Below are 422,932 nucleotides of genomic sequence, written 5' to 3'. Positions count from 1 at the left end.
AAACCTATGATAATAGCACTTAGCAACAGTAGGAAAGAAAAACTCCCTTTTAACAGGAAGAAACCTCTGGCATAACTAGGATCAGGGATGGGCAGCCATCTGCTGTTACCGGTTGAGCATGAGGGGAGGAAGACAGAGATGAGGACTGATTATTCAAGACCTCGTTTGTGACAAGAAGAATTTTAAAGTGAATTCTGGATTTAACAGGAAGCCAGTGAAAAGAAGCCGGTATGGGAGAATCATGCCGTCGCATTCTAGTACCTGTCAGTACTCGCTGCAGCATTTTGGATCAGCTGAAGGCTTTTCAGGGAGCTTTAAGGACATCCTGATAATAAAGAAATTACAGTATTCCAGCCAAGAAGTAATACATGCACAAACTAGTTTTCTAGTTTCTGTGAGACAGGATGTTTCTAATTTTAGAAATATTGTGAAAATGTAATTCTAGGCAATTATCGGCAATCACAGGGAGTAGAAAAGATGGATATAGCTACTGTGACAGCATCCACTGCTTAGTGGTTTTCAACAGTGCTATCGTGGTATTTTGTAACTGGACTTTACAGGAGAACAGCAGCTACCGCATTCTCATGTGACTGGCATGTTGTTGGCCAATGAGAACCCTACTTTCTGAATAAATAATTACTGCTCTTTTGTTCCTTCTAATATAGCTCTAAATGTGTATATATACACCATACAGAATAATAGCCAGTGTATAAATATCGGCAAACTGGGATTTTCCCCAAAGCTTCAGTGTCAGTCAGGCTCCAACAGAGGGTGCAGTGAGTGTCTGAATACAAACAGGAGAATCCCACAGCTGAAGCTGTCCTATGAGTCAAACCAACACCCAGTTGATCTTTCAGACACCCCAGACATTTTTTTTTGTCTTATTATCAACAAAATGAACTGTCATGTTCAAAAGTGATACATAAATGGGAAATAATGAGTCATGTTCCATGTTGCACAAGTACATAGTGAAAGGGGCTGTAGATGGACACACTAATGTAGCAAATAGACAGAGTACATTGCATATACAACCAAAGAATGCATTTACTAAAGAAAATGCAGCCTGAATGCTGATAGATAAAAGGTTTGAGTTCATTTTTGTAATTGCTGAATCCTTGTTGAAAAGCTTGTTGAATGAGGTGAAATACACTGAATCATTCACCTGAAAGCCAAAGTGCAGAACTGTTGAAAACTGATGTTCACCCAGAAGAAGTTCTTTCAAATTTGGAAAGTTGCTGAACGTCTTTAAAATGTACATTAGAACAACTGACCCAAAAAAGTTAGAATGAATATTGAAAGCTCATATTCTTTAAATCACTGGAAGAGCGGAATTATGGATGTTAAATGTCTAAACTCAAGAATCAGAACATTTGCAGAATATGTGCTCTGTGTGTGTCTGTATGTGAGTATCACAGAGTGAGTGACATACAGAGAAAGAGGGGAACTGGCACCAGTTGAAAAGGTAAAATAGTTTTTAATCTTTAACTGTTTTGTGTGTTTCATTTCATTTAATTTCTTTTATTTTTATTCACATATTACACAGACTGCATGTGCAGACTGAACAGGCTGAAGCAGAGCAGCACCTGGCCTCTATTCAAGTATCATTAAGGTTACAGCGTGTAACATTTCACCATTACATGTCAGTAGATTGCAGATTGCAGTCAACTGAATTCACTTTTCTTGTCCCAGAAAACCTAAACTCCTCAGCAATATCCACAATTACATTGGGATACTTAAAGAGAAGCAGCAGGAAGCACAAAGCTCCAAAATGCTCACAACTCAAGAAGTAGTGACAGACATAGTTACCCACATCCTGCAGAGTTTCTGGGAGCTTCCTCCTCGCCCCCTCTTAAACATGGCCTCCCAAAGGCTGAGCATACTCTCCATCAGTGTCACAAAGGCCACTTTGGATCGAATCTCCAAAACTTTTACAGCACTGAAAAGCCAGACCATTTTCTCCTGCTCCATCAGGGACAACGTGGTCCAGACCATCATGAGAGAAATCTGATTTAAATGTCTAAACTCAAGAATCTCAAATGAAAAACCAGCATATTTACCAAATATCTGCTCTGTGTGTCTGTCTGTGAGTATTAGAGTGTAAATTACAGAGAAAGAGGGGAACTGGCATCAAATGAACAGGCAAAATAGTTTTTAATCGTTAAAGATTTTGTGGGTTTTACTTTAAGAATAATTGTGTGTTAGTGTTTAGACAAAGTATATACATACAACAGCTTTCAGTTGGACTGGAGTAAATACAGAGATACTGTTGCTCTGTGGCAAAGCCCTGTTAAATCTGCCGCGATGCACCTGCTGAAAAACTGCTTCTAAAAGTCCACGTTTTGAGGGTAAAATAATGACTGCAGACCAAAAACTGTGGACAAAGCAGCTTCTTACTGAAACAGCCAACATTTCATCCCATTGACACCCATTATAAACTCTGAAACGGGGGGGGGGGGGGGGGGCATTAAACTTAAACTGGAACTGAAGAAAAACTATAAAAGACATTGAAAAGATAAATCCAAGCCGAATAGTTCAATGTCTTGGCTTATTTTACAGTTTAAAAGGTGTCTGTAGGTCAATGTGTGTGGAAGTAGAGTTGAAAGAGGAGTAAGTTGAATGAGGATTTGAAAAGTCTCCATATTGACATACAAATGATCAATTTTTGTTGAATACAAATCTTCAGAATTATAGTTCACGGGTGTAATAATAAGAATTCACCAGTAGATGGCAACGTGGCCAAGTTCAATTTTGTGCCCTATAACGTCATCTAATTATTACACACAGACAGAAGAGGCCAGGTTTATATTAAGTGGAAGTTTAAAATCGCTTCACATCGCCATGTTTAGGGTTTCAAGGACTGCAGGCCATGCATATATTCTGGAGTTTTTAGCGATATGTCACTATAAAGTCAGTTTCACTGAGTTGACAGTCGACACAAGTGTGTTGTTATTATTATTATTATTACTTTTATTATTGCTGGTGTGTGAGGTTGCCCCCTGCCTGGATTGGTACGGCTCTCCTGGGGGGAGGAGCTTGGTTACGTCCAGGGCAATCACACGCCAGGCGGATCCCGGCTCCTCCACACTCACACAGCGCGCTCCACCCGGGCCGGAGGAAGCGACGATGCCTCCCAGGAGGTGACCACGGCTGAATCCTTAGCCACATTTTCCTGAACATGGAATCCAAATCTATTCATATAGAATAGATTGAGCCTTTAAAATGGGGTTTATTTCCAAGCGGGCGACGAGGTGAGGCGAAAGCGGCGGCCGCGGTGGAAGCCCAAGATAGAAAGCGCTTTATTGAGAGGAGCAGGGAGGGAGGGAGGGAGACCGCGACGCTCTCCCGTCTAAGAGGATAAAGGGAAAAGGAAAAAAAAAGCGAAACTGAGCTATATTTAAGCGGGCTGTTTCGGGCCAGCCTCCCGTGCCACCATGAGCAGCAGCGGGCCGGATGAGAGCTCGGTGCGCGTCGCCCTGAGGTAAGGATGCAGACGCCTCTCCTGAGATGCTCTCGTGTTACACCTGCTTGGGACCATGCACATGTTACTCCTGCTTTTATTTTGACTGGGCTCTCCTAAAACAACAATACTCCTTTACTAAACCTGCTTTTATTTTGAAGCTGGCTGGCAGGAGCTGCTGCAGTTTTCTTGCATGGTGTGCAAAGCAAATATAGCTCTCGATTACATGAGCTGCTCTTGTTAATACCTGCATGCTTTGTACTGGATTTATGAATGAGGATGCCATATGTGTCTGAGGGATTAGGCCTTCCGCTTCTTCCCTTGAAGACTGCACCTGTAGTAAGAGTGAGCCACACGATTTCAAAGGATGCACTCACTTCTCAGAAATGCAGGTGCATTTGAGCCCCTTGCAGTCACTCATTGTGATATTTCGCCTTGCTTTTGTGCGTTACTCCGTGTGTGTGCGCGCGCATTCGCTGTATCATGCTGCTCTGACCCTTGTCCCTGAGGCCAGTCCTGTCCTGTCACTTACACAGCACACACACTGAGATAGCCGTCATCTGGTCACAATACAACAAATCAATAAAGACACCAGTATAATGTTGGAAGCCACTTGCATGGGAATGTGTGTCTGTGTGTGTGTGTGTGTTTGGATTAAAAACCTGAACTGTCATGTGATCTCGTTGGAGGAGAGGACAAAAAGCTCCCGTCCCTCTCACGTTTCTCCTCGTCCCTCTCGCTCCTTGTTGTGCATTCAGACTTTGACCCAGAACTCTTGTTTACTGAGCCAGCTCAGTTTACAAGCTCTCTCTCTCTTCTTCATGGATAATAAATAATCTGTCTATCTGTCTGTACACCCCCACCCCACCTCACCCCCCAATCACATGCTCTGCTGCTCTCTTTAATAATAAGATTCAATTCATATTGGAACATTGCATTTGTCTGGCTTCCTGTCTTAGCTTAATGTGAACACACAAAACAGCCTGAGCCGCATACGCAGGCTGTTTGATGTGTGGCAAATAAAGATCTGCATGTTTTTGTCCTACCTGCTTTTGTATCTTGTTAGAAAGGTCAGGTGCAGTAATTATTTAAAGCGCCTTTGTTGTGTTTGTTGGTCTGTTGTCCTATTGAAGGTCAGACAAAAAGGCTTTTCATTGGTTTAGGTTTTCATCTGTAAGTTTGTTCATGATTTGTTTGATTTTCTTTACTTCTTTGACGTAAGTAACCTCTATTCTCACGAAGAATGCTATGGCACACATATTTATGTCTCTTCTTATGTATTTGGTTAGATGAATTTAGAGGCATGTTTCATTTTTCTCAGTGTAAGTACATGAATACAACTTTAGTTAAGTTCAAAACTAGACTAAATTGCACTTGGGGGGGTATCCTAGTATTGTGAGTCTGAATTGTAAGTGTGAGAAGAGCGACAGGCTATTTTGATGAACTTATAAAAGGTCTAATGCTTAAACATGACGTTTTATGTTGGCCTAATATTTTTACTTAAACCATAAGTCTGATGACCATATGGCACAGATGTCAAACTCGAGGCCTTGAGGGCCGGAGTCCTGCACGTTTTAGGTGTGTCCTTGATCCAACACAGTTGATTTAAATGGCTAAATGACCTCCTTGACATGTCTTGAAGTTCTCCAGAAGCCTGGTAATGAACTAATCATTTGATTCAGGTGTGTTGACCTAGGGTGATAGCTAAAACCTGCAGGACACTGGCCCTCAAGGCCTGGAGTTCAATACCCCTGCCATATGGGTTATGAAAGTGGCTAACTCTTCATGAATTACAACCCAGCCCTTTAGTTAGAATCAGCTCCGTGAAACATTTTATTATTTGGATTTACTGTGTTCTTCTTGGCACTGTTGCCTTTCAGAGCAGTGGGGTAATTTTAACTAAACTGATAATAATCCAGCCACATGCTATGTGTCTAGCACCAAACAGCTAGTAAATCATGTTTACTAGCTAGCTGCTAACTTGCGTGTCCACAAACAGCCTAAAGACAAGTTGCTAGCTAGTTAATATGCTGGTAGGATTCAGCAATATTATCAGAGGACCGTTCAACAAGAGCTCTGTTCACCAATCCCACACCAAACAGCCAACAAGGAGTATTAGCAGCCAGCTAGTTAACACAGTGGAATATTAAGCAAGTGCCAGACCGGATTTTTGTGTTCACCAAAGCAGAACTGAAAGGGCAATGAATCTTGAACATACCTCCAACAAGAACACTGATATATGGCTTTAAATGGCCTTTTGTGCGCTAACATGCTAGCACAAACCGTCATTGTTGAGATTTCTATTCGGAAGCTCGTTTCCATCACTGAAAAAAGTATTTTTCTTGTTCGTAGGTCAAACTTAAAAGTTTTGAGTTTACCAACCAGCTTACCAGCTTACCAACTCAAGCTTAGGAGAAAACTTGAAATTGAAAATAGAGTTTAAATAACTTGAAATTTTCAGTTCAGTTGAAATTTTGAGATAATAACTCAAAATTAGTCACAAACCTTTAGCTAACGACTTATTACATTTTGTATTCTTCACTTCACTGCAGTACCAACACGGGGAGACAATATATTTAAAGCTAAGGAAGACCAGGGAGACCAAGGAAGGTATAAGGTACATTCCAACATTGTTCTACGCCTGAAACGATTAAGCCAGGTGGCTAATGTATATTTACATGTAAAAGTGTTACTAATGTCTCTTTAAATGCTGTCCCACAATTATTTTTATGTTGGGTTGAAATAAAATATCTCCCTCTGCTGGTACTGCAAGTTACTGCAACTTCTTCATCTATGTCCATTACACCAGCAGTCCCCAACCCCCGCGCCATGGACCGGTACCGGTCCGTGAGTCTTTTCGTGCCGGGCCGCGAAGGTTGAGGTTCAGGTGTAAAATTGATGGGTTTTTTATGGGGGGGGTTTCATTGTTTTTATTGTTAACTCCGTTCCCCTGGGTCTTTTCCCGAGTGTTATGAATAAATGTTCTTTTTTGGGGGTACTGGTACTGGTTTTATTTTGTTGCATTTATTCACGGCACCTTAAATGGCAGTCCGTAAAAATATTGTCGGATATAAACCGGTCCGTGGTGCAAAAAAGGTTGGGGACTGCTGCATTACACGGGGTCTATTGTCAACGCGTTCTCACTCCCAAAGCGTAACATTTTACGCTAGGTGACAAATCGTCGGTATATTACGCTTCCAGGAACCCAACATGTTCCTATATTATGAGATCGGAAAAATGAGAACCATTTGGAATCAATCTACACGTGTACGTTCATTTTACTTAGCTAGTGTTTTCCAAAGCGATTTAACTTCATTAAAGTTGTGGTTAACATTAGGGATAAGGTTATGGTTATGGCGGAATACAGGGCTGGAACGTGTATTACCGCGGGAGGATCATTCTACTGGATTTCATCCATAACCCGGCACGAAAGGTGACCGGACTTGACAAACCGTCGGTATATTACGCCTCAGGAGTGGGCTGGGAATAGGGCTGTGTGTTATGACCAAAATCTCATATCCCAATATAAGACATCTATCGTCCCGATAACGAAGGCACTACAACTAAGCTGTAGTGCCTTTTCACTGTGTAATACTTTTTGTTAATAATAACCAATTCCCTTGTATTCTTATTCCTATTTATTCTATTTATCCCTTTTGTATACTCTTTATTTATATGTCTCTGTATTTATATATGTGTATTAGGGGTGCAACGATATTCGTATCGATATTGAACCGTTCGATACAGTGCTTTCGGTTCGGTACGCATATGTATCGAACAATACAATTTTTTTCAATTTTTTTTTTTTTTTTTTTTTTGTGTCCCGTTTGGATCTATAGCCATCAGAATTGTTGTCTTGAGGCCAAGAAAGATGCCAAGAGGATTTATTTTAAGTGGATCATCATATTGGTCCATTTGATTGACCTTTATTATAATTATGAATTTATTTTATTTTCAGTTGCAAACGGGACAGACATGACTGTGGGATAGGACAGGGGGAAAGAATGAAAGAAAGAGGGGGAGAGAAAGAAAGAAAACCAAAGGGGAGAAAAAAAAAGAACAATACAAAATTTGTAATTTATTTTATCAACTTTCCTTCTGACGATGCTGTCTGTGTTGAGCGCTCAGTGAATCTGCATTTGACTACTCCGCCTAGGCTCGAGAGTGCAGCCTAGGCGGAGTAGTCGAACGCAGATTCACTGAGCACTCAACACAGACAGGATGGTCAGAAGGAAGAGCGCAGGGCAAGCTAGCGAGACAGAAGTGGACCTCCCCACCCTCATTCAGATCTGGCGTTTGGAATTATTTTGGTTTTCATGTGACGTATGACCCTGAAGGTAAGCGAGTCATGGACTAAAGTAAAACAGTATGTTGGATGTGCCATGCAATGCTCAATTACATGGGTGGGAGCTAGTGTGTTAGCGCAGTTAGCTCGTTAACGTGTTGGCTGTCTAGCCTCTCTGTATAGGGTAGCTCGTTAACGGAGATTTGCCGTGTTGTGGCGTTAAGGTTATTTCAACGAGATTAACCTGAAAGCACTAGTGGGAACACAACGAATATGACTGCACATTTACACCGACATCATCCTAGTGCAAAGACAAAAACAACAAGCATGCATGCTACAAACTTTAGCCGAGTCATTTAGACAGCTGTTAGCACAGGATTCTCCTTATGGAGACCTGATATGTTTAATATGCTGCTGAGAATATAGCCCAGAAGAAGCGGATAGTATAGCTTTTATTTTGAAAAGAGACATTTCTCTGTAATAAACTCTCTTTTCCAAAGATGAGTGATTCCTCAATCAGATACAGGGCTCGCAATATCGCTAGCCCGACGTCCCGGGGCTATCTCTGCCCTGCCTGTCGGGCTATTGTAGGAAGGAAAAATATATGTCAATGCTTTTGCATTCTTTCAGAAATGTAGCTGGGTAATTATGTCATTGGGTGAGCCACTGTCAATATGTGACATATTGAAATCGTGTTTGAATTTGCGCTTGTTTTTTTGCTTTCACTTTGCAATCGCGCGAACTGTGTATAGAGAGCGACAGCACTGATCTGTGAGTGATGATAATTTGTGCACCAATTCCTCTGACATCGTCTTATTAATTGTTAGCTTACTATGCAAACATGACAAGTGAAATCTCCCGCAGCTTAAACATGTGAGAGGTTGATCGCGCAGAGAATCGCTGAGCTTATTTGAGTGCGGCAGGATATATATTTCACTATGATGACCTGGATGATTGAGAACCTTCACAGACAGATATATATTTTAGTTCTGCTGAGCCAAATAAGACAGGTCAGGGTGAAGAAGTGACAGCCAAAGAAAAGCTTACCACAAAACGGAGAAGTTATGACAAATCAGACTATAAGGCAAAAAGAAAGTGCAGCTTTATGGTTTCATGGACAAAATAATTTCTGTGGCTGCAATATGACGAGCTAAAAAACAACACGCACAAGGGTTAGGGTTAAATTTAAAAACTGTACTTTTGTGTTAAAATATATATTTATAATTTTAATAAATGACAAATTAAAAAGGCATGAACATTTTTTTTTTGTATCGAAAAAATATCGAACCGTGACACCAAAGTATCGAACCGAACCGTGAATTTTGTGTATCGTTGCACCCCTAATGTGTATATATGGTATTCTGCTCACATTCTGTAACTTCTGTCGGTGCTGTGCTATTGGAAACCGAATTTCCTAGAGGAACCCACCCGAGGGATTAATAAAGTTCTATCTTATCTTATATAAATCACAAAAATGTAACATTTTCTGTAAATTCTGTGAATCTCGGGCAGCTCGACTTGCGTGAGGTGTTTCCAGCTGGGTGACGTGTACCTGGAGTCGAGTGTTTTAACCGATGCATGAAATGATAAATTTTTAGACATAAGTTGTAACGGCTGCCATTTTCTTTGTGAGTATTTATTACACGGCGTGCTGCGGGGAAAAGCCTGTTCTAACGTTTGAGTCTAAGGTTTATTTTTTAGCACCTGACGGCTCTTTGTTGCTTTTCATCCGTAAACACTCTGCATCCTCTTTCACGTCATTCAGTTTATTTTGAAAAGTCTCAACAGGATCTTGAGCTTTATTGTGAAAGGTTTATGTGGAAAATAAACAAGCGGACACGCGATGGTTTTACCATCGTTGTTGCTAACGACAACGCATAAAAACAGGCGCTTGTCCGTCCGTAGTGTGGTTATATTAAATATAAGAGAAAAAGAGAACTTTAAGAAATTAATATAGCCACTACAGTGACCATGAAAACGATGAAAAAATATTGCCGTAAACAGTTTATTTTGCGACACCACGAAACAAACGATAGCGTAAAATGAAACGATAGACGTTTTTATATCGTTATATCGAACAGCCCTAGCTGGGAATGGGCTGCTATTGTACACTTTGGCATTACCCATATGGAAAAGATATATATAAATCTTATAAAGTTTGTATCTGTCTTGTGTGAAACTTGTATGAAAAGCATATAAGTGTGAAAACAGATATAAGATCCCTTGAAAAATTATATAATGAAACTTGTATGTTTTGGATACTTACTAAAACAATGTATGAAAGTAATGCGAAAGTGGCCACTTTCATGAGTAATCACATATAAGTTTTTACTATTTCTTTTCCGTATGGGTATACTGGGTTGCAAATGTTTAGTTAATCCTCGGCCTCCTTTAGTAGTAATGATAAAAATAATAATTGTAGTCTGTTTGTTGCTTTAGAAGCCAGACTCAGTTAATTGGAGATCCGGCTCGGCACCCTTGAAATTCCTGCAGCTACTTTATAATATAAACTGCTTTGAAGGGACTGTTGTGATGTGGCAATGTAGAAATTGTAAGAATTATTTATTTTTTGGCAGCCAGAGTAATTACTGAATATGAATACATATGTTAGAATTCAAAAACATACAGTGCAGCAGTTGAACTGAGCTCTTAGTAGGCAGATGTGCAAATTTACTGTACTTTTCCCAAGAATGAAAATCCACCGTTAATGCTAAACATAACTCTCAGCAAGTCGCTCAGCCTCGTGTTTCTTTTGCTAATCGTGTTATTGTCACGTGACTGCCTCACACCTAGCTGTTAAAACAACATGAAGACGAGACAGAAGAAACAAAACCTCCAACTTAAAAAAGCTTTGAATTTCCTGTGATAACCAATATGAACGAAATACAAATTGTCATTATAAAGTCTGCATACTTTTCTTAAGTTGTCACACCTGTTTCTTTTTTTGTGTTGCTGATTAATACGAAACCTTTAGAAAATGTCCCGTCTTTGATTAATTTTCACAGACAGTCACTTGCAGGTCACACCTGAACGGCTCATTTCACGTCTTTGAACATTCAACCACAGCTTCGCGTTGATGTTTTCAGCTCATTAATCGCCGTGGCAACATTCTAATTATTTTGAAATGTTGTGGTGAACTGTGATTCTTACCTCTGAAACATTTTGACTGCCAGCTTTCTCCCAGCTCCTGTAACAGTCTAGTTAGCTTCATCTGTGTGTCTCCAGTAATCAGCCAGCAGGTTGCCAACCTCTACCTGCCTCAGCCTGCGTGGCTAATGCTGTCTGTGAGCGAGCGCCTAATCCCCCGTCCCATACAGTCCAAAGTGATGAAATGCACTTTTATCATCTCTTCTTTTTTCTTTTTTTGAGTGGTAACAGAAAAGAACAAGAAAGAAAGACATCTGGAGATCTAACAGAAGATCTAACAGGGTGTTCTTGTGTCTCCTTGATTTATTACTGGAAAGATGATATAACATAAAAATCAATTTGTTCTTTAAAAGAGAATGTGCTTTGTTGATGGATCTTAAGATGTGTTTGCTGTTCTTTCCTTTGTGGTTTTAAAAAAAATTTTTCCACACCTGACAGCATACAGATGGGGCACTTCAGTGGTACAATGTTGGGTGATTTAGCAAATACAAAGTGTTTACTGGCCTATCCCCATGTGTAAGATCTATCTTCTTATGTAACAGCCCATCTGTGTGTGCATGTTTGGGCACAATGGTGCACAAAAAATCATGCAAAACCTTAATGATTTATCTGAGAAATAATTGATTTTACAAAGTCAGCCCGAAGGAGCCGGCCAAGAGATCTAATTAGATTGTCGATGTCCTCGAGGCGCAGCTTTAAAAATTCAAAGCCTACAGGCAGAAGTGGTGAGCAGTGAGGTTTCAGGTTTCGTAGTCACTTTGGAATCCACAGCAGATAGCTTTTCCTCATTAATTAGATGGGCTTGAGTGAATACTTTAAAATAATGTACTTATTTTGAATGCACCAAGAAGCTATATAAACTTAGGCAGCACCTATTGAGCCAACAGTTTGGACAAAATACAGCCATAACCTTAAAACTTCTAACAGGTAACGTGAGTAACTTTGACCTTCTCGTTACTCGTAATAAATGCCTTATTCCAGTAAATAAGCAACAGTCAGCTGCCTCTCCAGTCTTTACAGTTTCTCTGTCAGTGGACGCCAACTTTAACTTCCAAAAGCAGCAGCATCATGCAGCCCCACTGATTTTGGTAAAGCAGCACATAAACCAGTTCTAAAGAAGAAGGGGCTGCCATAGCCAACTGTAGTCCATCTGCAGTGGATCTGGAGTCTGTCCCACCATGGGAAGAGAGACTTTCTGGGGATTGACCGCAAGTGGATTGTTCAGTGATGGAAAATTTAAAAAAAAAATCTAACTGCAGTCATAAATCATCCCGCTCTATTAAAGTCTGTGTGTGGGAAACAGTGCAACGTCACCCACCACCCTGCAGAAACTGCTCAGAAATAAGAGTAAAATGTGTTAAGATGGCCTTCAAATATTTCACATCCCAATCTGATAGTGCATCATTAGAATGCACTGAAACAAGCCACATCCAGTGGCTTTAACCCACCTGAAGGAATGGATCAGAGCTGCTTTGGTGGATGAGCAGGACGTTTTTAATATTTGGTAGGTGATGTTAATGTTGTCGCTGAGGATTGCATATGTGATGTCCATTTAACCTAGTAGAAATGCCAAAACTATGCTTTAAAACAGTGCATCTTGTCCATGAGTTGGTTACTTACTTGGTTACAAAAAAACCCCAACAAAAATGTAGCCATGTTATCAAAATCTAGTTTTTATTAAATGAGTTAAGGAAGGATAAGCGGAAGCGGATGGATGGATGGAGTTAATGTTAGTGCAAAGATGATTTAAGACCATCGTGCTAGATTAGATCACCACAAATATTCTCTTTCAGTCACTGACCTTCCTCGCAGCAGCCATTATGACCTGGAGTAGGAGACAAACACAGGTGTGACTAATCACATTAATAAAGGCTCAGTGCTCATGTGGAACAGGACCCCCATTAATGTGATTCATAACACCTGCGTCCATCATGGCAGTGGGGTTTCTGTCAAAAAGATCTAGTATAGAAATTCCTCATGGTTTTTACTCTACGCTGTAGTCAGGTGGCGTGTGCTCTGACTGTCCTCAACATAGACAGGACATTGAAAAAGCATAGGTACCAAATAAAGTTTCTGTGTTATAACAACAATAAAAACAAGTATTGTTAGAAACCAGCACCCAGCTGCTTTTTCCAGATTGTCTGACGCCTACTGGCTCCTCCTCTTTGACCTTTGTGGATTATGTTTGAGGGCAAAGGCCTGTGCGTCCGCTGCGGTGAACCAAAACCTCCCTGTGTGTGTGTGTGTGTGTGTGTGTGTGCCTCCTCTGACCAGCATCCATCCAAGCGTATTCACGATAAATATTCATGAATCAACTCAAGTGAACTGAGACACAAAGAGAAGCATACTGCAAGCCATCTGCCAGCTTCTGTCATGTGATCATGTTTTTACTGATATTCAATAAGTTCTGTCTAAATAGCGCAGAGGTTAGTTCAGTATAGATTTTTCCTAATATTAGTATTTATTTGTTTACTGTAGCTTCATTTCAAAACTGTCCTGCTTGTTTCATGCTTGCTGTGTTTGTGTTGCCTTCTTGAATTTCCGCGTGACTCCCACATGTGCCATTATGGGCCAAACTGTCCTTGTCAAAATGGAATGTTTTTATTAAGCCGGTATCAGTGCTGGAGGCCTGTGTGTGTGTGTGTGTGTGTGTGTGTGTGTGTGTGTGTGTGTGTGTGTGTGTGTGTGTGTGTGTGCGCGTGTGCTGATATGCCCTCTCTGGCTGCCTCTCAAGGTGATAACCACCATCCTCTTCCACCTTTCCCTCTTTCCTGCCCGGCGATCTTTGACCCAGGAAGCTGTCAGAACTTTCATCCGTGACCCCGTCGCATTTTTCCTTTGGCAGCCTGCGTGGACTCATGTTAGCTGTTACCATGACAACCTTGGGTCCTTTTACGTGTAGGGGTGTGCAGCGATGCCCCTGTGACTGGACTGCCTCAGATCTAAGGGCAGCTTGAGGGAGGGAAACAAAAAGCCTGAGTCAGCAGAATGCCCTCTTTTTTTCTTCTTTCCTACTCGGTCTTTTCCAACCCCCCCCCCCAACCACCATTGTCTGGTGTTGTTTCCACACCAGATTCCAGAGAAAAGAATGATTAAAGGTGGGCTTCATACAATACTTCTTTATTGGCTTCTGTAGAACACCAAGTGCAAAAATGACACGAATGCATCGTTCACTGAGAAAGAATGGAAATTCCCAAGATCTTTTTTCTTTTTTGTCTGAGGTGGGAGAAAACTGTGGAGCACATATCATCTTGCAAAGCATACTAGAGATGCATGTTTCTTACTGTACTGCGATAAATTATCAGCTTGATCCTTTGACAGTGATAATCTATTTTAAACAAGATATTAAAATAGAGAAAGGCAAACAAATGTTTACCCTGACAATGCCAAATGTGAGGGTTAAGAGCTTTACAAACATTCACTACCAGAGGGACAGAACGGCATTTGTACGAAAGTTATGACCTCATTTTGGTGTTTTGATGACAAAGAAGGACAGTATATCTGTCCAAAATCTCTCAAAGGGTTGACTTTGAGTTAAAATCTCACCCCTGCAAAGGCCGTGCGATTCACATCATTGTCGTACACTTTGAGCAATTCTGTGATCCTGTGTATGGGGGTACTACTACCTTGGAAAAGTCTATCTCATGAGGATAGAAATAATTTAACTCTTTGTACTGACCATAATCTGTAAAGGTAGTAGACCCAAACTGTGCCAAAAAAGCTCCTGGATGGATGGCTGGATAGATGTCCTTCTGGTGTATGGTATTCTTGTAGTTACATTTAACTGCACCTTCAATTTTAATGCTTTACAGCTGTTTCAAAAGATGTTTAAATTCAACCCAAATTATCGGCTTTAACTTGGAGGGTTTTTTGGATGTAACCTGACCATTTCATCTGTGCACACGTCCCACATTTTAACAATGAATTTCTTGTACAGATGAATCTCTCGACTGACACTTTGACTCTCTCAGCACACTGAAGAGAGTGACCCAATGAATTGGCTCTAGATCTCAAGACGAGCTGCTAGACAATAGAGGCTGTTACTAAAAATGCAGCCGTGCTGTGTTGTGGTGAGTTAAAGCAGTAGCTGCTCGTTGTGGCTGGAGGGTTCGCTCTGTACTTAGGATCTACTTTCTCTCCTTGTGTCATTTCTGCACCTCCTTGTTCTTCCCTTTGCCCAAGGCTATTAGGAACATATTACACAAGCTAGTCTACACACACACACACACACACACACACACACACACACACACACACACACACACACACACACACACACAAATAACGGAAAAACACAACTTGTGCACCTGCTGGCTTAAAGAGGCGTACAGTGTGCGTGTTGTTATATAAGGTAGTCATTATGCTGTACTTGAAGGTGTTCTTGATGCACACTTGCACACGTTTAAAAGAATGTAAATTAGAGCCGCACTACAGTTATGTTTCCTTTTTAGAGCACGGAAGAATAGAGTTTCGGTGTTTACCTCCCAACAGAGAACTTTGGCTCGAAGAAAGTTGGGAAGTGTCACTGAAATCTGAGTGTTTGCAGTTCCCTTGTCTCAGTTACATTAGCATCAAATGACGAGGTAGACCTTGTGCGTGAGATTGTATGCACCAGTGAGTGGTGTGCATGTGTTACTGTGACTTGCTTATAGCCTCATTATCCACTATTGGGTAGCATCTCTCTCTTCAATCTGCAGTTAAAGCACTTTAAAAAACTACAGTCAACTCAGATCAACAACTTACGGACAACTTCAACTGTTTCACCCGAGTTTTTACAGAGGATTTCTTTTTAATTTGAGGTGTCTAGAAAAAGAACAAAGAACAAAAAATGATTACAAGTAGCCAAAACTCTGCTTTCACTTGTAAACTCAGTTTTGAAACCAAATTTCACACCCTAGGTTTATGCCATTAGCTTTAGTCTGTAATTTTCTCAGTTGCACAAAAAATGCAGCTCACAAACTTAATTATCTAAACTTTGAATAATGTGTTACTTACTTACTTAATTACAAAAACCTAGCTAACTACAGACATATAATTAGGCTTTTATTCTTTTACCAGGTGGACACTTTTTACATTTGTACATGTGCTATGTTTGACAGTGTTACATTTACTTTGGGTAATTTTCCCAGTTCGCTTAAATTATTCCTAATAAGATGATTAGACTCTACTAGCATTAAATTAGAACATATTTTTTATGTCCTAAAGTAAATTTGGACCTGGGATATGTCAGTTGATGAATAGCTCATTTGTAATACTTTTGTATTTTAAAGAATAGAGTGATAGTCTATTCTTTAAAATACAAAAGTATTTTTTTTCCACTGTTCAACATCCATCCATCCATCCATTTTCAACCGCTTATCCGAGGCCGGGTCGCGGGGGCAGCAGCCTAAGCAAAGAGGCCCAGACCTCCCTCTCCCCAGCCACCTCCTCCAGCTTATCCGGGGGAATATCAAGGCGTTCCCAGGCCAGCCGAGAGATATAATCTCTCCAGCGTGTCCTGGGTCTGCCCCGGGGCCTCCTCCCGGTGGGACATGCCTGGAACACCTCGCCCAGGAGGCGCCCAGGGGGCATCCTTGTCAGATGCCCGAACCACCTCAGCTGGCTCCTTTCGATGTGGAGCAGCAGCGGCTCTACTCTGAGCCCCTCCCGGATGGCCGAACTTCTCACCCTATCTCTAAGGGAGAGACCAGCCACCCTTCGGAGGAAGCTCATTTCCGCCGCTTGTATCCGCGATCTCGTTCTTTCGGTCACTACCCACAGCTCGTGGCCATAGGTGAGGGTAGGGACGTAGATCGACCGGTAAATTGAGAGCTTCGCTTTTACACTCAGTGTGTTCAACATTTCAGGTTTTTATTTCAAAACTTTGGAGTTACTGTCTGAGTTATTTTGAGTTACATATCTCATAATTTTGACTTCCTAAGTGTCTTGCAATTGCTACAACTGGCTAGCCGGCTTGGTTAGCAAAGTGCCTTCATAATTCATTGTTATCAGTCTTGGGGTTGACCCTCAAAAAAAGTAACTTATTACACAATACTTGTTACTTTTCTGAAAAATAATGCCTTAAGTTAGCTCATTAAACTCTAACAAAAGTATCTCATTACACTAGTTGTTATATTACTTTTGTATTTCGTATTTCTTTGTGAAATGACCTGAAACACATTGCTACATAATTACCAGTCAACAGTGTAAACCTGAGGCTTCAAATCCCTAAGGAGGACGCACACGGTCTTTCTTGTAGTTTTTAGATATGCCCATAAAACTAGCAACACAAAGAAGTCTCCACAGTGATTCTATTGTAGAAACATATACTCTTAAAGCTATGCACAGCTTAAACAGGTGAGTTCTATAAAAATTCACGTGCTATCTGTCATAAAGGGGGAACTTGGCAAGAGAAATTACTGCAGCCTCTTAAGTTGCCTCAAGTGGCCATGTGAGGAACTGCAGTTTTGCCAGTTGATGTTTCCTGGAGGCTTCTACTTGTATAATAATCAGTATGTGTTTGATTATAATAATCTGTAACTAATATACTAATATCACATGTAAAAAAAACAACAAAAAAAAAACAACAAGTCAAACAAATATAAAATTTGGTTATACTCATTTTGAGTTAGCAGTCAGCACTGCTCATACCAACTAACTCCAAGTGTTTCGGGATCTAAAAATATATGACTGTGATGATGTGACTGTGACTCTGCTGGTTTCACTGTGAAATGCGGAGAAAAGAGTCGTGTCTGCTGCCCTTTGGCTCAGATGTGCCTTTCTGTTTTTGCTGAATCACTCAGTGCCCTCAGCTGTAAGTGGTGCTTAAAGCTAAAAATAAATCACACAGGATTAAATTAAGTAGGAATCGGATGTCGAGGTTTACTGTTAATGTTGATTTGTTAGTGATGATGCACAGGAACTGGCTCTAGGGAATTGAATTGATTTTCTTATTGGCAGTAATACTGATGTCAGCATTTGACTGGCTGTGTTTTAGGAAAGATGAGATAAGCAGCATGGTGGTCATGGTGTGACTCGCCTCCTTTTTATTAGTGTGTCATCGTTTCTTGTTGATTCCTTTTATCAGTCACAATAGCAGGTCTCAGTCAGTCTATAGTCAGGCTATATATATATGAAGCCTGTGTTTTTGTGTGTGTTTGAGGAGTTCACTGTTTCTCAGGCTTTCACCATAATTGCAATAATGAGAGTGAGAGCAGGAGCCTAGCAGGACTTGTCACATGGAGAGAGGCTGACAAATCCCCCCTGTGTGTTTGTGTGTGTGTGTGTGTGTGTGCGTGTGTGTGTTTGTTTGAATAGGTATGTGTGCATATAGGGTAGTGTGTCTGCCTTTCTCCTTTTCATCTCTTTAATGGTTCAGTGAACGCTGTCTCGGTCGCTAAATTCCCCTCATCAGTCAGTGACAGGCTGTGGCTTCTCTTATTGAACTGTGCTAAAAAGCTGCTCAGTTTTCTTCCATATCTTTAGTCAGACTTGATCTGCATAGTGATTTGATGAGTGAATTAGTAATGGATGTTACTATTTTTCAGCACATGCTCTTTTAATGTGTCTGATAGCAGTATACCTGAAGCTACAATAGCCACAAAGTGCAACTTTGAACAATAGCTTCCTTTGACAGCACCTTCTGGTGACTACACGGATGTTTTCAGGACTTTAGCAGAGTATGCTAGCACAGCTAGCATTTAGCTGTAGCGTAACTCCTAGGTAAAACTGGTCAATGGTAGTTTGCAATGGAGCATGCCCACATGTCTGCAAACACTTGCTAGCTACTATCTGAGCGGTAGTAAAACGTTTTGCAATACAAACCAGAAACTGAGGGTATTTACTTTGAAAGTAAAATTTGTGCTAACATTTTTCAAAAGAAGGAACGTTTACTTTGAAGACAAATGGTGTCCATTTCCAGTTTGTGTCTCGGTTTTTACTGCTCAGAGAATAGCTGGCAAATGTTTGCAGACAAGGCGGCGTGTTCCATGTGAACTACATCTGCTAGCGAACAGTGCAATCACAAGGACGTATTTGCAAAGAAATTTTTTCCCATGTGACTGGGGCTTTCAAAATAATTGAAACGGTGACTGCCGTCAACCTCCAGCAACAGCTTACCAACCGGTTGGTGAATGCCTATTTTTCCTTCACTGGTTGCCAGATAGTCACTATGTGACTAGGGCATTAGTCACTTGAGACTACCAATATGGTGGCCAAGTTAATGTGACCTGGTTAGCGGTTATGTGACTGCAAAATCCTCAGTAGAAACTATTCTCACCTTTGTCCAAAAGCCAACAAGCTAAACAAGTGTACATATTAGATCAGTGTGGCAGTGTGTATAAGTTAAATTACATAACGACTCGCAACCTACAAACTTTTAGCTGCACATGTTAATAGCGAGATAGGTAGCTAGCTTAGCCAAGCATAAAGAGTGAAATCTAGATTTAAAAAAATTAATCTTTCTAAAAAAGTTAGTCATATTAAACAAACATGTTTACTTTTTTCCAAATTGAGATTTTCAGTATGCATTTTGTCTTACAACTATTTGTTAATCTAACTGTAGAGCTCTAGTTTCACTATGAAAAAGTTATTTATGTTCCTCACAGAATTAAAATTAAAGGTAAAATCATAAGATGCACCTAAATTGTGTGTAAAAAGCTTTGAAAGTGTGTGTGTGTGTGTGCGCGCGCGCGTGCGTGCGTGTGTGTGTGTGTGTTAATGCATAAGCAGATAACTGAAATTTCCTGGAGAAACAGCCGTGCAGAGCATGAGTGTGCTGCTCTAAAAGGTGGATTAGTGCTCTAAGTCTGCACTGCGCTGAAGGGCAAACCTTTATTCAAACAGATGAAGAGTGTTTTGGGTTGAACCAGAGTGAAGGTTGCCAGATTATAATCACTGCTAAAGTCAGTCAGTCGCACTAATAATACACCAGCAGAACACACTTCACACCTCTCACTTCTGTTTATGTTTAGCTGAAATGCCCGATGCCAGAACTTGCATTAGTTGTGAGTATGCACACACCCAGTGACTGCTCATAATAGAGGTGTATTTCATATAAACATTCAAAACTCATTTCTTTATACTTCCTAACATACCAAAGTAAAGTGTTGCGCCTTTTTGCCTTTTATTCTGCATAGCAAGTTTTGGAAACATTCCTCGGGTTTTGTTGATGCACATTTTTCAGCAGCACATCCATGACACCAGTCTCCCATTTCACTATATCCCAAAGGTGCTCTATTTGATTGTGATCTTGTGACTGTGGAGGCCATTTGAATATAATTAACTCATTGTCATGTTTAAGGAGCGTTACACTGCTAGAAGCAGCCGTCAGAAGATGTGTCTTAAAGGCTTTAAGGTACTAATGCGTCCCAAGAAAATAATCATCATACCACCACCAGCAGCTTGAATCGTTAATAGCCCAGGATGGATTTATGCCCAATTCTGTCCCTACCACCTGAATGCTAGAGCAGAAATCAAGACTTCTCAGACCAGGCAGCAGTTTTTCAGTCATCTGTTGTCCAATTTCAGTGAGCCTGTGCAAACTGTAGCCTCAATTTCCTGTTCGTAGCTGACAGGAGTGGCAGGTGGTGTGGTCTTCTGCTGCTGTAGCCCATCTACTCCAAGTTTCAGTGTCATGTGTGTTCAGAGATGCTCTTCTGCATACCCTGGTTGCAATGAATTGTTATTTGAGTTACTATTGCCTTCCTATCTGAGTGAACCAAAGTGATCACTCCCCTCCGACCTGCGGCATTAATGACATTAAGATTACCACATCTTAATTACCACATTCAGAATAATCTTTCTTTCTTATTGATGTTTGGATTGAACCTCAATGCACTGGGTTTCTGCCATGTGACTGACTGATTAAATGTTTTTGCTAACAACCAGTTCAACAGTGTACCTAAAAAAAAATGTGCCCAGTCATTGTGTATTTAGATCACAGATGTAGTAGTGGTGTTACTCTTTGCATTTAAGTCTTAGAAGGTGAGAAAGTGTACAAGTGTACTTAACAAACGTGGGTGTTGGTAATACTGTAGTATCATTGGTTTCACTGACAGGATTTAACAGACTTCTGGCAATGAAAAGCAGTGCTTCATTGCCATTTAATCCAGAATTTTTTAAGCATAGCAAAATATGGCACAGTTTTTACTGGAATATTCTAGCTGTATTCTGTGAGCTACAAAAAAAACATGCCACACCCTCTGAATACATAAGTTGGTTTAAACACAGGCAGAAGCTCTTCTTTACAGAGCTTGTTTCACTGTTGTTGAAGTTACAGGCCAAAAGACTGTGGCCCGAGGGTGTGCCAGGTAGAGGGCTGAGCTGGTAACAGCGCTTACCGGCTCACATTAGTGTTATTTCCTGCATTGCCTAGAGTGATGACTTGAGCCTATTTTCAAATATCTGTGTCTTGCTGTTTTTGGATAGTTAGCATACTGTAAAATGGAGATAGACTGGCATTATAGAGCATTTTTCTTGTCCCACTGAGCATTCAGAGGCATCCAAGCATGGCTTCATAGACCAACATGACCCAGAAAACATGAATTTATTCTATTAACTATTACTGTTTTGTCTAGCTATCATGCAGTTTTCACCAGCTGCTCCCAAAATAACGTACGACACTTTTACTATTTAAATATAAGCTGAGACTGCAGTCTGTGCTTTTGGATCCAAACAGAACCGAGCTTAAAAATCCTAGGCACATAAAATGACACGCTCGCCCTCCTGAACAGCGAGGGCAGTGCATTCAGTGTGTCGTTATTCATTTGCAGTGGTGCATCTTACTGTGACAAGAAAGAAAAAATGACAGGCTGAATGAGATCAGTATAAAGGTCTTGTTATGCAAAGATAGATAATGAGTTTGAGACGAGATGCACTGTGGGTGCAATTTCCATCTGTAGCCATCATGTCCAGTCTTTCCTGGCCCTTTGTTTTTCTTTATCTTTTCCTCAGACATTTATTTTCCTCTCTCTGGTCCATTTCTAAATGGAGGACCCCGGAGATGTCGTAACAAGCAACAAAACAAACAGTGCATCACTGCTTTGTTAAGGCGAACGTAATCAGATAGACTGGGCATTTATTCTAAATGGAGACTACATTTGTAGAGGCTTTTTTTGTCCCTCTTGGAGAAAACACTGATTTAATTATACTTAACTATATTAGAAAAAATCCTTTTTTTTCTAAATGTGTTTGCTGTAGTTCATACTTTGTTACATTTTTCTTCCCAAACACTCAAAATGAACAATAACTGAGTGACTTAATGCCCTCACTGTAAGCTGCAATGAGTGCCTCTATTGTTACCTGGATTACAGCTCTCTGACAAGTTTTGGGAAGCTAGCCAAAGGGGATTAATGCAGATTCACTCCTGTAATGCTCTCAGCCGTCGTGCCATTAAGTCACAGTCTTCTCAGATGACCTGATAGTTACGTCATCTTCACCTGGAGCCACCTCTGATGTATGTAGTTTTTAAAAATATGCATTAACTTGACATTTTCTTATCAGCTTTGTGTCAACAAGCCTTGTAGTGTAGTTGTACACACACTTGTTAAACTGCCAGGTTTTTCTGATGTTAAAAAAATTAGATCACAATAAATCATTTCAAAAATTTTCTTACCTTTAATGTGACACTATAAGACAATAATAAGCTAGTTGTACACTATTTTTGGTAGAGCATGCTAGCAGGCCGTCGTTATTACTGTGTTTTTTGGAAAATACGGCACACTTAAAATCAATCCTTTGCTTTTTCTGAAAATCGACAGTGTTCCTTATAATCCTGTGTGCCTTATGTATGAATTCTGGTTGTGTTTACTGACCTCGAAACGATTTTATGTACACGGCGCTCGAGAATCTGTCAAATGTTTCGGTACGACTTTGCTAAGCTACGAAGCCGCACACACATAACTTTTGTGGATATTATACATGGTTATGCTGAGGATATGTCGGCCAGTTTCCACTGGAAATGCCTTTTGGTTAAACTGTCAGCAAGGAATTTGCATTTGCACTGTTAATTTTTTTAATATAACTTTAATGCACTTAAAAAAGCTGCTTGTTTAAGTGAAAATACATTGATTTTTTTTTTTGCACTAATAAAGTTGAGGAGTTGTAAAGTATTTTGTCTAGTGTCAATTATATCGTCAGTTATATCGTTATCGCAAATTTTCAAATGTATATCGTGATAAATATTTTTGGTCATATTGCCCTGCTCTACCTGAAAGTACTGGTTGGTATTGGTTCTGGTACTCTTTCAGTGGTGCTACAGGTCTGTTGGCAGCCTCCCTGACCAGTTTGTCTTGTCTTTTCATTAACTACAGTGGTCCCTCGTTTATCGCGGGAGTTACGTTCTAAAAATAACCTGCAATAGGTGAAATCCGTGAAGTAGCCAACTTTAGTTTTTACAATTATTATAGATGTTTTACGGCTTTAAAAGCTGTCACTACACACTTTATACACTTTTCTCAGACAGGCATGAACATTTTCACACTTTTCTTTCTTGTTTAAACACTTGGTCCAAAAAATACAGTAACTTCTACCTTCCTTTAGCATGTCCAGAAGTTCAACGTTTTGTGCGATGGTTAGCATCTTCCTCTGCCTTCCGGGTGCTACCGCAGCTGCCTACGTTTCGTCAACATTGTTGTGTTTGTTGGGGAGAAAACTTAGAAACATACAGTTCATACATTTCAGAGTCACACTGCTAGCGATCAAAGATTTATGTAAATATAACAAGCTGAACGCATTCTGTACTGGACAGGAGACACGGCACAGAGGAGATTGATTGACGATGGTCTACAGCCAATCAGGACGCAGAACACAAAAAAAGCATGCAAAATTGCACAAAAAAATCTGTGAAACAGCAAGGCCACGTTAAAGCGAGGGACCAGTGTACAACTGGACATGTCTCTGATTTTTGATGACTGTCTTCACTGTGTTCCATCCAATGCTGTGGAAATTGTTTTTGTATGAGATCTGATGCTTTGTAAGTTCTCTGTGCCTTTTGCTGTAGCATGCAATTGAGTGAATGTCAGGAAAATCCTGCTAGGAAAGCTGAACTTTTTGGGACTTCTCTTCACAACACAGAGCTGACAGTTATAATACTCTTACGGGAATACAGTTACTGCAGGTAGGACTGTCTGCCTCTGTCCTGCTTTCATCAGTGCTGTAATCCCAGAGAGGGAGCCTGCTAAATAGCTGGGATCTGATGTCACGCACGCACAATGACACCTCTGTGGACCTTTGCTACTGTAGCTTCACCGACATCCTTCTTTTCCTTTCCTTCTAAGCCTTTTGCTTTTTTTCTGTAGACTCTTGCTGTGACTAATGTGATATAGTACAGACTTCATGCAAAGTGCCACATCCTCACACATACACTGAGAGTTAATGAGCACCAGAGGACACCAACAGTACTGACACTTTTCTATTCTGAGAGTCTGTTTTTTCACTGTTATTCTAACCTTTCTGGGGTTTGACTGTGGCCTTTGAAGGAATCCATTTACTTCCTGCTAACTGTGAGGTTTTCCTTCACATGCCCATCATTATAATTTACCATTTATTTCTACGAGTATTGCAGTATTGATACTAATAGAACTGTTTTCTATTCCTATTTTCATCCAGGGTTTGCTATAAACAGTTTTCACCATTTTAATTCCCTGTCCAAATATTTCCCTTCAGCATTTCCACTTCCTCTTCAGGTCGACTGTTAGTGCAGTGATAAAAAGCGGAGGAGGAAATGATGTAACGGGGAAGTGTTTTTATTTGAAGGAAGGTAAACAGAGCAATTCCTTAATGAAATCTATGGGTGGGACTGTTTACCCAGAGCTCGCTCGCTCTCCCTCACTCCTGAACAGTGCGGGCACTGTACGGTGCACGGGCAGCATGCTGACACTGGTTTCCACATGCATAAAAAGACATGCTCAGTGAAAACTGTTTCTGTCTTCAGCTTAGCTGCACTTTCACCATTAAGCCAATAAAGTCAATGTTATTTATAAGCAATAAATCCACTTGGTTAGACATAGGAGATGATCATTGGTTGGGTAACACTGTCACATTAACAACAGTTAAAGCCCTTCTCCCAGCTCTGAAAGGTAACTTGCCCATACGTGACCTCCACAACCTATCCCAAGTCTTGAGCCACGTCTCACCTCTACTGTGGTCTCTTTCTCCCTCTCTGTCTGCCAGGATTCGTCCTCAGCTGCCCAAAGAGAAGATTGAGGGCTGTCACATCTGTACGTATGTGATGCCAGGAGAACCCCAAGTGGTCCTGGGCAAGGACAAGGCCTTCACCTATGATTATGTCTTCGATATGGACACCCAGCAGGAGACGATCTACACCCACTGCACCGAGAGGCTCATCGAGGGTTGCCTTGAGGGCTACAACGCCACAATCTTTGCATATGGACAGGTTAGTCAGCAGGCTTTTGCTGCACACGTATTGGTAGAAGGGCATGGAGCGTTGCCTTTTTTTACTCATGTTAACAGCACACCGGTATGGCATGAATATACACAAGCTCAGTCACATATTCACATTCAGTCAAAGTTTTTCTCAAGGGAGCGGCACTCCTTCCAGAAACAAAAGATTTATGGCATCATGTGATATGAAGCTGATTTCATTTTCACATCGGTAGGCAGGCAATAAAGGAGCCTCGGCAGCTCTGTGCTGCCAATATGTTCCAACATGTCCTCATCACCACAGCTTTGTATTGCCTCTAATAAATTAGAATAAGAGGGAATGATAGATATGGAAGTTTGTTATCCAATCAAAACAAAGTAGAAAGTGTCTGCTTCACATTATGCCAGAGCAGGAAAGTAAACCAAGAAGTCAAAACATATTTTATGGCTTTAAACATTATAGACTAACATGCATCCTGAAAGCAGTTGATTGGTGCCACTCTCATCTCTGAAGCTATGGCAGCCAGTTCCACAGTTGCTTTGCAAAAAGACTGGAAACAGAGGAAAGCAGCAAGGTCATTTGTCCACCTTGGTTTTGAAATGGACAGATATGCAAAATCCTTTTGTTTTATGTAGAGGTTATAGTTCTGCAAGTGTATAATTGTGAAAAAAGTGGATGATGTATGTATTGTACGGTAACATTAAGGCCTGTGCAATGCAAAACAGCTCAACTGTCTGAAGTGTTAGGCTCAATTTTTTCTTAGCCTGTTCTGACCAGTGGCGGTGATGATCCAAATATCGGTAACTTCCGATACCAACAGAATTAATTGCACAGTGATTTAGTGTTCATTAAAGTGCGTTCAGATAATTAGCCTCAATGTCATAGTAGTCACAAATCAAAAAAAGAACAACATTAATTTAATGCATCAGTGTGGAAACAAAGTAAAAATCACCGGTCACTCTGATCATTGTTAATCCTTGCTATCGACACAACACCATGTTTTGGCCTTTGTGAATATGAGTGAAGGCCTGGAACAGCCTCAGCATGACACCAATGCTTTACTCACAGGCAACGGAGGAAAGGAAGGTGCAGCCACACTGAGGACTATAGAGGCAAAAAATAACAGCTTAGTTTTATTCAGTGTGATTTAAAGGGTTTTTGTATTGAAATTCAATGTACAAAGAGACACTCTGTCATTGAACAACTGCTTTTTAAACTTCCCTCTTCTTACCCTTCCTCTGAGCTCCTCTTTGTGTTCATTATTCTGTCCTCACATTGTTCCCTCGCCCGTTATTTTTCTGACAAAGCGCCTTTCACGGGGCACGGCAGCGGCCCAACACACTCATTCACACGCATGCACACAAACACGGTAATCACACAGGTGCGGCCGTGCAGAATAAAACTGTCTTTCTCGATCATCTGTCGGCACAAACACGCACGCGCTCCTGTCGGGGCCTCTCTGGCGTTTCGGTGGGGAGGAGAGGGGTGACGTGTGAATTTGAACCCCAATGTCTCATTCCTCTTTGTGTCACCATGACTCCGGCCCATCCCCCTGTCTTTTCCTCCCTGTCCAGACGGGTTCGGGGAAGACGTACACCATGGGAACTGGCTTCGATGTCAACATCGGAGAGGACGAGCTGGGCATCATTCCTCGGGCCGTGAACCACCTGTTCAGAGGAATCGAGGAGCGCAGACAGGCCGCCACTGAGCAGGGCAGGCCTGTTCCTGAATTCAAGATCAATGCACAGTTCCTGGAGGTGCAGAAACACACACACTCACATCCACAAACAATGCAGAGCAACTCAGTTGGTAACATCGAACATCATCAGCAAGCTGATAAATAACACTGAAATAACTTAAAGTCAGTTTGTTAGACATAGCGAGAGCATGCAGACAGCAAGAGGTCAAAGGTCGGCATAGGGTGTATCAGTTCAGGTTGTTAAAGTGCGCAGATAACCCGACTGCCATTAAACTGTCATTAGCCTGTCTCCGAGGTCGCGCCCGGCTTTATTTTTAACTGCCAGCAAGTGGCTGCTAACAGCTGGTGAGGCAGCAGCTGAAGAGAAAAAATGGCGCTTCCGACAGTGACATAATAATTTACGCTCTGCACGACGTCGTCTAATCTGTCGGCTGTTTGTTAATTATTTATGACTTTCTTGTTTTTTAGCTTTACAACGAGGAGGTGCTCGATTTGTTCGACACGACTCGAGACCTCGAGGCCAGGAAGCAGAAATCCAACATCAAAATCCACGAGGACGCCAATGGAGGCATCTACACGGTGGGGGTCACCACCCGCACCGTCACCTCTGCAGCCGAGGTCAGTTTCGAAAACCTGGAAAAACGCTAAAAGCGGCTCAAATATACTACTGCTTTTTGGGGGGGATTTTGCGAGGGGGGTCACAATAAGTAGCTTTAATGGACCAAGATGATGAGCCTACGCAAACTGGAAGTTAATGATCTTTTTTGTAGAATATAGTTTTACATTTTGAGGGTGATGTCTTAAATTGTGATAAAAACCCACTCAGAAAGTGACTCATGTTCTGAAGATTTAGGCTAAACGACAGGACCAAAGCTTTCAAAATAACTCGGATGGCGGCAGCACAAATCCTGTTACAATGGTGGTAATCCTAATTTAATTCAGCGGTCCCCAACCTTTTTTGCGCCACGGACCAGTTTATGTCCAACAATATTTTCACAGACCGGCCTTTAAGTTGTCGCGGATAAATACAACAAAATAAAACCAGTACAGGTACCAAAAAAAAGATTTATTCATAACGCACGGGAAAAGACCCAGGGAAAGTGAGTTAATGATAAAAACTCTGAAGACTCACGGACCGGTACCGGTCTGTGGCCCGGGGGTTGGGGACCGCTGATTCAACTCATTTCGTTCATAACGCTGTAAAAATACACTTGTTACACTGTGCAAAAGTTTCTAGCCACCCTTCATTACTTGATAGTTCACCTACATTTAGTAGTTTTTTTTAATGGGATCTTTAGGAACAGCTCTTCAGGCCCTTCTATATGTGTATTTTTTTCCCCCTTTTCAGTTCAGTCCTTGAGCTGACCACTTTTAGAGGAATATTTTGGGGGTTTTTGTCAAGCCATTTAACACCAATCTACTAAGACTTTAAACATGAATCACAGCATGAAGGTCCTGAGTTCAATTCCACCATCAGGCTGGGGTCTTTCTGTGTGGAGTTTTCATGTTCTCCCCGTGTTTGCATGGGTGCAAACATGTTCCTCCAACAGTCCAGAGACATGCAGTTATGGGGGCATAGGTTAATTGGAAACACAAAACTGCCCATAGGTGTGAATGCGGGAGCGCATGTGAGTGCAAATGGTTGTCTGTCTCTGTGTGTTAGCCCTGCGACAGACTGGCGACCTGTCCAGGGTGTACCCCGCCTTCGCCCTAAGCCAGCTCGGATAGGCTCGAGTGACCCTGAAAAAGGATGAGCAGAAACAAATGGATGGATGGATGTATCTGTCAGATGGCTCGATAAACTCTAGAATCGTCTGGCAATTTTTTCATATTGTATCATACAGTGCTTAGTTACTAGCAGCCTATTTAGTTCTCACATGGAAAACACAGAGATAACAGTCTAACAGGCATAAAGTAGAATTTTTACAGCAACAAGGTGATTCCCAAAGAGCTATTAGCCAAAAACATGTGCAGCATGTCCTTTAAAAAATTTGAGGAACCTGGACAAGTGGAGGATAAAACATGAACATTATCTGAATGCTGTCATCCTGTTAAGAAATAGAAAAAAAGCCAATAAAGACCTGACACAGGACCTGAAGATGCATCTGGCCTGAGTCTGATCCCAAACACTGCCAATGCAGTAACAGTGAAACACTACCAGTCATCTCCAGAGCCTGGGCCTCAACATTATTGAAGCAGCGTGGGATCATGCTGATAAAGAACTGAACAAAAGGCAGAAACATCCATAGAAGTAGATTTTTTTTTCCCTCGCTAAATAGAAAAAGATGAGTGCTGCTCAAGAGTTTTGCACAGTAGTGTTTCCATTCAGTGAGTAGGATTTCTCTCCAGCAGAGACTCACATCTCCCAGTGAGGAAGTCATCATTAAGTTCTTGTAGTCTTTTTACCTTTCAGCTGCTAAAGTGTCTTAACTGAACTCTTCAACGATCACAGTGGTTAGGAACAGTCTCTATGTTTAGATTTCTGTGCAGCTCAGAAATGATATGAGAAAGCACACAATTTTTTGTCATCTGTTTCTTCCACCTCTCCTCTAACAGATGATTCAGTGTCTGAAGCTGGGCGCTCTGTCTCGCACCACCGCCAGCACCCAGATGAACGTCCAGAGTTCACGCTCCCATGCCATCTTCACCATCCACTTGTGCCAAGTGCGAGTCTGCTCCCCTGACAACAATGTAAGTATTGTTATGAAAGGCAACAGAGGACTGGTGTGTTTGCATCAGTCGCAGTTCTGTTTATTTACTTTCCTTTCCCTTTTCGTCCAGGATAACGCGACGGATAACCGTCTGGCTAACGACTCAGAGATCGATGAGTTTGAGACTCTGACGGCCAAGTTCCACTTTGTGGACCTGGCGGGTTCTGAGAGATTAAAGAGAACTGGAGCTACAGGAGACAGAGCGAAAGAGGGCATCTCCATCAACTGTGGGCTGGTGAGGAAGCTCTACGGAGAACTTTAAACAGTAAACACTGCGCTGCTGTCATTGGCCACTTAATTTAGTTTGAGCTGCATTTAATAGGACAGTGATGAAAAGCAAGTAAGAGACCAGCATTTACCAGTGCGTGGTGCAGGAGAGACCCCTGATGGACAGAATAGGCATTACACTGTTGATTTCTTCCACCATAACCTTATTTATAGTGAATACTGATGGCAAGGTAACTAAGGCTGAATGCTTGTTCTCCTCTTCCGTGTCCTTCCTTAGCTCGCCCTGGGAAATGTCATCAGTGCTCTTGGAGACAGGAGTAAGCGCTCCACTCACGTGCCTTACAGAGACTCCAAACTGACCCGGCTGTTACAGGACTCACTAGGTGGCAACAGGTTTGTGGGGAAGAATCTGCTGTGATATCTCTTCAAATAAATATTAGATATGCATTTAAATGTCCATACTAGCCGTAAGAAATCAACGGGCTTGATCGTTATTCTTGCATCCTCCAGTCAAACTGTGATGATCGCCTGCATCAGCCCGTCAGACAGGGACTTCATGGAAACCTTGAACACACTAAAATATGCCAACCGGGCCCGGAACATCAAGAACAAGGTGATGGTGAACCAGGATAGGGCCAGCCAGCAGATCAGCGCCCTGAGGACAGAGATAGCACGACTGCAGATGGAGCTGATGGAGTACAAGACTGTAAGAGCGTGGCACAGGCGGGAATGCATTCACAAATACAGTCCATGTAGAGGACATGAGCAGAGCAATATTTGGCCCTTTTGTCGATTGTTTAGGGAAAGCGTATGGTGGGTGAGGACGGCATGGAGGGCATGAACGACCTGGTCCATGAAAACTCCATGTTGCAGACGGAGAATAACAACCTGAGAGTGAGAGTGAAGGCCATGCAGGAGACCATTGATGCCCAGAGAGCCCGACTCACTCAGATCCTCAGTGACCAGGCAAACCAGGCTCTCGCCAAAGCAGGTAGGACATTTTCAAAAAAGCTCATACAACATATGTCTTACACAGCCTCATGACACAGCTGGTTTTGCTGATAGTGTATATGCTGTATCATATTTTTTATATAGTTCTAATCTTTGTAGAACTGGGATTTTAGTATTTAAAAAGTGGTTGGTTGGTTCACAGTGAGACGTCATCATAAGAACCAGTCCGTTTACTATGTATGGCCATATACACAGCAGGGCCTTGGGCTAAATGCTAATGTTAGCATGCTATAACGCTAGCATGTTGGCAGGTTTTTGTCCACCCTTGCAGTTTTACGTGAGTAAGCTAACACGTGCTAAGATAAGATGTCATCAGTTCTGAAGTGTTTCTTCATAAATCACTCACTGTCTATTCTGAGCTGAGCATCGTGCCTACTGCCATGTTGGTTTTCCACCCTAACCCTGTCCTAGCCTAACTGGATGATCTGATTGACAAACCCAGGACGTACAGTTGTAATATGTGAGTTTCAAAGTAACCAGTAGTCAGAGTAGAGCTGCTACCAGTTGAGGTGGTTCAGGCATCTGATTAGGACGTCTCCTGAGCGCTTGCTAGGTGAGGTGTTTTGGCCATATCCCACAGAGAAGAGACCCAGAAGGATTGGAAGAATCTCAGTGACAACCAGGAAGAGCTTGAGGAGGGGGCGGAGTGAAGGAGGGTGTCTCTGCTTAATCGGACCCAGACGATGATGCTTATTATGGATAATTAGGCTTATAGACTTCTTTTTTGGAACCCAAATCACTATCCCCTTACTGATATGTCGGTCTTTTATATACAGTTTATGTTTTAAACCAGTATGTCAGATAAAATAACCACTAAAGCATGTTTCTGAAATTATTTTAAGCTATTAGTTTTATAATTAACATAGTTTTATATCATTTAAAGTCCTAACTTCCTTTAATTGTAGGTGAAGGTAACGAAGAAATCGGCAACATGATTCAGAACTACATCAAAGAAATCGAGGAGCTCAGGTACGAAAGGAGACCAGATTTTAGCCTTAGCCAGATCACAGGAACGTGTCTGCAACAACAGTATAACTTCACATTAAAATGTGCTGCAAGTGTTTAGCAACAGTAACGTTTGTGTAATGTAACTCGTTCCTCAGAGCCAAACTTCTGGAGAGCGAGGCCGTGAGCGAGAACCTCAGGAAGAACCTGTCCCGGGCCTCCACTCGTTCCTCGCTGTACGGCGGCCCCGCCCTCCTCGCTCCAGGGAAGGAGGCCAGGGACGTCATCGAGATGGCCAAGAAAGACCTGGAGAAACTCAAGAAGAAGGAGAAAAAGAAGAAAAAGAGGTACATGTTCAAGTTGGCACACAGTTGTGAAGCTCTAGTCCGTTCCTGGAAGTGCGTAAGAATAACAGCCGCTTTGCCAGGAAGTAGAAATTGGAGAGCTGTTAATGTGCAGCCAGAGTGTCGCCTCTTGGCGTGTTGTAATTATCTGCTGATTCCCTACATTAGCAGTTTACACCCTGTTGTTTCTTTAATGGAATGTGTGCTGCATTCAGTCGCCACTTCTCCAACACGCTGGAGGCCATTGATCGCTTATCCCTTTGCTGCATGTGTCTTGTATATTTTTATTTCTATACATGCTTGGGATCTGCAAGTTACAAAGAACTGTTTATTTTCTTTAAATCAGGTTTTCTCACATGAAATCTGCCTTTCTTTACGTCTCCATAACCAAAATCCATCATTTGAGCTGCTGTTTTGGGGGTTTTTTGTCACTCACCTCTTGCTGATCTCTCTCGCCCTCTCTCTCTGTCTCTCTCTTATAAACATCCTTCGTTTTCCCCCAAATTCTGTGGCCTGTCTGCTCTCTTTACCTCCGCCGTCCTCACCCTCCCCACCTCCATCCTTCTTACCGAAGACTGAGGCAGTACGAAGAGAATCACCATCATGAGCTTGAGGACGCCAGGTTTGCCGCCTCCCATCAACAAATGGGGTTCAAATACTCAATCTGAAACTGGCAATGGAATTTGTGCCCTTCCCTTGAAGTGATTTTAGCTGATTGTCGACCCAAGTCTTCCTTCTTTTCCAAATTCCCGAGCGACTAACTTTTTCTGCACCTACAGGCGGTTCACGGTCCTGCAAAGGGAGCAGGGAATTTAACCAGCTCTTTCCTCGCCCTCTTTTTCCCTTTCACTGCACACTGCAGGGTGTTGATCAGATCACGTTTTGTGATACCAAAACCATTGAAAACATATTAAATTTGGAGCTGGAGTTGATAAATATCACACACTTTGCTGTAGCGTGTGGCATTTGGTCAGCAGATCTTTGCAGTGTGCGGCGGCTCCTAATGTAATGTGGATGGTAGTTACTGATCGTTTAATCTCTTCGTCTCTCCCACTGTGTCCTCCATGTTTGTGAAATCACAATGAAATCATTCATTAATCAAGCCTATAATCATTTGCATGTGTCATTCATCTGTATTTGTTGTGATTTAACTTCCTGTTAGTCCGAATTTGACTCATGGGACTGTAGCATTTCCTTCTTAGACAGAGAGCTAACACTCTTTCCCTCCTTTAGTGTTGTCAAAGAGGAGCTGCCGGACAACGATCAGGAAAGAGGAAACGAGGAGGCAGAGGTGGTAGGTTGCTGGATTAAATAACTTAAACTGTAAATATAATATGTAAATGTCACATATTACTCAGCGTTTGTTACCATTTTACCAGGAGGGCAGCGACCATGAAGAGGGCGAGGATGCTGATGGAGAAGAAGAGGACTTTGAGATGGCGGGAGATGAGACATCCGAGGAGTCTGACTCTGAAGAACTGGATGAGAAAGGTACAGCTATCCAGATGGAAGGAAGTATCAAAATAAGAGCTCATCTTTGTTTCCCCAGACAAAACTGTGCACAGATTGTAAAGAAACTGCACTCTGAACTTCATGTTTCTTTTTGGGGGTGTGCAGAAAACGTTCAAGCCGACCTGGCCAACATCACCTGTGAGATCGCCATCAAGCAGAAGCTGATCGATGAGTTGGAGAACAGCCAGCGGCGTCTGCACACTCTCAAACAGCAGTATGAACAGAAGCTGATGATGCTGCAGAACAAGATCAGAGATACGCAGCTGGAGAGGGACAAAGTGCTGCACAACATGGGTAAGATGGAGAAATTAGGATCTGCCTGTTCAAAGAGGATTAAAGAGCAAAGGAAATGAAACCTACTCCATCCACAGGTTCAGTGGAGTCCGGTACGGAGGAAAAGGCCAAACGGATCAAAGCTGAGTACGAGAGGAAGCTGACCTCCATGAACAAAGAGCTGCAGAAGCTCCAGTCTGCCCAAAAGGAGCACGCACGCCTGCTGAAGAACCAGTCGCAGTACGAGAAGCAGCTCAAGAAACTCCAGCTGGATGTGACCGAGATGAAGAAAACCAAAGTAAAGCTCCTTCTTTTCATTTTGGGATAAGCAGCACTTTTCACACTTGTCTTGTAGCTGCGCTGCTACACTTGCTGTGTTATGCTTGTCCACCAGGTGGCACTGATGCGCCAGATGAAGGAGCAGCAGGAGAGGAACAGGGCCACAGAGTGCAGGAGGAACAGAGAGATAGCCTCGCTGAAAAAAGACCAGCGCAGAGCTGAGGTAAGAGGCACAGAAACACTCATGTCTTATAAAGTTGCTTTTGGATCATAAAGACAAAACTAAAATCAAGCTTGTCTCACAGCACCAGGTGAGGCAGCTCGAGGCCCAGAAGAGACAGCAGGAGCTGATCCTCCGTCGGAAGAATGAAGAGGTAAAACGCAGTTGAGGGAGGCAATGATGACTATGTTACATGTGGCTTTGTTATACCTGTTCTCTGTGTCAGGTGACCGCTCTTAGGCGCCAGGTGAGGCCCGTGTCCGGAAAAGTGAGCAGGAAAGTGAGCCTACCTGAACCTCCTCAGGAACCCTCTCATAGAGCAGTCCCAGGACGGCTGCAGTCCTCTAGTGCAAGCTCTTCCAACGGAGCCAGGTAAACCGCGTTAGCGCATTTACAGCGTGAGTGTGCATGTCAGCTGAGTGAGACGTCTGAAAGAATGCCTTCTTCTTTAGGAGTTCCCCAGTGCGGATGGGAAGTATCTACCTCAACAGATCAGCCAGGGCCAAGTGGCAGTCACTGGAGAGACGCATCAATGACATCATCATGCAGAGGATGACCATCTCTAACATGGAGACAGATATGAACCGACTACTGAAGGTAATGTTTAACGGTGGTCGTGAGCCCACATCAGCTGGTCGATACACTATTACAGTTTTTTTTTCAATACTCAGCAAATGCAAAATGGTAAAAATCGCAATAACATGAAGTATTGAGAAGTATTGTGATAATATCCAGTTTGCTGAACTCACATAGGCCCCACTACTTAAGCTGCTTTAGCCTGCACACAGTTGTTGCCCATCTGCAAGCTGCTTTGCAACCCACTTCCACCCCAGCTGTCATGCTGTTTCTGTTGTCACTGATGAATACTACAGGAGTTTCACTGCTACTCTCCTACTTTAGAGCCCAATTACTGCAGAGAGAGAGATGTTTGTGTGTAGTGGCACCAACTAAAATGCTTTTAAAATGCTTCTTTGTCCTCCTTTCCTTCTAACCTCTGTTCTCGCCTTTTCTCCAGCAACGTGAGGAGCTGACTAGACGACGTGAGCGAGTGTCTAGGAAAAGAGAAAAAACGGCAGTAGACGGCGCGGACGCCGACCGCTCCCTGGCGTCTCTGAACGAGGAGCTGGAGTCCCTGAGCGCCAACATCGACTACATCAACGACAGCATCGCCGACTGCCAGGCCAACATCATGCAGATGGAGGAGGCTAAGGTGAGAGAACAGCAGCAATCGGCCGCGCGTGATCCCAGTGTTTATTCGAGTCTGTTTGTAATGCTTCATAAAAGAAGGGCAGTATGATGTTCGCACACTCGCACGCAGCTCATAATGATGCAAACACTATCATCGCTGCCTCATTAGCGAGAATGGGCTTGCATGGGGCTGTCACCCTTGGGCAATCAATTTGGGAAATAATTGCAGTTCTGCACCGCTGACAGTCCCAGAGCATTTTGGGCCCCACTTTGACAAACAAGCATCAGGCGCCTATTTGTCAAAACAACAATGACTCAATAAAACAACAACCCACCGGCAGCACAGCCCATTAATGCAGCCAAAGCAGCCTAATGGTGGCAGCTGATCAGCCGTGTATACATGTAACTTTTTGTTTGCACGTATAACGTTTACACTCTGAGTTTTGTACCTCACATTCATGCCATCAGCCACTCACGATGCTCTTTAAGCTGCTGCACAAATTGTTGAGTTTAAAGTGTGCAATTTAGGAATTAGAGAGCCGCGGATCCTGAAAACCTCTGATTTGCTGCCGCTTGGGTTAAACTGTGCAATTATTTATCAATAGTAAGCCTGGGGTCACTAATGAGATAGCACTGAGAGCGGTGGTATGTAATGCTGTGTTGGCTGAAATGTGCGTTGCTGGAAATCTCTGCAGGCTTAGAATTGGGTTGCTAACTGATGGTTAGTGTCAGACTAGTGATTCATTAAATTGCATCCCAGCCGTGGGTGAAAGTTTTATAGCAGCTAACAATGTTTGCTCTCATAATCCAGGCAGTTTGAGATGTTTTTCTGTTTTAATTGTCCTGTTAAAAAAGAAGTACAACTCTAATCAAATGCACTTCAATGCACCTCTATAAAAGCAGATGTTTTGGCAATTTGGAGGTCTGGGAATGTCCGCTGTGTTTTAACACAGTGCCCCCCCAATATTGCCAGGAGTAGACGTTCCAGAAAATTATCCCCAAATTCAGACTATGCAATCCTCAATAAAGACCTACACCAGAGAGTTGCTGCAGATTTTGCATCTGAACAAACTGCAAGACTTCCGGAACAGTGTCCTTTAGACGCAGACGAGACCAAAGTGGAGATATTTCGCTGTAAAGCACAGCTTCACATTTGGAGAAAACCAGACCAAGCACTTTTGGTGGCAGAGTAATGATTTGGGCTTGATTTGCAGCTCAGGACCCGGGCACCTTGTGGCCATTGAGTCGACCATGAACTCCTCTGTATACCAAAGTGCTTTAAAGTCAGAAGTGAGGCCAACTGGGTCATAGAACGGGATGATGATCCCAAGCACATCAGGAAATCTCTCACAGAATTGCTGTTTATAAAACTTGTTTGTGTTAGCAGTGCTGATAGCTGGTGTTAGCTATGGAAGAAGGTTGCTGTCCTCATTTTAAATCAAATCACACTGTGTGGAAATAAGTTGTCAAGTTTCTCGCAGCAATGTTTTATGAAATGTGTCATCGCTGTGGGCTGCAGGAGGAAGGAGACACCGTGGATGCTGCTGCTGTCATCAGTTCCTGTAACCTATCTGAGTCCCGCTTCCTACTTGACCATTTCATGACTATGGCCATTAATAAGGTACCAACAGATGACTCACACCAGACATGTCAAATAAATATTACAAAATATCACAATGTTTATTTTTTATGATACCAACCTTTCTCTAAGTAGAAGTGCTTTATGAATTTAATTGCATAGCGATTATTTGCAGTCGTCGTGGTAACTCGTTTGCAGCTTGCCTGTTTATCCCGAGCCCGTTTTCTTCGTAACCATGGCTCCTTTATGAGATTGAATCTAATGAGACCTTTAATGGAACAACATGATTGAATTAAGTCTCCATTAGATTAGATAAGATTAGATTTGGTGAAACCTAATTGGTCCAGTGAGGAAATGCAGTCAGCCCAGCGGCAAAAGGAGGAAGACTGAGAGCACAAACGAAGAAGCGGAAGTAATTACTACTTCACACTAAACTGAAAGAGGCCGAGCCTTTATTATGTTTGTTTCCTGCGCTGAACAGATGCGGAGGTCGACCTCCGTTATACGAATACAAACAATTAAAAAGAGCTCTGTGATAATCTCTCTGCTGTGCCGGGACTCAGGGTCTGCAGGCGGCTCAAAAGGACTCCCAGCTGAAGGTGATGGAGGGCAGGCTGAAGCAGACGGAGATCAACAGCGCCACGCAGAACCAGTTGCTCTTCCACATGCTGAAGGAGAAAGCTGAGATCAACCCGGAGCTGGATGCCTTGCTGGGCAGCGCTTTGCAAGGTAGCGGGCGCCGACAGATCGACTCGGGTCCGAGCCCGTCGGGCGCAATCACCTTTTTCAGTCATCTTTTTAACCGTGTGTGGCTACTTTTTTACTTTACCGGCTTCCTCAGCTTGTCCAAAAGAGATGTGAAGAATTTGTCACTATGACACATCAAATTGTCACTGAAGCCAGTAAAATAACGAGTAGCCTTTTTCCTCATCTTTGGGTTTTGATTTTTGATTTCTGTTTGTTTCTTTCTGTGGTGTTGCTGTGAGCTCAGAGTTAGGTTACCTGTCTCCAGGTGAGTGACAAAAATACACAGCAGTACGTTAGTGCGTGAGAGAGCAAAGCACGTGCACACTACACGATTTCCATTAAATGTTGCTCCCAAACTGTGAACTGTTTTCAGTCTGATTTTTTTTTTTGTGCAATTAGTTTCCAAATTAGAAAGAAAAAAATCTACATTTGAAAAAAATGATGGAATCTTGCCGTGTGCATCACGTGCATCGCAGTCCTGATAAAAACTAACCCGGCTGTCGTAACTGTGCCAGTAATATGCATGACGTGTCACCCCACCTGCTAGCCAGTCCCACTTCATGAGGATGAGCTGCGATTATGTGGAAGCAGCAGTTTGCGTGTCAGCCTTTCTGTGTTTGTCTTCTCTTGCGTTTTCCTCCATTTCCTTCTCTCCCAGATCACCCTTTATCTAAAACTACACTAAACGACCCCCCGACCTCGTTTATGAACCGCTGCAGCAACATTCTGAACAGTCCCTGACATCTAAAATGTGCCATCAAGGAAGTCACACATGCTTTCCACACTCACAAAGACACATTTTTCTTTGTTTTTCCCTTTTTCAAATGTGTCTTTATTTGTGTCTGTCATTATTGCAGAGAACGGAAATGACAGCAGTAGTGATGAATCCACCCCCAGTCCAGCCACAGAGGGCAGGTAAATATATACACCTGCACAGGTTATCAATTCAAAAGCACTTTATAGGTTCACAGTTAGAAGAAGAAAAAAGTAATTCATGATTTCATGCATCATGATCGCAGAAGTCCCCTTTTGATGAGCATTTTCGCCCCTTGCCGTCTTTGCGATTTAAACGAGTGATGCCTGGATCTGTGAAATCCCACGTTCATTGCATGCTAACGACTTTGTGTCACTAACTACTTTGTTGCTTGTACAGAAGCCGGATATAGACAAAGCAAATACTAGTTATTGACGAGGCCTGTTTTTGTTTGTACCATTGTAGCTCACGTAGTTGAGCAGGCAACTTTTCCCTGCATGTTATTGTGTGCTGCCGTTAGCCTCTGTTAGCTGCCGTTAGCCGTTGTTAGCTGCTGTGAGCCTCTGTTAGCTGCCGTTAACCTCTGTTAGCTGCTGTTAGCTGGCATTTGTGAAACCTTCGTTGAAGTGGCTCTAACATTATCAGACTCAGATACAGATAGCGAACAAGCTGTAATATGAGCCAACTGTCACATGTGTGAAAGCAATCAAACTGTTTATCAGAGACAAAGTGTGATTTTTAGAACCCTTGAAAGCCTAAAATTAGCTTTCATAATGTTGAGGGGTGCGCTGGATGTCTAATCTGCTGAGCGTGTTTATGCACAAGCGTGTGCATTAGAGTCCTGGCTTCAGTTCTGGAGATAAATTTGAGGTGAGGAGGAAGAGGATCACTTTCTATCCAGACGCCAGTTGTGTTTTCTCTTTCCTTTTTTTCCCACTTCTTTGGTGAAGAAGAGCGTTCTCAGACAAAACATAGGGATGATGCTGCATATCTCGAGTCTGAAAGTGCAGGTGCAAATTAAATGCTAATATCATAAAATTGGTAAACATTGTACTGCCTAACACTGCTAGCCTAACATGTACTGGGAATAACTGGTTGAAAATTCTGCGTTTCAGCACACTGGCATCAGATTTAATGAAGATGTGTGGTGAATCCAGACCAAGAAGCAAGGTACTGTACTCTGCCGGGCAATGTGCAGCATACTGTTTAAGCCCCCGTGTTTTTTACGTTTAACAGTTAAAAAATGCTTTTAAATTTAAAATTGAATTTACTTTATAATATTTGATCCATATTTTTCCAATTCCCCTCCTTTTTACTTCATCCAAAGTTAAGCAGAAGTTCCACAATACTTTGTTGAATTTAGGATAATTACTAGCTGCTTAGTGAGTTGTGAGTCCGTGTTCCAAACTATTCTGGTCCCCCAGGCTCGAAGGCGAACCACCACACAGATGGAATTGCTTTATGCCAGCAGTGGAGATTTGTCCTGTGAATCCCCCACTGGAGACTTTTCAGCCCCTCTGCTGCCCCTTGCTGAGCGCCTGGAAGGACCGGCAGACATGCAGGGTCAAGCGGTTGGTCAAATTGCTGACCGTGAGCAAACTGTTTCCCCATCTGCGCTGTCTGCCAGGCCAGCTGCCATGTAAGTGGTAAAAGCAACATTTCTCTGCAGGGCACAAAAATATCAAAGTTCTCTTCTGAAATGCCAGATATTTCCGGTGCTCATCATTCAGCATTCTGAAATATTGAAGACTGTTTGTGTGATATCTTGCTGCTAAAATGTTACGTGTTATTACTCCAGAAAAACAAAACCCCTTGTGAAATCTTTACCGTCTGTAGTTCCAGATCCAGATCACCTACAGGAGCTGAGAGGAAACAACTGGAGCGCTCGCCGCTCAGCCGCAGGAAGATGCACGAGAAAGGAGGCGTGGCGTCGCAGATCCCAGGACCTGTACATGCAGCTCCAGTTAGCACAGCGGAAACTAAAACCAAAGCCAGTGACTACAAATCCCTGTAAGTGTGAACTTCCTTTAATCAGAAGAACAGGTTTGTTTGTAGTTTTAGCCATGTGTCAGTCAGGCCGCAGCTGGATAATTACAACAGAGCCATTCATGAACCCCTGATGAGCCATAATTTAATTTAGGTGATTACAAAAATGACATGAACCCAGCAGCCTGAACTTCACTGCTTTACTGAGCAAACTGTTGCAAAAGGCAAATGTTAGGATGCTAATACGCCCTTTAAGTTTAACTGTGTTTATTTAAGTTTTAAATAACCATTATTATTTTGTTTCAGGCTGGAGGACTCGCCTGCGTTTGAAGGCCACAGGTAATTCATGCCTCTTTAATATGTTTAATTAAATATCAAATGTAAGCTAAAATCAGAGGGAATAGTTAACTCTGTACTTCCTTTCCCTTTCATTCTGTCACTGCTTTAACCACTTTAATCTGTCAGCTACAGTATGCCACTACAAGGCTTTGCTGGTGCAGAAAGCTGATTAGTGAAAGTCTAAAATGTTGTGTCATGTTTGTAGGGGTGTCATCAACCCTGTAACAAGCCCCAAGAACAGCCGGGGGGGCAAACTTCAGTGTGTTTATGTAGCTGAGGGCCACACCAAGCCTGTTCTCTGTGTAGACGCCACTGATGACCTGCTGTTTACAGGGTCTAAAGGTAAAAACTGCACCGGCTTTCAAACGGCCACCACGAGAAGACTGTTTTCTATGATTTCTTTCCTTTTTGTTTCTTAATCTGACCTGTGCTCGTGCATCTTCTTAGACCGGACATGTAAGGTCTGGAACTTGGTGACAGGTCAGGAGATCATGTCTTTGGCTGATCATCCCAGCAGTGTCGTCTCAGTCAGGTACCAGAATACTAGAATCACTAGTAACGTTGGTTTTTGTATTTAACCTTTGGATAGATTACTTACTTGTTGCTGTTATTATAGGTACACTTCCAGCCTTGTCTTCACCGTTTCCACTGCTTACATCAAAGTTTGGGACATACGAGACTCTGCCAAGTGTATCCGCACACTCACGTAAGTTCACGCGCCCCTCCGTCCAGCATCTGTCATTACGTTTTATCACCATCTTATTGTTTTGCATTTTTGTTATACGTGTAAGGTCGTCGGGACAGGTGGGCTCAGGAGACACCTGTTCTTCTGCTCGGAGTTTATCCATCCCACCTGGAGAGAGTCAGATCAATCAGATTACTCTCAACCACACTGGCTCTTTCCTGTATGCTGCTGCTGGCAATGCTGTCCGCATGTGGGACCTCCGCAAGTGAGTTACAGTAACATCGATAGGAGTTTTAGCTATAAGCAGTTTCATAGGAGGTATTTATTTTGGTAATGATTTCTTAATTTGACTCCTTTCTTTAGATTTGCATCTACGGGGAAGCTGACCGGCCATCTGGGGCCTGTTATGTGTCTGACAGTCGAAAAGTTGGGCAGCGGGCAGGACCTGGTGCTCACCGGCTCCAAAGACCATCATATTAAAGTAGGAAGCTACACAAAAATGTAGCCATATATGTGTTGTAGCAGCGTCCTATATATATATAGATATATATATATATATATATATATATATATATATATATATATATATATATATATATATATATATATATATATATATATATATAGAGATATATATATATAGAGATATAGAGATATATATAGAGATATAGAGATATATATAGAGATATAGAGATATATATAGAGATATATATAGAGATATATATATATATATAGATATATAGTCTGAATAGGATTTTCAACTCAAATCAGTTGAATTATATTCTGTTTTTAAATAAAACCAAATTACAACAGTTCCTTCAAGGCTCTTTATATTGTAAAGTAAAGACAAAGTCTAAAAACTATGATGATATCTTGCCTTCACCTGCACAACGGTGGTGCTAAGGTAGGCATCCCCGCCAGAATTTGCTTCCCCCTGCGTCGCGCTAGGCTGTCCAAATCACGGACAAACAATATCCCACGTTCTTGATTTTTATTTCACAAACACTTCTTATAATGAATAACTACTCCTGAAAATTTGAAGATGTTAGCTCTTTAAACAGTAAAGTTACAGTCGAATGTGAATAATATCAGGCTGATCCTGCCACAGAATGTTTTTAAACCCATTCTGCACAGAGAGGTGTTTTTTTGAAAAATGTATTGATACCAATGTTGAATATTCTTACACAATTAAAAAAAAACCTAAACGTAAAATAATTACACCATAAAGATGGTTTGTTTTTCTGTTATTTAAAAGAGGTAGTAGTTTATTTTAATTTGTTTAATTGTTTAAACAAATTAGAGATAGGGTGAGAAGTTCGGCCATCCGGGAGGGGCTCAGAGTAGAGCAGCTGCTGCTCCACATCGAAAGGAGCCAGCTGAGGTGGTTCGGGCATCTGACAAGGATGCCCCCTGGGCGCCTCTTGGGTGAGGTGTTCCAGGCATGTCCCACCGGGAGGAGGCCCCGGGGCAGACCCAGGACACGCTGGAGAGATTATATCTCTCGGCTGGCCTGGGAACGCCTTGGTATTCCCCCGGATAAGATGGAGGAGGTGGCTGGGGAGAGGGAGGTCTGGGCCTCTTTGCTTAGGCTGCTGCCCCCGCGACCCGACCCCGGACAAAGCGGATGAAGATGGATGGATGGATGTTTACAAAAAAATTGAAGTTTGTGTGAGGTTGGAGGATGTGTTTGTGTGTGGGGGGGACCACTGCTCTACAAGATGCACATGGTGTCACCGAACTGGAGCTCTGGGAGAGACGTCCCCACTTTCAGGGATTTAAAACTGCGGGGGGGGGACAAAAGTGTTAATCTGTTAGATTAACACTTTTTTCCTGCAGTACTACCAACTGTCCGGAATTGCCCGTTTCAATGGGGTAATATTTTGCTTGCCAGGGTAGTGAGGGTTGCATAACCAACAGCATAACTAAGGGAGGATTGAGGATCACCTGATCCAGCCCTAACTATACTTCCAGGGAGCAATGAACAGAGTCGTCAAACTTTATGATAACCACCATATATATAAAGAACAAATGTGCTTGTTTTTCAGATGTTTGAGGTGACAGAGGGCGCTCAGGGTAGCATCACCTCCTGCCATACGTTTGACCCCGTCCATCAGGACAGCGTGGAGTCTCTCACTGTGCATGGAGACTTTTTCTACAGCAGCTCCAGAGACTATTATATTAAAAAGTGGGACTTGGCCAGTAAGAAACTGTTACAGGTATTGTGCATCAAAGATTTTTCCCAAGATTAAAAAGTTTATATCAGTGACTTAAACTTGTAAATCTGATAAACTCTACACTAACTGTTGGCTGTTATTGCATCTACTAGTCGGTCAATGCCAAGGCAGACTGGGTTAGTGCTCTGGGCGTGGTGCCAGGCTCCCCGGTTCTGCTCAGTGGATGCAGAGGAGGGCTGTTGCGCCTTTGGCACACTGACTCGCTTGCACCCCTCGGTGAGGTCCAAGGACACGACAGTCCAATCAACGGCCTGGCTACTAACAGCAGCCAACTGTTCACTGCCTCTGAGTAAGTCTCCTAACATAGTTGAACACTAGTCAGTAGTGTTGAACTACGATCCTGCCATGTTAAAATTACAAATTTTGATTATTATCATAAACTTTACCTTTGTGTTTTCGACAGTGACCGAACTGTGAAGATTTGGGAAGCCAAAGCATCTCTGGAGGATGGATTTTAATGACTGCTGGATTTAATGACACAGGATTGCTCACTGGCCATCAGTCAGTCAACATGAATTATTTGCAAAGTTTCTATAACATCTTCGACTTGAGAAATTACTGACTGGGAAACCCAGAGAGGGTCCCAAATCAATAGGTATGGCAGGATAGGCCCACAATAACCTTAAAACATCCCTGATGCTTCACTTGGAATAGTTTCAGGGAAATCATTCTTTCCAGCTGAGTAGCATTACTGACATTTTAGGTCAAAACATCATCCGTGAACCTCTCAAGCTCCTATAATCATAGAACTGCTGCAGTGGCCAGCTCATTTCATAGCTGTGACTGTAATAGAGTGAAAAGAAAAGTATGGATTTATTGATCCAGGAGTTTGTGGTGTATTCAACATTCCCTGTCAGTTCAACGCAAGACAACATGGATACTGTCTATGCATATTATTCATTTTTTGTGCAGAGCTACTAAGAAAAAGGAAAACAGATTAAATTATTTGCTTCATTGCACCAATTTTTCTTCATCAAAACCAAGACTGCTGAAAACGTCTGTGTCCCAAGACAAGACACGGAAATATTTAAACTCCAGCAATAACTGTCTTTTTGTTCACGTGATGGGTGGTTTATTGTGTCTTTCTGGCATTGTTGTGCTGGTCTCTTTATGTATGCATGTGTTCTCAGTTACCAAGGACCAACTGAAGCTGCATATGGTCTTAATATTGAGCTGTTACTGCCAAGCCCATCAGATTAAAGTAGAGGCCTCAAAATAAGGCATACACCATGCTCCTTTAACACGGTTCTTATACAGTTTAAATTTACCCAGGCTTAGTCAGGATTAAGCTTTTAAAAAAATAAGTAAAATAAAGTGACAATGTTGTATCTCTAACAAACTGCAGGTATCATAGCTGAATAGCACTATTCCTACATTACATATTGCCTTAAAAAGCAGAGAGTACTATCTGCTGAAACATTACCTTTGAAAAAGGCTACTTTGTCATTAGACATAACAGCGAAAGACATTTCAAAACCCATAATAATTCAAAGTGTAATGTAATATTTTTAAATAACTATATAAATCTATAATTGTATAAATCTGAACAACATAAAATAAAGTTAACTTTCCTAGCTTAAAAGGCTAGTACCTGCTAGGCTAGTTAGCTTTTAGCTAGTTTAGCTGATACTTTTCACGGTGACCAGAAAACATATCCTGCCCTGTCTTTCTGTAAGACAGCTGAATTATGAAACTACTTAAACATTAAAATATATTTGAAATTTAAAAAACAGACGGAAAAATATGCTAGCTAGCTAGCAGCAAATCTATTATTTATCGCATTTGCCCGCACATTGATTCTGCGTGTGGCAAAACACTTAATAAATGTTAGATTGTGATCATTTTTGAATGTGCATGGTAGCACATTGCAACAGGTTTTTAAGAAAGAACTCCTCTGAGCAGGATAACCATTTAAGAACAGGTAATAATGAAGATTTGTTCACATTTCCAACTCAACAGCTTTTTCTGATTATAGTCGGCCATCAGCTCGGTTTCTCAATCCTCTGGTTGATGCTTTTTTATAAAGCATCTCTTGGTCTTTTACTTTGTACTTCCCGTTATTTTTAGATGTTATGGTAATCCACTGACCGTAATTCTCTGCCCGTCTTCGATAGTTGTACGACACTTGCACAGCTGAAGCACTGCTCTGGCAGCAAGTGCTTTTATGAAACATTCTGATTTACAGTCAGTGATTGTAAATCATTCATCTTGATAGACTCAAGCACCTTGTAATTCCCAAGTCATGTAATACGGTATGAGTTACAGTCTTGTGAAAGCATTTCTTTTTCAAGTGTGTATATGTGCATGTTTTTCCAACCAAATTGTGTGGCAGTTTCTTGTACATTACTGTTTATCTCTGCTGTTTTAGTACTTGTAAACTGCACATGTGCTGCAGTTAAGCATTTGAAAAGAACATTCAGTCTGTTAAATGTGTAAAAATGCTACGACTATTTATTATTTTTTTTCTCTGATTTTTCTGTGGTGTCTTATCCACTGAAAGTTTTTGAACTCTTTCCATCTGATACCTCTGTTATCTTGCTGTTGTAGACGACTGACTCCATATACAGAGGTATTATCAGTGCCTGTAATTAATCCTGAACTGTATGCAGTGACTGAGAAATCGCTACCTGATAAATGTTGGCTATCCCTCATTAAAAAGGTTAGGTAAACATTTGCTCCTGAACTACTCTATCACAAGTATCTGTTAAATACATTTGCTGCTCTTACTGGGATACATGAGGTAGAAGTTGTTAGCAAAGGTAAAGTCAGTGGGACTCAGGTAATTGCACTGAAAAATCTTTTTATTTTGTGAGTTGAATTGACTTTCCTTCTGTCTCACAAGAAAGAGCTTAAATCGAGTACAGAAATCGGTTTTCAGTCCCATTGACTAAATAATCCCCTAGAAACCAGATGAGCTGTAAGTGTTATCCCTCTAATTGTAATATTATATTTTGAAATGTGACTGTAAATGTCTTCTTCTGTAAATACGCCGTTTCATTCCTGCTGATTCTCTTGTGAACAATTTTTAAGTGATTAAGATCGGTTGCAGCGTGGAAATAAATTTTAATATTTAAAAAAGTTTTGTTTGTTTTGTTTTTTTTAAGCTTCATGTCTGTCTTGTTTTTTTTCTTTAACTCATGTATTAATATGTTGTGACCACATGGTGGTAGTACTGTATAATGACACCTGAGTGATTGAGTAGGTAAACACAGAGACTGTGCTTCATTTGATGTGCATACAAATGAGGCTTTCTTTCTGTATTATTTTAATCATTTCTGTCATGACTAATTACAATTTCAGGCAATACCCACATCCAAACTCCCCAAAAAGAAAACCGCAAATAAATAAATGCACCATTGGATGATGGAATAATTTGGCCTATGGCTCTATGAATAATTATGACTTTAAATATGTGTAGAATCTTAAACACTGTGTGTCCTCAACATGCGATATATACGTTGTGCAGTATCTTCCTCTGTACCCATTGAGTCATTATTTGTCTGCCAGCTTATTTCAATTGCCTTTTAATTATAACTCCAGGCAGCAGCACTGCCTGAAGTGTACTGCTAAAGACAAAGCAGGAGGCAAAAAAGATTAAAAAATAATAATGTAAAGAGTGATAGAAGGATCGATCTCCAAAAGTTGATTCTGTTCATCTGGACGTAGCTTTTTTGTAGGAGAAACGTTTCGTCACTCATCCAAGTGATTTCTTCAGTCTCAGCTGACTGCAGGTTTCCCCAATCTTATAAACAGAAGAAGGATCGATATTCAATGTTCAGAGGTAGTGAGAGCAGCAGAGTGTTAACTGGCCTCATGGCAGAGGAACAGTGTCTGACACTTTCTTATATGTACTGTGTTGAACTTTAGTATAAAGTGGAACAGAAGTAATACGCCTCATAAGCGCAATCAGATGACATAACACCCACACAATGCCACTTTCAACCTCATTAACTCAGCATAACTTATTTCCTTTCTCTGCTTTTATTTTGACAGGGAATTGATTATGTTTCATTTGAGATTCTCCTATAAAATCGCACTTCACAAACTGATTAGTGGATGATTGATCTCGCTTAACTACATAACATTTGCAACTTGTAATTAATTTAACTTGTATGTCTGTAAGTTGTGAATTTGTGACAAGCCACTGCATGCAGCAGAAGCATGCGTGCAGCTACATAATATTCTGACAGATACTGTAATGTCGGGTATGACACATGCTCCAGCACATTTGGGGTTGAGGTGGCATGGAAAACAGGTCAGCGCTTTTAATGGGGAATTCACACGGAAAGGATTCACGCATCACGCGGCGCTTTATGACTGAGTGTTTGTTTGTAGAAAAATATCACACTTTAAAGGAAGTAAAACATAACCAGACTGCAACGTCCTAGAATGATAACGTGTGTGTCAGCTACCACAGACAAGACAGTATTACTGCTGCTGTTTCAAAAGACTAGTTTTTGAAAAACAACGTGACAGTTTTTATACCTGACACCGGCTCTCTGTCCTACCAGCTCCTCTGGAATTTACGGAATTTAATAAGAGCCGAGTTACTGTCGCATAAAGTACAACCCTGATGATCAGGTTTCACCAGAAATCAATTACAATCTGTCGGGCTGAAGGTGTGGACTGGGAATTCCACTTTCAGTTTAATTGCGACGTAATGTATGATGAGTTCAGATAACATATCCTCCTCTAATCTGCTCAGTGAACGCACTGATTGGTGATGTGTGGACCTTAAGCAGGTGCTCTTGTTTCACAGTTAATTCTGTCTGAATAATGGGATTTCTGCAGCTGCATGTGCTCTGTATTTATCCAGGGATTACCATCAATACCGGTTCATTTTTGTCTGTGAAATGGTCCTGGGCGAGGGGGGAGATTTCGCTTTTTCTCTTCGTGGCTTGCCCTCTTCAACACTGGTCAAAAAATTAAATTAAAACAAGCAGTGGGATACCAGAGGCAGTTCTCTGTTTTTATCTTTGGATGATTTCCTGAAATAAACGTGGGCGTGATTGGTAAGAAGAATGTAGATTAGTATGCGGCGTGGAAAAAAAAACGAACACCTAAAGCACCTAATGTGCTTTTCATTTCTTTTAAAGCCATATGAAAACAAATCTAAAGACTGAATCAGCAGGACAAGATGAGGGGCGAGGAAACCGACCACTTGGTAGTTAAAGACGTTTTTCTCAGCAGCAATGAGGATCTGGAGGACACGGTCAATAACCACCATCAGTTCCATTTTCCACAGAGTGAATCCTCCACCGGCGCCCCTGTTTTATGACCAGAACTGATGAGCCACTGCTGCCTCCTCTCCTAATGCGAGCACAGAAATCACCCTATCTCAGTGGATCTCAGTTATGATGCAATATTGACCGGAAAGAACAACATTTTTAATACGTCTATAAAGTGTTTTAGCATGAAATTAGAGAGCGGTGGCTTAAAAGCTTTGACACCGTGAGCCACTTGGAGAATGGAGAGGTTGGAAACTAGGCGAGTGATCGTGAATAAAAAGAGGGCAACAGTGAGAATTGAGAATGTAAAGTGCTTGTTGACAGAATGGACTTGGACTCTGAATTGAATCATCTACTGTAGATCTCTTTGTATGAGTGCAGATCACTATGAATTATGTAAATGTCAGTGACTATTAAACCCAGAGAATTCTCCAGTCGAACCCTGTACAGCGAAGAGTCAATTAGCACATCATAACCACATAGGATGTTTCACAGGGGCAACATTCCTGAGCTGAAAGAGAAACATAGATGAGCATTATCTCCTATTTACTGTAAAACGTACTCTAATACTTGAGAGCCAAGTTGCTAAGGGGTCATCACTGAAGCTAATACATACATTATGTCAAAAATTGCAGGTGACAGACGAGGTTGACGAGTGAGGGTTTGATCTCACAGTGAAACTGGGGACAGCACATGCTAGCATGACACTAATTAGGTGACAAAATGTGGGGAAAGTAAAAGAAAACTCGAGAATGTGTATAAAAAATACCTTTAAGTTGCTGGGGGTAATTTTATCGCTTAAAGAATGATATTGGTACATCACTACCAAACACTCATTGGTTAGCGACTTGTGATTGACGAGGCTTTATACATCAAAGTACGCCATGAACACCATGGTTAGTATTGCTAACTTCCCCATTCGGGTAAAGAGGCTTTTAACTCACAGGTTTAAGTGTTACTAAACACTAGACTTATAACACTGGAGTTATAGGACCGTCACACTGACTGGCAGGTGTATACAATACAAGTGAGTGCACCTGGCAGTTTGTAACCTAGTCAGCTAAGCTTTATCTTTGCTAATTCAAGTCATGGAACGGGAAAGCTAAACCATACTTAGCTGTACTAAGAGCGTGTCTTACGTCATGTTTGTGAAATTCTAGTAATTCATTTTAGTTACTTTTTACTACTACTACTTTTATATTATTTTGTGCTAATTAGTAAGCATGGGTGTCCATGTGACGGGCTCATGCAGATTGTAGATGCAGCTTGCTAGCTTGCTAGTTTTACCTGATAACCATTGTGCTCTACAGTTTCATCCAAATGTGAACGCTTCTGACTCCACTTTTTAAAAAAAAAAGAAAAAGAAAAAAGAAGAGAGTAAATAAACATGGGCAAAAAAGTGACTTTCACACAATCTCTGTGAAGGTTCTCAGTCATCCAGGTCATTGTAGTCTAAGGAGCTTAGAAAGAAAAGCGTCTGAATTTCTTTAAGTTGCTTGAAGACGTTTCACCTCTCATCCGAGAAACTTCTTCAGTTCTAAGGTCAAATGGTGCAGAGTCCCAGATTTTAGCACTGTGGGAGTGTTCCCCAAGAGGGACATAATTTTGGACAAAGAGAAAAGATGGTTTGAAAGATGAGTGAAAGAAGCCATCTATGTCCACTGTGAACGACCATCTTTGAACAGAGGCGGTGGTTTACGACACCAACTGTCTGCCATCTATAATCCAGTTTTGAGATCCTTCCCAGACACCTTAATGCCCACTCACATCCTGGGCCTTTTGACCTCAGGAAATCACATTATAGGGTGGGGCTAGGTTTCACAGCGGGTTCACCCGAAACCCTGGCTGATTGTGACCTACACCTGTTTTCACACCTTGGCTCATGTGATTAGGTAGTGGATCAATAGGGGGTCCATATCCCTCTTGGGGAAACACTCCCATAGGGCTTAAATCTGGGACTCTCCACCTTTTGACCCTAGAACTGAAGAAGCTTCTCGGATGAGAGGTGAAACGTCTTCAAGCAACTTAAAGAAGTCCAGATGCTTTTCTTCCAAATGTTCTATTTGTTAAAGTTATAAAGATTTAAAACACTATTAAACGCTATTAAAACACTAGCTATTGGGTAGATTTTTTTAGAAATGGAAACGTGGGCTAGTATAAAAAAGAAATATCTTTTCTTCTGTTAATTACAATGATTTCTACTCAAGGGAAAAAGAAAAATACTGAAACACTAATGCTTCTATGAACACCAGTGGTTACTGTACAGTATGTAGGTGGGTGCTTTAATAGAGATGCATTGGTTAGCGTCTTCTTCCTGTGCCTGCGTGGGTTTTCTCAGGATGCTGCAGCTTTCTCCCACAGTCCATGTTGGGTTAATTGGTGATTATAAATTGGCTGCAGGTGTGAGTGGTTGCGTGTGTGCGTCTGTTAGTTTGTGATGGATGGTGAGCACATTGACCCGTCCAGTATGTACCCTACCTCTTGCACACTGTCAGTGGAGCTAGGCTTCAGTAACCCCGTGACCCTCGATGAGACGAGCACGTGGAATGGATAGCCGGTAACACAGTTGTGTGCAATAATTACTATATGTGGGGGATTTATTGGTTACAATTGGCTTCATGTTTTATGCATGCGCAGGGACTCAGCTGTTCAATTATGATTAATGGATATCATCATTCTGACAGCATGGACCGAAAAGTTTTTTGTGTACCCGTGCATGTGTATGTGCTTTTGTCTAACTGAGACAGTGTTGCTTCCTGTGGTGCTCATTCTTGTGGTGATGATGTGATGTTTGCGCCTACATTGAGCTTCTGTCTTTCTTTCTGTGCCACCTGCAAATACTGTATGTTTGTGCCTGTGTATTAATTTTTGCCCTTGCACTTTTGTGTGTGTGTGTGTGTGTGTCCGTGTCCGTGTGTGTGCGTGTGTGTGTGTGTGTGTGTGTGTGTGTGTGTGTGTGTGTGTGTGTGTGTGCGAACCCATCCACCGCACTGCCCACACGGACACAGGGCAGGGGTATGATGTTTGCCCAAAGGTGCTGTAATAGTTTTCACCATCATGCTGCACATTCAACTCAGGGCGTGTCAGTGTGTGTGTGTGTGTGTGTGTGTGTGTGTGTGTGTGTGTGTGTGTGTGTGTGTGTGTGTGTGTGTGTGTGTGTGTGTGTGTAAGACAGCTATATTTAGAGAAGTAGCCAGTAAACACACTGACTAATACCAAGATGCGTCATTTTAAAATCTTCTGACTCCATCATCCCAACACGATGCTTTCACAAACACACACTCGTGTGATATATACCACAAGTAGACACTTTTTTTTTAAACATGCATTGCACTCGGCCTTGTGACATTCCTTACATTATCTTGTGCCCTTGCTGCCTTGTTTACTAGCACAAACGTGTTTCCTGATAAGCTCTTACAAACTCACACACATATACACGCCTCCAGAGAAACATTCAAAGTACTGTAGAGCTACTTTTGGAATCGCACACTCATCACACAGTGTCCTCATATTGCGACTCTCCTCCTTATCCCTTCACATTCATCACGCTGTCATTCTATTCTCTGCTAGCGGAGGGTCTCCCTTTCAGTTAATTAAATCCGATGCTTATCCTCCTAGCGTGGAGAAAGGGGGAGAGAGAGTGAGACGGTTATTAATGTTTCTTCACAAACACTAATAATAATAACACTAACAATCTCCTCACAGGCTACAGAGACTAGAAGAGTGTGTGTCTAGACACACGGACAGACACGAAGGCTGGATTATCCACAGGGAACAAAACAGCCAACGAATCTATGGGGACTCAAACCACCAGGGACAAATAAGGGGGGGATTGGAGTTTTGGTCCTATCCAGTGATTTGCTATTGCACTTACAGCAAATACTGTAGTTCACTGACTTCAAGCTTGAAGTTGCAGATGCCCTTTAGTCTGTATCTCAGCTAAAAAATAATAATGCAGGCTTGATGCTTGTTTTTCCTGGCATAATAAAACTTTTGTTTGATATAATGCTGAAAGAAATCACATAGCAAATCATAATTAGTATTATTGTCATCTTTGAGCCCATTTCACACAACCATGATAATATAAGAGCATAAAAATGGACCAGGTCAAAAAACAACAATCTTTAAATTTGTCTGAATATTCAGAAATTGGATTTAGAATGTAAAAAAAATATGACAAGAAATAAAAACTAAATAATAAAATGAAAATAATTATCTGGTTTAATTGGATATTAAACATTTGGCACATTTATTCATTGGCATTAGCTATGCTTTTGTATGTTTTTATAACCAAGCTTGTGTCAATATATTGCTATACTGACTTCATTTATGGACTCCGTCATGATAATTTAGTCATTTTACAATAGGTTGCTCATTTTTGTGACAGACAGGGACAAATCCAAGGTTTGGCTGCAGACTGATATCTGGCTATTACAAACAATTTATTTTGAAGCCTGTCAGAGAGCTTGGCACATACTGGTAGAACCAGAGTTAGGTCAAACAACTATTACATTTCTGGGAGAACATTTTTGCATAAACCTTTCTCCATAGTCATTGTCTCCACATATATATATTTTAAGAGCACCACCACCTACTGAAATGATTTTGTGAGTTCTGTCTATACTAAAATTTAACTTAAGCAGCAGCCATTACAGGTTGTTGTTGTTTTTATTAATTGAGGACTACATGATGCAAAAGCCACATGATGTACTTAAAATGGCAGTCTTGCCTAGAAAAGGAAATGATAAGAGAGAGAAAATAGCAGTGACCAGCTGACAGCCACAAAGGAAACCAATAAAATAAGAAGATATCAGTTTAATTGCTACCAATGAATGGTATGAAAAAAATGAAGCTTGTGTTTAATAAATACAAACAAATTTTCCATCATGTTGCAATCAAGCTGTGCAGGCCAGTCAAGTTCTTCCACACCAACCCCGCTCATCCATGTCTTTATGGACCTTGCTTTGTGCACTGGTGTTCAGTCCTGGTGGAACAGAAAGGGGGCATCCTCAAACTATTCGAACAAAGTTGGGAGCATGAAATTGTCCAAAATGTCTTGGTATGCTGAAGCATTAAGAGTTCCTTTCACTGGAACTAAGATGCCGATCCCAGCTCCTGAAAAACAACCCCAGACTTCGCGATTTGTCACTGTAGAGAACACATCCCCACTGCTCTAGACTCCAGTTGTGGCATGATTTACACCTCTGCATCTGACGCTTTGCATTGCACTTGGTGATATAAGGCTTGGATGCAGTTTCTTGGCCATGGGATCCCATTCCATGAATATCTCTGGGGACTATTGATAAGCTAATCTGAAGGCCACATGAAGTTTGGAGGTCTCTGCGGAAAGTTGGTGACCTACGTATACTATTAGGGATTTTATGTGGCCTCCCACTTTGTCACTGAGCTTCTCTCGCTCCCCATTGCTTCCACTTTGTTATAATACTAATAGTTAAATGCAAGGACATTTATTGACTGGACTTGTTGTACAGTCCATGCTGTACAAAGCTGGAATTCACTGAACTTCTGATTGTGACCCATTCTTTCACAAATGTTTGTAGAAGCAGTCTTGATTTTATATATCTGCAGCCATGAAAGTGATTGAAATGTCTGAACTCAGTGATTTAGATGGTTGAATCAGTTCTTTTGGCATTATAGTGTATATAAAAGCAAGGTTGCCCAGTGCTTATGTCATTATAGATGCAATTGGTGCCTGGAGTTCTGGGTCTTCTACAATCATCTAGTTGCAATCAGCAACTCTGCCAGTATTTGTGCCAGAATTTCTGAATGTGTATTTCTTTGAGATTGTAGCTGAATTCTGAATATAAGTACTTAATATGGATTTCTGTTTAATTTGAATTTCGTGACCCTGATATGGATAAGCAGCAGAGGATGGATCGATTGTGAATTTCTGTTTGTGTAGATGGTAACAGATTTGCAACAGCCAACAACAGATTTGTTATTTCTGACAATTTATCACAGTTAATTGCCATATTATCATGAACAGATTGCATGTATTGACACTTTGACCCCCTTCAGTCTGGTAACTGGTAAGCAGACTGGTCTGTCTTGTTATCATTTTACTGCCATCTTAGTGCACCAGAGCTGATTTGAAGATGGCAGCTGACTGCAAGTGGTTGCAGATCTAGTCCCCTTCTTTTTCAGGTGGTGCCAAAGTCTCCAACCACTGTGTGACTGTAGTAAAAGATGCCAACCCCATTTGTAGGTAACAGCCTCACCCGGTATGTATATATATTAAAAAAAAAAGGGGAAAGAAGAAGTTAAGTGATATTTTTATCTTGTGAGAAGAATTCATGTATGGACAAGCCTTTTCACAAGCCTGAGCTAAACGATATTAATGACATGACCTAGGGCTGATGGGTGATGGTGAAGTGGGGATGTTGTTGCCCTAGGCCCCTTAAGAGGTTAATGCGGCCATGGAAGACGTGGCTAGGGGTGTTTCAGCCAAAAGCCTACATTGAACTGAACTGAATTAAACTGAATTCAAGTAGAGTGAATAAGAGTATTGAGACAGGGGCAGGAGAAATATGTGTGTGTGTGCGTGTGTGCACATACACACACATGCACAGGAAATACTTTTCATGACACATTTATTGTTTTGCGTAATTGGCGATTGTATCATTGTCAGCACTTCCATGGCTGTAAATGTGAGGAAATTCAATGACCTAAACAGAAGTCAGCAGAACTGAACAGGAGTGAGACACAGACAGAAAGACACCGACGGGAAGCGTGTGGCAGAATGAAAATAAAAGAAAAAGAGGGAAGGGCGATAGAAAGAGAGGAATACACACAGAGAGGCGAGAGTAGTGTGACATCACATCTTCCAGCCCCTCTCTCTCTGGCACCTTTGCTCCAGTTCTCGCCGAGGAGGCGCAAACACAGTTTCTCGCTATCCTCCTTCAGCGCTCGTAAAAAGGGGCAGGACCGCAGTAAAAGGGGAAAAGGAGGAAAAACATTGACAGGATGAACAACAGTTTTCTAAGCATGGCGTCGATAGTAGATTTCGACCCGCTCAACCCTTCTGTTCCTGCCACCAAAGTTGAAATCACGGTGTCCTGCAGGTAGGGGAATGTGTGTGTGTGTGTGTTTTACCTGGTTTTAAGTCTTACAGGGAGACGAGGGAGAAAAAAAAAAACACCGAGCTGGAAGTCACCTGGGCTTCAACTCCGAGCAAGTTTGCGTTTAGTTTCAGTTCGGCGCATTTTACAGCACCTGCAAGGAAAACGTCGCATCTGCTCTTCAGTTTATGGCGTGAAGAAATTACATTTACTTTGTGTTAGCGAAATCATTCACTTTTGCGTCACTTAGTGTCAAAACTAGGGCTGTTAGAGATTAAGTTAATGAAATATGGCAACCTCGCTGTGGTTAGCAAAGAGTCATTTATGAAGATGTGCTAACTTTGCAGTATTAGCTAAATTTATAGAGCCTATTAAGTGTGACAAGCCACGTACGAAACCAACCTGACTCCGTATATCGACATAACATGGTAATACCAGAGAAAACGGGACAACCGCTCAGAAGCTTGAAGTATAAACGTGTTATTTGATACCAAAGATATATTAGGCAGTAACACCTTAGAAGGTGTTATTGCTTATTATATTGGGATTTTCCTGCTGCCTCGCTGTCTGCCCGGTTGTTTGGTGTTGTTATCGCAGTTTGTGACAGCTGACAGTTGCTGCTGCCCGGTCACCTGTCAAACGAGGACATTATTGTGGCACAGCTAAAGCAGTTTTTGTCATTTCAGTCTGCTCATAAACATTTAGATCCAGACATCTTAGACATTTCACCCAACGGGCTGTGTGCCTCACGGGTCAGACACATGCTCTCCAGAGCCCCAGTGTGAGGCAGGCAGAGACGGCCGTCAAATGAAATAGACACTGTCAGCGATGTCCTCTGTCATGACTTGATAGATCCGTAAATGTTTAGACTAGGACAGCCTGATACAAGCGGTAAAGCTCTGGTGCAGATGAATGTCATCACTGGTGCAGCATCTGTTGGTGTTGGAGGTTCAAGATTTTCCTCTGATAAAATGAGGTTTGTGTAGTTTGCATATATGAAATATGTAAATCCGCAATTATTCAGATGTTTAACGGAAATGTTCTTTGAAAAGGAGAAGTTCTTCCAGAAACTAAAAAAACAGGTTCAACACCGAGGATGAAGCGAAGTGAAGCCACTTTTGAAAATGCTGTTGTGTAACTCTTCATAGTCAGAGCATTGTTGTGGCTTTTCCAAACAAACACAAAAAAGAGGTGTGGCTGTCAGAGTGTCTGTCGCTGTGTTGATCCTGTGATAGACTGGAACATCCTACCCACAGAACGTGTACCTTGGGTCACATTACAATAAGTTGAAATTTTCCGAAGAAGCAGTGTTAAAAGTGTTAACAATCTTAATAATTATTTACAGTAATTTGCTGAGTAATAAAGTTCAAATTTTGTTCAGTTATTGATTTTTATTGGAATTTCAACTTGCTACATTTTACTCAGACTGTGATCAACCAAAGACGGTTGACTAAAATCATACCGGCACAACATCCAGTGTATTGGTGGTGGCCAATTATGAGATTGGCAAAATATCCCAAAAGATGTATGTTGGTTTACTATTTCTGGAAGCTATACCTTGTCGGGAGTTGAGCAGTAAGATTTTTATTATGTTTACTAAAATTTTCGCCCATCTGGTTTAACAAAATACAGCCTCACTGGAGATTTTGACATGGTGTAAATTAATTTTGAGCATATGCATTATGATTGGATGTAGCCACCGTGCGATCACGCTTTTTTTTTTCCATCTTGGTGTTTTGAAGTCCGACTAGGCAAGAAAAAATTGGAAATGACTGTGAAACCAGACACTCATTGCCTAATTGTGACTGGCTTACGGTTATAGAGCAAGATGGGTTGCCCCCTGCTGACCATTTTAAAGAATGTAGGTTTACGTACATATTCTTTACGTACCTGAAAACTGTGTTTGGAGCTCTGAGTGAAAGTCCAGTAATCCACCATTACATATTCTTTATGTATGTGTGTGTGTGTGTGTGTGTGTGTGTGTGTGTGTGTGTGTGTGTGTGTGTGTGTATATATATATATATATATATATAACAATTCTGTAACTGTAACTTCGGTCGTTGCTGTGCTTTTTGGAAGTCGAATTTCCCAGAGGAACCCACCCGAGGGATTAATAAAGTTCTATCTTAAGAGATGGTCTCTCACTCAGAAAACCCAGGTTACAATGTAACCACACGTTCTACCCGCTGCTAAAAATAATGGATTATTCTTTGGAGGCTGTTGGTGTAGGGCTACCTCGTTTTCCAATTGTCACACCAATTAGAATTTTGTTGGATCATAGCATACTAACCAAATAAGTTGACCATAGCACCGTGACACTACATCACTATATTTGAGCACTGTTTCCACACAGATTACTTTTTTGTTTTTTTCCAAATTTTTACAAGTTGTTGTGATGCTGCTGGTAGAAGTGCTGCCCATGTGCCTCAGATACTGTAGCTACTGTATTTCCAGAAGGTTTCATCTCCTTAGTAACAGAGGGATAATGTCATCTACCAGCTGTATATATGAACATGTTTTGTCAGAGTTTGCAAATGTCTGAGTCACCCAGCTCCACAGCCCCAGGGGGCGGGGGGTGTTTTAGTGGCTATCCTCCCACCTCTGACCAAAGGGGGGGCAGGAATGCTACAGTTACATGTTTCTGTGAGCTTAAACCATATACATTGTGTGTTGTTTAATAGTTTTTGTCAGTGGACCCGGTGGGCAGTGTTGAATATTGCCATGGTTACTACTTTTAGGTTCCCCTCTGTGCGTGTAGGGTGGTGTTAGAGTGAGACAGTGGCTTAAGAGAGAACAATGCGAGTGAGTGGTCATGATATCAGATAGTGTGGATTGCAGTGTGTTAAACATGGTTGCAAGTGTTGGGTTTGGTGTTTTTTAATGGCAGTGAGTGCAAAAGCTACCAATTAATGATGAATTAATTTGAATTCCTTTAAGTGCAAATTCTTGAAAAGCTTTAGATGCCCATTCTGGTTTTCTGCAGTCATCGTTTTCAGCACTCATGTTTAATTGCTGCTCAAACTAACGCAAACGTCTGGGAGACACTCGTTGAGTCATGAACGACCTGCTGCAATGAGATGACGCAAGAGAGAAGTCAAGAAAAGAAGATGAGACTGGCGCTTGAAGTAGATCTCTTCATATAATTGCTGTATAGTCAGTCTTGACATAACCATTGCAAAAATATTGATACACTCTCTTCACTTGCAATCCTGACTAATTCAGATAATGCTCCCATTCTATGGGGACAGGAAATAAGACCACGGCTCGGAGTCAGCAGTGTGCTGAAGACATTTGGCTGATCGATGGGAGAGCCCGAGGTATCAGCTAGAATCAGTACGCTACCAACTCTGCCTACTGTGTTGCACAAAAGCACACAAGCAGTCTGTCCGCACATACTGTATACTGGTGAATGGCCTCAAGTCCAGATATTCTGTTACAGTTATCGATCTGACCAGCACACACCTGTTTGTTTGTTTTTTAGCACACAAACCCAGACATAAGCTTATGACATTCTAAAAGTCTTTGCTTGTAAAGCTTGTCCCAGCCTTATAATGTCGAGAAATGTGTAGTGAGTCAATAGAGTGCTGTTGAGTACAGACGACTTGCTTTCTATTTAACTGTAGGGTCAGTGTTTTAGTTTGTTTGCACGAGTATATGGGTTGGGAAATGTGCTAAAATGGTCCATCCAGCCATGATGATTACTGGTAATTTAGCAGCACTATACTAGCGATTGCTGATATAATATCCAAAGAGCTATGTGTGAGGAGATGAACTGCATACGCCCACTTGCTAAATATCACCTAGGTGGGATATATTTAGTTTTAAACTGGACAAAAACCAAAGGATATGAATGATGCAATCAGATAACAAATGCAGCGCTTGCAGTCTCTAAATCAACAGCGTTAAAGCACCCTAATAAATTATTAGGATAAATTATTAGGATAACATTAAAGAAATCAAAAACACAAAGCAGCACACCACTGGTAGACCTAGCATGGTCTCTGGATTAGCAGACGTTCTGGTGAGACTTACACTTTGATGCTACAACAGTACTTAACTTCAACCACACAGTGGCAGGTTTCCAAGCCACTGCATACAAGATGTGTACAAATCACAGCTCTCGCTCAACCATGCGGTCCGACCCAGCAGTGGAATTGAGGACAAAGTGGACAGCAACAAAAATAATGAAATTCCTTCTCACAAAAACAATCATATCAACAACTAGCTGATCACTAATAGCCATATATATTGGTCCAGTAGTCCAACCCAGTATATGATATCCTATTCTTCAGTTTATGCTAAAAAAGGTGTCTTAAAATGCAAACATTGTAACAGTTATCTGCTTCCGTCCTGCTTACTTGTATAGTTATGCAGAGGACAAATGCATCACTTACACTAATCACTGTTGGCAAAACATTGGCAGTGCACCTTCATGATATATATATATATATATATATGTGTGTATATATGTGTGTGTGTATGTATATATATATATATATATATATATATATATATATATATATATGTGTGTGTATTGTTTCATGGATGATAGTTGCATCTGAATGAATCTTAACATACTGTTTGCCATGCCTATACAGGTTGTCTTCATTTGAATAGGGACTGTTTTGAAATGTGAAAAGAGGCCAAATTTGAAAATAAGGTCATATTTGTATAGGCCCGAAGGCTGGGACACATGACTGCTGTGATCCTAATGGATTCACTGAAAAAATGTGTCATTGTATCTACTTTAAACCACAAGTAGTCCTGCAGCTTTTGGTATTTCTCTGTAAGAACGGGAAGGCTAATCCCATGATGCAATGTAATGTTTGTCCACACTGAGCATTCACAATAACTGCTGTGCTCTCAGTACATTAGTAGAAATATTGAAATGTGTTGTTGTTTATCAAAGAACAAAATGTAAATTCAGTTAATGTTAGAGGCAGAGCCCACACTGAGTTCAGATGTAACCTTTACCGTGTGTCCATTGCTTAAGTGCTGTTAGGAACTGGTAGCATGTTGTTACCTATTGCTTAAGCAGCAATGGGAGAATGGAGACGTCCCACATAGAGTGCATATAGCCTCAAATCAGCTGGTAGTGGACAGGCGAGGTAATAATTTACCTGCCATGCTGTGCAAGAGGTCAGTTGTATTCTGTTAGCTAGGGGAAACCTTGACTTTTCTCTTATTTTTAGAGGTCTCGTTTAGCAGCAGAGTTGTCAGTATATGCTGACAAGTGTATACCGACAGTTTGAAACTGCAGAAAGACGGCCACCGAGATCAAACTGCATCACCTTCCTTGGTTTTTCATTAAACTAACTTAAAAAGCTCCTTCTGTTGCCAACATGGCTGATGCAACAGCACCTGAATAACTATGCTGATTGAATATTGTTTATATATACACACAAAATCTTGTGCTGACAGCTTTATCACTACTTCATATGCAGTGTCGGGTAAGTTACTTTAAATTAGTAACTTAGTTACATTACTAGTTACTTCTATCAAAAGAAACTCAGTTACTTCAAGTTACTAATTACTTTCAGAGTAACTAGTTACTAGGGAAAGTAACTTTGGTTTTACTCAGAATTTTCTTGTTAATGTGTTGCTTCCGTAACTGGATACCCAGCAAGAGTGCCAGTCTTCTAGCTTGCATACTTGCCACAAGTGCACTGTGCCACCTACCAATAGAAAGGAAAACAATAATGTGCACATTTCCATGAGAGAAATCCCACACCTGATTCTATCCTAGCCTGCTTTTTACATCCAACACAAAAACTGCAGTCGTGGTGCTTTCGATTGTACTCAGAACTCGGAAATTCTGCCTTCTGAATAGGGAGATGTAGGTAACAACAGACTGCAGATGAGCTGCATACAGAGCTGGACTGGGACAAAAAAATCGTCCCGGGCATTTTGACCATTATAGGAAAAATCATAAAGCCTTTGAATGAAAATAAACGCTGTTGTGACAGTGATGTACACTGTTCTGATGGTATATATGCATCAATCTATCAATCGTTTGTTGTAAGACTCAGATAATTATTTTTTTAAAAGCGAGACATTTTAAATGAGAATAAGAAAGTATTTCCTTGTGCCCCCCTTTCCCTTTTAATGCCCTACATGGACCCCTGGCAACACTTTGCTAGATCCGCCCCTGCACAGTTACCAGCTGTCAGCTACCTAAAAAAGTATCCTGGGGTTATTTGTCTCTCAGAAACAGCTCATAACTTCCCTTCAACTCATTCATGTCACCTAAAAGGTAAACCTGTTTCTCCATCACAGCTCTGATGATTCAGTAAGGACATCTCCTGGTTTCATCTTCATGTTTCCCTCTCATCACATAACCAAACCGACATCATGACCAGCAGCTTTACAGCTGTGGCTCCAGCAAACATCAGCTGATAGTAGAAAGTAATATTAAATAAATTCTAACAACAGCTGATCAAGCTTAAAAGTGCTGCTGTTGTTTACCGCGACATCTGCTGGTTTCCTCTTTCTGGCGCAAAGTGGGCGATAAATAAACAAGAGAGAAAAGCTGATCAGCTGATCATTGATCAGTTTCATGATTGAAGTAGAAACAGGGGAGGGAGGGTGAGAGGAAGAGAGAAGAAGAGGCAGCTGACAGCGTAAAGACGCAGAAAAACTCCAGCTTTGTGTCTTTTTCCATTCTAGCTGAAGTCCGGGACAAACTGTGTTCCTTTTCACCTCAATACGAAACGCATATTTTCTCTGAATACGAGACGATTCCGTTTTTTACGGGACGGTTGGCAACTCTAATAATTAACCTTATGAACAAAATAAAGTTCAACATCAGTAACATAGCACCCACCCATCTGTATAGAAACTTCGTCATGCTAGCTAGCACGCAGTACGAAAAAGTCAGCATAACGAAAATAAACTCCACCTAAACTTAGTTTATATCTGACCCAGATGGACTGCAGGTTATAACTTCTTACCTGAAGTTCAGTTCACCTGACACTCTCGGACCAGCGGCCGCTTCGGGTCTCTCCTCTTGCCTCCCTTTTCCTTCATCCACCTGCTGGCTTCCACCACTTGCTAATGTTATTGAATCTGTGGAAGCTCCGCTATAGCCACGACACGAAGTAACGAATAACGAGCCTATCTAAATCCCAGTAACGAGTAACGCGTTCCCGGTTTTGGCATAATAACTAGTTACCGTGCTCGTTACCGCAATAATAACGTAGTTACTAGAGATGGACCGATCCGATATTACGTATCGGTATCGGTCCGATACTGACCTAAATTACTGGATCGGATATCGGAGAAAAATAAAAAATGTAATCCGATCCATTAAATATCACGAAAGCACCTCACAAAACTTGCAACACGCTGTAACTCACCTCAGAACGTTAGCACGTCAGAGCAGTATGCATCACGTGATAGAGCGGCTGTGGCATGCGGGACCTGTCGGTGGTCTGAATAGCATTTGGAGCTTCGCTAGCAACCCGGCATTTCATCTCCGATAAAGTTATCCCGAGAGAAGTAAAGCAAGTGTGTAAGTCCATCTCTGAATGTTTGTAAAGCATTCCTGCGTTAAGCTTAACAAACGATATACTGCCTCTTCTTGCTGCTACTTCAATCATGAAACTGCTTAACGATCAGCTGATCGGCTTTTCTGTCGCGAGTCCGTCTCTCTAGTTTGCTTTTGGCCCACTTTGCACCAGAAAGAGGAAACCAGCGGCTGAACAACAGCAGCACGTTTAAGCTTGATCAGCTATTGTTAGAATGTATTTAATATTACTTTCTACTCCAGGATCTTTTTCTACGTAGCTGACGCTGGTAACTGTGCAGGGGCGGATCTAGCAAAGTTTAGCCAGGGGGGCCGATAGGGCATGAACAGGGAAAAGGGGGCACAAAGACATACTTTTCTTTCTTATTCTCATTTAAAATGTCTAGCTTTTAATAAATAATTATCTGACACCCAAAGTTTTAATTTGATGTAAAATGAATAGAAGTCAATTACTGTATATAGTGACTATTAAGTCTAATATATATACCCTAGTAAGCTATAGTACTTTTTCCTTTGGGAAGGTACCATCTGTGCAGTCTGCAATTTTGTTGAAGAAAGATGTTGAATCTGTTTAATATTTCTTGAAAAATAATTGATTTCTGTGCATTTTTTTTTCACACTGCATCAAATTAAGGTTGATTACGTCGATTAAGCATCATGAGGTGGAGCGTGAGGGGTGATTCCCTATTTTTTATTTATTTATTTTTATTGTTGCTGGGAGTTGGAACTCTATTAGTTAGGTTGCTTAATATATATGCTAAGTACTCTTTAAAATACCAGAATAGGGAGGATGGTGTAGGTTTAAGTTTATTAGATTGATCAGTATTGCTGAACTATGAAATATTTTTTTTTTGCATACAGGTATAACAGAATAGCTTTAGTGTAGTTGTTGTTTTAAACTTGAGTATGAACTTATACAAAATGCAGCAAGATATTTAAAAAACAGTTTTGTTGATTAAAAAACACTATATCGGATTCATATCGGTATCGGCAGATATCCAAATTTATGATATCGGTATCGGTATCGGACATAAAAAAGTGGTATCGTGCCATCTCTAGTAGTTACTGTAACGCGTTACTTAATAACGCGTTAGTCCCAACACTGTTCATATGCATAGACTTGATGCAGAATGAAATGGCTTTGCAAACTCAGTTCTGCTTAGTCACAGTGTTACAATGTTAGGACAATGTGTTATCTATAGCTGTGTATATGAAAGGACAGTAAAGCAGCGGTAAAAGAGCAGCCTACTGCAGGCGTACGCTGAAATACTGTTTTGATCTTTGACAATCTTGCATTAGCGCTACCACTTTTATCTGGCACTTCTCTGGCTGGAATGAATGCTATGAAAAGATTAGTCTTTTTGTTAGTCGTATAGTGGGAGTGTTAAATGATGTTTGTAATTTGATACACTGCTCGTTAGATTACTTTTAGATTACTCTGTAAAGAGGCCTGAGATACATTGTTGCAGAATTACCAGTTTGCATTACCACACAAAAACACAAATTCCTATAATAATGAGGACACATGAGGTGTTTATTTCAGTGCAGTACAAACACAAAGCCACCGGAGTCTGAAACCAGCCCAAAGAGCACTTCCCAGCATCGCCATAGTGATTCTGCTGTAGAAACAGGTATAGGAAAAAGTGAAGACTACAGTGCTAGAAGTGAGCTTTAACATCATTGTCAGCTCTTCACTACTGGCTTAGTGTCAGCATGCTCTCTGTGCCATTGCTTGTATTGTGTCACTGTCACTTTGTTACCAGCAGTTGTGCAGTTTGCATTTTACCGTCACATTAAGCAATAAATATAAAAGTAAGGTCCACATTTCCATTCCTCAGAAGTTGTAGACCACCTCACCATTTACCTTCTCCAGGTTTAATCCTTTTCTATCGTGAAACATACAGGTTACTCTGTTGCTAAGCCTTGTGGTTCTTTTTTAAAAAGTTTTCAATGATGATTTAGGACAACCCAAATATTTTATTGAACTTTCACCAAGATTGAAAAAGATGAATATTGTGTTCCAGTCTGCAGTAATCTTTTCCCAAGGCAAGGAAAACGGATTGATTTCGGTCTCCTTATTAGCACATTGTGTTGTCAGTGTTGGGAAGGTTACTTTTAAAATGTATTCCACTACAGATTACAGAATACATGCCCCAACATGTATTCTGTAACGTATTCCGTTACGTTACTCAATGAGAGTAACGTATTCTGAATACTTTGGATTACTTAATATATTATCATGCTTTTTACAACTGCATGGATGTACTATTGCTGTGATTTATTACTGTTACTGAAGGTCTGCGGCTCCATAGTAAAGGGACTTCTGGCTAATACGTCGGTTCTGTGTTGGGTTTGTAGCCGAAAAATAGCTTTACTTTGTTGTCTGGGTCAAGTTTGAGACAGAGAGAGGCGTTGAAAGGCTGCTCCAACGGAACTTATTGTTTCGGAGGAAAACACGAACACAGTGTACAGTTGAGTCTTAATAGCTTACTTACAGCTGGGCTCGTCAGGCACTCTTCTTGGCTGCAGTGGTTATTATTATATTTACATGCTTCCAGCTCCCGTTTCTGCTACGATAACTACTTTTCCACTCTCCTTTTTCTCCCTCCTCGCGCTCACAGACACATAACGGGTATGCCAGTCCATTCTCCCTGCAGCACGGACTACACTGCCCATGAGGCTACTTTCTTTAGGGCTATGCCTGTAGCATTCTGTCTATTAGCTTAGCACAACAACAACAACACCCAGGAAACACACAGTCGCAGAGAGAGAGCGTCACCCTGTAACCATGGCAACTGTAACGCTGCCGCCTGGAACAACAGAGCATAGCTGTCAAACCAAACCCAAACAGTCCTGACCCGCCACAATATGAAACAGGAAAATACCGCCATGTAATCCATTTATTTCAACAAAGTAACTGCATTCTAAATACCACCTTTTTAAACGGTAACTGTAACGGAATGCAGTTACTCATATTTTGTATTTTAAATACGTAACGGCGGTACATGTATTCCGTTACTCCCCAACACTGTGTGTTCTTGATCACAAAGCGTTTGCGAGAGGGCAAATAACACGAAACAAGGCTTTGACACGGAGCGAAGAGTGAATTAATTGAATCACAAGCAAGCAGAGGGAAGACACTTGGAGTTATTGGGACACTGCCAAGAAAAGGATGAAAAGTAGGTTGGGAGAATGTAGGTTGGACACACAAGAGTTTGCAAAGTTGAGCCATCATGAACGCATTCTTGGTCATCAACACCCCCCCCCAGAGAAAGGATGACTAATGTTAAGATGTAAACTCATGTGTTCCTCTGTTGTGGATTCCTGGCAGTGACGTCTGAAATTGTTATCGTTCATGACGAGAATGTTATCATCAAAGATTTTAGTGTGAAGGTATTTGTTGAGATAAAGTGTAGCTAAAATGTAACACCGCCTGAAGACACATGCTTTGGATTGCATGCGGCGCCTTTAAAGCCCCTCTTAAAGTCCTGAAGATCTTTTGACCTGTCATAACAGGAAGTGCACAGGTGGATTCAGGTATATATATTTTTTAAATGTCTCCATCGCTTTTACTATCATTAGTTATACCTGTGCTTCTCTTGCTGTTGTGGACAAAGGTGGGTTGCTGTTTCTCTTGCTGCAGGAAAATATTTTACCACCCGGCTTACTATTTTGCTCCGAGCGCTACTCGTGAACCACTTACCAGCCTTTAACATCACAAGTCACGACCCTCTTGGCTATCTATTTTCAGGGTGCTCACACCCACTCCTTCTATGGGAAGTGATTGCGTTGACCTTTTTGGCCCCATAGAGCTCGCATAATAGTGCTCTTATTGAAGACGTCGCTGACAACCATCACTTTGAAGGGAAGATGGAATTGCCTGCTGTGCGCTGGTTCAATGCTGGCAAAAAGCACAAAAGACTGTGTGTGTGTAGTGACGCAGCAGCCGATCACTTTTTCTCCCCTCGTCTGTTTACATGCGGTTCTCAACAGCGGGGAGCGCAAATGATTTTGGATGAGAACACAGTGGTGGTGGCAATCACTGAGACAAAGCTGTATTGAAGAAACCCTTTCTGTGCTACTGGAAAGTAATGCTTTTGTCTTCTCTGTTGTACCCCGGCTCTGTTTTCTGAGTATTTTCTGAGCTGCTCTCGCAGTGTGTTAATATACATCCGAGAGAGTGTCTCATATGCAAGCTATAGGCCAAAGTGCTTTTCTGTAATCAGGTTTGAGCTTTCAAGTCAGTAAAGATTTATGCACTCTGTGGAAATTACTATCGACCTTGGTTCTTCTGTTGTTTGCTCACTGTGGGTGTTTAGTTTGTGGTTTTGGTTTTTTTTGTTTTTTTGCTATGCAAGTCGACGGGTGCGTATGCGCAAAGTGCCGCAACATGTGTGTGTCTATTTGTACTGTACACAACATGCAAGCTGCACGCTAATACAATCCCTCTGCACCATCAATCTGGCTGGAAAGCTAAAGGGTGAAGAAATGCATTGATAAAGATCTGATGGAGACGGTGAAGAGAAGTCACTGACAGATGTCAAGGGCTACACACACACACACACACACACACACACACACACACACACACACACACTATTAAAAACAGAAAGCAGATATGTACTACTTGACTGCTGCATGCAGAAGTAATAAGTGAAGGGAAAATAAGCGTACATGATGGCCCGACCCTCAAGGTTGGACAGCTGTGGTGTTATTTTAAATGGAGGTGATAAAACATGGACTCAAGGACACGCACACCTTTAACACCAGCAACTTGCTGTAAGATTACATTATTTATTCCCGAGTCACTAATGGACTCGGGAATAAATGATGGAAAGTCACTTTGGAGTTGTGAAAAAGCGGGTTCAGTCAGGATCACTTAAGTGAAAGGAAGATTGTCATTTTAATTTAGTTCAGTTTTATTTATCAGTTTTATTTATTATTATCGCTAAATGACAACAACAGTTTACCTTTATATTGTAAGGTAAACACCCTAAAACAATAGAGTAAAACCCCCAAATCAACTGATCCTCCTATAACAAGCACTTGGCGTCAGTAGGAAGAAAAAACTCCCTTTTAACAGGAAGGATCGGGGTGGAGCAGCCATCTGCCATGACCCGGTTGCGGTTTAAGGGATTTCATTCTGCAGGAATTTATATTTGTTGTGTTTTCCTAGCAGGGATGTCTAAAATTGTTTTCACCATATTCAGTTGTTTTCTATCATATTTAGTGTCAGGGTATTTATTATGATAAAGCAAAGCTAACATTGTCTTGCTGTGGCTCTGGGATCTCAGTGTCCATCCATGTGCATAACAGATGTAACACTGTTAACATTAGAAGCATGTGAAACGAGAGCTGGGGTGGGGGTGGGTTCCAAAGTGGCTTGCAGATGAGCTGCAACTGTAGGCAGGTTTATAATAAACAATTTAAATACTTGATATAGTTTCTGTTTCTTGGGGATTTACTTAAACTTTAAATAAAGTTTAAATAAAAAAATGATAATTAAGAAGTGCTGGGGGCCACAGAGTTTTCTATAGTCTAAGCTATTAAGTACAGACTTAAAGCCCATTTCATAAGTACTAGCACCATTGTCTGCCAGTCTACAGCCTGCACCACAAGATGTTTGCTGGGGGAGACGGAAGCAACACAAGGCCTAGGTGGCTGTGAACTTGTGAATGGTCATAAACCAGCAGGGTAGTTGCAGTGGATAAGTGAAGCTAACACCCTGATAAGGCCTTAGTTGAGTGCTACTGAAAGATCTGGAAATGAAATGCAGCCTCAGGCAACACGTTTTACTGCAGATACCTTTTGCTTCTTCTAGATGGAGTTTGCCGATTAGTGCCTCCATTTACTTAAACTGTGAGTTCGCCTTTGCTCGCCCTGCTGGCCCCTTCCTATAAGAGGCAATATGTTCTGCACCACTGTAAAGGAAAATTGGTGCACTTGATTTATAAAACCAGATGAACCAGTAGCTATATATTAAATATATTAAAAATATTTTTTTTAAAAAAAAGAGAACAAAACAGCAATAATTTTATCCATTCAAAACTGGAACTGAGATGAAAATGTTAACATGTACCGAGCTTTTCTTTTTTATATACAGCAGATCACAGTAATCAGCTCATCTGCTGGGACTGTAGCTGAGCTTGACTTTATGGACTCGGCTGACTCTATACTTGATGTTTACACTGTTTCGCATGCTTCTAGCTGTTCTTTAGACATTTTATATCAGATTGTTTTCATTAAGATGTAATTTTCCTGAAATTATTTAGTGGAGACTAAGTCTCAGTACGACCTATGCAGTAAGACCTGTTGACCTTCTGGTCGACACAGGCAATAAAAGCACAGACTCAATGCTCCATCAAAGAACAGTAGAGAAGAGCAAAGTCATCCATCAGCTAGATGTACAGAAAAAAAGCCCATATGGAGCCATTCAGCTGAAGGACTCCATATGGGCTGACACCTACATTACACACACTGTATGTGCACACATGCATTTCAAAGTGTTTAACCAGTCGCGCCTGCCCACACACTCTTGCAGGCATTTGTGCTGCCTTGTGCCCCCCCCCCCCCCCCCTCCATCAGTCAGACAGCTGATGACATTTTCAGCACACACATATAAAATTCAGTCACATTTGATGCTCTGACATTTTATTTCCACACCGATGTCAGTCGCCTCCTGTCCTGTGAGACATAAAGGTAAAATAAAACAAATCACAACATCTCCCGTGGAATCTGCCCGGCCAATTAGATTTTTTTGACATTTTGTGTGTTTGATATCTGGATAGAGAAGTGGCTATATCAGATTGGGATTTTTTTTCCACGCTGTCTCACAAAAACACAACAAGCCAAGCTTTCAGATTGCTATTGCGACCCAGATTTGGACTATTTGACAAGTAAGATTACTTGACATACAGTAGAGCTCCCTCGCAGCTTTATGTACAGCTAGGGGAAGGCAAAGACAGAAGGAGGGGGAGGGAGAGAGAAACTGACTGGCCTAATGAAGTCATCTCTATCCTGGTCACATAGCATAGAGGCTGCTTGAATTCCTTCAGGGATGCTGCCGCTCTCCCTGTCTGTCTCCCTCATGTAGAAGCCCCTAGCTTCAGCCTGCACATCCAAGCATGTCTTCTCTCACATGCACAAACACAAGTCTCTCTCCCCCACTGATAGCACTGCAAGCAGGCAGAAGCTAACATGCACACACACGAGAAAGGAAGAAGGTTGGCACCGCACAAAGAAAGAGAAATGCCTCTATCCTCCTCACTTCCTCACTCTTATCCCCCACACCAGCTCCGGGTAGCCTCTAATTACACACTGCTAATCAGTCGCAAACACACTAACACGTCACACAAGCACAAGGAATTTCTATCTGATCGAGCCTCGGTTATCATCTGCTGTATGGTAACACAACACAGCACCGTAAAGATCTAAAACTAATATATATTATCAGACTAAGCACGTCACGCTCGGCGGCTCTCAATTGGATGAAGACATTTGACCTTCGTTCCTTTTTAGCAGTTGCGGTCATACGTTGGCCAGTGACATGTGTTGATGGAGGAAGCTAGCCGAGTTGGACTAAACTGCACTGAAAGCGGTGACAAAGGCGATTAAGGTAAAATGCCACTAGCACAGATGTGTAGCTGTGTGCTGTGCGTGAGTGATAGTGGCGTGGCACATTTCGGCACGCGTGTTTGTGTGTGTTGAGATGTTCTCTTGGCTCTCCCAGCCCTTGTCAGGAAGAATTAGGGCAGCCCTCCTAGAGAAGCAGAGAGAGAATACAAGCTGCTGATGCTCTCCTTCAATATATGTGTGTGTGTGTGTGTGTGGGAGGGAGAAACCGTGAGGGGGGGGGATTGATTGTGCCAGCATGTGCTTTACTTCACGCTCTGTAACAAATGAAAATTTTTTTGGATAAATCAGTAAAAATGAGGGGTGGGCACAAAGGAGAGCTAGCCAAGAAGCAGGTACGTGTAGCTCGGTGCTCAGCGACCTGTTGAGAGCGGCTGAGCATGCTCAGTTGTTTCCTCTCGCTCCACGTGTTTCCAAGAATATTCCTGGTCTGTTGCTAAGCGTGGCCACACACTCGCACACACGCATAAACTCAGTAAGTGAATCCCGGGGTGATGGAAACCCCATGATTTCTAAACCATTTTAGTGTTTACAGATTCATTTTTAAATAGACTGTTTGGGAGAAAAAAAATTGCAAAGCCTTCCTCTCGGTCAGCAGTCTTGTGATAATAGGAGAATTCACTTCTCGGTACAAGCCCTTAAAGCTCCATTAAGCATTATTTTTGGTATTAACATTTAATGAGAGCACTCCCAGCGAGGTGAAAAGGTTTCCCGCAGCATAAACACTCGAGTCTTTTAGCAGCTCACAGCTCCCGGTGCCTTTTCCGGCTCAGGGTTGGCAGGTCTGCACTTACAGGAAAAAGAAGAATTCTCTCTTCTTTTGGAATCACTTTCTGATTTATTTTTAGCATTTCTATTTGTTAAGTGTTACATTTGATTCCATTTGTGCCAGTGTATATATAATATATATAAATTGCTTTTGCATTTATAAGAAAACTGATGTTAAACCCGTAGAGAACAATTAAGCGATCGTGGCTCAAGAGTTGGCAGCTCGTCTTGTAATCGGAAGGTTGCTGGTTCGAGCCCCGGCTCTGACAGACTCGGTCGTTGTGTCCTTGGGTAAGATACTTCACCCGTTGCCTACTGGTGGTGGTCAGAGTGTCTGGCAGCTTCGCCTCTGTCAGTGCGCCCCAGGGCGGCTGTGGCTACAATGTAGCTGCCATCACCAGTGTGTGAATATGTGTGTGAATGGGTGAATGACTGGATGTAATGTAAAGCGCTTTGGGGTCCATAGGGGCTAAGTAAAGCGCTATACAACTACAGGCCATTTATTGCTCCTTCTAGCTGTTGGTATGCTTGCTTGAACAGGTCCTGTCTTGCTCAGTTTATTTTTATTGTGAGCCATATTTCAGAGTTTAAGAAATTCTTATTCATCTTTTGTAGTTTTGAGACTTTTTTAGCCAGCCTTCTTTTGATTGGATGACTGAGCAGATGGGCAGGGCATCTGTGCTCACAGCCTGAGCTCTGTGCCTTAGATGCCCTCTATCTCTATGACATAATGCAAGGCCAAGATGGGGAAGAAAACAGTGAAACAGAGCATTTAGAGTAACCTCAAGCCTGACTCAGCTTTTGACTCAGTGGTTACTTGTTGGTTACTGTTCAAAACTAAGATGAGTATTAGCCACGGTAACTGTAAATGCATGACAGAGTCAAAGAAAAAGCACGATAGATCTCCTTTAATATGCCAGGATTAGTAGTAATCGTTTTTCCTTGTGGAGTTTCCTTGTTTTTCCATGCATAGACAACCTAATGTTTATACGCAAGTGTAAAGACTTCCCAAACCCACCTCTATTCTTCAGTAGCCATTTTTGGTACTGATTATGCAATCATGATTGAATTGTGTACGGTACTGTTCTCATGTATTTATAGCAGACTCTTTAAGACAAGAACTGTCTAGATTTGCACCCTTACAGTAGTGCTGTCTCGGTATCGCAGACTTGCCTGTGTGTGTTATTAAGCTGATGTATGAAGAGTTGTTAAATCTGAAGTATTAATACAGTAATTGGGAAGTTCCTGTTCATTTGTGCATATGAGTACAGGTTGTTCATCAGTGAGGCAGTGTACATCGGGAGTAGCTGAACTGGAAAATCACTGGACCATACACAGGATGTCCTGTGTGGTTTTGTGCGTGTCTACATGTGTGTAACTGTAACTAGTTCAGTGAGATGGTGTAGTTTGCACAAAGCCTATTCAGGTCATGGTCAAACCTAGAGAACGACAGAAAGGAGAGAGGGAGAGCATTGGGGAGAAAAGAAGGAGTAAACAGCAGGAATTAATGCTCAGGACTCTCAGTGAGAGAAACCCATCTCCCATGAGAACAGGAGACTTGGAAATAAAGAATACTGCAGTAAGGATGAAGAGTAATGATTTAAGGACTGGAGAATATTTCAAGATCTGTAAAAGCTCAGCTGAGTGCAGGTGAGGTTAGAAAAGTGGAGACAGAATAAGACGTGCTTGTGTTCTGCATCTGAGCAGGTGACAATTATTTTTACAGAAAAAACAGTTTAGTGGGGATATTTGAGACTAGTCAGCCAGACATTTAAAACTTCCCTTTCTAATTGCCACCATTTTGAATTTGATGGCAGCAATGTATCTCTAAAAAGAAGAATGCATTGCAACTCCTTAGGTTAATTTGCAATGGGTGAGTAACATGACGTTGTATGAGAGGGGCATCTTAGAGATTTCGAGTTTTTTAGAGTTTTAGAGTTTAGTTTAGTTTAATTTAGAGAAGTAACTAATTTTGGAAAAAGAATTTGCACTAATGTTTCTCACTGTAAAATTGTGAAAACTTTGAATGTCTTATTATATGCATTACATAATATGATCAAAGCATAAAAATCTGGAGAAATCTCTGTTTGCAAGTGTCAAGGCTGAAAATCGGTATTTGATGATCATCATCTTCAGGGCCTCAAGTAGCACTGCATTAAAGACAGGCGTGATTGTGTCATGGAAGCCATTGCATGGGCTCAGGAACACTTTGAGAACACAGGTCACCATGCAGCCACGACTGCACATTAGAATAGAAGCCCTATGTGAACATCCAGAAATGCTGCTCGGCTCAGCCAAAGTTTGTTTAAAATGACTGAGCAAAGTGGAAAACTCATCAGCGGTTAGTCGAACTGGAATTTGAACTTCTGTTTAGAAAATATGGACACTGTGTCCTCCAGACTACAGTGGAGAATAACTACGTCTCTGATGGTACAGGTGAAGTGGCAGCTTGTATGTCTATAAAGGCGCCATCAATGCCAAAAGATGCTCCCAACCAGACTCTCTGACTTCCAGAGAAGACCAGTAACTATCGTTTTAACATGGCAACGCCTCTCTCCACATAATGGGAAGTTGTAATTAAGGAAGGTGGAAAACAGTACTTATCTAGAAAACCAGTAACACTAATGTGTAAACCGTTTCTGCACAGTGGTGTGGATGCTAATCTCAAACGAATGAATCTCAGAAATACAATTCATTTGAATCACAGCAGGAATATTTGGAGGTGGAGCAGTTAATCTAGCCTCCTCATTTGAAGCGGAGCACTGTTTTAAGTATACTTATATATAGTTTAGGGCATTCGGTATAGCTCAAAGGAGCTGCTTCCTCATTTATACAGCGGGATTTCAGTCTTTTTCCAGGAGTCCCTGTCCTGGAAAAAGACATTCACTCCGCTGTCACATCATGTCATGTAATTGACCGTAAAGTCAACATAATGAGGCTGACATAAGGCACACTCTGCACACGGGTTAAGCGATTACTCTGCACTGTAAGGTGTCATGGAAATGTGTGATAACATGGGACTGTTAAAGCTGGCGTTTTTTTTTTTTTAAATACTGGATGGTAGGAAACTGTTAATTGTTATTTTTACATGAAACCACGTTTGAAATGTAGAGTGGAAAAATCTCTTTGTCAAATGTGTTACCAATAACTGACAGCCAAAATGTGCTCATGCACCAACTACGAGAGGCGACAACAGCAAAAATAATATTAATCTGAAAAATGATGATGACAACATGACAAAAAGTTCAATATTTTGTCTAAATTTACAGTAGTCTTCATCCAAAATGACATTTAAACTCTTAAGTTAATTAGACAATTAGACTGACTGAAGAAAAAAACAAAAACTGCAAGTCAAGCGTAAATACTGATTCACAAGGTTGCTTGGATTTCCTGTTTTTGGCTCCAAAATTGAAAATTTGAACAGAAAACGTGGGGTGAGATGATGGCATCATTTACAGAAAAAGAAAATCTTAGCCTCAGAGCTCCAGCTTGAGCCACCGCTGCGCCGCCGCTGCTCTCTGCACCTCCATGTTCTGTGGCTTTTAAACCCCTCTCCTCTTTTCACACTCTCCCTCTCAACTTTTCTCTCTTTCTCTGTGCCCGTGGTTAAGCCTGGACTGCAAATAGAGTCCAAACGACAGAAATAGAGCAGATTAAGACACAGTCTGAAACACACACACACACACACACACACACAAAAGCTTCCGCTTGCTGCTGCTTTCACAGTTTGGGACGGATAATTAGATGGATTGCTGTTTTTCTTTTTTTCTCAGTATGTAACTCTTTCACTCAACACCTGTGTTTTTCCCGGTGTAGTGCTCTCTCCTCTCCTCTCCTCTCCTCTCCTCTCTCTGCCCTCATCGAGTGGGCTAAAAACCCAATTTATTTCTGTAACATTGGACAGGCTTGCAAGGTTCCCAAGGGGTTTTGCTGCTGCGTTGTAGAGGTAACACACTGTCCGGGACGCGGCCTCTGAAGCCGGCACTAGGAATGTGTTTGTTCATTTAAAAATAGGAGGGGGGAGATGAAGAGGGGAAGTGGGAAAAGGACGGAGGGGTGGAAGAAAATAGATCAAAGGGAAGGGGAGGCTGAGACCCGAGAGTGGAGGTGAGAAAAACGAAGGTGGGGAAGGTGAGCGTATCTCAGCACCGATGGCATCCCTCCGCTCGTTGAGTCGGGTGCAAAAACAACGCAATACAGCAACTGTCAGTCAACTCAGTCAAGTGGTCCCAATTGGCTCTCGGCAGTTGCCATGGTAACTGTCCCCACACTCCTGCTATCATGCAGCTTTCAACCAGCACCACCCCCGATGAGCAAATTCACAGGAGTGTGTCTCCAGTTTGTGTAGGTAGGAGACAAAGAGCAATAACCCCCCTCTGACCCCACATTGAAGCTTCATCATATAATTAGAGGGCTGTCACATTAGCTGGAGATGCTGCTTCACCCTCTCTCTCTGTGTCTGTCACAGTGACATACCTCTCCTCTCCCCCTGCCTTCCCCCGTGTTTTTTTTTAAAAGTTATTCCTTTGTGTTTTTACATGCTTAGAGGGAGGCTGACGTGGGAAATGAGCATTAAAAAATAGTCTTTGCTATCCATCTGGTATATCGGATTTCCCCTTCCTGATGCAGTGACTGACAGCTGTCACAGGTGATGCATCAGAGGCAGGGCCGGGATGGCAGGGGACTGTACTGCTATCGTTTGCCCCCAGGAGGGAGGAGGCACGGTTCGACAGCAGTCTGGGATCAGCACTGTCATACCTGCCTGTGACTTTTGCTTGTGTTATGTGAGTTGTACTTTGAATCTGTGCAGCAGAGGGTTAGAGCATGAGACTAAAGTTGATGAAAAAAACAAACAAACTTTGTTTATATGATTCTTGTTGCATTTTAAGAAACTAAAGTAAACAGAACTGCTTGTTAAAAAGTCAATCTGGTCAAATGTTGTAAGTCGTGACAACATTGCTCCTCCATCAGTCATGTTCTTGCAAAGTAACCAGTCTGTGTGTAAGTCGTGACAGTCGTGACAACATTGCTCTGTGTAGAGTCTGACCAACCTATCGGTGAGCTGTTATTGAAAGGTATTAGCTATTTATTGATCTATCGGTACCTGGATTTGTCATGGCCTGATGAATGAAAAATGGAAAAACACCCATGTGGGGGAATATTTTGCCATCCATAGAACTCACTGTTTATTTAAATCCAGGTTGAAGACTCACCTGTTCTCAGCTGCATTTGAATAAAGCACCAAATCCACACTTTAAGCTTAAATTTCAAAACTTACATTTAACTACTGATTTTATCTACTGTTCTGATTTTATCTGTTTTGATTTTATATACTGTTGTTTGTTTGTTTGTTTGTTTGTTTGTTTGTTTGTTTGTTTGTTAATTAGTTAGTTAGTTTATTTGCTTGTTTTATTCAATTTTAAATCATGCTTTTTATTTGTTCTTGTTTCTAATGTCTCTGTAAAGCACTTTGAATCACCTTGTTGTTGAATTGTGCTATACAAATAAACTTGCCTTGCCTTGCCTTGCCTTGCAAGCAGAGTCGGGCAGATGGTAATCCAACAAAATCCAGTCCACATAAAAATGTGGGGGAAATCTGTTTGTTTCATGTCTAAAAGAAAAATATATCATCCAAAATATTGTATTGTATTGTTAAATCAACAAATATTGATAATAGTATTAGTAGTAATAATAAAGTAATAGTAAATAGTAATAGTAATAGTAAAGTAACCAGTAAAGTAACCAGTCTGCACAGAGACTCTTCTGTAATGTTGCAAAAAAAGTAGAATATTGTAAATGTGATGTGTTTTTCTAACATAACAGAGACATAATTGAACTTACATTATGATGTCACATCATCAGTTTTATTTTAAACATAAGTGTAACATATTCACAATGTAAAGTTTTGTAAAGTTAATAATAATAATGCAAACATTAATCAGAGATCAATACATGATGTTACTAAGACGATGCCCCAAGAGATCACCATAAGGTAAATTTGCTGTATTTTTTTTTAACTATTTAGTTAATCGCTTGGACCTTAAAATCTGCAGAGAATTGGTAAAAACTGGTGTTGTCTAGATACTTTGAAGCTCTGCAGTGTGAAGGTTAATGTTGTACACGGGCATATTTTAACCCAAACCACAATAGTTCCTAAATCAAACTAAGTAGTTTTGGTGCCTAAACTTAACTAGCTGGCTTGGAGTAGGTTGCTTAAATAATGAATGAGTTTTAATTAGTGCAGCGTCCCGGCTGCAGGAAATACATTAGAAAAGAGAAGCTTCTCATTACTTCACTTCTAATCTAGTAATAAAACCCCCCCAAAACAAACCAGTGTTAAAGCGACATTATCTGTTAGCTAATCATTTTTGTTTTGTATTTAATAAGCATTTTTTTCCTGAGCAGATGTTACATGAACCATGAAAAATGACTCGCCTACACTCATCGATTTTTAAACGTAACCTTGATCTTATACCAGTCGGGTCCTCAGTTCATCTGCTTTTCTGAAACCAGTTGTTTCAGCTTTTTTTTTTTTTTCCTTTCCTGTTAAGGAGAGCTTTCTTTTGATTGGCTGCCTGAACAGCCAGTGGGTGGGGCTTCCGTGCATAACAGGGATCTCTGCATTCACAAATGCATTAGCATAACATACATACATGTACAAAAAATAAGGAAAAGAAACAACAGCTGTAGTCGTTTAACCAATTCTGAAGTTTTTAACGTTTTTGGTAAAAGGCAGAAATGTAGGCGTCCAACAACACAGTCATTAAACTGGGAGGATCTGTGGTCCTCTGCCTGTACTGGCCATCACCTCTACAAAGCCACAGAGGTGACTGCATGGAAAATGGCCTTTATCAGTTGAAAAGTAAATTTTACAGCTGAAATCTCGATTATTTTAGTAGGGCATGCAGGATTTATAATGCAGCAGTTCTTTTGAGGTAGCGAAAAGATTACTGTTATTTAATAACTGTATTTCCACAAAGAAAACCCCCCGAATGAACACATGTAGGAGTAACTAAGTTACCAAAGGGTTTAGCATTTCCTTCACTTAAACATTTGTGATTTGTTTTGTGATCTGGAATCAAGAAAATGAGTTCTCCATCACTGAGCAGCAGCAGAATGACTGGGAGCTAGAGCAGATGCCAAAGGTGGTGTTTGGGAAGAATGACACAGAGAGGAAGCTGTAAACATACCCAAAGTGGTAAGCCTCGGGGTACTTTATTGTAGAAATCAATATTTTGAGAGGGGAATGAGAGGTGCGCTTTTTTTGCCAGTGGTAGAATTTTATTCCTTTCTTCATAGTGTAGACTGCAAAATATTGCACAACATTTAAATTACAAAAATAAAAGCATCAAAATTCCAAATCGCTGCCACGAGATGAGCGTTTCTGGGAAACTCTGTGCTAAAAATACAAACACTATTTGAGTCTTTATTCCTGCAGACCTCTCTGTGACTCGGATGGCAGCTTTTCGCTTTCCGCTGTCTGCCTCTGGATAAAAAGAGAGAAGGAGCGAGAGGAAAAAGAGTGAGCCATGACTCATTCACATTATCCTCTGAAGTGGAAATCCTGACAACGTAATCACACATACGAAAACACACACACACACTCACAGAGTATATGCATGCAGGGGGAGCCCAGGAGCTCATTTGGAGTGCCACCATGTGTGATGTGCTTTGAGCAGCAGTCAGTCTGTAGAGCCTCAGATTCAACTCTTGAATATTCTATTCGGACATGTGCCCCTAACTACACCTCCATGCTGACACATTATTGCAGTGGTGAGAGTGTTTTATAGCATAAATGTATGTGTTCATCATCTGATGTCTAGGTTTATTCGTAAAGTCACAATAAGACTTCTTAGAGGGTTGTTTTGCTTTACCTCGCCACACTTTTGCTTACAGCGAGAGGAGGCTGTGGCCGCACCGACTTATTTCGAAAGAAGGAGAGTTGATTCACCATTCACCATCACCGCCTGTGATTGTGACAGCAGACACGGGATGACATAGCTGTCACTGTGACTGTGGCTTGTTTCTGTTGTTATGATCTTGGCTGTGACACATTTGTTTTTAGTATGTGCAACACTGACTACATGCAGCACTTGTGGGTGCGTGTGCAGTAATGGTCATGCTGCTGCACTTTGAACCCTTGTGACCAGTCGGGAATACAGTTGAGGCCCATCTCAGTCCACCTCTCAGAATCTGTAAAAATGTCCAGCTTAATATTAAACAGCATATTAATTGCCCCGTACAAAAACATGGGCAGTCTCCCTTCATAAAAAAATGTAGGTTGGGGAAATTCTTTTAAGTTCTCACCTGTGTGGAGTCGGTTAATCTTTAAAGTTAGGGGCACGACTGCTGCCGATTGCCGGTATGCCAAACAGGGGGCTGCAGCCAGTAGTTTAGTAGGCCTTGCGTTTCATACCTTTGGCTGTTACTGTGGTGCTGGTGCCTTTAAGAGCATTAAAATGCAATTAGCTGACAAATAGTAACACTCATTGAACTGGGATATTTAATATTGTAGCATTTTATTTATCTGTTACCGGGCACTACTTAGCAGGTATGCGTATCTGTTCCCCTGCAGGATTAAGAGATGTCGCTAGCTAACCTAGCTTGCTGGCGTTAGTGGATAACTTCACCTTCTTATCCAAATATGCTCAATGCTGGCTATGAAAAGATAATACTGTGTCACTCAGAGGACTGACAATGAGGCGTCAAAATGTGGAGTCAAAACTAATTGGCAGTGACCATTTTATATACAGTCTGTGGATCGAAGGCCAAAGTGTTGTGAGGTAGTGTAAACCTTACTAGCCTACTGCACAAAAATAAATGGAACTTGACCTTTCAGGGCTACCATAGTTACACGGTGAAAGTGGTTTGTTCCTTCTCTCCCTAGTTAAGTAAAGATTAGTTATAGTTTGACGGCTTAAGAAGCCATCTTGAATGAGCTAAATCAGAAAAAAGCGAGTGTTAAAGACTGTGCTAAATGAGCATGAGCAGCTCTGCTGTGAGGCCTCACAGTTACTTCAAAACGAATTGACAAAGGGCAAGGATATAATTGTCACCACCGTGTCCTTATTTATTTATTTGTTTTGTTTGTCTGTTATTTTCTTTTGTTTGTAAGGATATTTATTTCCCGGTGTTCCCTGTGCTTCTCTCTGTTTACCTAAGGGTTCAGAAAACGGATGCACTGCTTGTTTAAAAAAAGAAGTGTGTGCTAATCCTCAAATGAGCTCATTCATTTATCAAATAAATGAGTTGTGCTTGCAGTGGTATAATCAGTGTAATACATGAGCTCAGAAAGGGCAAAGCTGAGTTAGTTGCTTTGTTACGTGATTAAGGGGATTTAGAAATAAAAGACTAAGAAAAAAACTATAAAATAACCATAAAATACATCAATACTAAGGCAGAATGGATGCTTGTTTTCATGTTGATTATACTAAATTCTGACCCTACCATGCAAATGTCACAGCAATTGAGAAATTGAGACACATCAAACCAGGCAACAATTCCTCAGTTCTTACCTGACACAAGTAGCATTCTTCTCCTCGTCTCCTCATGAGCTTCAAGGTTTAGTATGTTGTGTGAGGTGCTCTTCTGCGTGCTGTGGTTGTAATGAATGCTTTTGAGTTACTGTTGGAAGCACTCTGACCTCTGACATCAACGAGTATTTTCTTCGAGAAAACTGACGCTCACTTGATATTTTCTTTTTATCGGACCCTTCTCTGTAAACCCTAGACGTAGTGCTGGGCGATATGGAAAAAATATTTATCACGATATGAATTATTTTATATCACGATGACGATATATATCACGATATACCACCTGACCCGTGGTCATCTGGAAAGTACGCAGTCTGTAAACAGCGAGCGCAGAGGGTGCAGTCTTTGTTAATGACATGGATGGTTACGCTCATGTAGGGCTGCGTATCTCTGCTCGTCCATAGGTCAGTCGTCAAGGCATAATGCACGACACTGCAAACATCCGTCTCTACTTTGGCCCGGCATGCGTCATATAAGCGAGGCAACTCGACTTATAAGGACTTTGATGAGGTCACGAAAGCTGTCCTTCTCAACTACATAAACAGGGGCCATGCCTTTACAAATGTAACACGAGACGGCTCCTGTGATTTGTTTATGGCGCTGGGACGTTTTCTTATAAGGGCCTTGTGTGAAAGACTGCTGTATCTTTGGCTAGCTATAGTTTTTCTTTTCCCAACTTGCTCCTGTCGTTCCACAACTTGGTTTAGCTCGGATTTTCTGGATTCTTGAGCATTCTTTTTCGTGGACCTTCTGTAGGTGATAGGAGAGATTTGTTGTGTTGCCATCGGGTGCAGGAATAGTTTTATAGTATAGCTTGCAAATGGGCGTCTTCTGCTCCGTGTTGGTGCTGTTGAACCCAAAATGTAACCAAATCACAGATGTACCCCCTCTTTTCGGTAAAAGTGCTTCCTCTTGGGCTGCCTGTGTAGCTGTCTCTGCCTGTTGCATGTCCGGGCATGAAACTGCAACCTGTCGCACGTCCATCGTTTTGAGTTACCGTAAAGCATGTCGCAAATCCGGGTGCACGTAAAGCAGCACCATGTCGCAAAACCACAAGACGGAGTTTCTTTGCGAAAAATATCATTTTTTCATACTTTATTTTCTCTTGCATAAAGTTAAGAGTATGTATAGTGAGAAGACAACACTAATATATTTGCCACAGGCTTCTTTCTCTTATATTTAAAATAACCAAACTACTGATGGATAAGCGACTGTTTTTACAACGACGGTAAACACTGCTCCGCCGTCCGCTTGTTTATTTTCCACATAAACCTTTCACAATAAAGCGGAAGACCCTGTTGAGATTTTTCAAAATAAACTGAAACGATGACAAACAGAAAGACCAGTCAAAACAAATTGAGGACCTTATTTCTAAACGAGGGGCTACCTCTGTAGCATGGGCATGCTTTGGTTATGAAAAGTCTGACACGGATCACCTATGCAAGAGTCACGTAAAAGAGTATGGAGAGAGTTTACTAATGAGAAGCAAAAAAGAGCTGTCAGGTGCTCCAAATAAAGCTTAGATTCAAACGTTAGAACAGGCTTTTCCCCGCAGCACGCCGTGTAATAAATACTCACAAAGAAAACGGTAGCCGTTACAAGTTATGCCTAAAAATGTATAGTTTCATGCATCGGTCAAAACACTCGACTCCAGGTACACGACGCCAGCTGAAAACACTTCAAACAAGTCGAGTTGCCCGAGATTCACAGAATTTACAGAAAATGTTACATTTTTTAATATATATTGTTGTCAGGACGATAAATGTCTTCTATCGGGATATGAGATTTTGGTCATATTGCACAGCCCTAATTTAAAGTCACTTAAATCACCCTGTTTCTCCATTGTCATGCTGAGTTTGAACTTAGGTTGATCAGATATTTGCATTAATGGGCACTTAAACAGTGTCCATTTAGTTTTTTACTTGCAGTTCATCCAATTTATTTGCTTTAAAATCTTTGGAAATAAATGTACTTGGATTTTATTTACTGTCGACAACACAAACAGGCCTGAGGAGAATTTATATTGCTGCACTATTTGACATTTCCTCCAAAATTAATCAATGTTGGATTGATTTATAGATTACAGTGCATGTTGCATGTTTTCATTATAACTAAATAGGAGTGAGTTATTCATGTGAAGCCCAGTAAAACACAGAACAACTGCTTGTTTCAGTTAAAAACATAACGTTTTTTCATTGCTGTCTTCTAAAATCAGACAATTTCTAAGGTTTTTAAGCAACAGCACCTACCAGCTAGATCAAAACAGTAATGCTTATTTAGTTATTTACTTTATTGTAAAAGGCACTATGACCAATACACTTGTTGTGTCATTTGACAGTACAGTCTCATTTTTATCATTCTCAATTTTATGTGCTGACTGATGCAGTTAAAAGCAGCCCAATTAAAATCCATTAAACTGACACTTTAGTTTTCAATCAGCAAGAATACTTTCAGTGATCTAAGAAGAATTCAAAGTACACAATTCATTAGCAAAAATAATTTTTCTGACATGTGAGATCTAGTAATGTTGGTTAGCCTAATTAGTGCAGCTCAGCTGACAAACTAGATTTAGGCTGGTGTCTAGGCATGATTCGACAAAGATGCCGCCAAATAGCAGATTTTGTGTTGCTGAAAATATCCCGTGTTGAATGGTGGCATTTGTGGAGACATAAAAATATCTGACTCAGGTTTTTATATCTTTTTGTAATAGACAGACGTGCTGATCAGAGACACAGAGTTTGTGTTCACCTGCAACAGACCACAGAATATTTTCTTGTTATGTTAATCATTGTAACTGGAGGTTTTTGTACCTTGGATTATGGGTGGACTTGTTCCCGCCCTGTAAACATCTCAGCTGGATTGTTGTGGTCGTGTAGAAATGGTCACTGAGGCCGGTGTAGTCACACCATGGACAGACAACAAAACAAGCAATTAGACATATAAATGATTTGTGTGTCTGTGGATTATGGGAGGAAACTCAAACAGAAATCTGACCTGAAACCTTTAATTTGACATACTCGAGTTCAAATAACCGCGTCAGAGTGACAACAAATCATTATGTGTGCTGCATTTGCAGTAAATGCTCTGACATAAGTGAGGCTACAATTTTCAAATGAGCGACAGAGTGAGCTGAGAAGCAAACAAGCAGGAAGGACCGCCGGGATACCAAGAGGTTGGATTTTTTTGCTTTTAGAGCAAATGCAAGAGTGAGACAGAGAGAAACATGTCATAGATTGTGTTGATAGGTTCACATGAAAGAAAGACAGAGAGGAAGTAAGTACAGAAACAGAGAGAGAAGTGAGCTGAAAGAAACAAAACTGTGACAGCAACACTGGTACTGGAAAGCAGCTCGAAGCCTTGATACTCTTAAGCCGTCGATGGTTTCAGGGCTTTGTCTTAGAACCTTTAAAAGTCTGCCACAAGCCCTGGGATTGAAAGGATGATGGGAAACATTATCCATATCTTTCATGCCCTTTGTGCAGCCGGGGCATGTCACATGGATTAGAGTGATTGGGAAGAAGATTTCTATTCATGCAGAGCTCTGTTCAGGCTGATTTCACCAAAGTGACAAGTTAGTGATCCTGTTAGTGTTCTGCTCTCTGATCTCTTCTTCTCTCCTCTCCGGGTGTGACTATCCTCAGCATCCTCGATCTTATTATTGAGAAATCAGAAGTAATCATAAGCTGTCATGCTGTTTTTATATCATCTCAGCTTTTTTCTTTGTTGGAGGGGGGGAAGCATAAATTCTTCATGGTTGTATTAATGCCCATCTTGGCTGAAACACAAGTTTGGAGGGCTGCACACTACAATGAGTCATCACTGAGAAGATTAGCTCAAACTTGGTGTTTTTGAAGCAAGGAGTGAAGCACCATGAAGACTGAATTCCCATTAAAAGTTTGAACTTCTATTATTAGTTGTATAAACTAGCGGTTGTGTTGTTATTGTGAATTTATTCTCTAAATGTTGATGTAACCATCAAAAGGTTTTTAGGTATTTGACGTGGAGGATAATAATACGTGCATGTTTTTTTGGGAAGACTTAGTACAGTTTCACTAGCCACACCCAGGCCTGATTACTGCCAGAGCTAGCAAATTAAGAAATCACTTAAATAAAGTGTTGCGACTCCCAGAGAACCATGGAGACAGCCATTATCCTCAAAGGAAGAAAATCTGGAAGAGTCGTGAAGCTTTCGAGGATCGGCCAGCCTAGAGTACCAAAATTACTCCAAGAGTGCAGGTACAACAACTTATCCAGGAAGTCACAGAAGAACCCAGAACAATATTTAAAGATTTGCAGGCCTCAGTTGTCTCAGTTAAGGTCAGAGTTCATGATTCAACAATAAGCAAGAGACTTGACCATGGGAGTAAAAACCACTGTGGACCAAAGAGAACATAAAGGCTCGCCTCACATCTGACAAGAAAAAATGTTGATCCTGAAGACTTTTTGAAAAATGTGGAGTCAGTTTGTGGATCGATGAGAATAAGTTGAACTTTTTGGAAGGTTTGTATCTTGTTAAATCTGACATGAAACTAACACAGCATTTCATACAAAGTACATCAAAGCATCGGTCAAACATGGTGGTGGTAGTGTGATGATCTGGGGCTGCTTGGCTGCTTCAGGACGACTTGCAGAAAATCCTGAAGGAGTGTGGCCGATCATCAGTTCATGCTCTGAAGCTCATGCGCACTTGGGTTATGCAGCGGGGACAATGATCCAAAGCAGACCAGCAGATCCTCTCAATGTCTCAAAAAGCAAAACGAAGACTTGATCCGATTGAGATGCTTTGGTATAACCATAAACAGGCCATTCATGCTCAGGAACCCTCCAGTGTGGCTGAATTAAAACAATTCTGCAAAGAAGAGTGGTTCAAAATTTCTCCAAAGCTAAGCAAAAGACTCATTGCCAGTTACTGCAAACGGCTGATTGCAGTTCTTGTTATTAGGTTTAGGGAGCAGTTACTTTTCCTCACAGTGCAAAGTAGCTTTGGATATTGTTTTCCCTTAACAAATAAAATCATCATTCAAAAGCTGCATTTTGTAATTACTCGGGTTATCTTTGTCTGTACTGTATATGTTAACTGTGAATATAAGCAGCATGGTGTCTAATGTGGTTACACAGCACTTTGGATGTTATATTTTTTGTACTCCTGCACCTCATCAGGACGCTTCGCAGGTTTACTGTAAACACAATGTGAAGCCGGGAACATAAATAGTCAGTGTGTTAGCGTGGATTCATTTTCCAAGGCAACTGTGTTTCTAATTATTTTCCATATTGTGTCTCCACAGAAACCTGCTGGATAGGGACACCTTCTCCAAATCAGACCCAAGTAAGACGACATCTCTCTATCGCTCACTAAGACCACGTTTTAGTTAGTTTTATATTTTTCACTGCGTCAGTGAAATATAAAGAGGAAACAAAGGGGATTCCTTGATGATTTCCATGATGTGTCTGTAAACTTTTCATTTGATTTGCATAAAGAAAGGAAACAAAAAGAACAGTGTTAGGAATACATGAGAAAAAACTTGGGAAAAATAAGGGCTATGGGAGCGCTGTAAGGAAATGAAATAAGCAATTAATTTGGAGATGAACGAAGCGCATTTCTTTTGCTGTGACTCAATCTGTGTTTGAGTATTTTCTCACTAAATATGTTGTCTTGGCTTGAGGCACGGCTGACTAATACACAAAGCCTGAGAGCTTGAAAGCTTCTCCCTATAGATTCACAGAATGGGCGGCAATTCTCACGCTCCTCTTCCCACAGCTAAAATAAATGTAATAACACTGTCAGGGCTACTGCATAAAGTTGAAGGAGGGCTTCAGCGCTGGCTTGACAAATGTGTCTGCAGACAGTTTAAGCAGGGACTGCATAAAAAAGTACTTGAATATCTTGTTTCTTTTTAAGAAGGCACAGCATATTTACTTCAAGCAGCCATACTTCAGTGACACCTTGCCTGCTGTCCAATATGAAAACTAAGCTCACGCCAAGAAAATATTGATATTCCATTGTTTAGTTATTCTTAATGCTACAAAGAGGACTATCTAGGGATACACCAATCCAAATTTTTACAGTTCTGCAGTACCGACCTGATGCCAGTGTTACACGCATAAGCTGGAAGTTTGACGCTGAAATGTTGCTTTTCTAGTTTTCAAAATAAAATGCAGCAGGAAAATATTTGTTTAAATTACTAGAGATGAAAAAATTCAAAAATTAAAAGACATTTATTCACATTATTTGTTTGCATGAGTCACATGAGGAGTGTGCATGTATGGGTGCGTGTGCATTGGGAGTGAGGGTAGGGTGAGATCGATTTCTCCCTAAAATGAAACAGCGATTGTTGTCATATCATAAAAATAAGATATTGCGATGACTATTGTAATGAACCACTAATACACACACACGTAGTCAGCAAGCAAAACAGAGCATGTCAGCACATTCCCACGTGCATGGATGAAAAATGACTCAAGGTGATGGGGATGGCAGTGATGAGTACAGTGATGAAGATGACAGTGATTAGGAGCAGGAAGCATGGGCATTAACCATAAATTTAGTACTGCTTTTATGCTGAGTAGCTCCTGTGATTATGCTGAGCTCACTGACTTTAGCCCCCTGATATGAAGCAGCCTGACAGGAGGAAGGAGCAAGGAGGTGAAGGAGAGCGGGAAAACAGGATGTCAAAGTTCCTGAAAACTGAACGATACCTTGGATATGTCACTCGGTGGTTAAAAAAAAAATACCTAAAAAATCGAAAGAGCAGTGATCTATACAGGCAAACGAAGTTTAAATCTCTCTGTTCCCTCCAAAAGTATCCCCAGTGTTTGTCTGTCAGACGCAAAATCAACATTTTATGTGTCTGCGTGGGTGTTTGGATGTGTACATATCCTCATCAAAGAACATCAAAGGCCTTGAGGAATGAAGTATACGATGAGCGAGCTGCGTAATTTGCTTTTTAGAGAACTCTCTTGTTTTGAGAAATTGCATAATCACCCGAAATGATGTCTTTCACAATCTGAAGCCGGCGAATATAATGCACATATTCGTGACTCGTGAATGACACTATTAGACGCTTTGATGTTTTTCTTTGTTTAATATATATTTCTAATTCAAGCATTTATGGCTTATCAGTCATATTCTAATGGATCCATGAAATACCATGACATTTGATTTGTTTTTTGATTTTATTTGCTTGCTGTCTTATGAAGTAAGGCTCTCCTATTCATCCGTTAGTCAGCCAACCTGTCAGATAGTTAAAAGCTGGTTGTAAATACCAATATAATAATATTTATTTAGACTGCTTGCCCGTTTCTTATATATTATACATGATTATAAAGTAGACACTGACTAAAATGGCTGGGCAGTTGCTAAGTGAGTGTTAGTAAGGAGTTAATGATTAAAACTACTGTTTATGTGCCTCTTTTTACAGTATGTGTACTCTACACACAAGCCATGGGCAACAGGGAGTGGAGAGAGGTGAGTGTGTGCAAACCGGGTTTGAAACATTTCCTTCCATTTTATTAAACTTCTGTCCACTTCACTGCTGTCTTTCCATGTACACACTATGGAGAAAACAGAGTTCTTTTTGCATAGTTGCTAGAAATTGGCTGAAATTGGTCAAGTCATGTCAGAAACAGTGAGAAAGATTATTCATTAGTCTTTCCAGGAATGGATGCCCCAACAATTTCACCACAAGGCCAGTCATGTAATGCTCTGACATCTCAGACTCCACAGCGCTCGGTTAAATTTCATAACAATAAAAGTTACTTTTATCTGTTCCTTTATCACAAGGGGTCACCTTAGCAGGTAGCTCTGTCTGTACACCGGGTGCCCTTCCTAGCACAACCCCTAAAGGAGAATTGCTACTCTGGTTTTAATTAAAGCAGCAACCTTTTGCTTATCAAGCAAATGTGCAAACCACTGCTTGCTTTGCAGCCACACGGCATGGGCTCCTTGCAGTCAGCAAGCCAACCATGAACTCTGTACACCAAAGTATTCCACAGTCAGATGTGCAACCATCTGACAGCTAAAGCAACAGGACAGTGATTCCAAGCAACAACGGTAAATCCAGAACAGAATTGCTGAAATAGATAAGAATCAGGGTGTTGCACTGAAAGCCTTGCATTAGCAGATACCCACAAACCTCAGTGATCTTAGGCGATGTTTTAAAGAAGAGTGGACCAAAGTTCCTCCATAACGATAAGAGACTGATAAAGTCAGAAAATTGTTATCTAAAGTTATCGCTGCTAAACGTGTTTCTACAAGCTATCACATAACACGGTGTTTTTCACGCACAGCTTCTACATTTCAGTTTTGTTTTTGTTAAATAAATAACGATACTCTATAATCTGCCACGCGTTGTTGTTCATCTGAGGATGTTAAACTAAACCAAATCATTTTTTGTCATATCCTGAGTCATAAAACCTTGGCATTGAAAAAGGGTTTGCTTTCTTTTTCACAAATATCAGCCTGTTGGTAACACTTTAATTAAGTCAAAGGGTCACGATGAATCATCTGCACAAAATTTCATTTCCAGTAGCAGGTGAGATTTTTCAATTTGGACTCAAGTGGTGGCTGGGCCTACGTACGTTACCTATGCCAAAAAAACTAAAACACACCTCAATATAAAAAGACTAGCTCTATTAAAACCATTCTTATATACACAGTGTTTAAGGTTTGGTTACTTTCAGCTGTGGTTTACAAGTTAGAAAGGTGACATTTAACACTTGTTTGGTGTACGCACCCTAGCCTCTACTACTATATTAGTGCAGTATATATTTCGGCAAGACCAACAGACAAAAGAAGTAAAATAATGTCCTGTAAGTATTTTTAAATACTAAGTAGCTACGGGATATTGTCGAGGAAAGTAGAAAATATTAAAGTGTTGTATACACTCTAAATACAGCTCACAGTACTTTATAAAATGTTTATGACATGGATGCAATACCAAAGTGTTGCATAATACACAAAGTGCAACAATACAACTGTTTTCAATCCGGCGTTTGTGGGATTTGAGGCTTGTTATGTTAGTGATTCAGTGAGGGAAGAGATTCAATGTGCAAATGTAGTTTCCTTGATTAGGCCTAGGCTAATGACGCTGTGAGATTTAATTGCCTGCTTTTGTACAGTTCAGGTATCTGGAAATGACGCGAAGATTTACAGTGTAAACTGAAAGGCTTGTGATGTAGTAGTGCTCGAGAGTTAGTAGAAATAACCAACAGCCACCACTTTATTAAGAGAACGCATGCACGTTTCATTACGATCGAGCCGCCATCAACAATACGTTTTACAGTAAATATTCATGAATGCAAATCAGGGGGCAATTCTTTCAGCACCAATCATTCGCAGTTATTCATAGATCCGAGTAGCCCGTCATCTCCATGCATTATTAACCGGCTGAGTTAAATGCCAAATCGGAACCCAACTGACCCCATTTGACTTGATACTTCAGCTGCGGTGCATTCATTACACTAAAGCTGTACATAATCTTCTGTAACAAGCCTCTCGCCTAATGTGTCTCCTGAGGAAAAACCTGCAGGTGGATACAATATTTACACGAGTCACTGCAGCGTCATAAAGTGCTGGTAAAAGCTGTGATTTGGGAAAGGTTAGAGCTTTTAAGCGTGGCGAGTTGCAGAAATGTATACTCACATATTATAGATTGTAAACTTGTAGACTGTAAAAAGTTGAATGATTTCCAAACTGTTTGTCTCCTAATCTTTGTTTTTCTTTTTTTTGTCTAGTTTGGCAGAACAGAGGTGATTGACAACACGCTAAACCCAGACTTTGTTCGGAAATTCATTCTGGACTACTTCTTTGAGGAGCGACAGAACCTCCGGTTTGACCTGTAAGTAACATGTACAAGTGCGTGTGTGTGTTTCTGCGTCACTGTGACATGACTAGTTCCTAAACTTGCATTTAAGACTCTGGATATAGATGATGTTATAGTTCACTGAATATCGGTTTGGCTTTCATGAAAGCTTTGAGAGGTATTGAAATGAAAAATTCTAAGTGGTAAATGTGGCTGTTTTTACCATAGTCACAAAGATGATTGTTATTTCCATCTCTATGGTTCTGAGGCTTCTCCATGCTTAAGCAAAGAAAGTAGGAGGTCGGAGCAGCAGCAACACCTCCTGTGAAAGGTGGGTGGGTGTTGCACCAGAAGCCTCCTTGTGATTGCTTTGGTTCCTAGCAGATTACCACGGTTGCCCATAGTTTGCAGTCTTTATATACTGTATCTAATGCATGGATTTAGACTGTCTTGTCTCATATATTACTAGTACACAGCTCTGATTCTCTTCTGCTGGTGATGTCCTGATGACTGAGTCATGTGCTATGAGCACAGCTGTCTCATACTTCTTTCCATGGAGGCAAAAGGATTCTATCTGTAGGGTCTTAGATTAGGTGAGGGGATTCTCCATCTCATGTGGCTCTCAGGTCACATTTGTTACTGAATTATGGGGCTTTCAGTGGCTTTATTATTTATATTCTAATCTATAAAGCAGGGAGCCATGGCGACAGCACCACCGGGATCTCAAAGTTCTCCCGTGAAGAGGAGCTAGTGTGTCTGCGTCGATGTTAGTCGATTCATGATAGATAGCAAAACGAGGGAAAGAACAAGGTAGACACACACAAAGACGTCAAATGTGACTTTGTAACCCAAACAAATGTGGTCTCTATTTCATATCTGCTCTTGACTAAGACTGCACGTTAAGCCAGGAGTAATGTGTTGAGCTCATATGTACAGGAGGTGTGTCGCAGGGTCTTGTGGTGGAGAGACAAAACCCAAATTGATGCGTGCAATTTGTGTGTGCATTGCCACATGCGTGACCATGGTGACAATGTGCGTGTCTGGGTGCATGTGTTTGTGAGTTTGTGTGAAGTTTAGCAGGTAGCCATAACAACCAGGGTTTCTGGGGGATGGTGGGTGTGATATAGGAATAGACAGATTTAACCTTTCATATCTAGTCCGGCTGCTCCACTTGTGTTCCACACCATGTTACAGCCCGGTGTACATTTTCACATGTACACAAACAAGTTACTTTCTGTGTTTTACCGACTTTGTGGGGCTCAGTTATTGAACTGTTATTTGCTTATGAGTGTTGTAGTATTTCAGATGAAATGAAGATGAGCTGAATGATGGGAGAGACTCCGATGTTTACCGCTTATGTCACTGCAACCGAAGCTTCTTAAGCAAATGATCTTTAAGCTAAATTTATGCCCTATTGGCTCTATGTGGACGTTTTTAGTGGCTTCCCCGCCTGTCTTCTGTTGCTCTCTTACATTAGAGGTGTGCAGGTTTTGGATTAGCACTTATCATTGTATTTGCAATATCAGGTGAGCAAGTTTAAATCTATTGGAAGAATGACATCTCATAGAAAGATGGGGACATGTAAGGACATCTGTGTGTTTGCGTGTTGCGTCTATGTCTGCTCATTGGTTATGTGATTATAAATGAATGAATGCATAACTCTGTGTCTCTTGAGTGGTTTTCTGAATGGAACTGGACATCTGAGGGAAAAAACAAACAGGCTTTTTGTGGGTCTGTGAGTAGGTTATGTGCCATTTTCAGTAACATTCAGCGTGTGCATCCGTGTGTGAGACTCCTATGTGTGGCGCTTTTGGTGAATGTGTCTATCATAGACTGCATATAAAAGATAGCCACCGTGATGGCTCCCATTGAGTGAAAGTCATGCCTTGAAGTCTCGAGGGTCTTCACTGTCGCCGCCTTGATGTGATTTGGTTTTGGTCTGAGGGACACTGCAGTCTTACACCAAGAAACAATCTTTGGGAACAAAGAAATTTGAGTAATGTGAAATCTTTTCCCAAAAAGCCTTTTATATAATGAGACGTTCCAACTACAGAAGTTGACCTCAGCTGGCCATTAGAAATAGTACAGGTTTAAACCTCAAAAGCTACAGTGTCTACAGTATCCGGATGTGTGCGTGCAGCCTTGCTGCTTCTCTCATCAACGACTGTATGTCGCTGGTCCTGCTGGCCTGCAAAGGGTAACGCTGTCTGAGATGATACCAGATTGAAGAATGTTTACTCCCTCAGGCTTATGGCAGTGAGATCTCTATGAAAACAAAACAGTTACGGAGCAGAGGTTATGAAATACTACAGTATGTCCTCTCACTATGAATTATGATAGTGCATTGTGTTCCACAGGGCTCACTGTGAAGTATAGTGCACTGATATATGTCTTTAATTTTACACTTCCCTAAGCTGAGGCATATACCGATATCATTCTAAACAGCTAAAAAGATAAAAAGATAAAGCACGTCACATGTCCCACTGAGTTGAAATGGGACATTTTAAATATTGGTTATGCTTGGATTTGGATTAAAGGAGAATCCTGCCACACACAGAATATACTGTACATCACCTTTAACATCCATGTGAGGTAACAAAATTGCCTAGCATTTCTCCCCCACTGTATTACCCAGCAGAGGCCAATCCATATTTAGTGGTGGGTGAAATGACCTGAGCTGTGAAATGACCTCAGATTGCTGAGTGAATGGGTCGCCTGATTGCCTCCCATTCTTCAGAGCTGGAGGGGCTATTTCTGGAGAAGTTTGTCTCGCTGCAAATATTGTGTGTTTAAGAGGTTGCCAGGTGAAACTGAGGATTCAGACGTGTGTGACAGTAATGAAAATAGATGAAAACAAACGAGGACAGACTTCTTCACCTAGCAAGTCAGTAGTTCATCGTTTCTGTTTCAGTCGTTCACACGTATGGCCTCGCAGATATACTTGTGACTGCCAATTAGTCCATTTAGTGTCATTTTAATAGAGGATGACTGTGATCCTGCAATGTTGGGAAGTGAATTCCCAGAGCCTCCGCTGAGATTCTGCGTGACAAGATGCTTAACCCCATTACTGATTTACCCTCTCTGTAATCCCTTTTGTGTTCCCAGCCGAGCTCCTGTCACCCTCCATCACTCTCTAATGCATTCACAGTGTGTTTTTGTTTTTTTCTGCAGGTATGATGTCGATTCGAAGAGTGCCAACCTGTCGAAACACGTGAGTGCTTGTGTATTGTTTTGTGTTTTTGTGAACGTAAATGCTGACCATATCATTACCTGTCATTAGACTCTTTCCAACCACATAAGAGTACTCCGGTCATTAGTCTGCTGACTTGTGGTGTGTTCAGGACACACTTGAATAAATAATAAATAAAGGCAAATGTGTGTCAGTGCAAATCGAATGTATTTAGAATTCATGAAATTGTCAGCTAGAGTTGTATGATTCAATTTCAACTTCGTTTGGTCTGAATATATCTTTATGCCGAACAAATGTAGCCCTTTTGTTAGGTACAGCTTGCTCGGACATGGAGCTTTAATTCTTAGTGGCATAAATTAAACAATTCCTCACAGATTTTATTCCATATTGACATAACAGCATCACACTGTTGCTGCAGATCCATAATGCAAATCTCCCATTTCACCACATCCCCAAGGTGCTCTATTGGATTGAGATCTGATGACTGTAGAGGCCATTTGAGTACAATGTACTTATTGTAATGTTCAATAAACCAGTTTGAGGTAATCTGAGCTTTGTGATATGGTGTATTATCCTGCTGGTAGCAGCCATCAGAAAATTGGTACGCTGTGGTCATAAGTGTTGCTGGATGGCCAAGGTCAGCAACGGTACTCAGGCTATGGAGTTGAAATGGTGCTCGGTAAATACTAAGGGGTTCACAGGGTGCCAGAAAAATATCCCCCACACCATTATATCACAAGCACAGGATGAACTGTTTATACAGGGCAGGATGGAGCCATGCTTTCATGTTGTTTATGCCAGATTTTGAGCCTGCCATGTAAAACTCACAACAGATAACAAGACTCATCAGACCAGGCAATGTTTCTGAAACACTCACATCTGGAACCAACTACTGTGCAACTTTTAAAGTCACTTAAATCATCTGTATTCCCCCTTCATATGTTTACTTTGACCAAGTCTACACATCTAAATGCATTGAATTTCTGCTGATTACATCTTTACCTTAAGTAGCAGTTGAACAGGTGTGCCCAGGAAAGTGACAGTTGAATGCATAACAAAAAAACACAAAAACATCAAAGGTTTTAAGAGATGGCTGTCTACATGGACCAAAGTCTATAAATAAGAATATAAGGTGACAAGAGAATTGGCATTAAAAATCTTGATATTCGCGTATTCAGATGTGTTTGTGTGCACATTTTTTTTTCTGTCGGAGGGTTCTTCCTGTTAAAAGGGAGTTTTTCCTTCCCACTGTCACCAAAGTGTTTGCTCATAGGGGGTCATATGATTGTTGGGTTTTTCTCTGTATGTATTATTGTAGGGTCTACCTTAAAATATAAAGCGCCTTGAGGTGACTTATTGTGATTTAGTCCTATATAAATAAAATTGAATTGAATTGAATTGATGCAGCATGCTGATTTGCAGAATCTGTATATTCTTTCATGTCTGCTCTTTTTAGTCTCTTTTTAAAATATGTCCACCGCGGTTTGTTGTTAACTGTCTTTTCTCTACATGAGTGATATTATCAGTCTGCGCTTTAACAAGTGATTTAGGAAACAGCTGTTTACATGCATCACTTTGATCCATTTAGTGAGATTCACTGTGTGTGTATATATCTCAGTGGCTTGGGTTTCAGTGTAATCTTGCTTGCACACACCTGTACTTATAACATCAGCTTTATGGTGATATCTTAGACACGTTTGAGCATGGTGGTTGCTCTAGTAACAGGACAATGACGTGAGCCTGACTATCCAAGTCGCAGAAAGTCACAGCAGCAGTGAAAATGATGGACGGCAATAAAAAGAGTAGCTGAGGATGACAGAGTGGATATCGTTTTTACACAGCTGTCTTTTCTCCTTTTTCACTCAGTGTCCATAACACACGTTGCTGTGTTTGTCACACTTGCATGTTTCAGAACAGATTCGATGAAGCACATTTGGGTTATGCTGCAAGACAATGATCCAAAATAGACCAAGTCCACCTCTGAATGACTCAAAGGAGTAAATGAACTGGTTCTTAAATAGCACTTTTCTACTCTACCTGAGCACTCAAAGTGCTTTATACACCTTAGCTCCTTCATCCATTTTATACAAGCACTTTTTTTCTATGCTTAAGTGCTTTCTAACATTCACGCTCCTATGGTTGCATCGGTGAGTGGCATGGAGTTCAGTATCTTGCCCAAGGATATTTGGCATGCAGATGGAGCAGCCAGGGATTGAACCACCAACCTTCTGATCAGTGGGTGACCTGTTCTAACCCTTGAGTTCCCCGCTCAAACTCTCCAACTCGACTGAACGGAAGAGTAGACCACAATTTCTCCAACTCACTGACAGTTAACGCTTGATTGCATTCCTTGCTGGGGTGGGTGGCACAACCTGTTATCAGGTTTAGGGCGTAATTAGTCTTTCACATATGGCCAGGTAAGTTGGAATTGTTTTCTTCTCATAATAAATAAAATAATAATAATAAAAAAAAAACAATTTCGTATTTTCTGTTATGATCCTTTTCTGATATTTAAATTTGTTTGATGATCTGAAACATTTAAGTGTGACAAACATGAAAAAAAATCTAAGAAATCAAGAAGGAGGGGGATAGTTTTTAACTGAACTTTATATTAGGAACTCGTCAGTCCAGTAATGTAGAATAGTTGAGCATTTTAAAAGTAGATCTCATGTTGTAAAGTTTATAAAAGGTTATCCAAAGTCTTTACTTCGATTTAACCAAATATTTGTTTTCTCCAACTGTAACCAAGCAGCAGGTGAAAGCAGACCACAGTCTTACACACTCTAAACGACTCTTTTGTTTCAGACTGTACTTTTTGGAAAGTGTGTTTGCTTTTCAACCTTCACTCACTTGACTTTTGTGTCCACGTCTACCTCTGAGCACAGCTGCAAACAGCCAATGCTGCTTTTCCCCAAGGTGAAACACTGGAGCCATTAGTTCTTATCATTGCATGGCGTTTAGTATCCAGCTCAACAAGTCTGCCTGCGTAGCATATTACAGACACATACCCTTTATGGTGATGTAAAAAAACAAAAGAAGAAGAAATAATGGTAGCATTTTTGTACACTTCAAATGGAGCATTGTGTACTAAACTCCATCTAAATGCCAACATGTCCTCTGTTCTATTTGATTAAGAATAACAAATGCCTGAGGACACGTGGACTGCTTTCTCCCTCTAGCAACACTGTTGTCAAAATGATCTATTTTCTTCTTTTATGGTATTTCTTCAGCCCAGTTATAAGCCAATACAAGTAAATATAATAGCTGTAATTGGAACCTTTGTGGAGGCATTGTAGCCAGGCTTATATTTCACCTTCACTAAGGCCCCATGCACCTGTTGACTGCTGTGCGTTATCATTATGTGGCCTCCGGCTAAATAGGCGCAAATGGAAGTACAACAGTCACACTGATTTTAATGCAGAGCCACAGTAATCGTGTTTTATGTTTTGACCTTTAAAAAAACCCCCAAAACCATATACTTTACCTTATCACTTACTGTTTTGCCGAACATCGTTTCTAAAATTGATTGCTCACATTTATAAAGACTGCAAATGTACTGCTGGCGTTTATATGACAAGTGTATGAAATAAAAGGAGATAAATTGGGTGCTACAGTGCAAAACACAGTCTCCAATGCAGGTTTAGTCTCTTAATATTTCCCTTCAGGATATTTCTTTTCTTATTTTATTGGGTTTGATGTCTCTCTGGATGCAATCATTTACTCTTGTGATGCCCCTAGCTGTTTCTTTTTTCTTTTCCTCTTTTTATCCTCTTTCATTGCCATACCCTTGTTCTCTCACTCTTCTCTTTTCCCTCCGTGCTCTGGATTTGCTCCCCCTTGGCTCACTCGTTTGAAATCAATAATCTCATACAGGCAGAGACAGCAGCCTTGGTGTGGCTCCTATGGGGGAAGCCGGGGAGTTAACCCATTAGATGGTGTTTTAACATTGGGAGCTGTAGGCTGCGGACTCAGCTGGGACCTGGGTGAGAACTAGTGTGGCATATAGAAGGAAAAGCAGAAAGAGTAAGGATGAAAATAAAACACTCAATGTTGGTGTGTCCAGTTCGGTTTTTATCCATATATCTGGGTCGTTCCATATGACATTAACCAAATTTGAAACATGTTCCCTGAAAAATAGGGTGTCTTTTGTACAGTAAGTGCAGTATATTCACATCGTGTGCTTTTTGATTGGCTTTTTTTAATGTAAGAGGTAGCTACTAAAAATGTCTGGGCTAAAAGAAATATATTTAATATTTAGGCTTTGGTTTAAAAATCATAACAAATAGCCAGGTTTCAGATGTTTCAATAGTAAAACTGCACTAGTACCACATCTGCAATGTGGTACTAGCAGAAACAAGCACTGGTACTCTTCATTGCTGTAATCTGCTTTCTGATCATTTACAATAAATAGTTTAAATATAAACTGCAGGTAAAGAATTTCAAGCTTCACATCACCAGATGGAAAAGCATATGTGTCCTTCTTTTAAACAAGATCTTTTAGCTGTGATTCCTTCTTTGTCAGGACAGAGGCAGATTTCTCTGTGCAATGATCCATCAGCAAAACATCCCCTTCTCATTTGTTTTGAGCTGTTTTCTTGAGTTTAGTAATTGCTAATTATTATCTAACATAGTATTTTACTGGCTTACTGCCTGAAATTAGCTATTATGGTATGTTTCCTCTTTCCTATGTTTTTTTTATATAAACATGCGTTGTTTTTTATTGTAAAACCACCGATTGTGTATCGATAAGAAATCAAGAAACATGAAAGCCCACAGTGACAGTTGAGCCTATAAGTCAACAGAGTTTCAAGCCTAAAGCTTTTAAACATCAGGAAACTTCCAGAATTAAATAGCTAATAGTGAATTCCCTCTAGTTATCTTCCAATACTGCAGGTGATAAAACTGGTCATAACACAGTCTTGTCAAATTGTATATATGAGCTTTAAAAAGCTATGAGATACCCCCCAAAATGATTATAATCCTTTTGAAGATGTAGATTTAGATTCATCTGCTCACATTCCCTCGTTCTTTGGATCTCATAAAATAGTTCATTTCTTTCTGTAAAAGTGCTGAAAGGTGCTACACCCACACAGCTATTTTTCTCATTAAATATTTTTCTTGCTCATGCTGTTATATATTTAGCCATTAGTTGCATATAGCCAGTTCTCAGATGGACCTCATGTAGGCAGCAGACACAGTTGCTAGGTAATTTGTGGATTTACGGGTTCACCTCTACATGGTGGATGGAAATTATTATCATCATTATTATTTTGGTCTAATTTCGGCACACGTTTCCACCAAAACAAATATGTTCATAGCAGACTGACACTGTGTGGCTGCAGGAATGTAATTGTGATGAGATAGATGGGAAGAGATAAAGCTGAGAGGCTAATCAATGGACCAAAGAGAATCCGATATGTTAGTGGTGCTTGGAGCTGCTCTGGTCAAATATTAGAGATACTATCTAACAAAGACAAATGATCTAACCCCCAGTTAAAGACCCATGAAGAAGGCATGTTTCTATAATCCTTATTTAAATATATTTATATGGGAGAAATTAGGGTTTTATGGGTGTCATGTTTTCTGAAGGCTGGTCATTTTTGACACTGAAAAGCAACTTATCATTGTTTTAAATCCATGAGGTTTCTAGGATGCGGCGGGTGCACTCACGTCTCTGGCTCTCTCAGCATCAGCTCTAAAGCTTCAATATGTGAAGGCAGTTTAATTTCCCAAGGAAGTGGAGGAGCACACTGGGGCAGGTGTGAGGGCTGGTGGGAGGAAGGCTCAGTTTCTTCTTGCTAATATGATCTATCAAAGGTGAAGGTAGTGGTATTTGAAAAGACTTGGGCCTTTGGGGGTGGACTCTGTATTGATCAGCAGGTCAGGTTTGGGAGTAATGCAATGTCTGATTGACAAAAAACATGTGTCGGCTCACTTCTTTCTCCTTGACTCTGCAGGACTTTCTCGGACAAGCCCACTGTACTCTGGGAGAGATAGTCGGATCGTTGGGCAGTCGCTTGGAAAAACCTCTTGGGTGAGTAGGAGCTCAGATAGCTGTAGCAGAAAAAGGTGTGCAGACATCTCAATGAGTATCTGATCAAAAGTCGCATGAACTGCAGGTGCACTAGCAGAGTTATATCCACAGTCTGCAAATTTTAGTCAGGCCTGATGATAGTGGCATCAGCCCAGATTCACAAAAACACCATAAAGATGTTTTTATCAGAGAGAAATGGAGAAATGACATATTTAGCTTGAAATTTTGACTCTTCAAACTAGATGAGCGAGAGCAAATCTTTGTCTCTTCACATTATATTTCCCTGGGCTAATTTGCTAATTTTTTAAATACATTGTTGATTATTGACAGCCACAGTGGCTTATTGATTACCGCTGTCACATTAACAAATAAACCTGCATTGTTTTTATTCGTCCTCGTGTTATCGTTATTGTATTTGTAAGCAGCTAATTCAGTCTTGTTGTGGTTCTTTATCACTCTTGTCCACAATGCTGCTCTAGTGGCCTCCTCTTATTTACATATTTTCTCTCTCATGAGAAAGCCCACTTGGCTTTCTCTCAATTGAGTCTCTTTAATCCAATTAGCTTGTTCATTTGAAGCCTCGATGAGCCTTTAGATCTGCAAAGAGCGTTGTTAAGGGGAGAAATAACAGGGAACATTGTCAAGAACCTGGCAACCTGTGTGTGTGTGTGTGTGTGTGTGTGTGCTTACTGCATATCTCCTCTTCACGTCAAAGCAAAACTGTCATCCTGTTGAGTAGGAATCGCCATGGTGATTGCAGAGGCAGGTTTCCCATGGAGAGGGAAGGAAGGAAAGCGTGCACGTCTTTGGAGTGGTCCACACATATAGTTCAGTTGTATTTCTCTTGATTATTTACATTTGCACGCAAACAAAAATGTTTGCTTGGCTATATTACTGGGTACAAGATGAGCCCCTTAAAATAATCTTACCTCAGAAGAAACTCTTAACCCTCAAACAATCTTATGAAGTGGTTTAAGAAACTAGCCGCAATAAAAGTTCTAATTTTTCTCAAATGTCCTTGTGGCATGAATGACGGACCTGACCAGGGGGCCCACCTCATCACCAGCGACGGTGACAAGCTGGGTCCGGGGGCCGACCGCGGGTCCAGCGGTGGACATGACGAGCTGGGGCTCGCAGGCGGCTTGGCAGGCGACCATACAGCCACACAGGACCACACAGCATCTTGACCTCTGGCGGAACTGAGACAGGTCAAGACAGCGTACTGGCCTCTGGTGAGGACGCCTCTGGACTGGACGGCATGGCGACCTCCGAGTCAGGCAGAACAGTTCCTCCCCGCACGCTGTCCACCAGCTCTGGCAGAACAGTTCCTCCCGCACTCTGATCCCCGACTCTTTCTGGGCAGGTCGCTTCGGGGTGCGGACCTCCGGCTTGTTATGAGCAAGTCCAGACGGCATACTGACCTCCGACTCAGCCTGGGCAGGTCCCTCCCGCGCGCTGACCTCCATGAACACGTGGGGGTCAGCCAGGAACCGAATCAAGCTGCCAGATTCATTATCAGCTGCATCCCACGCTCGGACCGGTCCTGCAGCTGTTCCGCCTGGCCACCTGCTCCCTCTGCATGGCTGCGAACTCGCCCACCATTCGGGCCAGCGCCTCCACTACTGGCCCAGTTGTGGTTCCGCCATGCCGTCTCCTGGGTTTCGGCACCACTGTGGCATGAATGACAGACCCGACTACATAGTTCACACGTTTAACACTTTTTATTCCGGTTGCTGTTCTCTAACAGACGGCCGCAGCTTTTCAGCTGTGTCCCACACACAACAACAACAACCCCAACCTCAGGTCCCAGCACGTTCTATACAGGGGAGGCGTGATGAGCTGATGGAGCTCCGGTGTGTCAGCCTCCCCTGCAGCTGCGCCACGAATGGATGTGTATATTGGAAAATATTCAGCGCCTGTTCTTTTGCAAACATTTTGTTAAAACCGGTTGAGGAATAGAGATGTTACTCCTCCTTCTTTGTTTTGCTACTCGAGTACATCAAATGCAAAGTGTGCCTTGGTTATCACAAAAGCAGTTTGTGGAAGAAAAGTTAAATTATGGGGTGTGAATTGAGTTCTTTCTTTGATATTCAGGGCTGTGTAAAATGTGGAGGTTGGTTGCTTTAGGTCCTGAAGACGTTCACTCTCCGTATTTTGTGCCACGCTTCTGCAAATATATGCAGATGAGAAAAAAGCAAAACAATCAACGCTGAATGAAACAGGTTTGTTACATTCACATGTGCGACCAATATCGACCGTTTATAAGAGGTCAAGAGTGATTTGGTGCAGAATGAGGAAAACTGTCAACTTTCATTAAAAATGAAGGGGCAGGACACACAGCTGTTCTCTGGCTCTGGAGGTTGTGTCAGTATTTATATATGTGCGTGGGTGTAAGCGACAGTCAGGCATACACCTGCAGCCTGACATGACAGGCGGAGGACGTGGGGGCGGGGCTTAACAATTTTAACATATTGCATTGTTCAGTGTAACTCCAGTGGGCATTTAGGAGTGTGTGCACGTGGGTGTGTGAGAGAGACACTTAGAGTAACCAGCAACAAGAAGCAAAACGCATCATCAAGTGCAGCAATGGTGAGGCACATGGTTAACGTAGCATTCAGCTAACTTAGCACTATCCACCCGCCATATTGCAAACAGCTGAAACAGATGAACTGTGTAGGTGCAGCTTCTGCTTGTGTGCAAACAGACACATTTGGAAGTTTAGTACACGTTTACATTATCAAGAGAGGATAATATATCTCTAAAGAGAGCTCCAAACCTTAATTAATAATGAATACATTTAATCAGTGACCATAAGCGGACAACATGCCTTTTTTCCTCCTTCTTTAGAGTTTCCCTAACTCAACGTATATGTGCTAGAGTTATCATAAAATATAATTACTGTAATAATAATGATTGTAGCTTTACACTAGAACCATCAGGAGGGGTCACTTTAACAGCAGTAATGGCAAAAGCGTAATTTCTTGAATAAGTCACGTTCATTTTCATCTATTTCTTCTAATTTTAAGAGCAGACAAAACAAGTATTTAAGATTAATATTTATGGGTTTTATTATTTAGATCTTAAAGTTAAAATGCACATTTGAGTAAACTAATAAAGCGTACAAAAAAAACTTCGAACAACTATTTCCTTGCCTAAGATTTCATAACAATATGAAAAGCAAAAATGAATTTGGGGTAACATGTGGTATTAGACGGTATAAAACGCGCTCACTGTGAAACAGATTGAACAGCTGATTGCCTACATTTTAAAGCTGACCTCACTGCTGGCTACAAAAACATAAGAAAGACATTTTAAATAATTAATGTAAAAGTAGGTCAAAGTTTATCACCTCTGCCTCTCACGAACGTCCACTCTGCTGCGCCTCAGTCAGTTTCTGATTATTGGACAACCTACCCTAACTAATGAGCCTCCCGCTACCCTCCTAACAAACCTCATTTCCTGGTTCTCAGACCTCGTGTGCCCTTCTCCTTACAATATGATACACTTTGACATGAGTGCTCTGACTTAAATTTCATTACCAGGTCACATGTAAACAAACTGATGCATACTGGGGTAAATTGTCCAAAGATATTATGCAGCACTGTCTCTCCTTGCTCCAAATTCATGCCGTAAACACTTCAAGAGATGCCCATTATTAGAAAAATGTTACCTCTAATTTCAAGGCAAGGCAAAGGCAAATTTATTTGTATAGCACAATTCAACAACAAGGTGATTCAAAGTGCTTTACAGAGACATTAGAAACAAAAACAAATAAAAAGCATGATTTAAAATTGATTAAAACAAGCAAACAAACAAACTAACTAAACACACACATTTCACACCTGTTCGCGCGATCTGAACCCTTATCGTAAGGGGAGCTACCAGTCCTTCTGTGGACGAGCTACTTTCTATTTTAAATTCCCTGAATTTAAAATACTCTCTAGACCCAGTCTAGACCCAGCTGGGGAGCTACCCAGAGCTCTAAACCCACTTAACAAACAAACAAACAAACAAACAAACAAACAAACAAAACAGTATATAAAATCAAAACAGATAAAATCAGAACAGTAGATAAAATCAGTAGTTAATGTAAGTTTTGAAATTTAAGCTTAACAAACAAACAAAACAGTATATAAAATCAAAACAGATAAAATCAGAAATAGATAAGATCAGTAGTTAGTGTAAGTTTTGAAATTTAAGCTTAAAAGTGTGGATTTGGTGCTTTATTCAAATGCAGCTGAGAACAGGTGAGTCTTCAACCTGGATTTAAATAAACTGAGTGTTTCAGCTGATCTGAGGCTTTCTGGGAGTTTGTTCCAGATATAAGGAGCATAAAAGCTGAATGCAGCTTCTCCGTGTCTGGTTCTGACTCTGGGAACTGATAAAAGACCAGATCCAGATGACCTGAGGGATCTGGAAGGTTCATACTGGGTCAGGAGGTCATTGATGTATTTTGGTCCTAAACCATTCAGAGCTTTATAGGCCAGCATCAGAACTTTAAAGTCTATCCTCTGACGGACAGGCAGCCAGTGTAAAGACCTCAGAGCTGGACTGATGTGGTCCACTTTTTTGGTCTTAGTGAGGACTCGAGCAGCAGAGTTCTGAATGAGCTGTAGTTGTCTGACTGATTTTTTAGGTAGACCTGTAAAGATGCTGTTACAGTAATCAAGCCTACTAAAGATGAATGCATGGACTAGTTTTTCCAGGTCCTGTTGAGACATCAGATCTTTTATCCTTGAAATATTCTTGAGGTGATAGTAAGCTGATTTTGTTATTGTCTTAATGTGTTTAGGTCTAAGTTTAGGTCTGCATCCATCACTACACCCAAACTTCTCGCCTGGTTTGTGGTTTTTAGATGTATAGATTGAAGTTCTCTGGTGACCTGTAATCGTTTTTCTTTGGCGCCAAAGACTATTACCTCAGTTTTGTTTTTGTTTAGTTGGAGAAAATTGTGGCACAACCAGTCATTGATTTCCTCAATGCATTTACCAAGAGCCTGTACAGGGCCTCGGTCTCCTGGTGACATTGTGATATATATTTGTGTGTCATCTGCATAGCTGTGGTAGTTTATTTTGTTGTTCTTTATAATATAATTTCAATAAAACAAAAGCAATTTAATGGAAAAGCTTGACATTTCCAAAAAGATTCTAAATTGCTTTCTTGCCAGGGGCCTCTGGAGAATATTTACACAAGTCTCGCATTTGCATTACAGCAAATCTGAAGCTACAGCCACTAGACAGTACATGCTGTCGTACCAGTGAAATGTGATAGAAGTATTTTTATGGAAGCAGTTTATGCTTTTTTGAAGAACATTTTAATCTATGAGTATTAAATGCTGCTAGTATTTCTTTCTTTCTTTATGTATTTTACTTTAGCACTTGCAGAATTTATCCGGTGTAGCAGAACTTCTTGGCACACTGTGCTCGATAGACAGCAAAGATTGTTGTGGCATCCAGAAGGAATGCGGGTCTCCCTTCACCATGTGTGACTCTGCAGTTAACACTTTGTCCTTCTGCTTCCTGGGAACCATCATCATCCAGGACCTTGAGTCGTCAGTAGTCTCAGCAAAAGCCCAGCAGAGACTGAAGAAGTTCAACCTGCCAAAGTCAATAATGGTGCACTTTTACACCCCCGTAATTGAGTCTATGCTCACATCCTGTGCCACCATGTGGTACCCTGCTTTAACTGCGAAGCAAAGGGCAGACTGCAGACCATCATCCTCTCTGCTGAGAGCTGCTGCCTGTTCTCTGTACAGGACCTGCACACCTCCAAGACACGGAGCAGGAAACATTATGGCTGATCTCTCCCACCTCGGACATCGTGTTTTTGAGATATATCCTGCCGCCCATCTTAGCCAAAACCTCTCACCACAAAAACACTTTGTTTTCAGCTGCAGCTCTGGCCTTATTAATGATGCCCGAGGCCTCTGCTGGCACAGACTCTATCCGACCTATGGCCAGTCTGTGAACACTCATCTAAGATTGTTACATTAATACAATGTCTGTATTCTTAATTGTTGCACTTACACATTAATGCTCTATTCGTGCCAAGGACATTTCCAGTCGGCGTCTCGCACTTTATTTTTAAAACTCTACATCTCTTTTGTATTTTCTAATGTTTTTTTTATTGTTATTGCATTTTGACTTTTTGTTTTTAATTCACTTTAGTTTCACAGCTTCCACAGTGGATTTTCTTATTTCACTTTAGTTTTTATTGTTTGAACATGTTTTTTGTTTATTTTTTTTATCACTTTCACTGTTTCATTTTGTGTCTTTTTCATTATTATTGTATGAAGGACATATGATATAAAAACCCAGTAGGTGTCATGTGACGTTATGTGGTAGGCAGGTTTAGGACCCAAAGGATGGAGGGCAGGGGATTCATGAGTACACCACACAATGAGCATTTATTGCTTGTTGGTCTCAAATAGCAAATTCCAAAGTGGTTTTTTATTTGTTTTCCTCAAAGTAATTCCAAAGTAATCCAGTAGGAAACAGAATTAGGGAAACACTGAGGCACACACAGTACCATAGAATGAGGCACGACGCAACAACGAAGACAACTGAGGACTTAAACACCCACATTAAATAAGGACAGGTGAAGACACCTGGGGGACAGAATCCAACTAACAAACCAAGGATAGCAAAACTCAACAAACACACATGGGACAAGAGACTATCAAAATAAGAAAAGAAACAAACACACACACACAAACAAGACAGAGACCCAGACAGCCATAGGGACAGACTGGAGAAACAGACAGGGACCACTGAAGGGAACAATAAACATAGCTGGAATGGGAAACGACGGGAAATGACTAAACTAGTGACAGATCCACATATATGATCTTAACAAGGAAACAGAAATGGAGGCTTGAAATGTAAACACTGAGATGGGACACATACAGATGCAGAGGATGACGACTGAATATCACATAACCGAGAAGAACCAGAAAATAAAAAGATTACTAAGGTACAACATGAAGTAACAAAACCTGGAATCACAAGCAGACCATTACTTAGAGAATACGGGGGAAACATGATCATTATAACGAGGAATGAAACAAAATCCAATAAACCAGAATCGAACTCAGAGCAGAGAAACTAAAACCAGAATCACTAGATGACCACAAAACTGACACAAAGGGACTAGAGACCAGTGTTGGTCAAGTTACTTGAAAATTAGTTACCAGTTACGCAGTAAAGCAATAGACCTGTTATCCCAATTCTATTTGTTGCCACTATGCATCATATAAAAGTGAATCAAATGAACTAAATGAGAAACAAAACTTTGGAATATCAGTTTATAGAAAAACCAGGAAATACATAAAGTAACGAAAAAACTCAAAACACTGGGACTTTATAAACCCAGGGGACCTAACAATATCTGCATTTCTCTAAATGTCAAACTCTTTCATAATATGGCAAAGATATTATAGATCATGTCAGGCTTATTTGGACTTAGAAGTTTCATTCGATTTACTTAAAATTTAATTTTCTTTATATTAAACAGGAGTTACATGTTGAAGCCAGTAAATCCCTCAATAGCTTTTTCTGACCTTTAACTCCATAAATTAATGAGTCTGTTAGTCTTATTGTTGGATAAAATTAGCCTGAGACCACCCCTGATTTCATAAATATCATGACTTTATTACTAATACCATTTTCATTTGAAGCACTGATCCTGTTGCTTCCTGAATATTTTTGAATAATCAACAAGGCAGTTTTCTCACTTTGTACTTTTTTTTCTTCCCCTTTGCTCTTTTCTTTCCAGAACTCTCTATTTCTGTCTTGCTCACACACTTGCTCATGCTCTTTTTGACACTTTTGTTCCCTCAAACAAGATCTCGGCGTTCATTGTAAGTGGGAAGAGGGTCATAGAGAAGCCCCGTGGAACTATAGAAGAGCCAAGTAGTCTACAATTTTAAATACAAGTGAACCAAGACACACACACACACTCAGAGGCTGATAGCTGTGAATACAAGCCTGATTGTAAGCATTTGTAAGAAAGGACAAAAGAAAGTGTATCTGCCTTTGGTGTCACATGGATTTGATGTCAGTGTGCCTTTTGTTAAGCAGAATTATAGTTATGAGCTTTCTTTTCAATGACAGTGCGTGCGCGACTGTGTTTCTTTGCGTGTCGGGGCATGACCAAGAATAGGCAGATCCTGATGTTTTTATAATGACAACTGATGTCTCATTCAGATAGTCCACCTTCGCCGGGAATATAATGAAAAGCACAGCACAGAAGTGGCCCAGTCTTAATTAGCTGTCTCTTGCCAGACACTGATTGCATATCCGTGTGTCTTGATTAGAGGATTCACAGCGTTTCCTCACACACAGACGCACTCACACGCATGCAGGAAGACGCAGAAGAAGAGATGCTCCTGGCGTGCCTTTCAGCTTAGGTGTTTTTGATAAACTAAAAAAGAGGAACGTGGTTTGGAGCACGATGATGAGCTCAGAGATGTGTATTCATTTAAACACAGACTGTTTTGTGTTGCTTTACTTGATTTCAGGAAACACGAGCATCAGTATACGCTGTCGTTTCACCCATATTGTGCTAATTTGTCATTTTCGTACATATCGTCCCGGAGGAGTTTGAGCTTCCAACTCTATATCACATCTGTCACACACGTGTGTCTGTGCATGTATGCGTTTGTATGTAAGGCACAACTGTGGGATACGTTATTCATCTATTGTAACTATGCAATCCTTTCGATTGCCACCTGCGCATTATTTTATTTCTGTCAGAATAATGATTGCAGCTTTCTGAAAAATAGTGGAGCGAGAGCAGGCATTTAGGAAAATAACGAGCATGGGAATCCAATTCGATGTCCCGCCGGAGGGGACCTAGCTCGGAAGAGTTGTCATAGCGACACCGATCAATACACATGAGACACTCATGTGTATTGTTGCCGTGAGACGACACGGTGGAGAGTAAGAGGATACCAACAAGTAAAATGGGCTGTATGGACAGTGATCGAGAGTTTTACAACTTTGTGTTGTGTTTTCCTTTTTCTGTTACACCATCGTTCCACCTCGCGTGTGCTCAGTTACGCTGAATCCCAAAACCAATAACATGAAACTTGTAGGCGATGAAGTGTTTGTATGTTGTTCCTCGTCTGGAAAAATTATGAAACTTTCACCGCTATGTAAGAATCACCTTGTGTTTGTTCAACCGCTGTTAAGGCATCTTTACATTCAGAAGCTACAGGTGTGGGGAAAAAATTCAACCACCTGTTTAGTGATTAGCCTGCCGATCATATACTTTTAGGGGGGCAATCACTTTTTCACACAGGCCTTTGTAGGTTTGCATTTTCCCCCCTTGATAATAAATGCCCTGATGATGTAGAAACTGCATTTGTGGTTTGCTTGTCTAATATTTGTTTGATGATCTGAAACATTTAAGTGTTACAAACACGCGGGAAAAAAAGGAAATCAGGAAGCGGGCAAACACTTTTTCACACCACTAGTGGTCACCAGTGATCACTTACGTACATTAAATCAAATAATCATGTAAATAACTGCTCAGGCCGAGTGTTTTATTACTTTTGGCAGCCCTGTAGTTGAGCAAAACGTATTTACAACAAAGTATGCATAAACCTAACGTACACGTAATGTCGCGACTGGTTTTAAAATCTGCGACTACACATAATATATGTACATATATGATTTGCAAGGATTTGAGCGCTATATGTATATATGTTGATAATCAGGGACACTTGCATTTTATATAGTAGTTACATTACTATAATCATTGTAGTAAGATGTACTCGTGTACAGTTATTGTGTAGTGCTAGTTTAACACTTTATAGATACAGGCATGTTTTAAAGTTAAATCTGTAGCTATGCTGTGAGTATTTGTATATCAAATCCTGCTTTTCCTCTTTGCAAAGTACTAATGTGTCATTATGAAATAGCCTAAAATAATGGGACTTGTGTACTGAAGCTGAATCATTATTTAAAGCCAGCAAATGATTTAACAGAGGTGCTGATGAAGGTTGATGATGCTCTATTTTGTAGTTGACTGGAACCCACACAGCTCAACATTTTTAATTAGCTCAGCTCTTCTTTTATGTCCAATTTGACAACAACCCCCTGCTCTGCTTTTATTGTTTCATGCTGCCACTGTCGAACCGTAGCACAAAGAGCAGGAAGTCTATGTAAATGAAGTAATTACTTTGGATATCTGGAACTTGAGAGCTGTTAAATGTTATTCTGAAACCACTGAAAATTAGATTAAGGGGTGCAAAGTCAAGTGGAAATATGGAAATGCAGTTTTGTTGGCTGTGTTGTTCGTTAGGTGCGAGTAAGCTGTAAGTCATTGAAAACCTTCTCAGGTGTGTGAGTGGGAACACTGTGGGTCTTTCCGTGGCTTCTGATTTGCTGAAATCAGAGTGTCTCAAGTCCTCTTTGGGTATCATTGGTGCTATTTGTTCACGTGTACTTGAGCAGACATCCATAATTGCAGTCAGCCATTCAGATATCAGGCATTTACAAGAGGATGTGAACAATCCAAAGACACTACTTTGTACATGTTCCGCATCATCGCTCATGCGGAAACAAAACAGTAAAGCGTGTGAATCATACTTAAAATTCGCGAGCTGAAGGCTTTACTGGGATTTTAAGCAGGCTGTTGTTTTAAATCAGTATTGCTTTATTGATTTTTTTCCCCTGTTGCTCTAATCCTTCCTGATCACTCCATCTCTATGCTAATGTCATCTGTAAAGATGTGTTTTTCCCCAGCTTTCCCTTATTGGAATTCTTGTGTTTGGACTACATACAAGCCTATTTAGATTGTGTTTAGTGTTTCATCATACGGCTGCTAGGCTACAATTTAGCATTTTTAAACTCCCCCTAAGAATCACTGCCGGTGTCCAAGCAGCCAAAGAGACTGTAGTGGCAAACATTATTAAATTTGTTGCATTTGGATGAATCAGGGCTTTATTTTTATCATTCTGTCTGCCTTATCCTCGTTGTTACAGTCCTCTCAGTCTTGTGTAGACCCACCTCTGTGTGCTGTCTGGATAAAAAGAAGAAAACCTACATATTAATTTTACATTTCTTTTTCTTTTTTACGCTTTATAGTCTCTGAAACAACCATATGGCGTTCCATAGGCTCTGAGGTTGCAGGATCTGATAAACCCATTTGTAAAACGTATTACTCTCGGCCCGTTATGCACGAGACCAGAGTGAAATAGAGAAGGACTATTTGAATTACATTCACACAGAAGTCCTAGACCCCAGTTCTGAGCTGACTTAATGACTGTGAGAGTCTTTCCCAGCGAGGTGAGTGTCTCGTAGCGGAGCTCATCACATTCCTCTTTGTCAGAAATGTAGGTTCTTTCAAAATCTGTGTCAAATTATGTCATCCTGCGCTTTCTCACATGCACACAGAACGTGCTTTTACTACATCAGCGAGGGAGAACAGAAGATTTCTCTGCTGCAATCCTCATGATTAAGAATTTATCCATAATATTATTATTCGTTTTTCCGTGAAGCCCTCAAACCTCAAAGAGTTTTAGCATCTTACAGACCATAATTTTCCTCTCATCTCGCTCATTTCCAGGTGCAGCAAAGCTTTCAAATGCTGATAATCTAACACTACATTTCCAGGGTCGTCAAACAGCTAACACTCAAAGTTATCGACAAGCTGCCTGACATAATAAGCAGTCCAGAGCAAGTAACCGCAAATCCATGAGGATCTGGGTGGGTGTCCACAGAGCTCGAGGAGAGTAAATGATTGACTTGCATTTGCCAGGATCAGAAAGAAAACTCTACATAAATGGGAGTTGTGCTCTGTTTGCTAATGCATCGGTTACGTTGGCTTGATTAGGTGGTAATATGTTGTTTATGTTGCATGTGTCGCCTTTTTTCAGCCCACATTTTGTTGTATATTTAAATAAATGTAGGTGTAGTTCAACTTTTTCAGTGCCAAAATCGAGAACACTGAAAGTTTTTGGTCGTGCTCGTGTGTGTGTGTGTGTGTGCAGTGGGACTGTTTAAAGAGCATATTTGTTTAGGAGGAGGAGGTACAGTAAATGGTGACTTTACCTTGAAAACCTTATGCAGAGAAAGCGCTTACACGTTAAACACCCACACCGACGTGCATCACCTATTCTCACCTTCCAGTCTTTGCTACAGCTTCTGTGCCCTTCCCAGGAGCAGAAGCTGATTCATGTGTGGACTCGCACACAAACAGCACAGAAACACAAACACCTTTTTGCTAACAGTATATCTTGGAAATGAGGTAATAAAACATGCGAGTGATGTTTTTCCTCCCAGCTCTGCTTGTAAATCTAAAATTCCTGATTTTCTGGAATACATCATAGGAATATCAGCGAATTTGAGAGGTGACAATCACGGATATTAAACAGCTTTGTCTGCTTAATCAAATTTATTAACTTGCTTCTATGATTTGCTACTTTGTTGTGCTTTAGGGCCTTTATGTGTCCGAATGATCCCATGTTGTCAGTGGAATTTGCCCCTTGTATAGTGAACCAGTGCAAACTGGTCCTGGGTGATTGCAACTGCAAAGACTACAATGATGACACGTTACCCTGTCATATCATTGTCAGTTGGCATCTGAGTAGAATAGTAAAATATCAAAATATTCAGTAGAATATCTTCCTGAGATCTCCCAGGTGAGGGTCTTCAAGCATGTCTTGCTGGGAGGCTGCAAAGCAGACCCAGGGCACGCTAAGGGTTCGACTACTTACATCATGACCCAGGTAGGTAGGTAGGTAGGTAGGTAGGTAGGTAGGTAGGTAGGTAGATAGATAGATGGAAATATTGGTAACAATATAAAAATATAAGGCGTGTTTCATGGAAACTTGTAGCAACAATACGTAGTGTGTAATCAACTGCGATGAGAGAAAAACATCTCAACACTGGCTGGGTTCATTTTCAGAAAAGAAGCTTTCCGTCTGTCTCCTGTGGTTGACAGAGAGCAAGCAAACAAACCTGACACATTTTCACACACAGAAATACGACTGACCGTGTGTCTGTGCAGGACGGGAGTGGTTTCAGACACATGGAAGTCCCCTTCCTGCTGTGAGAAGGTCACAGTCCCGCCTGAACCCTTATGCGGGATGTCTAGAAACCAGTGCCACTGTTATCAAACAAGCTAAATGTGTTCACTGACTGCTCTTCGACTGTATAGACTGCTCTGATGGTAATGGACTGGTTCTTATATAGCGCTTTTCTACTCTTCTGAGCACTCAAAGCCCATTCACCCATTCGCACAAGCACATTGTTCTAAGTGCTGTAACATTCACACACATTCATACTCCGATGGATGCATCGGAGAGCAATTTGGGGTTAATAGACTAGGGGAAGCCAGGAATTGAACCACCAACCTTCCGATCAGTAGATGACCTGCTCTACCGCCTGAGCTGATGGCAGCTCGAGTAAGGAAACGTGAGCCGTCTTCCTGTGTTTTTCAACTTGTCATTTAACCCTGAAGTGTAGGCGGAAGAATACATGTGGACAAAATACTGTGGTGATGACAAATACGCTGTTGGTGACTGTAATCTCATGTTTTGCTGTATTGTATCATAAACAGAGGCATTCCAGGGAAGAAATGCGGGACCATTATTGTGAAAGCTGAGGAGCTGAACAACTGCAGGGTGAGAAAGTGACTTCTACCTCTGTTTGCTAAATGCTGCATGTGTCCGTTTTCTCTGCATGTTTCACTTTGTACAAGTGCTTAAGGCACTATGGAAAATTAAAGTTACCAATCCAACTTTTTCCTTTTTCCACATAATACTAATGCTTGACTTTTGCCATCTGCCGAGATTGAATAATTTATACTGGCACAGTCTGATATCCCCGTGTCGGTGTTGTTCCTGAGTCATCATAATTAATGTTGGTCCAGGTTCGACCAGGTGACCAGTCACCTTGCTGTGATCTCATGGTTTAGCACCATGGACACACAAAAACCAAACCCCTGTAACATTAACCCCTCCCCTCCTTTTTTATTCCACATCAGCAGGTTTTTTCCATGCTGCAAAACTATGACATCACAACAATGTGAAAGGAAGCATTCCTTCAAAGGTGTGACCCTGTGCGCTTTGTTTCCTTCATAGTATGCTAGCTCTGCTGCTAGCAGAATAAGCTAAATGGATTATGACGGTTATTCGATTCAGCCTTATGAGTCACGATTGGATGGATTTCAGGTCCAAAATTTGTAATGATGCTTCCCCAGTTACAGCAGCTATTTGAATGTCGGTCTTAATTTTGCATGAAAAATGGCGTACCTCTTTTTAGTGTTGGCAAGAAGCTGAACTGGCTCGAGCTCCCTTTGAATATCTGTTTCATGCAGTTCCCGAGCCCACAAAATAGAGAACCGAGGTTAGCAGATTCAATAAAACACAACTGTAGACGATAAGTAATACAGTTTTTGGATCAGTCTATCATCATGTAAGATCTTTTTATTTTTCTTTACAGTTACTTTGTGCTATCATAGTCATATTGAGAGGAAACCCATATTATAAACGATGCTGCAATCAGAATATTCAGCCTTCCACCCTGACTTAATATATTCCTTTCACTCTCTCCTCATTAGGAATCAGTGATGATGCAGTTCTGTGGAAACAAGTTGGACAAAAAGGATTTCTTTGGCAAATCCGACCCCTTCCTGGTCTTCTACAGGAGCAACGAGGACGGCACGTGAGTTCCCGTCTCTTCATTGCTTCGCGCCCCCTTTGCTCCCTCTCCCCTTCCGGGTCTGGTTTAATCCTTCCCTGCATCCAAAGGAAATTGCTTTCATTGATTTGTCTCAGATCAAAAGCCATCCTGCCTGTTTAAGCATTTATGTGAGTGACATGTGGAGACGCTAACATGAGCAACGTGCGCACAGATGTATGTGAGTGTATCTGGAAGCAATAGGATAAGGATTTTGTGTGTGTGTGTGTGTGTGTGCGCGCACATCCGTTTTGTTTGTGTTTTCAATCCAGAGCGCCCCATGAACACTCCTCTCCATCCTGCAGTGTGTTACAAGTCAGATAAAGCCTTCTGCTCTGAGGGTGGGAGATACCAAGTCCACTTTCTAGCTGAGGGACTAATGAAATTAGCTTTTTTTCCCTCTATGTCTGTGTGTTTGAGTATCAGGAAAGTACTGCAGCGTGCACACTCTTCCACTCAAAGTGGCAGGAAGTTAGCTGGATGTCTCTTTAATTGAATACTCTTGTTTTTATTCCTGCTTATGTTTATTTCCTAAATCCATCTTTTCCTTTCTCCTGCTGCTGTTTCTGTGCTCTGCCTTGCCCTGGTGGAGCTAGAGATGCTCGAAAGCACAATAAGAATGAATAAAATGATGTTATATTGTATTGTTTTTTGTTTTATTTTGGGGTTTCTGAGCAACAAACTTGGAAACTCCAACAGTCATCCCTGTGCTACATTTCACTAACATGTACGAAATACATGTGACGTCCAGTTAGTGCAAAATCTTGGAGATAGAGATGCCCCGTCTGACAAGGTAAATTGGGACAGTCAGTTACAATGGGGCTGATCTATACATCTCAGTTCTGTGCTCGCCACACTTTTGCAGCAGCGCCCCAGCTGCTAGAGGAAGAGCTACTGTAGCGTGGAGGAAGCCAAGAACAGTGTGGAGGGACTCGGTGGCTGCAACGCCAGCAGCTTTTCTTAGTGTTTCTGCAAACTAACTGCAAACCTCCTCCTTCTCCGTTTTTCTGCCTCTCGGTTGCTCTCAACATAACAGGTCATCCACTCGATTAATGTTATCCTCACTTCACCTGCGTCTTGTCAGCTCCACTTCACATGTGAGATGTGTGCAGGTGAGCTCAAAGTGAGCCCAAGAGCAAAAAAAGGAAAAAGTAGCATGACCGTAAATGACAGCACTATCTGGTAACCTGTAATGACTCTCCCGCTGAGCTGAAATGACACCAGTGTAAATAAATTAGCAGAATAATGGAAATCAGTCTTCTTTTTATCCATTTTCTTTATCTTGGTACTTCCGTCATATATGTAGTAAGGAATAGAACTTATTGGTCTAGCAGTGATAGCAGCAGTAAACCAAAGCCAGGAAATACTACTTGGACAAACACCATTAAGCTGTTTTGGCTTTACAGTGTTGCACTTTCCTCACTGCCTCTCCTCCTTGTTGTCTCTGCAGGTTTACCATCTGCCATAAGACAGAGGTGGTGAAGAATACACTGAACCCTGTTTGGCAGGCTTTTAAAATCCCTGTTCGAGCTCTTTGCAACGGTGATTATGACAGGTATGTCTCTTTTTTTAGACAGCAGCTATTATGGCAGGTTAAGTACAATGCAGCGACCAAGACGGCCATCTGAATCATCCAGGGGAGTTCTTTTCAGTACGAAAGGCACTCAAAAATGCCATTTTCAGTAATACATGCACCTCTGATGATTTCAGTGTCTGATGGCCTCTTCAGGCTGCGTAGCGCTAAAACATTACATGGGTGTCTGTGCCTTACTTTCTCTCTCATCTGCTTATTTTAGAACAATATTATCTATAGGGGGTTAATTAGAGTCAATTATTGTGTCACTTTTTTATTAGGGTTCATTTTAAATCACAGAAGCTGCCCATCATAGAGCGTTTTCATTATGATTAATTTGTGAGGTCTCTTACTGTAAGCCATGTTTTGGAAATAATCCTGAAATTGATGTAAATAAATGTGACAGTGAAAATATATTTACTGTATTTTGCAAGGAAATTAGCATTTGTTAAATTGAGTACAGTGCGAATGAATAATGCATGATACTGTTTGCAGCTGCCAAGCTTAAATATTACATTTGTCAGTTTCAGCAGGAGGGAAAAGTTGATGAGTGTAGATGCATGATTTAGTTTTCCTCTGGAAAAGTGTTTGGCTGTCATGTTTTATAGTAAGATTACTTCATCAAAGTCGGTGCATGTTTATACATTTGAAAGCAGCGTAGCGGTTTGACTTCTAAATGAAGCCTGTGACTGATGTGTCATCCAAACAATGCTTTTAGAAATATGCTTCATAGTCGCTTTGGAAGAAAGAACATATTATTTTCTGGTGGTCGGGTTTATATTTAGTTTAGTGGGGTCAATGCACAAGAAACAGACTGCTAGAAATGGTTTTGTCATACCAGGATTAAGTGAAGCAAAGATCCAGAGAGCAGCATTTCTTCATTGTCTGCCCCCAGCATTTAGTTTGTACAATTCAGTCCCCACACACACTCACACACACTATATGTTACAAAATATCTGATCTTATTGTTTTTTCCATTGATTTAGAAACTGATGTTTGTTTTCTCTTTAGATTTCTTTGCAAAAAAACTGGCGATGAAACAGTTTAACTAGTTAAGCACCTCAGTACCGGGGGCAAAAGGGACGAGATCGCAATTAATCAGTTATAACACAAGGTCAGAAATATAAGTCTCGACGTGTGTAGCATCCACAGAAACATCTGAATCTCATATAAACCATTTCTACAACCACCAGAAAAAGCAAAGACACCAAACAGTTACGTGATTTGTTGGAGTTAAATGTGCATCAAAGCATATTTTCAAAGGTGTTATATGCTAGAAAATACTTTTAAAAATTAGGCGATGGAAATTAAAATTGTTCTATGTTTGAGTCACAGTACCTTTGACATAGTAACATCTGCAGTAATATTTACACCTCTGATAAAATTCCACAGGTATTAGCTTTATTTTGATACCAACATTGTATACACGGAGTTCGTACTTGCAGAGAAATACTCCATTTAATTTGGGCATTTCATTTTCGAGCAGAAAGCTCAGAAAACCCTGGGGGCCTAACCGGTTAAAGATGAGCTTATTTGAACAAATGGCAAGAATACTTATTCGACCGGAGGCAAAAATGTATGAGTCCACTTCTTAAGATATCTACATATTTTGGTTAGCTGTTTGTTAAAATTTCAGGCAAGAAATGACATTGCTCATGTTGATGTAATCTGTTTGAATCAAAGCAACTCTGCAGGGAAGGGACAGCTTTAAGCATCTAATGTAATGTCTTGTTCCTGTCACACAGGCCTAGAGAACTGCTTGCAAGTATCTGGCAACCAGTGGTCACTAGAGGAAAATGTGTATTTCCTGATCAGTCGGTGAATAATTGCTGGCAGCCGCTAAATCCACAGGATGCAGGCTTAGAGAAATGTCAGTGATCTGCTGATAAACACTGATTTTAGGGAAAAGTGTGCATTGCTGGAGGTTGCTGTCAGCGGCTAGTGTGAAATTGGTCACAAAGTGGTTTACAGTGATGCACCGAAAACTTTCAGGGGATTACTTTGATTGCATTTGGAGTCACCAGGTGAATCATCAGTGCAATGAAAGCTTTAAAACTGTAGTAGTAAAGCAAAGCTTTTGCTTTGAAGGTAAAATGTCTCATTTTCTGCTTTGCTTCAGATTTTGTAACTATCACTTTGCTGACGGTGTCTTCTATATAAAGCTTGGGTGACTGTGGCAATTTGTAAGCAACTAAAGCAACAACTGGGATCATCACAGCAATCACCCTGTTGCTGACAGCCAGCAACTACTCACCCACCAGTTGGAGATACATTTTTCTCTAGAGGACTAGTGGGTCTCAAGGCCTCTGAATCTTTAAACAAGCTGTTTTAAGTCCTCTTCTTAAAAGGCTACCCAGCATTTCATTCAGCTTTCTTTTAAGAAATTGTGAACTTTGCCAAAGATGAGCATGTTAGGGAAATCTTTCTCACCAAACTCATGCACAGCCAAGAGGAGAAAAACTGAAACTGAGCATTTGCAGCACCCTGAACTACTAATATCCATCCATCCATCCGCTTCCGCTTATCCTTTTCAGGGTCACAGGGGGCGCTGGAGCCTGTCCCAACTGTCATAGGGCGAGAGGCGGGGTACACCCTGGATGGGCCGCCAGTCTGTCGCAGGGAGAGACAGACAACCATTCGCACTCACATTCACTCCCAAATGCACAACTATGGGCAATTTAGATTGATCAATTAACCTACCCCCATTAACTGCATGTCTTTGGACTGTGGGAGGAAGCCAGAGTACCCGGGGAGAACCCACGCAAACACGGGGAGAACATGCAAACTCCACACAGAAAGACCCCGACCGTGTCACCGTGCTGCCCACTAATATCTACACCATATTAGTAGTAAATATATGCCCGAATATAAGGAGGAACATTATAGGTCCCCTTTAGAAGTTTTACAATTTAGGCATAAAGACAAAGCTGACACATTTTTGCATAATATCCTCGAATATCTTAAAGAAACATCGCTATGTGTAATTATTTGTTGTGCAACATCTGTTTTACTTTACATCTCAGCAGAAGTCCAAGTGAGAAAGCAGATTAAAGCAGATAAAAGTGTGTGCCTCTCTTATGACAGCCATGTGAGTCCCGTCTCCTGCGTCGACAGCAGCTGTGTGGGAAAAGGGCACACAACAGGGTTTAACATAGCTAAACTAACAGACAGCAGCATCGATCTGAAGTTTGGTCCAGTAAGCTTACTGGATGAGGTGAGACACAGCGTGCCTTATCAATAGAAAAGTCAGGAAGCTCAGTGGACTCGCACACAGAAACACAGACACGCAGGAGTCGAGTGTGTGTTTCTACAGTCTGGGAAAATAGATAACGGGGAGCTCAGACTGGCAAACAATAGGGAACTGTGTCTGTCTGTGCATAGATGCTGTGGTCGGCCTGCAATCACTTGCTCACTCTCACTCAAGCACACACACACACACACAAACATGTACATTGAGGCTGTGAAACTGCTGTCAGTTTCTCATCACATCATCAAAGCTCACCGTGACAGGATGTTTCCTGCTGAGCTGTGGCACAACACCGACTTAATAAGACACCCGCCTATATAAACACATGAAAATACATTTATGCCAGACAGATCAGCACGTACTTGTACCTCTCCAGGAGACAACGTTACGCCAGCCAGGAAACACACTCATCATCAGAGTGCTCATCATTATCAGACAGCCCATTCCCACTCCTTATCTTTACAGCTTTCTTTCCTTTAATGTCCATCTGTCTCACTAAGCAGCTCTAAGGCCCATTAATGATGGTTTGCATTTCCACTCTTTCTCATACTGGGAGATAAAAAGGATGGAAAAAGTGCAGCTTTGGCTTTGATTTCCAATTAGATACTGCAAGTTTAGAAAGTGGTACAGCATGCGTGCTCCCAAACTGCTTTTCACTGTGAAAACAACAGCCTTAATCGACTGGGATTATATGAGTACTCATTCTCTCCAGCAGAGTGTTTTTTGCTTCCTCTGTTTTAATTTGCTGTTTGTTCTATGCCCCACCACACACAAACACACACACCCTCCATGTGTCACTCCCTTTTATCAGGCAGAAATAACCCTCATATTGCAGATATTAGTTGATGGCATGATAGCGCAGCATTATCTGCCTCCTGCAGACTGTTCTGTTTTTATTTATTTTTCTACCAGCTTCCTCATAAGCTACAATAGGATGCAGAAAATAGATGTATTTGGAGATGAGGTGTACAGTGACAGGCAAACAGTGTGTTGGAATAAAGATAAGCTGCAGAATGGATCTGCTTCCACTAAAAGCTCCATGACATCGAAGAAAGAAATTGGCATTCTTCTGGTCTCGGTGTACTTCATCATTTTGCAACATTGTGTCTTACTTTTTAAATATGTTGCATGGTGCAAATAAGCATTTTAATGCCTCCAGGAGTATAAAATTTAGCTGCACACCAGCAGAAAAAGTTGTTTTGTTAACCTGATTCTAATCTGCTCCTCCCCTAACAGAACAATCAAGATCGAGGTGTACGACTGGGACAGAGACGGCAGGTAAATACTTATAGTAACAAGTCATCTGTCGTGTAAGCTTTTACATTACAGGCTCCAGAAGCTCACTTCACTCAGCTCACGTAAGGTGTAAATACTCTACAGCTAAAATAATAAATGCTGGCATTCCTGTGCTGCTGCTATTGCTTTTAAAATCAGATTTACAGACATGTATTTTTGCTGTTTATATTACATGAACATTTTCAAATGGTACAAACTTCAAGGCCTGTTGGACTGAATTTTTTTCAGGGATATGTAGTTGTGTAATGCTACAATTGTCATGTGTGGAGTGTGAGTGAGGTGGACCCAAGAGCAGACACGGGCGAGGAGATGGGACCGAACTTTAAACAAAAACCGAGCCTTTTATAGCTGATGTCAGAAGGCAAAACAAAAGCAAAGACGAGTGCAGGGAAGACAACTAAACTGGAAAACACACTATGAAAACCTATGATACTAATTACTGTACAAGACTATGAAACAGTGATTAAGCTATGACACTGAAGACTAAGTCTATGACTGTGACTATGAGAACCGTGAAAACTGTGACGACGACGAGACATAACTGGGAAGGTTACACCGACAACGTGACACTGAACACAGGAAGAAAGAGGACTTAAATACACAAATGAGGAGATCAGGGAGGTAGAGACACATGAGGAAACAGCTGACAAGAATGAACATAAACTAAGCACATAGAACATGGAAACAAGACTTTCAAAATAAACAGGAAACATGACAAGACGCAGACATGCCACGAACTTGACAACAAGAACCACAGAGACATGAAACATGACAGGTAGACACACAAAACAGGGAGACTTAAAACAGGGGAGAAGACACAAAACGATCCACAAACAAACGACTAGAACAGCAACGTAGGCATCGTAGAAATTAGATAAACTAAACTGAAACTAGAACACAAATTAATAACAAAATACGCTAAAACTCAAACACTGGGTCACACGACCCTGTACCATGGCAACAATCATACTAGAGACAACAGTGGTTGGAGACCACGAGATGACCACATTTATTGTTACATTTTGCAGTGAACGTCAATCCTTTTTCCTTTGAAATCGTTGCTTTGAAAATAGCAACAGGTCTGCAGCCACTCGCAGCCAGTTGCTATTTTCAAAGTGATAAAATGCGATAAAATGGCAATAAGCTGGAGTCAGTCTGCTATCTTTTGCTTTCTGTTAATTATTGTTCTTAATTATTTGCAAACATTTGCCAGTCGGTCTGAGAGTGACTGCAGACAGTCTAAGTTGGATGTTCCTAATGTTAAGATGAGTTATGAACACATTTCCACCTCCATAAAGTTGTTATGAGAGGGGAAAATGATGGTGGCCCTGAGAGGCCAAACGGACTGCAACTTAAAACACTGGCAATAAGAAAAATGCTGCAAAAGCCCACAAAACACAACGGAAATAGGAAACAACAGATTTCCAAAAGCACAAGGGAAGTGTTTCTGGGGAGACAATAACCCAACGGACCAGTTGCAGGAACCAAAATATGCTAAGAATTGCATCGGGAGACACTTAAAAGAATTGGAGGATCTATCGATTTTATGAGGAAAGAAAAGATGAAAGGTAAGCGTGTTAGCTTAACTATTAGCCTAAAAATCCGTTATCAGTAATAAATGAATCATGATAAAACACGACTACCATATTTTGGTTCCTGCAACTGGTCCGTCGGGTTATTGTCTCCCCAGAAACACTTCCCTGTGCTTTTTCCTATTTCCGTTGTGTTTTGTTTGCTTTTGCAGCATTTTTCTTATTGCTGGTGTTTTCTTAAGTTGCAGTCCGTTTGGCCTCTCAGGGCCACTGTAGAAAATAGCTATAGCTTTTGATTCCTTCTCAAGCTGCAAGCTTGTTTATTTCTTCTGTTAAGCTGAGCATTTTAATATGGTCGTCTAAGGTGATTAACTGGGCTCAGATTATCTTAATTGGTGTAAAGGTGGGGTACAAATCAATATCTAATAAGGTGTTCTGCACAAGCAGTTGATCAGGAACAAGACAGAAAAGATCAAAGTAATAACTGTTAAAGCTCTGCATTTTTACATTTTTCAGGATAGTTTTCCAGAACTGCTGAGTGTGACTGTAAGGCTTTCAGGGCTTATTGTACAGATATTAATCTGATATGCGCTGATAACCTCAGTGCTAGCAATCACTGATAAACAGACAGCAGTGCCTCTCCTTATTACTTCGTGTCTTGATTGCGTTAACATTCAACATGTCAGCTTCCTGCACCCAGTTAATCCCTAAGTCACACATAATTAACAGAAGTCTATGTTTTCAGTAGGTAAGAAAGCTGAGTACACGATCGTCAGCGATTGACTGCTTAATGACGAGTCTGGATTCTGGCTGCTGGCATTCAGACAGAAAGAAAACGCAGCAACATTTGTCAAGCTGTAGTTTAACAGGGAGTTATTTCTCTATTCTTTGTACTTTGGAATCTATTCAGTGTCACTCCTAATCTGAGCCATAGTGTGTTGGTGTATCTTTTTCAGTGGGGAAGAAATGCTGGCAGTGATTTTTGTCCATGAAGTGTTTTAATCCTGCTTTAATCCTCCGTAACAACAAACCTCCTAATTGTTGCTCTGAGGTGTATATGATGTTGTTTTTTTTCTGGGATTCTTATCATTTCATGTTGATTTAAAAACTTCAAACATAAAATGGAATCTTGTTAAATCACAAGACGACAACTTCTTTTGCCTTTTTTTTTTTTTTTTTTTTTTTTTTTTTAGGTTTTTTGGCTTTTTAATGATCTCTGGATTAGAAACTAGAAAAATTACATTAAAATTAATTGACAAGATTGAAGTTTTTTCAAGCTCTCTTTCTTGTCTCCTTTCTTCTTCATTTCTGTTTGTAGTCATGACTTTATTGGAGAATTTAGCACCAGCTACAGAGAACTATCCAGAGGACAGAGCCAGTTCAACGTCTATGAGGTGAGTTTTTCCTGCATGTATAGGAATGTTAGTGTATTTAAATTCAAAGCTGAAGCTCCTATGGAGACCAGTGTACAGGTTTTACAGTGTGTTTTGGGGTTTTTTTTTGTCTGGAACCTTTCTGCTGAAGTTTAACCTGTGTGTGATGTCATGATACCAAAAATGTAATTAGTTCCAATCCAAGGACATTTACAGCATTCTCAATGCTCAATTTTGTACTGCAAAAAATACACTGAACTTTAAATAATGTAAACAGTAAAAAAGAGAAACAACTGTACAGAACAGAAAGTGTTAACGTTCTACCAAGTTTCCTACTAATGGTTCTACAAGATATAACATTAGTTACACTATGTTAGCTTAAGCATTTATATAATCTTAGCCATTGCTAAAATTTTAGTCTAGTGAACATGAATGATTTCACAGTAATAATGCCAGCTGTCTCAAACACAGGATATTGAATGTTAAAACAAGCTGAATCTTCCTTTGAGCAGATCTAGTTACCAGACTTTTAAGTGACAATTTTGTAAGGTTAGACTAAAGCAGTCGTAGGTGTACACACTCCCCATCAGTTCCAGAGGAACTGCAGCCTCAGTCAATACACTGAAAGAGTACAATTATGTTTTCTGAATTTGGTTTTCACTGAAGTCAAAATGTATCGTAAGTGTTAGGGAAAAATGAAGAAGGGACTGACTCTAAGCCAGTTTTAATAAAGCCAGTAATTTGAAGCTACAGATTTTCACAGATACAGTTGATGTTGTTGCTGATAGCATGAACTTTGCAGTAGATGGTATATATCGCACGCCATTTTGAAGCCTTAAGTTCAGCATTATATCTATCACTATATTTGTGCTGTTGCAAAAAATGATGACATTGAGATGAGAGGGTGAAGTGCTAATTTATGAGCTAATGCTAGCTATCATGGTTAGCAAGGTGCACAGATACTGTTTAATTAGTGCAAACATTCAAATAAAAAAGCAAAATTTCACTCACCAAAGGTGAAAATGCAAGTTTTGTTGGTTGGTTCAATTATAATAGAGCAAATGCCTTTAAAAGTAAGTAAGTAAGTAAGTAAAAACAAGGCGCTTTGACTTGAGGCGTTAAGAACTAATAGCAGATCAAAACAATAAGCATCGAATTTCTGTTTGTCTAACTGTAAGGGCAATCTTCATTTTACTGCATACACAATATGAAGGATTAGGAACTGCAAATGTTACTGACATTTATGATATATAGTCAGTTACAAAGCTAGTGTAAAATTCAAGAAAGAGCAGAAAGAGAGTAGACCAGGAGCTGAATCTTCTAGTGAGTTTTACAGTTTACATTAACTTACGTGCTTTATAAACCCACTGTTAAAAGCCTTTTCTTTTTAAACACATATCAAAGTTCATCCTGTAGTCATAAAGCTAATAGCCTACACCTAAACAAGGTAACCTCTGACCATAATTTACTGTTGGATGCTGCCAAACACAAAAGTTTCTATTACAACTGCAGCCTTTTATCCTGAGTAATACTGAGAGGCAATTCAACAGCAAATATCGAAAAATATCTTTGCAATAAAATAGGAGGATTGAGATTGTTTGGTACACATAAAAAGTACTGAACCATATGGCCACATATATTATGTGGAGAAATAATTGGGGAAATTACTTGCTTGAAAAATTTGAAAAGTGTAAATAATAATAATAAAATAATAATTTCTCCTGGCAGAGTGAACCAAAACTAAGCCGAAACTCCTTTCCATTCTGCCTGGCTGTCTGTGACACACACACAGACACACAATCTCTGACAGTTATGATGGATCGCTGGCTTGTCTTCTCCCAGGAAGAGTCAACATTTCTTGATTAACAGGGCACCACACAGAGAAGAACGCACACAGGGGAGTCTCATTTTAAACAGCTGCTGTTTGCCTAATAGTCCTCAGATGTGCGCGCACACACACACACACACACAAGTCATTTTGGGATTTCTGGCCTTTTTCGTGGTACTGCTTAATCCTCGACTTGCAGCAAGCGAGACAAAGACTTTGCAGTGTTAAATGCATTTTGTTTGTGTGTCTCTGTGTGTATTTGTGTCACAATCACATTTCAATTCACCTCCAGAGCCAAATGCGTCCTTGCGGGTGCCAGTCCAAAGTGAACCAAGGAGAAATGCATAAATCCACACATTTGTATGTTGTTTCCCCGAGGCCTTCTGTCTTCCTGTTTAACCTTGGCACAGCTAAATTAGACCATAAAGCTCAGATTTAATATCCACTGTTTGGCATTCAAAAGGAGGTTGTGTCTGGTCCCCTCATCACACAAGTCTCTGAATGGTCCTAGTATGGTAGCTGCTGGTTTAGGGAAGGAAGTATCTGAGGACCGATGAAGGGGATATGAAGTATACTGCAAAGCCACCTCAGCTATCACATATTATCCCCACAAACTGAAGCATTTAGGGCCAAGCATGCTTTAATTTTACAGAATCTAATTGGTATTACACTGAAGGATGTTGTTATGTTTGCATATAAAGTGAAGACATCTCCCTTGACCTTTGTGTAAGTCACATGCAGTAGACTATTGAGTATTTTTATGAGCAGTCATATTTGAGGAAGCTTTGTAGGAATGCACCAAAAGAGAATTATCAGCTCCTTTATTTCCCAAAACTCTGTTGAGATAGTTTAACAGTATTTTTGGCTGTGACACTAAATTATTTTTGGAGAAGAAGCTCTAAATGTCCATTGCATGTTACTTTCACAGGAGGAGATGGTGCACAGATGAAGTTAAAAATAATATTTAAAAAATAGCTGCTGAGTATAATGGAGCTCTTACCAGATTTAGCAACTGAAGAGCCGGATAATTCCACCAGGAGTTGGCGAGAAGTTATTATGCCTACTTTTATCAGAGGGCTGGAAACATTATTTTTAAGTAATGTTAACATTGCTCTTTATCTGCTACTGTTTGCTTACAAGGTGTAACCATTAAAGCTTGACTGATTTAGTAGTGGGATGATATTAGCTGTTTGCTGATCTATTGATATCTGTGGCGGGGGGGCGCGGTGTGCTGCCTCGCCAGCTTAAAACAGATGAATTGGTTCCTGTTGTTGTTATTGGTGTTTGTGTGTGGCGGCTGAAAAACTGCAGCCGTGTGTAGGATCCAGCAACCAGTAATAAATTATGCTGAAAAGTGTTGAGATGTGGTTCTCATCTATACAGGTTCCCCCAGTCCTACAAGCTGTTTATTCTCGTTTACGTGCCCCACCCTCCCTCTCTCCCCTTTTCAATTCTTTAACTTCTTCACTTCTATGTAGTACATGGGGATCTGCCAGTCCCCTTTGAGGCCTTCCCCGAACCGCAGCTCAATTCACGTTTAAGCCTTTCACCTTTATCTGCTAAAACACTGTTGAATATAAATGGGACGTGGCTTTATTACTCAGATACAGTGAAGATTGACAGGAAAGTGGAAGGAAAGACATGCGGCAAAGGGCCGGCTCCTCTCAGCTATGTGGCATTTAGTCGCCTGCTCATCCAAAACTGACGCCTAAATCGCCAAATATCGTTATCTATCTAAAAAATCCTATATCAGTCTGGCACTAGACAATATGACAACTTTGTGTTGTTGTTTTTTTTAAAAAAAGCAAAAGTACTTAAAACACGTTACCATTTCTAAACTTATAAACGACACTCAAATTAAGGGATGGATTTACAAAGTATATTTGAATTTAATGGAGAAAATGTGCTCTTTCTTTAGGTGGTAAATCCAAAGAAGAAAGGAAAGAAGAAAAAATACCTCAACTCTGGAACAGTAAGGAATGATTTCTGAACTAGATTTGAAATATGGCACTCTTATTGTGTCAGACAGAATAACTTTGTTACATCATCGACAGTGCTTGGGCTGACTGAGGTGTTATCACCTACAGGTAACCCTCCTGTCATTCCTGGTGGACACTGAAGTCACCTTCCTGGACTACATCAAAGGAGGGTAGGTCAATGACTATGCAATCACCGAGCCCACGCTGAGAGTCGGGGGTTGCAGTCTTTTAATGAGGATTGACATGCTGGGTGTGCTCGTCGCTGCTTGGATAACGGCCCCATCACTGCTCAGTGTCTGCAATGTGCCAAAGATAATGATCCCTCAGTGTGAGTGAATCAGATGGAAAAAAAGTGCATTTGCATGTGAGAGGAAGAAAGTGAAAGGTGGAGAGGGAGAGACTGTCCTTGTGTGTAATCTTGTATTGTGTTTTGGCACTTGCCCGAGCCTCGTGCCATCGTGTGTGCTCGTTTGTGTGTCTCTGTGCATGTGCTTGTGTATGTATGTTGCTCAGGAGGGTTGACCGCGTGCACCCAGGCGTGGTGGAAATGCTCGCCCACACACTCTGCTTTCATTAGACTCACAGACAAGAGGACATTAGACACAGACATTAGATTCACTGTCAACGTGGAGAAAGGTGTGTGTGTGTGTCTGCAAAGTTGCGAGTATTCCTCTTTTCCTGCTGCCTTTGGAATTCAGGAGGGGACACAAATAGATTTTTTCTCTTCTGCACAAAACTAAAATGTAATTTTTCAACTACAGTACAACTAGTAGCAACTCCCCAAAAACCCTGATTACATTAAAATCTTCATTCTCATTAAAACTTCAGAAATCTTTAATCAAAGTTTAACCTCCTACGACCCAAACTCTTCCACGACATGCATTTTTAATTTCTCTTTGATATTTGGGCATATTGGGGCCCGATGAATGTAAAAACAAAGAATTACCAGATTATTTTTTTTTACCTTATTTTTGTTTTTAGGAAAAATGAGAGCCACATATGAGGATATTCATTTAAAATTTTGAAAGAACAGTAGCAGTATAATGTCCTCATAAGTGGATATCAGGCCCATGTAGAGCAAAATTGAGTAGTTTGGTCTAAATAACCCAAAATGTGATGTCCACATATGTAGACGGCAGGTCCTAGGAGGTTAAAGTAGCCCAATTAGACTTTAATGTTCAAAAATGTAAAACTTTTACTGCAGCACCTCTTTTCTGCCTCTTTTGCCCTCCACGAGCCGTCAGCTGCTAACAGAAAGCTTAAGACATTTTGTCCCTACCATTTGTAGAAGGATCATTTTACATATAAATATAGCTGAAATCACAGCAGAGGCATTTGCCTAAACTTAGTGAATGGTGATATCTTTCTCAGACGTCATCGCTGTTATAACATTAGTATTTTAGCTGAGCAGAGTAGCAAAAAGGGTTGAAAAAGGGCTTCAAAGTGACAGCTGGCTTATATTAGTCCTAATGGCTGTGTTTGTGTCACTGCTTCATGGTCATTTCATCTGACAGCAGAAACAGAAAAATATGGAAATGAGAGCACTTTTATTGGGAACTCAAGTGTATTAAAATATAGTACATGTGAGCATAAGGGAGTGGGAGAGAAGCAAACGTAGGGTAATGTAATCTGTATGGGCCAAATACTGAATATAAAGGAAGTTTACTATTGTTTTGGGGGACATTGCTATCACAATAAAAGCCAGGAGCTTGGTCTTCAGCTCCTTGGATGCTTGAAGTACAGGAAAACTGGCTACTTTGTTCTGTTCTCTGTCAACGTGATCCCACACTGCTTCAACAATGTTGCGGTCTGGGCTCTGGGGAGGCCAGTCCATGACTGATAGTGTTACACTCTGTGTTCTTCTATCCAGGTATGCTTTGATTGCATTGGTAGTGTGTTTGGGATCATTGTGATGCTGAAAAATGAAGTTGTTTCCAATCAGAAGCTTCCAAGATGGTATTGTATGGTGGATCAAAATCTGATGGTACTTTCCTGTTTATAATTCCATCAATCCTCGTAAAATCCCCAAACCTTGACATAGCCTTCACTATGTTTACCAGATGACTGTCTGATGGCTTACTTGTTTTCTTTCCCAAAAAATGCTTCCTGACAGTTACTCTTCCACCGAGATCATTGCCAATGAGGCCTCGGTGAACAGTAGATGGATCAGTTGACTTGGTGGATTTCTTTCCTATTTCTTAAGGGCATAAATTTAAGATATTAACCATCTGTTGTATGTAGTTTTTTTTTTTTTTTAGAACTGTCACGTCTTCCTTGTCCAGTTTCTTAAAACTTTTTGAATTTAAAATGGGTTCTTTGCTACGACTCCAAACTAATTGTAAATTAGTGGACAAAACACTGGTTTGTGCCTTGAGCTACTACTGAGCGATTCATAAGTGTAAAGCGACTTAACAAAGGGGAAAAAATGGTCAGGCACAAAGACTAGATGGACAATTAGCACAAAAAAGCAGCCAATGTCCAAAGAGAAACGTTTTCCCTAAGGGACACATTTAGCTTACTTTAAAGCAGCCACACTCAAGGGTAACAATAGATGACATTTCTACAGTTGCATATTTAAAAGCATCATCACTGTATTTTTCATTCCCTCCTTTATCGATTTGTTTTTGTTTTCTGACAATAAAACTTAGCTGCTTTAGTTCACTCTCACTATTCTCACGCCATCAGTTAAAGTAACACTGAACTCACTGAATCAGAATCAGAATCAGAAAGGGTTTTATTGCCAAATGTTGAGCGGGTTTACAACATTAGGAAATTGCTGCGGTGCTTCAGTGCAAACATACTGTTATAAATTAAGCTTAAATAGACATGAAAATAAAAATGAGAATAAGAATTAAAAGTGCTAAGTAGATAGATAGATATATACATGATATATACATGAGTGCAGGTGGTGATCAGTGCCAAACATGGAATGATGCAGTGAACACAGCGTAGGGTCATGTGTTAGTGGTGGGAACAGTCATACAGTTATTGTTCATGTGTCCAACAGCAGAGGGGAAGAAACTGTTCTTATGGCGAGAGGTTCTGGTGCAAATGGACCGGAGCCTCCTGCCTGAGGGGAGCAGGTCAAACAGACTGTGTCCAGGGTGAGAAGGGTCAGCTGAGATCCGAGCTGCACGCCCCAGTGTCCTGGAGGTGTACAGGTCCTGCAGAGATGGGAGTCTGCAGCCAATCACCTTCTCAGCAGAGCGCACAACACGCTGCAGTCTCTGTTTGTCCCTGACAGTGGCTCCAGCGTACCACACGGTGATGGAGGAGGTGAGGATGGACTCAATGATTGCGGTGTAGAATTGCATCATCGTCCGTGTTGGCAGGTTGAATTTCTTCAGCTGCTTCAGGAAGTACATCCTCTGCTGGGCTTTCTTAATGACGGAGGTGATGGTGGGCTCCCACTTCAGGTCCTGGGTGATGGTGGTACCCAGGAAGCGGAATGAGTCCACAGAGGTGATGGGGGTGTCAGTCAGGATGATGGGGGGGAGTGGAGCTGTGTGCTTCCTGAAGTCCACAATAATCTCCACTGTCTTCTGGGCATTCAGCACCAGGTTGTTGTGGCTGCACCAGGACACCAGACGTTCAACCTCCCTCCTGTAGGCAGACTCATCCCCGTCCGAGATGAGTCCAATAACGGTGGTGTCATCTGCAAACTTGATTAGCTTGACAGACTGGTGGGTGGAGGTGCAGCAGTTAGTATACAGGGAGAAGAGCAGGGGAGAAAGAACACAGCCCTGAGGGGAGCCGGTGCTGATGGTCCGGGAGTCCGAGACATTCTTTCCCAGCCTCACATGCTGCTTCCTGTCCGTCAGGAAGTCAGTGCTCCACCGGCAGATGGGATCAGGCACATTCATCTGGGAAGCTGCCTGTCTGGTGCTGCAGTAAATAGCAGACGGACTAGCTGGTGGTGGTGGTGGTGGTTGGGTATTTATCTGCTAAAAAGTCTTCTTTTACTACTAACTTGGGAAAATACTGGAATGTTGCAAGACCTCGTTTTTGTTCTCGTCGCGAGACTACTTTAAGACTGGATGCATGTTTAAGTTCATTGTTATGCTGCATGAATACATGTTTGACTGGTATGAATCCTCTCTGATTGTATTGTGATTGGATGACCTTCTAATGAAATAATCCCAACCATAAACATTTGGCCATTCAGATCCTCTGTGGTGCCTGCTTTTCACATTTTTTTTGTCTTCAACCCCTCTAGCAGCTCCCCCCATTTAAACTTCACAATGAAATAGCTGTCAGTGTCAATTTCTTAGTTTCTACAACAAACATATTCACAGTTATTAAACGGTAGCTTTTGCTTTCATTTGAATTACGGCTTGTTTCGTATGCCTTGTTGCCTGAGAGTTCCCCCCGGGCCCATTCGCAGACAGGAAACCAAGCTGTGTGGGGAAAGAAAGAATCAAAATGTTCTTGTAAATAAAATGGACTTTTAGCCATTTTAGTCTTAAGGGATTTTTTTTTGTGTTGGCATTATTAGAGAGGTTTTTGTCTGTCACAATTTACAGAATGAGAGACGCAGCTTCTGGGAAAAGCCGATAAATTGAAACTCAACTGGCCCGAGTTGATTTTTGATCTGTTTCTTCGGAGCATCAATAGCCCCGATTAGAGGCACATCATTCTTTTACTCTAATAAGCTTCTCTTATAATAATAACACATAAAATGCCATCAAGATAATAAAATTAGCCAGTCACAGTGCATACTAACACACATCTCAGCCAAGTGCAGAATCCTTGTTTTGTTGTGCCAGTCCATTCCCGTTAGCCACCTCTCTATTTTCAGGTCTGGTTTCTTTTAGTCTTCTGCAGTCTGCAAGATATTACATGATGGCAGGTTTAGATTTATTTATTTATGTGCAAACAACAAAAGTCTACTTGTTTTTACTGCACTACAAAACTACATTTAAAAAGCACAAAGAAAGAAAAGGGATTTTTAGAAAATGTAGTGATATTCCCTTAGGAATAACAAGAGTGAGCTGGGGGTGGTTTGTGCTCTCTGAGTGCTTCTTGTTTCAGTCCTCAGTTTGGCATTTCCACATCTGATTTTACCCAATTCTGCTGTTAATTTCTGATTCATGCCAAAGCCAAAAGAGCCTTAAGTAAGTGCTCTTCCTTTTTCTTTTCATGTTTTCTTGTTAAACGTTCTGAAGTTGGATACATTTTAGACTCTGCCTCCTCTCAGTTTTACGTCAATCCCTCTGTGTCTAAATTTATTCAGAATTGGACCGCTCATGTGCCGTCTAATCCCTCGGCATTATTCAGACCTCTCTTTTTCATCCTCCTCTCTTAGCCACTGGGCCATGGTCATTTGATTCTCATGCTTTACATATCAGACTTAATTCTGATGTCATCCTCTCTGTACCTCAAGCCTTAAGGACCCTGAGGTGCTCTTAGCTTCTAGCCAATCTCAGGCTCTAATAACTTCCTATACCAAGTCTCTCGTACCTCTCACTCTCCAATGTCAGATCTTCGCATCTCTCAGATTTCACCATCTAGTCTTCAATGGCCCTGAGCAAATCACAGACTCTCGTTTCCCTGTTTTTGACTTTCAATAATCTTTTAGTCAATCTCAGTCTTTCAAAGCTCTCCACGTCCAATTTTAGGCCTTCACATTTCCCCAGTTGCATGCTCTCATACCTCTCCGTCTAGCCTGTTAAGGCACTGAGCCAATCATAGCACCTTATTTCCTTTTTATTTTCTGGCTTTTGGCAATGTATAGCCAATCACAAGCTCTCATGTATCCCATACGCTCTCTGACAGCCTCTAGCCAATCAGGCTTTCATTTCTCCCTTTCCTTGTGAATGGGCTGCTAGTCTTTATCCCAAACTTCCTTCTTCTCTTTTCTAGATTCACCTTCTTTTTTATTTTTACATGCTCTTGTTTGCATCATTTCCCCAAGTTCAGTGTGTGCTAGGTAGCTTTGTTATCATACGAGCTGAAACTTCTTTGCCATGGAAAAAGGGTCCTGTCATGGATCCTTTCCCTCCATCCGGGACTACCCAGGGGGATTTTGCTAACTCCTGTTTTTGCAGTAAAATTAGTTGGTTTTTTTTTCATTATAATGTTTATTCATTAACTTTTTAATTAGCTGGCTATAATACGCTATACTGACTGAATGCTGCAAAATCTGACCAGTTTAGACATTTGTTTTTGGCAGTTTGTGGAATATTATTTGCACAATTAGTTTTCACACAAATTGTGATGCATTAACAAACAGATTCTAACAGATGCCTCATTATATTTGACAAGTCTTTCTCGATATTGTTTATTTTTTTTTCTCTGCATTAAAGAGAATCCTCTTGCCTCTGATCCTCACACTCTTATTTTGAAAGTTCAGTTGCTGCTAACCAGGTGGCTCCACCCCTTACAATAACCTGTTTCCACACCGGCTGGCTTGGATCTGAAAATAGATCTATTGTCCTTGGTTTTATTGAGGTGCTAATGCAGAGACGATCTTGTCCCGCAGCCAGAGGGACTTCAACTCTTCACATCTTGGACTGCAGCTGTGCAGCTGGCACTGTCTTCTGCTCCAGAGATCCACCGCAAGCTTTTGGGGGTCACACTACCCAGAACCTGCTCCATGCAGTAATTCATGTACCAAGCAGAGCAGAAGAAAGAGTGCCAGCTGCAGTGCAAAGCAGTGGATTTCCAGTCTGTCTGTCTGAGAGGCAGCTGAGTTTATTGGTGTATGCATTAAATTTAAAAGTACAGTTTAATTGCTTTAAGAAAGCTTGTGGCTTTTTTGGTTCATACATATGCATTCTCCACCCCAGAAGACATCTAAACTGCATTGGCATCAACAGACACCACTCTGCATTTAACCTTTGGTTATTGTCAACCGATCGCAGCACAAGCCAAAGGTCTCTTAGTGTTAAAATGCACCAGACTACCATGTTTTTTATTGTTTTTTCCTTCCTGCTGTTGCAAGGGCTTGCTCATAGGGAGCATATTATTGTCTGATTTTTACCTTATAATATAAAGTGCTTCAACAACATGACCTTGCTGAAGTGATAGAATTGGTACAATTCCAAACCCTTGATAGAAGCCAGCACGTGGAATTGAACTTTTTAATGCATTTGAAGACTGTTTGTGCCCACAACACTTAGCCAGTGAATTCTTCTGTACAATCTATATGCACAACTGAGTTCTGGTTACAGTCACATGTGGAAATTATTATTCAGAAGTAGTAAGTATAATCCCTGTATTTCTCATATTTGTGTAACGGGAGACAGTTTAGTCATATTTGAATGCTGGGCGGACGAGATCCATATTAGAGGCACATACCGCATGTTTACTTGCTCTGTCGCTAAACTGCTAATGGAGAAATCGCATCATCAAGTCTCCCTACAAACAAGACCGTGTTCCCAGCAGCACCGCAAGTCAGAGAGCACTTTGAAACTTGGCAGTGCTTTGGGAGCGTGAGCTGGATGCTCTTACACGCTTGTGTGACTAAATTAAGTGCCAAGTGCTGTCTCACTGTTTGAAACCTAAATGGACTGTAATGGTCCAGTTGCACTTACTCCAGTTGCATAATGGGCAGACCAGGTCTTTGTGGACAGACACACACTCAAGCATGCACACTCAAACATAAAAATGTAAACACACCCATGTGTGCAAGCGCAGGACACACAGCTATTTAGTTTCTCACACATTTCCTAGAAATCCTTTCTGTGTCTCGGGCTGGATCGACTGGCTACAAAGGAATTTCTTCATCTGGTTTTCCCGTATCTCGCCTCAGTCCTCCCTCCTTCTCTCTTCCCACTGCTCTCATCTTCTGATTGATAGCTCTTTTTTTGCAGCTTCATCCCAATCAGCTAATTGTTCATTTGGACCTAATTAGGAACTTGATCTGCTGGCAACATTAGCATAAATGACTGATTTTCTTTTTGGGGAGGGAAAGCTTCAACTCACTCCAGAGCACTGCTGCTCTCAGTCTTTCCCTCATCCTTTTGATAAAGCATTAGTGCCACCCATGAATTTCAACAAAGAGGCCTCTCTTTGTGACCGCAAAGATAAAATGATGAATTGTTGGCTGTATCTTTCATTTTGAGTTGTGTCTTTGAAAGCAGCCCTGTCACTCATAGTGACAGATATTGTTTCCCCTTGTTTTGGTTTGTGAGTTGCGCATTGAAACCAGAATAGAAGCAGGAGGGGGCTCTGCTTGAGAGGTTATCATTAGGTAGAGGAGCAGACATCAAGACAAAGATTGGTATTAAAAACCCTTGAAAGGGATGCCAACATTTGACTTTTGGGCGATGCACCTTGCAGATGAACAAGTCCAATGTGCTTGCCAATAGCTGTGTTTGGCTAATTTAACAGATTTAATGCAAGTATGGGTTGTTTATCTCTGTTCTCGTCTCACTCGCTTTACCTCTTTTCCTCTCCTCTAGCCAGATGGATACTGTCCAACCAGCAACATCTGTTTGCATATCATCAGGAGAAGTCACATCACACAACCTCTGATGCTGTTTTTAGGCCACTCAGTGCACTCATGCATACATGGTTCCCACTGGCATTTGGGTATTACAGGAAAGTAGTCTTTCTGTGGACATTTTTTTAAAATGTTGGAACATTCTCACTTTTAGATAAAAAAAGTTCCAGTAACTGTATGACTTTCCTCAACTTTGTAAGTTTTTCTGGGTTTTAAAAAGAAACGCTAATGAGCGTTGGTGGCTTTTAGCCTCGTAGCTGCCAGAATTTAAGCATGGTTTGCAGAGCTGCTGGCTGCAGTCTGTGCTGAATCTGCAATGAGTAAGCGTGCATTACTGCGTACATCTCAGTATTGTTTCACTTTTGTTTGCTAGTGTCAGACTTCTAAATCCATCTCAGCCTTTGCAACCACACTCCTGTATTTCCTGCCGTGTTGCTACCATGAGTGGATCAAGGACATAGTTTGACACCCTTGGCAGGACTGTGTTTTCGCCCTTAAAGGTTCTAAATTATTATTGTTTGGAGTTGGTGTGTGTGTTATGTACTGTATAATGTTGTATATATACAGTACAAGAGGCATTCCTCCTTTACCCCGAATGCTGCTGACATACTACATATCTTATAGCCGTAGTTATTACTTGTTGAACTCTAACAGAACATCGCGTCGAAAGAAGAAACCGTTGCGAGAAACACATTGTTGGGGTCCTCGAAAGTTTGCTACATGTTGTCACAGGATGATAAACAAAGGGTTTTAGTGATTTGACCTGTTACATTAAAAATTAAACAAAACTATACATTGAAAAAACAGAAAATGTTTTTGTAATTTTCAGTCACTACAAAAAAAACATGCTTAAGACTTGAATATGGAAAATTCCTTTATTTTAAAACAATGCATTGTATCTTATTTTTATATTTTTTTCTACTGTGGATGGGTAAGACCCACAACCCACTGCTGTGCCAATACTGCTGAATGAATATTCCCAGATGTTTGTCAGGTGTATTTGTTCATACTGTACTGTCCATCTGCTGTGCGTAGCTGTGTACATGTCATTAATATTAAATAATGCATTGACTGAGACAAAAACAACAACAACAAAGCACTATCCCTGAATATAATAGGGGATCTTTGTTCTGTTTTCAGTTATTTAGAGTCATGCTTTAGCAAGTAAACCCAAAAGTAAGACGTCTGCTGAAGTTTTGGGGGAATCTGACAAGAGGTGGGCATGTAGACTGCCCAATAAAAATAAATAAATAATGACTTGATAAAGCTGCTAACAGCCTTGAAAAGGTTCAGGGAAGTGTGAATGATAAGGTTTAGTTTATAAGACAGGCTAAGCTCACAGCTCTTCTCCCTGTACTGAAACTCAGAGATGTGATGTTGTGGTGAAGACCACTGCCTGTGAAAATCCCTTATCACGACTGCCAGAAAATCTTGTTTTTCAACCTGTTCTGCAGCAGTGCTCTGCTGCACATCTCCATTTGCTTGCCTTCAGTGCAAAAATGGCTGATAACTGCAGTTGGAAATATTCTACTAGTTATATCATTTATTTATTGCAGTTGCTGTTTGCTGATTTTTGGCATAAAGAAAAAGGGACTATTAATGAAGTGTGTGTGTTTAAAACTATTTATGTGTCGACTGACAGACAGACAGAATGTAAGTCTAGACCAAGAAATATACCATGGAAACCAGCATGTTGCCTAACAACCTTCATGTCTTCACATTTAGATTTATACCTTTAGACTGCAATCCAGAAATATCATCAAAAGCCAGTTAAACCGTAGTCTTGCTCGGATTTGTGTCTGGTTAATAGATGCTGAGCATGAAGCACAATTTCCGCTTAAATCTCAGAAACTCTGACGTCATTCGTATCCTGCTATTAACTGTAGATTTTGCAGCCCAAAATATTCCCAGTCAAACTGTGGAGGTTTGATAATGCTAATCAATGAGAGTGACTCAACAATTGCAACTCACTTCTGAAAAGGACTCAGCCAATATTCCCCATTTTGGAGCTTCTGATGTTGTCCCTGCTTTTGTTTGTTATTTTCTTGGCAGCTTTAAAATTGCACATCATAGTTCTGACTCATCTGATGCAACAATGGCATTGCTGTTTTCTTGCACTAATGTTTCACCGAGATGTGTTAAACTGGGAATTGCATTCCTCCTTTTCTGCCATTCCCTTTTTGTTATTTATTATTACCGGTTGCCTGTTTACTGGGACAAAATTTGACTTCCTCTGTCAGATTTTTATGACGCAGAGTGAAATAAGGTGAGCAGTAAAGAGAGAAAACATAATTTAAGCTGGTGGTCTGGTGCTTTGCCTTTAGGAGGCAAGGCCCTCCTGTACTTGCATCAGAAAAAAGGCACTTTTTCCTTGATATTGCTACTAATTTTGGTTAAATATAGTATAAATATAACAGGTCAAAAACTAGTTATCAATATACAGTGAAGGCACTTGAGTAAACCACCTCATCTTGTTATACTACTCAGCTACAAGTGATTTGCAGCTACTTTGCTGGACTATTTTACTACATAGTTTCTACATTGCTCCAAATATTGATTTCATTCTGTAAATCTTTATGTTAGACAATTTGTACATTTTGTACTGATATATCTGTGATAAGCTAATATTGGGGATTCATGTATACAGTAAGAAACAGTCGTTAAAAAGTTGAATGCTTCTTGAAAAACAGAGTTAAAGTCATCATAATAGGCTCACAGCAAAGAAGTATGAAGCAGGTAAGCAAATGACGGATTTACCATCATTTCGATCTTTCGTGCTAGCAGGGTGACACTAAGCATTAGAAAGTATAACGACATATATCACAGCACACAAAGACGCTATGATTTCAATCAGCTCCACCTACACAGTCTAATTAATAAAAGCTGACTGGCAGCGACTGATCTTTTTCCCTTCATAGAAAAATCAGAGCGAACTTGCTTTTCCATGTAGTTTTTAAGCCCAAAGTGGAAAAACTTTGGTAATTTTTCACTAATAGAATTTGTTTGTACACATGTCAGAGCCCCCCTGCCGTGTGGGCTGATCATTAAATGTGTCATGAACTTTTCGTCGCTCGCTCACTCTTCTTCTGCACCCCCCTGCGCAGCGCCAAAGATGATGAGCTGCTGGGTGTTTAAGACGTGTGTAAGGTAGACAAAGAGGCTTTTGTGTTTGTGTGTGCGGCAGCGAGGTGAGGATTGCTGTTGAAAAAACCTGTAGTGGGCCTACAGAGCTCTTAACCACATCCTGTTCCTGCAGGTTCACAAGTTAAAAATGTTTTGATGAAGCGAGATGTGCCACTTTCTCATCCCGGGTGCCGTGGTGTGTTATTTTTCCTGGTCTTGTTCAGTCTTCCTCCATCTTCACTGCTTCCGCATTCTCTTAGATAACAACTTCCCAGTTGTTCGCAAGACTAATCCAGCGACATTCATGATCTCTAAAGCATGAATCCTAATGTTTTTTGGTCATCCGCAGCTTTCCGACCGTTCACTGAAATATCACAGCTACTTGCTTGAGTGCCAGTATGAGGGAATTCGAAGCCTCTGAATTATGGGAGCTCTGGTGATCCAGTGCCATAATCTGGTCAGACGTTTTTAAACCATCTCTATCTCTGTGTTTTTGTCTTACAAGGACCCAGATTAACTTCACCGTGGCCATCGACTTCACAGCTTCCAATGGTGAGTCTTCTCATAAACACACATTTAGACACACAGAGTGCCCTGAATGCCTGGAGAGCATTTATTCAAATATATGCAGATGGGAGAATCAAGTGTTTCCTAATAGCCCTCTCCATCACACCTGGCGGTAACGTGCTATGATGGCCGTGATTAAAGGGCTGTGTTATCAATCTACCCTTGAGCTCAGTAGTAGGTGGACGATTGAGGCTGTTCAGCCTGTCCTATTAAATGAAATAAAAACTCTTCAACTGTAGTTGTAATAAATGTGTTAGAGGCTGAGGTGCGCTTGATCTTGTCAGCCAATTACAAAACCCTCAATAGCCACCGCAGTTTATTAAAAACAACCCACGTAGCGATATAAAAAGTCGCATACGGATAGATAAAACAAAAAAAATAAGCAACACATTCTCGCCGCTGTAAGGTAATTAGCAGCTAATTTAACTCCATCGCTGAAGCTATCATGACTCAAGTGTTTTTCTACAAATTTACACATCATGAACCACTAGAGATTTATTGGATGGTTACTTTTGGACGAGCTCTCTGTGACAAAGATGTGCGAAAAATCAAGAAGTGGTAAAACAACATTTACAACTTCAGGCAGCTATTCTAGCAGTGATCATGGTTCCTGCAGCTTCTGACAATCCATGATGGCCCGGTCTGTTTTATGTGCTTGCTGGAAGGAAATCTCCGAATTTGGACTTAACTTACTTGTGATTTTGAAGATTCTGTCTCTGTCCACAACAGGTAACCCAGCCCAGCCCACCTCACTCCACTACATGAGCCCCTACCAGTTGAATGCCTACGCCATGGCTCTGAAGGCAGTCGGAGAGATAATTCAGGACTACGACAGTGATAAGATGTTCCCTGCACTTGGCTTTGGAGCCAAACTGCCACCCGATGGACGGGTGTCCCATGAGTTTGCTTTGGTAAGTACAGGACTGAGACTTGTACCCTGCAATTAGCAGCCATTTGCAGTCAATGGAGAGTCATTTATAATAGGTGACCTATGATTAGTGTTGGAGAGCGCAAGAGAGGGAACGAGAGGAAAATTACTATTTCCCTAAAACAATTACATAAACACTTTTAAATTTATTCTATTCATTTGTATTCACACTGAACTGTTTTCACTTCACAAAGCTGAAAGGTAGATTCGTGGCTTGCCTGCATTATTCTAACGTGGTCGACAACACTGTACTGGTAAACAACCGTGGATGCTCTTTAATCTCCGGGTCCATTTGCTGCTTAGTGGTGTGTTACGTATTCACACGCTTGACGGGTACTATGGAGATTTGCATATTTGTAACACAGCAGTTGAGGAGTTTTCCAGCTAATTGACAGGCTCAGGTTTTAATGTCAGTTCTTTTACATTGTGGAATTTAATGCAGCTCCTGTCAACAAAAACACAAAAAAATGTCTTCATTTACGAGAGTCTCAAATGTTCCCAGTCACACGGAAAAGTTGTGAGTTATGCTTTACATTTGAATAACTCGAGGGTCATTCTAGCCTTTGATGGTTGCATTTATTTACTGTGACCTTTGAACCATCCGTTCTAATGTTTTTCGTACAACCAGCCAAAATGTCAAAAGCAATATCAAACATGTATATATGGTGTTGTTGACAATGAAAGTTGTTGCAACCAGCAGTCTCAGAGTAAATCCTGCTGTCTTAAAGGTTCCTCGATATAAACTGGATAAACTGTTCTGACCAGTGCTGGTCAAGTTACTTGAAAAAAGTAATTGGTTACCAATTACTGATTACTTCTCCAAGAAAGTAATCCTGTTACTTTACTGATTACTTATTTTCAAAGTAATTAGTTACTTTCTTACTTAGTTACTTTTTAAAAACATGATACACAACCTGAGTAAAGCAATAGACCTTTCAGCCGAATTCTATTTTTATGCATAATCCGTCATATAAAATTTAATCAAAAGAAAAAGGTCTCTTTTAAAAACTTGTAATCTTTTAACTTTATGCATCAAGCAAAAATTTATTATATGAAACTGTCTCTGACGTGAAGAAATTTGTTTAACATTTAAACCTATTTTCTGCATATTCCAGCTTATAAAATAAAATAATGTTTTGTGTTTACGCTCTTTCAAAAAGATGCAAGATTCAGCTGCACTGATAAAACCTAAACGATACCCATCCCTAATAAGCAGCCTGTTGAAGTTCAAAGTGAGCATCAGAATGAGGAAGAAAGGTGATTTTAATTACTTGTGGCATGGTTGTTGTTGCCAAACGGATGGGATTTCCCCAAACATCCAGTGAGAGAGTACATAAATGATTCACTTGCTTTCCCTCTTCCTGTGGCCCTGCTGAATGCATCTCAAATCAATCATGGAAGGTAATCCCCTCTTCTTCTTTCCTCTGCAGAACGGGAACCCTCAGAACCCATATTGTGCAGGGATTGATGGTGTAATGGAAGCCTACTACCAGAGTCTTAAGTCGGTTCAGCTTTACGGCCCCACTAACTTCTCTCCTGTTATCAACCATGTGGCCAGGTAACACACGTACACCAGTGATTTTAAGTGTCTGATTTACATCTCTCGGTTTTTGCTTTTCTGTACGCTGAGCACGCTGTTTTACGCTGTCGTAATTGTCATCATTTCCTTTAAAATGAACTTCGTATCATTTGAGTACGCGTGAAAGAACGGAGAGTACATTTCACTCCGACACTCAACGTGTGTTCTTGGATTTTCTGTAATGAGCTCTCTGAAGCAGATGTTTGTAATGTAGCTAAGAAGAGTTAGAGTGCAGGAGAAAAACCTCGGGACACAAACAGAGAAGGTGCCTGACGGATGATTGCGTGTTTGTTTGTGTCTGTATACCGATGAGAACGTAATTTATGCTGCGGGGGAAGACGAGCAGGCGGACAATCAAGAAAAAGACTTCCAAAAGAAAAATACATTAAGAATCTGTTCATGCAAGTATGTAATTATAGCGAGGTCTCTCGTCAGGTTGCTTTTCATATCTAGGAGATAATTTACTCACATCTTAATTGTGTACTTACACATACAAATAGAGCATAACACAGATGCTTAACCAGCTTGTAATGAGTTCAGTATTTTGCACATTTTCGATTACTGGTTATGTAGTATTTGAGCCCTTTCCAACCCATTGGTCAGTCCCTTTGAGCAACAGCAACTGATTAGCTTAGCATAAAGCCATGACGCTTCGATCATTGGCGCTCCAATCTGCATCCCTTTGTATCCTTGGGCAACATACTGAACCCCAAGTTGCTTTCTGATGTGTGAATGTTAGAAAAAGGTGCCTGTAAGGTTACATGAGGCATGTTGTATAAAGTGTTTTGAGTGCCCAAGTACAGCAGGAAAACTCCGTAATTAGCCCAAAAGCACTGCCTGTCACCAGGTTGTGGTGTGTGTTATCAAAGTCAAAGTAAACTTTATTGTCATCTCTGCTATATATATAGTACAGAATATAGAGGCAGTTCAGTTCATTTCCATTCAGTGCAAAAGACATACATACACACACACACACACACACACACAGATAAGACTAAGGTAAAAGGATCAATAACAGTTTACAATTTACAGGTTGAAGTGATTTAAAGTGACCATGAGCAGGATTCTTGAGAGCAGGATTGTCCATAGAGCAGCATCTGGGTTACAAAGGCAGTGGTATGTGGAGTGCAATAGAGGCAGTTAGTTAACAGTTTGTGTGGGTGTGTTTGTTGGGGGGAGTGGGAGAGCCTGTAGTGAGTTCAAGAGTCCGGTGGCTTGTGGGGAAAAAGCTATCTTACAGTCTGGAGGATCGGGCCTCGATGCTGCGATAGCATCTGAATATTGGAAGGAGAGAAAAAAGTCCATGTGAGGGGTCAAGCACGATCCAGGAGGCCTTACTGATGCAGCACTTGTGGAAGAAGTCCCGTAGCAGAGGGAGAGATGTTCCGATGATCTTGGCAGCTGCTTTAACAATCCGCTGTAGCTGGCGGAGGTTGCCGACTCTGCAATTGCTGAACCACACGGAGATGCAGCTGGTCACAGGTTATACCGTACATCCATGTGTCACATAAAATATTCAGTGGTTGTTGGGAAGTAAAAAAGTGTCCAAAGGAGACAAGGTGGCAAAGTTGGCATTAAATCAAAAGGTATTTATTATTGATTAAACTAAAGGAAACAGACAAACCGCCTTTACCATCAAGAGGAAGAGCAGCACACCAAAGTCTAGAAGCTGGTCACGAAGCAAAAGAGAACAAGTCAGACATGTTAAATGATTCAAAGACCGTCCTCTCCACCAAGGCATGAGCAACCTCAAACACGCACACAGCTCAGGACAGGTCGCCAGTCTGTCGCAGGGCCAACACACAGGGACAGACAATGCCCCTGTATCTGGAGCATTGGGGCTTAAGAGGTTAAGATTAGGCTTAAAACTTTCCTTTTTGATAAAGCTTATAGTTAGAGCTGGATCAGGTGACCCTAAATCCTCCCGTAATTACGCTGGAATTTTCACTTGCTCTATTTTTAGACACCACTCTGCATTTCCACAGCATGTTTTGTGTCTTGTGTCCCTCCATGAACCTGTTCTGCTGGTTTCTTCTTGTTAATTGGAGATAAAGTATCTGAATTTTAGGAGCAGGACCACACCTCCAAACACGCTCCTTCCGGTTCTCATCTATGTAGGTTCCCCAAGTCCTACAAGCTGTTTGTTCTCGTTTACGTGCCCCACCCTCCCTCCCCTTTTCAATTCTTTCACTTCTTCACTTCTATGTAGTACTATGGGTAAACTATGGGGATCTGCCAGGCCCGTGAGCCACTGCCAGTCCCCAAACCGCAGCTCAATTCATGTCCAAGCCTTTCACCTTTATCTACTAAACCGCTGTCAAACCTCAAATGAGGACATGGGCCCAGCGGGTGAAAGGGGAGTTTGTTGGGGTTTTCTCTGTATTTCTTGTAGGATCTTTTCCTCACAAGATGAAGGGCTTTGAGGTGACTGTTGTTGTGATTTGGAGCGATATAAATAAAATTTAACTGAATTGAATAGTAACAATAAGAAACAGCACAGCTCTGTTACCCCTGACTCAGAGCCAGGCCAGTTCTTTAAACAAAGTGAAGCTGTTCATTTTGCTGCTTTTGTTCTGTGCCTGAAATATTCTTCTCCTCAGTTCACCCCCGAGCCAGACTGCAGATCATTAACTCTGTTTTTGCTCTAAAAGTTTTAACTCTCAGACCTGGTTCAGCTGTGTGAGATAAGAACGTAACTAATCAGAACACATTGCATAAATTCCTCCTCATAACCTCATTAAAAACTTTAAACTCTAGTTGTTATGGGGACACGTAACATCTTTTTGCAGCCTCTGCATCTCTTTTTTTGATAGCACAGCCCCCATTTATCATTTCTGCTATCTCTTACTCCACTCCCCCATACAGCTTAGTAATTATCGACTTTGTCTTCCTTGGTCTCTCGCTGTCTCTGACTCGACTTGTTTTGCTATATTTCATCCTTCTATCTACAGTGTTGTGATGGTCTATAGTGGAAGTTATTAGGAGATGGAGACGTAGCTTGCTGCACAGAAAGGTGATGCTTGAAAGAAACTGAAGCAGTTGGAATAATATCAGGTCACGACTCAGACAGGAGTGAAAGGACACACTTGGTAACAGAGTGGCTAAAATTCTTAATAAGACAAGAATCTGTGAAACTGACATAAAGATGTGTTTGACAGATTATCCTGTTATCCAGAGCATCAATACCACCCTGTTTTCACAGATCTGTTTCTGCTCTTTATTAAATAAAGCCACTAAATGCTTTACATGTAATTAAACTACACAGTGTGATGCATAATCTACTCAAGTAATGAGCTGTATTTGTAACAAAAACATGTAAGGAGATCAGAAATAACCACAAATTGTTTCTTTGTGTGTTTTTGTACAGATACGCAGCATCTGTGAAGGATGGCTCCCAGTACTTTGTGCTCCTCATCATCACAGACGGGGTCATCTCAGACATGGCCCAGACCAAGGAATCTATTGTCAATGTAAGGACGTGCAGAGCAGCTGTGAACACCTGAGCCTGCACCTCTCAGAAAGTTCACCCTTTGAAGAAATATTAGTTGCAAAAGTTTAATTATAATAATGGTAAATAAAGCCAATGCCACTCAAAACCAAAAACTGGCTGAAGGAATGAGGAAATAATGAAAACATGAACGACAAACAAGGAAGGAAGCAATTCATCCCTTAATTAAACTTTACGAAGCAGTACTTTATGCTAAAGAAGCAACGAATCACCATGGAGGCGAATGCAAAGAGAAATGACCGTGACCATCATGCTAGCTGCCCCATTTCGCATATATTTACAACACCACAACACTACAACCATCAAACATCAAAACACAACCTGATTAGCTAAAGGTGCAACAATCTAAATCTCACACTTCTAGATAGTTTGTTAGCACTGATGATGTTCCCATCCCTAAATAGATGAAAATTGCTTTGTGCTCGATGATTACTGTATCATCTGAAGTTTTGATCATTGAGGGTTAGAACAGGGGAAAATGCAGAAGTGGCAAAAACTGCAGATCCTCTCGAGTCCGTATTCATGGACTCTCATGTTAAAACGGCCAACTTTATAGCATTAAAAAGCATAATTATAGCCTCATACAAGAATAAGTTTTGGCCTCTGTGGATAGTTTCTTCATTTCTAGAATTCTGAGTGGGATGATTTCTTTAAAGCTCATCCACCTGGATAATTGGATTGGGAGCATGGCTGTTTTAATTGACAGGTTTCCCAACACAGGGAGCTGGCTCTGATATGTGTTTATTAGTTTCCCTCTATTAATTTCACTCACTGAAGTAGACCTCTCTACTGTGTTTATGCCTGTTGGGGCATTTTTAATGGATTATCTGATTAATGTTATAGCTGTGTGGTTTGTGCTTCGGTTGAGAGAAATTCTAATATACTATTAGACTATTACTGAGCAATGCATGTCTGTACACTTTGTGGAGACCGCTTGCAAACCAAGATAATTCAGCCCTTTTGTCCAAATATAGTAACTTCAAAAAACCATCAATAAGAACTGTGTGGTGGCTCATTTTGAAGCTTCAAAGTGTAGAGGCCTAACCCAGCGGGTGACATCGCCATGGCTACATCCTCCTTTTATACTGGGTTAGCATGTACAGCAAGTCACAGTGTGCTTTTCACACATCAGGGTTAGTGCACTATAGTGCACGGGTAGCAGTCACAGTTTTCTGTTGTTGTGCTGGTTACATGCGGTGTTGTGGTGGGAAAAGTTAGGAAACACGCCGAAATAACTGTGGACCAAATCTTAAACATAAATAAATACTCTGGATTGTAAACATTTACAGTCAAGACAAAACTGTGTGCAAATGAGCAGAGGGGTGAAAGCGCATGTGAACTGTGCACAGTTGAGGGAATTTAATAAAAAATAGAATTTCGCATTTGATACGACATCCATGACTGGCAGCGGTTCCTTCTGTTATAATGTGTGTTTGCTGTGCTGCTTTTGCCAGCATGTGGTTAACCTTCGCACCATCCTCTCCATCACTGTCAAGTCCAGAGTCGCCCAGAATGCAAACAAAATGAACAGTGAACGGAAGCCATGTTTCTGAAACCAGTGATCCATCTCAGGGCCTGTGAAAACAACAAAGGACAGGGGGTTTGATGGTTCGACGGGAGAAATAGAAGGCTTGGGTAAAAAAAAGGGGGAAGATATATGCGAGATATGAGGGGGGGGGGGGGGGGGGGGGTGAGCGGAGCAGAATTAGAAACCTGAGGACCTCTACCACTGGGAGCAAAAAATAAGCGAGATGTTTCGATAACATCATCTATCTTTCTGCAGCCTGAGGTCATAACATTACTCACTGAACACACTCACACACCGATGGACTGCATACACACTCTGTGACACTTGAACGAATGCGCCCACGTACAACACAAACACATGTCATTTGTTAGCTGTCAGCGAGTTGAGTGTCTCATGTCTAATATTAATTACAGTGATGGCTCAACCCACGCAGCGCTCCGGGGGTGGAAAACACACATGATCACACATATTGTATGTGTTCTGCGAGACATGAATGTGACATGATTTGTTTACTAAAGAAAAACCTCCACAGTGTCCAACACGGGTGAACATGCATGGCGTTACACTCAAGTAAAGATTTTCACAGCTTTGAATGTTTTGAAATATTAATTGTTCTTCCTCTCGCTCTCGTTTAGGCCTCCTGCCTGCCGATGTCAATTATCATTGTGGGAGTAGGGCCTGCAGAATTTGATGGTAAGTCAACAAGATGTTGAAACATGTGGGTTAAAATAACAAACCTTTATTTGATTAGATTTTTTTTTGTAGGAAAAACTGCTGCCAGCTTAGTTTTGTCTTTAATCTTTACAGCCATGGTTGAATTAGACGGTGATGAAGTCAGAATCTCTTCTAGAGGAAGATACGCCGAGAGGGACATTGTTCAGGTGAGGTCTGCCTTCAGTCTCTTAAATCGTTACTCATCCTCATTACACTAACCTGTGTCACTGTCTTGGGTCTGCGTTTTCGGTCCATTCTGTGTTCTGACGGCTTTGCTGTGACAATATATTTAAAGTGAGTATACAGACGTCTTAAGGGTATTAAATGGAGGTCATACGGGTGTCCCCTCACTGGGATTGCATGCCAAATGATTGTTTGTAAATAGAGCCTGTGAATATTAATTGGAAAGTGGAGTTGAGTCAAATTGGTGTGAGCCAGCCCCATCCTCATGGAGCAGCACTGCCCACGAGACAATTCAATTCAATTTTATTTATACAGCGCCAATCACAACAACAGTTGCATCAAGGCGCTTTATATTGTAAGGTAGAGCCTACAATAATACATACAGAGAACAACCCAACAATCATATGACCCCTGTGAGCAAGCACTTTGGCGACAGTGGGAAGGAAAAACTCCCTTTTAACAGGAAGAAACCTCCGCTAGAACCAGGCTCAGGGAGGGGCGGGGCCATCTGCTGCGACCAGTTGGGGTGAGAGAAGGAAGACAGGACAGTTAAATCCAAAACAAGTTATGGATTTAACTGTACAAACTGTGTGTGCTGAAACAATACCTGTGCTACGAGGTGCTTCATTTACACCTGACAAATCAAGTGCTCAAATTAGCTAATTAAGTGGGACCCACCTGAAGACCCCTATCAGCTGATGCTTTAGCAATGCACATTCCCAACAAAATTCCAGTTCCAGCCAAACTCAGGGCCTATGCATTTTTATTGGGCCTGGGAGGTATGAGCAGACAGAACCAACCATGTGGTGGTTCTGTCTGCTCATACCCCAGACACACACACACACACACACACACACGCACAGAAAGATAATGGCAGGCTCCCCAGTAACAGTGAAGAGCCAAATCGCCATCCCCTCCATCTTTTACTCAGTCTCACTTCCTCATTAAAGTGAATGAACAGTGAACCTCAGCTCTAACCCCTGGCTTAATGCCCATTTTAAAAAGCCTAGGGCATTGTGGGGTCTGCAGGCAGCCATGTAAGATGGACCTGTGCAGCGCAGAAAGATCAGAATTTTCCCCATGTGGCTTCGGCATAGCCACAACAGCGCTACCTGTGTGCTTAAGTTCTTTATTCTTAAAAGGTCATTTAGGTTAGCAAAGCAGCCACATAGACGTGCCTTTAATGTATAAAGTCACAGTCGTACTTCATGCAGTATTAGTTCACCCATCCCTTCAATCATCCAGTTCAGCCAGGCGTTCGTTGCCTTCCCTTTTCTTTGTATTCCTGTTTGTGTTGCTGCAGGGGATCACTTCACGGTTGCAGGTAATCCCAAAGCAGCTTTAATCTTAGCACCGAAATAAAAGAAGTAGAAGAAAACGAACATTCACAGCAAACCACTTGTTTGATTGCAACACGGAGAAGTCACGTTTTCCTCCTCCGTGACCTTTATGCCGCTGCCGTCATAGTCTTATTTCTCGCACCCTCCCTCAGAGCCACGCTCATTAGTTAGGTTTTTTTTTTTTAACAAGCTCAAGCACACACATATACAAGCGCTCCATGCAGAAAAAGACCTGGTGGCAGTGAAAAACTACGTTTCTGTACGGGAACATTACACCAGCTCAGCCTGCAGGATCTCATTATCAGAAAGCTAATAACCCCAAGTGTCATGGTGAAGCTTAACTTCTGCAGCAAGTGTTTCCAGCACAAATTGTCTCCATTTGTGATCTTGTGATTGCAGGTGACAACATCTCATTAAGTAAATATAAAAAGTGACTTTGTCTTCCATTGGAGGGACATTATGAGAGAGATTTACAAGATTTATATCAGCAAAGTGAAATAACTTCAGTGATCATACGGTGACTGGTGTTTTAGGATACACGTATGCTTTCAGCACCACTATAAATTATGCAGCCTAATATTTGATCCCATTAATCCCTGACTTTTCCTAGAGCTAACTGGTGCTTGTTATGTAGCTGCTGGCTTGTATTTTCGCCTTATCTCAAAGCTTCCAACTGCTCAATTTCTCACTCCAGCAGCCCCAAACCGTGTCAGGAGACTCTATTACCAAAAGTCTCAGGAGAAAAATGAAAAATTGGATGAAAATATGCACATTTCATCTTTCTACATGTTCTGCTCAGCTAGGTGATGTTACAGATTCTGACTTTTCTTTACCCCAGTTGAGGCGAAACCTTTACAATTTGCTGTAGCCCGATCGCCGCACAGCTACACGCCAGAGTTTCAGCCGCCCGGGCGATTCTGCAGCGTCTTAATTAGGCTAGATTCTTCTCACAGGCAGCTGCTAGCCTGGTGAGCTGTACAGCTGTACTTTTACAAAAATAATCTTGCAGTTCACAAGTACATCTCCCACTTGTAACAAAAAGAAGATGAATTACTTAATTCAACTTCTTCATTTTCTTCGTTCGTTTGTGTGGCTCTTCCCACTGCTCCCCCCTCCACCCCACCTCACCATATTTCACCCTCCTTCTTTCTCACCCCCCTTTCTCTTCCTTTCACCCAGTCTCTTCTCCATCTGCGCTTTTCTTCCTTATTGCCGTCTATCCTCTCTGTGACTTTGTGAGGGACCAAGCAGCCAAAGCAAAGAGGACACAGGCAAAAAAATATCTTCAAAAAGGGTTTTCTTTATTTTAACCCTCAAAAAATCCAAAATTAACAAAATTCAAAACCATACTTAGCAGGCCCATAAAACAGGTCAACTAAATATAACTCTACAAAAAGTAATTTCCAGAAACTTAAACAAAACAAAGTGAGACACAACTTAACTCACAAACTGACCTATTTACAAAGACACATGAGGGTAGCTTTTATAATGATTTGGCCAAACCATTTGAACACAATAGGGGGGAAAACAAAAACACACACTAATATTAACTAAGCACAGAATAACCTAACTAAGCCTAAAACACCCCTGCTCCTGGTAAGCCCATGGTTGGTCCTGCTGAGCAGGCATTTTGTCCCCAGAGTCCTCAGCCACACCTTTTGCCCAGACAGGAAACAGCCACCGCCCAAACCCAGGTAACTCAAAGAAAGAGAAACATAATTAATATAACAAAACATTTTAGAAAAACCATACAATGCTACTATGTGCGCGCCTCATAATACCAGTGTTAGGTTTAACCAAATGATTAATGAATTATATTAATGAAGAATACTGCAAAGCAAAATAATAAAGTGAAAAATGGACTAATTTACCCCTGTGTGGCTGCTGCCATCACACACCCCCCCTCTTCAGGACTCTCGCTGGTACAGCGAGAGAGGAAGTCGGCGGTAACGTTGTTCTTCCCAGGAATGTGCTTGATGACAAACCGGAAAGGTTGCAGAGCAAGGTACCATCTTGTGATCCTTCCGTTCTTATCTTTCATCTTTTCCATCCACTGAAGTGCACTGTGATCCGTCTCCAGGGTGAATTCTCTTCCAAGAAGGTAGTACCTGAAGGAATCAAGGGCCCACTTGATTGCAAGGGCCTCCTTTTCCACTGTTGAATATCGAACCTCTCTCGGGAACAGCTTTCGGCTGATATAAGCAACAGGATGACGTTCTCCTTCCAAACCTTGAAGTAGCACTGCTCCCAGACCCCTATGAGATGCATCCGTTTGAAGGAAAAAGTGCTCATTAAAGGCTGGACTGTACAAAACTGGTTCGCTACTCAGTGATTGACCGATGTCCTTGAAAGCTGCTATAGCCTCCTCTGTCCAGTTAATCTGATTAGGACACTTGATGCCTATCAAGTCCGTTAGTAGAGCTGCCCTGGTGGAGAATCGTGGTATGAACCGACGATAAAAGCCTGCCATGCCCAAAAAGGATCTTAGTTGCTTCCTTGTCTGTGGGAGAGGACAAGACTCAATGGCTTGGATCTTACTGACCTGAGGCTTGATCACCCCATTCCCGATCACATGGCCCAGGTACGCAGTCTCAGCAGAGGCAAAAACACACTTAGAGGGGTTCACCGTCAACCCAGCAGTGCCAAGACGGTCGAAGACAGCATGCAGATGTTCCAAGTGTTCCTCCCATGTGGTGCTGTAGATGACAATATCATCAAGATATGCAGATGCAAAATCTGAGAAACCACATAGTACTTGGTCCATTAATCTCTGAAAGGTTGCTGGAGCCCCATGCAGCCCGAATGGCATCACTGTAAATTGGAAGAGACCCCAAGGTGTTCGAAAGGCAGTCAACTTCTTTGATCGCTCCGATAGTGGCACCTGCCAATATCCCTTGCACAGGTCAAGTGTGGTCAAGTACTTTGCCTTCCCCAGCCGTTCCAGCAAATCATCAATGCGTGGTGTGGGGTATGAATCAAACAGTGATATTGAGTTTAGGTACCTGAAGTCTATACAGAACCTCATGCTTTCATCCTTCTTTGGCACCAGGACCACTGGATTACACCACTCACTCTTTGATGGCTCAATGATCCCCAAGGACAACATGAGGTCGATTTCCTTCTTCAGGGATATTAGCAGACGTTCAGGGATCCTGTAGCTCAAACGCTTTACTGCGACGCCCTCTTTAATGACAATGTCATGCTCAACAATATCTGTTCGGCCAGGATTCACTTGAAGCACCTCAGAGTTGCATGCAGCTCTCACCTGAAGCTGTTTATCATCTGGCAGATGACTAAGGTCAAAATCTACCACATCAGCAGAAGGCAAGTATTGCTCACCAACCTCTTCTTCCTCTGGCACACCCCTTATGAGCATCACCTCTGCTGTCTTTTCAGGGCGCTGCGCCCATTCCTTCAATAGATTTATGTGCAGAACCCTGCTGGAGCGTGGCTTTCCAGGGATGAACACTTGGTAAGTAGTGGACCCCAATTTCTTCTGAACCTCAAAGGGCCCTTGCCACTTAGCCAATAGCTTGTTGTTGTCAGTGGGGAGGAGCACCAACACCTTTTGTCCAGGACTAAAAGACCTCTGACGAGCTGCTCGGTCATACCAAAACTTCTGCTTCTGCTGGATTTTGGTCATATTTGACTGAGCAAGCTCACTCATTTTCTGCAGTCGCTCCCTCATCTGCACAACATAGGAAACAATGTTAACAGAGTCCATCTTTTCCTTGCCTCCCTCCCAGATGTTTCTTAGGAGGGCTAGAGGTCCTTGTACCTCATACCCATACAAAAGTTCGAACGGAGAGAAACCAGTGGAGGCTTGTGGCACTTCCCTGTAGGCAAAGAGAAGATAAGGAAGCCACTGATCCCAATCAGCACCATTCTTATCTACCACCTTCCGGAGCATCTGCTTCAGAGTCTGATTGAACCGTTCTGTTAGCCCATCAGTCTGAGGATGGTATGGGGTGGTCCTCAGGCTTCTAATGCCCAGCAGCTTGTACACCTGTTTTAGTAAGTTGGACATAAAGTTACTCCCCTGATCAGTCAGTATTTCCTGTGGGAACCCTACTCTTGCGAAGAGCTGTACAAGGCAGAAAGCTACTGATTTTGCCTTGATGGATTTCAGTGGGAAGACCTCTGGATATTTAGTTGCGTAATCAGTGATTACAAGCATATAGCGATTCCCTGACTTACTCTTCTCAACAGGTCCAACAATATCCATTCCGAGGCGCTCAAATGGGGTACCAATAATAGGCAGTGGTTGGAGTGGAGCTTTGGAAGGGACTTTGGAGGATGTCATCTGGCACTGAGGACAGCTCTTACAGAAGTAGGCTACATCTCTATGGAGGCCAGGCCAGAAAAAATGTTGTTTAATACGAGCTGTGGTTTTGTGCTTACCAAGGTGGCCAGACCAGGGAATAGAGTGTCCCAAATTAAGCACAGTTTCTCTAACCTCTTGGGGGACCACTAGCTTCAGAAGTGAGCCCATCTGATGGTAAAGTATGCCATTTTGCAAGACATAGTCACTTTTGTTAATGCCTGCCTCCTCTACTTGGTCCTTGTCTATTGCTCGCTGAAAACAGGAAGCTAAACTAGGATCAGTTTTTTGCAACTCTATTATATTGCCAGGAATTTGAAGTCCCAAAGGCAAGTCTGGGTCAGTATGCATTTCTGGGTGTACTATAGTATGCTGGAACTTCTCCTGTCTCCTCTGTCTGCGACTTTTCCGAGGCTTCACAAGTGCAACTTCCCATTCCTCATCAAAAAATGGCAAGGCACTGAAAACTTCTGAGGTTTCACTAGATTTTTGAGCTTGGGCTCTAGTAACAGCCATATTGCATTGATGATTCTGGTCTGACTCCAACAAATCAAAAAGCACTGGAAAATCTCGTCCCAGAATAGCTGAATAAGGCAGGTTATCAACCACCCCAACATTTAAAAGGTATGTCTGTCCATTCACTTTAATGTACATGTCAGCTGTTGAGTACATCTTCTCATCTCCGTGCACACAACAAATGGGGATGGTATCACTGACACGGACAATATTGGGGGGCACAAAATCTCTGTGTATCAGTGTACGAGAACTGCCAGAATCAAGCAAAGCTCTTAAAGTTGTTCCATTAGCTTCAATTTTTATCATTTTAACAGTCTGGTCACACTGGAGCCCATGTTCAGCATGTGAACGTGGCATGAAACACATTTGAACCATCTTAGCTGAGGTTTTTGGGCACATTGGCTTTGTGTGGCCCTCTAACCCACAGAGGTAACAAACAATCTTTTTTGAATTTTTTAATGGTCTGCCAGCAAACTGGTTCTCACCCACAGGAGTTTTTTCTGCTGACAATGGCCTTTGATGATACATCTGGGCTGATTTGGGGCCTTCCTTTGGCATTTTATTTGCATTACAGGTCCAAGGTTGCCCTTTCCTCCTGGCAGCTACAAACACTTCTGCCAGCTCAGCTGCCTTCGCTGCAGAAGACGGATTGTGCTCTCGAATCCAAACCTGTAGCTCAGGGGACAACATTCTCAAATATTGTTCAAGGATGATTATTTCACCAATTTCTTGGTTCGTTTTACCTTTTGGCTGAATCCATTTCCCGTACAGATCTTTAAGTCGAGCATACAACTCCTTAGGGTTCTCATCAAGCCTGACTTCCAGTGAACGGAATCGCTGCCTGTAGGTCTCCGGGTTAACATCATACTTGGACAAAATTGCAGCTTTAACTTTGTCATAGCTGAGAGAGTCATCAATATCCATATGAACGTATGCCCCTCTTGCCTTGCCCGTTAGCAGTGGTATTAATCGAAAAACCCAGTCTGTTTTTTCCCAACGATATGCTAAGGCAATGCGTTCAAATGTAGTCAAAAAATGCTCAATATCATCACTATCAGTCAACTTTTCCAGTCTGGGTTCATGCAATGAAAACTGACCTGATAATGACTGACTGGATTCAGCTTGAGCTTGAGGAGAACTAGGAATGTGAGGTAGCTCCCTTGACTCTGGTGACTCTGTGGTAGGTAATGGTAGCTCTGGTACTGGTGATGTCCGGGACTGCACCTCTAACTGTAAAAGCTGAAACTGATGTTGCAATGCTTTGAATTTTTGTTCTTGTCGTGCAGTTACCTCTTCTTGCCTTGCTTCCCGAGCCTCCTGTTGACCCATATGAGCTTGCAATATTGACATCAGATCTGACAGAGATGGCTCCCTTTCTTCAACCTCAGTGCTCTCCACCATTTCAGAGACTCCAATTTCCTCCTCAGCATCAGCTTCCTTCTGAACAGTTACTCCTTTCTTCTTTTCCACCTTTCCTCCACGATGCATTTTTCTTTTTTTTTTCTGGGGGTGAAAAAGCCTCAAAGAAAAAAATACTGTGTCCTCAACTGGCAGATCCCACTGCTGCCACCAATTGTGAGGGACCAAGCAGCCAAAGCAAAGAGGACACAGGCAAAAAAATATCTTCAAAAAGGGTTTTCTTTATTTTAACCCTCAAAAAGTCCAAAATTAACAAAATTCAAAACCATACTTAGCAGGCCCATAAAACAGGTCAACTAAATATAACTCTACAAAAAGTAATTTCCAGAAACTTAAACAAAACAAAGTGAGACACAACTTAACTCACAAACTGACCTATTTACAAAGACACATGAGGGTAGCTTTTATAATGATTTGGCCAAACCATTTGAACACAATAGGGGGGAAAACAAAAACACACACTAATATTAACTAAGCACAGAATAACCTAACTAAGCCTAAAACACCCCTGCTCCTGGTAAGCCCATGGTTGGTCCTGCTGAGCAGGCATTTTGTCCCCAGAGTCCTCAGCCACACCTTTTGCCCAGACAGGAAACAGCCACCGCCCAAACCCAGGTAACTCAAAGAAAGAGAAACATAATTAATATAACAAAACATTTTAGAAAAACCATACAATGCTACTATGTGCGCGCCTCATAATACCAGTGTTAGGTTTAACCAAATGATTAATGAATTATATTAATGAAGAATACTGCAAAGCAAAATAATAAAGTGAAAAATGGACTAATTTACCCCTGTGTGGCTGCTGCCATCACAGACTTCTCTCATTTTCCCCCTCTTTACCAAACCCAACTGTCTTCCCACACATTTCACCGATATCTTCACCTCTATAAGTCCTATCAGTTGGCCGGTCCTACTTCCATAAAGTTATTTTTAAAGCAGCGTCTTTGGTAAAAGCTTTCTAGCTTTGAGCTGTTTTATTGCCTGAAATGACAAAAGTCCAATTTTTGTTCATCAAGACAGAACTTTCTATGACTGCTTTTCTTCAGAAAGTCTTAGAAGCGACAGACAGATGTTTGAGCTCTGGTCACGTGACTAACTGGTCAGTTTCAGTGCAGAACAACATCAAATACAGTAAAACCACATGGAAAGCAGATAGTAGTCATTTATTTGGTAGGGTGACATTCAATTACAACAGGACCAACAATCAATAAGGAAATAATCAGCTCTGCTTGGTTAACGATAACTGTAATATTTTTAAAGGTCAAATGGCAAAGCTTCAAAATTTGTTCACCTTTTACACTGCCTATGATGCTGACTTAGCTGGCTGGCTAGCTAGCTAAGAGTTGATGGCTATGACGCGCAGAATTATGCAAGAGGAAATTGCCTGACAAGCCTGCAGTGCCTATAAAACCTATATATGATTGATTTCGCATTGTTCTTCAAACCAACTCCTGTCTCAACATCTGTTTCCTCCTCTTACCTTTCAGTTTGTCCCGTTCAGGGACTACATCGATCGTACGGGGAACCACATCCTAAGCATGGCCCGGCTCGCCAAAGATGTCTTGGCTGAGATTCCAGACCAGTTCCTCTCCTACATGCGGACCCGTGGGATAAAGCCTTCACCGGCGCCGCCTCCATACACACCACCTGGGCAACCCATCCAAACCCAGATCTGAGGAGCAAGGCTGGAAAAGGTTTTGGAGTCAGGGGTTCGCTGAACTTGTCACGCGAAATACTTCCATTTCCTTAAAGCCGCTCTCCATGCCTTGTGGTTGTGGATCACAGTGGTCTTTCATGTGTTCAGAAAGCTGCATGCCGGGCCAGGAGAGTGACGCTTTTGAGGGCAGGAAAAGAAGATGAGAGTCTGTTTACTTCCACTGTCAAGCATTCCTGTCATTGTTTTGATTTTTTTTTTTTACCTGCTTATTTTATGCTTGGAAAGATTTTGGAGAAAGTTCAGAGAGTCTCAATTCAAATTGTGGCAGAAATAAGAAAAAAGGAAAAGCAGTATAAAATGGCTGATCTTACTTTTTAAAGAGAATGTCTCCAGACAAATGAAGGAGTTACATGATCTTAAATGAGCAGTAATTTCACTTGTAAATAACTGGACATATATAACTTCTTTCTTTCTCTTTCTCTCCAAATCACTCATTGTTTACAGTAAATGCTAACGAGGATTTTTACTGTTGATACTTTTATATAGTTTCAATATGAAGCTTGTAATACTCTCTTTCTTTCTTTCTCTCTCCTGGCATCCATGCCAGGTAGCAGCAGTGCAGGTCCTGGTAGCCCTTCTGTACCGTACTGTACTGTGCTGTACTGTACCGTACTGTATTCTAGTGTTTGTATTAAACTTTTGCATGAGTGTAGCCTCAGTCAACTGCATGCATATAGTGGCCCTGCACTACCTCTTTTATCCATCTGTCTGTCTGTGGGGGATGAGTGTCTGTCTGCCAGTATCTTCATTCGTCTGTCTTCTTCAGCCTTATCTTTCCATCTCTCTCAATCCTTTCTTTTCTACATTTGTCACTTTTAGCTGTCTTTCCATCCAGCCTTCTTTTTTAGCTAGTTTAATTGAAAAAGTCAGAATTTTATGCTAATCAGAAATAAGAAGGGTTTTATTTAGTTATTTTTTATTTATTTATTTATTTTGTTCAAGTACTATAATGACCTTCATACAGGATTTAACTTGACTGGAAATTATTTAAAAAACCTAGACTCTCTGTTCATCCTAAAGAAATGTAAGCTAAATACTCAAGGAACAGCACAGTTGGTTAGCTAGCACACGTCGTTGATAAAGGTTGAAAACTCCCATATTAATGTGTAACGTTGTTATACAGTCACAAGAAAAAGAAAAAAGTATCATTAAAAACAAATTATATTTACCACAAATTAGTGACTGTTAATATGCTTACACGCCAAGGCGGTGAGCATCGCAAATAGTTTAATTGCTAGCCATTAGCATGCTAGCATTATCGTTGTGAACATGCTAGCAGCCTTAATGTTAGCATTTTAAAAGAATGATCCTGTTAGCATGACTGTGAAGTCAACAAAAAATTAAAATGTGGCTAATATTAGTTACATATTCGGTTTTTACATTTTTTGACCCTATTATATTTTACTTTAATCCTCCATCCGAGCTCAATGAAGAGCTTTTTGGCTGTTTATGTAGTACTACTTGAGAGTTGAATGGAAACATGGCTACCCTGTGTCTCTGTGTCTGTCTTGCCGCTACAAACTGCCTTGGCAGTAGGATGCGCATGTGCCCAGGGGTTTTGTCTCATTGTGTTGTCACATATTCCTGCCCAATGTGTAAAACAATAGCAGCTGCTCTCAAACAAAATACTGTTTGAGCAAAAAGAGCCCAGTGGTCAAAAATGCAGAGAAAAACACATTTTCCCTATATTTTTTCTTTGCGTGGGTGTAGTGTGTTTGTACTTGAGTGCATTTTTATTACACCTTTAGCTTTGATACAGCTTTGTTTTTACGATGTGTATTTATATGTGCTAATCATATGAACGAGGATGACGCATGCGAGTTGTATTCACCGTTTCGACAAGTTTCCAATTTAAAGTCTTCTATTTTTGTCACAAGTGTGTGTGAATGCGGAGATTTGGATTGAGATATGGATGTCGATTGAAATAACCTTTTAAAACAGCAGTAGATACAATATTTAAATTAAGTGGGAATGCAACATTTTAATATTCATGTGCTATCTCCATCTCCTTGTAAAAAGGAGTAACCCCGAAAGCAACACTAAAAAATAAATAAATAAAAAATTGTAACTGGAATTTTTTACATACTTTGGAATACTTTACATTGCACCGCAGCCTCACGGTATTTTGAGAAATACATTGCTGCATTTCTTATTGCATTCTCACATTTCTCTTTCTTTTTTACAGTCTTCTCCCATGTATTGTCACCGTAGCAGAAACTCAATTTCGCTGAATTTATCAAATGAATGTGTGTGTGCTGGTTTAGGCTTCTTGTGGCCAACTGCTCAGTTGAAAGCATAAATAAGCATAATAATTCAACATTAAGAGCTCATTGCCTAGACAGGGCACCTCTATGCTCGCTCTATGTCACCTATTCAGTCCCTGCAGAGCAAACAGAGACATAGTTAGCACCTGATCAAACCCTAGGTGGACCTCAAGGTCATCACAGCATGAGACATTGCAAAATCCCAGACTAAGCTGTTGGAGCAGATAGAATTAGTTTGCTATAGCCGGTTGCTGAAAAACAGAGAAGTTCCCTGAACTACTAGAGCAAGAAACACTCTTTGCAAATACCAGGACTGCCTATAAATACAGCTTTTCATCAGTAGTTGAAACACTACGGTTTAAAAATCTAACCTAGAAGAGTGATAGAGAGGCAAATGTGAATAAACCTTTTCAACAGGTCATTTATATATTTCCATTCTTTTTTTCCTTTCTTTGTTTTGCCTTGTCTCTGGTGACAGCTGTGGACCAAGCAATTTAAAAAAAACCAATATTGCTTCTTTAAATTCCACACAAACATCCGCTTGGACTTAAGGTGGAACTGCATGGTTAAAGGTCAAACACACTGTGACCTGTGAATACAATTTTGACCATATAATTCATACTTAAAAAATACCACCAACAACAAATGTTGTGTAATGGGAATAAATTATAATTTTTTATATCCAAAGTGTCAAAATGTTTTCTAGCAAAAACACTTTTGACCATTATTCAGTGCCAAACAGGGAGATGATGAGTCAGATACTGATTTGATGATCCTAATAGAAGTTGCCCACCTGTTTGATTCCTTGCAGATATGCTACAGGCTGTACATAATACGAGTCTGGACACACATGGATGTAAACTACAACTTGAATTGTTTGCAGACTACAACAACAGCTTGGCTTTAATCCCAATTTCAGTTGGCTGCCCAGATTTAAACCCATGCTATTTGAACAACAAACTACCTCTTGTAGTCACACGTTCATCATTAAAAACTTTCCAGGTTGGAAAATACATCTGTTCCCTAATTTTAATTTCACCAAATTTCATGAGAAGACCAGCTAATCAGGGCTAAATTGTCAATTATGAGCTGATTTAAATACTTGATGTTGTCACCATAATCTAAAATGTTGTGAAAATCAGGTAATTGTGTCATTTAAATTCCTCATTTATAGTTAAACTTGTTTTTTTTCTCTCTGATTTTAGGATTTTAGGCCATTTTTCTCGTTGTTTGTTTACTGATGAACAAACAACAAAACCCAACAAAAAGTTGCTGGACCTGGTTTAGTGAAATTCAGGATAGAAACTTTCAACTTTTTAAAATCAAACCAGGTTTGAAACACAGACACTTGAATGTAAAATTGAATTTGAAGCTCTGGAAATTGGAAAACTTGAAATTTTCTTGCTAGACTTTGAAAAAACAGAAAACTAATTAAACCCAAATTCGATCCATTCAAATTCCAATATTTCAAATTAAGCACTACTACTTTTTAGTTTCTTACTTTGGAATAATATGTAAGTAAGGATCATATTTTCAGACCTTTCTCAGCTTCCATACAGTTTTACACGGCTCACTAACTTTGACAAGCCTCATGAAGCCACAAGTGTGTATATGTGTGAACACATTTGATGTATACTGCGCGAACGTGAGCGTGTGTTTGTGTGTGCGTGCGCGTGTGCCTGTGAGGCGCCTTTTCTAAGCGTGTTTTATTAGATCATGTGAGGTGTTAACACACGTAAGATCTTTGTTTACTAAAGATATCCAAATAATGTATCGTATGCTCGTCATATCTTCTTAATAATGTGCACTATGTTTGCATGTACAGTTTTACAAAGGATGCACCAGTTCCTTTTGTTGAAAACTGAGTGTTTTGAAATATACGAATCTATATGAAAATTAACTGTACAAAATGGCCTTAAATCTTTGACTGATCTTTTTGGAATTGTGCGATGCCTTCTTCTGGAAAATGAACTGTTCAAAGGAACTGATCGTTATCTACTTTGTGTCAGTGTTTCTATTGCTTTCTAGTGTGTTTTCTTTGCACAAGCTCAATAATGGAAAAAAATTTCTTGTACTTTTTTGAGACCGTGATTAATCAGAGAAAGCATGGTTGAAGTACTGACTGTCTGATAATACATATAACAGATGACTATTTCTGTATTGAACTATTGATTTTTAAATAAATATTCATATTAAACGACATTTTGTGAGTTGTTTTTTTCCCCTCTGAGCCAGTCAAAGGTTAAAAGTAAATTTTTTTTCTCCTTTTACCCCACAATTATGGAAAAGAAAGCATGCCTTCTCTCTGTTCAGAGGTTTTACATATCAAAGTATTATTTAAAAAAAATAACGTAGTCCTCGGCAGCTCTTAAATTCAGGTAAATACAGCCTCACGTTAACAACAACATCCCTTAATAGACCGTTCATTTAGTAAAAGATATACTGAATGCAGAAGTAGTGGGTGAAAAAACTAAAAGCGCTTCTATAGGAATTCAGCCAGATGCTACCAATCCCAATCAAATGCAGGTGATTAGCTGATCATCAGCAAGTGTGACCACCTCTATACAAGTAGAAGTTTTGCCGGCCAGCAATGCTCAGAGAAATTGCAAAAAACACAAGAGAATTAGAATCACCTTTATTGTGACAAATCCTCTGTATGTTACACTAATGTTAGAACTCTTAGGTCAGCTGATTCTGATTGTTCCTAGAAGCAGACTAGAACACAGAGGAGACCGGGGCTTTGGGATTGCTGCACCTAAAGTTTGGAACAGTCTGCCTCTTCAAATTAGGATCTCTCCAACACTTGGCATATTTAAATAGATTTGTTATGTTGCATCTGACTAACCACAATACTTCTGAAACACTGTCCTTTGAACAGATTAGACCAAAGTGGAGATGTTTTGCCATATTGCACAGCACCGTGTTTGGTGAAAGCCAAACACAGCATGTCTGCATAAATGTCTCACACCAACTGTCAATCACGGTGGTGGAGGGGTAATGATTGGGGCTTGTTCTGCGGCCAAAGGACCTGGGCACTTTGCAGGCATTTACTTGACCAAAAACTCCTTACTATATTAGCATATTCTAGTCAAGTCTGCTCAATCTGTGCAACACCTAAAGCAGGGGTGGGGGAACTCCAGGTCTCAAGGGCCAGTGTCCTGCAGGTTTTAGATGTATCCTTGATCCAACACAGCTGATCTAAATGGCTAAATTACCTCCTCAACATGTCTTGAAGTTCACTAGAGGCCTGGTAATGAACTAATCATTTGATTCAGGTGTGTTGACCCAGGGTGAGATCTAAAACCTACAGGACACCAGCCCTTGAGGCCTGGAGTTTCCCACCCCTGACCTAAAGCTTTCCTGAATTTGGCTCATGCAACAGGACAGGACAATGATCCTGAGTACAACAGCAAATCTACAACAGAATGGCTGAAAAAGAAAAGAATCAAGGTGGCGTCCAAATCCAAAAGTTGTGGTAGGACCTTAGGAGCCCGCAAACATTTCATGAACTAAAGTAACGCTGTGAAAAACAGTGGGCCAAAGTTCCTCCACAGTTATGTGAGACACTGATAAAGTCAAACCATTACTCCAAGTTATTGTTTTTAAATGTCTCATATGTTGTTCATGTATTTACCTAACTCTAAGACCTACTAGAGCCCAGATGATTTTTCAATTCAATTTCAATTCAAACTCTTTACTGTCCCACACGGGGAAATTAGTTTAGCTTTTGTTATGATGTGTATGTATACTTGTATACTTTTCACATGACTGTATGTTTGGATTTCTGCTCCGTGTTTTTCCCTGTTCTCGTTTTTCCAGCCCTAGCCTGTTAGGATTAATATCAGGTTTGCTCCATCTGACAGGATAATTACAGTACAAGAAAGTCTACCCACACCACAAACACACAAACCGCACAGACACATGGCCACTAATCTTGAACTAGGCACCGCTTCAGAACATGGAGAACTTTTGTGTTATTTTGAAAGTTGCCATTACTGAGTCATCTTTCTGATTGGTGGCAGTTATTTCTTGTAAAATGAAAAAATGTTTCTCAGTTTGTATTTTCACCTGGCAATCAGCAAAACCATCAATGCCCCGACACACAGAAGTACACAACCGTGCAGTTTGTATCTGCTGGGGGTTGATGTTGTTCTTCAGCAGCACCCAGTAACTCTGCAAGCACTCTGACAGGTGCTGAGATCCCTGATTTCCAGCACTTTCAATCCAGCTTGTTTTTGTTTGCGTTTTCGGATATTGTCAGCTTCAGAGAGCAGAGGGGTTATGCAGTTATGCTGTGAAGTGATTGTCTCTCAGCTGTTTACATCCGGAGGAGTGATTCTCCTCAAACTGTTAACAAAGATGTTACTTAACCTTGGAGAAACAGTGTGAAATTTTAGGGGAAAGTGGCACTGAAGGAGAATGCAGTGTTCCAGCACCTTCACTGCAAAATAAATATGACTGATGGTTTCATACGTGTGTGTACTGCCTGGCTTTCCTTCTAGCTGACACCATCAAAACTGTAACTCTCCAGTAATTTTCATGGTCGAGCTGCTCATCAACTTGCAGGCAACAAGCAGTGTAATACAAATGTGTTTGTGCCATGTGTATTTTTTAAAAACAAATCTTGCAGTCCTTTTAAATTGACCTTTCAAAGGCTTTTGGCACACATGTCATACAATATTAAAATACTTGCCCATGCAGAGTAAACAGTTTGAAATGGTTTGAAAATGGTCCAGCACAGCTCAGTATGTAAAGACAGAAATTATTACTTCTAGCTCTACGAGTGCAACCAAAGGTGTGCCTTAGGGTTCAATCTTAGGACCACTACTGTTTTTCATTCTATTATTATTTATCAACAATCAGAACACCATCAATACAAAAGATTTGGTGATGTGCCTACACTAAACCTGGCTTTTACACCCAAATTTCAGCTCAGTTAAGAATATCTAAAAATGGACTAAACTCATGACTAAAATGAAATATGAATTGTTTTTCTTTTTCCTTTTTTGCACCCATTACACTAATAAAAGTCTTAGGGCTCACACATCTGCCATTGTAACCCTTTTAATGTTCACTAGTTAACACTCTGAGGGCACAAAGAGTATTTCAGAGTACTGAATTTTACTTTTTTACTAGCTTTACTACAGTGAAACCCAAGGTTTCCACACCGTTTTCAACCTTTATGCTAATAGCTAGCTAATGGCTCAGTCACACTAGAATAAAAATAGGATGAATGGATGCGCAGTGAGCAAAAAAGGTTTTCATCTGGTTTTTAAACACCTACTTCTTCTCTGTGCACCTACTTCCAAGGTGCACAGAGAAGAAAATAAAGTCTTGAGAGCTTGAAGCTATAAGTTATTGGTCAAATACACTGGTGAAAGAAGAGCAATAAAGCATTGCTGGAGCTTCAGCATCTAACTTATAAATGCAGACACATTGCAAACTAGATTGTTTTTGCAGTAGGGGACTTGACTCCACTGGTTCCCAACTGGAAATCAATTGGTTAGATTCCTCTATAAAAGCTAATTGTCATTGACTTTATGAATTCCTGTTTCAAATTCATAAAGTTATAGCTAATGTGAACTTCTGTTTAATGTGAATTTCTTGTACATAAATGGTGACAGGTTTGCAACACACAGTAATAGATTTGCAATGTTTACCAATTAATAGCAGTTCAATATAGTATTACCACAAATAAACTGCATCTAATCGTCAGCTTGATCTCATTTCTTTGCTAACAACAAAGTAAAGCAACCACTTTGAAGACAGGGATTTATTCACATAGTTTCCGTCATTGTGGTTGTGCTGCAATCTCCAGTCATTTCTATGTGTCTGTAGCATAGCAACTACTTGTACCTTGCAAGATGCACAAATTCTGCAACTTTTTTTACAACACAATATTGTTTGTTTGCATTTATTTGGAGGTTAAAGACACTACATGACTACTTTGCATTCACAAATCTCTAAAGCGGTATCTGTTGGTAGCTGGTTGCACAGACAATAATAAAATCTACAATAATACTGATTGGCTAAAAACAAATTAGCTTCAAAGCATCAAGAGAGTTTAGCATTGTTTGACCCTTTTTCAAAAAACTTCTCTGTTTATCATGTCTTGGAGCAAAATCCACTGATGCTGACTTGGATTTAAGGTCAGCATCCAGCTTTGCTCACTGTCTTTCCATCCAACAACTATGTAATCGCTGCATTCGCTTTGCATTCACGTGGACGTACATGTGAGCTGCTGTTTGCATGGCAACTTTGCTATTCTTGTGCCTGATTAACATTATTCGTTCACTTAAACCTCCATTAACTTTGCATTTTTGCTGGGACGATTATCAGGCATATAACAGTCTGTATATTGGCAGGCTGTCACCTTCTGGTCTGCCGCTTTGGTAAACAGCATGTTCTATCAGATAAAGCAATCACAATAGATTCATTACCAATTATCTCCTTGAGGAGCAGCACAGAAGGTGTTAACACTGAAATTATAAAGTAATAATCAGTACAGATGAGCAGACAATGTTGTGTCATATGGACACATAGCATACATCAGTGTTCATCATTTTTAAGCAAAAATAAATAAATAAAATTTTTTAAAAGTGAGACCAAGTATAAAAATTAATTATCATGGATAAAATAAAAGTTCATAGCTGACAGACAATATCTCACTGTGTGCTGTCATATTAACTGCTCTCCCTCCCTCTTGGGATTGTTAAAAGGCATTCTGGGACTTATGAGAAATGACTGAGCAGGACATAGAACAAAAACGTGAATACCTGTAGGTACAACAGAGATGGATGACACTTGCACACATCCCTGACATTTTAAAATGGCTTGTCTTGGGCAAATTAAAGTAAGACATCCACTGTAAATATGTCAGCGTTATGCTGATAATAAAGCTGGCTGATGGTGACAGATATAATCAAGCATGCACACGGCGTCTCTGCTATCCACAGACGCCCCACTCAATCATCATCAACCCTCTTGTGTATATGAGATAGATGTCAGGTGTAGGCCCATCTATTCCCCAGCCATAAATGCACTCGTAAATTTAGAAAGCGGACAAAATTAGCTGATGGATTCTCCTTATTACAGACCGTATTTGCATATATTTGCAAAACAAATTCACTCAGTTGGCTTCACATTTGGCCTGCGGAAAAATCAGGGCTGAAATTGTGGGTTGGCTGCATGAAGTGAAGTCAAATTATATAGCGCAGATGAAGTTTCAATATTTATGTGTGAAAGATGAAATGAGAGGGGGAAAAAATCAGTGTTTTTGATTTAACAGGTTAAAATCTGATGGACAGCCAGATTGACGGAAAGAATTCAAAGAAATGATGTCTGTTTAAATGCTACTGTTGCGCCCACAGTCTGGCCAAATTAAAAGATAAACATTTTTTCAGTATATACATCGTGTTACTTATTCATCAAGGGATTATGCTTTTAATGAACTTCAAAATACAGCTAATTAGTACGGTGGCCCTGAGAGGCCAAACGGACTGCAGCTTAAGAAAACACCAGAAAAACGCTGCAAAAGCACACAAAACACAACGGAAATAGGAAAAAACAGATTTCCAAAAGCGCAAGGGAAGTGTTTCTGGGGAGACAATAACCCGACGGACCAGTTGCAGGAACCAAAATATGCTACGAATTGCGCTGGGAGACACTTAAAAGAATTGGAGGATCGATCGGTTTTATGAGGAAAGAAAAGATGAAAGGTAAGTGTGTTAGCCTACCTATTAGCCTTAAAATCCGTCATCAGTATTATATGAATCATGATAAAACACGCCTACCATGTTTTGGTTCCTGCAACTGGTCCGTGCTTTTGGAAATCTGTTTTTTCCTATTTCCGTTGTGTTTTGTTTGCTTTTCCAGCGTTTTTCTTATTGCTGGTGTTTTCTTAAGTTGCAGTCCGTTTGGCCTCTCAGGGCCACCGTAAATTAGTGTATTTATTGATTACATCTTGGGATTGAGATGATTTTTAACTCTTCTGGAACAAAGTACAACAGGTGACTCCAGTTTATTTTCATCTAGTCGCAAACTACCAATCCAACAAATTCTTCCCCTTATCCAATGTTATATTAATCCATTACTGAAGTTTTGCATTAAATCCTCAACAGCAGTACTTGTACCTGAATATTTTCAAAGGAATGTTTTGGATTTTTGGTTTGTTTGTTTTTTGTTTTATTTATTAGTTTGATTTGTCATTCAAGTTTAAAAAAGATTCAAGGGATGAACCAGTTTTGTGTCTACATAATTAAAAATAGCAAAAATGATCAAAAACGCATAATTTGTTCCTAGCTCTTGAGTTGAATCGGCAGGTTTTATGGAGTCATGAATCCTAATTTGAGTTTTTTTTATTCAAATCGTTTTTAGTATGTATGGAGACGGTCAGGAGAGCAATACGTTACTAAGTGTCTACAACCCTCTCTAAACACTTTTCCACACTGTTACTATTACTCGACTCCACTCTGTTTTTAGGGTTTTCTTTTACACCTGTACCCAGGTACTTTTGTTTTGTTCCTGGTGGACCAGGGTTCCAAGCGAGCTGATTAGAGCTGAAAATGTGATGTCAGCAGGCTGCATGGCACTGATTTGTCAAAGAGTGAATCACTGAATCACTCATGGGAGCGACTCCTTCATGAAACATGAATTTGTATTTTTGTTTCTTGTGTTGGTGTTATCAGTTAGGATTTAGTTGAGTGTTATTCTAGTTTAGTTTCTATGTCCCCTTGTGTGTCAGCTGTTTCCCCATGTGTTTCCACTTCCCCTGATCAACTCCTGTGTATATTTAGTCTCTGTCTTTCATTCAGTCAGGTCGTCTGTGTATTTTCCCTCCACATCATGTCCTAGTAGTCACCATAGTCGCTATAGTTGTTTCACAGTTTTTCATAGTTACCTCAGTCTTGTCACAGATTTCTTAGTTTTTTAGTTTTCCCAGTTAGTTTTCAGTTAGCATTGCCCCTGTTTGCCTTTGCCTTGTTTTTGTCTCCTTCAGTGTCTGTATTTGGGTCAGTTTCCTTAAACACAAAGGCTGCTGAGCTGTGACCAAAAATGACTGAAACCAAGTCAAGTTGAGTTGAGCCGAGTAGGTGCTAGTGAAAAGACGCAAAAAAACAAAACACGGTGGAGGCTATCACTTTAAAGCACTTTAAAATACCCAGCACAGAACCAAAGTGCTGTACAGAAAATAAGTTAAAAACAATAGAATAACAGAAAACAGCAAAAATAAATAAATAAAACACATAATACATAAAAAATAAAAACAGCCCTATGAGGTCCGGTAATGGCGGCTGGCTGAAAGGACGTGCCCACTTCTGCTCCGCTATCTTTCTGTAAAATCCTGAATAATACTCGTTTGTTAGACATTGAACGACACCTAGGACAGCTGTGATGCCTCTCTCGCAAAGGAAACCCGGGAAAAACATTGGTAGACCGACTCAATCGAAATTATCTGACTTCACTTCTAAGTTGAACTCTGAGGCTAGCTGTGAAGCTAGCGTTAGCCGTGAAGATAGCGAGACTAATATTAACGCTAGCCAGGCGGTGGAGGAGGGAAATGATGAGCCGACTGAGAGAGAAAAGACGGCCGAAGGCTCAGACGTAATACTGGCGGCTATTGCAAGCTTGAAATCCGATTTTTCCTCCAAACTTGATGGTATTTTGTCAGCAATAGAGACCGTGAGGAAGGATGTTAATGAGTGTGCCAAGCGGGTCAACGAGGCGGAGGCCCGGATATCTGCAGCAGAAGATAGCATTACCACCTTGGAAGCAAAGGTACGGACTCTTGAAAATAACAACAAAAACCTCGAGGACAAAGTGCTGGATCTGGAGACCAGATCGCGACGATCTAACTTGAGACTTGTTAACCTGCCCGAGGACGCAGAAGGAGAAGACGCGTGCGCTTTCTTGGAAAACTGGCTACCGGAGGCTCTGAACTTGGCGCCGCTACGAACCACTCTGACGCTGGAGAGAGCGCATCGGGTCGGCCAGAAGAATATGTCAAATACCGCTGCACCAAGGACTATGATCATGAAGTTTCTAAATTACAAGGATAAAATGACCGTGATAAGAGCTGCCAGGGCAAAGGGACAGATTCTTTTCAAGAATCGCCCGGTGAGATTTTATGAGGACCTAGCGACCGGAGTGCACAAAAAACAGAAAGAGTTTGACGCCGTGAGACAACAGCTTCGCTCCATGGGTATCCGGTACGGCATGATTCCTCCTGCGCGACTGATAGTGACACACAACGGACAGTCCCGCATCTTTAACCTGCCAGGTGAAGCGGAGAACTTTGTGAAGGCTCTGAGGTCAGAAAGTGGACCGGGGTGAGATGATGTAATCATGGTCATACTACAGTGTGTTGGCATGGAGGGGTGATTACTGAGCTTTAAGTTTAAAAAGAAGTGAGAGGGAGAGAGAGAAAGGCCAGTTTGTTATATTTATTTGTTTATTGGTCCAGAGGCTCACAGCCACTATTAGTACCCTGATTTTCTTATCGTATTCAACAACGAGTTTTTTGTTTGCATAGCGGGGTGGGGTAAGGGAAAAGTGTTCAGGCACAGTCGGTTGATCCTCACTTTTGGGTGGAACAACCTTTAGCTGTTAGACAGGTGCCAATATGTATAGGGGGAGGGAAAGGGGTGCCCAAGTTCAAGTTAAAGGGGCATATTCAGTATTCATTGTTATGGATGTAGTTTTTGACATTCAGGTATTATTTGTTTCTCTGTCCTTTAATATTTCAAATGTGTTGGGAAGCTCATTCAGTGTTATATGTTATGTCTGGTGGGATAAGAATTAAAATTTCTTCTTGGAACTGCAGAGGACTACAAAAACTGGAGAAGGTAAAACAAGTAATGTCTAGGCTGAACTCTATGCACTCTGATATCATGCTGCTACAGGAAACGCACCTGTTGTCTAGTCAAGAGGCGAAGATTAGGAGGAGGTGGCAAGGCAGTATATATTCTGCGCCCTTCACTTCTCAGGCAAGAGGTGTTATGATCTTGATCCACAAATCTATACCATTTCAGGTGACAAGGGTTATTAAAGACAAGGCTGGGAGATATGTTATTTTACAGGGCACACTTATTACGGAAAAAATAATCCTGATAAATATCTATGCTCCAAACACTGACGACCCAAAGTTTTTTCATAATCTTTTTCTTACAGTATCATGTCTGTCTGGTAGCCTTATTATAGCAGGGGATTTTAATTGTACGTTGAACCCAGAATTGGATAGGAGCTCAGGTATTGATCTCTCTCATCCTAAAAGTAGGCAAACTATTCAACATTTTATGAAAGAACTTGATCTGAGGGATATTTGGAGGGATATGAACCCTAAGGTCTTAAAATACTCCTGCTATTCACATACACATAAATCATACTCGCGTATTGATTACTTTTTAGTTTCTGCCAATTTGAGTTATAAAATAAAGGACTGTCACTATGATAATATTTTAATATCTGACCATTCGCCAAACTCGTTAATATATGAAGATTTGCGACTGAAGAGAGATCCCCCTAGGTGGAGATTTAAACAAAAGTGGCTCCTAGACTCAGAATTTATATCTTTCATAGATAACCAAATAAACATTTTTTTTGATACTAATAGGGATGAAACATCACCCTGCTCAAGATGGGAAGCTTTTAAGGCCTACATAAGGGGTCAGATTATTAGCTTCACAAGTTATAGAGCAAAGCAAACTTATCAGAAAACGAAAAAGTTGGAGGCAGAGATTGAGATGCTTGAGGGAGAATATTTTCAAAGTTTTTGTCCAAGAGTCCATCAAAAGCTTCTGTTACTAAGAACACAGTATAATGAACTTTCTGCTTCTAAGGCAGCCTCACATCTTTTGCGTCTTAAACAGACATTCTATGATCAAGGGGAAAAGCCCGGGAAATTATTAGCCTGGCGCCTCCGTCAATTACAGAATGAGAAAAACATTGCCTCAGTTGAAAACAGTGATGGACAGGTTATTGTTGACCCTCTAGGAATTAATGAAACTTTTAAGGTTTTTTTTGAAAAATTATATAACTCAGACATAACACACATGGGACAAGAGCAAGATCTCTTCTTAGATACCCTTCAGTTGCCCAGCATTTCAGGACTAATGAGCGCAGATCTTGATACACCTATAACAAAGGAGGAGATATCTATAGCAATAGACCATTTGAAAACAGGTAAAGCCCCAGGCCCAGATGGGCTGCCGACAGAAATTTATAGGGTATTTAAAACTAAACTGCTGTCCCCTCTTTTTGACATGTTTTCGGATTCATTTGAAAAGGGAATCCTTCCGGTCTCATTAAGAGGAGCCCTGATAACTTTATTGCCCAAACCTGGTAAACCGTGCAATAAATGTGGTAACCTAAGACCAATAAGTCTTCTTAATGTGGATCTAAAGATACTTTGCAAAATTTTGGCTCGAAGACTGGAGAGATTTTTACCTGATCTAATTACCTGTGATCAGAATGGGTTTATTGCGGGTAGACAGGGATTTCATAATGTGAGAAGAGTGTTGGATATTCTTCATAGTCAGGAGGGAAAACCGGACACTGCTCTACTATCATTAGATGCCGAAAAGGCCTTTGATAGAGTTGAGTGGCCCTATTTATTTGAAATATTAAAAAGATTTGGCTGTGGGGATAATTTCTGTCGGTGGATTAGACTTTTATATAATGAGCCATATGCTGAAATACTGACAAATGGAATTATATCTAAACCGTTTGAAATTAAACGGGGCTGTAGGCAAGGGTGCCCTTTGTCCCCTTTATTGTTTATTTTAGCAATCGAACCGTTTGCCATTGCGGTGCGGTCCCATAAGAGCATAACTGGTCTATCAGTAAACCAACAGGAACACAGAATTGCTTTATTTGCAGATGATGTTATTCTTTTCTTGGAAAAGCTGAAGGAGTCTATCCCAGCCTTGTTGGATCTACTACACATATTTGGACGGATATCAGGATATAAAGTGAACAAAGAAAAATCTTCATTAATGATACTTAACTCAGAAGAGAGAGAGGGTGCTGGAAATTCTTTCCAATTCAAAATGGTAGACTGTTTTACCTATCTGGGGATTAAGATAGTGCCATGTTTGAGAGACATTGTTGGAGCTAACTACACCCCTATGGTAGACTCAATCACCTCATCCCTAGATAGATGGAAGCCCTTGCCCTTGTCACTTATAGCGAGAATTAATGTTCTTAAATTAAACATAATGCCCAAACATTTGTACCTGTTCCAGAACATCCCATTGTCACCCCCTGCTAACTTATTTTCACACCTGAAGACAATTTTTGTACGTTTTTTGTGGAATGATAGACGACCAAGGCTCCGTTTATCACTCTTGTACTTGCCGTATGAAAGAGGAGGCCTCAAATGTCCCAATCCACTTTGGTACTATTGGGCAGCCCAATTGAGGACTATGATGTATTATTTTACAGATAAATCCCCCCCGCCTTGGACAAATATGGAAAACAGTTCAGTACCTCTTCCCCTTCCCCAGTACCTATACTCAGCAAAAGTCAAAATGTTGAAAAAAAAGACAAAAAATCCTATAGTCAGAAATATGATTATGATCTGGTATCAGGTTAAAAAATACCTGGGTGAACCCACCTCTTTCGCACGCTTTAGCCCAATATGGGGTAATCAATTTTTCCCTCCAGGCAGAGCAGACCCTGGTTTTAGGAAGTGGGCTGACAAAGGCTTAAAGACAATAGGGGATCTCGTGGGATCAGAGGGTGAGATTTTGATGTCATTTGAGGAGTTGATTTCCGAGTATGATATCCCATGCAAACATCGATTTAAATATCTACAAGTGAGAAACTTTATTAGATCATCTCAAAATCAGTGTTTGTCAATCCCTCCGTTTTCCACTTTGGAAACAGAAATGAAAAGAGATTGCTTTGGAAAGGGAATAATCTCCAAATTATATAATATGTTAGTAGAGGGTTCCCCTGAATCTTCCTTAGGAAAACTTAATGCCTGGAGGGAAGATTTACAGGAGGACTTATCCTCCGAAGACTGGGAGGAGGCATGTGCTGAAGCACAAACACAAACTACCAATACTCGTCTCAAAGTATTGCAATATAATTGGCTAATGAGGACGTATGTGACTCCAGAAAAGCTTAATAAGTATAATGGTGATATCCCAGACTTGTGTTTCAGGTGTGGAGAGGAGAAAGGGACGTTTTTCCACTGTGTCTGGGAATGCAATAAAGTACAACGGTTTTGGAAAGAGATTAAACAAGCTCTGGATATTATATTGGGTACACAACTAGCTCTTGACCCTAAACTTTTTATTTTAGGGTTATATCCTGATGGACATCTTATGTCTAGAAAGGTAATTACCGCCCTGGACTTATGTCTACTGCTGGCAAAAAGAGTCATAGCACTCTCATGGAGGAAGACCAGTAAACCAAAATACATTAACTGGATTAAGGAATTGTCCACAACTTTACCTATGGAAAAAATTACTTACATTATCAAGGGGAAACTACCACTTTTTCAAAACATCTGGGGTCCCTTTATGCAATATATGGGAAATATGGATCTTGGCAGTATGGTGGATGGGGCAGATGGGGTGTAAATGTTGGTGGTCCTCTGCAGTTTCCTAAATTAATCTCTTTTATACTTGATCTTTAATGCTGTGTGAATTGTACATTTGAGTTTGTAACTTTGAACCATGCACAATAGTGTAACCGAGTTGATGTTGAGCAACCCTTGGAAATAGAGAAGCTTTTATATATATGTGTATGTGTGTATATATATATATATATATATATATATATATATATATATATATATATTTATTTAGTTGTTGTTGTTGTTGTTGTTGTTATTTTTTTTTTTTTTTTTTTTTTTTTGGGGGGGGGGGTTGTGTTTTCCTTTTCCTTTGTTTGACTAAGTTATTATTTACAGGTGATATAGTTTGTACTTCCACTTAACTGTTGCTCTCTAACATCTTATAAGTGTCTGATTTGCAAGGGAGGGCGATTGACTGTTATACAATAATTTAGCTGCCCTGGATGTTTCCTTTGCTGTGGAAGTACTCCAATTTCTGTTGGAAAAAAAAAACAGCCCTATATTAAAAAACAACATAAAACAGCATAGAATCAACTAAAAGCAACTAAAATAAAAATAAAAATAAAACCAAGATCTCACGTGGTGTCAAAGGCCGTGGTGTAAAGAGTGATTTAAAAACCTGTAGGGAAGAAGCCTGTCTAATCTCTGAAGGGAGATTGTTCCACAGTTTTGGAGCTGCTACAGCAACAGCACGATCTCTACGTTTACGCTCAGTCCTGGGTACAGGACTTCAACAGCTTCCTAAGCTATTGTTTTCTGACAAAACCATTTTCCACATTACGATTTGATTGTTTCCAAATCAGGTGAATATTTCTGAGTAGTATAAATCATTTGTATCTATTTTCCTGCACATCGCCTGTTGCCCGCTACAAATAGCTTTATTTTGCCAGCATCTCTTGAGGTCAAAGGAAGAGATGCGATGATTGAAGGCTGAAGAGAGGCAGAGAGAAGAAAAGGTGCTAATATCACTGTCAGTCAAAGCGAGGGCAGCATGGAGAGAGAATGAGACAGAGCGAGAGCACATCGCAATGCTGACTGCAAGGAAACAACACTCGACATACACAATCAGCTCATTAGCAGCAACGGAGCAAAACATCAAGACCATGAATTCAGACGAGGACACGTCTAAGAAATTGAGAAGCGTGGCAGTAAACCCATTATAACGCTTTTATATATTTATTTGTACAAAATACAGTAAAATGCAATATTTCTGGATGGTGGTGCCACAAAACTCCGTCCATACATCAAACCAGAGCCAACTCCTTTGTCTTTAACTGTCTAAATACTTATTCACCAAATGATAATGTGGTAATTAGTTGATACAAAAGGTCGTGTCAGGATTTTGTCCTTTAAAAAGACTTGATGTCTTAATGCTTGAGTATGTCTAATGAACACTGTGGTCGATGTCTGTCAACCAGGGTCGTAATTATGTTCGCCTGTCACTTCCTGACACAGGCTGTAGCTTAGCAACCTGGCACAGAGACAGAGCTAAAGTTGGATCTCATTTAAATATCCCTCAGAAAATTAAAAAAGAGGAGGACAGTCAGGTGTTCAGTGCGATATTTATGGCGAAGCTGCATTTTTGCAAACGTGAAGCCATCAGGACGGCTCCAGATGACCCTGAGCGCCTCCCACGCGTCCCTCACAGGACATCAAACTTTCTCCAGACGTCACGCCACTCATATGAATGTGGGCAGGTTGCATAATTACTGCGTGCCTCTAATAAAACAAAACACATGCTTTGGCCGCTCCGCCCACTGAACTCCCACCGTTCTTATATAAATAGAACAGTTTCTTCATGTGCTTTAATTGTTTTTTTAAAGGTGCAAAGAGACGGCACGTACTGTAGCTGATGTGTTCAGGTTCATGCGCTCTGTGCCTGTTATAGAGTTTTAATAAGCTTTTGCAATATAGAATAATTTTCCTGCAGCATATGTAATGTTTAAGTGAGTTTTTATTTAGCAGTGTAAGCAAGTAGCTGCTTCCACTGAGAGCTACTTTTACCTGAGTGTACTTCAAATGAGTTCTGATGTGTTGCTATTTCACCCTTTTGCTCAGTGCCTCTCCATCAGAATGACATTGCTGGGTCTCCACCGGTCTAACCACTTCATAGGCAGGCTGAGCCTTGAGACGGAGAAGTCTCATTCTAAGTGTGGATGCATTAATAGAGAAACAGAATACAACACTTTTCCAGCTGCAGAGTGAACAGGGCACACCAACACTCTTCTCGGTGCAAGCACAGTTTCCTTCCAAAGCTTAGGACTAAATGCGATGCAGGTGCAAATGCTAAGTCTTTAAATGGTTTGCATAATTCATTGTGGCCTGTTTTGCTAAGCTCTTCCCTTCTAAATCATTGAGATAAATTCCAAAAAATTATGTAAATATTAGAGATATAAAGTGTGATTGCAATCCAGTGGTGGATCTAGAAAATCTTACATGGGAGGCCAAATGAGGGACAAGAGGTCTAGCCAGGGTGGCACAAATCTCTTCAGTTAAGTGTGTGGAAATCTCCTATATGTAAAGTGAATCGACAAAATACTTATAATTATTTAATGTATCATCCCGTCTAAGAAAACAAAGAATATAAGAAGCTTTTGGACAAACAAGCAGTTGGTTTTTACAAATATTTTAAGGACAAAAAAGTTGGCAGCAGTGGGGCAGTTGGCCCCCACTTGCCCACCTTTAAATTTGTCCCTGGACTGGATTGATTGGAGCAGCTGACAGCCCATTTTAAGGCGTGCTAGGAGACTCATTAACCAGTAAGTCTTAGTCACACACAGACTGCCTTCATTCATATCATTTGTGATATAATGACTGTTGTTTGTTGGCTGGATTTAGAAAGATATTTCCACTCACAGTAGAGTTTAGAGTTCACAGGAACTCTAGACGTTGCAAAATGAAACTGAAGAGTTGCATTTTGCAACGTCTAGCATTAAGTAGGATGTGTATTATGTCACCTGTCTAACACAATAAAGAGTACATGTAAGGGCAATAAACAAAGTGCAGTATTCACTCTTTTGCCTGCATTTCCGGGTATTTAAGCTGCTAATCTGCTTTTTTCATCACTTCCATTCTGTTGTTCTCACTCTAGTCCAATCATCTTAGGAGCTTGGAAAGAAAAGCAACTGGACATCTTCAAGTTTCTTGAAAACATTCTCATCCTCGAAGATCTTTCAGCTCTAAGACCAAATGGCCCACCGGGCAGCTTTGGAAAATATGAAGGACTTTATTTTTATACATTTTGGGGCTTTTCCTGCTGATAAAGACCTCCCCCACAGCCATTCATGCTACACCAAATTAGTTAAGTAATGAATAAACAGTTACATGACAGAAAGGTTAATGTTCTTGCCACGTTCCTGGGTCTGTTGACCCAGTATTTTAAGTTTAAGTTTATTTAGATGTTTATGTTTAAGTTTAAGTTCTTCAGTTTAGCTAAGTTCATTTGTTTATTAGATTCCCTTTGTGTTTTCTACTCCTGTATTTAAGTTTCCCTCACCCTCTAAGTGTTTCATGTCGCGTGTCTTATGTTGTCAAGTTCGCGTTGTCGTGTCTGCTTTCCATTCTGTTTCCTGGGGTCCGTTCTTCGTACCTCGCTAAGTAAGTTAGCTGGATTTGATTGTTGACGATTTCGCGTGATCTTGGATCATTCGGTTCTCCGAAGCTCCTGGCTTCTGTCAGTCTGCCCCAGGGCAGCTGTGGCTACAACTGTAGCTGCCTCCACCAGTGTGTGAATGTGAGAGTGAATGAATAGTGGCATTGTAAAGCGCTTTGGGTGCCTTGAAAAGCGCTATATAAATCCAATCCATTATTATTATTATTATTATTATTATTATTATTATTATTATTATTATTATTATTAAATTACTTACGAGTTTAATTTGTCAGCAACTTTCTGCCAGCCCTCTCTCCTTGCTTTTGCAGCCTTTGCAGTGTTCCCTTGCGTTTTAATTAAACTCTGAAACTCCTGAAATCCCTCAATCAAGAGTTCTTGCTCTGCTGCCGAAAAATACCGAGCGCGCTCCTTCGACATTTTCGCCGACCAATCAAAGGGTTGCCGATCAATGTTTCTACTATCGATGCGTAGCCCCTGTTAAGCCACCCAGTGATCTCACATTACTTCATCCAGCTGTACTAATCGTCAACAACAGGTGTGTTCGGAGAACCGGAATAGCGAGCTCAAAGTTGGCGCGATGATTTGATCTTGGATGTAGTAAGCGAGGTACGAAGAACGGACCCCTGTTTTATTGTGAAAGTCCTTGTCTTATGTGCAGTGTGTCTAATTTTGCTTTCCCTTGTCTTGTTAGGTCTGATTTGTCCCAGCTGTGTTCCCACCTGTTCCCCATCCCCTCGTTATCCTCCTGTGTGTATTCAGTTTGTTTTCTTATTCGGTCTTTGTCAGGTTGTCTGTTGTCCTTTGTGCCATGTTTCCATGCATCTTTGTATCCACGTCAGGTTTCATGTTTTGGTTTTTTATGTTTATCTGTAGTTTCCCCAGTTTAGGTTATTGTTTAGCGTCACCTCTGCCTTTTGTTTTGTAAAGTTTTTACCAGCCTTAATAAACGTCTCGCTTTCTGTTAACATTCAAGTTTTGTTCTGCGTGTCTGCATTTTGGGCCACTTCACCACTCCATACACTCTGCCTCTGCCAGACTGACAGTGTTTTCAGCGTCTACTTAGAAATTCCTTTGAACCAAATACGTCATGTTGAATAAGTACGGCACAGCCTGGGCAGTGAACTGCCAGAACGTTTTCTATAATTTTACTAATTTATCATATAGAAAAAACTGAGATGTGCAGTTAAAACTTATTTATCTTGTATTAAGACATCTCAGGGACTAATTGTGCAGTTAAACATCATAAAATGACATAAAGCGGAATTTTACACGTCCACGATCTAAAATAAATCCATGCTGTACACTCTCTATACTCTGTACAGGATTTGAAAGATCCTGACTGCTCTCTAGGCTCAAATTTCAAAACCAGTGGATGATGTCATAGGTTTCCATGTCCATCTTTATACTGCGGTGCACAAACGGGTACATGATTACCTCAAAACCTTCATAATAACCAAATTTGCTGTTGGAAGAATCACTTAATTCTAGAAGGAACGGACCTAGTGAAAGGGATTTATGAGAGTTGTTTTATGTTTGGTCAACTTTTTGAGCAGTTTGACGTTCATCACAAAAAAACTGAGAAATCGTCTTTTTATTTCACTGTCAAGTTATTTTAGCGTTAGCAGTGATCCCAAAAGGTTTCATTACTTTTCTTTTTTTACCTCTTTACTCGCAATAATGGCGTTCTCCCCAGCATCATCTGGCCTTTATATAAGCGATAACAAGCAAATGGTGGCGTGCCAAAAATCTAGGCTTTAGCAACAGTAGAGCCCGACACAGCTGCCATCCAGTCTCAGCCTTGCTGTTGTCCTACTCTGAGATTAATTTGCAATGCACCTATACATTTAAACAGCAAAGTTTCCCGGCACGGTTTCCACTGTGAGAGAACGGAGACGTGCCTGTGCTCCTTCACGACGTGGTAGCATATGGTGTCCTCTGTAACTCCATCTGTTTCTTTGTGCCTCCTGTGCTCCAAGTGTGCCAGGGTGCGAGCCGAGGCAGAGGTACAGTTTCAGTGCCGTTTGTTTGGTTGTCAATTAGTAACGCACAAACTGCCAAGGCGAATTTCATGAAACTTGTTAGAGAAGGTGGACCCACGGAAATTTGGTCCTGATCCAGATGGCTTTAAAACTGTGAGATGGGTTGCTGGCCATGAAGGATGTGTATTCTAAAACCCTTCTAGACACGAGTAAATGCTATTAGCTCTCTAATTAAGTCACAATCTCAAGAAAACTTACACACGTTTCCAGTAATGTGCTTTTCAATCCACAGAAGGAGCTAATTAGATGGCAATCACTGCAAAAGTAAGCCTAATATCTCCAGATTATGGGATGATTAAGACAAGAAATGATAGGATAATGTGGGAATGTAGGCATTAGCTACCTTGAGCTGTTTCTAAGGAGGAATGAGTTAGATGTTTTGGCTCTCTTGCCACTTACTGCTTGTCTGACAAGAATTCAATCACACCGTCAGCTGTGTTTCTTCATCACATCACCACTAACAAAAAAACGCCCCAGAATTTTAGAGATTGTTATTCCTAATTCAGTCCCATTGAATCTCCGTGCTCTCCCCACAGCAAGCAGAGTGGAAAAGGGAAACGTCTCTTGGTAACCATCCGCTGTAAGGGTGATGATAATCCTCCAGAATGTCTTTGAGATATTTCCGGTGACAGTGGCCACTCTAACATTTCTGTGTCTTTACCATGTAGTCGTTTGGCAATTTGCAACCGCATCCTTCCAGACTCATAAATGTAAAGAAGACTGTGAAAGAAAGTAATAAACAGCTGTCATTACTATTGCATGTCTAGCATATATGTAATTAGGAGAATCAAAAAGGAACACATAGCAGAAAATGTCAAGCTGACCTTATCGGATGAAAGGCTCCATATTGTGTTCTTCCCTCTCTGTGTAAACTTTCAGACAGACTGCATGTTGATCTCAGAGTTTTCTTTTATTATCCGGCGTTTGTTTCTCTATAAATAGTCCATGGTTACAGTGCCTCAGGGTAACGAATGCTGTCTGTACTGTTGTTTGACCCATTTACAAAGCAAATAAAACTCACACACAACCAGGTGGTCTTTGTATCTTAATTTCCACAACAAGCTTGGTGTCAGAGAAGTGGGATTCGATGGCTGACGGGATCTGTGGTCTGAGATGGTAAAACACGAAGAGAGCCAACCTCTTGGACCCCAAACCACCTACACTGGGATATCCAGCTAATGCACCACGTTGATGCACAAATGGTTAGAGTTCTAACTTAAAAAAACAAAAAAGGCAAAAAAGAGAGAAAAACAGAAAGAAAACAGGAATATGATTCTTTCCCTGTGCTCACATCCATGAGCAGGGGCACCAGCCTAAGCAGGGAAGCCCAGACCTTCCTCTCCCTAGCCACCTTCTCCAGCTTGTCCTGGGGACAACAAGGCGTTCCCAAGCCAGCCGAGAGATATAATCTCTCCAGCATGTCCTGGTTCTGCCCCAGGGCCTCCTCCCAGTGTGTCCCAGGGATCCCAGGGGCTAAATTGTCCAGGGATTCTGCCTCCTAGTAGGGTCTCCCATGGCATATTGGTCCTGGGTGGGGGACCAGAGAGAGCGATTCAGAAGACCCCTATGAGTAGAACATCAAGGAAACGGTTCACCCTGCCCAGGATAGGGTGACCGAGGCCCCACCCTGGAGCCAGGCCAAAGTAGGGTGCCCGAGGGCGAGCGTCTGGTGGCTGAGCCTTAGTCCATGGGCCCGACTGGTCAGGCCCAACACTCACAAGAGGCGCCGTATTGCATTGTGTGCCAGGCGGTGGCGTAGAGTGAGGCCCTGGCGGACCGATCCCCAGCTCCAAAGTGGTGGATTTCATGTCTCCAAATGTGGTGAAGGAAAAGCATGAAGAAGGATCCATGAGTGTTATGCATGTTTAGGGAAAACATTTTGGCTTCCCGCAAGAAGGAACATTAAGACGGCTAATGCAGCTGGAATAAAAGAGATAAGAGTGCAGAGAGATGAGTTTGTTGAAATAGAAAATCACCTGAGAGCATTAAGTGGAAGTGTGGAAGCACGAATGCAGAGACAGACAGAGAGCTCAAGAAAAAAAAGCAGTGATGAGGATGAAACGGATAAATCTTCTCAGAGATACTTTGACACACTGAGGCTGTGAGGAGGGATGCAGAGTGGATCACGACCTCCCCCCGCCACCATGCAGCAGAGATGAACAGCACACGCCAGAAAACTCTGGTGACTCATTTCTGACCACAGCACGTTTACCACTGGAGGCTTTACATCATCAAGCCCACTCATCAGAAACCACAGCCATCCACACCCAGCAGCGATGTGCAGACCCTCCATCTGCCCCTCAAATGCCTAATAGAGCCACAGATTAAGGAGGCCACGATTCATTTGTCACACCCAAGCGATGCGACGGATGCAAACCAAGCAGCAAGTTAATATCCCATCATATGTATGTCCAGTGTTAACTGTGTTTGGCGCTTTAATGCTTTCTTTGTTGAGTTGTACTACCTTATAGGTTCACGCCAGTGAGGTTGATTGATCGTTCTCTGTCAGCCCAGTTGGTTCCACCCGTGTCCTCAACTCCACCTGCTTGGATTCCACCTTTTTTTGACTTTCAGAGTAAAATGAATGTTTTGTCTTTTCGTTTTATTTCATCCCTATTTAATTCTCTTCACTGAGCATCTATTGTCTGTTAATGATTAAATCTTAATATAAACAAACCTTTGATTTCACATATAAACATGAAATTTCCCCTTGTGGGATTAATAAAGGTATCTTACTTACTTACTTATTTCAGTTGCATTTTACTTTGTATTTTCAGAGTGTAGGTCTTCAGTAAATGTGATGTACTTGTGTGAGCATGGAATGGAAAATGTTCAGACTCCTCTCTGTGTCACGCTGACCTTGTTGAATAAAAGGCAGAAGATGTTTTTATTTAGGTCTAAGAATTAGTCATGAGATCGTTTAAGCCTATCTTTTTTTCTTCCTTTATTTCTCCCTCTAATTATTTTCTACTGTTGTTTTAACTTTTTATGTAACCGTAACAGATCAACAAGTGTCAAACTGTCTTGTCTTCACCTTTGACTTTAAATACTAATAGCTCCTTCTTCAGGGTCTGCCTCTAATTGCTTCATACTTTTTGAATTTAGCACCTGGAAAAAGAACCGACGTTTTCTCTGACTGCACTGATTCTTATTTGTAACAAATAATGGGTTCTTGGAATAAGTAGAGGACACAATGGGAAAACTTGATGGGCTTATAAATAGACCTCAGCGATACCAAAACATCGTCTCAGTGATCAAATTCAAGTCTCAGCTCTGTGTATTTGATCTCCTGCTATTCTCGTGTTTCTGTCTCAGAAGAGACTGAACAATTTCTCATGAGGAGCTTGGTCGGGTAGAGGAAACTCAGGATTCTGAAATCTCCATATACGTAGAGGATTTGTGGTGAGACAAAGACCGTTGCGAGCAGCACATTTGTCCTCTGGGAAGTGCTTTTTGTTTGTTAGCAGCCTAGCATCGACAGTTGCTTAAGATATCATTTTCAATTGTTGTTTGATGGTAGATACCAATAACAGCTTGAGCTGATTCAATTTTGCTGAAAATCGGGTCGAGGTCAAAGTCACACCAAATGGGAAAATCAGTAAAAACTTTATATTACCCACAACTTTTTATGGGTCGTCGTCAAACTTCGCAGCGATAAATTAGACCTTAAGCTGGCCAAGCATTCGACCTTTACCTTCATTGTTAGCAAAAAAAAAGTAATATATTTTATATGAAAGGGCATGGGAAAGCTGTAGAAAACACTCTTTAGATTTTCAACACTCTACGACGTCACAATGACGCCATAACAGGCTGACGTCAGCGTAAAAACGCCATAAAAGTGAAGTCTTTGCACTTTGAGGGGAGTTGCGCTCGTTTTGTGGAAGAGTGGGGGTTCATTATTGATACAAATTTTAAACTCTGTTCTATGAGACGATGTATTTTTGAGTGTACTATCCAACAAATTTCTTCTTATAAGTGTAAATGAAGAAAATCCTGTTATCCAACCACTGACAGAAAAATAAATATTTACGATACAGATCGTGTCCTTAATTAAATAACACAGATATCGTCCACTTTCCACATTTGGCGCCCACCTTAAAAATTATCACTATTTATAATACTGTCGAAATCTTGAGTCATCCCTCGTTTGTATGTAACAAGCTTGAAAGTCAGTATTTGAAGCTCATGACCACTTTTATTCTTCAACACAGCCTCTTTTGCGCAGCTTTCTTGTCATTTCTTACGCAGTCTTCAGGAAAGCTTCTCGACGAACATTCAAAGCTCTTCTTTGGATGTTGACTCCCTTTTGTTTTGTTCTCTGTTGAGATGATCCCACTCTGCTTCAGTAGTGTTGAGGTCCGGGCTCTGGGGAGGCCAATCCATAACTCATAGTGTTGCACTGTGCGTTTGTCTCTTTCCTGGTGTGCTTTTACTGCATTGATTGTTTGCATCATTGTGATGCTGAAAATGTTTTACAGCTATAGACGCTCAGTGCTTTCTCATTAAACCAAAACTGTCCAATTTGGATTCATCACTCCATAAAAGCGATTTCCATTCCACTTCTTGTGTAATTTTTTTTTGTACCTCAAACCTGTTTACCTTCTTTAAAAACTGCTTCTTGAGAGATAATATCAGCACACATGTATCATTGTAACTGATATGTGTGTACAGATGCACACCTATTCTTTGAACCTAGTTGTGTGTTGCTAGGCTGCACTGAGACTGAGCCGAAGCTGTATTTAGCACACTATCCTCACATGTGCTCTACTGCACATGTGCAGTGTCAAGATTTTACTCAGGAAAAAAGGTTCAAGTTTACAGGTTTACTGAAGTAGAGCTAACTATGACTCTTCCACACACTACTGGCAGGAAAAGGTGAATTGTCACAGTTTGACTTTGATATTTACATTTTTTTCTGTTTCCTGAAATACTTATCACGCTTGGTGTCAATCATTTCCAACCTTTTTCTTATTTTATCAGGTCTTCCTGAAACACAATCAGTGATGAATAAGATATTCCACATCGTCAAGGACAAACTTTGATTGATTGCATCAGGAAATGAATCGAATATATGAACGATCCCTTTGAGACTGTCATTTTCAAAATGCCCAAACACCCTGATGAGAAAGACTAATTTGTACTTTCATCAATTGGCAGAGTAAAAAAAATCAATGTAGTGAAAGGAGGACAAATCTGAAAAAGTAAAATAAAACTCAATTATAAACCATGAAGTGACCGAGCAGATGTTGTGAACGCTGCTCTGAAGACAACAGTACATACAGTGTGTCCTTTCAGCAGGCTCAGATTGGCTGTGCAGTCAACATTTGTGTAATCTTCCCAGTGCGACTTTTATGAGCTGTGAGCTGGCCCAGTGTTTCTTACTGTAATTAGAATCCAGTAACGACACAGGTGGCATGGAGAGCAATCATCGCCATGCGTTTTTTTTCTGCTTTCTTACAGTTGAGTCTGCTGTCTTCTAAAATACTGCTCTAAATTAGCATTGACCTTTTCCATAATGTTACCACATTGTTTCCAAAAAGTCAGGACCCTGTGTGCGTAAAACATAAAGATGCAATGTATTAATTGTTTAAATTCTCTATTTTTATGTACCAGCCCGGGTACTCATTATTAAAATGTGTAATGTTAGAAAACTGAATGTTGCACAACTGCTGCAGTTAATTGATAACATGACCGTGTGCGAAGGTGACACCCCAGAAAGTCTCAATAAATTCACTTTGTATAGAAATGATTAGAATTTGTGTTGCGTTAAATATACCTCACAGTGGAACATAGGCTGCCATCCACATGGTGTCTCTAACAGTGAAGGCCTTTAGTATTTCAGCAAGACAATACCACAACATTCTGCACTTATTACAGCAGCATGGCTCTGTAGAAAAGCCCAGACCGGTCACCCACTGGAAATATTACATGCATGAAACGTGAAATACGACAAAAACGGCCCTCAAACTCGGTGCTACATTTACTTAAAGTAGGAATCTTACATCACAGATACTCTTTGAGCAAAACAATAACAATGCTCACCTGTAAACGTGTGTTTCTTAGAGTCAGGGCCTTTATATCAATTCACTGAGTCAGTTTGAACCTTAAATATCTCTCAAGGCCGACTTCAAACAAAACATCTAGTGATTAATGCTTGAGTACTTTCCAGTGTTACTCAGATGCTGAATTCATTTACTTCATGGTGAATTGCACTTTCATGTTCATAGAGGTCTCTAGCGCTGCATTATAGCGCCTCCTGGTGGCTGACTCTGGCTGATCCGACTGAGACAAACTGTGTTAGTACCACTTGATGTCAATAAGGAGAAATAGTCACAGTATTAATCAGATTAAGTTCTAAATGACTTGATTTCTGTTCCGTTGTGTTCCTTCAAATTAACGAGGTGTTTAATAAAGGTGTTCATAGTTTTCATCATACATTTCTGTGGAACCACGAAACAGAGGAAGTAGTGTAGAGGGGGGAAAAAATGGCCAGTGAACAACATTGGTGGCAGCTGGTCTGGATGAAGCTGCTGACTGACTGAAATTTTCCCACACAAACATCTCGAGGGTTTACAGAAACTATCCAGCGAGCAGCAGAGAAGATGTCTTGCTGATTTCAGAGGTCAGAGAATGGCAGACTGCTTCGAGCTGATAGGAAAGACCACACGGGGGTCACGCCTATCAGGACACTGGGAAACGTTGCCTGGTGGTAGGGTCTGCATGTTGCATGAACAACATGACAGCATGGATCCATCCGGGCTTGTAGCAAAAGTTCAGGCTGCTGCTGGTAGTGTAACAAATGTGTGGGATATTTTCTTGGCACACTTTAGTCCCCGTAGTTTTAACTCTGCCAACCCGAATACTCGTGTCCATTCCTTTATGACGACAGTGTAGTCATCTTCTGACAGCTGCTTCCAGCAGGAGAACGCAGCATGTTAAAAAGCTCAAATCATCTCGAGGGGGCAAAAGAAGCTTCAAAAAGGAAGTAGGGAGGTGTACCTAATAAAGTGACCGTCAAGTGCACATATAACGCTATCGTCCATCTTCACGTGAAACTCAAACGAGTGCTCTACAGACTTGATTTTGAATATTTTATTCCACAGTTGAATGAAGATGGGAGCAGCATACTTACAGCATCAATGCACAACGTTTACTCGTGTTCACACCTACACACAGGTCACACTGCATTCAAACTAAACACGACAAATTACACATTCAGATTTGACTGACTTTGATCGCGTGAGTCACAAACCAACGCGATCGGATTTTCGTTAGGATGAATTTTATGATTGAAATCTCGTGCATATAAAGAAAACGACAACAAATAAGCAGCGGAATTAACCACATCCACAAATCGAGCACGAGGGCACGTACAGACGAGCAGAAACAAAAACGTCTAAATTAACAGTGAACATCTCGACACACATCTTGGTCACCTCCAGTGGACTCGTATGGCTTGGTCACAGTGAATATCGAGGTAAAAATGTATGTACATCTTCAAATAGTCCCATTATTATAAAGTTCTGTCAGCGTCCATCACTGGCACAAAATGCTTTAAAAAAACCGTCCCACATCAAAAGAAATCTAACCTTTACGTTACGATTATATCATTTTTGGTCTCTTTAATTATACTTGCAAAAGAATAATTTTGTTGTACTACATTTTACAAGTGCTGTAGAAAAAACTGCCGTACAAAAACAAGGAAGCCTCATAAGTAGACTTGACACAACAAAATAAACATTTTGTTAAATTTACAAATTAAATCTTCTGATTTCCTGAATCAGTTACATTTCTTATGTCAGAATTATGAATCTTAAAAGAAGCTAATTTATTTGAGAGCCCGATTTTTTTTATTCCATATTGAAATGTTATTTTTTAACCTCGACAAGGATCAATGCTTGAAGGGGGAAAAAAACTGTTTGGGGTAAAAACAACATGCGAGTACAGTATATTAAACATTCTTCATTATGATTTAAATCTACACCAGCGCTCTTACAATACTGAGATCTCCCACTGTTATTATTACCAACATTTTTTGTTAATATCAATTTCATTCAGTCATCAAATGATTCACAGTTGACTGGCAGGATTTACCTATGAGTGTTTTGAGTGTCATTGAAAAGTACTTTTTTTTTTTTTTGCCAGTCAAATACAAACTGGAGATACTGATTCTGTCTGTAGGGAGAATAAAACCCTACAAATTCAGAACAAAGCCGTGTGGTTAGTGTATAAAAATGATATGACCGTGTCGGTCTGATACTGAGATGTAACAGAGGCTTTGCTTTGATTTTTAAGATGTTCTGGTCCCCTGTAACACAGGAGAAAATCCTGAAATGATTACTTTAGTCTTTTCCTCACCACATAAACCTCTGCGTTGCTGTGCTGTCCGGCCAGTGGAAGGTCTTGGTGATGAAGATGTAGATGGTGGCAACGTTCACGGCCGTGTACAGGAGGAACTCCCCGATGAGTCTGGGAAGGGAGGGAAGGGGCATGTGCAGGCGATACATCAGGTATGGAACGATGAAGTACCTGAACTCCAGGAGCTTCTGCGGGACTGTGGTGGCCACGAGGCAAGCCAGGAAAGCCAAACTCCAAAAGAGAGAGCGCGATTTAAAGGAGTCCAGAAAATTCCACCCGGCGAAGATGTACGGAGGGATGAGGAGGAAACGCACCAGTTCGTGCCTCTGGAAAAGTTTCTTCCACACATAAAAGGGGAAATGGCGGTTATCAGCCAGGAGGTACTTGTGGACAAAGGTGAATTTCCACACCAGGAGCAAAGAGATGCCGGTGACCAGGAGGAAAAACAAAGGCTGCTTTTTGAGAGCCTGCAGGAAGCGGAGGACGCGGTGGTAACACAGCGAGACGGGGAGAGAGAAGAAGAGGGAGAAGGAGAAGAAGTAGAAGAGCTGGGGGAAGTTGAGGCAGGCCTCGTGGCTCGTCCTGTCGCCAACCACGATCCCATCATTGAGCGCCACAAACACCAGGAAGCCAACGCCGACCAGCGCGTAAGGCCAGGCCACCAGCAGCACCGCCTTCACGTGATTGGGTGAGGTGAGGAACTCCAGAGTGAAAAGCAGGATTCTCTTAGCTCCGCTGAATGACAGCGGGATCTGGGACGGTGCAGACTTCTCGTCCCTCTTTTTTGTATGCTCCACCCTCCAGGCGTCATCCATTTTCCCTGCCACCAGAGTGGCTGCACAGAACGCCACCCAGATGATGTTCGTCTGACGGAAGAGCACGGAGCAGACGCCCAGCAGCGCAGAGGCCTTGTGGCAGCCGTACAGGGTCATGAGGTAGGTGAAGAGGATGAAGAAAGTAGATCCAGCGTCGGTGTAGTAGAGGAAGTTAAAAAAGTAGAGCACAGGGAAGGTGGACAGAGACAGCGCTGACAGGACTCGGCGTGAGGTTGTCCGCATCTAGAAGAGAAGTTAATGTGACATCAGAAAAAAAAAAAATTAAGTCACTTGTGGTCTTGTCTTCGTGTCCTGGACTTACCTTCTCCCTGAGGTGCAGCTTGCAGAGGAGCAGATAGATCAGGTAAAGGTTGCCACAGTTGAAGAGCAGGTTGATGAAGCGCAGCATGGCCGTGGAGCACACCACCTCGCCTGTCAGTTCGGTGAGCCACACCACAGGCTTGATGACTCCCACTGAGACGAGGTAAAGGCCTGGGAGAGTGGTGATCATCGGGTCCCACTGCATGAATTAAAAACATGTTAACACGGCACAAGGTGTAAAGTTCACTTAACATGTGGAGTGAGCGGATAATGGCTCTTGAGTGGGGAGTTGGGGGGCTTCCGCTGTGAAGGGCCACACCAATAAGCTGAGCTGAGCTTCACGGTGCTCAATATTAATTGTATCCCTTTATAATCTTATTGTTGTGGCCCTCCACAGGGATATTTCATAGCACTGTCAGTTCTCTTGGCTAGTCTGTGATACAAGTATTTAAAAAAAAAACAAACCTGTGTTTGCATCAGCACTCACTTTATTATTACAGCCAGGCATCGAACAACCAACTTTTGGATTAGTAGACGACCTGCTCTGGCTCCTGAGCCACAAGACAAAAGCCTTTTTTTAGAATCTTCATCTATATGTTATCTTAAAATTACAGCCCAAATGATATAGCAGTCTGTTGATACATATGAATGTCGTCCAATGGAGTATGTGACGACACAAATTTACAAATAAAGTCATTTAAATTTCATCCACCATGGGTCTAATGTTTTCTCCTGTTCCAGTGGCACCTCAGCCATCATTTAGAAGGCCCAGCAGGGCCTGCATTTCCCGAGGACACTCAGGAAGAATCATCTCAGTTAAATGCTCCTCCTGCTGTGCTTCTACAGAGCCACCGCTGAGAGCATAGTTCATTACACTGTGGTACATGGGGTTCATAGCAGCAGATAAAAAGGCCCTCCAGAGAATCACCAACACTGTTGTTCTCTTCCTTCCCTCACAGACATTGCGAACAGCCCCAAATCATCATCAAAGACTGCTCTCATCCAAGTCACCATCTGTTTGAACTGCTGGCTCCGGGTAGGTGTTACCAATCCTTAAAATCCAAAACTCCCAGATTCACTACGGGCACTAACGTCCCCCTCACCAAACAAAGACAGCTCATAACAGTTTATAAAACACACTTAAACGTGTCACTTTATCTTGAACTTGATAAAACGTCATGCATTAATATGCGTACGATGTGTTATAGGAGAACTACTTTTATGCTTGTATCCAATTATTTATCTATTTAGCCCTAGACAAGGAAAGAGGCTCCAGTAGATTGCAGGCATAACATGAGTCTGGTTGTAGGAAAAGACAACCCCCTGTCAGACAGTCCTAGAGACTGATTGCCAACTCTCTTGCAACCACTGACTGCTAGGAGGAAAGTGTATTCCCTGATGACAACCACTTAGCCAATGAAAATGTGAATTTCATTCCTTTAGTGGTTGCTGGAAGGCACAAGGTTCTTTGGGCTGCCAAGGCGGTCGTTTACTGGTCTCTTGTCCTACGTGCCTGGAGCCTCGCAGGCATCTGCTTGGACCCAGGCATCATGTTACTCTGCTGCATGTGAACCAGACAGGGCTGTGATGAATAATAACCACCCCAATCTTTTCTCTGCAAGGCTTTAACACTTTTTAGAAAACTCTCACTCTCTCATGGATCCCTGACTAAAACACCATCGTTTAGCCTAGTTTCCTCTAACACACACTGCTTTCACTGTCAGTCAGATGCCATGCATCATGTCACATGAGGATGAACATGCAACATGTCTTTACAGATAGCCATTAGTAATGTAAGGTTTACAGAGCTTCATACAGATCTGAGCAGTTAAGCTTCACTTCACCACAAAGTCCCTTGCTCTTTTTAAAGCTGGCCCACGTGACATCAATAAATATAACCCATCCAGACAGGCATACCATACTGATACAGCCCTATATGCCCAGTGTGGAGATTAACCCTAATCGAAAGCCCCGCTGCTCTTAGCTAACCTTAATCCGCCTGATAATGGCGGGCTCACCCTCATCACTCACACTTTACCTCGTTGAATTTTCCCTGGCAGTATTTCTGAGCTTGGGGGACGTGGAAGATCTCGTCCATATAGGGCTCCCTTTGCTCGCGGGTCACTCTGGAGAACAGCAGGCAGGATATTAAGAAGTTGGTGCTGCACAGAGCAGTGAACATGTAGCCTTCAAATTTCTCCATGTTTGACGACGAAACACGGTGTAAAACTGAGAAAGGTTCAGACCAGAGCTAGCTGTTAGACTTTAGAGTATCTCGCATAACTACTAGACTCCAGAATTTAAACCGCGGGAAAACGTTAATTTAGAGGAAACTGTCTGAAACATGTCCACCGTTGCTAAACGGAAGAATTTTTGTGATTTTTGACAGCTGGCGGTCCGATTCAGAAATAGGCTCGGTACAGAAACTCGTGTAAAACCATAGGTTCCGGTACTATGCTAAATACTTTAGCGTTGGATTATCTGTCGAGTAATATCTGCCTTACACATATGTATGATTTATTTTGGATGATTATGTTATTGACTGCCGTTTTACTACCTTGTGATATCCTTTTTTTTCCTCCTAGGAGGAGATTTCCTCTGACGCGGTGTCACCGTGTTATGGTTCCCCCCGCCGTGTAGAGACTTCACGTGAAGCACCGTGGTCCGTGTGCCGTTTATAGAATTTTATCCAACCTTTTGTGTGTGTGTGTTTTGAGAATGCATCTAACACAAAAGCTGGAGCTTTTCCCCGACCACAGAGTGACCCAGATGCTCTTCAAAGAAGTCAAAAATGCTGCAGAGCTGAAAAAAAGCGCCATGGAAGGGAAAATAAACGGTGCCTTGATCAACCCTACGATGGTGAGCCTTTTCCGTCTGTTTTAGCAATGCTTTTTTTCAAAATACGCCTGTGTTTTATTGTATAAAACACATACTAATAAAACCGTTAAGTACTCGTGTCTTTCACTGAAAAATAAAAATTGAGAATTACCTGGAGTCTTGCTGTTTGCTTACGTTGACCCTGTGCTTCCATTTCCAGCTGGTGGATCCTTTTCAAGTGCTGGTAGCTGCCAATAAAGCCGTTCACTTAGAGAAAATAGAAAAAATGAAGACAAGAACTCTTTACTCGGAGATCATCTTCAATCTGTCCCCTACAAATAATGTAAGTGAGAAGAAGAAGATGTTTCTGTGATCCATGTTCCGATTTTTGAAAAAAATATGTTACTCTTAACGTAGTTTTAGATATGTAAGCTATCTGTATGCTTCCACTAATATAGATCTCAGAGGCCTTTAAAAGATTTGGGATCTCAGATGGTGATGACTCCGTTCTGATCGTTATGGTTGACAGCAAAGATGAGTCCCAGGTCGTGTCAGACATTGCAGCCAGGGTGGAGGGCCGGCAGGTTCCAGTGGAAGAGATTTCTTCACTGTCAGACCACGCAAAGATCAAAAAGGTCGCTGCTTTTAATTAATCTGCATTCCACACTTGTATCTTGTTATGTTACAGGGGTGACAGGCTGCACAGTTGTTTCTCCTAATGTTGCTTTATTCCCAAAACATTCTCAGATGTGGATTATATCCAGTCCCAGACTAAATGAAAAATTCAGGGAAGATCTGACAAAAGAAAAAAAAAACTGGGCCTAAAATCATGTTATAACCCACAGAGTACATAATCAATTGCAGTTTCCTCACTACCGCTTTAACACTTTGCTTGATGAATTTAAAGAATATTTTAATTTATTTTTTCCCTCCATTACAGCTGTACAAAGTCACTCCCCAGGAGGAGAAATGTGGGAGTCTGCTTGATGCGGTCGTATGCAGAATGGCCACCAAGGATGTTATGTAGGTTCGGCGGGATATACTAGGTGCGATTAGAAACTTCTGTGACTTTTATGACTTCACCCTTAAAGAAATGAAAGACTACGCTTTGAGCTCCACTTCAACACACTGTCCTTGTGCAGGACTGGACTACTTCCAGCACCGCTGCTATTTTTAGATCACTCCTTGAACGTCTCATTCTGTCCACTGGAGCAATTCAAACGTTAACTTCTGTGTCAGGCTGAAACAGCTTTGACTCGGAGGGTCATCAAAGGTTATGAGAGCGGCTTGTCCACCTACAGCCCACAGACCAAACAGCACACAATCCAAAAGCAACGCATCAGGATCTAGACGATTTTTTTCCCCAGCATTCATGCGTTGTGCACCAAGGTCAGACTTATTCAAGGATCTAATATCCTGAGGCATTCAAGGGACGGCATTTAGTAGAAATGACGTAAATCTGTACACTGTAAATCGAAAACACCAAAGGTTGGGATTTTTTGTAGCTCACCACTGGTTACATACAGCCAGATACGACTCTGTTCTCTAAAATGAAGCCAAATGTAACAGATTCATGCAGTGTTGCACCAGAGACCACCTTCGAGGGGGGACTGTTTTTGTTTTTGCAGAGTTGCAGAACTTTATGATCACACCTTGTAAGACCAGGATATACCTAATAATATCTGAGAAAATGTGTTTTTTTTTCTCTTCACAGCAGTTTAACAATAGATCCGTTGTCAATAGATCTATGTCTGTTTTTAATACTAGCCCAGCACACTCTTAAGTTTAAACCAACAAAAATTGTCAGTCTTGATCTGTGTACACTGGGCTCAGTCAAAATAAATCTTATTTTTCTTAAACCTTTGAGTGAACTCATCTTTGTTTATTCTTTTTTATCTCTTCTTTGCCACGGCCATGTCGTAGGACGTAGGGAGAAATCTTTGCGTTTCTTATTATTTAGCATCATCCTATTTCTTGTTTTATTTTACCTTTGAACTTTTTCATTCACTGTGTTTTTTGGTTCCATGCACTGAAGGTTAGTTTTCTGATGATTTTTCAGCGATGTAAAGCTGCTCTCTTGCAAGCAGAGCTGAATTATGAATCCAAATTGCTTTGAGGTGGATGTGAGCCAGACCTCTGAATAATTAAAAAAAAAAAAAAAGGCTCAAATGCCCCGAAGCACTATCATGAAGGCACTTCAGTCGAGCCAAATTTCAGCCAATGGCTGTCAGCCTGGGGAGGCATGAATAATAAATCTGCTGTTTGTTTTAAAAAGTTTGGAGTTAGGTTTGACAAAATTGCACTTTTTACGTCTGTTGATGATAATAATAGAAATATTTAATAAAGAATGTTGAATGTGGAGCTGCCGGGCACGAGGAAAAGAGGAAGACCTCAGAGAAGATTCATGGACGTAGTGAAGGAGGATCAGAAACTATCATAACCATTCAGATGCTTATAGATTACAGAGCATTGCATTATAATCATCAATTGGCATTTTACTGCAAAGTACAAAGTAATTACTATTCATTAACAAAGTGTTAATGAGAATCACAGTATTTGAAATGTAACAGTATATAACACAATAAGCTACACTGCTCCGAGAGGCTCCAAACTTTGTGGAAAGGTTTAGGAGGGATTTATAGGAATTTTTGACCATTCTTCCAGAAGCACAGTTGTGAGGTCAGACAGTGATGTTGGACGAGAGGACCTGGCTCGCAGTCTCTGCTCTAATTCATCCCAAAGGTGTTCTATCAGGTTGAGGCTCTTCCACACCAAACTCTCTCATGTGTTTATGGACCTTGCTTTGTGCACTGGTCCTGGTGGAACAGAAAGGGGGCATCTGCAAACAGTTCCCACAATGTTGAGCCACGATCGCCCATGGCTGGGATGCAGCTGCTCAGCCATGGAAACCTATTCCATGAAGTTTGGAGGTCTGCAGGAAGGTGGTGGTCTTTGCACACCATGCGCATCAACATATGCTGTCCTCGCTCTGTGATGTTATGTGGTATACCACTTCATGGCTGAGTTGCTGTCATTCCCAATCAGCAATCAGAGTCAAGCACTTACCTACACATTCTGATCGGCACACTCTCTCACACTGTCAGACTTTTAAGAATATAAAAAACATACCAGAAAGACGCAGAATTACGACAGCAGTAAAAACATGGGTATTAGCAATGTTTATTCTAAATTGTTATCTGAGAGAGTTACTGGCACGGATTTGTAAGAAGTCACAGATTTGTAGTTTGTCAGTCCTGAAAGTTCACAAGCTCGGCTTTTCCGATATTCCCTCCGGTGAGGATGCACACAACATCCTTGCCCTCCAGCTCTGGGATCTTGTTGTTAACGATGGCAGCAAAAGCAGCAGAGCCTGATGGCTCCACTACCAGCCCGGATCTGTAGAGCGTGGACACGGCAGCCTCGATCTCCTCATCGCTAACGAGGATGATCCCCTCCACGTAACGTTGGCACAGCTGATAGGGCAGCCTGCCTGGTGATGGCGCAAGAAAACTCTTCTATTTTCTCATGTATTGCAAACAGAAAGTCAAGGAATTTAAAAAAAAAAACAGTTCACATACAACCCAGATATGCTGGAGAGAAATTTGACAAAAACTACCTGCGAAAGGTGGTGCAAGACCTGACGCGATGCTCTTGCTGTCCATTTCTACTGGCTTCTTCTCAATTAAGCTTTTGTACATTGTGCAAGCTGCGTTAAGCAGAAACACACTTAAAGTTTCTGAACACAAAAACAAGCTAAACATCAGTTTGTCGGTGACTTTTTACCTCCTTCTGGCTCCACGCCGTAGATCTTGGTTTTACTGCAACCTGACAGTTTGATGGCAGCAGCTACTCCAGCCAGCAGCCCACCTCCACCGCAGCACACCACCACCACATCAGGCTCCGGCATCACTTCCAGCACCTCCATACCAAGACTAAATGCATGTGCACACGTAATTAATAAAAGACAGAGATATTAGAAATGTAATTGTTACCAATAAAACACGAAGATAGAAGCACTCTTATGCACTAGCATCCAGCCCTGATTGTACCTGGCATGCCCTGCAATTAGATCCAGGTCATCGAAGGAGTGCAGGAAGGTCATGTTGTCCTCCTGAACACAACGGTTCACCACATTTATCAGACAGGATGTAGGAGCTCGCTCCACCTCCACCCCTAAACTCTGAGGACAAGAATAACCACTCCATGAAAATGACAAAGTAATAAATTCACACTTATTAGGAAGTAATTTATTTGTCTGTATTTAACTTTCAAGGCTTTTGTCTTTTGCTTAACTGTGCCACAAACAACCTCTGACCTGTATAAAGATGGACTTGTTCTCTGGGGCGGTTTCAGGCATCACCACTTTGCCCTTTGACCCAAAGTGTTTTGAGGCATATGCAAACGACTTGCCGTAGTTTCCAGCAGACATGGTGACAAAACGGCCACCCGCCGGTCTCCTGGAAAACTGATTGGCTACTCCTCTGATCTTAAAAGACCCTGTCATTCAAAAACAGGAAGTCAATAAACCTGCAGCAAAGTGTCAGGGAAGCCAAACAAAGTGGGTTTCACCAACCAGTTCTCTGCATGTTTTCCAGTTTGATGTGGATGTTGCAGTCAATGCTGAGAGGCAGGGTGGTCTGCCTCCAGGCGATCATGGGGGTGTTGATGACACCCAGAGGGCTGCTCCTCACCGTCTCTCTCGCTTCTTTTAGCATGTCCAGGGTGACAGGGTCTGCAGACACCTCACACATCTGGGTGGGTCAGAAACAGAGAAACATCATCACACCCAGTAGTTTAGTTTTACATAAACGTATAAAAGACACTCATTAATTTATTAATATATTTTTGCAGTTACTGTAGGATTAATTTAAAATATGTAGCTCTCAACCATGAGTTCACCGCTTTAATAATCGGAAAATGTAAAGAATTGAGTTGATTTAATTTGTAAGCAGTTCGGAGCCTCTGATTTATTAGGAAAAAACGTGAAAGTTAAATTATATATAAAACAACTATGTTTTGCCTTTAAACGAAACCAAAAATGTATATTTATTCTGTTCGGTATTTTTTACACAGACCTTATTATTTGTTTTCACTCAGCTCCTTGAAGTTTAGTGTTACAACTTTTTCGTCTCCCTCCTCTGCAGCTCGATGGTTCCGGCATAAAATGCGTTTCAAGTCGAACGTTATTGCTGAGTGGACCGCAAACATGGCGGCTTCTGTGGAGCAGCTGGGTGAAATATTCTAGCTTCGTGAGCGAGAAAGTGTTCAAAGACAGACTGCAGTAATATGAAAACATGGCTTTGATAAAGCACGTGGTGTGCGCCATGTCCGGCGGCGTTGACAGCTCCGTCGCAGCGTTACTGCTGAAGAGACGAGGTGAGAAAAGCTGGCAGTGGAAACACTGAAGCACACCTGTACTGGCTTTGTGATGGGGAAAGGTTAGCCAGACGGGTGAAGCCGCCGTATACGAATCAAAGAAATCAATCAATCAAATAAAGTCAGAAAAACCAAAGTAAAGCTGTAAGTGAGTCTCATTGTGATTGCGTGTTGTTTGAAGGCTACAACGTGACTGGAGTTTTTATGAAGAACTGGGATTCTCTGGATGAGAAGGGGGTCTGCACCACAGAGAAGGACTGTGAGGACGCATACAGAGTGTGCCAGAGCCTGGATGTCCCCTTTCATCAAGTCTCCTATGTCAAAGAGTACTGGCATGAAGTTTTCAGGTATTTCTGTCTTCTTCTGTCTGCTGCCTTTAGGGCTCACAGCAGCTTATCTGCCTCCATCCCCTTTCCACCTCCTCTGTATATCGTCCTGTCGGCGCTGTGTTCAACATACTTTATCCATTACAGATGCCGCCATCTCCAATGAAATTTGAGAAATGCCGTTTTTGTGAAAATGCTCCAAAGGGATTTTCAGCATATCGTTTCTAAACATACTAGTTTAAAGAGCTGCTAAAAAGACAGTTGCAGGTCATTTGGACCACGATACACAAAGGTATTTCTGTGTGCAGTAAGTCATATTTGGATGCTTCTGTTGTGTGGGCTTCCTGCCCTTCTGTGTACATACATGGAAAGCTGTAGGTGGCAGTAAGCACAGAAGAGAGGGCTACATCTATTCCCTGTTTTGTTCCACCTGTCCCAATTGTCATAAGGCAAAAGGAAGGTTACACCCTGGGCAGGTCATCCAGGCAGACAGACAACCATTCACACCTACGACCAATTAAGAATCACCAGTTAACCTAAAGTGTGCCTGTGAAATGTGGGAGGAAGTCGGAGTACCCAAAGAGAACCCATGCAGGCACGAGGAGAACATGCAGACGCAACATAGATCCTATGTGGGTTCACTCCAGATTCCCTGGCTTCCTCCCCAGCTGGTCAGTGGATTTGAACCCATTACCTTCCTGCTGTGAGGCAACAGCACTAACTATCAAACCAACATGCTATCTACAATGTTCATATGCAGCATTAAAAAGTAGGAGCTCAGTTGGAGGCTGGTTGCAAAGTGGCTTGCAGATGTGCAACAACTGTGTGCATGCTGGAAGAGCTTAAAAAGTGCAATATGAGGCGAGCTTCCAGGATTCCTGATAAGGAAAAATGTTCTGATTTACATTTAAAATTGATATTGACTTCAATGAGATTTAGAACAAAAACTAGGATCAGAATGTGGAATCTCTCAAATTTTTTACTTGTTTTTTTTATCCAGTGTTGAGCACTGAATGCAGTTTCTCTCTGTCTGGTTTGCAGTAATCTGTTGAAGGAATATGAGAGGGGAAGAACACCAAACCCAGACATACTATGCAACAAGCACATCAAATTTAACCACTTCCACAAATATGCCATCGACACCCTGGGTACGCTGTTTTATTTTCATTCTCATGCTTATTGGTTGAAATATAAAATATGATCACTTAAGTCTCAGACACACTCCAAGAGACACATTGTTTCCTGTAGGTGCTGATGCCATGGCAACAGGCCACTATGCCAGGACATCACAGGAAGATGACGAAGTTTTCGAACAGGCTCACACAGCTCCGCCCACCACACTGTTCAGAGATCGATTTGAGATCCGAAATCGTAAGTGTGACTTTCCCTTTATACCTCTTATATCTCTGATTTTTACACTAATTTCCACTATTTTTGTTTCTGCGAGTGAAGTTTGTCTTTTTTTCTTGCGTTCCCATCACCAGCTGTGAAGCTGTACAAAGGGGCGGATCTCCTCAAGGACCAGACTTTCTTTCTCAGTCAGATCCCACAACAAGCCTTACGACAAACCATGTTCCCGCTCGCTGGACTCACCAAAGAATTTGTGAAAAAGATGGCTGCTGAGGCCGGGTTTCACCACGTGCTGAAGAAGAAAGAGGTGCTCAAATATATTACAGACTTTAATAAGGAGAGAGGAGAGGAACACAGGATTTAAATTGACTGGTGTGTCGTTTCAGAGCATGGGTATCTGCTTTATTGGAGAGAGAAACTTTGAAAACTTCATCTTGGAGGCAAGTATTTATTTCACATGGCAAAAGTATCTCATTTTCATAGGATTTATGACAAAACCTTCCATCTCTTTTTAAGATGACCTCAGATCATTTTGATCTTCAGCTGCTTTGTTTCTATTTTCAGTATCTGGACCCCAAACCTGGGAACTTTGTCTCCATTGAGGATGGAACTGTAATGGGAACCCACAAAGGTGTGTTTGTGAACATCTTTTTAAAAAAAATAAAAGTGTGCCACTACTGTACACCTGACTAAAATGTATTATAGTCAGGCAGCATTCTCTGGAGCTAAAAACAAAGCAACGTCTGAAGTGCTGAAATATGCAGTTCCTCAAATGGCCACATGAGGCTGACTTCAAAGTCAAATTATTTCCCATGCAGTCACATGTTAAAGGTTACAGAGGTTGTTTTGGTCCATATGCGCATGTATAAAACTATCAGACACCTGTTTGTCCCTTCTTTTCTCATATTCTTATGTGTTTCTGTCCATACAGGTTGGTTCACACTGACACTGGGCCAAAGGGCAAGGATAGGCGGGCAGAGAGACGCCTGGTTCGTGGTGGACAAAGACATCGTTACTGGAGATGTGTTTGTGGTGAGAACATCTGTGTTTAAGTTATCAAATGTCAACGCATCCATCTTAACATTCTCCTGATGTTCCCTTACAATTAGGAGCGATTTTTTTTCTTTTTCTCCAGTTTTAATGTTCATGAATGTGTCGACTTGTATGGGCTCAAAATGTGGTCATAAATATTTTGTACTTGTAAATCGGTTTTGTACTTGTAAAAAAAGATTTGTATGTGTAAAAAAGATTTGTGTGTGTAAAAAAGATTTGTGCGTGCGTAAAAAAGATTTGTGTGTGTGTAAAAAAGGTTTGTGTGTGGACTTAGCCAAAAAAAACCCTGCAAGTTACAAGTACGGATTTTGACCCTATTTTTCTTCCTTTCATCTGATTGGTGAATGTCATGTCAATCACAAATGTAACAATCCAATCAGAGAACAGATGGGTTTGGCTGTCGGAGGGGCACTTTTTTGAACTGCAGGTCCTTGAAGGGTAATTTCTATATAAATATCCGATAGCAGTTAGGTCCCCTTACTTTCAGCAGCTGTTGAAAGGATAAAGTTGTGGTATATCAGTGGTTAGAAATACCATTATTACTTTAAGATTAGTTTAACACAAAGTCAGGGCTGACCCAGGACCATTGCTGTGAGTCACAGCGCGCAGCATAAAAGTCCTTTCACATCGGATGCAGGATACGCTGCTAATGCTAATTGCTGACTAAAAGCAAAGGATCCAGAATTTGTTACGCTGGCTGCTGAGCTCTGTGGGTTTTTGCAGCAGCTCTACCTGTACTAGATGCACCTGCTCCTTGTCGTTTTTATCGCTGACTTTATGTGAACTACAAGAGTTTCTGGTTTTTTTGCTAGTTCTTCAAATGTTCAATAAAAACATGTATGCTAATTCATAACGAAGAAAGCTTTGTAATGAAGACTGTCATTTCCAAAACACTGCCCCCCCCCCCGTGTCTGCAGCGCTGTTGAAAAGGCTGTGGAAGGTCCTGTATTAAACACGTAGACCTGTGACACAAAAATGATCAAACTCGGACGACCACAGACTGTTTTCCTTCGTGGTGATGAAGGAAAACGCTGGGTTGGCATGTAAAAGGGTATTTATTCCCTTCAAAGACCTGCAGTTCAAAAAAAGCGCCCCTCCGACAGCCAAACCCATCTGTTCTCTGATTGGATTGTTACATTTGTGATTGACATGACATTCACCAATCAGATGAAAGGAAGAAAAATAGGGTCAAAATTCGTAGTTGTAACTTGCAGGGGTTTTTTTGGCTAAGTCCACATACAAATCTTTTTTACAAGTACAAAATATTTATGACCACATTTTGAGCCCATAGACTTGTAGATTCAAAAACCAAGTTTGTAAAATGAAACGGAGGATGGTAATACCTGTAACTCCCTGTAGGAGGCAGCGTATTCATCTTAGGTGTTTCTTGAGCAACGTGTTGCAATTCGTGACCATTTTTAATCGGGTACTTGATTTGTTACACCTCTTGTGGCTCAGGCTCCGACAACCAATCACCCAGCTCTTTTCCGCGACACCGTGCGAACGGAGCGTTTCCACTGGGTAACAGAAGACCCGCCTCCCGAACTAGCCAGGACCCAAATGATGGATTGTCACTTCCGCTTCATCCACCAGATGCCGCTCGGTGAGTTCTGTGTTATCAGTGCCTGCGAGAAGATTATTAATGCCGACTGAAAATCGGCTCAAACATTAAACACAGCTTCAACTGTGCGTTCCAGTTCCCTGCACAGTAACTCTGAACATGGACGGCTCTGTGTGGATTTTGCTCTCCCAGCCAGTCAGAGCTCTGACACCTGGACAGGTAGCGGCTAACATGTTCAGGACTGTTCTTTAACATCACACTACATGTGTGGCTTCTTTGTGTTATCGGAGTGTTCTTGTTTTCCTTCCACAGTTTGCCGTGCTCTACAAAGGGGACGAGTGTTTGGGCAGTGGGAAGATCACCCAGCTTGGGCCAAGCGAATTCACGCTGCAGAAGGGCCGCGAGCGGATGGTAGCAGCCTTTCAGCGCAAAGAGCAGTCGACCCCTGAACCAGACAGCTGAGAGGAGCTCACAGTCCGGCTGTGGGGGAAATGCACTGTGTGCAGCACATGAGCTGCGAGCACCCTGTGAGGAACATAAGCCAGTCCAAGAGATGGTTGGACCGGCTTTAGTGACACAGGGCAGATGCTCAGGGAGGCAGCAGAGGGTTGATTGGCTTTTTAAAGGCTCCAGGAAACAGCAGTGTTTTGTTTATGGGTTGTTTTTTTTGTTTTTACATAAGTAGATCTCTACTGTTTTTAACCTAATATAATCTTTCCGTCCAAGATCTGTACCAACACCACAGAGATAACTTCCAGGTACTGCTTGTTGTTGGCTTCACTACGAGGACAAAGATGCACTCGTGAAATGCAATTATTTAATTGAAATTGTGTAAACGAGTAGGTTTGTGCATTTCTACAGTGCACTGTGTGTTTTCATAAAAGCAGAAACAAAAAATGAGCTCACATTGTTAAGCAGAGCATTTTCTGAATTGTAGACGGTGCTTCTTTTTTTGTGGTCTGAAAGCTCTGCTTTCTCTTTACTGGGAGACCTGGGTGAAGATTTGTGAAGTTCTGCTGGACTGTCAGAATGCTCACGTTTCCTCAGAGGACACTACCTTGTGGGCAGATCTGGTTGACTCTTGGCTTGTTCTACTTTATTGGTGTAATAAGAGTTTATGTAGTTTGTCTTAAAAGTTTTAAGGCTTCTCAGGTTAGTTTTTTTTTTTTTTTTCAGACCAGCTAAAAACTTTGAAGGCTACTAAAAAATTATTTTTGTATGTTTCACAACTTCTATGATCCAAGTTTATTCTGTTGTGGATTTGACGGTGGTTAAATTATGACCTAAAAAAATGCCTGATAGGAGAGAAAGGAAATGTGAGAGTATTGGATGTTTTTATCCATCGGTTGTGCCATTTATTTCAGTAGTTGTAAATTACAAGAAAGATGATTTCTAATGCTGTATTGTATTTAAAATGCCAGGTTAATGTTTTTTAAAAAACAGCAGTGCTTTCTTCGGGCGCAGGAGAACGAACTCTGTACAAAGTGTACATTTGAAAAATGGACTTAAACAAATAAATAAATGCGAAGAGTGACATTTGCTTTCCCTGCACACGCCTGTGTTTAAATGTGCCATATCATGTTCTGTCCAGAGTCGTGATTTTTCTTGGGCAAAATTGAGTTTATGTACATAATGGTCATTTTGTTAGGCACACTTTTTTCTTTTTCTTTTGCTTGTAACACAAATGTCTAATCAGCCAATCAGACATGTAGACATGGTCGAGATGACCTGCCGATGTTCAAACTGAGCATTTGAACAAAAAGGTGATTTAAGTGACTCTTAAAATGACACGGTTGTTGGTGCCATAGAGTACATGTGCTGGTTTTTAGAGCACTTCTACTCTACTGGAGAATTTTACACACAAGCACTCTTTGCGACATGCTGTCTAACATTCACACTTCATTGGAAAGCAACTGATTGGCATGCAGACTGGAGCAGCGAGGGATCGAAGTTGTAATGCTGTCAAGTTGACACAGACTCAAATATCTCAGGAATGTTTCCAGGACTTTGCTGAATCTGTGCAACGGAAAGTTAAGGAAGTTGTGCAGGTAAAAACGGGTCCAACCCGGCACCAGCAAGGTGTGCATAAGGAAGTTCATCAGTGGATACGGCAGCTGTGGGCCAACTGTTGTAAAGCTGCTGGTCCTCGTAGGGGCGCTGTTGTACAAGACTAACGTCAACTGTTATTCTGGAGTTAACGTTGTTTAGCACAAACATAACGAATCCCGAGAGTAACGGCATTGTCTCGTGATACACGTTAAAGTGCAGCATATAATCGTTGTTGTGGGAGTTTTTTCCAGAATAGAAAAGTCATTTTTTTGTCAGCTTAAACTTTAAATTTAAAAAAAAAATCGTTTTGTTGAGGCAAAACAAAATGAAACGTGAGGAAATGTGTTTGAATGAACATAAAGTTCTAAAATCATACAAACTTAGATGCCTGAAACGCTGTCTGATTTTACCTATTATTATTATTATTATATTGTTGTTGATGTATTACAAATGAAGAAAAAACACTCATCTCTGACCATGACGCACACAAGTAAACTGCACGGGTGAAGGAAGTGAGATCCTCTACGACATTCCTGTAGTTTTGTGGTGCAGTCCACAGTTCCCTGTGTCTAATATTTACTACATTGATGTGACATATAAATAACTGTTCAACTTTCTCCCCTCCATAGATGAGTAGGAGCTGGTTAAAGCTGTGATGATGACATTTTCAGTCTTCCTTCACTGAGCCTCAGGTCTGTTTTAATTGTACCATCACAGCTCAGAACGCTTCAGCACACAGAAGTTGAAGAGGGAGCGACACTTAAACGCGCAGCAGGAATTTTACCCACATCTCGTCCTATTGTAATAACAATGCGCCTGTGCGTATTGGTCACCCGGACAGCGGCACTTCCTAAATCTCCATGAGAAAAAAAAAAAAGAAAGCCTCCTCGCCACCACCCCACCCGAAAGCGTCCCAGAGGGGGAACACAGCAGGTTTATGGTAATAAGTCTCTGAGGAGGAGAGAGGAGGAGGAGGTGGAGGAGGAGGAGAGCCGCGGAGCCATTTTGTACTCATTTTAAACTCAGTGTGTGTTTACGCAGCCGTGACGCGCCTGGACACACTGATACTATGGATACCCAGCGTCTTTTTCCACGTTGAGAATTACTTCACCATGCGGGAGAAAAGTAAGACGCGGTGCTGGGAGAGGGAGACTTAATGCTTTTCTTTACTTTTTTTGCGGAGGAGTTTCGGTGAAGTTGAACGGGATTCGGCAGGTTTACAAGCATGGAGCCGCCGATGTGTTGCTGGGTTTGGGTTTGGGTTCTGTTCACCGTGCCGCCGCTCGCGGGATGTTTGGAGATGCACCTTTCGGAGAGTTCACAGCCCGGGAGCCTTTTGGCCAACCTGTCGCTCGGCCCTGGGTGGACTTATAAACTTGACAGGACTTTATCTCCCAACTTCATTCAGAGTTGTTTCCAAGTTGGGAGGCTCGACGGTGTTATCCGCCTGTCCCACAAAGTTCAGTGTGCGCGCACACCCAGGAATCCTGCGCCTGTTTATTTCAGAACTGTCTCCTCCGCGTCCGGAGACGTTATCCTGACGCATTTTAATGTGTTTGTTCACGGCCAGGACTGTTTTATTAAATACAAGAGAAAGAAAGCGTCAGGTGAGCCAGACATTCAAATAAAACACCTTTCAAAACTGGAGGCAACTTCCTGCTTACCTGCAGGTATTCTACTTTTGAATGTAACAAAACTTTTACCCTCTTTCACGCAAAACACTGCCTTTTTGGATACTGAGTGTGTAGGAAGAAACGTTGTCGGGGTGATCAGGCACGGAGATTTATTCCTGGCTAGTGACTTGTGTCTTAAACACAGTGGACAGTCGGAGGAGAAGCTTCACTGCGCGCTGCACAGCTCTCCGGGCAGCGGGCTCTCTGTGCAGCTTCATTTGACGCTCGTTAAAGCGCGCAAACAACACCAAAGCCCGTCAGAAACCATCCACAGACAGTCTGTTGTGCTGATCAGAAGGGGAAAGCGGCAGGTTAATTCATCTCCCCAGTTTCAACTTCCCAACTATCAGGTGTCTGTGCGTGAGAATGAGCCCGCTGGGACGCGAGTTATCACCCTAAAAGCAAATGACCCAGATGATGGAGAAGCGGGGAGGCTGGAGTACAGCATGGAAGCCTTGTTTGATAAAAGGTCTGATGACTTTTTCTACATAGACTCACAGACTGGAAGCATAACAACTATCCAGGCTCTGGACAGAGAAGTCAAAGACACCCATGTGTTCAAAGTTACTGTGACGGACAATGGCACCCCCAAAAGATCTGCCACTTCTTACCTCACTGTCACTGTAAGTGACACCAACGACCACACCCCTGTGTTTGAGCAAAATGAATATCGAGTCAGCATCCGAGAAAACGTAGAAGTGGGCTTTGAAGTTAAGACAGTCCGGGCCACTGACGGTGATGCTCCCTCCAACGCCGACATGATCTATAAAATTGTGAACGCAGACGAAGTCAACTCTGTGTTTGAAATTGACCCCCGGAGCGGCCTGGTGAGGATCAGAGAGCGGCCTGACAGGGAGACCCGGTCCCAGTACCAACTGATCGTCGAAGCCAACGATCAGGGGAAGGAGCCAAGTCCCCGCAGTGCCACCGCCACAGTTTACATCACTGTGGAAGACGAAAATGACAACTACCCACAGTTCACTGAAAAGAGGTACGTGGTGCAGGTCCCAGAGAACGTGCCAGTCAACACCAAAGTGATCCAGGTGGAGGCGACGGACAGAGATGAGGGAAACAATGCCAAAGTTCACTACAGCATCATAAGTGGCAACGTTAAAGGGCAGTTCTACATTCACTCCCCCACTGGTGTCATTGATGTCATCAATCCTCTTGACTATGAAATGATTCGGGAGTATAATTTAAGGATTAAGGCTCAGGATGGAGGCAGGCCTCCGCTGATAAACAGCACAGGGATGGTGGTGGTGCAAGTGGTGGACGTCAATGACAACACACCCATGTTTGTCAGCACACCTTTCCAGGCTACAGTGCTGGAAAATGTGGCCGTTGGTTACTCTGTCATCCACATTCAAGCCATTGATGCCGATTCAGGGAAAAATTCTCTCCTGGAATACCGCATTACCGACACCACGCCAGGTTTTCCGTTCACCATCAACAACAGCACAGGCTGGATTACAGTTAGTGAGCCGCTCGACAGGGAGGAAATTGAATTTTACACCTTTGGCGTGGAGGCGAGAGATCACGGGACACCTGTGAGGTCCTCCTCTGCCAGTGTCAGCGTCACAGTGCTGGATGTGAACGACAACACACCCACATTCTCAGAGAAGACCTACTCACTGAAGATCAACGAAGATGCTGTGGTCGGCAGCAGTGTGCTGACAGTGACCGCTGTGGACAGGGATGTTAACAGCATGGTGACGTATCAGATCTCCAGCGGCAACACCAGGAACCGCTTTGCCATCACTAGCCAGAGTGGCGGTGGCCTCATCACCTTAGCCCTTCCCCTGGACTACAAGCTGGAACGCCAGTATGTCCTGACAGTCACCGCCAGTGATGGAACACTTTACGATACCGCCCAAGTGTTCATCAATGTCACCGATGCCAACACACACCGGCCTGTCTTCCAAAGCGCCAGCTACCACGTGTCTATCAGTGAAGACAAACCAGTGGGCAGCACTGTGATAGTGATCAGTGCGACAGATGAAGACACGGGGGAAAATGCTCGTATCACATACGTAATGGAAGACAATGTTCCTCAGTTCGAAATTGACCCAGATACAGGTGCCATCGTAACCAAAATGGAGCTTGACTATGAGGATCAGGCCTCCTACACTTTAGCCATCACTGCCAAAGACAATGGCATCCCCCAGAAATCTGACATCACTTATGTAGAGATCATCATCAGTGATGCCAATGATAATGCTCCTCATTTTCTCAGAGACATCTACCAGGGGAGTGTTCTTGAGGATGCACCTGTCTACACTAGTGTGCTCCAGATCTCTGCTTCAGACAGAGATAGTGGATCAAACGGCAGGGTGACCTATACATTTCAAGGTGGGGATGACGGTGACGGGGATTTTCACGTAGAGCCTCACTCTGGCATCGTCAGAACCGCTCGCAAGCTGGACCGGGAAAACGTTCATGTTTATAACCTGAAGGCTTTTGCCGTGGATAAAGGTGTTCCGCCTCTGAAAGCTGCTGTTTCTATTCATATTGTAGTCCAAGACATAAATGACAATGCTCCAGTGTTTGAGAAGGATGAGCTTTTTATTGACGTGCAAGAGAACAGCCCAGTGGGATCAGTCGTGGCCCAGATCACTGCCACAGACCCCGATGATGGCACTAATGCTCAGATCATGTATCAGATCGTAGAAGGAAATATTCCAGAAGTGTTCCAGCTGGATATTTTCAATGGAGACCTCACTGCACTCACAGACTTGGATTATGAGACCAAAACTGAGTATGTCATAGTCGTTCAGGCCACATCAGCACCGCTAGTGAGCCGTGCTACTGTGCACATCCGCCTAGTAGACATGAATGACAACGAACCAGTGCTGCACAACTTTGAGATTCTCTTTAATAACTATGTCACCAACAAGTCCAACAGTTTTCCATCTGGAATAATAGGAAAGGTTCCGGCTCATGACCCGGATGTGTCGGATAAACTGCGCTACAAGTTTGAGTCTGGAAATGAGCTAAGTCTGCTGCTGTTGAATGAAGAAACTGGGGATCTGAGGTTGAGCAGGGATTTGGACAATGACAGGGCTCTGGAAGCACCCATGACTATTTCTGTTTCAGGTAAGCAGTCAACCATGTTTTTCTGAGAAAATCCCACTTTTCCTGTCAGTTTCATAAAATGTGTTAAAGATGGAAATTTCCCCCAATATGTGATTCATCACCACACTTTGGAGTCAGTGTAGAATTTTCTCATGAATAGAGACAGCTGCACTGTTGACTGTATGATCAGTGAAGTGTTTGCTGCAGGCTCTGTGCAGCATCCGGTTGTGCTGCTTTACGTAATTGCTGATAAATGTATTGTCTGCAAGTGGTGGGTAGAGGTAATAAAAAGGTGCCGTTCACAGGGCACCCTCATAGCTCAGTGGCTTTGTTGTTGCAGTTATGTGGGTTTTGGTGAAAAAGCCGGCGCGCACTCATGCATGTAGTGCAGATATATGAAGGCTGCTGATTTCCTTTTCTCACTGTTTGGAGTTTGTCCATGCTAGCACTCTTTAAAGTTCATGGGATGAATGTGCAGGTTCACTGCAGGAGGGAGTGGGGGGTGGATGAAGTTTTTCTTTTTGTAGTTTTTCGTGCTTTGCGCATGTTTTTCACACATCGATTTTTGAATGAAAGAGAAGTTTGGATACGTTTCTGTGGTGGGGGGTTGGATCTGAAGGCTTAGATCCAAACCCTGCTAAGTCATGTAGAAAGAATTTGCACTGAGCTTCTTTTTCTCCAAGACAGAAGCACACTTTATTCTTTAAAGTTAAAGATTAGACAAATGCAAACATTTGGACATTCACACCCAAAGTCAGAGGATACCTTCTACAGCACAGATGAGCAGATACAGAGGTTCACACTTAGCTATTAATCAAGAAGAATAAATGTATTTCTCTAGCTCTCCTGTTACCTGTCAGTAGCTGCAAAACCTCTCTGCTGTCTCTCTCTCTTTGCCTTTCTTATTCTTTTCTCACTCTCATGCTTTCTCTGCTTGATCAACCAGAGCACTTTAAACCCCCCAAAATGGGCAAACAGCATAACACAGCTTGATCTGTTGAGCTCTCCCAGCTTTTTTTTGTTACTCTGTCATGTCTCCTAACATATGCACTTGTTGGTAGAATGCAGATGAGCTGCTATGATCCAGGGTACAACAGGGGAATCTGAATTCCCAGTCCATCAGTCTAGCTTTTTGCACTGTAGATCATTGTGACTGGTAAAAGTATTTAAGATGAAATTACATGTGAGAAAATGTGTGTCTTTTTGTCAGTTAGCCATATTGGTCTTGCAATCTCCTCTCTGTATTCTGACAGAAACATTGGTGTGATAATGCAGCTGGAATCGAGCTAGACCTCCATGTCATGGTTCACAGGGCAGTGCAAGGCTTTCACAAGAAGACCTTTCATTGCTGGAGGACTTGTGCCTTTGTCTTTGTCTCAGACAAAAGGCTGACTGTCCTTTTCTAAGTGCTTTATTGCTGTTGTAGTCAACCTGCGGAGCATCTGAGACCCCAGCGGCTCAGCAGGTTACAGGCTGTATAGCCCTCATTCGCTGTCTCTGCTTTCATGCTTGTCATTGACAGCTGACGGGTCTTGCTGTATCCTTGACCACAGTGACCTCTTGATGGTCCCTTAAGCCGGGGGGGGGGGCAGGCAGTCTTCTTAATTAGTTGTGGCCTTGTGCGCCCAAACACATAAATATAAGTACGCATACGTTCATGCACAATTAAACAGATGTGCACACTTACACTGAAGAGCTCCAACCCCCTGTTTTTTTTCCCTTCTTTTCGTGATGTCAAGTGTTAAGCAACCATTACTGCTGATGGCTTGGCCTTTTGACCTTTGGGCTTTCTGGAGAGGAAAGCCTTTGGGGAATTTTAGGCTATCAGCAAGTTAACAAGTACTGTGAGTCAGTACACCAGCTGTGTTTCAGTCCGTCTTAAATTAGGTTCCCTCTGGCTTTTTCCCCCTCTTTGTGTAGTTATTTTTTGACCTCTTCTTTGTCGCAAATCTAAATTAGGTCCAAATTCCAGTTCAGGACCAGAACCAAATCATATTGCTATACAGTGTATACGTATGGATCCAGTCTAATTGTTGGCAGACCTCTTTGTATCCCTTTCATCAGGCCCAGTTCATACTGGGTCTTTCTGTGGGTGTGCATACCTTTTCCACATATCATTTGAATAGGTTGTGACTAGTTATACATCTGACAATGAGAGTGATGACACCGTATTATTTTCATTTAAACAAGCCCCATCAGCAGAACATAAGACCACTTATTGATGTATTGAAGTGAGCACTGTCTCATTTAGAGAGGGAAAGGTTGAAAGCTGTCACTCTTCTTATGCTACTAATCAAAGTTCCTCCTAAAACCTGTGTAAGTCATGCACAGGTGCTTTTCTTCTGGCAAACAGGAGGCCTGAGAATGTTTCCCGAGCTCTCTGCTGAAACACAAGAATGCTCTGATAACTCTACCGAGATACACTCACTTAACACACTTTGCTAGCCACAACACTGTTCCATCTGTCCTCAATCTCCCTCAGTGTGTGTGTGTGTGTGCGTGTGTGTGTGTGTGTGTGTGTGTGGTAGCTCTGCTCCACAGCTGTGGGCTGTGTGTTCCGGTTGTAAGAGCTCTTATCTTATCTTGTCAAATTTCACTTTAAACCTTTGGGGTTTCTCTGTTTTCTGAAAGATGAGTATCTGTCATTTTATGATGAGCACAAAGACATAGCTGTACTTTATTTGAGTGTAATGTACCTACTCTTTGTTTTTTTTCTGCTATATGTAAGATTATATGTAAACATTTGGTGCACCAAAGTCCTGACAGTGACAGGTTTGTGAGTGGGTACAGCAGAAACTATTTGAGTTTTACTGTAAATGAAACTGGTCAGCCAGCTTTCTTTTGTTCCACTCACGGCTGTAAAACCAAGCAAACCATGCTGGTTGGTGGCCAGAATTGAAAAACTAAAGGCCAAGATTGTCTTTTGTCATGAAGTTTGCAGTCTGAATAATAATTGATGTTCTTAACTGTACAGTAAGTCAATTTTTTAGGTTCTTTAATAGACAAAAAACATTTTCTTGACAAATATACATAGATTAGTGTATAATTACATCTTCCGCCACGTTGCCCTGCCATCTTGAATGCAGTGGCGAGATAGACATCGCTATTTAACCTAATCACATTTTATGTACGTGTCTCGAGACGCAGCTTGAAGTTACCTCTTTCAAACTATATATGACATTTAACACTTGTACATGTATGTTTTCTTCGTGTCATTATGCCTTTCTCCACCTCCTTGTCATCTTGCCTTATCCACCGTTGCTCTTTCATTTTCACCTCATCCTCTTCCTCCTCACCTCAGGCCTTATCTCCTGAACTTAAGACAGAGCTGTAAGACACAAAAAACTTGAATAAATATACTTATTTATTCTTGATACTGTCACAATTACTTATTGTCAGCAGATTAGACATGTGATCCTCCGGACAGCTGACAACGAGCTGGCTAAACAGCAACAGCTGGTTGTTAGCTAACATCATGCCAGCTAATGTTACCTTTTCCTCTGATAAAGAGTTGTTTACATTCTCACACTGTATGCAAGTTTATTCACTACTTGTTGGAGTTTAGCGATGTTAGATCCACTTCAAAGGATGTTTCACTAACAGAGGCTAACAGCAGAAAATACAGCAACACTTTATCACAGAAAAGTTCAGGATATCCTCAACTCACCTGGCCAGCCCTTGTGATGGGGTGGCCAGGTGTAAATAAACATGGATACCTGTCATATGCAGCCTCACAGTGGGCTGTCAGGCTACACTCACTACAGATGAACGGCAGCCAGATTTGTTTGTCCTGCAGTGGTTGCAATTTATGCACTTCAATTGGGAGCGCTAAAAAAAACAGAAATCACTTGAAAGCAGTCTGCTGATCTGTACTGGTGAGAGTTTACACATGTTCCTTTAAGTGTTGGTGCAACGGGACTTTATACATATCTTAATTAATGTTTGACCTCAGTAGAAATCTTACATGTGATTGAAGTAAGTCTGTTTCATTAACCACTGTGAACACAGTGCACATAGGAAAGGCAAATGTCAATAGCAATAAAGCTGGTGCATGTTCCTTTTTAGGACTGGGCAGATCAATAATGTTAGCTGCTAGCTTATTCATCTCTGTAGCTCCCATTCATCATATATACAAAACGCATTGCCTGTTTTTTTTCCCTTTTTCCAGGGAAACTATATCTCGGGCAAGGTTTATAATTGTTAAAGCATGCAATAACAGGCTATAGGAGGAGTTGTGCCATATAACTCATTGATGCAGCAAAGCACGCCATCACTTAAACAATTAGGAATGATTTATGCAAAATCGTCTTTTTCCACTCAAGCTGAGACGGCATGATGCTACACGCATGCATTCACCCCACTCCTCCCTCCACCTCCCGCCTCCTTTTGCTTCCCCATCTTTTCCCCATGGGGCTTTTGCCAAGCCTCCCTGCATTGGGTTTGGCTCCTAATCCTGTTGGAAGAGTTGCATAGCAGAGCTTTGTAACATTTCTGTTCTCGTCCCTGTACGACCCCCACCACTTTCTGTGCTTTCCCCTTTTATAATATGCATAATTCGATTTCTGCCATAAGACAGGAACTTCAGCTTTGAGTGTGCTCTAAATTCAGGCCAAGTAAAATAATGTATTCTGATTGGTTCATTTCAGCAGGCAGACCACTTAAAAACATTCCTGTGAGAACCACGGCTTTACAATTTATAAGGAAACATCAGTGTAGTTGCATTTGTATCATACACTGCAGAGTGTTGGGTGTAATATGCAGCTCTTTGTGGCTTTTCATTCTTTTCAATCTCTTTAGCCAAAACATAGTCTAATCCAACCTTCCTCTCTTTGGCCCCCGTCCCTGGTTCTTGGTGTTCTTCCTCGAGTTCCTCTACTGGAAGCAGTTGTGGTGATGCACAGGCAGACATGACCTTTCACATGTGAGATCAAAGCAGGACATGGGGCATTTACATACACAGTCAGTGCTGAGAAATAACTCCTCTACACATGACACATGACCTCAGGCTGATGGATGGGACAGACAGGGGGCGGACTATAGGGAAAAGAAGGAGGAAGAGAGAATTGTGATGTAGCTGTTTTTGTGCATTTCACCAACAACAGCTGGATAAAAGTCTGGTCTCTTAAGTCAATGTCAATAATGGAAATAGAAATGCATTAACTTGAAACGTGTTCCACAACTATTCCTGATATGTGATATTCAAACTTTCTAACTGGCCAATCGCACTGGCTTTAAAGTTTTCCTGTTGTGTCAGTGTGTTTGGCGTTTGGCATGCACAGCAACCGATAACCGATTTCCCCAAGCCTCTTCCCTCTCTATCACCATGTTTTTATCTCTGTCACTTCTTGTACTTTCCTCAAAAAGGTTCTCACTGCTCGAACATGCGCCTGCATAGTTTTGCTCTCCTTCCATGTGCCTGTTGAGGCTAAATCTGTCCTGAGTCGTTACAGGAACTTATTAGATTACTGTCCTCCTTTCTCTACCATGCCTGTCTGTCTCTGTCTCGCTCACTTGTCAAGCTGCTTGTCCTTTCCATTTTGCGTGCGTCTAATGTTATAGGTTTGGGCACGTGGCTTAATGCGTTGATGTTGATTAGTAGGTTCAGTGCCTCAGTCCACACTGAATTCATGCATGGATTGACAGTCCTAAAGGTGATCCTAGTGTAGACCCTTATGTTGGGATTATAAACCCTTGTGAAAGTGCACATGGGCAGCTGTTGGCAGTAGGGATGAGTAGATGTCCTCATGAATGTATTTTTCAGTCTTTGAGGACCTATAAATAGTTATCGGTCTTGTAGGTAAGTAAATTGTAAGGCATGCAGACGTGCACACTGAGCCTCGCTTTCCCCTTTTAATAATGAAATATGTCACTCACGATACGATACGTTGTATGTATGTTTTCTGGCAGCAACGTGAGCAATAGGAAGTGAATTAATGCGTTCCAATTGAAGTCAGAAGGCGGAATTTCTGGGTGCTAGTTTAGCTCACCTGGTTGAGCGGGCGGCTCGGCTCGGGACCTCTCTCCCACATTTTCGTCTTTAACAGGAAAATAAAGATGGAAAAAATGCTCAAAATAGCAGGTTAAAGATATCACAGTTATATTGTTTTTAACTTGCTCCATACACTTTTGTCCTATGTGTGGCCAGCTGTGTCTAAAGCACTTTATTTGTTAGAGCTGAAAATGCAATTGAGTCTTTGGCCTGAGGCGGGGTAGAGAAGAACACAGATCAAGTGTAATAACAGTGTTCGTATCTCCTCGTCTCTGTTTGTGTGCTCAATGAGCGAGAAAGGAATCGCATTCATGCTTAATCTTGTACATTTACTGTGGGCTAATGTGTTGTAGTTGTGTGTGTGTGTGTGTGTGTGTGTGTGTGTGTGTGTGTGTGTGTGTGTGTGTGTGTGTGTGTGTGTGTGTGTGTGTGTGTGTGTGTGTGTGTTTTGCTATGTGGGCATGTGCACCTCCAGGCTGTAGTCTAGAGTTTGAAGTGTAAATACCAGGGGATCAAGACAGGTCACTGTGGAACTCCACTGATGTCTGAATCCTCAATTACAGGCTAGAGAGTCGAGGGACGTTTAAGGATCTAAAGCTGTCTGCTTGATGCCGTCTTTGGCTGCGAAAAGAAATATGGCCGCACACTGATAAGTTAGACAAGGATCCACTTTTTTTCTCACTAAAGGAATCGCTTCTAATTTGTGTGAAATATGACAGAAAACTGTCTTTGTTGGAGATTTCATTTTACTTTCTCCCAGATCAAAAACGATATTTCACATCGACTATGCCTCCCGGCCAAAGTATTATCTGCTTATCTAACTACATCCAAATCTGTCTTATCCGTCCACCTTTTTTACTTCAGACACGTTTCCTCCCGCAGACTTAATCCTCATGCTTTTGTTTCCAGCAGGAAATCTCTTGTAGCTGCCCGGAAAGTCAGCTAGAAAGTGAGGTGCCTTCCCATCATGCAAGTGTGTTTGCTGTGGGGATTTCAAAGGAGTGGGGGTGTTTGTTTGCAAACACCCATGCCCAGGGTTTGGGTTAGAGATGGGTTAGGAAGTAAAAATGTGGTTCTACCTTAGAGTTTTGGCTTTTCTGTAAGTTTGAGTGTGTGATTTTGTGCATTTTTGAATCGTGTCGAAGGATGTGCTGTTTAAAGACGACCCCTCCCCCCCTTCCCTCTCGGTCACACGCACACTCTTGGGTAAGGCTATCTCTTGTTTGCCTGCTGCTTGTTTACATGCTTCAAGACAGTGAGACGGTGACAGGTTTTGGGTGGTGGAGGGGTGGTCCTTGTAACTGGACGCACCTCTCTCTTCTGTCTCGCTTTCTTTTTCATTCTCTCTGACTCAGAATACACAATACTCTTCTTTGTGTCTCACAGCAGGGAGGTGATGCAGGGGAGGGGGGGGCTCTGCTGCTTGCTAACGGCTCACGAGTGTGACATTACATGCGTCACGATATGCTATGACCAGCTGCTGGAATGTTAAGTGGCGATGGCGGGTTGGAGGGGTGGGGGCTGAGAATTTCACCTACTTTGTCATCCACCTGAGTGAATGACAAGTGCGACTGTGATGGAGGAGGGTCATGTCTCATTTTTTGAGAATGACCCTCAAGCGAATTAAACATCGAGTAAGAAAAGTCAGAACTTGTGCCAGATAAAGTTCTGCTTCCCTGCTTTTAGCGACAACCCTCTTGTTTATTTTCCCTTCCTCCTTGCTGACGCTGGCTCCAAGTGCAGTTGACGTTGACTTGTTGTCAGAGCAACACTGACAAATTTAGAATAGCAGTCACATGTAGGTGGCATACCGAGTGTCCAGATTTTGTACTAATATGTGCTGGTAACAACATAATGTGACTCTGTTCAACTTGTGCTCTGGGATGCCAATTACTAAACTTCAGACCGCATGAGGATATATTTGAAACATACATTATGTAGCATCAGTTTAAAACTTTTTAATGCAAATTTTAGTTGCTACTAACTGTTTTAAGGCAAACTTTAAAAGATGTTATTGCAAACCTCGAATGGTTTGGCTTTTAGGTCCATCACTGATATTTACCCTCTAGTGTCCAGGTTGCTCTTAGCTTTAGAGTGAAGGCAGGAGGAAGTAAAGCATTCATTTTCATGGGTCATAAAGTGATAAACTCATTTTCCAACCTCTACTTTAATAAATACTTAAGATGCCACCTGGTCCGCAGCTGAAATAATTCAGCTGCAGCTCTTGCCGGTGGATCACATTTAGACCATTTTCACACATGCACTGTAGCCCTGAACTTTTTGGAATCTCACTTGGCAACACAAAGTGCAGTTAGTGCAACTGCTTACTGCTATAGACTACTTGTAAGAAAGGAAGACTGTGAACACCAACCTAGTTATCCAGAAATTGCCCTTACTATCATAATGTTAGTGTGCTCTGAGTGGCTTTTGAAGGTCTTTCCGTCTTCTTCCACTTTTCCAATTCAGGGTCACTGGGTTAATCATCAGTTAGCCTTTGCACCGTGTGAGAAAGTCAACGTACCCAGAGTATAACTCCACACAGAAAGGCCTCAGCCAGCCGGTGGATTTGAACCCTGGGCCTTCTTACTGTGATTTGACAAACACAACCACCATGCTATTGCTTTAGACAATACCAGATAAATACTAAGTTGCAATTTGCTGTAAAATCAATGCTTATATTTAACGCTTTGCATTAACGTGTAGGCAATTTCATCTGATGTTTTAACAAATACACCTTTTCCATTTCTCCGGCAGATGTAATGCTAAAGCAGTCAGCTGGCTTGTGTAACTAAAGCTATTTGTACACATCCTCAGCAGCCCTGAAATGTTCTAGACGTTACAAGACTATGGGGGAACACAAAAGTTCTGATTGGTGACATCATAAGAATAGCGCCAGGTAATAGTCATGTGAATTCCCAGCAAGCAAATCATTATGTATGTGGTCTCTTACCTGCTCTACACCTTAGTCTAAACCCCACACAGTACTTCAAAAGGTGAGGAACAACTTCAGAATAAGTCCTGGCTACATTCTTACAGTGCTTTCCAGAGTTTATGTGGAAAACATCTTATGCTTATTAAACTCATCATGTTGTTGCAGGCAACTCAAGAAAGTCAATGTTAATGGCTAACTAACAGTTAGTACAGAGAATTTGCCATCAACCCATAACTTGCCGTCATGCTTCACATGAAAAACCACAACTACTTTTAACCCTCTCAGGCTCAAATTAAACTTTTTGTTGCTAATGCACAACCAAGTCCTGCAGTGGTACTTCTGAGTAAAAAAAACTCATAAAATATGTATGTGGGGTAATCAGGTTGTTAGTTTTTAACCCTTGTGTGGTGTTCGTATTTTTGTTACTCAGCCAGTGTTCATGGGTCTGGTGGACCCGCTAGAGTTTTGGCTCACATTTATGAATTAATGTGCTTCTCGTTTTTCTTTTATATAAAATGTTATAAATAAATCAGTTATAATCAAGTGGAGTGAGTGGAAAGACACAACACATTTACACGTGAAAAAATAATTAATTGTTTAATTTTTCTTTTGAAAAAAACTGAACACGGATCTCACAGACCCGAACACCATACAAGGGTTAACTGTTGCAAATCGGCAACGCCTGCCTCGAGAGGGTTAAAAAGCTTGGAAGAAGGTAAGAAGAACATTTCATAAATGTACTCCATCCACTCTGTTCTGCCGTTCACCATTCCTTTTCTTTTTCCCAAGAAGTGTAATCTTAGTCGTTGCTAAGGAACATTTTTTGATACCTGTGTAGTGCCCTATGTGCAGTACCTTTGGCTGTGATCGTCACAAAGACTTGGCATTGGCACTGACAATGCGGGTATTAGGATGAAATGTCAAACGGCTTAAATGGATTGAGTTCATAGGCACAAACAGACCAATATCTGTTTGGCATTAAAGGGCCGTTGCTTAATTAAAAACTAAACAAAAACGTGCCCTTCTGCTGAAATGCTATCCAAGAAGATTTCATAAAAAGTGACCAACATAGCTCTCCTTACTCTAAATAAAAGAAAATTACTATCAAGAAGGTTGTTCCATATATTGTTTGATGGATTAAATACCAGGTTTCAATAGAAATCCCCTTTGCATTAGAGTTGGCTGATAACGTTTCTCTCAGCAGCTTTCCTGAAAGCTGATATCTCTCTGTAATTACCCTCTCATAGAAAACCTCCTTGATTGGGGCTTTAACACTGATCCTGTGTGAGTGTTGTTGTTGGACTCCACAGAAGGACTTTATGCCAGATTGTGTTCACAGAGGTGTCAGTTTTAGTCATTTCCCCTTCAGCCAGGGAAGAAGCCAGTGACAGGTGTAATCTTGACAGTTATTAATTTCTGTGTGCAAACTTGTTGATGCACGCTTGCTTCTCAAATTGTTGGCTCTTTTTGTCTCACTTGCTGTCAGCATTTGATTTTCTCAAAATGTTACATTTTCATGAAATCCCTGCATGTGTGTTGATAGCTACATCTTTGATCCTTTTATTGCTCATACTGAGGCTGCGGGCTTTCAGCTGGCTCTGAGCTCATTTTTGTGGTAGTTTCCTCACGCTTTACTTTGGCGAATTATCTGTTTCGGTGAATTTTGTGTCTTCTGAAAGTCTGCGAGGGTCTGCTCAAGTCCAAGTAATGTAAGTTTCATTATGAGAGCACCAGCCAGAATGCTAGCATTAGCTCAAAGCCCTTCTGTACCTAGCTTGCTAGCAATTAGCCTAGGGCTCCTAGCATGGTTGTATTGAATTACATTCCCCAGAAATGAGTCTAAGTCATGTTTTAACAAAATGTTAACATTATCTGAGGTTTGACTTGTTTCTTACAGGTGTTTTCAGGTGTCTTTTTTTCTGAATGTATTATGGGGTGTCTGCTCTGTCAGAGAAAAGCAGGAGACAACAATTACTTTACAAAGCCACATAGTTGCCCATATCGTCCCACTTACTGAGGCACAGTTTTACAGTAATAGATGTTTTCTAAAGCCCACTAGAACGTATGACTGGCTCATCTGAACATCCAAACATACGTTTTAGTTTCTCTGATTTTTTAAATTTTTGAAAACACTGTTGTACTGTCCATTAACATTAATAACAAATATCTCTGAGTAAAAGTCAGGAGTTTCCCTGAATCTAAGCACGAGAAACATTATTTTAAATGTTCAACATATTGATGAAGCCAGTTTCTGAAATGATCGGACATTTAGAATGCATAAAAATCACTCTTTAGCTTTAGATCTTGCTCCAAGGCACTTCTGCGGCCTGAGTGTTTATTATCATGAGGGGATTTGAACCCTGATCCATAGCAATATCTGTCGCCACACTGCTGTCATCATTGGTGTCAGCTTTCAACCTCCTGGCACACTGTGTTGTACTCTGACAGTAACTCCGTCTTGTCAAGTTAAGGGGAAAAAATTCTTGTGTTTAAACAGTGACACATTAACGTGTAATCATAGAACTAACAGGAACTAGTCGTATGAGCTTATACATAGTCAAATCAAGCAGATATTTATTTATGAGTGCACATGGAACAGTCTAGAGTAGCTTATTTTTTTAATACAGAGTAGCGGAGGTGGAGTAGGCAAATCATGCACCACACCCTCGGTCACACTTGGCACCTACAGGCGGAGCGGCTTAGGCATCTGTAAGCATTTCAAAGGACCTGACTAAGACGTGTGGATTGAAGCTTTGTATGTTTTCTCCAGCCCTCCAGGCCTCGTCTTTTAACAGGGAGCTAGAGATACAGATACATAGATGAAGACAGAGGGAGCTCTGAGGTATAATGGATTTCCTTTGCCTTTTGATACATTGTCAGGATGCTTTTTTCAACCAAGACATCCTCCTGTTACGTTTTGGATAGTGTGACTCTTACACATACTCATCTGTAAACTGTACAGAAGCGTGTATAAGCACACTCATGGCCTTCATGTTGATGTAGATCACACTTTGGACTTTGCAGCACCTGATCTCCTTGCCTCGAGTGTTTCAAACAGAGATCCTCTCCACCTTTTATATGCAACCCAAAAAATGCCTCACCCTCCCAAAATGTCTTCAGTTGCACATGCATTGAAGTAAAATTTTGTCCTTCGGGGACAGGACAACACATTAGCCTTTAAAAGAGTTGCAAGTCAATATTTGTTGTACAGTTTCTCATATTTGGTGATAACTTTCTTATCAATAGTGTGTGACAAACCCCATGAGCTTGTCACACACAGTAAAAAGACGTATTTTTACCACTGAAAATAGATGCACAGTTGCAGAAGACCTTTGATGTAGAGTGTTAAAGATGAATGAAAACACATCGTCGGGAGATATCCATCGAACCGTCGTTTTCACGCCCAAATTCCAGACAGTGTTGGGAGAATCAAGTCTGGTCACTAGGGCTGGGCCATATTATACCGTTCACGGTAATACCGGTATAATGTTAGGCAACGATAGGAAAATGAAATATCGCGATAGAATGGGAGTAAAACGCGCATGCGCAGTGCCTTTGTTTTCATACGCACATGGCCGATTGTTGAGTGAAACAGATGATCCAGAATTGGTTTGTAAAAATGGTGCAACTTCAGTGATGTGGAACTGGTTTGGTGTTTGTCCGTCAGATACACAACAAAGCACATTTTTCTGCAGAACATGCAAGCGGCCGTTGTTATTGTCGTATTTGTCGGACTAAGATGCTCTTAAATCTGGGAGTAATCGGGGTCCTAAACTCCGTATACTTCAGGTCAAACAACACTGCAGCATCACTTAGAGTTAAAAACTGTCTAAATTCTTTCATCTTTAATAAAACGATCAGCATTGCTGCTTTACGAGGTGTAACTATGAAGTTTAACTTCCAGGCATCCATGAAAACAAAAGTTATTACATTTAACGGAGTTAGAAGTTAGCAGGAAGCTAGCGGAAGTTAGCTCGCTAGTTTCGCTAGTTACCTAAGCATGATATAGCATGTTCTGACTGAGAGATTTCTGAAAAAAATCAAACGTACAGCTCTGCTATCACTTCCAACATAAATGAAGACAGGAAACTAAACAGCAGTGACGTTTGTAGGGTTACTGAAGTTGGGCTAGCTGGTATATAATGATGTGCTACGTGATCGCTAGCGACACAGCTATGTTAGCATAACATAAACAGTGAAGCTGGAGGACGAACACTAACACTTTTCCACTTATAAAAGTTAACGTGAAGGTTCCTCATGGTTAGAGACAAATGCAATCGCATGGCAGGATGCTGTAAACGGACCAAACTTCAGTCAGGAGAACAACTGAGATAATCCATCCACAATACGAGGTTAGTCATTAATATACTGCAACAACATGGGAATAGAGCAGCTGCCAGAGAATTCAACATTAATGAATGAATGGTACAGAAGTGGAGGAAGCAAGAAGAATGAGTTTAATAAAGTTTGATTTATCTGACTGCTTTGTTTCGCTTAATGTGCCTTATAATGCCGTGCACCTTATGGTCCGAAAAATGCGTACTGCACACTGCAGTTTAATGTTGCAAAGCACCTCTTTTTAACTTCAGTGGATATTATACATGGTTATAATAATAATAATAATAATAATAATGGATACTTTATTGATCCCCATGGGGAAATTACTTGTTTTTCTCTGCATTTGACCCATTCACTCAGTGAAGCAGTGGGCAGCCCACTAAGCAGGCGCCCGGGGAGCAGTGTGTAGGGACGGTACCTTGCTCAGGGGTACCTCAGGGTAGCCGTTAAGTGGATTCGAACCGCCGACCTTCCGATCATGGGGCGACCACTTTACCTACTGAGCTGTCCCTGCTCAGGATATGTCAGCCCATTTCTAGTGGAAATGCCTTTTGGTTAAACTTTCAGCAAGGAATTTGCTTTTGCACTGTTACATTTTTATAAAGCTTTAATGTACATAAAAACCAGCTTGTTTAAGTGAAAATAAATGGAAGGTTGTCTTTTTGCGCTAGTAATGTTGTGGAGTTGTATTTTGTCTCGCATCAATTATATCGTCGGTTATATCGTTATCGCAAATTTTCAAATATATATCGTGATAAATATTTTTGGCCATATCGCCCTGCTCTACTGGTCACTTTCTTAGGTTGCCCACCTTGAATTTTCTGAATAGTTACCTGTTTAATTTCCACACTGGCTTCATTGGGAGTAAGGGAGCTGCTAGGGTAAGGTTTGTTTAATGTCAGTTGCAACTTACTCTGACATTTGGATTCTTTTAAAGCTGTTCCACCAGGTAATGTTGAGAAAAGTTCAGTTCATCTGCATGTGTGAAAACAGCTCGATGTTTAGCAGCAGTCCTGACACCTCTGTTACGGAGCAGAACCAAAAAACAACAATGGCTCTCTCTATCTCCCATCATCCCATGTGATGTTTGAAAATGACCTCCGTGCTGCTTTCTACCTTCAGCCTCTAATCAAATTACAGATTGGGTTACAGTGAAGATCTGTTTGTGTGTTTTGGCTGTGTGTGTGCATCACGTTCATGGTAAGAATCAGCCCCAAGTCATTAGAGGAGCTATTGGGGGATAGTTTCTATTGGAGGAGATAAGCACTGTAAAACAGTAATGTCTGCAACCTCACTGACCCCTCTGTGACTGCTCCATCCTCGCTCTTCTGATACTTCAGTGCAAACTGTAATGCACTGCAGCAAAGTAGGATATTGGCCAGTGCTACTTGCACTAGTGCCCTAGGCCTTTCGCCAACTCCTAACCCTCCAAAAAATGCATTGAGAGAGAGAAGCGCTCAGTGTCCTTCCCCAGGTACTAACGCCAGTACACTGGGATGTTGAGCACTACACTCTACTCAGGGTCTTCTAAAACACTGCCAGGATTGATTGACAAGTCTATAATGTACCTATCGTCTCTTAATAGACTCATTATAGAACTTTAATGCCTGCAGATGAGCTACAGCATTTCCTCTCACTTAAACATAAATGCAGGCAAGCTGAAGGAGTTTTGAGATAGAGTTTATAAAGATCCAGCCATCCTTTTTCATAAGTGTGTTTTTTAAACTTAGGCTTGGAGTGGAGCTGGAGCCTTTCCGAGTTAACATTCACCAAAAAGCAAGGTACATCCTGCACATCACTGGGGCCAAATGTGAAACTATACTGAATTTTTGCATGCTAAAGGTACTGTCAGTTCTTTTTTAGGTTATTTAATAGGAAAAAAGAATATTGTACCCATAAATATGCATTGATAAATGTGTAATTATGTATTCCAACAAACTGATGCAGTCTCACAAACTTAGAATTAATCCATTAAAAATACATGGTAGAGAAAGGCGGTGCAACCCTTCCATTTCCAGACAGCTACTGAGCTAGCTAAACAACAGCTGGTTATAAGCTAACATTATGCTAGCTAATGTTAGGCCCGAATGTCCTAAAAATCACACTTTTACCCAAACAGTTTGATTAAATCTTTACATCGTGTGAGAGTTTATTTACGTAGTGTTTGAGTATAACAGTGTTATCCTTTTCAAAGAAAACGTGACTAACACCAACTAACATGAGCTAATAGAGGCTAACAAAGGCTAACAGAGGCAAAAATGGCAGCGCTCACCAACATAAGAGCTTGGGATATCCTAACCTCAGTATTTCTGTCATCCAACAGAAGTGATCTTCACTGATTAATCATCTCCTTCCACAAAGCTTTGCTGTCTATTTTTAATTATTTGTCAGTAAATGCTGCTAAGTCAATCATAAAACCAACTTGCCAATCAAGCTTAGCCACCAGTTAGTACCTGTTTTCTGTCTGGCTGTAAAATTACCCGATCAAGCAGTGCAGGTCAGACATTCTTGACCTCTGGTTATTGTCATTTGACCTTCTGAACAAAATGCAGGTCTTACATTGTAGCAGCTGTGAGCTCAGCGACTGTGAACAGTGGCATTATCTGATTAAAACTCCACTTGTTGCAGGGTCACGTGAACTGCCACTCTACCTTACCTTCTGTGTGTCTGAGATAATGTCAGTCTTTCTTTGTAGACATGGACAATCACAAAAGCTCTTTTCAGATAAGGTTGCTTGGTTGTATCTATTCTTGGCTTCTGTTTGTGTTTCTGCTTCTTCTGTACTTAATTCTACTATTCCCCCATGTAAACGACACTCCTATTGATTCGCTATATGGCCAAAGCCTTGTGCAATACACTTAATTGTTTTCTCAGTGGCCAGATAAATACTTATTGTCATATGTCACTGGTGCACCCAAATGAAGTTCTGGTGGATTAGACATTTAAATTCCAGTCTCATGAAAACAGTTAATGGATAGACCAAAACAATCATTTACACTTCAGAGTAATGATTTACAGCCTTGGGTCCAGGAAATTCAGGTTTGTGCTGTTTTCTAACTGAACTGTGCAACATAAAGGTGGCAAAGCCAAGCAGGTACAGAACTCACATTGCAGTCTGAACTAACCACTCCCAGCCCTCCAGGGAAAGCGAGAGTTCACAGAAGTTGTGTTCATTTGCATCTTCCTGTTCGTGGCAGCGTTCTCATCCACTTTTTCTTTAACTCTCTGCTGAGCCACACTGTTGTTGATTACGTTTAACACCTGGATCTTTATGTTTCTTTAAAAGCTGCTTGCTTTTCTACACATGGCATCAGGAGCATTGTGTTGTAGGTGTGAGCTGTTCGTCTCAACGTGTGAAGACTCACACACGTTATAATGGGATCACAAGACGAGGCATTTGAAAAGGGAATGAATGGAAGCCTTTTTCAATTTTCCTCTACATGATTCTTGGGTGATTTCAATTATTAACACCTAGTCGATGACTAGAATGAAATTACAGTATTACAACAGGTCATTTTCACTATTCTGAGCTTGTTTATTGGTCTTGTTGCTATGACAACACAAACCGTCAGTTGTGTTTGTCACCCTGTGATTTGATTGGGGGGGAAAAGTAGCCCTGCATAGGTTTTAGCATCAATGTAACCTTATTTCCAAGTCTAAAAAAAGGTGTAGAAAGAAATGTGTTCATTCGCCTGAGGTGTCCAAAAACTCCACTATCATGAGTTTGGCATTAATGTGCTGTAATATGCAACCATCAGGAAAAGTTGCTAGCAGTGATAAAAGGAACTGGTGGATTTTGGTACGAGTCGACAACTTGCGTGAAACATTCCTCAGGTATTTTGCTCCATATTAACAGGACAGTTTGAGATTTGATCATTTCGACATTGTGTGTTTATCCTGCTGAAAGCAGTCATCGGAAGGTGGGTGCACTGTGATCTCAAAGGGAAAGACGTGGTTAGTATAAATACCCAGGTTTGATGCTTAATCTGTAGGAGGTGAAATTGTGCCAAGAAAATATCCCCTACACTGTAACACCATTACCAGAAGCCTGAACTGTTCATATAAGTCAGAAAGAAGTCGTGCTTTCATATTCCTCACACCACATTCTGATCTTGTCATCTGAATGTCAGCAGAAATCGAGACTCATCAGACCAGGCAATGCTTTTTTAAATAACACTAGAAGAACATCTTTTTTACTGTAAACCCTGGAGATGGTTGTGTGGGAAAATCCCAGTAGATCAGCAGTTATGGAAATACTCAGACCAGCCTGCCTGGCAAAACATTCACTGTTTGTCTTGACCGTGTCTACATGCTAAAATGTGATTGACCAATCACTTGCATTAACAAACAGGTATACCTTGCATATACACAAGTAGTGTGTTTAAAATATGTTTAAAAAAGAAAATTAGTGTGTCTGTCTTTATTAGCTATTTAGTCAGACTTTGCCTGACTGTGCACCAAAACATTTCAAATCACTGCATATTGGGCAACAAATACTGATATTGATATCTATACTGGACTCTAGTCCTCAACTATATATCTTAAACCACATGTGTATTTCAGACTGGAGGGAAGGATAGCCAGGGGCACAAACAGACGCTTTCAGAGTTCATCCATGTGTGTGATGTGAGGAATGAGCTGGTTTGGCTCCAGAGTCTATTGGTTACAGTTTCCTTACTGGGGGTCCAACAGCTGTCTCTCAATGCCTGACATACTGCTGTTCACTGCAACGTCCAGAACACATCCATCACTCTTCCAACACTCACAAAGAGAGCAGCAGTAAAGTCCCCCTAATAGTCGAGACGGGTTAGAAAAGAAATCTAAGCATGTGTAAATTATATTTTGCAGACTGAGCAATTTTATGTTTACTTTTATGTGAATGGGAACATTTTTTTTCCCATTCTTTTATAAAGAAACTCTTACTGAATAAAAGAAACTAATCAGCAGATTCTTTGACAATAAAATCAAAGCCTTGACATCTGATTGGCTGTTGATGATTCATGACTTTGACTCCATAAGTTGGCCTGATTGTTAAGCTCTTTAAGAAATACACAGATTTTCTTTGAGCTGTGTTGCTTTGTGCTCTTATTTGCTCAACGAGGTGTGTTTTAAGGTCAGGAAAGGCACGTCGAAACAAACCTACCATTTTCCGCTGCACACCTTTCCCACAGATTTTGTGTACAAACACACACGAGGACCATCTGTACCTTTATGATGTCTCTACTCCCAAGTGATCTATAGTGTGCTTTCCGAGGATAGACTGGCATGACTCAAGGCCCATCAGACTTGTGAGATGTTATCAATAAAATAAGAGAGAGAGCAGTGCTGTGGTTAGTTGTGGTTTTGCTTCAGGGGGAAGTCGGTTTAGTGATGATCATCATTTGCCACACACACACACACACTAACATGAACGCATATACAGTCAGTCTAGTCTTCGCCTCTGTACCTTTTCTTCAGTCAGTGGGGTCCAAAAAGCTGCAGGGCTGATAAGGTGGAAATGGCCTATTATTACTAAAGCGATGACAGGAGCTCTGGGCAGGTATGACACACTGGCATACCTCAGAGCTGTCATGTGTTGCACAGCAGTATTCTGTAGTTTTCTCTTGATCACTCACATTGTTGCTACGTAGCACAGCTATACGTTTTTATTCCATAATTCATTTTGCCAAGTGAGTGTGTGGGATGCAAATGTTTTAATGACTCGAATGTTTTTCTTCTGTTTCGTGCTGACTTTTTCGCTGATACCATGGCAGATAGCTAATATCAGCCCATATATAAGTATGGATCCTAATAACTTTAGTTACTTGTTATTAGTTATCATTACCAGATGACATATTATATTTAACTGTTAATCTTGTTAAATATTCCAACTGGAATCCCAACGTTCCAGATTGAGAAATCCCATTCTCTAAAAGTCCCAGCTGCACTAGTTGTAAAGGGTAATACAATAAATCTTTCACTCTTTCCCACCATTTGGCAAATATAGCAAATATCTGGCATTCTATGGATACGTTAATAACTGTGACTAGGGTTGCTGTAACCAGTGTGGATGACTGCAGACCACAGCAGTCTTCTCTCTGACATAGACATACTGGCTGAATATACAGATACAACTGCCCACTATTTTCTACAACTGTGCAAATTCAATGTTGTTTGGTTTTTGGTCTTAAAATGTGGACCTCCCACTTTGATTCAGCAACATCTTGTTAGCTGTAGTTAGTGCCGGATCAACAGGCATAGTTTGGATGTCTTTCGCTGGCTTTTTTTAATCATCTCAGCATTCCAGCTTTTACCACAGGAATGACTTCACCTGTAAGCAAAACCAAGAAACATCCTCATAATTTGACAGTGTGCGTGCTTGTGTGTGCATGTACAGTCATCCTTATCTTCATACACGTAGTGTGTTTTCAGGAAATGCAGATATAATTGTGTAAATTGTTCCAAAGAAACAATGGAGACGCCTTATAAAATGTTCTTGTCCGCCTACTGTTCAGTCAGCATGCTTACACACACACACACACACACACACACAAACCAGAAAACCCTAAGGTCCTGAGTGTTATTACAGTGATCACACTTCTCTTATTTTACCTACAACCCATTCCTCGTTCGGTTTGAATGCATTAAAACATGTCATAGCACAACCTCCAAACTTCAATAACAATCATTTCTTCAAGAGTGATGATGTAGTGCATTTGACAGAGGTGTAGTGCTGAGGCCGTAATTCTTTGGACTATTAAAATTTGTCTCTTTGGGGTCGGCTAAATGGCTGTGTGATGTCGAGGCGTGTCTCTGCAAGCTTAGTCAAAGTCATAATTTACTGTTTCCCCACCCTAATAAATCCCCCATGAGAGGAGGAAGGGGCTGAGAGTAGCAGAATAAAGAGTGAGGGAGAGATTCCTGCCGAGATGTGGTTATTAGTTTGTTTAGCATTGCCTTAAGGTTTTGAATGAATGACAGAATGAAAAATGAGATGAGGGAAAGAAGGAAATGTGTTTAATCAGAAAGCAGCCAATGACCTTATGTTTCCTAGATCTGCTAATTTCCAGTCAATGAGTATATAAGGACTTAGACTACGCAGATAGACTGTATATATGTCAGATAGTATTTACGGGGTGATGTCATCCACTGATTTATGGACTGCTGTTTTCAAACCCCAAGTCTTCATCTTGCTTTTTTAGAAAAGTGACCATATATATGGATGAGAGGGTGGAATGGAGGGTAAAGCTCTCAGCTAACACTAGCTAACTAGCCAGCTTAGTTAGCAAAGGTGAATCCATAGCCTGTACAGGTAAACCAGTCACACATACCATCTAATAGTGCTAAAATATAATAATATACTACAAGAATGGCAATCAAAGTAGGCAAAAAGTCAGTGGAGAGGTTCATACAGTGATTTCTAAACACTGAGATGATACATAGCAGACAGCTAGCAACTATTGGTCAGTGTTAGCAACCTTAATACAGTTCACAGGTGAGTTTACTATACTATAAATCATACTATACTGTATAGATTACTATAAAGAACTGTAAAGAACAGCATGTGGGCCCTGATCCAGAATGTGGCCCATTTATTGATGACCTAGGCCCATAGCAGGGGTGTCCAACTCCAGGCCTCAAGGGCCGGTGTCCTGCAGGTTTTAGATGTGTCCTTGATCCAACACAGCTGATTTAAATGGCTAAATTACCTCCTCAACATGTGTTGACGTTCTCCAGTAATGAACTAATCATTTGATTCAGGTGTGTTGACCCAGGGTAATATCTAAAACCTGCAGGACACCAGCCCTTGAGGCCTGGAGTCGGACACCCCTGCCCTAGAGTGTTATTTAGCTGCATTAATAGCAGACGCCAGTGAAATGAAAAATCAACTGTACTGTTGTTATACCGTCTAATACAGTAGACATGTAAGCAGATGCTCAACAGGTAAGCTGTTGAAACTAATACCTCTCACTACCACCCCTTCTTTCTTTCCTGAAGCTGACTCACTATCACACACTGTTCCTGTCATGCATGTCAGCCAGTACAATACAGTGACATCTAAGTGACCCGGGGTTGGAGAAGAGAAAGGGAGGAGAAAAATGAAGCTAAGAGAAGAAAAAGAGGAGAGTGATACAGGGAGAGGGATGCGAGTTCTGGCGGCGATAAGAGTTGGAGTGAAGAGAGTGAAATGAGGTAAAGTAAGAATAGGAGGGGGGAAGAGAGAAGAAAGAGATTAGGGGGGCAATCTCCATTTTTCTACCCGCACATTCCCTCTTTTACTGACTTCAAAGAAACTCCTGGTGAGAAGGAATTATTCCTCTCCGCTCAACCGTACTGCTTTGTTACACTGCTGTTTTCGCTCCTCTAGCCCTCTCCCTCTGCAGCCCCCATCGAGGCTGCATTTACTTATTGCTTCCACAGAGAGTAGTCTTAGTAAGAGCTCTGTTCAAAAGCTTTTAATGGTGCCGTGCTTCTTTGTTTCTCTCTGGTTATGAAAGCAAAGATGTCCACTCCAAAACAAAAACAAACACGATGAAATTAAACCCACTATTAGCCTTGACAATAAAGAACGGACATGTAACGTAAACAGCAGTCGGTTCAAAAATTCACCCAAGCTGCCCTCCGCAGTATTTATCTTTAATCCAAGAATGAGAGCGAGTAAGATGTCACAGATGTGGTTCGGATGGGTGGCGGCACGGGGCCAGGGGAGGATAGAAACATCAAGAGATCAGCTGGCAGCCAGCAGCTCCAGGTGGGCCGGATGAGTCCGAGCAGCAGTGAGACATCTGCCTCTGTTTCAGCGCTGTTTTGGACTGCTTGCTGGTTTGCTGGTGACTAACTGATAAACTGAACGCATGAATGAATCAGTGAGCTTTGACTGCTTCACTTGCTGCCTTGCTGACTTATTTAAACACTAAATAGAATTCATGAATGACTCATTGATTGAACAAATGTTTGGCTGGGAGACCAACTGGCTAGCAGAAACTAACAGCTGATATACGGCATATGTTGCTACTGTGGGTCAGTCAGGGGAGTTAGCCAAAGGAAGCTAGCAATGAGACTTCTTGTTTTATGTATGCATACCACTCCATACCACTTTAGATTAAAAACTACAATAAAGAGAGGTAACTGCATACCATCACTATATATACCATAGTGATTTTTGTTCTGAGCATCTCAAAGGTCACACCTTAGTCCATTAAAGATTGTGATAGCTCAGCATTTGTGGTGCTGTCTTCTGATAATTGTTAGCTTTCACTCTTCAACTGTCAGCATCAAAGTTCTGCTTAATACATTAACAATTTATAATATTTCTGTAGACTTCCTGAAGTTGACAGCAGGGCTGAGAGCAAACCTCCAGGCCTCAATCACTCAACAGGAGAACAGAGGATGAGACATTTTTACTGTGGCTAATTAGGAATGAAAACTAACAATTATAGCAGTCTGCTTTTGTGAAAAGTTATTTTATTCCCTCATGTTTGATTTGCTTTTTCCTGTCCTGGTAAAAACAGCAAATGAGGAATGTCAGCTATTCTTTTCATCCTTGTAACTAGCAATCCTGCCACTTGCTTGGGGTCCAGGTATCTAAAAAAAGGGGGAGGATATGTGTGCTTGAAGAAAAAACTAGCCTAATAAGTAAGCTGTCAGAGATAAAATATTATTTGTATGCAAAGATCCCTGAAAGATCAATTTTAGCCGTTAAAATTATAAATAAGTCAGGGCATTTTACCCAAAGAATGTCATTGTTTTGTGGGTTTTTCCCCTTTCCTTTAGTGCACTTTGGCTTTTTGTGTATAAAAAATGAAGCTGTAAAGTCTCAAGCACATGCCAAACATAGGTATCCCCTCTCCTACAGAAAACACATTTTCCTAAATGCAAACTTTGTCTTATTTGTAGCCCACGTGGTCTTTCTGCACCTTTCTACATCACTATGTAATGCATATGCTATAATGTTCAAATGGTTTTGAACATTATAGCAAATTAATCTGTTTTAATGGACCTGAGTGTGAGCATTTTATGTTAACCTTAAGTTGCAGCTTTACTAAGCTTTAGTTAGTGCACCCGAGAGCTTCAGTCCTCATATTCAAGTGTTTATTGAAGAATGGGTTTCATATAATTTCAGCATTTATACTCTGCATAAAATGCCATTTATCACTTACCTTTTTTGGCATCTTAGGTTTCAGTATTATATGTCTATTGGTGTGAACTTCTTTCGTGATAACAGTTAAGCTTCAGATGAGATCACTTCACTCTTATTGTCCCTTTATTCTGGCAGCTTGTGTTTTTGTGGGTGGAGTTTTGGCACAGGGCTTCTTTAATGCCAGCAGGGGTGGAGGGAGGATGGGGTACACAGCGGGCATTCAGCAGGTGCTGACGGCGGTATTCAGGGACGTTGGAGGGGTCAGTGTCTCCCTAGCTTTGTCCTAGCGGTAATGGCGAAACGTATTCACATTTATGCATTTGAACACACACACAGTCACACGCAAATGCCTCCAAGATTTGCCCGACTCTCTATTTAAACTGACACAAGTCTCATGGTTTCCCTGGGCGACCCTCGTATACCCCACCCCCTTCTTTTTTTTCCTTCTGCGCTTTGTTGAAAAGAGCCAATCGTGCGTTGGCTGGTAACTAGGCACCCTATTTATCAGTAACCAGCACCAACAATAACTGTAACCCGACACCTCCTTTGAGAGAAAGAGACGGAGGAAAGCAGAAAGAGTTGGAACAAGACAACGAAAGAAAAGTATGCAAAGAGATAAAAACGGAAGAAAAAAATTTCCAGAAAAAAAATCTGTTGATGATTATGTTATGTTATGTCTTTAGCATTATCTTATGTCTTTGAATATATTTTAAATGTTATGGGTACTCTTCTAAAATACTTTACTAGTTCAAATCTTAAAATTTTTACTCAAATACCATCCCTAATAAAACTGAATAACACATACAGATTTGCAGGATGACAGATGGGATAAGCGAGGGAAGGCAGCAACTAACGAAAGAAGCAGAGAGAAAGACGGGATCTAGTGTCAGTGTAACGGATACGTGGGTCCTATTAGGCCATTCATGGCTGGGTAGCTCTTAAGAGAGCGGTGCGAGCCGACCTGTTGGGAGGCTTTTGATCAGCGTGCACCTCCCACCAAACCAACTATTTGTCTGCTGTCAGCTTATCAAATTGGGATCACTGATAGAGAGTGCATGAGAGGAAGAGCAGCATGTGCATTTAAATACGTGTGTGCGCTGTTGGGAATTAGATAAATGCTAATCTGATTTAATTTTTTTGCATTCATATATGTGTATAATCATATTTGTTTGCACTGGCTGCTTGAAATGTGACAGCACATGTTTGTGTGTGAGGAGATTGTGTGGGCAGAGCAAGAGCTCTGGTTTGGGCATGTGTGTGTGTGTGTGTCTGCATGCACACACACACATTCCTGGTCATAGCTGAGTGATCCCTTCCACTGAAACAGAGAAAGGCCCATTTGACTCTTCACCTTTTCTGTGATCTGTTGAATGGGGACTTTGGAAAGATCTTATACTGCTAATACTAATCAGCCGCCACACACAGACTGACGGGACTTTCGCCATGGTGATACATCAGTGGCTACTAGCTATCCCTGTCCATGAAGACCATTACTGCATGTGTCTGCGCCTGTGAGCGTGCATCCCATATCCTACTTTACATATGAAAGGTAGGAAACTTTAATATAGACAAGCTTAAACCAAAACTATCATATCAAAGGATAGACTTTTAGAATTGCCTGATAACAGGCTCAAAAGAATATTGCAGGAGATCATTAGAACTCACTGCAAAACATAATGAAATGAAATCAAAGGAAATGTATCCATGGTTCTTGTGCTAATAGCCTGGCAAAATTCCAACAATTCATATCTTTAATTTGATGTATTGCATCAAGTCAAATAAAAAAACTTAATTTTTTGTTTTATTTATTTCTGTTCTGTTTTGTAGAGCCCAAGTTCGGTTAAAATATGAATATTATTCCATCTGCAGTAATTCATATTTGGTGGCGTGGTTCTGTTTTGGGACCTCCCAGACTTTCCATGTGCATATATGGAGAGGAAAAAAGAAAGGACAGCAACATTATCCCATAAATAACATGGCAGTTATCAAGTCAGAAACAGCGTGATTAGCATGAAATGGTAGAGGGTTGCAAAGTGGCTTGCAGCAACTGTATGTAGGCTGAAGCAGTTTAAACGTCTGTTTCCATATGAAATTTTCCAGTAGAGTTGGCTGACATTGACTTTGCAGGAAGAACTGAAGAACTCAGGCCTGTTAGAGTTGTGGTGACGACGTCCTGCATCATAAGTACAACAACCTAAATTGGATGACTTGCAAGAAGTCACGCTGCACATAGCTGTGGCTTAGGCTTTTCTTTAAATTCTCTACTTTCACAAAGAAATGCTACATTCATTGTTCATGGGCATTTTCATTTGAGGAAACTGGACTTTATATAATATGAAATATGACTAACAGGTTGAAGATGAAAACAAGATAAAAAGTAATTTTATGTAAAAACTCAGTTACTATTATCATCGCTTCTTGAGTTTGCAGCTCAATCTAGCACACCGAAACTATCTGAACATTCATGCTCACTGGTAAACATTGTGTCACTCTGTTGCTGTTACACTTGGTAATTGGTAGGACACCTGTTAAAAACATGTTATTTTGTATTGTAACCCAACCCTGTTGCATTGCTCTCTTTTAAATAAGGAACTGTTTTATGTAAATTAAAACTGGACGTTATTTTCGAGTGGATTCTTTTCACCTTCTAGTCATGACAGGCCATAATTATGCTCACTGTAAGTGTTATACGATGTTAAGATCCACCCAACAGAGTTTGGACTTATATCAGAGCTTTTAAATCGATGTGTTCTTTGCCTCAGTTGATATAAGCTGTTTCGCCATACATCTCAGCACTTGATCTGAGTAGTATTTGAAGTGTTTGAAGTTATTATTTTCTTCATTTAATTTCCTTTGTTTCCCAATTTATTAAAACATGTACCACAAAGTTATTGTACAGTTGATAAGTTAGCACTCAGATCTATCTGTGAAACCAGTTGAAGGTCTCCTGAGGAAACCGTGTGACAGTTAACCTTTGGATTAGAAGAGACTGCATGAATAATAGAAAATAACAGGCAATTTGTAATAAAGTCATCAATTAACTTGTCTCTTAGAGTAAGACAGAGAACCAGTTCCCAGATCATTTCTCTGTCTTGTTAATTTACCTTCAGAATGGGGTAAAACTGCTCAGACTTTTGCCATAGGGGATTGTTCTCTCCTTTTTTCTTTTATTTGCTCTTGTATCATCTTGTGAAAACATAGCCAGACTGTGCTTGGAAGCTGTGACCTTTGAACCTGTAATAAGCTGAAATGGAGGGCTTTAAGTTGATTAGCTGACTGAGGAGAGCGACGACTTGGGAAGACAGATCGAGAGCAGAGACAACTAAAATACCAAAGTCCCAGAGTGCTCAGCTAAGTGGATTTAAAAGGGCTTTAAAATCAATTATAAAAGCAGTGCTGCACTGAGAGAGATTTGATAGCACTTTCGATTGCCTGCACATTTGTAGTGCTAATGTTGGGTGATAGCTCACTCTCGAGCTTGGGCTTCCTCCAGTCGTAATGTTGTGCAACACAACTGGTGTTTGGCTTTCTTAAATGTCATTATTGACTTTGTGTGATCCAGGCAAGGGTAAGCGCCACATGACATCTACCTAATTTTGAAGAGAAAGAATTTATGTCTCATTGATTTACACTGGGTGGATGAGTAAATTTGTTTCCCCAAAATGTTCCCTCCTCTTTTTCACTTCCCATCCTCCCATCTCGAGGGTATTCTCAATCTAACACCAGAATGTGATGTCAGTCACTACCAGGTAATGATTGTATCATCAAGAATCTTGTCACAACAACAAACCGGATGCCTTTTCTTCGCTCAATCTTTGATTTCAATTTCATGTCCAAATCTGCACTCCTGGCCTGTGATTAATTACCATTTTATGGCAGTTGTCTACAAGGCGATGAGCTAACAAGTACACTAATACCAGTCACCCCTCAGGCACAAAATCAAGCCAGGCGTTCATTTGGGCTCATTTTCATTGTCTAGCCTCCCTATCCGGGCTTGTTTAGCATTGTCTGGGAAGGAACAGGGCTTCTATTCTTTTCACCCCTTCTCTCCCAGGGATCCTAAATGGGACATAGATATTCTAGCCGGGTGGGTTCTTGGCCTGGCACTCGATGCCCCTGAGTGCTCTGCTTAAGCACTGCCACTAAGGGCACTTGTGGAGAGCTTGTGAAAGTCCATTCTGATTAAAGGTGAAGGTGGAGGAGTAGTTGATACAGCAGTGGGAGCTTTTGAACTCCCTTGTGTGGCAAGTCAAAGGTTTTATACAGGGGGAGTTTCCCCCATAGTACACCCTTACAGATATGTGGGTAGGACCAAGAAGAAGAGTATATAAAATTTAATCCAACATTGTTCACCACGGTTTTTATGACTTAATGCTGAGATCAGAAAACATCTGTTATAATAGCGTTAAAAAACTCAACAGGACAGATCAAACTGGCACGAAAGATCTGAAAAAAAATTCTAATTTCTTTGTGTTGAGACGTCACTAGGCTTCTCAGATGCAGCATCGGGTATCACTCATATGACACACTATATGGGATAAAACTATGAACTTTTGGGTACGATGCCCATTTTTGTCCCTAACTTTGTCTGTGTTACTGACACAACAACAAAAACAAGAGTATCTGACACCCTGGGATGAAAATAAGTTGGTCTACAACAGGTGTTTCTTCAAGTGTTACTCCACTCCACTTTATAATGTACCCAAACCAGCATTTCACAGTTTTTGAAAAAAGTTTTTTAATATATTATAAAACCAATTTTGGAAATATTTTTATTTTTAGGAGAGAAAAAAGGTGGTTTTACTGAATGTGGACATGACATGGGGCTATGTGGCTACTTTTGTTATGCATTTTTTTTAAATTGTTCTTTTGATACTAAATCATGTGTACAGATGGTTCAAATAAGTTTGTCATGAGACATAGAATTTCAAACTTGAAATTGATACCTAGGAAATTATGCAAAATTAAAAGGCACATCTTTTAAAATAAAGATTCAAACAATAAAGCTACAGATCTGTTTACTTCCTGCGGTTCTGGTGTCTTGGCACCACATTTCAGTGCTGATCTGATTGGTTCGGTAAGGTCTGCTGCCACTGTTTCTGTCTAGTTGCTGCTTTCTTGGCTTCAATCAAGGATTTAAAGAAAGTCGCACTTGAAAAATAATTGTGTTCTGTTAAATTAATACTGTGTAAAAACAGGCTGTACTGATAACGTTTTCTTCCTTAGCTGCAGCATTAACATTATCATTTTAATGCTTTAATGCTAATCCAATAATAATTTTTAGCATCAGTAGTATTAAAGTGAATATTTTTTTGACAACCCTACTCAGTACGTACCAACAGTAGTCGAGAACAAGAAGTACCGGTTTTGGTTTTGAAAAGTACAGTTAGTTAGTTAAGTTAGTCTACACTGGCATTATATGTGTTATAGCATAATGCTATATAATGAGTTAGGCTGTAACAGATATCTTCCCTATCTGGAAGATATCTGCTGACAAATATCTTAACAGTGGGACAGGTCAAAAAAGAGATAAAAATGAAGTGGACAGTGGAACCTTCATGGTTTATTTCTCATCTAAGAGTAACTTTTGGATAGTCATCAAAAAAAACAAAGGAAACACGTTGTCACTGTGACCAAAAGAGAACTACCACTGAACTGGTGGGCAGCTTAAAGCAAGCGGGCTCTCTAATGTGAGCTGTACATTTGTGCCGTGGGACCCAAAAGTTCATTCTCTCTGACATCCCACCTGTTTGCCTTCTGTTTGATTTGTTCTCTCACTGATCCTGGTTCAGTCAGTGTGTCTGCGTGTAATCCCACCTGTTCTCCGGCTGTGGCCAGGATGTTATCTTTCTGACAGCCTGAGCGCTCAACCGTCCACCCAACACCCATACCTCACAAACGCCCCTTCCCTACTCCACCACTCAGTGCAGGGGTGAATGGAGTCTTTTGTATACTTTTTTAGGGGGTTTCTGATAACTTGAAGAAACGATATAAATTAAAGGAAAGGGAATCGTACTAATACGATGGAATACTAATGGTCACTACAGTCAGAGAAGGATGGAAGGTGCTTTGTGTAACACCCTGAGAGCTACAAGATAACCCCGTCCCTGCAGTTAATCAGCTTCCCTTTCAACTACTGCATGTGAAACAACATGTGGTATAATACTGCCTTCCTCCCTATCTCTCACTGTCTCCGTGTCCAGAGATTCTCTCCTCTTTCCCTCCCTTTTCCCCCCTGTCCGTATGATTGCAGGGCCGCTCTCCTGTCAGCTTTATCGCCACGTGTCAGTGTGAGGGTTCAAAACCTAGCCTCACTCTCTCTGCAACACTTTGATCAAATAGGCATACCTGAGAAAAAATATGGCCGACAGATTATGGCAGGAGATGAGAGGGGCTTTCGCTGAGTGCTTCCAGATATGAGAGAAAACACTCAAACTCATGAGCAGGCGAGTGGCTGCAGAGTGAAGCTCCATAGCGCTGAAGGGGAGAGCTGTGATAGCGAGGTATGCTTGGCTGCAGTTGAACTTTTGTGCTCTTCCTCCAGAAATCACTTTGTCAGAGTGCAAGAATTTAACCTCTTGCATGAAGTTAGGGTTAGGTTGTTTTGAGATGTCAGGGAGGGGGGAAAAGGCACTGTTATAATGTGACCTAACAGACTTTTCTTAGAACCAGTAAATTATTATTTCTTTCTGTATCTGTTAACCTGCTGCCTGTGACATTCCTGCAGTTAACCCCTGGTTAACCCATGTTTGCATTTAAAATGACCACTTTGTCATAGTTAAACATTTAACTGTAAATCATGCTTTGTTATGGGATGCATAATAAAGGGCGGGGGATACAGCATATTTTCTTTAGCTTAATTGTATCAGTGCATGGACACCAAATTTTACTAAATAAAAGCTATCTTGTAAATAGTCTGAGACTACTATGAACTCGAGGGCTCATCTCATGTACCGTGTTCCTGAAATAACATTAGCCAAGCAAACTTACATTAAATCAGCTCAACCAAAAAATACTTGAGACACTTAGCTTGACAAAGCTGCTTCCTAATACAGAGCAAGCTGATGGATCAGTCACACGAGTAAAAATAGGACAATGACCTCATTGCAACTACAAAAAAAAAGATGGCGTCTGGTGTTTAAGTTGAATTTTTTCACATTCTGCGATGGATTACAGCTTGTGCACATTCATGACCACGTTCGATCGCAAAGTGTTTGCACAGGTCACTTGACAGGAGGCAACCTTTCTGCTAACAGTTGCAGTCTGACCTGGATTGCTCTGAGAGCAATCGCTCTCAGAGAGACTGTTGAAAGTTTGCAAATAATTGCTATCCAATTTACAAATGCAGACATTTGCAGACCAACGTGTTGCCATTGGGACTCGACTCTGGATATGTTCCTATAGAGCTCGAAGGTTGCTGAGCTCAAATGTGATAGTTAAATGTGATTTTTTTTTAATGTAGAAAGCAACAGTGATTTTGATTTTCAACAATTTGCACACTGAGTCCAACTGAGTTCATTTCTAGTTTTAGGGTCACTCTTTCACTTGTTTCAGGTGGTACTGTGCTGCATAGGCATTTCTCATTCATTTCCTGCCCTCACAAATGTCCTTTTTCCGCTCATCTTTTTTTTCTGCTATGCTGGCTTTAAGTCTTTTGATTGATGACCCATTGATTGAGCTAACCTAAGTTACTCTTTGCAGTGTGCTTTCCCTCCACATTCAGCATACAGGATGTCTGTACGTGTGTTTGCAGGCTGCTGATATGTGATCCAATGTTGGCGCCGGTTGCCGTGAGAGAGAAGAAGAGAGGAAACGAGAGGAGACTTGACATCTTGCTGGACAGACGAACAGAACAGTTGTAGATTATTGTCGAGGGGAAGGCTTCCTTTGAGGAAAGCTAAAACGTTTTAATGAAGCACATAAAGAGGGCAGAGCGGACTAGCAAAAAGATGAGAAAGATCAGTTCAGAGCACCTGAAAGTTATTGTTCTGGGCAGCGTTTCCTATTGGTGGGCTGGAAAAAGAAGGGAAAAGAAAATGGAAAAGAGAAAAAGAGAGGGTGGAACGTTGCCAGCTTGCCTTATTCAAAGAGTCTCTGTGTTAGATCACCTCTGAAGTCAAGCTTGGCGTTTGTTTTCCCCTCCTGATAGGCTGAAGGTGTTCAGGTGTGTCCAAGAAGGAGGGGCTGTTGTTTGAATTTCAGCCCAGTGATTGGCTGCAAGCCAGTAAAGGTTACAGGCTTTGTATTGGTTCAAAAATTTTAAACTTTTTCTTCTAAACCAGAGGCAGAAGAGAAAAAAAAGAGAAAACTGAAGGGAAAAATTAGCTTAAAGAACAACCTATAAAACGAACTGTGCTGGAATATAGAGAATTTTCACACCCCCCCCGTCTCCTTACAGGTTTCCGTCTTTTCTAATAGGGCACGTCCCCTGTGGTTGTGACATTTTAAGCTCTCAATTGCCATTCTCTTTAGTCAGAAATAAATATAAATGCCAGCAGGATGGATTTATCTTCAGAGGGGAAGCTAAAATGAAAAGATGTATAAAATAGCGTTCTAATGTTAGAGAGGAAAGCGTGTGTTAGCATCTACAATTCAGTGGGGGCTGATGGGGGGAAATGTGTGTGTGTGTGTGTTTCTCTCTGGTGGGCTTGTCACCTCTCTGAAAGCTGCCACAGATACAAATGTCTTGTTTGTTTTCTGTTGTTTTACTGCCCGCCCTCCCCTGACTAAACACCGGCGCTGGCTTTTACATTGTTCAGACAGTTGCCACCAGAGTTGAAAGGGACTACAGCGTGACCTCATGAGCACAGGTTCAAACTGTAAGGCTTAATAGTGCTACCTACTAGTGGTTGATGTAAATCAAAGTGAAGCTGAACTGCAGCGTAAGCACATTTCTACTTTTCAACAACCACAGACGTTTGCATTTATGCGAGCATCTTGTTTGTTTTTGCACACATTGTGACCGTCACGGTGACAGCTGGCCACAATGTGTGTCAGCTCTCTGGGTTTGACATGACAGCGCCAACCACAAACACAGAGTGCGTGAGTTAGCGGGAACAATTCAGTACAATTCAATTTTATTTTTATAGCGCCAAATCACAACAAACAGTCGAGCCGCTTTATTGCAATATTACTGAGCTGGATCCTGCTGGAGGTTTCTTCCTAATAAAAGGGAGTTTTTCCTTCCCACTGTCGCCGAGTGCCAGTTCATAGGGGATCATCTGATTGTTGGGGTCTTCTCAAGGAGATAGACAGCCTTTCTACTTTTAAGAAAAATGTGGTCAGGGAAGCACACTGACTGTCGATCGACACAAGGTTTTTATGTGTATACATCCATGTGTGTGTGTTTGTTTGTGTGTGTGTGGTCAGTTGTCACCGGTGTGGCTTGCCTCACAGTTCTTTATCAGGTCTTATCACCTCTGCAGACCTCACCACCTGCAAAGCATGTGTGGCCCATTGATGAGTCTCCTTTTCTGTTGTTTATCTCTAATCTGTGTTTTTCATATTTATTGACGCTGTAAGACTGTAAAGGTGCAATAAGTGAGTCATAATGTAGCCTGAACGTGCTGCCTATCATTACTGAACTTAGCCAGTCAATCAAGCAGTGCAGAATATTGCCAGCTAATTAAGATAAGGGAACGTGTATATAATAAACTGTTTCCATCCAAAGTGGCCTGCAGCACGGTTTGCATGCTGCTAGCTTGTTTTTAATCAGAGGGTTGTCTATTAAAACATTGCAGACCTGTTGGCACCTATGTGTGACTGTGGTGTGTCTGTCTGTGTGTGAGTTTGTGTGTGGCATACTTACGCAGAATGTGTTTTTCCATGCCGTCGGCTGCCTGTGACACACCCTTTCCACAGTCCAGCCCATCCTCTGCATGTGTGTGATCCCATGTTAGCAGCTGGTGGGCTCTATAAATAGCCTGGCCTGAGATGTCTCTGGAAAACCAAAGGAAACAAACACCTTGTGAAACCTTTAAAAATGTAAATACTTGTTCTTGCATTATTTCTTGGCCAAAAGGTCATAATGAACGCAGAATTGTCACACTGTGTCGATTACGATTGACTATCCGTCAGTGCATGGCCAATGTGAGATTTGCCTTACAAATTCTATTATGTTTTCTGTCATGGTCCATCACTTTTAGACCCAGTGCCAGGCTCCCACAGCGCTCTTTGGTGTTACTGCTCATATGCCGCTCACACGGTCTAAGAAGCTAACAATTTGTAAAGATCTACCTGTTTTACCATAAGGGAAAACAATAAAATATTGTGTCTACACCTATTATGTATGCTTAGGCAGTTATTTGATGATGCCGCTAGGCCTCTCTGGTATAATGTCTTCACTTGGCACTGGAAGTGTACAAAATCATCAAGCAATCAAAGTCGAAAATCAGTTCCTAAAAGATAACTTCATATATTCTCTATATTTTATTGCATCTGTGCAGGATATGTGTATTCAAGCATACCAGGTGATGGATTTCTTGCAGCAAGTGAGATAACATTGTCCTCCCAGAGACACACTGAGAGGCAGGTGCTGAAAACTTTAGAGAAATAAACACACTGGCTAGCAGCTACTCTAGCAGCTAGCCTGTTAGTGCTGTGCTGAATGAGCACTTCCATTCCAGCACATTACAGCAGTCTGATAAAGAGCAGCTGCTGTGTAATTTCACTGCCCTGCAGAGTGACGTTAATGTGTGTCTACACTTGTGTGTTTGTTTTGTTTTATCCGTGCCGCCGATGATTCCCTTACAATCCCTGGAGCCCCAACGTAGCAGTTTCTCGGTTGCTTTGAAGTAGCCGACCCCCATGTTGCTTCCCATTGTGAGTTATTCATCTGTGTGTGGTTGGAAATGACCTCCAGTCTGGTTAGCAGGCATCCAGAACTCGCTTGTCCGCACCCTGCTCTGACTGACATCTGTGCATCTTCATGTGTGCGAGAAGAGTTTAAGTGCCTGAGAAGTGATCTCATGCAAGCCTGAGAGTGACAGGGCACCTGTGGTCGGACCTCACCGTGAACCCGAAAACACATATGACACACTCATGTGCTCATGGACTAGCAAAGCTGTGCAATGCGACCCATCTCCCTTCGTAGCTTCAACAGTATTATCCCCCACCAGCAAATTTCATCTGGCCCCACCACCTGTTGCCTGCTGTATTTCACTCAGGCCAAGAGCCTTCTGTTTCCCTTCATAAGCAACAGAGCTCTGCAAGAAGTAGGCATGACCCTGGGGGCGGCAATCCTAGACTAATCTAATTACTCCGAGTCAAGGCTTGAATAAGATTGAGTCTACACCAACTTGAAATTTCTTAACTCAATCTAGCAGCAAAAGTGTTACACAGTAAACAAGTCAAGCTGTCAAGCAGTAGTGCAGATTTGGGATTGGGTCCAGACAATGTGGCTTAAAGGTACTCCATGTAGCTGAGACATACTTAATAGTGGCTCCCAGGCACAATAACCTGAGAAATTACAAATTATTCATTTTGCTTTTGAAAACAGTTTTGTGAACTTCTCATTTAAGAACTATTAAAAGTTCCTGAAGGGCAGAGTTTTTAGCTGCGCATTAATAAGCTGGCTAACTATTGCTAATAAAATTAGCCATGGATGACTGTCATTTTATCTGATGAAAAAAAATACAATGCCTGTTTTCATCCCGCCCCACGGTTTATAAACTTGTACCAGAATGTAAGTGGAATGTAAATCTGCTGTTTACTCTTTGAGAAACATTACGAATTCATATGATGATGGCTAATTAACAAGCTAACTATTGCGAAAAAAGGCTTGATAGCAATGTTCCCTCTAATTTTTCACGTGTCTGAGCGAACGCACAAACTCCCTGAGCGTCCCTTGGACCACTGTGAGCAACAGCAGACGTGTGCACTGTGGTCACGCCAGCGTTGAATCCATCCAAGTTACATGGTTTATTAAAATAATCAAATCACAGCATTTACATTTATGTTAGACTACTTTTAATTAAGTACTTTAGCCCACTTACAATGAAAATTAAAAAAAAAAATCTTGTTCATGCCCTGTGTAGTATGTTAGCACTATTGGAAGTAATAAATAAATAAGATAAATAAAGAAAATAAATACCCGATTTTGTCCTCCGCTGTCCAAAATCAGAGTAATTAAATTTTTAAAATTAAATAAATACATTTTCAAAGAGTCTCTTGGATTTTTTTTATTTTCAAATACAAGTTGTTAGATGAGTTTTTGGACTTCCTGAAGATAGTCTGAGATAAACACAGACTGGAATTGGCAGAGATAACAGATGTGATTCCTCCTGACTTTTCTTGAGATGAAGGGTGAAGAGACAGGAGAGAAATGAGAGAAGAGATGTGAAGTTATTCAGGAGGTAAAATTATTTCTGTGTTAAAGTCTACATACAATGACATGTAAAGGAGTTTTTCTTTTCTAATGTAGCCAAGTGCTTGCTCCTAGTGTGCCGTCTAATTTTTGAGGTTTTCTCTCGGGAATTGTCGGGTCCTTAAAGCACTTTGTGGTGACTGATGTTAAGATTTGGTACTATATTAAAAAAATGAATTGAATGTTTTGGCTTACAACTTTTGTTCTGACCTTCTTCTGTTTTGATAATAAGTTTTGGTATTGTGTCTCATGTTTGTGAGCCAAGATCACTGTGAGCCTTAAGTTTAACCATGTAAACTGTGGTTGGGTTCCTTGTGCAGTTGTCTGTAAATTTGCTTGTCATTATACCTTTGTATGAGTTCACTTCATTGCTTGTTATATCCGAGGGCTCTTTATTCCAAAAAGGTACATTGTTTTCTCTGAACTTTTTACCTTGTTAGACTTTTACTGTAATCTGGAGCTTTCCGTAAGTAAAGGCAAAATATCTTCCTCCTCTTTTTTTCCAGATGGTATCCATCGTGTTGTTGCCCTCTGCACACTGCGGGTCACTATCATCACTGATGACATGCTGACAAACAGCATCACGGTTCGTCTGGAGAACATGTCCCAGGAGCGTTTTCTATCTCCCCTGCTCAGCCTCTTTCTTGAGGGAGTGGCGGATGTACTCTCCACCAAGCGGGAAGCAGTGTTTGTGTTTAACATCCAAAACGACACCGACGTCCAAGGCTCCATCCTCAACGTAACCTTTTCGGCGCTGCAGCCCGGAGGGGCTCCTGGTAAAGGCATGTTCTTCCCATCTGAGGAGCTGCAGGAGCAGATCTACCTCCACAGGACTCGACTCAGGCTCATATCCACTCAAGAGGTAACGCACAGTCCTGAGGTCAAAAACATCAGAAGCATTAGTAGAAGAAATAAATGTAGCTAAAATTCCTTCTTCCATTCAGGTGTTGCCGTTTGATGATAACATCTGCCTACGGGAGCCCTGCGAGAACTATATGAAGTGTGTATCAGTGCTGAAGTTTGACAGCTCCCCTCCCTTCATCGCCTCTGACACGGTTCTGTTTCGACCTATCCACCCCATCAACGGGCTGCGCTGCCGCTGCCCGGTCGGTTTCACCGGAGAATACTGTGAGACCGAGATCGACCTCTGCTATTCAGGGCCCTGCAAGAACAACGGGAGGTGTCGGAGCAGAGAGGGCGGTTATACCTGCGAGTGCCTGGAGGACTTCACAGGTGAGTTAAAAAGAAATAAACAAAGAAGAAGGTATTGAGTGATTCAAAGCTGTCAATCAGCTTGCCTTTTTTACCTAAACTATGTTGTGTATCCCCGATTACACATATACAACAATACCATATGAAAAGTCTATTATAAGCATGTGTAAGAGCTCATTTTGTTTGTGATAACAGTTTAAATAACCTGTGCAAAGCTGCTAAACCGCACAGACGGGTTGTAAAAGGTCTCACAGCCCATTGTTGTAGCTTGAGGTTGACCCCAGTACAGAAAGGACATGCTTTGTAGTACCGCAGGTAAAGCCACCTGCTTCCACACATGCATACAGTACACGAAATGTATTGCTGGAAAGGGGTGTACACAATCCTCACTACACCAGTCAGACCAGCTTCATCTGAAATAACATTTCACCTGTTTTCCAAAACCACAGTAGCTTTAATTTCTTTTGACGAGTAAAGAGTACTGGCAAGTAAACAAATTGCCTGTTAATCCTCATATATCAGTGAGTCACACACCAAGACTCAACAGATCAGTACAATTCAAAGCTGCTCCTATCAATATTTTTCTATTAACAATGGGAAAGTTATAATTAAAAAAGGAATGACTTGTAGGGACAAATCCAGAGAATTATAACTAATCTCTGTAATCCATCTTGGCACTGCAGAGCATCTCAGCGTGTTTATGCTCATCTTTATTTTGTTTTTCTAACCTGTAACTTTTTAACAGTTTTATTTATGTAGCGTATTTATTTACACATAAACTCCGTGCCGTAAACACTGAATAACTTTACAAAGATCTAAATATAAGCTAAAATGCGCACATACAGTGAAATGTAAAAGAAATGTGAGACTAAAAGGTTTAAGTGTTCTTCTGAATTAAGACACAAGTGTAATTGACTTCAGGTCAGAGGGCAGCTTGTTCCAAAGAATAACACCGCAGTAACTGAAAGCACCATCAACACACTTGATGGCCTGAGAGGTTGCGCTGGATTATAGACACTGAGAAAGTCCACAGTGTAGTGGGGGATCAGATCATTGAGTTTATGAACCAGTAGAAGGATTTGAAAGGTTATTCTGTATTGAACTGGGAGCCAGAGAAGTGACTTCAGCACTGGGGTAATATGGTCAAATTAGCATGTTCGTGTAAGGAGTCTGGCTCCTGCTTCATTCTGAATCAGTCTGAATGAGAAGTCATCCTACTAATGATCTGGGTAATCCTGCAAAAAGAGTGCTAGAGTAGTGTATCCTGCTGGATTGCATGAAGTCAGTTTCAGAAGAGAATTTCCTAACGTTTTATATTTCTTTGAAAGTGGTACAAAGCATGAAAAACTGAATCGTGAAGTCTAAAAATAATCGAGCATATCAAACGAACAGCTGCACATTTCCCACAAGAGGTCTAAAATAAAAGGAAAAACTACTTCAGGTAAACGTTAAGCTCTGTTTGCTAAAAACAAAGTAACCACTGCAGGATCTTAATTATGAGACGTTTAGCAGTATACTAGCAAAACACAGCAAGCTGCCTGCTAACTTCAAACATGGACGTAAACAGTGCAGAGCTAAATATTCCAAATACTGAGATTACAAGTGTTTTGCAAGTGTTAAAGTAACTCATTACTCAGTTAGTCGATGAGCTATGGGAAAGTTCGGAACCTTTCATCATTCACATTCAAGCACTTTGCAAAATATTTCCGAATATCAGTGATCTTCCTCCCATACTTCCCCCTTGTACATCTGATACCTGACTGTCTCCACTCTTCTCTCCCTAATAGAGCCTAAACGGGCTCTGACAGCCTCCTGCTTCCCACCCCTCTGTGTCTCCCGACGCTCTGCCTCCCCTCTCTTTCTCATCCTCCATCTTATCTCAAGTAATTACCTGATTATATCTGACTTTGTCACTCATACTGCTTCTCGCCTTCTCCTCCTTGTGCCCATGTCCATCTTCTCCACCCACCCATCATATTTCCTTTACCTACATCTCGGTGTCCCCTCTTTGAAGGTCACAGTTCAACTCCTGATACTCAAGGGCCATCAGGGACTATTATGGGGCTGATGACAAGGGGAAGGCCTGTTTTGTCCTCTTCAGGTTTCCTGCATTACAGGGAAACAGATCCTTATAATTCCCCCTAGGAAAAAAGGATTATGCTGAGGAGAGAAGGGCCATTACCTGGTTCCAAGCTGTGCAGTTTTGGGGGTCTGTGTGTGCCCTGGAAGAGTAGAGCTTGTCTAGACATCAGATTGACACAAAACGCAGAATGGGACGCGGTGGCACCTATCACAAATATCATTACAGTCGGAAAGAGGCCTGCTGGCGTATTTACGTAGGAATTTTAAATGAGCAGAGCCAGGAAGCTGGGGCCAGTTGGCTGATTTTGGAAAAGCTAAAACCACATGGTCATTTAGAGGAATTTTCCCTTCCCGGACCTGTTGCGAAATTAAATTAGATAATGTAATATATCATGTATTTGATACCACCATGCAGCTTCAGTTAAGCAGTTAGCATGTGAAGGAGAAGTGTATGAGGGTAGCGATAACCTCATGACCAATGGGTAGTCAAGTAAGTTTGACCAGGCCTTAAGCAGCTCCGAACAGGAAGCCAAGCAAAGCAGCCACAGATGGATGAAAAGGGTTGAGGCTACAGGTTTAACATGTTCGCTGATACTGCTAGCCAAGAAGTAAAACAATAAAGATGTAAAAAAGGCAAGATTAATCCACTCCATAACATGCCCCGTACCCCAAAAACCACAGCGTATTTATGATGTAAGATGGGGAATTATTGTTTGCTTTTCTGCAAAATTAACATGAAATCACACACTGCTAATAAAGTACTTAAATTTAGTAAATTTAGTATAGTTATTTTTTTGTTTTCTGTAAAAACCAAAGGTAGTTTCTAGTGTACCTACCTTTAAGTAGCCTTAAGTGTGCCTACCTTTGCTAAATAAATAAATTATATCAAAATTCTGTTTAATTGCAGGGGTATTATGCCTTTAGTTGCGGGCATATCAGAAAATGTTGCCAAAGTGACTTAACCTAAGGTTTATTATCAGGATGGTAAAAACAAACAGGAATGCACTCATCCAAAAGTGGATTTCTTTTGTTCCTAACCTTGAATCACTCTAAGAGGTATTTAACTGATCAGCTGTTATCTGATCGTTGTTCGGTTTACAAGTTTAAAAGTGCAGTTAAATATAAGTTTAGCCATGCACTGAGCTTAGTGAAGGAAAGCCAGCAGTCTTATCCCTGTCAGCTTGCTTTCTTTTTGCAGTCTTTGTCCCTCCACCGTGACTCTTTTTCCAAACTCTCTCTTCTCTCCAAACATGGCCAAATTACCTTCTGGCTAAGAAGTGTGCTTCTCAGAAAAGACCAGTAAACAAGGTTTTGTCAGTGTTATTAACTGTTTGGAGGGAGGCGTGCCTTTCTTGAACTGATGTTTTTGGAGGGACTTTAACAACAGAAAGTTAATGCCACGTTTAACGTGTGCATGTTAGTTGAATAAATGTGCTTTGCTGATAATCAAAGGCATCTTGTTTAAACAACTGGATTCCTTAAGGCTGAGTGAGGTCTGTATTTCAGTCAACTGTGGAAGGTACGCTTCGCATAAAAGATAACATAATGATAACAAATTGATGAGACAATCAGATGACATTTATTATCATTGCTATATTGCATTTGGGGGTGGACCAAGCACCAGCAAGAATGGGAAATTAAAAAAAAAATCTCATGCAAGCTTTAGTTCAAAATTTTTCATTTTGCATCTGTTGCTGACACAAGAGCTTTCATAATATATTATTTAATTTTTAGTTATGCATTTCATAGTAATGCACTGAGGAAGTCAACAATTTGCATCCATGATATCATTAAAATGTCAACATAGTGTTGGGGCCAGTGCCATCCCAGAACCCCCATTAGCTCCGCCCCTGGTAGTGCTGCAGCTGAGAAACACAGGCCATATCAATTAACAGCAAAATGTTTCTCACAGTAAAAAAGATGCAGAACAGCTCTGTGTAACTTGGTCCCTCTTTTTCTTGCAGGCGAGCACTGTGAGATTAATGCATCATCAGACCGCTGTGTACCAGGTGTGTGCAAGAATGGTGGTACGTGCATCAACAGGCTTGCAGGTGGTTTCATGTGCGAGTGTCCACCCGGGGAGTATGAGAAGCCCTACTGTGAGATGACCACCCGCAGCTTTCCTGGACAGTCCTTCATCACCTTCAGAGGCCTGCGGCAAAGGTTCCACTTCACCGTCTCCTTCATGTAAGTTTGGTATCTTTTGTGTCTACCTCTTTGCTTACTAATCACCATTACAACTGTCAAGATTACTGTTCTTATATGGCACACATACAGTTTATTATGGGAGCATGGTTGCCAACTCTCACATCTGGCATATAAAACACACTTTTACCTTCAGTCTCACGCTCTAGTGCTGCACAAAGAGATCTCATGATAAGAGGAAGCCTAAAAAGCCACACCTTTATGAAAAAACAAACAAACAAAGGGTTTGCCATGTGCGCAGAAAAGTTTGTTTAACCTTTTAGCACCAAAAATGGTCCAAAAATATCAGATCAGTGTGGGAGGGAAGGACGTTTTCTTTACTTAAGCTGGTGATTTCTATGAAATCAAATTTATTTATATATATAAAATTTGAAAACGCAAACCACATAAGGAGTTGTCCGCTAGAGTGGGATTTTCACGGCATATTCTGCACCACATCTCTATGCGTTCATCATTTGTTTGAAGCCAGCTCACCTCCTGCAACCACTTTTCCGAGAATGCACGCTTCTTTTGCGGTTCGGACTCCTTCTGACATTTCTTTGGAGGTGGAGAAACACCAAAGTAATTGCTTAAAGGAGCTTACTTCTTTGACATCTTTAATAGTTCTAAACAAATGTCTGTCCTCCTCCAGAAAATCTGACGTACGCAAACACGCGTTGCAACTTCTTATCTGGTGCGCGTTTTTTATTTTGACAGCGAATGCGCACCTGCGGACCACTTATGTGCAGCCCTGGATATATAAAATGAATACATTCAATTAGCCTCATGTTTTCCTTTTCTGACACTCACAGTAAAATGCTACAGTACACATTATTTAACATCCCACAATTAAACTCCCCTTCCATCTATCACTACATGGCCAATTTAACTTCAGTATTTACACTGAAACAACTTCAAAATACAACAGCAATAAATGCTGTCAGAATTAATAAATATTCCACTGTAGTAGATTCACAAAAATAGTCATTACTCAGAGATGCCCTTCTTAGCAGTTCTTGGTAAATGTAGGATGCCACAGACAGCAACCCCAGTGTATACCTGCAGTTCAGCAAGTTCATGCCTTTGCCTTTAATTTCTCCTTTACTTAGTAAGTGGTAGTTTCCACTCTTAAACAGCAGTAGTAAAATGATGGGATGATGAAGTTAAAACAAATGGGATCATATTGTGGGAATAAAAAAAAATAAATCAAAAAATGACACCCTGTGTATAATGAAGTATTGAATCCCAATGCACGCAGTGTTTACCCCAAACAGCTCTGGCATTCATTAACAGGTAGCCTAATGTGTGGAAACACATTATTTTAATTAATATAAATGATCATTCCAAATAAAAATAAAAACCCTAGTGATGATTTCACTAAAAAAGCAAAGAGAAAATTTTAGCAGCTTTAGCTTGATAGCTAATCGCGTTAATGTTAGCAAAGTATCACAGTTTTACGCTTGCCATACTTTTTGTTGCTTCCAGCTAACTCTGATCAGAGCAGCTGTAAAGCCAATAGATGCACAATGATTATATACATGATAAACGAATATGACTTCAGCTAAATCCCTGATAATAGCTAGTTACTTAGACATGCTAATGACTGCAGCTGAGAATAACTATGGAAAAAGACATTTTTCCGAATGGTTTCAGAATTTAGTGTCACTATTTAAAATTCAGCACCCTGTGAGCATTTGTGCGTGTCATAAGCAGCAATTTAAACACAGTGGAAGTCAGCAAACTTAAGTGTGCCAGCTGGGACGTGCTGAGACATGCATGCACTTTTCCATTGTGTCTCACCTCCTTGAATACGTACATAGAGATGCACATTCAGGAACAACCAAGGTATAATTCACACAGTACATCTGAACATGAAGATTTATGATTTGTGCCTTTCACACTTTTTAAAACAAAGTGAAACCGCCAGAGGAAAAACAGGTGTACTGTAAATATTACAAAAAGAAGTACTTTAACTCATTTTTACCAGTAATAGGTGAGATGATTTTGTAAATCTGTGGACAGAGTGACGGTGAGAAAGGTTGCCAGTGAGGTGAAAACAGGAAAGGCTGTGTGATTTGTTTCCTAGATTCCCTTATCAGTGTTTGGCTTCAGCCATCCTGACTTCCTGCCCTCCTGGGCTCACTAGCATCTGCCGGCTGACTCCACTGCCCTCACCTTACACTCCAAACACACAGACAAACACACACACATCTGAACTTTGAACCCCGTAGAACACACACACAAGTAGGTGCTGGCTCATTTGCCAGGTCTTTTGTGTCGTTTTCACATGTAGACACAGTCATGCACCGTCTACTTCAGAAGCGCCGTTTCCTCTGTGCTTTACACATCCTTCCTTTCCTTTCCAAGTGACTTTTCCTCAAGAACGCCTCGGTTCTTTTCGTCATAAAACTTTCTGCAAGGTTCTTGACCTTTCAGTCCTGCACTGTTTGAGTTGGAGAGGCGTTAAAAAATGTGATGGGAAACACGAGCATCCCGTAAAGAAAAACAGCTGTAATTCATGCAGCCCTTTCTATGACACATATATGAAGTTCCTTTTATCAAAGTTAATCATCTTTACAAAAAAAATTTTTTTCAGGTTTGCTACCAGGGAAAGAAACGCCCTGCTCCTCTACAACGGCAGGTTCAACGAGAAACATGACTTCATCGCCCTGGAGATCATCGCTGAACAGATTCAGCTCACCTTCTCTGGAGGTTAGGCCCCATAATGCGTGATCGTCTGCTTTTGTGTGTGCGACTGATGCGTATCAGTTCTCGGCTGCATTATAAGCAGATTAATATGGCGTAAGTGCGCGTTATCTAAAGTGACTTTTACAGAGACGTAGGTACATAATTCTTATCTATCTCCACTTTATTTTGACAAATGCACGTTAGTGCATACACAAATTATCCAAATATAGTAGAGTCAAACATGATGCTTTAAAGGATAGGAGTGTTTTATTTTGAAAGGACTGATTAATGGTGACACCTAACTGGCCAAAAAACACCACCACAAAATCCATGATGGCTAAGGTCCATAAGCAGCACGACAGTGGCAACTTATTTGTTTTAAACATTTTTGAAAGATCAATTCGTACAAACATTAGCGCATTTAAACTCATTCAAGTGTGCTCACACACCCAGCATCATTGTTACAACTGGTAACTGTTGAATGCAGATCAAACACATGTTCTCCGAGCTGAGTCTACTTTCCCATGGTCGCGCACAGGGAGGAATCCAGTTCAGTATGACTATTTTGGGTGAAGCCTGTTCGGGAGAGAAGCCAAGTCCTTGTGCCCTGCTTCAAAACTGACATATATCTAAACGTTCGACGCATGAATCATCAAATTAAATGTTTTGAATTATGAGTCAAGTTTAATGAGAGGAGTAGGAGGGAAGCTCTCAGGATTAGTCGCAGTAATTTTCTTTCTGTGCTTTTCATTGGCGAAGTAGGACATCAGTTAATCGTGTTTGCTCCTTATCTTTCTATACAAAGACTCGCGCACACACACACTCAAGTCCTTAATGTTGCCGCGCTGTTTGCCGATTTCCCAGAGCAGGGGATGTGTGCCCCGGCTGCTCCTGCCCTTGACAAACAGGGTAAACCCTCTGCAAATCTGGTGCCGTTGTGCACTACAGTCTCCACACTGAGAATCACTGATGCTGCAGACTAATGCGTGTTGATTTATGATCTGTGTGGTGTGCGTGCATGTCAAGATAAGACACAGTGAATGTTTATTAGTAACTTATCAATAGCCAGTGGTTTATGTTTTAAAAATTGAAGTGATCCATGTATCGTGTTACAACGAGGTAAAACTTTTTAACCTTTAAAAGAAAGAGAGTACAGCCTTAGTATAAATAAAAGATCCTCAGGGGGTTTCCTCCTTCCTTTTCTGCTAATGTTTGCAAGCAGCTCCGCTTTGCAAATTTTAGCAAGCAGTTTGACACTGATTGACAATTTGATTTGATTATTTTAAGCCCTTGTGTACAAATCGAGAAGTAGCATGCCCGTGTAGTCATGTGCACAAATCAAGTTGCAGAATTAACTAATAACAATTTGTTTCTCATGCAGGTGAGACAAAGACCACAGTGGCTCCCTACGTCCCGGGTGGAGTCAGTGACGGTCAGTGGCACTCAGTCCAGCTCCATTACTACAACAAGGTAAGAAATGCAAGCAGTCAGGTCGCTTCCGTGTTTTCTTCCCTCCTCTTCCAGAAAACTTTTTCCATTCTCACCACTAAAACAAAGGATCCTGGCTCAAAGTTGGGAGAGAAGAGTTTGTGCTTGAATTTGATTTTTTTTTTCCTGTTTTGGTGTGCGATCCATAATACTGGGGTGATAGTGTGTTTAGCCAGGGTTGAGGATTAGTGAGTTCAGGAATTGTGTTGTGGGAGTGAAGAGGATTTCTTTGATGTTCACCAGTGATTTGTGAGATTATCTAAAAGTGTAGTTAGGTTGTTCCCCTGTGTTTCAGTCCTAAATTCTGAATTATAGCCTGGCTTCAAGTGTTAAAGTTCACCTTTGGGCCACTAAAGTGAATGTAGCATGTCTGTCTTAGTTAAGCGTGAATGACCTCCATATGCAGCCCAAGCATATTTCCATAATGCCGCAGTCTAGAGGTATTCCTAATCACCAACATCCGTGGGAATTATTAGTTTGTTTCACTCACAGCTCAAAGTGATTTCCTAAAATGTTCCCACGATGGTCCTGTTTTCTAAATGAGAAAAAAACCCGACTTTGATTATTTCGCAGTGTAGCTTGAGTATCCTCTTCAGCTGCAATATTATATTAAAAGGGTTTACATTGCAGTCAGTTCCTGGTGTTACTTGACAAACTTCCACCCTGCAGGCGTTGTTCTTATAATATTAAGCCAGACGAGAAATAAGAGAACGCTCTATTTCTGAGGATGAACAAGCTTTTGTGTCGTGTTTGGTTGCTGTAAAATTGAACGTTTGATAACTGCATTTAACGTTTGCTGTCAAAACAGAGTACTCATCAACCCAGTGTATGAAAGTTGAAACAGCATTAATGCACCATCTTCCCGATGCTAATGGATCCTGTCCTGATCAGCATGTGCTGCCTTTACTCTTTGGAAGCTAAGAGGTGTGCTCGTGCTATCCAAAAAATATTGTTCCATCTTTTTCATTCTTTACTTTCGTGATTTCCCTAAATGTACGTGAGGCCGCAAGCTGTAGCATCACTGACTCGGCGTCGTATTACTGCAGCACCTGGGTCTTGCAACCTGTTAAAGAGAGTACCCCGATTCTTGGCCTGACACTTGCCTACAATGCACAGCTTCTCACATTTCACAGGTTGCTCGCCTTTCTTGTGTCCACGAGCTATAGATCCCTGAGCATGTTTGGTTGCCTTGACAGGGACGTATTCATCAAAGCTGATGAATCGGGCTGCCGCACTTTATGTGTTAGCTTCTGGGTTACATCTGTACGTCTATTGTTTGAGGTTGTATGACCTTTTTGTCAACTTCTTGACAGAATAGTGATGCTGTAGAAACAATGGTTCAAACCAGCTTCGGTGCTGCTGCAAGGCTCATCGCTACTACAGGTATTATTTCTGGATACAGTCTGTTGACATGGAAGACTTCTTTGTTTTGTTTGTCCATGGGGTTGTCAGGTATTTGTAAGAACGCCACCCTGGAAACGAGAGATTAATTCCCATGTCTGAACAGATTTCCTGCTTTGTTCCCTTTCTGTGCAGTTTGCTTTTGTTTTGTTTTTTTTATTTAACTCTACTGATCCTATAGGCTTCCTTTTCGATTCCCCAGCATGCAGGTACAAGTAGGCAGCACACGAACGCACGCATTTGTAGCCCCAGTATCACAAGCGTTATTTGTGTGTGTGAAGGAGGGGGCGTGTGCGTTTCGCTTCTGTCAGTCTTGATACAGACCAGTGATTTTCAGAGCTGGCGACACATTCCGTTAAATTAGCCCAAGGCCGACTGCAGCGCTGACACCGGGTCAGCTTTTCCTCATGTGCTGAATGATCAGAAGTCAGATTGACTGATGGTAATATAATCCTCCAAGCACTGGCGGGGGGATTAGTGGAAATGAATATGGCAGAAAGCAGTAATGTTCTCACAATAGATTAGGCCTGTTGACATGTGTATGTAGGAACATGATGAAGCCTCACATAGGATCTCTCTGTCTTTGTCTCAAACACACGCAGTGTGTGAGTCAGTCTGCACCAACAGGTTGTGTTGTGGTTGTATTCCCGTATAAAAGCAAGGTTGCCGATGTCCTTTTGCAGTTAAATTGCCATCCTGCAGCAACTAGGTCACTGTTAATAGAGGGATTTTCTGTTTCATGATGTGTATCTGAGGTTTTGGTTGGACTCTGAATGAAGTAGATAATGTGAATTTCATTGTATGCAGATGACAACAGATTTAACACAGTCATCTTATCTCAAACAGATTGCATGCGATTGCCATCTCGACCCCATTCAGTCACAAACAGCAACTGACTGCAAGTAGTCATAGCATTGGTCGCCATCTTCAGGGCAACCAGTTAAAAGCAAACTTTTTTTTAAACCCAAAACTGACATTTCTCCTTGTATAGAAAGAAAACAAACAACACACTCAAAGTAAAGTCAAAGCTCCCTCAAGCCTGTAATAGCTCGTGATAATGGCTTGCTTTATTTTTAATCACTGGCTTTAAACAAGTTAGCAGTTGTCCCAAGGAGGTGCAACTTAATCCAGGGTTGTTGGCCCCACATACAATCTAATTGTATTGTTTAACGGCACGCTCACGCAGTCCTCACACACACACACATGCACACACACCATGGTTTTTGGGTCAAACGATGAGGCGAGTGAAGCTGTGTACGACTTTATGTTTGCCCCCTTTTTTCAAGTGTCTGTAGCTGTCATCTGAAGAATTAGGGTGCCTTTAATAAAAACTGAAAGTCAAAGGTCGGGGGAGGGTTGGCATGACAACAGACATGGATTTGCAATTGTTGCGGTGATGAGAGTTGACTGGAAAGCTGGGTGTGCATGCGGTTAAATCCGGGGGAGGGGGGCCGACAAATCGAGAGTGTGCGTGTTTCTGAATGTGTGCTAATGTGTGTACCCCTATTAGAGAATGCCACACAATACCAATGGAAGGATAAAGACATTGTTGAGATTCCATAGAGCAAAGACTCAAGGACAGCCAACTGTGTTAGCAAACTCAAACAGGATGCACAGACGCAAACACAGATAAAAAGTGTGTTGAAGTGATATTCCTGGAGCAGCTGGAGGTTTTCTCCTGGGTTTTGATGTGTGTTAACTACAGGAAGTGATGCTTCTTGTTGCAGGAAATGATGCAATTTAGGACACTGGGCAGGATATGAGTTGTATCGTGATTGTGTGTCTGCTAGGCCACCTGCATGGAGGTTTTCACTCAACCTCGCAGCAACTACAACCTTAAAGTTAATTTCATGAACTCCACAGGTACCTCTTTAGTTACTATCAGAGTGTTAACAGTAAATATAAGTTTGCTACTTCCCACATATGCTGTACTCCAATAATCCTGTGGCTCTATTTCATGTATTATTATTATTAATATGTTGTTGGTTAGTACATTTACACAAGGGAACCAAGGAAATGATTAATAAGTTGGAATTTACAGCAACAATCTTAGTAACATTTTATATCATATATAAAGCTAAAACAATGTAAAAATAACCTATAATTAACCTTCATGTAGCCCATCCTCATGGTCCTAAATCCAGGTCTGCAGACATGACGTGCCCGTGTGTTTGCAGTATTTTTATTATAGTGTTTTTCCCACATGATGTTAGACATGCTCATAGTATCGTGCCGGCTAATATTGGCTGTGATAATTGCAGTTAGGGTGTGCAGACAGCATTCCCAGACAGGCTTAGCGAGTACCATAAGTTCACTCTTACTTTTGCCTTTGCTGTTCTTCCCTCGGACTCACCGAGGTTGCTTGTGTGGCGGCGTTTTAATCATCAGAACATAAGTGCAAATTGCTTCACAGCGTAGTGTGAAATGTTTTTTAATATGCTGTGTGTGTGTTTGTTTTGCATTCCACCTCTGCAGGACTGAACCTCTCAGTTAATTAGAGACCTGTTACTCACCCCCACTGACAGGCTTTTTTTGATATTTAAAAAAAATGGTTTTGTGTTATGAAGGTATCGAAAACGTACAAATCTTAAATTTAACAAAGTTGATTTTCACTCTGCTTGTTTTTCAGCTCAGTTAAGTAATTGGTTATCTGTTAAACAATATGTACGTAGCAATTATTGTCAAATTATTCTCAAAGGAGCTCAAAAACATTGAAACAAGGGTAAGAAAACGTTGGAAAAGTAAAACAAAACAAAACAAAAACAAAACATACAGAGAACAGGGACCATCCTGCTTGTTGTCAGCGCTCAGTTCAAAACCCTGCATCTCTGGTGGTATGGGGGTACATTAGTGCCTAATTTATTTAGTTGGAAGCTTATATAATTGGTGTATACCGTCAGTGGTGAAAGGTGTACACAGGTTTATAGCATCATATGCTCTCATCCAATCCATATTGTGTCAGTTTAATTGACTTTTAGTTACATTTTGCACGGCATCCCAACTTTTTTCAAAATACATGCATACCGAAATTTTATTAGGTCTCAGAGGGTAAAATATTGGAGGCTCCTGGTAATAGTCTCTGTAAATAAAGACCAAATGCAAATATATTAATGCAGATTTTTGCTTTGTCTCGCTTTTAGTCACCAGAAGAGTGGATCCAAACACTTATATCTCAGTCTGTGCTGTAAAATAAACAGACTCTTACCCTCGTCTTCGTGCTTCTATCCATCTCTTTGTTGATGTTTCAGGATTTATTTGGGTGTGCAGCGTGAACTCACACACACACGCGCGCGCGCGCAGCGGATAACTGTTTTTAAGATACGCTGCAAAGAGCCCGACAGTGGTTTTGAAGTAGTCATCCATCCTCCTTTAGTTGCAGTTTTACATCAGCTTGCCCGGGTGGCCGTCGCACAACAGAGTGGCACGCATTCCTTTTTAGGTGTTTAACTGTGTCACGCTCACTCATACACTTCTGTGTGAGTGTTTGCTGCAGATGAAGGGCACAGGGCTCATTGTGTCTGTGCGTGCTATCTCGTGTTCCTGCACAGACATGGGTGAAGGTTTTGTGTGTTGTCTTTACTAAGTGCTTTTAAAAAAGGTTAAGTAGTTCTCTTTTTTTTTAAGGTGAAGCCCCAGACTCTGCATTCTCAGTCAGGGTGTGTTTTTAGAGGAAGAGGCCATGTTATTCTTTGTTCTTCTTGATGTTTCCACAGACCTTAGACAGTTGAGGTTATCATCACACATAAACACACACAGTGCCTTTAGCTACCTTTAGCTGCTATTTTACCAACTGTAATACGATACAGCAACATGTGTTCATGTTCAAACATTGTAGGTAAACCTACACCCCCTCAGAGGAAAAATATTGATCACTTTTTACTAACTTACTGTAATCATCACATAGTGCTGCACATGTTCTTGTGTCACTGTTGTGTTACTGGCTTTGTCGACATGCTGGTAGCCGGGTTTCGGGACGTTCACGTGTTTGAATGTTTCCACTGTTTTTTTCCTGCTGTAAATTTCACCTGTTCTTCACACAGCGTTGCATTTCACAGCGTGACGTAAATCTGCCACAGTCGCTTTTGTCCAAAGGCGGCAGTGCGTGAGTTGTTGCCTATTGTGCGAGGTGGTGGGAGAGGTGTTTTTGAAGTGGGCAAGTAGGATGTCGTTATTGTCGGCAAATTGGTCGGTAGCGAATGTAACCGCGGAGCATGAAGGCATCTCGCGTGCAGCGCTGTTGTTGTGCTGATGGGAACAAAGATTCAGACGCACTCCGTCACCGTACTTTTGATTTTTTTTTTTCCATAATTTATTGCTTTTCTTAATGAAAAGACGCAATTAATCTGCACATACAAAAGAAGCAAAAAGTATAAAAAGAATCACAAAAAATGCACTAATTACACGTTCACGTGAGTAAAGAGCATACACGCATGCTGATGAGGCTTGGCTGTGAGCTGCAGGTCTAATGCAGTGTCTCTCTCTCACGGTGTCTCTCTCCCAGGACGGGTGGAGTCTGGTGGACTCCAGCGGAGCTCTGCGGCTCCCTCTCTATACCGCCTGGCTGGAGCTCAATAAGAAGGAGGTAACCTCTGACCTCTAGCTTAGTCCCCAACTGGGCTTTTTTTCCCCCTTCGCCTGGGTCTCATTTAGTCCTCGCTCTGCTTCTAGTACAGTCCACTGGACTAACTCTGTCACTTGGCTCTGGTCTAGTCTCCACTGTAGAAAATGCTGTCGTAGATGGTGTGGTTTTGGTTTGTTGTTTGGCTGTTGAAGGCTTTGACCTGGCTTTTCTGTTAGACTTCTTTATGAAGTCATGCATCACTTTTAAGGCCGTTTTTTTTCTTCTTCTAATATTTAGTTAAATCGTAACATTTTTACATGTTTGCTAGCGGTCTGCTTCTTCACTGCTTTTGTGGACACTTGCTTCTTTGCATGATATTACCGCAACGTGCCAATAACAATGTGTCACTGGTAGAAGGGATGATTATTACGTCATCCCTGTGTTTGTCCATAAACACAAGGGGGACCCACGAGTCATAACATTGCTCCACAGTGTTCTTCCAACACTCTATAAATAAGTTAGCTAATGCGTATGTCATGCATCAGTTTGTGAAGACTTGAACTGAACATTGAGGCCATCGGCACCTTGTTTTTTAAAAATTGGATGTCAAAAAAGGGATAGATCTGAAGAAAATGAGGGCATTGCATCCACAGACACTAGTGACTTCTCAGTCACAAGGTAGTTACCCCATAAAGCGTGTATACAGCATTTAATGAGGTCATAAATCTGGTGAGAAGTTGGGTCATTTTCTTATAAAACACAGGAGGCCAAGCTGAAGGTTGTCATGGTGGAAGAGGACAGCTCAGGCTAGATAGAAAGTTAGAGAGGCGATGGATGGTGGCTATATTGGACGAATGATGTTGAAGATGGAGCTGCCAGGCAGAAGGAAAAGAGGAAGACCAAAGAGAATATTCATGTAGTGAAGGAAGGACGTGCAGAGTGTAGGTGTGACATAAGAGGATGCTATGGACAAGGTAAAATACAGGGAGATGATCCACTCGACCTCTAACTGTCTAGTTAGACTTTCAGTGCATTTTTTTGAAGCAGTTGCCATTTCCTGACTATTTGAATGAGTTCTGCTTGTGTCATTTTTCAGACCTGGAAACTTTGTTTACTAGAAAACTTAAATCTCAAGGGATGAAAAATTAAGGCAAGACTAAAGTACCAAATATTTTTCTTCCTCGAGTGGCCACTTGGCTCCAAAATACTAAAAAAATGATCAACACGCACACCCAGGTCCAAAACATTTTCATTTCATAAAATACAGGAACTTATAAACATAAGGGCTTACAAACAAAATCTATACCTGTTTAGGTTTTGTTGAAGCTTCAAATTAGGAGCTTGTTTTCTTTGTAGGGTGATCGCTATGCTGCCTAAAGGCTTCATATCCACTAATTCAAGTCACTGAAGGCTGTCTTCTTAAAAGACTTTTGATGGAATTATCTGACAAATAGTGTGCCTTCAGTTTGTACTTCAGTTTAGGTGAGTGCATTCTTGCATTTTATTAGTATAATACTTAGGTTGAACTAGAAATCATCTCTGTTTTGAACCCACACAGTTTGTGGCTAAAGCTAGCTAACCTTGATTAGCGTTAGCTGGTATTTTAGTACTCGTGTAAATATGCTAACACCAAGCTCCAAAAACCCCAACATGGGTTTAAAGTTAAGTTTTCAAACCACATTGAGGCTAAAGTTGAAGCTTCAACATGTGGATTTTAGAAACTGGTGGTTGACATCGTCATGGGAATGGCCATCTTTAAAATACAATCTATGCTTCTGCAGCTGTAAACTCACATGGTACAGTTGATGCGTACGCTCATGTCTTTCCATGGTTCAGTCTAGCTTTATGTATTGAGCCTCTTTTCTTCTTTTCTCAAAACAATATTTAGCACAAGTTGGTGGTATAAAAATACTCAAGTGAGTAAATAAAGTCAATGTCAGGGTTTTTTTTTAGGAGTTCAATTTTATGTGTAACATCTGATTAAAAGGTTTTTGCTTTGTAGTTTTGGTAGGCACTAACATTGTCATGATATTCAGTTTTATGATTAATACTCAGAAACATACTGCCCAGGGCTAAGGGAGTCTCCTCATGCAGCACTTGTATCTTTTTCTGCTCCACTGCTCCGCCTGCCTGGAGAGTCTGCTACTTACAAATACCTAAACAGTGCATAAGCAGAAAGGACACAGTTACAGTGCTGTTGCTCATCATCTGTCAGTTCTCATTGCCTTCCTGTATAAGCATTCACTCAGGTGAAATAAACACGCTCGAGTCTAGGCAGGCAGGCAGACAAACAGGTGGGTAGACACCCACTGAGCAGTGGCTGTGTTTTCCTTGGCAACATCAGAGTGGCAGGTCTAAACTTTAAGCTTAGGCTCTGGTAATAATAACAGATGATAAATATCATCATGAGCTTGCACGCTTCTGTTTAGATTGTCATCTAACTTCAAATGCTATCATTAATCACCTGTTGTGTCGCTCAAAGATTTGCCCTCAGAATGAAATAGTAGTGAGAAGTTAGATGAATGCAGTACATTTGCAATTTATTGGGTCGGGTTTGTTTTGTGCAGAGTTAGCGGTCAGTAGGAACAGTGGATTGTGTGTTTTGGACTGTGGAGATACAGTAACTACACCTTTCTGTCTTATGTCTGCTTTTTTTGCACCTTCTCCAATTTTTGACATTCCTTCCTAACTCTGCTGCGATGTGAAATATTGTGTGTGTGTGTGTGTGTGGGTGTTACTAAGGGGAGGAAATTTCACACACCTCACCTAGCATGACCTAAACCTCTTATTAACTGTGCAAAAGACAGTGATTCAGTGGAATTTTTTTGTCGGGAGGTGGGCATAAAAGTAGAAAGAGAGAAAGAGAAAATCCACACAGTTTATAGCTGCTCTGCCCTCCCTGCAGTAAAATATTCTCCTCCTCCTGTCTTGCCTCTTGGCCTCCTCATTCTTCTCCCTGCATCTCTTTATCTCTTCTGTGATCCCTGTCAGATCCGGCTTTTATTGCACCATTAGGTTTTTTTCCTGCAAAACATTAGCATCAACCCTGATGATCCTTAATCGCTTTATGCTGTGAGCTCTGCGAGGCCCTTTAAATAACAATTAGATGGTCACTGTGCAGCAGTAGCTCCTACCTCAGAGGCCAGACTCAGACCTCTGTGTCACATGATCATAATTAGCCAAAGTCTAGTTGAAGATGCAACAAAAAATAGGATTTTTACTAATTGCATATGTACATGTATATACCAGGCAGAGTCCTAAAGTTCTGTATGTAAGTAAGTAATGTAAAAGAAGAGCAAAAGTTTATTGTTATTAATTAAGCAAAAGAAGACAAAGAGCCAAAGCCTGCCTATGAACTGTGCTTCCACCAAGGTCAACTTTAAAAAATAAAAAAGTGATCAAAAGGATTCTCCTTTTGCCCATCCTCCATCCTCCACCAGAAATTTCACGATTCCTAGTTGTAGTAGTTTTGCATTAGCTTGCTGACAAAGAGGCAGACAAAAGGCGCCTATGACATACCTCAAGCATTACAACAAGCAGATAAAACACATCATTCGGAAGGTAATGCCATTGATGTCAGCATACCGGCTGTTTGACTTTGCCAACTAGGGGGAAGGAATTTTCTCGAGAGGGTCCAAACAGGATAAAGTTACTCTTGCGTCCGCTTATGTGTCGTCTGCATGTTGGTTGTGCCTCTTGAAAGCCTCGAGCCAACAATGGCTGCTGTCCGTCTGTTACACTGACAGATAGATCGAAGCCGTGAGACGATGGGGATGGCAGTAACATATATTCTTGAACATGGTACATTGTAGCCTCGTGTAAAGTGTGTGTGTGTTCACACTTCTAGGTTTACACAGCCACAGGGCAGGTGAGGTAATGTGGACATGATAGAGTTTGTTGCTGCCAGAGGGAAGGTGGGATACGCGAGCCCGTGTGTGACATGATCGAAAATCACTTCACTTCACTCACATACACAAACACCAGAGTTGGTTTTGGTTCTGTGCCCGTCTTTATTTTGGCTCCAGCCTTTTCCCTGATTAAAACCATTCTTTTGCGGCTACTTTATGAAAATAAAAACACGCTTGGTCCTATTTTGTAGTTTGCACAGTTTAACCGCAAGCACCAAAAACCATCAAGGGCACATTTTCAGGCATCCATTTTCATCCAGTCATCAGAGTAACAATGGCGTTTCCTCAGGCGACTGCAAATAAAATAAAAGACTGTGCGCTCTCCTTCCTTTATGATCCCAGTGAATTATGTGGACGTTTGCAGCGCTGCTCGCCGCTTCCTGCATCGCTCCCGCACGCACGAGCTCGCCACTCGCTCACTCAATGTGCACGCCTGTAAACGCATTCTGCAGACATCCTTTCCATACTCCCCGAGCACATCCGTGAACAAGGACATAATCACCACTTCTGTCCTGCCCACTCGACACACACACACACACACACACACACACACACACACACACACGCACACGCACACACACACACACACACACACACACACACACACACTTTCAGGTTGCTTGTTGCTCATTGTGACAGTGTTTAAGGTGTTTTCTGGGTCAGTCATTGAGCTACATGTAACAGTCTGTGCAGCATTGCTCTTTATCCTGGCCGCGGGGCTGGCTAAGTTATCATGTCGGCTTTGACAGACAGGCACGTAATAATGGAGTTGTCAGTGTGTGCGTCTGTGTTGGTGGGAGGAAAACGGTGTGTGGGCTTGAAAGTGTCCCCCTCAGACACACACAGTGTACACTTTTTCTGCATTTTTGCCTAAGCTAGAACTTGTGTGTATCCGTGCGTGTGCTTGCGCAACGCGGGTTTTCGGCCAATCACCTCATGCCCTCCGCCCTCCTCGTCTTTGTGGTAAGCTGTGGGGATCAAGTGCGTTGCCATGGCTGCAGCAAGCCTATCACCCCTGGAGACGACACCTTAGAGAGAGGGAATCCTCAACGGCCCGAGTCAGGCGGAAGGTAAATGAGAGCCTCTCATGGGGCCCCTCAAAGCGAGGGCCAAGTGCACTTTAAAAGAAGGGGTCAGAGAGAAGCCTGAAGCAGCTCATGTTTGAAGCTAACAGGCACACTTAGTGTTCAGTTATAGACATGGCAACATTTACAGCAATTTAAATGGGAATTCATAAAAACAAAAGTAGTAGCAGCACAAACTGATTTTGCATTTGCGTAAACTCTAAAACTTTGACAGATGGCAGACTTCGGCGCAACTAGTAGACTAGTTTTGATCAGATGTTGGGCTGTTTATGCCATACAGACATGACAACTCTGCCAGTAGGGATCCACAGATACATCCATAGACACGGTAAAAGATAGATGTAACTTCTGGATCTGAAAAGTGAATACACAAAAGATGTAAACTGTCCGTTAGTTTACTGGACAACAGTGCTGAGCAGAAGGTGGGGACAGAAGTGTGTGTGTGTGTGTGTTATTGGAGGGGTGGGTGCCACATATAGCGGCCCAGGGCAGACTCCAGTAAGGACTCCGCCCTTCAGTGCACGGTGAGCTATAGTGGGGCCTAAACTGCATTCTCTTAATGACTTTTATAGAAGACTTCATATTGAATGCAATCCTAATTACATTTTTTTAAATTTATGGTCAATCCAAGGACAGGGTTAAAGTCTTTAAAATCTTTAGCCAATGAGCGTGCAGCTTCGCAGTCAGATCCCCACCCTCGTCATCACATTCAGTATCCAATCACCAAAGATGGCTACGGAGACCAAAACGGTTGATTAAACATTTTAATTCCATTTTCGACATCTGGTGCTTGAGCGTGGGAGTTTATGGTGAGGGGCTGACTTGTGGGGCCTTTGTCAGCCCTGAGTCTGCTGCTTCTGGGGCAATCAGCGAAGTCTCAAGTCTTATTCAGCAGAATATAGGAAAATATGTTTATTTAAAGGAATTTCTGGTGATCCGGAAACATTCTTGTTGCTCAAAGCTCTGTTAACAAAAACTGATGTTTTTGATATCTCTGGGATACATGACCAACGTTCGTTCACTCTTTCTGCTTGGCCTCATTTAAACCTTAAACTCTGAACTATGCTTACACATCACACACACAGAATGCATCGCTGACCCATATCTTTAGCTCGTGATCAGCTTTACATGAATTAGCAGAGTCTTAGTTTTAGCTGCAAGTATGCATTACACAGTGACAAAAACATTCACGTATTAAAGCACGTCCACTTGTGTGTGTGTCGATGTTTCTTTATGCTCTCAGTATCTCTCTCTCACACACACACAAACACACAGGCTCCAAGTAAATGTAGTGTACATTATACCATGTGAGTTTACTGTGTGATCAGCACCTGTAACAGCTGCAAGAGTCCGGGTTTCGGTTCTTCTTCTTCTTCTCCTTCTTCTCCTTCTTCTTCTTCTCCTTCTTCTTCTTCTCCCAGCTTTGTTGTTTTTTCCCTGCTTTTATTTCACCATCCACTGAAATCTAAAGAGATGCTGATAAGACGTTAATCAGAGCAGCTGCAGGTCAAGAACCTTCTGTTTCACCCTTTAAAGGCTTTTCTCCAGCACTGCTCCCACGCTTGCTCATATTTACATTGTTTAATCATTAGTTTCATTTTTTTAAATCTCATTTTATCTAAAGTGCTCGAGGAAAGAAAGCGGATCATTTCTACTTCTCCTTCCTTGTTTTTATTTTTTATTTTTGATCAAATCTGAATGCGATCAACTCTAGATTTTATAAAGGTGCAGCTCTAAAAATGTAAAAATACATAATGTGTGTATGTGGATCATTTAAACCTAGGTCTGTTTAGCTTCTTCTAACACTGTGCTAACACTTTCTGTAGCGGGGATGTCAAACTCATTTCTCATCATAGAGCCACATAGAGCCCACTTTGATCTTAAGTGGGCCGGACCAGTGAAACTTCCCCTTGTGTCAATGTAAAGATTTTTAATGACACATTTGATCCTTGAAATATCTCAGTATAAGAAAAAGAAGTGCAGTATAATCAGTGAAAAAAACCCTGCTATTTAATTGTTTCTCTATTCCTTAATTGGTGTGAAATGAATGGCCATGGTGGAGTAAGAAAAGTTGTAAAATATAGTTAAAAGCCCCAAATTTATCTCTTCCTTCATATTTTCCAAATTTGTCCAGTGGGCCGGATTGGACTTTTCACCTGGCTAATTCTGGCCCCCATGCCTTTATGTTTGACAACCCTGTTCTACAGCTTAGAAAGCCACATGTTGCTCTTATTTTCCTCTGGAGTCCAGTGGTGCCCCTAATCACAAATGGCCCACAGGGGACATTTTTGTGCATATTTCACAGCGGGGTTAAGCAGTAAAGGTCCTCGTTATTATCAGGGTCAAATCAGCCACGAGCCTGTCAAGCACATACTTTGTGTCTTAACTCCTTCATCTGAGTGGTGCTATGAAGCAGGTTTCCCAAAGTGCAGCGTCTCATCACGGGCTGCCGACATGTCCGCTCAGGAGGAACAGTCCAACTTACGTAACTTACTAATGACGTTGACACTTGAAGATTTTCAGCGATAAAGCATCGCGCTCAGCCAGCAAGAGGTTCATATTTGGAGTTTGTGGGGTGTCACCTGCCTACAGTGAGCTTAGTGAGCCTGGGTTTTGTTCAGACGGTGAGGAACAAAAGCAGGACCCACGATTTCAATCACATATTTTCCTCTTGGTCTTACATTTTTGTGATTCGGGTTTTAGACTCGGCTCAAGCTGTTTGAGCCAAACCACCTAATTATTTGGGAGGGGAGAATTTAATCACGTGGTAGCATCCACCTGGTCTGTTGTCACTCAGAGGCTCAAATTTAGAAACCTGAAGGCAATAGCCTTCTTTTAAAGTCAACGAACTGAAGTGACGGTCAGATTTGACAAGATTATTTAGCTGGTTTTCATGGGAAAAGTAGCCACAGAGACCAGAAGAGTTTGTTGCAGCAGGCTGTGAACGTGTTTATTTTGCTGTTAAATTGGCCGGATCCAAGCGGCCAATCAAGGAACTGCTGTCTCCATTTTTTAGCACATGTGCTCGTTTTTCATGTTCATTTTTCAGACGTTAAAGTTGCTGCTTGTTGTGTGGAGAAAAGGAAAGTAAAACCTGTTAAGACACGTCCTTGGACTCTGGAGAATTTTGATGTCATTTTCACTGTTTGTTCATATCGATTCACTCTATGAATCCTAGACGGGCAAAAATGAGAGAATTCATCCATGATGCCTTGCTCAACCATGCCCGATAAGGCCTCGTGCTTTCTGTCTGTACTCAGCTGTTTATCTGTCTGTGTCTCTATGTGTATGTGTGCACGACGTTTCCACCTAAAGCCTGTACAAATGAGATTACATGTGAAAGAGAAAGAAAACAGCAGCGGTGTCAGACGTGCCATGCTTCCTGTTTTTCTTATTGAAAGTGTGAAAGTGTGTTTTGTAGAATCTGTGGAAATGGGGCATTTTGAAGGGAGTGGCCGTGATCAAAAAACCCTCCCTGTGGGTTAGAGTTATGCCTGGACCGGAGCCCACCTGAGCCAAAATAGAAGACAGTGCAGCCCTGTGCTGCTCAGTTTTTGCCCGTCTGCCATTTTCTCTTTTGTCTCTTTTCTCTGGACTTCCTTTTTTTTGTCCTTTGCCATTTTCCCCCCTCTGTGTTCTTCTTTTGTTTCCTGTATCAGCCCCACCAGTATCTCATTACTCTACACCGATTAATGTAGCAGAGAATACACACACACATTTTCTTTCTATCTGTGTCTCCTCATCTCTTCTACTGCATTAATTTTTCATCTTAAAATAATGCAGAGTCATACGTAACCATAAAGCCTTCACTCAGGTTCATTAAATATACTAAACTAGACACGTAAACCCTGATATCACAGTGTTGAGAATAAATACTTGATCCCTGCTCTCAGAGTTTTGAGGGGGTGTTTTGCTCTCCTTCAGTTCCCCAGATGTTTCAGGCGCTTCGGTGTAGTTTCTCTGATTTCCACCCCTATTGCTAAGTGGTTAGAAAGCCTCTCTTGCTATTGTTCAGCCTGTCAGCCTTATGTAAACTTTATATAAACACAGCGCCATGATCAGATCTCAGAGCTTCAGTGCCGCCGTCTTTATGCACTGCAGAAATATACCATAACCCTAGTAGAGATAGCAGAGTGACATAACTTATGACTCCATCTGCTGTAAGGCACTCAACGCAAGACAAGAAGATACGAGTGCTTCATTTGTAAAGAATTTGAAATAAATCTCAGCTTTAACCATGAATGCACTTCCTTTTTTTCCCTGGTGGAAACTCTTTTGGGTTTTAACTCTGCTCCTGTTCCAAAGCTGCTATTGTTAGGGAAATGCTCCATTGAACTTTGCTCTCAGGTTCGATATTAGAAACTCGAAAGCGATTTTGTGGCCTGATTTTCTAAGCCGAGCCACATTTTCTCAGATCAGCATTCGTCGGCCACGGGCCTTGATGGAAGAATTAGGCTACTTTGTAATCATTAGGTGCGAGCTAATACACAATGGGCTTTTTTGTCATCTTAAGCCCAGAGAGGCCTGAGCGCCGCCGCTAAAGTCAGCTAGACGTTGTTTGTGTAGCGCTGACCCGCGCTGATCGCGCTGATCGCGCTGCCGCCCCTGCCAGATTTCTAACATTGTGTGAAAAGAAACAAAGAAAGAAATCGAGCATTAAATGTTTTAACCAAATTCAGTCAGCTGAGGCAATTTACTGTAACAAAGCACACTCACGCAGGGAATAAGATACACTTAGTGGGATTTCTCAAATCCCCACTATCATTCTTAAATGCCGATGAATGACCGTGATCTGTTTCATTCTGTGTTTCAGCCTAAAATGGTGAGCGTGGGGAACCCTTTTGGACCGTCCGGAGAAAAAGTGGCTATGGTCGCCATTGACGATTGTGACATATCCATGGCGATCCGCTTCGGAAAGCAGATCGGGAACTACTCCTGCGCCGCGCAGGGTACCCAGATTGGACAGAAGAAGTAAGAGGGAACCTCTTTCACCAACTTTCTTTTCTTTCTTTTCTCTCTGGACCTCTTCCCACACACATTCACTCAAACTAGTCAGACTAATGAGGGAATGTGTTGCGCCTCGGGGGCTTCGCCTTCATTACAGCAGATTACACAACTCACATTCTGCCATCTTCTCCCGCTTTTATCTCCTAATCTCCGTGCTCATCCGTGTGGTCTCTCTGCTGTCAGACAACCAAAAGCTCATCTCAGCGCAGGCTTTACAGGATTAACTGTGTGTTTATTACACACTCATCAATTTATATTTTTACAGTGTGCCTTTTCTTTTGGAAAGCTTGCATGCTGAGGCCCATTTACTTTGTAGAGGGTGGGGACTGAAAGGAAGCGAGAGAGAAAGCTTCAAAGGGGAGCTAATGAGCTTACATACTTTCAGGAACTTGTTGCACCGGTCACAGACGCTGAGAGGCGTTTTGAGGATGCTTTAATTTGATCACGCTGGAATAATTAGACCGCTGCGTCTTATGTGGTGGAAAGTGGCGAGAGCCTGAGAGGTTTCACTTTCGAAGCTGTCTTGACAGAATCCAGAGTGTGGCTTAAGCTGCAGAGTGAGTCCTGTTGAGGCAGAAAAACATGACTCCACTGACACAACTGTAGAGTGCTGGGTGGGATTTCCCAACAATATTTCTTGCTGTAAATTTCAGGAGTATCTGGGAAAAAACCCCAACAAATTTATGAAAAAGAAACCTTTGGGATTTAAAGACTAGTTTAATATATCCTACAAGTCTGTATTGACACTGGAGTCTCTGTACTGGATATCTTTTCACAAATATCCATAACACGGATTCCTTCAATACTTCAGAAAAATAAATCAAAACCCATTAACTCTACTGCTATATATTTATATTAATATTCATACAAATGAATTCTGGATCATAGCTGTAAGTTGAACTTCGGGCTTTTGAGTGTCTGACACTATGGTTTTTGCATTCTTGTGTATTTAAATAAAAGAACAAAACGAAAATCTGAACTTTCTAGATAACTGTTAAGACATCACCCAAGAGCGCTGAAGTTTATGGCTGAACGTTGGTTCAAAGAAGCCTGCAGATTTCTGCTGATTTGCTGAACGTCTAGAAGATTCATGGTTTGAGCCCTTCATGTTCCCAGCCAGGCGATGTTATTTAGACCAGCGGTCCCCAACCTTTTTTGCACCACAGACCGGTTTAATGTCAGGCAGTATTTGCACAGAACGGGCTTAAAGGTGTCGCGGATAAATACAACAAAATAAAATGATACGACCAAGACAAAAACTGTGGTATTTTGTAAATATAATAATAAACGAGAATTCACTGTGTAATTGTGTAACTTTATTAGCAGCGTCCTCCTGAAATGAGAGTAACATCCTCCTCTCTGCCCCTTAATGTTCTCTGGTCGCTATGGTAACGCGTAAATATTTCATTCAAAATAAGCCACACAACTACAACGCGGGAAAAGACCCAGGGTAAACAGAGTTAACGATAAAAACCCTGAAAACCATAAATTTCACACCCGAGCCTCAACTCTCGCGGCCCGGTACCAAACGACTCACGGGCCGGTACCAGTCCGGTTGGGATCCGCTGATTTAGACCGTAAGAACAAAATTCACATTTAATGTCCCACGTAAATGTCTTTAGACCTTTGATTTTGATGGTTTCAGAAGCTCTGGGTGTAAGCGGCTTCATATATGACCAAGTACGATAAATCTGACCTTGGAAATGCTGCCTTTTAGCTGCTTTGTGATGGCTTTTGAAAACAATAACCTTTAACCAGAAATACCGATCATAGTGAAGGTGAATGAGGGAGCAGCTAAAACACCAAAGCCAAAACTACTCTCTTTAACTCCATTTTCTAAAAGTAAGTGAAAAAGATCACAAAAGACCCACTTTGAAGATTTTGCAGTTTTGATCTATCTCATTCATGGTCTGTCTGCATTTTCTTGCAGATCACTGGACTTGACAGGGCCGCTGTTACTGGGTGGGGTTCCCAACCTGCCAGAGGATTTCCCAGTCAGGAACAGGAACTTTGTAGGCTGCATGAGAAACTTGCGCATCGACAGCAAGCCCATCGACATGGGCAGCTTCATTGCTAACAACGGCACCACAGAAGGTTAAGATGTTCCCTCTGCAGCGTTTCTATCCTTGCTCATTTCTGGAACCGACTTTTAAAGCTGTCATCAAAAACGAAGCTTAAATTTCCCCTGATTTTATTTACTTTTATATGCTCAGGGTGTCCAGCAAAGAAAGACTTTTGCACAAATGGTGTGTGTCAAAACGGAGGCACGTGCGTCAGCAAGTGGAACACTTACATTTGTGACTGCCCTACTGGTTACGGTGGCAAGAACTGTGAGCAAGGTAAGAAATGTGTGTGGGTGATTTGGTTAGTTTTTAAGCAAAAGTGGACAGTGTGTTTGGGGATATTGGGAATCCAGTGTAAAATAAATCCATTGTGCTTCCTTATGAGTTTGCAAAATCAATCAAATATATTATTGCATTTATAGACAGACGTGTTTCTGGCCAAAGGTGCAAGTGTCCGCTTGCTCATCTGTGTGTGTGTGTGTGTGTACATTTGTTTACCTATTTCCAGGAAATGGTGTATGTTTGGGGGATCACATGGGATAAGGAGCATTTTCTTTGACTCAGCGTGACTCACGCAGCCTCTGTTCACCAGAATCACTCATCACAGCCTTAGGTGTGGAGTTTTCGGACAAAAGATCAAATTTTGGCTCTGAGTCACTTATCAAAACCCAGACTCACAGATTGAAATCAAAGATAAACACACACTCACCTGGGGCTGTGAAAATTTCAATCTTACGTGCTCTTACTGATTAATCTGTGATGTGATGGTAGGTTTTCAGTTTAAAAAGACCAATGAGAGCTGTGGTGGAATTAATGATTAGCCAATCAGCACCATGGGCGGGACTAAAGATGTTTCTAAACACTGTCAAGCTGAACACTTCCAATGGGAAAAATTGGATTGTAGGTTTTTTGGAAGCCTCTCAAAGTTCACTTCACTACTACCACTAATATGCATGGCTGTGTGTGCACGAGCCTGAGGCATAAGGCACAAACACTGGTCACTAGTGGCTAATTAGGACTCATCCTTGGAAATTCATTAGAGTAAACACACAGTGTCAGACTGAAGATGGAAATAAAGTGTAACAGATTTCAAATTTCTGTGTGATATCAGCTCTACTGATCGCATAGCTGTCTTTGATGCCTCCTCAGCCAACATGTGACTAGTGGCTTATGTTATAATGGAAAAGGTACATGTAAATAGATGGGTAATCAGAGTACACAGATAACAATATTGAAAGATAAAGTGTAAGGTAATGGTTTTGTTAAGGGTATCTTGATATCCACATCTCTATCTGCCAACAGGTATTATTATTTATGCTCCATAACCCCTCTCGTGTTCTTATATAAAAAGTTGAATCTTTGAATCCTTGCTTCAGGGCGAGTTCCAAACAATGTGTAAAGGTGTGAATACCTATCCTCGCCCTCTCGTCTATGAGGTAGCCGCCCAGTCAGTGCCAGGCCCTAGTATCCTGTATCTGAACTGGGCCGGGATCATAGCAAGCCGGGAAGAGGTTTTGGCTGCTAGGTTGCTTGTTGACACATTTGGTTTGAGGCTTCACACACTTCGCTGCCACATGAGAAACGTGAGATTTTGTTGCTGTGGAGCCAAAATCGTCAAGACTAGACTGACACAAAGAGACAGAATCTCCCTGGTAGTCACCCACTTGGCTTGGTTTTGTTTGATTGTTCTGATACCAACTACTGGACTTTGCTATTTTTGTGTGTGTGTATTTTTTAAGAAATTTAACCCGTCCCTAGACCTGGTTCAATTGCTCTAATGTGCATTCACTATCATTCCACAGACTGTATGTAAAAGATGGTGGTAGCAATTGCAACGACTTCTGCAGCCAGAGGTGATCATATTTGGATTACAAGATGGAGTGCAATGCACAGACAGAAATGCCTCAGATACATAGATGTTTTTTGTTCTAAAAGCTGATGGGGTATTATCGTTTGAGAATCCAATAACTGGAGAACGAGGTGTCATAGGAGCAAATTGATACCGTAGGAGCATCTACTAAAAATCTCTGACAAGGTCAAATCTCAGTGACCCCGACCTAAAGGTCAGAGTAAGTTTTCTGAAAAACACGTAAATGCAATAAGTTGAGAAGGTGATGTAGGTGTCTACTAGTAGGCTAACAGTGACAATGAACAGTCTTGAGTCCACAGCATAATGACCATAATAAGAATCTGTATGGCGAATATGAATGGGATTTTTACTTCAAGAACCTCACTATTTTTATCAGATAAATATATAATAGAAACCATCAACAAGTCCATTTCAGCAATTCATATTAGCTGAGGTGTTATCTTTATCTCTAGCTTTTACCTGGTTCTCTTAATGTTGCCCAGCTACCAACACCGCTTGTGACTCCAGACATGAAGCTGCCCAGACTAAAATATCTTAATGTATTTAAACTCTACTACTGTAAGTGTTTTAGGACTTAAAGTCAATTCTGATCGGTACTCATGGTCCGTAGAGGCTAACGTTTTCTGTGACATTTTAGCTAGCACCATTAAGTCAAACTCTGGGTTAGCCTACATAACACTTTTAGAACTAATTAGCATGGATTAGCATGCTAACAGATGCATGCTAATTTTTTTTTTTTTTCTTTTAGTTCTGTTAACATATTAGAATACCAACATGCTTTCATTTCACTTAGACCACCGTCATGGCATGGCTGTAGACTATGGGGGTGTCCAAATTCATGGACTGCATCCTCCTGAGGCCGCATTTGTAGACTGATTACGTCACAGCAACGTGCCGAAGGCTGTCCAAATTCGTAGACTCCTCCGAATGCAGCCGACAAATGCGTCCTCCTTTTCCCCAAATTTGACGGATGGGTCGGGTGTGTCCTTCGTGGCCCACCATATCCCAAAATTCATAGTGCGGCCCAGCCAAACTCCAGTTTCCGGCAATGGTGGCCGCTACTAAGTTTTAAAATTACTCTTATTAATCTTTCTGGGTCACAAAATAAACTTTTAACATATTTTCAGGCGAGAATGTGGGAGTGTAAACTTCAAATATCTGCTCGGTTTATCAAGATATTGCAAATTTGCAAAAGTGCTTCGACGTTTTCTGAGACGTCTGTTAATCACCAGCTCGATAGCTAACCGGGAGCTCGAGGGTCACTAGAGCCGCAGAGAACGGCACAACTCCCGGCACGTCATTTTCAGATCACCGCGGACTTTCGCTACTCGGGTTAAACGTAATATAGAAGTCACTTAGATAACCTAAAAATGTTATTGTTTGGCTTTTTTCAGTGTTTTATTTGTTCATGAGTAAATCGGTTTGGCTGAGATTAAAGTTATTCGATTGGATTAGATAAAATAAAATAAAACTTTATTAATCCCCCGGGTGGGTTCCTCCTTGGTTTTTACACAGCTGAATAAACATCAAACAGAAAAATGATTAAACAGAAGTGTGAGATGGTCGAGAATTTACGCCAGTGGAGAGGGTTTTTTTAGTTCACGGAGGACTAAGCTTCAGCAAAGGAGACTAAAGTCACGATAGTTACCTGCTACCATGAACAAATAAATGCTTTGTCTCATAATTACAGCTTTTGTGTGAGTGTATCTGTGAATGCTTCAGTTGAAGTATGTAGCCCGGGGACCAGAGAACATGGTATAGCTGAGGTGGAAACACTGCGTGCCCTACTGAGATCGACCCTCAGGAGAGCAGACAGCTCGAGGACATTGTTTGCTTACTCAGCATCAAATTAGAGCTTAGATAAAAACTCGCATCTGTAGGAGTTTAATTAGACTTTAAGAATTCTTTTTAACTATGCTCATAGAAGAATTTTTTTGGGAAGTAATCTTTTATTTTCCAGAATAAAGTAGTAATTATATGACATGCTGGAACGTAAATGCTGGAAAAAAACTCATCATTTCAACACTGCAACCAAATTATAGAAGTAAACGAACTAAAGCAACTGCGTGTTTTAAATGATATCTAAAAATAGACAAATACACAAATAAGAAAAAAAGGTGTAAAGCTAAAAAGAACCCAAAAAACTACAGAAAAGTCATTGCTGCTATTTACCTATGGTTGCTATGTACAGCACAGAAAATGTTTTCTTATGCTTAATGCTGCGTTGATTCATATGTAGTTCCTACAGTTCTCATCTGACTTTTAAACACATTTATTTCCAACACTAATGTGTTTGTGCGTACGACCTGATTCTCGTCCCTCCCAGTGATGCCATCACCTCAGTTCTTTGGCGGAGAGGCACTGGTGTCTTGGAGCAACCCGGACATCACTGTTGCTGTTCCCTGGTATATTGGCCTAATGTTCCGCACCCGGCGTCCTGCTGGCACCCTGATGCAGGTCAATGCTGGGCCTTCCTCTACCATCAACCTCATGGTAAGAAGCATTGTTGGAAAAATTGTCACCCTCAGCAGTTTGCAATTTAAGCTTGTATACAGGTTCTAGACTACCTCTAAAATGAGTGGGAAGTTCTCAGTTTCTGCACCCCCCCCCTCCCCACACTCCCTTCCAGGTGAGTGAGCAGCGGGTCCATATGGAAGTGTTGCTGAGGCACCAATTGGTGGCATCGCTGAGCTTTCCTCAAGTGCGTGTCAATGACGGGGAGTGGCACCACTTGCTGATTGAACTGAAAAGCATCAAAGATGGCAAGGAGATCAAATACATGGCAGCTGTCTCTCTGGACTACGGCATGTATGAGGTACAGGGCGTCTTCCTTTAGAGATGATAAAGGTAGTCAAGAAAGGTTGTATTAATTTTAATTATTGTCTTATTTTTAAGCAGAAGTCAGTCGAGATCGGCAATGACCTCCCAGGCCTCAAGCTGCAAACTCTTCATGTTGGAGGTTTGCCCGGGGAGAGAAACGATGTCATCAAGGGATTTGTTGGCTGCATACAGGTGGGTGGGCGTGCACTTTAAATGTCGCATTTTATTTCTTCTTCAACCTTCTTTCCTGATCGTCTCCCTCATGAATGTGTGCTATCCATTAGGGTGTGCGTATGGGTGAGACATCCAACAACGTGGCCAATGTGAACATGGCTCAGGGCCTGAAGATCCGTGTGGAAAACGGCTGTGATCTGGCTGACCCGTGCGACTCCAACATCTGCCCAGAGAATAGCCAGTGCATTGACGACTGGAGCACACACACCTGTGCTTGCGACCCAGGTAAGATGCACAAGCAAAAAAACATACATAAGTTGGTTGAGAAAGCTCAATACGTTGCCTATTAAGAAAGTGTGTGAACGTAAACATCTGTATTTCTCGCCTTTAGGCTTGAATTCAGTTCTTGTTTGTCTGTCTTTCCTGCAGGCTACTTTGGGAAACAGTGCGTGGACGCTTGTAAGCTCAACCCCTGTGAGCACGTTTCCACGTGCGTCCGCAAACCAAGCTCCTCCCACGGCTACACCTGCGAATGTGGACAAAATTACTTCGGCCAGTACTGTGAAAACAAGTAAGGTTTTTTTTTCTGAGAGCAAGCAGGGAGAAGGGTTTTCTTGCACACCACATGTACAACTTGTATAACGCCACTGGAGCAATGCAGTGATATTTGAATGGTAGCTTTGAAGATAGGCTCCAGGTCAGATACTTCCATTGGCTCTGGTGAATTGAGATGGTAATAAAATGTTAATAACATGGAATCAATTTGCTAGCAGACTGAAAGCAGACCTGTGTGCGAGACACAATATCCAGATGTTATAAACAAACCAGACTAAACATGGATATTGCCTCCGACAAAGCTCATTAATCCTCTTTGGTTCACCGAGGTTTCTTTCTCATTCTGTATTGTTGCCGGTCCTTCAGGGGAGTTTTATTAGTCAGTAATCCGAGCCTGACAGTGTGTGTATGGGTGCCTGAGAGTGAGAGAGGGACAGATCAGCCATTTATTTGGGAATTAGTCGAGCAGTGGTGTAAGCATTTCTGCAAAGTAGCCAGCCCCGATCGAGAATCACTCATTTCCCTGTGAACCCTGTCCCCTATGACACGCATCACTTCCTGTCTTAAGCAGGATGTGGGATTCCCCCTGAATGCTTGACTGCTCCTCCACAGGTGTTTAGTCTTTGCTTCCCTCATCCTGCCGCTCTTCCTCCGTCAGATCGCATTGCACCAGCAGTGATCGCATCTCGAGGAAGAAAAAGAAAGTCTGTGTGTGTCTGAGTGACTGGCTTAAAAGTGTAGAGGAAGTTTACTGTAGATTTGTTTATTTGGTGATAAACTGAGGAGATAATCGACGGTTTGTCTGATTGTAGGCGCTGATACCGAGTCAGCAGCATGTCACAACCAGATCACGCAGTGCATGGCTTTTTAGAAAAGCTCCTTTCAGCCACACCCTGGTCACAGGGGTCACCATAGCAGGTAGATTTACATGTTTGATTTGGAAGCGTTTTAAAGCAGATGCTCTTCCTGATGCAACCCCAAAGAGGATTTGTGTCTTTAACTGGAATCAGACTGGTACCAGATCTCGACCAGGCAAAACCCAGTACAGGAAGGTCTGGAGCTGGCTCTCTGTTTAAAAAGTCTCTGATCCTATGAGTATTCTCCAGTAGCTTGGATGGAGCCGGGGAGGAGACTCTGTCAGTCCTACTACCACTGAAGGTGTGGTTGCCGAGGGTGCCCTCTGGTCAAGCCCCGCCCCTCACCCTTTGAGTAATGTTACAATAATACACAGGTTTTCGCCTTTAGTGTTTCACAAGGGTTAAAAAGGTAATGTCCACAATTTAGACTTTTTGACTCCAGTATATTTTATTAAAGTTTAGCCGGAGCAAAGCAAAAGTCAAATCAAATAACAATAATCACATAATCAAATCACTTGAATTATACTTATCAAGTTAACCTGCTATGAGCTAATGCTGATCTTGAGAGAAAAGAGGTTGAGGAGAGAAGGGCACGCCTTGGCCACGACACCCTTATCTCTGTTCCGTGTAATTGTACTTTGCAGTTTGCGTTTGATTTTGACATCTACTGTTGTCTTTAATGGCAGAGTGGAAGAGAAATGTCACGAGGGCTGGTGGGGCAGTCCCATGTGTGGACCGTGTAACTGTGACACAAGCAGAGGATTTCATAAAAACTGCAACAAGACCACCGGGGAGTGCCGCTGCAAGGTAAATACGTACATAATAAGAGAGATTTTACAAATATTACGGTGTTTCTTCTTGAAGGAGGTTTTTAGTTCATATTAGCAGCAAATTCATGTAATATTCAAAGTCTCCTCCCTGCTCAGTGATGTGTGTCTTCTCTCCCAAACCTCCTGCAGGATAATCACTATCGTCCAGAGGGAGAGGACGCTTGTTACCCCTGCGACTGTTTCCCTATAGGCTCTGAGTCTCGAACCTGCGACCCCATCACTGGGCAGTGTCCCTGCAAGGGAGGAGTTATCGGTCGTCAGTGCAACCAGTGCGATAATCCCTTCGCTGAAGTCACTCCCACTGGATGCGAAGGTATGTGAAAGAAATATTTGAGAAGGTAGAAATATCATTGATTAATTAGCCTTTATAAAAGAGTACACTTCAACTTCTGTGAATAAGGATTAAAAATTAATAAATCAGGATGCAATATAGATAGACATTTATTGAGTCCCATAGAAGCCCATGAATAATTAACTGTGTATGAAAAGGGACACCATGAAGGTCAGATCAGAATAACTAAAGGGGACAGTAATAAAAGGTCATTTCAAAAGTCGGGTGCATTCTAACTCTAGCTGTTCTCGGTTCACAAACTGGGTCCGGCTCCTTCAACAAAGCGTCAAAAAGAGACAAATGGTGTCGCTCACATCTGCTGGTGCTGCAGTCGAGCTAACTTTGCATCTTTGTCACCACCCAGTCATGCAGAAGAGGCAAGTCTGGCTCAGTGGCTAACTTGGCACCGGGACTGCACACACACAATACAGTAGAGATGAACAGAAGACAAAGCCCCCGAACAGAAAATGAATGTCAGTGTGCTTACTGTTTGACCTAATAGGAAGCCTTTTGGAGGCTGAGAACGTGCTTGGACTTTTAAAGGACATGAAACCCTAATCCATGGTCTGAGTATTGTTGTTTAGTCAAAATGTTGGAGTGGATTTAGTGCGTTTTTTTCAGATTCATAAGACTCTAAGATGTAGCTGCCTTTAATAGACCTCATGCCACAATATCTGTTCTGGACTAAACACAGCTTCACAGTTAATTTGGTTTAAAAAAAAAAAAGACCTTCAACCACTCCTTATTTTAATTATTCTTATTGTATTTAATGGAGAAGCTTGGAGTAAGTACACTGGCTAAGTTATGTATCATAGCTTGTGCAAGCTTGCAGGTCCAAATCTGGTTTGTCCTGGCTGTCAAATACGCTGACATGAATTATGTCTTGCAGCTTGTGCAACAGCTCTGCAGGATTAATTTGGTTGAATTTCTGTGTGTTTTTCCGTCTGGCTGTTTTATAAGGTGGTTAAAACGGATCAGCCGGGTCGGACGTTTGCCTTTTAAAGCGATGCTTTTTTGTTTTGTTTTTTAGCTGATTGAACCTCAGTTTGGCATTTGTCTTTAGCAGGCCCAGTTTAAGCATCATACCACGTGCAATATAAAAAGTAATTACTGTGTTTTAAGACTGTTCTTAAGCCTTACCCTCCTGTCCACAGTGGTGTATGAGGGCTGCCCAAAGGCCTTTGATTCTGGCATCTGGTGGCCCAAGACAAAATTTGGACGCCCTGCTGCTATGAAATGTCCCGAAGGATCTTTTGGTGAGTACTTTTAACTGCACACTGTCTTTCACTCTCCAAGGCTTAACAACACAGCAATAAAGCACCCTGATTGGTTCATGAGTCCAGAGGAGCTTTTTAACCAGCCAATCATGTAGAGGTTTGTGTGTAAAGGTACGTCAGGTACATTAAGAGCTGACGGCGATACCATTCCTCTTGCTCACTGTGCGTATGAGAAAGGTGAGCTCAAGAGTCGAGGTCAGTGACCTGTCCCAGTAAAACGTTGCCTCTTTCCTGGTTACTCCCTTGGTAACTGCAGTCACCATGGTGCCCTTTTTGTTGTCTCCCAGCACTCAATAGGGAATTTATTTGTGAGCATTGCTCAGTGCCCTCCTTTAGCTCCAAGTGGCAGGCATTTCTCCCTTTACAACAGTGAGACTTTCCCAAACACCACCTGACTGTAAAAACTTGGTGTAGTTTTACATTTAAGCACTGAGACTGGAACGAATGGTCTTACATTCATCAGGTATTTAAGTGCTGCAAATCTTCAGAACAGTTCTGATCACGATCTGATTGGAGTTTTTTGCTGTGCCTTTTTAAAAAATGTGTATCCTTACTATACTACTAGTAGTACTTAATACTACTTACTAGCCCAGTCAAATCTTTCTTAACTAACAAAATCAAAAAATAACTAAGAAATAAATTTCTGAAAAATTGCTGTTCAAAAATGAATGGTATAATTAGTTGTGATCATTAATGTGTTTTAAATTATTTAAAATATATAAAGTGTGACATTTTAAATGTATATGTTCTGTATAATTTTCCCTTTGCGTTGCTATGTTTGTTTTACCCATTTTTTTTTTTTTAAATTTCATTTATTCTTCATATAAGTGAGGAGGCTGTTATTCAAAGTCTATTGGGAAGTCAGTTTGTCCCTGTTATCTGACTGGTTACCATACAAAATAGTTGCCTCCAGCTAATCTATTAAAAGATACAAACAAATTAAAATTAGAAACAAATATTGAATAATTAAATACAAAATGAAAAAAGCAAGACAGGACTGTATAATTATATAACTATATAGTTTTTTATGTAGCATTTTATACATTCAATAATGTCTATGATTTTTTAATATTACCTTTGATGCATTTAATGGCATATACATTTATTCATGTAATTGTGTTTATTTTGTTTTGGTTTTATAATGTTGTCAGTTTCGTTCCTCCGTACAAACAGATAACATGCAGTTCATATCTAATTTCATGTGAAAGAAAAGTATTTTAAGATAATAAAACTGTTTGAGGCAACAATAAAAAGTTGTTAAGTAGTTAAGATATGAAATACGTTATTTAAAAAACATACATGGACAAACACGTAATAAAACCTAAATCTCTAAAGTAAGCGAGAAAATATGTGATCATAGTAGAACAGTCAAATGTTCTGACATGATTGCACTTACACTTTTTGCCCCTTTTTGCAAATTTGTACCTCAATGCAAAATCTCTAATTGTGTAACTGCACAAATGCATAATTTTAATGCTATAGAACAGAATTTCCTCACAGTGTTTTCTTCTCTCTTCATGTGTTGGTAACAGTTGTGAGGAAATTGATTTCCATGTCCTCTGTTTTTTTATGTTATTTGTTCTTTTCCAGGCACTGCCATCCGCCACTGTAGTGATGAGAAGGGCTGGCTGGCACCTGAGCTCTTCAACTGCACCACCGTCGCCTTCACACATCTGAAAAAACTGGTGAATAAAAGACAGAAATAAGCATGAAAGCAGACAGGGGCTTTTATTAGACTGAACCCGAGGAGCTTTTCCCTACCTTGACCTGCCCGTTCTCCCTCTCTTTACATCCTCCACTCTCTTTTTCTAGAATGACGATCTCCGCCGCAACAGTTCAAGGATGGACAGCGAACGCTCCAAGACCATTGTGCGTTTGCTTCAAAGTGCCACCAATAACACGTCACATTACTACGGCAATGACGTGAAGATGGCCGCCCAGCTTCTGAATTATGTTCTGCAGTACGAAAGCCGCCAGGCCGGGTTTGATCTCACCGCCATGAAGGATGCAGAGTTTAATGAGGTAGCCTTATGCACTTAATTATTATAAAAAATATATATGATGTGAGCACTGGGAACACTGGTGGCATGCTGCCCTCCACTGGTTGATGCTCACTGGGTGAACAACTTTACCCATTACTGCTTTTATTTGAATATATAAATTCCTTTTTCAATCGTAGCTTGGCAATTTGTGTTTTTTCCAGAACTTGGTGCGAGCAGGCAGCGCCATACTGGATCCCAACACCAAGGACCACTGGGACCAAATCCAAAGGACAGAGAGCGGGACCGCACATTTGCTCCGAAACTTTGAGGACTACGCGAGCACGCTGGCACAGAATGTCCGGAAAACCTACCTGAAGCCCTTCACCATCGTCACTGAAAACATGAGTGAGTCTCCAAACTGTAATTGAATTGTGCTTCAGCTGCGGGAAAAAAACGATAACACAAGTCTTTACTGTGTCTCCTGTTTATTTCAGTTCTAACTGTGGACTACTTGGATGTGTCGAATCCAGAGAGGACAACATTTCCTCGCTTCCAGGAAATCCAGGAGGCCTACCCCAAAGAGCTCGGGTCTTCTGTCCGCTTCCCACAGTTTAATATCGGTACTCAGGGAAACAAAGGTGGGAACGATGCCTCAATCAGACCTCGATTAAATTTTTTTCTGCTTTTAAAGCTTCATCTTCTTTCTTTCTGACATCAGCAGAGCCCACTCCTGCCCCTCCAGCTCAGACAGAAGCTGTCCTAGAGGAGGAGCACACAGTTTCAGATAGGAAACGCCGCCATCTCGAGCCACCTGCCCCTCTGCCTGTTGCTGTGGTGATAGTGTACAAGTCGCTGGGAAAGCTCCTTCCTGAAAGATACGACGCAGACCGCAGGAGTCTGAGGTAAACTATGGCTGACCTCTGTGAAAGCCATCTACTGCTATTGTGCTTGACTTCTTGCTCAGAATGAACAAGTGGTGAACACCAGAAGGTGCAGAGAAAACTTTATGCGAATGTTAGTGTACAATGTGTATTTCCAGAGTCCCCAACCGTCCGGTGATCAACACAGCCATCGTGAGCGCCACGATCCACAGCGAAGGTCAGCCTCTTCCTACCGTCCTGGACCCCCCGGTCATCTTGGAGTACACCCTGCTGGAGACAGAGGAGCGAACCAAACCCGTCTGCGTGTTCTGGGACCACTCAGTCGGGTGAGTTAAATTTGAAATACATTGTAGTTAAATGAATTGTTTTCACATGGCTTTAAGAGTATACATTACTGGTCTCACCTGTGCTTGTGTTCGTTGGCGTGTTTAGGAGCGGAGGCACAGGCGGCTGGTCCTCTAAAGGCTGCGAGGTGCTCAACAGGAACAACACCCACATTAGCTGTCAGTGTAACCACATGACCAGTTTTGCTGTGTTGATGGACATTTCCAAAAGAGAGGTAGAGCTTAAAACTTCTCTCATTTCAGTTTCGTTTTAAAACACCTAGTGGTTGTTACTGATCACCAACTCGCTGTCTTGGAACTGCTCTCCACAGCACGGCGATGTCCTGCCTCTGAAGATCGTCACGTACACCACAGTCTCCGTGTCCCTGTTTCTCCTCCTGATCACCTTCATCCTGCTGTGCCTGTTGCGCAGGCTCCGTACCAACCTCCACGCCATCCACAGGAACCTGGTGGCAGCGCTCTTCTTCTCCGAGCTTGTCTTCCTCCTGGGCATCAACCAGACTGACAATGTGGTAAGTGCATTTTTTTTTTTCCTGCAAAGTGTTTTTTATCTTGCACGGTTATTCCCAGCCGTCTTTGTCAGATGTCCTGTAGCTCTGTCATGTGAGCTTCCTATGTCATATGAATATTTCTTCATCAACAATAATCTTTCTCCTAATTGAAGCGAATTATGACAATGATTCGATTCTAGTTTGCTTCAGTTTCTTAGAGGTGGACATTTTAGCTAGCAGTGTTTATTAAATATTTGGATAATTAGTTATAATTATCATTTACTTTTGGCTTACCATTGAAAAGTTATTGACTAGCAGCAGTTTTTCAAATTCTTCATTCATTACTAAGCGGTGAGTTGAACTATATAAATGTCACAGTGTATGCATCCCCGTTTGTTTGTTGTTATTAAGGTAAAAAGCTGTTATGGGCTAGCTCTGCTTAAGAATTTTGGTAAAAAATGACCTCTGCCACAGAATTCTTGCTGAAGTTGACCTGGATTTTGCAGGAATCCATGACTTTAACTAAAACAGTTGAGAATTTAAATATATAATTACTGCTTTTAAAAAAAAAAAGGTAAATTAATGTGTGCAGTATTCTCAGATTCATGTTTTCCTCTTCAGACATATTTGATTAATTCAAGAAATACAAAGATATTAACGTGCCAGAATTAAATCTGTCCTGTATTTAGCATTATTTGCGCAGCTGTTCCATTTAACTGCAGTGTGTAATGGTGTGTGGCTCCATAGTGTAGGCTGGTTTAGTTCCAGCTGTAGATTCAAATCCCCTACGAGGTTGTGTCATGAACGGGATCCAGTGTAACACACCTGAACATGTGGATTGTTTGCTGTAGTGACACCTTTTGTCAAGATAGCAGCTTAAATGAGCATATATTTAATGGGAAATAATCTCAAAATACCATTGCTATATAAATTAACAAACATTCCTCTATATTCCTAAGATCCCAATCTGCTTTGATGATGGGCTTTTTCTCCTTTCCTGCAGAGCGTCATCTGCACTGTTACCCACATCTGGAAATCTTTGATCAGTAGCAAACCTTTGCGATTAAGAGTTAATACGTATTTGAAAATGTCTCTGTGTAGTGTTTTACAGCGTGCTGGACTGCAGGTTCTAGCTTGTGAATGATGCACTGTCAGATTAGAACTGATCTTTTCACTCAGGAGTGTGGCTGCTCCTCTCTACAGCCCATCACAGCAGCTGCACGATCAGTTACAAAGCCAACGAACCATGCGTGTAATTTCTTTACAGATTCCCTTCATACGTGCAGGATTTGGCAGACAGCATCCCCAAATACACAGCTGCAATTTAACAACTTAAAAGAATAAACTGCACACCTTTGTAGGGAATACTTCAGTATTCCCTACAAAGGTGGGTTGGTTGACACACAGTAGGAATATTTCTAGGATTAGACTCTTGACACTGTGAATCTGGCCTATTTCTCTTTTATTTAGTGAATTGTAGTTTCCATTATGAAAGATCAGTATATAATAAGAAACTACTGGTGGAGCAATTACACCATGATTAAATTCTGATCGTTACCATGTAAAGCAAGATAGAGTACATATGTACATGGTCTAAAAACCAGACCATGAAGTCATGTGCTACAAACATGAGTGGTGTGGGGCATCTGAGATGCGGGATAAAGAGCTTTCTCTCTGGTGTTTACTTCATCAGAGCTTCCATGAAGCTTACCATATTTGTTTTTCCTTCAGGCAGCCCTCTAATGCTGGGTTGACAAGAGCAGTACAAGACTTAATGGGCCAAGACCTACCTGAGAGTCTTTCTTTATCTGACAGATTATGCGTTGTGATTGTCGACTAATGACTGTAATAGTCAGGAATGTGCTATTTACCAAACTGCTTTTCCAATATAACCTCGTGTAAGTTCATGTTAGTGAGCTGCCATTCCTGGATAAATCTTATGTGAGGATGTAGTCTACCTTAATTGAGTTAAAAGCCTTTGTTAGTCACTGATATGGCTAGTAACTACTCTCAGTTCCATATACATACAGTAAAGGATCAAAAGGTATCGGATATCTTTGAAGTCTGTTGACATACACATACACAAACCTCTGTGGGCCAGTAGTGGAGACGTGCTGTGACTGGTACCTGTCTCTAAAAGCTGGCCTCAGGGTGGTAAGTCCTGGCAAGGGTTTTCCCAAAACAGCTTTAGTTTTTACTTGATAAAAAAATCTCAAATGTCTGTGGTACAGACAACACCATTAATCTCTTAATTGACAAGTAGAAGAAATCAGGTTTAAAAAGGGAGCTATAAGGATACATTTAAAGGTGTACTTTTTTGCCCTTTAGCCAAGAGTTAGAGAAGATCATTGCCTTACTTATCTCTGTGTGCTGGTTTGTGATCCTAGCGCCGCCTATAAGTAGCAGCTCAAAAGGACAACTAGCACCTCAAAGCTTAACCCTTGTAAGTACAACATGTTAAAGGTTAATGAGTCAGCTTTACGTAGTCTGGTTAAACCAGATGTTTTAACCCAAGGCATCGGGAGACGCACTGTCAGTCCTGTAACTCCATGGAGGGTTGTAACTACCACCCCCAGCTGTCAAACAGATATACATGTGCTTCTGAATAGTACTTGCAGTGGTAATGAATCGGGGATGAAAGCGAAGCCTGTTCAAGAGGCATAGCCCTGGTGGTTTGTGCTTTATTTACGACTATCTCACACCTCATCATTCACATGACAGAAGATGTCAAATCAGCCCCGTATTTCAAGGTTAGGTCCCATAAATGAATCCTACAACGAGTGATTCAGCAGCCCCTTCACATTTCGATAAACCTGCTATAAATCTAAAAGAAAAGGATATCTGCAGATGTCAAAATAAACACATGCACACATATGTACTGCTGAGCTTACAGTTGGATTTGACTGACAGAACCGGCTTGAGTATCGGTATTCATCACTAACTGCCCTTTTCTCAACTGTGGCTACCCTAAAGTACAAATGTGCTCATGCACCACAGCGAAAGAGAAGCAAGTAAGTTTACAGGCGCCAGAGGAGTTGTGGGAGTTTTGTCTTTGGGTCTGTACAAATGTTCTGACTCACCATGTTTTGACTGGGATGAGGTGGTAAAAGCACATGCTGCTTTATATTTATGGAGTATTGTTTTGTGGAGTGGAAGCCAAGTCTGCAAGGAGATGCTTAAAAGAGAAAGTTTAATCTCTTTGGGGTTTTTGGGTTTTTTTGCATCTCTTTGATTTGCTAAGCGCTTGCTAGTGTGCGTGCAAAGTTTAGGTGTGTGTGTAGGTAAACGTGCATCAGAGCAGTGGAATGCTGTCGGTGTGTGCCCAGGGCCATCTCCAGGGATGATTTATAACGCTGTCAAAGTAGTTTCTCCTTCTTCTTCTCTGATCTCCACAGCAATACAAAACATTAGTAAAATACACCGTATCTCAGCATTCACTGACACACACCATTCTTCTACTGTAGCACCAGACAGCACAAAATGGGAGGAGGGGAGATACAGGAATGTGGGGACAGTTTGAATCATTGCCGTGTTACGAAAAGACGTTGTGACATAAAAACGTTTACTGTCAGTTCACGAATTTATCGCTTTTTTTGACAAATTGAATAGTTTATTGACAAGGCTTTCAAGATTTTAAAAAATATTCAAAAATTGGATGGTTTATTTCCCGGTTGTCTGCTTGAATATCCAAAGATGAACAAACAGAAAATTGTCTTATTTTGAAAGGCTGGATGATTCGTGCACTGATATATAGATTTAATGGTACTGCAGAACCAAAGTGGCCGATACTGTTCTGTACCTAAAAGTCTGGCACTCTCTTCTTTTCTCCCGTCCTACAAACTCGCAGTTTGTGTGCACCGTGATCGCCATCCTCCTCCATTACTTCTACATGTGCACCTTTGCCTGGATGTTCGTGGAGGGGCTGCATATCTACCGCATGCTGACCGAGCTGCGGAACATCAACTACGGTCACATGAGGTTCTACTACGCCATGGGCTGGGGCATACCGGCTATCATCACTGGTGAGTTACACTCACACATGTTCGCCAGGACAAGCAACAGTGCGATAGGAGATGGCAGATTGTCGGGAGACTCGTGTCATGACTCGTCTTTTCTGAAAAGGCTATGATCCCTGTGGGAAGATCGCTGAATGAGACAGCAGGAGAAACAATGAAAAGGAAATGGTTGTTACTTAGATGCTCACATTGTGTCAAAATGAGAAAAAAAGAAGGGCGTAAAAATAATATATATATAATTTAAACAATTTGTGTCATGTTTATATGTTTTCCTTCTGTCTGATTCCTCCTTTTAGGGCTACTCTTGTGTCACTTTTATAAAATTTGTTAAACACTTACCAGATGCTGTGTGATATAGTGATTTCGTCAGCACTGGATGCTTGGATTATGTTTTTGGAAGAGGCAAATAGATATATAAAATATATACGGAGGTCCAAATGTGACAAAATTAGTGAGCGATTATGATGTGTAACTGAAAAAAAGAATCCAAAATATTTTAATAATATAAAGTCAGACTGATTTGATCAAAATGTTATTTCTCCACTGTGTTTTCATTGTGTTTGTGTGTAGGTTTGGCAGTTGGCCTCGATCCTCAGGGTTATGGAAACCCAGATTTTTGTTGGCTTTCTGTCCATGACACACTCATCTGGAGCTTTGCAGGGCCCATCTTTGTAGTCGTGCTGGTATGTCCAATATCTCTTTTAACCCTTTAAGACTGGTGACGGGGATGCCCCGTTTTGCGTAACTATTTTTAAATCCCAGTAGAACTGCAACCACGTAAGCTAGCGCAATAATTTTTTTTGCATATCAAACCGGAGGAGTTGTACTTACATCTTGTACCATCAGTTTGTCCTAGGTCACGGTTTCCTTCCACATCCATTCCAGAAACACGCTTTGCCGATCCGATCAGTTGTTTGTAACACTTCCTATGTTGGAATAGACGTCAGCACGAACTATTGCATGTCCGCCATTACCTGCCCGAAACCGGAAGTGACATAATTTTCATGGAGAATGTAGTTGTTTTTTTCCTTCAGAACCTTATAAGGCTATATTGGTGTTTTTTAAAAGTCATGTTTGACTTTGTGCTTTCCTGTATCGTTTCTGGGATGCTTAGAACTCAAATTGCACTGCTGGAAATAGTTTATTTTGATGCACATGCTGTGTTTTTGCAAATTTGCATTATAATATTTATTTTTGTGTTTTCCTGTAGTATATAAAAATTGGTGTATCTCAAAAATAAAACTATGAAGACACTCAAAATAAGTTTCCTGTGGCTAGAAACTATTTCGTACAACTTTTTTGTATTTACAGTTTTGAGGGATAAACCTCTTAAATTTCTCTAACTAGAAATATATGTAATAACAACAAAAACGATTTTCAATTTTTTGTAGTTTATTGCACTTTTTTGCAATTTATGTAGTTACTATGGACTCAATGCATACATATCATTAAAATAATAAAAGACGCTAATTATGTCTCAATCAGCAGTTGAGTAAAAAGAGCTTTTCATAGATTTATTTATTTATATTCATATTAGTTCAAATTCTCCATATTTTCCTTCCCCTTACAGGTGAACATAGTGATCTTTGTTCTCGCTGCCAAGGCTTCCTGTGGTCGGAGACAGAAGGCTGTAGAGAAGTCAGGAGCTATGTAGGTTCCCACATCACATTAGCCATTTCACATACATCAAAGGATCCAGTTGCTACCTTGAGTTTGTCTTTTTATACCATTATTAAAACTTTTATGTTTCCCAACGCAGTCCTGCCCTACGTATGGCCTTCCTCCTTCTGGTGCTCATCAGTGCCACCTGGCTGCTCGGTCTAATGGCAGTCAACAGCAATGTAATGACTTTCCATTACCTGTTTGCTGTCTTCAGCTGCTTGCAGGTATCTGCTAACCCCACACTGAGCTCTGGATGCACAGATAATCCACACACACTTTTGAAAACAATTCACATTTGATTATTTACTCTCCTCAGCAATACATACATACGTTCTCCTGCTTTTTTTCAGGGAGTCTTCATTTTCTTGTTCCATGTGGTCTTCAACAAAGAGGTGAGGAAAAACCTCAAGAACATCTTCAAAGGAAAGAAGAGCATACAAGACGAGTCCAGCACCACAAGGGGCTCTTTGCTAACAGTAAGTGAACAAACATTTACTTTATATACATGCATATAGTAGGGATGGGAATCGAGAACCAGTTCTTGTGGAAAACCGGTTAGCAGTTGGCATGCCTGCCTACTGATCGCACTCATCAGTTGCACTCACACTACAATCAGCTGATTTCAGTTCAAGTATCAGAGGAGGAAAAAAGCGACTCAGTATAGAGCAGGAGTGTCCAACTCCAGGCTTCAAGGGCCGGTGTCCTACAGGTTTTAGATCTCACCCTGGGTCAACACACCTGAATCAAATTATTAGTTCATTACCAGGCCTCTGGTAATGTGGACATTTATTTTATTTTTGTTGCACTAAAGGACGAGATAAATGGTAAAGTGGAAAACTGCATCCAGGACAGAAACAACTGCATAATGCTGCTAACACAACTTCGGTTCTTTATAAGCATCTGCCGTCAGCATGCTGATGCTAAGCTAGCCAAGAACTTAGAGCGAAAGCTGAGTGAATCGCAACCCCAACAGCCAGACCCTTAACTTCAACAGGCAACAACGAGATGAGCAGTCAGGCTGCTCCCTTTCTACCTGTTCACGTTTCTAAAGCAGTGTCACTATGGAGATCGCTCTTTTGTGCTGGTTTACATCTTGGCTTTGTGCAGTCAGCTTTTTATTAGAGATGTGTGTCCTCATAAGAGATTTGTGTTGGTTTTTTTAAGTAATGGCTCCAACAAAGAGGGGAAGTACCTCAACAAACATTCAAACCACAGCATGCAATCCATTTGAATGAATGTCATTTCTTTATTGCTCCTTAGCAATGGTGGTTTCTCTCAAAATGGCGCCAATGAGAATCGATAAGTGATATCAATAATGGAATCGCTGAATTCTTCTCAATCCCCATCCCTATACATATATATCGATACATTTAAATATGTATCTTTAAGATTTCATCAAGTTATTCAACATTGTTTCTTATTTCTTTATATGCTCTTTTGTTTAATTTGGTTTTCGGTCACATAGCTCTTGTTTAAAATATAACCTTTGTTATATTCCTCCATCTTCAGCGCTCTCTCAACTGCAACAACATGTACACAGAGGACGGCGCAGTGTACCGTTCAGGCATTGGCGAGTCTACCGTCTCACTGGACAGGTCAGCCAAGAGCCGCAGTAGCTACCTGGCTTACACACTCAGGTACAACACGCTGACTGACTGCATGGCTTTTTGCACTCTGCTGTGTGATGAGCGTGTCTTGGTATTCCTTTCAGATTTCTTTCTTTGGTGCCCTTTTTGCATGTCTGAGATGCAGAAGTCTCACACTGACTAACACACCTTACTGCATCACACACACACACACGCGCTGCATAAGTATACACACGCCCTGTCCACCCTTATTCTCCAAAGGTATCTTGTTTCTTACACCACATGCATTCTGCCACATATTGGCACCTTCTGCATGAAAATTTTACTGACATTTGCCAATGCATGGCCTGTTTGCAAAAAACTAAATGCAAACAAATAGACATATATTCCTCCATATTACTGTGTTATTAAATTAGATGATTAGATTCTACTATTGCTTATGTGAAATTTGATGTGGTACAAGTAAATGCAAAATGCAGTTTTCAAATGATGAGTGGATTTATTAAGGGAAATAAGCCAAACCTAATAAAAGAAATCATGATTCAAAATCTGCCTTTTGTATTTACTCAATTTATCTTTGTCTGATATTAAAATTTCTTTGATCTAAAACATAAGCATGACAAATATACAAAAAATTAGACATAAATCTTTTTTCACACCACTGTAGGTGCTGCCAAAATGTGTAAAGCTTTCTTTTCTATTGTACTTCACGTTAGTTTTAAGCACAGAGGAGACAGAGTCCATGTGCTTTAGAGTTTATGTATAAGGAGCCCATTCTCACTCCTGAGATGTAATATACTGGGGATTTGTTGATTTCCATGAGAACGCAAAAGCCGACTTTCCGCGTTCCTATGCTACCCGCCGGATTGTGGATGAAATCCAGTAGAACGACGATCCCGTGGTAATAGACGTTCCAGCCATGTATTCCGGCCCTAACCCTAACCTTATCCCTAACCTTAACCACCACTTTAATGACGTTAGATAGTGTTTTACAAAACGATTTACAGTGGGGCAAAAAAGTATTTAGTCAGCCACCGATTGTGCAAGTTAACCCACTTAAAATGATGACAGAGGTCAGTAATTTGCACCAGAGGTACACTTCAACTGTGAGAGACAGAATGTGAAAGAAAAATCCATGAATCCACATGGTAGGATTTGTAAAGAATTTATTCGTAAATTAGGGTGGAAAATAAGTATTTGGTCACCTCAAACAAGGAAAATCTCTGGCTCTCACAGACCTGTAACGTCTTCTGTAAGAAGCTTTTCTGTCCCCCACTCGTTACCTGTATGAATGGCACCTGTTTGAACTCATCATCTGTATAAAAGACACCTGTCCACAGCCTCAAACAGTCAGACTCCAAACTCCGCTATGGCCAAGACCAAAGAGCTTTCGAAGGACACCAGGAAAAGTATTGTAGACCTGCACCAGACTGGAAAGAGTGAATCTACAATAGGCAAGCAGCTTGGTGTGAAAAAATCAACTGTGGGAGCAATCATCAGAAAATGGAAGACATACAAGACCACTGATAACCTCCCTCGATCTGGGGCTCCACGCAAGATTTCATCCCGTGGGGTCAAAATGATCATGAGAACGGTGAGCAAAGATCCCAGAACCACACGGGGGGACCTGGTGAATGACCTGCAGAGAGCTGGGACCAAAGTAACAAAGGTCACCATCAGTAACACACTACAACGGCAGGGAATCAAATCCCGCAGTGCCAGACGTGTTCCGCTGCTGAAGCCAGTGCATGTCCAGGCCCGTCTGAAGTTTGCCAGAGAGCACATGGATGATACAGCAGAGGATTGGGAGAATGTCATGTGGTCAGATGAAACCAAAGTAGAACTTTTTGGTATAAACTCAACTCGTCGTGTTTGGAGGAAGAAGAATACTGAGTTGCATCCCAAGAACACCATACCTACTGTGAAGCATGGGGGTGGAAACATCATGCTATGGGGCTGTTTTTCTGCCAAGGGGACAGGACGACTGATCCGTGTTAAGGACAGAATGAATGGGGCCATGTATCGTGAGATTTTGAGCCAAAACCTCCTTCCATCAGTGAGAACTTTGAAGATGAAACGAGGCTGGGTCTTCCAACATGACAATGATCCAAAACACACCGCCCGGGCAACAAAGGAGTGGCTCCGTAAGAAGCATTTGAAAGTCCTGGAGTGGCCTAGCCAGTCTCCAGACCTCAACCCCATAGAAAATCTGTGGCGGGAGTTGAAAGTCCGTGTTGCTCGGCGACAGCCCCAAAACATCACTGCTCTCGAGAAGATCTGCATGGAGGAATGGGCCAAAATACCAGCTACTGTGTGTGCAAACCTGGTAAAGACCTATAGTAAACGTTTGACCTCTGTTATTGCCAACAAAGGTTATGTTACAAAGCATTGAGTTGTATTTTTGTTATTGACCAAATACTTATTTTCCACCCTAATTTACGAATAAATTCTTTACAAATCCTACCATGTGGATTCATGGATTTTTTTTTTCACATTCTGTCTCTCACAGTTGAAGTGCACCTCTGGTGCAAATTACTGACCTCTGTCATCATTTTAGGTGGGGGAACTTGCACAATCGGTGGCTGACTAAATACTTTTTTGCCCCACTGTAAGTAAAACGTACATGTGTGGATTCATTCCAAACGGTTCTCATGTTTCATCAATCTCATAATATGGGGACGTGTTCGGTGCCCAGAAGCGTAATATACTGAAGATTTGTCACCTGGCGCTTTGGGAGTGAGAACATGTTGGTATAAGATGATAAGACTGAATGAAATTTAATCTCAAAATTTAACCGTCACGGTGTTCTTGCCAACTCCATTAGTTTTACATATGTTGCTAAAGTAACACCGGTTTAGCTAGTAAAATTTTAGCTTGGTATTTCTAAATACATGCGTTATTGCAATGTTCTGCAGTTGAAATTTGCTGGAAATTATTGTACTTCAAACTGAACTTACTAAAGACATAACATTAATACATCACAATAATAATTATATAGCTTTGTGGTCCAAGCTAGCTACAGACTACTAGCATGTTTGATCTTGAGCAGTACAGCTAAATCAGAAAGCTAAGTTTGACTGTGTGACAGGTGTGTTCTTGATATATCTATAAAGGTTGACATTGAAAGATGAATCTGCGCCAAAATATAGATGTTTGTCATCTTAAGCTAATCTCCCCTCTTCTACAAGCTGTATCTGTTCAGTGTTCACTGACATGCTTTCATTACAGTAGGCTTGTGTTTCATATACCTGGTGTTTTTAAGCGCTTTACAGTATCACACTTTCGTCTGACTGTACGCCTAGCCCGTAAAGCTGTCATCTGGGTAATAAGAGCTGACTCTAGGGTCAATAAGAGTAGTAATGCTGTGGGGGAAGAAATGTGGCGAGCTGTCTGTAGGTGAGGCGTAGAAAGAAGCAGATAAGAGAGCAAAAAGTGGGGAAACTATAAAGAGACGAAGAGGAGAAAAATAATGGAGAGATGTGGAAAGAAAAAAGCAGAAACGAAGGGGGGATGGAATTATACCTGTTGAGGTAGGAATGTAATGTAGACGTGCATACCTCTTCCCTGGAGCTGTTGGCACGTCTTCAGCTGCTTCCAGAAGCTTCTCTTAGATCAGCCATCAGACAGGTCAGAGTCTCTAGTAGCAGTTTTTGCCCTCCAGCCAAGTTCTCATTCCAACCTGGAATAAACGGCTTCAGACAGAGAGGACGGGAGAGGAGAGAAAAACGTAACCCATTTGTCATTTTGATCCATTAAATGATTACTAAACATGCTAAAATTCTGAATTCTTGCAATAATTATACCACGACCGGTAACTGATGAAGAGAGGGTAAACCTGTATTCGATTTTTTTCAGTATTAATGATCAAGCTGGGACTTTCTGACATTAGACAAACAGCAGCACACACAAACTAAATGTCATATTCGCTTTGTCTGTGTCAAGGCAATCAACAGTACCAGATGTTTTGTAATGAGAGATGTCTGCTGCATCAGCTGTTAAACATCAGTTGTGTAAAACCACAAGTTGGGGCTTGAATTAACTTCCAGCAATGATGTACTTCCCCTCTGTGTCTCCTCTAAATCTACACCTCTGTTCATCTGCTCCTGTTTCTCTCTTGCCTGCCTATGCCGTCCTTGGTTTTTCTAGGGAGGAGTCTGGTCAGAAGCCCAGTGGCTCTTCAGGAACAGCTAAAGGCCACACGGACCTGGATGGACCTCTGTTCCATAGAAATGGCACCAAAGGAGATGGTAAGCTTTTTATATTGAATTGCATTTCCAATGTTTCATTTCCAGGTCTGTTTTACTGATGTACTGTATTTGTTCACTGGTCTGTTTCGCCATCATTTCTTCAATTAGACTCTGACTCAGACAGCGAGCTTTCAGTAGATGAACACAGCTCCTCCTATGCCTCCTCCCACTCCTCCGACAGCGAGGATAATGATATTGATGTCAAGCCAAAGTGGAACAACGAGAGGCCTCTTCACAGCACTCCAAAAGGTAAATGCACAAGTCTCTTAAAGTTACAGCGTGTAAAATTCTCCCCACTACAGATTGCAGAAGATTCAGTTGATTGCAGATTACTGTCAGCTGAGTTCTGTTACATCTGCAATAAATTGGGAAATAAAAATTAGATGTGGTTAATTATATATTTTGCAGTAATACGTTTTTACCCCTTGTCACCTTAAAACCATCTGTGGTGTACAAAGTAACTGTGTAGGCTGTCAGTTAGTCTATTGTTTACCTCAGCTGTCAATGCAGGGTGAAAAGTGTCCACATTTATTTTCTCTGAGCAAGACTGTAAAACTTTTTGAAAGGAGTCTGATATAAATCAGTGAAGTTCACTTTTGTCCAACGACAGTGATACTGAGGTGAGTTTTTGAGGATTTTTGAGCAACTTTTCTGTTGGTAAGTGATGCTGTTAGCCTCTGTTAGCTCCTCTTAGCCTCTGTTAGCTCCTCTTAGCCTCTGTTAGCTGCTGTTAGCTGGCACTTGTGAAACTCTCTTTGAAGTACATGTAACTTGGACACAAATAAGCTTGCGTATTTTATGACATTTTGTGAGAACTAGTTTGCTTTCACTTTAATAATTTAATAATTTATGAGCATTCTTCATTGTTATAGGAGGGCAAACCCAAAAGTAAGGGCTCCTATTATTTTAGAAATACAAACAACAGCTTATTTTCCATAATATTTACATCATTTTAAATTTTAAAGGCTTGTTTATTTTTCTACATAATGGCTATTTCGGTCTATAAATTTTTGTAGACTCTGTGACAGTTATACAATGCCCATGTCATATCCGCTAGCCGCCGCCACAGAATCGCCTTCCGGACAAATGTTCTTTCAACTTTGGGAACAGGTCGTACTCACTGGGTGCGAAGTCTGGACTGTAGGGTGGGTGGGTGATGAAGTTCCAACCAAAGTTTTGCAGGAGATGTTACAGTTTGAGCAAACCGTCACGCGGTGTTGTGGAGAATGCTTACGCACAGTGCGCATCTGTGTTTTGGGACCAAAAGGTGGTATTGTTGGTTTACTTCCTGCCTGTTGGGACCACAATACATGCTGACAGGTACTGGGAAAATCTGAGAAGGGCATTTCAGAACCAGAGAAGATGAATGCTGAGCAAGGGCGTAAGTATTCTCCACAACACCACGCGTCCACACGTTGCTCAAACTGTCGCTCTCCTGCAAAACTTTGGTTGGAACTTCATCACCCACCCCACCCTACAAGGGTATGACTGCCGCAGCGTTTACAAAAATGCATCGACCGAAACAGCGATTATTTATAGAAATAAATAAGTCTTCAAGCTTTAAAATTAGGTAAATATTATGGAAAATAAATGGTTGTTTGTATTTCTAAAATAATAGGAGACCTTACTTTTGGGATTGCCCTCGTAGAATTGTTTTTTTCTGTTAAATTATCAAAAAATGATCGACTGTGCCTTTAAGATATCATCTTTTTGCTCTAATGAACACTTTTTCTTCATATGATGTTGAATTAAATTGAAGTTTTCTCTTCCCTTCTCAGCAGGGCAATCAACATCTAATCACGTGAAGCCTTACTGGCCAACAGATGCCATTACAGCCAGTGACAGCGAGGACCCCGGTGGGACAGAGAGGCTGAGGGTGGAGACCAAGGTGAACGTGGAGCTGCACCCAGAGAACAAGCTCAACCACGTTGGTGAAAGAGAGAGGGAGGCTCTGCAGGAGAGAGAGAGACAGACTCCTACCAGTATGAAAGACTCAGCGCCTGCCAGTCAGCCTAACAGCAACCACCAGCCAGAGCAGAGAAAAGGTGAGGGGAGAAGTGTTTAGAGCCGATCTGAATCGACTTTATGTCACGCCTGCTCACACAAATCACTCGTCTCACTCAGGCATCTTGAAGAATAAGATCAGCTACCCTCCTCCGCTGACCGACAAGAACATGAAGAATCGTCTGAGGGAGAAGCTGAGCGACTACAACTCGCCCACCATCACCTCCCCTCCCCCCAACAACAACAACACCACCTCCCCAGCCCCTCCCTCCGTCAACATCATGACCCCGTCGTCCCGGACGCCTTCGTTGGAAGCCAACGAAGGAAGCCGACTCGGCAACCACGAGAGCGGCTCCCCCATCAAACCGCCTGTCGCCCCACGACCTCAGATTCCTCCAGGGGGTATCTACCGGGAGACAAATGGCGGGGTTGCCATGCACTTGAAGTCTGGGACGGTCAACGGAGGCAATGAGTCAGACTCAGAGTAAGAAAAGAATACTGCTTGTTTTTAGCACTAATGGCAACAGTAGTGACTAATACATGCAGTTCCAGGGGAAACTGCAGTGTGATTTCTGGAAGTTGCTGCAGACTCCCCGTGACTGTAGACGCTTGCAAGTTTTACAGAACTGCCGAGGTGCTGCCATGACAGTTTTACACAAACGAGTGTGGCCCTATTGTGACTGACATTTTAAATGTGGAGCACTTTGTCTAACCCCCTAGAAATTGATGTTGAGCAGTTTTCTACAGTGCACCCTTACGCCTCAAGTATGTGAAACTGAGAGGTCTCACTAACGGTGCCGCTCAGTACACCTGAGCGTGTGTCCAACAAATAAAAGATTCGAAATCAGTTTAACAGTGTTCGTAGAAGTTTAAAAACCTTGCAAGCAAGCACTATTTACAGTTAAATGAGCAACAATCAAGCTGATCACAGTGCCAACTAATGCAATATTGCATGCATCATAAAGGCTTTGTTGTTGCGAGTAAGTTGAGAAAACTGATGGCACCCTTATGTCCAGTATAACTGGGATAAAGCTATCCTGGTTTTTAAACTGTAAATGTGTTAACAATCCTCTTAATGACTATATTCCTTTAACTCGAGCATGAAATACTGCGACCATCCTGATTAAATGCTGCATGAGGACCCTCCCGCATCCCTGCACTCATTTTACCTTGCATGTTCCCCTCTTTTCTTTCTCTTTGCATCCCCCTCCCTCTCCTCTCCCTCCTGTCCTTTTGTTCCCCTCTGTTAACAGTGGCAGTAACGAGACTTCGATCTGACCTGTTAGGCAAACCCAGACCAGCCTGCCTTTATGAGAGGAGGAGCTAAACAACCTGCCAGGTCGGGGCTGAGGGGACCAAGAGTCGAGGAACATGAAAGGAAAAGTTGCAAGATGGAGAGGTGTTAAAGGATGGATGAAGAGAAGCCTGATCCTGTCAGCATCGCCGCTCCCGTCATGTTTCCTTTCTCGGGCGAGCAGTATTAATTGCAGACGTTAGGACTGCCTTAGATGAGAAAATAAGCAGAGATGTGAGCGATAACAAAGGGAACGCTGTGCTGGACTGTGTAAAGACACAGTTGAGCCACGTGTGCCAAAACCACTAATGGAAATCATTAGGAAGAGTCGGAAGATGAAGAATGACACCCAGAATGCATTGTGGGCCCTAACATGAAGCTCTTCTCTAGTGTTGGCGAGGAGCACATCAATATGTTCTGTTTCTTTAGGTGAAGTTAGCAAAGTGTCAGATGTAATAATCACTGTTCACGAACCTCTAAAGGCTGGTACCGTCACAGTTGTAATCCAAAATGATTTCAAAGACTGCAGGTCCCTCAGATGTCTGACACAGTTCATGCTGGGCAGAGCTATGAAACACAAAGTGCTCTTCTTTTTTGTTTTAATTAAAGAAAGGCTTCCACAGCCTCTCGGTGCAGTGTATTTAGAGTGTAAGTAACATGTAGATAATTTTAAAAAGTGAAGAAGAAATGATCTATTTTCTATGTCAGTTTTAGCAAGAAAGCAGTAGTGAAAAAAAAGAACAAATCACATCGTACGCCGGTCTAACAGTCAGAGAACAACAAATATGCGCCGCGTGCCTTCATGCTGCATCGAGGCCTTACAAGCTCACACAATACTGTAAAAGGCTACAGTGGACTTCCACTCTACGGCGGTGCATTCACAGGCTGCTGCTGTTGTGTTTGAGTGCATGCACACACGCAAGAGTACGGTGTAAATGAACTTTAATTATGTGGAATGAAGAGGAATTCCTCCTCTGCTGAAAACTCAGCTTTGCAGTTGGAGCACTGTGAACCTGAAGCCTTGTTTTCCAGTGTTTGTCGAGCCTGTTTATCCAATGCAAGACACACTCCTGGTTACCAAAGTCATGAGATCTGGTGAATAAGCAGATTAGAGTTGGCCGTCAGCTCGGTTTAACTCCATTTTAGTGCAGAATCTTTAAAATAAAATAAAAAAAAGCCATTTGTTGATCTTTCGTAGTGTAAAAGTAAGAAACAGACTAAGCGGGTCTGTTCAGAAATTGCGTAATTGATGCTGCCTTTTAATCGCTAAGTTTTCAAATGTGGGTTAAAACTCAAAATGACAGCAGCTCTGAAGCATTATGCAGCTAGTAAAAGGTCATTTTACAATGTACAGTCGCTAAATGCCTTTGTACCTTACATCCTGTACACGCCCAGTGTTTTGCCCTTATGTAATCAATGCTGTTGATAAGATGTGTGTTTTTGTATAATCTGAGACACTGGAAATGTTTTGTAACATAATGTATATTTATTTTTTATGGTTTTGAGACACTGGAAAGAAACAAAAAAAGATTGTATGACTGTAAAATTAAAAAGCAATGACATGATGAATTTTTAAATTGCGTTGTCTTAGCGTGTCTGTTTGACGGAAGGGAGCATGGCTGGTTCAAACATGTGCACCAGTCAAGCAAATGTGGTAACATCAACGTTTAGCGGTTTAACAAATGATGAGTAACACAAACTGGAAGTTACTCATTTCATAGTTCTACACTTAGGTTTAAGGTCTGAGCTCCCAGTTTTACGCACATTTGTATGACATGATATATTCTTGCTGGCCACTTTATTAGTTCCACCATGCTAGTACCAGGTTGGGCTCCCTTTCACTTACAGATTCATCATTCCTCAGAGGTTTTAGTCTATATTAACATGACAGCGTCACACAGTTTCTGCAGATTTCTTGGCTACACATCCATGATGCCACCACATCCCAAAGGTGTTCTATTGGGTTGAAAACTGATGACTGTGGAGGCCAACAAAGTACAGTGTGTTCATCGTTGTGCTCAAGAAACCAGTTTGACATGATTTCAGCTTTGCGGCATGGTGCCTTATCCTGCTGGAAGCAGGATGGACTAGAGAGAGCTAAAGAGCCCAAGGAATGCCAGAAAATGTCCCCCACACCATTACGCCACGATTACTAGCCTAAACTGTTGATGCAAGGCAGGATGAATCAATTTTTTCATGATGTTTATGCCAATTATGACGATTTCTGTTGCAGCAAAAATCGAGACAATTCGGACCAGGCAATGTTTATCCAATCGTTATCTAAGGAGCTTGGAAAGAAAAGTGTCTGGACTTCTTTAAGTTGCTTGAAGACGTTTCACCTTTCATCCGAGGAGCTTCTTCAGTTCTAGGGTCAAAAGGTCACTCTTTCGAGGATGTCAAAGTTGACATTTGGCTCATGTGATTAGGTAGTGGATCTTTCTTTCTGATCTTTCTTTCCAAGCTCCTTAGACTACGATGACCTGGATGACTGAGAACCTTCACAGACATCCAATCGTTATCTTCTATTGACCAAAAGTTTTGAGGCCACGCACATGACGCATTGTGAGTTCAGAGATGCTCTTCTGCGTACCTTAGTTAGCATGTTAGTCTGTTTGTGTTACTATTGCTTTCATTTCAGCTCAAAGCAGTCTTTCCATTCTCCTCTGACATCAACAAAGGAGGCAGACCTCCTTTTCGGGCATTCTCCGTAAACCTTAGAGATGGTTGTGTGACGGGAAAATCCCAACAGATCAGCAGTTTCTGAAACAAACCAACAACCACGCCCTTTCTTCCCCACTCCGATGCTCAGAGTGAACTTCACCAGATTGTCCATTGAGTTGGTGCCATGTCATTAGCTCATCATTATTATTACGGCAGATTATATCGGTAAGGAAGCTGAATAAATATTAACGTATAATTTATGGTGAAGCGGTGGGATTTGATAAGTTTGCACTTCTTCCCACTCATTTTCCATATGTTACTGAATAAGAAGAGGTGAAGCGATATTGAAATGTGTTCTGCTTTAGTTTAGCATTATTTTTCTCTTTATTGCTAAATGAAATTCTCTATATTGTTTACATGATCAAAATAACAAAGAAACAAACAAGATATTCACATAAACATGTGATTGAACAGGTTTGCTTAATAAAATGGCCACAAGTGAATCTTACTCATACTTAGTTCTCAGGTTGTTCTTGATAAATGACTTTCACTGTAAAGCCCTGTACTAAGCTTCTTTGGGTTCCTCTAAAGATGCACTGCTTTGGCTTTCCAAGGCTGATGGCCATCCCCACAAGATTAGGAGACTTAGAACAAAGAACTGAGTCTGATAGGACCGTTAATGATGCTTTCGGTTAAACTATGTGAGACTTAAGTGAATTACAGCTGTAAGGTGTGGAGTCCCTCTGTCTTCTTCGCATGTCTAACCTCAGCTGACTCATGTGACAGATGTTTGCAGGGCTTTTTTTTTTCGTTACATTTTTTATTTTATTTTTGAGGATCAGATGCCACATCAGGGTCTGGGAACAGGCAGCTGTGCTACGTCCGTGACACAAACCCTTGCACATAAAGTCGCTGCCACTGGGTATTGCTGAGGAAATGAATGTAAACAGGCACACAGAAAGGTAAGATGGCAGGGTCATGTTTCACAAGCCTATTGGGTGGTTAGGTGTTATAGCAACTGAAGCTAGGCCTCCCCTCAGGTGAAAAAGATCAAGTAAGTAGCTGGAACAGAGGTAGCCTGTCAAAATATGATGTGTGGTGGGATTAGATGGCTCAGTCGTGAAACCTGTACACATTAAGTGTACAGTGACAACACTTTGTCTGTGTTTATGATCTTTATTACATTAACTTCCTCGGTTGTAATTATTTTGTCAAAACAGGAATCATTTTGTCAGGTGGCCTGTATTTCACTTTGAGAAAAACCAAACCAAAAACCTCCAACTTAAACCTGAGAAGTTGGGTAGGCACATTCAACTGGCCTTGGAGCTCTTTCAGAGTCACCCTCTACCCTCTTCTTTATCTCTGTCCCATCACAGCCACTCAAACTAAATAATTCACACTCGTGAGAACTAAAGCTGGCATCCTGCAGGAGTCCATGAGCAGGATACAACCAGGCAGGAGAAGAAGAGCAGTTAACTAATACAACTGTGCCCTCTATTGGTAGACTGTGATAGTGAGTTTTGTTCTTCAGTAATCCAACTTGTGAGGGGAAAGTGTAAGTTTTCACTTCATATAAATTTGTTTGTTTTTTTGGTGCCTGTCCTGTTCAGCTATCAGAATTGTTGTCTGAAGGGCAGGAAAGATGCCCAATGGATTTATTTTTTCAAGTGGTCCACTTGATTGATCTGTATTATTATTGTTCATTTATTTATTTTATTTAAAGTTATTACAAATTGGACAGACAACTAGACAGAAAGGGTAAGAAAGAAAGAAAGAAAGAAAGAAAGAAAGAAAGAAAGAAAGAAAGAAAGAAAGAAAGAAAGAAAGAAAGAAAGAAAGAAAGAAAGAAAGAAAGAAAGAAAGAAAGAGGGGAAGGGGGCAGTAAGAGAAGACACTGAGAAAATCTGTTGGATCACCTACTGTGGAGATACAGAAAATTATTTTACTGCTAGAATATAACCTGCATTATTAACATTGCATTAATAATATATCCTACAGCCTTGATATTGCATTAAAGATGTTTATTAAAGCTATTGACACCATGTTAACCTTTTATTACAGGTACAGCCAGAAGTATCTTATACACGTTGCATGTTTGTGCTCATTCAGAGTTGATGTTCAGTCTATTAAAGAAGGTCTCAAGCTTTGTGAAGCGCTATGACTTCACAATCTATTGTGTAGGAGACTTAGAGCATAGAAGGCAGCATACACGCTTACAAACACATAGAATCCATACACCTGCCAGGCCAAGGCCTGAAATTCATTTAGCTTCTAACTGCATTGCAGTTACTGCATTGCAGTTTACTTGGTTACAGATGACCGGAGTCAAGGATCAGCCCTCAGAGACCCTCGAGGCTTGAAGTTCATTGCCATGTATGGAAGGTGGTATAGAAATAGGAAGTTCTGTGTCTGTTTTTAGCCATTTAAGATGTACCATTTACTGTAATCAACATCTTTGATCTGTAATTGACGCCATGAAGGGGGCGGTATCCCTGATGCTTTAAAAGTGTTCTCAGTCATGGGGTTCAGTCATGGGGTTCTCATTGTTGATTTCACAACACTACTAAAAGAAGAAAAAAGAAAACAAACAACAAGAGAACAATGCGATACAGAGATCAAAGTAACAACCTAGATACCTGTGAGAGTAAATACTAAATATTGAATGTTATTGAGCAGCATGCAAGACTGACAGCGCACGATATGCTTTAAGGTAGTAGCCAAGGAAGATGTAGTTTGTGTCAGTGAGCGTCCGTGTGTACACCTGTGTGCATGATCGCGCTTGAGTTCAAAAGGTTTATCCACGTAGCGATCTGCTAGAGCAGGGGTGGGCAATTCCAGGCCTCGAGGGCCGGTGTCCTGCAGGTTTTAGATCTCACCTTGGGTCAACACACCTGAATCACATGATCAGTTCGTTACCAGGCCTCTGGAGAACTTCAGGGCATGTTGAGGAGCTAATTTAGCCATTTAAATCAGCTGTGTTGGTTCAAGGACACATCTAAAACCTGCAGGGACACCGGCCCTCGAGGCCTGGAGTTGCCCACCCCTGTGGTGTGGGGAGCCATAGCCCCGCCCCCAACCGCATGAAGCAGACATGGAAGAAACCCAGGCCAGGACATCCACAGGGTGCAAAAGCCCAAGGAGGACCACCGGAGAGGCAACCTTGCCACCTTCATTAACACTTTAAATCCATTTCAACAGGAAGTTGAGTCGCTTACCACCATAACCACCATGGACCATAAGAACAGCCTGCTTTATCACTTTTATCACAACAGAAACTTGTATGGAGGATGCCCTGGCATTGTGAGGGCATCCTGGAGGATCTCCTCCCAAATCTGCACCAGGGCATCACTGAGCTCCTGGACAGTCTGAGGTACAGACAACAAACATAATGTCCCAGAGGTGCTCTTTTGGGTTTAGGTCAGGTATTCTATGGCGAATGCTAAATTGACCTTACAGTGCAGTGAGCACGGGAACAAATAAAGGATGTCAGGCCCTCAGGCCAATGTCATGAAGTCTGTTTCTGATTGTTTGGTCAGAGACGTCTGCACCAGTGACCTGCTGGAGGTCATTTTGTAGCTCTGGAAGTGCTTGTGCTGTTCCTCCTTGTACAAAAGCGCAGATACCAGTCCTGCTGATAGGTTAAGGGCCTTCTACAGCACTGTCCAGCTCTCCTAGAGTAACTGCCTGTCTCCTGGAATCTCCTCCATGCTCTTGAGACTGTGCTGGGAGACACAGCAAACCTTCAGGTAACAGCACATACTGATGTGTTGTCCAAGTGTTGCCTCATGTTGCCAAATATAAAACTACTGAAAAACCAGTGAGAAAAGATGAGGAGGGGTAAATGTCATTGCCCTCCACCTGTAAAACCGTTCATGTTTGGGGGTTTGTCTCTCATTGTCCCTCTAGCACACCTGTTTTTCATTTCATTTCATTTGACTTGATGCTAAACTCTTCCTTTAATTGTTTTTGAGTAGTATGGATCTGCAACAGTGTTGAACATTCTCAAGGCATGCACTGGCTGATAAGACAATATCTATATATGGATACAATTTAGACTTGAGTCAAGGATCCACCTCCCACAGCTGAATGGAGGTGGTTTAGCTGTGGTGGTTTAGTTTGTTTAGCTGTGGTTGACCGATCACAGATGTGTCCTGATTGGTTTGAAGCTCTCTTCTGCAAGTGTTATGTGTTCCTCATCTGTGAGAATGTGTCAGTCTGCTAAGGCTAGAGTCTAAATTTGAAATCTTGCATGAGGTGGTTAGCGTCAAACCCCTGCTTACATTCCAGTGGGCTGTGACTGTGTGTCCACACATCTGCTGCAGTAGGTACACTCAAGGCGTCCTCATAGTGTACTCCAGATAATCTTTAAAAGAAATCACATTAAAACTACTTAATCATATCTGCAGATATCCTCATGCACGTCTGCGAGTGAGTGTAATCTCAGCTTTGTGGGTGGTTTGTGATCTTGCCACCTGCCCAGAAATATAAAATTATTCTTGCCTCCTGCGTTAGTTTTGTTCACTCAGAGAGTTTTCGTAACAATTTTGGTCATGTGTGATGCCAACAGATTTGGAAAATACACAATTGTTAGTGTAGCTTATGGGGACAAGCTGTTTAAATGCCACATGCTGTTTGTTTACTGCTGCCACCAAATGATGAGCTTGTTTTACATCCTTCCTTTGCCCCAGATGGGTGGCAATGCTACTGCTCATTTCAGGGCCTTTAAAACACCGCTCTTCATCCTGTTTGTTTTAGAAACTGCCTTTTGGGTTACACGGAAAATTCTAGAGAAAAGCATTCTTTATTTAGCTGTAAAATGATTGTATCACAATTTTATTTATATAGTCTAAAACCACAATGACAGTCACCTCAAGGCGCTTTATATTGTAAGCTAAAGACTGAACTATAATACAGGCTCTACAATCATAATATAGTTTTAAATATTCTGAACATGTTGTATACTTTGGCACTCCACATGTAAAACGTGGGGAGGTGTGGGAAGCCAGATCGGGCGCCCCCCTTCCGGCTCTCCTCTCTCCTATCTTGGCCCTCTTGTCTTACTTCTCTCTCAGAATCAGAATCAGACTTTATTTATCCCCAAGGGGCAATTAAGATACAACAGAGCAGCATGACGTTGAAGATAAGGACAGGGCATAAACAGGCAATAAGAGTCAGATAATAAATACACAGAATATACAGTATATACACAGTTTTAAAATTACACAGTTTTAAAATTGAATCACCTTTTATCTACACCTTTTCTGTCCCTTTGAAGAAATGAGGCTCCATAAATGTTAAAGAGGTAAGTATTTCTCAGTTGCAGTGAATAAATAGACGAAAATAAACTGTAGAAAACTAAACAGCAGAAAGAAGTATAGAAATAACAATTTTAACATAAACCAGTGACACAATCTGGCGCCTGATCAACCCTGGCAGGACCTCTTTGGATGAGGGTGTCCAGTGATAATGGCCGAAACACCCGATGAATCCAAGGTCCACTACTGACGATGTGTCCCAAATTTTAATATGATAATGTAGATCAGATCTCTAATCCTAACCAAGGAAAAATGGCAGATTAGCTTGGGTAAAAGACTGAAAGTTGAGGCACACAGCGATGTGTTCTGGGCTGCCTTTCCTCATAACAGCCATCCCTCAAGATTTTCTCCATTTAAAGCCATGCATTATCAGGGATTGTAAACTCAAGTCCTTTTACTGAATTAGGTATTTTGCCTTGCAAGTTATTATTAGCACATGTTTACCCATTATTGTAAACATGTTCTGTAACTTTAAGATAAACATTTTTTGAGGGTTTTTTTTTAGAGAAAGGTTAAATTTTAAGTTCTTTTGCAGACCAGAACTATTTCTTTTAGGTAATAACAAGTCGTTTTATGTTTTTTTCTTTTGGAGGGAAAAAAGATAAAAAGTAAAATAAAGCATAAAACATTTAACTCCAAAGACAGTCTGACAGGTAAAATAGGCAGACAGAATCTTTTAGGTTCTATAGTAACACAAACACTAAAACAGCTGCTAGGAATGTTTTTCTAATCAAACCTGCTGTGATAGATGGACTCTATTTTATCTATTTTACTATAAGAGGAAAACGCCATCCTTTTAAGACACAAATCTTACTATTTCTTTGTTGAAACAAGTCCACGAAGAACAACATGTTAGTATTAAATTAGCCGTCTTATCTAAATGTGTTTTGCATCAGCAGTCTCGTCATCCGTCCTCCCCTTCCTCCCAACTGTTCTATAATTGACTCAGAATGCTCGGCCAGTTGCATAAGACACGCTCGGTTGTGCAACCCTCTAGAAAATGCTGGTTTGGGATTAAGAGGTTTATTACAGGATTTCTAAATGAGCGCAGAGGGAGGATTTGGGAAATCTCAACAGCGGTAGCTTTGCTAGAAGACATATGAAGAGGATCACAAGCCCATTGTTGTGTATGTGTGTGCGCGTGCGTCTGTGCGTGCGCTCTAAGCGCGACTGAGGGGAATCCCATCTAAAAGCTTTAGTCCTCTTGGTTACTGCACAATCTGAAACCCTGAGCGGTATCCCGTTGGAGCTCATAGTATTTACAGGTCAAATTTTGCAAGGTCATGACAAAGCAGCCGCTGCTGAAATAACCTGCAAAAGACAAGAGGACTAAAACATAGACATAGAGAGGGCACACTGAAGGACTGGTTTAGGTGGCTCAATTTGGCCTTCAAGAGGATGATGTAATAGAGATTACAAGGAATTTGTGATTGATGTAATATTGAATCAAATATTCCCGCAATAGTATAGTTGCATGTTAAAAACATCTACCATACTTTAACCTAGCTTCAGAAAAGGTATTAGTACTATGCTCTTGGTGCACATTTGATCGCAACATTCTGCTGTAGAGACTGTAATTCAATATTGGAATAAAAGGAACAGCACCAAGCTGGTTTAAGTCACGTCTTTTTATGTACTCTATGCATGCTCCCTAAGGGGCAGTACTATTAGAAAACTGTAAGCTATGCAGATGATATCCAGCTATCGATCCGTCTATGAAGCCAGAGATGATTATGCCCGCTCCAAAAAAACTCAAAGCAAAATATTAAATAAAATTAAGAACTAAATAACTTAAAAAACAACAACAACCATAAGCAACATTGTTTCTAACAATATGTTGATGACAGGATGGCATTACCTTGGGTCTCCAGTAGAGATGGCACGATACCACTTTTTTATGTCCGATACCGATACCGATATCATAAATTTGGATATCTGCCGATACCGATATGAATCCGATATAGTGTTTTTTAATCAACAAAACTGTTTTTTAAAATATCTTGCTGCATTTTGCAAGTCTGCAAGTTCATACTCAAGTTTAAAACAACAACTACACTAAAGCTATTCTGTTATACCTGTATACAAAAAAAATATTTCATAGTTCAGCAATACTGATCAATCTAATAAACTTAGACCTACACCATCCTCCCTATTCTGGTATTTTAAAGAGTACTTAGCGTAAATATTAAGCAACCTAACTAATAGGGTTCCAACTCCCAGCAACAACAAAATTAAATAAATAAAAAATAGGGAACCACCCCTCACGCGCCACCTCATGATGCTTAATCGACGTAATCAACCTTAATTTGATGCAGTGTGAAAAAAAATGCACAGAAATCAATTATTTTTCAAGAAATATTAAATAGATTCAACATCTTTCTTCAACAAAATTGCAGACTGCACAGATGGTACCTTCCCAAAGTAAAAAGTACTATAGCTTACTAGGGTATATATATTAGACTTAATAGTTACTATATACAGTAACTGACTTCTATTCATTTTACATCAAATTAAAACTTTGGGTGTCAGATAATTATTTATTAAAAGCTCGACATTTTAAATGAGAATAAGAAAGAAAAGTATGTCTTTGTGCCCCCTTTTCCCAGTTAATGTCCTATCGGCCCCCCTGGCTAAACTTTGCTAGATCCGCCCCTGCACAGTTACCAGCGTCAGCTACGTAGAAAAAGATCCTCGAGTAGAAAGTAATATTAAATACATTCTAACAACAGCTGATCAAGCTTAAACGTGCTGCTGTTGTTCAGCCGCTGGTTTCCTCTTTCTGGCGCAAAGTGGACCAAAAACAAACGAGAGACAGACTCACGACAGAAAAGCCGATCAGCTGATTTAAGCAGTTTCACGATTGAAGTAGCAGCAGGAGAGCGAGAGGCAGTCGCTCGTTAACCTTAACGTGGGAATGCTTTACAAACATTCAGAGATGGACTTACACACTTGCTTTACTTCTCTCGGGGATAACTTTGTCGGAGATGAAATGCCAGGTTGCTAGCGAAGCTCCACATGCTATCCAGACCACCGACAGGTCCCGCATGCCACAGCTGCTCTATCACGTGATGCATACGTTCTGAGGTGAGTTACAGCGTGTTGCAAGTTTTGTGAGGTGCTTTCGTGATATTTAATGGATCGGATTACATTTTTTATTTTTCTCCGATATCCGATCCAGTAATTTAGGTCAGTATCGGACCGATACCGATACGTAATATCAGATCGGTCCATCTCTAGTCTCCAGTACTACTGTGAGGAAGTTTGGAGAAAGTTTATGTGTCCATGAACCCTAACATACTCTAACATGAAGACATGAACATTAAAAATGTGCATTAATTACTTTGAGGCTGGTTTTAATGGGTTTCCTTATCCGGTCGTTAAGTCTGACGTCACTAGCCGTGTCTGGGCCTAAACTCCGCTGCAGGTCCATATATCAAACGATCACTGTGGCATTACTGAGAGTTGAAAAACTGTCTAAAGTCTTTCATCTTTAATAAAATGATCAGCGTTCTGCTCTACCAGGTGTAACAACTGAGTTTAACATCCAGGCATCCATGAAAACGGAGTTTATGACATTTTACGGAGTTAGAAGTTAGCAGGGAGTTAGCTCGTTAGTTTCTATCTAAATACAATATAGCATGTCCTGACTGCGGGGTTTTGGAAACAAATTAAAACGTACAGCTCTGTTATCACTTCCAGCATAAATGAAGACAGAAAACTAAACAGCAGTGACATTTGCAGGGTTACTGAAGTTTGGCTAGCTGGTATATAATGATGTGCTACGTGACCGCTAGCGACACAGTTATGTTAGCATAATATAAACAAGCTAACTTTTTTTCCACTCGATAAAAGTTAATGTGAGTGTTCTCGGTGGTCAGGAACAAATGTAATCGCATGGCAGGATGCTGTAAAAGGACCAAACTTCAGCCAGGAGAACAACTGAGATAATCCATCCACAATACTGCTGCATGGGCTGGGCTGTAGCTACATCCTAAGGTTTTAAAAACTGAGCTTAAATAAATGATTAGCGGTAATAAAAGCCGAGGAAGGTCAACAGTGATCACTGACTGTTTTAGGAGCTTTTTGAGATTAAATAGAAGAAAATACAAAACATTAAACATGTTAACAACACAAAAGCCATATTAAACGCAGACTACTTTAGGCCCGGAAGTAGGATTCGTCATGTCATCACTTAACGACCGGATTATCTGACTGTCCAAGTATCTGATCCAGGGTGGTGCAGTTAAGCAAATTCTAAATCTTACTCCCTGAATACAAATCTCCAGTCACTCCTGCTTGTGTTTCCTTAAGAGGTAGTCTTAAGAGGCAGACTTCAGCTATCAGGCTCCTCTCCTGTGGAGCCAGCTCCCACTTTGGATTCAGGAGACAGACAGTCCCTGTACTTTTAAATTCAAATTTAAAACTTTTCTTTTTTTAAAGGTGACAGAGTTAGCTTATATGATCTTGAGCTATCCCACACTTTTCAGTTGTCTGTCTACTACTTTGAGGTAAGTCACGCTGACCTGAAAATCGATAACATATCACTCCTTGTCAAACATTCTCCTTGTGTCCATGTGCTGTCATGTGTTCTGTCCGATGAGCCCAGGGAATGTCCTTCTTAGACGATGCCTACATACAATGTCCAAAGTATTTCCCAAAACATCATATGTAGTTTACCTGTGCTCAGAACAACCAACATATTGGAATACAATACTTCTAAAACAGGTGAAGCATTATGTGGATCCAAGAAATTGTCCTGTAGTGATAATCTACTGTGATATTCCAGTATGTATTACTGTTAACTTGTGATAACTTTGAATGCACCACTGCTAATTACCAAATTACATGGCGACATCAACAGTTCATTTCTGATATCTCATTTAAAAGTGTAGACCTGGGCTAGCAAGGTTAACAAGGTGCATTCATAATTCACTTTGATATTACATGCTAACTTAGGTTAGCAAAAAAGACACGCTTTACTTACTAAAGAAATCGAACAGCTCACTCTGGCTAGTACAATCAAAAGGCAAAGAAGACAAAAAGCACCTGGCCACAAACCCTATCCAATGCACAAAATCTAAAGTAATTAAATTAATGAACTCTGCAGAGAATAAATCTGTACCTGGCTGTAAAAATGTTTGTTTCAGCTCCAAAGATTGTCATTTTAAAATTGGAGTACATTAGGATTGACCCACTTTTGGAGCCACCCCTAGTGGTCATTTGAAGAACTACACCTTTAGGCACTTCCATATTGCCCCCCCCCCCCCCCCAACGATGTAGGTTGCTGCTTCCATAAAAGTAATTATTTGTTCAAATAGCAATCTAAAATTTTGCATAGCAGACGGATAAGTGGTGCAAAGCTGTATTTTAATCAGTAGGCTTGTCTTGCTAATTAGGCTTTATTTCATATAATCTGATTAGTGATGCAGAATACTACAGAAAGCTCTAGACAACTCAAACTCTAAGTATACCCTTTCATGTAAAGTCTGCACAAAATACTCTTGAACTACATATGGAAAATCCCGTGCCTCACACATTTGCCTACACAAATGTGAAGGTAATCTAAACATCTACTGTCTTTCTTTGTCTTTTGTTGAAGCTAAAACCACACAAGCAAAGCTGCAGGCCAACCAGGGCAGAACTCTAGTGAAGACAGAGCTACTGCGATCCTCACTGGGCTCATTGGTAGTCTGACAGCAGCCATTGAAAGCACTTGTGATTACTTCCCCGTAATCTATGGTCTTATCTGAGGGGCCAGAGGTCAGTTAACTCCTGTTTCTCTCTCAGTTTCTATCCGTTTCACTCTTCGCTCCTTTCAAAGCTCTCTTCTTTTTTTCTCATTTGAACTCAAACAGTGGAAAGAGGACGGTCAAAGCGGTCTGTTAGCTCAAGATCACTTCATCACACAATTGCTCAAACAGTGGGATAACTTCATACAAGAGGCCCCTCTGGGATTCTGTTACTTCGAAAAGACCAGGAGAATCTCAAAGACTGACATCAAAGACTATGCAAAGGTTAGTATCCTGAACTGTATTTTAAGGATTTATGGAAAGTGCCTATTTTCAAAAGTAAGGTGTCTGAAGTTGCTGTACTCAAGATTTATTTTACATATTGACTCGTTTAAGACATCAGCCTTATTGTGGGTTCACAGGGGGCAAACGCAGAGCAATGTATCTACAATAGATGAACAGTATCCGAAAGTCATGAACCCAAGAAATGAAGCCTTATTAGAACGGTCTCGGTGGATAGCCGTCCGAAAGCCGTTCTTAAAGAAGGGAAACAAACAGAAAAGTTTAACAAATGACATTTTTGGTTCAAATCATTATCAATATGGAGGTCAGAAGAGTGGTACAACAGTGAGTGTCATTTGTAAAGGAGGCTCTGTCATGGCTTGGTGCTGACATTTAAGCCAGCTGTGTTGGCGATCTTATCATCGCTGATGAACACAAGTACCATGGGATTTTGATCCACCATGCAATGCCATTTGGAAAGTGTCACTTTCCAGCATCACAACGACCCACACTGCATTAAAAGCATACCTAGATAGAAAACAACACAGTGGAAAACTATTCATGGACTGGCCTCCCCAGCATTACTGAAGGAGTGTGGGATCATCTCGACAGAGAGAAAACCAAATAGCAGCAGAACTCCAAGAAGCCTGGAGAGCTCATTTTAACTTCTAGATCCAGTATCCACCATGTTTCAGTGTTTGTTTGTTTATTCCATGGCAGAGCAGATAGAGATTTGAAATATCAGGTAGACCTTGGCAAACAGGTCTGTAAATATGCCAGCAATTTCTTTATAAGTGTGCTTGAAGAAGCTAAGTGATTTTTTTTATAAAGAAAAAGGAGGAAGCTTTTGTTATTGGTGACTTTTACACCCCTTAAAACCTGTCACGTCTGGCAGCAGAATTAGAATGCGATGTTGTGCCGGAAAATTTAGATTTTCCAAGCATATAAATAATCTATAGGCTCCTCTTGTCCCTGTGTTTCCTTTTTCTGTTAATTTATCCATTGCTATTAGTGTCATTTTGGTTATTACAGTAAATGTATAGTATCAGCTGGCAGGCAGGGCAAAAAGGAATAGGGCCAAAACAGGATTTATATTATATTGTTACTAGTGTTGATTTGAAGAAAGTTTAACAGGAGAAACTAACAATAAACTTTTAAAAAATATTAAAAACAACACTGAAGATATTTCCTATATATGACTCAATAGAAAAGATGATATTGCTGCAGTAGCGGGTTGATTTACAGCGATTAAGTGCATTATAAGGAGGCCATTGTTTAGCCACCTGTTCTATAATTTATCAGGATGTGAGAGAGGCAGCCACAGGGCGGTGGTAAGGAGAAGTCGCGGTGTTTCCGCTCGCGTCCCGTTTGTGAAGCTTTGCTGTGAAGTGTCAGCCCCCGGCGGCGGCGGCCCCTTTAAGAAAGAAGCGCCGCACACTGACGAAATTTCCCCGGCCCTGCTCTCTCTGCCAGTCTGTGTAGATCGACAACAGATCGGAGCAGCGCCGGTATCTGCAAGCTCCGGGCCAACGGCGCTGGTCAGGAAAGCTCTCTCCAGGGAGGAGGGGGGACACGCAACTGGTTTTTTTTCCCCACTGTCTGCCTGCCTGACCGCTCAGCTCTCAGCAGGAGACGACATTTAGTCGGCTTTCAGAAATTAGCGGATGTATCGTCGGGATGGATGGACGGAGTGAGCGGCATTCGCCGTGAGACTGGCGCTAATTTGACGTCCTGAGCAGCAGGTGTACAGAAGGATAAAGCAGACTAAAAGGCAATCTCAGTGTTCATGAAACTTTGCTACGATTTACGTGCTGGGTAAGAAACGCTTATTTTATTTGTGAAACACAATAAATGGCTGTCGTTCTGGAGGGGAGGGAGAAAAATGAGGGGTATTATTTTATGACACCCAAGCTGTCCCAGCGTCTCTTCGGGGTCACCCAAAATGCGGATTGTTTTGGTTTTCTTTTTATCTTTCCTGAGACCGCTAACTCGAGGCCTAAGTTCAACCCCCACCGTTTGAAATTAGTCGCCCTTAACAGATAAAAGTATAACGGACGCATTTGTTGTATCGTGTTAGTTAGTTTGGCCTAACTGTGCCAGAGTCTGACGGCTTTTGATGCTGTTTAAAAGAGAGAGAGAGGAAAAACACGCTTCTTCTCATTTCCTGGCCCAGTGTAACAGTGAATTTTTAAAATCAACTTCTAGTCTCAACCGAAACACTCAAAAGCACTTAAAAACAAACAAATGTTAGCGTAATATTTTACATATTTTCATGTTTTGTACCTCGGTTGCACCCCCAGAAAGATAAAGTGCTCGTGTGGTGTGTTCACTTACAGTCGGAACCTCTGACCTCTAAAAGGTGCTGTCAAACTGGATTTTTGATTAAACCAGTTGGTACAGGGCTTTAGTTTTTTTGTCGCCATACAGAGTTCAAATGTGATTACTATTTGATCAGAATCACGTTTTAACATCCTATGGAGGAGCGTGACCAGTTGTTGAGGAAGAATCTATTGTTTATATCCTTGATTATGTAACTGCAAGGTGAAATAATAGCGCTGATGCTGCATGGCCAGAGGGCTGGAGGGCAGGAAGAAGTGTGTAATTTCCATGCTGTTGGCTGTTACATCATGTGCTGATCGTGACTGTTTGAGTAAACCTCACTTCAGCAGCCCCGCTCAATAATGCAGGAATTCATATTAACAGAAGTATTTCCTCATGAGTCATTTGTTTTTGGGTTTGAGTTTGCATATCAGTGGTACATCACACGGCATGCATGACCCTGAGTGGCAGCATTCAGATGCTGCACTGCCCAAACAATAACCCTTGACATGATGTTAGGGGGAAAAAAAGCCTGCCTTTTTATTTTCGTTGAGCAAAAACCCCACTTTGCCTAAAGGGTTGCATTAGTGGGTTAGATAAAAGCTGGCGTATCCTTGTCCCCACCATTATTCTTCTGTCAGTATTTGTTCGCTGGGGGCTGTGCTTGTGCTTGAAACCTTTGTTTTGCTTTCAACTATAAACAGAGCCGGATGTGTCTAATAGGTCTTGTTAAAGTTCATCATATCTGCGCTCTCCTCCTGCCTTCCTGCTCCCTCCCGAGGGTTGACATCAAATGAAAAGGCTGGGCTCAATAGAAGCATTCACAGTGACGATATGATATGTATGGAGATAGATTTTGTCTTTAATCAGAGGCGTGATGCCTATATGCTGATATGGAAACTTGCGATATCTCTGCGCTGTTACAGTGCCATTGTTTGTTTTAGTTATTATTCTGCTTGTCAGCAGCCTGATGCTGTTCGTCTCTTCTGACCATCTGTCGCCCTTCACCTGATTATTAATGCAGGAAAGTGAACAAAAGTTGCAGCTGCCCATTGGAACATTCTGGCTGTTGCCTGTAGATGAGTTATTTAAAGGTCATGTCCCTCCCTCCCTGTCTCTGAGTGTCTTATGAAACTCATACAAGTTGAGAATAGCTCCACGGGTGAGTGTCTTGCTTTATTCAGCCTTGTTTCTACAGAAACTAAGCACCACGGATGATGATGAGGATGACGATGAAAGCAGGATGTCCCTACATGGGTTTATACACCACGTTCAGTGAAGGCACCTGTAACGGGAAGCTAGTTCTAAAGCATCAGTCACCGAAATGGAAACACCGCACTGTGGCAGGTCTTTGTTTTCTTTTTAAACAAGCCTTTATTATCAGACCTGACTGCTAATGTCCCAGAAAATATACAGACAGTGGCCCTCATGTGTAAGCGCTCAAGCTTTATTGGGCACCCTTTCATGTATGGTTGATGGACACCAGTGATATAGTTATGACTGAAATTAAACTAAGAACCATTTCATGATGTTTAGACATAAAACCATGTAATGAGTGTCTCTCATGATAATGCGTTATCATGGCTACAAAGACAAATGTTTAACTTAAGAGGTTACTATGCCTCCTGATGAGTGCATTATGTTGATTTCATAGGGCTCCTCAGCTAGTTGCTTTGCAGGATTTTATGAGCACGTCTATGAAGCTGTTAATAATCCAGAGCAATAATGTGATTAGTTTGCACTTTTATTGGGGATTTTGTTACTGCAAAAGTGTATAAGTTACGGTTTTCACCTTGTGAATGTGTGTGCGTCGTCTTGTCAGAGTGCGGTCTTGACGACACTTTGTGTAGCAGCAGCTACTAGAAATGTGCTTTTGAGTGCTTCGCCAGATCTGTCTGTGGCAGATTCTTGTCAGCATAATTTCTGGCGTAACTTTAAGTTACGTGTCTGCAGGTTTCAGTGGACTTAGTTGCTGGCACGTGATTGGCTGATTGGATATTTGGGATAACAAGCAGTTGAACAGGTGTATTTAATGAAGTGGCCTGTGAGTGTTTGTAAAATTTTCAGAGGGAGGCAGTGCTGTTTCACCATGCATAGACTTTACTTTGGCGGGCTGCCCAGGTATGTGGACAACAAATATATTTGGCTACATTGCTATATTGTATCATTTATCTTTTCATCCAACAGCGCCATCTGCAGTTTACTAATAAACACTTCCTTTGTTTACAGTGAATAATTCTATTCATTTCTATTAGTACTGCTCACTTAGCCCTGACCCTTCCTTAACCCTCCGAGGGTTAATATTAAGGCTAAAGTAAATACTAAGTATTATTAGTTTTAATCCACTGAAACAAAAATATTTCACAGCTTGTGCCTCGAATGTTTTGATCACAAGTTGGTGTTTTGATTAATATTAAAAGGAATAGCACATTCATTGTTATGCAGATGATACCCAGCTTTATCTGTCATTGAAGCCAGACATAGACCAATTAGTTAAACTGCACGAGTGTCTTAAAGACAAAGGTCTGGGTCACCTCTATCAGGTGACATTGAACCCGCCCGTAGTTACAGCTCAATAGGCTGCTCAGGGCTTCCCATGATGCACTGTTTCTTCTTCATTCACCCCTTTTCAACATCTGTGTGTATACTTTGCACTAGGGCTGGGCCATATCATACCTTTCACAGTAATACCGGTATAATGTTGGGCAACGATAAGAAAATGAAATATCGCGATAGAATATGGGTAAAATGCACATGCGCAGTGCCTTTGTTTTCATACGCTCATGGCGGCGACGGAGAATGAGAAGGGCGAAAGCGGATCGTTGAATGAAACAGATGAACCAGAATTGGTTTGTAAAAATGCTGCAACTTCAGTGGTGTGGAACTGGTTTAGCTTTCGTCCGTCAGATACACAACAAAGCACATTTTTTGGTAGCGCATGCTAGCGGGCCGTCGTTATTACCGTGTTTTTTGGAAAATACGGCACATTTAAAATCAATCCTTTGATTTTTCTGAAAATCGACAGGGCCCCTTATAATCCTGTGTGCCTTATGTAGGAATTCTGGTTGTGTTTACTGACCTCGAAATGATTTTATGTACACGGCGCTCGAAAATCTGTCAAATGTTTTGGTACGACTTTGCTAAGCTACGAAGCTGCACCGCTTGATGGATTGTCGGAGTTTTCCGGCTATCGTAAGCAGGAGGCCTCTGCTCTCGCCTCCTTCCCCTAACCCCCAATTGGTCGCAGATGGCTGCCCCTCCCTAAGCTTGATTCTGGTGGAGGTTTCTTCCTGTTTAAAGGGGAGTTTGTCTTTCCCACTGTCGCCAAGTGCTTGCTAGGGGGTTGTCTGGTTATTGGGGTTTTCTCTGTATTATTGTAAGGTCTTTACCTTACAGTATTAAGCCCCTGGAGGCTCCTGTTGTCGTTGTGATTTGGTGCTATGTAAATAAAACTTAACTGAGTGCTTTTGAGATGTGTAAAATGTCAGTTTTAGTTTTAGTTTCACCTCCATGGGAAACCACAAGTTGCAGAAATAACTCTTGAGTAAGTCGACTAAAGGGCATAAGACTGCCTGCAAAAGCATGACCATGTCTGGCTGTTGTAGCGAGCGTGACCCACATGACCACGAGTAACTTCAGGCTATTAAGGTCATTAGCAGGCGATATCCCAAGAAGACACAGACATGTATACACACACACAGTGTATTAGGCCTTAATACACCAGGCTTGTAAAGCTCCTCACCTTTAACTAAGGCATACAATAATAAACCATTTCAGCCATTGTAATTTTGTTTTATGTGCATATGTGTGTTTGTGCATCTCTCTGCTGCTCTGTTGTTTGGTTTTATGTCAGCAGCAGGCTCTCTCCCCTGGCTGGTGTGTTCACGGTGACTTATGATTAGGTAAAGGTGGGCCGAGGTGTCTTTGCGTTTGTACATAGCCGAGCAAATGACTCATGAGGGCTGTTTGTGTGTATACCCACAGTAACAGTCGCAGCGATCAGACCTTGAGCTAAAGCCCCTTCCTCCTCCTCCTCCTCCACTTCTTCCTCCTCCTCCTTCTGTCCTCTCTTTTCATCTTTTCATCCTCCTATTTAAGCTGCTGTGGTTGAGGCTGCTCCTGGACCAGAGAAAGAGAACCTTTTAAAAAGGAAATAAGTAAACAGGAGGTAGCCTGAAGAACACTCCGGTGAAAGGAGGCAAAGAATAGCATGGGAACACGCAATGTGCGCTTGAATAGGAGCTTGCCTTGAGACTCAATGCTGCGTCATTCGCTGACATTTTTCTGACTGAAAATGTCAGTTTCTGGGGTTGTATCCAAATGTGCCTCTATTTTCTTTTCCAGCAGCCACTATTGATTTATTTATTTATTGATTGTGTTGTATTATAGGTAATCAACAGCCTGGTTGAGCTGACTATAGGGACCGTCTGAGCTGATCCACCGAGCATGCTGTGAGTGGATTCGGGTGGTTACTGCGAGAACAGATTCTAGCGTGACAGGTGTCTAGGCAAGTGGAGGGAAGTGTTTATTAACCTGCCACTCAGCAGGTTTCCATTCACCCCTTGGAGGGGCGCGGGGATAAACCCACCAGTCACGTTTGTAATTTCCACTCACATGTGCCCATGTGGCCTGTTTCTTGTCTTTAATTCACCGCTAGACTTGCTGCCTCAGTGCCAGTCTAATTGTCATTTGTTTGATTACGTCTTTGCCTTGTCTTATTTCCTCTTAGACACGAGGAGTGATGTGTAGTCTAGTCTGTTAGTGCGGCTCTCCACTGAAGTGTTTAGACTTTTATGAAGTTTGTGCTTCAATCTAATGAGCTTCAAACGAGTCCCCTTTATGCGGGCTCAGAGGAGTTACCCACTGTAGCAAATTATAATTCCTAACACGCTGTTTAAAGGCCTTTGAATGTTCTTCATAATGGCAGGTCTGATCAATTTGTTGCTTGTGCAGGGATCGGCTGCTGAGGATTGATGAAATAAGAGTTTTTACAGTATTTGCAATAAGAAAGAAGTGATTCAATCTTTAGGCATAACAAACAAATGGGCAGTTAATAAGAAAAGCAGGTTGGTAGCTAAGGCTGCCACTCCTGAGCTCTTAGAAAAGAAAGTTGGACTAGTCCTGAGTCTGACAACAAGTCAGTATGGTAGAAAGCTTGACGGCTGTCCAGCCATTCACAAAGCAAAGTCTTGACAGGAGTCCAGTCAGATAAACTCTGCGTCGTGTTGTTGTATGGCAGGCATTCGGTCAAGCTGATTAGGTCTCGGGAGGATTAAATCCAGAACGACTACTACCCATCACAGCCATGTTTATTGTATATTCTGGGGTCTGTGCTCAGCTGCAAAAACTGATCGTGGTTTCCACCGACAATAAGGGATTTTTTTTTTCTTTTTAAATATTTATTTTTAAGAGGCTTTCCTTAGGGATGCACCAGTGTTTTTTTTTTTTTTTTTCTAGCTCTAATATGATAACGATAGCTTAGCTTCAGGTGTCTGCCAAAAAGAACAACTAAAATGTAATATAATAATCAATAAATCCAAATATATCAGTTTACTTAATTAATATTGATAAGATGCAGGTGAAGAGCTGAGCATATTGAGACGTTGCAGAGCAGGTGCACTAAAAGCTTTGGGTGAGAGCGACAGAATGAAGCTGTCTGATCGTGTCTTTGATGTTAACTGACACAGTTTGTGCACGCCACAATGTTAATGTTAGACTGTTAGTGGTTGTGGTTACATACTTTCATACCTTTCATTATCTCGTAACAATAACAGTTTTATTTATATAACAGATTTCATTAGATGAAAACTAAATGTGCTTAACATAGAAAATGAAAAAACTGCGTAGGTTTACGTTGCTTTAAGGCAGTGAAAACAGCAAAACGGAATAAAACAAAACAGCAAAACTTATTAATTGTAGGCCTGTGTGGTTTTGAGTCTGTTTTTGAATGTAAACACAGACGTAATTGATCCCGAGTGAGCAGGTTGGTTGTTCCAGAGAACAGGACCACATTAACTGAAAGCACCTTCAGCAAACTTGGATATGATTCTGGGTATAGTTAAAGATCTGAACCTGATGACCTGAGAGGTCTGACTGGGTTGTAGGCAATCATAAGGTTGTTTACCGTGCTGATAGGAAATGTTAGTGTAGCCATAAAAAAAACCCTGTTTGTTAAAGGACAGTTGATCCAGCTGTCTACTTGATTACAGGAGTAATTGAAGCTGTTGAGGTAAATGGTAAATGGCCTGTATTTATATAGCGCTTTACTAGTCCCTAAGGACCCCAAAGCGCTTTACATATCCAGTCACACACACATTCACACACTGGTGATGGCAAGCTACATTGTAGCCACAGCCGCCCTGGGGCGCACTGACAGAGGCAAGGCTGCCGGACACCGGCGCCACCGGGCCCTCTGACCACCACCAGTAGGCAACAGGTGAAGTGTCTTGCCCAAGGACACAACGACCAAGACTGTCGGAGCCGGGGCTCGAACCGGCAACCTTCTGATTATAAGACAAACTGCCAACTCTTGAGCCAGGATTGCCCACATGTCTCCATGTGTCTCACTAAACGTGTCATCATCATCCATAGGTTTCATTTTTTTATAAGTCAGCTACATATGTGCTAAAGTTAGCTGCAGGTCCTAATTTAGCTTTCAGCCGATCTGATACAGTACACTCTTCAGCTTTTGACATATTTTGTTTTTGAGTAGGTGTACTGATTATTTTAGTGTGAATCAGTACTCGTTAGTACCAACATAACTCGTTGATAGTACAGAGTGTGGTACCCATCCATAGTGTTGTCATGTTTCTGTTGTCCTGTTAGGATTTAAAGTAGACACATGCTGTTGCTTACACTAGTTAACAATGCGGAGCTACAGTGGGCTAAAAGTTTGGGATAGTATAATTTTAGACTTGGACAATCTTTGCACCATTTTTAACTGTTTACCATTCGTTTTGATATCTGTCCCTTACATTCACTTGTTAGGCTGCAGTAGGCTAGATCCTTGTTCGCAGCCAGCAGGCCAAACAGCCTTTTCTGGAAGAAACACTGAGTGCGTGATAGTTGCAGTGAGTCACAGCTAGAGCCTGGCCAGGATAACAGTCAGTTGATAATATTGCAGCACATGTAGCCAAGTAACGTGTTCATCTGAAGTTGCCAGTTAGATTGTGAAATGCATTGCTGGAAAACGAATAAAAATCAACCCACGATTCTTTCTTTTCAGTGACATTTATATTCGTGCACTCATTAAACGCCTGTGTCGGCACTGGTCTCAAGAATTCGCGATCTGCCGGACTGTGCTCGCTACAGTTGGTCAAATCACCTTTAGTTAGCGCTTCTCTGTCACGCGCCATAAAGGAACAGGAAGCTAGAAACAACATAAAGCTGAAAGAAATGTGTTGGTTTTGCTAATTGAGATCAAAACACTACAATAACACAACATTTTATATTTTTATTAATATTTCTATTTTCTGTCTATTAGTCATTTCATACACGGACCAGTTTAGAAACCATGAGTCCTGATCACATACTTCTGGATGGCACTATTGATGTGAAACAGCAGCCTTGACAGCACTGTGATGTGTTTGCCAGAAACAGTTTAGCACCTGTTGTGCTTTGAAGCTGGTTCCTGTTAAACTATCATGACCTGTTTCGCACATTGCTGGTAGATGACTTTGTAAATCCTGTCTGTATTTCGTTACTTTCATAAGGGTCAAGTTTACTGCAGTGGATGATGACTCAAACAGCCCCCAGTCTTCATTAAATGTCAACCCTTGACACGAAAACGCAACCATTAAGCCTTTAACAGCCTCCCACAGTCCCTCTCGACCAGCACCACCTTTCCAGCTATTGATGTGAATTAAATCTGCTGTTTGCTGGAGGAGTGACAGGATACGGTGGCCCCATATTCCTGTGTAGACTAAAAAGAGGAGGAAAATCCAAACACTGGCAAATTTGGAGCCTGAACATGCAGTCCAAGACTGTAGTATGTGTTGGTATGTGAGAAAATGGATCAAGCACCGCCTTACAGGAAGAGAAGCGTGACACGTTACATTTCTTAGATTTAAGATTAAGGTTTTATGTTACAATCAGTGAATATTTTTTAACTAATAATTGAATCCCTTCCTCTGTATGTGCATCAAATTAATTCAGTAAAATATAAACCAAACTATTCTGTAAACAATAATCTGTATATAACGATGAAGAAAAACATGTTTACATGAACTGCAGTGGGTCTGTGAGTTTTGTAAACAACAGGGGAGTAAAGACATTGTTTTCCTCTCAGTGTTAATGACTCGTCCTTTACTGCCTGTTCAGCAGCCCGTGTATTTTGCGCCCGCAGGGTTGCCGTCCGCCATGTTAAGGTAAAGCCCAGGTGTGCGGTGTTGACCATGCTAAAGCGCCTGGACAAGATCCGCTTCCGAGGCCCCAGGACGAGAGACGAATTCCCGGATCTGGCCGAGTCGCCACCTGCCTCCGACAACGAATGTAGCGACGACATGCAGCTGAAGCCGAGAGCAGCTCTGCGTGACACAGAGGACGTCCTGCGAGAACCCGTGAGTGCTCATCATTTTGTTTTCTTCTTTTGTGTTTGTTTGGTTTTTTTGTCCTGTGATGGAAAGGTAAACACACATGGGAGGATTTAGGGTTTTGTTTTTTTTTGTTTTTTGGGGTTGTTTTGTGACTCATCCATTAGTCCTTCTAAAAAGGGTGTGATGCTAAATCACTGAAGTTGGTGTTTCCTCAACAGAAAAAAGGGGGGAGACAAGCAGGGGATTTTGCTTTACCTTTATCATGCTGGTTTGAATTTCTTCTCCAGTTTAAGGAGCGCTGCAGCTGAAAAACAAAACCATGTTGCTCTTTTTAAAAGTCCCCTTCTTTCTGCTTATCTGAAGAGGAATGAAAAAGGGAGGGCTCATCATGAAAAGAAAAATGGAGGAGATGGCGGCAGTGAGGTTTTTCTAATAGTGGACATAAGATATAGATAGCCATCAGCATGAGTCAAGAGCCTAAATACTGGAAGCATTTGTGAGAAGTAGAGAATGAAAAATGGTGGGAGAGAAAAGATTTAAGCGGGGAAAGTGATGGAGGAGGCGAGAGGACAGGAAGTTGGCCTCAGAAGATTGGACTCCAAGATGTCTAGAGGGGAGGGCATGGACAAGATCCAGAGGAAACTGTAAGAAGACTAAACTTTGTGACAAAATAAAAAAAAAAACACCATGTTTTCTGATATTTCTTCCCCCCACGCTGGATGCTGTTCTGAAATCTGAAGCTTTCTTCTGCCCTCAGTGGTGACTAAAAACGGCATTGTCGTCATTGCCGTGCACACTGATAGATAATTAAATGCACCAGATTAGTCACTTGATCATATCATTTCCTGAATAAATGCTCAGGAGATCTCTGTCCCCTTTCATTGTTTTTTTTTTTTTCTGTCTTCTTCTGTGTCTCTGTTCAGAGAGAGAGTTTAGGTAACTGTTGCTCATGAGGCCTTTCTTTGAGTTTTCCTGCACAAACTTGCACAAATCAAATGAGTGATCTAGCCGTGAATTCCCTTTTGAGCATACTTTATAGGCATGTGCAACGTGTCTGTATTTTCATGTGTTTGTTTTCACATGTGCACCTGTGCTAGGATATAATTTTTCTGTCTCTGGTGTTTGCCTGTGTGCATTCCAGCCCACTGAGAAGGCATCACCCACATTACAACACTGATGACTCACACTCTGAAGCCCTAAAATAGACCAAGCTTGCTCTCATCCCTGCTGGGATGCACACATGAGGCATGCACTTTCTCCCACATTCCCTTGTGTATCTTATAGCCTAAACGGCATGGTGGATATCTCACCTTTAGTCCACAGTACCCTTAAGAGGTCCTTATTGTCACACTGGAGCCCACCCTGGTGGCACAACTGATGTGTGCTTTTTGCCCTTCAGGATTGGGTCATATGGCCTAAGTGGAAACCTAATTTCATTGCCTCATCTGTTTAAAAAGAGCGTGCCCTTGGGTTGCTGAATATATACACCGATACTTCTTGACAAACTAGCTTGTGTCATCCATATTAAATAGGCAGGATGTCATTGGGCAGATGGCGCTCAGTCATTGAACAGACGAGCGCGTGCGACCTCACCGGCCTCACTTTACCTGCTGGATCAGGCAGCTTGATCACCGCAAATGTTGGACTTTCAGTGTAGCCATTATCTATTGTAATGGTCTCTTTCACCCAAGGCAATGACCAAAATGTAATGTTAATATTCAAATGTGAAAAACTAGACCTGAATTATGTATTCCTGCCATTACGTAGCACATTTTCTCTCATTCTGAAGCAGGATATTGTGGTTATAAAGAAATAACCAAACTAATGAAGCATTGCTTCTGCCGCCAGCCATGCGGAGCATTAATCACCTAAAAAGGACTGACTATAACAAGTCACCCCATGAATTAAAACGAGCTCTACAAATTGAATCAATTGTACTGACTTAAAATACTAAAAGTACCCAATAGGAATAATGTAAAAATCAAATTATAAATGTATTTATTAAGCACATTAAATGACCAAAGTGCTGAAAAAAGGCACAGTGGATAAAATAAACAAGTGAATAGATTTGAAATAAGTAAAGTACATGCTAGCAGGTGCTAAAAGTGTACAGTTGTAGTTGAAAAAGGCACAGGAGACACAGTGTGCAACTCGGTGTCAGAGGCCAATGAAGAAAAATGAGTTTTGTGGGTAGTTTTAGGACAAAATAGAAGGAGCAGGTTTGACAAAGAGGGCAAATGTGTCCTGGAGAAAACGTGGGACCATCCGAGCAGCTAAGTGTCAGCTGATTGGATCTCCATTTGTAGACATCAATATATTCAAATGTCTCCATTTCCTCCAGCTGCATGTGTGCATTTTAATTAGATGCATTTGTTCCTTTTAAGTTTTACATATTGTCATGCATTTAAAATACTTGACCAGCTGTTAGCGCTGAACAGCTTCGAACCTGCCATTCAATGCCAAAGCATATACTCACTAGACATGAGTACTTGAGCCTGTAATGATACCATCAGGATTTAAACTCAAGACTCTTATTTCTCTCTGTTTTTCATATTAAGGTCCAAAGATCAGTTTTGTAATGGCAGAAAAATCCAAAAGAGTTGAGCTCTGGGTTACAGTCATCCTTTTGAAATGTCAACAGTAGCCAAACCTGATTTATATACTTTGTAAACACTGCAGAATACAACTGAGTGGGTTTAAATTTGTCATGTATGAGGAGCTGTGAGCACCCTTTAAGATGTTGCTGTGGCAAGCCGTGTCTTTTCTTAGTATACCTTCTAAGATGTATATTTTTAATCAGTTTTATTGGATTTTAAAGTGACTTTTCAAGCAACACCTCAGATACCTGAGACATTTTTTAGAAATCACATGGTTAACAGCAAATCTGCTTGGGAAGGGGGGAGGGTGGGTAGTTTCACTGGTAGAGAAACAAAAGTGAAAGTGAGAAGAGGCACAAATAATACTTGTGTGGCTTTACAGCTGCATGTTCGTTAACAAGGGCTGCTATACTTGCATGTGCCTGCTATTGTCTATTGTGGGTTTTGTTGTGTTTTTTTTTTGCTGCTGCCAAATACATTTGTTAATTGTTTATCATTAGACTTGACAGATCAAAAAGTACCACCAGCGGCCCGCTTGACCGCTGCTGTGTCAGACACAAAAAAGGTCTCTATTGATGTGCTCAGAAGCAGAGCAAAGCTTTGAAGTCTTCCTCTCTTATTATCACCTTCATCTGCGAGGCTCTCTTGTAGCCTCCTGAGAGAGTTAAAAATCAGGAGTAGAGTGAAGTCGGCACGTGAGATCCCAGGAGCTGCTCTCTTCTCAAATGACTCTGAATCGGGGAGGACTGGACATTTTCAGGGCGACTTGTCCCGTTACCTGAGCACTCCAGCGCAGGAGCCCAGCCCCTACATTAAAGCGCTAAGAGTAGTCTGCCTCTGTAATCTCTCCTCTGTACAAGAAAACTGTTGCTAACCAGGACATCTCTGCATTTGTCTTGTTCTGATGATATTCTCCTAGAGGCTTGAAGAAAATGGAAACGGAGGTGCTGTCAGACAGGAAGTGTTTGCATCGGCAGAGTTTAGCAGAGTAAGTCAGTCATAACTTGACATTTTAACCTGACTTGATTTAGACTTTCAAGTTTTTCCTCTTTAAGGTTGGCCACAAACCCAACTTCTAGTCACGAGCAGGCATAAAGTCTGTACAGCAGGTATCACTAAAAGAAAATGGATCGAGTTATATATAGATTTTTAAAAGCCGGCCTTCAAACAGGAAGGGCTGAAAGAGATATCGAGGAAGTGATTGAGAGGTTTCAGTTTGTGCAGGATTTTGAAGGAGCTGTCAATTTATGTTGGGCTTCTAGCCAACAGCTGGCAGCATCATCTCTTTCCAGGCTTTAAACAAGTAAAAGCAGCTGAATACTCCCCAAAAACATTATTATTATGTATACTTTTTAGGAGCTGACTACTGTTTGTTCCCCCCCCCCCCCCCCATTTTTCCACACCTCACTTTCTTAAAAAAAAATTAAAAAAAATACTGTGATCAGAACAATTACATATTTATATCCTGGTGTTTGTGGATGGAAGCGGCCGGTATAATCATGAAGCCTATAAAATAAGTGAAGTGAGAAATGGCTAACGTGAAGCAGAGAGGTGCAGAAACTACTGAGAGTTGTGGTTCAATAAACGGGACTGTCTGTGAAGAGCTAAAGAGCTCCAGGATGAAGTGGGTTAAATCTGCTCCTTGACTCGGATCACCCACACAGTTATCCAGTCACAGACAAAAAAGGTGCAAATCATGGAGACGCGGAGAAACCAGTTTCTTGAATCTTGCAGGACTGCACAATGGCAGCACATTTTTAAAACTCAGAGGTTTATGAAGGTGCTTTATATTGTAAGGTAAGAATCCTACAGTAATACTGCAAAAACCCACAAAATTAGAACAATGAGTAAAGGACAGTGGGAAGGAAAAACTCCCTTTTAACAGGAAGAAACCTCTGGCAGAACCGGGCTCGGGCAGGGCCAGCGGACTTGACTGGCAAAGGTGTGATGACTAAGCAGCAATAAGAAAAATTCAATTTTAGTCAGTTGAAGCTGATCACTATTCATAGCAGAAATCACTCAACAGTTGGATTTAAAATTAAAAATATGGGTGGAGTAAATGAGTTCAACAACATCTCTTAGCTTCTGTTTTATACCAGACAGACTGGATTAATATTGCATTTCAAATAGATTCCAGGGCGTGACCTTATGCAGTCTTTTGCTGAGGTTGCAGATAAATGGTTGAAGGCTGAGTGGGTGTGATGTAAAGTACAAGTTGATATTTATATAGCAGCCCTGTTGCTTGGAGAATTTCATTAGATGGAGGTGTTTCCTGTGATTTGCATACTTGTCACAGTTATATCTGTTCAGTTTTCTCAGCGTGCATTCTCAGAAGAGATTGAGAGTTTTTCTTTTTTTCCAAACGTAGGGTTTCCTAAACTCACATCACATGCTCAATAAAAGGAGAGAGGGGGAACACAATAATTAATTAGCCGATATTTGTCCAGGGTGACGTCAGCGTTTGACCTACTTTTGATAACCAGGACATTATGAGTGTGAGCGGGTGCCTGCTTAAAGCATCAGAGGTGTGTTTAAGTGATGCGTCCTCGTAGGACATAAAACAAAGCCGCCAAAATCCAAACTAAAGAGAATCGTTGCTCGCAATGCAGCAAAAAAACATCTGTTTGCCCCTCTGTCCTCTCCTCGCATTTCCTCCTCATCTTTCTTTCATGCCTCTTTTTTTGGCTCTCTTTCATCCTGCTGTCTTTATTTACTTCTCTGCCCTCTTTCACTTTCTCTCTTTCACTCAGCATCCCTCTTCTTCTTCGTGACACACTTCCAGGAGAGCCTCTCATTTGTTTTCTTTGAAGTGCTTCTGTATTCAGGGACGCGCTATCCATCGCGGCGTCGCTGTCTCACCAGCCTTCGGTGTCGTTAGACTTTGGCTCTCTCCCAAAGCACTTTTTTTTTTTTTTTAGGTCAGCATCAGTTTTGTGCTATTGCGCTCTCGTCCTCTGTCTCCATTGCTTGAGATGTTGCAGTCTGTCTATGCAGGCACATGCAAGCCTCCACGGTTGCTGTCAGGGAGAAGCTGCTGCAGTGTGTGTGCGTTAGTGTATGCGTCTGTTGTGTGGCGAGAGTCTCTTAAAGGACCCCCGCTATAGTCGAGCAGCGATGCTCAACCTGCAGTGCTCATCATGCACTAGCACAGCCGTCTCTCTCATCCTGTCCTCCTCCTTCATCACCCGCTCTCCCCTTTTTTTCCCTTACCCTTCTCATCCCGCTCCCTTCTCTCTCTCACACACAGTCATCAACTCTCAGTCGTTGCCATACATTTCGTCCACCTACTCTCCCTGTGTGTCAGGGTTGTATCCCTCAGTCATTGCTGTTTGAGTCATCAGTGTTGCTGTAGTCAGAAGAGGTGGGGGGGTTCTCCTCTTTTTCGCCTTCCTCCTGCTATCTCGCTCCTGCTGGACTCGAACCAGGCGAGGAAACATTGGTGTGAGTCACTGCACCAAGCTAATCTGTGTGTATTAGATCATATGGGATCTCCCTGCTTGTGCTCTCGTGTGGATTTTGTGTCGCGTGCATGGAAATAAGAATTCAAATCTGATTTTCTTTGTTGTTTCTCTGTTTTTGTTTGTGTTTGCCTGCGTGCCTGTGTATGTATGCATGAATGAATGTGTGTGTCTGTGTGCACAGGCTGGTTCGGGGTCTCCCACTATGGCTGCAGCCATACAGGACTTCCAGAGGTCAGAGTCAGAGCGGCTCAACGAAGTCAAGGGTCATTTGGAAATTGCCTTATTGGAGAAACATTTCCTACGTGAGTATGCACACACTGCACTTTTCTGGGCATTTATTTTCCAACTAAATATAATTGCTTAAGCTGCTTTTATTTACTGAAACTTTATTTGTGCTGCTTGCACTTAAAGCTGAGAAAAATACAGTTTTTGAGGTGCCAGTGTAGGTATCAGCCAATCAAATATGTTTATTCAAATGCTCCAGTCTGCCTGTTAAGCCAAAAAAAATCTCATGCATTTATTCAGAAAGAGCAAAGTGGCTGTCTGTTATAGTTCAGCATCAAAATGGAGAAGTTGATCACTGAAGTGGCTAATCAGCCTGTTCTAAATGAACGCATTTCCTAACAGGCAGCTAACTTGGCTGATAACTTTTAATTGAAGCTCAGCTACCTTGCTTTGTGATGGTTGGTTACTGTTGCTATGGTAGTCGCACCAGCAAAAATAGCCACACAAACATCCGTAACACCCACCATCGAGCACCGGAGCAGCATATCTGAGTCCTGCCTCAGATTTTCTGAATTACCCAGAACTAGCGATGCAGCAGTTCAGTCGTTTCACTTCAGGTCTTATTTGATCTTATTTGTGCTTGTTAAGCATCTTTACTGTCGTTTACCGCCACACTAGTTTCTTCTTATTTGCTCTGCGTGTACCTTTTCACGTGAGGAGTGGATCTAACGATGAGAATGTTACTAGAGTTCACTCTGACTAAATAAAAGCGTCCCGATGACACAGAGAGGAGGACAAAGCAGCATCAGAGGAGGAACTTTTCATTCGTGTCATCTCATTTAAACCACAGTCTGTGGTTAGGTGACAGACTAGCGTGGAGCAGCTGGTGCACTGCTGCTGACACGTGGCACACGCAGACCAACAAAAAGTGGCTAAAGACACCAGCACCTTCGATTTGCCCGTTGTCAGCAATAGTTGATGTAGCTTTTTGAGTGACAATTTGGCCGATTGGGTCCAAATGTCGGATCTGTCCCATCCCATTCCCATTGTTTTATAGAAAACTTCATATTTGGCGAGACGATTGCAGCTGTAAGAGAACAAGTGAAAATGTCTGTTGCATTGTGTTGCACTGGTGATTTGGTGTTGTAGAGATATCGCCTCATGAATTCATCAGTTTCTTATCTAAATGGCCTTTTTTGTTTGTTTTTGGTGTGTTTGTACGGCAAATGTAGCAGGCAGCCTCTTATGCTGAAGAGATGGTTTTTGGTGTAAAGAGTCTAAGAACTCGTGCTGGCACTTAGTGATGTCTTATCATGCAACTCGACACAGAAATGTGCTAGTCGTGTTGTAGGAGAGATTTTAGAAGTGATACATGTTTCTTATTAAGAAGAATCACACATGTTGTAAGTTCTTGCAAAGTGACAAACGTAATCTGTGTCATCTTGTGATCTCACTGAATTTGCGGTTTAACTGTCTGAGACTGCAGTCGGCTTGGTTTTATCCATTGCTCGCGGTTGTTGTGCACAACATTGTTATGTTGGGCTGCCAATCTGTTAGATTCAAGAAATGCTAATGAGTTGCTCAATTTAGAAGCTGAAATAGAAGCTCCTATCTGATAAGCAGTACTTGGTTTTACCAGAGGCTGTATCAGAATTTGGTGCCATGGTGACAGAGGCCACACCCATTGTCTCATACCCAAATGGAACAGATGATTGCTTTATCAGTGTTTTGTGTGATTGCCTGATATACATGGCTTTTTGTCTGTGTCTGTTTTCATTTTGTCCTTTCTGCTGCCTCATTGGAGACTGAAAATGATCAGGTCCAGCAAGGTCAGTTTTGTTGGAACATTTCCCTCGGGGGGTTTGAGAAGAGGTCTAAACAGGGTACTTTCCAATCCTGCAAATGCATGGTTTATCCAGAGGACATCTCCCAGTTGTTGTCTCAGACACTGAAAGCAATGTAATGCTTGTATGTTAGTTTTTTGTTTTGTTTTTTTAAAACAGTATTACAGTAGATCGTCATCAGTGTTGTCAATGACAGAAAATACTCAAATTTTGCTATCATTAATGTGAAAGAAGTGATGAAATACTCAAATCCAGGCATTCTGTCATGTCCTCATCGGGTTAGCTTAGCTCTCTGTAAGGAAGCCTTTCTCCAGTTTCTCAAAAGCAAGTTGAAGGGGAAACGAATACGAACACAACACTGAACAAACTAGTGTGACTGTGTAATCTATGCTAGAATTGACAGTAACAAAGGCAGTATCATCTTGTTTTGGTAGCTGTATGTTAGCAACCCTGAAATTACACTGGAAACATGATGGAACAAGCAGCTGCTGCACTAGTGTTAATCAATTGTCCATGCTACACCAGAGAGGCAGCCTGGGAGGAGACATTACAAAGTGCTAGTGAACCCAGTAACCCTGGAAAGCGTTTTATGTTTTTGGACCTTATATAAACTCGCTCGATGTGTTTTCAAAAAGATTTCAATCCTTCCATCCATCGGTTTTCTTCACTGCTTATACAGTTCAGGGTCATGGGAGGATAGAAATTATTGTAGCTATCAAAGGATAGATGGCCATTGAAACTCACATTCACATTGTTGATTTTTAGCTCATACATCTGTCTGACCATGTGCCTGTTCACAATTCACAAGAATCACTGATATCAGCCTAAAGGCAAGACCAAGAGTCAAAAAACTACTTGTCACATACTATTTTTTTTTTTATATGTGCAATAAAATGATTGATAATGTGCTTTATAAGGGTTATAATTATAGCTACTTGAAGCAGATTTTCAATAATTAATCAATTAATCTGTGGATTTTTGTTTTGTAAAGACAAGCGCCATTTTAGTTTTAGTGTTTCAACTGACTGCATGACATTTGCGTTCAAAGTGTGCAGTCCTTCCTCTGTATGTGCAGTCTTTCCTGTGCTAGGTGCTGCAGCCCACCAAAATGTTGCACCCACCTGTAGGTCTACCTGTAGCCAGGACCTAATTTGTCCTTAATTAATCTTAACAAACTCCATTTGCTTATGAAAGTCATTATGACTTCCACACAGCATCCAATAACAAAACTGTGCTCAGTGTAGATTCAGGGTATCTTTGCAGTTGTCATCACTGATAAAAGTAGTGGGAAAGTAGCAGATTTTTCTGTAAACGTTTAGTGATTTATGAAGAGGCAGGGAAACTGGGGCAAAGCAGGTTAAGTCAGGGTGAGGGGACTGGACGGTGCTTTTCTGTTACAGGCTTGTCTAACCTGGTTGGTGTGCAGTTGCTGTACCTTTACAACAACCTTGTTGCCAGTGCTCTGTAATGGACTGTCAGGTCTCCGCCCGCCCTCTTTAACTTTTCTGTGTGTGTGTGTGTGTGTGTGTGTGTGTGTGTGTGTGTGTGTGTGTGTGTGTGTGAGAATACCTCAGGCTATGCCTTCTCTCATAATGCTGTGCCTAAGCTCAAAGGGCTGGACCCGTTGTCATACTGTCAGGATGCGAGCTAGTGAGCTATTTTTCATGGATATCTCTTACTTCCCTTTCCTTGCTCTCTCCCATCTTTAAAAACATCTTCTAAAGCTCTCATTGCTTTTTTCTTTCCTCTTCATCCTGCCGAGCTGCTCTTTGTGATTCTGCCCACCATTACCTGCTCTCCAATTTCCGGATCAGCCTCAGTTCTTTTTTTTTAAATTTGCTTTTAAACTTATTCTCTTCCTCTTATTCTTTTTTTGATTTTCCCTTTCTTTCTCCTTATCAGATCACTATGATGTTCCCACGTAATTCCAAAGCTGTGACAGCTCAGAACAGCCACTAATATGGGAGACACTTGACAAACCACTACGCACGTTTCTTTCAGTTTGTCTTCAGTTCCTCTTTCACTCTCAGGTTATTCATTTCTCTCACGCCTCTCAATCTCTCATTCCATCTTTGGCCGGTGTAATCGTACTTCTGGGAACACTGAAGCATGACAATCCATTAGCAAGTAATGGAGTCCTGCTCTCTGCCGTGCGCTCTTGTTATTTTGGCTTCCACTTCCACTACTCCTTTGCACTCTCCCCTTCTTCCCTGTGCTGTCGTCATACGATAAACTATGTAGCGCTGAGTTTATGGGACGGCTTGCACAATATAGCCTGCTGCACAAGTGGTTATTCATGATTTTTCTCAGTGCGTGTTAAGCACAGATGAACACAGATTTAAATGCTGACATACACGTTGTCATTAGTTAAAGCTAATAAGATTAGCAGGGTGAGACAAAAGACTCCTTGTAGTGAGACATTGTAGTTTAATGTGCTGTGTAATGGTTGTTTCTGGAACATAGGTGCTATAGAAAGACACTATGGTGTACTGTGAAGCGCCGGATTTTGGTCATTGACATGAAGTTCAGCTTATATTAAGAATATTCTTAATATTTGATGATACCATTACTCTTTACAGCAGGTGCAGTTAAATACTTGGACATAGACACTGTACAGCCTGTTGCCTACAGTGCCTCCAGCCAATCCAGTGCAGCTACTTCCTCTTATTCCATTATTTCCAGTCAGATATGCAATACGTATCAAAAAGCACTGGGCTCCTTGCATATCTAGAGGAACTGCTCAGCCAGTCATGAAGCTCCTGATGCAGTTTATGTGCTGATGTTAATGCCAGAGGAGGTTTGGAACTTGACATTCAGCATCCCGTTTGCCACTGCATGGCTGAGATGCTGTGGTTGATATAACTTTGACTTTGCAATACTATCAGCAGCAGTTGGAAATGAGTACTTTGCATAAACTGTAACCCAGTCTCGACTGTTGGCTGCTGCCTTAGTGCCTTGAGGTGGTGGCCAGTGTGTCACGTGCTCGTCACTGTTTGTGGGTTAAAAAAAACAAACAAACCCCCAGATAAAATAAGTTACTGACTGTCAGACAATAGCCAAAGGTTTTTAAGTGCATCTTTACACAAATGTGTTGCTGCTTTTACACTCTATATAGATGCTGGATTGGTATACTAAAGCACACCAGAAGGTTTCTGATAGCTTAAGTCGTATCTCTTATTTATAGATTCATTTATATGTAAATATTAGTTTATAGAGGTTGGCAGGAACTCTGAAGTGATATTCAGAGTGGATGGTGAGGAGTAACACTGCTTTACACTCTTTCCCTGTGAATCTTAAAGCCCCAGTCACACACAGGCCAAGAGACCAGTTTGTGACCTCTTGGCAACCACTAAAAGCCTATAATTTGCCAGGTGAGTGGCATCTGGGAATGTGCACATTTCTTTAGTGAGCACTGATGGATACTATGTAGCGAGGTTCAGTGACATTGTGGGAAAATGCCCACAATAAGTAAAACAGAGTGGAGCAAATGTGGAAAATTGTTGCTTAAAGTCACTTGTTTGTCAATCGTGGTTAAGAGGGCAATTTTATTGTTGAAAGGTCGCTGTTTGCTCACAGCAAGCACATTTTTGTGATGAGACCCACATGTAAAAATGTAAAATGTGAATAACATGTTAGCTTTTGGACTAATTTTAGCTTCCATTTCTGTCTTAAATTCAGTTTAGCTTCTTCGACTGCAGGGAAAGAAGAAAATAAGGAGCAGAGATTCAGACATCCTTTCAAACCTTGAAGTGTCTTGCTTTTGCGCCGACGTTGGCTCAGCATTTAACCCAAGAAATTATTTGCTCTCCTTGATTCTCTTTAGTATTCAGAGCTATCTGAGTGTGGGTGTTTTTTTTTTTGTTTTTTTTTTTTTTTTTTTTTTTTTTTTTTTCCCCCCCTCTCTCTCTCTGTGATATCTTTCTCTTGCGTGCCAAAAATAAAACGGGAGCCCACGCTGTATACTAAAACAAACACACTGTTTAAGTAGATTGTCTCCTTCCTGTACAGGAGGCATGAGTTTCCATTCCAGATGCCGTGTGCGTGGATGGAATGGCCCATGCCTTTTCCCTCGGCATTTGTTGTGATTGGCCCGCGCTATTCTGAGGACACTAACTTGGTTAATTTGTAATCATGCTTCCGGACGTGAGATCACATTAAAAAAAAAAAAAGACCATAATGCGTGCGCGCGAACACACACACAAATACACTCTTACTCGTAACAGAGCGTCATCATGGCCTTTTGCTCTATTAACTCTGGTCTTTTCTTCAGTTCTCGTCTTTGTCTTCAGACAGATCCCAGTGTATTCCCTCTATCTCATGTAGTCCCGATTCATGCACACATACCTAACCGTAAGCTATCAGATTAGCTTTATGGGACAGTGCTGTTTTGTTGTTGTTTTTAAATAGATGTTTTCATCAGTTAAGCAGTGCTGCTCATAATTCACTGCCTCCAATTAGCTTTTTAGCCAGTAGCAATAAATGTTTCTGTTGTTTGCTGGTAAGTCAGGTTTCTATAGTTACTGAATGCTTGTGCTTTGAAGCTCTCAGCACAGTGTTAGCATGGGAGTGCATGTCCACCAGAGTGTTTTTTCTGCTTTGACCCAGCATCACATCCTACTTGTAGAAGTGCTGACAAACAGTGGAGGACATGTTGATACTGCTGCTCCCCTGTGTGTTTGTACCTGTTTATACCATAGTATGATTAAAAACCAGTGAAAAGTGAAAATTTGGGTAAATATTGTCTTAGTAGATGTCAGCAACAAAAGGCCTAAAGACCAGTTGACAACCACTAGTCACTAAGGACAAATGAGGTTTCCATGACCAGTTGCGGGTGATTGCTAGAGGTGTTGTCTTTAGGTGAAAATGGTCACAAACAGTCAGTACTGGACCAGAAGCCTCCTTGCAACTGCATATAGTTGGTATGGAAGATGACAACACTTGATTACTATTTGTGAAAGTGAAGAGTGGCACACAAACCAGAAATAAAGACTGTTCGCTTTCAAAGTTCTACTTTGCTGTATTCCATACAAACTATGGGTTACCTTAGCATTTTGCCAGTGGCTAAAGCAATTGGCAGCCTCCAACCTCCACTCTCCACCTGGTTGGCAAACAGATATTTGTTTTCCAAGCGATGAGCCACGGGGTCACCGACTAACCTGTAGGCCTGTGTAGCTGAGGCTTTAGGTTTAAGTGATTATTGGATGCTGTGTGTGTTCTTTTTTTGTGTATTTGATTTTTTATTTTTTATTTTTTAATGCTGCGTCTGTGACTCGCATCCAAGCGATATGACTGAAGCAAAATGACTGAATTTGGTGCACCTTTTACAAGAAACTGGGCATGGCCACGGAATCACTGGAAAAGTTGTCATGGATGTTGCCATGGACAATGCCTCCTCTGGGCTAAGCAGGAGAGGGATTGTCCTGCTTGTTTTAACCTGTACAGTGTAGGCCAGCGGTCCACAACCCCCGGGCCATCGACCAGTACTGGTCCGTGAGTTGTTTGGTACTGGGCCACGAGAGTTAAGGCTCGGGTGTGAGATTTATGATTTTCGGGGTTTCTTTTATCATTTTTTTTTTTTTTTAAAAAAATCATTTTTATCTTTAACTTGGTTTCCCTGGGTCTTTTCCTGTGTGTTATGAATAAATCTTCTTTTTTTGGGTACTGGTACTGGTTTTATTTTGTTGTATTTATCCCTGTTATCTTTAACGGCCGGTCAGTGAAAATGTTGTGGGACATAAACCGGTCCATGGTGCAAAAAAGGTTGGGGACCGCTGGTGTAGGCTGCATAGTTGATGGTATGGGTGGTGGATCAGTGCTCATGGCATTGGTGACGTCTGTGAAGGCACAATTATCCGTGAAAGAGACTGGTTTTAAAGCAAGCCATAGGCGGGGGGGGGGGGCAATTGCCAAAAATTTGTGGTGTTTGTTGTGCCACTCCAATATTAGTGGCCCCCATATGGCCACCCCTATGAAAAACCTCTGGAAGCACCACTGGCCATAGGAATGCTTTGCTATAAGCAAGAGAATATCAAATAACATTTTCTTACAGTGGTATTTGTTTAAAAAAAAAAAGTCTAGAGATTGTCCACGAGGGATAAATTTATATTATGACCATGCTTTAAGATCACCGCATCTCTTTGATGGAGGATTCGCTTCGTGGAAAACTTTGTGTGTAGTGTCTGAACATGCTGCACACAAGGATGAGCACAAAGAGAACAATTTGTTTGAGTGATAACACTGTGAGAGTTCTGTGATTATCATGGGAATAGATGTGGAAGCAGAGGGGATATAACAGCTAGAGTCTGTCCTGTGGGTAAAAGAACTGAGCTGTACTGACCCTCCCACAAGTGATAAATGGTAGAGGTTAGTGCCAGTGGAAATCACCTCATGTCGTTATATGAGCCGGCTTAATTTCCTAGGCTTTCACTGCTTTCCTTTCTCTCATTCCTCTTGGTTCTGTCTCGCTATTATTCGTGTTTTTTTTTTTTTTTTTTTTTTTTTTTTTTTTACTCATACTGGCCTCTCTTTGCCCTTATTTCCCCTTTTTGTTTTTCTCTTCTCCCTACTTTTTATTCTTGACTTGTTGATGTTTCTATTTTTTTTCCTACCAGATTTTACATCACAAAAGGCATCATTTGTACTTGGAGCTAATAAAAGAATGTCTGCTAGCCAAATGAATTACCCACACCAATGCGTGGATCTCTCTACTGAAAACATTGGCCCTTGTTCTGGTAGGCTAAAGTACAGCTATATTCTCACATTGCACAGTTGTAGACAGGCCTTCCCTTAATTGGGGTCTATTGGTTTTACCACTGCTAGTTCCAACCAGTTGTAAAGGATTAGGGGTGGGTGCAAGAGAGAGAGAGAGCGACAGTGCAGTTATCCTGTGTGAGGTCGCGTATTGAAGGTCACCGCAGGGGAACAGGCCACGCTTTGAGCTCTGCAGTGACTGGCTGGTCGATACGGTGTCCTAGCTGCTGCCCTACTTCTAACTGGGCAGACACACACAGGCAGCTGAACAAGTGAGCACTAGTAGAATCAGAGAATTCAGACTATAAATGCTGGAATTTTCTCTGCAGTAAAACTATTGGAAGGGTTTCATGGAATAGCAAGTACATCCCAGCTGCGTCACAGGAAGTGTTGCTACTAGCAGACATTTAGAAATTAAAGAAAGTAAGGATCTATATATTGGCTAAATATGAATATAATACAAGCACATATTGCCCCCCTGAAATAATAGGAGTATATCAGCAAAGCAAATATTGTTTAAACAATTTCAACCTTTCACAGGTGGAAAAGAGCTGAAAACACAGTAAAGGAGGTCTTTACATTACAGTTCACATGTTGTAATGTGTGAAGTGCAGAAAAAAAAGTTGTCCTTAGTTGGCTGGATGGCTATGTGGTTTCCCACAGCGTCAGCACAGTGTATGGATCCACGTTTGATTTGGAACAAATTTTAAACTAGATGCCCTTCCTGATGTAACTCTCCTATTTATCGGGGCTTGGGACCAGCACTAGGAGTACACTAGTTTTGATTCCCCTGAGGCTGGATATGGGTCTCCTCCTGCTCTCGAATTGCTGATATCTTGCATCTAAAGTGACCGTTTTAACCACTAGATCATGGAGCCACTGTGAGAATTGAAATTCATCGGGAAGTCAAGCAGACATGCAAACAGTCACATCAGGACAGTGTTGTTTCACTCAAATCTAACAAGTAATCTAGAAGGAGGGATTCTTGCAGAAATGGCGGGGCGCTCGAAAATGATGAATACGATCTGGCACAGAGCAGTTGAGACACATTTTTTCTAAACACCGGGTCTCTGTGGCTTTTAAACCCCAAAACACGCTGTGCCAAAAATTGGTCCACCCCAAGGATTGGGTCCCCGACACAAACAGAGTAACATAGTGTACGCTGTTAAGTGCCGGGAGGATTGCCGGGATTTATACATCGGGGAAACCAAACAACCTCTGGCAAAGCGGATGGTACAACACAGAAGAGCTACCTCGTCAGGCCAGGACTCTGCAGTCTATTTACACCTACAGGCCAGTGGACACTCTTTCAATGATGAGGATGTACACATCCTGGACAGGGAGGAACGCTGGTTTGAGCGAGGAGTCAAGGAGGCCATTTACGTGAAAAGGGAAGGACCATCTCTGAATCGAGGAGGGGGCCTAAGGGTACATCTTTCACCATCTTACAATGCTGTGATTGCAGCCATTCCCCAACTGTCTGTGAATGGTATGCATGACCATTGATCAGTGGGCTTTGATCAATGGTCATGAGAATTTGCATAATTAAGATTAAGGAACTGACCTCCCAGCCCATTGTTCCTTCACTGGGCTGGTTTCAGTCATTATTCAAATGTACTGTTTATAAGATTGGGGGAAACCTGCAGTCAGCTGAGACTGAAGAAGTCACCTGGATGAGCGACGAAACATTTCTCCCACAAAACGCTACGTCCAGATGAACACAATCAACCCTTGGAGATCTGGCACAGTTCGGGTGAACTCTGGTGATCATTAGGTGATCATGTGTTGCCAGTTGTACTAAAATCTAAGCATTCATTTTTGTTCCACAATGAATCCTGTCAACTGTGGAGAGATGGACATCGAAAAGATAATCGGTTAGCTAGAAAACAAAACCGAGTGGTTCGGGGGTTGTGGTCAGTACAGGTTTTTCAGTGAGAAGGGAGATTTTTACTTTAACCTCCATTTAAATTCGTTTCTATTTCAATCAGGCTGAAGTCAGTCTAAAATTCTTATAGTTGAGCTTAGGTTATGCAACTGTTATGGGAATGCAATTTTCCAACTATAATAAATCCAAATGAATAGACACAGGGTCTGCAGCAGACCATAGAAAGTAGACCAGCAACCATTTTTCACAGAGAGGCCTTGGCTCAAGTCACTTTGCTATTCTTTAAGGGAAAAACATAGAAGAAGCAGTTCGAACTCAGACAAGCTGTGAATAATTACAACCACTTTATTGGGCAGCATGTCTTTTGTCATGTCTCTCTCCCCTCAACCGCAACCAATCGTTTTCATATCAGTTCAGTTCAATTTTATTTATACATCACCAAATCAAAACAAGAGTCACCTCAAGGCGCTTTAGATTATTAGTTAAAGCAGTGGTTCCCAAACTTTTTGCTAGGCCCCCCTTTGTTTTACAAGAAAATCCTCGCGCCCCCCCCCCACCACCAAAACCCCGGCGCACAAACACATCCTCCAAGCACACACACCATTGCGGTTTATTTCACACCTCAAACATTTAGTAAACAATTAAGCAAATACAAGTAAACTGCAATAGTAGTAGTTAGTAATAAAATACACTACAAAGTCGTGATTTGGCACTATATAAATAAAATGTAGTTAAATTGGTTTATTGAAACTGTAATAAACTGTTGCAGCTCAGGGTGGCTGTGGCTACAATGTAGCTTGCCATCACCAGTGTGTGAATGGGTGGATGACTGGATGTGTAAAGCGCTTTGGGCTCATTAGGGACTAGTAAAGCGCTATTATAAATACAGGCCATTTACCATTTACCATATTTTCACTGTTTTTGGTGGGAGTTCAGTTCTGTCTGATGGCTGATGCAAAACAGCTTCTTTTTTCTAGTTTTAAATCACAAAGCAGCTGATAAACTGCAAGTTAAGTTTGCAAATGGTTATTATATAGACTAGGATGTGTAGAGGGTGTTTAAAGGCAAAAAAGTGGGTAATATGCGATCTGTCTTTTTAGAGCGTTCATTTAGAGGGAAAAACTTGTAAGGAAGTAACGTAGTAATGAAGAGTGTATTGTAATTGTGGAGACCTGTTATGCAGAGAAAAATGGAAGTTATTAAAAAGTCTTGGTTTAGCCTTCTTTGGGAAAATTATGCAAGTGATGGAGTATCTTGCAGGTCTTTGCCTCATCACTCATTTCTTTTGCTGTGATGATGATTCATTGTCTTTCTAAATAAGCAGCCATAGTACTTGCTGCATGACAAGGATTTATTCTCCATCTAATGGGCAGCTTCAGTACACGCTGCATGATAATGAAGAAATTTTTCACGGGACCTGTCGGTTCCATCATACGTGAGCTCTTTACAGGAAATGAAGTCACTGGCATTGAAGGGGTCTGGACATTGCAGAGGCAGATGGTTTCTATATTTGGGAGTTTTGTGAAGAGGCCTTTAAGTATAATCTCGGTGTCGGTACAGTTTGGAATGGACAACATTTTAGATGATCTTCTCACTGGATTCACAAGTGTTACAGTTATCCTCATCATCATCAGTTTGTTTAGTCATCTTTCATTAGCTGCAGGGAAGCGTGTGAGAATGCAACAGTTGGCCATGTGGGTAGAAAAGTTCAGAGTAGAAATGAGCCGACTCACTGCTTTGTCAAAGCAGCATGGTTACCACCGAGTACTGTGCTCTTTGAGTGAGACATGGAAGTGTGCAGTAGCTAAATGACTAGCAGCATCTGTTAACAGAGGAAATGGGGTTCTGCACAATCCTCCGAGTTCACCGCATGGCATTTCTCAGACCCCGTGGGAATTGTTTTCTTTACAGTTGCCCGGTTTCCTTTTCTTACAGGGGAAACTGTAATCTTTACCAGATATCTGATGTAATGAAATCTGTGATGTGATTTAGAATCCCTAAACAGGAGAAATGTATCCTCCCTGCTGACACAAAATCGGATTATTGAACATTGCTCATCTAGGTTATTTATGACACGCTCATGTTTTTCTCCACCCCCCCCTCTCCTATGTAAATATGAGTCTCACACAAATGGCCAATAGCAAACACACATACATTTAGAAAGAACACAGACACACTTTAACTCCCACACACGCTGCCTGTCAAGGAGTTTGGCTCGGCATCACGTAAACAAGAGGTTGACAAACACGGCATGAGACGAGAAAGACGTCGGGGTTGTTTTTGATGTTGCAGGAAGAACTTAGCCGTGAAGTCGACCTGTGTTGTAGAGGGGGGGATGAAGTGAGGACACCAAGCAAGTCCAATCTAGGTTATCCACAGACATCAAGGCCAGAGAGGAAGGCGGCCAAGGAGAGGGGGAGGAAACAGTTCGGTCCAACTACAGCTTTATATTTGGATGTCTTTTATACATATATATGTTTGGGAATGCAATGCTCTTACTCATACATAAATGTTCTCTGTACTTAATGATATAATCATATATCATATGGTAAAGTAAATCGGTATTTATAATTTATATATGATCAGCCCTTTTATGTGCAAAAAAGGCTTCATTTGAGACAAAGGTGAATCATCCAGCTCTGTTGTCATCTTTTCTCATACAGAAGTGGGGAATAGAGAAATCACGTGTTCCTGTTAGTTGCTAGTTTCATTTTGGATGCCTGTGCCGTGGTTTCCCCTTCTCTTTTTCCTTAGCCAGAAGCTTGAATAGCCTGTTAACATCTGCAGATCGGCTGGAGGCCACAAAAATCGACCTTCCTTTATGCTCAAGTAAAAGAGTGTTGTGGAAAATACGGCAGTGAATGGGAACAGTGAGAGGCCAGTGCGAAGCAGCTGATTTTCCCTCTCTCTCCCGCTCTGTCTCTCTTATTCTCCGAACTCCCCCACCCCATGCCCCCACTGCTTTCGTGAAAGGAGCTATTGTCTCTGGCCTGGATTGAAAAACTCACACAGTACTTTTCCTTTGAGGACTTAAAAAACTTGCGTAAATGAAAAGCGGTTTGCAGTTCATGTCCAGTGCGTACAGTACGCGTGCAGACTTTTCTGTCCACACACATGCTTCTTCACACACACCTTCTTAAACCAAAAACACAACACATCCTCATCCACATGGGTCATATAAGGCCGCTGACAGGTGTGTGTGTGTGTGTGTGTGTGTGTGAGAGAGTGACAGCTCGAGTCTGCTGAGAAATCTCAGATTCCAGGCCCTCTTAGTCTGCTGGCCGCCGAGCAAAGCTCCGCCTCTCTTTACCTCCACTGCCCCCCTTCTCTTGTCACCCAGAGCCTGACACATGCAGACCAGCTCTGATCGCTGCTCATCACACTGTGTGGAGGCCTGTCACAACAGTCCGTTGTGCTGCTTGCGATAACTTAGTTTGGAGAAATCCCTGATCTCTGGATGAGGCATGTAAACATGGGACCTGTAGCTAAACTTTTACGGGCCTTGGAGGAGTTTTGAGGTCAGAGTGGGAGGGTTAAACTCTCCGGGCTGGACTAAAGCAACCTGCAGCCATGGCTGGACGTCAAGACCGACCCAAAGCGGCCACTCTGCCGTCCCGTTCCTGCAGCAGCGTCCCGGGGACCGGTCGATTGCAGAGGCGCATGGCCTTGTGCAGGATGGAGGACTGCACCTTTGACAGCTTTGAGTTGCTTTACAGTGGAGCTGTCGATAATTTCAAAAGCCATAAAAGTAACCTCAACCTCAGTAAGTTTGCCATCTTTGGAATATAAGCCGGACGTGACTAACACAAGCCAGCCTGTTTTAAAAGTGTTCTGAGGTCTGTAAGGTGCTCTAAACTTTACATTTTAAATTGCTGAATCCATGGAGGTATTTAAAGGTTACATGTAAGTGTGAATGATTTGATTTTTCCTCAGTTTATCAAAGAAGTTTTAACCAGATGAGGTATGTTTTTGTCACATTTGAGTTGGGAACCAGGACTCATCTGTCCAGCTAAATATAGCATCTCTACCTCAGTAGTGGATCAGGACCATAAAAAATTCATTGTATAGGTTTGGGCTCTACTAGCTCTAATAATGGTGTGACGAGACAAAAATGAAAAATTACATGTATGCTTTGATTTAGGAAATTTCTGTATAGTGGTTATTATTGTCACAAATCCTCATCAGCATTCAGGAATGCAAACATTTAGTTTTATTTTGGCTTTTTGACTCCAATTATTCAAAAAAGAAACTGCTATGTGTCTGCGTAACACAAATCTGGATACAGGGCACAGAAATCCCGCCCACCTTTTGTTTAAGAGGGGCAGCCAATTGGAAGAAAGCCGGCCTGAAGCGAGAGTAGACTTAAAGTAAGAGGGGATTGAAGTGCTGCATTAGGGCCCAATATGAAATGGTTAAGAATTACTTTGAAGTGTGAGTCATGCAACGCTACTCCAGTACAATTTAAAAAATGTGCATAACGATTCCTTTTAACCTGGTACAAATAAAACACCGTTAAGCAGTGCAGAACCTCCATCATTTCCATAATCTGCCCTCAGCATCCAAACCTTCCTTATAAAATAATGTATCATGTGTAAAGTTCATAGTGATGTTTTTGTAGCTTTTCTACAGATATTATGGTTTCATTCAAAGTCTGCAAAGAACAGAAGGTCAGCATGATTAAAAGTGACATCTCTTTGCATGGCATTTAGCTAATCCCCTGTCTGTGTTACACATAAATGGTCTAGTTACTAGCTTTCGTAATGGCTGAAGAGACCCTGTGATGTGGCAATCCAGGATGAAGATTTATATATAGAAGTCAGCAATCCAGTTTTAGGTGCAGAACAGGCATGTTGACAGTATTATTAATATGCTATCTGATGTAGAGGGCCTCTGTGGAACAGAAAAAAACAGATTGTACTCTATCCTTCCTCGTCCGACACACATAGCGTACAGTGCCAAGCTGTGCTGTATCACACACTTGTGGCCCCACTTCCAGTGCAGTGTTATGGACTCTGCAGCATCTCTATTTCTGGTGTTTTGAAGGTTATGGACAATGTGGAAGGAAACTACAGAGAGGGAATACATGCACGGGAAGGAGTGGAGCATGGGAGAAAGAAATTGGGGGTGGGGTGCAGGGAGTGGTTGTACGGAGCGGCAGCGTACGAGTGGGCATTAGTGGTAAAAAGCTGTGAAAACCACCCAAGTCATCTTATTAAGAAAGAGATCCTGTGGTTGGTTTGGTTATCATGTTACTTGACTTGAAGGTCCTTCAGCAGTTTCATCGGACTGCTCATCAGTGTTGTGGAAATAATGCAGATATTGTGGTAGAAACCAAAGCAGACCTAATGTTGCAGACACTGCTCCAGGTGATCACAGATGTTGCTTCAAGTCTGTGATCATGTTTCCAGCTTATTTACCACTTGTGGCTCCTCCTCACCAAAAGTTAATGCAGGTTGTTTTCAGAGTATTGTCATTATCAATTCCTTTTCTGTACAGAGTGACTTTGCTTATGTTACACTAAACTCAAAGCTAAACTACTGCTTGTATCATACCCGCTGCTGCTGCTAGTCTTTTAATGTAATAGGTTTAAAGTTGGCTGCAGATCTTATGGCACAGGGCAACCATTAAGCAGCTTAAGCCCATTGCGACCTTTGGCCTGTGTTTTGCTTACTGTTATGTACACAGAGGCACGTTTTCATACATATTTGAATGCTGTGCCGATGGGAGGAGAGACACAGCCACTGTTGAATGTATGAGAGGAGTCATTTTGCATTTTGGGAAGTAAGAGATAAAATGATGGTTTGTTTTTCTTTAATGCACCACTGCAGAGGATTTTCAAAAGGAAGACTTCAAAGAGAGCCAAATTTTCCCAAACTGCTCTGAGTAAACTAGAAATGCAGAAGAAGAATCTGAGGCAGACGCATTATACTGGATGTATGTCCTCTCTCAGAGGCAGCACCCCAGGTTGAAGCCAGCGCTGTAGCTGCAGGAGGTTCTGCCAATGAATGTTTTATTAGTGTTAATGGGATGTAATAAAGGACTAGAGTGAGCTATGAGGCTGGGTGATGAGAAAGAGAAAGTGGCAGCTACAGTCTTGTAATCTGAATCCTCTCCTCGGGTGTGCGATGTTCTGAGAAAAGTGGGTGATTGGGGAGTTGCGCTGCTTTCATTGCTTTCTTTACTTTCAGCACTTTGCTACTTCAAGAACATGTTGCACCCGTTTCAGGTGATGTTTCTCGTTTTTAACTGAGACACCAACTTGTGTGCTTTTGAGGGTGTTCACAATGGAAGTGGTGCTACAGCAGGGCATGATTGTCCTCGAAGAGGCTTTGCTGATAATCAGAAATATTTCTCTTTAAGGTGGACTCGATCTGTCCTTTTGATTTTTGCGATTGCTTATTCGAGCATCTAATGGGTAAGTGGGTACTGATTGACGGGTGCACGTGCACACATTTCTGGCCTTCTCTTCTCCAATATTCATGTGCTCCTTTATTCAGGGGCAATAGAGTGTGAGACAGTGCTGATTTTGCACCCCAGGCTTTGAAAGTGCCGTTACCTGAAACCAATTGAAGCCATCATATGATTGACAAGGAGGAAGTGAGGAGGAGAGGTGAAGGTTATAGGCTATAAACAGGAGGGATAAAAGCAATATTTTTTTATTGGATTGAATTCTTTTACTGAAAATGGCATTGCACATAAATTTAAATCTTGCTTCTTATGTGCCTTTTTGTGACCCTGAGCATGTGAGAGTATGAATCTCATCATTTAAGAAAAATTAAATGTTACTGATATAGCATCTTTTATATTTTAAAGTAAAGCACATACAATATATCAGATGACCCTCTGGCGACAAACTTGGCGACAGTGGGAAGGAAAAAGTGCCTTTTAACAGGAAGAAACCTCTGGCAGTACCAGGGTCAGGGATCAGGATGAGCCATTAAAGATAACATAACAAGTTCCACATTGTGTCTTTTGTCCTGTCTTCCTCCCCTCACCCCCAACTAGATGGCAACTCCTCCCTAACCCTGGTTCTGCTGGAGGTTTCTTCCTGTTTAAAGGGAGTTCTTGATCTCCACTTTCACCAAGTTTTCTCATAGAGGGTCATGTGATTGTTAGGGTCTTTTCTCTTTTACAGTAGAGTCTTTACCTTACAATATAAAGGTGTGATAGAAGTAAAATCGACTTGAATTAGATTGAATTAAATTTTCTGACCTCCAGTGTTTGTGTTGTTTTGTTTTCTCCAGAGGAGGAACTGAGGAAGCTGCGGGACGAGACCAGCGTGGACTCCCTGCGGCAGGAGCTCGAGAGGGAGCGAAGCAAAAGGATAGACCTGGAGCAGAAGATGAGCGATTTGCTCAAAACCAGGTGAGACGAGAAGACGGGACTGCAGAGTGAAGCACATGACGGGAAATGAGAGGACAAATGTATGAAAAGGGAAGTAATAGTTATGAAATGAAAGGAAAGGGTGACGCTGCACTTTGTAACAGTTCAGCTCAGCAGAGTTTACCACGGGGCAAGTTGGATGACGAGGGTGCCGGTGCTGCCCAAGGTTTCTGTTATAAATAGAAGCATCAACAGCTTGGTAGGCAGGAAATTCCACAAGGGGGTGTGTGTGTGTGTGCGTGCGTGCGTGCGTGCATGCATGCGTGCGTGTTATTAGGGAGATGGAAAAAGGGAGAGGGAGGAAAGAAAACGAAAGGAGTCACGCGCTTGTCTGAATCTCCTCGCTGTCACACAGATGCTATCCTGGTGACAGGAAAAACCCACGCCTCTTGGCATCTACTGGGATACCCTTTACACTTGCGGGTGTGCATGTCTCTCTCTCATGTACTGTGTGTGTGGAAATGTTAGCTTGAATGCCCATGGGAAATTCTGCTGGTATTCTTCAAGTGATTGCCAGCGCTGAAACATGGCCTCAGGACTATCGAAAGCAGTTTAGGAATTTGTAAGAGGTGAAGTTAATGTACTGTGACCTGCAAGTTTTCCACTGTTAATACTTTGTCAGCAATATCCAGCATGAGCATAACAGACAGCAAACATTTCTTCTTCACTGGTATATGATTGGAATAAACAGTAAAACAAAGCATTAACACATTCTGGAGAAGCCTTCTCTTTAGGGAGAAGATCAATTCTGTCTTACGCTAGAATTTCCTGTCCATTACAAAGAAATATGACTGCAATTAAAGCCTTATAGATAAAAGAGCAACAAGTTTGCCGGTGCCAGTTTGCTCTAAATGTTGTTTCATCCATTTGTAACTACCACTGCAGTGCCTGTTCAGGACGTTTTATGGAATAAGAATGGCTGTAGGGATGCACTTATTGAATGTGTGTGTTTGTAGCTGTGCAGGATGGGTGATTTGTGGGTAGGCCCTCCCTAAAGGACCAATGAGTGATTTCAGATTTGTCATTGAGATTTATTTAAGTCAGACTGATGCAGATGCCTTCAGTTTTTGCAGGATATGGATAGCTGAATTAATGTGTCTGAAATTAAAGGAGGATGTTTGCTGTACCTTATCACCCTTTTTCATTTTTGTTGGCACTGATCCTTTTGTCTCATTGTGTGAGATTTTAACAGTAACCTTACTCACTGTGATAACAGGCAGAGTGAATCTTTCTAGTCTGGCTCTGTGTATGTCTCTTTGCCTTTTGTGGTGATCCGTTCAGTGCAGCAGCTTTCAACATGCTGGCTCATGTACTTCTTAAAGTGTGAGATTGCAGTTCTGACAATACAGAAGTGAGACTGACACATGACAGATCTTTCCCTTAGTTTTTTCGTGACTATGTGTGTGTCTCTCCCTTCCCTTCAGGCTAGAGGACTCTCCACCACAACCTCCCAGAAAGCAGCAGTCGCCCTCAAACAACAGAACAGGTAAGACTCCAAGTGGACGAGAAATGGGGGGGTGAAGGTGGGCGAGTTGGAGTCTAAGGGAGAGGAAATGAGTCCTTGACGTCTTCTGAGTGTGGGAGTAAATCAAGAGGAGAGTTTGCGTGTGTGTGTGCACGTGTGCAGGGGAGGTGAAAGTGTAGGATGCGTGCAACGGAGCGCTCGATGGGAACAGAGTGGGTCGGAAGGGTTTGTGGGTTACTCTAGGACACGAGGCAGTATGTAGTGTGCGTGACAAACACACAGACACATGCACGCAAACAGAGGGGTTTCCTGTGTGTGCTGTCAAGAGCAAGTAAGCAACACAACAAACCACATTAATGCATCGAGGCTGGTTCCTATCATTAGTCCAGATCGTCGCTGTTAAGAATGAGTCGGTTTTCAAAATATTTGCGCGAGGGACAAATGAGACAAGCTCATTAGGGCAATAACGGTCAGATTCTGATATGTGCTTTCTTTTGGTTTCAGGCTGAACAGTTACTCTCATAGGTTGACTTTCAGTGATCCAGGGATTGGTGTGTGTTTGTGTGTGTGAGATATTAGTGAAAGGGAGGGTGAGAGAGTGAGGCTAATTTTGGAAAATGGGTTATGATTGTAGATCACTTCATCTAGGGCAGACATAAGAATATGTTAGGCCGGCTTATGCAGATCCAGGTTTGGTAAAGTGAGGCGGTCAGTTAGTGGCAGCCTGTGAGGACTGCAGCACATCTCCTTCATCCACAGTTTACTGCGGTTCAGCCTGGAGTCTGTTCAGAGATTTTTAGCTCATTTTTCAGCTTTAAATAAATTATAAGATTTGTGTTAAATTGAATCTTCCTTCCTGTAGTTTGACATCAACATCTACATATATAACAAAGAGGTCCAGAGCGTGATCGTGCACCCACGCAAACGATCGCCATCATTTGAAACTTTTAAAGTTGTGTGTTTGCAGAGTCAACCTCCTGCTGCAGCAGTTACAGCACCCTAAACTTTGTAACACATTTCAGTGGTGATGTGGCTGTGATGTCACTAAAGGTCAAACTATAAAGAGCAAAAAAAGGAAAGGAAAAAAAAACCCCCCACATTACCACCATGAAGTGAAAGCGTTGCTATGTTACCCTCAGTCACATGTTAGTTTAAATGAGCTGGCACTCAGCTACCAAAGCCCTGCCGTAGATAATGTGAAAGAGAGAAATCGCGTCTGTTTGGGCCCTGGCAGTGGTGGCTTTGAAAACTGTAAATGTAACTGCTTCTAGCTGAATCGCATCATCTACAGCAGAAAAAACAAACTGTATTCATTCTCATATGGCAATAAATGTCTGAGCAGTCAGGCTGTTAGTCACCTGTGGGTACTACCACAACAAATTAGTGTTCACTTGAAACACCACAGCAGATTAGAGCTCTAGTTTTTGCTCAGGGGCACTTCAGCATTAGCAGTTGACTGTTGTCCTTGTTTTGACTGGCAAGTATGCAGTTTATGAGGATATCAGGCCCACCAGGCTGTTTTACTGCATGCAGAGAATACTAAGGTTATAAAATCCAGGCAGTTATTTACAGTAAGTCAGCTTATCGTGTAGAAAACACGGATTCATTACACAAAGTGCAAAGTATTTTTTTTTATATATATATTTATTCACATGACAGTAGCAAATTTAGCTTTTATGTAACAGCACAGGCTGCAAAGCTCTGTTGGTTCAGCTCACACCTTTCCACACAGCCATGTCCACCTGCCTGTGGTGATCCTGACTGTGTCATTTCTGTGGCTTAACCTGTAACAAGACTTAATAATGCAGAAAAAGCAGACACCATGGCCCAAAGCTCTCCCAATCACGTGCTTAGAAACACAGAAGCAGGCCTGGTGTGAGTCCTTGAATTTGCTCAGCTACCGTTGGATAATCACTGTCTGAGACCAGGCTTAAGTGGTCCAGTCTGGGTCCCATGACAGGGCAGGAGATAGGGTTGGAGTAAGAGTTATTGATAACATAAGCCCATCACATATCAGTGATTTTCTTTTAACAATGCATAATTGTTGGTGCAGGGGATTACAAAACTAAGTCGTGCTTATAGCAGCAAATCAAAGTTGATGTGTTTTCTTTAGCAGAGAAACAGCAGAAGGAAGTGTGGAGTTCACGGCTGCAGAAGTGGCTGTACGAGCGCTTCGGGGTTTACATGGAAGACTTCCGCTTCCAGCCGGAGGAAAGCACAGTGGAGGCTGAGGAACCGCTAAGTGCTAAAAGGTGGGTGAGATGTGGTCCTGAGCAGAACATAACTCCTCGGGTTGTTGAAGAAGATGTGGAATCGGAGTGCCCGGCGAGCATAAAAGCTTGTACCCTCACCCTGTAGCTGTCTCTGGTTTGATTTTGCACAGAGGAAGTGTTTTTGTTTTTTTTTTTCTCATCGTACTTATTTTCTCTCCTCCTCTGTACAGAACAGTGAGTCATTACAGACGAATGAAGGCCAAAGTGTTAACACTTCCCCTCTCACATAAAGCAGCATTTATTTTTTTTTGCGTGTATGTCAGCATCTACGCGTAATCTGACCTTCACTTTCTTTTGTTTTCCATCCAGGTTGACAGAAAACATGAGGCGACTCAGTGAGTATAAGCTTTTACTTGGCATCCTCTACATAATAATGATAATAATAATAATAGTAATGATATCACTAACACACATTCATGCAATACTCTAGTTCTGTGTATTGTAGATCTAATTTTTTTTTCTCCTTTTGAACATTTCGACATGTAGTTAAATATAAAGTCCTGGAAAATTTCACAGTAAAAGCCTGATTCACAAAGATAACCAAAAGTAAAGACATTGCTGCTCTGTCTTTAGCTTTACACTCTCAGTGAATCCCTGTGTCTTTGCTGTTTCAGAGCGAGGAGCCAGACCTGTCACCAACTTCTTAAGGAACCTCTCCGCCTTATCTAATTGGCACTCCGTGTACACCTCAGCTATTGCCTTCATTGTGAGTCTTACACTTCAGACATGTGAATTAATGTTTTAACTTTGTCTAATAATCGCGCTTCGATATTCTCTAAAAGAAAACTTGAGGTTAGTTGTGATACAGGATTACCTGCCATAAACTGCTGATGGCTTCTGCACAGTTTGGGTGTCATTGACAGCTGTGCTGCTTCTGTCATCTGCCGTCTCTGTCACTTTGACACCTTGCACTACATTTTCACCACCCTGCCTTTATTTGACTGCAGTTGCGACTTTTTCCTCTTTTCTCTAAATTGAATCCACAAATAGGTGAGACTTCATAGAGGATGCAGGGCAATTGTGATGAGAGAGAGGAAATTGATGAAGTTGAATTGAATGATTTAGTCGAATTTTGAGATCAAGACTTCTTGCTTGTACTTTACAGCAGTTATTATATGTATTCAGTGTAGTTCCTTATTATCCCAACGTGATTTTTTTTTTTTTTTTTTTTTTTTTTAATTTTGGGTCTCTAAAATCAACCAGTCTGGAAAAGGAGTCCGATGATAATTTTGGACAGCAGGTACGACCCTTTTAATAGAAAAGAGTCGTTTCTGTAGTTTTACTCTGACCTAATTGTCTTACAGCTCGTGGCCGGGAGATTAAATGAATATTAAAGTCATGTCTGCTTCACTGTGATGAGTTGCAGTGATTCTGCCAGTGACTGCAGGCCTAATCAGAGCTTCATTAATGTCCAGTCAGTGGTTATGCTAAATCATCCTCAACCCACTGATTATGGCCCTACACCATCTCAGTATCCAGACGTGATGCTGGTTTAGTGTTGACAGGTGACTCAGCGTCTTCCACTGCTGATATATCACCCAAGTATATGCGCTTCAGGCTTACAATGAGCCCCCTGATTCCTCTTTATGTCCATCTTATAATTCATTGCCGTTATTGACTGAAAGAATGTGTCCTCGCTGCTATAAAGTGCTGAATTTAATGCATATCGGTTGTTTATTAAAGAACAACAAACCACGTTAACCTGTGTATATATTGTCCTTTTTTTCCCTTTTGAATCCAGATTTACATGAATGCTGCTTGGCATGGCTGGGCCATTCCCATGTTCCTCTTCCTGGCTATCCTACGCTTGTCCTTAAATTACCTCATTGCCAGGTAAAAACTGTCATTTATTTACAAAAGCAGGATCATTTTTGCCTCAGCTGTTGCTTCACGGTTGAGCTCGATTGTTTGTAAAAGGCTACAGTCCGATTTTCAGCTTTTAGCGTGATTAATTGTGCAAAACACCCACATTAACATCAACTACTGCGGCCACAGCTGTGCTGGTAGTACACAGATGCACACCGCGGCCCTTAGTCACACAGCAAATGTTTGTTAAAACCGCCAGATTTTAAAAACATGCACACATTTGTGCATGTTTGGGGTTGTTGTAATTGTTGCTACAAAAGAGCAGTACTTGGGAGCTCTGATTGAAATCAGAGCTCCCAAGGCTGGAAAAGTCGGTCCTTTAAAGTTGATGTTTTGCATTGAAGGAATAGTTGCCTTATAACATGTGCATTATTTATACCTTCTATTTTTCAGAGGTTGGAGGATCCAGTGGAGCATTGTGCCTGAGGTCTCTGAACCCATGGTAAGATGCCTTCCTGCTGTTGTTGTTGTGCAGGTCAGAATGAAATGCATCCAGGACTGGAGATCAACGTGTGGTTTTTGTGTGTGTGTGTTGTTAAAGGAGCCTCCAAAGGAAGACTTGACTGTGTCTGAGAAGTTTCAGCTTGTACTTGACGTTGCACAAAAAGCACAGGTATAACGAGGTTCATCTAACGATCCAACCGCTGCTCGAAACAAGACAAACTCTTTAATGAGGTGCTTTTAAATCTCTTCTAGAACCTCTTTGGAAAGATGGCTGATGTTTTAGAGAAGATAAAGAAGTGAGTGGTTTTGTTTCAGCCTGACAATCAAGTGTGCAAGAAATGCACATAACTTATATACTGATGTGTATTCTGTCCTCCTCCTGCTGTCTGTTTCAGTCTGTTCATGTGGGTGCAGCCAGAGAGCACCCAGAAACTTTACGTCTGCCTGTGGGTGACTTTCATCACCTCCTGCGTCCTGCCGTACAAACTGCTGGGCTTTATGATTGGTGAGTGATGTTCACAAAGCATCTTTTTGATTGTGACAATACGTGAACTCAGTCACAAACAGATGCAGAACTTGTGGAGCCGTACTCCCTCAGCCTGTGTGGGGAAGCTGTGGGCTATTTGCATATAGATCTTATACATAATTACTACTTTTTAGCATCTCCCAAACCACTATGCACTCAGACTTTCTTGAAAGGTGCTCGGAGCAAACTTGGCATAGAAGCTGCTGTCATTTAGCCAAATTTCCATCTAGCACTTCATTTCTCCATTTAAAAGGAATGAATAACCAAAATCAATGTATGCTTAAAAGCTGCACTGGACATTTAAACAAAGTAAATATACTGACATTTATTATTTCAGATCCCATCTAAGATTTCTTCAGTGACTCATTTCAATTGGAGAAACAAAACAGACCACACATTCAGCGTGACTGGGAATGAGGGCTTTCTTTTCTGCGCAGATAGCTAACTGCATTTGGAGACAAAATTAGAGGCAAGGCTGAGATGGTTTGGACATGTGCAGAGAAGGGAGAAAGAATATATTGGACGCTGAGGATGGAGCTGCCAGGAAGGGAGATGAGAGGATGACCTCAGAGGAGGTTCATGGGTGTAGTGAAGGAGGACATGCAGAGGAGGACGGGGTGAGATGGAGGCAGATGATCTAATGGGAGCAGCTGAAAGAAGAAGACAGCTAGCTGAGCACATTGTTACATTGTGAACATGAAATGGAAAAATGTGACAGAGTGCAGAGGAAACCAGTCTGTGTTGGCACAAAGTGACATCGGCAGGCTGTATTGCACCCATCATGGGGAAAATCCCCACATAGTCTGTACATGCAGAGCCACTGCCTTCTGTAGTATGTGTGACTCTGGTTGTGGGTAATTGATACCAACAGGGAAAACGATAAGGAATGGCAGGAGCCTGGAGACCTGGCAACACACGGCAGCTGCATGACAGGCTCCAAATACAAAACAATTATAATAAAAACGTTCCCCCAAAGAGAGTCCAGCCAGTTTGTAAGCGGGCGTCAGCTGGTGGGTCAGTCATCGGAGCCCAGTTCATGTAGTGGAGAAGAAATCTGTGGTCATGTGTGCATCTGTCCCACATCAGTCTCATCGGGAGCTCTTAGGCTGGTTTTCCATCGAGTTTAACTGGAAATTGGAACCTCTACTCATGATTGGAAGCTTTTCATTATTCTGCACTTTATTCTGTAAATCTGCTGTTTTACCATGAGGAGAAAATCTGACTGGTGTATTGTTGGTTATCCAGAGCCTCCGCAGCTCAGCAGAGTCACTTTGAGCTCCAACATATAACTGGCTCAGTGTCTGTATGTGCAAGAATGGGCAAAATGCTGAAACTAGTGACGTCATCAAGGTCAGCGGCAAGGACTACTTTGGGCAGGGGGGCGTCACCTATTTGGGGCATCCCTTTGTCTGTCAGTGAGGCACATCTGAGGGGTTATTTTCACTAAACGGTGTTGCTTTGCATCATTTAACCTCTTTTATTTTATATATTTTTTAAGAATTAATGTGTCTGTGATTACTCTCTTTGCAGGCGTGTACGCCGGCATCAAGTTCTTCATCATAGACTTCCTGTTTAAGAGTTGCCCGAAGCTCCGCGACAAGTATGACACGCCTTACATCGTGTGGAACAGCCTTCCCACCGACCCCCAGCTCAAAGAGAGGACAAACGCCACGGTGTCGAGACGGGTAAGGCGAACAGACCCCAACACCAACCCACACGCGTTTTCTACCACCAACACTGCTTCCTGTCTCAGGTTCTTGATTTTTTATTTTTTTTTAATTAAAATCTTAAATAAGAAAATATTTCCTCCTTTAGCCCATCACAATTTCAAACTTAAAGACCTGAGTTGTTAACAGGTTTATACCACAGAGGCTTTCAGTTGCATTGCAAAACTTCTCCCAGGCTAGAAGTTTGAGTGAATTCACATTATTTGCAGATTAATATATAAGCAATCATCTCAAACACACACACAAGAAGAAAGGCACATATACCACCTCCATGTGGGTGTGGATCATCCATCAGCAGCAGGTCGGGTCCAGTCTTTCATGTTGTCAGCAGTCCACCCACTATAGCCCACCTCCCACTGACTCCCTTTGTGGTGGATAAAAATAGATCAATAAAGTATCAAAACTATGGCGCTAGCAGCCTTAGCCCAATTTCCCTCGGGATGAATAAAGTATGATCAATCAATCAATCAGTATATCACCCCTCCTGTCAATAATGCAATACAATTGAGCCCGTGATTGTTCTGTGTGGCTACCACAAAGTTCCTCTCTTACATGAATGTCTGAGTGTGTGTTTGCTGTGGCCGCAGTCACAGGTCTGCTCTGTCGTTTCTCTCTCTCAGCTCTCTGGCACTGAGAAGGTAGGGCCTCTGGTGTGTCTACTCTACTGTGCTTGTGTGTGCTGCCAGTTCACCACAATGCGTGTGTGTGTGTGTGTGTGTGTGTGTGTGAGTGATGTGTGACACACCTAGTGAGTGGCTGTCAGTAATTTGTGAATGCAGTGGATCAAAATGTCAACAAAACGGTCTGCGATTTTCCTTTTTGCTCTGACACTGCGGTGTTTTTATTCTCTTTTGTTTGAATGATCTTTAAGAGCCTGCAGCCCCGTGACATTTTGGATCCACGAACATAGATGCTTGTGAGAATTGGCAGTGTGTTTACTGAGTAGGCACGTAGAGAAGATTTGACGAGTGTAGTTTCATGTTAGCACATTAATATCGTCCTGTTCCCCTTAAATACACCATAACTGCTGTTAGATCATTAGATTAAAACTCTTATGTAAAGAGGCCTGCATAAAAATGAACCGAACAGTTGATCTTACCATCGAGGTGGTGGCCACAGGCCACTGCTCTCTCCTTCTCCCTCTGACTGATTTTTCTCTAGTTTTACTTTTTTCTCATTGTTCTTGTCACTGCTGTTAGCATGAGATGGACCCGCAGAACAGGCTGTCCATCTCCTTCAGGGTGATGCATCCACGTGTTGTCACAAGAAGGTTTGCTGTCTCCCAGCATAGGAGTGTGGAGGAGGTACTAGGAGCTGGGCCCATTGCAAGAGTAAAGCTGGACAGGGCCATAGATGGGCATCAACCCAGCAGCAGCACCAGTATCTGTTCCTCTGTGTGAGGAGGAACAGGAGGAGTACTGCCAGAGCTCTACAGAATGGCCTCCAGCAAGCTAATCATGTGATAGAATCAGACTGCAAGAGGGTGTTATAAAGTCCTGGTGTTTTTAATTTGACCTGCGCTCACAGCACCATGCAGCTCACGCATTTGCTCGTTGGCTTTTGGGTTTGTTTTTTTTTGTTTTCTTTTTTTTAAGCTTCAGGACCGTGAGGACTTCATGCCACCTCTTGGAGTCTGATTCTGTTAGTTTGATCAGAAACATGCACAGGAAGCCTGCTGCAGGTCATTCTGCAGAGCTTTGGTACAGAAAAGCAGATGTGCTGCTAAACTTATGTAATGCCCGCCTCCTGGTTTCTCCCCCTTTTTCCCGTTGGCACTCGTGGATTTGATGTGTCGTCCTTGAGGAGCTGGACTAGCTCTATAACCTGAGTGGGCTGCAGGTGCAATATCTGCTACCAGCAGTGATGAGGACTCCATCAAAAAGTAGAAGTGGCGTAAAATCAATCAAGAGGCGTGATGGCCCGTTTATGCTCGCCAGTTTTTTCCCACATGACAAAAGTGGAGTCTTTTTGCGCCACCACAGGTTTAAGAAACAATTATGTAACTCTTTCAGTTTTAATGACACATCAACACAGAAGCTCAAAGATTCACAGATTATATATGAGGAGATGTTGAAACAGTATAGGAAGATCAGACTTTCTGGAAAAAATTTTAGACTTCTGCTCCTGTACTGTACCAGCGCTGATGTGGAGGCTTTTCCTGATCATTCAGGAGAGTACTGCAGCGTATATTCACACCCTCAGTGCTGGTATAAATGCTACCAAGCCGTGATGACCTTGCTGTTTGGTTGCAAATTGTGTGGTGAGCGTAAATGGGTGATAAGGAGCGAGCCGGTGTGGCCACCTCCTGCAGAATGACTCCTTTTTGTGGTGTTGCCTCTTCAGTGCACCTGCAGCTGCTTTCATTTACACCGACGCAGCTGAAATGGTAATGGAGTCACAATGGTTTATGCTTGCTAACTGGAGAGATCAGTAACCCTGAAGTTTATCTGACTTTGTCTTGTGACAACCAACGCTGGTGTAAGTAAAACTGTAAAACTGCAGTGGACACGAATGTTTTTGGTAAACGCGTGTTGTAGGTAATTTATGGATGCTGACTTGAATGATGGCCTCACTCTTTGCTTTGCACGTCACTCCTGAGCCTGCTGTGAAGAAAGCGCACATGATGCAACCTCAAAAGTTGGGGAGCTGTTTGAAGTTCGGCCACTTGTCTCTAAAGCTTCGGGATACTGTAGTTCACACAGATTTATAAAACCTCATCCGCTGAGTTTAATGTGACTCTTTCTCTCTGTCCTCCTTTTATGTTCTCACTTTTTTCCCCTCTTTTTTTTTTTTCCTTCCCTCCATCCTCCTTCCCCTCTTCCCTACTACTCTCTCCAGGTCCAGCCGGTGGTTTCTCGTGGAAGCCTCGCCAACGTCCCGTGTGGGGGGAGCAGAGAGGAGGACAGCGGTCGCTCTCACAGCACCAAGAAGGGAGCTTTCCACGAGATTTTCAACCTGCCAGAGTCAGAGCGCCCTCTGCCGGGTAAGAGCAAGTACTACAGTTTTTTATTTATTTATTTATTTATTTCCTTTGGCACCCATTTTTATTTCTGTACATCCAACTTAAAAATGTCTAAAAGCTGGAATCATGTGTTTTCTGTGAATAACGCTCCTTCATCATCTTGTATGCTGTTTGTTCAGTCTGTGAAAATGGCTGGAGGTGTTGCCTGATAAACCGAGACAGGAAGATGCCCACAGACTACATCAGGAACGGGATGCTTTACGTCACGGAGAAGTAAGTGGAACATCTTTGTCTCAGGGGAGAGCTCTATCGCATCAAATCTCTGAGCGGAGGAGAGAAGCAGCACTTCCATTTACAGGTGGAGCAGACGAGAGGAACGAAGATTCATTAGTCCAGAGGAGACGTAGTTTTAAGTTGCGCTGAGCCTCATCTCTCCTCCTCTCTGTGTAGCTCTGTGCAGGGTAGCCTTCCTCCTGAGAACACTCGACTCAAGACTTTATTACACGTCTGTTCAGTTTGGATGGTTTTTTTGGTGTCTCTGTTTCCCTCCTTTCACAAAGCTCTCTGTCTCTCTCAGTTACCTGTGCTTTGAGAGCTCCAGCTCCAGATCGAGCTCCTCAAAGAAGCATAAAGTCATCAAGTTGGTGGACATCACTGACATACAAAAGGTAATGACTCAGTAATACGCATAAGGAATGTCTCGAGGCCAGCAGCCTCTCTAAAACTGGATAATTACTTACTTTAAATATTAATAATGAAACGAATGTAATTCTATTCTGGTGTGTGTGTTTAAAGCAGATATTTCTGGTTTTCTCCTCCACAGTACAAAGTGTTGTCAGTCCTACCAGGAAGTGGGATGGGCATTTCAATAGCCACTCCTTCCACTCAGAAGGTACAGACTTTGTATATTTATTATTATGTTTGCAGTCGTGATTTCATTTGCTTCAGCTGAAGCTCAGTCCAACATCTTAATAATTATCTGCTATAGATGTTGTGTTTTTGTCCTTTCAGTCAGTTTCAGACAAGTCGGCAGTAATTCTCCAGTATTGCATGTGAGAAATCGAAATTCACAAATGTGAGCTGCTGTGGGTTTCTGTGGGCGTTTCATTAAGATTTGATTTACGAGCCGATTAGTTGGCCATCAAGGATGTTACCGGGTAGCTAGGTGACAGAGCTGTAGCATCAATAATTTTCCTACTGAGGAAGTAGAGAAAGAGGTTGGTGAGATTATTGGGAACAGTCATGTCTATAACTTCTGTTCCCTTTCAGTCGATTCACTCGGTACAGCACACGTAGTATTAGATATCACTGCTCCACAGTACTGAGTGAACCGACTGAAAGGGAAGAGCAAAGATTGTAGGTACTGTACAGTGTTTACCACCACATGAACATAGGTATACGCCGATCAGGCATAACATTATCAACACTTATTATCTCTGCATTGTGGCGCCTGTTAGTGGATGCTAATTATTAGTGAGAAAGTGTCCTCAAAGTTGATGTTAAAAAAAATGGGTCACATTGTGATGGCTAGACGACTGGGTCGGAACATTTCCAGAACTGCAGTTCTTGTGGGCTGGTCCAAAGAAGGAATGGTGGTGAACCAGCAACGAGGTCATGGATGCACGTGAGGAGTGAAGACTGGCCCGCGTCGTCCGATCCAACAGACGAGCTTATGTAACTCAAACTGCACAAAACGTTCTGGTTCTGATAGAAAGGGCTCAGAATACAGAACATTGCAGTTTGCTGCAAATCGGGCTGAATAGCTGCAGACCAGCCAGGTGTCCGTGCTGACCTCTGTCCACCACTGAAAGCGCTACCACTGGCATCAGAACAAGACCACGGAGCAATGGAAGAAGGTGACCTGGTCTGATGAATGTTACATCACATGGATGACCTGGCACCAGGATGCACAATGGGGCAAAAGCAAGCCTACAGAAGCAGTGTGATGTTTTGGGCAATGAAATGTTGGGAAACCAGCATATCCAGGTCATCCAACAGTCTAAAGCAGGGGTGCCCAATCCCGGTCCTCGAGAGCTACCGTCCTGCAGCTTTTAGATGCATCCTTGTTCCCACACACCCGAATCAAATGAATGGCTTGTTATCAGGCCTTTGCCAAACATGATGGCATGCTGAAGAGGTAATCAAACCATTTGATTCAGCTGTGTTGGAGTAGGGATGCATCTAAAAGCTGCAGGATAGTAGCTCTCGAGGACTGGGATTGGACAGCCCTGGTTTAAAGCATTGTTGCAGACCATGTATGCTGTTATGAAAACGGTGCTCCCTGATGGCTGTGGTCTCTTTCAGCGGGATAATGCTCCCGCAGCAAAGCAAAAACGGTTCAGGGATGGTTTGGGGAGCACAAGAACATGTTTAACACTCAGATTTCCTCAGATCTCAAGCCCGTCGAGCATCTGCGGGATATGCTGGACGCGCTGGAGGCCCCACCTCACAACATACAGGACTTCAGGGGTCTAGTGGAGTCCATGCCTCGTTGAGTCAGGGTTGTTTTGTCAGCAAAAGGTTTTACTAACACAATATTATTCAGCTGGTCATAATGTTATCTCTAATCAGTTTGTATTTAGATCATCTAAAGGTTGGACTTTGGCGCCCCCAAGTGGAAACTCGCTGTAATTTTTTATGTGCAACTGTTCATTTGTTTATGGTGTAAAATTTCCCTTTATTGGTTGGGATGACAGCGGTTATTACTGTTGTTGTTATTATAATTTTTGTTATTATCAGCTTCTGTTTGAGACTCTTGTTGCTGTCTGTACTCATGATGTGCTAAATTTTTCCAGATAAATTGCTACACTCATTTCCTTTTAAGCTAACTTCCCCCTGATTGGTTGGTTGGCTCTCACATAGAGATAATTTGAACATGTGGGTGGGGCTTCTGTGCTTACAGAGTGTAGGGGGGGGGGGGTCTCTCGATGATATCATATAGAGCCAAGAGTAGAAAGAAACCCTCCTAAACAGAATGTGTACAGAAGTTTGAACCCTGAGGTTTTGCTCGCAGGGATTACTTGCACATATGCCGGCCCAAGGCGGGGGCCACGCCAATAAGCTAAACTCAATTTTCTTCTATTAATTTTATTACTTTATAAACATATCGGTGCTTTGCCCTTGGGAAAATTAACTGCCCACCACTGCACTGACCTCAGTGTTTAAAACCATGCCTGTGTTTGGTATCAGTAGCCCAGTAGCCATCGTCATAACTTAATAATCCCACTTTAATCTTAATAATCTTTTATAATAACTCTATTATCAGGGAAAATATACTCTGATACCATCACAGGGCATGCAACAGTGTGACTGCTGCGTGCTGCTGAGAATGATGCTTTCCTCCATGTTCCAGCTTTACTGAAGAGGTTTTTTATTCCAGTTTAGTTATGTTTGTTGTTGTTTTTTGCCTAGTGCTGCTTTAACTTGGCAGCAGATTCTATTTTATTTATTTATTTTTACCACAGTAGAAGCACACTAACAGCCAAGGATCTCTGTCTCCTCCAGCCATTGGTGTTTGGTGCCATGATCCACAGGGACGAGGCTTTCGAGGCCATCTTCACCCAGTACATGAAGATCGTGACCAGCAAACCGCCGGCCAGCACCGAGCTCTAAAGAGCCTTCAGCACTCCTCCGCCGGGGCTGAAGTCTGATGCAGAGAACCTCGCGAGTCTCAGCCGAACTGGATGACATTCTCTAACGCCGCACTCTTCGACCGTGTGTGAGCTGCCTCCTCCTCTTCCTCATCATCATAGTCGATGATCTCGGCCCAGTTGGTGGATTTTTCTGCTTAGGCCACGTTAGAGGGAATATGTGGGTGTAGCTGGTGTTTAGTCACATGACGCTTTTCCTGTGGGTGATTATGGACAAAACTTGCTAAGAGAGGAGGATGATCAGTGTGGTTTTATCAATCATCAGGAGGCTGGTGAGGGAGGCTGGCCTCCTCTCCCACCTGCTGACCACTTGACTTAGCTGGCTGTGTGTGTGTGTGTGTGTGTTAATTTGCATCTTAAGTGACTCTGATGTTCTCTACTGTGGTAGGAAGACTTCATACAGCTCTCATCAACCTGGATGTATTTAAAAACAAACAGTTCAAACTGCCACATGTGTAAAAACGAGCTTTTCCAAATCACTGCAAAAACAAATATTCAGACAGGCTGAGCGGTGCTTCGCCTCATCCATGGCTGTATTTTAATTTAATTTTTTTTAAATAAAGTGTATTATTAGCTGTGATGACTGCTGACACGGGAGCCTTCCTTAGTTTACACCACCGCTGGCTTGGTCTCTCTTGTCTTGACGAAGCAAAAACGTCCACTGCTGCGTTCGGCATCCGTGTTTGTGAAACAGTGCAGTGACGTTTTCATGTTAAATGCCTTTATTTTGAAAAATGTCTTTTGGTCTTTGTAACAGATCCTTTTTTTATTTTCTCGACAAGAGCACAACACCGCCTGCTGTTTAAACTCTCGACACATGGAGACCATTTATTTGTCCCGTCTCTGCTGTTCTCCCTGCACTTTATTAAAAACTGGAAATGCTGACGTGTGTGTGTGTGTGTGTGTGTGGCAGCGCACGGATGTTATATGTTGGTCAGTGTTAGAAACCACTGCAGTCTCATTATTACAGCCTTCCTCTCCTCGACTCGAGGCCATGTTCAGCTGGTCTCTCAGCAGAAAGAACAGTCTGAGCGCTTTGTATTAACGGCAGATTGATGTCTGCACGCTGCACCAGACAACCATCAAACTGGCTGTGAAAGCAGGAGTAGAAGATACTCTAACTGGCACATTTCTCCACACAAAGGCCCGTAAAGGCCTTTCAGCTCACTGTATCCTAAACCTTCTGAAGTCTCCTTCTGATTGGGTGACTCTACTTGTATAAGTGCTCAGCTCTTTGAGTTCAGGCTGTATAGACATGCCTGTTTCTCTTCTTTCTGCAAACACCACAGTGAGTGCTCTTTCATGTGTTCCTCTTCATCTAAATGTGAGCTGATGTTTGTTTTTTGTTTTGTTTTTTTTAAAAGTGTGTACATGGATAAAGGTCTTGCTTTATTTCCAGACGCTGTTCCCGGGAGCGAAGCGGGTCTTTGCCCCTCTGCGTTTATATGTAGAAGTGTATAATGCCAAACTACATCAGACACTTTAAGGTGTTTTGTGAGGCGGAGATAAAGGGCTGGAGGTCAGTTTCTCTTTAGCTCTTTGTATTTGAGATGACGGAGTAGGTGCTCCACACTCCTAGCTAAAATCTTACAAAAACACTGTTGAAAGGGAGACCTTGACATTTTTCCCCGATATGTCACCGATCCTCAAGTAAAACCAGACTGCCCTTCAGGAACTGCCGTCAAGACTTGAAATGTCAAGGCTTCTCTTAAAGTCGATACGAGTCCTCTCGTCATCGCCGTTGTTTAGAGTCAGGCGGACTGGAGATGAAGTTGCCAGAGGTGCGATGGACCAGTTCAAACAGCTGCGTTTGATGATTATCTTAGTTAAAGCTAATGAAGGATGGATATTTTTCTTTGACATTTTCTTTTGTATGATTATAGTTTTGTTTTTGGTTTTTCGAGCCTGTTGCTAACAGGCTGCCTTTCCCAGACATGGATTTCTATTTTTATTGAGGAATAAATTCGATCCATGACCGGGGTGGGGAATACCTGTCGGATATCTGAGCAGGTGGAATCAGTAGTTAATGCTGTCTCACTGTGTGACTGGCTGGCTTGTTGTAGTCTTAAAGCTGTTACCTGAAGCCTTTTTTCTAATCTGTTAACTGTGGCAGGCAGCTCTCAGCGGGGACTGCGAGACCCCGACGGGGCTGCACTCAGATAAAGCACAGAATGTATCACGTTCTAAATGTCTAACATTATTATTTTCTTTTGCCAAATATTTGATTTTGCAGTCTGCAATATTCTGCCTACGCTCATGTTTACAGAAGGTTGTACAAAATGTATTTCTTTTTTTCTCCTTTTTTTAAACAACCCCAGTTTGAATTCCTTTACCTCGGGAGTTATGAAAACTGGACTGCTCTTGTTCTGGAATTGATGTTTCATCAGCTCGGCACCACTCTCATGACTATCTCTGCTCAGCAACAGGATCAAACTCCAACCTTAGCAACACAAGCAGCTTTTTAACCCTCATACAGCATGTAAGCGTCCATATCCAGCATTGCAGTGATTGGTTTTTAGTGTAGTGGAAGCTGCCAGATTCCCACAGGAGGGCTTGAGCCTATCCCAGCTTTGGTGATGAACTGTCACATACCCATAACACCTTAATCTGTTCATTCAGCTGGTCCATAAAGTGAATAAGATACACAGATCGCTGAGGATGGAGGTGCCGTCAGAAACGACTGTGTTGCCTTCTCGAGGTCCTCTTCGTTCACGCTGGTGTCATCACTGTTGTATTAGCTATGTAGTTCCTCTAAGTGTGTAAATGTTGAAAGTTCTCCCATCTGCCTGATCCACGCTGTGTAGCTGTACTGGGGCTGCTCCGCGGCCTCGATCTGATGAATTAAAAAATAAATTAAACGGCACAATTAAAAAGAAACAAAACACACATCCTAAGGATTAAGTTGTACTTTGTGGACTGAGACAAAACCCATGATATTGATTGGTTAAGTGCAAATTAAAGCCCAAATGCAAAACACTGCAATCATTACGAGTTAGTAATTTGTCATCTGTGACGTGACGGGCTATAATGGCTTCCTTTTTCCTCTTTTTCTTTTTTTCCCCCCACAGCCATTTGTATACAAATGATTGAATTGTACAGTGAAAAATACCACTGAGTTTTGAAAAAGATGTGTGTATTGTAAAGGATAATGTGATGTACTTTTTTTTTTTTAAATTAAAAGAATTTAAGGTACTTTTAAGCCTTCTGTCATCTTTTCAACTGCAGTACCTCTCTACAGCCACACGGGGTCACTGTTGGACTTTGTGTCAACACTTGAAGCCTGAGAGAAGTGGGTTGTTTTTGTCCTTTTTCCTCATTCAGCCTCCCCACAGGGGGGTCAGAGGTCAGGCTAAGCTGCCTGGTGCATCTTGCTTGAGGATGTTTCTGTACTTTAGGAATACGAAAGTAGAGAGTTTAACATGCTACACATGCCTGACCAATTTCACTCTATTTTTATGGTGATTGGATGACCAAGGGATCTATAAAGAGGTGGAGGATGGCTTGTGGGCACTTTTTCTTGCTCTTGTGACACCAGCAACAATAAATCTAAGACCATCTCCTTATGCAAGCAAGTTTTTCCCCTCTCTCATTTAGCCAAACTCAATGAATCATGGTTTGGGCCACAGCTAAGTGTCTCATGGGTAGATATGAGCAAATATAACACCACAACACACTTTTGTTTGCTAGCAGCAGAACTAAAATAGCCTTGAGGACCGACATATTCACCCATCATGCCTCCTTAATGACAACACCCTATATAAAAATGTTTCCTCCATATACATCTATCAGTGTAGCATTACAGAGTTCCACATTCACTGCAGTTTGGCATAAATGGCACCTTTTCCCCCCCAGGTAGAGAATGAGAAGTTGTTTTTGTGCCACAGTAGAAATGAACTCCATACAGTGGATTCAAGCTGTGAAAATGAAAAACCTGTCTGTGAGTCCTGATTGGAAGGTGGCATTTGTATTTCTGTGCATGGAGAAGGTATGACTGCACAAAACCAGAGAAACATTCTCCTCTAGCTACAGTATACTTATCTTGGGTGTAACAGTTTCAGCTGAAGGAATAAAGGTTTCAAAAGGGAGCTGACAGAATACTTTCCTTTTAGAGAGTGCTACGCAGAAGTGCTTTGCGTCTGCATTTATTTGAGTCGCCAGCAGAGGGCAACTCCTGCGGACAACTAGACTGCAACTTAAGAAAACGCCAGCAACAAGAAAAACACTGCAAAAGCACACAAAACGCAACGGAAATAGGAAAAAAAAACAGATTTCCAAAAGCACAAGGGAAGTGTTTCTGGGGAGACAATAACCCGACGGACCAGTTGCAGGAACCAAAATATGCTACGAACTCCGCTGGGAGACACTTAAAAGAAGTGGAGGATCTATCGGTTTTGTGAGGAAAGAAAAGATGAGAGGTAAGTGTGTTAGCCTAACTAACAGCCTAAAAATCCGTCATCATGATTAAACACACCCACCATGTTTTGGGTTCCTGCAACTGGTCCGTCAGGTTATTGCCTCCCCAGAAACACTTCCCTTGTGCTTTTGGAAATCTGTTTTTTTCCTATTTCCGTTGTCGTTTTTCCAATTTCTGTTTTGTTTTTTTCCCCATTTCCGTTGTGTTTTGTGTGCTTTTGCAGCATTTTTCTTATTGCTGGTGTTTTCTTAATTTGCAGTCCGTTTGGCCTCAAAGGGGCCACCATAAGATTAGCTAAAAACTCGATGTATGTCGGCATGGTGCCGAGTAGGTCCTTAAAAAAAACTGAAAAAAGGAGTGTCAGACCTAAAGAAAAACAATCTACAGCAGGTGGACATCATCTTAAAGTTATATCTCTAGGAAATGCGGAAACAAACATTTTAAAGGAAGGGAAACGAGTAAGCCAAATTACTCAGAAACTGGACACTGGAAAATCTGTGGCTAAAGGTCCACATTTGAAGATTGTAGTTCACATAGGTGCCAATATGTATGGAGGAACTCAGAAGAGATACAACAGTGTTTCTGATTGGAATCACTTTTTGGCATGAGAATGATCCAAACTCACTGCTAATGCAGTGAGTTTGGATAGAAAACACACAGTGGAACACTATCAGTCATGGACTGGCCTCCCCAGAGCCCAGACCTCAACATAATTGAAGCTACGTGAACGAAACAAAAGGCAGAAACATCCAAAGAAGAGCTTTGAATGTCCTTCAAGAAGCCCGGAGAACTAAGCTCATTAGAACTGAACATCATTTTCACTTTGTATACTTTATTTCCATGTGTGTTATTTTCCTAGCGAGAGTTTTGCACAGTACTGTACATCAGCTAGTTTTCATTTCAGTCCACACCTGACAGCTAAATGAAAGCTCTGCAACAGAAATCAAGTTATTATTAATCCTCAAAGAAACAAAAATCAATTTTTGCTCAAGTACAAGAAAAGCAACATTTCATCCTTAACAGATTTCCTGCCGAGGACTTGTCAAAGCTCAAACACACACTGATCCTGAACCCAAAGCGATTTATTTATTTATTTATTTTTTTAAATCGGCTTTCAAAACAGCACCTTATTCAATGATCTTTCACTTTCTCCTTTGCTGGCAAACTATTTCAAGACGGTGCCAGAGAAGCAGTGTCATGAACTTAACACAGTTTAAAGGCTGTTTGAAGCGACACTCGGTAAATGACACCTCCGAGTCATTCAGGGGCTTCTGTCTACCCCGCTGCTTTGCTTGATGGATTTAGTGTATTTTTGGTCTTCCCAAAAGAGACATCATCAAACGTGACACCATTTGCCATTTGTGCACAAATGACAGAAGTGTCTGACAGCTTGGTGCAGGACACTAACCATGTCCTTTATCCTTTTAGCTGTGACACAAATATTCAAGTGCAAGTGCAAACTACTCTCAACCTTGCCAGCTTGTGCATGTTTAAAGCTGCACCACGTTTTGTGGTTTGACCAGAAACTTTGTTAACATTTACTCTCCAGGGTGAAACAAGCTTTTAAAAAGTAAGCAAGGAGTTAGCCCGCAAAATAAAATTCTTAGATGACTACAAATGCTCACAAATCAAAGTTAAGTCAACCTGAGAGTGCTGTGTGATTGCACACCAGTAGTATCTGTTGAAAATCAGAGTTAATGGAAACAATATGGTGCAGGGGATTTGCCAAATAATAATAGTTGGAGGTATTACACAGTGTTCCCTTATCATAATTTAGAGTTGAGTCTTATGTAGTTATTAGGGGTGCAACGATCCACAAAATTCACGGTTCGGTTCGATACTTTTTCGATACAAAAAAATGTTCATCCCTTTTTAATTTGTCATTTATTAAAATTATAAATATATATTTTAACTCAAAAGTATGGTTTTTAAATGTAATGTTGCTGAAACAACAAAATAAAAAAATAAATCTATCTGATTGAGAAATCACTCATCTTTGGAAAAGAGAGTTTATTACAGAGAAATGGCTCTTTCCAAAATAAAAGCTATACTATAGCTTCTTCTGGGCTATATTCTCAGCAGCATATTAAACATATCAGGTCCCCATAAGGAGAATCATGTGCTAACAGCTGTCTAAATGACTCGGGTAAAATTTGTAGCATGCATGCTTGTTGTTTTTGTCTGCTTCCACTTGTCTTTGCACTAGGATCATGTCGGTGTAAATGTGCAGTCATATTTGTTGTGTTCCCACTAGTGCTGTCAGCGTTAATCTCGTTAAAATGACATTAACGCCATAACGCGGCAAATCTCCGTTAACGAGTTACCGCGTGGGGCTGGACGGCCAACATATTAACGAGCTAACAGCGCTAACGCACTAGTTCCCACCAATTGAGCATTGCATGGCACATCCGACATACTGTTTTACTTTTGTCCATGACGCGCTTACCTTCAGGGTCATGCTTCACATGAAAACCAAAATAGTTCCAAAGGCCAGATCTGAATGAGGGTGGGGGAGGTTCAATTTCGAGCTTAGCTTCTGTCTTGCTAGCTTGCGCTGCACTCAGTGGATCTGCACTCGACAGTGCAGCCTAGGCGGAGTAGTCGAACGCAGATTCACTGAGCGCTCAACACAGACAGCATCGTCAGAAGAAAAGTTGATAAAATAAATAAAATTTTTTGTATTGTTCGCTACATATGCTACCGAACCGAAAGCACTGTATCGAACGGTTCAATACCGATACGGGTATTGTTGCACCCCTAGTAGTTATATTGTAAGCTTAAGACCCTATAATCAAACAACCACCTATGAGGAAGCACTTGGCAAAAGTGAGAAGGAAAAACTCCATTTGAATAGGAAGAAACATCCAGTAGAACCATGTGGAAGTCACTGCTTTTAAATGTCCTAGGAACAAAAGTAAACCAGCAGTCTGAGAGGGTCTATTGGGATGAGGTCTTTAAGATAAGATGAGGTCTGATAATTTAAGACCTTATGTCTGTGGAGAAGGACCTTAAATGTGATAATTAATGTGGATAATTATACCATAACTCTTGGACACTACTTGGGTCACTGTTAAATCAATATAGGAACATTAATTGAAAAAAAAAAACCCCCAAAAAGAATAAATGAATAAATGGTTTGTGGCTGTTTATGTTGCTAAACTTTACTGTCCTCATTTTACCTTGATTTTCATGAGCATTGTGGGACGCTGTGAGTGGACTGTATGATGCTTTGTGAATTTATAATCATTATAAGTTCAACTCCTGATATAGTCCCCGGTATCAGGGGAGCCACTGCAGACATAGCTGGATGTAACTACCCACAGTAACAGAAACCTCTCTGCATTTCAAAGCCCCACTAAAAGAAAAGAAAAACACAGAAGGTACTTTCACCTTACTTATGTGGAATTATATAGCATTATATAGCTTTTTAGCATGATACTGTTTAAACATTATACTTTTAAGCAGGCTCCTGTGTGACCTTAGGGGTAAGAATAGTTGAAGTAACATCACAGGAAAAAGATGCATAGACGAGATACTAAGAAATAGCACAGACGTTGCAGTAGATAACAGGGGGGCAAAAGGGCAGCGTTAAGAACAGTCTAACACATTGGATAAGTATAGACTAGAAAAGCAGAACTAAGGAGGAGAGCGTAAACCCCCGGTGCTTAAAGATTGCACACTCATGACACTTGACATGACCCCTCACACACACCCACCTACAGTGAGACACACACACACACACATATATTACAGATAGAGACAAGTTGTTTTGATCGAAACTGTGTATGATGTATAGGCGAACGTGATAACAGAATAGCAGGAAAGGTGGGAGGTGAATAAGGAACTTTGGAATAATATAAATGTAACATTTCTAAGGACTGCCCTTCGAATCTGCAAGAGGCTTCATGCTGAGCTGATTCCCTCCTGCACAGGGGTTGAAATAAAGAAGTTGATTGAATTGAAGAAGGCTGTCTCGAGTCGTTCGTTTTGGTTTTTCACCAGGTCAGAAAAAAAGGATCGGGAGCGGCATCAGCACGCCGACACTTATTTACACGGAGTCACCTTAGCAGGTAGCTCCGTAAGTTTTCTTCTGCTGTTTTAACATTTTTAAACACTCCATGCCCTTTCTGATGCAGCCCTAATGGGATTTGGCTCCTCCTGGGATCTAACTAGGAATCTTACATTTGTTAGGAAAATGCATGAACCACTACACAATGTAGGCATGTTTTGAAACTCTACTATTAACCTTTTGTCTTTTGGAGCCACACGTTAACATGTTTACACAGCAGTGCAACATGCCGAGCTAATGCTAATAACCAAGCTAATATAGCTAAAGCTAGCAAGATTGTTTCGCTAGATCCATCCATACACTGCAAAGGTGTGTCCATACAGGAAGTGATTTGCTCATCACGTTTCTTGCTGATGGTTGGTAATTAACCACCCTGTCATGTGTCAATCAACAGCATCCTTTACCCTCATTGGTAGTCTCTCATCTCAAATTTGAGAAAGGTTTAACTCAGGAGCTGATCCTTGCTAGGTAACAGATTTATAAAATACTAGATATTCACTCACAACAATCACAAACTTCTTTAGTGGTCTGTATCACACATCAAGCCATATCATTGTCAGATATTTACACTAAAGGCTCCACAAGGCACCAACGACACAAGGTAGTGGGCGTGTATGAGGCCTCCGTTCCCACTTTGGTGTCCAGTGAAAGTAAGGGACCAGTAAACATATTTCCACCCTGCATAAGCCAAAAAAAAGTGTTTCCAGACATCTATCAAATTTCCTGCTTTTGTTTGACCTGCATGTGACTACGCTTGTTATATATATGAGGCTTAAATGGAATTTCACTCACTGATGTTTTGAGGTATAAACCAATATAAGCAAGATACTGTTTTAGGACCCAGGTTTGGGACTGACTATAGCTCAGGAGGTAAAGCGGGTCGCCTACCAGTCAGACGGGTTGGTGGTTCGCTCTCTGGATTCTCCTGTATAGTTGAGTAACCTCAGGTAAGATACTAAACCCCAAGTTGCCTGTGTCGCATCCATCACTGAGTCTGTGTGTGAATGTTAGACAGGGCATAAACACTTGCTATTTTTTGGTACCACATAAAAGGTTGTGGCATTATCATTATCCTGTGTGAAATTGTGGTAGGAAGCAAATTACTTACTATATTTTTAGGAAACCAGAAAAAGCAACTTCCAAATACAGATTTAAGAGAATCTCCTCTTTTATAATCAGCCTGTATAGTAAACCCACACTGGTGTTTTTGGTCACGTCCAGACCTCCTCTCTGGGACTGTGGTGCTGTTAGAGTTGTAGTTCTGCTTTTTAGGGCAGGATAAACTTAAACTTTTGTATTTTCTCTAAAAAAAAAAAAAGTTAACAATGTGGAGTTTGGTGACTTCACTTAATTCCCAGCTTAGCTGCACTGAACCTGAACAGAGCTCTAATCAGCCATAAGACTGAAAACATCTGTGTGCTGTAGCTGTGCTTCTGAGTGTGAAACATGGTGAGGTTAGGGAGATACAGACGTTTCTTTAGCTCAAAAGAAGAAGACAAAAAGAGTGTTAATTATGAGCAATTTCCACTTGAGAAACTGCAGGAATTAAAGCATCAGTTTAAAGTGAGAAAAACACTGGGTTTGTGACATTCTGACGGCACATATATACATTTAGGTTTTTGCAGTGTTCCTGCGTGCATTTAGTGGACAGTCACCAGCAGGGGTAGGTTGAGGTGACCTCTCTGTCGCTGTGTGTGGTAACTTGTGTGTGCTGGAGTGGAGAGGACAGGCATTTGGCCGCCTGGCCATCAGTCATTAGTTAAATGTTGAAATGATACTTCCCCTAAAGGATAGCAGCCCATTCTGGCTATAACTCTCCCCTCTAGCAGCTGTCAGCACCCGGCATAATGACTCCCACACACACGCATACACACAAAGTACACACACTTACCATGATGCATCTGGTTGCCTTACCAAAGGACTCATCATGGATGTTAGTGGAAATTATTGGAAAACACACAACTGAGAATCTCATCTACTACAACTAAATGATTTCCATGGAAGGAGAAACAAAACAAAACAAAAATATACTTTGCTTTGGTCTGTTGAATGCACCGCACAAATATAAGATAAGATAAGATAAGATAACCTTTATTAGTCCCACACGTGGGAAATTTGTTTTGTCACAGCAGGAAGTGGACAGTGCAAAAGTTATGAGGCAAAAATTAGAATACAATAAGAATAAATACAGTACACAACTGTACAGAATAGAATAAAATAATATACTATATACAGTAGAATAAAATAAAATAAATATACAATAAGATAAAAATAGAATACAAATACTATATACAACTGAGTAAAAATACAACGATGACAGAAAGGATTATTGCACTTAGTATTATTGCATATGTATGGATGTGTGTGCTTGATCAGTTAAAGTCTTTATTATGGAGTCTGACAGCAGTGGGGAGGAAAGACCTGCGAAATCTCTCCGTCCCACACCGTGGGTGCCGCAGTCTCCCACTGAAGGAGCTGCTCAGTGCTGTCACAGTCTGCTGCATGGGGTGGGAGATGTTGTCCATCAGGGATGACAGCTTAGCCGCCGTTCTCCTGTCACTCACCACCTCCACTGGGTCCAGAGGGCATCCTAGAACAGAGCTGGCCCTTCGGATCACCCTGTTCAGTCTCTTCCTGTCCCCAGCAGAGATGCTGCCGCCCCAGCAGACCAAGCCATAAAAGATAGCAGAAGCCACAACAGAGTCATAGAAGGTCTTCAGGAGTGGGCCCTCCACTCCAAACGACCTGAGTCTCCGCAGCAGGTACAGCCTGCTCTGCCCTTTCCTGTAGAGGGCGTCTGAGTTATGAGTCCAGTCCAGTCTATTGTTCAGATGAAGAAAAAAAAAAAAAATGCAGCAATCCAAGTTGCCCACTTCCTCCTCTTAGCGTACTGTTCAGGCTCGGAACAGCAACACGTGCTCGCTCCTTTGTCTTTATGGATGATAGGTCTATTTATGCAGATCCGGTGTCAGCTTTACCCTCCCAGTGAACCTTTTGCTTATTACATGATGAAGACTACAAAGCCGCATCAAGAGGCGCACCCATGCTGAGAGGAAGCAGCTATTTCTGTCTGCAGGGCCGCATTGTCTGCTAATTCCCAAAGCATGTCACACAGTGTTTTACAGCACCCAGATGAGCTTTTTCAAAACTGGAGGGGGCCTTTCACAGATTGCGAGAGACAGATCCTTTGAAACCATTGGACTAGCTTTAGCGTAAGGGTTTCAACTTTCATTTTAAAAATATTGAGGTCTAGGGGTGAGTAAATGAGAAATGATTTGGCATTAAAACTTAAAACGCCAAAAAATATAATTGTATATATTTTGGGAGAATATTAAAGTTACAGAGTGTAACACTCGCACCATTAGATATCAGTAGACTTCTTACCCCTCACAATTCAAGTGTATCATCCTAGATTTGGTGGCTACTGTAGAACAAACAACTGTTCATCTGTAGTCTGGTCACTGTTTACCTCAGCTGCCAATATGTGTCCAATTCTGTTTATGCTGGAGGAGGCTGTAAAACTTTGTGAAAGGATTGTGACGAGTTGATGAGTCACTAAAGCTCACTTCTGAGCAATACTGAGTTGGGCTTTTGAGTATATCCTGATGTTTTCTGTCAGTAGGTGGGGCTGTTAGCCTCTGTTAGCTGCTTTTAGTTGCTGTTAGCTAGCAGAGGGACCCTTACTGGATACAAATGCCCTGATCGGGAGTCAAACCCCGACCTGAAGTTTAGCAGTAGAAACCTGAGAAAGAAGAGGAGGAAGAACCATCATGAAAGGACAGGCCCCTGGACAGTATAGAGGAAGTGGCTGGTCCTATCAGTGGCTGGACAAAGCTAGACTGAAAAACAGCACAGAGGCACTAATCATGGCAGCACAGGAACAAGCTCTGAGCACAAGATCCATAGAGGCTGGGGTCTATCACACCAGGCAAGACCCCAGGTGCAGGCTGTGAAAAGAAGCCCCTGAGACAATCCAGCTCATGACAGCAGGGTGGAAGATGCTAGCAGGTAGGGCATACATAGAATGCCATAACCAAGTAGCCAGCATAGTATACAGAAACATCTCTGCTGAGTATGGCCTGGAAGTCCCGAGGTCAAAATGGAGACGCCCCCTAGGGTGGTGGAGAATGACCAAGCTAAGATCCTGTCAGACTTCCTGATACTGACGGACAAAATAGTGTCTAACCAACCGGACATGGCAATGGTGAACAAGCGTGATGAGCGCAAAATTGATAACATTAATTGAGAACAATTGATAACTCACGGCTCTCCAACGGGAGATTGAGAGACCAGTGACGGACATTTAGATCGACTGTAAAATTGACATGCAGTTGTTCGCACTAAAGGAAAACCACATCCTTTCATGCGGCTACCATATCGGCGCCAGCTGTGGTCTCAAGGCTGGAGCTGGACAACAAAACGTTCTCCCTGATAACAGACTATGTTTAGACTCTTCGTTCCCATCCAACGCACCCCCATCCTGGATTCCAAACGCCTTTGAATGCTTATCTCCAAGGCCGAGGACAGACGACGGGTCTGGGCCCAGCACTGGATTAACAGCTGCAGTGCAGGATGGCGTTGTCTACATCGGCTCACCTCTCACCCCCTTACCCTTACCCTACCCCGTTGCTTGTCATACGTTTCATGATATTGTGATGTGGAGATGTATGTGCTCTCTGTGCAGAGGAGTTTTTTTTGTTCTCATGCTGACCTCCCACAAGGAACCCAGTATGAGTAGAGGTTCCAAATTACTACCTGTCTCCGACCTGTCTTCCCATGTGATGTCTGTGCTATGTATGTATGGTCAGGGGGTCCAATTTCACTGCAGGTGTAAACTTTACATGTGACAAATAAAAGGCTTGATTGATTGATTGATTGATTGATTGATTGACGCCCAAGCTAGGTGAGCGGCTCCAGCAAATTCCAGGATCAACATCTGAGATCTCTGTCCAGAAGAGCGCAGTCCTAGGAACAGCAAAGGTACTGCGCCGGACCCTCAAGTTCCCAGGTCTCCGGTAGAGGACCCGAGCTTGAAGGATAAATATATATAATGGAGTAGGAGTAATCTTGAAGGAAGAATAGGTGATTAGTGTTTTGGAGATGAAGAGCATGTCTTACAATATCATGAGTTTAAAGCTGGATATTGAAGGGGTGATGTTGAATGTTGTCAGTGTGTATGCCCCGTGGGTTGGATGTCATTATATGAGAAAGAAGAGTTCTGGAGTAAGTTGGATGAAGTGGTAGGGAGTGCTCACTTGTCATTTTGGTCAAGGGAACAGAGGTGATGAGGAGATGTTGGGTATGTATGGTGTTAAACAGACAAATGAATAAGAACAGATGGTCGTGGATTTTGGTGAAAGGGTGAAAATGGCTGTGGTGAACACATATTTCAGGATGGAGGAAGATGGAGTGATGTTTAAGAGTGGAGATATGCAGAAAGTGCATATGAAAGAAATAAGAAACTGCAGGGAATGTAGTTGGGCAGAATCGAATGGTAGTATGTAGGATGACTGTGAAAGTCATGTAAACAGGCAATGTTATGTCTCCCAGTGATTTGTGGACTACTGTTCTAACTTTTGGCATTTTTTTCATGGGCGCTCTTGGTCATTTTTGGAACCAGATGTGACTACATCGATAAAAGGAGGAGTTATCACCTAATCAGTGTTGGGAAGGTTACTTTTAACATGCATTCCACTACAGATTACAGGATACATGCCCCAAAATGTATTTTGTAATGTACTCCATTACGTTACTCAATGAGAGTAACGTATTCTGAATACTTTGGATTACTTAATATATATTATCGTGCTTTTTACAACTACATGAATGATTTATTACTATTACTGAAGGCAACTCGCCATACTAATAGCAACTGGGATATAAAATGAATAACAGTAGGGTGGACATTAGGTAAGGCTGCACTTTTTGCAGCGATCTCGTATAGAAAACGTATATAAAACAGGTCTGCAGCTCCGAACTGTAGTAATGGGGCCTCTGGCTAATACGTCGGGTTTGTAACGTCGGGTTGCGTTTAGTGGTTGAGAGGAGGCGGCAAAACACTTAGCAGGGTAGCCAAAAGAATACACACTCGCACTGGCATTGGGAATTCCACAGCATGTTCTTTAATATACCTTCTCTTCATCAACCATATAAGCCCGGTTGAACGGCTGCAGCTTAACAAACATAGCGCGCAGTGTTTGTACAACCCATAACATTGCAAACAAAGGTGTCTGGAGAGGTAAAACATAAAATCCGTCCCTCCTCATGCACTAGCGTGCAAGCACATGTCCACACAATCGCAGAGAGAGTCAGTGGCGCATACGGATGACAACATTAACCCTCGACTTGGGTTGTCTTAAAGAGACACCACACCATTGTGACTGTTACAGGTTCCGTGTCGGGCTCGTAGCCGAAAACTAGCTTTACTTTGTTGTCTGTGTCAACGTTGCTAGCGAGAGACAGAGAGGCGTTGAAAGGCTGCTCCAACGGAACACAAACACAGTGTACAGTCGAGTCTTAATAGCTTACTTACACTGCCCATAAGGCTACATTCTTTAGGGCTATGCCTGTAACACTGTGCCTGTTGCGTTCATATTAAATTTTTTTTTTTTAATAAAAATCTTTTTAAAATATTTCGTCACGTCATTATGCGGGCTGCAAGTAGACATGAGATTGATACACAGGCATTAGAGCCTCTTAATGCGTGTTTTGTTTGGGTTTCCACCGGCGCAGAATTACCAAAAATAGAGAGCAAAGCCGAACTTATGAAACAGGAAAATACCGCTGTGTAATCCATTTAATTCAACAAAGTAACTGTATTCTGAATACCACCTTTTTAAACAGTAACTGTATATGTATTCCCTTACTCCCCAACACTGCACCTAATACAGATGCTGGCTATCAGTAATAGGTGAAAGGATTAAATCAGGAACATTTTACAGTCAATTAGAATTTGTATCTTAGTTTTAAACAGAAACAAGGGGTATAGAGCAACGCAACGTCAATAGCAGCTAACTTTTAAATCTGCAAAAATGCAGAAACTGACTTCATGTAGAAAGACCATTGTGGATTCTGGGGCACCAACAATGGAGAGAGTCCAATTTTCAACATTTTGTAAGAGAATGTGACGACTTATAGTCAGCAACAAGGGGAAAATTCAGGGGAAGAAAACAGAGGACAAAAGAGAAACCAGTGTAAATGTTTACTTTCAGATAAGCACCGCTGACACAGAAAAAAGTAAAACTATTGATTTAAAATAATAAAAAAATAGTGTCAACACAACAGTACAAACTGCATCCACAAGGCAACTATATCAAACCATAATATTGGGTAATTCAATAGCTTTTACTTTTTATTTAACATTCATAATGCACGAGACTCTCATATGAATTAAAGATACTAAACTATATTCTGCCTACATGATGGTAAATTCCCATTATTTTACAAATTGTTCTGGTATCCCAGCTTCTAAAAACATTTTTGTTTGGTTGTTTTTTTAATTTTACTGTTTCTGTCAGACAAGTTGAATTTTAATTTCTAAATTTCTCCAGAAATTGCATAAATATGCATTAGTAGTTTGTTGTTTTTTGACCTCCCTCTCTCTTAAACAGTCCCTAATATTAGAAACACTAACATTAGTCTGCGAAGATTAACCACGAGCGTAGAATACATATGACGAAACATTCCCAAAATGTGTAAAAATATCTTATATTCGACAGCAGAACATGCAATTAAATATTAAAAAATGCGCTATAAATTAGGTGGAACCATAATAAACGAGAGGCACTTGAGCTGCTTCATGCCCCACCATATCGCTGTGATATATTGAACATAAGTAGTTATGTTAATGAGGTCATTATTTAAGCTAATTCACATTCATTAGCAAATAATTCTATGTCAGCACAGTTGTCGTCCCATAATGGCCGTAATTAATGGGGGCTCTGCATCTTAACTTATTAAGGAGTTTTCAAAAAATAAATTTGTCCTCATTAATATCTAAATTTATCCAGCGAGGTGTCTCAAAGTCGAATCAGATAATTGACTCTGCTGAACACACAGAGCACGGATTAGGTTTTATCATGTAGGTTTGTTTCTGCAGTATTTGCATGTACACAGAGAAAAACGTGCATATACTACATGAAGGAATGTGGAGCCACCTTCACCAGAAAATCATCACTTTATTGGGATTTAGATGTCTGCGATCTCGCTGCAGTCATTTTAGATTATGTATTAGTCTGATTTTTTTTTCTTTTTTTGCTGTACCCATTTTGAATAAGCTGATTTCATATCCCTCCAGCCTCCCTGTCTCCGCGCTCATTGCCTGCAGCGCTGGGATGCTTAAAGTCACTCAGGGGTCGGCAGACTTATTCGCATTCATGCGCTGCTCCGTTTGTTGGGAACGGGTGAGTTTTGACGTACAGGGGTGCCAGCTTGGTTCACGGAAACATTTGACATGCCGGTGCCAATTAGGTCCAAAACCTTCCCTCAGGACACACACACACACACACACACACACACACACACACACACACACACACACACACACAGAATCCCACATAAACACTCATGACCTTCCCCGAGGCCTCCAGCTGCTTGCTGTATAATGAAGACTGTGAAAGTAGAGGAGGGAAAGTCGGTGCTACGCTGCTACCGTTGCTGCTGTTACCTGAAGCCCTGCAGTGGTGCGCAGCATTTGATCTAACAGTAATGTAACTGTAGGCTGTAAAATGCATTTTTTACATATCTTGGATCAAACGAGCGTAGCCTGTGCTGATGTCTCAAATAATATGCTGCTAATATTTGAAAAAATAAAAAAGTTATGCTCTGGTTTGTTTGCACTTTTGGATTCTTGCAGTGACCTGTCTCTGAATTTGCTTTTATTTACTCTGCTTGACTGTTCTGTTAAACTGCATTTGGCTTGGATAAATCCGGTTCTGCTGACGGATAATATTCATCTTTTTTCCTCCGTAGAAACATCACGATTGCACACACAAATTGTTTTCTTACTTGGCTTGGTAAAGTTTTTCATTCATCTAGGCAAACTTTTTCCTTCTGTTATAGGTTAAAGTGTTTATTCAAAAGACATGAAACACAAGCTCAGCAGCTTCAATACATTCTGAAGTTTTGCAGCTTCAAATTGATTCTGAATTGACCAGTGGCTCCAGGAAACTAATGTGATTCTCACAATAGTAAAGCACCAAGTACAGGTAAACACATAAACACACTCATGAATGCCTCAGAGAAGATGTTCCAAATGCTTTAAGGTTTTGTGTTTTTTGTCCATAAAGGCTACGTCTACACTAATCCAGATAAACTGGAAAACGGCCTTTTCATCTAAAAACGCTCCGCGTACACAATATCGTTTCCAGTCGTTTTCATCCACACTGAAAACGCTACGTTCCTGTACTGTGCATGCGTAAAACGTAAGAAAATTGACCTGCGTCATTTCCGTCTGCCGTTTATTTACTTTTCCGGCTCTTTGAAAACAAAATGTTGAGGAAAAGTGCCGAATTTTATCTGGAGCATGTACAAACTGATATTAATCTTTAATAGGGCTGTCAAAATTGAGAGCAAACAAAAGAACTGCCATACAACATCATCTGCCATCTTAGTTGAATTGGTCATATGACTAAAATGCACCATCGTTTTCGAATGCCTCCGTTTTCGCAGTCTACACTGCAACGCAAGAACAGCGTTTTCAAATGTATCCACTTTGGAGAGCGTTTTCAAAAAGCTCAGTATTCCTTGACCAAAAACACCGTCTCAGTGTGGACGGAAGGCCAAAACACAGAGACAAAGATGTGTTTTCAAACTAAAACATAATAGCGTGGACATGGCCAAAGTCAGGTCCTCTGGTGGCATCTAGTTGTGTGCTGCTGTTTGTTTTTACTTTTATAGAAAACTAAAAATTAGGAAACTAGCATTACTAGAATCTTACTTGTAAACCTTCACTTGAATGTCTGCCCAGACTTTAACATTCAGTTTAGATTTTTTATACTGTAAATAGCACATCAGGACTTGAGCTTTTTTTGGTAACATTAGTTTTTACCATCAAAAACAAAACAAAGGTGTTGTCTTTTATAGTTATTGCCAACATAAGTGATGATGCTGAAGAGGCTCTAGAAAAGTGGAGGGAAATTTCTTAACTATTAGCTTCCTTCTACTTATTCAATCATGTGCTTTCTTACACAAACCTTTGCTGACCTTATTGTCACTGGTAGAAAGTATAAAAGATAGACGTAGCTACTGTGACTTCGCCTTTTGGTTTCTGAAGTTCCATTTAGAAGCCTTGAGATGAGCATTTCCATTGTTTCCATCATAGTTGCTAAAAATGGATGTGACAAGAAAGGATGTGTCCTGTGAAATGGAGCTGATGTTTTCTTAAGTTACAGTACATCAGACTTCTCAAGGCCGCCGTAAATATCAGGGCTAGCTTGATAGCGTTAGCTGATAACTAAGAACTGCACTATATGCACACTTTTAGCTTAAACTACACAAGCTAAAATCAAGGCTTTAAAATAGGAGGTGGATGACCTCACAGTCCCCTACATCCATTGTTTATATACAGTCTATGCTGCTGTAGTCTTAGCAGGGTTAAAACGTGTGTAAAGCATTTTATGAAATCACAAATTATGGTTAAGTTTATGGACTTAACATTCACAGCTAGGTTCATTAGCATTAACAGTATATTCATTGAATCGTATTGATTAAAATGGACTGGATGTATTGAGCACTTTGGTGTTTCACTGTAAATTCACAAAATTCTAGAATGAGCCTCAGCATTTAATGTTTATACTAGTAAACAGAATAAGCGTTGCCACATATATTAAAGGTTTTCAAGGCTTCGTGTAACCCTTTCAAATCATCAACTGTTATTTCAACTTTTGCATCACTACCGTGAAGGTTTTAAACCGCTGACCTCGACTAACCAGCGCTCTCCCGAGCTTTCTGGTCCCATTTTAACTGACTGCGCTGTTCAAATGAGCTCGACCTGACTCAACCTGCTGCACCCCACTGAGGAGGCCGCTCATGAATATTTTAACAGAAGTTTGCTTATTGCACAATGAACTGTTTTCCCCACTGCTTGGAGCCACATACACGCAGGCGCTCATGCATGAAGCCAAGCGAGCATACGCACACTTGCACACGCACGAACATGCAAAACTACATTTCCTCTCACTGCGGTAGTTCTCCTGCACTGTAAGTACAGGTACACATGCCTACACACAGATATCACACGCACACACACACACACACACACACACACACACACACACACACACACACACACTGTAATTTGATGACTTTAGATGCTAATGAGCTGTTGTGGTGTTTACCCGACACGCATGGTGGGTGTCGCATGGGGGCATCACTGCCTGTTTTTAATGATGTTTATTTGGCACACGTTTGAGGAGTGAATGAAGGGGATGAGGGGCGCGCGTGTGTGTGTGTGTGTGTGTGTGTGTGTGTGTGTGTGTGTGTGTGTGTGTAACTGACTGGCAGATGTTTAAGATGAAGGGGGGAACTCATCCAGCAGATATCTCCGGCAGATAACTGAACATGTCACGACCCGGCGTTCGAATGAGGAAACACGAGTGGCACTTTGTGTCTGTGCTGTTTGGGTTTTTCACTGGCATGCTCTAATTGTTATTCTCTTGTCTTGCTGATTGCTGAAGCGTGTTTGACTCTTTTGAACAGAAACAGATTTGTTAGGTTATCAAAAGGGCAGGCTTCAACTTGCATTAATGTTTCTGTGAAGTGGACCAAAATCCCTGAGCAATGTTTCCAGCACCTCGGAAAATCTCCAACAACATACCAACAAGGTGTTTCTCACAGTGCGGGAGCCAGTGAGAGTATAAAAGATGATCAGAAACATATTTTTGCCACTAAATGATTTGTAGACAACAAAACTTCTAGTATGACATATTGGCTCTCACTATCTTGATTTTTTTCAGAGCCAGAAAAGATCATATTTTGAGGAAAAAGCAGAGTCATAAGTTATTAGCAAAAACTAGGTAGCGTGGTTAATATGGTGCATCACACAGATACAGTTACCTGATAAAACAGTCCGAGTCATGTGGAAGCTAGAGCTTATCCCAGTTGCTACCAGCCAAGAGGCGGGGTACACCCTAGACCAGCGGTCCCCAACCCCCGGGGCCACGGACCGGTACCAGTCCGTGAGTCATTTAGCACCGGGCCGCGAGAGTAGAGGCTCAGGTGTGAAATGTGTGGTTTGCAGGGTTTTTATCGGTTTTCAGCGTTATTTTGTTATCGTTTTTATCGTTAACTCGGTTTTCCTGGGTCTTTTCACGTGTGTTATGAATAAATCATCTTTTTTTCGGTACCGTTACTAGATTTATTTAGTTGTATTTATCCGCGACACCTTAAAGGCCGGTCCGTGAAAATATTGGCGGGCATAAACCGGTCCGTGGCGCAAAAAAGGTTGGGGACCGCTGCCCTAGACATACCTATCCGGTCTTTAAATGATGACGTGATGAATCCTGCTTCGCGTTTAATAAGGCTGTTGTGTATTTAACATGTTTTAATGCTTTGTATCTTGTTCTAATTAATCTCAACAAGCCCCTAAAAACAGTGTCGGCCTCTCTCAGTTTTTTATTACCGCTATTCATTTTAAAGCTCAGTTTTTAAAACCTTACGATGTAACTACAGCCCAGCCCATGCAGCGGTATATGAATGACTAACCTCGTGTTGTGGATGGATTATCTCAGTTGTTCTCCTGACTGAAGTTTGGTCCATTTACTGCATCCTGCCATGGGATTGCATTTGTCCCTAACCATCGGGAACCCTCACGTTAACTTTTATCGAGTGGAAAAAACGTTAGCGTTCATCCTCCAGCTTCACTGTTTATATTACGCTAACATAGCTGTGTTGCTAGTGATCACGTAGCACATCATTATATACCAGCTAGCCCAACTTCAGTAACCCTACAAACGTCACTGCTGTTTAGTTTCCTGTCTTCATTTATGTTGGAAGTGACAGCAGAGCTGTACATTTGAATTTGTTTCAGAAATCAGTCAGAACATGCTATATTATATTTAGATGGAAAATAGCAAGCTAACTCCGTTACATTTCATAAATTCGGTTTTCATGGATGCCTGGATGTTAAACATAATTGTTACACCTGATAAAGCAGCAACGCTGATCACTTTATTACAGATGAAAGAATTTAGACAGTTTTTAACTCTCAGTGATGCCGCAGTGATCGTGTGACTTAGGGGCCTGCAGCGGAGTTTGGGCCCAGGCACGGCTAATGACGTCAGACTTAAAAAGATCGAATGGTCTTGAATAATCTGGCCCTATCTTATCTTCAAGACCTCACAGTCTCTAGTCCTGTCTCTGTCTGTTCTCTTCTCTTTCCCCGAACCCTCAGTCGCTGCCCCTCCCTGAACCCAGTTCTGCCAGAGGTTTCTTCCTGGTAAAAGGGAGTTTTTCATTCCCACTCTTGCCAAGTATTCGCTGATTGGTTGTCTCATTATTGGGGCTTTCTCTGTATTATTGTAGGGTCTTTACCTTACATAATTTCAGTATGGAGAGATCACTTGGAAGAACTGAACATGATTTATTGAGACAGAAAAAATTAATGTGTTTGGCAATTAGACTCTGATGACCCATCACGGCAGAATGGAATCCCAGCAGCGATAGGATTTCGGACAAGACCCCCGCCCCAGAATTTCTCCTATGTGATCACACTAATAATCTCCCATTGTAGCCCAAAGATGCCCTACTGGCAGTTCAGGTCTGGTGACTGGGTAGTATGGGTTCGTAAAATCATTTGAAATAATTTTGGCAATTTTCAGACTTTGAAGTTAGCCATTAGATGATGATAAGCTGTAACCATAAAGGGATGCTCATATCAGCAGCACTCATCAGATGCGGTAAGCTGTGGAATTCACAAACTATTTCCCCACCAGCAGCCTATGTGAACCTAAGTTGCTGTAGCCCATCTAAGCCATGTATTTCACAGTTGTGCAATCTGCTCAAAAAAGCTTTCCTGCTCACCAAAGTTGTACAGACTTGTTTTCCAAGTCACCGTATGCTTTTTATTTAACTCCAACCACCCTCAGCTCTTTTCAGTCAGCAAAGCTGCTGTTTGTTGGAAGTCACTCACGTCCTATTTTTCCTCCATCCTGATATATGATGTGAACACTGAGAACAGCTTTTGAACCGTGTCTGAGGGAATTTGTGCGTTGCATTGCTGCCGCGTGATTTGCTGATTGTGTGAAAACATGAGAATAGGCAGGTGAGCATATATGCCTGATGAGCAGATCATTTTGTAGTCCAAAACTTTTCTATAAGAAACAGTCAGTGCCTTGGAGAGTAGAGCATCTTTTTGCACATTACATCATAGAAACCTGATAGGGAATCTCTTTGTGAGGGTGTATGTGTGTGTGTGCTCTGACAGAATATAGATGGTTGATGTCAACAGATGTGACTCTGCTGAGTGCAAGAGATAACAATCAGTTTAAATGTGATCACATTTACAACACCATTTAAAGGCCCAATACAATTTTTTTTTAAAAATTTAAATCAGTCTTTACAGTGAAAGGTGTCACATGCAGTCATTCGATTAGCCAGGTCTTCTTTTAGACTGCTGGAGTTACAGCTAGTAGAACACAGATGCATAAATGGATCAGTTGCAATTGCAGACTATTTGTCACCAAATATATCCATACAGTCAGAGAGTCACACATGAATGTATTACAATTGTTTATGAGCTCTAATGTGCAGCTGTCATGTTAGAAATAAACGGTAACACCAAGTAGAAGAGTAGCAAGTAAAGGAAACATGAAAGGACAGACTCCTGCATGGCATGTACCACCGGCAGAAAGAGGAAGTGGTTATAATCACATCACTGGACAAAGCTGGGCTGAAAGACAGCACAGGAACAAGCCTAAGATCTATGAGCACAAGATCCATAGATGCTGGGGTCTACCAGAGCAGCCAAGATCCAGCACATAACAGCAGGGTGCAAGATACTAGCAGGAAGGGTAACACTGAAAGGCACCTGCATAGTATACAGAAATATCTGTGCTCAGTATGGCCTGGAAGTCCCGAGGTCACAATGTGACACGCCCTCCAGGGTGTTCGAGAATGGCCAAGATAAGATCATGTAGGACATCCAGATACAGGCTAACTCAATCGGACATAGTAGCAGTGAACGACTAGAGGATGAAGGCTGTAGTGATAGATGTAGCTATTGCAACTTCTTGTTTTTCACAAGAAGCTCAAGAAATACCAAACGCTGAAAGAGGATCTTGAGAAAATGTTGAGTGTGAAGACAACAGTGATAATCGGAGCACTCAGTGACCCGCAAGTTGGGCGAGTGGCACTGGCGGATCCCAGGAACAACATCTGAGACTCTCAAGCTCCCTGGACATTTCCAATCCTCTTCTAAGATTCTAGTTTCCAAATCCTTCATTTGTGCATTTAACTTATAATATGAACACACTGATGAGCAGGATAGAAGCACATTTTATTAAAACATCTCCTTTTCATCATTACTTCCGCAGGTGTTTGTGAGGATCTAATAAGTAAATGGTATTATTTTGTCATTATGAAACAATGACATGCCTTTTTAATTGGCACAGCAGACCTTTCTCTATATATATTTCTGGGAAAACAAACACCACATAGCAGTTCATTAGTTTGCAGGAGAAGCGGTGCACCTGTTTCCTCTTAAAGTATGAGCTAATTTAGCTGCTTTTTTTTCATACTGGCCTCTTTGAAGCCAGATGATTGAGATAAAAGAACACCTGACCCTGGTAGTCTGTTTCTTCATTTAATGCCACAATTAACGAAGATGAGCTGGAATTTATGGTTGCTGTTAATTTTCTCTGCGTGACTGAGTTGTTTTTCCTTTGTCTCTTTTTTAAACTGGTACTAAGAAAAATCATTTATCTTAGTCTGTAGGAAATTTCCAACAACCTCAGTGTTCCCACACTTTCCACCTGTTTTGTTTCACTCGAGTTATTTTAAATATTTGCTTTAGTTTAATTCCCAATGCTGGTGTGGCCACAGGCAGAAAATGGATCAAAAAATGTTTTTAAAAAAGGTGAAAGACATGTGAAGTTGATCCAATGGTGCAGTAAAGAAGAAAAAAAAAAAAAACAGTCGGGAAGGACAGCAAATGTCAGGCAAACATCTCCTGAGTGGCTCTGCAGCAGAACTCCAGAGCAGACTCTGCATTATATGATTCCTGTGCACTCGATTGACAAATTAAAGCTATTTCCCCCCTGCCGTTTGTGGCAGGCACAGGCAACTTTTAGTTCCAATTCCACTTTGTCCATCTTGTTTTTCCTCTCATGTCTCAGAGGCTCCTCAGCCCCCATCTCACTTCATCTTCTCCCATCGTCTCATTTTCTTTCTTCCGTCCAGACACTCAGAGTTATTTCCCAAGCTTTTTGCTGTCTTGATTTTTAATTACAAAGTCTTTTGAGTGGGAGGGTTGCGGTGCGTCCGAGGTTGAGGTAATCATAATGTGGTTATTCATGTCACATCTAAAGGAAGGAAAGGGAAAGGTGGAAGTAATTGAGTCCATGGCAGACGCAAGCACCTCTGCTACTGCCAGAGAGTAATGAGCGAGAGTGTGGTGGAGGCTTTGTTTGGATGTTTATCAGTCTGTCCATCCGCTTGTTTGTTTACTTGTCTATCACGGTGATTGCAGAAGGAATTAAAGATGCAATGTGCAGTGCTTTTGAAGATACTATGTAAACTGTGAAGGCTTGGAAAATATGCTTCAACTGGACACATCAACAGGAAAAGTATATTTTTTTGTACAGTTGTTATGCTAATTATGTGCTAAAAATTGTAACAGACCAATCCTTAGTAATTAACACCAATAAAAGCTCCTCACGAGCCCCAGATAATTATTGTTTTAGAATTGATAAAATGGCATACAGCTGCTGATTATGAACAGAGGTGGCAAAAGTACAAACACTTTAGCGGAAGTACAGATACAAAAAAAGCTAACTGAACCTCAGGTCATATTAATATCATTATAAAATAATATTAATAGATATAAGTGGAAATACAAACTTTATTTCAGCTTAGATTTAAATTCTAATGAATGTGCTCAGCTTGAACATTTTTTCTGTAGAAGACAAGCAAAGAAAAACCAAAGGGGGAAAAACAACAACAACTTTGCACCTAAATAGAAAAGTGAGTTTAGTCAGGGGTTAAATTTGAATTTAGCAGGTGGGGGAACCCTAAGAGGGGCTGTAGGTGTGGAGTGTTGGGGGAAAACCCCTTAAAAAGTCACATTCATTTTTATTTTGAGGGCAAGTACATTTTAAATATGGGCTGTATTCAGCTGACCTGTGCTGCTGCCCTTTGTGGTTTTAGTGTACTGGATTCAACAAGGGAAGCAGATGTTGCAAGAGCTATCGTGGCTGAGTTCCCACCCCAGACAGTATTAAGATGGAATCCAGTGAGTGAATCTAATCAGCATCATCAGTTTAAATTTAAACTGATGTCCGCTACCTTTGATGCAAACTCACACTGACCATGAACAGCACAGCCTGTGTTGCCTTGTGCTTTAACACCGTCTTTAAGTGGCTCCCTTTATTATGTTCGTGCCTCTTCTGAAGCACTACGGAAGAGAATGTACCACCACCACAACTTGACATCTGCAACAACGTGCCACTTTAGATTGTCACAACCTCCTTTTCTTTGCCTCTTTCATCTCGTCATGTGAAAAAAAGAACTTGCAGTGGACACACCAAAACGACTGTCTTCTCCCTGCCATCCCCCTTTTTTCTTTCTTTCTTTTCAGCTAACAGTACCGCACCCATCTATCGAGGCTTGAGACCAATTATGTGCCAAAAAGTGATATCCGATGTTTCTGTGTGTATTTTTCTAATATCTTTGCTTATATTGGTAACTAGACTACAGTCCACATGGTTTACAAAGGGGTTATATATATATAAAAAAGAACTTACCTGTTTTTCAAGGGTCTTTATGATTACATTATAATCAATCTAGTATGTTTGGCAACTTAAAATATCTTTAGAGAACGGTGGGGTTACATTTGTTGCAATTTCCGCTGCTCTCTTCAAAGAGATGTCAGTGACTTTTTTTCTGCCAGGATAAATAAAGAATATATAGAAGTGACTTTGCCACCAACTGACTGCAACTTCCACCTTGACACAGTAGTGTTCTTTCTGGGTCAAAATGCTTTAATATAATTCATGAGAGATATATTTGACAGATTATAGGCCAACAAGACATTTACAGCAGTTTATATACCATCAATCATTTTGCAGCAAATACCAGAAATCACTTTTTGGCAGACAATCACTTTTTCATGTGACACAAGCAGATTGACTGGGTGAGATATTTATATTAAAATGTGAGGAAGAAATGTAAAAAAAAATATACTCAAGTTTAGTTGATACCTCTGAGAATCAACCTGGCCATTGCTGCTAATGATAAATGGAATATGTGGATATGGAAAAGCAGTTTCTGCATGTAGCTTTAATAAGGGAAATCTGTGTTTTTCTTCATCTGCCTGCATTTCTGGGGTATTCCTGTTGCTCTCTTCCTTTTGTCACACCTTCATTCTCAGTTTCATCATCACGCTACTCTGATCCAGTGATCTTCTTACCTGCCTCCTCCGAGTCGATCAGTTTCTGATCCACACTCTTTAAGCCTTATTGCTATTCTGTCACTCTGTCTTTCAAGTCGTCATTCGTGCAACCCTCCTCCACCTCATCCTGGATGTTCCGGGATTCTACTCCACCGCCAACTAGTATTATCTACACTCCTGGGTCCTGTCCTATTTCATGCCTTTGTTTTGCTATGTTGCCAATCGCCAGAATACTTATACTAATTACCCATGTGCACCAGTAATGTTCTCTACATTCAAATGATTCTGGGATGTCTCCTTGTCAATCTAAAACTAGAGATCATACAAAACACTCCCGCTTTTACCTATAAAGCTGTAATCCAAGTGGAGGATACTGCGCATGGCAACAACTGAGTTACCTCCTTAAGGCAGTGCAGTGAACACAGAAATATTAAACCACCAAAGGGCATCCCTAAACACAAACCTTCAACTAAGTTAGAATATAAACTGCAAAAATAAAAGCCTTCCAAACTTAAGTCAATTTGAACATGCCTGCATAGTGTCCCCAGATCGTCTGTGTGCAAGCCTTTCAGCAACAAAGAAATGGGTATTGATCATTTTATAACTGTGTTCCCATTTGGAAATTACCTCTTTGTCCTGAAGTTCTTCAAGTTTGAGGAAAATAACTTTCCAGAGCTTTCAAACTGCCATTGGTTTGTCTCTTAAGTAAAAGGCGAATGGAGCGAGTGACGTGACTTCTGCAAGCTTCCACCAAACCATGCATCAAGCATTTTGATGTCTGCATGCAGTTTTGCCCCTGAACAGTCTGTTTAAACTACTCTACTTGTCAGGAATGTACATACTCACCATTTAAACCTAATGTTTGCTCAAGGTGGCTTAATACACTTGACTTTCATCTGTGACATACAAGTCAAAGACTAGCTTGTTGGACTCAGTGTTCATTAGTTTGCAGAGGTTATCTAAGTATTGAGCTTATGGTTGGGGCCGAACATGCCTGGATGTTGCCTTTTGTGCAAGACATATCATTTATTATTTAAAGTTAGCATGCATCAAGCATTGCTTTGCACAATGCTTGATGCATGCTAACTTTAGCGCAGAAGGTTCTGCACGCACTTGTTTACGTGACCACTTCATGTTCACAAAAACGGCGCTGCTCTCCATTTCTCCTTTATAATGGAAGATAACAGCATGGTACCAACTGGTGATGTATGCGACTTATAACTAATAATGATACCTAGTCAGTGGGTCTGATTTGAGTGTCATATCAGGCACAAGTGCTCATTTTATTAAAAACGTTGTAGTCTTACTTCTCTGCCAAACTTTAAGTCAGATTATGACCGTCTCTACCATTGTACCATCTCTCCCCTGCGTTCTTCTCCATTATTAAAGTTTCCTTTTTTAATGTAGTGGCATGGCCCTGAACTCTTCAGATTCACAAGTGTGATCATCTTCATTATTCCTGTTTTCAGGCTCTAGCCCAAAAGGTCTTTTGAGCTCCGCTACGTGCAGCCTTGAAACAACTTTATTGAGCAACTCAGGTGTTCAAGTTAAACTTTAAAACCACCTCGTTTGTCATTGCAGAACCTTTTCATCATCTTTGGTTTTTATTTATTTTGATTCCACTTCCTCCTGTGAACTTTTTGCCATCCCTACCACAGTGTTTGTTACGATCAATGATCCATTATTGCTCATTCTCTTTCATTGCTGCAATCTCACCTTTTGTCAGTCTTTCATTGCTTTGGTTAGGAAGTAACTTTCCTTTTAAAAAGTTCCTGCAACGTCTCAAATTATTGGGATAATGATTTATTGATGTTAAAACTGCTACTCTCTGCACCTTTTGAGCAGATTTTTTGTTCCTTTGTGTCACAAATAAAACCTTAGTCAGGGCTAAACTGCACAAAATGGTCAGCTAATTTCACCCGTCTCAGCAGCACTTTAATACACACTGTACTCGTGATAGTGATAAATTATCTAATCCTGAGAAGACCAACATTTGTCTTGTCCCTGTGGGTGCCAGATGAGACAATCAACCCGTCATATTTACGTCTGTACTGTGATTTAGTGAAGAGCATGCTGCTCACTTGGAACTGCTTACCTTCATCATTATGTCTCTATTGGATAGTAAGCATTTGTCTGTGCCAGTGTAAATATGTATAATAGGGAGCCACTGCTATTTTGAAATAGTTATCTTCTTTTTATGCAGCAAAATCCATCTTCCTCACCTACACACCTCATCCTCAGCAGCTCTAAAACAGGATTAACTACTTCAACATAAGTATAATGTTTAAGTTATATATTCCTTTAAGCTAGTATCATTTGTCCAGTGGATTTGAATTACAATCACTACCTCTTATTGCCACTTGATGGCAGTCTCAGAACACAGCAGGACTTGGTTAGCCTTGCGCATGCCAGAATACTGTATATGCACTGCATATCTGTATTTGCACTTCTTCCAAGTGCCTGTAGTATCAGTCATGCAGGCGATCTGTCCACTGGCTCATTAATATATGAACAATTCTGGATAAAAGTGGAAATAATGAACTCTTTAATACCCCCTTCTTTTAAACATCTACTACATATTCTGAAACACATTTGCTCTCACAGTGCATGCATAATGCAGCATCAAGTGGGTGTCACATTCATGAATCGAATCCAGAAAGATTCACCTTGACCCGACTATGATCTGAAAACTACATTTTGTTTTCAAAATGGCTGCTAACTTGTCATTGTGCAGCCGAACACTTTGAAACACTGCACTGCTGAAAAAGGCGCTCAGTGAAGTTGAAGTTCAAGCACTGAAAGAATATGAAACGCTGAAGTGCAAGCGATGAATAGCTCAGAGAAGGTCGGGTAATAATGGAAGCGCTGAGCGAAATTAACATCATTGAAGGGTTAAAAACTGAAAGATGATGCTAATTTTGCATTTAATATAGGATGCGTGACCAAGAAAACTAGAACGTGCGTTAATGATGTTTGAGGGACCTGAGACCTGAAAGGGTTTGAGAGCCATAGGAGGGTAATTCTAAAGACATACCTGCCAAAAAACATCTGTTTATAGTGAGAAAATGCTGAAAAGAGTCCCAAATGGCATGTGTTCAATCCACTGAAGACTGAATGGAGTGTAAGCACTAAAAGCAGAAGATGTGAGGAGCTTTGTCTTTAATTCAAATCTAAATGTCTGGCTGGGTCAGTGTCAGCTAGAATGTAAGACCTGGAAAGGACTTGAAGTGTAACTGCTGAAACCAGAATAGAAGGAAACAAGGACACTGTTAGCAGCTTATGGCTTTTAGCATGTTAGACAACTATTTGTTTGGACAGTTGGCTCTTCCTTTTATTGATCAGACGACGTGATGCGTCGCTGCACCAGCCTCTGTCATCAGCATCAATCTGTCATCGGTTTTTATTTCTACACACCCTGAACATGTGTCCGTCTCTGCGCTGACCGCCGGGTCGCCGCTCCGTCCCGACGGTCGCACTTGTCTTCTTACAAGGCTCCGGGTTACCATAGTGACACGACGTGGGTGAAGGAGCGAGTGAACCAGCGAGTGTTGAAGATGAAGATGAAAGGAGGTAGAAGGCTGTAATCAGATTGTCTCCTTCGGTCCTGCCTCGGATCCATCTTTTCGCCTCCACCGGCCCACGTCCCGCACAGCCAAACCCACCACCACATAAATCACAATTGGCCACAAGTCACCTCTCATTGCAGCAGCCAACCGCAGATCCACAGGAGGAGGGGGGGGAGTGAGAGAAGGTAGAGGGGGGAGAGGTTGCACTTAGACTTGGCCATGCCCAGACTCAGGCTTGCAGGCTGGGGGCGGGGGGTGTTTAGTAGCCCTCGCTCCACCCCATTTCCACAGTCAACTTCCAGAAGGTCCACGGCTTCTCTACTGATATGGTTTCTTACAGCATGGTCAAATGAAGATTGATTGAGGGTTAATGGTGTAATGATTCTGTTTTACAGGCAGCCTGCTGGCACTTCTCTCAGTGAAAAGCCACGCTAAGAAGGCTACAGCCTGAGGGACCGAGGGCCTGTTTCTTTCTCCCACTTTTCCTTTCTCTAACTTCTAAATCTGTGTAACACTTTTCTCACGCCTTTAACTCCTTCACCCCGCGTTTTCCTCTCTCCTCTTCCTTCATCCCGAGTTTCTGCCGCTAATCCCGTGTGTTACAAAAGAACATAACAAATAAAATAAAAGTTTCAGCAGTCGAAGCAGAACCAGCAAAGTGCTTCATAATTAGAAAACGGCTCATAATTACAGCGTGGTCACGGGCTGTTAGCTCGCTCACTCAGCTGCCCTGCGTGGGATGGTGGCCTCCCATGATGTGCGTTTGTGTGTCAGCCTCCCTCAGAGAGGTCAGGCTGAAGCTGAGAAGGATAGCAGATGCGCTACCCCACACTTCCTATACACCAGCTGGGTGCTCTGCCAAAACAATGTAAACCTCACTCAAGGAACGACAAACATGTACATTTGGGAATATTTTGATCACACTGCTGTTTCTTCTTCAGGTGCACTGAGCAAACTATTCTTTCGCAAATGTTTGTAGAAGCAGTCTGCATGCCTATGTGCTGATTTTGTACACTTTTCATGGCCACCACGGAAGTGATTGGAACACCTGAATTCAATCATTTGAATGGGTGAGTGAATACTTTGGGCAATACATTGCCTTTCCTTATTCATGTGAAAATAGGCTCTAACTCTTCCACAGCTCTGAATTGGATCAGCAAAATGGATAAATGATGTGAAAAGATGAGAAAAAAAGGAGACAAAACACTGGTTGGAGCACCAGTATTAGTTTAATGTAACCCATATGGGATGAGGCTATTACAGACACTCAGGTTTGAATCCTCTAATTAGCAACAATTAACACAACCTGTGTTTTCTAGTGTCTAATTCAAAAAATTGGAGATCACAAGGTAACCCGACAGAAATCAAATTATTAATCTGGGTGTTTCCTAAAATTGTAAAAGTGAATTTCTATTTTCTTTGTAACGCCATCTTAACTTACATTTTTTTTCTACCTGTGCTGAATATATCCAAATAATTATTTTTATTATTCGAATATATTCAGGAGATCAAGTTTGGAATGAACTGAGTGACTGAGTTAGATTCCCGTTTGGCCTTTTTAAATGTTGTGAAATATTACATGGGCTGCTGCCATGTGAGCCGTTTACCTACATCGCTTGCCAGAAGGATGCAGACGGCGCCTTCTCGGTCTCCACGGCCACCCCCCGCATGAACGCTGGTTTCTGCGTCTGCCATTTGGCCTCCATCCCCTCCCATGACACCTGAGCATGTTAGTGACAATGGCCACAGGAGTGGAAAGTGGACATCTGGTGCACCTGTCCAGCACACACTCATACAGACTCCACAGCTCTCACAACTCCCGCTTCAGAGAGTGCACACTCAGGGTGTGTTTGTGTGTGATGATTTGGCGGTCATGCGTGGTGAAGCTAGGGATCATTGAGACCTGACTACTGGCTCGCCAACCAACTGGCCGACCATATGGATAGAAACTACTGCCCTCCTCTCGGCTCTCGCTCCTTCTTTTCGCCTCTTCAGCCCCGCCCAGCCTGCCTCTCGCCACGCTCCCCACCTGCCCAAGTATTCCTCCTTGCAGTAGCGCTCCTGCTGACTTGCTCATTCTTTTTAATGAATCATTGGGTTCACCTGCACCAGAGTGGAAATTCCACCCTCGTCATCCCCCATGTGTCACACTGGATTTTATTTTCTGCTCCTCGTGGAGATTTAGAGGGACAGGCAGGCGCGTGATGCATGGAAACTATTAGATGACATGAGATTTTAATCATTCCCCTGCTGAAGTGGGGGTGTTGCTTTAACAAATGATAATGTAGGGGAGAATGGAGTTTCAAAGATTTTTAAAAAGCTGTCAATTTTGATTTCTTTTTAAAGAATGCTGGCCCAGCAACACTGCTGACCCACTGAACCACAGTTCTTAACAGCAACTACTACGTTAGCTTTTCTCATGAAGTAGATCTTTAAGTATATACTTTTTATCTCTTTATTGAAAAAATAAAGTTGTTCAAGAAGACTTTTTTACTAGACATATCACTAATAGTAGTGCTGTCAGTGTTAATCTCGTTAAAATGACGTTAACGCCATAACCGCATTAACGCGGTTCGCACCGTGCGTGAGGCTGCATGGCGTCAATGTGTTAGCACGGTTAAGGCGCGCTAACGGAGATTTGCCACGTTAATGCGACTTTTTTTTCTAAAAAGCGACTAATCTGCCAAACTTTTGCTGGTGTTATTGGAGACTTATGACGACTTTTTGACGTAAAAGCACGTATTGCTCTTACTCTTAGCAGGCAGCGGGTGCTGCCGTGGGCACCTCGCCCGTGCCAAGGTGCGGATAGTCCTCACGCAGCAGTGTTAGAGCAGATGTTCATACCTATGCGTCCAAATTGCAAATGGATCGCACATGTGTGAAGCCGTTGCTCCTGCCCTGACTGTAACGCAGTCAGTTTTTGTTTTACTGCTACTTTTTGTGGATCACAAGGTTTAAAACTAAAAAATACACACACAAAAGTAACTCTGCCAAAGTTCCTTTTTGGGGTCACTTTTGAAGGTCCCAAGCCCAGATAAAGGAGGTGGGCTGGAGTTGTGACACTAAAAAAAACCCCAATAATTGCTAAAAGAAATTTAATTTGTAGTTCTAAATATATTCTAAATGCATTTAGGGTGTTTTTTACTGTCTTTACATCCCTTCCAAGATGTTATTTCTCTCTCCTACAACTAGGTTACAAATACATAAGCATAAGCATGCAAATTAGGCAATGACACCATTTAGTGACTTCTAGCCAGCCAATAGCGATTTTCCTTACTGAGGAGTTGGCAACACTGATTGTATAGACCTTAATCTTTGCTAGCAGCTGTGAACAAACTGGGTGGCTAGTGGCTAGATCACTCAATTCAACAAGTATCCAGTATTTGAGCTAAATTAACCAGGTGAAAGGGCAACTTGACTGAAAATATCATATGAACGTTAAAACAGTCACGCTAACAATCATGCTAATGTCGCACCATTAGCCAGGCTGCCGGTTGCTAACACATACTCACTCTAGCCCTGCTATGGACTTCATCTGTGCTGTGTATAAAACAACAGGCTGTTAAAAGCTAAAAGCTACTAAATGTTTTACCTGGGGGTAACTGTAAAGTCTCAGTGCATTTATTAGAAGTGATAATACACGTTATTTGGTGTATTGCTAGTCTAAAAATGTTCAAGAGCACATCTTTAGATGACTTGTTAAAACACTGAACACTGCAAAAAAGAAGCTAGCTTTGTTTTTGGCTCATGCTAGCTTCAGACATTGCTTTATATTTAGGCTACCTTTCATCTCCCTTTCTAAGAGATAAATAATCAATAATCAGATAGCCCTGCGATGAATGAGTGGAGATGAATGAGATCGATAATAAAGTTAGAAAATGTTATAGTTTCATAAAGTTTAACACAAACAGCTCCCATTGCATTAGCATCTGATTTCTATCCTCTGCCGCTGTGCTCTGTCTCACACAGCAAAATTTCACCATGTTATTGATTAAAAATCCTGGTGGTGTATGATGAGCTGGCTAAATCTAATAAGCCCAACACAAAAATATTGCATTCACGTCAAAGAAAACCAAGCCGTGGATAACAATACTTCTCTCCTCATCTCCATGCACCCCTCTGTGCCGGTAGGCCTCCATAAATCTCTACCACAGTCCTCCCAGTGATTTCTCTGCCCTTTTTATGACAAAGGTAACAATTAGTGTGAGTCCCAGTCAGCAGTGCTGCCTTCATACTTTGCTATCACATCACCCTGAACCTATTCCCAGGCTGCACTCACACGGCTTTGGCACAATGCTATTACTGAGGCCAGCCCATAGGAAATAGACTGAGAAGAGAGCTTATTGATTGTCTCTGTGTGAGAGCTCGTTGATTTTCTCTCTCACCTGTATCACCTACCTCTCTCTCTCTCCTCCCTTCATGTCTGTTGCTTTCTCTCTTCTTTCTCCTCACTGCATCACAATCCAAGGTTGCACCTGAGAGGAAAATCAGCCCACAATCATCCAGAAATACACACAAAAACGAAACTATCGCATTGCATCCAGCTATAGCATTTTTTTTTCGCCAGGTGCATGCATGCAAAGACGTCTGCATCCGAGTGTATACGCTTTATCTTTTCTAGTGCGTAACCTTTTTCGCGGTAGAGCGAAGGAATGTGTGCATGCGTGAAATGATGAGATCAAACCAGCAGTAATGCTCTGCTTGCTATCATTATTAAACCTTTTGATAAGAGTGAGTGTGTGTAGGGGGGAGATGGAAAGGCTGAGAGAAAAGGGGGAAAAAATCGAAGCCATTAGGCCTCTCCAACACTTTACCCTGTAGTACTCTGGCTGTATCTTTTTCACGTGGGGAGAAGCTTTTTTGGCTTTGGCTGTGAAAAGAGAGTCAATTTATTATCTGCCCTTTCCCAACTAATTCTATTTCAGTGCTCACTAACACACCATTGTTTGATTTACAAGAGGCCATTTAATATTCATACGTGCCCGGGAGACATCAGACAAGCTCTAGAGAGACAGCAGGAGATTTACTGGCTTTTTTTTTTTTTGCCATTTCTTGCTCGTGTCTATTTGTGATGGAATCGTGGAAACGTAAACTTGTTTCATCTGATTCCGATACGGTCGTCATTCGCAACTCAATCTCCGTTTTTCATTCTTTTATTTTCGTCTCTCTCTCTCTGCTTACATCTATTTCTGCCTTTCAGGTTCTGTTTTCCCTTCCTGTTTGTTATCTGAAGCTTTTCTGAGCCACAAGTACAGAAACATATCGCCGATGATGAGATGGGGTCCTTCTACCGCTCCGGCAGGCGTCGTGACACATGCCCTGACTTTTAATGACCTGCCCGCTCCTTCAGGGGAGCGCACGGGGAACAGACTGGAATCCAAAGAAAATCCAGTATTTCTGAATGTCATCAAAACTAAACAGCAAAATCCTTTAAGGTCTTTAAAATAAATGTAAAAAAAAAAAAAAAAGAAGAAAAAGGAATGTATGTCAAGCCCAACAGAAGCAGCTGTGAATGTTGAAGAGGTATCTATGCGTTTTACGCTAGAAAGGGATTAATGGCGGGCGTTCGTTTGAGTGCAACCATGAGGCTTCTCCTCAGTGTGCATCTGCCTCAAAGGTGGAGCATGTTTCAGATTGGTTGGTGGTTTGAGGCCCAGATTCAACACTTCTTGTTTGCAGTGGCAGCAAGCACAACCTTTTTCCGTGACAGATCCTTATCCACACATGCCCTAACACATAGACATACATCGACACCTGCATACGGAACTTTGAGAAGCTGAACTTGTGTGCACCATCATCTGCACTCTCCGCTGGTTTTGCGTGAGTGTGTATATATATTATGAATTTGTGTGTGTGTGTGTATTCGTGAACATTTCTCTTTGAATCTTTGTGTGTTCGCGAATCCTGTCTGGCTGCATAGAGGGGCTGAGGTGAGTGATTGCCTTGTTTCTGTGGGCGGCAAGCTGTGGCGGTTTGCTCTCACTGTAAATTTAGAAGAATTCTTAATGGAACTCCAGAGCTGTCAGGCCTCAAAGTGTTGTACCTTTTTTTTCCCCCGATGAAAAGAGCGATGACTAGATCCTCCGTATACAACCCGATTCTGAAAGTCAGAAGAAGACATCAGTTAATGCATATGTGTTGTGGAAAAAAATACCACAGTGCTCTTAAACAAATGCGTTTTTGCTGAATAAATTCTGCTGTAAACTGCATAATTGAAGCAATGGGAGGTGGGAAAATAGCCCACAGGTTTTTAGTCTCATACTCTTTAACCATCAGTAAGCGCACAGTAATTAAATAGATTAAGTGATGCAACTTAATCTATTTAAATTTAAAAATATTCTTTTTTCCATTTTCTGACTTTTTGAGTTATTGATCGTTTTTGATTAAATAAACTACTTAAAAGCATAACATCATTCTACTTAATTCTGTTGTTTCAGCATTAATGTGTGTGATCAGTAACATTTAAGTGCTTGTAGTGAAGAGTAATGGGAAAACAGCTTTATATGAGAACTGTCAGGATAAGAAGTGGTTGCATCAAAGATGGGGACCACTCGCAGTCAGTTCTCCATCTTTCAAGTGAATTTAGTGCGTCAAGATAGCAATAATACGGCAATAAGAAGCAGTCAGTCTGCTATCAGTCTGAATGAATAGGGTGAAGCTGCATATTATATCGTGCTAATACAAAAGTTGACTGTGATAAACTGGTGAAAATCGCAAATCTGTTGTTGTTCATACAAAGAAAGTTCAGCAAGAACCTCATAGATCTGAAATATAAATTCAGACATTTCTCCACAAATAGTGACGCAGCTGCTTCAGGACAGCAACCTTGCTTTTATGTTTGAATATAACTAGAATGCAACCAGTTGGCAGCCAGCTGAGTCGAATCCCCAATGGCAAAGAAACAAGTCACAAATGATAACCGCAAACGGACTTGCGCAATCCATGTTTATAAATTACATGGCAGTCATTTGCAAACCTTCGCCAGTCAGTCAGACTTGGACTGCAGTTGTTTGTAAATGGGTTACTTTGCAATCAAAAGTGGGCAGCCAAAGCTGAGGGTGTTGCATGCTAAACTTCTGGAAGTCCCCCACATTTGGTGAAAGATCACAGATACTTGCAATCAGTCCCACAATGTGAAAAAATTGAACACAATCACTAGTGTTTTAGTTGCGTGGGGGTTGCTGTCTTATTTTTACCCTAGGACAGGGGTGTCCAACTCCAGGCCTCAAGGGCCAGTGTCCTGCAGGTTTAGACGTGCCCTTGATCCAACACAGCTGATTTAAATGGTTAAATGACCTCCTCAACATGTCTTCAAGTTTTCCAGATTGCTGGTAATGAACTAATCATTTGATTCAGGTGTGTTGACCCCGAATGTTATCCAAAACCTGCAGGACACCGGCCCTTGAGGCCTGGAGTTGGACACCCCTGCCCTAGTGTGACTGAGCAGTTACTGAGCTATTGATTTAAAGTTAAGTTGCATATGTTGCCTTCTATTAGAACAGCAAAGCTATGACACCATGAGTGCACTGGGTCACTGGTGCACAGAGTGCAAGCTGATGAATTGCCCCATCTTAAAATCTGATAAGATAACCTTTATTAGTCCCACACGTGGGAAATTTGTTTTGTTATAGCAGAAAGTGGACAGTGCAAAGTTACATAGCAAAAATAAAAAAAAACACTGGAATAGGATAAGATGATGAGAATAAGAATAAGATACTGTACACAACTGAATAGAATAAATAAAAAATGATGACATAGGAAGCTTATTGTGATGAATGATCAATTGGCATAAAAACTCATTTCAAAAGTAATAAATAAACAATTCAGATTAAACATCAGAATCTGTAATTATCTATAACTCCATCCATTCATTTAATTAACTGCTTATTCATTTCACAGTTGCAAAGGTTTGGAGCCTACATGTGATGGCTGCAGTTACAGCCACACAATGGTAATAGTGTTACAATAGAGGTTTAAATATAACACTACATTTACATTTTTCTTTCTTTAGATACAGGATTTAATTTACAGGATAATAAAGAACTGGTTTTGGTTTAGAATTAATTCATTTATACAATACATAATACCGTATTCAAAAATAAGTGCTCACATTTTAGTTTACAGTGTTATGTATGATTTAATCTTTTTGTTTTCTGAGTTACCTCAGTGGCAGCTGCTCCAGTGTCTTGGTTGATGAGCTAAGAGGTGGAAAAGGGGCGGAGCAAGCCTATATGGAGAACTGCAAATTGGGTCATACCAATACTCTGGATCATGGGGGGGGGGGGGGGGGGAATGGAATTTGTTATGTTAGTTTCAGTTGGGTATTTGTGTGTTTTTGTGAGCTGATCAGCCACTATTTATGTTTCCCCTTTGTCTTATTCAGGTAGGCTGGTTTCTTTGAGTTAGTAGTATTGTTTGCTGTCAGCTTTTCAGTCAGTTTAACCAAGTTTGTTTTGCGGTTAAATAAAAAGCCTTTTTTTTTTTTACTTTAACCTGCGTCTGATGTTCCTTCACTGCTCGATCCACTACACACTTACAACTAATGTAGAATTGCCTAGTATGTATTTGTGTGGACTGTAGGAAGAAACCCACCCAGGCACAGGGAGAACATGCCAACTCCATTATTAAAAATAAGTACGTACAAAAATAAAATAATACTACTCCTTCTTTACACTCTATTCTCTTCTCTGTGAAGAAGATCGTCTGATCAAGTGTGTCCATCTGTTCATCAACAGTCCTTCAAGTAAGGAAGTGAGTACGAATAACGATCGCTCCCAGCAGAAATAAGCTCACTACAAGAATTTTTGCAGGATGGAGCCTAACCAAGCCTTCATGACAGGCAGGGCACACCCTGGACAGCCTTAAACTAAAAGGCACGCAACTAGGACAGCCGGGATAGGCTCCAGCTCCCTGCAAGAGGAGGAAAATGATGAAGAAAATGACGGCCGGATGGATGTACAAGAATTCTCTAGAAACCCCCAAAAAAGTTTTTTGTCTGCTCAAACTTTTATTTGTTTTTGATAGGATGTAGACTTTTCAAGCAGTGACTGTTTTTGAAGCTTTTCACTTACCCTGTCTTGGTGTTCCTAATTGGTCAGTTGGTTAGTTGCTCTTTCAAGATATGCTCATACCAGTGGCTGAAATACCCAAAATACCCATCGTTTCAGGAACCATAATGAAAATATCCCCTCATTAACTGTTTGATGCAGATGGAAAACATTGCTTAACATGGCACCCATGTTGAGATCTGTTGACCTGTCAAGGCCAGAGTGTCCGAATCACATGCTTTTCATACTTTCAGAGATCTATCGGGCCCTTGCGTGGACACATCCGCACTCACCCCGTGCTGTTCTTTTTGTTATCCTGGACATAAAGACGATTATTTTAAGAAGTAGCGAGGAAATGATGTAGGAAGGAAGGAACAGAGACATGACGGGCGATTAAAAACAGCGCCGCAGATTACTTTTTGATAGTGTGCGTGGAGCAGGGAGGCGACAGCCAAGATGGATATTTGATTGGCTAATGCGTCGAGGCGGGTTGCCACAGAGGGCATCCCGTTCTGGCCCCGCTCGCTCGCCCGCTCTCCCTTTCTCTTTTCGCTCGCCCTCTCGTTTTCTCTCAGCCTTGACGGAACAAGACCACCCATTGGGGACGTCTCTGATCAATGCAGTCATTATCCTTTCTGCACACACACACACACACACACGCAGACGTAGAGGACAAATGAGGAAGAGATGTGCTATGACTAGGTCAGAGCAGCAGCAAATTTAAATGTGTCCAGTGAAATATGCTGGAGAATGTCGCACCATTAGCCAGCCTGCCGAGCGAGCCGACTCTCTGGCCTCAGGTGCAATAACAAGTGGAGATTTAGGTTTGCCTTTCTTCTTGGCTTGCTCTCTTCTTGTTTTTCCCTTACTGTGGCTTCTTATCCTTCTTTCATTTGTTCTTGGACAAAACAATTTGATTCTCACTTCCTGTGTGTACCTTTGTACATGTATTGACATATTTTCATGTACCTGTTACCCACATATGATTTAATCTCTACCAGTGTGTGTGTGTGTCTGTGTGTGTGTTCCCATCTGTACATATGCCGAGCGCGCTCAGTCCCAGAGGAATAGCAGCGATCAGAGTAGAGCAGTGTAATGATTCCTGTCTGTTAGCTCTGCACCACCTGTATGCACACCAGTGTTTGCCGACTCGACATAGCTGTTTGCCGTTTCTTAATGGCTTCGCCCAGCGGCAATACTCTGGGAGTTTAACAACAGCGAGCGAGGGAGAGAGTAAGAGGGGAAAAAAGGATGTTGTGGTGGAGAAGCCAGAATCAAATTGAATAAGCATGAGATTTTTGAAGATGAAAGAGATGAAAAGAGGTGGATGGAGGTGCCAGAGAGATCCTGATGGGGGCACTGAAGGACCTGTTATGATTTAATTTCCCCAGAGTGCTCGGGTTTTGAAAGCAGAGGACACGGCACCGTCTGAAATGCTCAAAAGATCTATTTGCGAGAACTCCGTGGGATGACTGAGTTTATGGAAAAATACAAATTAAATCCATTCTGCATGGCGGCAGGTTGCTCTTGTTGGTCTTACAAACACCTACTATGGAGTGAATACAGTTTACAGAGTGAAAGTGATGCCCCGCACGCATCGCTCCTCCGAGATGCACAATTTCGCTTTCAGAAATAATGACCACCTGCATGACGAATATGCTCTGGCAGGATACAGTATGAGAGTAAACACCACAGATAAGAGACCGCATGCACAAGTTGGATGTCTGCTTCTGAGTGTGGGTTGGAAAAGGCAAAAACCAGGCTGCAGTTATGGTGATAGAAGAAGGAAATGTTAAACAAGCATGCAGTGCCCACCGTAGATGCACAGACATGCACACCTACCTTAAGTGACTGCATAAAGAGTATTTTAAGACGAGTAAATGCAGAAGCTCTGTCCAGATGATCATGTTGTGCTGTCATAGCCAGGTTCTTATTACAGTTAACAACCTGGCTGTGGCTAGACATGCATGCTTTATGCCACATTTCCTCTTTTTAACAGAATAGATGGTTGCAGTGTGGCTATCATCTGCACAGGTCACCCACTAAACCAATATAATACTGTTAGGGGATGAAACCTTTGTAAAAAAGAAAGAAAGAAAGAAAATCAAAGTTCTAGTAATACTGCTGGAGGCCTCGAACTCATCACCCCATCATTGCACTCATGGGACTGAGGTTGTCAGCATGCTTCAAACGAAGCAGCTGCTGAATTGTTAAGGTGCCTGAAATGTGCCTCCCCTCACACTTCTGTGATACTGGGACAATCGATATTTATGACTTTCTTTTTTTTAAAAATTACAACCCACCGAGCACAACCTCTTCACAAAAGCAGTTTCCAAGTATGCAAAAAATGGGAATGAAAGCAAGCTTTTCTTCTGTGGGTCTGTCTTAGAATGCACATCCAAGTGCATCACCTGTTGCTAAGGCACTTTTCGCGTCACTTCCGAGTGTGGCAAACGCTTCTGCCGTGTTTGTATCTGTAATTTGGAGGGAAGATACTCTACATGGTCTATTTATGGGAGAACACGTTCCATGTGCTGAAAACCACAAACACTGGAGGTCAAAACACTTGCTAACACAATATGCATCTACAGAATGTATATAAAAGAAGGATATAGCCATCGTGGCAACATCAATTGGCATTACATTAGAGCAGCGGTCCCCAATCTTTTTTGTGCCACGAATCGGTTTATGTATGACAATATTTTCATGGACCAGCCTTTATGGTGTCACGGATGAATACAACAAAGTAAAACCAGTACCGGTACCAAAAAAAAAAGAAAATTTATTCATAACACACGGGAAAAGACACAGGCATCGTCTGTTGTCTTCATCTCCATTATCAGTCATCATAATTTTACCATCTCTGTGCAAGCCTGCAAATTTCTTTATTAAAATCATAAGATTCTTAAATCTTATGATTTATTTATATAATCAAGTCTCTCTGTGCCTGGGTCCTCGTCACAAAACATGACATCACTGTTTTGTACAGTTTAACACAATTTAATCCCCACATTTGTGAAAGAAAAACAAAACACTTTATTGAAAAGTCTGTAACAAAACCATCAAATCTGATAAAGGTTATTTAAATGCTGCTAAAGAAGAATGGATTGGAATTTGGAAAAAAAAATACATATCCTAACCTTAATTACTGGAGGAGAATAATGAATGATGCTCACAGTGAGTAAATAGTAAACTGAGTGCATTTTCTGGACAGAGATTCACTTTTAATGTGTATGTATAACATAATACAGATACATAAAAATACAATCCATAAATAGAAGAGTCCTTGAAATGTACAAATGTACAAAATACTATTAAAAAATTAGAAAAATTGAGACACCTTGGCCTCTGGTACAATGTATACAATGTATGAAAAGATCTTTACTGCAGATGCTACTATGGCTTTGCAGATTTTTTTCTTTTCTTTTAACCTGAGGTTGGTAAATCTGTCTATCACATTTTGGTGGTCAAGTCTCTCAAGCATCTCTTTCTCAACTGACATCACAGCCAGGTGCTGGAGTCAGCTTTGACCCATGGTCCTTCTCAGCCAGGTATGGAGCTGACTCAAGACACTAAAAGACCTTTCACAGCTACAGTTGCTAACTGGGTTTGTTAGGGCAACCCGAATAACAGTTTTCAGTGTGGGGAAGATCTGATTATCCAGAAGATTGTACAATGTTAACATATCTGGAATGGCACCAGCCTCACTCTTGAGCTTCAAAAAGTTTTTGGCAACCGTGACTTCCTCTGACTGAAGCTCAATATGGTAATGCAGTGCCAGGGCTGACAACCCAGTTTGTTTAGCAGATTCTGTATAGCAGCTTTAATATAGGGAGAACACAACTTCCAGATTGTACGAGTAAAATTAGTTGGGGTTTTTTCTTTGCCAGTTTAACAGTTTCTGTTTTGCCTGTTTTGGGGGTGCTTTGCACTTTTTAGCACTTCTATGTTGGCTTTATTTTTCTTCCCCGGACATCCCCCCCGTGTACTGTATGGTGAGAGCTGAAATGTAGACAAAATACCTTTTATCTAGCACAGGGGTGCCCAATCCCGGTCCTCGAGAGCTACCGTCCTGCAGCTTTTAGATGCATCCCTACTCCAACACAGCTGAATCAAATGGTTTGATTACCTCTTCAGCATGCCATCGTGTTTGGCAAAGGCCTGATAACAAGCCATTCATTTGATTCAGCTGTGTTGGAGTAGGGATGCATCTAAAAGCTGCAGGACGGTAGCTCTCGAGGACCGGGATTGGGCACCCCTGATCTAGCATTACATTAGATCAGGGGTGGGCAACTCCAGGCCTTGAGGGCCGGTGCCCTGCAGGTTTTAGATCTCACCCTGGGTCAACATACCTGAATCAAATGATTAGTTCATTAGCAGGCCTCTGGAGAACTTCAAGATATGTTGAGGAGGTAATTTAGCCATCTGAATCAGCTGTGTTGGATCAAGAACACATCTAAAACCTGCAGGATACCAGCACTCGAGGCCTGGAGTTGCCTACCCCTGCATTAGAGTCTGAGGTTTGAGGGAATTGTTTCTAGTTAGCTATTAGAAGGCTGCACTCTAATTAACTAACGCACTTATAAATATAACAAGGATAAATGCAGCGATATAAATTTTCCATATCCTACAAAAAATTGTTGAGCAAATTGAATGTACACAAACAATAGGTCTACTACAAGTTTTCATGTAATAGTGCAGCTCTTATCATGTGTGTTCACTTTTGTCTTCTGCAAATTGAGGTTTTCCAATCAGCAGCTTAAAAAAAACACGATGAATACGTTTGTTGAAAGCAAAAAAAAAAAGTCAAATAACCTTAATATTGTAAAAAGAAAAGAAAAGAAATGAAAGCACTATTCCCATATCGAATGAATTCATGCTGCAGAATGTAACCTCCCATCTTTGGTGAGCTAGTTACTCCAGTCAAAGCGGTGAGCTGGTTGTTACATTAAGCCACAGCTTTTCAACATTTCCTCTAGATGCTGGGTTTGAATTTTGGTCTTTCTGGATCTAAATGCTTCAACCAGCAATTTATCATGCAATGCAATCAAAGGAACAGATTTGACTGTACTGCATGAAGCCTGAACTTTGAGTCACCCGTGTTGGGTTTCACCACTTCTCCACACACTTTATATCGGCTCAGTCATGACAGACATGACATGTTTCAATATTTTGGCTGTCTTTCCCTCCATTAAGTCACAATTTCGATGTCTCGTGGAGATGGACAGAGATGTCTGGTTGCACAGTAAACTAGGACGCCCTATGGTCCTGTCACTGTGGGTAAATCAGAGGGTCTCATAGCTGTTCTCACCCACAGCACATTTTTGCACTGACATATAGCCATTTTTTTTTACCCCCCAGACGCCGCTAAGATAAGATGTCTACCCTGAGGGAGAGGACTGTACACACACTCACAAACAGAAACACACACCCAGACACTCATCCCATCCAATGTCAGTCGAACCCCTCTTAGAAGGTGATAGTTTTTGTTTGTCCGTGTCCTGCTGAGTTCTCCCCTGGAGCAGAGCTGACACCGGAGCAATGCACCTCAATCATCCACAGTCATAAACAGAAAACAAGTCTGAGACATCAAATGGATAAGGAAGACGAAGTGGAGAGGAAGGAGGAGAGGCGCAGACAGAGGAGAAAGCGACTTAAACAAAATACCCCGCAGGGGTTTGAAGACTTGGGTCATGAGGGTGATTGGAGGCTGCGGAGGGGAGGTATCACTTAGAGTTTTCTGGAGGGCACAATGCTTTAGTCATTTCAGTCACACTGATGGAGGTGCATTAATATTGGATGGTGCGATATCCATGCTTGACACAGACCAAGACTCCCAGAGAGAAGAAGCTTTTCTACACTGAGCTGTGAGCAGCCAACATATACAAACTGTGGTATGTTGAAGGCAAGTTTGCAGGTCAAGTAAGACGGCAGTAGAGGTCACGGGGCAGGAGTCCTCCAGTTTACTTGAGGCAAGTGAAAACTTTGTGGCAGACTTGAAAAAACTCTCTGCAACACTGAATATTCATGACGGACTAAACAGCAATCAAGGTCGAAGTTTGGGCAACTCATTTTTAGTTATTTATTTAAAGTTACTAATGAGGGAGCTAACCGTTCTTGTGTTAATAAAACAAACCCTTCCATAATTTTTTAAGGAGCCTATTCAACCCTCCAAGGAGACCGTCTGTTTGTTTGCTTGCCTGTCAGCAAGATTACAGCCGAATTTCATGCAACTTAGTGCAGACACGGAGAGCTGGCAAAGAAAGAACCCATTACATTTTGGTGCGCATCCAGATCAGTTTCTTTAAAACTGCAACATAGGTCACTGACCTTGGGGGAGCTCTGTGTTCTCTTGAGTACCCTTTATGCATAAATGTATCAATGAAGCAAATGTGTTTTAAATATAGTGCACATTTTGTAAATCTGAAATGGCATCACCACGAGCTTATTTTCAAGCAGTTGTTATTTAGTTTGACTTGCGACCCATAGATCTGTCAGTGGTAGTCTTCTTCTTCCTATAGTGACATACTTAAAAATGGAATCTCATTCAGCCATTCAGTAAAGTTTCATACTATTAAAGGTTTACGCACTGCCTTACATGCAAAAGATCTCTGGTTTCATCCAGGGAGGTGAGGTTGTGGGGTTGTGTCAAGAAGGGTATACAGCCCAAAAAAGATCTGCCAAATCAAATAGCTGGGGATCTCCTCACCTACCTATCTGCCGACTGTACAGTTTGTACATATCCTGTTCTACCTCCTGAGCCACTTCAACCCCTAAAAATAGCATAACAAATAATTTAAACTTCAGTAAGAAATTGGAGCTTTGCAAGCTCTGTGTGAACCATTTTTAGTGGCAATAAACTGATCGAATTGTTTTCTGTTTGATTTATTCAGTCTCTCATTGTGGAGGACTCTTCTTCACAATGTTGCCTGAGTTCATGAGGTTTGCAACGGATTCATTCAAAGCTTTGTTAAGGTCTTGCCACAGTTTGTCAGTTGGGCTGAAGACTGGACTTTGGACTGTTGCGATTGACCAAAGTCTTGATTCTTTTCTTTTTCAATCGATTCAAATTTACTGCTATGCTTGTGTTTGTTGTTCTGTTGCTTGACCCAATTTCATCTGAACTTTAGCTGTCGGACAGTTTGAGTCTAGAATACTTTGATATATAAAAGTGTGTTCCGGAAATCTTTTGGGTTGTTCAGATGCAACTTTGCAAACCAAAACTGTGCTGCCATGTTTTTTGTTGTTGTTGTTTTGTTACAGGAAAGAGGGTTTCTGCTGACAGGCCTTCTAAAAGAGCCATAGTTGTTCAGTCTTTTTCTAATAGCTCTATTAACATTTAAAATGCTAACCAAGGCCTGTAGAGTCTAGGATGTCGATTTATCTATTTATTCATTTTTTTACAGTTTCTCTGAGCATTGCACAGTCTGACTTTGGGGTATTTTGATGAGACATCCACTCCTGGAACGATTGTGCCACCTGAAGGCTCCAGCATCAATATGCCAAAACTCCTGCTTTTACAGAGATGGTCTCACTTGGTGACGATCAACTGCATTTGATTACTACTTACCTTCTTAATTCTTATGGAAGCAATAAAGGTGCACTTACTTTTTAACAGGACTGCCCTGTTTTTCACATGACTGTGTAATGCATAGTGACATTAAATACTCATAAACTGATATACCACAAAAAAATGACATCACTGTGGTGAAATAAATGGGTGAAATTGGACCCACTGTGTGTGTAATGGACCAAGTTGAAAAAGCAGGAGTCACAGGAATTATTAGAAAAACAGGGTTTTCATTTATTTAACCGAAAAATTATATTTACAAAAGTAATAAATGTTGAGCTCATAAAAGCGGTCAAAGAAACAAAACTAAACTAAACTAAACTCAGGTGAAAAGACCTGCGAACACCACAAACCAAACAACTGCCCCAACAAACATAACTGACCTAAACAGGAAATGACAGACAGGGTTATATATAATGGCTGATGAGACCACTACGACACAACAGGGGTAACTAAACAAAACACATTCATAAACCACAAAAACGATGCAGTACAGTCTAGTTTATTAATAAACTAAACACCCAAGAAGAAAATCAAAATCTACTAAACCCTAAACTCGCATATTTAATCAAGTACAAAAGCTTTTTTAATGAAAGAAAATACACATCTCCCCCTTCAGCAGGAAGTGGTGGTGCAGTCCAATCATCCCTCTTGTATTTAACTGCTTAAAACCCTGCCCACCACCTTTTGTCTGGCAACTCTCAGGGATCATGGCAGGTAAGAAACAGGTAGAAGAAACAAAGTAATGAACTGGTATGTAGTGATGGGCAGATGAAGCCCCATGAAGCACTGAAGCTTTTCATCCAATTGGTTCACCCCAACACGAAGCTTCATGAAGCTTCATTTGCTCTAGCAGGACACCTACTGGACGTAAAAATAATAGCTGGCATGAATTTGAAGAGTGTGGCATTTTGCACACAGCCTGTAAATGTCAACAACAAAAGGAGTGTGTAAAACATGTATATTGTAGTGATGGCAGTATACTGTGTATATTTATACTGGCAGTATGGGAAATGATTATTTGGAAATGCTTGAAATGGAAATGATCATTTACTGTGAGGTGAGGTGTGGTTGGGGTGTGGACAGTAGTTGTGCTTTTGTAACGTTGAGGTATGGACAGCTACACACTGCCTGTTCACATTTTATTCTGTAAAAACTAAATTTTCACTGCTTTTATGACCTTTTTAGTGGGGAGAACATAGCTAGGATTTAATGATTTAACAAATCTTTTGAATCCTTTGTCCTCCACAATGCTAAATGGCTGGGAGTCCTCAATCACCATGCTGACCAGGTCTTCATCTATTTGAGATTGTTCTCCTGAGGAAAGACAATAAAGATAAAGCACAAATATAAATATCACACACGTAACTTATAACAGTTGTATAATATTGTTATATCATTTAGTAACATTACTGCATCCTATATTATCATTGCATTTGATGGCTCACCTGGTCTTGCTCCACAATCGGTGTCCCCCTTATTCTCATGCAAAGCTCTGTAGTGCCTAAGCATGGATGAGGTGTTGTTGTTATATCCCAGCTCCCTGGCACATAGCAAACACTTCACCTTGTACAAAAGTCAAGACAGCTCAACATAAATTGTATTGCACCATCAGTATCATGAAAATACATCTTCTGTAGAAATTTACATACCTTGTTGGGAGGAATAAGATCAAAATGTTCCCACACAGGGGAGAACATCCTCCTCTTCTTAGCTGGCTCCATTCTCTCCTGACTTTCCTCACTCTCATAAACCTCCAAACGGTCTCCAAACTCTCACTAACCGCAACTCTCCATCAAACACCCACATTTTTGAATGAAGTCTGAGGGGTTTATATCGCTGTCATATCTCGCGGCAAAGTTCGAACCGCTTCCTGAACCAGTCACGTGGTACAGCCAGGCAGCGAGGCTTCGGACGTCATCATTTTCAGCTCCTCCCATAAATGAAGCAAGCCTCGATACGCGCTTCGCGGAAACGCCCCCTCCATTACTCGACACACGCTCCGAAGCCTCGATACAGAACGTCCCATCACTACTGGTATGCATACATAAGTAAACTAAATGTGTGTGCTTACAAATAGAACAAATGTACTTAAACCAATCAAACTAATTAGAAACCAAAGTGTGTTATTGTGTTCAAATGGAGAAATAAAAATACACAAGAGTTACCGACACTAGGGTGTGGCCATAGGTTTGGCCATCACAGTGTGCAAGCTGTTTATTTGTACGATATTATTAGAGATAAAGTATCTGAATTTCAGGAGCGGGACCACGCCTCCAAACACACTCCTTCTGCTTGTTATCGATGTGTGATCTCCCAGTTCTATAAGTTGTTTGTTCTTGTTTTTCGTGCCCCACTCTTCCTTCCCTTTTCACTTCTATGTATTGCATGGGGATCTGCCAGGCCCGGGAGCCGCCATCAGTCCCTTTCGAGGCCTTCCCCAAACCGCAGCTCAATTCATGTTTAAGCCATTAAAACGCTGTCAAACCTAAATGAGGACGTGGGCCCAGCAAGTGAACACTACATTACATTCATTTAGCCAATTCAACAAACCAGTTTAATATTGTGCAAATTATTACATTCAAATACTGACTCCACTATTTCTAAACGCAGTGAATTAGTGTGCCTTTTGGTCAAAACTGCAAATGAAGCGAAAGATTGCTGAAGATTGCATCAGTGCTTCGGTTTCTCAAACGTATTCAATTACCGTCTCCCTTATTCATCAACTATTTGTACAATAAAAGTGCAATGCATTTTTCTTTGTACTGGACATGTAATGAAAGGTTGTGTATTGCTCGATAAAGTCTTCAGCATCCTCATCCAATAACAAATATGACTAATAATTTGTTTGTTTCCTCTCAATGACCAACTACCCTTTGTATGCAGTCAGTTGGGCTTTTATTGAAGCATGCCTCATATTCTCACACAAGAAGAAGTGACTGCAGATGCCTTCTGGCTAATGGAGTCATTTAGTGGAGAATGGTGGATTGTGTATAGTACTTCTGAGCTTCCATGCTGAGGCTTGCTGGAGAGGACTAGACAGCGAGTAACATTACAGGGTGTAATTACTTCAAGCACCATTAGGAACGCAATAACGTCTGTGCTTTGCAGAAAAGCCCAGTCCAGCATGCTCACTAAATGTGTTTGTGCTTGTGCAGCTTGCTTTATGTGTGTCTGCACAAACAGGTCCTCCTATTCAAGTGATTAGCAAGTAATGAGTAGATTGCTCCAGCAACAGATTCCCTGTTTGCTAACAAAGTGCCAGCTGAGGTAATGACTTGTCACTACAAAGCACTCTGCAATAGCCCGCTGGCAGAGGCCAAAGTGCCACTGTGGATTCAGCAGGAAGGACTCTGTCCACTCTTTAGTTCATAACCCAACTTCACAAGTTACTTTGTAAAGAAATTTGTGAATTTTGTGAACTCTCCCAGTTAGTGAAAGGAACAAAATTGGCTGGAGTTACCAAAAGAATAAAAGATTCTTCCTGAAACTGATGCTGAACAGACAGCATCAGACAGAGCAAAACTAAAGTGCCCAAAACAGTCTGTATATAGAAGGAAACAAAACACTGAACTTGAATTTTATTACTTGCGGATCAGTCGTGTCACAACCCAAGCAGCTCCATCATGTTAGCGTAGCGGGTGAATCATTCCTCTCGATACAGTTTTGGCAGACAAGTCACATTTGAAATTGATTTATTATATAACTACAGGTGGATGTTGGGTGATGGAGGGGCTAAGACAGCAAACAGCGATGCAGGGTTGTGTGTTTAGTATATGACATAAGGACAGATAGGGATGTTGGTGTAGATGACCAGCTCGACTTTTTTGCCTGAAATGTCTTGGAGGCTTCATGCCATTTTTCAGTGAGACTTTTGGGTCTGTAAAAAGTTCAGTGCGGGCAACCATTTTTATTCAGTCTATTTAAAAATGTAACTCTTTCAGACTGAGCTTGTACTTGAAAGAAGCGTTACCTCAGTGACAGTAGGTAAGCACCGACAGTATAAAATACGGATGTAGCCACAGTAAAGTCTTCCATTGCTTTTGGACTCTAAATTTTGAAGCCTCAACATTAATCTTTTGTCTTTTAATGTTAGTTTTTTGGAGCCAGAAGCTACCATATTTAGAGAGAGCTAAATTGGAATGCTAAATTATTAGCTAACAAGCTTGGTTAACAAGCTGCCTTCTTTAACTGTAGTGGTGTAAGCAATAGCTTTGTCCCAGTTCTGGTATTAATTTTTCACGAAATCATGGAAAATTTAATTTAAGTATTGACCGGCATATAAAGTAAATGCTTTAAAAGCAAGTGGGGGCACCAGTTTAGCTCACTGGGATGAGCAGGCCCGCTCTCAGCCATACGGTCCTTCCAAGATCCCAACATCCACCTGGGCAGCCCTGGTTCAAAGCCCTTTGCCGCATGTCTTCCCCGCGTCCTCTGCTTTCCTGTCACTCTTAACTGCATCTATCAAAATAAAGCCAGAATTGTTTTAATTTACTTAAAGTAAGAAGGTAAAAGTAGCTATTCTTGTGCAAAGCTAACTGAACCGTAAAATAATATCCGATGGGTTTACAAACTTTTTTCCATTCTAATTATACTCAGCTGGAATCTGAGGAAAAAGTAGGAAAATGGAAAATATATATGTATTTTCTGTTGCCCACATTGTAGAGGGTGATTTTAACTCTAAAAGGGAAAATGTGCAAATGTGCAGTACAACCCCCCCCCCAAAAAAAAAAAAACAGCCTGCAGACACGTAACACAAGAGTTAAAATGGGATTCAGCAACGGGCGGCTAAAATTGGTTGTAATGGCTCAGTGTGAGGAAATGAATCATAACTCACAATAATTTCTATTTTGAGAGCCTCGGTAGATTTTCTTAGTGTACAGACTGTGATCAGCTGACCTGCTGCTCTTTGTGGACAACTTAATTCAACCAGATGTGAGCAGATGTTTCATGAGCTTTTCATCCTCTACACTGACAGTACACTCTTTATGCTGTCTTTATGAAGGTAGAATCCAGTCAGTGGATCTCAGCATCATCAGCTAAAATTCATATGAATCTCTGCTACGCTTGATGTAACCTTACTGTGACCATGAAACCACAGCCACTGTGCACCAGTCACACACGGTTCTTTACTTTAAATCCATCACAGAACAGCAAACTAACGTATTTATCCTGCACTAACCTGCAGAGGTTTTTCATGCAACCTATAAATAACAAAGTGAGTCTACCTCAGCTTGCAGCTTGTTTCACAATATGAAAAAACATAATGTCACATACAGACCCAATATTTGATTTAAAAACATGAGGGCTTACATGTAAGCTTTCAATTTCCAGTTTATCAAACACCACTGAGCAGTACTTACCTTTAAATCTAACCTCTCTTCTTCCTCTCCTTTCCTGTCTGTCTTATCTTTCTCCATCTCTCTCTGAAGTTAGCGCTCTTTCTTTTCTCTCCCTGTCAAATACAGCAGCTGGACTTTCAGCTAGCAACACACTGTGCCACAAACTGCACACCATCAGTTTGTGTTTGCTGATGTTTGTTGAGCTGATAGAAATGTCGAATTTAAAATGACCTGATATTTAAAAAAGTCACTCGCTTTATGTTCGCTCTTCTTCTGTAAGGCTAGCTAGATGCTGAAGTACCGCAACTTATGGACACCTGCAGTCATTTTGGCTTTGTTTTTTTTAGTTTTTTTTTAACAAATGTACCGCTAAATAACTAGTTGAGATAAAACCCAGTACTTAATGTTGTTTCTCAGCTGTTTCACTTGAGCTGTTCACCAGTTTGGGAAAAAGTTATCCACCACTGCCACTGTGCAATGAATCTTAGGATAGGGTAGGGTAGGTAGGTTAGATAATGCATTTCTAACAATACTGTTGCAAGCTGAGGAATCTTAACAACAAAGCACCCACACAGAGATCGAGCTTGCTGTTCTACCCCAAACAGATAGGGAGCGCTCTTTAATAAACACTTCAGCTATACTACACTGTATACAATAACTGTCGGTGAATTTATACTGCAGCGTGGGGATCCTATCCACAAAGGGCAAAACTGTTCTTTGTAAAAAGCTGTAAATCTTCTTTCTTTAATGCCATAAAGCTGGACATTTCTACATGGGCGCTTGCTTTTAGAGCCAGCCTCACGTGGACCTTTGTTCGGGTGCTGGCTGGGCCTCCTAGAAACGTTTTAAAGTAATTTACCCTTTATTACCAGAAATGTAGTTCTGTATGTTGATCATGTATAACATCAGTTATTGTGTGAAAATGACCAAACTACTATTCAGCAGGACCGAAGCTAAATGTACTGCATGTCAGTGGTCCCCAACCTTTTTTGCACCACGGGCCGGTTTATGTCCAACAATATTTTCACAGACCAGCCTTTGAGGTGTCGCGGATAAATACAACAAAATAAAACCAGTGGCGGTACCAAAAAAAAGAAGATTTATTAATAACACACGTGAAAAGACCCAAGGAAAACGATTTTTTTTTTTAAAAATTGAGGTTTAAAAAACCCTAAAACCCATAAATTTCACACCCGAGCCTCAACTCTCGCGGCCCAGTACAAAATGACTCATGGACCAGTATCAGTCTGTGGCTGGTGGGTTGGGGACTGCTGCTGTGTATGGCAGGAAGAATCAACCAATTGGCACTAACAGGAAACTCTGTGTTAGAATGAGATGTTTTGCTTTCATGTTTATTTCAATTAGACTTTGTCGCTGATTATTTTTCTAATACCGTAATTAACCTTTTTGAGCAATTACCAGTTTTTAAAATATTTTTTCTGTTCCCAGACAATGTTTTCCATTATAAAACAATTAGCTGTGGTTAGGTCACATACTGACAGCAGCAATAGAGTCAGACTCAGGAGCAGCTTTCTTGTTGGTTTGTCTTCCTTTCATCATATTTTGCCACACTGACATGTTTATGAGACAGGAAGCTGCGTACTGGTGATATTTATGGGAGTAATAACAACATGATAACAGCTATTTAATGACAGTTGAAATGGGTGTCATTAGTTTTCAATTGCTTAATTTTCTCTATCAGTTAAGTAGTAGAGGCAGTTTTTTTTTCTTTTTTTGACATGTTATGTTTAATATGATCCATTTTTTTTATGATTATAGCCTGACAAGAGACAAAGCAAGGATTGTGATAAAGCCTAAATAAGAAACAGAATCATTTCCATCTGTGTAAATGCTGTAGTTACTACAAAATACAGGAAACTGTCATCATGTTCAAATGAAAACTCAACTCACTTAAAAAAAAAAAACCTCAAAAAAAGTTTTTCCTCTCCTCAAAAGAAGGAATGCATTGTGGAGTAAATTACATATCACAGCATTGCTTTGAGAGGATTATTACAATTTGCAGGATTAAAAAGATGCTTGGTGTGTGGCCTTGTTAATTGCTGTAATAATGCTGATTCAAGGACCTCTCACTTTGAGTGTTGGCTTTTACTCAGAATTTACATAATGAGGACGAATGGCTTGCTGCATAGCTAATAAAAGATAAGCTGAACTTTTTGAGCTTTTTCTTGTCGCTGCTAAAATTGCAGATACAAAAGAGTCATGAGAAATTAGTGATCTAAAAAAGAAAAACAAAGAATGAGTCCAGCCATCATGGTATGCTGCTCGTCACAGCTGTTTAATCAGCGGGAAGTTTTCCACTCCATTACTCACTATGTTCTTTTTTTTCAGATGTTACGTTTGTGTAATAACCACTCACTTATGTAATCTGCTTCACCTGCATTTAATTCCTGATGAACTGAAGTGTTAGGATGGAGGTGGATTAATGCCAATGGCATTTTTGCGCCACGGACCGGTTTATGTCAGACAATATTTTCACAGACCGGCCTTTAAGGTGTCGTGGATAAATACAACAAAATAAAACCAGTACCAGTACTCAAAAAAAGAAGAATTATTAATAACACACGGGAAAAGACCCAGGGAAACCAAGTTAACGATAAAAAAGTAACAATAAAAACCCTGAAAACCATAAATTTCACACCCAAGCCTCAACTCTTATGGCCCAGTACCAAACAGCTCACAGACCGGTACCAGTTCGTGGCCCGGGGGTTGGGGACCGCTGACTTAAATGACCCATAAAGCATTGGTAAGTATTGAATATGAAATGTTACTTCCCTACCTTTTTTGTAGAGTAAAAAAGGTCAAATTGGATTGGAATTGTCAAATTGTCCTTTATCACCTAAACAGATTTGTTTTAAATAATGAAATAAAATGTAGTCTTCAGCTTAAAGGTATACCCTCTAACGTGGGTGACTGCATCGGTGAGATGAAATGTGTAAGGAAAGGCCTGGTTGTGTGTCGGTGTGCATGTTTGTGTGTGGGTCAGAGAGTGAGAGATAAGAGGCCGGTAGTGGCTCCTGACTGAGAAGATGGACTGTTATGGCCTCATTGATCTAGATCTCTCACAGGGAGCTCATTCCAATCAATATAGAGAGAAGTGGGGAACGGTGCTGCTGCTGTTTTGGACCACCGCCCCTGCAGTATCTGCTCCGTCTGTCCTTCTAACTCTTTTTCTCACTCACGCCGCTTTCATACCACCCACCTAATTCTCCTCAGGCTATCACACAAGCAAATATTTCCGCTTTTGTTTGTCTCTTGTTAGACGACCTGCTGTGAGAAGATTTTTTTTAATCAAGATTTTGATGCTGTATTTATTACTGTGATAGAACCTTTAGTGGAGGTCGCACTGCCTGCCACCGCATCACCTTTTCTGCTTCCCTTGATCACATAACAGTTTGCATTGGCACACTGGATGTTCCTGTTGTGTGCATAAGAAACAAAAACAAAGGTTGCAAAAAAAGTGTTTATATATGTTTTAAGATGCAGAATTCTGTCATACTTGGACAAATAGGTTGAAAAGGGCTCGATTAAAGGGAATAGTCTTGATGTAGGCCCAAAGCATCCTTTTTAGGTGTCCCAAGGCAGGGGATGAAAGAAAAGACGTAAGCATGTGCTTTCCTGTTCCCTTTTGTCCCACTATAAGTGTAAATCTTTATGTGGAGGGAGAAAAGGTGAGACTTGTTGATGCAAGGGTGGGCGTGGACGTGTGTGTGAAGGTGAGAGAGGCACAGAGTGTGAATGAGAGCACTGGGGGAGGTGTTTTAGGGGGCCACTTTGGGTAAGGACACTGCTGAAAATTGAGGAGAGCCGACTGCCTTTTTATGTGCGTGTGCATTTGTTGTGTGGCAGAGAGGGTGTTTATGCGGCTGTTTTGTCTCACCTTGCATCTCAGGTGGGATGCGGGAATGAGAGAGTGGCTCACGGTGGGCTGCGGACAAGCAGATAGAGAATAAATCAATAAGGAAGTAGCAAAGCAAGAAAATGAGGGAAGAAAGACGGGAGGAGGGAAAACAATTTGGTTGTCGCTGCGGAAAAGACAGGCTGGAAAATCCGTCTCGTCTCAGTGCCATGCTAGCTCTTGTATTAGAGTAATGTACAATCATTTTGAAGCCAGCCTGTCAGATAGTCACATTCCACAATACCTGCTTAGACGAGCAGCTTGGCAAAGTAACATTTTGGCAGAGGTGTTAGCAGGAGATAACTTTTAAAATTTCATGGATGAAAGAAACAAGTAACACTGGTGACCTTTTAGTTTTCCCATGTGGAAGGTGTACCGCCAAGACTGCACCGCAGTACACCACACTGCAGTCTTTTACACTCTGGCTTTCTGCTCCCTGGTGACAAATCAGCAAGGTTTTGGATGTAATCCTGCACACAAACCCTGGAAATTTACATGGACTTGAATAACAGTGTGAAAACTTCAGGGACCATACTTGTAACTTTTTTATTGTTAAAAAAAAAAGTTAATAAGCTAATATTTTTGAACACTTGAACACAGACAAATGAATTTCCTCTCAGTTAGACAGTTTGTTTTATGTCATTTTGAGTGCAGTTTCAGAAGAGATACTGTCAGAAATGGCACCTACTGACAGTAAGAAAAAAATAAATCCTTAATTTCCTTAGATTTTGCTTCCTTACAAGACTTTCTAGTCATGTTTTAAAGTAGTCTTCAGCAATATTTCTCCAGGCTTCCTGAAAGTTTTCTTTGGACATTGGCTACTTTTTGCACACATTTGTGATCCAGTCCTTGTAGCTGACCATTTTCAGAGGAATATTTTTGCTAAGCCACTTGTTCAGGGATTAAAAACGGAGCTAACTCAAGGAATGAACCAGTGCTGCGTCTACACTTTGCAAAGAACCAGTTTTAAATTGTATCTTTAGGCGATGTTATTACTAGCAGCCTGTCGCAAAAACACATTTGTTTGACTGTCTTTGCTTGAATCTATGAAAAATGCCAAATCATGTTGACAAGCATAAAATGGTTACTGTGCACCAACGATGTGATTCCTATTAGCATTTGCCAGGGTCTTTTCAGTGTCAGGTGCAGTGTGGTCTTAAAAAATTTGAGGAAACTGGACAAGCAGAGGAAAAAAGTGACAAGTGTTAGGCCCCCAAAAATAATATCTAGAGCAGATGAACAGTATCTGCAAGTCATAAGAAGCCATAAGAAGAAGGGAAAAATGCAGCAAAGGACATGCGAGATGCATCTGGACCTTCACTTAATTAATCTGCTGTTCACTGAAGCCTCATCAGAAATGGTCCCGGTTGAAGGTGTGTGGTAGATGAAAAGGCAGGGCACAACCAAACAAGAAGCTTTGAATGTCCTTCAAGAAGCCCAGAGAACTATTCCTGAAGACTATTTAGAGACATGACAAGATTGCCTAAGACAGCTAAGGCTATCTGTGTTGAAGAATAAAGTTCATTTTACCAATTATTGACTTTCAGACTTATTAGAATTGCAAAAACTCTTTTTACATTTAAATAGTGTTTTGCATGTTCCTATAAATCGCTGCACCTATTTCCCATTTTCCAAAGTAAAGTATAAAGAAATGAGGGGTGGCTTGAAACTTTTGCACAGTAGTAGTTACCATGTTGCTCCATTTTGGTAATCACCAAATTAGAAGGGGTTAATTGATTATTAGAGCTTTAATTTAAAAGGGGCTTTATCCCATTAAGATGTGTTTACTTTTAACTTTTTTAATTTAACTTTAAAACTTTAGCCAAAAGTTGTTTTTTGTGCCCTGGTGTGAGTTTTAGGTCGACAAGAAGAAAACCCTGATAATGTCAATGGGTTTGGAGTCGGCATTATAAAATCAATGATGGAATTTGAAAGCATTGTTTACTCGTCATGGAGGGTTTCACCAAAGACAATAACAATTTGTATCATGGGAAGTGGTGCCTTTAAAGCTTGACAGATATAGGGAACTAAAGGTCACATCTCATATCTCAGCCACTGCCACACCAATATAGCTTCTTTATCTAACTGTTGTGAGTACTTTGCAAGCACAGTAGTAAACTGTATATCCCTCCAGATTCCATATAATGTCTACTTTACTTTGTGCTGTTTCACACCATTGAAATAACTGCTGATTGGCACAAGCACCTTCGACCTTTGGTGTAGCACATTCAGCCGGTGCACGGCCTGAATAGTTTTAAAAAGCAGCAAACTAGGGCCCAATACGGATAAATCCATTACATGCTATTGCTACAACCTGTTTTACCTGAGACAAGTTTGATTTGTGGACTTGCACTCATACCCAGGGTGAGAAATTTTAACTGACATTACTTTCCAAATTTAGATTTCCATACTTG

General features: G+C 41.5%; 9 protein-coding genes and 1 long non-coding RNA gene across 29 annotated transcripts; 6 read left to right on the top strand and 4 right to left on the bottom strand.

Moving 5' to 3' along the window:
- The first annotated feature begins 3,036 nt into the window (after positions 1–3,036).
- On the top strand, positions 3,037–47,063 carry LOC113008798 (kinesin-like protein KIF21A). Of its 4 annotated transcripts, none has more exons than XM_026146571.1 (37): positions 3,037–3,478; positions 25,041–25,263; positions 26,826–27,008; positions 27,419–27,568; positions 29,507–29,641; positions 29,732–29,896; positions 30,167–30,282; positions 30,400–30,595; positions 30,691–30,880; positions 31,806–31,869; positions 32,004–32,192; positions 32,764–32,811; positions 33,423–33,480; positions 33,569–33,680; positions 33,807–33,995; positions 34,073–34,272; positions 34,369–34,476; positions 34,559–34,627; positions 34,700–34,845; positions 34,926–35,070; positions 35,489–35,683; positions 37,181–37,282; positions 37,804–37,969; positions 38,232–38,252; positions 38,845–38,902; positions 39,857–39,911; positions 40,166–40,380; positions 40,578–40,751; positions 41,034–41,066; positions 41,272–41,408; positions 41,514–41,598; positions 41,683–41,772; positions 41,858–42,016; positions 42,115–42,232; positions 43,797–43,967; positions 44,078–44,274; positions 44,389–47,063. In XM_026146571.1, exons 1-37 carry the CDS (start codon positions 3,432–3,434, stop codon positions 44,441–44,443), a joined length of 4,764 nt encoding a protein of 1,587 aa, XP_026002356.1. In that variant the 5' UTR covers positions 3,037–3,431; the 3' UTR covers positions 44,444–47,063. The 4 variants fall into 4 exon arrangements, with proteins under 4 accessions (XP_026002356.1, XP_026002355.1, XP_026002358.1 ...); XM_026146570.1 differs by having other exon boundaries at positions 3,038–3,478; positions 33,423–33,483; XM_026146573.1 differs by lacking the exon at positions 32,764–32,811 and having other exon boundaries at positions 3,039–3,478; positions 33,423–33,483.
- An 8,885-nt stretch (positions 47,064–55,948) lies between these two features.
- LOC113009780 (copine-8) lies at positions 55,949–162,645 on the top strand. 2 transcript variants are annotated; one of them, XM_026148311.1, is made up of 20 exons: positions 55,949–56,295; positions 87,036–87,076; positions 89,169–89,215; positions 91,483–91,586; positions 94,722–94,761; positions 100,698–100,774; positions 114,341–114,404; positions 115,343–115,446; positions 116,912–117,016; positions 121,518–121,559; positions 124,428–124,503; positions 128,229–128,282; positions 128,398–128,459; positions 140,364–140,410; positions 141,155–141,336; positions 142,784–142,911; positions 146,300–146,402; positions 148,604–148,661; positions 148,776–148,849; positions 157,952–162,645. In XM_026148311.1, exons 1-20 carry the CDS (start codon positions 56,198–56,200, stop codon positions 158,138–158,140), a joined length of 1,695 nt encoding a protein of 564 aa, XP_026004096.1. In that variant the 5' UTR covers positions 55,949–56,197; the 3' UTR covers positions 158,141–162,645. The 2 variants fall into 2 exon arrangements, with proteins under 2 accessions (XP_026004096.1, XP_026004097.1); XM_026148312.1 differs by lacking the exon at positions 55,949–56,295 and adding an exon at positions 70,410–71,432.
- On the bottom strand, positions 151,702–156,541 carry LOC113009779 (uncharacterized). Its single transcript, XM_026148310.1, has 2 exons — positions 155,786–156,541; positions 151,702–155,711 (listed from the first exon to the last, which is right to left on the bottom strand). Exons 1-2 carry the CDS (start codon positions 155,954–155,956, stop codon positions 152,073–152,075), a joined length of 3,810 nt encoding a protein of 1,269 aa, XP_026004095.1. The 5' UTR covers positions 155,957–156,541; the 3' UTR covers positions 151,702–152,072.
- A 5,425-nt stretch (positions 162,646–168,070) lies between the features above and the next one.
- On the top strand, positions 168,071–194,848 carry tprkb (Tp53rk binding protein). 2 transcript variants are annotated; one of them, XM_026147064.1, is made up of 7 exons: positions 168,071–168,163; positions 191,132–191,208; positions 192,758–192,834; positions 192,932–193,031; positions 193,210–193,332; positions 193,448–193,624; positions 193,930–194,848. In XM_026147064.1, the coding sequence occupies exons 4-7, from the start codon at positions 192,942–192,944 to the stop codon at positions 194,014–194,016; spliced, it is 477 nt and encodes a 158-aa protein (XP_026002849.1). In that variant the 5' UTR covers positions 168,071–168,163; positions 191,132–191,208; positions 192,758–192,834; positions 192,932–192,941; the 3' UTR covers positions 194,017–194,848. The 2 variants fall into 2 exon arrangements, with proteins under 2 accessions (XP_026002849.1, XP_026002848.1); XM_026147063.1 differs by having other exon boundaries at positions 192,758–193,031.
- Positions 187,756–192,583, bottom strand: alg10 (ALG10 alpha-1,2-mannosyltransferase). Of its 3 annotated transcripts, none has more exons than XM_026147060.1 (3): positions 192,211–192,583; positions 190,174–190,371; positions 187,756–190,094 (listed from the first exon to the last, which is right to left on the bottom strand). In XM_026147060.1, exons 1-3 carry the CDS (start codon positions 192,373–192,375, stop codon positions 189,033–189,035), a joined length of 1,425 nt encoding a protein of 474 aa, XP_026002845.1. In that variant the 5' UTR covers positions 192,376–192,583; the 3' UTR covers positions 187,756–189,032. The 3 variants fall into 3 exon arrangements, with proteins under 3 accessions (XP_026002845.1, XP_026002846.1, XP_026002847.1); XM_026147061.1 differs by lacking the exon at positions 192,211–192,583 and adding an exon at positions 190,660–191,118; XM_026147062.1 differs by lacking the exon at positions 192,211–192,583 and adding an exon at positions 190,638–190,684.
- A 1,285-nt stretch (positions 194,849–196,133) lies between the features above and the next one.
- On the bottom strand, positions 196,134–198,126 carry LOC113009601 (L-threonine dehydratase biosynthetic IlvA-like). Its single transcript, XM_026148005.1, has 7 exons — positions 198,065–198,126; positions 197,563–197,740; positions 197,305–197,486; positions 197,039–197,169; positions 196,773–196,921; positions 196,606–196,695; positions 196,134–196,479 (listed from the first exon to the last, which is right to left on the bottom strand). The coding sequence occupies exons 2-7, from the start codon at positions 197,738–197,740 to the stop codon at positions 196,238–196,240; spliced, it is 972 nt and encodes a 323-aa protein (XP_026003790.1). The 5' UTR covers positions 198,065–198,126; the 3' UTR covers positions 196,134–196,237.
- Positions 198,127–198,182: 56 nt separating this feature from the next.
- trmu (tRNA 5-methylaminomethyl-2-thiouridylate methyltransferase) lies at positions 198,183–204,191 on the top strand. The gene is made up of 11 exons (XM_026148004.1): positions 198,183–198,365; positions 198,547–198,712; positions 199,733–199,839; positions 199,940–200,062; positions 200,176–200,348; positions 200,428–200,481; positions 200,606–200,672; positions 200,973–201,073; positions 202,553–202,697; positions 202,792–202,874; positions 202,968–204,191. The coding sequence occupies exons 1-11, from the start codon at positions 198,284–198,286 to the stop codon at positions 203,115–203,117; spliced, it is 1,251 nt and encodes a 416-aa protein (XP_026003789.1). The 5' UTR covers positions 198,183–198,283; the 3' UTR covers positions 203,118–204,191.
- Positions 204,192–205,702: 1,511 nt separating this feature from the next.
- celsr1a (cadherin EGF LAG seven-pass G-type receptor 1a) lies at positions 205,703–301,669 on the top strand. Of its 6 annotated transcripts, none has more exons than XM_026146097.1 (37): positions 205,703–209,470; positions 245,699–246,054; positions 246,137–246,425; positions 250,451–250,673; positions 253,267–253,382; positions 254,740–254,828; positions 260,749–260,829; positions 270,615–270,772; positions 272,739–272,902; positions 273,022–273,147; positions 277,068–277,234; positions 277,371–277,556; positions 277,640–277,753; positions 277,846–278,020; positions 278,165–278,306; positions 279,834–279,954; positions 280,107–280,290; positions 281,463–281,564; positions 283,176–283,270; positions 283,398–283,607; positions 283,789–283,972; positions 284,062–284,205; positions 284,289–284,469; positions 284,607–284,774; positions 284,881–285,007; positions 285,104–285,304; positions 289,131–289,305; positions 289,870–289,982; positions 290,870–290,949; positions 291,059–291,185; positions 291,312–291,437; positions 292,471–292,598; positions 296,694–296,794; positions 296,903–297,043; positions 298,573–298,839; positions 298,919–299,282; positions 300,085–301,669. In XM_026146097.1, the coding sequence occupies exons 1-37, from the start codon at positions 205,930–205,932 to the stop codon at positions 300,110–300,112; spliced, it is 9,294 nt and encodes a 3,097-aa protein (XP_026001882.1). In that variant the 5' UTR covers positions 205,703–205,929; the 3' UTR covers positions 300,113–301,669. The 6 variants fall into 6 exon arrangements, with proteins under 6 accessions (XP_026001882.1, XP_026001884.1, XP_026001883.1 ...); XM_026146099.1 differs by having other exon boundaries at positions 284,286–284,469; positions 292,471–292,556; XM_026146098.1 differs by having other exon boundaries at positions 284,286–284,469; positions 298,576–298,839.
- Positions 301,670–312,380: 10,711 nt separating this feature from the next.
- Positions 312,381–364,875, top strand: gramd4a (GRAM domain containing 4a). 6 transcript variants are annotated; one of them, XM_026146460.1, is made up of 22 exons: positions 312,381–312,576; positions 313,668–313,828; positions 313,924–314,082; positions 324,743–324,956; positions 328,449–328,517; positions 331,172–331,292; positions 348,939–349,059; positions 350,502–350,563; positions 352,656–352,794; positions 353,125–353,150; positions 353,430–353,521; positions 354,557–354,648; positions 355,075–355,123; positions 355,223–355,294; positions 355,378–355,421; positions 355,521–355,630; positions 357,182–357,336; positions 360,217–360,361; positions 360,520–360,613; positions 360,918–361,008; positions 361,164–361,232; positions 363,845–364,875. In XM_026146460.1, the coding sequence occupies exons 3-22, from the start codon at positions 314,075–314,077 to the stop codon at positions 363,950–363,952; spliced, it is 1,881 nt and encodes a 626-aa protein (XP_026002245.1). In that variant the 5' UTR covers positions 312,381–312,576; positions 313,668–313,828; positions 313,924–314,074; the 3' UTR covers positions 363,953–364,875. The 6 variants fall into 6 exon arrangements, with proteins under 6 accessions (XP_026002245.1, XP_026002243.1, XP_026002246.1 ...); XM_026146458.1 differs by lacking the exons at positions 312,381–312,576; positions 313,668–313,828; positions 313,924–314,082 and adding an exon at positions 315,393–315,894; XM_026146456.1 differs by lacking the exons at positions 312,381–312,576; positions 313,668–313,828; positions 313,924–314,082 and adding an exon at positions 318,427–318,519 and having other exon boundaries at positions 352,659–352,794.
- Positions 364,876–388,256: 23,381 nt separating this feature from the next.
- Positions 388,257–402,860, bottom strand: LOC113009512 (uncharacterized). 3 transcript variants are annotated; one of them, XR_003270190.1, is made up of 5 exons: positions 402,806–402,860; positions 400,687–400,743; positions 399,458–399,513; positions 399,042–399,118; positions 388,257–388,990 (listed from the first exon to the last, which is right to left on the bottom strand). It is a non-coding gene; the product is annotated as an uncharacterized LOC113009512 (long non-coding RNA). The 3 variants fall into 3 exon arrangements; XR_003270191.1 differs by lacking the exon at positions 399,458–399,513 and having other exon boundaries at positions 399,029–399,118; XR_003270189.1 differs by lacking the exon at positions 399,458–399,513.
- Positions 402,861–422,932: the final 20,072 nt, after the last annotated feature.

The sequence above is a fragment of the Astatotilapia calliptera genome, chromosome 17 (assembly GCF_900246225.1).
Source record: "Astatotilapia calliptera chromosome 17, fAstCal1.2, whole genome shotgun sequence".
In the NCBI taxonomy this organism is placed as follows: domain Eukaryota; kingdom Metazoa; phylum Chordata; class Actinopteri; order Cichliformes; family Cichlidae; genus Astatotilapia; species Astatotilapia calliptera.
This window is presented reverse-complemented; position numbering and strand designations above follow the sequence as displayed.

Excerpts from the sequence above, each read along its gene's own strand:
- LOC113008798 (XM_026146570.1), top strand. The coding sequence starts at position 3,432 with ATGAGCAGCAGCGGGCCGGATGAGAGCTCGGTGCGCGTCGCCCTGAG. Across the intron at positions 33,681-33,806 it reads TGAAGAACTGGATGAGAAAG|AAAACGTTCAAGCCGACCTG; the intron begins GTACAGCTATCC and ends GGGGGTGTGCAG. Across the intron at positions 39,912-40,165 it reads AATCCAGACCAAGAAGCAAG|GCTCGAAGGCGAACCACCAC; the intron begins GTACTGTACTCT and ends CTGGTCCCCCAG.
- LOC113009780 (XM_026148311.1), top strand. The coding sequence starts at position 56,198 with ATGAACAACAGTTTTCTAAGCATGGCGTCGATAGTAGATTTCGACCCG. Across the intron at positions 87,077-89,168 it reads CTTCTCCAAATCAGACCCAA|TATGTGTACTCTACACACAA; the intron begins GTAAGACGACAT and ends CTCTTTTTACAG. Across the intron at positions 94,762-100,697 it reads GTGCCAACCTGTCGAAACAC|GACTTTCTCGGACAAGCCCA; the intron begins GTGAGTGCTTGT and ends TTGACTCTGCAG.
- LOC113009779 (XM_026148310.1), bottom strand. The coding sequence starts at position 155,956 with ATGACTCTCTCAGCTATGACAAAGTTAAAGCTGCAATTTTGTCCAAGT. Across the intron at positions 155,712-155,785 it reads GAAATGGATTCAGCCAAAAG|GTTTGGATTCGAGAGCACAA; the intron begins GTAAAACGAACC and ends CCTGAGCTACAG.
- alg10 (XM_026147060.1), bottom strand. The coding sequence starts at position 192,375 with ATGGAGAAATTTGAAGGCTACATGTTCACTGCTCTGTGCAGCACCAAC. Across the intron at positions 190,372-192,210 it reads GCCAGGGAAAATTCAACGAG|TGGGACCCGATGATCACCAC; the intron begins GTAAAGTGTGAG and ends TAATTCATGCAG. Across the intron at positions 190,095-190,173 it reads AGCTGCACCTCAGGGAGAAG|ATGCGGACAACCTCACGCCG; the intron begins GTAAGTCCAGGA and ends CTTCTCTTCTAG.
- tprkb (XM_026147063.1), top strand. The coding sequence starts at position 192,891 with ATGCATCTAACACAAAAGCTGGAGCTTTTCCCCGACCACAGAGTGACC. Across the intron at positions 193,032-193,209 it reads CCTTGATCAACCCTACGATG|CTGGTGGATCCTTTTCAAGT; the intron begins GTGAGCCTTTTC and ends TTCCATTTCCAG. Across the intron at positions 193,333-193,447 it reads ATCTGTCCCCTACAAATAAT|ATCTCAGAGGCCTTTAAAAG; the intron begins GTAAGTGAGAAG and ends CCACTAATATAG.
- LOC113009601 (XM_026148005.1), bottom strand. The coding sequence starts at position 197,740 with ATGTGTGAGGTGTCTGCAGACCCTGTCACCCTGGACATGCTAAAAGAA. Across the intron at positions 196,696-196,772 it reads CGGCGTGGAGCCAGAAGGAG|CTTGCACAATGTACAAAAGC; the intron begins GTAAAAAGTCAC and ends TGCTTAACGCAG. Across the intron at positions 196,480-196,605 it reads TCTTGCACCACCTTTCGCAG|GCAGGCTGCCCTATCAGCTG; the intron begins GTAGTTTTTGTC and ends CGCCATCACCAG.
- trmu (XM_026148004.1), top strand. The coding sequence starts at position 198,284 with ATGGCTTTGATAAAGCACGTGGTGTGCGCCATGTCCGGCGGCGTTGAC. Across the intron at positions 201,074-202,552 it reads TTACTGGAGATGTGTTTGTG|GCTCCGACAACCAATCACCC; the intron begins GTGAGAACATCT and ends CTTGTGGCTCAG. Across the intron at positions 202,875-202,967 it reads GAGCTCTGACACCTGGACAG|TTTGCCGTGCTCTACAAAGG; the intron begins GTAGCGGCTAAC and ends TTCCTTCCACAG.
- celsr1a (XM_026146095.1), top strand. The coding sequence starts at position 205,930 with ATGGAGCCGCCGATGTGTTGCTGGGTTTGGGTTTGGGTTCTGTTCACC. Across the intron at positions 270,773-272,738 it reads ACCCAGATTGGACAGAAGAA|ATCACTGGACTTGACAGGGC; the intron begins GTAAGAGGGAAC and ends ATTTTCTTGCAG. Across the intron at positions 279,955-280,106 it reads CCGGGGAGTGCCGCTGCAAG|GATAATCACTATCGTCCAGA; the intron begins GTAAATACGTAC and ends AACCTCCTGCAG.
- gramd4a (XM_026146455.1), top strand. The coding sequence starts at position 318,431 with ATGAAGTGGCCTGTGAGTGTTTGTAAAATTTTCAGAGGGAGGCAGTGC. Across the intron at positions 350,564-352,655 it reads GCCCTCAAACAACAGAACAG|CAGAGAAACAGCAGAAGGAA; the intron begins GTAAGACTCCAA and ends TGTTTTCTTTAG. Across the intron at positions 357,337-360,216 it reads ACGCCACGGTGTCGAGACGG|GTCCAGCCGGTGGTTTCTCG; the intron begins GTAAGGCGAACA and ends TACTCTCTCCAG.